Source organism: Achroia grisella, unplaced genomic scaffold (genome assembly GCF_030625045.1).
Source record: "Achroia grisella isolate CSIRO2021 unplaced genomic scaffold, CSIRO_AGI_Agris_v1 utg402, whole genome shotgun sequence".
In the NCBI taxonomy this organism is placed as follows: Eukaryota; Metazoa; Arthropoda; class Insecta; order Lepidoptera; family Pyralidae; genus Achroia; species Achroia grisella.
Window position 1 is genome coordinate 2,084,824 of NW_026712841.1, and position 576,716 is coordinate 2,661,539.

Below are 576,716 nucleotides of genomic sequence, written 5' to 3' on the forward strand. Positions count from 1 at the left end.
TCAAACTGATATTTTATTTATCCAATATTTTATATTAAAAACCTTTAATATAACATGGCGCAGTCGGTAAATTAATAAAGATTTAGATTCAGCGCGGTTATTTGGATTTATTACTGTAATGGCTGACGAAAATAATAGTTATGGAAATGTATTACGGACACCTTCCGAATTAATATGGAATGTCAATATGGAAGATAGTTGGAAAATTTTTCAACAGAAATTAGAAATATTTCTGTTGGCATCGGGGAATGACAGTAAATCTGGTAAGATAAAAACAGCTATTCTTCTAAGTCTTATAGGTGATAGAGGTCTAAGATTATATAACACATTTGTATATGATGCATCAAAAAATGAAAATAAAGATGATTTTGAACTAATATTATCTAAGTTTGAAGAACACTTTACTCCTCAAAAAAATATCACATATGAGAGATACAAATTTTTCTCTAGAAATCAGAAGCCAGATGAAACATATGAAGATTATATTGCGTGTTTACGTGATTTGAGTATGACCTGTGAATTTGGCGCGTTAGCCGAAAGTCTTATAAAGGATCGTTTGGTATGTGGAATATCAGACATTACAGTAAAGGATAGATTATTACGAACTAGGGATTTATCATTGATAAAAGCTGAAGAAATTTGTCGGGCATCACAGGAAACGAAAATGCAGATTCAACAACTTTGTGCTAACACAGCAGATTGTAATGGTGGTGAATCCAGTGGAATACTAAAATTAAATCGAAACATACGTGATAAAGTTGACATTGACAGAAAATATGAATCTTCTCGATATCAGATAAAAAATAGTAATTTGAAAGTTAAAACTTTTTTATGTAAACGATGTGGATATGAACATATACCTCAACAATGTCCAGCATTCAACAAAAGATGTTTGAAATGTCAGAGATATAATCATTTTGCTAGACAGTGTCAAGTAAAAACTGTTGAAGTTGATGAATCCGAACATGAAATTGAAACTATTCGTTTGGGCGCAGTTTTCATACATTCACTCAATGGTAACAAAGACTGGGTAATAACAGTTGGAGCATATAATCAAGGTAATTTAAAAGAATTGAAGCTAAAAGTGGACACTGGTGCACAAGCAAATGTACTAAGGGCAGATAATTTACCTGAATTAGGTGGTGACATACATAATTTACTAATTACTAATTCCAAGTTGACGACTTATACGGGAACTCCGATCAACTGTTTAGGTAAGACTGTTCTGGACTGTAAATATAATGGTAATGTTCATAAATTAGAGTTCTTTATAGTAGATTGTGAACGTGCGTGCAATATTATTGGATTGCAATCTTCTGCACAATTGAAAATAATAAATCCTGAATACAGTATGGGTCAGGTATCATGTGAGCAAGTTGTTATGACAGATTATAAAGAATTGTTTGTCGGTTTGGGATGTATGAAAGAAGAGTATGACATTAAATTGAAAGAAAATGTGAGTCCTGTAGTTCATGCAAGTAGACGTGTACCCCTAGCTATACAACCTCGTCTTAAGAAGAAGTTAGAGGAGTTAGAGCGAATAGGTGTTATTTCTAAAGTTCAAAATCCTACTGAATGGGTTAACTCTTTAGTAATTGTGTATAAACCTAATGGCGATTTGAGACTATGTATAGATCCTAAAGATTTAAATGAAGCTATTCAAAGGCAACATTTTGAACTCCCGACTTTTGATGAAATATCTAGCAAATTATCTGGAGCTAATATTTTTAGTACGCTTGACATTAAAAATGGATTTTGGAATATTAAATTAACACAAGCCAGTTCAGATCTTTGTTGTTTTAATACGCCATTTGGCAGATATAAATTTCTTAGAATGCCCTTTGGTATTTGTAGTGCTCCAGAAATTTATCAACATCGTATGCGTCAGATGCTAGAAGGATTAGAAGGGGTTGAGGTATATATTGATGACATATTAATTTGGGGTAAAGATGAAAGTGAGCATGAAAAAAGACTAAGGAAAGTATTTGAAAGATTACAAGAAGGTAATGTAAAGTTAAATAAAGAAAAATGTAAAATAGGTGTATCAGAATTGAAATATTTAGGTCATATAATAAGTCAAGAAGGAATACAACTAGGAAAAGATAGAATTCAATCAATTTTAGACATGAAAAGTCCTAAAAATCGTAAAGAGTTGGAACGATTTCTAGGAGTAGTTAACTATATTTCCAAATTTGTGCCTAATTTTGCAATAGAAAATGCTCCTCTTAGAAATCTTCTTAAAAAAGATGTTGAGTTTGATTGGAATGAAAGTCATGAGGAAAGTTTTAATAGAATAAAGAGTTTATTAGTAAAAAAGCCAGTGCTACAATTTTTCAATGAAAAGTTACCTATTCTTTTGTCCGTTGATTCTTCAAAATATGGATTAGGTGCTGTTTTACTACAGAATAATCTTCCAGTAGCGTATGCCTCAAAAGCGTTAAATGAGTGCCAAAATAATTATGCTCAAATTGAGAAGGAGCTTTTGGCTATTTTATTTGGTTGTGAGAAGTTTAATCAATTTATCTATGGTCGAAAAATTACGATTGAAACTGACCACTCTCCTTTAGTTTCACTAGTTAAAAAACCATTGAATACTGCTTCTCCTAGAATACAGAGAATGTTAATTAAACTTCAAAAATATCAATTTGATTTGGTTTACAAAAGAGGTAGAGAATTATATTTGGCTGATACATTATCTAGATCGTTTAATGAAAAGTGTAACTCTGAAATTGATTTAGAAACTGAGGAAATTGAGGCTAAAATTGATATTTTACTTTGTGTAGTTAATATTTCTGATAGACAATTAGGTAATATTCGTGAATTAACTGCACAAGATAATGAATTAAAAACTGTAAAAGGATTTATTAAAAATGGTTGGCCTTGTCATAGAGCCCAAGTACCTGATATTGTTAAATCATACTGGAATGTGCGAAATGAGTTAATAATTAAATCTGGTATTATTTTAAAGAATACATGTTTAGTAATTCCTCATAAATTAAGACATGAAATGCTATCTAGAATACATTATCCACATTTAGGTATAACGAAGTCATTGTTACGTGCTCAAGAAGTCATGTATTGGCCTGGTATGCATTCTCAAATTGTTGACATGATTTCTTCTTGTGAAACATGTAAACTTTATAGTAATAACAATAAAAGAGCCTTTAGTTTCTCATAGTGTGCCAGATAGCCCCTGGCAAAAGGTAGCAGTTGACATATTTGAGCTTGGTGGAAACAGTTATTTATTAGCTGTCGATTATTATTCAAAGTATCCTGAACTATGTTATTTGGAATCAACTACAAGTACTTCGGTTATTATTAATCTTAAACGAATATTTAGTAGGAATGGAATACCGGAGACATTAATAAGTGATGGAGGTCCACAGTTTTCTTCAACACAATTTAAAGAGTTTTCTATAAAATGGGAATTTGATCATATTTTTAGTAGTCCTGAGCATGCACAATCTAATGGGATGGTAGAGCGCACGATTCAGTCCGTTAAACGTTTATTATGTAAATCTTTACATGAGAATAAGGATCCATTCTTAGCAATGTTGGAATTTAGAAACACTCCTATAGCTCATAATATTCCATCGCCAGCAGAAAATTTATTTAATAGAAAACTTAGAGGAATATTACCAAGTAATTCTGAACGATTCAAACCTAAAGTTAGTATTAAACCAAAATTGATAGAAAGAACGATGATGAGTGAGAGAAATTATAACAGAAATAAGGTGAATTTAAAAATGTTGCAACCTGGGGATGTTGTGTTGTTTAAAGTTAGGAATGAATGGAGAAAGGGTGTAATTAAGAGTCAGAGAAATGCTAGATCGTATTTTATAGAATCTGATAATAGAGTATTTTTGAGGAATAGGTTTTTTATAAAGATATTACCTTCTGTACCATACTATATCCCGGATGAGGAAGATAATAAAGTTACTGTAACTACTACAACGGGAAAAGAAATAATTGTTAATAGTGACACTGCTACTGATAGTGCGTCTCAATCTGCTAGAGTACAAACACATTCTGATTTCCCATATATTACTCGTTCTGGTCGAATAATACATCGTCCTCAAAGATATGATTATTAGTTAAGATAAGGAAGTTATTTTTTATTAATTTCATTTATGTAAAGAGAAGGATGTTGTATATAGAAACTTCTTAGTGAATGACTTGTAATTAGTACTAAAGAATAATAAACAGATTCTGTCAACATCTCAAACTGATATTTTATTTATCCAATATTTTATATTAAAAACCTTTAATATAACATTGGATAGATCTATTTACGACAACGAATGCTCTGTATCTTGGACCAATAAAGTATATCAAGCAAAGTGGTTAATGACCAAAATATAATTTTTTACTTTAGTATATTTTACCCTTATTTATTAATCCGGAGATAAGAATTTTAGAAGGGCTAAGGTAAGGGCATGTCACTAAAAAGATTTGAAGTACTGCTCTATATAAGGCCAACTCTTTCCGCCCAACTGTCACAACGTTGGTTTTATAAAGCTAGCACTGAACAAATTAAGACACAAATGGTAACCATCAATTTGAAATATAGCGTAGTTTTAACTGGAGGGTCAATTATAATGGAAATTAAAAAATATTGTCTATGTAAAATAGTATATACCTATATATCGAATATAGGGTTATATAGGTATATAACCCTATATTACTATATACCTATAGGTATATAGGTATATAGTAATATAGCTTATTTTTAAATTTAAGCTTCTTTATTTTTACCAACCTAAACTATACAGTAAAAATAGAAGTATGTTTCGAACTAAGAGTTTATGAAATATCCACAAAAACCCTACAGGAAACTTATTTACGTGGTCAAGTCTTAAACAACCTATTTCACGTAAACATTACATTTCGTTCGTAACCCTTTTTGTAACGGAATCCGACTCGGAATTTATTCTATTTAATCTTTGTCTAGACAATTACAGAATTAGACACTATATACGATAGCAATAAATTGAACAAACATTGATTTATGGTTTCAACAAAACTTGTTGTGCTAATCCGCGTTGCTTGGCAACGTAAGTGTAAATATAAACAGACCAAAACATCAAATGTGTTCAAGTCCTTCTCCATTGCTTATCGTTAGAGCTTTATAGTAATAACAATATCTAGTAAAGTAAATCAATCAATTAAATTAATACGTGTAAAATGGCCACTAAAGCGTCACACGAACTTCATCATAACTTTCCTAAGTTGGCAGAGGAATCTGGTTTCACATTTAATAACATTCGACCCCGTATGCACATTGATTGGAATAAAATTAGTAAGTATTACAGAATTATGTATATATATTTTAAACTGAATTGGATAAGTATTATATTATCTACTATACCCATTTTATTTACTACAATGGACAATAAAATACAAATTCAGCTTAGTTTTTATGACTATTAGTTGGGTGTACCTACAGATTACAGTAGGTACATTAGTATTATCCATTAATGTGTTAATTTTTATTTTATTAAATTTGAATATTATTATGGACGTTACATGTGCTCACCTACATCCTATTTTCATTGCAGGATTAATTGATATAGAATATTTAATAAAGGAGAGAAAATTTTGTCTAATCGAACAACATATGAGTGACGTACGTATTTATTATCAATTTATTAAAATTCCTATAACACTAATATGAGTGTTTCATCGCTGAAGTATTTAATTATATAACTTTTATTAATATTTTATTGAAATTGGGTAAACCTAAACATATATGACAATAATAATTAGATACATAGGTTATTTGAAATATAACCATGCGGAGAATTAATTATTTATTCACCAAGGGATTAGCATGGATTATATGGCAAACCGAGTTGGCATCCAATTGATTAAATTGAATGCAATAAAAAACTTTAATCAATTAGCATCTCGCATGTTGACGTAATGTCTGTAATAGGGATAAGTTAAGTGCTACCTACATATGTATTGTTAGCACTAGTGTTGTATTACAATACCGTTTTGTATCAATTGCACACATTTCTAAACAAAATGCTTGAACCAAATAATTGAATAAATACTTAATGCTAATTTCAACGATAAAATACTTGAGGTAATAATTTTAATATGTAGGTATATGTGTGGAATACAGACCACTTATTTGTTTATAACTATTTTATATGCTTTATATTTCGAATACCAAAATTATATTCTAAATTGTCACTACTATCTATTGTTCCTTTTCGGTTTCCCTTCCTGGCCCTAGTTAGTAGTGTTTCTTTATAATATTAATATATACAATATATATATCCTACAACTCCCTGGTTTCCTTCATCGCCCACAATATGCGTATGTTAAAAAAAATAGAAAACCATCATTTTATAAATACCGAGTATTTATAAAATGATATTTTTTCAAATTTCATCTTATTTATCATTGTTATAGAAGGCATGATCGTAGTCATTTAATTAATTTTATTATTAGGCATATTTTCTGCTTTCGTTATGTCATGTCCAAATTGTACCTACCTATCACTTCCGTTAGTTGAACATGCGCCCTAAACATTTGTTAGCGTTCGTTTAAATATGTCTTTTAGTGGTTACCTTCAATTTCAATTGCAATATCGGATCGTCATCGAGCAAGCTGTGTAACTAGAGCTTTAGTCACTCCATTGTAACCACACAACAAAGGGTGTCATGACCTGGAATACAGGTACATTCTACTATGTTAATTATGTTGTTCGGGTCTATATATAATGGTTATTTACACGTTTCATCAAGTAATAATATCCATTAATTTTATGCGAACAATTATATGTGTCTCTGTATTATATATATTACACTAATGTAAGTCTTCTTTGTATCTCACCGTCATTACTCATAACTAAATTTTTAGTAAATAGAATCATCTTTAACATCAAACAAATCTTAGTAGCAATTAGCGTATAATACAGAGTGTATTAATGGTTTTATTAGATACTGAACTGCGCATTGGAATCTGAATTCGATGTTCGTATCCTCAATGAAAGCGTACTGAAAATGTTCCGGCTGGCCCAATTAGCGGTTGAGTATCAGCAATTTTGCCGACACTATCTCGACCGAAGCGTTTATGTTCTACGAGAGGAAATATCTTCAGTTATACAGGTGTGATAATTCAACGAGCCACCGTAACCTTTTAATATAAGCTATATAATACTTATTGATTATACTTTCTGATTTTACAATAGCAAATATTCTGGTGGTCACTATATTCTCCCAAATATGAATTTAAAAATGAATCTATATTATTGTAAACATATACAACATTTATTTGAAAAGCATAATACGAACTTAAATTTTATTATTATGTTTAAATTCCTATAACACAATATTTTTATAGGAGCTTGATGTAACAAAAAAAGATCTAAGAGAAAAAGACGAGGAAATAAGAAAATTAAAAAGAAAAACGAAACATACCTATAGGACGCCGCTTCCCTATGGAAATGACAATATAGCTAATATGATCCTAAAAACTCTTACAAACAGAAACGATGTGCTTGCATCGACTTCTAACGTTGACACCATGCAATACAATAAGTGTGGTTATTGCGAAAAAGTATTTCTAAACCAACTTTATTTAAAAAGCCATCTATCCAGGCGGCATCCAAATTTAATAGATACGCCTGAAAACAATAAAGCAGGCAACATTCAAACTACTATTAATAACAACGAAAATACTAAATTAAGCCAAGAATTGATGGAACTTAAAGCTAAATTAAAGGAAATGGAAGATATTGTTAAAAGTAGTGTCTCGCATGAAAATAAAGAAGAGAGCAAAACTACAGAAATTAAAAATAATAATGACAAAGTTGAATTGGACAAAAGTGTTTCAAAAATAATGAAAGACGCAGAAGTATCGACCAATAATGAAGATTATTTGCTAGATAAAATAGAAGAATGGAAAAAAGAAGAACACGAGAAGTATAATAAAGAATTAACACTTTTACGAACTCAAATTCTAGAAACGATTACTTCCCTTAAAGAAAATGATAGTAAAACAGTTGTACACAGTGATTCTAGTATTGTAGATCAACTACACACCACTATACGTCAACAAGGTGTTGAAATCTTAGCTTTAAAACAAGAATTAAATGATTCGGTAAGTGCTTTATTACTTTTCTATGTATTTATAATTATATTGCAATTATTATATTATTAAAACAAATTATTAATAAAGTTGCCATTTATTTTAAATACTTATATTAAGACTTTCAAGGAAGACTTTTAAATAATTATATAATAGGGACATCAATATGTTACTTTTCCTTAAATAAATCCAAAAATAGTTTGTGTCATGTAAGTACCAGCACTCATGACCACCCAAAGCATTCGAATCACTAGAACAGTGATGTCACACTGCAAAGTCTCTAAAGATACCTTTTAACTGACTGATTAAGCCACACCTCAGTCATTTCAAAGGCCCATAACAGCGAAAAAATTTTTTTATGAATGAACCTGCCCGTTACGTCCCCTTTAATAGATATAATTATTTTTTAGAAATTAAAAGCCGCAAATGATTATTCTCAAAGACTTAAAGAAACGGAAGAACAAGTGAGATTTTGGGGGAAACGATCAGAAGAGCAAACTAAACAATATGAGTTATTACTTAAAAAACTAAACGACGTAGCTAAGGAAGCTGAAGAATCACGCAATCAGGCAGAACAAGAAAAGGAGAAAGTCGCACAATTACAAGAAATTTTAGAGAATCAATTACGAAATAATGAAATTACTGATGACGAACAGAATTCAAGTGATATTGAGGTAAGCCTTACATGTAAAAATTGTCTTGACAGTACACTTAGATATTAAATACAAAATTATAAAATAAACAATTGTATAAATGAATTATTTAGTCATAATAGTATATAGATAGTATATATATATATATTATATATACATACCAAGGCATTAAAGTCTGATACGTCTTAAGAGAGATATACTCTCGTCAGTTATTCAATAATGACAACGTTTATATCTTAAATAATATGCAGAGTAGGAAACCGCATACCTGAACACAGATTCTTTATGTCTTTCGACACAGGAAAATCTTAAATCACAGATCAAAGAAGTACAAAAGAAGTTTTAGTATTATAAGAAATTACACGACACATGGTTCATTTTTTTAAATGTTTTTCAATTTTCGACTTCTGCTTGATTTGGATGAATAATAATAAAAAATATCAAGTCATTAAACCTGAATCCTGGCCCAGGATTACGCTTTGCAACACATCTGTGACTTCTAAGTCTACATATTAGCTTATCATTCAAACGTTGTCGTTATCAGGTAGTACTTTTATACAAGTATAATTGCGCTGCATACCGTCGGCCCAGTAAAAATGTAACAAAATTATTAATTTGAGTTTCACTCCTAATACTAGCGAGCGTACACCGATAGCGCAACCACTGTATTGAAAGGAGATCCAATATATAACCACATAAATAAAAAAAAAATAACAGATGAGATAATCTCTCTTAGAAACTACAACTATCATAAACCGCATTCCCAAAAAAAAACACTTTGTATTATACTGTACTAAATTGTGTATCAAATATATTTCATATCATTGGAGATGGTCATACATATTATTCATATCTATAGTAGTTTAAATGTGACAATAGATAAATATTTCCAATAAAATTCGTCCCTTAAACAACATGCTTTACGTATACCTAAGTACAACAAGTACAAGTACCTAATATGTCCTTTATATATAAATATATAATTTCAGGAACAGCCTAAGCATAACAATAGAGATAGTAATTATAAAGGAAATTTAACTAATGCATTAGACAATATGAGAAATTCTGTACGAAAATCTACACCAGTGGCTGATCGAAATACGCTAGAAAAACTTCATTTAAAAGCCAAAGAACTTCTTAGTATTGCCTCAATTAGTTCCTCTGATGTATCAGCTCCTGAAATAGCTAAGCCTATTGTACAAACACAAAAAGTAATGGACAAAAAACAACGACAGCAAAAGCGTAGAAAAGTTAAGAATGACTCTAGTAAACAGTATATAGACAAAATAGAGAAGGCTCCAAAATCAAACAATAATCAAATCCACAGTATGAAAAATGGCCCAAAAGAATCATTGAAGTTAAAAGAATTAAATTCAAGAAATGATAAGTTAAAATCTAGTCCAATTGTAACAAATGGTCCTATTGTTGCTCCAAGAAGGTAAGACAATAAACTATGTTATATGACTACTGACCTATATAATGATAAAGTATATAAGTGAACACGTAGACCCATCAGAAGTACTGGCCAGAAAACAGGGAGGGGCCCGAGTACAATAGTCACAAAATGATCCACATTGATCCTGCCGTTTAAGAGGAATTAGGTTACATAGGTACACAAGTATAGAAGAATTAAATACGTACGGCGCGGCGGCGTAGCGGTTTAGCATGCCGCCGCCTTACTTTCGATAAGCGCGGGTTCGATTCCTCTTCAGTATGATTGTTTGTATGTACTTGTATATTATTTATGTATTTACTAACAAATACATGTACGTATTTATATCAATAGTATACTATATTGTTTAGTACAAATAACACAAGCTCTGTTTAGCTTGAGACTAGATGACCCGAATAATGCGATGTGAATTGTTCTGGGTTATTATTATTTATTAAGATGTAATGACAACTTCTATTATTTCAGTCCATTAAAATTAGTGCGTTCAAAAATAACAGAGGAAGTAAACAATAGGTTAGTAACAGCAGGAATGGATCCTCTCAAGAACAGATTACCCAAGACTTTATTCCAAAAACAGAGACTCCATTTACAACAGCAACATGAATTAAAAACTAAGGTACTGTTATATAATATTTTAAATAATCTAATTGCTTTAAATCCTTTCAGTAAGCGTTTAAGTACATATAAATGTTTATAATTTTCAGAAAAACCCAAACCATGACAATGTAAGACATACTATTTTAGCATATTTAGACTCAACAGTAATAAAAAAAGATAATCCCGCTCCTCAGGAGTACGTTTCTCCGGATAAAGTATCGAAATTCATTAGTTTAACATCTGTATTATCCAATGTAAAAAGTAAAGCTTTATCATTAGTGAAATCAAATGACAATCACGTTAAACGCAAATCATTGAACGCAGATATGGCCAAAAGAGCAATGTCTTTATTGAAAACGCCTCCTGGATCATTACATTCCAGTCCTATAATTAAACAACATAGTCCAGTAAAAGAAATTTCCGAGAAAGGAAGAGAATTTAACCACCATCCAAATCATAGGAATAAAAATAATATTGACTCTACGTTATCTAAAAATAAAATAAAGAAACGACAGTTGGTTTCTAATCCTGCATTAGACACGTCAAACAGCGATTCAGGTGAAAACGATCATAAATATTATAAAGCGATTGTTCAGCAAACGTCTAAAAGCGTAGAAAACTTGATTAAGTCTCCAGCTAGGAAACCTGTGTCTGCTAATTCTACTAATTCTGTAAAAAAATATGCTTTTGATAAAGAAGTAAACTTACATAATCAATCAGAACCGAATCTTTCTAATTATCAAACTGATTTGGCTAATAATCATATAAACGATGAAAACCCCATACAGCATGACGACAGTAGTGATGATGCAGAATCATTGAAAAATATGCCCCTCGTAATGGCGATCTCTGATGAAAACATTCACGCTAATGTGAAACAAACCAAGGGAGTCTTAAAAAATGCATCTTCAATGTCTTCCTTAAACAAAAAGAAAGTATTATTCGACATGGATGCAATACAAATGAAATCGGTAAGCGCATCACCATCACAAAGCATCACTGAAAAAAGTGACTCCAATGAAAAATATGAACTGGGACTGGTGAATCTTGACGGCGAAGAGTGGGACATATCTAGGTCTGTATCAATTTATGTAATTATGCTGTTCTTGAAATATTCGTAATATCTTTAAGTAATAATTACTAGTGTAGCAGCAACCTGACTTTGCCCTTCTCTCAAACTGAATGACATTGATCGATCAATATAGTTCATCACATAATTCCAGGACTCGTTTCCATTTTAAAGATTTTGTGAAGCCATTTTGGAAAAGTACTATTGAAATGGTGACTCTACTAGTAATATGTACCTGTACAATACTATACATATAATATTTTTTTATTATTCTTTTCCTATATTTAGATACATGAAAATAACAATAATGTATTCATTTTTACATAATACAGCATAGAAAACGAACCACTGAAGACTAGTACCAAAATCCAAGTAAACACACGAACGAGTCCAAAAATTGCCGAACTCAAACAGACTATAGAATCGCAGTTGGCACGCCGCAATGAGACTCCATCTACTGTTCTCGTCGGTGGAATAGATGTTTTGTCTGGGCAGATCAGAAGAGCTTCCAGTGTAGGCGGCAGTAACACCAGTTTGGGCAGTTCTATTCTTGACGATTCCGATAGTGTACCAGCAATTAACCACAAAGCATTTGTTAAACCGAAACATGTTACACAAAAAGATGATAGCGAATTAGATATTTCTGAATTCAGTATAGATGGTTTAGGTAATAAGAATGAAGCATTTTAATCTTGCTGTAATTTTTTTTTTGGATTTTTATAATATACCTTAAAGTAATATTAAACATTTGTATTATTTTCAATTATTAGTCCTATCCTATCCAAATTAAAAATGTGAATATGGATGGTTATAAGGGCAGAGGAAGGCAGGAAAAGAGTTGGATGGACTGTGTGAAAGATGATATGGTAAGAAAGGGAGTAAATGAGATGGCTGGATGAATGGAAGAGAAAATTTACACCGACCTCTAATAAATGGAATAAGGAAGTAGCAGATGATGATTCCTATCCAAATTGCCGGAGAGACTTGGAATTTATTAAAAAGAAAGGCACTGAGGGCAGGAAGTTACAGGCACAGATAACATATTACATATTAGGGTGTCATCGCCACACCCCAGTTATGTAAACATTATTACTGCAATATTTTATTAAGATGTTGATCTCAGTGGTCTAGCTTATAGTACACTGACTTCTATGTATTTTATGTAGATATACATGTAATAAAGTATTTTTATCAGTTTTTAGTACCCATAACACAAGTTCTGGTTAGCTTGAGAATTGTCCTCGATTATTATTATCTGTCATTAGTAAATAAAAGTCATTTTAGAATATTGGTACTTTCAATATATTACATTTCTATTTAGAACATTAATAAAATTAAATTAAATACCTATTATAAAGCTCTTTGTACTCTACGCACATGTTGACTTTTCGATTCTTTTAATGCTTGGTCCAATACATTTGTCATGTGTATTAAATTGGATAAATCACACTGAAGCAAGTGATGATTAATAATGTTCTGACAATGACTTGCTGCTTTTGCATCTTGTACAGTTGTATTAATATGTATAGGAGACACATTTTTATTATTACTTGTAGAATTTAATTTATCTAATTTATCCTCTTTAGATTGTCCAAAATTCTTAGGAGTCATCAGGACAAAATCCATTGCCACCATTGGTTTAATCTCTTCACTGGTATTTCGAGATGCAATCTGTTATTACAAAAAAACAATAATGAATAATTGCAAATGTTAAAGTTTAGGTGTGTGCTATGGAAAGCAATAAAATCTGGTCAGATTTGTCCTTATTTTTAAACAATAGCACTATATCAGAACTATCGTAGATTTATTTAACATTAAAATGTAAATTATTACATTCATAATTATTCATATTTAGATCTTAGAGACTTAATATGCAAAAAATTTATATAATTGAGTATGTTGTCAGACACATACATTTTGGATTCTATGTAGTTTCATTTAAAAAGATATTTATACAATGAAAAATCTGTAAAAAAATATACCTAACTGTGATTAATATAAGTACCTGCACTTCGAACCTCCAACTAAAGTCCTGATAAGTGGGGTCTTTTTGCTGTAATAAGTTCAGGGCACTGGACAATTCAATCTTTTTTGTATAATACAATTTCAGCAATATTTCTTGCTGTTCTGTAGAAAATCCAGCTAATGCTAGCGATGATTTGAAATCTGATTCAGATAGCTGAAAAGATGATTTTAAATATTACCATGGTATACTTCATACAAAGATTTTATAATGTATTATATATATATTAGAATGGCAAACAAAGGACCTGAAGGTATGGTATAATCATCCTACAGTCATGAACAGCACTAGAGGCATCAAGCTATCATGTGGTACTATTCGAGTATTACCATTATGGAAGATTAAGTTGTTATGCCACTTATACTGAAATTTCACTGCTTCTTCTAATATAAATTTTAATTAAAATTTAGTCAAAGTTAAAACAAAGACTGCAAACCACCACATACATGTACATATATATAATATGATAGTAAAAATCTTTGATTTAAAAACCTTCAGTTGTTCAGTTGTTACTTATCCATGTAATAAGGAAAAACAAATGGGCAAAATTCAATTTGTAGTGGATAATTATTTTATACTTACATTGTGTTTGCAGGCCTCAATTATGAGATACACTAGAGCATGCACCAAATTTTGTACAGCCATCAAAGGCACATTAAGTTTTTCTGAAAATTTTTAGTGAGTACATAAATAACTTTATAGTCAAATATACACAAAATTATCATAAAGAAAAATCAAATTAATTCTTTTTTATGACATTCTCATGACAATTACTTACCTGCTGCAATATTGTGCTTCTTTTGGTCAACTCCATTATTCAAGTAGTCTATGGTGAGTTTACAAAAATCAATTAAAACTGTAAAGAAATAATATTTCTTTTTACTACAGAATACATTAAAATAAAACTTAAAAATACAACTATAAAATTGCAATTGGATACTTCTACAATAAATGCATTTTAAATAGAAGTACTTTAATTGAATAAAAATAGGGCTAGCCCAATAAATTTAAAAAAATATACATGTTGATTACCTTGAGTAGAATGTTTATGGAGTAAATTCAGATGTTCTTTTTGGAGTTCACTTAAAAATATTATCATGTTGAATTTGATTTAAAATATACCATTTATCTGATAGTAGTATAAATATATTAAAGAGTACTTATTTCAGATATAATTATTAATATTTATTTGTCGGCAAAAACTATTAGTTGTCTTGAAGCTGTTGACTACTATTGACAGTCGATTGCTTATTTATTACTGAGGTTAGGGTGTATGCCTTGCATGTTCTGCCTCCAGGCACCACATAGGTATATAGTTTTTGGTTATAAATAATAATGATACAAAATATAACAATAAACATAAACCGTCTTTTAAATATCAAAGAATAATATGTGACTATCAATCAAGGAAATCTTATACAACCAACTGAAAAATAATTATTAAACATATCTGAGTCTGAAACTGAATATATTATTTTCAAAATAACAATAATAAACTTATCAAGTTTTCTAATCTCAAAAAATAACCAATTTTTGAAAATATTTTACTTCAAAAGTGAAATTTATCTAAGGTTGAAATTTATCATTTGGCATTCTGTCAATTTTGACAGAAATCATGAGTGTCAAATAATGCTTTACACAGCCATATTTGTGTGGGACTCAGTATTGCTATTTTAATTATTTTACCACTCAAATCGGCACTTAGAGAGCTCATATTAAGTTTTACAGGCTAATTATCGTAATATTTAATTTGTGAAACAATAAGTAATCGTTCAATATAGGGAAAAGCAATTACGCCATAAGTACTAGTACTCACATGTCTAAAGCTCAAAACTTCATTATATACAAATATCAATATAATTTAACCATTATAATTAGAATTATATTTGGTACACTTTTTTTGTAGCCCTAAGCTATAGGCTATATTAATATATATATTATTTATATAATAGGCTATATTAATAATTTATTTTAAAAGTTTTCTTAATTCTTCTTTAATAACCAGATGAAAATTGAATATTTTCCGATTATGTATAAGAAATTTATTAATTTATCAATCATATTAAATATATCAACGGTAGATAATGCTCATGCTCAGGTTAGATTACGGGACTTTCGTAGTGAACGCTCCGCTCATGTGGAATTACAACAACTTTGGTGGCAACACTGCTGCCAAGTGCCACCCAGCAGAATTCAGTGTATTGACATTACGCTACACATTTTCTACAGTCATAAAATTGTTATTTTATGAATGTTTTTCTTAATTGCAAATGATTGTGATTTCTATTAATGCCTAATAAAGTTTTATCAACATGGCTTTGAAAAAAGTCAAAGGGAATTTTGAACGAATGTTCGATAAAAATCTCACGGATTTAGTTCGGGGTATACGAAATAACAAAGATAATGAGGTATTTGTTTCAATTACATTTAGTTAATGATTATTGAACATTTCATTGTTCTCTTTTACAATAGTTAATAATTTTTAGCCCAAGTACATAGCACAATGTATGGAAGAAATAAAAGTAGAACTAAGACAGGACAATATAGCAGTGAAAGCGAATGCTGTTGCCAAATTGACATACGTAAGTAAAAATTTTAAATTATGCTATAACTAAAGTGTTTTAGAATCATTAGCGATAATGTTAAAATAATTTTAATTTATCTTATTATAATAATAAATATAATAAATAATTTTGTAATCTGTCAGGCATTATGGTAAAAAAATATTTAAAATATAAAATGTATATTCAGTATCATGTTATTTATATATCATATAAAATAATTTCAAAAGTATATATTCAGCCATTAATCTTACAATACCTACATTTTCTAGTTCCATAACTAATCATCATCATGTCTTCTCTCTTTAAGAATAATTAAACTTTAGAGAATTTATGAGGAGCCTTTACTATGCTAGTCGACATATATATATATATATATATTTTAGGTGGCCTGCATAAATAACAGTATAATAGTATTTTTTATATTGACAAAAAAATTTGAAGTCATTACATATCCATAGCAGTATGTAAATAACATTCAGTAAGAATATATTGTTATATTGATTACCATTATCTGTTTATGTCATTTTAAAGGAAATGTTAGTATTATAATTTTGGAATAATTGTGTACATAGTCTATGGTTTTGCTAAAATTGTTTAAAACAGGCACTATGTAAATAATTTCAGAATTTCTGAATGTATTGTATAATAACAGTACACAAAAAGTAAATATTCTATGGAAGACCTTGTAGTTTTAATTAATTAACTTAATTAATGCCTAAATTTAAATTAAACTGTATTATGAGCTCAACAAAAAAATATTTTTCTATATCTACAGGATCCGGACATATCTAGTACTGAAAAAGTGTTCGTAGATTTTTATTCTGATAATAAATTTATTTCAGCTACAAATGCTTGGTTATGACATATCATGGGCAATATTCAATATAATAGAGGTAATGAGTTCAAACAAGTTCACTTACAAGCGCATTGGATATTTAGCAGCAAGTCAATCATTCCATGCTGATTCAGAATTGCTCATGCTCACAACAAACATGATTCGGAAAGATTTAAATGCTCAAAATCAGTATGAGGCTGGCCTTGCACTTAGTGGACTTAGTTGTTTTATATCACATGATTTAGCAAGAGATCTTGCTAATGACATCATGACATTGGTTTGTATTGTCTTAAATTATATTTCCATATAGGTATAGTATTATTATTTTAGCTGTAAGTACTGTCATTAATCAGAGTAAACTGTATATATTTGTTAATGATTGATAAGTTAAATATTTTCTAAAATTCATACTGGTTCACCTATTTTTAAATTTGTAACAATTAAATCTTAGTATCTTAGTTTGCAACTATTTGTTGACATAAGATATGGCTATTATAATTATAAAATTGGTAGTTTCAATAACTTACAGATGAGCTCAACAAAACCATATCTGAGAATGAAGGCTGTACTTATGATGTACAAAGTGTTTCTAAGGTATCCAGAGGCACTCAGACCAGCATTTCCTAAACTCAAAGAAAAACTAGAGGATCCTGATCCAGGTTAGTAAATAAGTAAAGTAGTTTTTTCCAGAGTAAGTCAATAATTCAAACACTGTAAGCAGATGTGTTATTTGCAAGAAATATAATTTAAGTTGGTCTATTCTACAGCAACAACATCTACTTGTAGAAATTTGTCTACATTCTATCTGTTACATCAACAATTACAAAGAAACTTAATAATTTCTATTTCTACATATAAATTCCTATTTATGAACTGCTATTAGTTAAAATAATACAATATATCTAATTTAGGTAGCATTATTATTGACATTTAATAAAATATTATTTTCTAGGTGTACAGTCAGCTGCAGTGAATGTTGTCTGTGAACTAGCAAGAAAGAATCCTAAAAACTACCTGTCCCTTGCCCCTGTCTTTTTTAAGTTAATGACCACATCTACTAACAACTGGATGTTGATCAAAATAATAAAACTGGTTTGTATATATTTATAATAATTAATAGATTTGTAATAATTTTGCAATTACAAAAAAACCTAATGAAAATATCAAATTAATAGTAATTTAAAGTACTGTTTTTCTGTACCTATCAAACATATGGCTAATATAAAAGTTGCGAGTGATACACAATATTATTTTTATAATTGTAGTTGAATTATCTCAAATATTACTAAATGAACAGAGGTTGCTGATAGTTATATGGATTATGTATTTTTATTCTGGTTATAGATAACATAAATTAGTACCACTCACACTATTCTGTGTATTAAAGTAGATGAATGTAACAAGTGAATATATATTTTTTTTGTTTGGAATTAACTGATACCAAGAGTCCGCTGTTTTACCGTGTGGTAATGTTATCACAATTTTAATCAATATGTGAAATCAATATCAAGATATGTATATTGTTTTTTTAATAGATATATATTATTACAGACTACTTTGCCTGGATTTTTTAGATGCAAGGTAATCTAGGTATGTGTGTGATACAGTCTATCTTCACGTCTTATTTCATTAAAATCTTTTCTTGATAACTTAACAGATAGATATATACATTTTCATATTGATGATATTAATGTGCATATATTATGCAAACTACATTTTTGAAAACATTTTACACCCACATCTATCTTTACAGTTTACTTTATAAAATTGACTATTGTATTATATCACTTGAGACTTAGCATAATCTGACATTTGCATGTAATTCTCCGCAGTTTGGTTTAATGACACAGTATGAACCAGATATTGGAAGGAAAATTACACAAAGCCTCATAGATCTAATTTGCAGGTACCTCAAATAAAGTTGGAAGACAAGTTTAGCAGCTAGCCTCATTCACCATATTATCTCACCATTACATTTTACAACTTAGCAACAAGAGTACCTACCACATTTTTATCGCAGGCTGATTGTACATAAGTTGCAAATGCATTATTATCAACTTACATTCAAATAGATTTTATAATTTGCAATTTAAATCATAATTATAACTGTCATTTATATCTACAAGTGGTGATATGACAAAATACTTCATTTTCATGTATAGATAGCATATTAGCCATAAATTGGGAGCAATTGCAAATATGATAATAATAAGCCTGTTAAACAAGATTTTCTACAAGGAAAGTACACTATCAATTAGCACAGCTCACTTTTATATTAATTTTGCTGCAGAAAAAAATTACAATTACCGTGACATAAATAATCAAAACAAATTAAAATGGACCAACTATTATAAATTGATACGCCACAATGATACAGGAACAAAAGTAATTTAATCCGTTTGGATAATATACAAAATACCAAAGAATCCGCTTATGACGTAAGCTAGTTTTATGTAGTGTCATTGTGTTTGTTGCAGTTTGGTGCCTTAACCCCATTAGAGCCCCGACTTGGCAAGAAACTGATAGAACCATTAACTAATTTAATACATAGGTGAGTCAGTTGTTGTCAAAGTGTAATTAGAATTGGTCTCTATGGGGTGAAGGGAAATAATTCCTTTGCATAGTGAATAATATGGATAAATTAGTAAGGCATTATAATTTAGTTGTTTGTCTATGTTCTAATTTTTAAATATTATTTTGTGAAAATAAGTTACAAAAAATAACTAAAATGAAATGTATATAATGGGCTGCTTCCATTGCTTTTTTTAATACTTTTGTTATGAATCTTTATTTCCAATTTACCACGTAGATTTTAATAAATGCTATTACACTAGAAATTCTGCTTAGTAACCAATTTATATTCATATTTTTATGTGTTATTTTTTGTGTTAATTTGTCATTTTCTAATTATAGCGTAGGCAAACCTATACTAACTTAGTAAATGATAACAGAACATAATTAATAATTCATATATGTGAATTGAACAAACATACTATTTTTATAAACATTTTCATCACTAACGGGTTGTATTTTAATATATAATATAAAATAGTCTCTGGAGAAGTTATCTACCATTTAATTCATACATAGTCAATGTATGATTTTATTGAAATTTAATAAATGCAATGTTACTAAAACTGTTTCTACTATTGTCGTAACATTTTTTATTTTATGTCAAGAAATAACCGACTGATTTGCATGTAGAGTAACAAAATTAACGCTGGCATGAGATCTAGTTGCTTCTGCGCGAACAAAGTCACAGAAAAAAATAATTATGAATTCATAAACATACTATTAGGTTGTTCGGAAAGTAATTTCGTTTTTTCCTAACTTAGGATTTAATTGTATTTTTTGCACTGTCGAAAATGCTGCTTATTCCTCTCCATATTTAAAAGGGTACCAACCAAAAACTACTGCTTAGAATTAATTGTAATTTTTCACACACAAGCCTTGCTATATGAGCTCTCAAAGCATATAAAAATTATACGGCTTAGTGTGAAATTTAGTGCAAAAAATACAATTAAATCCTAAGTTAGGAAAAAAACGAAATTATTTACCGAACAATTAGGTTGTTCGGTAAGTAATTTCGTTTTTTCCTAGTACTACGTTCTATTTCTGATAACATCCAACTGACTACCAAAAGTAGAAGGTTCTCAATTTTCATGCTCATTATAACTATAACTATAACAAACATGTAATAAGTAAGGGTCTTATTTATTTGTTAATTAATCTTATCTGAATCTATGATACATTAATTATAGAAACATTAATATGGTTTAACTCTGTTTTCATATTATTTTTCTCAGAATTGGTCGTCGGTTTGGGTTTTTTAAATCAAAATATTTATTACTTTCACAACTTTATGTAACTACTTTACTGTTTTTTTAATATTTAAATGTATTTAATTTTATTATATAAAATGCAAACAAAAGCATATTCTCTATATTTTTATCAATATTTTGTAATTTATTATAATATATTGTAATGACGCAATATTAATTTTAAGATACAAGTGACGTGTTCAAATGCCAATGTTTGTTTTGTGGCAGCACGTCAGCGATGTCTCTATTATACGAGTGTATCAACACGGTGATAGCCGTGTTGATAAGCATCAGCAGCGGCATGCCCGGCCACGCGGCTTCGGTGCAGCTGTGTGTGCAGAAACTCAGGATACTTATTGAGGACAGTGATCAAAATTGTGAGTAATATTTAATTAATGTTATAAGGTTAACGTGTCTATCTAAGTGTCTCTTCTATGTCATCATAAACCCCAAACGGATAGACTGATTCTTCTGTTTTTTTTTTTATTAAAGTTGAGGTGATCAATAGTTTAGAGCTATAATTTATGAAGATGTTTGAAGCCTCAACTCACTTTATAAATCACAATGGCATTTCGCTAACAATTTATGTCAGGACTAAATATCTTTTCTTTAGTATGTAATAGTAATTGTAAACTAACTGACGGTCCACCTGATGGTAAATAATAATCGCCACCTATATACATAAATAGCACTATATACATCACATTAACATGTGACTCTAGCAACGCCATTTGAGAGAACTAAGATTTAATGCATGTTGCATCCTGTAATTACAGCCTAATCACACTCTACACGTCTTACAAAGTAAAAGCTTTGCAGTTGAATTCGACGAGACTGACGTATCCACACAAGCAACTGTTCACAAGTATTACTGGTATTATTTAATTTAATTGTAATATGTTTAACACAATGTTATATAAATTTGTAGTGAAATATTTGGGCTTATTGGCGATGTCTCGAATACTGAAGTCTCACCCGAAGTCGGTGCAGGCGCATAAGGACCTCGTGCTGGCGTGCCTGGACGACAAGGATGAGTCGATTAGACTTAGGGCACTCGGATTACTGTATGGAATGGTTAGTCCCATTTACGGCTTTTAAAACAATTTTGGGCACTATCATGGTATTGAATTTTACTTTATATTAGGTACAATTGCATTAGGCAACATAAGTATGCAGCAAACTAATATAATGAAATTTATTTTTATTACTTTTTCTAACTTATCGACATAACAGTAACAGTATTTATATTAAAGTGCTAAATAAAGCAAAAAACGCTAACAGCAACTTAATTCCATAATGTTCATTTTATTGTTACCTGTAATGGCAAACAACCCACCTGAGTCAAGCCTCCAAGTGAGCCAAGTCAAGGTTGACCTCTTATATATAGACTGCAAAATGTAGTCATCCAAGTACATTTAAGTAATCCAAGTTTATTTACTATCTTAATTTTTATCATACAAGGTGTCGAAAAAGAATTTAATGGAGATTGTGAAGAAGTTGATGGTCCACATGGAGCGAGCGGAGGGTACGCTGTATCGCGACGAGTTGCTGACACGCATGATCGAGATATGCTCACAGAACAACTACCAGTATGTGGTTGACTTCGAGTGGTATGTCACCGTGCTAGCGGAGCTCACCGAGATGGAGACGAGCGCTAAACATGGTGATTATGTTTATATACATATTATAGACAATAATATAGATTATTTTCATATACATATAAACTCTAAATTCTATAAAATAGTATCAATATGTACTGGAAATTACATTTACCTACTAGTTTAGTTAATATTTACGTCGTAGAATTATCTGTTGTAACGTATTGTAATTATATTTGTTCTAGAATTTTACCTAAGAGCATATAATTTTTTCAAGAAAAATTGTTTTCTAACGATGCTATGTAGATGTTTATATATGTATCGTTTTTTTCCGTTTACAGTTTAAAATACAGGTTTTAAGGGGCACACCTAGTGTGAAATTTTCAAAATATCGATTTTTTTTTCCATATTTCGATAGGTTATATAATAATACCTTTAAAAATGACATACTAAAATTTTAAATCGATATCGTAAAAAGTTTTTGAGTTACAGCCATTTAAAAGAGTAGCCGCTCGGCAGTTAGATAGTTGCATTGGCTACGGGATATACCTGAGCTATTGTTCGGAGTCTGCCGTCTCTTCCAACCCTTGTAATACGATTCCGGTTTTTGTTGCTTGATAGATGCAAAGGTAGTAATACCTGAAACAATAATGAAAGTTACAACGGTTTACTTTGGCACTTTTCACCAAAGCACCTTCATAATGGATTGAAAACTACTGAATTAGCAAATTTTTTTGCAACTTCAATATTCAATGACGGTTACTCCTCAATTTTAAAGATATTTAATGTAATGGGAGTAAAAGTTGGACCTGCAGCAAGAGATTATACGACTCTTAAGGATGAGACGAGACTACGAATCGCTGATCATCGCCAACGGGCTTTTTCAAAAGAGGGTCGATCATCTCGAAGAAGAGCTTCTTCAGCTCAACAAGCACTTTTTGAGGAAGAGGAAGGTGAATTATATGGGCCTGGAATAGCAGATTAAGTGTGTGTATGATTTTAATCCATTTATAAGAGTGAAAACGAGTTTTTCTCGAAACAGCATTTTTCGAATTTGCTGGAGTGATTACTCGGAGACAAATGATCCGATCGCTATCAATTTTTTTTGCATCTCCTCTATATAGTTCTCCATACGATGACCCTCCAGTTTTTTGATCTGATCAAAAATCGAATTTTGGCAGGCCAAAAACGACCAAAATTTTGGGAAAAATTTAATTTTTTTTTCAACATGCCGCCATTTTGTCAATTTTTGATTTTTTTTGTTCGTCCGAGGGTCATCGTACAGACAATATGTTTTAGTTTAACGAGAATTTTTTTTTAAGTTTTATCAACGGAGAAGGCTGCAAATTGCAATCACTCCAGCAGTGGAGGACCTTTTTTTGCGCCGATCACACGCACAGATCGCGTGTCATTTCAAAAATATTTAATATTTTATTTCAAATATTTTACTGTGTATTCTCAAAACATGTATAAATATACCCTCAAAATTTTAAATAGATTGGATTCACTAGTTTTCTTTTTTTTATTCCCAAAAATGGCCTTTTTTTAGGTTGTCACACTACCTGTGCCCCTTAATACTTACATGTATTAAAATAGGAAATGTGACATCACGAAATTTAGGACCTCTCTCAATCCGCGTCCCATTTCGTGGATCCCTCTCAACTCGTGAGGTAGCGTATAGAGGGAGAGAGGGCCGCTAGCCGCCGTTTAAACCGTTGGAGTGGTGCGTGCAGGGGCGGCGCTGGCGCGGCAGCTGACGGAGGTGGGCGCGCGGGTGGCGGACGTGCGCGCGTTCGCGTGCCGCGAGTGCGCGGCGCTGTGCCGGCGCAGCGCGGCCGCGCCGCCCGGGCCCGCCTCGCGCGAGGTCCTCTACGCCGCCGCATTCGTGCTCGCGGAGTACTGCCAGTGAGTCCCACGCCTTCGTACACCTCGCTTCCTCGGTTATTTCGATTCTAAAACGAATAATAATAAACCTCGAACGGTTGACACGTCGCCGTCTAGTCCCACGACGAGCAGGGTTCGTGTTATGAGTACTGGACGACAGATATGAATACTTAGATACTTTTTTTAAACACATACATAATATGTACGAATGTTTGTACCGTGCGAGGAATCGAACCCGCGACCAACGGAAGTAAAGTGATGTGCTATACCGCTAGACCACCGAGGCCGTCTTGTTCTGTTTAAATACCGTGAATTCGAACTCAAATGTTACAGAGACAGTGAAAACTATAAATCCGTAATATTTGAAAATGCAATAAAACCGCTAATATTTTCGCAAGTATCATATATTCAAATCAGCCTGCAGAAAGAATTTTGTTTAAAATAACCATTCACTATTAACCTGTAGTGAGTGGCTAACAAACAAGCAGGATTACTTAGGATGTCTTGACACTACTTTATTAAATGATAATCCAGTGTAGTATACTATAAATCGTTTTTATTAGGCGACATTAGTTTGCAATTAAATTTAGTACGACGTTTTACAACCAGTGGTGAACTAAGACTAACTACTAAAATCCTATTTTTCGGGCTCCAAAAATTACGGGCTTTAGGCACGTGCTTAGGTTACCTACGCCTTAGTCCGCCCCTATTTACAACGGAAAAGGGCGAGCGGCTACGCGTCACTAGTGATGTTCGTGATATATAGTGACGTACCAGCTAAGGATTGTATGGGCCGTATCAGGGAGGAGTCGGTGATGCGCGAGTCAGTGTCGCCGCTGCTGGTGTGCGCGGCGGTGGGCGGCCCCCACATGCGGGCACGGGCAGTCTGCGTGCACGCCGCCTTCAAGCTTACGGCCAGGCTGTTACACGCCTACGAGACACGCGGAGACCTCGACGCCGCCCTGTCGGTAAGTTATCTGAAAACATACTAATTGTGCCCGCGGTTACACCGGACTTAAATTTTTAATTAGTGTATTATTCTAATATTATATAAGCTGATGTTATTGTAAAGTTTCATTTAATTCCATTCTAAAGTTTATGCTTGAAAGAGTAAAACATCTAACCACAAACTTCCACGTTTATAATATTAGTAAGATGAACACACAGCATATGCCTATGACGCGTTTTGGAATTAAAAATGCCAATGGTATGTCTAGTTTAATCAACATACAAATAGATGTAATGGAATAGATATAGTACCCCATGTGAGAGACCCAATGCGGAGTCCAAATGAACATGCAGGTATATTTATATAAATATGATACATTGAAACACCTATGCAATGCACATAAATTTCCTTAACTATCAAAAAACCCGTTGTGTGCAGGTAATCCGCGAGGCGCTGGCTGGTTTGCGGCCGCTGCTCTGCAGCGAGGATATGGAGGTGCAGGAACGTGCGCATAACGCGTCAGCGTTACTGGCGATAGTGCTACCGCGGCTGGATCCCGCCGGCGAAGACTACCCGCACGACACTCAAGAGAAACTGCTCGACCATGAACAGAGGTACCATAATCTATACTTCTATGGTCATTCGAATGTATACTAAATCTAGTTTAAAACAAACGCCACAAAGAATACAACTTACAAGGATATGGATAAATGTCAATTATGTGTATTAAAGTAGATTATATAGTTAGGAACCAAGTTGTTAAAAATCTATAAAATTATATAGTATGATTTATAAAATAGTACATGTGCAGTTAGCAACCAAAATCGAAACGCAAATCGTATCGAAAATATTTTCATTATGGGAATGTACTTTTACCTGTATAACCTTTTTTCTCTACTTTTAGCTCCGGTTGTATAACGTTTGTAAATACTAATAGTTTCATACTAACATTATAAATACGAAAGGGCGTTTGTTGCCATTTTATCACTAAAGAGATGAACCGACTCTAGTTAAATATGACGTGAACATCGATATATGTTATATGTTATTATATTACGATCATATGTGCTTAAGACAAAAGCTAGGCAAAGTCACTGTTAGCAAATAATGGACTATATATTACTGTTTTAGCAATGGTTTAGAGAAAGAAACAAATGGCGGCAGTATAAATGGCGCGGAGACGCATGGATTCAGCGGTGGATTAATCGACGAACTCGTAGACTTGTTTGACGGCGAATTGAAACCTGTAGCTCCGAAGGCACAGAAGAAAGTTCCCATGCCTCCAGAGTAAGTATTTGAAATAGCATATACCTATACTTATTTGTGGTATTATCAATGTTCCTATTTATAATGAATAAAAACCTTTTCGTTATCGATATAAAAAATATAATTATATTAGTAGTGTCATGAACCAATTACTCCACATATTGACAAAACTTTATCCTCCTATAATCTAATTTATTTGATAATATAATAACCCCAAGAGTGACATGTAACAATTAACATTAGAGGCAGTAGTCTCATTTTGTATAACCCATTATGTATGTACATAGAACAATCTATGCATATTATATATTATTACTGGTGAAGTGCAATGAGCTGACTGACCTCACCTCATGTTCATCTTATCACCCTCCACTACCTCGCTATTGTAGTGTAGACGGGTGCGCCATTCTATTATCACCCATTAAAAAAAATTGTGATAGTTTATCAGTTCACATTACTAGTAATCCCCCTTCGCTCCAATAACTACAAAGTGTTAAATACGCTATATTGTAACAGTTTACCATCAGATGTGCCATAGGACAGTTTACCACTGTCGTGGTTTAAAAAAATTTTGTTATGACCGGCAGCTTGGACCTGAACGAGTGGTTATCCCGCGAGCACTGGTCGTCGGAGAGCTCCAGCTCCGAGGAGGAGGCGGAGGGCGGCGCGGTGTTCGCGGCGCCGCAGCCCGACCCCCGGCCCACCGCGCAGTTCACGCCCGAGGAACTGCAGATGGTACTTCAGAATTATATCTTTTTTTTTGTATTTAATGACCACCATCACAGAGGAGCTACAGAAGGTACTTCATAATCACCAATTTTTTTGCATTCAATATTTCTTTTTTTTTTCATTTACCACCAGGGAGCAAATTTCTACCATTTCCCCAAACTATAAAATACATTACTACTAGTATATGTTAATTATTATCATTCATATTTAGTATTGCTATGCAATTTTTTTTATTTCTCTAGTCCATTCTTGTGCCAAATGATATACCACTTTCTGTCTTCTCTGCTTTATCCAAGGGTTCTCTGGGAGAAATTGCTGCGATAAAACCACCTTTTGTACGTTATTACTTCTATGTATTATTTATTATAATTTACTTCTGGTGCAATAAAGAATAAAAAGATGTTATGCGTTTATACGCATTTAAAACTAATTATTTAGTGAAAATCCCGTGACATTTATTAATTTTACGTATAAATAATGACCTTGTCCAATTTAAAATAAAGATATAATGTACGAGTATATAAGTCATTACTTAGCTCTTTTTGTATACACTTTTTCAAATCGCGTATGTATTTAATTATGCTTAAATAGGAATAATAATCTTTTTATCTATGAAATCAAAAGAGATATATTAAAATTACTTTATATACGATGTATGTGCAGTTACGAGAAGCACGTCGTCAGGAACAAGCGAACAATCCGCACTACCTGAAGGACGACTCACCGCGCTCGTATCAACTGGAGGATGTGCCCATCGCAGAGATGGCATTAGAAGTTCCACTTGAAATACAAAGTATGTATAATTTACCTATGTATCGACAAGCTGCCTTATTATATTGCGAATAAGAGGGAAGAAGGACTACTGGCCGAAGGGGGTGGTGTATCAGCGTTACCGTGGTAGATTACCGTCATCAGTGCCGTGATCACAGAATCAGTTAATAATTAAATAAATCAAACTAATCATTTATTTTTTCTTATTTTGTAGCCAAGAGATCTGATAAGTACTTAATAATTTCAAGAGAAAATTCAAAGAAAACAAAGAAAGAGAAACGCTCTTCTAAGAAACGGAAGAGCAAAAAAAGCAAGCATTCCACTGAATCTGATAGTGACGGTGAGTTATTGTTTTACTTATAGCTGTGTAATCATATTTCAAGTAAAATATATTTTATTAATATGAAAGCATCAGTGAATTTACACCGACATTATATATATAACAAAATTCAAAGTACTGTCTTATTCATTAACCCATTACTTCCCAAGCATCGGTGTAATAGGATTAAGGTCTTAATACATTAAAAAAAATTATAATATGTATTACTACCAAAAAAAGTATTTTAATAGAAAAAATATTTTAAAATACAAATTTCATTAGTAGCTATAGTATAAATACATAGTTTATTGAACAAAAAAAAAATTAAGTGTCCTAAAAATAGGACAGTGGGAAGGAATGGGTTAAGAGAGTACTTTGAATTTTGTTTATGTAATAAATAAATGGTTTTATAAATTTTCAATAGGGTTTTCATAAATCTTAAATGTAAAGTGAAATAAATTCATTATACTGTACACAAAAAAAAAATAGTAAAATGCAATCACTCCATTGAGCGCGCCGGCTTTCCCGCGCGTGAGTTTTGTAAGAGCGAGACTATAGACTATATATAGGTGAGACTGCAGTACCCATTTTTAGTTTTTACTAAGTATACCTGTATGTGTGTACAGATGAAGAAGAGAGCGTGCGGCGGCCGGCGGTGGATGCGGGCGGCGAGCTGCCGGACGGAGCCGCGCCCTCCGACGACGAGCCGCCGCCGCCCCACGACGACCCGCACCGCGCGCTCGACCTCGACCTAGATCTGTAAGGACCTTTACAACTCATAGTTTAAAAATGTTTAATATACCAGAGTGGGGGAAAGTGGATTGTTCCCATTGATGGCGATGTACTATGACAGATTGACCTTCTAGCGGTTCCTCCAGAAAACCAACGTGATAAATTCCTGGTGAGCTTGCCACTATGGGCTAACTGACCTGACCTTCATGCTCATCTTATCATACCCCGCGGGTGCCCCGCCAAAGTCATATAAGCATATCATATATCTTAATAATATTATAAATGCGAAATTTTGAATGTTTGTTACTTTTTTATGCAAAAACTACTGAACAGATTTTGATGAAACTTTACAGTATATAGCTTATGCATCAATATAAAAATATATATACACAGCAGTGTCAGCGGTTGAAATAAAAACAATAGTCATAAATAACACTTATATTTCAAACATAAGTAATATACAAAACTATCAGTTAATCTCACTTGTAAGTTTAACATTCCTGATATTTGTGTGACGTAATTTATGGAAAGAGTCTAACTTTCCATAAATTACGTCACACAAATATCAGGAATTTTGAGTTTTTTTATTACATACTCTTGTCTGTAAACAGATAATAAATATTCATAATTTGTTATTATTTTAAATTTTAAAGATGTGTTATAACATTTTGTACTGAATTATAAAATATTTCACATATAACTGTGTATGATAGAAGTCATCTGAATATGAAAGATTTATTGATAATTTTTCCTACCGTGGTGTATAAAATTTAGCAAATTAATATACAGAATTATAAGAATAAACAATTAATAATATTAACATACGATTTCAGACCCCTACGTGAAGAAGAATTGTTAACGTCCAGAATCCATCAGTATCCATCACCCGAAAGTGGTTTACTGTCAAAGAAATCTAAAGAATCTAAGAAGAATAAATCTATCAAAAATGAGTCGACTGACAAATCAGTCAAGAAAAAGAAAGATAAGAAGTCTAAACACGGCAAAAGCGTAGATTTAATGTTACCTGAATCAGTTAAAAGTACTGTAGATGAAGATTTGCTTATAGATGATTTTAGCAAAAGTTATGGAAAAAGTGCATCGAAATCAGGCGACAATGATAAAATCGTTCTTGACAATCACGTAAAGAGTATTAAGACTGAAAAAAATAAAAAGTCCAAGAAAGATGCAAAAGAAAAAGATTCCAAGAAGAAGAAATCGTCCAAAAAAGGTGAAAATAAATTTTGTAGTTTTCGTACCAAATAGGTCGTGAATACAAGACCGTGCATTTTGCATAAAGATTTTAAAAACTTCATTTTTATATCTTCGCACTTGGTGTAATGTCTTCAGTGTCACTTCTGATTAGTATAACTTTTTTGACTAAGATGTATATTTAAATTACTTCCTTGCAGTAGCTGTGCTTTAATAGTTTAATACTCAGACATAGAGGTTAGAGATGGAAACAGGTTGGAATATGGTTAACCATAAGACATTTTGTTTTTCAATCTATATTTCTGGCTGAAAGAACCAATAACAATTTAAATTAAAGCAGGATACAATGTGAGATTCCCTAAATTGAACTCGAATAAACCCAGCCAAATGTGATCATGTCAACCATGCCTCTGAATACCTCAATCGGAAAACAGTCGTGAAAATATATGAAATATTACTGTAGGGTGCGAAAAATCAAATAATATAAAAACAATGTAATCAAACAATAACTTGATTGTATTAACAAAAAAAATGTATTTTATTTAGTGGTAAACTATGTGACGAGACATCTCATCTTATCTTATCATTATCCTATGTTAGTTTTTAATATTAACTATTGCTTTTCTATAAATGTATGTATATTATATTGATCATACTTATGAAAGAAGACATTTCTTTTTCAGATAAACACGAAACCAAGATTGGTTACGAGGAAGCCTTAGGTATTTCAACACCAAGCAAGGAAGTTGTATAGTGTACAGTATAATTAATTATATACTATATCCTTGTCACATTATACGTACCCGTCTCAGTGCAATTGTTGATTTGAACAACTTAGTAATAATTTTGTTGTAATTAGTTCAATATAGTATATTATATATATTTAGTAGGCCTTGTTTTCATTAATATTTCTTATTACACCATGACCATTTATATAATAATGTAATGTTTCCTTAAGTATATATTGTAACAAAAGAAAAACAAAATATATAATCATGTACAGTTTATTAAAAGTGAATAAATAAATAAAAAGCATTATATTTTTACATCGTATGATATTAGAAGGCCAATTGTATAGTAGTGTTATGTCTAAGATTTTAACAATGAGACAGAAATTTAAAATAATATCTAATGTGTATAATATTGAGCATCAAATCTTTTTTCTTTTTCGTCTGTGTAAAGTGGGACACACGCCACCGCGGCCGCCACCACCTTTTCCCCCTTTACCATCACTGCTCTTGTAGGAAACGGCAACCTATGTATATTAATATAAAATTGTGAATTCTTCTATCCGAAAATATAACATAAACAAATACTACTAAGAATAATAATTATGAATGGAATGGTGTACCCGCCTCCGCGGTTTACGCTGGCGGGGCACTAGTAGAGGATGATAAGATGAGTATGAGGTCAGGTCTAGCCCATCTTGACAAATTCACCAAGAACTTATAACGATGGTTTCCCGAGGGGAACCACATTGCGGTCAATCTGACATGGTGCAATAAGATCATCAATCCACATTACTAACTTCAAAATCCCCTTTCTCCCTGATGAAATTATTTGTTCTAGCTAAGAATTTTAACTAAAATTCTTTTTGTAACTTTAAATTTTACCTTAACTTACTTTAGTGGATATAGGCCTGCTTCTTTTGCTCAAAAATATAATTGTTATAAATAATTTTATCTAATTATTAAATGTTGCTGGACATTGTGAATGTATTTGCATAGCAAATCTGCAAACAACCAGAGCATAACACGCAAGTTGTGGCCTACATGTCGTACACCGCATAGCAAATTTGTACGTAATACGAAGCTAAACTCATATCCACGAAGATCTACTTTTCATGCTACCATACAATAAGGGAGTTTTATTTGTCAAAAAATGTACACAACAAACTGTTTTTTTACAAGGAAATAAAAGGTATTGTATTAGTAAAACGACAATTTTAGCGTTTATATCAGTATTTATATAAACTAATTTTTATGAATTAATTCCTCTTTCTAGTGGCACAGTAATATATTCTGCAAATTGTTACAGGCATAATTATTCCTATCCTAAATAATCTGGGGTCTAAGCTAAGATAGGATGTTATGATACAATGCTTAAAATAGTCCCCGATAATTGTAAACACCTGTATGAATAAGGAAATAAAGAATTCTCTGCCTGTATCGGAACATCGGTCAATGGCCATGTGACGTTTATCATCTTTCATCATAAGGAAGATACAGGAGGATGGTATATAGAAAAAAATAAAAACATAGCAGATCTAAAATAACGTTTATTACGATACTTTGCATAAAGCCAATAAATAATTATACTACAGAATCAAAATGGATTAATGACGTTATTACAATATTGTACTTAAAACTTTCCGATCAAACACAAACATAGGTCAACTACAATAACTAATCATTTTAGTTTCCTACTTGCTATTATACCAGCAACATATGATTTAAATGAGACCATGTGTCTATTCCCCCTATTGTTATAGTTAATCGATGATCTCTAATATGTTTCACTATCACCAACAGATAAACATAAGTTGCTATTTACAATGGAACAGTACATAATGTACGTAATACACGTTTATTGCGCTAATACACGTCTTGATGCTACTAAGAGACATCTATAAAATACATACTTGAAATAATATTTAAATTATCTTCTACTGAAATATGTCATTTTACCGTTTGAACTATATCGTACGCCATAGTACGCAAAAGGACTCAAATTGACAAAACATATTCAATTAAAGCAGCAATGAAACATTGGTTAACATTATATATACCGCCACTTTGAAAAGTGTTATTCATCAATGAGAGTCCTAAAATTGTTTCAACTAACTATTCAACAACCAACTTTATTACTTAACTACTAACAAATAATGTTACTTCAATAAATAGAACAATGAGTGAAATAATTCTTACAACTAATTGTTGTTTTACAACCCGTACCATGTTATATTAATCAATTTGCCTTCGTTATAATTGTAATAATGGTAAGCAAAACACGATAAACATTTCATCTACATAACAATGACTTCAACTGTCAAAAGTATAATGTAAAGATACTCAAAAAATAATATGATACATAAATAAATGTTCTATCTACAAAATAATGTAATAAGCAAAGCCATATTAGACACCAGTTGATTTAGGTCATATGCATTGAAGAATATTTTCGAACTCCTTAATTATTATATAACATATATTACTTATATTAACATGGTAGTACATAAGGACAATCAGCATAACATATACTACATTATGAAATCGTGTACATTTGATATCCACATAACTATGGACGCCAGAAACGTCATGCCAGTTGGCCGATTTGTACCTTTTAAATTAGATGTTAAAGCTGTTAATGGCATAATATGAAGTTACCTGTGGTAATTTGGAAACTTCTGTGCCCATGCGTATTTGGAGAAGAATGTGAAAGATCTTAATCTGCATGTCTGCTTCTTAGTACACTTAAGTAATAAGAACAAATGCTGGTCGCATATGTTTCAAATATACCACGACAATACAAGTTATGAATATAGATTATAGATAGACATCAATAGTGATTACGTAACTGAGTACTTGCATGTGACATACACTATATTAACAATATTCGAGTAATTACTATTGAATTGTGAATATAATTACAGTTTATTCTGTAGTTATAATGAATGTCGACGAATCGACATTCATTATAATTATCGATGAAAATACTGAAGTTTTACTTTTCAAGCATATATCTAGGGATGTCAAATTTGACCTCGACTCCGGCCTTCCTGGCGAGTGCTACGATCTCAGACAGTTGCACCACCAACTGAGCCGCCTCGTCGAGATCGTCGCGGGGCACGATGCGCAAACCTGACTCTGCTATCAGTTTCCTGGCTTCATTTACTTTTGTACCCTGTAAAACATTGTTTACATTTAGCATTCTCAGTATTATTCCAACAAACATGTGTTATGTGCTATTTATCTACATTCAAAAGTTATGAATTTAAAATTCTAGTGACAGTTCTGTCCCTAGATCAGACAAATCCCAAATCTAATGGTCCATTCTATGCGCGCAAACACCGGTAATATGTCACATACATTGCCATTCTAGAGAACGAAGATGTTAAGACTCTGTACTCTGTAATTTCTCAGTCATATCTCACCTTCTAGCCGAAACACAGTCTATAAAGCTGCTTTGCAGCTGACTGTAATAATTAAGACAGAGTTTAGAAGAAAAAAGTTAACCACCAATATTTTGCAGAATTTTTTTGGCTTAGCAGATCTGAGTAAATGCATTTTGTATATTAAAGTATTTACCTGAAGTCTAACAATGACGGGAATTTGGATGTTCAAGTTCTTAGCAGCGTTGATGATACCTTCAGCGATGACATCGCACCGCATGATACCTCCAAAGATGTTCACTAATATAGCTGTTACTTTGGGATCAGACAGAATGATCTTAAAAGCTTCCTGTAGACAATACATTTAGTATATTTTTCATATATATTTTTTATATTTTTCATATTTTTTTTGACAATACATTTTTGTGTGTAAGTATATATATATATATATAACAAAATTAACAAAAAAATAAATTTTCATTGTCAAACACACCATATAGCCAAAAACAACCTTAAGAAATGGTTATTAACATTAGATTATGAACAGACAGAATTATTGATACGGTAATAGCACTTCTATAGGCGTTTCTAGATTATCACAAATTTCTCAAGACACACACCCATACACTCACACTCTCAAACACACACACCTACGATTACACCAACCTACTTAAATTGTAATATATCATAACAAATTCACTTAAAGTACATCTCAATATGGAAGAGGACACTGACTTCTCTAAAACACAGGTATTTTCTATACCTACCTCAGAATTCAGGGACTTCATAAATTATTTGTATTTGTAAAAAATATTAGACAATAAAGATATTATATTAATATAATTTCTAACATGACAATAGTTCACAAATACAAAGATAACCCGCGATCACTAGCACGTCTTTTAGTCCAGTCAGCATTCACGGGGTCCTGTTCCCGTCATATATACCTACTCATACTACTATATTAAAAATATGGTTGAGTAAGTTTCATATTACAAGGAAAGTAAAAAAACGAAAATTAAAGAAATTGACATTTTATTTTATGTTCGGTATTATTATCGAACATAAAATACCCCAGATGTTATTCTCTGGGGTACTTTTAGCACCACGTACTACCGGAAAGAAAGTGGTGTACAAAACCGTTTGATTTGTATTGGTTTTACATAACTACTTATTTATTTTGATTTATTTTTGTATAGGTGTAATGTCGGTTATGTTGTGATACCATTACAAAAAAATGAGTTTGGAAAGTAACACTGGCAAGTCCGTACGTTTTTATCCGTGATAAAGCAACATATTGGAGACTGTTGCTATAATTACGGATAAAAAACGTATTCAAATAATATAAATAGTCTTAACATATTATTACTAGGCAGAAAGTATAATAAAACACGGACTTTGGCGTGTCAGTTAAATAAACAAGAAATTAACAGCTATCAACAAATCCATAGTACATTTTTTTATCAAATGAGTAGTTAAATTTATCAAAACACGTTAGGTCATCTGTTTGTCATAAGCATATCATAAACTTATATAAGACAGTGCATTTTGAATTCATTCATCGAATTACGTAATACGAGAAGGCGATAAAAACATCTTAACATATATTTAAAATAAGAACCGACTGAGCTCTGTATAAGCAGTGGCAATCCGTGAGGAAGTAGCCATTATTATTGCTAAAAGTTGCATATAGATGGCGTGATTGGTATCGATGGAATTCTTCATAGTTTTGCAAACGATTTAAAAAACAAAACTGTGTTTACAAAAATGTTTAATCAATTTTTAAAAAGTTATATATACATGTTAAAATGAAATAATGCGTTTAGAAAAGTAATTTTCATATATTTACTCATTTTGTTATTTTCCAGTACTTAATTAATTTAATCAGTGCTAATACGGGGCTCAATGTTTTCAAAATGCTTTCATAGATGGCATTGTTGTCATTTGTATCGGCCTAATTAAATGTCTTTTTTATATTTTCCAATAATAAGCACTTAATATATCATTATTGTAAATTAAACATATAAAAAAATTTTAAGTAAATTAAAAATAGCCGAACAAGCAAGTAATACTATTTCCAATAATACTTATGTATGAAGTGTTGTCATATTAAAAATAAATACATGTATTATCGATTTTTTTGAATAATCGATAACAGGATTTTATTACAGTGCATTATTCGATGATGCTTTTAATGAGTCGTTGTGAACAGTAAATTTTCATTATTTTGTATTATAGCAGTGTTCCGTTTCAAAGAACGGAATATAGTAGTACATTATTAGTGTCGTTGGTTATTTACATTTGTACTAAAAATCGATTACATAATAATTTAAAATATCGAGTACGAATCGTAGTTGTCTTTGAATACTGGCAAGTAAAAATAGTATTTAAAAAAAAAGAGAGAAATCGACCCAAACTCGAATATCATAAAGTTGATTTTCCTTTCTCATTAATATCATAGCAGTTTGTTTTTAACTTGCGTATGACTCTGTTCTATGATGTTTAACGTGTATTGTTATTGTACGGTGCATACATTTCAAAAATTATATTTTAATGTAGGTACATACATTTCTTTCATACATTTCATACATGTCAAAAATTATCTTTTAATGTAGGTACATACATTTCTTTCATACAATTCATACATGTCAAAAATTATCTTTTAATGTAGGTACATACATTTCATTCATACATCTTATACATTTCAAAAATTTTATTTTAATGTAGGTACATACATTTCTTTCATACATCTCATACATTTCAAAAATTTTATTTTAATGTAGGTACTTACATTTCTTTCATACATGTCAAAAATTATCTTTTAATGTAGGTACATACATTTCTTTCATACATTTCATACATGTCAAAAATTATCTTTTAATGTAGGTACATACATTTCTTTCATGCATTTCATACAGGTCAAAAATTATCTTTTAATGTAGGTACATACATTTCTTTCATACATTTCAAAAATGAACTTTTTATGTAGGTACATACATTTCTTTCATACATCAAAGATATTATTATTGTAGATATCGAAAGTTATGTATACAAGTAATTCTGAATATTATCAAGTTTAAAATAAGCACACATTACTGGCTTAGATAATAGAGTAATATTACTTGTAATAAAAAATTTGTGACACCCATATGTATACATATTACATAGTAAGTACTTACGCCCGTGCCGTGAGACTCATCTAAGCGTACAGCGCATGCGCGTCGTGCGGTAACCGCACCGACCGACCAATAGGAGCGCGCCTCTCGCGCATCCAGAAAGTTCGCGACTAATGGACGGTATAGTAGTAAAGCAATGAGTGTTCCAGTGACATCATTATAATATTTTCTCGTTAAGTTTTATTGTAATATACATAATTTCGTACTAAGTAACGTGTTCCCCCGTTACACATTTCTATAATAGTAATGAAAAACCTAGATCGACCCTGTTCACTTCATCTAGGATTGAAGTTTTAAGCTATTTAGCTTAATTAATATTCCTTCTTTTGAAACCAAATTTCATTTCATTATAGATATAAATTAACTGACTCGGCAAACCTTGTTTTGCTTTATAAATTAACTAGCTGTACCCGCGACTTCGTCCGTGTGGAATAGTGACCTTTATCAAATAAATAATAAATATTTAATAATGTAACTCGAAAAATCCAAAGAAAAAGTTTCATCGTACTAGTTTTGAAAATGACGAATTTTTTCATCATCTTCAACTTTCATCTTATATTTCATTTTACCCTCTAAGGATAAGGATAACATTTTACATACTTAGAATGTCATATTTATTTATATTTAGTCAGCAGCCTAAAAAATATTTTAAATTAAATTATAAGATTATAAATTAAAGCTTTAGCTTACAAGATCTGACTTTAAAAATGACGATATTTTCATATAGCCTTTCATTTCCCCTTTCAACCCTTTTTCGCATTAAAAAGTAGCCTTTCTCTCGGTCTACATTAACTGTGTACCAAATTTCAATTAAATAAGTTCAGTAGTTTTGGCGTGAAAGCGAGACAAACAGACAGACTGAGTTACTTTAGCATTTATAATATTTGTAAGAATATCGCTATTAAAAATAGGGGTTGGTGAAAGACGGGCCAAAATTTAGGCGTGTATGTAACATTATAAATAAATAAAAACTTGTCCATAATACAAAAAAAAAAATTCAGGGTAGGCCACCCCTATGACTTAGGGGTATAAAAAATAGATAACAACCCTACCTCAGACCTAGCAAGTATACATATCAAATTTCATCAAAATGTGGGAGAAATATGGCAACTAACACTGTGATACGAAGTTTATATATAAGATATAGGGGAATTCTCATTAGGGAAAAGAGGGGTACATCGTAGAATACATGAGGTATATACCAGTAAATTCATTGTAGCTAAAACCAGTCTCTTACACATAACGATTGAAATAAAAAATCATATAGCCCGATTTTGATACGTACGAGTATAAACGTATCAAAATCGGGCTATACGTATAGCGCAGACGCGTTACAACATATCTTCGTCGAGAGAAAAAAATAGGCGTGGAATGTAGAATAAACTATAACATAATATATACATTGGCACATAAGCCATATCTGCAGGGTGTCGGCTAACGATATTATACCTACACATTTACATTGAATCTTGAATCGTCCCTAATGAGGTACACGATACAGTTACCTACATATCTTGTATATACCTATCTTTGCAAAACAGATGTCATGTAGACTGAATTGACTGCCATCTATTTTCGTGCTTTGTTACTAAGCACCCACTAGTAATCCGAACTGCTTCAGATCTAGAGACATCTAGCGGCTACGGCGGCGAAATAAAATAGCCCGAAGAATAGCCCGAGTTAGGAAGGAACCATTTTCTTGTATGGGATGGGGTATCTGTATGTAATATTATGTTATCTGTGGTATAAGTAAATCATGATTCTGATATTTTAGCCATTAATCTGATAGATTTTTGTCCTTGACTCAATTACTTCTTCATGTCAATGCTTTGTAATAGTGACTTGTCTTATTTTTAGTACATTGAATGTACGAAAAGCGATATACATTTTATTCTAAATCATAATAAGAAATTGTTGCTTGTTATTGTAGGTTCGATTATATTTATAAGTTTCCTAACGTAATTAATGGCCATCATATATTTTATCAGTTATCAAACATAATTTAAGTGTTTATATATACATACACTATCCATATATATCAGATAAGCCGTTTTTATATTTTAAACAACAATTTAAAAACTTACCGAAACAGCCTGTGCGGTAGCGCCACCGCCTACGTCAAGGAAGTTGGCTGGATCCCCGCCGTAAAGTTTGATAATGTCCATGGTAGCCATGGCCAAGCCGGCACCATTCACCATACATCCAATATTGCCTAATGAACAGATTACAAAATATAGTACTACTACTATATAAAAACGTATTTCTACATTCATTTCTCGATGCAAGTGTTTCATACTGTAGTGAATATAGAAAGGTATGTTCAAAGGATTTCTTTAAAAAGAGCATGATAACTTGATATTTTTTACAAAATACAATAATTTTTAGACAGGTATTTTTTCAAAAAATGTCTTTCTACATTAATAATAATTTTGACAGGCTTAATATAGTCTAAGTTACCTTACTTAAATAAGTGTATTTTCTGAGCATGGTTTTGCACCTTCATTTCATATAATAAATATTGGCACACTTTGCGTTTCATCAATAAATATCAAACTTTAACAACAAAATAAATATATAAAGAGATAAATAATAACTCCTATACATACTCAAATCGTAATTCTTCTTGTAAGTGTCATTATATATATTGCAGTACACTTACCGTCGAGTGCGATATAGTTTAAGTTATATTTAGCAGCTTCAATTTCCTTGGGATCCTCCTGTGTCGTATCACGGAGTTCGAAGAGTTCCTTCTGTCTAAATTCAGCATTGTCATCGAATCTAAATTTGGCATCCAGGCAGTAAACTAAAACATAATTAAAATTGTTAATAACAAAAATACAAAAGAGATTAGTTATATAAAATCAAAATAGTCTAAAAATAAATAAAAATTAACTTACACTTTCCATCAATAGCATCCTCGGCATAAGGGTTTACTTCAATTAGCAGGGCATCTTTCTTCAAAAATAGATCGTACATTTTCTTGATCATTCCACACGCTTCATCGGCATGTTCTTGCAGACCAATCTGTGACAATGTAATGATTGATTGTTTATCAAGATAACATTTATTTATGGAATATATTTCCACGTAACTGACTAAGCTATAAATGAAATTTAAACAGAATTATTAGATTATTAAGTAATTACACATAGTTATGCATAATAACATACTTTAGAAGTAAGATGTATTCAAACTATAAATAGAACAACTATTTTCATACTTTACCGAGGATACATATTAATCCTTATAGATTTACTTTGCTCTTTATCTTTCTATAAAGATCATTTTTCAATAGAACAATTAAAAATATTGAGTTGTAGTTCTAAGGAATTCAAGATTCTAACACACTTTAGCATTTGAATTTGCAATAAAAATTATAAAAAACGATCTTAAAATTTTGATTGTTACCAATTTATAGACAAAAAGAAATATTTGTTATATTGGAATAAAAAGGCACTTGAAATAAAGTGCAATAAAGGGTTACAAACAAAATCAATTACAATTAATATAAGAAAATAGTGATAGTAGACAACTACAATTAAGTTTATTACAGTATGATTGCATGAGCAATATTCTTAAGACTCAATATCCTTATCCGTCCCCCTCATCATGCACTAGCAACTGTGTCAATTTATTAAGAACTATTTTCATCATAACAATTCCCACTCACGAACAAAAATGTGACTGGCATAAATGACATAAGTAAGATAATATAACGGTTACTGGCTGTATGGACACAGTGCCCATTGCCTTTCCTAAAGTATAATAACAATTAAAAAAATGACACTATTGGATGATTTCATGATTACTATGGGAACAAACCTTCTGTACAACTCGGCTGACTTGGTCATCGGTAATGCCGGTCACGATGTCAATCGGTTCGTAAGTGATAGCGTCGGGATTCTCGGCGGCTACGTCTTCGATGTTTACACCACCTTGTGACGACGCAATTATTACAGGGCCCTACAACAGACATCAAACTGTAAAAAACATAGAAAGCACCTTCAGTTAACTGCATCACAACTATTTCAGCTAGATGGTTTCTCTCAAGTTCAAGTTATGAATATACATTAAGATTTAAATAAAAAGAAATAGTGCCTAATATTTCGCTATGGTAACAAAGTCTTGAATTCGATATCTGACTATGTTACCAGTAATTAAAACACTAACATACTTCACAAAAGTAATTTAGAGCAATCACTCTAAATTAAGACTTCTACTTTATTTACAAGTTCCCATTCCCGTGGGATTTCACTAATCTCCTTTCAAAATATCATATTCCCACCTAAACACCTGATTTGTTTAACCAAATGTTAAACCAAGCAGGAAAATCAAATTCCATAAGATATCCTTCTTTATGAAAATACCAATTATTGTGTATAATTTATTTCCTGTCAGATTTATGAAACTAATAATTATTGTAGTTTTTGATCGGAATCTCCGGTGTGAGTGTTCAACTGGCCAATTTTATCTACATAATAAAAGATAATACACAAAACTTCATTATCATATATATATATATATATATCTATGTAAGTATCATATAGTATACAGGCTTCATAAGTTTTTTTTATTAAAATTGAATGTCAAGAGAATTATCTAATTTTCATCACGAAATACAAAAAATATCAAGCATCTTCACTTATCGCGTCGGTCAAAGTGCGTACACGATACTGATATTTGATGTTACTAAATTAAATGTACTAATTAAAGTTTATTTGTAAAAACTTAATTAAAAATTTTCTATTGATAATTATTCAAACTGAAAATTATTTGCGACACTATTTTAGCATAATTATAAAAAGGTAAGACATATACAGACAAACATGCTGTCCTACAAGCACACACTAATATTCATTATAATAGAAAATATGCCAATAGACGTACGTTAAAACTACGCTCCATCATAATAGCAACATAGAATTCTCGGCGCGGGAACTTGCGTTCAGTAACCATCACCATGTTACAGATGCGACCTGCGGCGCCCGTTTGTTTCGTCACCAGCAACTGTTTTAGCATCTTGCTTGCTAATTCACCAGCCACGGCAGGCCTGTGAGAACAACCAATAAAATTATGTAACAATTTAATTGCTATATATAATACCTACACCAGTGAATTATGTAACTAGTTGTTTTCTCGCGCATTGCAACTACGCCAGATCGGAGAATTATAGTAATTTTCTATAAAAGACATTTCACAAACAAAAGTTCTATCAGATTAGGGTAAATAATGTGCCAGTGCAAATATCGACAAACAAATAGATATTGCCAACTGTTTAAGGTTTATAAAACTAACATCACTGTACTATGAGAAACAGCTGATGGCCCACCTCATGGTAAGTGGTAGCCATTGCCTATATACATGCAACAGCACTATGGACAATGTGATACCACACACTCTGAGGTATATGTTACACCTTTTATACAGTAATTTCATTCAAATTCAAATTCAAAAATCATTTATTCATGTAGGACATTTTAGCCTACATGAATAAATGATTTTTGAATTTGCCTATCTCCATTGCCTTACAAAGCAAGCTGCTTGGCTGACCTGTTTTCTTTGGGTTAAATCCTTTACTGAGAGATGTTCACATCATAGTTAGCACAATATATTCTATGATAAAGGGAAAAAAACGAGAGTTTATAATCAGAAGTAAGATGATTATAAGATGATTATAATCAGAAGTAAGATGAATATGTAAGATATCAAAAGCCAAATATATAACAAATAGTTATTACATTAAAAAATAATTGTACAATATCCAATAAAAAAAAATCTTACGTGTCCACCATCCTTACACCACCTTTAAGACCACTTTTAAAGGAACCCTTGCCTCTCCCTCCAGCCAGTACCTAAATATATTTCCAATATTAATATTCTATGAATAATTTGAATCTGGATTTATAAATATTTTATTAAAAAAAATATATAGTAAAAATTATTAAGGATGTGAAAATTATTATTACCTACAGGTAAGACTGCATGTATGTATATAATTAAATAGTATGTAATATGAAAAATTATATATTAATGTAAAGTTTAAGAATTATAATAATTTCATTGTAAAGAAGAAAGGTAACATAGTTGAAAAAAAAACTATGGTATTAATTACAATGTTAATAGTTTAATCATTACCTGTGCCTTAAGCACAATGTCTTTAGTGTTAAGTTCCTGGGCATATTTGACCACCTCATCCGTAGTTTTGGCCACATTGAACCTAGGCACAGGGATGCCATTGTCACGTAATAGAGTATAGCTCACATACTCATGAACATTTAGGTGTCGAACTTGCTGTTTGTTGGGAAGGTTGTTTGTTGTTGATGCTGCTAACAACTGTAACAGAAAAATGTATAATAATATTATATGTTTTTTCTTATTAACTTGCAACCAGTTTTTATGACAGATGTAATGTGAATACAGTTTTAATTAATCTAAATTAATGTTTATATAGAGGAGAACTCAATGTCAGGAGTATCAATCCTCCATACCCTGTAATTTCACTGCCATATATGAAATTGAAATAACTTACAAAACAAGTTGGTTGATATAGGTGAGATGGTCATTAATAAGATAGTACAATTATATGAGTTGAGTACAGCTCAATTTGTAAAGGTTTAATACTAACTAAACAACCATTAGATTAAAACTAACAAGTGAAAAATAATTCACAAAACAACCAATTTTTTTTTAAAGTTAAGTTTTCCTAGTTTACTTCACTTGCAATAGTTTTAAACATTCCATGTGATAATTTTTTTGATATAATTGAAGTGGCAAACAAACCGATAGGTGGTGGTATGCAGTAACTGTCGCCTATATACATGATATGACATTATCATGTGGCAATACCACAATGTCATGCCTCTTATCTTGTAATTTCACTGCCTAATCTGCACCCTCCAACCAAATCACAGCATACTAAGCATGGTGCTTGACAGCTGAAGGTGAGACTAATTAAATATATAAGGTATTACCATTTTGTATTATTTATACTGATAGGTTGGATAATTTGACTGGCTTGTCACAATGATATATGCCTTAGCTTAGTATGGACCCATGACATATTATATTTTTTATATGACAACAGTTTTAATAATCATACATAAAACATGACTTTGTGGGTGTCCTTTATAGATACATAGGTTACAGGTATATTTGTTGTACACAACAAACTGCCACTTGGACTTGGTATTTACTATAAATTAATCTAACAATATTAATATACTTAGAACTTAGAAGTACATTAAGTTACATTGAAATTAGGATTCATAACAATTCCTTTTAGGAGTATAGTCCAGGAGCATTACTTATATGTTTAATATCATAAAGTTTTCTCTAAGGAAAACAATAGATAATAAAACTAATAGAATGCAACACTTTGTTTTTATAAGTTAAAAGATGTTTATAGTAAATGAATATGAATTCTACTAATAGTAATGTTTGTAATTTGTCTTAAAAAGGCCGGAATCCCTATATATATTTAACTTATTTTTGGGTAAATTTATGAAATATTAAGCTTGAATGAAATGGAATATTATGATCATGTGCTTAAAACTATTATTTTAAATTAACATGATAATGACACATTATTTTTATATCGATATGCAAAAATTATTTATTAAATTAATAAAAATTATGGAATAGTTACATAGCTACGACGGTGACGTAAGGTTGGTTTAACTTCTAATGACAAGGCCAAATGTATTAATAACTTCATACTATAGCCAACGATCGTGACCTCAAAAATTATATTACACAATATGAATTAAGACAAAAAGAGGTGTTAATTCCATTAGAAAATTCATACATTATTATATACATTTTATTATTAACTGTAGCAGAAGGTGCTGTTTGTTTCTCAGTTTCGAACAGTTAACAAGGACATTAGTATTATACATAATAACATTTTAAACAGAAATTTATGTATAAAGAATATTTAATTTACCTTATTTCCATTTTTCAATAATAATGTTTCTGCTAAACCAAATGAACGAGGCAGAAAAGTCGCCATTTTTCCTAATTTATCACCACAGACTATTTTCTGAACTTCTTTTTTTCACTTCCAAAAGTACTCTGTGGTATCTTTATTTAGTTATATGTTTTACGGCTCTGGATACAATTATTATCAGTAAAACCATATTCACTCTAGGGAAAAATACAAGATTTTTAAAAACTGCTTAGTAGGTATTTAAAAGTTATTTGTATATAATTCATTATAAATAAAATTTGCTTTTGATGACTTATAATACTGAAGAATGTTAACAGTTATTTGACCTATAACATATTTTACCCAACTACATTCATATATGCATGTTATCTCGACATACATATTTAAATAACTTTATTACAGCTACCTGCAATACAGCATAAATTATAATTGCTGTTTTCATCTGTCTATTTCTTTAAACCATGGTATTGTTTTTACTAATATTTGAGAATTGGTATAGTTTCATATTAATCTAAGAGGTTAATATATATTAGATAGTAATATATACACATGTAAACTCAGACATCATTACATAAAATTATATAAGTACAGAAAACTACTGCTTTTTTAATAGGCAGTGAATACGATATAGGTAATAAGATATTAAATATGCCAAAATGAATGAAATTGCTACATATGGTCACACTGGAACAATTTTTTCAGCAGTTGCCTAATTGATTTCAAATCTTTGTGCTAACTAAAACAAAAAAAGCTCGATTATTCCAAAAATATAGGTACATATATAATTATGTAATTTTTTATCGTTTTGAATTCACCAGTGTTTCCAGGAAACGGGTCAATGGGGCTACACAAGCTCTTATTACAAAGACACGGTTATATTTTTTATGGATGATAATGGAATGATACACCCGCCCACGCTAACGGTTTACGTAGACCGGGCACCAATGGAGAGTGAGAAAGTGAACATGAAGTCGGATTAGTTAACCCATCTTGGCAAACTACTACAATGGTTTCCAAGGGGAACCGCGTGGAGGTCAATCTGACATGGTACTTTGCTAACAATAGGTTTGTCCGCATGTATTGTTAATCTAAAGCGGTAGATTAAAAAAAATGTAATGACTATTCAAAAGTGCTTCAATGTAAGTTTATTTGAATAAATGATTTCTATTCTATTCTAACTTGACGGTGATCGTGACCATCTCTGTCTTTCGCATAAAAGTGGTATGTTAACGATGTTCAAGAGCAATGAAAATTACAAGTTGGCGCAATTTTTTTTGTGTCAACCTTACTTAAACCACAAGAAGATAATGTATAAATAACTGTAATGCAACAGATGAATGTTAACAATTATTATTGAGGCAATAATATCATAAGCTATCATCAGAATTTCAAACAATATTTCAACAAGTAGATAGATGGATGGCCATAGTAGCATTATAACTGTAAAAACAAAACATAAATAGTAATAAATCTTTATTAAAAACAAAATCTAGGTTCTTGCGGATTTAACCACTATTTCAGATTCTTGAAAATATGGCAAATCCACTTGGTTCTTACATTTTTCATCAACCCAAACTCCATTTCCAGAGAAGTAATGATTTTTTTCAAGCAAATATAAAATGATGCTTAATTTTTTTGAACTGTTCAATTTCTTTATGTCTAACTGTTCATAGATAACTTGAAATTGTCTTTGCTTTGTTGGACTATTAAAAACATCCAGTGTTTCTTTTATTTTGTTCCAAGGATAAAGAAGAATAAAAGAATTTTCATATATATCTGATTTAGAGAACTCTTTACACAATTGTTCATAAACATATTTCACTTGCACTAAGGGAATATTGATCCAGAAAGGATGTCTTCTTATCATTCTACGTATGTCATTTGCACTGTAGTCATTTTCTAGAAACTGTGATATACAGAACACCAAGTCCTTGCCTTTTCCCAAACGATCACCAGGTGCTCTCTCAAATGTTTTAAAGTGAGCTGAGCTCCCTGATAGGATATTTAAACTGAGACACTTCTTATTGTTACTGTATAAATTGTTCAACCTCTTCATTGCTGTTTTTTTGTAATGAATCATTTTTAGGAATCTTGGATGATTGAAGAATGTAGAGAATTCTGGTATCTTCATTGCAGTTTCTATTCTTTCCTTTATTGTGTTTGGACTAAGAGTATATATGTCAAAACATCTTCTCTGTGCCTCATTGCTTATACCATATTCTTGTAAGACATTTCGAATTTCAACCAGGGTAGTATAATTTTTTGTAGCCAGTTTTGGATGAAGTCTTATTATTTCCTTAATATCTATGCCACCAATTGTTTTAAAATTATGTATTATATTTTTTAAATTATCTGGATCAACATGAATTAAATAAAAGTTTGTTTTTAACTTATAATTTGGCATCATAACTTGAGACTGTAAAATATTTAATGTTTCATTGATTGCCTTCAATGGACGATGTTTAACTGTTGGATATGTTTTTATGCCTCTATGGAACTCTTCTGTGCTAAGATCCAAGAGAAGTTCAAGATATCTTTGAATTATTTTAAGGCGTAAAGTGTATAATGAATTCTTATTTACATCTTCATAAATTAAATTTGTAAGTGATGTAGGCCATTGAGTCATGTGACTTGCTAATTTATTTTCTACATTCATGTGTGGAGAAATTAACCCCAATTTTCTTAATTCCCCAATACTTTTTTGTTTTACAATAGGTAAGTATGTTAACAAATGTACCGGTTGTATATCAATAAAGCCACATTCTTTTAGAACTCTATAACGAAATTTCAATGTAACTGGAAGTAAACTCAACAATGAAGGTTCTTTAGCTAGTATTATTTTTGGAAAACCCAGTTCATGTACAGTTTCGACCATATTTAATATGCTCTTTTCATCTAATTTTTCTATTACAGGATGTTTCAAACACATATATTCTGCCTTAACTCTATTTATCTTTAAATATTTACCTAGATTTTTCAAAACATTTTCATTTCCTATAGTCCTTACATTATTTTTATTACATGAATGAAGGGGTCTCCTGCGAAGGAGGCCCAAATATAATTTATTTGAAAAATTCATTCATTAACAAATTATTATTGTCCATAGAAGTTAAATAAATTATATAAATAAAGAAAATTACATGAAACTATAAATCATAATTTTAAATAGTTTAGGTTAGTGATGATTTTTTCTGTAATCTGAGCCGTCAGTCAAAACGTCATTATTCTATTATTTTGACATCCTCCGATATCATAGGTAATATATAAAATACAGTGGCTGTATGGGCTGAGTCCTTTTGCCTTTCCCTAAAAAGGGAAAAACCAAAAAAAAAATTAAAATACAACTGTGGCGAATTACATTCTGGACTGAATGTAATATTATTGTAAATGTTTCTTATGTACATATATGATAACCATCACCTCTAAATATTCCTACAATATGTATGTGAATGGTACGACTGGTTTAATTTCGTTACCTGCTTCCTATCTGTTACCTTGATTTTATTTTAGACTTTAGTTGAATAATTAATAGTTTAACGTAATTTATTACTATCTATACAATAAAACCATGTCGAATAATATGTAGGTACTTACTGTTAAATCGAATTTTTTTTTCAACACTGACTAAAATTTTTGGGATTGCCAACCATAATCTGTGAATATGTGTAATTTACTAACTTTGAACGACAGACAACGGTTATTATTATCTGTGCTCTATATTGTCTATTCTTATGTTTTGGTTTCATTTCGTATTTTGGGCGTGTTTTGATTTTGCTTCTTTTCTTACTTATTATTCATTTTGTATTCATTAGTATTAAGTAACATGGTTAATAAATCGAAAACTGGACTCTTTGCCTTAGGTTTTTTTATAACGGCTTCTATATTTATTGTAATAGCTTTTGTTAGCCCTTATTGGTTAGTAACCGATGGTAAACTTTCTGACCCGAAATTTCTCAAAATAGGTAACTGTATAATTTTATTTCTATGAAAGAATATTGTGTTTAAATTAACATCATAAAACTGTTAATTTATAAAACTCAAATGATTGTGCTATTTTATTACAGGGCTATGGCAAGTTTGTTTCAATGGGTTTGAAGAGGTTCATCACTGGTATGATACACGGTTTACTGGATGTTGGTGGATATTTGAAGAGGAGTACTATATAATACATGATATTCTTTTGCCAGGATTCTTTATAGCAACTCAGTTTTTTTTCACAGTCACATTGTGCAGTGTCCTGGCATCAATGCTTCTCTCTTACTTATACATAGGCAAAGATAAAGATGATGAGAATTATGTGACGTTATTAGTGACTTTAGGGACAGTTCTTGTTATCGGTGGTATGTATTTTAAATATTAAACCAATGTACCATAACATAAAAAATATTATTTAAATTAATGATATTCATTATTTAAATTAATGATATTCATTAATTTAAATAATATTTAAGTTAGTAATAATTTGTCAACAATTCTACTTACTAGAGAAGTACAGTAGTACTGTACGTAATTGAAATGCATATTATTATTATTTGTGTGAAAATAAAATTTAATACTAAACAGATAGATAATTTCCTTATCAATCTGTATGAGCTCCTGTCCTGCCACTAAGCATACTATAATGCAGTGAGGATACAACAAGAATGGGTTATATGCACATTGCTATTCAGTAAATAAGTCACATATGAATAGTATAATAGAATAGTTTGTAGTGTAAAACTGATTTTAGTTTATCCCTTTTTCTTATCTCTATTATAGTGAGAAATAATATTGCATTGTCTTTTATTGCAGGATTTTCTGGAATTATATCTGTTGTTACTTTTGGAGCTAGAGGTGATGGCCGAGACTGGATGCCAAATTGGGAGCACAATGATCTTGGCTGGGCGTTTGCACTCGGTTGTGTTGGAGTAATTTTTCTATTTCCTGCTGGCATACTGTTCTTGGTTGAAGCAAGAGTGCATAAATATAAAAGACTTCATGAAATGCAAAGCCGTGACCCTTCCTCTTATTCAATGCATGAGAGGAAAGTTGGATACACTGGAGGACATACTGACATATAATTATAGCTTTTTATTATTATTGACTTAATTGTAGTTATGAAGTCCGTCCATTATAGTAAATTAAATTTTTAATAGGAATGTAGATGTGCTTAAAAAAAATGTGTTTGTTCTGGTATATGGTGACTGAGGGTGTAATCTGAATATCTTCAGTTTTATTGAAAAAAAAAATGTACAAAGGATGAAATGAGATGTGTATATAACTATATCCCATTTCTATACTTCTTATTTGTCATTAAATTTTATAACAAGACTTAAAATCCAGCTGTGGTGGTACTCCTTAATGTAGTGGTCACACATTGATTAGTAAAGCCATCTTTGGTATTAACCTATAAAGAAATTAAAAGCTGTATACATTTTTTTAATTAGATTAGCTCAAACCAGTATTAACCACTTAGTACTAATCAACCTCAAGGAACACAAGTGAGTATATAATTAATAATAGCTTCTCCAAATATTTGTTAATAATTATTAATAATTTTTTGGCTTCATTTACTACTTATATAAAGTCCAAAAGAAGTAATTTTAAGGCCCAATTGGACCACAACTGCATATTTTTATATTGTTTTAAATGAATCTCATTGTTAGTTATTAAGATACTATGATATGATTGAGCCTTAATAAAATCAATCCATCCTTGTTTGATGAAATATAATGTATTAAAAATTTTTAATGTTTACAATCAATCTCATTCATGAAATTTTTGATTTTTTTATATTTAAAAATAATTTGTTATATATTATATGTTTTGTGTATATACATGTGTCCCCTAAATAGTCTTTAAGAAGATTAATGTGAAATTAATTTTACACACAAAATTGCATTTAGTACATAGTATTTACATCTTTAAGATTGAAGATTTTTTATCCAATTCCCATTATTTTATATGACCCTTATGTCCATAATAATATCAAATATAGTGACCATGGAACCGTTGGATATAAAACAATAATAATAGTCATGATATTTTGGTTAATTCTATATTCAATGATTGTATATACCTAGAATAACAAAATCCTGATCAATTTAATAATTGGTTTTTTTTACTTATTATTGACCAATTTCTATATTTAATAAAATGAGTTTCTCCGTTGTATAAATATTTTTTTCAAGGCAACTTCCCTTCAGTTTGTATTTTAATTGCAATAGCACATTTGTTCCATTATTTTTATTATTGTGCGGGATTATACTAAACTACGAAGGGAATTAATCATGGACCAATTTGAATTCAATTAATGAGTAATAATTGAATTACCTTTCATATTTTCTCATAATTTGTCAAATGTAAACGGTCGTAATATTGAATAGTTTTAATGATTTGTATGCCTGTTACTCACACTACAACACATTATAATCTATATTTTTTTAATGTAGTTTAAATACTTGTCAGTTTGTTTGCAAGTATACAGGATAGGTACATTAATATTAATATAAAGAGAAAAGATTTAGTGTCTGAACCTAATGAAACTACTGGACCGATGGTGAACAAAGTCGAAAGGGATCCCGTATGAAAAAAACTTGGATAATGTATGAAAAAAATACCAAAAAATTCATATATCGCGTACACTACAGTAATATATAGGACATCAATATCGAGGTGTGTATAAGCGTGTCTTCTGATTTTTGTAATATCTGGGCGAAGCCAAGTTATATAATTAAAATACTCGTGGTTACTTATTTATTTTAATATCAATTGGCACTTAACTTACTTGCTTATTAAATTATCTAATTGAAAAAATTTCGCATTTTTACGATAAACATTTAATTCAGTTGGCACAGTGGTTGACGTAAGTAGAGCAGCTTTAGCGGTTTGAAATCCCATAGCCACGCAATACGATTCATCTAAACCAGAGAGCAGTCCAAAAATGTAACCCCCGGCAAAACTGTCTCCTGCTCCGGACACGTTTATTATTTTATCTACGGTTTCTGCTGGGTACAATCGAACATCGGGCTCTCCGTTTCCTCTGTTTTTAATAATTATCACCCCTTTAGCTCCCATTGTGACTATAAGAACTTGAATGTCCTTTAGAACTTTAGCCAGTTCTATTATTTCTGAAACCTCGTCGGTAGTATGGCTTGTGTTTATTGTAGGCGAAACATATTTTGCCATTGCACGTAGTTCTGATATATTTGGCGATGTATACATTAGATGACATCTAAAGTTTAGTGGTTTTATTGCTTTTCTTATGTCCGTTGGTTCAAAGAATACTGAAATAAAAATAAAATTAATAGAATCATAAGGGCTTTAGGGAGCGGAGGAAAATAGGAGTGGGCGTTAAACACGTCATGGCTAAATCGAGGGTGATTGAACGAGACTAGCGAGAAGCGACTTAACATTATTTGTCAAATGCCATTGTACTTTATGCAATCTGTAGATTTTAATACGACATAAATTTGTATGGATAAGAAGGGCCGTAACATACAGGTGTTTATTATTTTTGAAAACAGATGCAGTGACAGTGCAGCCCTGTAGATGCCTCTCAGAAGGCGGTTTTTCCATTCATGACTGATTAGTATTCCTACTTGTAGTGTATACGCTGTTATTACTCAAGTAAATGGGAGGAAGAAGGGATTGCTAGTAATGGGGACTAGCGAGTATGAACGGCCACCACGCGGTTACTCTAGAATAAATTAATGGAAAGTAGTATGATTATGAAATTAGTCTAGTCAGTTAGCTCAAGGTGACAAATTAACTAAGTATTAACAACGACGGTGATGAGTGGGTATCGCGTAGATTTTAATATAAATACATACGTTTTTTGTAAGTGTATAGGTAGTTAGGTACATATTGTATTGTAAATGTTTTGTATCGTGCGAGGAATTGAAGTTGCAACCATCGGAATTAATGCGGTATTTTTAACCGCTAAGCTATAGAAGCCGGCATACAATATGTAAGTATTAATATTTATTCATAGTTTTCTAATTTAAAAATATTCAATATAATTCATAACTGATTCGATACGTTTGGCACATTTTCAAAGAAGTATAGCATAATCCGTAATTTCTATGTGGTAACACTATCTCTTGTAGGGTTCCCAACTTATAGAATATCTCCCTAGTTTTAAGAGAAACAGTTGAATGAAATTTCATTGCATTAACTTACGAAAGAGTAACCCGTTTTGTTAGAATTTAATAGTTCACACACTGTTTAATGGTGTTATACTTTAATTTTAGTTTACTAGTTTAAATGGTAATATAAATAAGGTGTGCACCATAGCAATTGTAACTGTTACATTGCTTCTACAAAAATTGTAAAATAAGCGATTGTAGCGGCTTTTCAAAATATAGCCCCCGTGCCCGTGTCATTGAAGGTATATGATTTCACTCTGTAAGTTATTAGTTTAAATTATTAGGCTTTATTTTATGGATAATTTTGGTCAAAGGATATTTTTTTATTTGTTTTGAACTTTCCACTTGTCACTAGACGAACATGTATCGTGGGAATTCGCAAAAGTATTGCCAGATGTTATTCAACATTTTGGATCAGTGAGTTAGAGTATAAAAACATTTGAGGTCAATTATACATTACATATATAAAAAACAGCATTTAAAATTGATGTATACGTCCCACTAAATACATTTTTTTTGATAAGATGTACATAATCCATATTAATATAATGCAGTTGTGGGTAAATACATATAGAAACTGGTAACCCTGCCCTGCCCATTTTAAAAATATATTGTCTGACTTTCTTGGTCGTGTAGACGTTTAATTTCTATACGGTAAACAATTTCTGTATTTTAATCTTAAAATATTCTTTTGTTATAAAGGTATAACCTTGTCGTACCCGTACCCATATCATATTGGATTTAAAGTTGTGGTAAGTTAATTTGTTTAATAATTATTATTTTGTTGGCATCTTCGATTTAAGTATTAACAGTGTTAGGAAATTAATGTACATTCTTTCCGAATAACTTAATGGTTATTATTAAATAGATAATATTTATAATTAGAAAGAGCTGTACTAAATTTATATTATTAATGGTGGAATAATAAATTTTACTGTCACAGGTTAATACTAAAAATTAACTCCCATATTCATGTAAATAAAACTACATATTTAAGTTTCGAATATATTATCACTTTCTTTCAAATTAAGCTAAATAGCTAGAAAGAAAGAATTAGAAGAGTTCCATACCACAATAGAATAGTTTGGTTACAAAAACAATTTGTTTATTCAATGATTGGTGTTTTTAGTGGTGTTTTACTTATTAAATTTATGTTTCTGCGGTGATCAAAAGTAATTTTTTTGGTAATTGTAAATGGAAAGTTTGGGAAGATGACTGGACCAAGGATTGTGTGTTAGAAAAATTTGTTGTCTTCAATAAATTATTTAAATCGAAATTTGATTCAGTATTATTCTGCGAGTTATCATACTGATAAACATAATATAATATAATATATATAGACATAATACATTCTTCATAAATTTATAGAGAATCATCCTTAAACTCTTGTTTACACAAGAGTTACCTTAACACAGGTATTTTTGGGTTTCTTATTTTTGGGTATTTTCTGTTCTTACTACTTTTTTATATCTTTATGTATCATATGTTACACATGTATGAATATGTTTGTATTGTTATGTAAACATGAAACCAACCGTATACCGATTCCCATTGTTATTATTCAATGGGAAATCATCCATATCAGTTCAGAATTTGCAAACATAGACCATTTTTGCAGGAAATTTTAGTTGCTTATGAATGTCAAGTTCTTTATATGGATATTTCCATTCCCACTAGTCTTTTCAGTCTAAAATTGAGAACTGGTAGGAAACTAAATTTTTTTTTAATAACATATTATTGTACTTATTCGAGGGTCTATGTAGACACTCTTATCACAAACCACAAAATTTCTATGTGCACACACACATGCCTGCTTGTCATTTAAGTAATCTTTAAGTGTGTAATATGCCTAGCTCAATAAACACAATTTCAGAGAAATTTTGAAGTTATTTAAAGTTAATTTCAGAATATCATTTATATTATTAGGAAACCAACTGTTACCTCAGACTTTGTATGCATCAAATTTAATATTTTGTAATTAAAATATATATAATTTCTAAAATATAAGCTCTACCTTTATTGATAATGATTCCTTATAACTTTAGCAAGTGAAAGTGCTGTCAAAATAAATACACCTGTTTTAGAGATTAATAAGAACAAAGAGACAGACAAACAGAATGTTTTAATTTTTTTTCAAATTAAGTACCATATACTTTTATGTGCATTTAGTGAAAAGTTATTAATTGGAACAGACATTTAAATTTTATTCGTTTGTATAGATTTTATACCCATTGTCACAAAGAACCTATCAACTTTTTCTAAACAATACTTAGGAACAGTGAGTTTCTCTTTTATCTTAGCATTTTTGTTATAAATATGGCTGTAGGAGTATATAATATAAATAAATATACACAAGAAAATATAATCAAAGTGGGAATCTTCATTATCTATCTTTATTATTTACAGTTTTCTGCTGAACATGACTTATGTTCAGCAGTAAACTGTTCTGTGCCGATCTTATAGTGCATGACGGTGTGATCTTATAGTGCAGAGGGGTTAGCTTTTTTTTTTTTTATTTTATGCACCAAATCATTCTAACCGCTTTATGCACACTATGCTTGATTAGACATGCTCCCAATTTTAGAATATATTTCGATTTTTGACAATAATTCTTAGCAGAATTATTATACTTGCTAATAATTCTTTATGTCATCATTTCATTTCTCTAATTGAATATCCATTGGAATCTGATCTATAAACCCTAATGGCATTTTGTTTATATGTTGTAACTAGAACAGTATAAAGTTTTATAAGGGTTATTGCCAACAATCCATGGGAACCATCGTAATAAATTCTTGGTGAATTTGTCAGGATGAGCTAACTGACCTGACCTCATGTTCATCGTATCATATTCCACTGGTGCCCCGACAGCGTAGACCGTTAACGCAGGTGGGTGCACCATTCCATTCATCCATAAAAAATACATAGGCTTATTAATTCTTGTTCTTGGTCCTATTCTAATTTAGCCATGAGTCTTTAGTAAAATATAAGAAATTTGCATTGATGGACGTACAATGACGTACATTATAATGGGTTAAATTCTAAAGTTATCTTTTTAAATTTTTAATTCGAAACCCCTACAATATTAGAAAAACAGTTTTCCAATTTTTCTTTTTTTATGGTTCGTTGAAAACGGACCTCCGACGATTGAATTTCGTCAACATCAAAAATTTAATTGCAATTTGACTACGGAACCTTATTCAAAACGTAATTACTAAAAAATAACGGCCCCCAAAAAGGATTTTAAATATAAATATCTTGCCTATCAATTTCTCACAATAACAACGCGTGTGAACTTTTTAACATTGTGTTTCTTGGTGAATGTTATTACCTACCTAAGTGCACACACTACTCGAGTGTGTGGATTGTGAAACATTGGACGTTTGTTATTCCTCTCAGATTTACAACCTTGCGTTTGGTGTAAAATAGCACAACCGTCTATGGCTCCATGTACCTTCAAAACTTGCTTACTTACCGTTCTTACTAATTAACATGTCCTAAATTGTAACAATGTGGCTATTTCGAAGGAGCATAGCTTTTAAAATGTATGTCGAGCTGTATTTCTCAATAACTCATTACCGTCTGAATGAGTCAAGAGGATGATTTATATTTATGTACTCATAGGTATCTATTACTGTACTGAATTTACTTTAAAGATTGCTCCCATTCTTATTATATAATACTTATGTAAGTACTGTTTTCCATGAGGCGTTTTTATTGTTATAGAACAATGAAGAATAGAAGTTTAGCTGGTAATTGTGGCATTGGTGTGTTCATTATTGCCCTTGTCACAGTGGCATTGGCATTTGGCACGCCTAGTTGGCTGGTCAGCGACTCGAGAATAAGAGGCGCTAAGCTGGACAGGTCTGTAATTAGATGATTATGATGATATTTTTAGTCTATAAGTATCTACTGCACTATTTAATAACGTAGGATAATTCATACATCACCATCTAGTCCTAAAATAATGAGAGGTTGTATTATGGGCACTAAACACTAATAGAAATACTGAAATGCATTATTTTCTTGATAATACATACATAATATACATAGAAAACACCCAAACTAATACGAACAATCACACTCATGAGTACACAAATATTTCTATCGTGTGAGGATACGAACCCGTGGCCATCGGAAGTAAGGCGGTGTGCTAAACCGCTAGAACATGAGGTCGTCATACATACATACATACATTTCACGTAAGTCATAAAATTGTATTTCAGACTTGGTTTATGGAGCCACTGCTTCAGGTCACTCCCTGATCCATTAGACCAATACCAGAGGAGGTTTTTCGTTGGTTGTCGATGGGTATATGATCCATTCACTACAGGATATGACAGAATTCGCGGCTACCTACTTCCGGGTAATTAAGATTAACATAGTCATTATGTGCGAGTTGTAGTAGGTGTTAAATTAATTACTTTTAGCGTCCAAGTAATGTAACAATTAACGTCTACCCAGATACTAGTACATACAGTCGTTAACAAAAGTTTAGAATTACATGGTTTATTTTATTGTTATGTTATGTTTTTATTACATATTTTGAATACTAATCAACTTTTCACGAAGTATGTCATATCAATTGTTGTTATTTAAGTTTACCATCTAAACCTAATAGTTAATCTTTGAAGATTGCACAGGATGGCCAACTGAGTTATTGTCAATATTTGTTTATTTTTTTGTAATTTGTTTAGTTATATTATCAGTATGGAGTCATGTTTCGGAACATGACAATAGTAATAATATTAGTATATATAAAATGTCGTATTAATATATTCTCAATAAAAAAAAATACAAAATATAATTTAGACTTCCGAAACGTATAAAAGAAAATTAATTGAAAACCTTCGCTTAAGTTTGTTGAATATGTATTGGTTTTTTCTTTTCGCAGGTTTTATGATTGCTACACAGTTTTTCTTTACACTATGTTTGCTCGGAATCTTAATTTCGACCATTCTGGTATTAGTATTCTTTCTCTGCTGTGGTCCAGATCAAGACAGATTTGTTTTGTTAATTAAATCCATTGGATACATCATGTTGTTTTCAGGTTAGTCTTATTATATCACTAGTCTCTCTATTCCTAGAGAACATACACTACGCGTACTCTATGTATGTCATTACAAATAACTATGTGTGGATATGGCAAATTTTATTGATTTATTTTCATAAGGACATATATTACTTTTAAAGATATTCAATTGCACATTATTCGCCTCTACCTAAACTTTATATGATGAAGAAAGAAAAACTGATCGGCCAGTTTACTCTACAAACGAGTTCCGATCCAATGACGTTGGTTTGCAGTTTCTCTTTGTACTCTTGTATTACGGTAGCTAAATATTAAATGAATATTTCGTGGTCAATGAAAAGAACCAACTGACATTGTTATCGATTTATTTGGTCTAGTCTATAGAATTGAAAAAGAAACTAATAAAATGGATGGGATTGAATCCATGTTGAGATATTGAGAGTAGACCTGCTGTTCAATATTTGTTACATTTTCAAATATGCACCGTCGGCATGATTTTAAATTTTAATTCTGGAATTAATTTTTCCCTAGGAATATGTGGGGCCATTGCTGTGATAGTTTTCGCTTGCTTTGGGAACGCGGATGAATGGATGCCGGACCACCCGAATAATTATTTAGGTATGTATGTCATTATTTTTAGAGCCACATGACGTACGTGACCTTTTATCTTCTAGTTGAGATAGTAAACCATATTATCTCAACTAGAAGACAAAAGGTCGGATTAGAATCTGTCTAAAATAAAAATAGAAATCATAATATACCCAATATACCCAGAAACATTTTGCGTTCGCCATGGCGTCATTAGTTGATAAATGATAATACATCTGACTTCCCTATCGCGGATTGCTGTAATCGAGGTATATTATATCTCATCCTACAACCAAAACACAGTTTACGAGTACAAAGCAAGCTTCTTGGCGACTCACGGCTCACGGTTTTTTATAAAATAGACCCAGGTCTATTTAAGCTTAATTTTCAGTACTCATCCTAACATCAATACAAAATCATTTATTCATGTAAGACATTGTAACCACATATGAATGTATTTTTTTTTTTTTATTAATAGTTTTTCCTATGTTTCTGTTCAGTATATTGAGTCAAACGAGAAGAACTGTACTGATTTGATTTTTGAACTGTACTGTACTTTACTGAACTGTATTTGATTTTTTTTTAAAGACTGTTTATTTACATCGTGTACTTATATGTTGTCTATGTCTAACATTAAATGAAAATCCCGTGCATGGACGACTATTGTTATCCACGCTCGTCATTTAAGTATTCGTTTAGTGAGTAATAGGCTTTGCTCAGTAAATATGATGTAACAGTTGTTTTGAATTTATTTAGGGGTAATTTCAATATATCCTTTGGTATCTTATTGTAAACTTTTATACCTATTCTCATAAAAGACCTATTGACTTTTTTTTAAATGATACTTAGATACAGCAAGTTTGTCTTTAAATCTAGTAATAATGTTACGAATATGGCTAATTCTTAAATAATTGAAGAATTTTACGTTTTTAGTAACGATATCGTACTTAAGCAATTTATTCGAACTCACATCTCTAAAAGTTGTGAATAATACAAAATATATTCATACAGGTAGTATGTAGAAAACTGAATAATTTACGTGATGTTATTACATTTATGGTAGCGTGGGAAAATATAATATTATGTCAGTTTCTCACAGCTTCACCTTGAACGCAACCTTATTATACAAGGAAAATATCTCAATACATTTTGTAGTATGGCACGTTTTGACACGTACCTAGTCAGCAACCTACAAACGACATTATTAGGTTGCGTCCATATAAATTACTACTTGTTACCCGCGGATTAGTCTGTTTTTCTTTTTTAATAAAAAAGTAGCGCATGTTTTTCGAATGAAAAAAAGATTATAAGACTATTCAAAAGCTGATATTATGTTTATTTGAATAAAAATATTATATCTATTTCTTTCTATTTCAATTCGTTTCTTGTATTACAGGATGGTCGTTTGGTCTGGGCGTAGTCGGCACTGTTGCTTGCATCGTCACATCAGCACTATTTCTAACTGAATCCAACATTCAAATGAAGAAACGTAAAAGAATAAAAGAATCACAAACCCGTTTTGAAATGGAATACGAATCGAAAGCGTAATTCAGAGTTCATAATTGTAATTGGGTCTCGTTAACGAACGTTTGTTAATAACCATAGAGACGTAATAGTAGTACAGTATATGGACCACAGTGTTCAAAACAAATATGAACGAACATATTTTGACATTTTTAATGAATTTTGTATGTCATTGAAATCAGCTGGTCTATTTTGGAACTAATCTCAACGTAGTTAAGTTTAAACTGAATTAATCTATAAAACATGTTATTCTTTCAATGATCGCTAAATATATAATTAATACCTTCGAAACTGCACAATTAAATCGGAATTAGATTCCAAAGTAGGCCGACTGATTTCTAATGGTGTGTTGTGACTAATAATATTTGTAAGGAATTATATAATTATTACCTTATATACATATGACAATGAGTGTTGTGCCATTTTTATGGTATCACGTGCTTTAATGTTAACATTCCAGTGTCTTTGAAGTTTAAATAGATTATTAACAAGATGTTATATTAATATTACAATCTATTTATTGTCGTTTTGATATGTATTGACAAGGTAGGCACTAACCTTGTTTCCATCCACTTTTCTGTATGAAGTCCCGTGTAAAACGGAAATGGAGCTTTATCTAGCAGACCTAGTTTTGGTAATCACATTTGATAGGTATAAGGATAGGTAAGAATTACTTTACAGAGTTTTATAATATTTTATTGTCATTATGATTTAAAAAAAGAACCTCCCTCATTGATAATGACTCCAAACGTATAATAAATACGCTATTTTTAATTTTCAAGTTTTTTCACATGAGGAAACTAAAATAAAACACTTAATAGTGACTAGGTATTTGTATGAGTTTTTAGTTTATGTGAACGAGGGGATTCGTATTATTGATAAGATTCGTTTTAGTCTTTTACTTGATAGGTATATTTATAATTAATTTTAGAATTTTGATCACAAATAATTATAATAATCAATTAATCGATTCTCCCAAATCAGTTTGGTTCAAAAAATAAATTCCATAAAAGAGTTTAGTTAAGTTAGTCACTTGATTAATTAGTGCCAATAGTGAAAAAATATGTATAAAATATGTGTTTATGGACTTAAACAATTTTTAGTATAAATATATGCACTGACTGATTTACAAACAAATATCATTGATGAAGTTTTAATAGAAGAATTTGCATTTTCAATTAGTGCATTGTTTGAATAGTTTTGTACATGCGCCCAAGTAGAAAGTATGTAATGCACAACTGATGAATTAACGGCTTACACAAGTATTTCTACTTACGTATTATTCAGAAAACAGCAATTTCATATTAATGTTAAATAATAAAAAAATCATATTAATAAAGAATGAACATGAAACTAAAATGACGGGCGCATATAGAATAGAGCATGGGATTTAAATTTATTACATATAAAAGTAAAAAAATATTGCGATTTCGAATTCTATTTGTTTAAGGCCGCTCTATTTGCGCGTGGAACAATTTTTTACTTGTTCCCCTAGAATATTCGGAAAAATTCTTAGTAGGTCTCCCTTATAAAAACATCTTCTATTCAAAAGTGTTTATATCCAGTCGTTTATAAGAAAGACTGATCCATGGCATTATGTGGAATTGAGCATAAAGAAATAAGAGAGAATATCTATACTCCGTTCCAAAAATTACAAAAAGATAAACAAAGAGGTCCCTAACGCGGCCGTATGCGGTCTAGTTACCACCGATGTACACCAACTGAACAGCATTTGGTGTACATTAAAAAATTAATCACTTGAATATTTTAATTAGTTTCACTAAATTAATTATACAGTATTATGTATTTAGTACAATATTATATATTTAGTATGACTGAATAAAAACAATCTAAGATTGACATAGTAAATTTCATAATAACAGAAATTTTTCATTTTCAATTGAACACGACACCACACAGTTTAAAGATTGTAAAAAATATTTTTAAAGTATTAAAATTGTTTAGTTTCGTGAATACCTACTAGCACCGCCATTGGCTTTTTACTGCTAGCCTGTATATATATTATGCGAAGTAATTATTATTATTAATATTGTCAATTTAAACGCCGTCCATTTTTAATATTCATAGTAACTAAGAAGTTAAGTATTTTTTGTAAAAAATTTTATGATTAAGAATAAACCTTAGGAAAAAAATATAAGAATCTCTGTAACTGCCCTCCACCATTTTTTATTCTATTTTAATTAAATAACATTTAGTACAAGTGTTTTTTTTATCTTTCAAAATTATCACTTACATAAGGTAAAGGGCCATATTATGGAACATTGTACTAGTTTATGAAACAAGTGATAAAAATCCGAATTACAAATAATTTCTAACGTATTCAGTATTTATAATATTATCTATATGATCTTTAATAACCTATTTATTGATTAAATTAATTTATTTTTGTAAACACCTTAAAATGTATAGGAAAAAAAAATAGATGAAATGCCCGTGTCAGGTTGCATGAAAAAAGACTGTCTTTTAGAGTTAGAGAATGACACGTGTCATCACAATTGTTTTAACAATTTGAAATATTTGTCAATGATACAAAAATACTTGAAACATGTCAATCAAAAGTTTGACTTATTATCTATTGATTGATAATGAATTTAAAGTACTTTAATAAGGTATTTATTTTTTATTTAGGTGTTTCATAATTGCCGCAAAAATTTCTAAACAGACCGTATTTATGGAACAGTATATTCAGTGTTCCACATCCCCCTCACATTCGATTTTCTTAGTTGTCCGTAATTATGAAACAGCAAAAAGTGGACAATATTTAGTTAATTTCGTGTTAATCATTGTTAATTAATTACAACAAAGCAATTTACGTTAGAACAGTTTATATTTCTAAAAATTTGCATTTAGATATGTACATAGATTGTAAAATTCTATGAAAATGAAAAACTAACCTCAAAAATGAATAAGCTGGATGATAAATATTGTTTTATATTAATTAAAATATATACTTAAGTGGAAAACCTGCCTGAAAAAATTAATAACACTTTATTTAATTCAAAATTTTTACGAAGCACCTACATATCACATTTTTATAGATGTTTTTAAATTAATAATTTTTGTAGGTAGATACATTTTTTTTATAGAATTTGATATCTTTATTCTATAGATTTATTTTATATTGTTATTTTTATTTTTGATTGTTTGGTATAATTTTTATAATTTGATATTGGTTGGTTTTCCTGAAATAAATAAACAAACTGTCAAAGAAGTGACGTTGGTAAATTTGAATTTTTAGTGAAAGAACAGAACAGTAAGAAAATAATTTGATTAATAATCAAGTCGAATGATAAAACTAATGATTACATGACACTTAACAATGATTGTCATTCTTCTAATAAATATTCTCCTCTGATAAATACCAGTACCCAGTCTCAACAAAGCAGCCATTCCTGAGGTAATTACTGTATGAAATTATAGTATAAAATGAACCTTAGATATGGTTACTGAAGCTCATTCTGGTATTTATGAAAGTAGTAATTTAAATTGACTAAATTTAACTAATATTTTGAAGCGTAATGTTGGTGATGAATTAATATTTGAGTTGAATTTGAAGTCAAGAAAAAATAGATTAAAGCTGAGTCATCAGGTAAACTCAAACTACCTTCTGCTGGCACATCTGATCGATGGATGCAATATGACTAAAAAAAAGAAACTGATCGTAAAACTAAAGAAGAAAAGCTACATAAAAGAAAACAATTACTAAATGAGAAAAAAGTGATAGCTGATGAACGGAAAAAGCTACTAGAGAACGCATTACTACAAAGGATCAAAGAAGAAATGAAATAGTTGAATTTTTGGTTTAATTAAATGTATATTCGGTTTTTATATCTTGTTTATTAATGCTAAGATTTGAAACTGTTTTTGTCATACTTACTTTGTAAGTGAATATTTATTTATTGCTTGTTTATTCGTATAATTTTTAAATCTAACTGTATTAATAATTAGTAATAAAACTTTTGATACTATGAATAAATAAATTAGTAACTGAAAAATGTTTTTAATGCGAGTACTTCAGTTCATTTTGAGTTCCATAATTTGGGACATTCCCGATGGAACACCCGTACGTGTTGCTTTAGACTGTTTCATAAATACGGCCGTATGTACTTGTCTGTTATTTTATTCAATTTATTAGCATTTTCAACTAAAACTCACTTGATAATAATTATTATCACTTCAGTAGATATCAGGCAAACTATTAACTTAGAAAAATTTAATGTTTCAACTCTATTTTTTTTTAAACAATGTAAAATATTCAACTCCTACTCAAAAGGTGTTTCATAATATGGCCCTTTACCTTACGTAATTATAATCGTTACCACGAACTTATAAATATTATAACCACTAAAGAATACTTTATGAAAGACGGATTATTACTCCTTATGGATATAATAGCTCATTTGTAGAGAAATTTGGTAGGTATGTGGGTATTTTGTTATATAGATATTAATTGGATTTGTAAAATAAATAACATTTTTTTTTCAAGAATTGCATGTATTGGTCACCTCACTTGGTTACTTTTTTAAACAACAAATTAAATGCCAGTAGACACGCGCTAATGATCTCCATTAGTAGTTAGTAATGAGAAATGATGACCCCATTGCTAGTAATGTACCAAGTCAGACTGGCCTCCACGCGGTTCCCTTGGAAATCATTGTGATAGAATCCTGGTGAATTTGTCACAATGGGCTAATTGACCTGACTGGCCAGTTACTGACTGACCTGTTAAGTAATCGACTTATGAATGATTTATTAAATATATAAAGTATATATATGTACGATTTATTGTTTTGTGTATTTTAATCAATTGAAAAATCAAGACAAGGCGATGTGGATGTTTAATAGTATTTTCCTTCGTACTCTGAAAACTAACTTATTTTGAATGTAAGATAAGGGAGGGATTGCTCGTCATTGATAAGGGGTTCATTTTTACATGTGGCCTCGGACAGTGCGATTTCAGAAGAGCTTCTTCCCGCGTATACTTTTCTATAGAGACGATAGGCGCGTATAGGTCGGTACGTGATATGGTGTTTCAGGCGGCCTTTAGCTATGGTAAACGTTTACCTTCAGAGGGGCCATATGCTGGATTGCCACCATCGTGGTATAAAATTAAAAAAGATAAACGCAATAGTTACTGTCAATATGACAACTATACTGACTGACATTTGTCATATTGATTGATTACAACGTCAGTTACGTTACTTACCGAAGTCGTCAGTTGGTATTGCAAATTTATTGTTTGTTTAGAATTTGTATTCTTTGATTACTAAATTAATAAAAAATAACGGTATAAATCTAATTTACATACACTTATAATAATATTAGGTACAACAATGACGGCTACCGATAATGAATATCCCAAAGCTTCAAGTAAGTTAATATATGGTCACGCCCATTAATCTATATTATTATTAATTTAAAAAAAACTACAATTTATTTAATATACTTGTAAGTTTACTAGTTGATATTCAATAAATTCATTCTTAATTCATTTGTAGTTCTGTTAGTTTGTATGCTACCAAAGAATGCTTCTTATGAACGAAACATTTTTCCTTGTTCCTTTTGATAAAATATACTATATTATTACATTATTTTAGATACAATATTGATTGGCGCGAGCATCACTTATGTGGCTGGTTTATTCCTGTTGCTTTCCTTTGCTGGCCCGTACTGGATAGAATCATACCCTGAAATGTTTTCCTCTTTCAAGCACATGGGGTTGTGGGAGTATTGTTTTGACCGGTTTAGATTCCCATCATATCAATTTGATAAGCTGTTCCATGGATGTCATTATATTTTTAGTCAGGTACTTTTATGTTTTATTACTTTTGCTTTGTTTTTAAATATTTAGATTGTATGTATTTAATTAAAGAATATTATTAATTTAGTAATATAGGTATATACATAGGTATACACGCATACAGTATGTGAAAAAGTAAGATTACCTGGGAGAAGTGGTCTATTGTAGGAAATTGACAGATAAAGAAAGAAACAAAAAAATAGCCAGTGGAGAGAATGGTTTTTATGAGTTGATGCAATTGAAAGAGATAATGATCTTTATGAGATATTATAGACAGATTGAGATTATTAGCTACTATCATGATGGGGCTTTATTGAAATGGACAGAAACAAGAAAATATAAGAGTAACAACACATTCACATAGACATTCTCTACAGATAGACTTGTAAAATGGAGATGGACTGGCAGAATGCACCGAAGTAATCTACAAAAGTGGAGTAGATGTGTAACAGAATACTATTCAAATGAAACAATAAAAAAATTGACTACAGAGGCACCAGAAAGATGAGATAAAGCTAGCAGTTGGTTGCTAGTATAGAAGAAACGCCACAAAAAAAGAGAGAATTACAGAAGGCACATGGCACTCTGTACTTCTGATATAAAATAATTAATAGAATATACATATAATAAAATTAAAATATATAATGTTGTTACTAATAATAACAATAATTTTATTTCTTATTGCAATAATTGGAGCAACTAACATATAGTATATAAACATGATTAACAAGGATTATTTATTAGTAAATTCTGGTTGTTAAGATATTTAATAATAATGTCATAATTTCACAAGCTGTTGTATAAAGTATATATTAATTTTAAGGCACCTCATCCTATGCCTTAAATTTTATGTCTGATTAAATATAAAGCATAGGAAGTTTTTGAGACAATAAATTGAACAAATCTATAACTTGAGTCAAGTCTTCCAGCCAAGCTATTATATCTAATAAAAAGTATAAATTTATACATATTTTTGTTTGAAAGATAATTTGACTTTAAGCTACATTATGTAAAAATGTATTTAAAAATTATATCTAAGAATGATTTGTTTGATTTTTCTGCAGGAATTTTATGTAATAAGAGAGTGGCTTCTTCCTGGTTGGCTAATGGCAGTGCAATCATTTGTCACATTAGCCTTGATGCTGTCTCTGATATCTCAAGTTCTACTGGCATGTGTCATAGTAAGATGGCCATTACGTACTGTTCTGCGTTATGAATGGGTTCTTGTATCTGCTGCATTTGTTATGGTGACAATTTCAAGTATGTATATCATTTTTAGATAACTACTAGATGAGTCTGCGGTTTCACCCGCATGAAATTTCAATAAAAAATATAGCCTATGTAGTATTCTGATGCATATGTATATTACTGTAAACTTTCATCAATTTCCATTTAGTAGTTTTTTCGTAAAAGAGTAACAAATATCCATACTAGCAAACTTTCATGTTTGTAATATTATTAAGATATGATGTAATTAGACTTATTATAAACATACACTTTTACGAAATTTTTCAGAGTGAGCCCTGCTTTGTTAATTTCTTCTATTGATTTGAATTCCGCTTATTTTATATGCAATAAAGTATAAATAAATAAATAAGTACAATAATATTTACCTGCCTATGTTTACTTAACTGAAACATTTATTTATGGATTAAAAACCTCAGTGGTTTTGAATTTAAATTTAATATATGAAACAGGAGTAAGAAACTCCTGTTTCATATATTAAATTGGACAATATTTTTATTTTTAGGTGTTTTCTTGTTTCTGGGAGTGGCAGTGTTTGGAGGAAACTGTTATAGACGGGACTGGTTGTTGTATCCTTCATTCAATGTTCTCTCGTGGTCCTATGCTTTTGCTGTTATTGCTTTTATTATGTTCGGTAAGTTATTATATATATTTTTTTTATTTATTAAAACTTGCTAAAAAGAAAGGTGCATATGGCGGAGTTAACAACTTATTGCATTCTCTTACAGTCAACCATAGGACAAACAGATTAAGTGGATTTGATTTATTTTAGATAATTTAATATATTGTCATACTTATTATATTTAAAGTAATTATATCATATTAACTGAACAAAAGAAGCTGACTTACTGGCTGATCATGTTGTGAGGTTGCATTGTACATAATGTACAAAACTACTTGAACGTAACTCTAAAATGTAATCTTATTTTTTAAATTTTACATGAGGCATTTTTCATTTCCTTGTAATGTTACAAATATTACAGGCACTGCATATGCATATTATATATACACATCTGTGTTTAACTCCTAAACAGCTGGACCAATTTGAATGAAATTTTGTGTGTATGCTTAGATCGATTCTTAATGGTTTGAAAATATGGACCCGGAAGGTGGCGATTCTATTCTGGGCAGGACGTCGTCTGCCAGGTCTGCCAGGTCTGCTAGTAAACTATACTTGTTTATTGTAAAATATGTTTTAATATATCCTTTAGGTGCTGCCGCCATCCTCTTATACCTAGAATCGCGGAAACTGTATGAGCTACGGCTTGAAGCTAAGAACCTCGTGGCTCAGATGCAACATAGTCAACCTGAGCACGCCTTACAGCAGTTGCGTGATCAGTTGCAACAACAACGTCAGTGGAATATGTAGACACTGTGAAACATATTGTTGTTCCGTGATGTTTGTACGTTCTTTCGTATTGCTCCAACCATAATGTATGTAATGTTCACTTGCAAAAATTAATTCTATTTCTATCACATTACTTTTTCAAATGAGCACACTTTCATATTTTATATATATTTTTAAACAAGTAGCATTGAAATCTGATTTATATAAATGAAACATTTTAAAGTACCTATAAGTAACGGTTTATAGTGATCGTTATTGATTTAAAGTTTATTCTTATATTATCTTTATATATGTAACAGTATTATTATTATTTATCGGATGAAAGTGTTATATGTAATTTTTCATTTAGTGATGAACCTCTTAAGTCTATTTTCAATAACGTATGGTGGAAAATGAAAAATGAATAATTATTTAAAACAAATACTAAATATTTTCCCTATACATTTATATAGCTTTAGAACATTTGGACGATTTGTGGTATATACCACTTAATAAACTAAATTTTCAAAAGAGAATAATGTGGCGTGCCTTACTCAAATTTATAAAAATGATTAAATTTATTGCCTTTAGCTATAAAAATCACTACATCCTGTTATGAATGTTTAATAGAGTTTCAAAATAGTATTACTAAAGGGGTGTATTCTTATAATATGCATTTATGTTTTTACTCAAATTTAAGTTAATGTATGATGGTTGCATGTTGAGAAATGTAGAAATATTTGCAACCCAGGTGTACCATAGATAGAACTATTTTAGTATTGGTACTATTTTAATATGAGATCATATCATAGGGATGTTATAGTGACGAATTCCTATTACTTACAAATAACTATTTTCATGGAGACTTATTATTTTATTTTATAAAGCATGACTGATACCTCCGCCCACTGAAATGTACTTATTACTTATTTGGAGACTGAGTGCAAAATAATAATTAATACCTCACTTCAGATTTATTCTCAAATCTTTGAATCTCGCTGTAATTTGTGTGTCAGTTTATTATTTGCTTGATTGGACTTAAATGCACTAATATTATATTAGTGACATATTAGGATACTAGCGTCTTATAAATGACTTTCTCATATTTGAGTTTATTTTTAACATTAGTTTCATGTATGTATTATTTTAATTTTATTTTATGATTCTCGACAATTATTCTTGTATTATAGAATATAGTAATGCCGTAATATTGACTGATTTCAGTTTAATTATTAACAAGTTTACCTATATATTTTATTTTGACGCTTACGTACATTTTTATGAAGTCCTATTCTTCTCTAACATATTATTAATCTATATTAATTATAATGAATATATATTAATATAATTTGTTATAATTATACTTAATATTATTTAAATATTACACACGTTACAAATAATTACTTAACTCATATCCTTTGTCGAGAGTCAATTTAGTTTTAGTATTAGACTAATCCGTCCAATTAAACTAGTATATATTAGTGTATATTCCCATTTGATGGATAAGCATGATGTACTGAGATATTATGTATATATTTGAGTGGAAATATATTTTTACCTAAAAAAATCTGTATAATTTATTTTTGATAGTCCACAATGCTTTTGGGATAGACATCAAAGATAATTTACTGTTATCCTCATAGTTTTGTAAATTATTGTAATTTAATGAATGATTATTATTAGTGTTTTCTTTTTTGGTTAAGTTATTTATATAGTTGATATTATTTATATATTGGCTGTTTATAGAGATATTGATTTTCTTATGGTTATAGTTACCTGGTTTATTAAGTTTGTTGCATTGTTCTATTACGTGGACCATCGTCGTCTGCGGGACGTTACCATCTAGTATTACAAGTGGTGCCCGCACTAGTAAATCCATGTGTTTGTTTACCTACAAAAAAGAAAATTGTCAAGAATAATAAAAAGTAACTAAGAAACAATAAGCAGGAGGATTATGCCCGCGGTGGTTTTAAATAGAATATAAAGGGGGGAAGGGAATTATTAGTAATGTACTGATGATTACTAGCAAGGCACCATGTCAGGCTGACCTCCACGCCGTTCCTCCTGGAAACCATCGTGGTAAATTCATCAGGAATCTACAACGATGGTTTCCGGCTAACTGACCTGTCCTCGTGCTCATCCTATCATTCTCCACTGGGGTTCCAGCGTAAACTGTTAGCGTAGACGGGAGAACAATACCATTATCATCCATTAAAAAACCCATATAAAAATATAAATTGTCTATATACTTGCTATGGCATGGCCCTTTGGTCGTAATTGTAATAGTAAATGTAAACGGAACTTATGCTTCATTTTCTGCACTTAGCCTATCTTGACCATAGGTAGGCCTATTCGTGTCTACGAAGTATGAGCTTGTAAACTACAAGATCTTTATTTTAAAAAGCTGCTATTAGGTCAGTACCTAAAATTTTATCTATAATCTTAGCAGCAGATTATTGAGTTGAATTAAACGCGACATCTATGTAAATTATTGTACACATAAAGTACGTACAAGGTCAATGGTGATATAGTCGTATAGCGTCATGTCCCCTAGACCCAGTTGGCACTCGCCACTGGAATCCAACACAGCCGCATAACTCGGAGTTCTGCCACCTTTCACGACAGAATCTATAAGTTCAAATATTGTATTAATAATAAGATTTCTTGTAGATATTATACTCGGTTAAAGTTTTAATCGAGTCAGCCTACCTCTTGATTATTTGTTATGTTCTGGAGGGCGATCCATGGCAGTGAAATTACATACAGTTAATTTTGTTATGTTGTTGTTTATGACTTAGGAGACGGTAACTACTTACCATCAAGAATGGAATATTTAATTAACAATTATTACGTCCAAAACTGGTTAATATAGCATTCCATTTAAAATAATAAAAAATACCCTTTAATATAAGTCCTGGAACATTATCAGCCAAGTATTGTCCGTCAGCATCGTCCCCTATGGCCGTCAACAGGCGAGTTCTGCCTCGCTGCAGTCGCCATAGAACCTCCGCGATATTTCGTCCCACGCCGCCCGCACACTGTGCTGTCTTGCATGGGTGGGTGCTGCCGTCTAACTAGAAACGAAAATTAAATTATAACTTCTTTTGTGCTGAAAATAGCTATAAGGGTAAATTGAACTTTTCTAAAAAGTTATCATTAATTTTATCTGAATGTTAGTGAACATTTTAAATATACTATCCATGAATAGAATTGAATTATATATATATATATATATCTCTATAACTTTTTAATATATTTTCATTTAATTTGATTAGGTATATTGTTACGGCAAAGGTAAGTTTATTCATTTAACATTAAATACGTCTATAACAGGTCGGATATGTTTATATCTATGTACCTATTTGAATTTTTCATTTACAATAAGTTAATAATAATCCAAATACAATATCTACTATAATTTATATACAGGTACAAAACATACAATAATGAATTAGAACCTGGAACTTAATATCGCAAATTATTATGGTTCACGATGTATTAAACGAAATGTACCTATTTGTCACAGCAATTTATGCGCCCTAAATGCATGTTAATACTACAACTAGCAACTTTATAATAATAGAGTGGGATATATAAAATAGGTAGGTACCTATGTTATAACAGAGTCTTATTTATAAAACTATTGGCTAATCGGGAATTATAATTTGGTTTGATCTTTTAAATTGACTAGTAGGTACAACTATAATCGATTCCTTAGAATGAAGTATGGCCCCATTATTTCAGGTACTTTTCAAATTTTAGTTAAATCGTGAAATTGAGATTTTACATTTATTTTTATAGTGCCGCAGTCAGAAGGTCTATGGTGGTAAAATAGCAATGACTATTTGTTTACTAATATTCAGGGACTGCTATTGTTTCTAAAATTTGTAATGACATTTGGCTTTTTGCTTGACATGTTTATTTACTTTCTTTTACGATTATATTGTTGGATGTATTTGTCTAAAGTTTGTTACATAGCACGGTATATCATCTCATCTGAGTAACACTTACCTATAACTATAGCAAGACGTTGTCAAATTAGATTAGATTTTACCACCATGTTAAAAGAATTGGGCAATTATGTTATGACATTTTGCCCAAGGTGCGCCGGACATACTATACCGGAATGGGACTTAGATTGGAGTTCCTTATTGCTTCCCACAGTTAATTAAACTTTTGTATGTACCTAATGATATTTTTAGCTATAATGTAACAAATAAGAACAGCCTAAATTAGTTAGAGGTACATAGGTATAGAAACCGATTAGAATAATAATTTAAATGAGTAAGTGTAGTATGGAGTCAATATGAAAGTACCTATATCTAATATTACAATAAAATTACATTTATTAGATTAAAATAGAAAGTTGCCTAGAAATTGGTAAATACATCTCAGAAGGGACTCTAAAAAAAGAATTCATGTTTCTTCATGTTTCATCATATTTCATTCGTAGAAAGTGCCTTAGGTATTCCCCTACTTTTTATAATATCATGTATCTAACTATATAGAAATGCATGTTGGTACTTATTAAGTATAAAATTACTTAAATTTAAAATAGTTGTGTTTTTGGTCTCTGACGTACCTATAACATAACACTTCAATTCCGCTTTCACAAACAGTTTGGTCATGTTTTTGGTATTTCGACTTCCAGATCTTTATCCAAATAATAAATGTCTATTTAGTATTCAGAAATGGCGGGATACAAATGTATTTAGGTCTGTGGGCAAAGTTTGTATATAGGTATACATCTGTGGATGCATAACTATTAAGCACTAGATTTTAACCATGACTTCATCTGCTTTTTTTTAAGATAAGACACTTTATACGTGATATCGTCTATATTTATATTAAATTAAGATCTGTTTAGTTTTTTAGCCTTGGACCGGTAACAAGACGACAGACAGTGCAGAGGTAGACGGTAAGATGTGGTTTGCGTGGGACTGAGTAAGTCTCAACTACAACATTTCAGCTGCCATGCAGTGTGCTCTGTAAGGGTTTCGGTTGTAGTATGTAAATTAGGCAGTGAAATTACTAGATAAGAGGCATTGACATGTCTCATCCGCATCATCTCATCATTATCTAAGTCCTCGTCATCAATGTTCTCTGGAATGGACACTCATGAGTGGTATTGCGGGTGTCATATAATTGCATGATTTCAGTATCGTTGTTCATGTAGGTATATATATAGGCAATATTTGCGGCTTAGAACACAATATTTGTAGCCTGTAATAGACCCACATGAATAAAGATATTTTGAGTTTGAATTTAAATACGACGGTCAGCTTATTTGCCTTTCCAATTAAATAAAAATCTTGCAGATAGACTGGCGGTAGCAGATAAATAAACAGGAGTCTAGTAGTATTAGTATAGAAGTATGTACTATACAGTATTATCTGAAGGGTGAGGTGTAGATATATTTAGGTGGTAGAAACGTAGTAGGTGCTTTCCAAGTGAGTTTAAAGTACCGAGGTACCGAGTGAGTTCTATAACGAGGCCGTTAACAGCTGTTTCACTAGAGATTCTAGCTAGAGTGTAGGTAAGTAGGTACTTTACTTAAACTTTATAGGATTTGAATGCAATTATATAACAGAAAGTTTATAAATAGAACTTAGATTATTGTTCATGTGTTATATTAATGACAATTGAAAATTGTTATCAGATAAATAATTTTACCCGAAGAGTACCTATGTTACTTTAATTGTAACGTATCTATAGTAAAAATACTTCTCAATTTTCAATGCATATCGCGTGATCTATTTATTGATTCCTTAACATGTGGTCTGAGAAATTCATAAATAAGTAGGTATTTCAACTTTAGAAGCAAGCAGTCAGTGTATGCAGACTGGTCACCGCAGTGATGTTATCGGACGACTACACACGCGATTCGTCGCAATACGCTGTTGCATTGCAATCCACTTATTACAGTGCTTATTATATATATATTATTGTTATATAGGAACATGGGAACAACGCGACTGAATGTATGGCACATGTCATACGTTTATTCTTACAATTAGATTAGGTACTATATAGTATACATTGTGTTAAAGACATTTATTTAGTATGCTAACCAGTAAACAAGTAACGTTTTCGTCAAAAAATACTTGCATTTTTAATTATGTAGGTAATACTTGTAGATAAGTCTTTCTTGTAGGGAGCGAGGGGAATAACGCTCACCGAGTAATGGCACTCACCTTTGTAACTCTATCAAAATGGAATGTAGCAACATGCCACGTTACCTAAAGGACGAGGATAGGTAGCCTCTAAAAGACAGCAATGCAAACACATAGTCAGCTCGCGTAATGTAATCGTGAAGTGCGGATTTTCGTTAGCGGCCACACTGACCTTATTTTTGCATAAGTGTTTTATGGCGTTAAGTCTAAAATTTTAATGTTTATTTAATTATTAAGTATACTTTTCTTATAATAAAACTATTCTATTTTATGGTAATGCTATCAATTTAAAACAATTGCGTATGCTTTTTAAAATTTCTAGTTAATTACAAAACGACCGTTATACCGCTCACCTGAGACTTATTTTCTCGCCATTACTCGCCATTACCCCTTTGTGAGTTATTTTAATAATTCTTGTAGATATGCTAAGAAAACGTCAAAGGACCGCCGCTAAAGCTGTTAGACCGAAAAAGACCTTCAATCTGCTAAAACTATGATTAAAATAAGTTTGTCCAAAAGAAAGAAAAAAAACATGATACAAAAATCTTAAAAGAAAAATTTACATGAAAGTTCTTTAGATAGTGAAGAGCACCATAGCGACGATGACAGTGATGACAAAATGAATGTGGATGATAGAAATTATAACAAATGTATTATTTTACAGAAATTTGGAAAATAATATGAATTGTGGTATCGCTGCGCCATCTGCGGACTGTGGACTCATGCTACATGTTCAGGATGGGATTCGTAGATAGGTACATATGTGATTTATGTATCCAAGGATAAAATATTTTTATTTCTGATTTGTCTTACATCTAATAATAATAATAATTCTATAGTATATTACAATAATTGAAGTTGATTTGACTTCTAAGCCTGTACTACATTTACTTTTTTTATGTGTAAAAGGTTGATTTTACGTAGAAAAATGGGGATAATTGGGGATTGTAGATTTTACTTTTATTATACAAAAATTGATCTTATGAATATTTCTTTAATTAATATAGTTTACTGGTTATTAGACATTACCCTGAGCGGCATTACTCACAGTCTGAGGCAATGCCACTTAAAGATGTTTTTTATATAAAAAATGTCTTCCTACTACTAGTAGAATAAAGTTATATGCTTTTGTTGTTAAATTGTTGGTAATTAAAGACTTTGTTACTTTTTTAATTTTGATTTGTAATAAATAATTTATGAAATACACTATGTTTTCCTTACGCCATTCACCCTCCTTCCCCTACATTCCTATGGCCCAACTAAAAATAATATATTTATAATATATAATATTATTAATATTACAAGTGACAATAAAAAAAACAACAAAATTAAATTTACATTTCATTAAAATACCCATGTCTATCAAAAATATGCGCACGCTTTACTAATAGCGATTGTGAAAACAGATACATATAAAATCAATATATACGTATGTATAGATGTATATATATATACATAAAAAACGTGAATTTTATGTCAATTCATTGGAAATAATATTTTTTCATTATTTTAAGACCGTAATTACTCAGCATCATATTACAAATTAGCTAGCTGTTCAATGATATTTACGCGGCGTGTCGCAGAATGATTAATTTATTTGCAAATATCGTCCTGAATTCTGTGGTTGCTAAAAATAAATAAAAATTGGAATACCTATATAAAAGCAAGTTTACAATCGTGGATGCATACTATAAGTTATTAATCTTTTATTGAAATACGAATGTAAATGATAACTCTTTTTAGTACAGTAATTATTTAACAAAAATCATCTGAAGTAGCTACAGTAATCCAATGACTTGATTTCTATGTAGTAACTATTTATGATAATATAGATATTTTTTTAGACTTATATATATATCAGCTAGTAGGTAATTAGGTATTTAATACATTTGCGTTAGTATGATATATAATAATAGATGTTCGTAAATTATAACCTAATACATTAACTGTAAACATGGAATTTTGAGCTGATCCCACTACACCTTACTACTCTCTTACAGGTGGTATTCGATATAAGAATAGTTTTAAATGTGTTACTTTTTGTTCGTAAACCGATTGGTATAATAACATTTTAACTTTATGCAAAGCTGAGTTCTTAGGCACATTAATAAAAAACCGCACTCATACTGGTTAAACTGTTTTTGTCTGTCATTTTTTTTATACATCTTCCATTTATAAGTTTATCTTCCAGTTATTCCGCGACCATTTACGGATTTATTATATTACCTATTAATATGCAATTTCTATTATTGTCGTGTTAGTAATAGAAAACAATAAACTAATTTACAATTCCACTTATCATGTTGGTAATTGCTGCCGTGTTATTCTATAAATTATCGTAAAGTCCAGAGACATATAGTTATGTTTAATAACGACACTATTTCCCCATAAATGGAAATAAATATTACACATATTTATTTCCTCATATGCGAGTTTTTGTTCCTATTATTATATATATATGTATATCGTATCGTACGTATATTCAAATAATCAATCTCATCAGTTTTTATCAATGGGAGATACGTACCAGGAAAATCGTCAAAACTAATTTCTTACATTGTCAGTGTTTATAACAGTAGGTACTTAATTATTCAATTCATTGCTGTCTTCGTTTATTCCTATTTATCTAAATAAACACAATCTTACTTGGTTTGTATTCCTTCTGGAATTCGGGTCGCGTTTAAATTAAAAATAAAAAGATATTTAGAGGTCATTGACCCAAGTCTGGATTAACTGCTTCCAATTCGTGTCGATACCTACCCAAGATTTAATTACATTACATAGTTTGCCTAAAATAAATTGTGCCAAAACAACCAGGGGTTGAGTAGTGATAGATGATCTAATAGGAACAGCTAAAGATAAGAAAAGACAAGACATACGTTTATTGAAACAACTATATATAATGGTTGAATTTTTTAATAAAATAATGTTATGAAATTATCATATTGTCCATTTCGAACGTATGAAGTTAAGATATAGGTACTTTGGTTATAGTTAGTTAGCCTTTGATTAGTTAAATTAATCTGTATTATAGTTAGCTTTTTTACGTTTAAATCATCAACTAACTTGTTTTAACTTTAGGCATTAGCAAAGAAAATAATATGCTTATTGTTGAGATAATAAAATCTAAAGGGGATGAAACTTTACATGAGGAATTAATCATTGATAAATAGGAGATATACAACTATCATAGAAATTAAAATTAGCAGACGAAGTGGCATCAGCTAGTATATTATATACCAAATTTAATAATACTTGAAACAGTTCTTTTGATACTGAGTAATGTAGTATTTACTGGGTTACAAATGGTGATAGCTCGCTACGGTATCCAAACTCTACAGTGCTACGGATTTGCTACGAATTTTTATGGATCAAGTTGCATTGATAAATAATTTATGTGCACAAAATAAATTATTACGTTTAAATTTCACCAATTCTAATATAATACACTTAAAAAAATGTTACGTAGTTTGCAATTTATGTAGTTTGAATTTTATAACTAACGATATTTATTATTAATGTAGAGAGGAAAATACTGGGCCAACTGATATAATATTACTTATATTTCGATTTGTAATGAAAAAACTAAGAAAATTTAACCTATTTGAAAACTACCAAGTACAAATACGCTGTATTTTATTTTTAGATAATTGCGATAATTGCTTGTAATTTTAGTCAGTAGTAAAGAGGAAATAATTGCGTTGCTATATTTTTAAATAGATTGCGCCATAAGATACATGAGAATTATTATAATTACTAAAAATATTTATTCAATAAAACTGTGATCTTTAGTTGGTACTAGGTATATGTTTCTTACTTGAACGTCTGCTTTTTATCAGCCTACTTAATATAAATAAATCACATTACTACTATTTTAATTTGAAAAACAATTTGTGAGTAAGTCGATGTTATAAATTAAAATCAAGCGTAATATAAGCTCAGACAGAAATAGATACGAGGCCGGAGATTCAAGGCTAAATCAAATAAAAAAATCCTCTAAAACACACACTTATAATATGATTTAAGTTGACGAACTTAACGATTTTGTTACGTATTCGTCGCAAGAGGGGTTATTGTATATATAAATAATTGTACGTAGATTATAAATAATATTTTACAGAGTGTATTTGATTTTTTATAAATGGTTTTGCAATGTGGGAGGGCGCTGGGAAGGCGGCGGTATCGAGCGTGGGCGCGCCGCCCTGTAGAAGCCCTAGAGTTCAGTCCGCGGGGAGGCCCGGCGCGCACGGACGACGCTCCAGTACTCCGGCAAACCGGCATACACGCCACTACCCTGCTCACCACTGTACACTACAAGTATATCCACCTAGCGACACTGGTGATGCACGTGCCCTATTGCGCGTGATACTTCATTCTCAAATTAACAACGTGTATCGTGCGATCGGGTAAAATACGCAAACAAGATCGACTTTCTAAAATATTTAAATTTTTAGTGAAACAATAATATGATATGTGGCGGTAATTAGTGTTTATTATATCGACTGGGTGGCTTTCGTGGTACCACGTCGACGTCATGCTATGGGGTAAGGTATAATTTACTGTATAAATTTTAAACTACAATTACTATGACTTCTTTATTAGTATCATTTAATGTAATAACATTAAAATAATTAAGGCAGTAACATTTAACAAAATGTATGTATGTATCACCCTCTATATTATGTATTATATAGTAGTATAGTACATAGTTATATAATTAAAATAATTTAATAAATGTAACATAGCAGATTTAGATTTTCCCTAGCATTTAAAGTAAAAATAATAAAGTAATTGTGAATAAGTTAAAAATTACTTTTGGATACAATAATACACTTAAACTCGGCAAGCTGCTGATTAGGATACTAATTAAAATATAATTTTAAGTTATTCTAAGTTGCCTCATTGTCGCCAAAAGGGCTTTAGCCGGGATTAGGCGCTGAATAAAACGAATTCATTAAATATTTATGATCAGGACAACAATGGAAAACAAACGGCCCTAGCGAGGCTGTTTTGTACTTGTTGTAAACTTAACTTCGCCCTCGAGGCCTGCCCCGGAACTACGATCAAAGTGTAGGGAGCTTCGGGTTCCCTGGGGTTTCGATACGATAGCGTTTCATAATGTTAGTGACGTCAGACATATCTGAAACTGCAAAAGTTACCGACTAAAATGGTCATCACAAAGTAAGAAAAAACAATGGAGAACATTATTTTTTACGCTGTTAAAAATAAAATGCTCGGTAATGATTCAATATGAATCCATGGTTTAGTCTAATATTTATTTTTGAATATAATTTTTTTACCTTTTCATAAGTAATAGGCATGTTAAGGAAAGGCGAATTTAATTATGTTTGTAAAATGAAACTGATTTAGTTTCATTGAACAAACAATAAATAATAAAATAAAATTTTCAATAAGTAATAAAGCTACACTGTTCTTATAGATGTACCTTGAAGATATATAGAGAATGAATCTGATATATAATTAATAGTCTTAATTAATAATTTATCTGTCTGTTTGTAATATTGAAATAACCATTTTTTATTACATGCATATGAACATAAGTACGGTACATACACCAAAATAACATTTTTTACAATTTTTGTATGTCTGTCTGTTTCTTCCGGATAATCTCTAAAATGACTGGACCGATTTTGACGAGACTCTTTTGGTAGGTAGTTGATGTGATAAAGAGTAACTCAGGCTACTTTTATTTTAGAAATATAAAGTTAAATTCCACGTGAACGAAGTCGCGAGTACAGCTAGTACACTACATAGGTATAAGTAAAAGATGTAGTAGTTTTGTATTGTACGTTAATAACAGTTTCACTAGGTAGTAGTTATTAATTATACATAATAGTAAAACATATTATTAGATAAAAAGGCGCTAATATGATTGTACTATACATCTAGTGCTATATATTTTATAATATACCTATATTATCTACAAAAAAATACGCAACAAAAGGCTGGTCCGCAAATTACATAAATTAAGATGTACATAAAGTCATTTAAAAAAGTATATTATTATTATTATATCATACATATATATAAATAAATGGAAAATTATTTTATTGTTGGTACCTATACCGTTAAATTATTCGGTTTACAAAATATGTAATTAAATACAGTATGAAGTCATGACATATGCATATGTATCATGCCCTTACTGTTTGGCAAAAAATATGAATAAAAAATAAAATAAAATTATGTATATCAAACCAAACATATAATGTATTAAGAGATAAGAGAAGATTACACATAAAAGTTATTATATGGGGCGATAACTTAAATATTTTAATTTATAGTCAAATGACTACTTCGTTATAAATATATGTTAATTTAACTTTTTCTTTGAAATTTTATCATACAGAAATTCACTAATCGATTATTTAGTGATTGGTGATAGTCTCTTCCTTCTATATAGGTTATTTAAACAGTTAATAATAACACGTCCACTTTATATCCATTAGTACTAAGTAAGAAGTGACAAAAGTTGTGGGATGCGATCTAAAGTTGTCTAAGATTTTCTACAACGTATGTTAGCGTCAGTATCTTCAAGTATATTGGTGACGGTTTCTATTTTCCAACGGCGGAACATTAAATTATCTGTCTCAATTACAGTGTTCAAAACATATGTTTAAACTATTATAATACAATTTTCTTGTTTATTAGGAAACATTAAGGTAGAGTCAATTTTACTTCTAGAACAATTAAATTTATCTCCATTGAAAACAAATATTATCCCTAATTGTTAATAAAAAATAAATTGTTGTATACAAGAGAAATTGATTGATCTTCACGACTAATAATAATTAAAGTATTAATGTTTGTTTATCTTATAGTAAATGTAGCAATTGCTTTAAGTAGTTCTCGACATCCCATAATTCCATGGGCTTTATGCATTATGGCGAAAGGTCTAATTATTAAGGTCTGTGAAAACCCCTCATATACTGTGTAATTTAAAATGCCTTTGTGGGGCTCTTACGTAACCTGATTAAATATTACCATGTTAATTTGCAATAATGCGAACATGGTGTAGGGAATTTACACCATTAATATCCAGCGGAATGGAAATAATTTGAGGAAACGTAATTAATGAATATTGTATAGAAATTCAAATTAAGAGTAAGCGCAGAACAGGTATTTTAAGTTTCTTATTATTCATGGATCACTCCTTAAATTGATGGAATGACCAAAACAATTGTATTCTGTTTTGCTGATAACTAATTGGGTATATTTGGATAATAATGAATACCTCCATTTTTTATATACCTAATTTCCAAAATAACTATAGAAGAGGCGGAGTTGGCGGTATTGTATTGTCCTGGTAGCGAGGATTTTGTTAACAATTACGTTAATATACGAAACAGATTTTTTTATAATAATTACTGGTGATATCGTAGTTACATAATATTATAAGTACCTACTGTTGTTTCGAAGGCTGCTTTATTTCGATGAAGTTTGCTATCCAGAGTTTGTGAGGGATGATAAATCGACTTGACGGCACATATCTGTCATCTCAGAGTAAATTCGATTTTACGTGGTAATTTCTTTCGTTCACAAATAAAGCCTGGTTGCTCGATCAACTTTTAATATATTTCAACAAGAAGGGCAGATACCAAGTTCGCGTTTATGAATCTATGATGCAAATTGCAATATTTATGTTGAGATATTGTAAATAATACTACTAGATACCATTAAAACAGAAGTGTTTGAGGCCCAGTTACATTTAGTATTGATATTGATTCCAATATATATATAATATTTTCATGATTTTCACCTTTGTAATATTAAAGATACACACTATCTGATAGATGATTATATTTTTCTGTATCTTATTATGTCTCTAGACTTCGGTTACTGACACTATTGATGTGGGTGTTCGTCTTGTTTACCAATTCCAAATCGCATAAAGATAAACATAAAGACTTAATAAGACTTACTTACTCTACTCTACGTATTATATTTACCATTAAAGTTGTATTAGACGAAATAATAATCATTAATATTATATAACAGCGCGGGGCACGTGAACGAATGAATTACCTACCTGTGGTTTTCGGTGATCCGACCTTCAACATTTTAATTTATTCATGCATCCATGATCCCTTATTCCCTCCAGTCTCCCTCGCTGGGATGCTGCTGCTAGAGTAAAAGGTAGATAGATGGTACTTTTCATTGAATATACACATATATGTATGTATGTAAGGTTTAAACTAACTACTTTGTTATAGATCTTTTTTTGTTATTGTATGTTGGACATATTGCTAATTAAGTTAAGCTTTGTGTTTAACGGCACATAGTAGTATTAAGTGTAATATAGAATTATAAAAATTGTGTCTGCCCAGAGTTACGACTACGAACTGTTTTTTTTTTAATTAACTTCAATACGGAAGTTAAATGTTCAAATCAAGATGCATTACTGTGTGTTTGGTCATACTTTGACCTTTATTGCTAGTAATGGGGTTTATACTATATTATAGCATTAATCACTTCCTAATTTAAAAAAATTAAATTGTTTGAAGTTTTTTGTGAAATAAAATTACTAGTGCACCGTTATCCGTAATGTTTATAGCTTCCTGTGATCACTATTATTACAATTACGTTTAAGATGATAAAGAAAATAAGTTAGATTGATAGTTGATATTAGCTTTAGCATTATACCAGCATATCTGTTAAAATATTACCACAGATATTCAATAATAGATCATTTTGATTTGGCATAATGTCTATGATCATATGTTTATCGACTTAAATACAGGTAGTATTGAAACCGTGTGTTTTCATTGTATTGACAATCGTATTTAGGTACAAGTATTTTCCAGAGCTAATGGAAAATGGAATCCAGCGAGACCGTAAGTATGTTGATATATTATGCTAAACCTCACTCACACCTTGTATAGTAACGACATCGTCGTTTTCATATTATTAAACCTCGTAGCGGTGCCGGACCGACCTCACGTTGGCAACCCAGCTTAATGGCTTTCTGTTTATATCGACTGCGTGGCCTGTCACTAAATGTCTAAATTATTTATACCTTCCAGTTATCCTTAAACTAGGTAGGTATCTATATATTTAGTTATCATCTAATAATAAAACTCCTTGTTGTAATCTAAAAATAATAAGAGTGAGAAGTTTAAATAATGGGTAAAAAAGCGTTTATAGTTGTATGTATATATAAATATAAATGTTCATATATCATTGAATCTAGTTAAGTTGCAACAATTACAGTATCATTATTTTTTTACGTGACTATAATTTCAAATAAACATACGGTGCATAATGAAAAATGGTAACTGTTACCTACAGCTTTACAACGACATTACAAAATGGCATTACAAAATGCATTGGTTCAGTCTTGCGTGACAAAATCTGTCGCTCGTACGTTGCAATCTTGAGAACTACAATGTCATCTTAGCCGGTAAATTCAGTACGACATTTCCCTTCAAAGCGGAACATACAACTTGGAAACGAAGCTGCTTAGCTGCTGAAATAGGCGACAAAAGTATCTTATGTAGACGACTGTACGAAGTCTCCTTGGTACAAGAAATATTATATATTTCTGGTTTACTGATATATCCAGACTTCAAAATAAGTTGTTACTTATTTTTAAATAACTTATGTGAGTTTATTGTGAAGATATCCTTCATTCTATCTACAGTTACGATAATGACGATTCTATAATTTATTTACAATTATGTACGTACATACATATTGTAAAATGTGTTTAATTCCTTAATGGTATATCAGTACTTGCAATAACAACGTACTCGTACCTATTATTAAATGATGTTGTTGTTATTAAAATTGCTGTTTTTATATTAATAAATGTAGTTCACAATTAATAAGTAATATGTTATGTATTGTACATCTAATTACTCGTGACAACTAAGATGACTTAGCGGTTTATGAATCGCACTGCTTCTAGTGGCAGGTGCGATTTCTGTGTAATACAAATGTCGTAATTTTATGAGTATATCTTGTATTATGTACTCGTAGGTACTGGTTTAATCATATTATATGGTGTTAAGGGGTCTATATTAAACCAATCAGTTTTTATGGTATATTCAGCGTATTGTCTTTTAAGCATATTATCTAACACTCCACAGGGATTTCTTAGTCCTTCTATATCTATATATAACAACATATTTAACAACTAGATCGGTAGTCAGTCAAGTGCCACCCATGGTATAAGCTCTAGTTAGAAGGGACTAGATGCCGCTGTGCAATTTGTCCTATTATAATTGTTTAATAAAGTATTCATCATATACTTAACAAATTGCTACGGATTATTGCGGTATTTTGGATACAACAGTTAATAAAATTAATAGTTAAGTATAAAATAAATCTTGAAATGAAAAAGTAGAAAGTAATTTAAAACTCGAGAAAATGTAATTTGCCGTTCTTTAATAAATTATTGTACATATTTAAATGAAAGTAACAACTTTTGAAAGGTAAAGCAAAAAGGTTTATATTTTGTATAAAAATTTCATACTCGCACCCGGATATTTAATACCGCTGTAGGAAATCCTCAGAGCGTAAATCCGACTCCAGTGTCGAGTCTTAATGAATTAAAAAAAAGACAGTATAGGGTTCTTCGGTCGAGTGAAAATAAATCCGTATTTAATATTGATATTATAATATAACTGGACGCAATTATTAATATGAAATTTATGTACAGAATACAAATTTATTTATTGTGAATGATTGTATTATATGTAAAAATCCGACACTCTGAACATAAACTATATATTACTTACAGATAATCAAAAAGGCGTAAATTATAAGTGGACCAAACCTACTCTAACCAGACGCAGAATCAGTACAAAGTCGTCTAGGTACCGCTGTTTATCCATTTCTGTCATAAAGCAAATTCTTTGTTAGTTGTGTGTCGGGTGGAGGGTGGAATATGGCAGTCAAATTATAGACGAGACATAACATTATAGTCCACCGGAGTGGCAACACATGCGGGGTACTACGAGCGTCATATGATGGCGTGATGTCATTGCCGACCTTCGCATAAATACATGGGCCACACTAAAAGTTTTGCACTTCTAGCTAATCGGAACTATTTAAATTTTAAATGTTATATTTTTTGAAACATCCAACCTTCTTAGTATTAAAAAAAAAATTTGGAGGGAAATGACATGTGAATTTTTTTTTTCACACATCAAAGTTCTTCGTACGCTACGAAAATGGAATCAAGTCGAAAATATTTTAGAGCGATGATTTTTTATGATTTTAAAACCTCTCTCTCCGCAAGACTGTGTAGCTCGTCTTCAAAATGCTTTTGGGAGAGAAGCACCTTGTTTGAGCACCATGAGGGGATGGTATGCTGAATTTGAGAGAGGTCGAGTTTCCTTACATGACGAATTTCGTGAAGGGCGGCCTTCAACTGCCGTCAACGAAAATAATGTGGCTACTGTTAAGCGGCTAATTGAAAAAACCGGCGGATTACCTATGAGACAATTCGCTTCTGAAGATGCTACTGAAGTACGACCACGGACATTCTAATGCTGATTATGACATTATCTCAGGAGACGAAACGTGGATTTATTGTTTTGAACCCGAAAAAAACAGCAGTCTTGTAAATGGGTGTTTGAAAATGAGAACAGGCCATCAAAAGTGAGGCAGGCGAGAAACGTTAGTAAAAAAATGATCGCGTTTTTTTCTCAGCTACAGGTCCCATCTGTAAAATTCCACTTGAAGATCAAAAGAGTGTAAATTCCGAGTGGTATTCTACCATTTGTTTAGTTTTGTTGGTGTTAGAATAGGTTCGCGAAAGACGACCAAAAAGCCTCATTCTCCTACATCATGACAACGCTTCTTCACACACGGCCAACAAAACAAAGTCATTTTTAGCTTCCGAAAAAGTACAATTCGTCACCCATCCTGCGCATAGCCCCGAGCTAGCATCCTGAGATTTCTGTATTTTCCCCAAAATTAAAGATTTGATGAAAGGTTTCACTTTTAACAACTCCGAAGAGGCAGTGATAGCGTTCAATCAGCACGTAGAAAACATGCCTTCAGATCTGTGATCCTCCTGTTTTAAAAAATGGTTCGATCGCATGAAAAAATGTTTAAAATGTAAAGGAGAATTTTGAAAAGCAATAAACATAATATTTTGGTTATAACATGTTGTTTTTTTAAGTTACGCAAAACTTATAGTGTGACCTACGTATATGTACATACTATATAGGCCACGTTTGCCATTTACCAGGAAGTTGAATTAACAATAAAAATATCTGTCTATGTGTGTATTTAACTGCAATTCAAGTTAAAACGGGTATATTTAATGTGAAGCATAACCTAGAAACAGTTCAGATATATTATATTATATTATAAGTACGAGTATATCTAAGATTTTGTTCGCTAAGACGCTCCTATTTATTACCTGTTTTATAACTACAAGCAATATGAATGTAAACCTACTTGCTGACGAAACGTCTCTAAATAACTGCTTCATTCAAATTACAATTCAAATCTTATAATTTGTTGCTCAAAAGGGTATACTACACGTATTGTAACAAGTCGTTATTATTACAATACGTATAGGTAGAATTTACCTATGTTACTTATTAAACTCGGCGGGGAATACAAAATGAATCGTAATATGATTCGTGTAAAACAGTTATTTAAACCCCCAGGGCGCTGTTGAGGCTCACACGCGGTAAATGTGAACGAAATTGCTACCTGATTATAGCTGGATCTGCTTATGAGAGCAGTTATAGTAGCTGGGGTCGCGGTAGAAAGCAAAAACGAAGAATTATGAAGAAGATATAACACTATGGGGAAGAATTGTAACTCCAAGGGGTTTTAGTCAGTCACACTCTTACTCGCTCGTTTTCTCTGAAATGAGGCCAACACAATATAGAATTTCCTACGTTAAGGTCAATGGTGGTTTTGAAATAATACTGTCATATTTTGAAGCGCTATTCTTGCATTATATTTACATGACATTTGGAGAGTTCTTTCTATTGGCAGTATCTGGAGTTCATTTGGCAACGTAAAAAGTTCGCACCACATTAAGTCATGACGTAGTCTTGGCTGCAAGCCACGACGCTATGTTGACCCCGGCCTTTAGATATTATTTTTTAATGCTGCCTTTTCAAATTTCGATTTGATAATAAATTTTGTATACATAAGACATTGCAGAAATATGTTTTATTGGAATAAATATCTTTAATTTGACAGTCAAACCGTTTGTTTGTTTGTTTTAAGTTTGAACAAAACAATATATCATTTATACAATTTTATCAGCGTTTCACGTTTTGCAGGTTGTTTTGTTCCATTTTAGTGCATCTATTTACTAATTGTGATTAAGGAAACCTTCGAACCCAAAGAATCAAGTGGATAACATATACTTACATAGTGAGTTAAACACGTTATTCCATATAGAATAAACGCACCTACATGAATATAACTACAAACATTGACGTAGATAAATAATACGATACCTCCAGATCTGTTAAACATTATTTTTTTCGATCGGTATTTCGATAGATGTAAACAATCAAATTAAGCGATTCAAAACAATCCATTAAAGAGTAGTTATACACGATAAATATTGTAGTAAACGTGTCTATCGTTAAGAGGAACTAAAGTGCTGCATGATTGACGGAGCGCTACGTGAATGTGGTTTGGCAGAATGCCACACGCCGCGTGCAGCCGATTGTGAATCTACTTGCTACGACTAATAACTACATATAGCCTCTTTCACAGTTATATGTTACTTCACTGGACGGAACTTCACTGTTGTCTAGCAGTTTAGTCTTCCAATGGGCCACGTGCGAAGCTTGCACGATACAAATATTTGTATTTATGAGTATGATTGTTTGTATTGATGGAGTATTTGTATATGCATATTATATAATGAAACAGTATGATTTCCAAAGGGACACGCAAAAATGTGGACTTTCCATAGTATGCTAACAAAGGTTCACTAGTCCCCGTTATTATAAATTTCCTCTCTCTTCAAAAGTATATAGTCAGAACCACATACTTTGAATTGTTGAATTGGGGAGTGATAAATATTTATTGCCCTTATGTATTAGCATTTAAAATATTAGAAATGTTGTATTACTGTATTGGTATCACTAGGACTTACTCGCAAAATTGTCTAATTTTTAATGATAAAACACAATAATATAGTCTAATAATACTATATCTGTTCTTTTGCTATAAAGAATCTATCTGCAAGTAAGTTTTTTAAATACGTGTTCAGTCTTTTGTTATAATAAAGGTAACAAATAGACAGCTAGATAGACATAGGTATATTAATCTATGAATAATAATAAATATGAATATCAGAACTAATACGGGTAAGAACATCGTACATTGGTTTATGGAGATTATCTATAAATAGGTACATATTGATCGTAGCAAGTGCTACGGCTACTATATGAGACATATTTACTTCATATAACTCATAGGTTTCAAGTTATATTCGTATTTCAATGATAGAAGTGTATATTAAGGTTTCTTAAGGGTCGGCAACGCGCACGTGAGACCCCTGGTGTCTCAGGCGTCCAAGGTCTACGGTAAACATTTATAATTAAACGGGCCATATATTTGTTTGCCACCATTGTAATAAAAAGAAAAGAAGCAGAATGATGATCATACACTAGATTATTTCAAAATGATAGTAGATATGTACTGTAAAAAATATGGTCATAACTTATTAACATACTTAATCGTGTCTAACGATGAATAATTATATAGTAAATAAGGTATTTATCTCTATTGACGTTTCAACTGGGTTGTACTAGCAGTGATAACGAGCGAACAGGAGTATATCTACGTCAATGTTGGTAGGTGCCAGCTGTTTATTCACTACTGTCATTAGATTGTATTAAAGATTCGGTTAACTACTTTGATAATATCTAATAACTGTATTTTTTATACCACGTAGGTGGCAAACTAGCATACGGCCCATCTGATGGTAAACGATTACCGTAGCCTACACCAGGTATGTCACGTGCGCGTTCCCGACCCTTAAGAAACCTTAATATACTCTTCATGAAAAACTTCATGCTGCTTTTAAAATAACTGTGATCAATATAGATAATTTAATTTAAACATTATTAATATAGCTATTTTAAACTTTAGTCACGTTTGGTTACCATATCATGATAAATATCTTTTTCATATAATATGTACAACTTAAGATCACTATAAGCACCTACAAGCGCTCACAATCATTACGTAGTATAAACACATACATGTAGTATAAAGTCGCCGCCGCTGTTTGTTCACTTATATCATTTGAATTTTGCAACGGATTTTAATGCACTTCTTAAGATTACATAGAGTGATTTAAGAGGAACGTTTATGTATATAATACATGCGTGTATAGTATAGAACAAGCCCAGAAATTCAAAGTTTTGTAAAGCATCCGTGTGAACTACGAGTCGTTAGTATGATATAAAATGATAAATTGACGAACATAAATTCCTATTATATATGATAGTGTATACTAACCCTATGCGGGAATAAGTTACTATATTTTTAGGACATATTTAGTGTATTTAAAATTTATAAACTTATCTTGGGGCTTGGATACTATTGTGTGGTTGACGTGGAAGCTCTTTGTTCAGAATGATTAATAATTGAAGTAATTCGTGGCGCTAGCGTCTGTGTGTGGACTATAAATGGACAAGGTAATATTCAGCAATGATTGATAGGTCAAAATGATTATGACAGACTTGTCTTAATGTCGTAAGACACACAAGTTGTGTTGTTCCTTCTTAGTTTGACATAGTTAGAGAGTAACATAAATCATCCGAGAGTAATTCGCGTTTATCAATCAAGTAAAAGAAATATTGCTGTGAGATTAAGATGTATTTATTTAACTATCATTTAATAAGAATGTATAATATACACCTACACTAACGAAGATAATTTATAATGTATTTCAAATATGGAATATACATTCCAATAAATAAGTATAGTGAATCTGATTTTTAATTTATATACTTAGTCCATTTTGGTTGCGCATCTAGTTTACGGTCTGCAAACCAGATTCTCCTATATTCATGTTTTAATGATAAATTGTACATTCCTGACACTGTAATATACTACAGAAAAATATAAATATGACATTTGGATAAATTCTTAGAAATGACAGCAAAATACCTAAAGACGATAAGACGTAACACTACAGTTGAACTATATGGCTTTATATACGTCCAGTACGCAAAAATAAGGTATATGTCAAATCAAACTATGAACAGAGACTGCAAAGCTAATACGGAGAATATTAACCAATATGTTTCATGTCGGTAGAAAGTTTGAGGCTTAAATCTCAAGACGACGTCATTGGAACTTTACCCAGATAAAGTCACAATTATCGACCAATACTGTATTTATAAGTACATAGATCATATTGACTGCGATAATTTTTCTTTATGTAACCGGAATGGCAAGCAAGCTGATTTCCCACGTTATGGTAAGTAGTAATATATGAAGTCAACTGACACATATGATACCAATCAAGCTGTTTGGCGTGTGAAATAGGTGAGACAGAGGTACACAATATTTTGCAAAGTCTACTTCAGCAAAATTGCGTGCGCTCAGTTTGAATTCTGACTAACTCTTCGGTGAATGTAAATAGCACCATGATTAGAGAAATACCGGTAGGCCCGTCCACTGAGACGTTAAATTTAATTATATTCTGTGGAATGTGGGCATGGCCAGAGTTGCGTTCACGATAATGTCACACGCAGTTGGTAATACGTCTGACCATTATCTGGGTTGTTATATTTGTTGTGAATGTATATTATTACTGTTGTTCTTAATATGAAAACGAAACCTTAAGTCGTATATGGTCTTAAGATATATTCAGTAGTAGTGCTGAAAAAACATTACTTCATCCAGTTTCTTGTGACATTGAGTCTGGTACGTGCCTGTGACAAACACGCGATCACGTCCTGGTTTTTGTGACACGATACAGCTGCACGATCTCAAGTCCATATTGTTTATTTATTTATTGCTTTCTATTTTGAAGTTCCATATTCGAAACCATTATTTTTGTATCGTATCTTCTTTGATTGAATAAATCTTCGCACACTCACATGACTGTATATACCTATATCGTCGGTTAAATAGAAAAATGGCAGTATTCAAAATGTACATTTTTTACAAAACAAACATTTAAAGTTATTTGACTTATATAAAAGGAGGCAGATCTAGCTTCTAATTTTGAAAAATGTCATTTTTCTAATTGACGAATATTTAAATTCGATTCGATTGATAAATACTGAGTCTAAAGTAAATTAAAATACTTTTAATATAATTTCGAACAGATTTTGTATGTAAAAAATCTAAGCTAGCATATTCTGCAAATTAATGAAATAAATCAAAGATATGTTAGGTACAATATTTGACATTTGACGGCTATGGTGGTAGGTACCGCTAATTTTACCGTTTATTTATATCGTGTTCCTTTACGCTGCCGGAATATGGAAGGCAGTGGAGAAAAACACCGGTTAGATCTATTTACATATGTATATTGTAGAGATATTTACAGATAATAGGCATGTAAGAAGACACATAAGTATATTTACAATAGAAGTGAATAATGAAATTCGGTCTGAAATGACAGTCTTGTCGGTTCTTGGAGAACAAACCGTAACTAAGCAACAGCGTTGCGACATGGTGTATGTATATTTGTCTAAACCAATATGCAAAATTGTAGTAGATACAAGATTTTTATTTTATTAATATGTAGGTATTAGAAATCGAAATTCACAGCTTCATTTGATGACCAATTGCCAAATTTAATCTATTAAAAAACTATGAAGATAACATTTAGTAAGTAGATAGATTTCCTTTTTATACACATTTACTATAAAGATTCTATGTAGTCTATGAAGGGCTAACAGCAGCTATTATATAAAGTAAGTTGTAGTAGTAAAATAATACATCACAACAAAATATATGTCATTTGATTGATTGTATAGGTACTCGTTTAAATTACTTAGTGATTGTCGTATTTTGATAAAAATAAAGTTAATTTTTACCCGCGAGACCGGTTAGTGAATTTTTAATATTTGTCGTCATTAACTTTAACGTACTATCCTATATGAAAGGATCTTGACAAATACTTGTTCAATTGTATTCATGTATCCATCTTCATCAATTAAGGTATGTATGTTTGTGGCGAGCTTTTGATCTGCTAACTGACTCTACTTGGACTATATCGGACTCGTCAGTTTCTTTGGGGATATTTTACCTTTGGATTCTGTCATACACAGCACAGTCCATACATCGCCGAATATCTCGTAGCGCATAAGCAGACCACGTTCTGCTCAAACATTTTCATCTTTAAATTTTGTCGTATGTTCGAGCGTCGATCATACGACGGCAGCTTGTTAATCTAAAAACATTTAACCTCGTACGACGAAATAAAAATCTGATAAAATCGTACATTAGCTCAATTTTGTTCTTCTTGTACAAACTTGTATTAGTGGCACTTTACTGCTTCACAGTTATGAAAAGAAATACTATTATAGGACTAAAATTATAGGAACAAATGTTACAAACACCTCGAACCGAAATAGCAAGTACCAATCAATAGGTAGTAGAAGCGGTGAAGACTGATTATTTGAAAAGTAATTTGCTGTTACGAAACTGAATGAAATATCTGCCCATTCATTTTATATAAAACACACGTGTTGTTTGGTGAGAAGATTATTTTTTACGAAACAATTTAGCACGTAATTTTGTTATTGTAACATAAATTTTTATCAAAATAGAATCATAAAAATGTGATGTGATGTTTGCGCAATAATTTTTTATATGCATGGTTTGGTGTATACCTAGGTATCTATATATTAATGTAAATAGAACAGAGATTATTTTATGTGACTGTTAGATGATAGGTAATCATGCTAATTTTTTAATGATTCTAATGATCTATAATTTTAATCATAGGTATAATTTTATTCAGAACGAGAGTCTGTTTTTTCGAACAAACTATACTTTACAGACTACTTTTAAGTGTAATATAAAATTACTCAGAGTGGTTAATATGAAGAATGGACTAAAATAAATTATATCAGTTCCTTGTCTATTTAAAATTATGATTTTTTTTATGACATGTTATAAACAATAAGTATATTGGTATCATAAGCATAATAAATTATAGTATACAAAACTTATGAACTAATTTGTTTTTCAAACTGTCATATAAAGGAAAAATATTATACGAAATCAATGAATGTTTTTTTCATAATTGATTGATAGTGGACTGTTTCGTCAATAACAAGGACAATATGGTAGATTTTTACAACTGCGCAGAGCTTTCAAATCGAATTTTATTAAAACATTTTCTTTCGTTTCCAACTAACATGAAGTCGAATGAGTGTCTCGTGCCGGTTTATGATAATGCAATAAAACTGACGCCTCTAAAATCGTTTATTTTGGGTCGACACATGTAAGAAACATGTACCATACATATATGTCTGTAATGGATAAATATAGAATAATGCGCTAACGGCATAGGCACGTGGATTGGCCACTATCGGAGGTTGATAGGATCAGGATGAAATCAGGTCAGATATCTCAATGTGGCGAAACGTACGTGTAGGAGTAAAAGCTATAAATATCATAAATTTTCTAATAAAAAACTTAACTATTTTCTTAAAACCCATAACTACAGAAAGTATGATTTAAATCTTTGACACATTTATTTAATACTACATACATTTGACATATTAATGACAGATTTTAAACAGAATTATTCACTATAGCTGTCCTAATTTCAGTGGTTATAAAGATACTTCTTCTTTTAGTAATTGTAAGTAATAACATAGACATAAGAAGTATATGATCTATAAAGATTAATAGTATTAAGTATTTCAAGAACATTAAATTTCGTGTCTCACGAATTTACCTAACTTGTCTTCATTTATGGTTAGCGTTTTGCAGGCTATAATCGTATTCAAGTGTAATATGTTTACTCCAGGGCGTAATTTGTTTTATCTTCTCACTAAAGTGCTATGCATAATGGATTAGAACGTTAAATAAAACTTCAAAAGATTAAATATAATGTTGATTGGTCGACCAAGAATAAGAACATAGAAATAAAATATGACTTTAAGTTGATTGTAAGCACGAATGGGTAATACCTATAGCTAATAATTACTTTACTAGTTTGACTTACTGTTATATCAAATTAGATTGAATCTTATTATTTCATATTTTAAATAACAACCTTAAAGTTGGCTGTCTCAAATATTGCTATTTCTAATGTTGCGATTACCACAACATCTACATTTGACAACGTCTTTGACTATCCCATCAGGAATAATAGTCGTGAAGGTATATTATTATTTTATAGTGAATTTTTTAAGATGTTTAATGATTTATTGTTATCTATCTAGTTATTATCTTGTACACGAAAGAGTATACTCCATCGAAGTATCTACTAGTAGTCTAAAATAGTATTATAATAATAATAATCTCAGGACAATTCACACAGCGCCATCTAGACCCAAGTTAAGCTCGCTAAAGCTTGTGTTATGGGTACTAGATAACTGATATAAATACATAGATAATTATTTTTTTGTAAATACATACATATTATACATAGAAAACACCCAGACCGATACAAACAATCATACTCATGAATACAAATGTTTGTGCCGTGCGAGGAATCGAACCCGCGACCATCGGTCGTAAAGCGGTGTACCGCTAGACCACCGAGGTCGTCGATTATCGTTCGTCTTATTTAGAGGAATTGCTGACCTGCGTTGCTGACAAATACTCTGCACTCGATGCTCTCTTTGCTTATCAAGTACTCGCAGTCCTGAATGGTAATTTTTTTACATATTATGTGATTGTTGGATTAAGAATTCGTTACTTTTTTTTTATTTAGTTATTTCCAACAAACTAATGAGCCATTAATATATAATAATTGTTAGCACATCTTAAGGCTTTATTGATTCATGACTAAGAATAAATAATTACATGGGAGATTTATATTATTCGAGGACATTAGCAATTTAATCACTGATTTATTGCCAAGAAATAAGCCTAATTTAATTTGCAACTAATAAAGTCAAATGGTTTATCAAAATCTATCTGTCATTACTATACTTTAAAAATTAGCCGCGATATAAATTAAATATTTGTAATAGTATTAGACGCAATTGTTTTCTACTACAAATAGGAATTTTAATACTAAATACATAGAATATATGTTTTAGTTTAATTTTGTAAGTAGATGTAAGCAAAATCTAATTCACAAGATGATATTAAAACAGAAACAGATGAAGAGAAATGTTAAAAACTTTTGCTGCAACACAGTGTTCCACTGTATTTGCAGAACGAAGTTTTTAAATTAGAGCATCAAAGGCGGCAGCTTAGTGGCTCACTTAGTCAGACTGGAGCCTCCTTCGCCCGCAACTTGCTGACGTTTTCAGTTTTTAACTAACATCTTGTGAACCCTTGTACAGAGTTTCTGTTTCAGACTACCATTTGTGCTTTAAGTCGACAAATTACTTCGGATCTTTTTATGTTACTGTAATGGCAAACGGACTGACGGTCCATTTGGTGGTAAGTGGTAACCGACGCGCTGCCCATATATTATACATGAATACATGAACAGCAGCACGAATATCGTGTGATGTCCATGGTACTACATGTATTTAGGGATTAAGGTGTTAAATCTGTAATGTGCTATATAACAATAATATAACATCTTAGGACAATTCACACAGAGCCATCTAGTTACGCGGACCTTGTGTTATGGGTACTAGACAACTGATATAAATACATATATACATTGTTTTTTTTTTGTAAATGCTTAAATAATATACATAGAAAACAATTTGATAGATACAGACAATCATACTCATTAAATATAAATGTTTGTATTGTGCCATGAATCGAACTCGTGATACAAACACTAAAATAGCTAAAACACCCAAACATAAGACTTTGTACAAAGTCAGATTCAACACATCCATAGTCCCAGGTATACGACTAGTAACTATGGATGTGTTGAATCAGTTTTTTATCTGTATTTACGTCCTAACATAGTTAAGTTATTTACTTTATTCTATTATGTTCATAGTCGATATGGACGTACTGATGATAAATGGATAGCAAGTTATTTTTGTTTCTTTATTCGATATAGCCAGAGACTTGGCAGTGACACTTTCAAAATTAGTTTTGTGCCATGAAAAATGAGTGTCACCTAGTTGGCATTCGTATTCTTTGGATAAATATGTATTTTTTAATTTGTGGTTGTACTCGATGACAGGGAACCGTTAGAACAGCTTAACGTGGTGTAATTATTCATTACATTTATGTCACGCATGTATGCTGTTACTTCATAGTGGAATTTTTATTATTCGTTGTTAAAAAAAGCTGTACTTATATGTATATAATGGGATACGTTATTATCAGAGCAGTTGAAAACCTGCAGATACAACTGAATACGATATTTGCTATTATTCTGTGAAAAACGTAGTGATTATTTGTTCAGTGAAAATATTTGTAATTTTAAAGATCGATTGACCGATCTAGCATCCCATAACTAAAACACCTTTGGTTGTGTACTTGAAATTTTAAACATAGATCGTTTTAGCGAATTTACATATTAACTATGATAAAATAGACATGTATATGTATAGATAATATATATATTGGTTTTGATTTTAATACTTAATTCGGTGTTATAAAAATATTTTTCTCAAAGGGGTAAAATAGGATATGACAATATTTTGATTTCCATTGATTCTTACGTCACTATCTAAAGTGCAGAACAAATATTTAATAGACATGTACTTAATTGCACTTTGGCATCTTATATATTTGACATTGTATAGGTAGTTTATTCTAAAATAACCCAAATCGTGATGAAAAAAAACGTAAAGAAATACGCAAATTAGGCTTAACTTGTATCTTCGTAAAGTATGCCTTCTTAAAAATTACATTTACTTGCTGTATGCATAAGTATGCGAAGGTCCCAGTTGTCTACGTCTCGGGTCATGAAATATTAAATGATCCATTTGGAAGAGTGGTTGTTTATCTGCTACCCATTTCTAGGTTCTGGGGTTCATAGCTAAAGTGTGACATAAATTACCGTGCATAGTCATACATATTTTGTCACAAAGGTAGAAATGTACGAGTGATGTGAAATAACACCTAAAGAATATACATTTTATTGGTTAACAAAATGATGAATGTAAAGGAAACAACAGAAATATGGAGCAACAGTTGAGGTGTTTGGTATTCCACTGTCTCTGGCTACCCTCGTGATATAGATAAATCTATTATTCTCTGATTCGTATTTCTCGAATGATGTATTCGAAAAGTACAGAATTAGATGAAAAACAGGACAATAAAATGAGTGGCTTATCATATTTTCGTAGTTTATTCGTAAAGTTCAGAATTAGATGATAGCAGATCAATAAAATAAGTGGCATGTTGGGTACTTAGTATTTAATTAATTTATACTTTGTAATAAACTTCAGAGTTTCTTTATAAATTCATCTTAATTAGTTATATTGCCTTGCCAGTACATATAACTTAGTTTTATTGTCATAAAGTAACACAGTATGCTTTATCATCCCTTAAGAATTTAGTAATAATAATAGTAATCATCTTTATTTGTTTCAAATAAAAACTAATACAATTGCTGCCGATACAAAAATAAAATTTAAAAGTAATGAAGGAGACAAAACGGTCTATAACTCAGAGGGGGCAGTGAGTCCACCCTCTATGCTATTCTGTTATAGCCTTTATTAGTAAATTAATACAATAAGAGATCGACGATGATGATAGCACGTTAAGTTCTAAACTACTACTAACAAAGTAAACATAAGAATTGACAATAACAAACATAAATATACATATATATATGATAAAATAATCCTGAATAATATTTAGACATATATATCTAAACATTATTCAGGATTATTTTATCATATAGGTATACCATCAGACGCGAACTCGTTTGTTCACACACATATTCATTGACACAACTTAGTAGGTTACAATATTACGAAACGAGGGATTGTTTTTGCAGCAACCATTTGCAAGAAAAACAAAAATAATTGCTGAGAATTAACTGCAGTTACAAACCTTTGTAAGTAATTCATAATAATCCCTTGTGAATTACTTAGGAAATAAATTTTCAGCACCGGAAGTTTGGCCATGTTGCGTGAACTGAGAACGGAAGAGGCAAGACCGAGACCGCCCTTCCTTGCTCGGTTAGTTAATAATTCGTAATTTTTGATTATGCAGGGGTATACAAAACATGAATAAATGTTTATTTTATATTTTTAGACTGCATAAAATAAGAACAATTTCTAAATAAAACAAAGTCGTCACTTGACAAAAATCGTAAGTATGTCTGTTTATCTGTTTAAGCTGTCAGGTAAAAATCGGCTGGCGGAATTGATATGACCATGGTAGCAAGTATTGATGATGTAATGCTACGTCTGACGGGTCACTTGTGCAAATGGGTGTACCTCAAGGATCTATTCTCGGTCCATTTTTATTCCTAGTTTACATTAATGATCTCCCATATGCCATGCAGGATAGATGCGGCATAGTGTTATTTGCAGACGATACTTCATTGATTTTTAAAGTTAATAGAATGACTAATAATTATGACGATGTAAATAGTGCTTTACGGCGTCTCCTGCACTGGTTTACAACTAACAATCTTATGTTAAACGCTAAAAAAACAAAATGTGTTAATTTCTCTCTGTCTAAAAGTTTTAATACTAATTGCAATATTAAATTAAATGACGAATCTCTCGAATATATAGAATCTACTGTCTTTCTAGGAATCACACTAGATAATAAAACACAATGGGGTGCACAAATTCAAAGCCTTGCAGCAAAACTAAGTTCAGCAGCTTTTGCCGTGCGTAAGGTTAGACAGTACACTGATACTGATACTGCTAGATTAGTCTATTTTAGTTATTTTCATAGTTTACTCTCTTATGGAATATTACTATGGGGAAAAGCGGCAGATATTAAAAATATATTCATATTACAAAAACGTGCCGTTCGAGCGATCTACTGTATGAAGAGTCGTGACTCATTAAGAGAGAAATTCAAAGAGGCAAATATTCTCACCGTTGCTTCTCAATTTATATATTCAAATATCCTATATGTTCATAAAAATCTTGACTTATTTCCAAAAAATAGCAATATTCATAATATTAATACAAGATTTAAAGACAAACTTGCTGTCCCCAAGTATCGTTTAGAAAAAGTTAATAGGTCTTTTATGGGAATAGGTATAAAAATTTACAATAAGATACCAAAGGATATGTTGGAATTACCCTTAAATAAATTCAAAACATCTGTTAAATCATATTTACTGAGCAAAGCCTATTACTCACTAAACGATTACTTGATTGACGAGTGTGCATGGCAATAGTTGTTCATGCACTGAATTTTCATTTAATGTTAGACATAGACACCTATATAAATATACATTGTAAATAAACTGGCTTTAAAAAAAAAAGTAATTCAATTGAGTTTCTTGCCAGTTCTTCTCAATTGGATCTATATACCGAACTGGACGGTAGGGAAAAAAATAAAATTATAATGTAAAAATTTGACGTTCATAAGCGGCTAAAATGTCCTACATGAATAAATGATTTTTGAATTTGAATTTGAATTTGAATGTATACGGATTGTATTACTGAGTTTCGGTGGCTGGATTTCATTTTTCACATAACTATTCTACATCTCTTATTATTATTAATATTATAAACGCGAAAGTTTGTGAGTATGGATGGATGTTTGTTACTCTTACACGCTCCAATCTACTGAACGGATTTTGATGAAACTTTACAGTAATATAGCTTATACATCAGAATAACATATAGGCTATAAATTTCACGCAGGTGTAACTGCAGGTACAGCTAGTATCTCCATAATTTGGCCGTTTCTCTACCGTCGGATTATGCGAACAAAACAATTTAATTATGAATGAACAAGTTAAAAATACAAGTATTACCTTGTATTTTTCTCTCGTGTTCCTAAAAATAAAAGACATTAGGACTTATTTTTAAAAATACATTAACGTACACATGGCGATTCCAATATAATTAAAATGTTTTTTTTTAATACAAATGTAGCTTATTCAAAAAGAGATATACAAAAAAAGATGGATTGATTGTGTGAAGTAGGATTCGATAAGAAAAATTGTGCTCCCTATACGAGAACGACGGCTGAGTGAGAGTGGATGTACTGAGCCGTTCCTAAATAATGGAATAAGGGTATTTCTTTCATGAATGTACACATATACAAAAGGTACATTCGATTTTTTATACAGTGTGAGTATAAAATATACAAGAATTTTATTAATAACATAAATAGACATGCTATTGATTACATATAATATAACACAAGGTGACTTCTACGAGCATTGACTGTGTATAATTTAACAGCCCATTCCTCGTCTGTTTAATATTAGGCATTGTTTACATTAATTCGTGAAAATTTGAATTGAAACGAAACATAGTGTTTAAACTTTTTACGAGTGTTTATAATTAGCATTACATATTATAAATGAGATATTGTAAGCTCAACACCTAATAGACTTGGGCCTGAATCGACAAGAAATTCATGAAACAAGTATGTTATTTCCCTAGAACGTGAAAGAAGCCATTGATATTTATACGTTTGTAATCTGCGTCAAAATATCAAGAGTTTTTAAATAACCCTATCATGGCAAACATCTAGTTTATATAAAGTGTAGGAGTAAAGTATGTATGGACAGAGGAAGTAGACCAAACGTTCTCAATGCTGACACAAAAAAATTATACAATGATTTCTATATTATCCACTCGTTATGGTTCTCTCGTTTCATTGTCTAAAATATTGTCTGTCTGTTGCAGAGTTCATCTGGCCTCACAGGACTAACGTCTTGTCACAATGGAGCTCGTTAGTTTCTGTCAGCACAGACGCGCCCAACTGAAAGGTACGTCCTACAAACATTATACAACATACATATTATGGGAACTGAGGTATTACTGCGTAAATTCTGTATGTATTTTACATATATGATATATAATGTATACTTTAGATTTGTTTACAAGGATAAAAACGTTAAAGTTGTAATATAACGGAGTCAAAAGATTTTACTTTAAGTACAGTTTAGCATCGGACTGATAGTGTCCTCTTAACAGAATTTTCTTTCACATCTATTATCCTGTCACGTGCAACTTACGAGTGCCTTACACGTATTCGAATAATGATCATGTAGTAGAGTGTGTAGAGTCGATGAACTACTTATTATATTTGCTTCGATTGTGTATGTGTGATCGTTTAGCAATTTTGGATGCCAAGCGTCGGCGCTTTATCAGACCGAAGAAAACTTCTGACGCGTGCCTCTATACGTACTTAAAGAATCAATAGTTTACAAACTCTTGACGTATCTATTTGAAATTTAAATATTTTTAACTGACTAACAAGAAATATAAATAATCTATATTGAAATAAACTCAATACAAGCACTTTTGAATACTAATATTTTTTTATCTACCACTCATTCGGGATGGAGACTCATCACAAGAAGAATGAGCAGGAAACTTGTATGTTGCTCTTTTGAATAAATGTTATCTATATATATATAAATAAAATTGGAGAGTCTGTTTGTAATATTAAAACAACCGTTTTGTTCTACATGCATATGAATACAAATACGGTACATACACTAAACTATGTAATATTATGTTATCTGTGACTAAACATTAAAATAACATTTATTACAATTTTTGTCTGTCTGTCTGTCTGTTTGTTCCAGCTAATCTCTGAAATAGATGGACCGATTTGACGGGACTTTTTTGGCAGGTATTTGATGTAATAAGGAGTAATTTAGGCTACTTCTATTTTTAAAAATTCTGTTATTTCAGACAAATAAAATTATATTCCATGCGGATGAAGTCGCGGGTACAGCTAGTTTAAATAATCTCTGTAGTGTTTACTAGGGAGTAAATAAGTAATTATACTGGGTTTTGTTTTATAATTATATTCATTACAAATTAAAACATATATATCGAAATTATTATTAAAATAATTATAAATCACTATGTTTTAATTACCTATTAGTTGTTATTTTCAAATAATTAAAATAATTGGATATTTTCGTCTCCATTTGTCGAAGTTACAACATGTATAAGTTGATCGTATAATTTAATCTACTTGAAAGATATTAGCTTATCGCTCTTTATTGGATAGATATTTATCGAATAGCGTGAGTAATTACGTTAATAAAATACTTATACTTACCTACATTTTTCTATGGACCTACATTATTTTACACTCCATGGACTACTTGTTAGTCGATAATATTTCCTGATATTCTATTTTGGGAGACAGTGATGTGAGACAAGGTCCGGAAACATATTTATGTCGTTCCTTTCCAGTTATTCGTATCTTGATGAGATTTATTCATAGTACAACATACCTATATGATCCGATTGTTTTTTTCTATTTGTGTCTATCATACGCGAGAAATACAGAATATTCGGTAGGAAAATTATACGCGTGGAATGCGTATATATAATATAAAATAAAAATAAGAATATTTTTTTACCACATTAATTATTTCAATGTTAATGCAATTAGGTACTATGGGATTAACCGTACTAATTGCAAAACTAATCATCAAAATGGATTCACAGTTGTTGAAAAAGTTGTATGATATTATAATGAATGATATTAAAATGATATTATACCTAATTCTGTACGAAAAGAAGTCGAATTGAAATCTTTTACTGTCTTTTTTTGGCTATTTTTAATCTTGAACTTGATAATAGGCAATGAAAAGATAAAATATCGAAATCTGATATCTAATTTCTTATTCCTTCATGGGGATTCAGAATTCGAAAATCTTCTAGTGTAATTAAGAAAGAATTGGCGAGCGAAAGAAATCCATATAATGGATATTTATCTAGATAAACAATAGATATCTCTATATATAAATATCTACAGATACTAGAGTACATAGAGTATATAATGTTTTAAATTATATTTTCAAAAGGATGCCAATAGCTTTTCCCGCTAAGCTTCTTCAAAGATAAAGACATTTTCCGCCCTTAACTTCGGAGCCCTCAAGTTAGCGTGATAAACCTTATCCTCAATTTAGGGTTATCCCGGTCACGGCCACAAAAGAATTCCTAAGAATTAGAATTTATCTACCTACCTACATCTTTTACCTTCGTGATATTGATTGGCTTTTATAGGATTCCGTAGTTATGCACCAGAAACCCTTATGTGTCAATGAAATATATGAATGAGATTGTATATTATTTAAATTTACTCTAATATGATAGGTATCCTATCTATTCAAGTAGGAAATACCGCGGTAAACGACCACTCCATCATTCTAAGATTTTTCGATCATTATACGTGCATGTTTCATATACATGAAAATTGAATTATACGATAAGTAGGATTAAATATAGTTTCAATTATATAATGTCGATAATTCAACTGTAACACCTTTAAGACTTTAAAGTAAATAAAGAATTTATAGATAAACAAAACAAGTAGTTATATGTTACGAACAATACCAACGTTACTTATGAAGGTCTGTACTTTTCTTACAAGTTATGAAAATTTCGTGGAGCACGGTAATGGCATGCGTACTTATTGTGACAAGGCGTCGTTTAACCGAAACATAAGGACGGTGTTGCGCAGGTTACGATGGCGATAAGGCACGAGACTTTCTATCGAGAGATTGCTTTTCACCAAGGAGTTGCGACCTCGTCCGAGCTTACTTATATTATGCCCTATCTCTCGATTCTTAAATCTATTTTTGAATATAGATATTTATTGCTTGTATTCGTTGTTGGTTTCTCTGCTGTGTGATTAGTTGTTGTGCTAAGTATTATGTAATAGGAATATAACTAATTTTAATGAAACACTAATGACATCCATACACTTTTAGATATACATATGTAGATCAGGCCAGGATAACAGTAAATTACTGTCTTGGTATTCATTTACAAAATAACCTATAACATATTTACAGTCTATAGGAATTTGAAATGTATTTTTAGATGACTGGAATGACGAATAACCTGATGTCCCAACACTAATTGGCAAAAGTCGCCTATATGTCTACAGGAACCAACCATGGACGTCACATAATTATCTGAAGTTCATATATATTTTTCTGAATGACTACAATTATATGCCTGCGTACCACATTGTTTCATTGCCATGGATCGAAACATAACTTACAAAAAAACTGTTTACTGCCAGAAATAGGTAAGACAGAGATACCCAAGCAGACGATATTGTATAAAATCTAGTTATTTAAAACTGAGAGTTCCTGCTCTTGTTTATATGTTTCACGCTACCAGTGGATGACAAACCGTGTAGAGAATGGAAAGAAGTAGTGACAAATTTTATTATATATACATACATGCACTTGTAAACGTGAAGTGAAATGTGTACCACACATTTACCAAACTTGTATATTTTTATACATAGTGGAGGATATGAAGGAGGAGCAGGAGAGGAGGAATGGAAGAGAAAAACATATTACGCCGACACCAAATAAATGGATTATGGAAGAAGCAGATGATAATAGTGTGCTTTGGTGTAATTCTGAATTTAATCTCTAAACTTAGTTTTACTTCTTAACGTATCAATAATATATTGTATCATATATTTTATTGTTTTTATATATATTTTAAAATACGAGTGTATTTAATATATTATAAAATACACTTGCATACAAATAAAATAGTCACATAAGTTTGCCAAAATTAGTAACTGACCTGATTAACTGTGACAACAAAATTGTTAGTGTGTACTAACATTTGTCAAATTATTTCTAAAAATATTCCGTGAATATATTTATAACTTGCTAAATATAGCTCTACGAATTCTTAGATCGTAACAGCACGCTACGTCGTAGCGGGGAGACGTACAACGAGCCGCGCCGTGCCGTATCGAGCTACGTGCCGCGTTATTTCTGTGAATCGGCAAATTGTTTGACGCTGGACTCTATTTCTTTGTATTCACAAGGTCCTAATAATTATATGTAGACTAATCATACCAAGCTAAAGTTTAAGTACATATTATAGTATTGATAAATAATGTATTAGGTACCTAATTTATTTTTAAAATGTTCTGTATTATTAATAATTATAACACATACCGACTGTGTGTGATTAAGCCACAATACTAAAAACAGATATTCAATAACATTATAATTCTTTAATAAAGCTAAATAGATGACAAAATTTTAAAATGTAAATGTGTGTAACATTTAATTACAAAATACCGTAAGTAAAGAATAGTTGAAGTTTCGTTTTCGAAACGCACTTGTATTCTATAAAATTGAATTCAAAGCCGTTTTAGTACATAGGATCTATTTTTGTCGGTTTCACGCTTTCGTTGATATTTGCATTTTCTCCCAGGGTAGATAAAATGTTTATGTCGGTTATTTTACGAGTGTTTTATGTAAAGTGGAGCGTTGTGATCGCGTGTTAATCGCTAGGTGGCTTTGTGGCACGGTTCGTGCCGTGTGATGGCGTGGCGATGTCTTGTGGCACGTAACATAACAAATGCACCACGCCACCCTGCAACATTTCGCACTAATTCATAGCTTACGTCACTAAATCTACTATCACATTTCCGGTAGCGTGTAAATATGCAAGGGGCGCAATCTATGCAAATTTAGTTGAATGAACCTCTTTAGCAGCGTGCACTATTTAAAGTAATACTGTAGTAACATTGTACCTATTTATACGTATACATCACGTTTTTCTTTCCCAGTAATAGTCGCAAAAATCCTTGTGCAATCGAATAACAACTGTATGTTATTATTAGATATTGCAACATATTGACCGCTTTCTTTTAGATTTACTAAAAGTTCAGTTACTCTTCAGATATCTTATTGAAAATAAAAGTAGAGATTTCCAGTATTATCCTACATATATTTTTTAACAAGTATAATTATTCTGTAGCATGCCACTTAAACTAATTAAAAAAGCGATAAGCACTGGTAACATGCAATATGAAATAATGGTTGAGAAAACTTTTTGTTTATATACAATAAGGATAAGTGCATATATGAGTACAAAGTTAAATCAGTACCTGAAACAACTAAGCTGCAATGTTATTAATTGACGATTACATATATAAAAACTTGAAACTTCTATTGAGCGAAAGTATTAAAATTTTACATTGTGTATCGTTATTGTTTCTATCTCATATGAAGTACACATGCCACTACATATTTTTTTATTGAATTGAAAATTACATATGCAATATTAGATTCGACTTCGTATTACTTATTTTGTTTTAGCTATGCAAATAATAATTGAAATAGTCAATTTAAAAAAATGTAAGTAATATTAATTATTTATAAAAATGATATCATATTTGCCCTAGAGTGCCCGCTCTATTTTTTGACCTGTGTTAACCACGGGCGTTTGTCAAACAACAATATCTAATCAATCTCTTCAATCTTATCTACTTTATTATAAATATCTATGATATTAACGAATATATATATGAGAGAATATATATTGAGAACGGCATATGAGAAATTAATTAGACGTGATACGGACATTAAACACGATAATTAATAGTGAAAGGTTCATGTAAACACCCATATCAAGAGATTACACGGAACAGCGCTTCACTTTATCTGCGCGTTGTAAATATGAATATATACTATATTACAAGTATAATCAAAATCCGCTAACTAATTAGATTGATAGCTCGATAGTTGTGAACTATTTCTTGTTGATACAGTGTGGAGAACTGTAATTACACGTAAGTAAAGCAAAACGATAATATAATAAATTTATTATCTGTATACAAATTTAATATCAATCAAAAACCAGGAAACTAGACTTTAAATTAGAATCGGTTTCTTGATTTTTAATTTGAAAGGTCATAATATTGCTATTTTTTAAATTTAACAATATTAGTAACATTGTATGTCTGCTTATTAGAAATTGTTAACCGCGTACTAACTATATTTAGATTGAATTGATATTCTCATACTCCCAGGATAAAACAATAATTATATCATAGCGTAACTTATAAACTTTATGGTTAAACTTATAAACCATATATACATAGAAATTAAAGCTTTTTCACATGCTTAGAGATTTTTAGATATGTATGTACGAGTATAATGGACTGCATGATCACTCATTATATTAGATTATTGTTACGGTAATCCAAAAGGGTGAAATAGTCATATATATCTACAAAAATGGAAAAAGTAATTAAACTTAAAAAACTGTGATACGTCATCCTGGATTTATCCTATATCTATAGGGGGACCCATTCATATCGTGATTTTTGAGTAGACACCTTTAGACATCGAATTTGCGATTTAAAGAGACGAGGAAAATCTAATATCCGAGTAAATTTTGAATTATAAAATTCGTCACAAACATGTGGATTAATTGATTAAAGGATTTAGACATACCCTAGAGAAAGGACAAAGAGATGTTTGATTGAAGTTTTTTTCCAGTAGTAGGAGTTTTGAGATTGTTGAAAATAGATTATCATTTATTTTATTAAATTAGCCACAAATTTAGCCTATTGAAGAGTGTGTTCGTGACGTGAAGTGCGGACGTAATTGGGGTGCGTTCATGATGTGTCTAAGGGTAATGATTAGGAAATGATTAATTATTATTCGATGCTCGCTCTTTGTGATTTAGGGTTGCGAGTCAGAGTTAAAAAAAATATTGTTGTGATGAATTGTTGTAAAACATTGTTTATTTTTTTATAATCATCTATATAGTTTGTTCTCTGAAATTGAACACAAAATAGTTTTTTATTTAAAATTTGCCAAAGATTAATTTGTAAATAGGGATTATTATATCTATTATAAAGGTTTTTGCTCAGTGTAGTATCTAGAGTAGCAACTGATTAATGTTCAAAGTAAATACATACGCAAGTAAATGTAAAAACTAACAATATTAAAATAATTAAAATTTTATTTATATTTTATTTGGGGTTTCGATTAATACAGATCATAATAATTATTTGTATATAATTTAATTTGGTTTTTTTTTCTGTTTTTTTTTTATTGTATGTATTAATGTAATTATTAATGTAATTAATTTAATTTCTGGAATTGCTTTCATTTCATTTATTAAAACAGTCTTGCAAACCCTCCAAGATCTACGCCACTAATGTCTGACCACAATGGCAATTCGTGAATTGTGGTTTGGAAATTCCCAACGGCGGTCATAACTCATATATGAGAGGTTAATTATTTAGTCCATTTAAAAATTAAGCTCCTTATTTATATATTGGATGGATAGATGTTTGTTATTTTTTACGTAAAAAGTAATGTGTTAACTTCTAATAAAACTTTACATTATATTAATGTAGCTTAGACATCAGAATAACACATAGGTCATAAATTTCATGTGGGTGTAACCGCGGGCAAGGCTAGTTTTAAACATATAGTAAATATATAATACTAACGCTTTATTTGAAAGATGATTTTATTGAAATCATATAGACAGTCTCGGTGGTTTAGCGGTTTAGCACACCGCTTTACTTCTGATGGTCGTGGGTTCGATTCCTCGCACGATACAAACATTAGTATTCATTAATATGATTGTTTGTATCGGTCTGGGTGTTTTCTATGTATAATATGTATTTATTTATAAAAAAAAATGTATCCATGTATTTATATCAGTTGTCTAGTACCCATAACACAAGCTCTGCTTAGCTTGGGACTAGATAGCGCTGTGTGAATTGCCCTGAGATATTATATTATATGTACTCGAATCGCTAGCTATGCAATGTGTTAAAGAATTTCAATGAACGAAAAATGCACACACAAATAGATTCAATTTCGCTCGACACATGTCACTCAAACGGTAGTGCAAAGTTTCTGTAGACTTAAAGAAGTTGGTAACGGTATGTCGGTATGTGTTTAACTGTACTTCTAAGAGGAAAATAAATTAATCTAATTCGAAAAAGTGACAACAACTGTAACAAAATTATATTTGAAAGTAAAGTAATAATGTTGGTTTATTAACGCCTTTGGTTGGTAGGTTGATAAATATTAGTTTCATTATAAATAAATACTTGGCATTATTAGGTTGTTGTGATTAATTTTTTATAAAATAAACGAGTCAATATATACCTACATATTTGATGAGATTATTACATACAAGTAAATAAAGGTAAAGATATATCTATACCTGTACATACGGCATATAAATGATATTTGTTCTGATTTTGATGGATTGATTAGTAATTTCTATGATATTTCTGCAGAAACAATGTATTTTAAATGTGACGATATGTAGTACATGAAATGATACTGAATCTTTCATAGTCATTTAATAAAACAGTAAACGAAGTTTATTCGCGTGTAATTTTAATTTAATATATTTTTTATTTTATTATTACATCCTATCGTTTCGGGATAATTAGTATAAATAATATATAGAAACTTTAGAAATAAAAAATAATACGGTATTAAAAGTCTTTCATTTAACGTAATATTGTTAATATGTTTTTGTCAGGCCAAACATTTAATCATCTAGTGTACATGTTAGTTTATATTGCTCTTATTTAATGGCCTGTCGGGGTCGAGGGTGGCTCTCGAAACCATGTGCCACGGGCGTTCAATGACACTTCCATGCTTATACACTATCACAAATTAAATACAGACTGATTTTTATGCCTGCCTATGGAAATTAAATTATCTAACTATTGTCACTGTCATTTTCTCATTTTTTGTATTTAATTAGTCAGACTATTTGAATTTAATATGGAAAAGGAATAGAAAACAAGCTGACAGCCCACCTGGTGGTAAGCAAAAACCATCGCCTAAATATAGTACATGGACAGTATTACGAATATCATGTTATCATATGATACTCGTGATATAAAACATAGAACTCTTAAGAACTAAGATATAACGCATATTTTCCTGTTATTTCACTGTCTAATTTAATTCTATAAGACAGCTTATAAAGCAAACTGCTTGACGACTGAATTATGTATGACTATGGTATGGGTACCCCATGCAGACCAATCTTTGGTAAGCTATATACCTTTTAGACACACAAACTTCGTTACTAAAATAGTTTGTACAAAATTATTGCGTAGTATGTAAATTAACAATTGAGTAATAAAATACAAAACAATATTTGTAATTTTATTTTGTATTTTAATATAATTTTGTATTACAAAACAAAGTAATCTAATTTACAATACTACGTCCTTCAGTACATAGTTCTCTGTGGGTTAGTTCACTAACATGAGATTGCTTCATAGAGTTCTCGGTTCGATATATTAGTTCCAAACTTTGCGACGTAATTATGTTTAGATCTGGTCGCTTAGGTTTAGGAAGGTATTTTCCTTTTTTCTTGCTCGTATATAGTAAAGATATGCTTTGAAGCAAAACTAATATTGTATCTAAGGAAAACTTCCGGATAAATTCATTAAATTCCTGTACATAGTTAAAATTGGTAGAAGTGATGGTGGTAGTTTTTAAAGCGGTACGACCACACGTGGTTGTTCAGCTGGATTGGGCCGCTCGAACCGGGAAATACCACACCTCGGCAGAAAACTGGCGTTAAGCGTTATCGCGTTTCGCATGGTGAGCTGTAAGTTCCGGATGCCCCTCCCCCTCCTCCTATCCTTTTCCTACTTCCTTCCCCTACCCCTTTCTTACATACCATGGCTGCGGAATATAAGAGATTTTTACCCCAGGGTAGTACCAGTAACCCTGTTACTGGAGAATCCAACCCTGAGATATCACACTCAGGCTGCCCTGCGTATTCTGGGGTGGGCAATACTCCGCTCAATTTGGCCAACAGGAAACCGAGCAAATCTCCATCGGCATTTCCCTTGCTCAGAGTCAGTTTTTGCAACATCAGGAGAATTCATTCCAATCTCAACGCCGTCCACCACCACCTAGAGACGGCGAGGCCGGCTTTGCTCTTCCTTACGGAGACGCAAATATCCTGTCCCGATTAAATTTCGTACCTGACCTACCCTGGATATAAATTGGAACACCATTTTATTCCACGGGCCGGTGTGTGCGCTTATGTCAGAGAGGATATTTGCTGTCGCCGTCTTGGTACACTTGAAAGTACTGACCTGTCCATTTTATGGTTGCGTGTAGATTGCGATGATCACCCCCGCATCTATGCATGCTTATACAGGTCCCATAGCGGTAACACCGAAACTGACTGACTCATTGAACACGTCCAAATAGCTACAGATTTTTTGCTCCAACAGATTCCCTCCGCTGATGGTCGTGATTCTAGGTGACTTTAACGCCCATCACGCTGAATCATCTTGCCTACGGGAATTCCTGATGTTGTTGACCATATACCTTCACTGTTGGACCTTCTGCTGATTTCTGATCCGGACGGATATCAGATCTCTGTGGAAACCCCACTGGGATCCTCTGATCATTGTCTGATACGGAGCGTCACACGTCCTTCTTTGCCGCGATCTACTGGTCGACGTCGTGTTTGGCATTTTAAGTCGGCAGATTGGGATGAGATGCGAAGTTTTTTTGCATATATCTCGCCATAAGCAGGAATGCTTCCGTGCCTGGATTGCAGCTGTGAAGTCGAGTGATTCAGATACCAGTGCCCATAAAAGGAAGTATAACTCCGCTTCCAGGTCCTTCAAAAGAGTTATAGCCACAGCAAAGTCGGAGCACATCAGCAGAATTGGTAGGAGACTGAACAGTCTTCCATCTGGATCCCGGGCTTTTTGGTCTCTTGCCATGGCTGCTCAGGGAAATTTCTGTCAGCCATCTTTTCCACCACTGCGCAGAGAGGATAACTCGTTGGCCCAACATGCTAAAGAGAAGGCCGATCTCCTTGGGTCTCTTTTTGCATCCAACTCGACACTGGACGATAAGGAGCAATCACCGCCGGTCATCTCGCGGTGTGAGACTTTTATGCCAGAGGTAAAATTTACCCAAAAGCTGGTAAGTCTCTTTTCTCCCTTGATAATCCCCAAGTCGAGTGGGCCTGACGGTATTCCTGCTATTGTGGTCAGGACGTGTGCACCTGAGTTGGCTCCGGTACTAACGCGTCTTTTTCGGTACTGCTACTCTACAGGTGTAGTCACGAAACTTTGGAAGACGGCTTTGGTTCATCCGATCCCTAAGAAGGGAGATCGCTCAGATCCAACTAACTATAGGCCTATAGCCATCACCTCCTTATTCTCAAAGACCATGGAGTTGACGGTTGACAATCAACCGTTAACTGCTATGATACCTAGAAGTGAACCAGTTGATTTCTGATCGTCAGTATGGCCTTCGCCAGGGTCGCTCAGCTGGTGATCTTCTAATGTATTTGACACATCGATGGGCAGAGGCTATTGAGAGTAAGGGAGAGGCCCTATCTGTTAGTCTTTCGGGTTGCCTGCGAAGTTATGCAAATGGGTCGCCAGCTTTGTCGCTGATCGGAGCATCAAGATCGTTGTCGATGATGCTTGCTCCGACCTACACTCTGTGAATGCTGGTGTTCCACAAGGCTGTGTGCTGTCTCCGACTCTATTCCTTCTGCATATCAATGACATGTTACAAATCAACAACATTCATTGCTATGCGGATAACAGTACCGGAGATGCCTTGTACAGCGGCCATGCTAATATGTTGCGGGCAAAAGTTATAGAGTACCGGAACAAACTTGTGTCCGAAATCGAAACTTCACTCTATCAAGTTTCGGTTTGGGGTCAGGAAAATTGTGTTCAATTCAACCCCAAGAAGACACAAGTTTACGCGTTTACCGCTAAAAACAATCCATTTATCGTATCTCCTCAGTTTCAAGACTCTCCTTGATGTGAAGCCAAATCTCGAGGTCCTTGGCGTTGATATATCCAGTGACGTTTAGTTTTGCAGTCATTTGGAGGACAAGGCTAAAATAGCCTCAAAAAAGCTTAGTGTGCTCAGTAGAGTGAGACGGTATTTCACGGCGGCCCATCGCTTGCAATTATACAAGGCGCAGATCCGGCCGCACATGGAATACTGTTCTCATCTCTGGGCGGGAGCACCACAATACCAGCTACTTCCATTTGACCGCATTCAGAACCGAGCAGCCAGAATCATTGGTAATCAACGTCTATGTGACAGACTCGACCCATTGGATTTGCGGCGTGATATTGCATCTCTGTGCATTTTCTACCGCCTATATCACGGGGAGTGTTCTGAGGAATTGTTCGGATTAATACCAGCTGCTGAGTTTTACCACTGTACCACCCGCCAGAAACTGAAATACCATCCTGATCATCTGGATGAATGGCGGTCTTCCACAGTGCGGTTTTCTAGAAACTTTTTGCCTCGCACAACCACATTGTGGTATCACCTTCCAGCAATGGTATTTCCAAACCGAAATGACATTGAAACCTTCAAGAAAAGAGCTTATTCCTTTTTAAAAGACCGACAACGTACTTGCAATTGCCCTGGTGTTGCGGGTGCTCATGGGCGGCGGTAATCACTTACCATCAGGTGAGCCGCATGCTCGTTTGTCCCCTGTGTTATAAAAAAAAAATATTGGGGCATAATTTTTATAGTATTGAAAACTAGTTTGTGATGCAAAATATGCACATAGGTACACCTAGTACTGTTCTTGTCAACATAACTAACTCTAGCAATTTTTTAAATAAGAGAATACAGAATATTTAAATCGGCGCCTATCTCTCAAAGTGGTAATTTTCCTTGCCACCACCTACTCCGACACTGCTCCCGATTTTGGTATCTTGTGTAGGTAGTTCTATATTGCATGATCATTATAAGATTAAATTCCTCAGATAACATCTATATGTAGGTCCCCGGCGTCTATTGCGATAATAGGTAGTTACAAAACGGAAAACTATTCACAAAAGCGATGAGCACGAGGCACGGGGATTGGGCAGGTAGCAGCTACTGATTGCATATTTAACGAATACCTACAGGCCAGTTCGTAAACTACTGGCCGCTCGCGACAGAGACTCAGTAATTGGATAACGCTATTTTTAGAACACTATCACTAACTGTTAGCAATTTCTCTCTCTCTCTCTCTCTCTCTATTTTCATGTCAATATTAAATGACTTTTTGTTTTTTCATGTCATTGAAATTGCAAACAAGCTGACGGTCCATCGGATGGTAAGCTTTGTACAATACTTATATACAAGTACATGAACAGGAATAGCACTACAATAGCGCTCATACGTTACCTGAGAATTAAGACGTCATTCTTCTCATCTTGTAATTGCCTTATCCAACCATGTTACAGAAAGACAGCATAGAAAGCCCGGTGCTTGGCGTTTGATGAGACTAAAGTGACACTGACACACGCGGACGATTTTTTACAAATTTTACCTCAGTATTACATCTAAATCTTAAAAGGCCCTTTTTAATTTTATAATCGCATCTAGTCATAATGTTATATGTGTATGAATATAATAATTTTATATATAACACATTTGTTCAGCAGTATTTTAATATATATTTTAAATTAGAGATGTAGCCATGACTCTACTTCCTATTATACGCATAGACAATGTTTTTAATGTCTATGTTAAGACTACGTCTTAACGTCTTAACATAGAGCAGCAGTAATAAGGTATATAGTCCAAGAAAATGTTGTGTATCAAAATGTATTCACATTTCAATTCCTCTTTCCTCTTTCCATTGTCGAAATGCCCGTTACGTAGGGAGACAGTTAAACGACGCTAAAATCATTAATTAACCATTCCCTCTCTTAGTGTGAAATATTACAAAATATTCGTAAAATATTGCATTGAGCAATATTTTACGAGTTAGGTACTCGTATAAATATTACTAGCTCACTCACTCACTCGTGCAACGGTCGATTTGTTTACCTCTGTCTAGTTGCATTGAAGAGATTGAACGGACAGCGAAAAATTGCCGCAATAATACTACATCTGTGCCTAGCCCGCCTTTCTTTATATATCCGGTAACGGGTAGAATATCCGGTCTACCTGTATAGCACTGCCGGATCTGTAAGGCTTAAAAGAGTGATGACCTCTATATATATTCCGCTGGGTATTACGTGAAGTGTGGGCGTCAGTTAGTACAAAGCAGTAATACATATAGGTATATAGCCGCAGCTGTTTCCCTATCCCTTTCTATTTACCCCGTTTCGTTCTTACTTTACTTCGCTGCTGTCCTAATTAGTCATATATAGGATTATTTCTGTTGCAATAAATTAAATTATTTAATTTTGGCAACAAATTGTAGAAAATAGGTTTTGAATCATTTCTTTAGAAATAAAACTGAAAAATGTCTTTATTACATTTGAATTGTGTGAATAGGTACGTGAAACTGCTTACATTCTTCCAACCTTATTAAATCTTGTTCTGTGCGATCTTAGGGAAATAAATCATGTCTATGAGGGTGTGTGGGGCTTGTTCTCCCTCTAGCATCCCTCCCTGTTTCCCTTGAGGGTCGGAGATAGCGAGGCCACACAAATAGTCCAGATCTATTTTTAACCGAAAACGCTGATCAATGAGTATATAAAACATTTGTCTCATGATAAAATTAAGAGATTAATGTTTTATACTCATTTAGTGAAGTATTTATGATGTATGCTGCCTAGGTACTATACGATAGGACGATGCCGTAGCCACTCATTTAAAACTTCAGCACCTATATCTGGGTAGGTGTAACCTGAATCCCATTTTTAACGAGCAGAAATCACAGCTGACGCTCGTATCAAGGGATGTGTGGTAGTGTAGGTATTAATATTACTTTTTAATCTTCTGGTAAAACTTCGAATCTTTTTATTTACGTTACTTTAAGTTATGAAATTATAAGAATAAAAAAATAACATACAATAAATATCGGTTTCTTTTATCTGTGGCTATAAATTATCCCGAGCCTCGAAGGTCCAGCGTGCCCTCTCTTAGAATACCTTGAAAAGAAACGAACCTATACCCTACACAATATACATACGTTTTTTCAACAAAACTATTCCAGGGTTGGTACCTTTGTATCTTTTGTTTGATTCTATTTAATTTTACTTATGTATAACTATATATATATAATTGTATGACTAATAACATATATGAATATATATGTATAATTATTATAAATGCAAGTGTGTCTGTTTGTTTTTATGACTGAACTGATCATAATAAATTATAGATAGTAACTAACTATATGTATTAAACTGGTGTATCCTATATCTATATTTTTCAGGTTTTCAAAATTATTCAAAATCAAAGAATCTCTATAAATATCGCCATGTACAGAATTAATATAATAGAAACCTATGGTAGACAGATAGAGAGCAAAGGATGCCAAGTTTGGTAATCGAATTGAACAAATTTTTATTTTTCTATATAAGACTTCAGAGCCTTAAAGATATACATCATATACAAATTCTCAATAAAGAATGATTATTTTCCCGATAATATAATATATGTCAAATATTCATGACATATGTATGTATATAGAGATGATTTAATTTTCTTTATAGAAATCTTACCTAAAAACAGCGTACCCTATCTATTTATCTGAATTTATTAGGAACATTACATATTTCTATACTATATATAATATTATAAATGCGAAAGTGTGTCTGCCTGTTTTTTAATTACCCTTTCACAACTGGAAGGTTAAAATGTTTGACGGTTTTAATGTACCATGACGACGGCGTAAGCTGTCAAAAAGCAGGCGAAATCGCTTATTACAACAATATTATAATGAAGGCAATTAATTTTTGTTCATTGAATAAGGAACAAAGCTGTAGTTTTATTCTATCTTATCACATATTTATGTCTTAGATTTACTTTGTTTTAATAAGGTTTTTTAAATAACCTTTGTTACAAATGCAATAACCGATTAATTTCTCTGTCTATCACATTGACATAAAGTTTTAAGACAGGTAAACCAATTTTCGTCTCGTTTAGAAACGGGTTAGAACAATAAATTAAAACCCGGTGAAATTGTCGTAGAATTTTTGCCAATTTTGTTATTTCATCGGTGCTTGTTATTATGGCTGGTCATTTGAGATTTTATTGTGCAAATGAAAAATGTGCCCGTTAATGGCTTAGTATATTTTATAAGCACAATTTTCTATGGTAATAATAATAAATAATGGAACTTGCTTACTTTAATTTACTTGCTATTAATACTTATTAAACCATAATAATGTAATAAATGTGGAAGAGTGTTCTGACTGTTGGTTACATTTATATATAAAGTAGATTTTCATGATAAACTCGTATGTAGTATCAAAATCTACTTTGATAAAGTCATCTATGTTTTGCTTATTTCTGTCACAAAGATGTTTTCTAATTACTTTTTTTTGCTGGCACATAAGCAGTTGCCTTGAGTATCTTAGCAGCACCTGTAAGTAGCACCATATATTTTAAAATCTTCGTAGTCATATTATGTAAGAGAAAAATTCAGTTGTAATATTGGTAACGTAATTTAGTGTTGGTCAGCGTAGTATTTCTATAGAAAAGGATTTAGACTATTTTTAGTGAATGCATATGTTCGTATCATATAAACAAAGCTATAGGGACCTATATCTGTTACCTACAACAACAATAATATACTGTTATTTATTGGTCTGGGTAAAAGATAAAATGGCATGGTCAGTACGTACACGAAATGCAGTATTTCTACTACATATTATATGATACATGTATAAAGTCACATCAAAGGCAAAATGGTCATATTTTGTACACATGTACATACAACTAGTTAGACAAGAATAACATTTGTGTTGATTGTATTCTAGACCCAAACCCGCGCTATTGTGGCTTACAGCACATGTTAATATGTCACACCCCAATCTGGAGCAATTATTTGTAGATCAGAGAACCATTTGTTTCTCTATATGACTTAGTGAATGTGTGGGTCTTAATTTGGTAAATGACTATATAATGAACAGATTTTTATATTGTAATATTAATAGATATATATACTGTTCATGTCAATAGGCAACATACAACAACAGTTATCCGTTTATTTTCAGCAGTGCGTTTATTATTTCATGAAAATAAAAATATTACATACTTAGGTATATTAAAAGCGTCACTGGAATTTGTTTTAAATCTGAATATTTAAAAAAATATTAGAACACACTAATACTACATTTAAAAACAGTTTTTAGTATTTTCTTTCATAAATAACAAAGTTAAACTATTGTTAACAATATCTTGACAGCCTCGGTGGTCTAGTGGTTTAGCACACCGCTTTATTATCCGATGGTCGTGGGTTCGATTCCTCGCACGGTACAAACATTTGTATTCTTGAGTACGATTGTTTGTATCGGTCTGGTTGTTTTCTATGCATAATATTTATTTATTTACAAAAAAAAATGTATCCATGTATTTCTATCAGTTGTCTAGTACCCATAACACAAGCTCTGCTTAGCAACAACAAGGCTAAACAGAATTTGATTTTCGGGTAGACAATTGATATACATAGATACATTTTTTCGTAAATACATGCATAATAGACATAGAAAATACCCAGACCAATACAAACTCATACTCATAAGTACAAATGTTGGTATTATGCGAAGAATAGAACCTGCGACCATCGGAAATAAGGCGGCAAGGCCTAACCTAATTTAACCGCATAATCACACCGATCGTTGTTTTTTTCAAAAAATACGCTTTTGATGTTGTGAGTATTGGCACAGCCAGTAAAATATTTCAGCATAACATTTTTCATATTATATTTTTTCTATACGACAACTACTCTGTACTGTATCGTCTTTCAAGTCGAGATGGCAGAATTTCACTCAGCGTCGTATCATCCGTCAAGCATTTGTATAAGAATAGCGCTTTCAACGTTAAGAAAGCGCAGTGAGTTGAAGAAATAATATTATTTTAGCAATTTATTCATGACCAACAGTACATAATAGTACAGGTGCTTTAAACATAAAACCGCTATTCAGAATAGTTTTGAAGTGTACTCAACTGACTTGTATTATAATAGAAAAATTATATGTCTTTTGCAATTATAGTTAAAACTGAAATTAAAAATTACTAGCGTTGAGACATATTATTTTTGACTTTGGTTTGTGGTTTAAATTAAATATAGGGTAAACAATTTAACAACAATAATATTTCAACTACATATGTGAATGATATATGTATGAAGTCACAAACAATAACATAGAATCTTCATATGGAAGATGATCGAAAATAAGAAACAACTTGTATAATAAATTTTGTACTAAAATATAACAATATTTCTCTTTCATGTATTTCATAATAGAAATAGACAAATAAAATTAATTTTTATTTCTACTTACTGGAATTATTTCCTGTTATATTAGGAACTAAACACAATCTGCTATCTGCTAAGTCTCAGAAAAGGTCTTGAAATATGAAGTGTAATTAATAACTTGAAACAATGAACAAAGCTTCATTAGATACTAACCTCTGTCCAATGTTATAAAAGAATAAGAGACTAAATGTTCAAAAATAACATTGTTACCTTCATCCAACCATTAAAACGTTCAATATAAACATTACCTTGACACTATGTTAGTATAATGTCATCGTTACTAAAAGACAAACAACGTGTAACCTTAGGCGCACTAGAGCCGTTGGGGGTTAGCTATTCAAGTTGCTGTATTTTACAAAATTAAATATTAAGTTCAACGTACTTCCTTGAAGTCAGGCAAAGTTGAACAATTCACTATTTTAACAATTTCCTTAATAAATAACAATTTGTAGCCATTACAATTATTGGTTTCTTATTACATTCTTATATACGTAATATTTATTTACGTACTTAGTTTAATTAAAAATATTGATAACAAGTTCAAGTTATTATGTATGTTAATATGTATGTCCAAAATACTACATGTATTTGGTGCCATTAACGTTTGTGAGGAGAAATAAGATTATTATTATTACATATAACGTATGTACCTATATGTGATACTAAGCTATATATATATTATATTCCTTTCAGATATGAAGTGGCTTATAGATTTAGATAGTTGCGAGAAGAATATTTATTTAAAAATCCAATTAAATTACATATAGAAATAGGAATATACACACCCATTGATAAGACTCACAGAGACAGAGTAATATCGAAACTTATCGAAACATAAGAAATATACTATATAAAGAGAGAATCATCATCTTCCTCTTTTTAAATTGGTCAAAAATCTATAAAAATAATTTGCAATTTGCAAGTAATACAGAAAATATTTCAAAATTTCTAGCAGACTATTGAATTGACCCAGTGTTCTCGATCGTACTATTGTGTAATATAATATCTATAAATAATCCCGACCAAAAGCCAGTTAAGCACGCACGTGATAGGGTTCCATAGCTACTCTTGCCACGATAAGAGACCGTTTTGCCAATTTATTTGCTTGCCACATATACCGTTTGTTTATTTTGCTAATTATGTTTATTGCATTTCTATATGGATATCTAAAGTAATCCATACTAACATTATAAAAGTGATATCGAGTCTGTCGGTCTGTTAGTATGTAATTTATTACGACTACATGGCTGAACGGATCTTAACGAAATGTTACAGATACATAGATATTATTAGAAGGCTGGACATAGGATATCTTTTATCTAAAAAAAAGACAAACGCGTAATAAATTGCTCATATAATAAATGTATACATTGTAGAAGGAAAGTGATCTGTTTTTTTTTGCATAAACGTGAAAAATATAAATCTCTCCGATTTCAAAAATCTTTTCGACAATTTATAACTTCATTATACATACACTTCTCTGAAGCCGAGACGTGTTTATGATTATATTATTATAACTTTGATGTTTACTTTTTATTAAAGGGTTTAGGCTATTACAAGGTGTTATAGACCTGTAGCACCGACCTGCGGAGCTCTATTGTGCCCGCCATTATTTCAGAGTTCGCTACCTAGGCCGGTCAGGGACAAGAATTGAAGGAACATTGCGTGAACAATTTAGGTGGGATTTTGATATTAAGAATATATATTTTACATTTATAGTTTTGTTGTTTGCAGTACAAAATACGTTAGTAGTTTATTTGTTTAATCAAAAATAGTTCTAGTTAATAAACAAAATAGAGTTCCGTTTTTACCTAACTTTAAACTTAAAACTACAAGTAATCTATGATGACAAGATTAATTTTTTTAAGTTTAACAATTGACAAAGATATTGAATTCGTGACTTACTAGGATGAGCAGATATTTTACTATTAAGTAATAATGAAAATTAATTATGGGTTTAGAGATAAAGTACATATGTAGCTGTATATTTTACTCAGTGATAAAAAAATATTAATAAAAACCTTTAATACAACCAACTGTGTTACATACATAATCTAAATATAATTTAATTGAAGTCTAGAGAATTACTTTATTTGAATACAGCTCACGCATGTATTAAATTATATTCTAACGTATATAATTTAATACATGCGTGAGATGCAATTATCGTTTCTTTTAGTATTTATAACGAGCACAGCTAAAATAATAATTATTTTCGGTCATACAACGTTAGCCTTTATGCCAGAATGTTACTTCGGAGCAACCGTATAGCAATTAAGCAGTCTTGTATCCTATTATTAAAAATACGTTACGCTTTTATAGCTTTACAGTTTAACATTATGTTGAATTGGAGAAGGATATGGACTTTTTTTCTCGCGGCCACTAATAGTCATAGATAGAGTAGAGTCGCGGGTAGAAATAAGTCAGATATTAGTTATTGATGTATTAGGCTTCTAACACTTAAACTTATAAATTTGAGTAGTCATTTCTTGTGAAATAGTCGCAAAGTATCTAGTTATTATAAAAGGTATATTATTCATCGAAGTGTGTCTATCTGTTTATTTGATGTCTTTTTATGGCTAAACGCCTAAACGGATCTGTAATATGAAGGAAATTTGATTAATATGAAGATATCACGAACATGATGTGGTCATGGGTAACAGCTAGTTATATATAAAAAATTAAGAAGCATTTTATTTTTAATGTCAGTTGAAAATAGAATTCACATAGACGAGTATAATTTAATTATTGAAATTGGAACAATTACAACTACAATAATTTTGTGTAAATAACATGTTTAAAAGTTAACTACAACTGTAGTATTATAGTGTAGTATGTATATAATTTTATACGAGACTTTATACCTTTTATAGAAAATTGTAAATTATCGGATATATGTATATGTATATGTAAATGGAACGCTACAGGGAGACTAAAATTATATTATTAGTTCAATTTTACCACACATATATGCACCTAATATGGATATTACCACTATAAATATAATAATATGCTTTAAATTTTTTAATCCTTAACTTTATAGAAATGTTCCTCTATAGGTAGGAATTATACCTATTCAATATATTAATGACAAATATCAATAATGATATTTCATATATGTTACTTAATACATTGCCAAGTTGTGTAAGTAATTCTGCAGATAATTATTTAAAGTAAGGTAGACCCTTTGGACCCTTTCTTACGTATAACTAGAGGTAATGAAGCATAAGAGGCCTTTAGCTTGAACTTTAGATATTAAACCCCCGTGATAAGATCGTTGCTCTGTCGAAACGGAGGTGGATGCCTCGAGATTTTGAATATGTTATAACGTGGTGATGATATGGTAACAAGAACGAACATTGTATCTTAAATTAACGCCTATGTAAACAATCTTGTATGTGAGCGCGTTCCTAAATAGAATTTATGAATGCGTAACCCCTTGCTAAACGAGGCTTTTGAAAGACACGAGGAAACGATGTGCACGTCGTGAAATTAAATTATCATTCTTGTATGCTCACCAGTCAGCTTGGTGACACCATTTGTGAAATTATAATCAACATTATCTGATGTATGTTCTCTATACTAATATAATATATGTGAAAGTGTGTTTGTTTTTTTTTTCTACTAAATCTCGTTCGTTAAGAAATTTGACATAAATATAGATAGTGCCGAGAAAGAAGCACGTATCATATAAAAAAAACGTAGTTGTGGCTATTAGTTAGTATTTTATACATCGACTGATGATTGAGTCGATCGGCCTTTGTTCGCGTATATTAATTAAAAATATATAATTACACATTTATGTAACAAAATAAAAAAAAACCATTAAATAGTTGAATGATAATTTTAATAATATATGTTTATTGCATTCTTGTTAGTTTAAAAAATGAATAAAACCATACTGTTTCCAGTATTTTCTATCATACAAACATTACCTCTAAAGTTACAAAAGCGAAATAAAAAACAATTGCCGTATGTTTGCAGCCGTATTGAGGTGATGCGTGTAGCGGTGATTCTTAAAATAAGTAGACACTTATATATAGATATCTTATCTTATATACATATGCTTTGAACTATTTAAACTGTTAAAAATCTATTTATTACGCTGTATCTGTTTTGTATCATTAAAAATTGCGTCTAATGAAAGAGCTTTATGAGCTTGTAAAATTTAATGGCATACCTGTAGACCCAAAATTCTACACGATCTGTTTCCTTCCTTTATTTCCTGCTAACATTTTATGTATTCCTCGGCCATTTTTTATACTTTGCTACAAAATGACGAGTATATCCAAGGTTTCTACTCGATATTGAGCTATTGTGAGATTTAATATTTTTTAATTATTCAAACGATTTTGAAGTCGAAGGTTACTGGCCTTTACAGCTTCACCGAACAAAAAGCAAAAGCGTGTGCAAAGGGCACTCCATACCCGCATAAGGACAGAAGGAGCGGCTGAAGACCAACTTGTGTTTGATGAACATGACAAAAACGAACTGTCTAACTATAAGTACATAAAATAATAGTTTTTATTATTAATTAGAAGTTATAATTTACAACTTCTAGCAAATATAGGTATTACATTTGTTAGCAGGTACAAATTTATGCAATATTTGCTTATTAAGGAACTGTTTTAATCGTATACTGTACGGAATGGTCTTTGTTCCGTCTGACCTTTTCAGATTCTATGCAACTTCGAACAAAGGACATAACAGTTTCGTAATGTCATTTTCTTATGTAGGTATATATATTTGCATCAATAAATATGTTTGTATTGGTCTGAGGACTTTCTATAATACGATTACAATATCATGTAGTTTTAAAGTATTGAAATATTAATTTATTTAATATTGGAAGTGTCAAACGGTGGATTGGTACCCATAATACATTTTCTACTATTGTAACTGTGTATTAAATATCTTTCAATAACATATATATGTATATAAAAGGGACATTAATTAGAGGAATGATCAGAATAACTAAATTTTGGCCAGATTAGTACCTATATATTAAGGTTATATAAATCGATATCCTTCGTGTACATACATACATCCTGAAACCATATTAGTGAATAGGTATGTTTGTTGTTATGTAATACAGATACACTATTCATTTGTGTTTTGTATGATGCTGGAGTCTTAATGCAATTGATCAGTAATGTAGCAGTTAATAATCAATAAAAATAACACATGCTCTGTTTTAAGTAATAAAATAAAAGGAAATGATAAATTAATACGAGAAATATTGTGTTTATAAGTTTAATATTTATAAACAACTAGCTGACCCCTCTAATGTTGTTTTACCATATAAATTAAAATCGCTATTAAAAAATAGGTGTAGTAGGGAGAAAATTTAGAGTTGTATGTATTTTTAATGCCACATAATAAAAAAATAAAAAATAATGGGGTGAGCCACCCTCAACACTGAGGAGTATAAATTAGTTATAAGCCTATTCTCAGACAAGATTCCTACAGAATATACGCATAAAATTTCATCAAAATCAGTCAACCTTTTTCGGAGGAGTATAAACACGAAAACACGAGAATTTTATATATTAGAATATAGCGTTATGAGTATATAGATAACTATATAGTTATAAATACAACGCTAACTCTCATTTTATACTATATCATTCTAGGATGGAGCACTATATGAAAGCTTGACCTTGCATTTCTTCTGCACTACTAATGTTATTTCGGTCCAAGGCAGCCTTTGTGGATGAGCGAAATGGAATAAGTAGTTTAGAGTAGCTACGTCATATTATTTTAATATTAAGTGTATTACAGAGTACCTAATTATTTTAAGCTTTATGTAAATTTAATATAAGGAGTACATTGGTATATTCATTTTATATCTCATAAAACCATCCGTGTAGCAAGAAAGGTGGGTTATGTTTCTGGTTCTAGTAATTTCACTGGTGCCATGTCTCATCTTTCAAACTGTTTAAACAAATTTTTGTTTCAAAAATTATTATATTTTTGTGAGTATTATTGGTCACATCACAAGATTTTGTCGAAAAGACCATGTACGTAGTCATTATTAAAAAAGTTTGGTTCTTGTTTTCTAGAACTGCAAATAATTACTATAAACCATGGCCACACTGTCCGCTTCTTTGTAATATTAGACTGTACTGTAATTGAGTTTCTTGCCAGTTCTTCTCAACTGGATCTATAGACCGAACTGGACGGTAGGGAAAAAAATATAATGTAAAAACTTGACGTTTTTAAGCAGCTAAAATGTCCTACTATTGTATTATTGTATTATATATTTCTAAAATTAATATATTATAGATTATAGTAAAATATTTTAGTGTATAAATTTTTTACTGATTATGATTATTTTTTAGGTACATTCGTTTTTGTATATGTCGTATTATATTTTTCTTAGTCTTGTTTATAAATGGTTTTATAATGACTAAAATGTAGGTGAACAAATAGTATGTATTTCACAGTATATGTATCTACCAACAGTGTCTAACAAATGCAGTAAACAGCGCTGATTGACAAAATACCATAAAAATCTTTTCTGTTTGTCGTAATACATCGTATCCTCTCTTTGGCTAGTAGTTGTATAAAAATGTGTTTAGTACATAAGAATTTGGAGGCGACAAGGCAAATAATAGAAGATTAATCAATATTTTGTAATCGAATAGATTCAGACGTTTACGTAGTAATGGAGCGAGTAAATGGAGCTCAATTGTACCTTGTTATCTTCGCGTATCGTAAAACACTAGACGACAGAAATCAGATACAGACGGGTTTCTCTCGTTGAATGAATAATGAGATCGGTTTGAGGAGAATTGGTGGCTCTGTATTGCGAGTAGTGGCATGTAGATCGATAAATTTAGACGGGGTTACCAGGTGAAAGTTTTAGAGAGTAATTCAGAACAAGAGGATTTTTTCTTATTATCAGTAAGTAACGAAGCATATTGTATGATTATTCTTAAATACTTCCGAACTGAGAACTTCTTCTTTGTTGTCTTAATGTTAGGTTATAGAAATACGTTATATAATTGCAGCAATTCTATTCTATTCACCCATTTCACCTAGTCGCAAAACAGTTTCTTTACGTGTTTCGGTTAGAGAGCCATATATTACAGTGATATTACACGATTCATAACATCTTAGGCCTCCCGAATGGCATGCATGAAGTATATAACGGGTGTCACAAATTGATGTGATGTCAGAGGCGCTTTGCATGTACATATACGATGGTGGCCTTGTCTTGTGGTACACCTTATATATCCTTCATGCCTTACCTTTCCGGAGAGTTAAAATTACAAAGTGGGCCGTCAGTTTGCTTGTCATTCTAGTTATATAAATATCTAATATCTCTAATATGTAAAAATTAGACAATGATTTAAATATCGTATTTATTTTCTAGATACTAAAAAAGTAAATGTTACATATATTTATTCACAATTTTCTTTTATTGCAGGAAATTTCCAGGGTGTAGTCCTACAACGATATGCCACCTAAGTAAGCATGCCAATATGTTGTAGAGAACGTATGTATGTCATTTACGTTTTGTGGCATTTAATTACGTTTCACTGTTATTTTTCGTGTCACTATAAGATTATTATTAGTGTGGCAAATATATTTTATTATTTTAATGTAATGTAATGTATTTACTGCTTTTAAGTGGTATTTTATTTTGTAGCTTTAGCTTCAATATAATTGTAGTAAAACATTTTTCACACATAAAAAATGGATTATATGTAAGGTATGCATTATTGGGTTTGAGCACTTTAATATTTTATATATTTAAAAGACAGAATATTATAATAACTCATCTTGAAAGTGTGGCAAGAGGGTAACTGCTCAGTAGTCTTCTTTGGATTCGTTCTGAATATGCATCGCATGGATTCTAAACTTACTGTACTACTATATTAGTATCTAAGTTATGAATGGAATAATAAACTTAAATATTATTGTTAGCAAATTAAAGTTTTCCATATTATTTCAAACTTGCAAATTACAACTTTGTTGCCAATAGTAAATGTTACCTATAAACTTACTAATTTATTAAAAGTATAATTTACAAAACTGAAAACATTAAACTTAACTAATCTCGAAAATGATATCCCTATAACGTTGTATTTAAAGACAAATTAACTATTTAATGGTACCGATTAGTATATTTCGTGTCTGTGATCATTAGCTTTCCTGCAAATTTTTATCACTTTGCATTTAACCTTTTGACCTTCTTTTCTGTTTAAATCTAGAAAAATGCGTGGGGAAATGCCGCTAGCACCTCGTGGTAGGTATCTACCGTGATTAATGGCGCCTATTAATCGTTCCGAATAAATATCTCCTTGGGTCGCCTATATTAGGCACTTGTTTTTAGTTATCAATTAGGTAAGGGTGTATTGCACGTGATTTATAACCCAATACTTTAGCTGTAGCTTTACCTGAAAATTGTTTAGTCTACAATACTATGTTTTTTTATATATATTCGTTCAAAGAAACTGACATAGACTACCAAAACACAATAATTTTGTACTAGTCTTTATTAAACTATGATTCTAAATTATAATGTACAAAAAACATCAAATAAAAAAATAATAATAATACTGCATTAGTGCACAACCAGTGATAAAATTATAATACTCTCTTTTTATATGATGTAGAACTAGTTACTTTAGTTCTAGGTGAACTAGTGTTCAGAACTTGTTCATGCAATTTTCACTTTGTTGAATTGTTAGCTTGAGTCCCGTCTTCTTGCTTACAGCAGCAGAAGGAGAAAAGAAAAAAAATTGAAAAGTTTTGCCATACTCTACCATATTTTCTACAATATGCATTACATATCGTGTTTTATATTCATATTAAAATATTAGGTTTTGGAAATTATTAGTATTTCACAAATAATCGAGTTTTGTATGTTAAAGTGTAGTTGAGTGAATTTTGGTAAAAGAAATAAGCTTAGAGATGTGGATTTGAATACTGTCAGATAATGCAGTTGGATGTGCAATATTTTAAATATAGGCAGTGTTCAATATGGCAAAAAAACGTTTGTCAAATCTGTTGTTTGTACGTAAATATTGTAAATTTGTTTATGTATGTGTTATTGTTATTGTAAACCAGGTAAGAATACTTTGTACAAGTCGACTTATATTGTTATACTAATTCTATCCTAAAATATATTGAATAAATTTGTGAACGAGGCCAAATTTTCTTATAAAGCTGATCAATCATTATTGGTAACAGTAAGCGAAGTTGGCAAAAGTTTTCCGCCAGTGTGTTATTATTTTAGGGCAATCAAAATCGTGTGGCTAGTTGCTATACCAAACAAAATGTTTTACGTATTTAGTTACAAAAATTACATTGTGATATACACTTATTTTTGTATAATGTAAATACTTTGGTTTGTGTCGAAGTATTGTCTATTACTCAGTAAGTAAGTATTGTCTATTTATCTAGTGTCTTTATCAACACAGCAACAAATACATATACATAGTACGAAAGTACTAAAGTTTATTGACCCATAAATATTGGATATACGCCAGTTTCCTTTTAGTATACTTTTTAATAGCAGGTTGTATAATACATTGTCAAAAATATCACAAGTTAAATATATATGGAATATTTTTAATTATCTTTCTTAATATGACGACACTCGTGTAGCAAAAATGTATATAAAGAACATTGTTTTTCACTTTCTTGAAAACGTTTATTGAACTATCCAGTACAACTGAGCATAAAGTCATGTACGAAATACTGAACACAAAGAATTTATAGTAGATACTTATTTTACCTTAAAATAACTCAAACAAAACAGTTGCAAATCATTATATTCATGAACCCACTGTTGTCCATTGTTGCAAATAATCTCTCAACGTATGTTTGACCACAATTTCATTTCTTGTGCTATGAACACTATTAGTAGTCGTTACACATCATCCTTTGTACTACTCACTTCATCTAGCTGCAGGGCGTTTCCACATATACTTCACTGGTTATCCAGTTCTACGTGAGAGAGCATCAGTCCATTGTCATTTTAGCTTATACGTTCGTTAGGCTCTTTGTTTCCTGTTTTTATAGTTCCTTAATTCTTCGTTCCTTAATTCTCTATCGAATTAGTTCGCTTTAGATTCATGAAGTGATATAGCTTACTTAGAATTGATAGCATATTTGTGTTTCGGTACTATATTTTTTAAAGGTAAGATACATTGACTAAATATTTCATGTTATGAATACTCGATGAATTTTTCTGAATGTTGTCTAAAAGTAGAAAAGTAGGTGTAATTTTTCTTGGGGTTCGTAAATATCTGTGTCGTAACTATTAACTGTTTATTACACAAAGTTTTCTTTATTTATTGCTTTGGGCCGTAAATGTTACCAGCGTAACAAAACTGAAAAATATTATTTTTCTTAAAGAAGGAAGTTTGAATACGATGGAGTGAATGTTTGGTTAGAGTGGTACTAGGTGGTACCAGGTGCAATCCATACTTAGGCTGTCACTGCATTGCAACAGTCATCCGCGGACAGCCTCATGTTTATAGCATTTGTTTTCATTTCATGTACCTACGTTGTAGTTTCATAAAGTGATGTTATTATGTTATCTACTGACATAAATTGTTTATAACGATAACAAAATAAACTTCAATTTATATCCATTCCGGATTTCAACCGACTGCATAAGATTTTAATTTCATTGCATATTTTATGTTGTTCGATGTATACAAATTATTTTTATGATGAACGTTATTATTATATATAATATATCGATGGATATTTATACTATCGATAAGGTTTATTTTGTGTTGATCACATAATAATGATAATAATATTTTATTGTTTTTTTTAACAAACTTAACGTTTAACTTTCTATGAAAATAGGTTATGCAATTAATAAGAGTCTGCTGCATAAATATATAATTATTACTGTATATATATATATATATATATATGTAGTATGTATATATAGGTATAATTAATATTTTGATTTCGTTAGAAAGAGTTACATACTCTATTAATGAAAGATTTTTCAGAATCGGTTCAGTAGTTTGGACGGTCTGATAAATCACCTCTCTCGTTGCGCACTTTTTGTTTACAGGCGATAGTTACCGCTTTCATCAGATGAACCGCCAGCTTGTTAGCAAATCTGGTAGCAGAAAGATAAATAACTCTTTCGTCGCTTATTTTAGCCCCTTAAAGTATTTTTTTCCCCTTTATTTTAGCCCCTTCTCAATTCAAAATTCTCAATACTAATTTGAAATCCTATTTTATTCCAAAGCCAGTAGTACCTAATTATGAAGTTTTCTGCCTGGACATGTTATGAGGAGGAAGCTGAAGGAAATACATAGATTTGGATATACATAAATATAGAAGAATACTTTTATTTTGAACGGTACGGTTACACCGTAGCATTTATAGTGGACCACAGATAATTTATACGAGGACACGTACATTTAAGTTGAGGACACAGTATTTCCGAATCTGTTAGATGTATAAGTCTATTGTACTTGGGAACTCGTTCACAAGTTGGAAACTAATTTCCTGTGGCACAAAGCAATCGCTGGGATCGATGTGTGCCATCTCTGATAGACACGATCGGGCACGTATTGCTGATTGATTCCTTCCATATGTGATAGAAAGTTTTTTCTTCCGCGTTTTTTTTCAAAACAAACTGCTTTGTATTTACGTGTTTTACAACTCTCGACTGTTTGCCATTATAAATAGAATTATAAATTGAATTAGAATGGTAAAATTTGGAAGCCTACCTGATTGACAGGCTATATATGAGCATCAAAGAATATGCCTTATATGTGACCTTCATATGTTAATTTAGAATTGGACAAATATGTAAAAGTAGGTAATAGATACTTAATTTTTAGTTATGGGATTTAATATAATTATATACTTAGCTACTACCTACCTATATATTATGATGTAGGTTGTGGTATAAAACTGATACTTAAACTGATTTAGTCAATGTACCTATTGAAAAGGCAAATATGAATAGTGTCATATTATTGAGATTTTGTTCATATTACAACAGTAAATTAATAAAAATGTAGTAAAGAAACAGAAATGGTAGTAATTGCATCAATGCAAAAAAAAAATAGATGGAAAGAGACCACTAATTTAATTTTATAATATTTTTTTTACTTCTCTTTTTTTTTCTAGAACAATAACCAGTAAGCCTGTAAAAGGTTTAAAAACTTGGACATTATTTAGTGGACCTTTAATATTAATTAGAACAAATTAATTCAAAACAGTTATTATGGGACCCCGTTCGCCAGTTAAGGGTTTATTAATTATTTATGCCATGTAGTCTTTATGTTTTCAAGAAGCCGGACAGGATTATAGTGCTTTTGTAATATAAAAATTGAAATAAATACATATAGCTGTATATTTACTGGCCAAGTTAAGTTTTGAGATAATTTAGAAAATTAGAAATAACATTATTTTGAAATTAGAACTAACCTACGTTATTGATTATATAAAGTTATTAGATGATTTTTTCTTGAATAAAATAATTTGACATTCTGTAATTGTCGTTATTTTATATCTACATGAATTTAAAATTGATATAAATCAATTCCAAATTTCAAGTTACCTGCAACTTTCACGGCTTTTTCTAAAACATAGCATACGCCTGTCTTCGTGATACAAACTAGACTTTAAATTTCATTTCATCCCCCATATTGTAGTAAAAAGGTACTAGCATAGATAACATAACATTACATGTACTTACCTACTATTAACTCTTTTGCTTTTCTCATATTAGTATAGATGTATATATCAGACCCAATTAGACGTAACAGAATTTGACAAACACAAACGTAAACTGTATAACTAATTTCAGGATATAATCAAGGTTTGTATATTTTACACCCTCGGTTCGTGGCATCGGCGGCTGGGTTATGTTGTCTCGGTGGAGCTATACCATTATGTATATATTGCTTATTGCATATTATGTATATATATATATTATGATATACCTTAATAATAAACTGCATTTACTGAAATATTATAATGTTTGGGAAATCGACTTTATTGTTAGAAACGTTTATTTAATTTTTACGAAATTTGTAACATTTGAGATAATACAGTTATTATGTAGATAAAGCATAATTAATAATTAACTATGCTTTATCTACATAATACAGATATATTTATAAAATTATTATATATTTTATATAATATAAATATAAATATTCATGATTTAAAATTAGAACAAGAACTGACTTATAGACCCATCTTATAATTATTATATATAAATATAATATTACGTAGTATAAAACAAAGTCACTGCAGCTGTCTGTTTGCTTATATGTTTTAAATTACGCAACGTATTTCAATGCCCTTTTTAGCAATAGATATAGTGATTTAAGAGGAAGGTTTATATGTATAATACATGCGTGTATAGAACAAGCTGAGAAATTCAACGTTTTGTAAAGCATCGGTGCGAAGCGAGGACGGACGTTTAGTATTTAAATAAAGTAATAATTTTTTCTACATTATAATACATATACGTATAAGAAAAATCCTGATATTATGTTTAAGAATTTTAATGGCTATCGGAACGTACGGACGACGTGTCGTTTAGAAACTTGAGCTTTCTATATTGTTTGTGGTTCCGGTGATTTGGGTCGCAGTGTACCATTTGCTGACCGACAGATAACATATAGCTCATCAGTGCCTAGAGTCTAGACACGTGAAAATTTTCATTACAGTACTTTATCATACCGTTATCTGTGTTACAAATTCTCACGGGAAATTCTCACAGGAACGGGAAAGAAGAGTCATCGCAGTACTGACAGTAGCTATATCTACACCAAAGTGAGAGTGTTAATTAGGTGAAATTCTTCACATACGCAATGTGGTGGGAAATTTTTCAGAAAGATGTCATGTATTTGAAATATTCTCCAACCATTTAAAAGGTGTGTTCTTGATGGCCCTGAGCTATATATTATGTATATTGTTCAACTTAGGCGATGTAGAGCCGCTCTGCTACGAATATATAAATAAATTGTCTGTAGCTCGAAAATAAATATTTAATATTGTATGGGTACGCGGCTATCATAAAATGTGTAATAAACCGCAGCGTTCTTTTCATAATAAATAATGAATGAATCTTCTTGTTGCCAATGAAAATTAATATTTAATATTTTGTTGACTTGTAAAGTTCCAACAATAATAAAATTACATACAGATTTATATATTTGTATTCTAAGTGATTATTTACTTTTTATTTTATTTAGTTATGTAATTATTAATATTCAAGAATATCCGTTCCAAAAATAATTTTGATAGTTGATTTGAATAGTTGTATTACGAAATATTTTGACATTTAAACCGCAGTATACGAGTCAACAAGCAACATTTGGACAGCGTCCTGTGTGCGGGGTAGCCAACCAGGCGACCGCAATCCCGCCCTATGCATATTTACACTTAACCTGCGACTCTTTTGTCTAATGTTTGAGGTTGGCGCTCAATCAACCCTAACTAACTACAGTTTATATAGTTTCATATAGGTGATAGTGGTAACAGTGGTTAAAAAACATAGTAAGAGTCAGAACTTTGTATGTGCTGCCAGAACAACTTTCTACTTTTACAGTCGGTGATCCAACTGTTCACCAAGACTCGATATTAACGATACTCAAAATTAGCCATATTATATTGCTGTTCATAAATTTAATTTTATTCTTGATATAAATTTCTCAAAAGGCTTATAATGAATTAGTTAAATTCATTATCTAATAAAAAGAGCTATATATTAAATTATAATTAAAGGATAAAAAATAGCTATGCCCTGTCCACCCGCAGGATTAATTTAAAAGAAATGGCAGCCTCCGTTGTCCCCGACCTACCGTATCGCATTGCGCATCATATTACCAGCCCGCATCATTATTTTGTTTTCGCATACTATTTCTTCTGACTATTTTCTTTCAGGCTCTTGAAGTCCGTACGTCATGATGTTAATAATCTATAATCTTTTTCAAACAAACTATACTAATATTATAAAGCTGACGAGTTTGTTTTTTTGTTTGAACGCGCTAATCTCAGGAACCATTGGTTCGAATTTAAAAAATATTTTTGTGTTGGATAGTCCATTTGTCCAGGAAGTCTTTAATATTTTTTATTGCAGTTCCGCTCCTATTGATCACAGAGTAATGTTATATAGCTATATAACATTACTCTGTGATCAATAGGAGCGGAACTGCAATAAAAAATATTGCAAAAGGTGGGAAAATTTAACGCAGACGAAGTTACGATTTCGTAAAATGACATTACAAAAATTAATTTTTATTTCAAAAATGTCTGGTAGCTTAAGAGGTTTCCGTGTTATAATAACAAACAAACTCTTCATCTTTGTATAATTAGTATGTAATTGAGTAAGGACTTAGTACAAATTCATATTAATAATTCATGCAAGTATTTAATTTGTATTGCTTCATTTATTACGTTTCCATTCCATTACAAGTTCATTCGTATACATTAAAATGTATATGAATGGACGTGGAGGAATCCCAGAAAGTTCATGTTTAACTTTGGTAATAACAGTTTAATCGTGAAGTCACTTTGAATGGAACTCCCTAGGTATATATGTAGGGGTAGTAAGCAATAGGTACACATTGTTATGTGTCTCGAATGCAAAGCAATTATCAAGACTTAAATAACAACTTCAGCTCTTTGTCCATTTTAATGAACACGTTAGACGTCACGAGTTATTTAGGCACTGTATATTTTTGTTATCTTTACATAGTATAAAATAGAGACGCTGTTGCTGTTTGTCCCTAAGTATGCTTAAATCTTTAAAACTACAGAACGGATTTTGATGCGGTTTTTTAAATAGATAGAGGAAGGTTTACATGTATACTACATGCGTAATATTGTAGAGAAATTTGGATTTTGATAAAACTTTATAGTAATATAAAGTTTATGTATAACCACACCAGAATAACTTTAGTCAACGAAAGGGCCATTAAACACTAAAATAATTTTCTATATCGCACTCATTGTCCCTGGGATTACTGCGTTTAAAGAAACAAAAAAAAGTCTTTTGCTTTTAATACGTATAAATGATGCCTACAGATTTATTTTTATTTATAAAAGTGTTCTATTCCTAGAACAATACGCTATTTAAGACACCTACTTATATAATCTATATTCTATATCCTAAATCTAAATAATTGAGGTGTTGTTTACCCGTAATTGCATACTCAGTGAAATCAATTTTGTCATTATTCATACGAATTGGGTATATTTATCGTGATCATTATAGCAAATAACTATACTAAAGAGATCCATTAAAAATATCATTATCGGTTATCAAGTGGACTATAAATTCCATTCACAGGGAAAGTTCACTAAGGGTAAGGGCGGGCGCGGGGCCAAGGCCTGGGTCTCTAATTAATTGCGACCGCGACTATATTTAGTTCCGAAGGACACGCCTACACGTCACTAGAATGCTTAACATTTTTTTTTGTTTTACAGCTGTAATTAAAATTTTACTTAATTATGCGACTGACTTGGTTATTATTGGAAACTTGTTTATAAAAACTTGATGCCGTCAAAGTCCATCGTGTCCTTGCATAATGCGCTTGGCATAGAGGTAGAGACGGGAAAATCTTTGCTGTACATCATCTATGCTCTATCTTTGATTTGAATCTGATCACACTGTTTCGTATGCTGCTATCATCTGCATCTGCATCTGTAATGCAGACATCTCGGTTGGGAAATCTAGCTAAATCAATATAAGTAGTTTGTTTCAGTTAAGGCAATCAGTATTTTATTATGTATCAATTTTTCTTCAATTCAGTTTAAATGAAGCGTAAAAGTACAGTAATAGATACGAATACGATGATTATATTAGGTCCTCACATATGAAATTTACGTTTTGTAATGAAGTAACCTAAAGTCGATTTTTTTTAAATATAATATATTTATTTAATCAAAGTATGTACGATTACTATTTATGCACATTTTTGCCATCATATAGTTAGTTCATTGATTACTAAAAAAAACTATTCGGATGGGAATCAATCATCTTTGAAGGCTCTTTGGACTGCCCCATCGGAGTTTAATTTTTTCCCTTGCAAGTTATCCAAATTTCGAAAAAAATTGTAATCTGTTGGAGCAAGGTCCGGGGTGTACGGTAGATGTCTTAGACACTCCAATTGAATCTGTTCTAATTTGGTAACTATCTGTTGTGCAGTGTGTGCTCTTGCGTTGTCTTGAAGCAGCAGTCGCCTACGACGATTAATCAGCCTCGGATGTTTCGTCATCATCATCATCGCAGCTCGGAAGACGTCCACTGCTGGACATAGGCCTCCCCCAAAGATCTCCACGACGATCGGTCCTGCGCTGCTCACATCCAATGCCTTCCAGCGATCTTGACCAGATCGTCGGTCCACCTTGCTGGAGGCCTTCCCACGCTGCGTCTTCCGGTCCGTGGTCGCCACTCGAGGACTTTACTACCCCAACGGCCATCTGTCCTACGAGCTATGTGCCTCGCCCATTGCCACTTCAGAGTCGCAATTATTCGGGCTATGTCGGTCACTCTGGTTCTTCTGCGGATCTCCTCATTTCTGATTATATCACGCAGAGTAACTTCGAGCATAGCCCTCTCCATTGCCCTCTGAGTGACTAGGAGCTTGTTAATGGGGCCCATAATTAGCGACGGTTGTTTAGCAGCTAGCTTTTCCATCATGGTTTGCAATTGCTGACAATACACATCTGCGTAATCGTCTGGTCAGATTTAAGAAAGTTGAAGCGAACAACACCGGCACTAGTCCACCAAACGCTAACAAATAACTTTTTTTGAGTCAAATTTTCGCTTGGGGCAGGATTTGACTGGTTCGTCAGGGTTCAGCCATTGCGATGAGCGTTTCCGTTTACGTCGCATTTATTGTATTTTTAGAATCGGTTCATTATTTCTATATAAGAATTAAAAAATCAATGTTTTGATATCTATCGCGTCAATTTTTTGACGTCGTCATTCTGTTAAGCTATATATTTAAGTTATCTGTTTTATTACACTCTTGTGATATTTTTGAATTATGTGTACCTACATATATTATCTCATATCCTTATATACATTGTTATGTTTCTAGATAGTAGATAGTAACATTATTTATTTCCACAAACTTGAAGTGCGCCATGAACGTTATTTACCTATGGTCTAAGATGAAGTGAAAAACTACAATCATATGTATATATGATGTAGGGACAGCACCACGCTGAATTATAATTTTATGTAACGTCCCTAAAAGATTTGATTCGTACTTTTATAAGTGTATACTGAAGCAATTTTTATAGTTTGAAAGAATTATTTTTTTATCCTGTATCTACGCGAAGTAGATTGGTATAGTTATTTCGACTAGGTGGGCGGAGTTAATTAGGCAAATTGGCCCTTGATGAATTGTAAGTAACAATGTATACTACGATTTCGATAGGAAAAATTCCATTGACGCTATACGTTCAATACAGTTTTATTTATATGAACATAATGACATTGACATTAAATAATTAGACTGAACAAGAACGTCACGACTCGGTTCAAAAATCTTGCAGTCATGAATTGTATTTTGATTGTAGTGTAAACGTAATACGTCATCTATTTTAATAAAGTTTTCAGTGATCGTAAATGTAAACATCGTTAATTCAATGAACTTAACAGAGGGCAATAGGATCGCTATTTGTCGTACTAGACTACTAGTGAATACACTGTATCTAGATAACTAAGATATACTGTTACAAAGCTAAAACATTACATACATTACGTACATTTTTACTAGAATGGTCGCGGGTTTCATGATAGTATCAGTGAATTGTCTTCATTGCGCACTTTGGTGATAGAGCTCCACGTAATAAGTAGGTAAGTGACAAAATTAGTGTGAAATTATAATAAAAAAAAATAATTCAAGTGAATAATCATAACAATACGTTAATTATGATTATTCACTTGAATTATTTTATCGAATTAATTTATTTCTGTATTATTATAATTTCACACTAATTTTGTCACTTACCTACTTATTACGTGTTATTTTTTTCGTTATTAATATTTTCTCTATTAATAACGAAGCCCTAGAGGGCGAGTTAATACAGAGAAAATATTAATAAATAAATTTATTAATATACTAATTATAAATGGACCAGCTTGTAAGCTTTTCTTAGTACGTTTACACAAAATAAAAATATATAAGAAACGATTCACTCGCTTATACATTTAAAAATACAATGTAACTTCTGACGTCCTACGTATGAAGTATTGGTAAGTTTCTGAACTCTGTTATAGTTCTTACAGTCAATAAAATGTTGACAAATCGGGTGTGTTTGACAAAGACAATAATAGATAAAATGTCTATGATTACAAGTTATTTTAGATTTCGAACGTTTTATTACTGATATAAACAGGTAATTTAATCATTTTCCGTTGAGTCACATTAAAACAGTATTAAGTATAAATAATGAGGGTAAAAGGAAAACAATTCCAGTATAAAAATAATTACAAAATAGCGTCAGCGGAATATGGAATAATGGCGTTTGCGTGGGTAGGTAATCTCAACACCGACTTAGTTCAAGCTGTTTTGATTGACAGATTGAAGGGTGATATGGCAGTGAAATTACAGGGCATGACATCAACAATGGCATCGCATAGGAGGTATCACGCGTAACACGATGTACTTTGTGACGTCTGTGCTGCAGTATATTAGATACTGTTTCTATAAGTAAACTGTCAGTTTGTTTGCTATTATTTATATATATAAAAAAGCTTATTTATTTCTGAGCAGCATACTGAAAGCACATAGTAATTTCTACAATTTCAGATGAATCGGAAAAGATTCTCCGGAATATGTAGGCACTTGTCAGGCGGATATTAAATTCTTTTCCTGTTGGTACAGTATAAAATAGTATACGGACGCTAATACAGAAATGCAGAAGTGTTGTGGTTTCGTATTTATAAAGGAGCTCTTTAAAGTTTATTATACCACAACACCATTTTTCCAACTGGCGAAGTTTTTTCTAACTGTTTAAAATAGTAGTGTCTAAACATTGCCAGTGGTATGTTCATAAATTGCGAGTAACTGTGGTAGTATTCTATTAGCAGAAATTAAATACATATACTTAATATCTTATACTTTTCGTGACTTTGTTGTATTATACTACAATGAGTGTAATTTGTTTGTAGGTGGCATAATTTAGTATTTTTTACTGATATTTTTATCAAATTTTTAGAATATTTTTAAACTGCATTATTTGAGTGTTAGATATTTTTTGTTTAGGTCTTTGCGACAGTGTACGGCAGGAATTTATGTAACATAATTTTATTTAATGATTTATTAACAATAGGTTACTATTTAATTGAAATTGTATTAATTTGCGTATACAATGCACAATGTGTTATGACAAAAGACTAATGTACAATCACAATGCAATGTGACTGAATAAATAAAGTACAAACAAAGCATTTTGCTTCGTTTCTTAATGACCACAAAGTTTATATGTAGATGCTACCAATGTATCCCTCGGTGGTTGCAGAATAGGACGGATTATGGCTATTCTTAATCACCACTTCATGTCTAGTAAATAATCAGTATCACCGAAGCTGCGAGTTAGCTAACATTAATATACTTATACGTAATTATTAAATAGGTATGAGCAAGGTTAGTCATAGTTATTAATTAAAAACATCGGAATAATTATAATAGTTACGTACATTTTGATTATTCATAGATATTTTTCTAACCTAAAAGATTTTTATTACGTTCGTAAGAGGCATAATTAAATTGTGTTTGTTTTTTTTGCATATGGATAAATATATAGGTTTATATTATTTTCTTGTTATATTTATTACATTGTATAAAATAAAAATATTTACATCTTGTGTCTACATGTGCTTAAGAGATATCCAGTGGTTTTTCAAAGCCTGAATAGATTCAAAAGACAATAAATGTAATATATTTCGTCATTATTTATTTGGACATTCCATTTAGGCAACTATGCTAAACCTCCAATACCACGTATGCTCGTAGAACTGTGAAAGCATGTTATTTTCTATCCTGGAACAATGCCAACTGCATTTTCAGATTACATATTATTGGGATATGTCGAATTACAATTCAGTGCCAATTTCTATACCAAATCCGTTCACCTTAATTAATATTATTATCATACTAACTGTGAACTATTAACAAATTAAAAAGCCGTATGAAAATAGTTCATGTATTTTGAACATTATGGCACATAAACTGAACTTTACTGTATCTCTGTTTCTCATATGTTCTAATTTCATTAATAATATTTCTGATGTTTTGGTAATAAGCTTGGAGAAGTTTTTTTACAGAGGAGTCATTAAATTTGTGTTCTGGTTAAATTCGTAATAATAATTTACAAAAATTAACTATTGTCCCAATTAGGTATATTACGAGTGTTTGTTTAACCATCTGTGGTTTAACCCTTAGTTATTACATCAACCTTCCATTCCGGAAACTTGGAAACGAAATTTTATCCTATGGAAAGTTGAAAATTTGTCCAGGCTACACTTTTGTTTGAGAGAAAGGGACTCAGAAACTTGTTTGAAACTTAACCTTTTTCAGTTTGGGTAAGTTACAAATCTATGCAATGAGCGCCGTTGGCAATATATCCTAATAAGGGGTTGAAAGAAACATATTATTGAGTTGAACAGACCTCTCCGGATTCATTTGGAAGCAATAAATGTGAGAGCGCTGTGATCGATCAAAGTTATCAATGGATCAGTGTCTTGTTGGGTGTAAGTACAAGAGAGCTCCTAGAAACACTTTACACGGAAAAGGGAAACACACTTGAGCAAGAAAAAAGGTGATAAACTAATGACACTGGATCTATGTAACTACATAGACATGCACGCAATTTCTTCCATGTATACTATTTTTGTATAATAAAAAGTAAGTCAAGTCCTTCTGTGTAAGAGCTTTACCTCTTAGGTAACAAACAAACTTTCACAAATATGTTGTATAATGTATTTCACATGTACAATAACACAAATATTACAGACATATAAAAAAAATATTTTCATAGAGACCACTACGTCTACTGAATTTTTTGATCGAAAAATATTTATCACACACGTTAATATATATTTTAGACGTTCTAAAAACCTCTCCCTTTTTAAACTAGGTAGATAAAATCTCGTCCCAGCAGAAGTAAAAGTGCGAGTAACATCATTCATCATCATTTCATATAATATAGTGAAGAGCTTCTTCTCATATAATGAAGTTTCAAGACAGGTTCATGTAATTTTGTAACGTTGATAAATAGCGCAGTAAGGGAAGCTTGGGGATCTTTTTAAAGGACATTTGTGAGTTTTAAAAGTAATAATATATTTTATTAGCATTGGCAGTATAGTCGTGGAGATACGTAGTTTAGAACGTAGTTAAAAATTAATAGGTATACTCTGAAATATTCTATAAAGCTCATAGATTAAATTATTTGGGTAGTACATGGTTCTTACATTGTATTTAAATTGAATGATTATATAAGCAAACCGAATAAAAATGTCTAAATATAACATAAAATCATAGCAGTCGGTAGGTACTGGTCGTATAATTTCGCACGACTACAAAAGTACTCGGCGTCTATTGGTGATCGTAGTTTGGAAGTGCTGCAGGCTTTTATGTGTATACAAGCTCAAGTGTTCGAGGCGAGAATTTCGGTCGAGACTAGAGCTTTCCAATTTGTATTTTATATTGTATTTCTATTTCCTTTACAATAATTGATTTTCAATAAATCATTTTTCGTTTTACAGTTTGTATCGAAGTATTAGGTATAATCTACTAATATAAAGACGTTTATTATGGATTTGATTTTAATGATACACATATCTTATTTTTACCGAATTCATTTGGTCAACGCCGCGTGATGGTACTAACTAGTCAACAAAATTTGTAAATAATTCAGCCACATATAGTCTACAAAAATATAGCTGCTGTAATTTCTAACTTTCTTTATGAAATTATTAATCTAATAGGTATAACATAAATGTTCGACAATATACAAAAGTTCTCAGACTCATTTTTCACGACTCATTTTTATTGTCTGAAAACTAGATGAATCGTGCGTTAAGTAGTAACGAAGCATTTTGCGGAAATAATTTGAGTATAAGCTCTGTACCGGGGTAGGTAGGTGTGGGTCATGTATGATGGCCTCGCTGAAATGCTTTTAGTGAAATAACAAGAATTTCGGGCCCCCTCGCTACATGCCTACCACGCCCCGGCTGCGTGCTATTGAAACTTTGTGTCTGTGTATACCTTCTTGTATATACTTTGCTTATAACAAATTCCGTAATAAAACGAACTTAAGTGACACTTTCATTCTTGTACACAACATAAAGCTGGATTAGGTACTACATACAATAAATGCAATAATAGTTTGAAAGAAGGACAGAATTAAAAATAAATTTATATACTCAACTCCAGCATTACATAGTCTTTATATTAATAGGTGCATATAAGCTTAATACCTGAATCACAATACATATTGCAAAAAGGATTAAGTCAATTGAAGCAACCTCTGTTTGGCAAGTAGTGAAAAATAAGGAGATAAATAACTATACCTGTTTTCTACATATTCATAACCTTCCAAAATAAATATGATTACATACAGTAACTGCCAAATTTTATGTTATTGACAATAAAATTGGAGTCAACGTTATTCATGCATTTTAACAAACAATACGTAGCTACGAGTAAAACGAAGCATGCGTAAAATGGCTGTCGTGTCGAATTGGTATCGACACTAAATTCATTTGTTTCACTTCCATTCTAACTTTTGATGACTGGTCTCGTTTTGTTCGATTTTTATTTCACTACACGACTTCGCTTTATATTAATTATGCTTGCTATGTTTTATTTCTTACAAATATTTATATTAGGATTTAGTATGAATCTACTTTATTTATTTACCTTGTTTTTATTATGTTTGTTTAGTGATTTTAATACCTGACTCAAAAAATAAGTCATATGTTTGATGTGTCCGTGTATCTGTACGTCTATCTGCAGCATCGTCACTCCTAAACGCTTTTTTAATTCGAGGTGTTATTATGTGTTGATTTGAATACAGATATATACATATACTAACTGTCCCGGCAAACGTTGTTTTGCCTTAAAATAAAAAAAAAAATAGGGGTGGACTACCCCTAACATTTAGGGGGATGAAAAATAGATGTTGGCCGATTCTCAGACCTACGCTCGCAAAATTTCATGAGAATCGGTCAAGCCGTTTCGGAGGAGTATGGGAACGAAAACTGTGACACGAGAATTTTATATATAAGATAAATATAGAACGTGAAGGATAAAAACTTTTATTCAGAAATAATTAGTTGTATATGTGTCTAAAGGATATAATATATATATATATATACATATATATATATATCACAACAAAACAACACAACACTATATCATGATACAAGTACGGAACTATATGTGACAAATTTTACTTCGCTTCTTTTATTAAAATAAATAAAACATCGTAATATATTGGAGGTCCATTTTTTATTATATTATAATATGCCGTATAATGCATATCCGGGCTCCTATAGCGCATACGCTTATTTAATACAGGAAATTGGTTCGTCATTATACCGTCACACACTACGGTGGAAATTCACGAAATTACTCGTTTCCCCTCACGCTTTGGGCAGCAATATAATGATCAGGAGAATGTAAATTACCCGTCATTATTGTTATATCTGCCCACGTCGAAAGAACGCCAAACAAACACTTTATAGTCGTGGAAATTATATATTATTACATCTGGGTAAATCACTCACAAACGTTTTGTTACAGTAACACAAATACAAAACGAATGCAGTATAAAATATTATATATACCTACATACGAGAAATATTTTATTTTTATATGAAAAATAGTGTATTTGCTATTTTGCTATGGACCTCATACGAAAAGATTTACTGATTTTTATGAATTAATTAATATTTGGTGTATATTTGATAGGTCAAACAGTCAAGTAAATTGTCTAGTATCCATAACCCAGACTCTGTATACCTTGAGACTAGATAGCGCTAGTGTAAATTGTCTATGGATGTTATTATTATCACAGATAATATAATATTACATATTAAATTTCTGTATAACTTTATTTAAAACTTACACTTAGGTTGTAGACTTATTTGGAAGACGATTTATTAAACTCCTAGGTTATAAAGATAGTTCTATACAGCAATAATTTATGTGGCGAAAGAACGGTAGTGGTAGCTAGTATCTCTTTCTAACGAACAAAGTCAGATATGCATAAAAGTTTCTGTGGAGTTAGATACCTACTTGGATGTGAAAAGCGTGATGATATAGACAAAATAATCTAATGACATTGCACCAGTAGTTTGTCTCGACTTAGTTTTTGGTTTTTAAGTTTTTAGGTTTTAGATATTTATTCTCATTAAGACTAATTCGACTTAGTTTATTATACTAATATATGTATTGTAATACTTGTTCCGTGTAATACTCACATAAAGAAATAAAATAAATTGAAAAGACTCTAAAGTTGAAAGTAAACGACATAATAGCTTTTGTTTATACGTTGTTATATCAGATGCAGTAAAACAAAATGTACCTTTACAAACTTGAACTTTTGTACCTAGCCTGTGCTGGGCATACACTACGGTTTTTAAAATTTATTTTTTATTTTTACGGATTTACAAGTTTTTTTAGGAAATACCTTTGAAGCTTTTTTGATAGTTATATTTTAGTAGGTTTGAAATGTATGTTTTTCGTGCAGTTGAATCCACTATTTTTTAAGTATATAAACATTATATATACTAAGTAAGAGAAGTTTGTAGCTTCATTAATGTTCAACAATTACGTAACAATATATGCAAATGACGAACGAGATAATATTACGGATCTGTCAACCCTTTTAGACAGAAGTAGGTACCAATTTTTATTAAAATAGGTCCTGTTGAGATATAATACTGTAAATAAGTATGTATATACATATTTATATTTTGTATTGTTTAAGAGAAAACCGTCTACTGGCCAATATTATGCACACTGGACGGTTTTGTCTTCTTCGGGATTAGTGCCAACTGAAAGCTCATTTGTTCATTTTAAATGATGTTCATTTGAACGTTCTCTTCACTAAACGACGTGTACGGTGCGCTAATGTCCTGTTACTTTCAATATATAGTATCTACCTATTAGGTGTTTATAAAATCTATAATAGGTAGGTTTAATTTTTAAATACAATTTGAAATTTAATTTCATAGATTTCTAATGCATCTATCTCTTAATTATCGTGTTTTAACTATTAAAAGAATGCTATATAATGTTTTAGTTTTCACACAGGTCTGAATTTATTGTAAATGTATATATCGCAATATATTGTAATATCAATATATACTAATATTATGAAGCTGAAGAATTTGTTTTATTCGTTGAACGTGCTAATTTCAGAAATTAATGCTTTAAAGAGAAATATTCTTTCAGTGTTAGCTATCTATATCAAGGAACGCTACAATTTATATAACATCACGCTACGAGTAATAGGAGCGGAGCATCATTAAAAAATTACGGATAAATAGGGGAATTTTACTCCTTTTGTGAGCAAAAGGAATATAGATGTTCCAATGACATCTGTCTAATATATTTATAGTATTCGGAAACACGAATAGATATCCAGGCAGAAACATGACTGGTACAAAAATGAAGAAGTTTTCATTTGATCATTTATAATGCTTAACATTAGGCATAGATATGAGAGATAAGAAATAAGAGAACTCGTAAACTAGTTGTTAACAGAATAGGAATGCATTCCACAGTACATTGTTGTATTTAGAACAAATAAAGAAGCAATATAAAAGCTTGATACTGCTCTTGGGGTCGTTATTGCAACAACGAATCAAGAGCAAAGCACTGTTCCAATACTAAGAAAAACATTGTAACATCGTGTTGGAGATGTCGCTGGCTAGGGGCCAAATCCTATACAGCCTTCCTTACGACCTTGCCATCGATGACGTTTCTAGCTGAACATTCAATGAACAATTTAAGCTGTGTTCGTGTCTATAATCTTTTTGTTTTATTAATTAAATAATGTAAATTTTTACTAAGATTAGAATACATTACCTAAAGTAAATATTTTGCAATTTATGTTAAAGACTACATAATTACACTGAACTGAATTATACAAGAAAAAAATATCCGATAATAAAGTAGCAATTTAAACAATAATATGAGATAAAATATTTTTGAATTTTTTTCATCAATCATCTAATTATTTCTGAATGACTAAGTATTGAATTAGAATTACTTGCCTCGGACGTCAAATTTCAAGTCATTTACGAAGCTCAGATCGATTGATTGCTTCTTCATATTACTTATTTCAGAGGTCAAGCAGGTGTCGTAATATTAATGTAGGTTTAATAACAGTCCGAGATTAGTCACTAATATGGATGGCCTTAGAAGTTCTATTAATGTTAGTCAGTTCTCTGGCCAAATGGGTGCAGACTTACACATCTCCATAGTAATGGAAATAAACAAGATGTAATGTAAGATGATGTAATTATAAATTTAAAGTAACTTAGATTTTCAAAAATTAACAATAGTTATATTTAAAAAAAGCATTCTGTCGGCCATACGTGATTGAGTAAAACAATGTTCAAACATAAACTTTGCTATTCATAAGAATTTGTAATAATAAAGCGTAACATTAGATATATATACACGGATGTAACTTCTAAAATCTAACTTAAAAATTATGATGATTTTTCCCTGTAATTTTGTTCAATGTCATTGCTGGGTCCCTGACTATTTTGTCCCTTAAAATTACCAGAGTAAATTCAGTACAATTACGGTATACAAAAGGTAGCTTTGGGATGTGGTCACCTTACTTTGCTTTTATATTTACAATAGATATCTCCATTGTCAGACGTGTGCTTTTGTTTAAATACTCTGTAGTAAATATGACATTATGAAAAAAATTAGAACTACGTTTTTAATTAATTTTATAACACAACTTTATAAGAAAATAGATAATAATCTAAAGTTTATCTACCATATACGAGTCGAAATATAAATACTAAATAAAGTGAGTTCTTGAGTTTATAGAAAGCCAATAAATATGTCCTTCATTTGAGGTTACGTTAAGATAAATATAAAACTTCCTCCAATGGCATAGAAGTTAAGACGGTATGGCATGTTTGACCGAGTTTTATGTCACCTAATCTGAGTAGACTAGTGACGCGGGTCACGCCAACTTAGATAAAACCTCCATCTACTGAAGTTTCTAGTGGTCTCTATATTATATTAATTTGGTACAGTCTATATAAGCGTATATTTGAATGAAATTGTTTTAGATTTACATTTTGACAGTAGGTACTCAATATAGGCAGTAGGTATCAGTGAGAGCATCTTTCTTGGGCACTTTGTATCTCACATCCTTTCAATGATACCTATCCACTTCCTATATAAGGATCCCTTAAAAGTTGCCTTTTGTATTAAAAGTACTGAAAAGGTCTCAGGGTAGTATTAGTATACTGGGCATGGAAACGGAATGGCACTCGGAAAAAAGCATTCATAATGAGGTAGGCTTTATAACCATTGGAGCGAATCGATACAGACAGAGAATATTATAAATAAACTCAAAAAAGTCACATTTAAGTACGGTATAAAAACAATAAATAATAATAGTGAATGATTATTATATTAGGATGAAGGCAGGAAGGAAGTAATTAGGAATAGTTCTATTTCAAGACTGGCCACTCTACTAAATTAGAAATCCATTTGTATTGGATACTTTAAACAAGTATCTACGAAAACATCTGAAACAAAGCGGTAATACAAAAATGCAACTGTTCCTTTGAATCGCTTAAGATAATATTGGTAAATGAATACGACTCGAGAATCGATTTTCTTCACTAAATGAGCACTTTGAGCAAAACTGATGAATTATCCAATAGAACTGGGGGCCGCCGTGCTTGTTTATAAACAACTCCCACGCTACACATTCAGCAACAAACGAATGGTCGTTGAAGAAATAAAAATAGGTGTACTGATATAAAGGTTTATTTATTATGTAAATTAAAAAAGAGATGTTTACGAATACAATGATAGATTACACAAAATGTACATTAAATATAAATATGTTGAAAGGCAATAATAAAATCTTTATTACATTCCAAAAATGCTTGTTATTGAATGCTAACGTTACATGAAGAACCCAAGCACTAACAACATAATACGCTTTATATTTTTGAACATTTTGCAATAGTAGAAAATTGTTATTTTATTTGTAGTATCTACGTAGTTATATATAAACATATTGTTATATTAAATTAATGTAATTATGGCATTAAATACAATTTGTTTGTGTGTTTAATGCCATAATTACATTACACTGTTGGAATAATATTAATAATTAATCTACAGTTACATACATACCTACTATACATAACATAAAAATTCTCAACTATTGTAAAATGTTAAAAAATGTAAAGCGTAGAAACTTATTTATGCTTAGGTTCTTCATGTCATGTTAGTTTCCAATAACAAGGATTTTACGTCATTGGTACAGAAAGAGAAGTAAACAGAAAACCAGTTATATATATGTATAGACAATAGATGCTAGTAGATTGCTAGTTGAGACATATTGTTTACCTAAATACTTCCAATAAGCAAGTATAGAGATAAAGAAAATACGTATAGAATACGTCAAAAACGAAACGATAAACAAGACTAAAAAAAATATAACTTTTTATTTGAAATTTTCATTGGAATCTCAAGTGATTTTGTATAAAAATCAATGAGCATTTATTCATACATTTCAAAGGACACGTTGAAGGCAACATTTCCAATAACGAGGCGACATCGAATCGGCCGGGCACCCTCATCAAGCTTAATGTTGCCAATCAATAAGGAAATTGCGAAAACAGGGGAAAAATACTCGTCTTTAGAGAGCGACGATGCCGAGCGTTTCTTTTAAACGGAAAGTCGATGGTAGTTAGGTCAGCAATTTTATTAACATTATTGTATTATGCTATATGATATGGAACTACACCGCAACAATCTATTAATGTCCTAATTAACGGGACATGAGCTTATCCAAATGAGACTAGAATATGTAAAGTTCCAAAAAGTGACTGTAATAATATATACCAAAATATAGATTAGTATTTATTGACACGAACTAGTTGTACTAGTATCTAAAATAGTTAGTCTAGTTAGCTATTCATTAAACAAAATTTTGTGAATTTACCAAACTTTTTTGTCTATTACTAAACTTTGTTTATGTTTATAGCAACTTAATTTAATGTAGCAGTTAGCATGCAGGTCTAGTGGACTTATATACATAGTTTGTTTTGAGTTTTACTTCCCTTGTGATAGTATGACATGCTTTGTTCTCCCACTCATTGTACGAGTATTATGTTTCACAATGGCTCTTTTTAAAACGATTATATCAAGTTGATTTTTTTATTCATATTTTAGTAAAATATAGAAAACAAATAATAATATTAAAATATATAAGACAAAGTAAATGAGGAATAAATTCAGATTTTGATTGAATTAAAATATTAAACACTAGAGCTAAAATCTGTTCTAATCTACTTTTAAAATATCGTAACTTAAAATCTTTTTCGCTGTGTGAAACATTCTCCCGCAAACGAATGAGATGTGGATGTAACGGCGGTACGTGTGAAATTTACAGATTGATTTAATAGGGTCTAGGATGTGAGTAGATCAGTCGCACTTTAGCACGTTCTTATCTTTTTACGGTTTCGACCTCACATTTTACTTTTTGCGTTCTTTGTGAAGTACGAATTATATATTTTTCAATCTCTACTGATGTTATTCGAATTGAATATCAATCATTTGTCAACGTTGTAATCAATTTTTTTTTTATCTTCTTGACTCTTCGACCGACTCAATACCGAGATATATTTTTGAAAATATGTATTTTATTATTTAAATAAAAAGTTATACCTTATTGTGTTAATATTTATCATTCAAATAGGCTTTCAATGTATAAAGGCTGTATTTCTTGCGATTTTATTATATTACTCCGACCACGACTAAGACTTCAGTGAAATGTGGACATGTTAAGTATTCCATCCATCAGGACTTTGTCAGTTAACAATACCTCATGTCCCATCGGGATTAGCAATTGTTAATATATTATTATTATAAAAGCACACAAAACGCTACGGGTAATCGTTAGGGAATACTCCCATTTTCAATATTGTTGATATTAAATAAAATTTCTCAGAACAAAAGATAAAATTTATACCGAAATTTAATGTTGCAACCCGCTCTATGTGGCATCTCCCAGTAGGAGTATTGGAGGAGCGAGTGACCTCTGCGACCGCCACATAATGACCTCGGATGACTGCCTCAAGGGATTGGGTAGATGCCACACCAAAAATAACTTGGAACTTGCCATTATGGGACCAGCCGAGCAGAATACCAAGACAACTTGACATTTTACATGTACCCATTATATCATAATATGGTAGCTCGTAGCCCGTATAAGGCCAATCTATATATACCTACCTACTTAATCATTGTAAAGATACTTGGTTGTTTGTTAGTCAGTAATTCTTTAACATGATTCTTATGGGATTCGCTATTAAAGTATAAATCCTTATAATTTTAGATTAACACGTAATAGTTTATTTTTTATCAGTTGTATTGTTTCCTACGCAATACATATGAAAATAGCTGTATTCATGTGCTTTTTCAAATTTAAAAGATATCTTATATACCTATGTCAAGAAATAACTTCAGACTCGTCTCGACTTCAGGCAAGTTTATAATGGAGTTTTCGATAGATTTTAGAATATTGTTTTAGTATATTCATTGCAAACAAAAAAATATCTTTTCTAAGATACATATTTATTACTTATCCCTACTTTGTTGCCATATATTTCTATCCTTTACATTACCTCTTCCTGATTATATAGATAGACAGACATAATCACTTTCGCGTTTATAATATTAGTATCATACTTCTTAGTAATATTATAAACGCGGAAGTTTGTGCATGTTGATGGATGGACGTTTGTTACTTACTTTCATGTAAAAATTACTGAATGGATTCAGTTTGTATGTAAGAAATGTCATTAACGAAAAGATCTTGTTATGCTCTTACAAAGTTTTCTTTTTTTAGAGGGCATTAAAGAAATATATTACTTTTAACATAACATTGCTAGTAATAGACTGTGTGGTTACATGTAAATAACTGCTGGAATGGTATGTGAACTCCATTAATAAAATCACCTCGACTAGCATAAATAATTATCACACGTGAGTAAAAGCCTCTGAAATATTTTATTTTACGTACTGACATACGTCATAAGAAATGAAAATTACCGTGACGTAGATTGAAATAACAAATCACTGTTACAAAAATACTTTTCTATTTTAAAAGGAAAATGGGATAGTCAATCCACTCACTCGATAGTTTCTGCTTGATCCATGTTTAATCGCTCCAAACAAAGGGTTTGACCGCTTTGAATAGATCGGGTGTCAACAGCTTTATGACAATTTAATACGAGGCTCGTGAGCAGTTAATAGCAGGTTTCCGTATTTTTATTGCTGCTGTAAAGCTATGTTATGATTGTATAGTTAAAGTAGTGGAACGTTTCAAATTATAAAACAGAAAGTGACTTGTGACTGACTGATTGTACTTTATTTTGAGTAGGGGTCATTATCAAACGTATTGAACCAGTTTTACGTACTTTTTAAATTCTCATTATTTGAAGTCTATTAAAATTGGTTTTGTTTATTTTTCCCGTATTTATGAGTACAAAATACACATACAATATAATATAATTTACGTGAAAATCTTACCTATATATGTATATGATAAAGTTTTTCAGGTAGATACATCTTATAAATCGCTACTTACACTAATTTTATATATGCAAACTTATATGTAAACAATAGATATTGTATATTTGGCTCTGTACTGACAGTTCTATCAACTCTAACTAAACCAAATATAGCTCGGGATTGGCGTAAAAATATATTTTTCATTAGTTATTCGAGTTTTCAGGAATAAATACATAAAGTTGACTTTGCTCGATTTTATCATTTATTTAGTAAGCTCCTTTATTTATATTTTATGGGATTTTGAACTTCGAGGACAAATTCTAAGGTTCTTTATTATGAGTTTCTCGAGTCATTTACATTTTGGTGAAATAATATATTGGAAACTTTTTTCAGTAACCGTAACCCTATACACGCCCACGTAGTTATCATATTATTTTGACATAAATATAATATATACTTAATCTAGGAGAGCCTGATGAATCTGTTTTGCCATATAAATTAAAATTTCTATTATGAAATAGGGGTTGGGTGATATTTAGGTAAAATTTAGGGTAGCATGTATTTTTAAATGGCACATCATAAAAACTTTTAAACTAAAAATTTTCCAAAAATATAATTAATGTTAGGGTGTAGTAACCCTTATAACTAACCGAGAAAAATAGATAGTAGCTGATTCTCAGACCTACTGAATATGCATATAAAATTTCATAAAAATCGGTCAAACCGTACCGGAGAAATATGGTAACTAACATTGTGACTGAAGAATTTTGTATTATACTATAAGATTTTAAAACATTTTATCATGTATATAAATTTTTTAGTTACTACAGTTTTTTACTTAACAAGAACATAGTGATATGTGGTAATCGTCGTTAGTAGGTACGTGAATAGCGCTATGGACAAAAATACATCGTATGATACTACAAGCGCTTCTTATGCGTTGCTATTCCAAAGGTCTAAGATGCTAAAGCCTTTGTACCTTGTAATATCACTATCATAGTTCATGCTTCAAGGGAAACACAGGTTATAAAGAAGTTACTGTTACTGTGTGTGAATATCTTACAATATTATAAACGCAAAAGTTTGCGAGTAAAAATTACTCAACGGATTTTGACGAAACTTTACAAAAAAAAATATTTTGTTGAGAGACTGACTAGGAACTATCGAGTTTGTTTTTAAACTTTCGTGTTTAATAAACATTCATATTGTTAACCGGGTCTTAACACTATTAATTTTATGGCAAACAAATCTTTCTCGATGTTTCGACTAGGTTGCACTAGCCGTGGTCACCAGTTGACCTAATCGAAACATCAAAGGAGCTCAAATTGTAAACAATTTAATACAATTGCAGATTTTTGACTAAGTAGAAAGGGTAATTGGCCAAACAAATGTTTATAAATAAATTTATACGTATATACTTACGCGTGATGCTTGAGCGTAGATATAATTTAGCAAATATTTTTAAACTTATATATTATTAAGAATTCTGCACACAAAGCCGGTAAATTCGTACACTGGTTTACAGCATCTTAAAGATCGAAATCAATTATTCATGTCGACATTAAATTATGTCGGTATTTTACCCTAATTCAAGTGAATCTCTCAGTTCAGAAGAACTAGATAGTACCTACTTAAAAATAAAAAAACGCTGTTTTTTTTTAAAAACAAAATACAGTAATACTTATATAAAACTAGTAAGTAATAATATAAAACTTTACAGCTTATACATCAGAATAACACATAGGCTACAATTTAAAAAGATATTGTAATTTGGGCGAAATATAATGATAAATGTCAAGGAAGTCTGATGCAGACGAAGTTGCGCTGTTCAGCTAGTATTTTATATATGATAACATAAGATACATGAAGAAAATGTATTTAAATATATACACCACAAATACGTCTCAGTGATACCAACAACATACTGTACAATACTCACTCACCTCACTGAAATCCGCGTTCGAACAATGGTTGATGAACCATGGCTCAACGGAACTAGGAACTTCTGTCAGTATAGAATATGTGTAACTTAAAAGTAACGAAAGATTGTGATGAAAATTAATGACAATTACTGTATTGTTGCAGAGCCCGCACCGGCGTGGTAGGCGTACTGCTCAGGATAACCCGCCCTCTCCTGTGACTAGCCAGGGCTCTAGCGCACGGCACGGGCGGCGGATTGTAAGTTCCCACCTGTCTCTTGTTACATTTCTCATCCTCGTCTTAAAACAGCAGATACTTTTATCCATATCACTTGTTTATGACTTAATAACATCTAAATCATTCTTTTGTAGCTTTCTGTGTAAAAAGTATATAAAAAACGTAACGTTCTGTCAAATATTATTTATAAGATGTTAATTGTTAGTTATAGTGAACAAGATTCAGCTATCTTTTATAATATACGTAGAATAATTAACCTTATTTTATGTATAGAACGTAAAACGGTTACTCTGTCTAGTGAAAGTTTTGAAGTCGAGCAATTTGTTTATTTAAAAGTGAAAAGTGCGATTTGAGATAAAACTACATAAATCAAAGCTAAATACAAATCAATAATTTTTACTTAATAGTTGTGTATTTCACGCATAGTCAAAGAACTTTTTTATTGACTTACTATATCATTACAATCGATAATAAAATAATAAGTAAGAATATAGCACATGTTGAATTCACTGAACACGAAAGCGTAACAAATTTTCTTGTGAATATCACGTACTAGGTGCTTTGTATATATACATATGTATGTATAATAACCTATACTATTTTTTTAAGTACCTTTTAATTTTTATAAGTAACTAAACTCTCCTTGTAGTAGGAATAAACTCATTCTCACATTAGTAATAATATGAATTAGTATGCATAAGTATTCTTACCAAATCCCTTGGGTGTGATACACAGACTTGTACCAACGACCTTGCATCTCATATATCGCTTATTTTCAACTTGAAGTCTCAGAATATGATCTAAGTATCTGACTACGTTACGGTGTAATTCCGTTTTGCCAAAACGAAATCATTTATGATTTATGTTCCACTAGCTTTCTGTAACTTCATCCTATTTTGGCCGTACCTACTCCAGTAAAATTCCATCAAATATTTATCAAATGATGACGAGGTGGTGTATCAGATGCGCACCGAAGATATTATTTATTAGAGAGAAGCTTTCCGCAATGTATTCTCGTATACAGATATACCTATGTACGAAATGGGAGAGGTATTGTCGAGAATATGCTGAAAGCTTTGCAAAGTATTCACCTCAATGCATACATTATTATATTTTTGCCGTAATACTGTTTGCATAAAAGTTGTTTTCATTTTATACAAGTAAGTATGGTAGAATTTATATATTTATTAAAATATTGAAACTACTGTTTACCAATTATATGTATATTGCTAGCTAACTCGCGCAACTTTGTCTGCATAATATTTTACCCGTTTATGCAACATTTCTCATTGCAGATCCGCTGCTAATAGTCGTAGAGTGGTTAATACTTCGATGTATCTATTTTCTTTTCCCATGTACTAAGTCTCGTCTATATACTAAAATTCATTAAAATTTGTTTTGCAATAGTCGTGAAGATAACGTAACATACAGATAGAGTTACTTTGAACGACCCTTGTTTTATATTGTGCAATATATGTAAATTGAAACTAAGTATTTTTTAATGATGATTCCACTAATAGGTAGGTACTACATATAAATGTTATAGTTTATGAAGATAGATGTACGGATGGATATTATAATTGATGGTAATAGAAAAGATGTAGGTAGCTTCTGCAATATACTCATATACACTACGACTACGACGATTTTTTCGTACAGCATAATATATGCTTACGATGTGATTTTAAATGCGTGAGCAAGCCACGTATAGCTATAGCCCAAATGTGTGCTTGCTACCTTTAATGTTCAATCCTGCAATTAATGTTATTGCAGTTAAACGGGTGTACTTCCCATTAACATTTTCAATAATTGAAAATGCTAGTTTTAATGGGAACTGCAGCCGTTTAATTGATAGTTATATTTTAGCCATAACCTTATTTTTACTCTATAGGTATATTACTACTAGCTATATTTTTTTAAAGTTTCAATAAAATCCATCCAGTAATATCACGTGAAAGAGTAACAATGAATATTTTGTACACCAATCCATACGGCCCGTAATTTGTAAGATTAATACGAGTTTTATTAGGTATTTTACTCACTGTTTTTATTAAGTACAATAATAGTATCTACATTATCAAATAATATATTAAATCATTTATATATATTTCACCTTCAGTCATACGAGTAGGTATATATTAGAAACGTAAATCGATGGTACTAAATTATTCTTAGTCGTCTGCACAGCGTCTGTTCAGATTATTTACAAGTTAGCAGGCGTCTTCGATGCCTGGCTTTATAATATTATTTTAAGGATAGTTTGTATTGAATTGATGCTAGTTTTCATTTTTCAATTTGTTTCAAAAGTCACTGTGCTTGGCGGAAATTAAATAATAATAATAGTATTATATTATTATAAATAATAACTTAATTTGAGAAAGATTTTGGTTACAAGGTGTTATGGAAAACATGGTCGTTACAAAATCTGTTTATATTAAGTATATATTTTATGGATTATAATGGGATCGGGTGCACCCGTCTGAGTTAACAGTTTATGTTGCGGGGGGCACCAATAGAGGATTATAAGATGAGCATAAGGTCAAGTCAGTTAACCTATCGTGACAAATTCACCAGGAATTTATCACGATGGTTTCCAGGAGGAACCTCCTAACAAGATGCATTGCTAGTTATTACTTGCAATGCACTACTAACTACTAACTAACCTCATTAGGTCAGGTTACATTACTAAGAAATATAAACTAAACTACTAACCACATTAGGTCAGGTTACATTACTAAGAATCCCCTTTTCTTCCAATAAGTAAAAAAAATATCAAGTTCAATTATAAATTGTACCTAAATCAATTTCTACCTCCCATTCGATTATCGGTCAAAATTCATTTACGGAGTTTTGACATTTATTCCCATAAATGACCTATTGATTGATCGCGAGCCGAACGCTACACCAAATGATTAAAATTCAATGAGTTCTATTGGCTGCATCAACTCAGTCGTTTCAAGGTTGTTTCAAGTCAAATAATTTGAAATTATTAATTTAATTAAAATTATTTTATTTTTATGTTTTGCGAACAAACTATATTTAGTTTAAGCCATAGGCAGAGTTATGTAATATAGGTAACATTCACCGTTTATTTAAAAAAAAAAGATATTTGGTTATATGCGATTTCAAAATTTCCTTTAACCGTACAAATAGACTTATATCTATTATATTATTATTATCAAATAGTTCACATATAACAACTTTTTTTTAATGGGGAACAATCGTTCCTACCTATCTAACATATATATACGTCTAATCTACGTATTTTTAGTGGTATTTGTTTTGTTGTTTTTTCCAGCATTGTTTTTTTATGTCAATTTAATTTATAAAACTCATAATTATAATCGACATTTTAGTTTTTATGAATAAGGCGTTGTTTTATAAATTGATACAATAGTCTAATATGATACATGTTCCTACTTTCTAGATAATAATACATATATTGTTTCATCTCTTAAGGCTTCAGGTTACTAGATTAAACATCGCTAATATGAAAATAACTAATCAAATATGGTATGTTTACGTACGCAATGATTTACGTATGTAAATATTAATTTCCCAAAATAAAATCCGCTGTATACATTTGGTATAATCTTAAGCAAATAACTTACAAATTTAGTATACAAATGGTTTGTTTATTCGTATATATGAATTGCAAATATAGATATATGACAAGAGAATAGTAAGTAACAGTTAAAACTATTCAGTCATTAAGACAGAGATATAATTATTACTAATAATAATAATGTTATGGGTACTAGACATATGATATAAGTACATAATGTACATATAGACACATTTTTTTGTGTATACATATGTAATATACATAGAAAGCACCGAGGCGATGCGCTAAACCGCTAGGCCTCTGAGGCCCTCAAAATTTCAGAAGATGTTTTGTAAAATATTCTTTTGTAATGTTTCAGAGGCGTGGGGCGCGGCGCGTGGCGGCGGCGCGGGCGCGGGCGGCGCCATGACGCGACGCCCGCCACCATGACGCTGCCGCCGCCCGCGCGCCCCGCGCACCCCGCCGCACACCGCGCAATGCGCTATTACCGCATCTGGATTTACGCGTGCAACGGCGCTCTGCTGTTAGGGGCATTGGCGTTTTGCGCGGCGGCGGGCCGCGCCCTCTCTGACTACCGACGCGCGCTGGTGCCGGGCCTAGGAGCTGCACAGCCTGGGTTTCTTTACGGATACGCCGCATTACCTGCCCAAGCAGGACTATTACAGCTACTTGGTTGTCTTGCTGCGTTACGTCTATCGGAACGCATGTTGAACGCCTACTGGCTTGCTTTATTGGCATTGCTCGTCGGGGATGCTGCTATAGGAGTATATTGGGCATTCCGTTTCGAACGAGTCTGCCGAGAATTACGTCCCCAATTACGAATACGCCTTGCAAAAGAATACGATTTGGACACAGACTTTTCTGAGGCATGGGATCGTCTTCAAAGTGAGCAGCGTTGTTGCGGTGTAACCGGACCAGCTGATTTTGCAGCATTCAATCGTACCACGTTACCGCCAAGCTGTTGCCGTATCCCGGCACATACACCTGCTGTCACACCAACATTACTCGCTACAACTTCCGCATCATCACCTGTACCGTTTACACCAATTCATTGTGCGCCACACACGGCCGCTTGTGCAGAACGATTGCTTGTGTGGTTACGAAGAACAGCGGACGCATTATTCGTGTTAGGATACTGCGTCATTGCATTTTTAAAGTTGTGCTTCCTCGGGATCCTCCGATACGAAATAAAGGAGATGATTCAAAAAATTAGAATATTGCGCAGTGAACTTGGAGCCGGTGAATTACTGGACGGTAGTCCGATCCATGGTGGGCCTCTATCACAGACTGTGATAGTTAATGCTGTTAACGCGAATGGTGGCGTACGAACGCACGGTGGTAGTCCAGAACGGGAGGCTCTGTTAGGACGAACATCAGATCCATGTCCACGGCGAAGTATACACGACGAACCTCTCGGTCCCAAAACTGTGAACGGTAATAATAATTGTGAGATGCGTGAGTTGGCTCGCGGTGAATATCGGCCGCTAGCGGCAGACAGCGCGGCGACTCGGATCTGACTAAGATGTTACTTGGAGCGGTTGTTCGGGCGCCGGTGGCGGTCCTTCCCGACTGCCGGGTGCGATATGGACTTGCCGCCCATGCGTACTGTGCCCGTGTGCGTGCGTCGAGCCGGCGCTCGGGTTCGCCTTGATCATCGTCGCCACACTCGCTCCGAATTTGAGCTGTAAGCATGTCAACAGCAACTTTATGCCGTTGCTGTTGCTATTTACATCGCAGCGCCGGTTCTCATAGTTGTTGTTATTTGCGATTCATCGGAACATTTCGGTGTGACTTTTATATTACATTATATTTATAGTGGTATAGAAACAGTTTCAAAGATGAAATTCAGTGTTAGTGTGTCAACGAAGAGTATTTTAAACTTTGAGAGATGAACGTATAATAGACGAGAAGTGTAGTGTGCAGAATTTAGACAAGGTGATCATCACGAGCCTAGCTTGTGTTTAGTTCCTACTTGCGCTTGGCAGTTAAAAATTTTGTTAATAAATAGGAGAATTATAATTATTCACATTGTTTTATGCTATACAGGGAAATTATGAACATTTAAATGTTTTAAATATGTAAACTATATATCATAAAATTATAATGGTTGCACAAAAAATTGCCGTGACAAATTACTGTAACCACCGGCATCGAGCACCTGTGCAGTGTGGCTGTATGAATGATTTGCACTAAGTACCCACTGAAAACAACTTGAGTTGTTATTCATGAAAGCAATCACTATATCAGTTTAGCCATAAGTCTGAACAGCTTTTTATTATATACCAATAGAATATTGAGCCTAAAACGCATGATAATATTATATATAATTGAATACATATTTTGTCCAAATATTTTAATTTGCAGCTAATATAAGTATATATATATATATATATATATATATATATATATAGTCAAAATAGTGTTCAGACTGAAATGTAATTAGATAAATTTTATTTTCTTCTAAGGATATTTCCAAATATTTTTTATTCATGTTTTTAATTTACAATATAAATTTTGTTTTTAGATAAATTAGTTTAGTGTAATATAGATTTATCCTTTAAAATTATGCACGAATATCCTGACCAGTATTCGTAGCTGTAGTCTAGAGTTCATGCCCCACTGCTTTAATTAGCATCACAGACTGTATCCAGTCATGTTGATATTTAGGTTTCGGAAGACATCTGTTACATACATACCGACGGAACCGTTTTTCCTTTTGGAGACCAGAAACTTAGTTGAAACTCTGTTTACCTATACATACACATGCTTTATAATATCACAATTATTCACACGTGAAATGACAAAAAGTTAAAGATTGCCTCTTTGTGTAAATTTTATACCAATAAACGGTGTCGGTAATATGTAAATAATATATTTTGTAAGCGAGTAATTGTGCATGGACAGATGAAATAGTACTGATATGAGCTTATAAGACGTAGTGCCTACAATTATATGCTTAAACAATATAAAGCGAACAACTACATTAGTTTTTTTTTCACACAAATATATTATAAAATTTTCATACGATTTTACCATTCGATAGCTAATGACAGAAGACGATTTAAATGCTAATTAGTGATTGCGTCAACATGGTAGAGAGTGATCATGGCCATGTATATAAAGTTTACAAAAACGCATTGAGAAAAAAATGTAAGTAAATATTAATGGCTGTGTCAAATTACAAATATACCAAATGATGCGTGAGTAGATTGTTACGGTGTGAAATAGCCGCTATCAGCGCTCTATGTTTGTTTGAGTACAGAGGCTGCCCTCGCGCGAGTGCATGGTATTAGTACTAAGTAGTACCTAAGTACTAGTGGTTCCCACATGTACCTATACATGCCGTACGATCGACCCAATACCCTAACATACATATTTGTACTTATTACGATCTAACTTTATATTGTAACGATGAGTATGAAGTTACGTTCGCTTAGAGTAGGTATAATATTTTGTGAATTTATGCAGAAAAATAGTTTTTTAATATTGTTGTCACATGAATGTACCAATCTTATTAAAATTTGTACCTATATTCGGAAAGTTGAATAATTTGTAGCTAGGATCCAATCTAAATCCTGCATTTCTTCCAAAAAAACTTAAGTAACATGTGCCTTGGCTTATAAATCGTATTACTGACGTTATGTTTTGTGTAAAAAAACTAATCGAATATGAAATAAATGGAATACGACCCTCGTCTCTGATGTGCTACCTACACTTGATCTGTATCACTTCTTCATAATTATGTACACGTGTTCCTATTAAGGGCACTATTTATCGAATATCTGTTTAGTACTAATTAGTTTATCGATTAGTTATACATTTAAGTTTGGAACAGCTCTACAAGTATATCATTGTGTTCTTCAATCAAAATTGCTAATCTTGTGATGAATATCAGTTTTTAAGGTATACGTAACTATTCTGTAACATACGAGTATAACGGTAAAGCGCTGCTATGTAAGTTACACCAGTTGTTGTTCAATATTATACAAAATTTAACATGCATAATAATGAGGTAGATATGTTCATCACAGATTGGAATTATTCGAAATGCCCTCTCTAATTATTACCTGCATTATATTCCAATTTACTTGCCACATAATTAAGCAATGATATAATACAAGTAAATCACAGTATAGTTACATATGAACTAATTATCGATGTATTGTATTGTATACCTATATAATTTCAAAAACATTATAAGCATTAATATGTGATAATACAGTGACAATTGTAAGCTTATTGAGGTCAAGTGGATTGGAATAAATTAGGTAATAAATAAAAAAATATATGATGTTTACTTGTATTTTCAATTATTACCTGTGTTTATTACTGTAATTAGAGTTGTTACAACTTTCCGAAGGTACGCACTAGGCGACTGAGAGCTAATATTATCATAATAAATGCATTAAATAAAGAATTTGTTAAAATTTTAACTTTTTTATTTATTCATTCATAGTTCTATACAAATAAGAAAAATAGAAGATCTATACCATCTGAAAAAAAACATGACGGCAGTTAAACGGAATGTCACACACCTTCATAATTAGCTAGTACAAATCAAATGAAAATAGTACGAAGAAAGAAAGTACGAAAACCCTACAATATTAAAAAACCGCTATATATAAAACCGACTTGACGATTTAGAATATAATAAATATTATTAATTAACAAGGTTATCTAAAAAATGAATTACTAATATTATTACGGAATCTTAAATTTTCTTTAATTTCACTGAAAAGAAAAAATTATGAGAACAAAAATTCTTGAAATTATAAGATATTAGAATTAGGTACTTTCTGCATAGAGTGGTTAGGACATACCTTTACTTGATCTTCTGTCACTCTGTAGGTCCGGTCAACGTTAGCACCGCCTATTACCAAGACATCATTGCCTGTATGTAGCTCAGCAGATCTCTGCCTACCCGCTTTGTCCTTTAGAACTTTGGCGCCATTAACTACATCGTTGAGTTTTTTAAATTCAACTGCTATTTCTGCGCCAACTTTAGCATTGTTCTTTATAAGTGCGATGTCTGCCAGTCGTTAAGAAAAGAAATTGAGGCAATTAGCTTCACTACTATCATTTTAAGATCGTCAGAGTTTCTACACGTTTAATTTATGACTAAATTACGCAGTTGTGAGCGGGCCGAATTCTAATTAAACATTTTTAATGGCGCCATTACTCTGAGGTGTTAGGTAGGGAAAAATACGAGGTATCTCTCACCCTAAATATATTGGAACACATAGTTCTTATTTTTCTATAGTGGCAGATTCGCACATTGATTGACAGTATTATGACTAAAATAACAAACAAATGACATTTAAAACGTGATGAACCAATATTTTCAATAAAAAAATTAATACGCAACTAGAACGTTGTTGTCATAAATTGAAATATTTATTGGATAGTAGGTACATATTATAATAATTGTAAAGGATACTAGCATCTAGAGAAGAGCCGGCCGTGGCTTTTGCAACTGCCGCCAGAATGAAAGGTGTTATTTCCTTGCCTTGAATTCCTTGTTTCTTTGCTTCTTCTAGAGCACGTTGTATTGCTTCCTCTATTATTTTTTCTAAAAATTAAAGAGATAGTATAATAAATAAATAAGATATTAGAACATAGCCATTTTCTGTACAGTCTAAATATGTAGGTAGATATATTACACTTACAATATTGCACACGAAACATTTAGTATAATTAAAAGAAAAATAAAATAGTTGATATTTTATAAACTCAGTAAGTATTGAATAATTATAAAACGAACCTTTGAAACTAAATTGGTAGAGTGATCATTAACAACAGGTATAATTCAATTGAATGCTTCTTTTGAACTGTGCTTGTATGTATTATATTTACTATTATTTAATTTATGAATGTATGAAATCAAATTACCATCCATGGCGCTTTCTTTGGGGATTGGCACCGCAATGACGATACCGGATCCAAGCTGCAAAGCATGTGTGGAGGACAGTAACCGCGCTGCTTCTCTTGCGTTCCCTACGCGGTATGGTGCGCGGTATCCGGACCGCGGGGTGTAAAATGCAGGGAAATCGTCGGTATCACCGTAAGAACACACACACACTCCCTGAGTTTCCTAAATAAATATAAAATTGAAGATACTTAATCAAAAGCTGTTATGAGGGATACCTTATAATAAGTCTGTGATTGTATAAAGACCTCTAACTCAATTCTATCTCTAAGCATATTGATCTATTCTTATCTTATTCTTGTGATATGGCAGTGAAATTACAGGGTATACAGACAATTTAATCATCAGAAATGTTTGGGAGTATATTTCATATTAATCAAATGAGTCACAACCAAAATCTTTAAGTTACTCTGATTGTGTTCCACATAAAATATAAAGAATATTCTTTATGAAACCAAATAAAATATCGTACATGTGTAAATACTGATTTCAGGATAGTCCCAGAAGCGACAACTTCATGAAATATGTATATTTACAAATATCTTTACTAATATTACACCACTACTGCATTTAATAAGATAAAATAAAATATATACTTACTAAGTATTCCAGTGTTCTACCAATGTCTAGAATCGACTTGACACCGCTGCATACAACAAGAGTTTTGCTCCGACCAAGTTCGCTCAGATCCGCTGATATATCCATTGTCAATTCTCCTTCGCGATGAACACCACCTAAATAAAGACAATATTCTTGAATTAACTACGTAAAATCTACTACTAGAGAAATTAACAATTATTGCCCTATATTAAGGACAAGAAAATTAAAATGGAAAATTACACTTACATTGCCAAATATCTGTTGCCAAAAAGACAGTCAATTTGGCGAACATATCGTGTTACATACAATAACTAGCTTGCTACAGTGTAGAAATTGCGTTTATTTTTATTTATTCAGTAAACTTAACGATAGTCAGGTTTTGAAAATTTAATTGATTATGTCGCTAATAATCAAACAAATTCTTCCAATTCAATCTAGAATAGATTTTTGGATTTACTTTTTTGGAACTACTTGACCTATTTGAAAAAATATAAGTGAAATAGAAAATATAGGTGATGAGTAAAATATTAAAAATCGTAATATCAATTGCCTTCTAAATTACAGAAGCATATGATTTAAATGTTCCACGTATTTAAAATATTTGCTAATAAACTTTTACTGGAAACTGATTATATATACATCATATTCATTGCTTAAAGTGCGTTCGTTTCTGACAAAGTCATTTGCATTTACACCCAATGCTGAACAACTAATAAATAAATTTGTTTACAAATATTAGATATAATTTTATAAATATTGGATCCCGTTATAATTGCTAACATAGTAACAGAAAAGTTACTCATATATGAAAATAATAATTGATGAATAACATTTTTTACAATATCGGCAAATATTGAAGTGTTTCAGTGTATTTTGTCTGATATAGTCACAAAAATATTGGCTGACCCAGCATATAAAAGGTCTCTTGTTAAGATCCCTTCTTAAACGGTAATGACGATGCGTTATTTTATAGTTTCTTTCAGAAGGAATATTAAAGAAAAGCTTTGATATTGAAGTTTAGTATTAAATAAAAGATTTGAAATAAATGTTAGCGTACGTAGATTTCATTATAGATGATTATTTTAAGCGTCTCAGAGATAATACATGATGATAGATGTTAATTAAACACCGAGTTAGATTGTAAAAAGCCGTTTGTAAAAGATACGTCAGTTTCACTTATTTTACTCGCCAAGCAGCTTTCTTTGTAAGATGTATTCGTTCGTTCTAGTTTAATAGGCAGTGAAATTAAATATAGGATAAGAGCCATGTCATGTGAGTTATAGAGTAACAACGCATGAGTTATATGACGGCTACAATATAACAATATGGGATCCATTGTGCTGTTCAAGTATATAGTTTACGGTTACAATTACAGTTAGCTTATTTGCCTATTCAATTACATAAAAAATACGAAAAGATCAAGGTCAATATATTTATAGATTAAAAATATCTTTTAAAAGTAAAACAGTTATAAAAATGTAGATTAAAATAGTCCCTACAAGCTACAACCCGTTTTCAAGAGAGAGCCAGCTATCATTGTGTTTGACAGGACCGCTCTACAGCCCTGGATGAAATAGATAGCGACCGACATCATACAAGAGTAAACAAATCAGATTCCGTCGTTATGTTTACAAATGGATTACCTAAGTGGGTAATACATATACATACCTATGTGTTTGTGGTTAAGGAAATACCAAGCTGAATATCAGGTAGAACCCCCAAAAAACAAACCATTTTTAATAAGAATAAAAATGAAAAATTTGTAAATAAATTTTGACCTGTCATACTAAATCAATCACATAACCACTTGTTTCATAGGGCAAATGCCATACCCCGTTGAGTGTTCATTGCCCATGAACATCCACAATACAAGGGGAATTGAAGATGACTATCGTGCTTTTTAAGGAGGAATATGCTCTTTATGAGAGGTTTCAACGTACCCTTGGTTTGAAAATACGAGTACTGGGAGGTTTATGGAGAAACAAAAATTTATTTAAAGCTCTGAACGACACATACAGTAGCTAAGTATCTATATGTAGGTTTCTACCTCTCTATTTACTTATCTCATTAAACATTTTCACAACCGCAAACAACTTTGTGAATAGGTACTTATCATCTACAAACCTTATGGAAAAGAAATATTTTCGTTCAATATACCCTTTTTCGGGATTTCATGTGATATCAAATTCGTATATTCTTTGATTTCGTCTTGCGAGTTTCAATAAAGTTAAAGTGCAGACTACGGGAAATGGAATAAATATAAAATAGGTATCATATTGAAGTACATTTTAGATAAAAAATGTTATTTATCTCAGCTTTCTTTATTCTATATATTAAGCATTGTTAATAACATAACTTGTGAGAATTTCCACCGTTTTTAGTCGACACCTTAATTTATGATTTCGTTTCATGAATTTAATTATAATACTAGCTGCACCCGTGACTTCGTCCGTGTGGAATTTAAGTTTAATTTTCTAAAATAAAATATTTTTTCTAAAATTAAAGCAGCCTAAGTTTCTACTTATTGCATCAGCTACCTGCTAAAAAAAAGTCACGTCAAAATAGGTCCAGCCATTTCAGAGATTAGCCGGAACAAACAGACAGACAGACAAAAATTGTAAAAAATGTTATTTTGGTGTATGTACCGTATTTATATTCAGATGCATGTAGTAAAAAACGGTTATTTCAATATTACAAACAGACACTCCAATTTTGTTTATATGTATTTACATATACTATAATATATAGGTTCATACAGATGTTCTATTTTATTGTTTTTGTCTTTTTATTATCATCAATAAAAGGGGTCTATAAATGTACAATAGCATGAAGTCGCGGTTGCAGCTAGTTCATAAATAAATAAATTTTGTCATCCTAATACCTTAAATCGACTTGAATAAGATTTACATTGGAACGATTGCCATGTGCTTAGGGCTATGAATATGAAATATAAGAGGCGAGGAGACACAGATGTTATGTTACTCTCTATATAATATTATTTACTCCTGCATGTAAAGTGACTATCGAGACATCTATGTACAATATCATACGATGAGCTGATATGTTTGGTATACATACTATGTACGTATATCATATTAGTCTGTGTCTGGGAGTGCATCTGAACAATACCCAAGTGGTTTTGAGTTAAAAAACTGTCCATCAAAATAACTTTGTGACTAAGATGTTACTAACAAATTTTCTAGTGAATTGACAATGCTTTTACTACATCATCTGGAACGACAACAGCTGACAGCCGCGTGAACGCATACATATAATGATTAATCGAGATAAAAAGTAGGCATACTCCATCTCAAATATTATATAAATATGTGTTAAATAAAAGAATGAGTAATGTTTATGTATTATAAAATATATTTAGAGTTGTAGTACAATACTCGAACAATATGTGTCTATATGTAGTTGCCTACACTGTCATATAAAGCGAAAAAAGGTGGATGAATAGAAAGAAATAAAATGCGTGAAGAATGACGCAAAATTTAAAGAGCCGTAAAATCTCTTGATTCGAGGAGAGTGGAAATATTAAAATGAAATTCCTATGCCAGTTAAGAAAGTTTTGTACAAAAATATATAACTATAAGGGATGGATCTCGGATGGTAGCACAGTAGGTACACGATTGTTAATTACATCGAGCGTTCGGCGTGGGTAGCTCTACCAACCGCCTTTACTAATTGAATGCTGTGAAAGCGATGAATTTGGTGCAGTAGTCGAAATTCATTGATATTCAGGTATGAATTTAAAAAGCAGAAAATTAAAGTGTTAAACGGTTTGTTGGTATTCCATTCTGCCTTTTCGTATATACTCTGATTTCTTATGTATATTTACTAAAGACATTGATCGCCCGATTTATAAACAAATTAAGTTAATTTTACGTTATTAAGATTTTGTTGTAAAGGCCTCATAGAATATCTGTATTTTCTTTTATATATTCATGTATTTTTGAAGCATTTACTGTAAGAAATATAGTCTTACTGCACTGCTCTAAATAAACTTTCATACTTTCCGTCTGCATAATTATTGCAAAGAGAAGGACATGTTTTTTTGTTGAGATAAAGATAGCGCACATTCTTTCTCGTGATATACCTTCTTTCACGTTAAATTTTAGGCATTTCAGTCGTAAAAAGGTAGCTACCGTACAGACAAACCATTCCCCAATTATTATATCAGTACATGTTAATTTATATAGTCAATTCATAATACTAAATGTTCCCGAGTATAGTGCAATTGATTGAGTGGTATTATGTAATATCTACTTTACATAATCATATGTTACTTGCGTCAATGAATGACGCAAGTAAAGCTTATGCAAAATGTACCTATGCAAGCTTCGAATGTATTAGTGATACGTTCCTGAAAGCTTTTTGCTTATTATGTTACGTGGGTAGGTATATACTTGTATATTCATAAGCCACGAGTAATTTCTTTCGCTGCATTGCTTATTTACTGCTAACTCTTTATACTTTAATGTATAAAAGTGGCTATAAAAATAAAAGGACAACACATGTAATAACATATGACTATCACATCATTGTAACTTATCTATATTATCTACAGTTGAATTATATTAAAAAATATAGAAAAATCATCACAAACCAAAAATATTTTGAATTTACAAGCAAATACGATGTATACTGACCAGTATAAATCGTATTTGCTTGTACAATGCCGGCAGTAGAGAATCTTTCTTTAGGGTTTCGTTTCAATTATTAGTTACTTTAGCCTGCTACGTTACGTAAGTCTGCTAATCCCTAGGATTATCTCGGCCATGTTAGTTCTTTTGCACATATTCGTGTTTCCTATTTCACCACGTAGTGAAATTCAAAGCATAACCCTTTCAATAACTCGCTGGACTTGGATCATCCACATGCAGCGAACAGTAAACATATAAATCGTAAACCTAATAAAATAACGACGTTGTCCGCGTAGGTCTGTTTCTCCCGCTTCAGTATTTCTTATATACTTTATAACCGATTTAGATACGATGTATTTACGTAAGGTTTGTATTACATTGTATGCACAATCAATGTAATAATAATAACTGGTGACAATTTATAAAACGCTATCTAGTTCTAAACTAGGCTGGGCTTGTACTATTGGTATGGTACATCTTGATGGAATATATATGAGTTACTCCCATTTATAATAATTATAATGCTTGTCTCATTTCAATTAAGCAACGTAAGTAATTAACGTGAATACCCGTTTCGTTATTTCGATCGCCGAGCAGCTTATTGTTGTAAGACGTGTTTCGGCATGAAGCGTGTAATATGACAGTTAAATTTGTTGTTACGGAGGCATGACACCTTCTTCAGGAACAGTGACGAATGTGCTGGTACTAAGGGCGTCACTTATCATTTTTGTTATACTACGATGGTGGCAAACAAGCATACGGCCCATCTCATGGTAAATGGTTATCGTAGCCTATTTAATAGTACTGCGTTACTTACCCTTTAGAAACTTTAATATTCATTTCTTGAAAATCCCCATGCTTTAGTCTCGGTTTTGTTATTCATGTGTCTGTAAAAGTTTTCCATTTTCCACGATATGGGCATCAGGTAGGTTGCTAATTCAGTTACGTAAATAAAGTTAAATATTTAAAGATCCTACCTAGGCCACCTGTCACGAATATCGGTATATCAGCAAGTTCAGCAGCGATGAGGGTGCCAGCGACCGTTGTGGCACCGTCCAGTCCAGCAGCAGCTATCGGAGCAAGATCCCTTCGTGAAGCTTTCAAGGCGTTCTTGCTCTGTGCTAAATACTCCAATTGTACTTTAGTCAAACCTACTGTCAACTGGCCTTTAAGGATGGCCACAGTAGCTGGTATTGCACCCTGTACAAAATTAAGAAACATGACATTTCTCATCAAATATAATAAAAAGCACAAGCTGAGATGAAATATGAAAGACACGTGATGATACTTGTTAACTTATTATTGCTTACTCTAAAAATAATGGAATAGTATAATACGAGTACTTAAATTCAGTACCTGATGCTAACAATGGAAAGGTAGCATTTCTTATTATATATAAGAGATTGTTTTAAGCGATAAGGCCGCCTTTTGTTTGCATATTTTAATATTGCTGTTTTTTGAGCACAACAACGAATTTCATTTTTAATATTATAATATTTAAATAAACACGTTTAGTAATATTTTTTTTATTCTACCATCATTCGAAATACAGACACATTGCAAAAAGAAACTATAAGAAACTTGTGTTGTGTTGCTCTTTTAAATAAATATTATTTTAAAATAAATAGACAGTAACAAGTAGGCGGCGATAATCAACATAGGAACCGCTGTGCACTCATAATTTGTATAATCAGATAATATTGTCAGCATCATGAATTTTAAGTGTTTTTTATAAAAACATTATTATCATTTACAAACTTTTTAATTTTATAATGAGCTGTTTTAATTAATATAAAATGCATGAAACTATGTAAGTTTTTACATTCCCTAGGACTTACCAATACCATACTACGTGCATTCAAATTCGATGACAATTATATAGGCTGTTACCTAATCGTCATGTAGTTTGATGAACGATATAGGGTTTTTATTCTAGTCAATTGTTATATCCCGGTTGCCATATAAACTAATATAAACTAATCAATAGTTATAATTTGATACGGGTCTAGATATGAAATAGTTAAATAACAAATAATAGCAGGTACATAACAGATTTACTATTATTACAGATTTCATATCAGCATACATATAAGACTACATTACCTACATATATAAAATACATATTCTCGTTTCAGTTCACAGGTGCTACGAATGGTCTACGAAAGCGTAGAAGTTGTGCCATAATATAATTAACGATACATACTTTATACTCATAATACACACAATAAGTTTATTGTTAGTTATTCTTTATTACCGCATTGGTGTAATAAAACATAATATAAGGGAAAAGGGTAAATTATTATAATAAATGATATGAAATGGGCAACTTTTGCATGCATACGAATATTTCATATATACATGAAATATTAGTTAAGTGAGAAATGACTCTTACGATTTAAATTAATATTACAAAAATCGTTATTTGTAGGTGTAATGTATACTGTGTAATATTGGAGACTCAATACTGGCTCTATTGGTATTAGACCATTTTGTAATATTTAGAACAGATTTCATTTTCAATTCAACTACAAAAATTACAATTACCATGTATTTATATAATATTTATATATTTATACTATTACATATATTTAAGAATGTAATACAAATGGGTGAATGATAATAAAAATGATCGTATTGTGTTATTGTAACTCTAGCTATGTATATTATAATAATTCAAAACATAATTCAAACCGAATTTTACTTACATAAATACATCCATCGATTAGGCAATGATGCCTAATCGATGGATAATAAATATGGATGGAAACAATAACAAAATAAAAACATCTAAAGTTTGTAAGTATTTTATGATATTATAATAGAGTAATTTATAAAATAATAATTAATTTTCAGTCGACTGATTTCAAAATGAAGGTCACAATTCACAATATTTATGTATACTAAAAAGTACTACGTAACTTTTTATTAGCTAGCATTACTAATTTAACACTACTTATATTTTTCGTGCCCTATGCATTATATTCAATATACTTGTACATTTAAATTAAATAACTAATAATAAATGTAGTATTTTACATACTTGCTCAGTAATAATTTGTTCAACTTCATGAGCAGTTTCCAAGTTCTTTGGATATGGCATTCCATGAGTAATTATTGTAGATTCCAGTGCAACTATAGGTTTCCCTTCTATTTTTGCTTGTAAAACTTCTTCTGAATACACAAGACGTCGTGAGATGGTGCTGACATGTCTTGAGTGGTGTACTGTGGCCACCCGAGAACATCTGCAAATTGCCTTCAGCAAGTATGCCATGATAATTCCTTAAACAAACCAATGTTTTACAACTTTATAGATAAAAATAGGACAAATTTTATCTTTATTATCTTTACATATAATAAAATCGTATAATAATGGCGAGGCAAAACTGTCTATTATTACTTTTGCCTTTAGGGTTCACGTAAAAATGCCTTGAATAATTTGGGTGAAATTTTCACAGAAGGCATTCTTAAATATGGCTTAACATATAGACTAGTAGGTAAAGTCGCGGAAAATCTTCCTATAAAGAAATTTTGAAAATATTTTTAATGTGCCATCTACAATTTTGGTATTTACTTTATGAATAAATGCTTTATTTATTGTTGTCATTCGATTGTTCATTAATAGGTGGTTTAAAATTTATAATTAGGTTATTGCCTGCACGCATTTCCGTCATCATTATGATCTATATCTAAATATGTTTATTATATATTTGCAAATAAAATAATATATTAACGTGATCTAACGATTATGTTTAGGCGCATTTAACGCCGATACCGCAGATATTAATAAATTTGGTGGAAATTTGAATATTACTACTTCGTATGAAGCCACAACCACATGGTATGCAATAGATATAAAATACCTTAGGTAAATTAAGTAGATATTTAAATAAATTAAATAGTATATGCAATTTAAGATTATATATTTATAAATATAATATCAATAATTAACTAATATATATTAACAGTTGTTGAAAATTGCTATAACACGCCGTGCGTTGTAAATAAAATACTAAATGTTATTCCGCATCACGTACTTTAAGAGGGGAGTGATCTGGCATATCAGACCCTAGTTTTAGATTCATATATATGAATATGTTTAAACTACATGAAGTAGTATGATAGATTTTACAATATACCACAATAATGTATAGGAATTATTGTTTAATTATTGTTCTTGAAAATTAGCTACGTATATTTATTTCAGAATATATTCGACTTCGACTCGTTACATAATTATCAATTTCTTAAGATAATCATAGTATATTTACTCGTAATTATATCCGTGTTTATGTTTTTGATAGTTATCATTCAATTCATCATTCATTCAATTCATACTTCACGTGGACCGTCCGTTTGTTAGATCTTTCAGTGGCGATGTAGTATTGCGATTGCTGTGGTTTTGTAATAGGCAACAAGTTAGGAAATTTACCTTTATGTATACATTTACTAAACAAATTGTTTAAAATAAAATCATTTTTATTTTACTATAAATTCGTAGAGAACAAAATATTAAATTTTTAATGGCATTCATTATTCCGAAGCGAATCAGTGTGTTTTATTGTTCGGAGGTATTTAGTATACTTGATTATAAAAGAAAAGATAAAAAATCAATACTTTTATTTTTTTATACAATCTCGTCAGATTATCATTATTATTAGATTAGTTATTTGTTTTAACAATTTTTGTCAAACTATGGATCCATAATTATTTTCTGAGCATAGAAACTATTTTTAAGAAATAATTTAGTTACCAACTAAATCTTCTACAGAAATACGAGTAAGTCGTGATTTAAGAGAAATCGTAGACTGACTCAAAGGGAGTTTACGTATGTTATTTTTTTATTTGCTCCAAGTTTGTAGAAAGAATCTTCAAGATTATGCAGTTTGCTAATATTTTATAGTATTCAGTAAATATTTAATAAAAATTCTTCAACAAATAGTTGTTACTTGTGTTCATTGAGTTATTATCGATATTTTTATTAAACATTTGATTTGATAAATTAATATCAAAATTTAATGGGACTATACTCTATATCGATAGTACGTATTATGGTGATAAATGCAGTTATATTCTCGCAATCTAATTGGATGTTTAATTTTCAAGAAATATTTTAAAATAAATTATGTTGTCAATAAGTTAAAAGTAAATTAAAATAAAAACAACGTCACCTTTTCTATTTTCATTAAGTAGGGGATAATTTATGTAGTCTTTTAAATAAATACTTTTAGTTGTAACTAGATGTGTAGATAGAAACTAAAGTTATTCAAGAAAAAGTAAAAATAATGCTCCATTTCTGTAGTTGTATGAACTTAATATCCCAATCAATCACGGCCAGCATCTCACTATTCACGATGATGGCAGTTGGCAAGATACACAATTATCCACCAGTCAATGACCTCGCAACCTGTATACATGTATTATTATTAAAAGTATCGTATATACCAAACATACATATGGGGCAAAACAAATGACACAAGACATATCACACAGCGCAATCTAGTCTTAAACTAAAAATTTTAAATATTTTAATTTATGTAAAGTTAATACAAATTCTTCTGAGCCAAGAAGAACTGACAAGAAACTCAGCTCTTATACATTTCAAATGAGCTTGTATATGTTTACAAAACTTCATATTAATTTTTAAATTCAAATTAGGGAGAATAGTGTGACCACCAGCATACGCTACTGCAATTTGATGAAGAGGAAATAGTCTAATAAGTGGCCGTAACAGAAACATACCAGTCTACTACAGAATTTACAGAAATATGTATTCATCATTAATCAATATTTTTTTGTGTAATAAATTTGTGGTAGTTATAACACATATGTAAGAGTAGGTCCGGAAAACTACGCGGATATGAAAAAATATCTAAACGATGAATAGAACAGGAAGCGCATTTTAAGAGAAATAGTACTTTCTACATATATTAAAAAGCTTACAATTTGTTCTCGATTTGCTACAAATGCACTATTTTACGATGTGACATTACGAGATGTTGTGTAAGATTTTCGATAAAATATAACCTCCCCCACCATGAAATCTTGTAAAGCCAACTGAACTATTCAAACGATAGGGATGCGACTGCATAAATAAAAATAATATTCGGTATCATTTAGTCTGTAAACGATTGTTTTTGTCAAAATAAAAAATATAGAGATTTGTTTAAACAATCTATTTTTGGTCCCCTTGACCTATTAAGTTTTGTACGATTTGTTATAGTTCTCAAGCGTGTTTTTTTTTAAGTCGTAGACATGCGGTCTTCTTTTACGGGTCCTAAAAAAATTGACTGTACTAAAAATCTATTATTGATTAAATACTTATTTGGAATATCACAATAGATTTTTACATGAATAATCATGTTTTTATAATCGATTATGTTTTCACATCCCTATTAAACCATTCTCCGTTATCCGCATCCGCGCTATTTCGCCATCGATCGCTGATCTGGCGAACGTAGTAGACAGTGTTCCAAACTATTTTATTTTCATCTATATAATTTCACAGTTCACAAACTATTTTTGAACTTTCATATCCCACCAAATAAATTTTTCTTGGTAATAAATTTTCTCGATAATAAATTTCTATTAAAGAGAACAGTGTTTTTTTTGTTTTTCTATTTATCATATATTAGTTTTATCATCATATATCAAAAACTTATAATATTGCTCTAAAACGCTATTTTCATAAGATGCTTCTGCAATATTTGATAACTGCTTATCCATATAATTAAATTGATTTCGCAAATGTTTTGGCCTTAACGCATTACTTTTTGGCCTTAAATTAGGCGCCGCCTGTTTATCATGTTTATTATCATCTTTATCATCATTATTAGTTGATTTTCTAATCGTTTCTAGATAGTATTTTCAGGTAGGTAATTTAAAGTAAAAAATAGAGATGTTTAACAATATTATTAATTAGTTACTACAAGAATATAATTATCTAAATATTACGTCAAAGCTATTGCAAAATAAGGATACCTTGTTTTTTTAGTATATTTATATTATGGTCTATTTTCAATACAGCGGTTGCGTTATCGCTAGCGTTTGGAGTGATATTTTATTTGATAATATATTGATACTATAATGTTTTTACAAATTATGGTTTGAATATTTGGGCCTTCTTCAATACGTGTTTTGGATTTTATATTATTTAAGAATGATTTATCCAAATTCGTATGGCGTATACAGATTCAGGTAACGAAGCTTGGTAAAAACGGATCCGTAAATTGACGGCAAGCCGGGTTAACTTGGTCGGAAGTTTGACGAAGGCTATCGATGTTCACAGCCGGTGCACATTAATCAACGTCTACCGAGACCGCCTCCCAATCTATGCTGCTCTCACCTGCAAGCCAGTGGGCTACTGTTCAATCGCTCGCCCCTATAGCTAAGTACTTGTTATTTATTGGGTAGGGCTATTTTAATTAATTTAGTAATATTGCTACTGGAGGTTGGGGTATTTTTAGTAATGGGGTCTAGTGATTGAATATCAATGTAGCGGTCTGCCTGGAAATCGTAGTAACTGATTCCTGGTAAATTTGGCATGATCAATATCATTCAGCTTATATCTATCCTTAGCGCAGGTGCACCGTAATATTATCATCAATTCAAAAGAAGTATATACTGAAAATAAAACTTTTTTATTTTTTTTTATAAAATATAATATTTATCAATTTCTATTCATAAGACACTTTTTAATTAATTACCGTCCTAAAGTTGACCTATTTATCAATTTATATTACGTAAACACTTGGTTCTTTAGGTATTTAGAAGTGATCTTTATTATGCCTCTCGATTTCTTGCAATCTGTGAGAGATTTGATTTCTGTAAAAGGAATGGATATGTGTAGCAGTTTACGAAGAAAAGACGCAATATTTTATTTGACGAATAAGCTCGCTTGATGCTAGATTTGGCAGTTAGATAATACCAACTCTTTTCTGAGAGGTAGGATTTTAAATCTGAGATGTTGTATATTATATTACTAGTGTACCTCTTTTTAACTAGTTACCAACTGAGTGGTGGTCGTATGTAGTAAATGTTAGTTTAATAATATCTGGTCGTTCTCTTCCACTTATCAAGGGGACCTTGGACCCATCATTCAAATCATTCAAATCGTTTGATGATTTCATTCATCATTGAAAACATCAAACAAATTTACATGACTTTATGTCAGTTATCAGTTACATTATTATCCATTAAAAAAAACAACTAGCTACCAACTTCCGTACAAAATTCCGATCTTCGTAGAATTTTTTTATTAGCTATATATAAAGGTATTTATGAGAAACTTTTTTAAGTAGTAACACCTGTCTGACATTTGTTTTACTGGAAGCAATTAAATCATACGATCGTGTTGCTAAGCAATATTGTTATAAATATACGCAACAGCTGTTTACTTAGCGACGTCTTATACTCGACCTCGTGTAATCGATTTATCTATTAATTTGTCAGCGGTTCCTTAAAAGTATTCCAAAATAAACAAATCAAATTGATTTCAACTGATTAACATGGTACAAGATATTTGAAATATTAGGTAAGTCACTTTATTATATTTACTTCTATCACACGACGTGTATTTGATTTGTAAATTTAGAAAATACCATAAATTTATGGCTATGATTAAATAGAATAATAGAAATATAACGCTATTATGTTTTAAATATCGCATTTACTCCATAAAACATGGTATTTATAATATCAACAGTTTTAGTATACCTAATAATAATAAAAATCTTTTGCGTATGTATATATAAACTCATATCTATTTCCCTTTTTCACGCAATATCTTAACCGATTTTGTTATTCTAATTGTTCGTTCTTTTTAAGCACTGTATAAAAGGTTATTACGAAACAAAATATTCGGAAAATTGCTCAAAACAATGGAAATTTTCTAAAACTGACTATTTAAACTTCGAGCGTTCAATAAGGCAGAAAAACAACTGCGAATACTAGAGTACCTCATACAAGAACTAACAACGAAGCTAAATGCAAATAACCCAGAATTACGTAGCTTATGCTATTAATACATTATTCTCTTTTTACCATTATATTTTTTTTCCTTTTGATACTGCTATTGTAACTGATTTTGGTTTTTATGAGCATTGAATATTGTAATTCATTTTATATGTATTTATATTTGTGTATCCTAGATCTTATTCATTTTTTTTCTTATCTTTGATTAATTTATATGTATCTGTATATAGTAGAAAACCCGCATCTTAGTTTTTTTTTTATGAGTAATGGGGGCTGCCTGAAAACCAGCGCTGTATAGGTGCACCTCATTAAGGTTGTGCTTATATCAACAACAGCTGAGGCAGCACCTATTGCCAACTTTCTATGTTATTATTTATTTCTCATTTTGTGTCTTATTGTAAATTGTATTATTTGTGTTAAGTTGGCAATAAATCAATTATCTATCTATCTAACACAGCTTCATTTAATATCAAGCTAAGCAGATCTTCTGTTAGAGGTACTAAACTAAACAATTACATTCAGAAATAAAAATCTTTACATTTTGACAGGAATAGAACCCGCAACCTACTGAAGTTAACCCGTGTGCTAAATCGTTAAACCACCGAGGTCGTTAAATACAATATATAATAATATAAACACATGTTTCCCTACTACAAAAATAAAGATCTCCACAGAGCAAACTAGATTTTAGAGCATTACGATACAGTCGATGACGAAAAGTGATAGCAGATAACTATACTGTGATATTTGTACATCGTAGATTTATCTTATGAGATGTTCTATGCTAGAAGATTTGTTAATATCAGTTAAAATAACCTAGTCATATAAGGTCATTACCAAAATGTCACAACCTACCGTCCAGTTGGGTTAGTTAGTTAAGTTAAAAAGAATTGGCAAGAAACTAAACTAGAACATTTTGTATCCAATGCACATGATAATTTAATATGCAAATGCAAGCACAGCTGTTTGTCAGCGGAAACACGAATAATAAATATTATTGCAATATTCTCAAGAGACACTAAACAGAGAGTACAACCAATGAGCACATGCTCGTTGAACGGGAGGTTTATTTCATAAACTATTAATATACTTAGGATGAAATTCAAAATTCCATTACAAATGTATACTAACAGCGAAAATGTAATATAAACTTTGATAAAAATAAACAAGAAATTACTTCCATGTCTTTCTGAAAATGTGAAATACAATCGACGTGACAATGATAAATTATCTTAAAAAGATCTACTACAAAGCTTGTGCATATATTATATTATACATAAAATAAAATTCTAATGAAATACCTAAATACACAAGACCTACCAAAAAATATATTTAAACATAAATATAAAAAATATATATTAATCCATAAATATTATTATAATACATATATCTAAATTGTTAAATTATAAAATATGACGAAAGTTCCTTATTCTTCTTAGTATTTTTTTATATGTGTGTTTTTTACCTATGTATACCTATATTTCTTTTATTTCAATATTATAATAACACCGGTTATTTTTTGTTCATTCTACTAACAATTATAATATTTATAATTAACATTTATATTAATTATTTTTTTGTAATATTTATGACGAAATAAACACGTCGGACAAATGTATGCTGTACTATTATAACTCTATTCATGTAGTTACGCACGTTTTGCAAATAATAAAATACAACTGAGGTTTAATTCTGTATGTCAAATATTCAGATATGATGTAAATCAATATCACAAATATTTATGCCTTAAAATCATGATTAAATAATTCACGGTATGTGTACAAATGTATGTACAAAGGAACTGACCTCAAACTGACAAAGTACTGGGGTTTATTTATTTTGGTTAATTACTGGTAAGTATTATTGCAGGATTCGAACTCTATGAAATGAAGCCGGTAAATTCAAAATTTCATCATAATTCCTCTAGCCGTTTTCACTTGAAATCTTAACATACAAACAGACGAACATACAGTTTTCACCTTGTCACGATTTTATCATATGTTGTATGTTAAGAAAATAGAGAGCATCTATTGAAGGGTAAATTCTGGAATAATTACACTTATTTAAAAAAAAGTATTTCACCATTTCATAGGTACATTATTCCAAGCAGACGCAGGTTATATATTATGTAGATTGTTCTACCCGGATGATATGGGACGGGCTACCAGTAAATTTTTATAAGGTCGCGAGTTCATTTCTGCTTATGAACCGTTTATGGGGCACGGCTAGGATTTATAACCTCCATGACCTACATAAATAGTCATAATATGTCAAATCTAATAAGCTTTAATAGTTTTTCTGTTTCAAGTGTAAATTATAACGTCTTAATCATAGATATAGATTTAAATTTTAATATGTTTACTGGAAAATTATAGTGAGGAAGAGCAAAGTGAACTTCGGAACCATCGCGCCAATTTAAACATTATTCCAAAGTAAGTTATATAAATATTTTGTATTTGGACTGTAATTTCATTCAAATTTCTTTTAAACAAACTAGCAATATATAATAGTGTTATTAATAATAACACTATTTATTACAAACAGTTATAATGTCAATTTATAAAAAAAACTAAACAGAGTACAAAGTAATTTTAATTCTTACATTCATAATAATAATAGCCATACATAATTCACACAGCGCCATCTAGTGCCAAGTTACCATAACTTATAATGCTCACACTATTATAAACAATAATAGGTATGGACTATTGTGCGAGGAATCGAACCCGCGACCATCGGAAATAAAGCGAAACCCAGCTTTCATATAGGAGATCCCTTTAAAAAAAGGTCATAATTCTTACGGCAAATATCACGTTTGTGTGTTTAGATAGTTAGATAGAAAGTCTCAAAAACTTTGATTTTATATAAACAGTAAACTATGGAATATTAAAGGAGGAAAGAATATAGGTAACACAATATAGGTAAAGTAAGATTTTCCATAAGTTTTCCATATGTAAATTAACCCTCCTAATGTGTAAGTCGTTTACACCCCCCGAAATGACTCCGCGACGCCAACCCGACAGATCTAAAATATATTTGGACTTCATGAATTTACGGTGACGGGTAATATTCGCTTCAATTCAGTTAAGCTTTCTTATTTTATTCGAAAACTTATTTTTCGGAGCATTATACATTGTACTTGCCGTATCCTCGACTTTGTTTCTTTACGGGTGTAGGATTTATGTAAACCTCAAAGTTAATAGCGTCAATTTATTATTTTATATGCCATTTTAGAATTAAAGTCAATATTCTACTTGATGCCATGTGGCTTTAAGAATACCATCTATTATCAAGTAAATATTTTTTAATTATCGTATTGGCCTATATCTTAATTCATATTTGATTTAAAATACTGCACTTTTTATGAAATCAGTCTACTCGTTTTTACATAAAACGCTTAGAAATCTAATGTTTCATTCATTAACGTATATTGTTGTAGATGTTAGTAGTAAATATTGGTTTTGTGACGATTTTAGAATAGGAATAGACAATACAAATTAATATTTTTTAAAACACACATTATCAGTGAAATGTTTTCTGAAATTACTTAATGATTCATCAGAATGGTTTTAATTTTCTGTATCCATCATATATATTACATTTGAGATTTCAATCGTGATAATAATTATTTTTAGTTTTTATTATAGTGAAGAGACTGTTACGAATTTTTGCCCAATAGTTAATTGCACTGTATAATCTTTATTAGAACAAAATGGCTTGGGGTCTTCCAAAATTACCTGGTTTGGCCTTCGCGGATCCCACTAAAACTCAATATCACATAAGAAGTTCGTTGCGGTACTATCAAGGGCATAGATTTCCTGACACCGTCATTCGTGGTCCAGGTGGGACCGCTACCGATGTTGATAGCAACGCTTTCGCACTACCAGAGGATTCTGTAAAGTGAGTTATGACTACTATAATTCCGTATCTATTATTGTTTTGTAAAATTGTAAACGAATCTATTTGTGATCTTTTGAAGATTTAAAAGTAATTACTGTTTTAAACTATTTTCATGGTTGTTGTTACAAACGTCTTGGTCGGGTCGACTGCAGTGGATGTAAACAGTTATTATGAAATCTGCCTACCCGCTTTTTTTAATCATTTTCTACGTAAACCGTCATCACTACTACTGGAAAATACTATATCATCTTACACTAGTGCCCCGTCAGCCTAAATCGTTAGCACAGGCGGGTGCACCACTCCATAATAATATTCCGTTTATACATATAGAAATAATTTCCCTAAATTTCCAGTCAACAATTTATATATTCAAAATATAAATGTTTTTTTGCTAGTGTTTATTTTAGATTTTATCACACGTAAGTACACTAGTATTCCCGTATAACTTCTATCTTGCTATCTAAAACTGCTAACTTTATTATTGAAATTTTCAAAGTGTTTTTTGTCTATATGTATCTATTTTGTTCATATTATTCTTCGGAGTAGCAATAGATGATTATTTTTTGCATTTGCTGTGGTGACCATATTAAACACGCATTATGAGAAAAAATGTTATCATGGAGACATCTACACAAATAGTAAACTATTCAAAATGGCGAACAAATTAACGGTGTAACTAATGGGAATTAGTAATAGTTATAGTGTGGTCGAACTACTATCACAAAATACACTAAACCACAATAGTGAAATTGATGTTCTTGTTCACAGCTATGACCCATCACTGACTTACGGCCGTGTTAAACAACCGGCACTACCAGCCGTTGTTCCGCACTGGGTACATTACGATAAAAGGTGTTTGAATTTCACCGCATTCTTCAAACAACCAGTATACGACAATCCTAATGAAAACTACAGAGTCCGAGTGGTCAACATAGTGTACTTCTTGGAAGATGACACCCTTACTGTGATGGAACCGAGAGTAAAGGTATGTCTAATATTATAAAAAAATATTCAAGGATACAAGTTAATATTTTAGTTATATGTATATTTTATTAAATTGGAATGGCAACAAACTATGTGTATGTCTGAATCAAAGACATGATAGTCTGTAATAATTTTTGTAATAATTTGATGTACATATTAAGCAACTTTGACTGTGTGAAATTTCATTCTTCTCCGTCCGCGTTTATTCGGGAATAGGGTTAACCACTTCATGTAATACTATAATGATATACATAGATATGTAACCAGCCTATATATAATTTAATGACCGTCTAAAATGAAATGATGCAATTAGAAAGCGGTACATGTTTGTGCCATGTGGACGCTGGCGTCACTAGGTGGATACTGTGGATATATAACAACCCCTAGGCAATATTTATATTGTTTTTGTTCTACTTGTTATTCTAGCCGCAAACGGCGAGCGGCACGTATTTTCTAAAACAAGATTTGCAACACAAAATACATTGGTATTTCAACTCTCAAATTAATTTCGTTTTGGTAAAACAAATTTGTAGAATAAATACAATAACCGAAGATGTCCACATTTATGTATATGTAATGTGTAATTTAATCTATGTTGTAATTAAAATTATATTTAATGTATTAAATGCTCTGTAGCTACATATTTTTTACATTTATTAAAAAGTTTACAAAGTGTGTATTTAAGCTAAAATGGTTATTTTTAAAACCGATATCTGTCATTCTATTTTTTAGGTTATGAAGATAAGAAAATTGATTGATTAAAAGTTGATTAGATGGGTATTAGGCTAAATAAGAATGTATATATTAATATTTGACTAAGTTAATATCATATATTTCATTAGAATCGTTCATAGATTTATAAATAGTGTATAATTTCGATTCTCTATTCTATTAAGTCCTGTATAATGAGACTTTCAATTGGATAGTTACATTGATTAATACCACCCATCTAGATTTGGCTAGTTCTAAATCGTCTAGAACCAAAATGTAATTCATTCAGTTATATGTACATAATAAACATACGTATAGTTACACTACAGTCCTTACATATACGGAGATAAATCTGATTTACCCTGTCAAGAGGTTCCTAATATTTTTTTCACTTTTAGATGTTGATAGTCATCATACCCAAACTCTGTAATGTTTTTAGTAAAATGTTTAACTTTTACCATTTTATTAACATCCTTCGGAAAATGTAACAAATATAAAATATCTTAATTTGTTAAAAAAACTGTTTTGATTTAGAAAAAATACACCTATAATGCATATAAAAATAACCATAAACATATTCCTGTTGGTTCAACTGTTCAAACAAATTAATATTTTAAAATTACCTAACAGCCCAATAGTACACAGTTTTTACTAACTGGGTTGTCATTAGATTAATTTTATGGATGTACATTATTGTACATGACACTAAAAAATGTGGTCAAAATTCAGCTTTGTCAAGTCTACTTGTTTTAAAATGTCTTTTAATTTTGGTACAGATTTAATGAAGAAATATATCTGTATTTTATAGTATAAACTGTAAAATCTGCGACAGTAATAAACTTTAAAACCTTAACTCTTAGCCTCCGGGAAGCTTGTAACGACGCTTTCAGTGTCTTTATCTGGGTGTTGAAACAATGTAAGAGATTGAAATTTAAGCCTTAATGATTTCTTACTAGCTTGAATTTAGACTACGTACCATTTTATTCTTATACATACTTACTTAGTTGTCAAGTATTTCATAAAAGAATAGGTGGGGTATACTTAGAAATCATTTAGGGAATTGATAAGTATTAGAGATTATACACACTAGTAGTTATTACCGGCGACTTTGTTTGCATAAACTTTCATTCCCTTCCAGATTCTTTTGTGATATAAAAGATAACTTGTATCTAATATTTGATGCAATCGATTTATCATCGATCATGTTAAATTCATATTTTTAGTCGTGAAAAGGTTACAAGACAGCCAGACTAATTTGTATAACCATACTATAATTATAAATGCGAAAGAAAATTACACTTTTACACCTTAATGGCTTCACAAACCATTATGAAACTTGCCATATTAATTAGAGATGGAGAAGCACATAGTGTGTATCACTATCAGTCATAGGTCTGTAGATAAAATCTTGCATTGAAATTAGTTTCCATATATTTTTTTACGATTGGTAGATTTTGGTTTTATGAAACCAAATGTTACTAATATTATAAACGCGGAAATTTGTGAATGTGAATGGATGGATGTTTCTTACAATTAAATAATAAATAATAATAATATAGTATATTCTTCAGAATAACACATAAGCGGTAAATTCTATGCAGGTGAAGTCATGGGCACAGCTAGTAATAATAATAATACAGGACAATTTACATAGCGACATCTAGTCCCAAATTAAGCAGAGCTTGTATATGGGTATTAAATAATTGATAGAAAATTATTTTTAGTAAATACATAACATAACAGACATAAAAAGAACCCAGACCAATATAAACACTCATACTCGAAATATTTCTATCGTGCGATGAATCGAACCCGTGGCTATCAGAAGGAAAGGCGAACCTCCAAACCGCTACACCACCGAAGTTGTCATATACAAGATGTGTTTATTGTTAGTTGTGTATAAGATGGGCAAGATATACTTAGAAAAAAAACTGGTATTATATGTGGTAGATAATGTCCACTGTTCCTCCTCCAGTTCCTATTTGTTTTTTCATAGCAGAGCCTACTGAAATGCCGCCATTCAACCTCAATAATAACGGGATGAACAATGCTTCTCATCTCCGCGCTCTTTTTTACTGTATCCGCTTAATTTGAATGGTTCTCAGTTAGATTAAAAAAAAAAAGCTTAATCTGTTTGTTCACTTGTCGTGGTGTCCATTCTTATTTATAAGGAAATTATGTTTTATATTAAATATATATATTTTACCCGCGTTTATTTTTGTCGTCTTCTCTAAAAGATAACCTACGTCCGTCCTCCTAATGCAATCTTCATGCCTAATTTAATTAGGATCCGTTATAAGTAAAAAAGATTACAAACAGATAAACTGACATACTGACATACCTATGCATCTATAATATTAATATGGATGTAAATTAAGATAAAAGTATAATTATTTTCAGTCCTGATGAAAATTTACTTTGTACATTTATTTTATCGAATGCATTTGTTTATATATGGATATATGTACATATAAGTAATTTATTTTTATTCGTATTTTTACAAAATTACCATAAAAGTTCTCTATAACAACCGCTTAAATTTGCAAATAAGAAAAAAGAATAAGTATCTGCACTATTGTATATGGGATAAGAATGGAATGAAGCTAGCAAATGAGCCAGTATTTGTTCACAATTGAATGCGCTGGGGCTGCAGACTGCCTTGTTCCGTTCTACGGAATTATCTCTGGCTCACAATAATAATCATATTTCATTCACATTTGTATATTGGCAAATTACTTTAATTGTCAATAACCGTTAAGTGTAGACATACACCCGTCATGGCCTCTTAATAAGAAACAATTGCGTAAATTATTATAATATACACAAATTTTGTTATCATAAGCAATTCTTCGCATGTAAACGAAAGAGTTTCTATTCATAAGTATTTATGTATAAACATAGTCTAATGTTCGAAGGTTTTTTCAATTTAAGTATTCGTATTTCACTATAGGTAATGTAGGTACTAACTTGTTTAGCAAACTATAAAAAAAAAGTTATGATTAAATGTACTTGGCAATAAAAGCTACATTAAAATATTTGTCGTAAACTGATATGAAATTTAAAAAATATATAATGTGGTAAATATTGAAGAGAGAGTAAAAAATAAGAATTTTGTTTGAAGATTAAAGTAACTATGTATATGAAAAACGTATTCTGAATGCAGAAATTTGTAAATTCTGAAGCATTAACATTTGCACACTATTCATTAATTGACATTTAGGTATTTTGTTATGTGAAATCTAAATTGTTTGACCAAATGATTGCGATATTCATTATCCGAATAATGAGTAGGTATTCAGATAATTAATATAACTACGATATTATAAAATCATAATTTATAAAATTACTGATTGTAGAATTTTGTTTAACTCGGATGAGTTGCAAAGATTAATACGTGGGTTGTTGTAGTGTTTTGTTGTAAAAAGTAAAATAAATAGTTAGGCAATAATAAGAAAATCTTGATTTTCATTTCTTTGAGTAGGTGACAACTGCGTGATAACAATTAGTGTCTGAATGACTTGAAGATTATCAAAATATATACGCCTATAATTTGTAAGAGTTTGAAATCTTATTAATTTTATAAATGCAAAAGTTTGTGAGTATGAATGGAAGTTTGTTACTCTTTCACGCAAAAACTACTGAACGGATTTTGATGGAACTTTACAAATAATAATATACATAGCTTATACATCAGAATAGCATATAGGCTATAAAATTCACGCGGATGAAACCGCGGGCACAGCAGTATGTTATATATTTTAATTGTTTTGTAATACTTATATTTCTAGAATTCCGGTCTATGGCAAGGCAGGTTGGTGAAGAGAGGTAAGATACCGAAGAACGACCTAGGCGACTGCTGGCATTGGAAAGACTTGGATGTTGGCAAGGATATTTGTATCTATGGGAAGGTGTTTCACACAGTATCCTGTGATTTCTTCACCAAAGTATGTATCACTACAGCAATAATAAAATATTTGAATTATGTTTTTAACTGATTTGGAGAAATCGGTAAAAAAGTACCTCCAAAATTCATGCTATACAATGTTTTCATTAATTAATTAATTACTTCAGTATTAATACAATAAAATAATACATAAGTTTTGTATTTCTATCAGTCGTTTAGCTCATAATGCAAAGATTGCTTAATTTGGGACTAGATGGTGCTATCTGAATTGATCTACGTTTTTATTACTATATTAACACTATATAGTAAAGTTCATCGTTATTTTTTTTTGGAGAACATAAACATAACACAAATATACTTGTAATACTACATAACTATAAATCAGAATAAATCTGCCGTTACGATTTTCTTGCCTATTGCCATTATGATTTCAGAACATATCTATCCAATATTTTTAATTTAATTTCGGCAGCGATGGTTGAGGCAGGTTTGAGTAGGGTCATGTATTTAGATTGTAGCTGGAATTGCTTGGATATTGTTCTCATTTTTTTCATGACATGATATTAGGCAGGCGTGATTTGTTCATAATATATTATAATAAAACATAAAAATTAAATAAAATTATTATGAGCACCCACTCTTTAATTGTTCACCATAAATAATTAAATAAATTACCAACTATATAGGTACTTAGTTTATGATTGAGAAATAGTAAATTAATCTAACAATATATTAAGAGCTCTTCAATAATATTATCATGGTAAATATCCAGTTTATATAATATCGCACTTAATACTGAATTAACTCAAAATTTACAAACATTGGAAAATAGACTATGAAGTTTTTGTTATTAAAGACTAGTTTAAAAAAAATCAGAAAATCCCTGATTGAATATGCGATATATTTCATACAATTCTAAGCTACCGTGATTTTTTTAAAAATAATATTTTATGTCGACGCACTGCAGTGTACCATTGAAGGTACCTAGAGATAACTACCTACTACCGTAGCGGAAAACACTGGATTTCTAGACGAAGAAATTTCCATGCAGCCAACAAGGAAATCGGTATTAAATAATAATAAATATAACCTCTCTTAACTCTGATCAAAAACTGAACTTCAATAATAGAAATTGGAATGAAAGCACTAATGCTTTTTACATGCCTAAGTATGTGTATTCATTTGGCGAAACACTATGATATTTTATGATATATAATTAAATTATGTATTTTTCAACTATTGAAATGAGTGTTATAATTTAGACCCACGATTAAAAAAAACAGCTGAACGAAACACACATAAAATTTTAAATAAATTTTGCCATAATACAATAATAAAACCCTTTGAGTATTTAGGACTAATTATTGCTAATTTTTATTTTGAGTATTTAGTACTCATTACTACCTACTAGTCCTAACTGTTCAAAGTTAAATACACATCCAACTTAGCAACCCGTTTTTGAATTTAGCTTTCACAAAAGGACAGACAAGCAGACAAAATTCTAATAATCGTTATTTTAGGGTCTATTAGGTTGTTAAAGTCGCCAATAATATAATAGTTTTTCTCGTATTTATAATAACTTACACCTTTTTAACATTTCCACTCTTTCACATCACCATTTCGCACAATATTCCAAATCACGCATATTTTAATATGTAAATATACATGCATATTAAATTACATATATATATACAAATATACATCTTATATTCATGTCATTGAACATGAGAGTAGGCAAGTTGAAATCAAAGCAAACTTCATAGCGTTCATTACAGACCGAGGTCTCGCAACGTTTACATTATATGTCAATTATAAAAATAAAACAAACAATTTTGAACAATTATGTAGTAGTTTAATTAAAATTGCTCTTGTATTTGCTTGTAACTCGGGTAGTGACGCTCTTTATAATTATTTTATATCTCTTTATAATAAAATCGTAGTACTATTTAGAGGAGATTGACCCGTCAGACAAGGTCAAATCACTCATATTGACTGTCCATCAAATCGTAATAAATTGTTAATTGTGTATGTAATTTTTTTATATGTAGACTATCAATATGCATGGTATAATGTGTTGTTGAAAAAATTTAAAGTATTTCTATGGAATTATTAGAATTTCTTACCTCGATCACTTTGAAAGGATGAAGTTGTTTGTCGATAACACGTGGTAGCGATCGCGCCGGTCGTACTGAGCATATGCTGCAGGGATCGTATAAAATAATGTCTCGTTGGTATGCCGAAAGTTATTTTTAGATCTACCTACGTAGGTAAATACATTTTTTCTTGTTACGCCTATTATTATCCATGTAAATATGAAAATGTAGTATTTATTGACTCTCGCGTAAACCTGTCACCTGTCAGTAGAGTGAGTATATGTGAAACCTATATTTTAACAATTTATGTTTACATTTTGAAAACAATGCTTTTCGTCTGTATTACATATGCCGTGTGTTTGTGGTATCATTCAAGTGTTAGCATTGTGGAGGATTAACATACCCAGCCCAGCGTAACCTGCAATTTTTCTGCTATATCCTTTCTACCTTTCCAACCTGAATCAATATTAATTTATACCTTTATTAGTGTATAGTTTGATATAGTCCTGAACTAGCGTGAGCTGTATTTCACGAGTCAGTTGCATCCCAAAAATATAAGGATTACAGATTTAATTTACATCTTACATCTTATAAAGCTATCTGCTTTATGACAGATATGGGTGAGACAGATATAGAAGATATTGTACAGTCTACCTCGCTGAACAATATTCTTTCTTCTCTTCGGTCGGAGTTCGATGCTTCTTTTCCTATTTCAAACACGAACAATTTCTCGGCCGATAACGACATTCATTAACAACTGAGATAAACTAGAAAATGCTTTATAATAACATTCTGTATATTGGAAACATATATCAGTTGTGGTTAAAATTCAAAACGGTATTCCTCTGCAATAACATAGCAATAACGCGAACGAATGGAATGGTTGCCGTAAACCTTAGAATGGCTTTTAGAATAAAGCGGAAAGGTCGCGTGGCTTAAAGAAATGTGTTTATTGCTTGAGGAACAGTGGGCCATAGTTTAATAGGGTTACTCATTTTTATATTTAGATACTTATAAAATATAGATATTGTAAACCTATAAAATATTTCACGCTAGCTGCTAGGTAAAAGATGGCTTATATCAGTCTTCATGATTGTATCTGAAGGTAGATTTATCTTCACGTCAAATTTCATTAGATCCGTTCAGCTATTTAATCGTGAAAAGGTAACAAAGAGATTTATTGATTTTATTATATTTCCTTTTTGATGCGATATTTTTAGAAAAGTAACATGTAGTTAGTATGTTAATGTAGTAGGTAGTTAGTGAATATTGCACGTAAAAATATAAAAGAATTATAATTCTTATATATATATAAATACTTAGGAATTCCTTCCTATAGCCTCTTAAAGCAATCGTTGCTGCAGAAAACTTGCTAATTATTATAATATAATGACTAATTATAATAATTTATGTGAAAATGTAATAGAAAATGTCTACGTAAGGCATGTTGGTGTTAAAATACCCACATCCTTATTATCTTGCACTTAATTACTTTCGGTTTATTTTTTCCTACCCATATGATTGTAATGTTATACGTAATGTGCACTATATCACTTAACATTAGTTTTAGTAACAGTTAGTTACTTCATTAATAAGTATTTTATTTATTTCTTTGTATACTCTTTAGTGCAATAGATGTATTACAGGTATCAAAATTAACATAGTCATAGGGTACAATGACGGTTTTAGCGCTTATGCAATCTCTTTCAGAGTCTTCGCGAAGGTTATTTCTGTATTGTCTCGTATTGTTCTGGATTAGACTGAGATATACTATCGAAATGAGTTTTCCATTTCATCAACTTCGGAACAATAAGGAACTAACTGTGTTAAACGATCGCTGATTTGGACAAACGATCTGCCTCCTCATTAGCTTTTAGATCTATGTGTGATGGAATCCACTGACATTTAATTTGCACATTGTTCTGATTAAAAATTTATTCCAAAATTGAGTATGCTATTGTTACACGTCTTTATCCAAAGACGCATATCATTAAATGAACAAAGTACTTTTACTGTTTGTAAAAAAATCAAATTTTTGGTTTCCTTATCCAATCGCATGTGACATTGCTTTCGAGATAGCAACCAATTCTACGGACATTATGGACATACTCTACTAAATCCTTTTTTTGAATTTTCCTGTGAACTTTCTTGTCCGATCATGAAAGGTCGCTCCTTGTACACTCACATATTTTGAACCATCAGTATAAATCCAATGCTTATTTCTCTTATAATGTTACTTCTCATTAAACTTACACCTTGGTAAATTTTTGAACCTTTTATTCAAACATTCAAGTGAATATTTCTAATAGATTTAATACTTTATCAAAATTAATCAAACTTTATTATACTAGCGACATTACCCAAATTTTTACGGTTGTTAGTACTTCGGAATCTCTTAATGTGTTTGTTGTATTTGGAAAAATAAATACAATCAATCCAATTTACTAGTTATAATACAGCTTTCTATTAGTAAAATAATAAAAAATATATTTAAAATCGGTTAAATATTTTCTGAGTTTATCCGTATTAAATGAAAAATGTAATCTTTCGTTATTATAATATTAGATTAGATAACATTTGGTTGTCATGTGCAAGTCACGCTCAGTCATATTATTATATCTAATTTAATAGTATGTACGAGTTATGTTTTGCAATTTCATCTGCATGGTCATCACAATTACTTGTTATCTCTGAAATAAACATTACGTGTAATGTTATATTTCCGATACCGAAGGGGCATATCTAGTGATGGAAAGGCGATCCAAGAGACGACAGTTGGTTCATTAAATTCAAATGTGACATTAAAATGTGTTGAGAATTGCTTTACCATAACTTCGACAGTTAACAATACCTCTGACTACCCCTTTTGGGATAATAGTCGGGAATATATAAATTTGGATTTTTTTCAGAACTGTAAATAAAAATAAAAGTAGTAGGTATTATTTATTTATAATAATTTCTATTTAGAACAAACAAATAAAACCATACAAGAAAAGCAATAGCTCTTTAATACATAAGTATATTAAAATGTTGTAATTGTAAACATATATATTTCTTATACAAAATACATAATAAGTACATACCTATATGTAGTGTTTAAAAAATACAACTAATTATTGTGTTAAAATCAGTATGAAATAGGTATTTAAAATTTAGAAACATTAATACTAAGCACTTATTAATATAGTTATAGTACTACTGTAGAAATACGCGTTACTCAACATATTACAAAGTGAATAGTTCGCTTATAATGCTGAGGCATAAAACAAGACCACTTTGACACCCATGTATATCATAATTAGATATGGAATTCCGAATGAAATGCCGCGAGCCGGCTGCGGTAGAGGCTTGACTGCATACACAATAGTATGTAATATGCGACCCACAGTATATGCTCGGAATAAATTGACAGCTAATGCAGTGTCTGGGGCAGTAGTCAGGTACAATCCTCCGATCAACCAAAACGCAGGAATGTTCTCTAAATCGTTGAGGTGCGCCCGACGGACTCGCTCCACGTCAGGATCATCTAATTTTACAATACCTTTAGTCGACTTTGTATCTTCTTCGTTTGCAAACACTTTCTTACGATATCGCGTTCTCCCGGTTAGTATTGCTACTCCTAGTGTTTTCAACGCTAACACACCAGAGTAAAAAGCGTAGGATTGTACAGCCGGATCATCTAAAGTAAATCCTCCCATTTTTATGTGTCCAATCAAGCAACAGTCTAACTAGAAAAGCGACGTCGAATCACTAAACCTTAATCAATTCGTTTTTGACATAACAAACTTACGTAATCGGGAGAGATCCATTTTTACGTTAGCTTGTAGATTACTTCCAACAAATGGATAATTTTTTTCCGATAAGCACAAACCCATTTAACTATAGAATACTTATCAGTTAGAGATAGTAATATAAATTTGATTATTTTCGTTAGTTGAATAGTATTTTTTTTTAATCTGCGTATATTTCATTTAAAATTTTAACATACTTCATAAATAATATTGTTGTTGCCAGTACAGGCGCCCAAATGAAACATACTATGACCTTGACGACTTACGATGTGTGGCGATGGTCGTCGCCTCCCTTTGTTGTATAATACTCTTTATGGCGATGAGAATAGTGACAACATTACCTTTTTCCTGATTATAGTCTTGTCTTCAAGACGTCTCTACTTAGCCATGATGAAACTACTGTTGTGTTGTCTAAACGACCCAAAAACCGGCCGGCCGGTTTGAGCTCGAACCAAAACCCCGAAAAAATAATAACCTTAAGTATATTTTATAATTAACTTAATTTAATTGATTTTTATAATTGTATTTTAAAGTTTGTAAAAATAAACATGCTCCGTCACATTACACCTAAGCTCCTAAATTACAAATATTTATGGAAGACTTATTTTTTGTTTGTAATGGATATAACTTTTAACCAATTATTTATAATACTAAGTATTTTAACTTATTAATTAATATTTTAATAAGGTTTGAAAAGAATCTATGATAATTTCCTGTCGTCTATCACTTCTCACAACTATTGTCCTAGTGTGGTTCTCAAATGTCGTATTCAACGTGTGGTATACAAAATCCTAGATATGTCAACATTTCTCTTAATATATAAAGTTTTTTGGCATCAGCCAGATTTGAATTGATTGCTTTTCAGCGTAAGTAAACGTGATAAATAATTTAATATTTTATCACCAAGTCGCTCAAGTTTCCCTAATTCACCAAATTAATGAGGCAAGGCCATAACCCCCATGTTATAAAAATAAATAAATAAATATTAGCGACATTCCCCAGTTTATCCACGAGTATAATAAATGTCTAATTTCTAACTTAGTTTGAAAAATACAATTAATACGTGCCAATCTCTTGTTGGAAAACTTATAAGTTCATCCATTATATAGTGTATCAGAAAGTCAAATCTTTTAATCTTAATAATAGGTTATATTTATCATTAGAATTATTTAGAAATCCATACTAAAACTTCAATAATATGACCAAAGGTGTAAAAGGATAACCATAAAATTACATTCATTGCACACGCCGCTGAAACTATTGAGGATAGAACAAAAACTATGTATGCAATTTCATTGGTGTGGTAAATGCAAATAATTACGATGATTGAAGTATGGTCTCGGAATAAAACGTAATAAATGGCATGCATTTATTACGTTTTATTCCGAGATAATTGATAAAGAACGGGTAATTAATGTTCTATACGACTTCTCACAATAGAATGGTTAATTTTATTTTTTTAATGTAAATTCAATGAACGTCTAATAAGACGTTTTGTATAAATTAATCATAGTACCGGATAATATCCGGTACTATGATTAATTTATACAAGAAGCGAATAATATGTGGTAAAGTATTGGACGATATATAGACTGAAGAAAGCTGAAAAATACTCTCCAAAAATGCAAATTATTTAATCTGTGAATATTTTCAAGGCACTTACATATTTATGAAATAATTGATTATTAAAATAATACGTGTCATTGTGAAGATACTTTATTATTGTTATTATTTTGTTATCTACATAGCGATCTATAATGTATAGACTTACAAAGTCGCAGGCTCTGTCGTATAGATATTGAGAGTGGTGAAGGTAAATTAATGGTTTTACTATCCCAACTGAACTGAAGGTCGTAAGTTGAAATAGGTCAATACTAAGATGTAAAACTTTTACACTTCTGATATCGGAGAGGCATTTGATGACAGTGATGGAACTGAGATAAACAACTTAACAATTTAATATTAATTTGACAGACGGTATTTTGCTCATTGACTATAAATATGTTCATCTAAATATGGGAATATTGTGTGTTACAGTTACAATACCTCTGACAACTCCGTCTGGGATATCTATCATGGATTTATATTTTTTTACATTTTTCAATAATCAAATTTTAGTTTCCTACTTTTTAGTAAATAAAACCACATGCATAAGAAAAGCATTAGCTCTTTTGATTTTTTATAATTATATTACAATACTGCCAAAAATAAGTATATATATATATATATATAAATATTTATTTTACAAATTACATTATAGGTATACATAGTGCCTAATAAAATACAACTACTACTTACTGTGCTAAAATAGTAACAATAGCTATTAAAATTTTGACCTTAACACCACCCACTTATTTACATAGTGATAGTACTGCTGTAGAAGTAATACAACACACTAAAAACATAATATTTTTTTTATAATGCTGAGGCATAATGCAGTACCACTTTGAGACCCATGTATACGGTAATTAGATAAGGTATCCCGAATGATATGCCGCGAGCCGGCTGCGGTAGTGGCTTGATTGCATACACAATAGTATGTAATATGCGACCCACAGTGTATACTCGGAATAAATTAACAGCCAAAGCAGCGTCTGGAGCAGTAGTCAGATACAATCCTCCAACCAACCAAAATGCAGGGATGTTCTCTAAGTCGTTAAGATGAGCACGACGCACTCGCTCCACATCAGGATCGTCGTATTTAACAACACTTTTCCGTAACTTTGCATCTTCCTCATTTGCAAACACTTTCTTACGGAATCGTATTCTCCCAGTTAGTAATGCCATCCCAAGTGTCTTCAACGCTAACACACCAGAGTAAAAAGCATAGGATTGCACAGCTGGATTTTCGAATGTAAAGCCTGCCATTTTCATAAGTTCGCGCCGCAATACAAGCAAGATTTCTATAGAAAATCAACGTCTGAATTACTTAACTTCACGCAATGAAGTGGATTAGTATTGACAAACAATATTACGTATTTAGGAACGATCCATTTTTACGTTACACTTAACTTAATAATTTCTTATAATGGAACGTAATAATACAATAAATTACATTTAATTATAGAACACATATAATTCATAGAAAGTATTTTGTAATTATGTTACTTATTTATGTACATATTTATTTATATTATAGGTACCTTTTAGTAGGAAGGTACCTTTGTATTTGGTTAAGTAAAATAATCAGCGTTAATTTTTATTTTTATTTTTATGTATACAAATAATGATATTGTCAGAATGGGCGTCTAAACGGAACGTAACTATAACCTTAACGTCTCATGACGTGTGCGATGGTCATCGCTATGATATTCTGCATACTTAAATATCCTTTGATATTGTATAATGGACTCTATGTTGATGAGTATACTGACATCATTAGCTTTTTTAGTGATACTTGTCTATGTACTGATAACATATTATCTTTGCTTAGTCATGATGAAACGATTGTTGTGTTGTGTAGACTGGCCCAGAAACCGGCCGGTTTAAGCTCGAATCAATAAGAAAGAAAAAAATATGCGTGGATAGAATTATTGACATTATTAACATTTTTAAGTTGCAGGTGCATTTTTATCTTCTAAAGTAATATTGTAAAAAGAAAGATCATTTTTTTTCTTGTTATAATATTTACAATAAATAACTCATTTAAAATCTTTCACCAAAAACATATTATCAATAAGAAACATATTTTTAGGTATTTTTTTGAGATTCCTGTAATAAATAAACACGTGCAAAATAAGGTCGGACGCTAGTTTCTTCAATACAGCAACAAAATTTCACTTCAAATACATATGCTTGAAATTTGCACTCACGAGTATTACTAATTTTTGGCATACATAATTATTAAATTAATTCTCTAGAAAAGAAAATATTTTCCCATTGAACGAATCCATGCAATTTGTTTTATTAGTTAAATCATATAGTTATCTCTAATAGTAATCGAGTAAGAAATAAGTGTAAATTTGTATTTATTTATTTAAATCGTTATTATGTAAGATATATTACTGTGTTATTTCGTAAGAAATTAATAAAAAGATAACATCGTATGTTTATTTCAACATTTGTCTACGCCTGAGGTACCACTGACGTCACAGTGTAGCTTATTTGGATTGATACTTGTTTATATTACATGTAACATAATTAAATGGAATCTATGGTAATGTACATGTCTATTAGCAATGGTTACATCAGGTGGACCATCAAAATGTAAGGCGATATCCATTAATTACGTCAGGCGATTTTGGCTATTTATCAACTCTCCTGGACCCTTGTGCGATGGCGTGAGATTTCTTTGGACTCTGTCCCTTCTTCCTTAGACTAGAATGAAATTTTTCGTTCATTTGCTTGCCCGATGTCAGATAAACACTAAATAAAAGGCACTGAGTTGCTTCATAGAAATGTTGCTGTGTAGACATATTTTGCTTAATTTAACCTAATTTTCTAGGTACATATTTCATTGTTTCTAGCGAAAAAATTTTGCCAAGTTTATGTAACCCACGTGAGATAGGGTGAAATTTAGCTCTATCACGTCGACTTGCCCCTAAATGCCTCATTTAATTAATCGATGCACATTAATGACTACAAAAGGTACCTGACATATAAAAAATATTTTTATTTGTGTTGTCTTCCTTATGAAAATTTACAAAGGCATTAAATTAAATATGTAACAAGATATAGAAGAGAAATCAAAAATAATAAGTGTGAAAGGTAAAAATAAAACAAGGTAGACAGGTAAAACTAAAACACCAGTCAATTTAATTAACAAATAAACTATGTACTTAAAACCCAATAGATAACATAATTACACTGCAGTAATATAGTGTAAAACCACTTGTAAACCAATATAGATCTTGATTGCGAAGGGAATACCGAACGCTAACACTCGAGCCGGTTGGGGTAACGGTACTACAGCGTAAACAATTGTGTGAAGTATACGGCCTGCAGTGTAGACGCGGAAGAGTAGTTGCGCCCACGCAACCGCCGGTCCAGTAGTCACATACAACGCAGCAAGCACCCAGAATGCAGGAATATTCTCCAAATCATTGAGATGAGCACGTCGAACACGCTCGATCACTGGGTCGTCGTATTTTACTTTTCCCCTCGTCAACGCAGCATCTTCTGGATTTGCAAACACATTTCTTCTCATACGCGACAACGCAGTTAAAGGAGCCACAAACAGTAATTTCAACGCTAATATAGCTGAATATACTATGTATGATTGTACGAGAGGGTTATCTAAAGAAATAGAGACCATTTTGCCGTATTATAGTAATGCGCACTACACAGAATATGTTAACCTTCTGAGGTCGATTTACAGAATAAGTGGTCGGTCGTTCTGATGTACCGTACACTGAACTGTGCCTATGTTCAACGCTCAACAGTGAAGTTAGCGTGTTTGTGCAAACAGATAAACGGCCACAACTTCATAGTGTATTATGTATTTTGATTATTTGTCACTAATTATGATAGTCAAGCTTAAGTCATCATTTTATTAACGTTTTCTGTATCATTATTATCATTAATTATCGATTATTATGTGGCGCTGTTTCCGTAGCTTATGCAATATGAATGGCCAAAGGAAAGATTATATATAGATACATGTCTATAATTGTAATAAATATTGTGATTTCTTCGTATCTTTATAATAAGTAGGATTAGCTAGTGAACTAAAAATATAATACGAATTTTTTTTCATGTGCACGCCATGTTACTATCCCTAATATTCAGTTTAGCTTGTTCAATTGAAGAAACTTGACTGGTAGATTATTATTATTATGATTTATTGTCATCGAGATAATCATATTTGTGTGTGATATTGTATAAACTCGAATATTTTAAAAATTTTAAGTAACACTGTAGATATCAGCATAATTAACTGGAAAAATTACAAAAATATTAAAGTAGTATATATGTAATAATTAATATGTGAAATTAATAATACCAGACATCTCAACTTGCATCTTAATGAGTAAAATGCACTCAAATATTGTACATATAACTATACAGATATTATTGTCTTTTGAAATATCTTACCGCTTTGGCTTAGCAACTATGACTTTAAAATTTCTTGTTGAAGTGGATGAGTAATATATTCGTCCCTATAGTAATTTTCTGATAAGACAAGTATTTTTAAATTATGCTATATATATATATATATATATCTCTCTAGTTAATTAATAATAAATTATCTAATCGTAGTCAAAGATAAAATCTGTTTTTAACCAATTTAATAGCAGACATTTCATTTCGAATATCATATTTTGCGAATTAACTATATTCGTATTAAATAATATTTCCACTAGAATGGAACTATTTTAGATTTGTCTACTTGTTTCAAGTCCTGAATATTTTTCGTACTTTTTATATAGTAGTTTTCATAGAGTGAATTATAATTTAAAAACGATCGGATGAAGTATGTTAGGCATATAAAGGAGAAGTGTAATTCATATTAAACTTAAATTCCAAATTGGCATAACAGATGTATATTAAAAGATGACTAGGCTTCTGTGGGATTAGGCTGTTCACATCAGCCGCATAAATCCCGTTAACGGGACAAAGTTTTCTACCAAGCCTTTACATGGACTGCGTATCCAAAGCCGGCATATTAGGCAATATTATAAATTGATTTGACTAAAGATAGTTCAGCGAAGAATAGATAAAAATGTACAGGAATATGGGAGTCCAACAGTAGGACAAAATAAGTTTAGTAAATAATATAATAATCACATCTCAGGACAATTCACACGGCACCATCTAGTCCCAAGCTAAGCAGAACTTGTGTGTACTAATGATGCAGTACTAATGATATAAATAGATAGACACATTTACCAATTACATACATTTTATGTAAATAAATACATTATATACATTCAAACAACTATACTCATGACCACAAATGTTTGTAATGTGTGAGGAATTGAATTCACGATCTTCGTAAGGCGGTGTACTAAACTGCTAGACCACCGAGGCCGTTGATAAATAAATAAATTATAATTTCCACCAATATTTTAGGATCGATTATCAAGGATATTTTAGTTAGAATATTTTTACATAACACATTTAATAGGTAATAATCAGAAATAACTCAAACTAACTACATAAAAATAGTAAGTCAAATATCATTTACTATTTTTATATAGGTATATAATGAATAGAAGTCTGATTCTCAAATAAACACAATAATTATCTTTCTCTGGCGTCGATAGTGCCGATACCAATGGTTAGTTGTGATTAATTACTTCAACTTGAACTTTGATTTATTGTAACATAATATTTTTATAAGTTATTTATATAAATATTTAACAATTATGATTTTAATAACGTTGTTTGAAAATTTATGTAGTTGGTATTTACTTCTATCGAAATGTTCTATTGATTTCTTTCTGGATGACTAAGATGTAGTAAAATATATGTGTTCATGTTGATACTAATATTGTATATATAATTTATTGTGATGGTCATAAGATCACCATAATCTCTAAACGTGTTAACGTGATATTTGTAGTGCTGTTCATGTATACAGTTAATGGTTACCCCTTATTAGGTGGTATCATTTATTTGCCATTTTAATTACATTAAAATTATTAGCTTGACATTATTCTTACAAAATCAAATTCTATATTTTATTCGTCAAAATGGCTGTAGCTACAGTACAGGCGATCGAAGGTATTGTGCAAGTAAACATGCCTGACCATCGATAGATAGCAATAACGATATCATACAAACTTGCTCGGACAATTTCGCTCTATTGTAAATACCACCATCGCCAGCTTATTCTCATACTCGTACGTGTATAGAGCAGCAGATGTCTACTTCCTTGATAGTTGTCTTTGTTCTCATCTGACCATTGTTTTACGTATTAATTGTAAATGAATAATGGCATAACCTTTTTATAATGCAAAATTTAAAATCACTAATAAGTTATACCCATTAGTAGCTAATTCTTACTAAACAGGTAAATATTGCTTGTTGAAATTTTTAAAATAAATTCTTTGATACCAACATACTGTACAAATCGGAAGTACTGACATTCCGACACTAGGTTGTAAATTGCATATTTTATATGCTGTGATTTAGGCACAGGATTATTAATAATATGTTTTGCACTTCGACATTGAAAGAAAATCATATTTATGAAAAGGGCTATCAGACATATAGGCAGAATGTCGCAATTACTACTGAGGTTGCGAGATTGCTGTATAATAGTAGTGGGTTTTAATGTCACATTTGTCTAGTTTAATGTTTTTGCTAAATATGTATTTGTTATACAAATTAGAAATAAAGGTACTGACTAGCCAAAAATGAACAGACTGAGCTAAAAATAGAAAAAAAAATATATGTGAAAAGAGCAGGACTAGATGGAAATGGAAGAACTAATCTTGGAAGTAAATACAAGAAGTTAGCATAAAAATATGAATAAAATATACTGGTACGTCTTAAAAAGGCTCCAGTATCTTACTTTTATATTCACAGGAATGGTTAGAATCTCAAGGTTTGGAGTTATCGAAGGAAGAAGATCTTCCAGTGGATGCATTTGCGCAGAAGGAACGATGGAAAGCAGTCCGTCCACCGCAAAAGACGAAGTCACACGATGATCGTCTGCGTCGCTATTTGGAGTACGATGGAAAAGTCTTAACGTAAGTTATTTTATGTCACACTAATTACAGTAAATTTATATTTCAGCACATCCCCCTGTTACAGCTAGTTAGATTTTAATAACGAAATTTTACTTTTGTTTTAATACTAAAATTTATATTTTTCAAAACATAATCTAAGCCTCCAGGGCCTTTTTAGATTTTTATACAAAGTTTGTGAATCTTTCTCTTTGTTATATAAAATCACACTTTATCGAGCCCCACTTACTACCCTTATATATTTTTTTTTATTGTAAATACATACCTACATAATATACATAGAAAACATTCAGACCAATAAAAATAATCGTACTCATGAATACAAATGTTTGCACCATGCGAGGAATAAGCGAGAATGCGAAGCATGCGTGGAGGCACCGCTAGGCCACCGAGGTCGTTTATTGTCTATATCTTATATACTTCTTTTCACCGTCCTATAGTAGGTATATTTCTATAAGTGTATATCGAAGATAATAAAAGAATTGCTCAGAAGTTGCAATGCAATACATCTAAAACATAATATTTGCAATCAGAAATTTTGTAAACAAATCGGTTTGAAAAAATGTATCGGCGCAGAATGAAGAATGAGCCTTACACTAAAAAATTCTTCATGTTCGAACTGTATGCTACGTTGGTATACGTTGGATATGCGGAAATTGGATGAAAGTCGGATGCCGGATGGAAGATTGACGAAACAGATATGAAATACGAAAGTGAAAGAATGCAGGTACCGGCGAAGTCCAAAACTAGGTCAGTTTAAGCCATGATCACATAGATAGCGTGTTCCTTGATGTAGGGTCTAAGAGTTTCCGAAATCCGGAGTATAGACGCGTACATGAGAATCAAGCAAGGACTGTGTATAAGGAAAAGTGTGAATAAATATAGCCTGTGCTACTTTTACAAAATATTTTTTTTATTTTGTCATAATGTTTATCAAAGTTATCTAAAACCTAATTACCTGTCTGAACCTTGTTTTACTTCCATATCTTTAGCACAATAATTTCTGTATCTCTAGAATTGTTGAAATTAGCACTGTGACAGTCTGATAAATAAAATCGCCCCTTACTATAAATACGTAACTTAGAATGCTTTCATCTGTCCTTCCTTTTCCGACCTTGGCCGAAATAAAGGAATAATCAGTCACAAAAAGATAAATATGATAAGAATAAATACCAACATAATAGTTGCCAAATAAAGTATTTCAAATCAGTTAATTTGTAAATATAACTTGTAAAGTGTCATGTATACCGAAAGCGTATGTGTTCAAATCCCTCCGACACAAAAAAAATTGCTAGTTTACTTATTATTTATTTCTAACTGTCAGGTAATTGAATCACCTACAGTAAGCAAAGTATTATGTTAATTAATAAATCCAATAGATTACAGTAGACTCGCCCCTTGCCATGTTGGTTTAAAATATACTCTGCAAAATGTGAGCATATCAAGTATTGTGTTAACTATGGCGACCACAATCGACAATGCCTCTAACTACATAGAGTACCTACTGGAATAACAGTGCTAAAATTGTATATATTAATTAATATTTAATGAAATGTATTCACAGCCAAATATTTAATACTTAATTAAAATATGTTTCCAAATAATTTAACTAGCCTGGCAGCAATGTTGCACCCGTCAGCTTCACTGCACCGCATACTGGGAAATTGTTCGTAATTTAATCGCTAGTGGCTTTACAAATCTAATCAGTTGCCAGCTCCGACTACCAACTAAGACTCCCGAAGGAGACATCGCCGTAACTTGAATTGTCTTTTCCTTAATGTATCAACTTACTCTGCAATAAAGTTGTCTGTCTTCAAGTGGAAGAATTAATGAACCTTTGAATACAATTCCGTACTTATACTGACACTCGATTTAAGACTTGTTTGTAAGCTAATATTCCTAATCTAATGTGCTGTTCAACTGACTTCAAGAAAGAGGAAATGCTCAATTCAAACATTGTTATGAATGATCACACTATATCAACATAAATTGATAGAGTTTCAATAGATGTTGCTGTTTTTTTATGGGTCTTCAAATATTACTATTAGACATATATACCAACGATTTTTTAATAGAGTCGACAGAAATATGTCCATCTAATAATTGACCGTAATTTTAGTTGGTATAGTGCTAAACGTTTTTAAGATAGGTAATTCCTTTTAAATATAGATATATAAATAATAGATAATTAATGTTCGTCTAGTTAAACGTAGTTAAATAAAATTAACTTAGTGTCAATTTAGGAATATAGTTATTTTATTTCAACAGTACAACTACAAGGCAATCTACTTTCTCCCTCAATTCCCATTCCACTATTATTCACCTGCTCTTTGCCTCCTGTTTTTAAAGTAAACACTGGAAAATTAAAGCTTATCCGTGGAGAGTCTAGAACAAAATTACAGCAAGTACCTACATACCAACTTTCGTAACACATTTCTTAATTAGGATCTAACTGGATTTATCTTTGCTTTACATATTTAAATAGACTGGAGATAATGCTAGCTACATTTACAAAAGAAGCACTGAAATTGAAACGATTACATTATTTAATAATATGGTTAATAATTGGAAGTCAAGATTGCTTTAGCGATTTAGCTACATTGAAGTATTAAAAACTATAAAGGCATGAGCTAAATTTACTTTACATGTAAAAAATATACGTATATAGTGCATGAATAATGCAATAGCCTAGCCTGATAAGACAGGCCTCGGTTACAAAACACCTGAAATGACGGTTGACCTGTGAAATAATGTTACGTTAGAGTTGACCGTCACCTGACCTTTAGTTTGGTCATATATGCATGACGATTTAGTACAATAAAATAATTATTATATTCCACTCTTAAATTACGCAAAAAATTGACTGAATTTATGAGACCGTATCAAATTATACACAGTTCACTGGCTTGCTCAGGACTTTTCTTTAGCAATATGTTTTATAAACATATTTTAGTATAGTTGACAGTAATGTATATATTTATGTAATGTTTTTTTATTGTATTTTTCCTATGTGATTGAATGTTCCAATACTATTATATAATAGGTATTTTTCTTAGAATATAAAAGACGTCTATTGTGTTGTGATTACTATAATGGTAGTTTAAAGTAAAGAGACTGATTTATTAGATTGGCCTTACAAAGAGACTTATAGACCAAGGTCTTTTAGAAGGGTAAAATTCAAATTTAACAAAGATTTATTAACTACACGGTGAAATTTGTTTCTTATGTTAAACAATGAAATCAAATATTGCTTTATTAAGCAATATTTCATTTATAGTTAGTTTAATAGTTATTACTATTTCATTTATTTTATTAATGCAGTAAATAAACTACAATATTTAATATGAAAGTTTACCTTTAAATGTGATTAATAAAGTGTAAATAGGGAGCCAAATAAATGGGGCATGAACCGTTTAGCGTTTCCTATTAAGATTATATCATTTTTATTCGTTGACAAAATAATTTAATTTAAGTCCAGACAATATGGACTGAAATAAAAATGAACATGAAAGTCGTAATTCCTGATATAAATCAAGTTTGTGTTTGCAAAGTTCCCTCCGTACAGCCGGGTTTCTCAATTCGCTCTCTTGATTGTTTGGTCGCAGTTAGTCGCAACTCTCTTTATGGCTCATAAATATAAACCTAAAATAATCTCCGTAATGCTTCTTTCAAGTAGGTTTTAAGTATTTTTTTATGTACATTTATTGATGTACTATGACGTAAACTTTTTACAAAGTCGTCTACAACAGTGGTAGGTAGGTACAAAGTCGTACCCACCAATGTCTCAGCTACTTCGGTCGGCAACCAGCTTGCTTTGTAAGGTAGTGGGTTAAAGAGTGAGATATTGCAGTAGAATTGTAATGTGTGTATAATAATTTATTTGTTCGGAATGTCCATGTATGAGGGGTACCACGATGATTACGCGATGGCCTGATTTTACCTGTGCTACTATTCATGTATATAGAAGCGAGAGTTGCTACTTACTAGGAAAAGGCGGTGAATATGTCAATTTTATTTATATAATGCCATAGCCTATTTATTTCATAATAATGACAACAGAGTTGAAATTACTTACTTTTTTTAAACTATTCTTAGTTAAATACAATTTAATTATTTACTGTCATTACACACAAATGTTGGTATGTTATGTCTTTTAATCTGTATTACAAGCTTTATTTGAATTCTTCCATACGTCATACGTGAGTATGTGGGCGGCATAACAATTAAGACCCCTACACAAAGCTATATTATGTTTTCTGATTGTCTATGAAAAAGGAAATATATTATGTACATATGAACCATAATTCTCAACTGCCACCTTGACCTTGTACATATATCTACTATTATGATCGAGGGCGGGATAGTAAGTACCACTAAAGTATAGAAAATAATAATTACACATTTGGTTTATATTATTGGAATGTCAAACAAGTTGGCAGATTACCTGATAGTAAGCGGTAACTATTCCCTGTATACTATACATATACAGACATCATCTTATCATGTGACACCCGTGATACCACTCATACGTCGCCATAAGTGAAATTGAGTTACCCACGCTGGTGACTAATACATATGTACACATATTTTGTTTATGTACAAATTAAATCTGGGCTATAATGGCTTATAGAAGTCAGTTTCTAAAAGTTCGAAATGTGATGTGATGAAAACACCGACAATAGAAAACTAATTAATCAGAGAAATGGCTCATTTCCCATTCCTACAAGTTAGTAAAATATTTTTTAATTCAGTACAACCTTGGTAGATGTTACAAGGTACAATTTTAGTACATTACTAAAATCAATAACAAAGTTATATTTTAATTATCTGGTATTTATGTATTACTAAACTATTATAGGGTTTAAACAATACTTTATTCTTTTATTATTACCAGGTTTGACGTGGTATGGGACGACCGTGAATCTGAGAATGGTGATTTACGTGAATATAAACTCCTTTATTTCTTAGAGGATGATACTATCGCTGTCAAGGTAATATTTTGTATATTTCTAGATATATATTTGAAATGTCTAAATAAGACATTTTATCGAATAAAATAGAATAGTAGATTTTTTATTCAAATTTAGTTAATCTATCGCTCATTCGGAAACGAGCAAGAAATTTGCGTGTTGCTCTTTATATAAAGTAGTTGAGCCCTCGTATAGATATTATATTACTGGAGTAGGTATTAGTCATCACCAAAGGAAAACTGTTTTAATTCATTACAAAATTAGATACAAGATAATATATATAGATTAGATATAATAGATATATAGATTAGATATAATAGGTATATAGATTAGATAATATATAAGATTATATATATATATATATATAAATATTGGATCTTTTGACAAGGAGGTCTTTTTACTTGTTAAAATTATTTGTTTTTGTCTACAAAACCATTTCCAATATTCATTGTATTTCCGCAAAACCAATATTATAATAACAAACTAGGTAGTCTTAGAAATACATGCTGATATGTGATATTATTATAATGTATATACCTACTTAATATGTAAGTATGTAACATCTACATTTTCACTTCCTTGGAAAATCACAGCAATAAATATTTATTGAAGTTCTGACGCCAGGACAAATTCTATTTCGAAACTTAATAACATTCCTTAGTGACGATACACAATACATATTTGATATTAATTCTATATAACAATTGTTTGGATATTTTCATTAATTTTAAGTTATTCATGACATAACTGACCTACTTTTGATTTAGGCATAGGCTAGTATAAGAGATTGTACTATAATATAATACCTATAGGATACACATTTCAGTCACTTATGCAAGTTATTTTTCTAAATAAGTAATGAGGAAAACTATAATGAGGTACTGTGTATTCCATTTTTTTTTTCGATTACTTAAAATTTTTAATTATGTTTCAATTATTATTCACATTAGGGATTAGAAAATGAATTGCTACGCGGAGACAAAACTCTAGAAAAACGCTAATAACTAGATAAAACTATATCGGTTACTTTATGCATAGGTAAAATTTATTGAAATACTATTACGTTCTAGGAACTCCATGATGGTAGAGGTGGGAAAGATCCATTTCCTCTCCTTTTGAAGAAAACGAAGCTGCCAAAGAAATGGACAGAAAAGCCAGGTAGTATATCTATATTTCATAGACGTACAAAAATATGTAAATTAAGAAAGGCACAGATACTTCTAGGGTTAAAAAAACATGTCGGACCTACTTACGGTATCACGCTGCGGGATAAAGAATTATAATGAAAGGTACAATTAATATGTGTACAAGTACCGTATTTACAAAAAAAGATGATCGCGCTTCCTGTTTTGTATTTCTATATATAGGTCTAGTAATATTCTACTATAAACAATAAAAAATAATAATATTGAAAAAGGGATAAAAATAGAGATTGCCAACAATTATAAATATTTTTATTTATTATTAGTTTCTCAGTGCGTAGTATGCGTCAAAATGATAATTTTGTGACAGAATTTACATTATATGTCAACTATTAGGTAGTTTTATAGACACAAATAGCAGGTACACATTTATTGATCCAAACATTATTCACGTAATGGAGTACTAAAGTACTAAACTTATCTCTGAATAGGTTTAGTGGACACTAACAATATGTTATAATCTTTTATCTGTGTTAACGGCCAGTGTTAAGTAATGAAGATCACGTTTATCTTTCAGTCCACAAAAAAACGCATAATGGTCTTTCAATAGCGCTTGTTAGGAGCTCGCGAAATATCGATAAAAAAGATCGTGGAAATGATATGTGCTTTGGCAAGGGTGAAAATATCGAATTCCTTTTCTCATAATGGCTCAATCAGAATAAACGGCTTTTACAAATATACTTTTATATGAAAGTCATTTATATTGATTACGTGTAGCTAACATTTATTAGGGTCTTTAATATATAAATGATACTTTAAAAAATATATGTATTCGTACGTATTTACGTAGATGAGTAAGAATACCTTGAGACATAAAGCATATGTATAATAAACTATCTATAACTGCTTTACAAGTACGATTGTTAATATCTCTGGGAATTAAAATTAGAAATGTCTTAGTGTGCACTTGCCTTATATGATTTTGTAATTGCAGTTGTATATAGTGTAAGTTGAGTGAATTACTTTCTTCTATTTGGTATATACAAATTATAAAGTCACTGTTATTTTGACCACAAACGACAGACATTATTTTTATTAATTAAAATCTACTTTCTATTTAAGAGAACTGACTAGAAACTCTGCTCTTATCATTTCCAAATAATCTTGTACATATACAAGAATGCAACTTCAATTTTAAATTCAATTAGGGAGAATATAGTGACCTCCACATAAAATATTTTTACGATACTAGTTATATAGTTTTTTAAATATACTCAGTAATTACTAATTATCAATTTTTAAAGTACCTAGTAAGATAAACATAATCTACTAGAATACAATATCAAACTATTTTGTTTACTCCTAAATATAACTTCTCTGGCTTTAAACATCCTATGTTATATGTCTCCGTAGAAATCAGTCCAATTTACAATATTAATAAAGTTACTTTTGGACGTCTGTATTCTTGAAAATTCAAAAACAAAGTTATGTAAGATAAACAGCATAGAAACAATATTACAAAGCCTTTGCTGAAAACGTCTTCATCACTTGCAATAATTCATAATCTCCTTAGTAAATAAGTTGCAAGTTGAAACTCTCGACAAGTTCTCAAACTTTCATAGCTTAATCTCCCTAAAAGCAGCCTATTACAAAGTAGCTACCTTATTTATTCGCTTCAAATACTGTTAAAGTTGAAATTAGAAAACGTTTTTCATGTTAACTGTAGGGATAATCCTGAGCTCGAGAGCGTGTAGAGTCCGACAAAGTGCAACATCGAAATGCAATTTCAGCTTTTAAATAAGTTAAAATAAAGTATTACTGACATTGTACTCATATAATATTTAACTTATTATTTATATATATATATGTGTATGTGTATATTATTTATATATATGTATATATATTATTTATATATTACTTTACATGAATGATTTATCAGTAAAATAGGTAATAGGTGTATTTTTATTATATGTATATATATAGATTAAATGTAATAAACTAGTATTTAACTCTATGATTGTTTACTGAAGTCGACAAAGTCGTCCGTATCTCCTCTCTCACTTAACCTCTGTCTCGCTTAATACAGATATCAAGCATCTTGCTTTGTAACCTGTGTTTCGGTTGAAGGGTGTGAGATGTCGCAGTATTACAGAGTACAAAGACATAAAGTTACCTTCCTTTGATGGATGTTCATATGTATTGGTACCGATTTATTAAAAGGTGGGCTGTACTGGGCAGCTTATTTACCGTTCCAATGACAAAATACTATATTTTTTTAATAAACGGTCAATAAATATTTTAGTATTCTTAATATTATTACACTTTTACATATTATTTCATACAGTGTCTTTTCCATCGACCGTAATGGAGACTACGGATGCCGAAGTAACAGAATATTATGCACCAATGGATTTAATTGTGGGACAGACTATATTTGTGCTTGGCCGTAGATTCCTCCTCAGTGACTGCGATAACTTTACAAGAAATTATTACAAGTAAGTGGAGTTGTATATTTTCTGTAGACACATTTTATTTATAAACAAACAACACCATAACACAAGTGTTCTAATCTAGAAACAGTTTTTGTCAAGCACGCATAAATAACTACAGTTGAATTATATGTGACTAGCTGAACCATGTCTTCATCTGCATCACACCTACTTGACATTTATCATTGTATTTCGCCCAATTTCCAGAGCATCTTTTTATATTATAGCCTATGTGTTATTCTGATATATAAGCTACTATAAAGTTTCATCAATATGCGTTCATTTGTTTTTCAGTGAAAAAGTAATAAACATCCATCGATACTCACAAACTTCCTGTTTAATTAGTAAGAAGTAACATTAGTAAACAATAACATTAGCAGGTACCTTACGGTACTTAATAATTACAAATAGATATAGTTATTGGAAAACTTTAACAAACTGCCACAACATTCTGCTGTTTGTGAAAGTAATTGATAAATAAAAGTAAATGGTAAATAACATTCACTGCAGTATGAATACAAAGTAACCGTTAAAGTTATGTTGATTGCTCGGTAAAGCTGGGTAAAGTATAAATACGGTAATTTTACGCTCATTTCCATTGCAGAGGAACTTTTGACAGAATTGAATCGTAGTCAAATTTAAGTTTGATTAAAAACATTTACCTTTTTAACCTTTTAAAAATTGACGAAAAAATTGTCTGCGTGGATACCTCTGCTTAACTTTCCTTATTGTTTTTTTTAGTCGGAAACACCTTGGTTTGTAGCGATATAACTATAGATATATAGCCATTGAAAACACAGGACACGAAGCATAACATCTTATATGGATGTCCGTAGTGCTGTTATGTATATAGGCGATGATTTTGCTTACTATCAAGTGGACAGCATCAGTGTCGGCTTGATTGCCATTACAATTTCACATAAAAAATATCATAAAAATGTTTAATTACACCTCTCGATCCCGATTAATTCAACAATTAGAATTTATATAATAGGACTTTATCCCAATCACAAAGCTTTTCTATCTAAAAGACGAACCTTAAATCGATAGATGTTTTAACAGTCAGCGGTTAAACTATCAAATAGTTGAAATTTACTGAGAGAACAATCGTAACGTTCGCCTTGGTTTCATCAATCTTCATGATAAATAGGCAGCATTCAGTTTGCGAATAGATTCCTTCTATAAAACTATCCAAGGGGAATGGAGATACGTTATTTCGCTCTAAGGACTTGTATGAAAGGAAAACTTGGACTCGAGGATTTCTTCTTTAAGAAATTGTAGGTATATAATTATTGGTACGTGGACAGAATCAAATATCTTGTGTCGAGTGGTACTAAATGTGGAATCGTTATTGAGAAGATAAACCTCAAACAGAAAAATAATAATTGAAAATTGTTTCTAACACAGTACATATTTCAATGTTCAATGAGATATAAGTATGTAATATTATATTATCTATGATATAAGTAATACAAGAGATGTAATTTGTAGATGATATAATTTCAATTTTATAGTCAACAACTAATTATTTGTTTTTATTGTACCTACATAGGTATACGAAAATACATTATGGGTACTTATGCTATTCGTACTGTACAAATTTTCTTCACAATATGTTCATCTTTTATCAAAAACAAATTCACCTTAAATATTGTCATTGTTGTTTACTGAATCGAGAAATTTATTCTCTTGAAAAGATTGGTTCTATGATGTATTACAAATGACTAAGTTAGTAATGCAAACCTTTAACAAAAATAAATAACTTCTTCATGTTGACTATCTATGTTAAGATTAATTGACTTGATAAAAGTTTGACAAAGTGATCATTACTTTTGTTGCTACCTATCTATTTTATCGGTCAAAATTTAAACAAAACTCTGCGTATTTTAACAAGATATATCTACATATAATATTAAGATGTACCCCCTTATTAAGGCAAGTGTGCTTATTCTAACCGAACCTCAACTTTTTCAGAAATTACTCGATTATAGATGGATGAAAATAAAAAAAAAATCATTTAATAGTATTTGGCATTATAGGGAAAATACATATACAGGCGGCGAGGGTCTTTGATTTATAATATGAATAGTTACCGTACCTCTTTAGTATTAAAATAATCGATAACTAGAAAAGAAAAAAAAAAGAATAATATCTTCATGACTCACATGGCAAAAACTATTTGCTCTGGTATCATTATCCAGACTGACACAGAGAAATAGCTAAACGGCGCCCTCATACATCTAGAAGACCTATTAATGAGTGTCTAGTTTTATCGGTATATATCACCTCCTAATAGGTACATCAAAAAAGAAACTTGTTTGAAACAGAACACTAATTCAAAAGGTGTAGCAGCTATACATTGAACGGAAAATCTGCATTCTTCCATTACAAATTGTCACTTATATTCGATAGATATTATTTTATTCTTAATTTTCTTACTAAATTAAGAAATAAAATTACCTTAAAACTCACTAACATAAGAATAAAGGTTATATATCGCCGTAGAGTTTCCAGACCTCAATATATAATATGTATATCGAGCTATGGGAACTCTATGATTATAATCTACATCTATATTTGGTACTTGTAGCGCTGACAACCAAATTCCCTCCAGAACTGAATTCATTACCTACAAATAGTGTATAAATAACTATGAAATTCAAAATCTATGTGTAGCGTGTAATCCCCGCGCACCTACAAATGGAATGTAATAATAAACCTTAATTAACACTGTTTTAAACTTCTGCGGTTATTTACAATTGTACGTACACAAAATGTAAATGGGATATTAAAATCTATCCGTGACCAGAACTTTTCAGTATAGAATTATCGGGAGCTGATATATAATTCATTGTAAATATCCCTTTTATATAATGTGTTCAATTATAAACCTTAATATCCAGCTATAACTGATTATTTTTCATGTGTGCCATTTAGGACGATGTTAAACATAGATCAACCAACACGTATAGAAGTCCATCATGAAACAACGAAGGAATTTCCGAAGGTGAGTCCACTTCCGAATTCAGGCAAGTCATCATACAGATAGAGCGTACGTTAATTATGAGGTTTATTAACCCCAATCAATTTGTTGCCAATTTAAGCTCCGCATATTTCAGGTAATAAATATTAACTCAATATATCCAGTTACTGAACCACGAAATTGTTTAAAATATGCTTGATTATACATACATTAATGACACGAATGAGGGCCAAAGATTTACGTCATTGCATTATTATTTTATTCATATTCTAAATGTATAAGTTTGTACGTTTGTTATTCAGTAAACTTTTTGAGATTGGTCATGATTTATTAATGATATCGTTGGATTGACACAAAGGTTCCAACGCCCCGCTCCTTTTTGGAAATGCGTCAATTGAACAACCTAATCGGGACGATTCGTCCGGACTGAACCTGATGGTGTGAGCTTTAAAAACATACAAACTTCCAATTCGGCGGATTCGAAAAAAAAAAATGATATAATTACTACCTATATATTTACATTTACTATATCATTTAGGCACAGTAAATCAACATTGATAATTATAATAGTTCTAAATTAACAATTTGAGCGGTGGGACAAATTAAGTTAATATCTAATAATTATTATCTATTTTTTATTTCTTTTAGGAATATTGCAGTTAATTTTACATGTTACTCATCAAATTGATTTAACCCATGTTAATTAATTATCTTCACTGATCATATCTAATAAATTATTGTATAATAAATATAAGTATCTATATAACAGCAAATATTTATGTTTACAATTATCATTACAATTAATTGATTATATTCAACGCTCGTTTAGGTAGGTAATAGTGGAATAAAACACGTTATTATGCTTGTGTATATCACAAAGTTTGTTTGTTTGAACTACTTAAGGTACTAAGGTAATTTTATAGCCTTAATTTCATTCTTTTTCCAGAGCTTACCACCTCATATAGGAATAGGTTCACCAGAGGACACACTACAGTCCTGCTTCGGTCTACTACCCAAGCCCCCACATAAAGACATCATTAAATATAATCTCAACGCAAACAAAGTGAGTATATTGAGCGATTAAAATCTCACTTCTGTGGTACAAAGATCAAAGTACAGTGAAGTTATGTAGTAGGTATGTATAATTAGTATTTAATAAGTATGCTAGGCACGCGTTGATTATTTTCTGTTCATAAGGACTAATGTAGTTATATAGCTTGAAGTAGATTAAGTAAATTGAGAAAATAGATCAGGACGTGAATGACCAGATACTTTCAGGTAAATAAGTAACTCTCTGAAAAGTACAACATTAAACCAATAACATGTTACCGTTTACCTATTGGTTAGATAAGGTTGGCATGTTAAATTCATTTATGAAAAACAAACAGCTATTTACATAAGCCATATTGAAAAACAATACAGGTATGGTTCATTATGACAATGTAATTGCAATGGTAAAATTAATCTATTTAAACAGTTCTTAACTAAATGTTATTATTCCACAAAGGAACATTTAAATTATAATGGATTGTAATAGTAAATAATGATAATTTTAAGTAAATATCTTCTTCAAATCCTTTTGGTCTTCAATATATTTCGATTTTAATTTTTATATTTATTTACTTAAAATTTTATAAATTGAGATTAATCCATTAACTAATTAAATAAATTAATAAATAGCAAGCAGTATTTTATAATTTTAACTTATTTATCTTAAATATTATGTTTAAAATTATAGAGGTCATTTCTTTGTATCTTTAATAAATAAAATCTATTATTTCTATACGTCACTACTCGTATCTACACGCAAACGTAATTTACTAAGTGCGTAATGCACAGTAATCAATACAGCAGGTATCTAGATACATTTGTCAGAGACAAGTGTATTCGGCATTATAAATTTCACAAGCTCCTTCGTATTGTTGTTGTAATTTTAAACAGAATGTCTGTGTTTATACTATAGTACCAAGGAAGTCGGCGCCACATCTGAGACTGAATAGCTAGGCGAAGTGATACGAACAGCGAGACTTTACTTCTTTGCGACTTTTGTTGAGTGGTGCAAGTTTAATTGAGTCGAGAGGGTGCTGCGAACTCAAACTCGCCATAAATTCTTTGATAGCATAGACATTTGAAGTTTTATAAAGTGCATGGATACAAGAACTGCTAAGTCCAAGTTCTTCTGCTTATTTAGTAGACGACAAGTTTAAACATTAGTTTAACAACAATCTCAACAACTATGTTTATATATATTTATATCGATTTTAGACTCAGATAGTAAAAAGAGTTTATTTGCTGTACTTAGTATATAATATATTATTAAACTGTTCACTGATTAGTAAGCATTGTGGTTTTTAGTTTTTTAACATTAATAGATTTATTTAGTAGAACTACAGTAAATTGAAATGTAAATGTGTATCAAGAATAAATATAATTATTAATATATTATTATTTACCTAAAAATAAATTTAATAACGACTAAATTAAACACACATTAGGTACTATTGTAATCTTGAAAATACGTGGTAAGTAATCCCTTTTTCTAATTGAGTTCCAACAGAACCACAGTAATTTAAATAAAGTCAAAATTAAAATTTATTTCTACAGTATCTTCGTTATCTTTGTGAGCTGGACTGGATCCACCCCGAAGACTACGGTCGTCGTTTCGTATTAGCATACAGTTTGGCAGACGGCACGGTGAAAATTGGCGAGATACCGCGCCGTAATTCTGGTATCCGTGAAGGAAAGTTTCTGAAGCCAATGCGGTTGCAGATGCCGGACTCCGATCCTAACTTCCCCACTTACTTCACTCCGGATAAGTTTTACATAGGTTAATTTTACATAATCTGTAGATAATTATAATCCACACTGACTATCAACGTCATAATTACAAGTCTGTAACTCGTATTCTAGCTGATCTTCGTAACAGTGAAATAAATTTGTAATAGGAAACCAATAAGATATTGGTATTTTTCGAAATCCTAAAACAATTTTAAGATAAAATTGTTTTAGGATTTCGAAAAATAATTAATGTCTTCTAATAAAGTATACGTATTCATAGCGAGATACACACTACATCAATGAATTTCCAGTAACAGAGTTATTTTAGTTATTTTCATAAAATACTAAATAAAGTTATTTTCATATAATTAATGTATTTGTCTATCAAAACTATACTTAGTCTAGTCAGATGGAAAATATTCATTGTCAATTCCCGTACGCTTCGATTGACTCCCCTTGATTGGCACGTATCATTCACATGCCCTTATACCTTAAAAAAATTATATTTAATTTTAACATGTACTCTTCAAATTGATTGTGAATTTCAGGAATTTAATTTCACTTGGAAATCATATTAAAATCATTCCGATCCACTGAGTTGTAAATTTAAAACTACACTACTTCAATTGACTATGAGAATTTTATTACGTCATAAACTGAAGATGTTCTGTCGTTATATTAAAACACTTAAAGGATTACATCTAATTATTGTGATGCTGTATATTTCTTAGTAAATTTTTTCAAACGATAACTAAAAAAAATATTTTTTTTCAAAAATTGCAAGCTGTTTATTTCATTTATTATATATTATATGTATAACCACACAAAAAGGGCAACGTTCTCAATACAGTCCATACATGTGTACGGTACATCTATTTGAACTGCAGGTGCAATAGTGCCGGTATTCAAGCATCGCTTCAAGATTATCGGCTGCGACTTATACGTATATCGGTACATGAGCGCGAACCCGGAGAAATTCCCGCCGGAGGTGATCGATAACGTAAGGAACTACCACATGCGAGAAGGAAATCTTAAGGATGAATTGAAGGTATTTAGCTAGTTCGTTTCTAATTCCATGAATAATTAAATAGGATCGTTGTAATCTTAATAGGGATTTTACTACTGACTTACATTATTTTTAGACGATGGATAAATATCCATCGTATCGTATATAGTAACAATAATTATAACCTAGTACAATTCACACAGCGCTTGTGTTATAGGTACTACACAGCTGATACAAATCCTTAAATACAATACATAGAAAACACCCAGACCGATACAAACAATCATACTTAGATATTAATAACAAATCTTTCGAATCGAACCCGCGATAATTGAAAGCAAACCGTTACACCACCAAGACTGTTAATTTAATATTCATAATGTGTAAATTGTATATTTATACTTTGTACAAAGCTGTCTGCGGTGATATCTCTGTCTCATTTGTTTCTGCCATCAAGCAGCTTTCTTTGTCAGCTAATATAGCTAGTTTGCCATTCCATTAATAAAAAATATATGGTAACGACAAGATAAGGTTTATTTTGTACTAAGAATAATAAGGCAATTAACTACTTTATTCAAAAAACCACAGCAAGCTATAAGCAATGAACAGGCTGCGGAGACGAGAGCCCAGCTTGCCAAGATCGGGCAGGCAGCAGTCGCTGAGCCTAACGCTATGGAACGATGTCTGATGGCTCTCGATGTGGTTGAAGGTAGCGCAACTCCGCCACGACCTCCAACACCGCCGATGACCACAAATCTTATATCGTATGACGATTCATTGCGTGTTACTAGACAGAGGTATGTCAATAAAACAAGAATACTACCTAAGTGACATAGTTTCTGTTGTCGATTATATCATACTTTAATAGTACAATATAATATTATATATAATTTTAAAAAATTATCTTAAAGTACGTCAAGTCAAAAATCATCAAATAAAAGTACGTATTAGAAATGAAATTATTATATATTTAATATATCTAAGTCAAGGACTCACTTAAGTGGATATTCAAATATCACCTCATTTCAAAATCAAATATTAGTTGCAATAATTTATTTGAAATGAGCTGATGTTGAGCTTAATAACGTGTATTTATTAACCTTATATATTATATACTTATTATTATATTTATTATTATTAGAAATCAATTTTAATAAATTATTAAAGAAAGAAAGAAATGTAATATAGTAATAATATTGAAATAAAATAGATTAAAAATGTCTATTAAGGGTAGTTATCTTCCTCTTTTCTATAACATTATTTTTATATTCCGAAATTAAGACAGTACCCCTGTGAAATAATGCTTCCTATAAATCTATCTAACCTAGTGGAACCAAGAGTTCGATATTATTAAAATTGTTAATTTTATGAGATATATACAATAGTAGATATTATAGAACACTTCATATTGTAGTGTTTATGAATCATATTTTATAATATTATTTTATCTACTCTCATACTTTCGTGTTTGTGTAAAAAAGTTAATACAAAGCCTTGGATATAATTAAATCTCTTGCGCGCAATCCCCATTGCGCGCAAGAGATTTAAACTGGCCTGACTCTCATTACTCTCAACGGCAGTAATGAAAAAATAGTAAAATTACACGCTTACATTATTTGAAATGTAAGCTGCAATCACAGTTTTTAATATGAGACTAAATAATAATTAAGTATAATACTAATTCAGCTACTTTGAGAAATCTGACACTTAACGTTATTGTTTTGTCTAAATTTTCGTTAAATTGAATAACGAACATTTTGAGAGATGAGGGTACAAAACTAAAATTACTGAGTATCGCAGATTACTTGTCTGCGATACTCAGTAATTTTAGTTTTATACGGTGCGAATAATTCGTAAATCGTTTATCGATTTGTGTGTAAAGTTAGTTTGTCTAGCATATAACACCAAATCAATACTAAAATATAAGTTTTCCTTTTGAAATAGCTTCAAAATTTATTCACGATTCAATTTACGTTGTCAGTAAACCTACTTGCGAAGAAATACAGCCGTTGAGGGGCATACTAAGATCGGGGACTGCTCGTGAGGACCATCAGAAGGTGGTATGCTTCAGCGGGCCAGCAGCGGATGAACATCGGGAACACCGCGATAGACCTGACTACCTGTCGGGACAACAGCCGCAATTTGATGACAGTGATGATTTTTGCGTGAAACAAAAAGATCCTGTAAGTCACTATTATTTCAACATTAAAGATTAGGAATCCAATGATATTGGTATGCCATTACAAAAGTACGTGCACCAATTTTATCGATTAAAAGCCGATTTCATATCGATTGATTAAGAATTTATACTGCCTCGATATTAATTCAGATTATGGATATACATTAAACATTTACTCTTCACGTTTACGACATTTATAAGAATCCATTTATCGTATCTCCTCAGTTCCAGTCAAGACACTCTCCTTGATGTGAAGCCAAATCTCGAGGTCCTTGGCGTTGATATATCCAGTGACGTTCAGTTTTCCGGTCATTTGGAGGACATGGCTAAAATAGCCTCAAAAAAAGCTTGGTGTGCTCAGTAGAGCGAGACGGTATTTCACGGCGGCCCATCGCTTGCAATTATACAAGGCGCAGATCCGGCCGCATATGGAATACTGTTCTCATCTCTGGGCGGGAGCACTACAATACCAGCTACATCCATTTGACCGCATTCAAAACCGAGCAGCCAGAATCATTGGTAATGAACGTCTATGTGACAGACTCGACCCATTGGCTTTACGGCCAGATATTGCATCTTTGTGCATTTTCTACCGCATATATCACGGGGAGTGTTCTGAGGAATTGTTCGGGTTAATACCAGCTGCTGAGTTTTACCACCGTACCACCCGCCAGAAACTAAAATACCATCCTGATCATCTGGATGAATGGCGGTCCTCCACAGTGTGGTTTTCTAGAAACTTTTTGCCACGCACAACCACATTGTGGAATCACCTCCCAGCAATGGTATTTCCAAACCGATACGACATTGAAACCTTCAAGAAAAGAGCTTATTCCTTTTTAAAAGGCCGACAACGTACTTGCAATTCCCCTGGTGTTGCGGGTGCTCATGGGCGGCGGTAATCACTTACCATCAGGTGAGCCGCATGCTCGTTTGTCTCGTCTGTCTGCGTTATAAAAAAAAAAGAAAATGTCAGTAAAAAACCTCCAAAAAGAATGCTATAGCTATTTTAACATTAACAACGTTATTTTAACATTATTTTTTATTTATCTTTATCGTCCTAACGATTGCGGCGTAAAAATAAATATATAGGTATCCACTCATATTTATTAGAACCTCATCTACGCTGTTTTCTTTACCTTGAATACAAAACATAATAATATATCAAAAGAATAGGCACTTTCCCTTAATTAGATATGGTTATAAGAGAAAACTTTTTATAAGCAATGTAACAGTCTGTTTTGTTGCAAGATTTTTAGCATCTTTTAGGTAAATTGTAGATAATATAGAGTTTATCTATAAGATTTATCATGTTTAGAGAAAAGATTTGTTACTTAATAAACTGTATATTTCATATTTTAGCTCTCAGAACTAATTGGTTGATGGAGTATATTCACACAGTCTTAAAATTAATTTGTTTTAAAGAGTACCTGACCGACATGTTTCTTACTGATTCTTTTAGAAATAAGAGAAAGCATCAGCAGATTAAATATTAAAATATATTAAAATGATAAAGTTTACATGTCGACATTACAAAAATTCCTGAGATATTTTAAAGTGACATATTCTATAAAAATGTACAAACAACTAATTCTACGATGGCCAGCATTATACTTCCAACAGATTCCTCTTGACTAAATCTGTATTTCGAATGCGCAGTAGAATATACAATTACTTCAAAAGTGTACATTTCTATTTATTTGATTTGGATAAATAATATTTATATTCTATTATCCAGGACAGTTAGTCTATTATGCTATAGCAAGTAATTCTATTGTTGGTATATAAATATCTATGTAATTAGATATTTGCTGGGCATTGTTAATTATTCTAATTACCTATCTATTGTTAAACCTGTTAAGAGTCAATACTAATAAACAGGAAAAATAATGTTACGATCAAAATCATACAAAGTAAACATAATTATCTCATTTCATTACACAATACTATATTGGAATATCAGTTCAATATTGGAAAATCTTAGGTACTTTAGATATAAACTTTCGTATTTAATAAATATATCTATCTATACTTTGTCCAGTCATAAAGCGAGTAGCCTATGTAGTAGGTATACTGTATGGTATCAAATATATATTATACGTTGGTCCAAGTTCGCCTTGGTTACCAATTAACATCTTTGTGCTCCTTTCATGGCGTGCCTCGGGAGAGGCCTATGTCCAGCAGTGCACTGCAGTGGGCTGATGATGATGTGCTCCTTATTCCTCCTTAGTCCTATTATAATTTTATAAACGAACAACTCATAGAGACAAACATAACTATATAGAGACCTAAACCATTTGAGTTAGGTTGCCTTTGTAGAATAACAGGTTTCCATTTTCTTTACAAATTCGTGATGGTTTGGCACATTGCCTTACAGCAGCTTCCCCAGGTCTTAATATCACTATCATTTATCCAATCTCTCAGTCCTGACTATTTTAGAATTAAATAATATTTTTTATATGAAGCGTGGTATAGATAGGAAAGGAAATAATGAAGAAACCAAGTTATTTTTTGTATTTACTGCTCTTTGATGAGAGGGAACACTAGTACTTTTAACAATACAGGGATCAAAGGAGCGTGAAGAACGTCGCGCTCGAGATGAATGCCCATACCAGATCATGCCCAGTGCGCAACTTGTCAATGGTACAGGAGAGGAGAGTGCTGATAGTCCGCAGTTACCAGGATATCTTGGTTCTTATGGAGTCGATTGCAAGCAGGTATGTTAATATAACCGTTTAACAGAGGCCGTAGACTAAAGTCGCCTACATGGGTACCAGAGTTTTACCTATTTCAGCCGCCTAGCAACTTGCTTGTAGTGATGACCGCATGCTGTTCATGTATATAGACAATGCTTACCGATTTAGGTAGGCGTCATCTATTTTTACTCAGAAAAAATTAAAAAAAAACAAATACAAAAATATTTATCGGCTTTAGGCTTGTTTGCAGATTATTTTCAAATGTATTTTGTAAATAAATATTATATTTAAACCTTTGAATAATAACTGATGACTTGGCAATATATGAGGAGAGAATTAGACATTCATTATATACGGGATGGAAACAGACTTTCGATAATTAAAAAAAAATAAGTTTAATTAATTTTCATGTTGATGTATTAATGTATTTACCTAATAAGAGTAGATGACTATATTATTCGCTAAATCTATTTGCCATTTTAATTAGTGTAATAATCTTGATTCTCTCTATCTTTCATTATAGATACCAGAGTACATGCGCCTTTCATCAGACGCATATGAAAAAGTGAAAAAATTACGTCGCGATGTGCCTGAAATATCACCTGCAGCTACACGAGTATCGCATTACCCGCATATACCGGAAACAGCCATGGAGTCTTGTTTGAATCCACCACCACAAGCCTCTGGACCTTGTGCTCCGCTTAAAGAGGAAGATGTAGCGTTTGCCTGCTCACACATTGACCCTATTAAACCATGCTGCGAGCCAGATAAAAGAAAAACTTAATACTTGCAATATTCAGTGATTTAGAAATTCTATTAGTATTGTATTCTTTTTGACAAATTATAATTATTTAATTATTGATTATTACAATTGCACAGTTAGCACATGTAGGTACTGTGCTTTATTTAGGCAATATTCAAAATTTAGGATCCTGTTAATGTGGTTCCGAGTCATATGTTTCATCAAGCTTATGTATCAAAATCAATAAAAATTGTTCCTGGATTGTGGTACCTGTTTGCATGTATGCGTTTTAGAATCTCCCGCATCCCAAATATGTTTGTTATTGAACAATAATGTGAAAATCTACCTTTAAAAGTTTCCTTTTGTTTGAAAATAGTGGATGTATGTAGATAAGGTAGGTTCTTAAAGGTTGTATATTATATATTGAAAGCTATTATGCATGCAAACTGCACGTGAATCAAAATAAATTTTGAACTTCACAATTTCAAGATTGATTTGTAAGTTCATAACTTATGTATGTGAAAATACTTAAGTTTGGTTTGGTAAATGTATATATACTACCTACTAGTACTAGTACACTGTATAGCCAGAGACAGAACAGAAATCCCAAGACAACATAGCAAAATTATATAATTTATTAAAATAGTTCCTCTATAGCAATAAATTTACGGTAACATTTATAACAAATTTATGTAGACATAACGTAAATTGTACAAGCTTCCTTTTACGTTTTTTTGGCATATGTTTTCAATTCAAAAAAATAAAAAAAAAACAGTATTATGCGTACAGTTTTTTTTAATTCCCAGGAAACTAACATGCAATGAAGAGTAAAACTTTGCAAACAAAAATATGCAGTGGGGATAAACTCGCACATATTCTATTCTATGTTATATGGTTCCCAATAAAGGATTATCGAATAAACGCTGAATCCTATCTTTTCTATAATATTTAACTGCCAGTCCATTAGAGTCTCAGTCTTTGTAATTATATAATTTTACAAATAAAAATTTCATTTTATTTCAAGTGCCCAATTGACATGTTCTCAAACCATGAAGTTAATCAATATTATTCTAACGAATCAAAAAATATTAAAATGGTTAAACATCACTCGCTATCAATATATTGTTTATTTTACTATATGTATCCTGCGGTGTTGTCCGTGTGTAATATACTCTATGTTACGCCCAGATTATGTTGTATTCTATAGGTGATTTTTTAAATTGCATAAGTATTTTTTGAGTTATAGATATCATTTATAAACTTTTCTTTACAATAATATATATATATATATATATTGTCCTCGGTAATGGACATGGCTTAACACTCAATTAGTAGAGATGTTTGAAGATTGTCAAGTTTTTTTAAATTATATGCAGTTAACATCAATCTATTCTAACGTACATATAATATGTACCGTAGTTAGCTCTTCATGTCATATAAACAATCTCTTATTGATTTGATCAGGCCATAAGTTAGTAAGCTCGTGGAATGATCGACTACTTGAGATGATATGATATAACTAATTCTATAACGCGATGTGTAAATTATACAAGTCTATAGTTATTTTTATAAGAATATGGATTTATCCATATTTTCTTTATAATCTATATTACAAAATTACACTGCCAATTTAATAGTATATAATTAGGCTGTACAAATTGTAAGAGAACATACTTCTCATTTCTATCGCTTGCTACCAATTTCATGGCATATTCTTATTTCTAAAGTTCATGCACAATTTTAAATAATAACTAATAGAATAACAATAATAATAATAATATCAATTAACAACCAAATAATAAACAATTTTCCATTATTTTCATAACTAATAAATAACATGTATTTCCTACCCATAAACTTATACAGTTGGTTACAGTAACAAAGTAACAAATGTTTAGAATACACTTAACTTACATACACTTAAAGATACAATGTCATTCTTATATTGATAATTGCATATGCATAAAGTGCATATATGAAATCGGAGAATACATTTTTAAGATTTTCCATTTTGTAGTTGACATATAATCGGTTATAATTGTTTTAAATATAATATAACTAAATGCGTTGGAATATTTATGAAATCAATTAGAAATTTTTAAAAGGGTTTTATATTACAATACTAGTATTTATGTGTCATTTAGTGAAACTAATAATGGAATAAATGATTGATTGAATTTACAAATGAAACTTTCTGTGATTTCTGTCATGTGTTTTTTCAAATGAAGACTTTCCTATATTTCATAATATAAATTATATTTAAGGTAAAATTAAATTATTTCTCAACACTAATGTCTAGACATTACATAATCGCAATATTCATTATGATCATATTATTAAAGAGCCCCGATACCCAATGATATTATTATATAATCCAATGAAAATATAATTTATATAATAAGTACAATTGTAAACAACTGTGAAAAAACTTGAATACTAATATGTAATGTATTTTCCAACTGAATAGGATTGTCCATCAAACTCTCTTGTTTCAAATACGTATCTAACAAAGAAAAGAGTAGCATTTCAAATTTCATGCACTCTCATAGCGATCGGATTATGTTTATTACTTCTAAATAGCTTCGCCGACCTTTAACAGACCTTCATTAGTAAGAATCATATTTTCTTTGACGCATATGATGATATAGGACAATAACAATAAATACTGTTTACTGTTTACTTCCAATAAAATCTAAGTTATGTGTTTTTATAAAGGTGCACAATGAGCAGCCTTATTGCTACACGCGATCAAGTGTCGTGTATCAAGAACGAGTAACCTATGAATGATCTGTAGGCAAAGGTGGCTAGATTCATATCTACACTTTATGCAGAATTAAATATTGCATTATTTCTGGAAATGTAATATAAAACTAGTAATGATTGTTAATTACGTAAGATATATGATAACAATCACAATGACTGTCAATGTGAGGAACATTCCACCAAACAGGATATATTTGTCTTGTGATACTCTTCTTTCTATCAGAGAAATAGTGGCATTCGATAACCCTAACGTGTTGGCCAAATCTATTAGTCTTCTGTGAGCGCCCTTCAATGTTTCCCTGTTGGTCCTTAGTGTGTCTAATATGTTCGATCCTGTAAACAATAAGGATATTATTAAATTTAAAGTCTTATTTTTAATAATAACAACCTACAGTCGGTAGTCACTTCATTTCAAACGCTAGTCACTTCATTTCAAACGCTAAATAAAATTAAAAAGTGGTCTTTGGAATGACATATAAGCTGATTCGATCTGATAGTAACCCTCGCTTATGTACAGCACAGTACAGAGACGTTGCGTGCGATATCCGTGGTAACAAACTGACGTTGCCATTGCGGGGGACTAAAATGCCATGCTTCCATATCCGGTAATTTCACCACTCACTCTTTAATTTTCACTTTACAAAGCAGTTTGTCTGGCTGCTGAGATAGAGTTATCCACGCGGACGACTTTTCACAAATAACAGCACATCTAGAGAAAGTATAAGGTAACAGATAAGAGCGTATAATACTTCAATGTTTTAAGTACCTACTTATGTAGATTTTTAGACAAAGTCGTCTGCGAATGGAATCATTGTATGGATATTTTTATCGTCATGCAACTCCTATAACCGCAATTTTTTTAACTCCTTCACCATATGAAAACCCTAATTAATCTACATAAACATATGCTAAAAATGTAACTAATGTGTACATACCTAGAAGATACGTATATATCAGAAAAACTATTTTTGCAGAACTTTGTCAATCTAAAAAAACCACGAACAATGGATTGTTAGAATTTTTGTCATTAATCACAGAAACAGGTTTACCTAACCGATTTAGGTGCGGCTTTGACCAATGTATTGTTTGCTTAAAATGTTGTGTTTGTTTTATTTATTATTATGTATCATTTGAAAAAAATAAAGCAAACCTATTGATAATTCGAACTCCATGGATACAAAGTCGCAGGCTGCGCCATTATTATAATATGATTATTGTAATAACACATAGCAACTGGCTTCTAGAAGGTTATCGTCCTGAGCAACGTATAACTAAATGACTTTAAAATTACAGGTATTTACACTTGACAATGAGAAATTAACCGATCAATATTGCAATTAGAAAAACTTCGCTGAATTCAATGAAGTGTTAAATGTGTATTTCATTATTTAACATAAACAATATTGATTAATTACAGAAGAAAACGCTATAGACTTAAAAAATATAATCAAGACCAATTACGATCGGTAGCTGCATACGAAAATAAAAACAATACAATATTCGGAATGCGACGCTGTCTTTTTTAATAATAGTATAAGAATATATAGATCAATTTTAAAACATCCGCTTCAATTAACATAGTCTTCCTACACAATATTTGCTATGAATAATCATATATTATCAGCAATCCTAAATTCAACATACAATGTGAACTTTGAACGATCATCGTTGGACTACCAAGGTCTGATCGATTAACTACCTGGTGATGCCTCATTTAAAAGCAAAATACACGTGACGCATGAATATATATCTTTCTAATATACCTACATATACATGTGAAAGTCTGTATTTGAAAATATTTTCAAATTTATTACTCAATCACGTTTAAAATACAACCAATACGAAGTACCTTAATTTTTATTGGGCTTGTATTATTATTTTTATTTATATTGTATTCTGTATTTTAATATATTAAAATACAGAATGTAAAGCATTCTGTATTATACATGGCGGAAAATATTCTAGTAAAGGGCATTAGGGCAAGTTTACCTAAGTAAAATTAAGGTCAGACCTCTACTAAGAGAGATAGATAGGTTAAAGATGCTAATTAAAGCAAACAGACACTTTTCAGCATACGTGACGATCAATTTAATATGTGCCTACACTGAAAAATTTTAAACGATCGTAAAATCCAATATCTAAGAATATAGTGTCCACGATATTACAAATAAAACCAATTTGAGTGCTAGTTAATAAAATATTTTGTATTATTAAGTATCGCTCATGAATATTAATTTCCTAATTCAATTCAATAATTTAATTTTTCGGTTTCCGTTCTACTATGATAAACAAATATGTGTAGCAAACGCTATTCATTTAATAAGCAACAATATGTCAAACGCAATCCCTTTCGATTTCAGCTGGAAAAGAAACTGTTAACGACATTCAGTTCCCTGGTAAAAACTCGCTTCGAAAATTTTTAAATAGCTATATTTCACTAGATTAGAGTTGTTGGTATCTATACATTATTATTTTCTTGACTTTTCTAATTACAAGTATAAGTAGAAAATATGCTATTTACCCTTTCCACTGGTGCCTATCAACTGTCATACCTACATATCTATACATACAAATAAAATTGGAGTATCTGTTTGTAATATTGAAATAACCGTTTCTTACAAATATATTTCTCAAATTAATATTTTTTGCCATTTATGTCCGTGTGATTGTTCCGGCTAATCTCTGAAATGGCTGGACCGATTTTAACGGGACTTTTTTTGTCAAGTAGCTTATGTAATAAACTCCTTATTACATCAGCTACTTGCCAAAAAAAGTAAACTTAGGCTACTTTTATTTTAGAAAAATAAAGTTAAATTTCACGCGGACGAAGTCGCGGGTACAGCTAGTACAAAATATTATTATTGTCATTGATCATCGAAAATAAGCAACAATACGGAAGATAACAATTCTATTACCTTGCTTACTTACCTCTAATCATTAACATAACCATAAACTTACAAATTAATCTTAAAGCATGAATATAATTATTCAGTGGTGTATATTCATATAATTGCTATATTTAAGTATATATACATTCACATGATATATTAATTATCCGTTGTAGTTTTTTATGTACCTATCTGCCACAGCAAACAAACCCATCCAATGCTAAGTGGTAGCTATTGTCAATCTGGAGTACTAGAATGATCTTTCATTCCAAATTTAAGAGTCAATGGAGTAGAACATTAGTTAACCCTCACAAAAATGTAACCTCTAGTTGATCTATGTCACATCGGGATAGATAGGGCACTTAACGTTCAGGATAATCGATAATATAATAACAGCTATGTGAATAACTAAGCGGCCTATTCATAGAGTAGGTATAATTAATAAAATGTAAATAAGCTGCCTTGATGCGGTGTGGTGTCTCGCAGTTGTTTTGTTTTTAATTTACCGCGGAACACATGTCACGTTTGATCCAAAGAGTAAACAGTGTCGCAAAATATAATGTGGTAAGTTTAATACACTTTTTTACTAGTACAAGTTCAAATGGCAATTATTAAAATAATTATGCACATAATTTGATAACTGGTGATTATGTTTTATATAAACAGGTCTTAGGGAAACCGGTCGATTCTGCCAGTGTTTTTTATACATGAATTGATACGAAGTTCGATATTTAGATTTTCATTTTCATATATGGTATATTGTGTGTGCATAGTGCAAATTTAATATTAATAAACAAATATAATTTTATTGTAATAATATAGCGAATTCCTTATTTATTTCCGCACAATTAAACCATACCAACTAATAAAATCGAACAATACGCGACGTGTATTTATGTTACGAATTTTATTTATGCTTTTTAAGGGATAAGATCTGTCTTTTGTTAAGCACATTTTTAAAGTTTTCTTATTCTTTCAATAAACATTTATATGTATTTTTTTATTAACACAATTGTTATTACAGCAGTACCTACATAGTTTTGCTCTATATTCAGTTGTATTAAATTATTACAGGTGAGTAGTTGACAATTTTTTTTTTATTACTTCATGAAATCAGACAAAAAATTTAATAAATAATTTTATTGATAAAAATGAGTGGACTTAAAATTTACAAGCGCATTATAGCATGTAACATACAGTACAATGCTTTTAGGGTACACTTATAAGTTATAGTTGTCTTTTATTACATGTACTAGTTCTCTAAGTGCATTTTTATATATATTATATATACACATACATATTAATGATTTTAGTTATGGAGTAGTAAGGCAATGCATGCAATGTAGAGATATAAATATAAGTTCATTTATGAACCAGAAGTGTGATATTATACACTAGACGAAAACTTGAATTGGAAAAAACATGTTGACAATATTTGCAGAAAAATTAATAGATTTGTATTTGCATTGTTCAGACTCCGACAAGTGGCCACTTTACAAACTGCGCTCAATGCGTATCATGGGTTTGTTTCTTCTGTATTGCGTTATGGATTGCTAATCTGGGGCAACTCATGTGACATAGATAGAGCTTTTAAAGCTCAAAAAAAATGTATTAGAGCCCTTTGCAATGTCGGATTCAGAGAATCATGTAGACCTCTATTTAAGAAACTTGGTATTCTTCCGTTGCCTTGTATGTATATACTTGATATCTGCACGTTTGTGAAACAACATCCAAACTTGTTTAGCACACATGATCAGATAAAAGACTGTCTCAGATCACAGAGAAGAAATAAAATATTGGTACCAAAGAGCAATTTGACGCTTTACCAAAGGAATGTATCATTTATGGCACAAAAAATCTTTAATAAATTACCACCGGACTTGAGAAAAATGCCCTTAAATAAATTAAAAAATCGATTATATTACTGGTTGCTGGACAAGTGTTTTTATGACATCAAAGAATATTTATGTGATGATTGTTGACTTTTTTTTTTTTTTTATTACTATATAATTAGAATGGTACATAAGACATTAATTTTAAATTATAATATTATAAATTATTCCATTTTAATATACCCAAAATTTGCATGCCCGTAAATTGGGGCAATTAAACAGTTGCCAATAATATTATTACCTGGACATATTATAATATCTAACTGTATAATACGCAAATAAATAAATTTCATTTCATAAATATTTCCAGCTACTTCTGCTATTTTTTCTAACAGCAGTCTGCAATGTTCATCTTTATGATTTTGTATTTCTATAATAATAAGGATCAATATGTGATAACAACTAACCTGTGTGTATCATTTCATCCACATTTCTATGTGAATTTTGCAATGAATTCTGTTCCTGTGCCAAGTAGTCTACAGTGATCTCTGTGTGATCATGCCCAAATCTTCGATTTAAGAGTTGTTCTCTATCTAAGCGTTCTTGTTCACGTCTCATACGCTTACTTTGTGAATTTGTTAATGAAGCCTACAAAAATTATTACATGTTAATAAAATAAATAAATAATTAAATATATATGTCTACTAATGTGTAAGTATGTAGCATAATAGTTTGGATGTTAATTCAATTCACATTATTATTTCATTCAGTTTTCTCCATGTTTCCTACATGGAAATAGGTGTCATTTTCAAAACAGTGCTCAGGAAAATTGTTAATGTTTATTTTTTTTATTGTGTTTGAATTTTTTTTATTGTGTAAATAATTAAATTTATTCAATTGTAAAATATATAACACATTAAAATATAATTCTTGGGCTCCATGGCTTGTACCTTGTGGTTACTACACCTAATTTTGAACAAAATGCAATGTTTTTCTTATATTGACTCTTACAATTTTGTTACAGTATTTACATTAAGGTTTTATGAAAATTTCCAAGAACTAATATGAGACTAAAAGAGATATATATGAATTTCTATTGAACTTAAAAAAATATTTTGATATTTAGTTATTTATTTATATTGCAGATAAGGATATAAATAAATGACACAACTACCTCTAGTTTTCATGTAATTTTTTATCTCTAAATTAAATAGACATATATATGAGTTTAAGATTAATAAATAACTTTTGTAAACAATAAGGCAAGCAGTTGGTATTTTGAGTACACATATAAATTGAAGTAATTCCTTAATCATTATGACTCCAATATATACTATATGCTCATGACTATTGGTGTCATCCTAGGTATGGTAATCACATTGATTATCAATGTTTTTTTTGTATGAATATGGTACAATCTCTGTGTAACGGTATACTATGGTTAGCTACCAATTCAGTATGATAATATGAGCATAAAGTTGGGTACTTCACTAGTAATTAATTAGAGGGACCATGTAGATATGAACCTGATCCAGTCCCCTTTATTCAAAATCCACTGTCCCTCCAAATATTGATGTTATAATGATCATAAAAATATTTACCTGAATATGTTTGTTGTCATATTTTAATTGATCCACCCTCATCTTTGCCATAGGTCTTTGGTTAACTGGTGTTTTATACACATAAATATCCAACTTTTCACAATTTCTGTAGATACAATGAGTAATTGAAACATACATGATACATTAAAAAAAATATATGAATTCTCATAACATACTCTTTATCTAACATTATCTGTTACTTTTTAATAGAATTAATACAAAACTAGATTTCAATATTTGTAACTATGGGATAAGTGTACACCATATGGTAAACACTTAACTAATAAGTAATTATATTTAATTTGCCATGGTTACCGGTAGTGGAGGTGCCATTATTTAGCCTAGTATTTATTTATTTATACCTATTCTTATTATAATTTACACAGCAAACTTACGAAGTTATTGAATTGATTTTCGATTGAATTTCATTTTCTATTTCGTAACTATGTCCTGGGTCCTTTTCTAACTTTTGAAACAAATCCGATGCTTCTTGAATAAGTTGACTTGTTTGGTGATATAGCACTTCCATGGTTTCCTATATTGAATAATAATTTATTTTAAAACTTTATATAAAACGTATCAAAGAAGTTTTAATTAATTATATAAAAATAAATTAAATAACAATATGGGAAATAGTTACAATAACACCACAGAGTACATAACTAATGTGACAAAGCTATTATGTCATTCATATGTCAATTTGGCTATGACATTTAACGTGGCCTTCTGTTCGGATTCATACACGGGAAATATTTTATGCTCCTATGTATAAATCCTAGCCTCAAATAATTAACAATAAATGAAACATAATGGAATATTAACGACTTGTACTTAAATAGTATATCGCTATGTAATGAATTACGTTTTTGTTGTTTTTCATATATAAAGGTTTCTGGAGTTTACCGGTTACCCTACTCCAATGAATATAATCTTTATTTTAAGTGTCCACCACCAAGCCAACGAACGTCATAGTTTGAGAATCACAGTGTCACTACTGTACCGCCGAATGACAATGACACAGAAACTGCCACAGACTGACGTTCTGGTTGCATTATATTATATTTTCTGTAGTTTGTTAATTATCTGTTCGTCAGTTCAGCAAATATCTGTATTTCTTTGTCATCAATCTCTTTTATTAATTCGTTGTAACTGTTATACTTTGATAAAATTAATTTATTTTAAGTGTTTTGAACTGTATCTTTCGAGACATTTACTTCTTATACAATGGGCGACGCTTGTCAAGCTTGCCTGACGAGGGTTCCTCATGCAACCCTTATAGCTACAATTATGTGTTGTTTGGGCGTGGGGGTGTTTTGTGGCACAATGTACCGAGGATCAGCTTTATCTATTCTGATGTTCGACGAAGTATTCCATTTTCGATTGATATGGATTGAAGCACTGCAAATGATTTTTATTGTTGGGAGTGCTTGCATGGCAGCTTTAGGATTTATGCTGCTGTGTTTGGGTTGTCTAACAACAGGTGCAACAAGACAAAAAGTATACAGAGCATGGAGGGCACGAGTCGGCGGCAGGATATCGTGCGCAGTATTTATGATTATCACTTACATCCTGACATTCACGTGGCTTGTATTATTGGGTTTCCTGGTTATAACAACATTTCTGTTTACTATCTTTTGGAAACTGTGCTCGAAACCGAAAAATATAGAACTAATGACTTGCATCGATTTCACGCAATTCGACTTTATGTTCCCGTCTACTGTTAAACAAGAAGATATGAAGATATGTGAAGCTCATAAAGTTAAGCTGTTCTGTAAAGATTATGTTGAGAAGGCAGAATTCATGTTTATACTGGCAATGGTGTCATGTGTGCTGGTGATTTTGAGTTTAGTTCATTATTTGATGTGTTTGTCAGCTAATTATGCACATATCCGTGATCATGATAAGTTCCAAGAGTTGCAGGAGCTGCAGTACCTCGCTACAAATGACATGCATTCGTCTAAGGATAGATTCTAGTATATGGCCCGAGCGCCCCTACTGCGCTCCTTAGAGGCCACCACTAAGATGTGACATGGTAAGCACCCACATTTGTGTGCGGCCAAACAAGATGTTCACTGACTAACTTAAATTTATTAAAAGACTGATGCGCAGTGGTTGGCAAACCTCTACAGAAGTCAGAATATTGGGATAAGATAATACTTTCAACATATCTAAATATTATTTTGTAGTATTGTTGTTAGTGCACTTAGTTTTATATTACAGTTGTTTTCGTCCATTTATACATTCCTATAAGTATGATTTTATTATTATAAATAAATTATGTTTATTACTTTGATGTTTAGGTACCTATTTATATGGGGTATACCTTGCATTTAATTATAGAGGAGTGTTTATAATCCTGCCAATAATAATTTATTTACACAAACATTATAATTATTTACACAAGTAGGTAGTGTGACTCGAACATTATTTGTTATGGAGTGAGTCATTTGAATTTTCTCTGACTTGGTAAATGCAACTGTAAAAAATGTTGCAAGCGCCATAGTAATATTTTTAGGAGCCAATAAAGTGATATATAAATTGTATTAAATTTATATTTTGCAGTAACAAACTAAAGGTATTATTTTTTGCTAAGTAAAATTATAAGGTTGTACTACTATCGGTGTAAGTATGTATTGTATGTATTGACTGTTTAGGTAATGTATAAAAATCCATTGTCTTTCCTACAAGATAGATGTAATTGAAAAAAGTATAAGTAGATAAGTTATAGAATGTACTCTTGGTCCTTATGGTAACCATTATGGTTTTGGAACAATATGAGAAATATTTCTATATCAAAATACAAATATTACAATTTGTGTACAAACTGCACTGCCTCCTGAGATTGGTTAGATTATTAAGTAGCTTTTATATGGTATGAATTTAATGAATCCACCCTTATTTATCTGTAATAATTATTATTAACTAGGTGTAAGTTGTATTGTAATCATAAGTCGGCTTTTTGACCAGATCTTTATTTATAACCATAGTAATGTCACAATTTTGTAATTTCATTTAAAAATGTTTCTCATAAAATTGACTAAGAATCATAAGTTTTTGATTATTTTTGTCAGAGCAGAATTACACATTTACAAATGTAATAATTCCTTTTTAATAAACTTTTACTTTTATCTATATAATTGTGTTTAATAACTTATATTATACTTGTTATAAATAAAATGGAAGATAGTTTGTATATTAGTTGTTTATAAGCCTAACAAAACCTTTATTTAATATTTTCTAGTAAGTACAAATTCCAAAGAAATAGCAATGATAGGAGGAAATTGATAATTAAATGTGGACATATTAACACTCAGATATATAATATAAGATATCTCATCAGAAGGGTGTTGAAAAATGAGTGTTTTTTCACTCAAACCCAAGTATCGACTAATGCCTTGATATAGGCTCAAAGGGTGAGATAACTCTCACCCTTTGAGCCTAATCCTTAAAAAATTTAAAAATCCTGTGAATATATTAATATAAACCTGTGTTGATTGCATCATAGACTTCATGATACTTAGTTGCTTTTCTAATTACCTTTTATAGGAAAGGGATGGGATTGTTAATAGTAGGAAGGACAAACTCCACACGGTCCCCTTAATATCTACCGTGGTTAATTCGTCATATCGGCTCACTGTTATCAACTAATTTCATGCTCATCTTGTCATCCTCCACTGGTTGATTACCAGCGTATACCGTTAGCGCAGGCGGGTACATAAAAAAAACCTATTATATATGGGTAAAAAAATAAGTACAGCCTTAATTACTTATTAGCAGTCGTTAATTTAGTTTTTTTCGTTTAAGAACAATTTATTCTTTCGTCTATGGTTTTCATCGACCCAGTTACGAACAATAGGTGTATACGAAATGTTCCGATGACTTTCCCAATACAATAGAATTTCAAAATAATTGAGAGAAACGAGTTGGCAGTTCAATAGATAAGTTTTTTTATACTGCAATGGTGGCAAGTTACCTATATACAAAATTTAGTGCAATAATTTGTTTTCCTTTTACCTATAAATGATTTTAGACATCACCTACTTTTGCACCGGCCCGGTTTTAACTTTAACTAATTAAAGTACGGATAATGCCTCTATGCCTTCATAAAACTCGAAAAGCCGGGCATTTCGAGTCTGCTTATAAGAGGTATATTAGTAATGTCCCATAACTTTGTCTATTTTTTAGGTAAAAGATAGTCTATGTGCGTCCCCATGATACAATCTATCTTCATACCAAAATTCGATTCATTCTGCCGTTTATTTGTGAAAAAGTATGCATAGATAGACAGACACATTTAATACAGTATACATTTCAACAATGTTTGATTTATAACGTGGTACGAAAACACGCGGGGAAATTATGGTAGGATAAATCTACCTATACTTTACTTTTTAAATAAGTACATGAATAGCACAGATATAATCAATAGTTACATACATTTAAAATAATTGACAGTTACGTTCCTCGCGTTTTGTAGTTCACATAAAAAAAGGTCGAAAACTTCGAATATAGTTAAGAAAGCTTTGTAATAAAGTCTACTGAAAGTCAGCTGCGGTTCCGAGGGTGGATTAAGGAGGGACACCTTCATATAAAAACTGCAAAGAAAATAATTTCGTATTAGTCAGTGTTATCTTATAAATGGTATCATTAGCATCTTACATTAAGGTCTCCACCAGTGGTACATTTGATCAAATCTAATTAAACTCAATTTGAGCGAGTAACCTACTAACAAGTAATACCATTAATTCCTCACCGACTAAGTGAAAATTAAAATCCTTACAATAGAGATCTGTTATCACATACCTTTGATCATAGACTTCAATGATTTATTTATATAATAATGCCTCTGTCTCGTTCATAACGTAATTCCTTAGAGAGTATTCATGGGTAGAACCTATGCTTTGTATATGTATCTAATAGAGTTGTTAGTTTGTGTTTGTGTTGTGATTCGTTTGGTTATTTATAAACATAATAAGTAAAACAGTTTTAACACAGGTCACCTATATGAACCTTTTGTATTTTAAATATTTAACATTATATTTTAATAATTTAACTAATTAATAACAATCAGTGGTGTACAAATACTTTTAAGTATATTATGAAAGTCATTTAAAGTAAGTGTATAATATTATGCCAGGTAAAATAAAATCTCCGACACTGAATGAAAAGCGCCAATTCAGATCCTATTCATATATATATTTCAATGGCAGGTACAGTAACAATTGTAATATCATTTTTATTCCTTAATTATTTTTACACTTCATTTAAAGAATGTGAAAGTAAGTTTATTCATTTAGTTCCACTTTCGCGCTCTAAACGATTAGTACGAGCGCGAAAATTGACTTTTTGATTATATACCTACTCCATAGAATACCTTACAAGGTACGTTATAACATTTACCTAATTCTATGAATCAATAGCTACCCATACTTTTTAAAGACAAGTACTTACAAAACCAAGTTAAAAATATAAATTAAAGGTCGTAAACAAAAATAAAGATAAGTAGTGGATATTTAAATGTTAAAAACACCATGATATATGAAATTATTTCATTTGGAACTGTAAGCACAGAAAATATTATGTCGACCACGGTATTTCATTTGAAGAGACCCTTTCTTATTTCTCTGATACATAAAACTTCAGTTATCATAATTCCAATAGTTCAGCACCGAGAAAACCGATTAGAAATATCAAATGATTAAATCGGAATTTTTTGTCTTTACAATAACCACCAGGTCATATTAAAATATTATATCAGCTACAAGCTACAATCGAATTATTTAAAAACAATGTAGCTCTCCATCTACTAACTTCATAAATTATTAGGGTTTATTCACTTACTGATTTACCGCTTTGGCTTCCGCGAAATTGGGTCGTGTCAAGTGTTAATTCACCGCAATGTTAATTGCATAATACTGCTAATAATATAATACTATTTTTTTTATACATGAACACAGCACCACATTAACGGAATTGTCGTAACTTGAAAAACCCAACTTTACACCACATTAAAAAAACTCATACATTTATCTAGTTAGAAAGTTGAAAATTTGCGTGTATTTATGTAGTATTTAATCAATTCAAGTCAAAGTCTAGTAAAATGTTAAATAAGGACTGGGGACCATAATGTATGCCCATACAAACTCATTACATACTTACCAAATAACCCACTTAAATGCCACTGGTTGTCTTTAGTATGTTGTATAGTTCATATTATATTATGTTTCTAATTCCTTAAGTAAAGTCATTAATTACTCATAACGCCTTAATGTAATGTAACAGCAGAAAAAACAAAATATCTATAAGCTATTAGGTGCATGTTTGCATATTTGCTATTAAGTTATGTGAAGTTAAAATATTTTTTGTACACCGGTTTCCAAATCAAAATAGTTATTATTTACGACTAGTTTTATTTAAACTAAGTATATATACCATATGATGTTCAGAACTAGAAAACAAAATACAAAGTGACTTTTGTCGCAATCTAATTGAGTTCAAATCATTATCATAGACGTCATTGGTTTTCTTAAACGCAATTGATTAAAGTCAATTGTTTGTAAACATGTGCCTATATTTAAATAAAAAATGTAAGTATAATTTGATATGCATATTATCTTTTCTTGTACTCCCATTTTTATAATAAAAGGGTATAAGGGTAAAGGATACAGCCATCTATATTGCCAGAGAAGGTGTTATATTCTTAAATATTTATTTAATAAATAATACTAAAACTTTCTCATCTATAGTTTCAAATAAAATTGAGAACAAGAGGGTTCCCACTTCAAGAAAAGAGCCAATATCTATTATATCGGCTTTTACCGCCAGCTGTGCTTGCGATCTGCACATGTTCACAAATAATCATTGGTGAACAACGTCTTTGTGACAGACTTGAACCATTAGGCATAACGGCATATCTGTGCATTATCGACCACATATATCTTGGAGAGTGTTCTGAGCAATTATTCTGATTAATATCAACTGCTGTATTCAATAATGGAACATAGCGCCAGAAATTAAGATACCATCCTGATGATCTGGATGAATTGAGGTCGTCAATATACTTTTTGCCATGTATAACCACATTACGGAATGGCCTTCCAGTGATGGCATTTCTAAATTAATACGATATTAAACCTTCAAGAAAAGAGTTTATTCCTTACTTAAAAGGCTGCCTGACTCACTAGCCTAACATTCCCCTGATGCGGAGAGTGTTTATAGATGGCGATGATCACTTACCATCAGATGTGACGCAACCTTACCGTAATTTCCCATTTTTCCCGGTAATCTCAACGAAATATTAAATCATTTTAAGAGTCAACCGACGACAAGTCCTCTAGTTTTGTTTTCTAAAGTTTTCGTAATTGTTTTTTGCAGTTTTGACAACATTTCTGAAGCAAAAAGGCTATTCTTATAAATGTTGTTAAAACTAATTTCAATTATTACCGTATTAACTTAATTTCTTTCTCATTTTTTATTATTAACTAGCTGTACCCGCGACTTCGTCCGCTTGGAATTTAACTTTAATTTTCTAAAATAAAAGTAGCCTAAGTTACTCCTTGTTACATCAGCTACCTGCCAAAAAATGATTTCAGAGATGAACCGGAACAAACAGACAGACAGACAAAAATTGCAAATAAAATCATTTTGTTGATTGTACCGTATTTATACTCATGTGTATTTAATAAAAAACGGTCATTTCAATATTACAAACAAACACTCCAATTTCATTTATATGTATACAACTCCAATTTATTATATATATTTATAGATAAAGATTAGAAAAATAATAGTGACATTTTTAAGTAGGTATTTATTAAGTATAAAATAATGACTGAATATTACAAAACTTTTCTCATAAATATTTACATTTATTTTACATACTGAACCAGTGACGTATGAGTTCAACTCGCACTTAACTTTCGGCTTTGTTTAGTTACATTTTAAGACTAGGCTCAACAAACAGTGTGGGTAGAAATTTTATTTAAAAAAAAATATTGATCTAATTTGCGTGAATAAATTGTCCATTTATGTTGTTTACTTGATATCTAACTGAATGCTGTCCGCTTACGCAAGAACCGCATCATTAAACTGAAACAATACTAATGGTGTGTATTCCCATTTAGAGCGCGTATACTCAGTGTTAAGTTAGGTATGGTAATTTATGCGCCGTACCGGCGATCCATTTTCAATAAATGACCGCACAAATGTAAGAGTGAACTGCCGCGGTAAGGACATGTTTTCTGTTGTTTAAAAAGTTAATTACGATCGAGCATCTCTAAATGTAAACATGCGTATTCTTCCGTGGAACAAGAAGAACGACGAAAAGAAGTTTCGACTGGAATTCCGTCAGTTGATCACCGGTCGGCGTCGTGTCGCGAAATCAGTCAATAGTGAACCATCGTTACGATCGTCTCTATCCGGAGACAGGTATGTACACTTGTCACAACAAACGGTATTTTAATTAGATTTTAATAGTCGCTAGTATATCATTATTCGTTTATTTATATTGGAATGACAAACAAGTTCAATTATCAAAAGCAGGGTCGAGGACTCATAATGTTATCACTTATCCAAATTTAGTGCCTCTGTTGATGTCTGTTAAAATTGTCGTTAATTGTGTTACTTGGTTTAATAATTAAAACATAGTACAATTGCATAATATATTTACTCGTTTAAAAATCAAAATCTATTGGTAATGTAACATTCTTCATAATATTTATAATCGTAATATATTGCAATGTCGTTTAGAAGAAAAATATCGTTCAAAACTAAAAATCAATTGGAATCTAAAGGAACTCCCTCGACTTCACCAATTTTGAAGAGTGAACAAGACTTTGAAAGAATCAATTCTACTTCAATAACGCCTATACAAGAAGCTAGTGCCGCATTGTCGGAAGATGTTGAAACTCCATCGAACGGGCATTTCAGCGGCAACACTGTGTTGCAATCTGACAAAAATAATGGAAATCTAATGAATAGTTCAGAAGTTTTGTCACCAGTTTCCAGAGATAACGTAGACAATGACATAGAACGTGACCTTGTGCGTTCACAGTCTGAGTAAGTATTGTGACAGAATACCTGCTTTATCTCGTATCTCAGTAAGAGAGTATTGATATCAATACCACCCATCAAAACAATGCATCTCGCATGTACGTAGTCGAGATCGAGAAGCAGCAGACATAACTGTTGGTTTCGTTTCTTTTACTTGTTTATAAATATTGTCATGTGTTCGGTGTATCGTTGCCGGTGAATTTGTGACTACAGATTTAAAAACAATTCTAAGTAAATTGGATAATTTTTGTAACTATAAACCGCTTTTCAAAAGTAACATTTATTCTATTACACATAGTCATCCGTCACCACGTGTGAACAACTTGTTAGTACATATTGTATAATATACCTCTAATATCGACTTAATAAGGCTTGGTTATCTGTATCTCCGTTTTACGCTATTTGCCGACAGGTGAATATTTTGTTACTTATTAACGAATAAATAAAAAATGGAAAATGCAATTTAGCACAAATATGTTTTTCACACGATTTTCTGCAAATACCTACTTAGATCATGATTTGTACTAACACACATAATATTACCTATCCTATGTAGAATTCTCTATACATTTTATATAGGTACATACTGTAATATTATTTTTCGTTAGCCAACTTTGTATTCAGGAAACCAATCTAGTGTATAAAAACAAGCCGAAGATTATCTAGTATATAGCTTATGTTAATTTATATGTCAAAGTATATAAATATATTCCACACCTATAAATTGACAAACAACTCTGATGATTTGAATATTTTTGTACAATGATAATATTTTACTTTATTAAGTTCAATTAATTTCATATCTACTCAAATGTTTGTGTGGGTAAGTGATGCAGTGTTGCATGGCATGATAACATGTTATTTCCCCAGAACACAGTTCCATAAACAAGCGCTCTGCGGTACAATACGCAGAAGTACATACCCGAAAATAAACTCTAGGATGTGGTTTTAGACTTTGTGACAATACGTAGAAAGTCTATGATATTAAGATCGTACCTAACGCAAATATATGACCCGATATTAAATTTCCCCTGTATATTCTAGAAATGTATTTCGACAACATTACAATATATATATGGTACAATACATATCAAATCCATACTCCATTCTACTAAGTAACAGTTAATAATAGATTTTCTAAAATCATACGGTACAGTCCCTTGACAATACATATCTGTGAAATAGTAAGAAAAAGTCCTAGGTGGTTTAGTCTTAATATTTATAAGTACATTACACAATATTACTTTGTGAGTGGGATCCATTGGACTACGAATGGGACATTCAGCATCACCTTTATATTCAAAAGGAACTTATTTTAATGCATGTCTTAAAAAAATACACCAAGGAAACATATTTTGTTTGTTTTTATACTAAGTATATGTATATATTTTATATTATAGACAAAACATGCCTCCTAGATAATCTTTTAAAAAAATATTTGGTACCGTTGGTATGAAGTAAGCACACACATTTTAACATAGGTAATAACATTTATAAAAATATTTTCATAGTATTTACTTACATATTACACTTCCCTGGCATTTGTAAATAGGACCTAATTGTTTTGTATATTGCAAATGTAAGTTGCCCATATAATTGTGCTAATTAATACATTACACTTTTACGACGTTTAATTCCAATAATTGAAATATAAAGAAATAATGTGGTTTTTAAGAGTCCATTATTTTTTACAGTTCGACCTTTATCAATGAACCAAACTAAGTAGATACGTATCAAATCAATTGGTAATTTACTGTGACGACATTCACTAAGAGTTTTTTTTTCGAGACAATTAGCATGAACAGTATTCGTACAATATTAAAGACGCACACACACTATTAATACTTATTAAGCAAGCAATCGATACTTATTTTTACAATAAATGCTTCCGGGACTCATTTAAATTAAAAAATATTAGATTAGAATGTAAGTACCCGTAGTACTAGCTCTCCTTAATTTGAGACTAGATGGTATTATTTTATGGTAGGTTCTTACGACTATTATAATATATTCACAATTTTATTTTCATCAGGTCATTCGCAGTGTCAGACGGTCTGGTGATGGATCCGTTGGCTCCGACAGCGCTCGCCGTCTCCACGGAGCTAATGGAGCGCATCGGTAGTGGCCTCACCTTGCTCAGAGACCATGGCAAGAAGGTACAAAAGGTAAGACTGGTTAATATTGTTCAAAAACTAAATAGTATATTCCTAGTTTTCAAACTAGTAAGTATATAGAGAAACTTCAGACATATGATTTCGTAGGATAAAACCTGGTGTGCACTCGTATCTAATATAGTATTGAGTACACGCTAGCTCTCTTTAGTTTGAAATTAGTAGTACTATGTTCTTAATAATTTATTTAAATTGTTACGAACGAAAATTAAACCCGGAACTTCGGCGCTGTACAACGCGTCTACCACTGAGGCGTGGAGGTCGTCAAGATGTACGCAAGGATAGAGGGGTATAAATAAGTGATATGTCTAGGTATATAACTAAATATATCTATAGATACTATATAGTATTTGTATGAAATACAACGGATATCCAATGTCTTAAGAAGAGAGTGAGAATTTTATAGGAAAGTCTGTTTATCTCTGATATTATTCAAGCCAAGCTAAGACAAATCGGGCAGCTAGTTTAGTCGTTACCAACAAGTTCTAATAAGCTGCCAATGTAATCACGTTACTACTCCGTCTCAAAAAGATCTCAACGATGTTGAGCTCGAGCGGATATAATTTCTGTAGTCCTGTTCATGCTCACAAGCAACGACTACTACTTTACTGGCAGTTTGTTTTCAATTTTATTGAGTTACATTTAATTTAAGAGTATATTATCTGAAGGTACACGATATAAGGATAAAAAAAAAACACTTAATAACGCGTCATAATCCTGAACTTACAAAAAACTGAGTCCTACTGGTTGTGTAATATGATATGAAAAGTAGAAGACTTTATGTAAAAAGTTTGATTGAAGATCGAGTTATAAAATATTGTTCATACATTTTTAAAGCTAATTGATATTTTTTACATTTATAAATCCTCCCTCTTTAATATATAATTGCTGTCCAGTCTTACTAAATAGTCTTTAGTTATAATATGCACTTATATGCATATATACTCATTTATATATACCTATACTTAGTAATAAAAACCCCATTATGATTGCTAACAGTTATTGTTTCCAGTAAAACCCACATCTTGTTTTAGTTACTTGATTACGTCTTTGTGAACATCTATAATTATTGGAAACTTTCCGTGATTCAAAGTTCAGAAAACTAGACACATTAACCGGCTTATAATTTAACTAGACCGCAGATGATCTGGTGCCGTCATCTGCTGATTTGATGATTATATAATTATCATTTCCGATAATATCACAGAGAATTTGATTTCTAGTCGATTCGTAATAAAAAAATTCTCGGATATTAATATTATATTAATGAAATATTTCTGATCGTTCTTTTTATGGTACTATAATTTAATTTAAAAGGCAATCTTCATTTTTATACTTATCGTTTCCACGTTTAGGTTTTATGCTGTATAAGCGTTAACATAATTCTTATGTGACATATTCATCAGAAACATACTATTATACGTTTATATGTGTATTGATTGATATGAATATTTTTCTTTTTTCCTAGTTTGTTTTCAAAAACAGAAAATATGATATACTTAGAAAATCATGGAATTCAATAGTCAATGTCGTATTAATAGAAGCCAAAGACTTGCCCGACGGACCAACAAATGGATCTAGTGGCCTTTACTGTAAGTTCAGGTATGTATCGTTTTATTTTTATATATGGATTTTATTTGTTCTACACACATTCTGTATATACATTTAATAAAGAAGCACATCGTAAATGTTAGTGTCTAGTTTCTCGGAACTGGATTCAAAGTTCAAAATTAATAATACAATTAACAAGATATGCTAAGTAGTATTTGCTTTGTGACGACATTATCTATGATACTGTTATATATGTTAATAATACGTAAAAAAATAAATCACGATTATTTTTCAACTCACAAATCAGCGAAGGTTATAGAGGGACATATTACGATAATTCTTCAGCTTGATGATTTTGTTGATTATTTAAATTCGCCCTACATATGCATTTTAAATTATGTAACATTATGAAAATATAAAGTTCAATGCACTCGCCGATGTATGAACATATACATATATAATATGTTGTGAGCATATATGCTTTACACTTTTAATTATTCGCCTACATGTACTATAGTTTAATTATAATGAAGAGTTTGTTTATTTGAATGAATGAATAAACTATTTGGTAGTCATATTCGTTTAGTATTAGTATCACACTAAGACTCATCTTCTATGAGTCTTAGTGTGATACTAATAACCATCTAAAGAAAAGAGGTAATCGCGCGAATAGCTGATACGATGCGATGCTGTGCAAGAGTGCTCACTATAACTTACACGAACTGAACGTGTAGTTTACAACTAGTATCTAAAGAATAAAAAAGACGTTATATACAATGTCGTTTACATTAATAATAATAATAATCTTTATTTGTCTCAAACAAAATCTAATACAACTGTTGTCCATACAATAATATAATTTAAAACTAATGAATGAGACAAAACGGTCTATAACTCAGTGAGGGCAGTGAGTCCACCCTCTCCGCTATTCTGTTATAGCCTTTATCAGTAGAATAATACAATATGAGATCGACGACGACACGACAGCATATTAAGTTAAGTTCTAAAATACAACTAACATAATAAACATAAAAATTGACAATAACAAGATTACAAACTAATAAGACTGGACAATAACAAACTTAAATATATTTATATAATCTAAACATTATTCCGGATTATTTTATCATATATACCATTAGACGCAGACTTGCGCGTACACACACATATCGACACAACTTAGTACATTACAATACTACGAAACGAGGGATTGGTCTTGCAGCAACCTATTGTATATAAAGTCTTTTTTATTGTCATAAATTCAAATTGTAAAATATGTGCCAGTAGCACATAACCACAGCTTTGCCATATGATTATATGCTCAGAGAAAATATGTAAAACTAAACACTTGGTTAAAGAAGATTGTATATTAACCAAAAAATCTGACCGCAGTAATAATGGTCTTAATATAAGTACGAGTAGTTCACATATCTTAAATACATAAACGAACGAAACTAAGCCACGCAAATTAGTACGTATTAGAAGTAGGTATAGTAAATATCTTTAAATAGATTTTATAGTCTTACTTATTGTAAAGACCCATTTATTGAGCTGCTGTTGGGTACAAGTTCCTCCACAAAAGATGAGGACGTGGTCTATTACATATTACCATGATGATCATGCAGCTGCGTATAAATTTTTCTACATTTTTCTGCATTACGAGAACCTGGAGATGAAAAGCAGTACCTTGTATGTAATATTTAAAAAGTTGGGAGGAAAACTTAAATTATTTAAACTTAAAGTCAAATTTCTTATTTTTTAGTTACTGTTACTTATTATTAAATACTGTCGATATTGTCTTCTTACGTCATCGCTAAAATGGTTTGCTAGGTATTTGATGGTTCCCTGATTAACACAAATTGACAATATGTTTTTTTCCATTTATGTACAATGAAGGTCACTGAGTTAAACATACGTAATTAAATAAATTTATTAGATAAAACAAGATACGTAAACGATGAATACTGGCACAGAAGCTGGGTAGCATACTAGTATATAATATTTTTTATTTAATTATGTTATCTATTTATATTCGTTCCGTTTAATGTGATTGATAAATCAATCTAGGTATTATAGGTGTATAACAGTCCTTACTAGTTATATAAGCACCTTTAATATTTTTTAATAAATATTTATACACGTTTACCTAACTGTACGTTTCAATAGTTAGGAGCTTAATTAACTTTTTGAACCAAATTAGACACAGAAACCTTGTTTACAATTTTATGAATTTGTTGAATTGGTATTTCAAAATTTACCATACATTTTTAAGTGAAAATGTTAATATAAAAAAATAAAAATTATGAATGTGATGTATGAATAAATTATATGTGTATAGCTTCGTTCCCTAAAGTTAATTTTACACTTTCGTGTTTAATATTCATTATTTAAATTATTAACCGGGTCTTAACACGAGTAATTTTATGGCAAATAAAGATATTTACGTCTCTCGACGTTTCGACTAGGTTACACTAGCCGTGGTCACGAGCTGACTGGAGTAACAACGATGTCAATGTAGATAGGTGACAGCAGTTTTTTCTTCATCTACCGTCACTAGATTGTTTAACGAAAGTTCGCGACACACAGCACTCACGGTATTTGTACACTTATTGACTATTGATGCTACTGAACTTTGCTTGAACCTAGTCGAAACGTCGAGAGAGATAAATACCTTTATTTGCCATAAAATTATTCGTGTTATGACCCGGTTAATAATTTAAATTCGTTCCCTAAAAATCGGAATCGGACTATCTCCATAATTTAAAACAATACCAATGATTAGTCCAACCCTTCTAGTAGTTCTCAAAGTATTTCTTTTTTTTATTGATAATAAGTATTTTTCTTTCTCCTTATTTGCAGATTAGGTGCAGAATCCCACAAGTCAAAACTAGTGACTTCAAAGAAACCGACTTGGCGTGAAAGATTTAATCTTTACTTATATGACGACAACCATTTAGACGTCACCGTATGGTGTAAGGGAAAACAGAAAAACTTCATGGGCAGGTACGCCGCAAAGCAATTATTTATACATACTATCACGACTGTTATAGATGGAATACTTAGAGGCACTATTAACTGTCGATGTTGATATGAACATTTAAAGTAACCACATTTCGATTGGTATATTTTGAATCCAACGTGACTGGGAAAGAATTTCGCCTCGCCACAAAAACTAAAAAACGAATTAAATAAAACTAACAGCTGAACGATATGCAAAAGGGCAAACATGTGTAAATAGTATCAATACTTATCTGTGTGATACGCGCGCTGCAGTATACAGGGCTTTTACTTACATTTTACTATTTTTTTCAGTTGACAATGAGTCGAATTAGTTTTAAATTTTTTGGCTAAACAACAGCAGATAATGAAAAAATGAAGAGAAATGTTTTGTGCAGAATTTTTTACTGTACAACTTTTATTTAACACATTTTTCATGTGTCTTACCGTTAACGAGTTATTTTTAAAAAAGGCGTTTATCGTCACCTTTCCTGTCAACTTAAATCAAAATTTTTTTCTGAATATTATTCATGTATTCGCGGATATATTTTATATACTGCGCCAAAAGTAGTCACATCAGGGTTTAATTTAAAATTTTACTGGACTGTACAGTCCCTAATATTTCTGTAATTACACAAATATTAGTAAAATACCTAACAAATAGTCAAATGAAAGACCTAACTTACATTGTTATCCATTTATTCGGTTAAGTATTAATTACATATTTAAAATAACATTAAAGAAACTGCATTGGATTAAAATATATAAATAAATTGTAACCCTGGACAATTAACTCAGATATATATTGTAAATAAATACATAATATACATAGGAGACACCCAGACCGATACAAACAATCAAACTTATGAATACAAATGTTTCGTCCGTGCGAGAAATCGAACCCGCGAGCATCGAAAGCAAAGCGGTGTATTAAACCGCTAGACCACAGAGACCGTCAAATCAAATCCTATATTAGGTATTAGATTATTATAGCTATTAGACTCCAAAGTAGACCTGCGGCTCTGTTACACCATATATAATTCTGCACCGTCATTCAACTTACGTCAACTCAATTGAGCATCGAAAAATATGTCTAATTTCATTTGTAACGTTTGTTTACTGACGTCCGGTAGAAATAAAAACATGTTTAGTACTTCTATAAATCTATACGACCTTGATAGTCTAGTGGTTTTAGCACCACCTTACTTCCGATGGTCGTGAGGTCGATCCTGTTTGTATTTTTAAGGGTGATAATGGATTTGTGCACCATTTTGCTCTAATACGCTGGCGGAACGCCAGTAGAGGATGATAACATGAAGACGAGGTCTTGTTTTTGACATTTAAAGCATTCTATTACAGTTGCAGCAAATCATGCTAATATGTGTAAATATTTTTTTATGGAATTATATTAGCAAACGATCTGATGTCCCACCGATTACAAGCGGCAATCTGTAACCACAGAGATCGTCTATAGTAGATACATACAAGCTTTTAGCATTATAATAATAATTTTCATATTCTACGTATATACTCTAAGGTTACTGCACTGAGATATAATCAAGGCCTACAACTTACTTTTTTAAATTATAAACAACAGTATTGGAATAATATCTGTTTTATAAATAAACATACTTATGACTTTACATTTTATTCTTTTTATTTAATTCGATCATCCATTTAAGTAAAATATCTTACAGCAATGTGGCACTTATCACATATGTAGAGTAAGAAAGCAATTTTTATTAGTAATAAATACTTATAAGAAACTGTACTTCCTTAATTATAATATTAGTAATATATAATATAAATATGATCTTAGTTACTTTCTGTGATTGATTTTCTAACACTGTCATTGCCTAGTTTAATACTTTTATTACAATGCCGCAAAATATAACGTCATGCAATATGCGATTGTTAAGTGAGATTTTATAGTTAATAATTATGCTGTAATGACTAGAACATGCCAAAGATTAAGGGTCAAGTAGCATAAATTTAATGATAGCTAATTATGCAGAAACACATATAGAGCAGTGATACTATTTATTTGTTATAATAATTAATTTATCTATCTTTAAATCTTCATAAAACTTATGGCATCATAGGCTTAGGAAAAAAATAATAATAAAAGGATTTATTTATGTCGCGAGATCTAACGGTAGTCGTATTATCTTCAAACGTAACCCGGATGTACATTTAAGTTAATAAATAATAATAAATAAACAACCTTAGACAATGTACACAGCGTCATTTAGTCCCACGGTAAGCAGGGCTTGTATTATGGGTATTAGACAACTGATATAAATAATTAGATATATATATTATATATCTGTAAATATATACATAATAATTACAATTAACTCAGATATATATTGTAAATAAATACATAATATACATAGAAAACACCCAGACCGATACAAACAATCATACTCAAGAATATAAGTGTTTATACCGTGCGAGGAATCGAACCCGCGCCCATCGGAAAGCGTTGTCCTTAATGGCAAGACCACCGAAGTCGAAAAAGACTTTTTAATTTTGTTCCATATGTACATAGAGTGTCTAAAGTAATTAATGTTAATTTCAGGTGTGCTATTGACCTTTCGAACCTGGAGAAAGAAAAGACCCATGACGTATGGCATGACTTGGAATGTGGCTTTGGTAGTATACATCTTCTGATTACCCTCAGCGGTTCTATCAGAGATGCTGACAGTATACCTACCACACAAATTGTTAAACACGAGGAATTCCCTGAAGAACAATATGTAAGTTTTATTAGTCAAATACAAACATACATTTTACCAAGACACACTTTGAACAAAGTTACTTCCGAGTCATATGGATGTTAATGGAATGGTGCGCCTGCGCTAACGGTTTACGCTGGCGGGGCACCAGTGGTGAATGATAGGATTAGCACGAGGTCAGGTCAGTTACCACATCGTTGTAAATTCACCATGAATTAATCACGATGGCTTCCAGGGGGAACCGCGTGGAGGTCAACTTGATATGATACACTACTAGCAATGGGTTTAGTCCATATTACTAACAATCCCTTGCCCCTCAGTTACTTGCGAGTCAGTTACACGCAAGTGGCGCAGGCAATTCTGTCTCATTTGTTTTTGTCATCAAATAACTTGCTTTGTAAACTGTGTGTTCAGAGAATTTAGAGTGAAAGATATATGACAAGGAAATTACAAGGTGACTTTTGATACCTTAGTTGTTAGAAATGGGAAAGTATAAGGTATCACGGATCTCACATGATAGGACAAATGTTTACGGTACTGTTCATATATAGATATATGGTACAGGCGACGATTACGACTTTTTGCTATTCTATTTATAAAAGAATACAAAAATGTAAGAGTAGTTGTTTCTCAATATCTATTTTTACTCTAATGAAAATACAATAACTACACTTAAGGAAGGATGAATAAACATTGTATCTTACATTTAAGGAAAACATTCAATATTGTACATTTATTGATTAACAGATCATAAAACAGTAGGTATACCTACTACTTAATCATTTAACATTGTTTCTAAGAGTGTTTGTTTTTAAAATATTTGATTATAAAAAATTAATATTCTGTATGAGATTGAATAAATTTTGTTGTATCTATACGGCATTTGTTACGTTAGGTATACAATCGATTTTTATAAAATATAATAATTAGTTTTTAAATATTTTCCTTTTAATTATAATTTTATCCAACCTGCGTATTTATCATGAACAGACCTCTGACTGTTGTCGTAAACGATTGTCTCATTTACGATATATTGGTACCTAATTCATTTTTTACTGCGCATTTCCATTATTTTATTAGAGGTTAAGAGGTTAGGTAACAATTACTTATTGTTCAGTGTTGTTTATTTGTTGCTTGTCATTTCCATCGGCTTTGCTCGCGCAGATGTTTAAAATTCCTCTTTAATTAGTTATCTTAAATTGGTTTATAAATTCTTTTATTTAGTAACCTCTTTCACAACAAATCGGCTGTACTTGCTCTGCTTGGGTTAAAACGTAAAATAGCATGATAATAATTTTATATCATTGTTCCAAAAATCTCTTATACTCCTTGCTATTCTATAGTCTAATCCTTAAATATGACATCCTATATAATGACTTACTAGAAATGGTCCGTTGTAAAATAATATAAAATGGCCCGTGGTTAAATACTGAATGTGTATGTTAATCTGTAAAAGGAATTACTAAATTTCTTACGGGAACATTAGATTTTAGTTTTTAGTAGATTTTGTTGCGAGATGTTTCCACAGGCACCTGTCTATCCTATTTCAGTCGCCTAGCAGCATTCTGATATGAAAGACGAGATACGGCAGTTACAAGGTGCATAGGCTTATATATTACATATATTAGTCCTCAGGAAGGGCAACATAGGAGAGTATAAAACATGTGATTTCCATGGTACTGAACATATGCTTGTTTTCCTTTCTAATAAAATAATAAACGACGAAGACAGAAAGTGAAAACAGTCAGCAAACTGCTAGTTTTATTATTATTTCAGATTTGGAAACTGAGTAATTGGAATGAAGTGGGAAAAATGCTGGTAACGGTGTACGGTGCCAAAGGGCTGGGTTTAGGAATTAGCGGCAAAGCGGACGCCTACTGTGTCCTGGAACTAGATAATTGCAGGGTGCAAACTCACACAGATCGTGCCACATCGGAACCTAACTGGAATAAAACTTACTCTTTGTAAGTACTTAGTAATAATATTTTCATTATATAAATACAATATATATATAGCGTATAAATGTATGTTACCAGATATTAAAGAGGCTTTGTAAAGCGTTGTCGTGATAAAAATAACACTTGATCATGCCCATGTTTCGCAGGGTATATTTAAATTGCCACGGTAGAGAAAATAAAAATATAAATTGAAGCACAAAGTTTTTTACGTCGGTCAACTTTGAACCTACGATTTTTGGAATCTAAGTTGAGGTAGAAAGCTAATAATCGACGATGCACTCTATATTACTGCATAATCGTACTTTATTCAATGTTCATAATCCTTTTGTTCTACAGAGATCAGTAAGATAATATAATAATAAAAAAAGGTATATGACGCATACCAGCCACGTTTTATTTCTAGATTTCGTTGTCATTCTATTATACATATAGGTACTAAACGATAGTTGTGTAATATGTTTATTTAATATTACATTTGAAGAATAAGCTTTTATAGCTTACTGGTGAATAAACTATAATTAATTAAATTACTTAACATAGTGCCTAATACACATTAGGTTAAGAAGAGATATACATAACTGATCTATACCTATATATTTCTACGTATTTTTTTACTCTATCTATCTATCACAGCATATCTAACGACTTTGGTGGAGTATCGATTTAGCAGACTGCCTTACTTCTGATGGACATGGGTATAATTCCTTGCAAAGTGTAAAAAATGTATATTTATGAGTACGACTGTTTCTATAGATCTGGCTGTTTTCTATGTCTTTCCAAAAAAACTACCAGTTGTCTAATATTATGGGAGTAGATGACGTAGTGTGAATTATCCAGGATTATTATTATTAATATTACCTGCCAAACCAAGTCCTATGAATACTGTATTTATCAAAAAATATGATTTTTAAATAGGTCGCGTTTGTAGGCAAGAATATCTTCTATACCTTCTAAGTTTAAACCGGAAATTTATTACACAAGACTTGCCACTTTTTATCACAACTTCCAGTTATTAATAATGCTCTTAATATACTTCATTATGTGTTGCCTTGACTGTAACATGTAACTATTGTTTTGAACTTATTAACGCGTAGTGCTTGTCTATCTTTAGAATACACTTATAGCATTACAATGTAGACTAATTTGTTATAGTAATATTAGACACAGTGTCAATGAAGTGATTAATACAAGATGTAATTTTCAACTTAAGTAAATTTCTTGTTTTTTTTTATTATTGCTTGATCTAATTTTATACATTTTTTATCTCAATCTTTGACACTTACTATTGAATATGACGTCTGCAAACCAAAAGATAAAGATAATTGTTTACCTAATACAATATTAAAATGATTATTCATAACAACAATGATATAATAAACAGCAATTAATTACTTAATGTAAAACATCTTTAGACTAAAAAGACCTTGTTGATTCCTGTTGTAATTCATGTTGCTGATAAGTATACAAACTGCTATTAAATGGTAATAACAAGGAAAAGATCAAGATTGTACCTTCTTGACCTTTCGATTCGTGCCAAAATTGATAATACGGAAATATAATAAATACGAGTCAAAAGTCGCCGATGACCTTCATCGAAATATATATATATATATATATGCATTGTAATATGCATGTATGCTTGTTACTATCCCAATAATACATAAACATTAATTAGACATAATCTAAAAATGAACTCTATACTCATATACGTTCCTGTGCTAAAAACAAGTTTTTATACGTTGACCTTCATACGTCATGAAGTTCAGACAACTGAATTTATATGAATACAATAAAATCTTATAGATCAATAACTATTTATTAAACTGAATATTTTTCACCAATAAATCCAAAGTAAAATAATAACACCAAGAGGTTATATATGTAAAATGATAGATGTAAACTACATATAATCCGTGATTTTCAAAATAATCAATAATATTTTTTTTTATATATAAAATTTTGGTACGCCATTTTGTATTGGTAATTCTGTTCAACTTTTAAAAATTGAAAAGGTTTCAAATATTCAATTCTGCATTTATGATTAGAACTACGTTATCGTGTTAGTTTATGTTTACCTCCTCATAGGTTTAGCTCCTCTTAGGGCGCTACCATACCAGAGACATACGAGACTATTGTTTTACACGCACGAAAACATGCGTTACTTATTTAACCGCACATATAACTTATCTACAATGTATACATGTGTATATCTATACGAGCAGCGAATATACATACATCATACATCACGTATATATATGTATATGCATATCTACGTGTATACATCAATAATTACAAATTTTAGAATGGCAGTGCACGAGAAGTACTGTATACTTTCATTTTAAAATATTCGCCTATACATTAAAGTATTTACATAATATGGAGCAGATGTTCCAGTGGAGTTGTCTCGACAATCTTGCTAGCGGTAAGCTTAGAGTTTACTAAACACTTCGCTGGAATACGCTCCGAAATCGCAAGTGTGTTGTCTATACTTTTTGTACATGGTATAAAACCAGTACGTAGTTACGACAAAAAACTTTAATAGAGTTGGTGATTCGTGATTCGATTACAATAGCATAATTTTTAGTTTAAAATGATAAATGACAATTATTACCAATTTTTAAAACAGTATTGCAAATTTGTATCTGATATAAATAGTATTAGATGAACAAAGTATACATGTAAAATTGTAATTTAGATCTCTCAATCTGAATGATGTAAAAATAAAATGTAAAAAGAATTGGAACTATATATAATCAATGTCTTTTTTTATGTCTTCGGAATGAAAAATAATTGGAGGACAACATCTTTGCCTATAACGTATATGGTAATGTGATGTAACATCATGTTAGCATGTGACACCCGCGATACTACTCATGTGTTGCAATTCCAGAGAACTAAGATGTCATGCTTCTTATCCCGTAATTTCACCTTAATCTGTACCTTTCAACCTTAGCACAGATTACGAAGCAAGCTGCTTGTTGGTGAAATAGGTGAGATTGATGTAACCCTATGACCAATTACCTATAGTGTTTCTACTTCATGTAGGTTTATTTATACATCCTACCTCAGAATTTACGTGAAGCGTTTTTGATGATTTTTTTTAACGCTAATGCTTCTTATAAAGTCTGACCAATATTTTTGATTAATTGTTAATACTGCGACTGAAGTCCATTTGTAGCCTGAACACCTTATTATTAAGATAATAGATAGCCTATGTCCGTCCTCGTGATAACATCTAATTTCATATCAAATTTCATTAAGATCCGTTTAGGCGTTTAGTCTTGAAAATATAAGACACAGACAGATACACTTCCGCATTTATAATATTACTAGCTACTCGCCCCAGCTCCGCCCGGGTGTACATGTATTATAACATATAAACCTTTCTCTTGAATCACTCTATCTATTATAAAAACCGCTTCAAAATCCGTTGCGCAGTTTTAAAGATTTAAGCATACATAGGAACGGAGAGACAGCGATAGCGACTTTGTTTTATACTATATAATGATAATGATTATAGATGTGATAGGATCATTTCGCATTCGAACTACGACCTCGAAAGCGGGCATCAACTTTGCACCACCAGAGGGATTTGGTTGAAACTATTATACCAATAATAATAATCACTACCAGTTTTATACTTATATTTGTTTATCTATATTTAAAATAGAATTGTTTTTATATAGATTTGTTTTATAAACACTTTTGTCTCTAAACTCTGTTCTAGTAAAAGTCTACAAGTAGAAAAAATAAAAAAATGTACACTTATACTGTAAAAATCGGTCAATCCGTTTCGGATGAGTATGCTAACTAACATTGTGACACGAGAATTTTATATATGAGTTATGGCGAACGTAATTGGCTAAATAAACTGAATAAATAAAGTGATCCCTAAAAAATAATGGTCCCAATACATTGATCATGAAGAATGTAAAAATTCAAATAGATTTTTTCTATACATGTATGTAATATGGCATAGTTGTCGTTTCATTCCTATATTACCAAACAAATTAATTTATCTTATCACAGATGCTTAACAAAAAATATTTTATAAACAGTAACAACTCATTACCCGGACCTATTGATAATATCGTAATACTTTGTACCCTTGAAAATTAATCGTACTGAAATAGTGAGATAACAATACAGATGATTGCTTAATTTTTTTATGTACACATATAGCCTACGGGATTGATCGGTTTATAAGTCTACTTATGTGATGTATATTATCAAAGATTAATAAATATTCCTTTTAAATTTTATTAAGATTATTCGACATGTATTTTATAAGAGCGTATCTATAAAGTAGCGTACTAATATTTTAAATACAAATATCTGTCAGTCTTTATTCATATTTTCACAATAAAACGGTTAAACGGATCTTATTGAAGTTTAAGATAAATAATATAATAATAATAATGAAGAAACGGCTAATTACATATAATTACAACAATATTTATATATTTTTAATACATAATAATGGAATAGTGCATCCGCCTGCGCAAACGGTTTACGCTGGCGGGACACCAGTGGAGGATGATAAGATGAGTGTGAGGTCAGGTAAGTTAACCCATCATGGCAAATTCAACAGGAATTTATTATGTTATTTTTAAGGGGTACCGCATGGAGGTCAGCCTGATGGTACAGTACATTGTTAGTAATGGGGTTTATTAGCCACGTTACTAACAATCCCCTTAATTGTATTGGATTTGGATCTTAATGAAATTTGGTATGGGAATAGATTTTTTTATGAGAAGGGTCAAGGGCTAGTAAAAAAAAGGCAAAATTGCCGTCAATAGCTTTATAAAACTGTAGTGTTTATTTTTCTGCCTGTGTACTTCTTATTGGAAATAACTTCCGTAGATACTTTTTTACACAAAGCAATGTCATGCGCGACTGGTGGCTAGTGTTATCTTAGAAAGATAAAAAAGTGGTGTAAATCGTTTTGTGTTGTGTTGCGTTTAATTTGTATCTTATTACACAATCGGATTATCGTTATTTTGCCTACGTGAATATAAAGAAATTATTGAAATAAAGTGACAGATTTATAAATAGAGAAAATATATAAAAAAATGACATTCAAAACAAGAGGGTACTCTCTTGTTTGCCCTCTGTTCCCATTGTTCATAATACTCCTATATAAAATAATTGAGCTCTGTTGCTAAGATCAGTCTGTACCTAATGCGCATTTGGATAATTTAGAAAAAATAACACTATAAACACACCTTCATTGTAATTATAATTAAGTCGTGTTTTACTTATACTTGGTAATCTACCTGCATATTTTTTATTTGTCTTATGTGCTCTAGTAACTTGGTAAAGGTAATTTCTCAATCAAGTAATATATACACTTAACATTCAGATTGTCAATGTATTTTTTTATTGAATCAAAATCCACTTTTACATTTCAGCACCGTTAATGATATTACATCTACATTAGACATCGGCGTATACAATGAGTCAATTATCAGTGGTATGAAAGGAGAAACATTAGGAAAACTCTCAATACCCCTATTAAGGATCAACAATGATGAATTAAGATGGTATGCCTTAAAGAACCGCTCAAAGAAATCCAGCGCAAAGGGCAACTGTCCTAGAATTCTTCTGCAAATCTCTATCATTTGGAATCCGGTAAGAATCTTTACTTGCATTTTTCAAGTTACACTTTTTACTCTCTTATTAATAAAAAACTCAAAAGTTTTCTATAATACTCAAACTTTTATATTTCCTAACCGCACACCGAGTGCACCCGCCTGCGCTAAATACAGCATATACACTAGCGGTACAACATTGGAGGAAGAATATGAAATCAGGACAGTTAGCAAATCAAGGACAGTCCTCTCTTGTTTCAAGGGGGCTCTGCGTGGAGTCGATCTCCTTGCATGGTAAATTGATAGCAATGAGGACTCCAGTCTCGACTATTAACAATATCTACATGCCCTGTACCCATTTATACTCTATTACTTCATGTGTTATAACTGTGGTTTAATTGTTTTCCTTATTCTTATTTTAAGGTAAAAGCATCGCTTCGGGTCTTGAGTCCAAAGGAAATAAAATACATTCAAAAACCACCAAAATTCAATATACCCTTGATCTATAGCAATTTGAAATTTATCAAAGATACATTCAACGCTCTGTATATCAGCAATGAACATTACAAGTAAGACATTTACCACATATATTTAGATTTAATTCAGATTGTATTCTGTTTTTTCAGAATGTCTTCCGAATTCTTTTAACTCTTTTATTTGAGTGTGTTCGTTTTTTAATAGTCGAAGTTATACCTAGCTTGTTACTGTCACCAAAATCTAATTTATCAATCTCTTGACAACAGCCTATACATATATAAGTATACAAAATAAAATATAAACGTAATTTCCAGGCGAGTGTTCGAATGGGAGAGCAGGGAGAAGTCTACAGTCGCTTTGATTGTATGGCTAGCGTTCTGGTACTTCTTCAGTTTTTGGATGACTCCTCTACTATTACTTGCTCCTTTCCTGTACCAGTGGATAAGTCAGCGATACTTTAGTAGTAAGTTATTACCCTTAAAAATAATATTCCTCCTAAGACTTTAAAAATATTCAATAATTTGTTCTGGATGTATATTAAGTATAATGACAAGAGTTAACATCCGCCTCTCCGGATTACATCGTCTGCAATAGTACTTTTTATCATTGTTATTACAATGTATCTGTTATTCGCGACATCATCTTCTATTCTTTTTTTATTCATTTATAAATATCAATTGGACACCACGGAATATCGTATATAATGTTAACATAATAATAATATCTATCTTGATATCCAATTAGGATCAGTTCAGCCCATTCTATAGACATACAGAAGCTTTAATTAAACTTTCGCATTTAGAATATTTTTGAACTACAAATACTTTATATAGTAATTTTATATTTCGTTGACGAAACAATATAAATTTACATTACAAATCTAATTATCCCAAAAACCTACGAAACGGGTATTCATAGTTAACATCGTTGAAAACAGGGCCCCGTCCACATCAAAACGGCCGCAAACTAGTTTCACGTCACGTTCAAACGATAAAATTATATTCTTATTACGGTGATTCAATCGAAATAAAATAGACACCATAGAATAGTTACAGTTTCGTAAATTTTTTAATTCATTAGCAACGAACAGAATCAAAATTATAGCGATTTGTATTTTTTTTCAGAAAACAATGCATTGATTTTATTAAATTACTCGGATGATGATGTATCAGATGAGGAACTCGAATCACATAAAGTAAGCTTTTATACGTTTCTATCTAAAATTACCAACGAAGGTGGCAATTAGTGGAGAATTAGCATAAGTAGTAAAATTTATTTCATTTTTACTTTTCGTGGCAGAGATTATGTAATGGAAATACGCCGTAATTAATACTCCGCTCCATATTGTTTATGTCTGCAAATAAAGAAAATGATCATATGCAATACAGATTGTATTGCATATGATCATCGTCTGGTGAGGCAAAGGCTGCGGCTATCAGCATTACAGTAAATCCGAAAAAAATTGCATATGATACTGGACTTGATGTTGTTTATTTTTACAAATGGCCAATTGTTACCACTTCCATAATCCAAGTACTTTGTTGGTTTGTTTCCTATAACTAGTGGTATCGTAATAATGAAATACTTTTTTATAATATGTAAATATTATAAAAAAATGTTTTTTGGAAATTGTCCATTATTGGAAACATGATTTGTAGAACCGATAACTGATATGAAAACTGTTGTATTGTATATTAATAATTCCGTATCTACAAACAATATCAGATAGTTATGTATCTGCGTTATCGACATATAGGTATCTATTGCAGTTCAATATCGATAAAATAATTATGTATGATATTTTTGTATTATCTGTAGCTATAGCTAATTACGTAACTCATTTCTTGGCAGGATGATAAAACGCTAAAAACTCGATTATACGGACTCCAAGACCTCACGTTTACAATCAAGAATAGCATCGATTATCTCGTATCTGTGTTTGAAAGATTAAAAAAGTAAGTATTTTTAAAATATGACTCAATTTCAATTTCTTAAAACTTCCATTAACTGAACATTAGATTTACTCTCTGTTGCAATTTAAATATGCTTCGCAAAATTAACTGGGTAGGATGCTGCATTTACCAAACCAAAATTACTAAACGAAGAGCTCGTTCTAACTAACCAAAACGCTAATAACAAAAAAAGTTCTAAATAACTATGTTTTTATGATATTGAAATATTAAAAATCCTAACAGTAATCAAAACGCGATTACAGAGGTCGCAGGCATTTAAAAATTTATGTGTAAAATTTAATTATGACTTTTTTTATCTTCACTTATTTATTTCAGTTTATCAAATTTTACGGTGCCCTACTTGACGTACCTGGCTATATCTGTTTTGATGTTGTCCTCCGTCGTTCTCTATTTTATTCCTGTAAAATATTTATTTATGGCTTTAGGTAAGTATCACTCTTGCGTTCGATTTCTTTCTTAAAAAAAAGAAAGGCTGGATAGAAATAAATGTTTATCGCAGATTTTTAGAGCTAAATCTATGTACATTGTACATTGTTCAACTTTCTGCGTTTGTTGTACACATTAATAAACATGTAATAAATTCAGTATACATCTTTTGTTTCACAACTCTACATTAAAATTTTAACACTGTACTATATTTTATAATCCAATAACAGTCATTTATATATGAAATAGTTCATTAAATATAACTTTGTAATAAACTTATTGAGATGGCTAATATGATGAAAAGGAATAAATTTGTTTCGATTCCTTTCAGGTATTTATAAGTTTATGCGTAAATTGCTGAATCCAAATAGAGTTCCTAACAACGATTTGTTGGATTTCATTTCTCGAGTTCCTGACGATGAGATTGTGGTAAGTAGTACATAATGATTTATACAATTGGTATGAATAATATATTTCGTTTACAGAAGTATACGAAGCACATAAAATATGTCAATTGTCAATTATTGTCTGTTTTCCTCAATTACTTATATTACAAATAAGTTACTTTTTTATGTGACCCCACTAACATTAAGCAAAAAAAAGTTCCAATATGTTATAGCAAACAGAATACATTTATTTAGTAATAAATATTATCTTGTCTGTAGTAATACTAATAATATGCCCATATACGTTTGTTGTCCCTAAAGGGGTAGTCAGGCACTGTCAATTTTAGTCGTTGTATTGAGGCTTAACCCTTGACATGCCCGCATTTCACTATATTTTAATTCAAGGTTTATTTTTATTATATTAAATTCCGTTTTTTTAATTACAGAAACAATGGCGAGAGTTGAAAGTTCCGGAACCGAATCTCAGTAGATCTGGCTCGACGAGAAGAAAAGATGTACAAGGAGAGAATTGAAGCATTTTTGATGTACTGAATGTGGATGACAACTCCTTGTAAAACTCTGTGATACAATATTATTATTGCTATTGGTGCCATAAATAATGGTCTCATTAGTATAATCTCAAGCGTGTGAATTTATAAAATTGTTAAGTTTCTAAGACTTGTCTGAATAGAAGTGGAAGACGTTCAATTTTTATACAAACATATCTATTGAATCTCAAATAATGTTATGTACCTAAGTGTTTATGAATAAAATTTTCTGATTTTTTCTACAATGTTATATCTAATGTATATCTACAGTACGTAAATATATATTCTCTTATCTGTATCCACAATTTCTCACAACTTTATAAATCCTCCTGATATTTTTTTGTATAATAATTGACTCTAAATAACATATAAGTTATAAACAAAAAAAAATTATATATAAACTTACTTATAGTAAAGGACTTTCATAAAATAAAATAAAAATACTTAGTATAAGGTTATTTCAATTACTAATTATACTGGCACTCTTAAACAGAATAATGAACATTTCGTGTCACAATGAACCGATAAATAACGTATGATGATGTAAGGTAATATTACAGTACCTATAAGGCATATTACATCTTAAACTACCGGAAAAGCAACGTTGGACTGACATCATGGGCTTCCCATGATAACATGATGTCTGTAGTCCAAGTAATATGAGGTATTTTCTTCTTGCCATCAGCTGGACCGTCCTCAACTTGGTTGCGATTCTAATTACATGATGAATATGTGATAGCTGGTTCTGTTAGGTACAACAAACTCTCCTCAAATTCATCGTCATCCCTGTATGTGTAATTCGATTAAACTATTGTAAATAAATGTATTATTGTATATCTACATAAACAGATAACAAATATTATCAAAAATCTGCACTAATATATACAGTCAGGCGCTCATTCATTTTGCTAATAGGTATGTTACCTTCCCTTAACAAAGGGTTGCCGACAACTTGCATAGATGATAATAAATAAAAAATAAAGAATATATTAATTATAAAAAAAAAGGTGAAATATTTTTAGGACTTTCCTGCTTAAAGAAAACAATTTATAGATTTTTGTTTACACTTTAATTCTTACCTATTTTTTTAATATCTTTAACAATACACTGGGAATACCACAATATGTTTATGCAAAATTATAATAAAACATTTATATTTTCTAAATATTAGAAACTTGAATCACATTCATTATTATCACAAACTGCTAAATGATCTAGTTACGGGATGTTTAGCTACAATATTATTATGATCCTTTTGCTCCGGCTCTGGTACATTTAATTCCTTCCAATGTTTCTGCAATAGAAACACGTTCATTAGAATATCAAATCTATAAAATAAATTATTTTATACTAGCTGTATCCCGCGGCTCTGCCTGAAATACACCCTGTGTTAGCCCGGACACATATTTTTGGGTTTCGTAAGATAATTTACGATAGGTCGTTTATATTACAAACAAAAATCAAATCTTTCTTCATTGAAATATACAAAATCTACAAATAATTAGCATACAGTGAGACAATTAATAAAATAAATTTAACTCTAGACAATATTTTTATCCTTTATTGCAGTTGTAACTTAAAACAATATACATGAATAGTCTATGATTTTAATAAAAAAAGATAGATAAAAACTTCTAGGAAAATATCTATCACACTCTAACAATAGTAGAATCGTCGTCTGTCTCTATTCATACAAAGTAAAGTCAATATACAGCCCCGTACCCAGTAATTTCACTCCAATATCTTACTTATCTTCTAAACCTGATCACCGCTTACGATGCACACAAGTTGATGGTGTGTGAGACACAAGTAGTCACGTAAGCGAGTTTGTACAAAGTCTATCACGCTGATAAGTACAAAGATTTTACAGTAATTATAGTTATATGTGATATACATATAACTATAATTACTGTAAAATTTACTTACCAATTGTTCGTTGTCAGGTATCCTTGAAATAAAATCCAGTAAATCGTTATTAGGTGTCCTTTCTGGATCTAAATATTTTCTAGTAAACTTATAAATACCTGTGAATTTATAAAAGCATAGTTATGTTAGATATATGAGTACCTTTACATTAAAAACTATCGATTAAGCGTTTCCTCTAACAGGTTTTTTCGGTTTATGTCATTGAAATTCAATGACACAGGATAAAAGGTATGGCATCTTAGTCCCCACTAAGTCCCCACTAACTTTTATCAACTTGTATATTTTACAACCTAATCACACCATGCAACTGAAATAAATTACAAAGCAAGCTGCATAGCGGCTGAAATACGAGTATGTGAGAATGTGGTAACCACGCACTACTAAAACTATGTAGAGTATGTATGAATGGTACAATGGTCATGGATATATAACTTACCTAAGGCAATCATTATTAAATTAAATGGTATTATGTATAGTCCAACTGATGCTATGACCAAAAACAACATGACTAAATAACTTATAAACGGCACTTCAAACGTCACCAAACTAAAAGAAAAATATAAAGTTAAACAGATAAAATGTCCACAATTTGTTATAAATACTGTCTTATTATTTATTACAATAAGATATTAATAATGTTAACACGGTTAATAAAAACTTACTTGTATATTCTTTCCAACATACTAACAAGGTACTCTACACTCTGCGTTATAGTAATTGTCATTTCCGGTAGCCCTTGCATTTTTGCGGTCATGGCTTTTATACTTAGCTGAAAATTAAACTTATATTGTAATAAATAAAAAATAGCTTGTGTGACTTAATTTATATCATTTATAATATCTTATAGCTATTAAATATCACTAATATAAAAATTATTAAATTCAATAAATTAGATATGTATATGTAATTACAGTTTTTCAAGAGTAACCCATATAGGGTTTCCACTACCGATAAAAAACAAAAGACAATCATAAATAGTAATTGATCCACGAAGTTTTTAGTGTCTACAATATTTGAACTGACGACCTTTCTGTCTTAGTCACAGTAGCAAACAACTAAGTCAGTAATGTAACGCGCTGACAACCTAAATCATAAATACCTTTTCATTGTCGCTTACTTCCGGTTGATCGTCAACATTCTTGTTAGAACCTTTACTTCCATTTACCAGACCTAAAAATATATCATTATTTAGTTGCATTATCTAAGTTTTGTAATGCCGATGTCCAGTGTCATGTGTTATGTAAAAAACGAGGTTTATTATTAGAGCAAAAAAGGCAAAAGAGAATTTTTTTTTTGTCTGTCTGTGTCTGTGTGTACACACATCAAACAAAAATTACTACATGAAATTTGATACAGTTTTCACCTATGTATTTTTAAATTAGAGGTTTAACTTGTACTATGGACTCCATGTTATAGCAAGAAAATATATTATTCCGTGCGAACCAAGAGGTGATCGCCAGTAATAAATAAGATATTTGGGGGAGGCCTATGTCCAGCAGTGGACGTCTTCCGGGCTGCGATGATGATGATGATGATGAAATAAAAGAATAAAATTACTCTTGTTCCGCCGATAAACCCAATAGTATATGAAGGGCAACAATAAACAAAGCGGTGTTGTCCACAATTTAAAATAAAACCAGAAGAATATCCATATGGCCAATGCGACAAACGACAATTCCTGATTCTCCCACTCAAATAACTGCCTGAAAATAAAACACAATAGTTAAATACATTATAGTATAATTGACGCGTTCAAATTGTTATTTTCGCATAAAACTTATTTAAAAAATGTATTAAACTGTCATTTTCCAAATGTATATCTTGTCTAATCTACACAAATAAATACTATAAGTATAATAATAAAACCTAATCGCATGTGGTCATATCCTAAATAGTATTAGTAAATAAATGATCTTATGGAATGGCAAACAGACTGACAGCATACCTGATGGTAAGTGGCAACCGTCGCGCTTCGCCTACCTATAGATATCTTATGAGTTTACATTTCGGAAGACTGAGATGACATACCTCCTTACCCTGTAACATTACTGCCAGAATTCACCTTTTATAGGCAACAGAAACACTGCTTATGAACCTAAAGGATAGAGAAGACAGAAGTGCCTACGCAGACGAGTTTACACAAAGTCGTACCTCGGCAGGTTATTTTTTTTTAATCTGTATTAAAACAAAAATAATTACTTGTAATATTCATTAGCTTGATACAAGGCATCAAACAAATCTCTTATAAATTCCAAGTTGTTGTAAATAAGGAATACGTCGAATTTGGGAGGTTTTTTGAGGTATTTTATTTCCTTTGGCTGAAACATTTTGACTGCCGCTTTCACCTACAAAACAAAAAAGCTTTATACTCTCAATCTAAATTAACAAGATCTCACTTCTCCCTGTCCCTAAAAAAATTGTACATATGTTTGCATATCTATTACTATACTGAACGGATTTCAATTAAATTAGGTACCTACTGGTTTTATTAAAAGAAACTGTAAAGAATATTGTTGCAGGTTACAGCTAGGGAAATCTATTATTAATTTTATAAATAATAATTATGACTAATTATATATATATCACTATCTACAATCTTCAACTAATCTATATTTTAATTTGTCTAATTTATCTGTCTAAGTACTTATTAGTTAGTTTATTATGCAATATCATATTTAAAGTCCATTTATTACTCATTCTAAGCATGATATCATAGCATTATTATATTAAGGCTACTAACCGGATTCCAAAATATAGATATTTCTAACAAAACTCTAGGACAATTGCCTCTAGCAGCAATCTTATTGGATTTATCTTTCAAAGCGTACCAGCGCATCGTTCCATTAGCTACCCTCAATAATGGTATAGAAACTCGTCCTAAACTCTCATTTAGTATAGTAGTCAAAAGAGAATTGTCGTACACTTTAAGATCTAAACATGTTGTAATATCCGATATGTTACTGAAAATAAACAATAATTAGGTATTATTAATATTTGGTCGAAGTTGCAGGTAAACTGGATCACTTAGCATGCTTTCTGAATCCTCAGCGTTTCTAAATTTTTATCATGAGATCTAAATTCTAGTTGAACTAATTACATGTGCCATGCAGTAATTTAAAGTTCATAAATAGGTAAGAAACTCAGATCTACATAAAATGTTTTTTAATTCCAGACTTCAAAAAGAAGACACTTTAAACTTTTAAATATACATATATATTTTCGTATGTTAGGTACTGAAATAATTCTACAGTAACATCAAGGCTTCTGTACAGATTTTAATATTAGCGCATATTACGAAATAAAAATGACGTTTATGTCTATTTTTCTAAGAACTTATAATCGGTATCAAATTTTATCATTAAGGATTTAATATATTAACTAACTAAATCATACTTACAACACATAACTTCTATCCCAATTATATTGATCATTATTAACTCGAACATTGTGCGTTTGTACCCTTTGGTTATCGAGTTCCAGCGTGCAATACGCGGAAAGATTGCCATTAAGTCCTTTTGCTCCAATCACTTTCACATGAACCTCCCCAATTTCGCTCCAATCGTTGGCTAAGTTAAGGAATGCCTAAAAGTGTTTTTTTTTTGTATAATTTACTAAATTTTACACATTACTTAAATGAGATATTTATTATGATATCATTTAAGAGTTAGGTAACCCGTGACCAAGACGTTGATAACAGTGCCCAAATATCGGGAACTCTTTCAATAATGTGTCATATTGTAAACGTTCGTGAAAAAAAATTAAAACTGATTTCACTAAGTACCTAAACATTAGTATTAAAAATTGTACATACATATTTTTCGAACGCTTCATCCATTTTCTCATCACCTTTATGCGGAGGGATACTTCTTCGAGTGTCGCACATCGTCACAGAAAAATGTACTGAACCAAATCCATCGTCTAATTCTTGCCAAAACTCATGTGTCCGATCCTTTTCAAGGTCCAATAGATTTAAAATACACCTAAAAATAAATACTGGCGTTTATATATACCTATATCATTATTATAAATAATTATTTAGTGAAGATGTGATTTTCTTTCATTTGGGCATATGTTCAAAACTACGCTTATTGTCAATATTGATATTCTCTTTCTGATGAGTAGGTAATCAATACAATCAACTGTTAAAAATATGAAAAGTACCTACCTTCCCATAAAGTTTCTTTGCCTTCCTTTATCCCATAATGAAATCCTTAGTAAATAATCGTCTTTTAAGTTAAAATCAAATCGTTCCTTCCATTCTGGGTGATTGGCGTTTGTGGATACCTTTGATAGCAACGTTTTTGAGCCCAACCTAATGGATAGTAAATGTTATTTATTAGTAGAATTCATATTTCTTAATGAAATAAAATCTTAAACAATCTTAAATGCACCAGAAATTAATCACGATAATTTCCAGAGGCTGCGTCAGACCAGCTGCAGCAGCTGCGGTGAGGAGAGGCTAGTTAGGCGGTGCGTTAGAGGTACACCGCCGTTTTTCATTCCTAATATCCCTTCTACCCTGTGTTTATAAATTATGCAGCTGTTTTAAATCATATATAATGAAATGAAATACAAATATTTGTATTTTCACAAAGCGGATCTTATATATATGTAACTGTATTCAGTACATAGATATTATATTAATTATTAATTACCTAAGTCTGCAGAAAAGTCCGTGAGTAGAGCCATCATTTGGTTTGTCTGGAAGACCTTTAGCTTCTACTAGCACTACAGTTACAATTGTACCTTTGACATATTTATTACCTGCTGTGTCGACCTGATGAACAAGATATCAATTTGTTAAAACATTTTAGACTTTTATCTACTAGTGGTACGCTTATCGTATGAACTATAATCTCTAATAAATCATTTATTGTGTAAGTATAAATAAGTACCTAAATATGGTAAACGAAATTATATTTTTCAAATTTATGATAATATCGACTGTCGTCAATATTTTATCATGTTGCAATACTTATTTAAGGTGTCTAAATGTGATTATTAGTGCAAATATAAAAATATGTGTTAACAATTTTAATTCCAAATATTATATGGATATTAAAATTATTGTCATAAGTCTTCATAATCATCACAATGCAACACCGAATCCAATATGATAGAGGCAAGTGTAGCGTATTTAGCATTGTTTTTTAGGTGGAGTAATTTTAAATAAAATAATATAATATGTTTTGTAAAAGATAAATACCGTATAATTTGTGCCGATCGAAGTTGTGTCAAGATTTTCTTCCGAAGGTATAGATTCTAATAATGACCTCTTTTTCTTATTACCACGCCATCTATGAAGAAAATGAAACTATAGTAAAGAAATTGGTATGTTGGTATATGCGACAATTACCATTTACTATACTGTGCGGCATAAGCTTGTTTGAATTAATTTTAAATTTAATTATTAATCTTATATTAATAATATATATGTGTATAAAATTCTCGTGTCACAATGTTAGCTACCATACTTCTCTGAAACGGCTTGACCGATTTCTATTAAATTTGACATGCATATTCAGTAGATCTGAGATTTAGTTTCCATACTCCTAAGTGATGGTTGTCCTTAACATCTTATTTAATTTATTTGTAATATTTTTATATATTTATTTTTTTATAATGTGGCATTAAAAAATACATGCAACCCTAAATTTTCACTTACACTCTTCTATCACCAATCCCTATTTTAATAGCAAATTTAATTTATATGACAAAACAACGTTTGCCGGGACAGCTAGTAAAATATAAAAAATAATAGTACAAATACAATTACTTAAATTGATTATATTTATAAACCCCCGTCAAATTAAATCTTTAAAGAAGATTTAATTTGACGGGGGTTTATAAACAGTTTTAAAGTTTTTCTTTTGTCTTCGAGAGTTAAGAGTATAAATGGAGAAAACGTTAAGAAAATTGTTTATTTATCTAAGATAGGAGGCAGTCCGGTAGCACTTATGTAAAAAATATAGATAATAAGTACATAAATAAATCACTGACATTAATTCCATCCACAAACAAGTATATAAGTTATTATATTTATATTTCAAACAAATATATATACTTACTGGATTCCCCAACCGAATAAAAGACTGTCGCGGGTCTAGGTCAAGTCATCTTATAATATCTACATAAATTAATTATTATCTAGAGTTTCCTTTTTTTTAAGGTTCGATGAAGTAATGTAAATTACTTTGGTACACTATAATTATATTTAAGTAGATAGGGTCTAATGTTCTTGGTTTCAATATAATGTAATAGTCACTTACAGAAGAGAAATATTGTTTTTTTTCCGGTTCATCCATGTACTACTGTTACTACTACCCGTAGAATCTATGGAACGACGAGACGGAGCACTGCCATTATTATTTTCACTTTCCATAGTTAAACTATTTCACTTTATTATAACATAATAAACACATGCTCAGCGTCTTAATTATAATTCTATTATGAAGTGTGAAGTATTTTATATTTAGTAATACGTACCAATACGATAACATTAATCTGATTAATATATCGATAAAATGTTTTATCTATAACTAGGTGTTCCCTTGTAAATGTTGTTCAAGAATTCGTCTTTATATAAATGTCATCTTCACATTTAAGAATAGTAAATACTTTATTTTTCTTATTAATTACGCGTAAAATAATCATGAATAATATAGGTACCATTATAATCCTATAAGACAGGACAGTTGTCTCTTCATAAGTTTATTTTAATCCACACTTACCACGATGACGACGGCAGCTTTGTATGTAGGTAAGTATAGTGATACTTCTAATGTAAGGAACGTTAAAAGTAACATCATACTTACATACAAAGCTGCCGTCGTCTGTTGGTCTGTCTAAAATGTCGTATGCCGACTAGCACCGCTAGTCGTTAATCGTTATATATATTTCGGAGAATAAAGAGTGGTGACTCTACTCAATATTCTCCCAACTCTGCCGTCATCTAAGGAGAAATTACTTTAATATATTCAAAATATTTCAGTTATAATGAAATTCGTTATCCTCATGGACGCTCGGATCTTAATGGTCTATTCGAGCACCAGCTGAAATAACCTTTATACCACAATTCATACTATCCATGCACACTTATACGTCCCCCGGGTGCCCCTCCGATGGATCCCCGTATATTATTTTAAACGGTGATTGAAATTACGATAACCTGAGGCAAGGTTCGAAAACCTAGCGGTGTCCTCAGACTGAAGTAGTATCCGTCAGGCAAGAGTTGGCCTTCACCCGCTCCATAAGTTCTTCCACTCATTTCGTTTGCCATCTGCAATCGTCTTCTATTGGTCGGTAGAAGCTGTGTAGGCCAGCTGCGAGCAGGAAGCTCCTTTTCACAAAATGATATACCTATGATCATGATACCGCAATATTATCGTATTCGTATAATTATTATTCGTTATTGTTTCGCGCCATCTCTTGGTGGCTACAAGAATATAATTAATACGTTGTCGTTTTTATTTACTCTACTCTCCACTAGAGGCGCTGTAATTTGGCGTCACAAAAACGCATCATTTGTTTTGGTGGCGCTAGTGTCAATGAAATATGTTTGATACTTTCGTTTGTAGTATTAAGGAAAGAAGAGGTTATGGAATAAAAAATTAAATATTGTTCAATTAGTGGTACTATAAATAACGAATAAAATGGAAAAACGAAAGGAGTCGTTGAGTGCTTTAAAAATTTGTAGATTTTGTTTATGTCAAGATAGTTCCCTATCGAATTTATACGACAGATCAAGAAAACCTAAAAATGCAGTTCCTCTGTCGCTCAAAATTTTATCAAGTGTATCTATCGAGGTAATTTTTATTAATATTATTTAGTTCATTAGTCTTATTAATAATTGATAAATAATTAATATTATAATTTTAAAAGGACGCCACCTATACAGGATTTTGTCTGTATTAATTGCGTTAATGGCGCCGAAAACTTGTCTTTAAATGTTTTATTCATAAATTTATAAAGCTAAACTTATCATAGATAACCGTATGTAGTAAAATTAAATGTTTAAATAAAATATACTGATACCATCTACAATTTAAAATAGTAGAAATCATTTGTCAGCATTGCAAGCGCCACCTGCCGGTAATAAAATTAGTACTTTATAATAAAATTTCATATTATTTTAACTAAAATGTTTAATTTAGTTTATTCTTTTCCCAAATTATTATTTATTTTACAGGTATTTCCATCAGACAAGATGCCTTCATTTATATGTAATCGGTGTAGATTCTTTATGGATATTTGCTATGAATATAAACAAATTTGTCATCAAACTGATGAAACCATCTTGAATTATGTTCAAAGTGGAACTCCTATGGAAAATATGGCATGGCCTTCTCAACTTAACAAGGTAAGATCTTGAATATTTTTATATTAATTGTCTTAAACTTTATGTAAAATTGGTAATAGTAGGTAAACTAGTTAAATTAAACAGGTATTTCAATCCAGGCATGTATGTAATGTAAAGGAATGACCAAAATTATTTATAAAAGTTATATAAATGTTATTTATTATGCATATTATATAATGCAGGAACTTTGCTACATTATATTTGTTTACGCAATCCACACAGGTTTGTAATATGTCTCCATACATATAATAATAAACATTTATATAACTTTTATAAATAATTTTGGTGAGTTTTCAGAGTTAATGGTGTGGAATATGCTGACCCCAAACAGTTTAGTGTAAGGTAAGAGAGTTGATAACAATGAATATTCCGTCTGTAATATATATTTTTAAATTTCAGCTCTATAAATCATTTACCAAATCATTAACAAAAGAACCGGTAATCAAATCAGTAGTGGAAGGTGGTGCAACAGTTCAAGTAACATCTCAATCATATGATAGTGATGAAGAGGATGAAAATGTGTACAATATTAAGGTATATTTGTATTTTATACATGATGATGACTGATGCCCTTACTTGCAGTTTATATTAAAGTGGCTCTAGTAGAGTATCATTGGATGATATCAGATCTGTTAGCCCATCGCTGTGATTTTAAAGGAAATGAACCACAATGGTTTCCAGGGGGACTGCAAAAGGGTATATTACTAACAATAGTGACATCAGTATCTCTCTGCCTTAGAGTAATATGTAGATTGTCTTTTTAAATAATTATTAATGATTAAATTAAATTTATTTATTTATTTTAATGTTCTACCATATTTAAACTGATTCTATTTTTTAACAGATTGACCAATTGGAAGATGGATCTGAACATGTCAAATTGCTGACAAATAAAAATGAAACTGATTTTGCCAAAGAAAAAGCATCTGGGAAAGGTAAATATTGTGTAATGAATGAAATTATATAGTAGTAATAGTACTAATTTGTCTTAAATCTGCGTGTGTTCATAGCTTTTTCATATTCTGTTGTTTATATTTAGCATGGTTCACTCATTTATAAACATGTTTTCACTTTTAATGTGTCCATTGTTCCTATACTGACTCAAGCAGACTGAATCAGTCTGCCCCGGTGTCCATACATGTTATTACAAGGATCACACACTGCTGACAGATTATATAGATTCTGATGTTCTACCAATGGAATGTAATGGCTGAGTTCCTTAAAAGATCACCATTATGTGAGTTATTAAGGAAATACTTATAGATCGCTATCCCAACTTGTAATTTTTTTACGCTGTATAGTTGGAGCAATAAATTTCATTACATTACAGGTTGATTTATACAAATGGAGAGAAAACATGTTTAATTTTGTGACAATAGTTGCTGTTTGCATTTTCTTTTCCATTTACTTAATTTGTTTGTATTTAATTTCAGTACTTACCTATATTGTCTAAACCAATACTATAAATAAATAAGATTTTATTTTGTTTGTCATTGTTAAACTCAACATTTATTTAACTGAGTTTTAAAATAATTAGAAACCTCTACAAAGCTACTATAGGTCAATACCTATATTTATTTTCCTATACAGGTTTGTACCAGTTTACTATTTGATAATAAGCTATATATTTAATAATTATCCCCACAATGTAATTTTGTTTTATGTTAATATTTAAAATTCAGTTGCTTCCAATATCTGGTTGCTTTTATGTGATATTCTAATACAGTTTCTTCTTAGTACTTCTAAGTTGTCATGCAGGCTTATATGACGAGATAACACTGAAGAAATCAGATGCAAACCGCTGGCCATGCAACCTGTGTGACTGCACTTACCCTCTGCAACAGTTATTGGAGTTACATAAAGTTCAAAGGCACAGAGCTAGAACTGTACCTTGCAATCACTGTAATGCGTAAGTATCATGAACTTATATCTACACTAATATTTTTGAACTGAAAGTTTGTTTGTTAGATTAATTTCAGGAACTAATATTTTTATGGAAAAATTAGTTCAGTGTTGAAATAACCTATTTATTGAGGAAGGCTATAGTCTACATAACATCACGCTAAAATTAATAGGAACGAAGCATCAATGTCTGCTAATCAATACTGCTTCTCTTAGATTAAATACTGATGCCACAAGTACTAGTATAATCTATCTGAGAATGAAATGGCCTCAATCAGGGCAAACAATGTAGTATGAATAATAATTGATATTTTTAACATGCTTTTAAATGTTACTTTCAGTAAATTTTATAACAAACACGATCTGGCGACGCATGCATTAATACATTCTGATGACATGCCGTTTGAATGCTTGGCTTGTGGACGCAAATTCAAACGATTAATTTTACTGAAACGCCATGAGAAGGTGAATTGATTTTTACCGTTTATTATGAGTATTTTCTACACGTAAATTTATACTGTGTATTTTAACTTCCAATTTGATTGTGTTACCTTTGACATTTACTCATTCAGGAGTACTATCTTGAATTTTCTAACTTATAAATTCAGTATTTACAAGATTCATTCAGTTTATTCTTTCCTTAAATTGCTTTTCTATATATATGAAATCTCTTACATTTATTTTCATCAATAATTTCATTACATTTAATTAATCCAACGCCCCAAATCAAGGTAGCATACCCAAGATAACGGCAGCGTTGCATCTTTGAATGGCATTTTTAGCCTCTGGGCAAATCTAGTACCGCCTCTCAGGTCACAAACAACTTCGATAGGCGCGCTAATTGTTTGTATGGGTATAATGATTCATTAAAGAATATTTAATTGATCCTTTCAGGTTTTACATAGTGACCTGTGTCAGTTCAGTTGTCCCCATTGTACAGTAACATTTTTGTCTCAAGAAGAATTAGTAGCGCATCAAAATAGACACGGCAACATTGCTAACCGGCGACATGTTTGTCCAGTATGTAGCAAGAGGTAATGTTGGAAATATTTACATTCACATGTAGAAAGCTAATTATAAACGACATTGATTAAAATAATCGACTTTATAAATTTAATTTTAAAGCCGATTTCTATTTTTTTTTTATTCTAACAATAAGTTTAATGGTATTTTAATGAAAAAAAAAATTGTTACAGATTCCATGAAAAAAATACACTACGAAGGCACATAGATATCGTACATAACAAGAAACGTGGTTTACGTTGCGAGTATTGTACAGAGCGTGAGTCGAAAGGAACCATAATCAACTATTCTTCCTTTCACCATTAAAATAAGCTATGAACATGCGCACACATAAGAATAAAACGTATCAGTAATGATTGATAATTGTCACTACACAAATTATTAATAAACTTATTTTTTGTTCACAGTATTCTCATCAGTATCAAAGTTGACAAGACACGTACGCTCCCATGCCGGCAAAAGGGCTTATCCGTGCAAGTACTGTAATAAAAGCTTTTTAAAATCCCATCACTATACTAGGTAAGTTGTACAATCATATGTTACTGTGTAACATATATATATAATCATATACCCAAAATGGCTTTCAGTCCTCATGGAAAACAACTGTAACATTATTTGTCCATTTTCACAATTGTGTAACCACTATTTTTTTTTATAAATTATAAGCCCAAAAACAATTTTTAGGTTACCAAGCTCAAATTTGCCAGTTTTTCACCTCTTTTTTTTAAACGATTAGTAAAAATCCTTATAAATATGGGATAGTTATTCAACGAATGTTTAATTAAAAAAACTAGCGAGTTTCAGAATTCAGTAGATAGGTAGAGCTATGCAATTATGAACTTCATTGTAATAACTGTAGATTATTATAAATTTTCTACTTACATTTTAGTTACTTTACTTTACCGTTAGATACATATTTTTTTGCAGGAATGGGATATCAAAATCAACGATTTTTCTTTGCATTTTTAGGCATACATAAGTAAAAACCCATAGCGCTCAAACGGTTAATGTGTGTTACCCTTAACATCGTTATACGTGGCATAAGTCTCCTCTATAACAGAAATACATATATTTCCAGACATTTACGTGTAAAGCACCGTCACGGCGCCAATCGTACCCCTTTCGGTGATATAGACCAGTACCGCTGTGAACAATGCGAAGACACGTTTTCAACGCAGGACGAGCTGATATATCATTCCGCGATACACGCTACGCAGAATCTCACTTGTCCACTCTGTCAGGAAAAGTTTGAGAATGTTGACGCTGTCACTGTGCATATAAAATCTCATGTCAATGGTAAGAATAGTTGTAGCCCTTAAAGATAATTCTCTACTGAGCACAATACAAATATATATAATTGTTTTTGTGATATATGTAAATATTTAAGATTGAAGTGGAAATATTAACTAAACAAGAGATATGACTTTCACAGTGACGTTTATTTGTTTTAATTTTTGTTTCGAATTTCCACATCAGACTATAATTATATTTATTTATACTAGTCACCAAATTTAATTAAAATTTAAGTGTGAACGTTATTAAGATCATATTGTCAAAGACTTACATACTGAAGTGGCACCTAATGATTCATAAGAAGATATATTTGAGAGTAGGCAGCATCTTCTATTTCTCTGCCAAATCGCTATGTCGGTCGGCTATTATTATATAACTAACTGAGCCAAATTTTATATTGAACCATCTGTATAATTTTAATAAAAAGGTGTTCATATTCACTTAATTATATTATTATCTTGATGAATTCATATTTCTATTAATTCGGATAGCACTAATAGAAATATGTAAAAAGTAAAAGTGAATATTGGAAGACATATTATTCCAAACATCACTGTAACATACTGTAAATATCATAAAACTTGTATTTTGGTACAGGAATAGAGTTTATGTGCGACTTGTGCGAACTAGTATTCACCTCAAAGGAAAAACTAGATCTACATTTAACTACCGCACACGACGAAGAGCTGCGGAATTCGCAAGTAAGTAATTGACTATTAGAAAATATGATTTTATATTTGGATTCTTCTTCACATATTTCTGTAGTAACCACCCATTTTTTTTATGATTACCAAATTCTTTACTAATTACTTGATAGATATTACATAAATGAGTTACTTCGTAAATTATTATTTTTAATATATATTATGAAGTTAATAAATTGTAGAACACTCAATACAATTGGGCAAGTTGTTTATTATGTAGTTTCTTAACAAGCTTTCGTATATGAATTAGAACTTATTGATTTGATATAAGTATGTACCTATATCTTTTTTTTACTTTATCTGACTTACCATAACAGGATTCTTCCATGGAGGTGGATGCCGAAGACGAGGACGACGATAATACAATCAATGGTAACTATTGTTATTATGTAGTACTATTTCTTATGGCCTTTACAATTGGATTCATAATTAAGCGACGTCTTTTTTTTCTCAAATTGCAACATCATCATCATCATCATTAATTTATTTCCAGTGAAAGAAGAAGGAGACCACATGGTAGTTGAAATCAAGAAAGCCGATAACTTTATGGTAATTATATTACTCAACTTCTATTAATGAATCTGAATATACAGACAAATCAGTTTAAGGTTTTCATCACAGTACCGAATTCTATAGTATTCATGTGGCGTGTTTTGAATTCTTCCATACATGTTTCACGTTTATCTTATTAGTAGGCTATTAAATATTTTTTTAATCCCTTATTGTACAAAAGCCGGGCTTAATACCATATTAAGCTCGCCTTACTTAAAGGTTAGTAGAGAATTAACGGCTAACCTTTAGGTGATATAGAAAGCGTTGAGGGCAGTAATGGTGAAAATAAAAACTATAATAATAATATATCAATATAATCGTATATAATTAAAATATTCACAAAAATAGGGACAGAGTACTAATATTGTAAACTTATATTGCAGCTCGATAGTACAGCGACTGAATCTGAAGCTAAAATAGACAACACAAATTCTGAAGGTAAGTACCAAATAATTGTCTATCACAATATTATTATGTATCTTCACGCCAGATCTAGTTAAATAATCCCTATACATGTTTTGAGAGCTGACTTTTTTCGTTTTTCGATGTAACTAAAATAAGAAACAACCTGACACCCCACCTGATGAGCGCTATGGATAGTATAGATGTATCGCTATTGCCAAAACTAAGGTGTCATGCTTTTATACTATTTTGTGATACATAATGGATACCACTGTCCATCAAATAAGCCACGTATATTCCATTCTACTTGCATAAAAAATATATTTCAAAATGCATACTTACAACTACTGTTATGTTATGTAATGAAATTTGACTATGTTTCTTATACATGATCTTATTAATTACTATAGAGAGTGAATCCGAAGCGACTTACTCTGAGCTGTCAGCAGTTGATACATTGCCAACGGTGACGAAGGAATTACCCGAGAAAGCGGCTGAGAAAGTCCCAGTCAAGAGGACTACAGCTGCTGTTGCCGTCGTGCCCGCTGCAGCTGTCACGCCCACAACAACCATCACCACAGTCGCAGTAACTAGCGACAACGTCAAAAATGACAACAAACAGGTAATAGTATATTACGTAATAAGTGCGTTATAATGGTATAACACACAGCGGAATTTTAGGCTGAACCGCCTATGTTAATTACGCACATATCTTCTATGAAGTTTTTCAGCAACCTTTAAAACTAAGATTCACACTTATAACTTTTTTAAATCAGCGCGCTACTTACTATCTACGCTACCTACTGGCTGGCGCCGCACAACGGTAATTCGAAAATAAATAAAAAAAGCAAACAGTGCGGTTACGGAATATAACTTAACTATTTTCATTTATAACGCACGTATTTTATGAACTGCTTTATATATCAAAAACCGGTGAAATCTCGCCTCCAGACAAGTTAAGACGTGAACACGTGTAATAACTGATAATTTCTAGAATAGAATATTACATACAAGTTGACAATTTATAAAGGTATTTTTCAGATACAAATATCTTTAATTAATTATTTCAGACTGCGAGCATCCTACGTAAAGCTGAAGAAATAAAAAGAAAAGCCCAACAAACCAAGTCAGAAACAATTAAATGTAAGTTTACGTCTTAGAAACTAAAAACACAAACAATAATTTACCGTCAAATCAGACCACGCTCCACTTTTAATATTCTATATCCCATATGCTTTAAAGTACCTTACCAATTTTCCCAGTACCTGAGAAAGAAAAGCCAAATAATAAAGTTGAGAGCACAAACAGCGTTGGTGCCAGTGACAAGTCTTTGCGTCTACTCGAAAAAGAATTGCAAGACTTAAAGAGGGTATGTATTATTTATTTAGTGCATTCATATGTTACAAAGTCTATCTGTAGAATTGTATTGTAGTATTGTAAGAGTAACTATTTTATACGTAGTAAACATATAAAATTATTATATGTATAATGCATCATTACTATTTTGTTATATATTATTATGAATTCCTTACTTCGACTTAAATAGAAATATATATACTTATTTATTTAAAAAAAAAGTTAAATTTAGGATTTAATTGCTAGAAAATTAATATTACAGACGAACTCTCGTAATGAACCTACCAAGATGCTTGCAAAGAATTCGGAATCATTCAGGATTAGGCGACCACAGATTCATACATCTACTCCGAAACAGAGGTAAATAATATTTTATATTCATTTTTTCAATAAGCTTTCCTAATTGTCATTCTTTTTATTTTGTTTCATTTATTGTCTAATTAATCAGTTTTAGTTTATTATTATTTAAATTAGTATTATAAAATAATTAAAGGGTTGATGAAAAGAAACTACAGCCATCAACAAAGGCAACAATAGAAAAGAAAATACCGGAGCGTCGAATAATTACAAAAGAAAACAAGGAACCAAAAGAAACGAAAGAACCAAAAGATACAAGAGAACCAAAAGAGACTAAGGAGCCTAAAGAAGCCAAGGAAGTAAAGACCAATATAATTGTTAAAGATAATACCGAGAAAGAACTTAAAGAAAAGGAAAAAGAGAAAGACACGCCTAAAGTAAGTTTATATTATAATTTATCACATTCATTCATGAGGTAGATAAGACCACGACATTGTATCCGTGGCTATCGGAAAAGCACTGCTTTTTAGCATTGCGGTTATAACTTTTATTTGTAAATAAAACATACACAACATTTTAAATGTAACTAACAATACATTAGTGAAAACCACAACGAATTCAGTTAACCCGTTTCTGAGATTACGTTTTTGTTTACCTGTTCATTTGTGTATCGACGGCCTTGTTGGTGTAGCGGTTTAAACACATTACTTTCTATAGTGTTCCTTCTTTTACTCAAACCGTACAAACATTTGTTTTCTTCAGTATGATTGTTTGTGTAGGTATGGATGTTTCGTATGTGTATTACTTTTAGCTTAGCTTGGGACTAGATGATACTGTGTGAATTGTCCTGGATTATTATTATTATGATCAGAAATAAATTAAAATATAATTTTCACAGAATGTTATTAAAAACGGCGCCAGCGATAAAAGTAGTGCAGAGGATAATGTCCGACGCTCCACGCGACCTTCTAAGATTAAAGATTACGCGAAAATGATACGGGACAGGTACGTAATATTATTCTTATCACAAATTAATAAAAAAAGAAAGTTTTATATTAAAGTGTTCGCAAGAGTTTTGAAAAATCTTTTTTTTATACCATTTATTCTGAGTTTAAATTCAGTACAAGAAGAATAAACAAGAGACTTTCTCAGTATTAGTATAGAAAACTTAAGATTATATTTTTACAGGACCCAAGAATCAGAGGGTGATGATTCTGATATGGATGATGATGAATTTGAAGATAAACAAACCGATGTAAGAATATTACTTTATTAAAATATACACATATTTATATATAGGAATACTAACCCCAAAATTTATAAACACAAAAAGTTTGATTAGTCTGTTTTAGTCTTCTCTTTTGAGTTAATATTTTATTTGTGAATGGCATGGGGTGAGATACAATTATTTTAAAAAATACAGTGCTGAATATCCCAAGAGAACTCACAACAAAAATCAAAAAGGTTTTAAATATTTTTTTTTAAAGACTTGGTAGGCAAAATCCAGCATCATTATCAATTTAAAAATAAAAAGGAACATTAACATTTAAAGTTACATTACAATACATTCATAATGATCAGAGCAGACCCGTCCTTACAAACGGCACCAGCTCACGAATTTCACGAAATTGTGATGGATGATTGTTTTTTACTCAACCTTTTTTAGAGACAGTTGACAACTTCGTGAGTAATAATGAATATGCATATGGTAATGGCTGTATATACAGTGGTGGTCATATAATTAGAAACACTTCTTATGAATAAAGAAAGTATAACAAACGTACAAATTATCGTAATAAAATATACACATTCAATAATTAATAATCATGCAATAATATAGCCAATCAAATTAAAAACTCATTAAATGGATAAAATATAAAACATATTTTACTTTCAATTATAAAATGAGTCTTAAACATGTAGGAATTTATTTACTGTTACTTGCCACTTGGACACCTAATTAGAAACATTTTAAAAAAGCATCCATAACTCGTTATTTTTTTGAAATTGAAAAATAATATTTCTTTCTTGCCTTTTTCTATTATTTTGGCGGCAATTCAAAATTTAATCTGAATTCTATTTTGTTCAAAATGGGCAAAAACAAAAATTGTAACGCGTCAACTAGGCAATTAATTGTAAATTCACATGTAGATCATGAATGGGCGTACAGAAGAATAGCTGAGCATTTACATTGTTCTATTGAGAAAGTTTTTAATGCAATTGATCATTAGAAAACACATGAAAATGATGAAACAGTTGAAAATGGTCTTAGAAAGGCTCGGCCTAGAAAATCCTCTCCGAGAGAGAATAAGCTAATCGTTCGTGTTGTTAAAAAGACCCATTTAAAGGCTCCAACCAGATTAAAAATGAAGTTTTTTTGTCTGATGACCAGAGAAACATCTCGTCAAGACTGATAAGCCAAAGATTAGTGGAAGCTAATTTGTTTGGAAGAACCTCTCGAAAGGTACCGTTTCTTACCAAGCAACACCGAGAGAAGCATTTATTATTTGCTAAAGAATATAATAATTGGACAGTACGAGAATGAAAAAGTTATTTTCAGATGAACCAAATATTACTATGGTAAATTCCGATGAAAGCGCTATGTTAGACGTTCTTTAAATAATGCTTTTAATTATAAATACACAAGGAGTATAGTTAAACACGGTGGCGCTAACATTATAGTTTGGGGATGTTTTTCCGGATGTGGAGTTGATCCCATTTGGAAGATTTAAGGTACAATGAATCAATGTCAGTACAAAAATATGTTACAGCACACAATGACCCTAAAACACTGTCAATAAAGCCAAATATTTTCTTAGCGAACCGCGTACGTCCGTTTTAGACTGGCCAGAAAATAGTCAGAATTTAAACCCGATAGAAAATCTCTGGTATATTTTTAAAAAGACAGTCTTAAACAAACGTAGCACCAGTCAAAATGAACTATATGAAGCATTTATTGAAGCATGGAATTCTATACCTATAGAAAAATGTATGAAATAGATTGAATCTATGCCATGTCATTGCAGTGCTGTTATTGAAAATAAGGGATATGCCACTAAGTATTAATTATAGCTATTGGTAGGCTGTGGTTAGTAGCTATTTCGTAAATAACAATACAAACCACTAATACTTAAAAAAATATAGTTTTTTATACTTTTTTGTTGTTGTTTCTAATTAGTTGACCATTATTGCTCATACCTTAGAACTGACTAAATCGTTGCCGGTATTGTAATATTGAAACTACACCTATGTAATGGAATTTATATAGTTTTTATAATAAATTATAAATTGTTGAATATATTGTTGCCCTATTTATTGTTTAATTTCAAAATAAAAATGATTGCTGTGAAGTATCTTACATAAGGTCAAGGACCGTTGGTAGTGTTTCTAATTATGCGTCCACCACTGTATATACGACCTGTAATTGTCGACACCTGCCAAAACATCAATATTTTCATTATAATTGCCTGTCACAAATACATAATATATATTCGGAAATCTATTGTCTATAAATAACATCTATAACAATATTTAAGAATTATATTTTTGTTGCAGAATCGTATAAAAGTAAAACGTGTGAAAACGTCTTCGAAACCCAGTCCAGTGCCTGCTCCCAGTCCGACCACAGTTGCGACTAGGAAGCGCGGGCGACCACGCAAGGAGCAATCAAAGGAAATGTTAGTTTAACAGATATTATCATTCATGGGCATTAATACTTCTTTACGCCAGGTCCATTTTGTGGTACACACAGAGAGTCCAATGTCATTGATAACTATGCATACTCGTTCGTTAATTTTCTTAACACTTACGTATGCGGCGATTTTGGAAGATCATTGGTATATGTGGCGTCTTGTGGTCTCATTCTGTACTTGGGGTTCCTAATCTGTTTTAATGAGCCTCAACAGATTATACGGAATGTTTTAATACCCTCGCGGATTTTGTTTTGAACAGTAGTAGGTTTATTTAATTGTGTGTGAAATATTACAATTGCAGACCGAGTAAATTAAAGAAAGAAGAAGCTCAATCCGAAGAAGATGGTAAAGAAAAAAAAGTAGAATTACAAAATAATAAGTCAAAAATATCACCGAGTCCTGAGAAGGATGATCAAAATGAAGATACATCGGAAACCGTCGAAACAGTGAGTTTCTATCCATAATATAATATAATATTAATAACCTATCAAATACCACATACGTACCCGCAACTCGGTTGACTTGATTTGAGAAGATTTAGTCTAACACATACCTTCAACATTATAGATTACATAATGTTATAAAAAATATTAAGTACTCGTAAATATTAATTGCAGGAGTCGAACAAGACCACTGACGATGTTGAAACAAAACCATCTTCCGACGTTTTAGTCTCACCAACAGGACAAACTTTAAAAAAAGTATGTATAAACCTTAATTTTATTATCTCAAAAAAATAAAGTGTAATCTTATCATACAAATAAAACATTTAAATGTTTTATCTCTAGGACATTGAATCCTAAATAATATTACTCTGTCTGATAATATATATTTTTTTTAACTATAGGTACCAATAAAAGCACTACCTCCTGGAATCAAGCCTCTTCCATTGCCCACCACAACAAGACGTAAGTAATTTCTATTTATCATTCCCATCAATATTTAAATTATTGAGTATAAGTTGTAGAACAATTATGGCAAAGACTCCCTTTTTATAGAGTAATAATGTTACATCGAATCTCAGCAACAGTATTAACTCGTCATATAATTGAGTAGTTATAGGTCGCCCTTTTCCTAACTTTGGCAATTGTCAGCAACACAATGACATGCAACGTGCCAATTATACCTTTAGAATGCTTGATCTTGTTAAAAAAAAAACAAGAGAGACGAATTTTAAAATGACTATAATTCGTTAATTATAACAAATTATAGTCATTTTAAAAATCATATATATATCTATATATTTCTTTTTAGCATTGGGTGCTGGGGAACTATGCGAAATGCAAATCGGCAAAAAGATGGTAAAAGTACAAAAGATTGTGATGACCAAGGCCGAAGTAGAAGCTATGGCTAAAAAGGGTTTAGTTGAAATGAAGGTGAGTGTTTTAATACTATAAACACATTTTAGGATTATACATATTTAAAACATTCAGAAAACAGAGCAGTGACTGCTCTGTTTTTCAAATACGATTTTATATAATTTTATTGTTGTGATATTTCCAATTATATCTCCTCCCGCGCCCACCGTATGCTTGTCTACCACCACTATGTTGTAATAATAACATATAATTACAACACAATAATAATATATAAAATTCATGTCGCAAATATTTGTAGAAACACTAATTTATTTTGTATTAAATATGATATGTGAAAATTTGGTGGGTTAGCCAGAGCATTTTTACAATTGTTTCCACTAGTGGGGTTTAAACCAAAATAGAACCCTATTTTAAATCTTATACATATTGTAAAATTATTTTTCAGGATGGCACGATGGTATTAAAACAGGGAATCAAATTGCCGACTGTTGACCCACTCGCACTAAAATCCACGCTAGTTGGTGAAAAAGGTCAGTACGATATAAATTTCTAACTTATGAGTCAACTTAGTTACAATATTGTAATAATTTTATGCCTAAAATTCGAATAGTACGATATTTTCAATTTAAACTTTATGACTAGCCAACCAGATTTAATTAATTATCATGCTAGAACTGACAATTGATATTACACCATTTTTTTTTTGTCTCCAAAAGTTTAATTTACTTAACATGAGTGATTGTTTATTATCTTATAATTAATATTTGTATCACCACCACCACCAATATATGTAATTATATCACCGCACTGATACAACATTATTACAAATATATTTCTTTTTTTTTCAGATATAGCAAAGGAATCTCCTATAAAGAAGGAAACTGAACAGTGCGATAATTCATAAAATAATAATATAAGTATCTACTTTAGTATAATGTTTTCCTCAAATGACACACTGATTTCAAAACATAAGTATCTATAATGTACTATAAGTATATAGTATTTTGTTATATTAGGTTAATTTACATAGTAACATAGTAGCGTAATATTTTCAAATAAAATTGAGTAAGTTAACCTGTATAGGTATACGCGTAAATATTCACTAGTTTTAAAATATGTTATTTCGCCGCACGATTCTTAACTAAAATTTAAACATTTGTGTATAAAGATGAGGATAGATAAATGTATTCTCATAATATACAAGATGTTAGTACATTCATGACACCAGAGCTAGTAATATCTCATAGAGGCTTATTGCATTATGAAATATATACCTATTGCATGAATCCGTCGGGGATGTATGCAGATGCATGAATCTAATATTTCCGAACACAATTCATTACGGACTGAATTTTAGCACAAACTATTATCATATTAGACAAATCTCGTAAAGTAGATGCATAAAAAATATAAGTTGGCCTAAGAGCCAACTTAATATGTGGATTCATTGAGTCAAAAGCATTTCTATAATATACTATTGATTGATTTTAAGCAGTAGATTCTTATTAATATTGATAATAATGATTATTAAATTTTTCGTAATAATAATGTTATAATGCATTAAAATCACTCGAGTCCGTCAGGACTACATTTTCAATGTATATGTCTATATATTTGACAGTGTAATGTACCGTAAGTTATACGTGTATAAGAATTAATGATTAGGTTATCACTAGTAGATAGAGCGAGATGTCAATATAAAGGGATATATTTGTTATTGATTATAGTTGGCGATTTGCTCCCTCTGTTTATAAATATCTGTAAGTATTTAATTACCGCTATTCTCGTCATGGATGTACTACTTAAGTTAAATCATTATGAAATAATTTAACTACATTATTCTGTATCTTGCATATTTATTAGGAATTTTTCTATGACTTGATCATATTTTAAGTAACTTGTATTACATATATTGTAAATTTAGTCAACATTATAACACACCTTTATCTCATAGAGTGGTTTATTTGTACTGCTTGTATATTTTACTACAGAATGAGTAGTTAGTAGTCACTTAAATTAAACTATGATCAAATACTTTAATATTTACATATTATTCGTCTTGTCACTGGTACTGACTGTTGTAATAGTAGATACAAAAAATATTATTTTTGCTACATTTAAATGATGAAACGACTGCAATAAACTGTTATGGACTAACCATTGTTTACAGTTCATAAAAAGTTAATAATAAATACGTCAATAAGACATAGCATATGTATTATTTTTAGTATTTTGTTATAAATTCATAAGATGTATTGTGCAAACTCGTGACTTTGTTTTGTATATTATATTATGATCATAAAAAAAGATTTGAAAATAAATTTACATTACATACAGTTTTGATATCCTTATTTTCCACTTCCTCTCTGTTATTTCTTTTTTCTGCGGTTTACAGTTTGTTGTATATAACATAAGTATGATTTTATTTTACAAAAAACAGTCCAATCAAAAAGAAAATTTTCACACTTCGCAGTAGAATTAATAAAATCATATTTGGTTCATAATTGTAATGACAACAAATATAAGAAAAGTAGTGAACCTGCCTTTCCTTGTGCCTACATTTTGAAAATATACACAAATATAAATACTATTATCAACAGCACCATCCGGTTTTACAATCGAGATATGATTTAAATATATTCGACCTACTCTCCGATATGTCTGTGATTCATACAGTACACCACACACCTAACTTATTTAATTCATCTACTCATCGTTAGATGGCGCTATATATAATACTTGTAAAGGCGGCGTCGCTGTCGCTTCGCTAGCATTGTAGCGTTTCCCGCTAGACTAGAAGGCGGTATGTTCAAAACGAATTTAAACGATCTCAAAAAAGCGCGACAGTAGGTTGCGTCGTGGGACAAACCATTTACAGGTTGAAATAAAATATTGTTATCAACAAAATTGTGTTGTGTTAAGGTGCTTCTAATCGTCCCCACGAAGACTTCCCACAGTCTACTTTATTATCAAAGTAAGTTTATTTTCAACATTTATTTAGCATAATTATCTCACTGTCATAAAATAAAGTAAATTAAATGATAAATTATTACATTTTAACATTACTTTAATTTACTAATGCATATAAATGTTTTCTTTTGCTATAAATGATTTACTAATAATTATGAACTTAAAATTAAAACAAATATTTCAATGATTATCTTATACCCATGTTAGTTTTGTTTGGGCATCCTGGTATACCATACCTGATATACCTCATTACTTTCCACAAACAACAATCGATCATAACTATTGGAACAGAAATACAAATAGATAACATTATTTATAATTAGAAATTATTAAAAATGAAACCTACATTAATTAATGAATAAACCACGTGATAATAGAACAATACCTATCTACATGAATTGTATAAACCTAGAATTTTTAGAATAATGCACCTACCTATAATTTTTTCTCTACATAACTAGGGAAAATTTCATTTTCATTCATGTTTGTTTTGGGTAAACTATAGATAACATAGAATGCTTATTATAGTACACTTTCGGGTGGCCGATGCTGATACGTTGGTTTCGCAATTGATAAATTATATAAGATAAGATAAATCTATAATTACACAGATGAGATATAGCATTGTATTGATTTGTAATGATATTAATAGTTGTGACAGTTGTTCACTAAATCCAAGACATACTAAATCGAAACTACTAATCCAGTAACTACTAAATAGTGTACTACTATTAAATATAGTATTTCTGAAATTAATATGTCGATTATATTTTATGCAATTTAATTAAAATGGGATGGTGTTAAACATTTTATGTTCAAACTCTATGTAATTGCCCTTTTAAACTACCGTGGATTTTACTTAGTATTTGTGTATTTTATATACAACCCTAATCAAATCAATCAAAATTAAAGATATTATTATACCTATAGGTAGTAACAGTCAATACCGTCACCGCCAATTTTGTGTGTAATATATGAACTCCGTAAGTAGTGCATAACTCCGTAATCGCAATCAAAATAAGCACAAGAATACCAACATACGCACAATGCTAAGATTTTTTTAAACCAAAGTCTCTCTTTAAAATATAGGAGTAAGTCTATTTAATCTGATAACTACTTGACAAAGATGAATGCGAAACGGTTTCTAAATTGATTGCCGCATTCATCCTCCTTGTTAATCTGTATTTACTTAAAACGACATTTAGTTGAAAAAGTAAGCTTCTTGCTTATTCTTCTCGTGATGAGTTTGTGTTTCGGAACAAACAAACTCATTTGGCAGAATAAAAAATATGACTATTCAAAATTACTAATATTGACTTTATTTGAATAGTTTAGATATTTACAATTTTTACAAATTATAATCTTACCTATTTCGTACCACGGTTACAAATATTATTTTAATATAGCGTAAAATAATTAACGAGAAGGAGTCATTACTTTTTTGTAAATACTTAGGTAGATAGCAAGCATACAACGTCGTTTTTTCAGACTACGTTGATACAAAAAACAAATACACGCCATACCCCGCAATTGTCGGACCTAATACGGAAATATAAAATTATTCATGAAACAGTAAAAAAATTTCATTCTTCACATTAAAACAGTGTTAAGTATAATGTGTTTCTTAAAAATATAATATAAAAAATTCTTCTATAAATTTCAGTGCAGATTTATAATCTTTGATATGGGGTTCCAGAAAATAGAAGGTATTTAGTTGGTGTTCCGTTATCTTTAAAGTTTAGGAATGTCTGGTTTAGGAGACATATTTCAAATCGCAAGCAAATAATTAAACCTATTTTCTCACGATTGATAATAGGAAAAATACACATTCATTTACATAAATAACGGCTTCTAAATGTTAAAAGGTAAAGAAATAATATATCGTAATTTATTATATTTCTTATTATATATTCAGCGTTTTCCTCTTTAACTATAGCAGCGTTAAATTTTTGTCCATGGTGTTGTTTAGGTAAACACTGGCGACGATTTCCAGTTTTCATCAAGTAGATAGACCGTCGCCATATTTGCTATGTCCAGTAATATTTGTAGAAAACATATTTACACCTACTATAAGTTTTCTAGTTAGATATTATTACCGCCTACAGATGGGCTATCTCAATTTAGACAAAGGATGTCGCCGATAGAGTTTAAATAGATCTAGAGCATTACAGTCAGTAGGTGTCAACTGGTATACTGACTTGTAGGTCTAGCAATAGTGTTGCAACATTACGCAGTTATCGTAGACAGATTAACCAACTTTGTCGATATGTAAGTTACACGCATAATTTATTTTAAGTACTAACTTAAGTTTTCACATTTTTCTTATCGTTCTTTAGATGATATTATCAATATAAAAGAATTATCGATATAATCTAATTAAAATTTACATTTAGCAGATAAAGTATGCGCATTGTTGGGCATAACAAATGGTAGAGATTAAATCGAGCTTTTTATTTATTTAAATTAAATGTTGAACCTGCATAAAATAATGATTTTTGTAGTTATTGTTTTACATAACTTATATGGCAATCCACATGTTTTTTGTAATACAAAGCAATTTACGTAATTTGATATTCATTAAGATTATATTGATTTATGGATGAACTTAAAATATACAGAAGAATTTTTATTGTAACTAAGTTAATAAAATGTAAAGCGGAAAACTGTTCGTCGTGTCGTTAAGATTTTGCGATGCGCTGATAGATAAAGAATACCTACACTAGAAGCAATAATACAATCCTTGAGACGATACAAAATCAATCACAAGTCTTTCATGGAGTAGGAAACATCACCGGCAATAGTCCAATACAATAACTTTCTACAGACAACTTGAAGTATATCCCTCATGTTAATACTTTTCACAACTGAACTTCAATGCATTTTGCAATAAAATAAATTCCTCATACCTCAATAAAATCTTTCAACTACTTGCATACATACAATAAACTGATTACGGTGAACATAGGCTAACAAAACGAATTAAATAATAGGATCCATCTATGTACGTATAGGTATGTTATATTCCAATTTAGCTCAATAATCTAAAATTAAATGACAAGTGCTACATCCATCAATCCACACAGTAATCTCCCATTGGTTGACATTGAGACATGAAAATAACATAGTCAATTGACAATAAAAACAATGTCAACATTAGCTGGTTGATTTTGTTAGCAAAGCAAAAACCCGCTAAATGAATTTGCACGAACCACCCGGAACATCCTAATTTTCATAAAGAAAATATTTAACTCCTTAGTTACAATAATTTAAAAAAATAGTTTATGGAAATATGGATGATTTATATTTACATAAAATTTCATAATGGGAGATCTTAATCTTTATTTGAGTTAATGAAAGTAGTAGAACAATAATTTAGTAAATTCATGATTTAGATTTAGATAAATTATCCATTATGAATTACGTTTTTTTTAGATGTATAGACCTGTTTAGTACACAACCACCTACACGCGTATACCTAAAATTACTCTATTTACGAGTGGAAAGAATCAAGGCCTCACGAAAGAGGACAAAATTTTCCGATGTATTTGATTTCTTAGGACACCAAAAAAATAGGCCGAAGATTCACGGACCTTATCAGAAGTCGACAGTGTGAGAACACCGACCACGTGGAAACACGTAGACACACGAAATGATGCGTTGCCTCCAGTTTTCACACCGCATTATTACCAAAAAAACACGAGTCGTCTTTATTTTACGCTGTTACCATTAGCATTAACAATTAATGAAATATATTATTATTATTAACAATTTATGTACTAGCTGTGCCCGTGGTTTCACCCGTCTGAAATTTATGGCCTATGTGTTAATCTGATTTATAAGCTATATTACTACAAAGTTTCATCAAAATCCCTTCAGTAGTTTTTACGTGAAAGAGTACAATATTATTAAAATATATTCCATTTGACAGCGACAGATATACTAGGCCAAGTTGTACGTTTCGTAATTGCAACTGTCAAATGGTTTATACACAATCTCAAACCTTATAATTACTATCTGCTGAAACTGAGAAACCATTGCAACGGTATTTATATTCAATAAATTTCTGTGGATATAAATGCCTTTAATTTTGGTTATAGGTAGAGTGTAGATTTGTTCTGCATTAAATCTAGTTGTTACCATTCACCAACTGAGACATGAATGACGCAGCTAGCCAAATTAGCTAGTATTTCATTTTTTTGTTGTCTGTAGCCGGTTGTAACCTTGTAGCATAAACTTAGTGTGGCACACTACGATACCGAGCGGCAATTCATCAGCGTCCCCAACCACATCGAATCGAACAATTCATACGGATCACGGTGAAACTCTCTACAACCATGGCTACTATAAGCACGTAATTAGGCCTCACTAATTGTTTTTCCACTGAATTGTAGTTCATTCCTACACAGCTATAGGTCGACACTACAAAACAGATAAAATACCATACACAGATTACTCAGAATAAAATTGTGATGATCGCGAATTCTGTATAATGAGTATTGTTTTCGCGTAAATTACCTAGCTGAAATTATAAACCCAATCGAGTCATTTTTAATTTTTATTTATATCATGATGATATTAAGCTAAACGGATGTCAGTATGCAGGTACATAAGATATTATATAAATATTTGTACGATAAGATGCTTTGCCACGTTCTAGTATAAAAGTGTATATATAAAAGTTACGGAATGTATGTAGAGATCTACTATATCTCATACTATCAGGGGTGGCAGTAAAGGAAAAATTCTTATTAAATTCAGAACTCCACTCATTTGTAGATTAATGGCATCATTGTATCTAAAGATTAGATCAGTATAGTCTATCTAGTTTGTTAACTTAGACTTATCATTATCAATCACAACTCATTCCAAATCGTTACTGACTAACGGAAACTACTGAAACCTTTCTGCCACCAAATATAGTATGTAATTATTTGCATATTTTATTTTTATATACGGGTTGACAGGAAAAATTTTAAAATTTCGTAGTATGTAAATTTATTATTAGTATTTTGCTAATATAGTATAACAATTTTGCTTTATTTACCGTAACTCGGCGTTAGTTTATTTCTTATACAATATCTCTACAATAGAATAGCATGAGGCCACTTTTGTATATAAAGCGGCTTATTTCAACTGTCACTACATATATTATAGTAAATATTTGCGGCAATAGGTAGGTACATATAAACAATTTATCCTATAAAGATTATATAAGGCTATAAAGATTATGTTACTATACTATCACTTAGTAAATTGTGCTGTTAAGATCCTTCTGATTTAACATAATATATCTTGTACTGTTAAATTATAACGGATCACTTAGATTTGATATTTCATATAATTAATTCTTTCAATATAGCAATATCAAATTAGTAAGAGAAGAAAAATGTGTATTGAGTATGGTTGACTTTTAACTGTTAAAGTTTCATTAGTTATATTGAATCAACTTCATCGCTGGTATCTATAAGTTTTTAATTTTATACCAAATATATAGCCGTTTCTCGAGACATGCTAACGATATCATACGCCGCCGGTCCCTTGACTACGTCAACGTGCCAAGTCAACTGGTATTGCAAGAGACCGACCGGTATGAGTTTGATTCCATGGAAGATGGGCCGGGTGCTGGTATGGGATGCAACCTGTTCTGACACGCTGGCCCCATCCCATCTACATGGATCCAACAACAGAGCTAGTGCGGCTTGTGAAGCGGCTGAAAAAGCCAAAGCATGTAAATACAGGGTCTAGGCTCCAAATATGATTTTGATTTTTCAAGGAAATAACAGAAAGGTTAGTCGACATCACAGAAGTCCGAAGAGCTGGCAGCTACCTCGGACAAAGAATTAGACTAGCCATTCAAAGAGAGAACGCTGCCAGTATCTTCGGAACTTTGCTTAAAGGGACTTTTTTTAATAATATATTTTAGTTATTATATTTTTAAGGTCTTTAATTTTAGGTTCTTAGTTCTACAATTAAGTTATGTAAATAAAGTTAAACTTGAAGTTTCATTATAATAAATAAATAATGTATATTTCATCTTTAACTTTTGAATACCGTTTAAAATACCAAGAGACAAACAGTGAAATAAACAAACAAAATTACTTTCACAATTTTAATAAATAATACTGCCTACACCGTTAAAACGTAGGTGGACACTGCATTATCATATGTATAAAAGTCTCGTGTCACAATTTTAGATACCATTACTCCTCAAAAACGGCTTAACCGATTTATATGCATATTCAGTAGCTATTAGCTACTAGCAGCTACTATCTATTTTTCACACCCCTAAGTGATAAGGGTTGTCCACCCCAAACATTTATTTTTTGGACAAACAAATAGTTTCTTATAAGATGGCATTAAAAATACATACAACCCTAAATTTTCATACTTCTATCACCAACTCATATTTTTTAATAGCGATTTTAATTTATATGGCAAAACAACGTTAGCGGAGTCAGCTAGTATAGTATAAATATTGGCACTTTGTCTATTTTATCCAAATTAATTTAGTATTAGATATTTATTTCTAGTTAAAAGTGTATATATGTAATATGACTGCAAATATATTTAAATATAGAATGTAATACATAGTAAATCGACATATAAAAAGTACAAAACGCTTATAAGTAATAGAAAAACATATCATTGAATAAAGGTGGAAATAGGTGGTTGCCCAACTGAAACCGCCCGGTCGTGCGCACGCACCCCCGGTAACGGGGAACGGATATCCGGCCATGTATACCGTTACCAATTTCTAAGGAAGCCTTGAACTTACACTGTTTTTATACTTATATTCTTTCATGGATATGCAAAAGAGGATAAAAATAGATTTCTTTTACGCAAATCGCTATTATAAAGCTACGGAGGGTGTTTGGGCTATTTCATAATTTTATAGTAATTAATTTAACCAAACTAATTGTAATGGGCTTTCTATTGAACAGGTTTTAGTATTGACAAAATGTATATTTTATTTGTTGGTTAGAGAGTGAGATATGGCAGTGAAATTACAGAATATTAATGCAGAAAAGACTCCGGAAAGGCACCCCGCCTTTCCGCCTACCATAGCCATGTACGAGTGAATAAGTGGTATCACGTGAATCGTATGTTAACGTGATATCTGTTCATGTATTGTATATAGACGATCGTTACCATTTACAATCCAAGCTAAACACGTCTATTAGGTAATAGAACTTCGTTCATGTGCGCGTATAATTTTCTGTCTGGTTTTTTGACATTTGGCAATTAATTATCAAATGATATGGGCAATGAAGGTATAACCAATCCTTTTATTCTACCTAACATTCACCATTTTGGAGGGCTCTTCACGACGAATCAAGCGTCAGCTTATTTCCAATTCCAGTTGCAAAATCAATTAGGTTCATATAAAGAAGTTTATTTTCGAATATAATCTTATCGAAATTTTATAAATACAATCTGATGTATTCTACATACGTACACAATCTTCTATAGTATAGTAATCTACGATTATATTAAATATACGTATAGAGTCAAGTCAAGTCAAGCAAGTATGCGCAGCGAGTAAGTGTACGCACTCAAACTATTTCGAAAACGGTTTATAGGTACGAACTGATGTAATATAAGCCGTGTTTAATGTTTTGGTGATAACGATTACATAATATTCCTCAGTTCTGGTTAAATTTTATTTTGATGGTTTGGGGCAAGTGTGCGCATACTCATGTCCGGTAAGTGTGCGCATGCCAATACTTACCCCGCTCCGCTTTGGCTTTGTATTTATGATGCAATTTGTTATTTCAGTGTTTAATTATACATAAAAAATGCCTCGATTATAAAAGAAAAATGCCGGATAGAAGAGTTGTCACAGAGGAACAGCTAAAAGCTGTCAAAAGATTAATTTCGGAGGTTGGCAGAAAACGATAGTGCGGCACCCGCAATAATGAGTGTACCTTCGTCTAGGAATGAATATGTACGACTGTCATCCATCCAAGAAATGACGAAGTTGGCCTTACGCATTTCTTGGATGGATGACAATGATTCAAAATCGGCAAAAGAAAATCAAAAAGTCAATCATTGATACTGTAAGTCCTTATAAAGTAGAATTAGAAAAAATAAAAAAACAAGAGGAAGAATAAATTGCCTGAAAAGGAAGATACGACTTGATCTGAAAGTAAATAAAATGATGAGCAGGAATTATTTTGCCCACTATGTGGAGAAAAATACATATTTCCACCGAATGAAGACATGCAATGCAGCATCTGTAAGAGCTGGTGGCATGAACAATGCAATAACTTTGAAAAGGAAATATTTGAACTGATGTATTATTAGGTTGAGGATGTCTATTTTCTGGTTTATCGTATGAGTCTGACTCTATTTGCTGTATGTTACATGTTGCGTACACTTACCCGCACTACTGCGTACACTTACCCCTATACTTGGGTAAGTGTACGCATTTAAACAGTTTTGATTTTGTTGATTTCCAAAGAATTTGTGTAAATGATAATTATTTATTTTGCGTTTAAGTTGTTGATTATTAAATATTTTAAATAATAAACCTTGTTTTATTCCAGTTAACTTGAAATATTTTATTATATGATACTTCAAACCTTAAGTGCGTACACTTGCCCCATGTGACTCTACGTACTATAAAATGCTACTACTATGTTATACCTATGTACTAATTATTTCGCTTTTCCCAATTTTTGCTCATTACCTAAAACAATAACAGAAAATTTAATTGAATAAAAATACGGAATTAATAAGTAAACAAAGCCCTTGAACCATTTTATTTATGCACCCTTCATAAATGGCTAGCTTAATAATCTGAACAAAAAAGCACTCTACTGCGTAGATGTAGTTGTAGTTTTCAATAATATTAACTACACTATAATAATTCTAGGATTCTGTATAAATACTTATTCTTATGCATGTCGAATAACAACAGTACATATTGCTTTATAGATTTTTATAGCATAGGGGACAAATAAGCTTGCGGGTCACCTAAGTAATTATCGCCGATCATGACCACCCGTAACACCAGGAGAATTGCAAGTGTCTTGCCGGTACCACAAGAAGGTATAAGAATATATTATAATAATATGTATGTCGTAGATATGTCTACATCATTTACATAAGTAAATAAGGAAAAAAAATAAGGTAAATATTAGGTGTGACAATGTAGATGGCTATCTGTGAACTTTCAATCAATCAACATACACGCAAACCCTTGCCAACGCTTAGTGAAGAAAGAAATCCTATGTGTATTGCGTTATGATATTTATAAAATAAAATAATAATATACACTATATCCACTTTCCCATTATATAATTCCTATTATAAATTTCCTATTATATTATTGTAAACAAAGTTTATTATGAATGAAATAATTATAACAAAGTTCTAGTTAGACTTTAGGATTTTGTATGTAAATATAAATAGTTATTTTTGGGTGGTTTGATAATATGCTGGATAAATCGGGCCAAATAATGAAATATACACTCTCAGAACTAGAAAGAAAACAGCTGTCTAAGTAACTGCGTTGCCTTTGTTAATAATAATAAACACTATACGCAAACGCAAAGGAGCAATAGGTTCATACCTACACACGAAAAAGAGTAGGTACGTAGGTAGGAAAAACGCCTGAAATACGATTTTTTTTCCAAACTCATCAGAGAGAAATTAATTGGTGGTCCAGCAGTTTAGCACACCGCTTTACTTCCTATGGACGCGGGTTCGATACCTACAATTACTATCTATGATTGTTTGTATCGGTCTAGCTATTTTCTATATACAATATTGTAAATGTACAAAAAACGTACTTAAATATTTCTATCAGTTGTCTATTACCCATAACACAAGCTCTGCTTAACAAGGTATGACTTATTAATAGTAATGATTACATATACCTATATTCACAATTCAAATGTGACGTGTTGTATTATGTTGTCTATAATGTAATTGTAGCAGCTCCTTGACATTGCCATCGAAACCAGTTCCTCATCTAAGTAGCAAAAAACGATTCAACAATCGACGCGTGATTCATCATCACGAATTATGTAGATAACACGAAGGGACCTTTTTGTCATTACATTATCCAATTACCTTATTAACCACTTAACAGTGCGGTGATAAAATCAGTTTTGTTAGTCAATTCATTAGCAGCACTAGTAGACAATTAGCGAATACCTACAAATTTTCATGTCATTACCTATGTTGGTGACCTACCGTTGAGAACTCCATATATAACATGGATATTTAACTTTTTTATGACTTTACATTTCATATTGCTGTTGTTACGCATTTTTATATATAAAACTACGTCCGTCCACAAATACAGTTTATTTGTAGACGAATATAGTTTATAGGTACATTTAATCTATCTTCATATCAAATCCCATTAAGATACGATGTCTCTTTTCTTTTTTCTTAGGATATTAAAAACTGTAATCATCAACATAACCTTTCCACATAATATTATTATCCCTTATGATGAAAGTAAAATGCTCATCATAAAATTGATGTAGCTAGCTGTTTGTTATATACCTTTTCAATAGTAATTAGGGCTGCTTGAAAACCAGCGCTGTATACGTGCACCACACTGAGGTTGTGCTTATATCAGCAACAGCTGAAGCACCTCCTGTTGGCAAGTCTGTTTTTTTTATTCTTGTTAATTTTTTGCTTGTTTGCTACCGGACAGTATAAAAAATATATTGTTACCAGTAAAGGTAATAGTAATATCTATCTAATATTTTCATTATCAGTTTTGCTCTTTCTTCATTTTTGATTCTAGTAGGTAAGTTACATATTTACTATGATCACTGTACTCATGAAACTACATAAAAAATATGTATCAATAAATGTATAATTCTATGGAAAATAAAATTCTATTAGTTTAAAATTATTATCTCGTGTGATATAAAAACAGTATTATATATTGTGTCACAATACATTATAGAGGATGACTTCACACATCGCGTCATGTAATGTAGGAAGTTCTTATAAATTTATATATACCGGATTGCCATATACTATAGATACTATTGCGATAAATAATAAAGTTCAATCTAATTATGTTTGATAGTAGATTTCTGATAATGTTGATTAAAGATAAAGGCTAAAATTTAGTATAATTTGTCACCTAATTCCTATCAAACGGCAAGACCAAAACGAAACGAAGAATTGTGTGTATATTTTGAGTTGGGTGGTTTACATAGGTGGCATTTCTTTTCTGTCCACATCTATCGGGTATGTGGATATTATATATATAACTAAAATAAGTATTATGTGACCCTCGTCTCGATCAGTACCCTGTCCCATTCCACCGTCTATCTAAATTGTGAAATAAAACTACCTGTCGAGGTTTTCTCTAGAGACTATAGCATAGGATTTTGTAAATGTATATTAATGTTTCTGAAGGGCCTACAACATATACGTAATACCCCGAAGTTCCAGGGGTCCACAGGCTACGATAACAGTTTACCATCAAATGAGACGTATGCTTAGTTCTCACCATCGTGGTATCAAAAAAATTAACAACGACGGCCAAAGGCAATATTTGAAGTCAAGTACGAATTGACCTTCAGCCATTGTTTGTCCTTACGCGGGTTTTCAATGTCTTTTCCACTCGCCCCTACAATATAAATTGGTATAAAAATCGGCCTATAAATGACCTATATTCTAATGACCTATGTACAGAAAGATACACTCGTAGTGCAAAAGGCATTATAATTTATAAATATAATATAAAATCCTTGTTAAATCGAATAGGAATATATATATAAGTATGAGTATATTTAGTATGTTTTTTTTAATATAACTATGTAGGTGTATTTAAAAAAATAGTACATGCGGACTGGTAGAAAATGCTAATAGCAGCCCGGATGTTGTACGAAATTTAAATAAAGATGAAATAAAATAAAAAAATGACATAGCGAGATAGATTAGTCAATATTAAAAATAATACCAAAAACGTATTAGCAATAGGTCACAAATAACTAACAGTAGAAATATGTTTAAAAAAACAAGCTCTTATGCGTATTAACTCGTCTGTGTTTCAAATAAGTATAATATACACGTATCCGTGTAGGCATCAATTTAATCTTTACATATATCAGACTCCGATTAAAGTCTCTTAATAAATTAGTCATCGAATAAGTCTAAATTAGTTGGTATTGAATTGTCATATGCTAAGTTACTATTGTCACGCACTAGCTTCGTAGTTAGAACAACGTTGTTACCATAGCATGGAATTGTAATAGAACGCATAAATATTTTGCATATACAGAAGTTAGATTAAACTCAATCAGATGCTAATACTAGGATAATAGTCCAACTGGAAACACTGACAGAAATATTGTATACATACGCAAAGTATACTATCAATATCATTAGGTAGTCGAATGCTTATGTTATTCTATGATATTCAAACTTCTAAAGTTATACCAAAATTGTTTAATATTAGGTATTCTTGTTTATAAACTGGTTTAACAGGGATCGTTTCTATGATTTTTTTTATTACAAGATTCTCATATAGAAAGGATTAGATATAGCAAAATTTCATTATTTTCATTCTATTCAATTATCTATTTATAATTCATTTTTAAAGGTGCGTATTATTTTTTTTACTTATTAGTATTACGGAAAAACTCGTTACATAGGGAATGCTTTCTCATCATCTACCTACTAGTACTACTACAACTACTAACGTATGCCGTTAGTACAGTCAGGTGTACCATTCTATTATTACCACTTAATATATTATAATTTCAATTTCAATCACCAAGTTCTAAAGAAAAGTGCATCACAGTTTTCTTACACAAATAAAGAGTACCTACTTGCATCGAAGAGTACATTCATATAAAGTCATTGAACTGTCAGAGGTTCAGTATTATATTTTTTATATAAGACGATCTTACCGATCTATATTTCATGTGGTCCATAAAAAAACAAATTCTACATTTTTTAGGTTCTCGTACTTACAAAAGCGTGTCCGAATCAACAAAAAAATAATGGAACACAAACCTATTACCATCCATCCTGCTTAAAGTGGCGCTGCTAGAAAGAGAGAGCAATATCCCAAGTTATTTTTTCTCAAAAAAACTACTGAGTCATGGGGACTTACGGAGCGTAACCCCATCTTTTTCCTACAGATGCAATTATCGTCGGCTCGCTCAAAACAGCCACGGAGATTATTACGAAGATCCCTAAACACGCTAACATCAACTTGATAGCCTGAGGAGGAATCCAACTTAAATATACATTCTATTGTTATAACGTATTGTTACATCTATGTAAATGTAGGTACCTATGATTAAGTCACAAGACCTATATTTGCGTTACAAATATATTTGATATTGTTCTTACATTTGTAGATATATCATACCTACGGGAGTTACTAAATGTTATTAGTTATGCAAATATTTACCATAAGAAAACACATTACAAATCTTTGCTTGTTTCTATGTTTTACGACTATTATTTTATTACCTGAACTTACTATAACATTTTATATTATATAGAAAACTGTGTATATTTATTAGAACTCTAACATATGGACTCAGAATTTACAAACAGTTATCTCTGTAAATTTTTTTGACATTAATGTTTCGCTCTATTCTATATTTCTTATCAAAGATTGATAAAATACATTAATTTAAATTATATATAACTTATGGGAAACTACATAATAATTTATTAGGTGGAACTATTATTATTTGCGGATGTAGGAAGTATATTTAACGTATAAGTTACCACTTTTAGTAAAGTCAGTGTTTTAATGCAATGTGCATTAAATATATGAAAATCACATAATTCAATCTGCCCACATATTTCTTCTCAGAATATGACGAATTCGTTATTGAATGCAAAGTATTAATGAACTGCATTACAATCAGATAATTTACCCTATTATTTCTTCTCAGAAAATGACTAAGCACTATAATGTGAAAATCCTATAAGATTTATTCTAAGAATATTATAATATACCCCGGATTTGATATTTCCAGTATGCCGCCAGCTACATAACTCTTACATTGTATGTTTAAATCACGGACACTGTTAAAATACTTGTGTTGAACGTGGGAGTTATTTATTATCTCCTCCTCTTCAATAACCATTAAGGACAATTTTCCAGTTAAACTCTACATATGTCTATTTACGTTTCCTTAATATAATCTCATTCATAGCCATTACTCTAGATATAAAATTAACGTGATAATGTCGCGTAGGCGACTGAAGTCCTTTTGAACCGACATCGCATGTTACGTCCTACGATTTCGCTTAGATAACACTGGAGTAAGAACTGAGTATGCTGTTTTTAATGATAAAATTTGCTAAGGGAAAGAAATAAAATGGGTCATGTATATCAATCATGACAAATTTAATGCATTAACACGAGGGTTTATCATTTAAATCCGTTGATCTGTTTTGTTGAATTTTGTTTAGATTTTATTAAATATGTATTTACATGTCTATAAAAGAATTTGTTATTGTTGACGATTTGGTTGATGAAACTACAGGTAAGATAATAAATATTACATAATGAATAAAATTATTTTTATTGTATATCGATTGCCACAGACACCCGGAACATGGGTTCTTACGGGTTCATCAATCTTGTAGCGGGCAATTACCTGCTCATTATTTTTGTTATGGAGTTCAAATTTAAAACCATTATTCTGTGGATCCAACAAAAGCAGACTCTAATGACTATTGTTGAAATTTATTAATTTCAATAGGGTCGGAGAATTACATAGATAATTAAATATAAATGTAATGTTAAGACTCTTACTCATGTACCCATACTTTTCTATGCTCGTAAAGTCTTTGACTACTGCAGCCTTTGATAATTTTGTCTAAAAGTTAGTGATATCAATAACTAGAGCCTATAAATATGTAATGATTTACACAACTCTTTCATTATTAGTTCTGCTATTTGTTTCACAAAAAAACCCGTACTAAATATTTTAAAGTGTGATGATTCTGGTGTTCTTTGTATGTCAAGGTTGTCACTTCTCATGAGATGCACGGTCAAATAAGTAAGTTTGTCAGTCATGGTAGTATAAATAAAAACGCTACAGAATTCGAAGTTACAACAATTGGTCATATGCAAATAGGACTCGCTTCTCTATAATAATATGAATTTTTCCATTAACCTTTGCGTCTAATATTATTTGTATTATTTAATCGAGTTTCTTTTATTTCGTTACATACAAAGGCTCGTATATGTATTCATAAGTATAAGTTTTGAAATTAAACATGTAAAATGAGTAGGTATACAAATTCAGTTGTGGATTTACGTTCGAAGAAATAATATATCTCTTCTCTTTAATCTTTTATTACAAAGCTGTCAGAATATCGAAATATGAGTAGCAAGTTGTTAAAATGAAAATCTTTATGTAAATTATGGAAGCTATGTAAAGTAATTGTAACAGTTTACTCGGCGAGTGTGTTGATAATAAGCAAGGTTACAGGCTACAAGTAGTGCATGAAGAATCGAGTTACGTTTTCATATCGTCTATCCATAACTAGTGGGCACGGCTTTTATCTGTTTGTTTATACTGCATTACGTCTAAAAAAAAACTTTTGGGGTGGAGATCATAATCTCTACATTTCTCCTAAGCCACACTAGTTATTAAGGTTGTTACGGAGCGATCAACATACTGAACAATAATACATCGTAAAACCAGTGACCGAACAAAATTTTGTTAATTTTTTACAGAATAATATATTTATGTAAATTATACAGGCACTTAATCCATACTTACATTAGATACATATAGAGAAAGTGTATACAGATTTTACGGCTTGACTGATACGATTTGATAATGAATTTTTACGTAATAATAGATTGTTTCACAATTTCACAATAGCTACAAAATTCACAATAGCTATCTTTAATATAAAAAAGCAAACGAAGTCTCGTATAACAGCTAGTTTAAATACGAGTATGAAAAAATATAGGTACATTTAATAACATGTGGGTAGTTTATACGCAATATGTGGGCTGTAATCCATTCTATTACTGCGACCACAAATAGCTGCGGCTTCATTTATCACTTACGTCACAATACTTATTTATTATAAGCATTGTGTAATAAAAGCTCATTGGGGACATTAGCGTGGAAGGTGGTTGGGCGACGGATGGTACCAACCCGTGTCAGATCCTGACACCCAACACGAAAACAAACATTTCCGGATATAGATATTTTCATTTACTTATATTTGATAAACAATTTTTATACTTAATCTATAAATTAAAACCTACACTAACAGCAGGAAGCCAGATAAATCTAAATGGTTATCTATACTTATAGCAATCCTTCGTTCTGAACTCCTTAATAACTGGGATATATAACACACGACAGAGACTACCACCTAGGTATCTATTGAAAACTGAAATTTGGAACATAAGTTTATTTAATAAAACACATATATCTAGAATATTATATATTATAAATGGTTCCTCCCAGGTAAACCTGTGGAAAACGGCTAGTTTATTATAAAGACTGGCTGTCCAAAGTGCGAAATACATAGACGTCAGTTAGATATCATTGTGTTCCCATTTTAACGTATTAGGTGACAGCTACGTCTACAAAAGACTCTTCGTAACTACTCAATTGGTGCTGCGCCTTGCCTTGACAAGTAGCCCCGTTTACTTGTCAAGACATGTAACTGCAACAGTCAAATAGTTGATACATGATCATAAAACTGATTAAAATTAGCATTGACCAAAATTACATAGCCGAGTTGTTGAATAAATCAGAGTGAGTAGGCTCTTTTACTGGAACGATGCAGGCGGTTAGCGTGTACTATGCGCGGCGCAGCAAATGGCCCGCGTTACAAGGGAAGCTGCCGATTATCTCATTGTCATATGTGACTATTGGCCATATATCTGGCCAGCCAAATATATCTCCAATTATTTTAGACTACACAAAAATGGTAAATACATCCTACAGACATTAAACTAGTTGTACAACAATAGTACTAAAGATACATACTCCATACATAGATTTAAAAATGTATACAAGTAAATATGCAATATTCAAGCTGCAGATGAATAATGCCGATAGAATGAAAATAATTTCTACTCATTTAGACGTCACGCTACTTGTGTCCCTTGCAGAGGTATTTAATTTGAATACATTTGTACTTCCACTAACGGGTATAGAATATTTGGTTTATGTATAAAATCAAGAATTTCCACGTTAATCTGTTTAAAAGCTTATTTTCCTAACAATTACAGATTTTATTACAATTACTCATTTAAATTAATACATTGTGAATGCTAGGTAGTATTTACATGATTAATTCAAAGAAAATCTAAGTGTTATAAGTTGCAGATTTTTCCGTTCTTTATAATTGTTGCAGACAAATCATTAGATATAATCATTACATGTAATGAGTTTGTATTTCCTTTGTTTTTTTCCGGTGTGCGTCATACATACGCTTATCCTATTATCCAATTATTCTGAACTAAAAAGGTAAAACGGAATCCATAGTGTGAAGTCTAACATTCCGTCTATAACAAAACTACTGATGCTATCGATATTGAATTTGCAGCGGTATTAGATATTTATTATTGAAAACAAGCTGTTATCCGCTATTTTGACCGCGCGGAATTGAACTTTGTTTTATTAAATTAAATTAAATTTCTAAAATGAACGTAGCTTAACTTACTCCTTATATCATTTTGCGAGTGAAAATCCCGTTTAAATAACAGACAGATATATTTTTTAAATAAGTACCGTATATTCTTTCCTATGCATAAGAAATTGCATATAGTGAAAAGCTGGTTGTTTGAAATTACAAACAGGCACTTACATTTTATTTATTTGTATAGATCAATAATAGAAGTGGGTGGAGTTTTTGAAATAAGGTCATAAATGCCTGCTTTAAGAAGACGTTTAATAAATTCATTAATTATAAAACGGGATTAATGTGCCTACATACATATTAGAATCGGTTTTTAATTTTTTAGAACTACGTGTTATAACATTTGATATATAACGTGATTTATAGTACAAAATGGAAATTAAAAAAAATACTAATAGTTTATAATAATTTAAAAAAATTTGGTAAATATAGTATTGTTTATAAAACCACATGCACATATAAGAAGGATCAATGTTACGAATTCGCAACGGCCAGGATGTTTTTTAATAAAAAAAGTATACTAAAAACATAAAAATATAACACGTCAAAAATACAATAAAATTTTCAAGAAATTTCTGCCAACTGTCTGTGTTTTCTGTCGCGCCCATAAATCCATGCCTGATATACATAGTAATCTACATTGGTAGGTCATGATCGTTCGTCGGTCGTATGGTCATCATCATTTAAATCACTATCTCATGTCATGGTACTAATTAAGCACTACTATTTCTGGAAAGGATTGTGTGGTCTGATATAGCCCGCAGTTTTCACTACAAAATACATATATACTACATATCCATGTGCACATGCTTATTAATATTCTTAACATATCTAACAGTTATTTATGTACGAAAATGTCAGGACAAAAAGAATCTAGCTACCTATACTTACAATATAATTTGTAGTTCTATTGTTCTGAGGACCTATTATTATGTTTAGCGATCGTATACCTACTGAATTTCCTGTAATGTCATTTAGTCCAAATTACTCGCAGAATTACTTGTTGAGAAATATATAATAAACCATTAACTACTCTTTTTTAACAATCTATTATTGTTTTACTTATTTTCCCTGGATTGGTGAGCACAACCTGGAACCTTGGAATACTTTTGATAATACCTGACTTAGAAAACAGAATGAAGTTACTTACTTCTTCAGGTTGTTATTGTTATAATTTTAATAATAATAATCTCAGGACAATTCACACAGCGCCATTTAGACCCAAGTTATGCTAGCTAAAGCTTGTGTTATGGGTAATACAATTTGCACTAGATAACTGATACATATACATAGATATATATATATTTTGTAAATACATACATATTATTCATAGAAAATACCCAGACCGATACAAACAATCATACTCATGAATACAAATGTTTGTGCCGTGCGAGGAATCAAACCCGCGACCATCGGTCGTAAAGCGGTGTACTAGACTGCTAGACCACCGAGGTCGTATTATAAACAAGTAATGAGTTAATCTAATGTTATTTCGAATATTCCGCTTACGAAATTGCTGACACAACTAAAGACCATAGTGATAATATCGAGGTAAATTTCTTAACAGATGGGCTAACAGACCTGATCTCATGCTTTATCTTATCATCCTCCACTGGTGGGGCACCAGATGAGGATGAAGAGTACGAGGTAGCGTTATAAAATGAGCATCAGCCAGTGTAAACCGTTAGTGCAGGTGGGAGCACCATTCCATTATCATGAATGAAAAACTAATTATATCTAAAGCACAGACCCTAGGTACTTCCCACTACCTTCACATTATGTATTCACATTAATTGTTACAGTACAATGTTACGGTCGCAAATTTAAATAAATGTGTACCTATATATTTATCATCAATACCTACCTCCAGCCGAAGACCATGAAATATACGTGTGTTTGCTAACACGTTATCACTACTGAATATCAATACTGTAGTTACTATGAAATGAAACTTCATTGGACAAAAATAACAAACAAATGTGGTTGTGCCTTCTATTAACAAGGTTTGTGAAGGCTGCAACGTGCAACATATATATACTCCCTAGGGATAAGTCGTCACTAATTGACATTGATGCTGGCATACATTGCATCTTAATATGGTTTGACGCGCTCTACTCAACTGATACTAAAATTACTTACCTGCAGCGACGACCTTGCTACATTTTTAATATTTCTTTTCAATTTTGATAATTGTATTTTTTTACTATAATACAAATTAAATTCTTGACGTTAAATCTCATTTTTACTTACATATTCTTCCCATAAAGCACTCAGTTACCTCTCAATTTATCATTTATACGCACTACCTTGACTTCATTACCTATAAAAGTAAATGTTATCAATGAAACAAATAATTACATGATTATTTCATTGTGATAGTTAAGTATACTCGTCGTATGATATAAGTATATCTTCACTATATTTTTAATATGATAAGTGTATTTGATATATATTTATCTACCTGTTAACCTACTGTATTTATTCGGGTTTTTAAGCTATGTCTTAAAGAAGTTTAACAACACCGTGTCTCCGTTATAAGAAATATTACTCCCCCTATGCGTTCCAAGGTTAGATAATAATAGATAATCTATGAGGTGGACCTCTACGCGATTTATCTTGAAAACCCATTGTGGTAAATGGACCGACTGAACTGACTGTTTTCTCATCTCATGCTCATCCATCGGTGCCCCGCCAATTCCATTAGCGCAGGAGGGTGCATTAAAAAAAACTAAATAAGATTATTCGTTGGACCAGTTCTAACAATCATTTTATATATATTCATAACAAATGCCCATCGCAGCGTTCATATCATATTAGAACTTCATTTAAGAATAGAAATTTTTCATGGTCCATCCGTTTATTTGTCAATGTTTGCATCACCTAGATACAAAAATATAGTTAAAATTAATAAAAATCATGTTAACGATGCTAAATTAAGTTAAATAGAAGTTCTGTTCCAACATAATTTTCTTTTCTCATTAAGTTGTCTGCATGAAACACGACATGACATAAATTGTATTCAAATGAGATAACCACATTCTACCTCTGACTACTTCTATTTATATTAATTTTAGGAGTCATTATCTAAAACAGGAATAGAAACTGGTCATTCACATGTTTCGTCAAAATTCATGTTAGCCGATTACTTTTATCAATCTTATAAAACAAACACTGCAAATTTATGTTATATTATAAATGAAGACTATGACGGCAATGCGCCAAAGGATTATTAAAGTTTTCTTCAAACAAACCTACTATGATAACATTAGATAAGATATTCTTAGCCACTACCATCTATAGTATTGATAAACAAAACCAATTATTACAGTTTATGTATTTAATGGTGATTTCTATAAAACATTTCTATAGGTAAATATTGGAACACACGTACCGTTACTGTTCTTTGTTTTCAGATGGGGCAGTCGTTGTGTGTGTTTATGCCCACAATATACTGAGTATATTTTTATCCAGCCTAGCAGGGGGCTAGCCTAGCTAGCTTTCTCTCAGTTTAACTTTTGTTTGATATCGGTGTTTGTTTACCGGAGATCCAGTCTGAAATATAAATTGGCAAGCATCTTGTTTTGTGTCAGCAAGACTTCCAAGTCAGACTAGTAAACTAAGCCACGGCGTTTTCAAATTATTAGCATAATCACAATAACATAACATACGCGTGAATAAACCACATTGGTTAAAAGAAATTAAACGTGTTTGCAATATAGTAAACTGTTTGTATTGAAATTTACGACATAATTCAATTATTTTAATTTAATAAGTACCTAGTTATTTTTGTGTTTATTCGGGAGAGTAATCTATTTAATTTCTATATAGATAAACTCCTTACTTAGATACCTAAACAATTTCCTAGTGATCCTTTCCTACAGATTATAGTGCAAATTACTAATAATACCTATTACAATAATAGTAATATTAAAATAGCAACTAATATAAACTAACTATAAATTGTGATGATCTAATTCATCGCAGCGTTGGCACCGCTGCAGCCTGTTCAAGGTTTTGCATTTACGGTATGTTTATTTACAATCATAAACTTGCATTATTATACGACGCAGCACGTCGTTACTTAGAATATCTATGTGGGAGATTGGGGATAGAGATACCATAGAGCAATAATTAACACTACATGAGATAGCAAGCAACTTGTACAGGAGTACACAAGTAGAATGTCATACAAATCATACCGTGATCTGAGCCATTAGCCATGGTTTAATTTTCCCTCAGTAACAATTACACCATATAACATTTCAAGAAAGGTATATTAAGGTTTCTGAAGAGGCGATAACGCGCACGTAACATCCATGGTGTTTCAGGCGTCTATACGCTACATTAACCATTTACCATCAGATTGGCCGTATGCTTGTTTGCCACCATAGTAGTATAAAAAAAAATATATACTAATGTTAGGTACATGAGGCCTATGGCCAATGGCCATGGCCTATGGCCAAGAAGAGAAGAAAAGTTTTTTAAACTAAATACATGTAAAGTTAATTAATAAGTAGCAGTTAATTTTATTGACGAAGGTTTTTATTTTGTGTTTAATTATTTTTAAGAGTCTTAGGTCCTGGGCTATAATATTTTATTGGTTGTATACATACTCGGGATTATTAGTAATGTATTCTTAATAGTCATGTTTACGATAATTCTATGGTAATCCATAGAATTATCGTAAACATGACTCACCTATTTGCATATTTTGTAAGTAAATGTAATTTTGTTTTATAAATTGTCATTACATTGTTCATTAAACTCCAACGAATCTCTTAATTATAAATGATATAAAAACTGTTAGGTAATGTTGCCCCTGTTTCCTCGAGTAATTGTATTCGAATTTATAGCAGTGATAAATATACAAATACAATACTATATCTATTGCTATATCTACTGTTGATATCAGTAACACATAACATATATTTTTACACGTAGCTTTATTTAGTAAACATAAGAGCAAATATTTCTGTTAAAATAACAGGGCACATAAAAATTAATTTAAAAATAACAGTGGGCAAAATTTTAAATTGACATATCTATTATTTTTATCTACTATTGTCGTTAAAAAATATAAGTTACAAAGCTGTTTACATACTAAATATGAATTTGGTAAATGTAGAAGAGAATATTATGAAGATACATTCATTATTATTTTCTATTCAATTTATTTAAATGTCCGTAGGAATATGATATCCTTAGTTTCTTGATAAAAAAAACAGTCACGACAAAACAGAATAAGAAGAGTTCGAAACAAAAAGCTAAACAAGTTAAAAATGTAGTTGTAATTAATATTAACGGTGATACTAAATTAATAAATTATAGGTGTGTTGAAACTAATAAGTAGTTGTTGCTTTCCTTTTATAAATTCCAAGTTTTTTGTCGAGGTCTCTGACCATCTACAATAATATACTTTGAGGTACAGACATCCTATTATGTATAGTGATAGCTGTTTGACTCCGGTTTTTGTACTATTTTTTACTCGATCAAGAGTCAGTAAGGAACTACGATAGTCATCTTGACACGCTAAATGTTTATGGTTGAGCGACGATTGATTCTACAGTCATCTTCCTCTGTATAAGATGTGGGACGGCTATGTTATCTATTATACAATGACTAAACTACATATGCATATGGCCTAGAGTGTAGAGTGTTGCGGATAGCCTACATCTACGTCATAAGTCGAATATAAAAACAATCCAAGATATAAACAAGAAGCAAAATACTTCAAATTTTAAAAAAAAGTTGTGGGTTTGACAAAAAGTAGACACTGCAAAAAAAAATTAAGATCCGAAGACAGTAACTTCATTCTCATATATAATTTGTTTTGATACGGCGAAGGATTTTTTCTTTCATCATCGTCAATTTGTAATAAGCTTTATTAATTTATTTGTATTAATATTATAATACGAGTGGGAACTAACTATTTAAAAAGTATAAAAAGAAGTGTAGATTATACTTCGAAATATGGTTCACATTAATGTCCATTTGGAATCTGCCAACGCCAAATTATTCGTCAAGAAATTTTAATTTGCACACCATCTGCAAGCAAATTAAATTCGACACATGCAGGTAATGTTTAAGTAACACACTAAGTAGGTAGGTAAGTATCTAACTATATTCGTAGTGCAGTCACTGTAATGGCACCTAACTTGACTAAAAACTCTTCAGATAATAAGTTGTTTAATATATCTGTTAAAGATAACTACCTTAATAAACTTACGTAATGCAAAACGTAAGCAAACTTTCTCAGACATAGTAAATCTTAAATATCTTCGAAAGCAAGATCAAATCTAACTTTATATGAATATTATATTACAGGTAGGAGACTATATAGCCGTGATGAAAGTATCTTACAAGTAATAGTCATCATCAGAAAGTCATATTAAGAAATATAAAAAAAACTGTTTTGTTCTGTTTTATGACAGCTCGTTTATCATAATAATGAATCACTACATTTATATATATACTATATACATCATCTAAAGCAATATCGATAATTAATTATATCTACATTCATAACCTTGAACATCTAATAGTCTTTTAACATTAGTGTTTCGTCAAAGTGGGAAACCTAAATCAGGCAAGATATAAAAATATAAAGTATAGTAAGGACCAATAAATACCAGCCATTATATTATTATTATAGAAACCATTTGTTGTACGAATATACATATATAATACTTACAGAATTATTACCTATATGTAGATATCAGGCAAAAAATCAAACCCATATCATCATATGCATGTATTTCTGTAAATTGCAAATAATTTAAAAAATGGATGTAATTGCAATAGAAAAGTAATTAATGTGTAGTTTTTAGAACTACTTTTTTCAATGACACACCGTATTTGCTCAGATTTCTATTTACCGGTAATTTAGGAAAGTCCACTAAAATGCTAAATGTTAATTTAATTGAAAAATTGTATTTAAGTACTAGAGATTGGGATTCATTGGCCTAATGACTCTGACATGACATTAACATAGTGTGAACACGACCTGTCATAGCAATAGTACCTAATGTTTCGATGCCAGACATAATGATCTTTTTCGGTAACCAGATATCAAAGATCTATCGCAGCGCTCGTATCCTTAAGTATCATCTTTCGAAGTTTAATGGCTGAGAATTTCAATACATATTCCTTTAATATAGAAATTCATTTTGTTAATCCGTTAATTTGGCAAACTCTAATTAATTTTGGAAACTCCGAGCTCCATCTCCATTGCCTTATAATCATATTACGAGTATCTACACATGAGTATACTTTAGTAAAATAATATACATTTTTGACCAGTAATTAGATGATATCCGTAGACTAATATTATTTGTTTTCAAAAACCTACACATGTTTTTATTTTGCGTGTTTGAATTGCGAGAAACATAGTTGTAAAATGTATAAGAACGATTTATTATAGTTTTTAGTCGTAGCCTTAATTTATTGTCACGTACGATGTAGTTAACTTTAACAAATTAGTCATTTGAAATATTTATGAGACTTTTTCATTGTCATGAGAAATCAATTAATTATTTCACAAAATTAGATTTTATCTTCAAAATCATTCATACTGGCATTTTAGATTTATTATATCTAGTAGATATGACTTAGGAAACAGCAGGTTCAACATTATATTACTTTAATATTTAACACATTCACGTTAAAATTAAAAGTAAACACGCAGGGTAACCGAAACTTGTTGCATCGATATTAGTCGAGTCTCAGTACAAGTATTAGTTGTATAATAAAATGACTTTATTCTATAGATATGTTACCTGTATGTTTATCACTTTTATAAATAAAAAATAGTAAAATACTTATTTCTATAGCATATTTTCAACGAAATCTTTGAAAAACGTGCCGAATAAAAATAGGAAATATTGTGTATAATTATTTGCAGCTCTCTTTATTATTTTATTAGAAATTTAAAGCTACATAAATAAATATGCTTAAGGTATTATATATATTACATATATTATTATCAATTATCCCTCTTTTTCACATAGATAGCGATATATATAACAATTTCACTGTATATTCTATGTGCATTTTCACCGAGATACTATATAGATGTAATTGAGATATGTACTTTTTAAAGGGTTAGAAATGGAAAATGACTTGAAAATACAATCTGGTTACAACAACTGAAGAGAAAAGGTCACCTTTAACATTCGGTCACGGCAAACTGCATCGCCTCGTAATATCTGCGTAAACCGGCCACCACCTATATGGACTCTTGCCAACTTAGTTGAACGCGTTTGCATAAAAATCATGGCCAGGGTCGACTTTGGTGACCTTAAGTTTATATTATTCTGCATTTTATTACGGAAAATAAATTTCTACTTTTTTATGTTCATAATGTACCTAAAGTAAATAAAAATTACGTTACATAAACGGGTAATATTGTTTACGATAGCAGAATAAAAACATTGATAGTTAATAAATATGAACTAATAAAAAAGAATAGGTTTCTTTGATAATGAATAAAATAGGCTACATAACTATTATGAAAACCATTGTTTCGGTTCAATCCTGATTGTATGTGACAAAAATAATAACATAAACAAAGTCATAGATACGATCTAAAATTTTTACTTCTTTCTAACGTTGATAAATAGAGTTACGTATATTATATGTAGCTGTATTGTATACCGTTTTTCAAATCATTTATTAAACTAAATTAACTATACAGTGTGTATAATTGAGATAATTATTATAAAGCTATTAATGACCGGAAGTACGACTTTTCCGGGGCAAATCACGGGACAGAACAAGCCAGGATCACCGGACCGTTCAACTAAGTTAGCAATTAGTATAATTTATGTCCGGTCGTGACCACCATCACCATTACCGCTGCACTTGCTTTGAATTATTGCTGAGCCACTACGGCATTGTTATGCTGCGAGTGCTACCTGCGACTACTACTGTTGGAGTATGTCCAGTGAAATATAAATGTTATCTGATTTACCGAACTAACGGCGTGAAACGGTTGTAAACTCCAAAGCTTCGTACCCGAGCTCAATTTACACTTTCTGGTTGAGTTAGCAGTCTCACATGTTGTAATTTATATATAAATAAACTAAAGACTAGCTGTGTACCGCAGTTTCACCGGTCGTTTAATTTTAAAGAAATAGGTAACGGTTAACAACTACTTGCATGCATTTTATCACCCACCCGCACTTTCTTCTCTCTTTCTTAGTTCCCTTAAACTTTTTCTTTTTGCTAATCTTTCACGAGATTCAGTAGTATGTTTATAATCTTATCTAATAAGTAATCTATCTAATTGAATGCTGCTTACGGTACACGACATGAAATTTCAGTAAAGTTAAATTACTGGCTTATAACATCTCATGTAGGTATACAGGAAACATACCTAATTTGGTTAACTCTACTACACATATTTATTCAGTTACATGACCAAACAGATATGTAATAACGAGGCATCCTGTAAGCATTCTAAAACTTTGTAACCATCGCGATTTCACACAAAAAGATACTTTTTAAGCCATCGGTTACAAGTAATTTTGCAAATAAAGATGTTTTCGTGCTGAAATAATTCATTTGAAATATATGAATTATATACGAGTACAGTCGCCTTTAATAGACGTATTACTTACAGAAACATGGGAGAACTTGGAACAAGACTTGGATTCGACGAGTTGGCCGGTGGTGCTGCAGCAATCAGCAAGGCTTTACTCGCCGAGTTTATCGGTATGTGTTACACTGATACTTTTAAATATAAATTTATTCATACCTTTAATATAAGCGTTTTCTCTACAGACTCTAATACAAGAGACTACAAATATTTTTTATTGCATAGATAGTTCCGCAATGTCATTGCCAAAACTGACCAATCGCTGATTTTTTGCAAAAGATATACGGTATATTGTTTGATTAAATATATTATTACATCTAGAACAAAAAAAAATCTCTACAAAAAAAACAAATCTGTTTTTTTTTTTCAAAATAATGTACTTCACAACTTATGATAACCGTATAGATATTATCAATTATAATTGCATGATATCTTAATCATTGAGTATGTATAGATATTCGTGATAGCAGTTAACATTATGTGTAACAATTACAGGTCTCTATAATTAATAAATTATTAAAAATGCAATAACATTATATTACTTTTATATCAGTGACAAAATAACCTTTTGCTTATTTGCCATTAGTCTATATTTAAAATTTTGCAAAGTTACAATCTATATTCTTTGTTATACGTTTCTTCAGGTAATCTGCTGCTGAACTTATTCGGCTGCGGTGCTTGTATAAACATCACTCAAGGTGTGAGCGCACCTGCGGACATCGTGCTCATCGCTCTTTCGTTCGGTCTCGCCGTTTTCGCCGTTGTATCGGTATGTTTAAATATTTAAACATACGTTCATTCTTCAAAGTCGATATAGTAAAAATAATTGTTTGGAGAGGGCTTTGTAACCTAGTGGTTTTCTAAAAGGAGTTCAAATATATTCAAAACCAAAAACTTTATAAAAGTATAAATTCACATACACAACTCTCCAGTGATAATGAACAAACTAAATTAATCCATAATAGGGCTGCAGAATATAGGAACTGAGCGAAATCGGAGCATGTCAAATGTTACGTTCACGACGTCCAATATTACTTATGCATGTGGGACAATAGTCATAATAAAAGTATACAAGTATAAATAGTGTTTCTAAGTCAATTTAAAATATATTAATGAAAGTGACTTATTGGCGTTGGAGCAATAATTGTCATTACATAGTATAAAACAATGTCACCGCTGCTGACTGTTCGCATATATCTTTTAAATTGCGCAACGGATTTTAGTGCAGTTTTCCGCAATCCGACAGAGTGGTAGGTATAGTATTGTGTTATATATAGTATAAAACAAGCCCAGAAATTCAAAGATTTGTAATGCATCCGTGCGAACATATAAAGTAAGTAATTTTTGATGTATTTGTGGGAACTTGCCAGTGGCTCCAGTGTAAATGAATAAGTACTATTCTTTTTATTATTTCCTTTTATAAAATTAAAAATAATTTCACATACATGAAAACTTACATGTTACGCATAGTTAGTACTTGCATATGATGAGTATGAAACCCACTTAATGCAAAACAGAAGGAGATAATGTTATCACATTGTGAATGTGGATTGGTAATAATCACGCGCTACTGCTGTAACGATGTGTAAAGACCGCCACCGTACATGTATTATCTAAATATTTATTTAACCCATATATTCGTTTATTTGATGTGATAAAAGATTTATCGTCCACGGTCATAATTGGTTTTACAGGCATTGAATAAATTATATAGAAAATAATAAGGAAATTAATATTAAGAAGAGAGATAGTATATATTTGAATAGAACTCACTGTCTTATTGCAGAACAGAAATCACTGTTTTATGCTCTTTTCATGATTTTATCTTCCTCTTCCACTAATCCCAATTAAACTTCATACCTGTACCTACTGTCATTCTCCTTTTATATATCATTCTAAAAATCCATCAAATTCTACTTCAGTCGTCTAATAAAATGAAGACTATGTTTATATTCAATACAGGAATTATATTTTAATACACCAATATATACACATTATAGGTACATATATACCTATAGTCCTATACGTTATAAGTATTTTTAGTTGAATAAAAAATAAAAAATATTTATCTGTCTAAGACAGTCAGATTATCGTGCTAATTTGAATTGTCGGAATATTACGTTTTTATTCCCAGTCTCTAACATATGTATATTTGATATTTGCCTAAGGCGTCACATAATGACGTAATAATAGTGGTGCTTTTCTTGTATAACAGGCGACGGTTGCACAGATTACTCAGTCAACAGTCAGCTTATTTGGCATTCCAATTACATAAAAGAAATAGATAACATTACCTACTTGAAATGATAATGTAATTAACTAATGATTTCAGTAGCTAAATATATCATTTCATACTAGCTGTCAACATTAGTCATACATGTGACACAAGGTGGGGCTCGCGTATCATTCACATTATTTAGCCTCACCCCGTGCTACTCCCGTGATAAATACGATTTACTTTGATCAGGAAATATCACTACAACTATTATAGTTGTGTATATATATCTATCTATTCTTTTTATAACCGCTTAAAATAATTAAATGGCACGGTCGGTGGCTTACCACCTTAGTCTTCTATATATTACTCGGATGTCATATGATGACGTCATATATTACCATTAAGTCAGCCACTTATCATCAGATTGTTTGCCATTCCTATTGCTTAGAAAAATTACAAATTAAATATAAATAAGTAATGGTGTGTGTCAAAATAATCTATAATTCGTATGTCTAACTTCCACACCAGTTTGACCATCAAGTTACCCCAAAACATAAGGCAATATCATAAAAATGCATTCAATTAAATTAGAATAAGTCTCAAATTAATCGTAATAACCAAAGCATTACTACAAGTACCCCTTTAGGAGTACGATGAATATCAGGGCAGCATTACAGACCATGTTTAGAGAGCCCATTTGTAAATTTCATTAATACTCTAGAATGTAATATGATTTATATTTAGCGAGTACCTACAAACAATATTTCTAATACGTAAACGTTTCAACAATAGTAACAAACTCATCTCTTCCTCATCCATAGGCTATCGGTCACGTATCTGGTGGTCATATCAACCCAGCGGTGACAGTTGGGCTAGCGTCAGCAGGTCGAGTTAAGCCTCTCAGAGCTATACTGTACGTGATCGCCCAATGCGCTGGCGCTGCGGCGGGCTCCGGTCTGCTGAAGGCTTTTACCCCGGAGCGTGCAGCAGGAAAATTGGGTGTCACCGCATTAGGACCTGACGTCACCGTGCTTCAAGGATTTGGCATTGAGTTCTTCCTTGGATTTGTTCTCATCTTTGTTATTTGTGGGGTAAGTAGCATATTTAATTTTGAAATATTTATTTTCACACTATAAAAGGATTAGTAATAGTGATAACTGATAACGTTTCTATTGCTGACAATCTAACCTGACAGTTCTTTCTTTAAAGTTCAGTGAAATATAAGATATTTATTTTATTGGGGGGGTTTGGGCTATTACCAGTTGCAATGACCTGTAACACTGCGACCTGTATAGATCTATTGTGCTCGCCTTTATTCAGAGTTTGCTCCCTAGACCCGTAAGCGATAAGAATTGAAGGATATTCTTAGGAGCGATGGTTTTTATCACCTCAGGATATAGTGTATACTTTCCATAGATATTTCGTTTATGCATAAGAGGGCTACAGCCGCATAGGATGTGCAGTGGCGTTTCCTCTTCTGCTTGGCAGAATCTGCAGGTTGATGTTAAGCTAAGGCCTAATTTCGTCATGTGCTTATTCAGCTTGCAGTGTCCAGTGAGGGCCCTAGTCTTGATGCATATATTGTTTTTACTTAATAGTAGAAGTCTATTGGAGTATTGATTCGAGTAGCCCGTTATTAGTGCTTTTGAATGTCCTAATCCTGGCGTATTCTGCCAATGATTAAGTGCTTCTCGTTTAGTTTTCATTTTGAGATGTCCCAGTTTTAGGCAACGAGGCACATCACAGAAGGGTTCAGGGCCCTGTTGGGCGGTTTTTGCGCCAAACTTTGCCAGTTATATAATATAAGATAAGTATATAAGAAAGTAAGCTAATTAATTATTTAATTTCATTCCTCACTCGTTCCTACGGCATGTTTTATAATCCCGTATAAAAACCCACCAGAACGAAATAACAAACAAGATTGAAATAGTCTAGATATCAAAAGTCTTCCACAATAGTAACAAAATGCATCACCTCAATTGTCTTTACAACATGATAAAAAACCTAGGCAACGAAGAAAAAACACCTAGGGAACGACAATAATAATTGGCTACTTATCTGTACACCTTTTTTGTTGTAAATAACTATATACCTACTATACAATAATGACATTAGATATAGTTACTGTCTAGAAAAGCGACATAATTTATAAATAAATAATAATTTTTATTAACCTTCAGAATCAGAGACGTTGACGTGTTTATCTACGTTAATGATAACGTGTAACTATGTTTTTTCTTTTTAAAATATGGTGATTCATTGGTAATCATTGTAACTGTGATTACGAATCAAACAACACAACACCTAGGTAGGTTAAAACCTAATTATGTATAAATAGTATTGATTTTTTAAGGGCTTCGGAAAATTATTCATATCCTTCAAAATATTCTTAACTAGCTCGGCCCGGTTTCACCCGCATGCATTTCATGCGGGTGAAACCGGGCAGAGCCTATATGTTATTCTTATATATAAACTGTAAAGTTTCATCAAAATCCAAAAGTTTTTGTATGAAGGAGTAACAAACCATCCATATCCATCCAAAATCCATGCATACTTACAAACTTTCGCGTTTATAATATTAATAAGATTTCTCAACGCATTTCAATGAACTTCTTTTTAATCTAAAGTCTTTAGTTCCATGTTCTGTCCAATTAAGTCATTGCTGTCATGTTATTATGTTTAATATCCAGAAGCGCAGTGGCATACTAACACTATTTGCCAACCAAACAAATTTTACTTTACTTGCATATATCTTGCATGTAAATTACGTCATATATTTTATTGACAAATCTTAATGACATTAAGTTTAGATTTAAATCGATGGTAAACTTGAATGAAGTTAAATTATTTTGAAAGTTCATTGTCAACATCGACACACTATTCTTTTTGTGTTTGTCACTCAAACTTAGTTAAAACTTTGACAATTTCAGTAGATAGGTACTTAATTTGAATATTTGTTAAAACAAGAATTTAGTAAAAATAAAATTTGGTTTAAATATTTTTTCTAATTTCAGTTCAATAAGCATATGTCTTTTATACACCTAATTACTTGTTGCATGTGCGTATAATTCTATATCATAGGTAGTTAAGTATATAACATGTATCATGTTTCTTGTACTTTTAATTTTTTATTATTATTATATTTTTTTAAATCAGATATGGCAATAAGTATGTAAGTCTTAGTTTATAAAAATTATACCTACTTAAAGTTTAATCAGATTAATCAGTGCATTGGATAATTTTGTTCAACTGAAGACAGTTGAATTTTGTGAACGCAAGTAGGTACTTTATTTACGAATCGCGTGCTGTACTCCGATACAAATAGCTATCTACTTTGTTCGCGAAATGTAATACCCTGAATTTTATCATAATCAATAAATACCACCAACGGTTTTGTTTGTTACAGCGTTCTGTATTTCAACTGTTTCATGTAAAACGTTAAAATTTAGTTAAATATTTTACACCATTATTTAAGTACTAAGATGGGAAACAGCAATTTAGTACCTTTGTAGTTTAAAAGTATCGATAGTTAAGACTCACTACCACTATCATCATGTATATAGGAAATATATATATTTCATATGTTTATTGACAGCAGAGATCGATACGTATCTAATGTAAGTATGTAAATATGCCACTAATTAACTAAGTATTCAGTCATAGACACAAGAAATACGATTCATTTCTTAAAAATTCCAAATTTAAGGTTGTGTATCTCCACAACAACACCTCCTTTCTTGAAAAAGAAGAAATCAAGCTTATCTTTTGTAACAATGATTTTTTGTTACAGGTTTGCGACCCTAACAAACCGGACAGCAGGTCGACAGCACCACTCACCATCGGACTGACGGTGACACTTGGTCATTTGCTCGCAGTCGACTACACCGGTTCGGCCATGAATCCTGCTAGATCATTCGGCTCGGCGCTTGTCGCCAATGAATGGGCAGACCACTGGGTAATAAGCTATATTATATAATATTATTTCTTATCCTACTCGGCACATGCCAAAACCTTGAATTCATGCTCATCATCATCATCCTTCACTGGTACCTCGCCAATGTATACCATTCGCTCAGTGCAATGCACCATTCATTCATTTTCACCAAGGTAACCTCTGTAAAACGTTGTATGCGTGGGTACCCCAATCTTGCTTATTTTAGCCATCAAGCAGCTTCCTACATATGAATGTTGTGTTAGGTTGTAAGGTAAAATTGAATAATATATCTACACGATAAGAAATATGACATCTTAGTGCTCTGGAATGGCAACGCATGAGTGGTATCACGGGTGTCCTTTGATAACATTACGTCTGTAGTACAATACATGTAGGTATATATAAGCAATTACCGCTGACCATCTGGGGGCTGTCGTCTTGTTTGACATTACAATTATAAAAAAAAAAATTTAAACAATTGTACAATTGTAAATATACTTAATTAGAGATACCTATACCACAGAATAAATAAATAATCTACAGTGTAGTTAAGATTATCATGTTTGATGCAGGTGTACTGGGCGGGACCTGTGGCTGGTGGAGTGGCAGCTGCATTACTCTACGTTCATGCCTTCTCCGCATGTCCGGTAGAAACTCCGAGGTACAAGCCCGTAGCTGCCGATGAGAAGGAGGTAATCTATACGTCTATATAATAAAATCATATAAAAAAAATTGAGTGTCTGTTTGTAATATTGAAATAATCGTGTGTTACTATGCACTGCATATAAATATAAATACGGTACTTACACCAAAATAACCTTATTTACAATTGTTGTCTGTCTGTCTGTTTGTTCCGGCTAATCTCTGAAATGGCTGGACCGATTTTGACGAGACTTTTATTGGCAGGTAGCTGATGTAGTTAGTAACTTAGGCTTATTTTAGAAAAATTATTATACATTAAATTCCACGCGGACGAGGTCGCGAGGTTACAATATATATGTGCCTTCTGTAGAATCCACATTTAGAATTAGGTGATGATGATTTTGATCTGATACCACGTAATCTTATTATACCTTAGTTCAAAATTAGAACATACATAGGTATCTAAATATATCCATAGAGTATACATACTGTTTTTATTATTGCATTAATTATTATAGTAAAAAAAATTCTTACATTTTAAATCAAGAACTACTTGCATTTTAAATTATAGTATAAGTGGAGAAAATACCGCACTATAATATTACGAAGACAGTTGCTGGATGATTGACAGGATGCTGTAAAATAAGTTCAGTATCTCTAAAAAAGTGTGCGAAGATTTTAGCTATTCTTTAATAACAACTAAATGTTTTATATACAATTTTATATGATTTTAGTTAGTAAGTAACTGTTAAAAGCTTTTACTTTAAAATTATTAACATACAAAACTAGTTCAGTTGTTGTTCAAAGGACTCCAATGTTTTGAAATCCGATAGATAGGTACATTTTAAATTGTATATGTATAAATAAATAGTGTTTCCATTCTTTTACTATATAAACATTCAACGCTAATTACTTATTTATAATAGCTAGTAGCATAAGTAGTGGTATAATGGTAATATTACGTTACAAGCGTACTGGACGCCAAGCGCCTGCTGCGTGGACAGTCGAGCAAGGCGTAAGCATTCCATATTTATTTGATTTCTTTTTAATTGTACCTACTACCTAAATTTCAATGGCAAAGCCTATAATTAGTAATAGACAAACCATCTATACAACGTGGCCAGCACTAATACACCAACAAAACAATATTTGTTTTGGCTGTAAAGTACTTAGGTGACATTATCCATGTAAATATCTACTACAAAATCTGTGGCGTGAAATGTTTATTTACACTTTATTTTTCTCACATAATAATGACGTACTTACAGTGAATCATCCACTATGAGTAATAAAATATTTAAAAAATCAATATCATTGCTTTAGAATTATTTTAATGTTTTATTAAGCGAATATTATTACTATTATTATTATTACAAGCCAGGTGGGCTGGTATAGAGTTTTATTTCTCTTGCTACCTGGAAATGAGATATTGATGTCTTAGGCATTCACAATAGCATATCATAAGCAATAACTTTAAACATTATGTAAACTGCGTCGGTGGTCTACCCGTTTAGCACACAACCCTACTGCCGATGGTCTCAGGTTCAATTCCTGGCACGGTACAAACCTTTGCATTAATGAGTATGATTGTTTGTGTCCGTCTATGGGGTTTCTATATGTAATATGTATGTATTTACAGAAAAAATGTATCTATGTATTTAAATCTCTTGTCTAGACGAGAAGCTGTACTTCGCTTGGGACTATGGGATAGCGCCGTGTGAATTGTAATATAAGTAGTCTGTTAGCCCCCATAAATTCTCGCGATGGAAATATTTTTTATGGACGATAATGAAATGGTGCACCCTCCTGCGCTTACGGTTTACATTTAAGGGACACCAGTGGAGGATTATAAAATGAGATAGAGGTCAAGTCATTTAGCGCATCCTGGGAAGTTCACCAGGATTTTACCACGATGGTTTCCAAGGGGAACCGCGCCGTGGTCAAGCTGCCCTGATACATTTTTGATGAAAAGTTGTCGCAATAGATATGAACATATATCACATATTGATACGAAACTTATAATAAATTGACTTATTTACAACAGTTGAAGCGGCTGGATGGAGGTAAAGCTGAAGACATCGCCTGAGAGAGTCACCCGGGGGCAGCGACGACGTTCCGGGGTGCGCCCCTCGTGCGGCCCGCACCTCCCGCACGCCCCGCAGGCGTCTCAGTGCCCCGCGACACACGCCACCAGCCTCTCACATCACATCGCTTATGAAAATCAAAATGGAACAACTTAGCTATTAAGAACAGAGCATGAAAAGACAGCTAGATTATCTACTTACTTCAGAGGCGAACTAAGGCCTATGCATCTTTAACTATTATGTACTGCTCCTTTTAATGTTGTAACCTTATGGTTGTACAAATAAAGCATTATTATTATGCAACCTTGGCACGTGCCAGGGCTCGTAATTTTTTATTTTCATAATGTCAATGTACTGAAAAATAGTCCCGAAATTTCAATGTTGCCAATGGCCCGCTTTAGACTTAGTCTCCGCCACTGATGTACTTGTAGATAACTATAAATCATAACTTGTGGTATTTCTTTTTTATTTTTACTCACAATTTTTATTTAAACTATGGCAGCAAGAATTCGTTCTATAATCACTGCCGATACACCAAAAACTACTAACATTTTTATTTATTTCCTGTACCTACACCATTACGTCACAGTTACGTCTAAGTAGATGCCTATTATATTTGTAATTTGTATCTCAATAGTTTTCAAGAACTTTTTTTATAAACTGTTCTTTAAAAAGATTGTTTGTCTACTGATTTTTTATGTTTTCACTATGGAGCTATGAAAATATTAACGTTAATCTGGATCATGTCACTATTTACATATCTAAAGCACACGCGCACAGTTCACGAAACTGTAGCACATCTTTCATTAGATATATGTATGTATGTAGAGACTATGCAAATAAGTTTGTGCGAATGATTCGCCAATAGGAAATTGTAGGTATTCCATATATTATAAGTGAATAAACTGAGACTCTATGCAGCCCCAAAATGCAATAAAAATATACCTATCACATTTCTTAGAAGAAAAACTCTATGGATATAGGTACAATCATACTCCCTTATTATTAAAAACATTAACATAAGTAGGTATAACAAATGTATTGTAATAATTGAACTTTTTTATGAATTTTCTAGATTCCTTTCAATTAGGAAAATCCGAAATAAAGTATTTAATAAAATGTCTAAGAGTTAAAATAATTATTGGTTTGTAGACTTTAAATTTTTATGTACCCTTATCAGGGATCGAATAAGTACATGATTTTTAACCCGTACGTGGACATTTTCGACCACAGAACGAGGTTTTACGGAATTTCGACCTACGAAAATTAGTTAAAATACTATAAGAGGTTTAGAGAGCCTAATTGATTTGAGCTAATATAAAAAATAGATTTTTATTACTTCGTACGAGGCTTTTGACAACCTTGATACTACAGCTTACACATAGTAGAACGTTTTGTTTCACTAAGTACCTTTTTGTCAAATACCTATCCATACCTACACTGCCACATGAGTACCTATATCCCCATATCTACATAATGTAACTACAATAGTCCAATTCAAGCTCATCTAAATTATATTTAATCGTAAGTTTTATATTTACTATTCGAGATTTTATTTAATAAAGATTAAGATAAATTAAGAAATTTTGTAAGAATTTAAATATACATTTTAGATGATAATTACTCAGCTTTACTTATTGTGTACCTTTAGTGTAGTTAATTTATGTATGTTTTTTGTCTTTATAAAATCATACAATGCACAAATAAAGAATACAATATTCTGTAACAATGATACGTGTTCAAAATGTACGATTAAGATTCGAATTATTCTGTATCAGAGCAGTAAATCCTGTTAGGAAGCTTACAAATTTCGTAAAACTATCTTTCCTAATAAATATATAGCTTAAGAAAATTCTCAATAAATACGGCATATATTTTGTTTATTTTATTGTTTTATTTAAATTATAACCTTACCCACTTTAACTGAATTAGTTATATAAATCTGACAGACCCGGTAAAATAAGAATAAGCAATAGTAGGTAAATATGATGATTGATCACTGAATTATTTATTTATATATTCATGTTGCACATTTTAGCCACTTAAGAAAGTCAAAAAACGCTCATGTGCAATAATTATCTACCAGTTGTAGGTAACCAGTCGACGTACCAAAATGTTATGTTGCTATAATTTATAAATACATGTACAGTTTAAAAGTAACAATTAAATAATAAGTAAAACACATGGTATTGCCAAAATTGCCTAAGAATCGTACGATCGTGAATTTAAATCTGGCCCACAGTAATAATGTGTCAATTTATATTTCTGACTCTCTGGTAAAGGAAACAACGATATCAAACTAAAAATCAATTCAAGAAATGGCAGTTGGCTCGAGCCCAGCTATTTTGCAGTCATAATATATCTACCTAGCGAAATGTAGGCTGTCAAGTATTTTATCACTACATAGACAGTTGACAATGCCTCTGCCTACCTCATTTAAGACACCAGTCGTGACAGAGTGTGATCGTTTTATTTGATAAACCACTAAAGTATTCGCATATCATTAATGATTTTTTCTGCTATTTATTAAGTCAATATCATCAATTTATCACGGAGCGCTAACTGACCTGACCTCATGCACATCTTATAATCCTCTACACGTGTCCCGCCAGTGTAAACCTTTAGCGAGGGCGGGTGCACCGTTCCATTATAATACTTTAAAAATATATGTGTGTATGGTACCTATATATTGGCCCCGACTTTAGTCCGTTTTAGGCAGGAAAATCAAAGGTCGCACTTGTCTGTCAATTTCTTCCTACTGTTGATTACCAATCTACATATACATACATAGTATTATAGTACAAAATTCTTTATAAACGTACTCATAAGACATTATTTTCAAGAGGACATTACATAAAGTAATATTAATTACTAGTTAACATGACAGTCACGTTTACTCTATATTATAATTAGTAAAGGCACGTAATATTATCACATGAGTAGCTTAAGTAATTAACACCAGAAGCGCACTGCGGTTACATAGCGAGTATAGTATCAATTCCCCAGGCCACTACACTATTAACGGTGCGGTTTGCTTAAGGACAAAACAAACCTGATATGAATAGATTATTTTAACGCTAAACGGATTTTATCCCAAAAAATAATCTGAATAAAGAGGTGAAAGATACATGATCGACCGTTTTGCATAGGACCGTGTGTACACGGTCCTATGCAAAATCAGGGTACGCAACATAACTGTGGTGGGATAAAATGAACTGAGCCGTTACATCACTGCTCCGATTTTAGGGCCGTGTGTAGGTCTTGTTACATACAACTTATGAATAAAAATATTGAACTTTGTAAACAACTAAACAGGCGTCAAACAATCTTAGGCATCATATAATCATAGATAAATCATTTCTTTCTTTCATATATTTATTATTTGATAAAGATATTTAAGTAATAAATATATCACAACTTAAATAGAAATAACGAAAAATACATAAGTATTTTATCTGATATATATAGTATTATATTAACAAATTAAGGGGAGCAGATATAGCTAAAATGCTACTGTTATACTGTGATATCACTGTGATAATCACATACTACACATAATCTTTCTACCTAAACGAGAGGCATTGTCAACCGTCACCTTGGTTGTGAACTGTGAACTCAACGTGACAGAAGGAAGTCTCTTCTATCCGCCATCACCATATTACTTTTTTTAATGGATATGAAATGAGTAAGTCACTTTACCTATCGTAGAGAATTTAGAAGGAGTGAAACCACATATTTTTCCAGGAGGGACCGTGTAATGGTCGATCTAACAAAGTACTTTGGGGCTAGTGGCCCCATTGTTAAAAACCTCTCCCCCAGTTAATTTAGTTTCTTAAAAGTATTTCTATGATCTGAAATATAAATTAAAGCAATTTTACTGTCACCAAATTCGAACTGGTTATATGAAATATTCTCCCAAACTAGTATGAGTAACAAAAAAAACACTAAGTAAAATTATATACATTTATTTAGATATTCACTTCTATAAATAATTAACTAATAATCATTTTATTTTAAAAACAAATATTTAAGTTATTGTATAACCAGATTTCTATATATTATGTAGAATTTATATGCCTTCATATGTTGCAGGCATATAAAATCTACATTACATTAAGTTACATAATTTTATTGCTTTATTAAAATGTTTAAAAACCACTATTCTGTACAAAAAGCACTGTATAATATATAATTCATTTTGCTAATTATTTAATTTTTATAATATAATTATCTTATAATCATAATATTCTATAAAATATATTTGTTATCTATCTGATTAAGGGCATAATTGAACTAACAAATATCAATTGCATAAATATTTATTATTCTTATTCCAAATGGGAAAAATTGTATATAATTTTAACTTATCAAGACTTGTGTACTTATAAATAAACATATAGTGTAAATCACATACAATTATATACAATTGCTATCTAATCCAAGAGATATAAAAGTTGAAGCCTATTGCAAGATGGCACTAGTTTTATTCGATACTTAATCCATAAAGTAATTTAAAAAAATAAGATTAATTTTAACTAAGTTACATATACACATGTTTAGAAACATGTCAATGAGGAAAATAAGGACATGACTCTATAAAAGGTACATAAAACTACATAAATAACACAAAATTGTGTTCGATGTTCAATATTTAGTTATTAATTATCCCATCGATAATCAAGTAATTAAAACAAAACTAATTTGGATTTCTACGACCACGGCAATATTGACATATTGCCATGCCTACGCGACACCTCCAAGGAACAGGACATTGTCGACTGCATCCGGACCAAGAATAACCTGACATTGAGGGTGATGTGCTGAATTCGAGTCACAAGGCGTTTGTGAATCCCAATAATCTGTGCACGTTCATGAAGGACTACTGCCGAATGGTAACGCCACCATGGTCATCATTTTTGTCCACAAATAAATATATGTATATTATTATATATATGTTAGTCTATAAGGTAAATATAGGCCATTAGTAACCTGATATAAATAAATAAAGTTTTTATTTATATTATGTTTATATAACTTGAAAATCTTCGGAAATAATAATGTTTACATGTATGCAGCATTTGCTTTCTAAAATATTAACACAATAACTACACCAAATACACATTATAAAATTAAAAATATCAGTAAATACAACCCAAAAATGACACAACAAAAAGAAATAGTTACATTATAATAAAACGCTATTTATAGATCTAATGCTGAGTAGTTCGCTAATGAACTATTTCCGAAGACGAACTGCGAGATAGTTACAGATCATTCGCACTTTAGTTCACTAGTTCCTTTTATAAAATTGAGAAAATATCATAGATCTCGGAATTAAATTAAAAAGACTACATTTTTGAGCTAGAGCCTAAAAAAAGGAACCTCGAAGAATTTGCGGCCTAAAGGCTGGTCAGCCTACTCCTTTCTCTGACACGAGTTAGAGGCTAATGAAGAAGTTCGCAATAGCTATGGAAATCTAATTAAGTGACAATATAAAACAGAACTCGGGACCCAATTAAGGTTCATCACTTAGTCCGATTTCGCACATTATATATTTTTATATATTTCCTTAAGCCGGGGCTGGGATCTCCTTGTAAGCATAATTAAATACTTGTGATAGGAGATCACGCTCTTCTAGGGTTATTTATTATTATATTAAGAATTTGTTTCTACTGTAAAAGACTGTGTGCGTGTGTGTGTGTGTGTGTGTGTGTGTGTGTGTGTGTGTTTGTGTGTGTGTGTGTATGTAAGTGTGGAAGGGTGTTGGGTGCAAATGTATGTTTATTAAAATATTATAATCATTGTATATATATATTACATTGTGACTACATTCCTCTGGACTACAGTCCAATCGCTCATAGACCATGCTGTCATCTAGAACTGTACAAAATAGCTTCAATTTCGTTATAGTTTTTAGATTTTAGCCATTTTGTTAAAACTTTTTTACAGGTATAAAGATTCATAGGGTAGATGTTAAGAATTTTATTTACAGCGTTATAAATATAAGTCGATTGTTTACCAAACTGTCTTCCAGCATAGGTCGATCTAACGGGTTGTACAGGTGCTACATTGTGCTTCCTTCTTTTGCTTAAAGATTTGGAGTCATAAAAGAGGTTTTTATGTACTCTTATTACTAAGATAACAATTTATTATCATCACATATTATAATCAATCATTAAAACAAGAATACGAAGAGATATACATACATATGTACAATATAATATCTAAAAACACTTACTGTTTTTCTTTATACTTGTACGTGCGAACTTGGTGGTTCGCAACACGGAATTTCCAGATCGGAGGCTGTTGCAATGGCACTCAATACAACAATGATTCATGGCATAAATGTCACAAAAAAACAGTATTTCCATTACAAGTTACGTCCTCGAACGTTATTAAAAATTATAACGCAATGGAAAGTCTAAGAGTTAATTAAAACGATTAATCAGTCTTAAATAATACAAGGACTAGTGCTCTTAAATTATACCTCACACATCTAACAATTCAATCATACAATCATCAATAATATTACGGGATTACACATTTAGAAACAGACAATTCATTTCAATAGATTACAAAGAAAGCTGACAACATATCTTTTAGTGTAAGTTTGATGGGATATGTAAAGTGAATTTAGAAATTATTTTTAATGTTATATAGGTACATTATTATATTTTTATCTACATATTAATAATCTGTACATTTTATTAATAATGTTAATAAAAATTATTTTCTATACATTATTTTTATTTATATTCATTACTATGCAGTCTAAGAAGTCATTATGAGTTTGCAGTAGTTCATATTGACACAAATAACATAATAAATAACTATGTTGAAAATATTTTACAAACATTGCATTATTGTCTACTTACGTTGCTAATTTTCCATTTTATCGGGCTTATTATCGGCTTTATCGGGAACTATGACAAGATTCCCGATAAAGGTATCTTGTCATAGTTCCAATCAATAGCTGCCTTTACATATACGCTCTTTCACGCGCTAATAGGCTCTCACTCAAGAATGTGCATGTAAATGTAGACATAGAGAAAGAGTACTAGGACTAAAACTGCGCGCGCGCTGCCAGCACTCACGATTGTAGAAAACAGAATACTGTTTTCTACAATCGTGAGTGCTTTAGCGCCTTCTTAAATAATTAATTATCATTGCAAAATGGGAGACATCAGACAATGGAGCAAAAACATAATTATAGAGTTATTGATAATTCATATATATTAAACACTGAAAAATAAAATCTTTAAAATAAAAATAATATTTATAATAGAGTGAAATGCCATAAATCATCATCGAAATAGTGAAACAAAAAATAGTTAAATGCAATCCCTCACGATTACGGGCACTGGCTTTCCCGCGCTAAATGGCGCGCGTTCCTGATCGCGCGTGAAAGAATGTATCTGTCAAGACAGTACATATGTCATATCAGACAAATGTCACCTCAATATCTATATTCCCTTTAATTTATTATTAAAAATAAATGTACTAATACATAATTAACAATCATAGAATTTCATTAGGTATATAAATTTAAATATGTGATCCGACGAAAACATTAAGATCCAGTCACATAAACAAAAAACGTTCTTACGAGACAATCCGTCGACACGAGGGCTTCATGTGAGAGCACTATATGAACTTGAAACACTTCTGTTTGTCGTGGGGTATCCGCGTTTTGAATAACACTGAGTCAGCCCGGTACTGTGTTGATAAGAGGGGAGTGTACCCCATGACCTAGAAATAAACATTATCGGCCTTATTACAAAAAGATAAACCTGGTTTAGCACTAGTAATAAACCATTCACCAATGTATTCCTTATTACAAAATGAAGTTTATCTCTAAATTGTGATTCGTCTATGGTCTAAAGTTAGACCTGCGATGCCCCTAGTTTAACAGTGGTATAAATGCAAAAAGTCAAACTCCATTTCAAAAATTGTATTGTAAGTTGTTCTTTTTCGAAAAATATTTTAACTAAATTAAAAATATATTAACTAAAAATATTTAAAGCTAATTTTACTATAATAAAAATATATAAAAGACGTTATTTGTTATTTTTTCACTCATTTGACTTTGAAATAGTCACCATTCGAATCGATCCAATAAAAATATCCCGCCGTTCCTTTTCTCCGTATAGGACTCCTACTTGAAATTTAAAATTATTTTAATTTTATTTTTAGTTTATACATTTTTATTTGAAGTAATATTATTTTTGATCTTTTCATATTTCTGGTAAAACGGAACGTAATTGTACGCTAACAGACATGAGTGACTGATTTCTGTATGGAATACCTAATGAACGATTTAACTGTAGTACTAAGTAGTCCTCTGTTAGATCTGGATTCGTAATAATGTTAGGTTTATTCCAAGTATTAACTTTAGGAATGGTTTAAACCACGACCATTTAGACCACGTTTCGTCCGAGTTTTAACAGATTTTTTGTAATAAGACCGTATATGTCCTATTATTTATCGTTTTAAACTTACTAATAATAATATAAATGTGAAAATGGGTTAGATTTTTACTTGCCTTTTGGGGCCTTAACCTTTTAATAAATCAATCATCATGAAATTTATTATACATATGTTGCCGTTACTCATAAAAACGTTAAACCGTTTAATAGTTAGTAAACCTGCCAAATTTTTATTGCACTTTATTTTCTGAAGTATGTCTACACATTATGTAACGAACATCTTATACGATGTCTGTACAAATTTTATACTGATATTTTAGTAATACGTCAACTCCAATTTATTCTCTTTTTTTAGGACTAATTATTAAATTATCTTATATGTTTAATGTATATATGATAATAGGGTTTCCAAAATATTAATAAATTGTTTGTTATCTGTACTAAATCTGTTTTTACCTGAGAGAAGAACTGAATACACTTATGTCTCTCATGGAAGTGTGTCTCGTCTGCTGATAATGTTATTGGACACCCAGGACAGCGGAATGTCCATCTTGAAGTTACCTGTAAATTTAACATGGCGCTATTTGTGTGCGGTTCGCAGGATAAAAACACATTTATAAACATGGTTAGTTTTCAAATATGCTCTTCTCTCATCACAAAAGTAAGATATACCAATGCATTATTGCTTGCATTTCTTCTTAGTTCTCCTAGTACTCTCATGATTCTTATTCTGTGATCATACTTGGTGAGTCAAGTCATTTAGTAATTTACCTTGACGGGGGGCTTCCTGGTGATGTGTGCGACGAGAAAGTTCATCGCGATGTCTTCGCAGTTCATATACTCGTCAACATAATCGCGGACAGCGGCGGGTAGTACACGCCAGTACGCCCACAGATAATAGCGATGCACGAATGCTGCGCCAGTCAGGACCATACTCAGCTCACAGCTAACAAAGATATTTTTCTATTTACTTAACATTATTCTGACAGTCTCGGTAGCCTAGCAGTTTAGCACACCGCCTTACATCATTGGTCGCGGGTTCGGTTCCTCGCACGGTAAAAAGATTTGTATTCATAAGTATGATTGTTTGTAACAGTCTGAATGTTTTCTATGTATTTAAAAAAAATGTGTCTATGTGAATTACATCAGTTGTCTAGTACCCATAAAACAAGCTCTGTTTAGCGAGGGATTAAATGGCTCTGTGTGAATTGTGACATATTATTATTGACCTTTCTATTTATATAATATATAAACCTAATATTATATTATAACATAAATACATAGGTGAGATGACAAATACCTGTAATTTGAATTGTAGAGAAATCCATTATTGTAATTGAGATCCCACGCGTGGTACCGTCCGGGGAATCCCACAATTCTATCGCGGTGCTCACGCCAAACCCTGCAATGGTTTAATCTAAAATTATCATGGCTTCAACTATGTACTATGAAATCACTAGTTTTCAGCAGACCAGCTATTATAATTCATACTTATTTAATAAAAAGTTATGTTTTTGTGATCGTAATTTCCCGAACCAATTTAAAAGCCACGGTCTTGTCGGTGTAGCTCTTTAATAATTTAAGAGGCACGGTCTTGTCGGTGTAGCTCTTTAATAATTTAAGAGCCACGGTCTTGTCGGTGTAGCTCTTTAATAATTTAAGAGGCACGGTCTTGTCGGTGTAGCTCTTTAATAATTTAAGAGCCACGGTCTTGTCGGTGTAGCTCTTTAATAATTTAAGAGGCACGGTCTTGTCGGTGTAGCTCTTTAATAATTTAAGAGCCACGGTCTTGTCGGTGTAGCTCTTTCATAATTTAAGAGCCACGGTCTTGTCGGTGTAGCTCTTTAATAATTTAAGAGGCACGGTCTTGTCGGTGTAGCTCTTTAATAATTTAAGAGGCACGGTCTTGTCGGTGTAGCTCTTTAATAATTTAAGAGCCACGGTCTTGTCGGTGTAGCTCTTTCATAATTTAAGAGCCACGGTCTTGTCGGTGTAGCTCTTTAATAATTTAAGAGCCACGGTCTTGTCGGTGTAGCTCTTTCATAATTTAAGAGCCACGGTCTTGTCGGTGTAGCTCTTTAATAATTTAAGAGGCACGGTCTTGTCGGTGTAGCTATTAACTTTCATCATTATCTTTAAATGTCGATACATCACAACTTCTATTTTGTCCTGAATTTGCTTGATGTGACTGTGCCTCTGTGTGACTGTGCCACTGGTCTTTCCCTCCGCCTTTTCCATACATTATTTCCTTAATAATAAGATTCATAAATTCAACGTGGCGTATCAAGCATCCCAACACATGCCCTAGTCTATTTTCAATTAAAAATTAGTATTTATATTAGATTATATTTATATTAGAGTATTAAAAATATGTATTTTTCCTTTCAGCCTATTTAGTTAAGAATACAATACAATACCTTTGAAAAAGTATATCACAAGTGTTAAGTTAGTTGTTACAAGGTGTGTAAACTGAGTTATACATACATACATTATCTATATTATACATAAAATATTGCTCGATTATATCGATGAGATTAATACAGACTGGAAGTGATACAATAAAATAATATAACTACTTATTATTTGTAGGTGCTTGTAATCTATTGGTCTTGTGGGCAATACACATCAGTTCCAGTTCCCTCCTTGTTCCATTCACTCCCTAACCCCACCTCCAAACAATCAAATTTCTAAAATATATAGTATGAACTCGGCACAAACACATTACCTAAATGCGAAAACGATCTCGTCGTGCCTGAGATGCGCGTCATCATCCACGCAGAGTACAGCCTCAGTGTCCACAAGGTGGTACGGTAGGAACCGGTTGTTGAGGGAGTTCCGCGTCGCCCGCACCACCACCACCGGCGCCCCGCTCTCGGGCCACGACGCCGCCATAGGGGATGACGGACCGTTCCACACCACCAACACCTGCGGCAGAACGTCACTAACCTCTAACAGAAATCTTTCATCTATTACCTAAATATATAGACATGCCACACTCAGTTAGTCTGCACACTAGTCACTCTCCCTAAAGATTTATTTATTTACTTACACAACTATTATTACAGATTTAAGATATAAATTAATTTTAAAATGTACTCTAACAATAAGTTACCTTTTAGAGTTAGTCGTTAATAACATACGGCATTTATCTCGCTTTTTGTGCAAAGAATAAAAAAATATGTTTGATTTGAAGGATTTACGTAGCAATGTTAGCCAGTTGTTATACAATAAGGTTATTATATTAAAGATCTTATAAAACAAACCTTATTCAAATAGGGTAGTCCACGAAGGCGCGTCAAAGCCGCAGCTAGCACCGCCTCACGTTCGTACGTGAGTATAACAATTGTGAACTGCTCACGTGGGCGGTCACCTCCTAATGCTTCGCTGAACTCCTTGCCTGAACCGCCTGCCCCAGCGCCCAGTGGCCGAAATCCCGCAGCTGAACCCATAAAGCGCGCCTCTGACGTTACCATAGGGTCCCACGGCAACTGCGGATATAGTGAGAACGGCTCTCCCCACTCATTCCACAGTTCATAACCGTGTAATAATCCTAATGTAAAATTCCTACGAAAAGCAGGACTCGAATATGGTGCCTCAAGCGGACCCAGTGTCTCGTCTTGCTCTGATTCTACCAACTGAGGTTCCGACTTCGGAGGAGAATATGAGTCGTTAAACGCGGGAGATCCTATCGTTGGCGTCGCCGGCAGTGGTGGAATGTTCAACCTGGTGCGTATAGTTGCCAGCAAAGAGTCCACGCTCGCCTGTACCGAACTTAGATATCTCTCCCATAATACACGACCATGCCTTCGGAATGTCAACAAATCGGCGTCCGATATGGCTCGCAACAGGAAATGAAGTTCGGTCACTCGTGCCTTTGGTAACATAAGTACCGCTCGCCGCCAATCAAGGACTTCATCAAACGGCAAACGAATTCTATCACCTCCCAATATAAGGGGTATGGCACCAGATCTTAGAGCTTCATATAACCTTCCTTGTAACAAAGCTGTTGTTATATATGTGCGGTCGGCAGGAGCCAATATAAGTACAAATGTGGAATCTCGTAGGATCGCTCGTCTAGATCTATCAGTACCACAGAGAGCCCAATCCCCGATGGGCAATACCGCCCGGCGTTCTACAGGTGGGTCACATTCAAATTGTAAGAAGAACATGTCCTGTGAGGGTGCTTCCTTCTCTATTCCTTGAAGATATTTGACAAGATTTATATCTTGGTCTCTATCTTGACCTTTCGCTGGAGGTTGCGAACCCTGAAAACTGAACGTAGCTTTTGAATGCATATTAAAATACTGTAACTTAGAAATCATATAAATTAGTTGAAAATTAAAGTAATAACGTAATCTATTTACTTGAACAGTGTTCTCTGTGAATTCAATTGGGTAGGAGTGACTGTGTGCATAAGATGTCCGCAGTGATGGTCACACCGGTAGCAAATGAGCGTTAAGCATGACAGAATTGTCATGCTTAACTTCAGAGACTATAGTAATTGTTAACATTTATGTAATTAAAATTAATTACCTAAGTAAATATTTTCGTCTCGCTGGCGCTATAGGCGCACAGTCAGACCACACGTCACCACCCGGTGGCCCTAGTGCTGGTGGTGTCACGATGTCATAACCAGGTCTAAAATACTGGTATGTAAATGTAGATTGAGCGATAATTGCTCTGCCTGTAGACGCTCCTCGAAAAGCGTCACCTGAGCCAACCGCTAACTCCCGTCGAGCGAGATTCAACAATACGTGGTTACGACCATCTCCACCCCAAAATGGAAGACTCTTGACCGCTGTTTCATTTAGTAATAATTTATATGATTCTGTTGTTGACCTACAATTACAAAAATAATTACTATATTCATAATGCTCTACAGGAATCTATATCTGATATTTCTATATTTATTAAAAAACAAAATGTATTAGTAAGTTTACTTACGAAGGATTTTTGTCGAATGGAAAAGCTTCCCCCACAAGTACAAGGTAAATGCAGGCTTCGTTTGGGTTATGTGTTAGATGTGCATTATAACCCAATGTTTGTCGAAGAGTTGTTTTAAGAAAACCATCCACTTCTGCCCCAGCCAACGGAGCATAGATATCTGGGTCATAAAAGTATACAGGAAATCCCGATGTTAATGAGCAACGAGAGTGGTCAAAACAAGAAAACATACGGCAATGGACTTCCGATGACGTGTTCAGCGAGGGCAAGATGGGGGGTGGTCGTGATGGAAGTATTTGTATAGGAGGAGCTAATTCGGGAGAATCACGTCTTATTGCCTCTAGTTGCGCTAGGCGTGCTTGGTCGGCGGAAACACGCAATCGTTCAAGCTCGGCAGCGGCGCGGGCATGTTCCGCTTTCGCGCTATCAGCTTTATTGCTGGCCGCAGTCGCCTCACGTTGCAACCAACTGCGGCGCGCCTCCAACTCCCGCAGTTCCGTGGACACAGAAGCCTGGTAGTATTTGCATACAAATATAAATATCGATTAGAACTAACTATATATAAATTAATAATATTCTCAAAATATAATTAGGGATGCTCTATATATACTTTTTCTTATGCCTGTCCCAGATAAGAAATATTCAAAATAAAACTTCAGACCAAAGCTCTATGCTTGTATTGTTATAGTAGTTATCTTTCCCATAAATGAGAAGAGTGGATGATAATGGGTCATGATGCTGTAGATACTTCTCATAATTCATGGGATAAGCAACAGAATACTATGTTGTCTTAAGTTATTAAGTAGATCAATAAAATGCAAACACATACAATGGGGTTTTTATCTTAAAATGTAAAGAATGGATTGATATATATGTAAATATTAAAATGTTGTTTTACCTCAATTTAATTAAAAACCTATAATTATAAATACAAACTTCACCTTAATTCTAAGCATCTCTTCGATTCTAAGCTTAAGATCAGCTACATTCATGGTTGAAAAATCTGTCAGGGCTTCCAATGTGTGCTGCATAGGGTTGTTACCCATTGACCCCAGGGTTGATTCATACTGTAAGTTTTCAAAATAGTTTCTTTAGCCTATCTCTTCATAAACAATAAATATTATAAACAAAGTGTTTCATAGCTATTTTCAGTTCATAGAATGGGCAGAAATTCAAGGACTGCTTAATTTTCTGCTAACAAATATAATAAAACATTGTGATGTAGATTTCTTTGTGAATTTACATGTCCATATATAAGAGGTTGGAGGTCCAAACAGTTACTCGACCATAGTTTAAGAAACACTATATTATTAATAACCAAATTTTCTATTTTTACTGCATAAAAAGTACTTCAAACTGTATTACTCTGTGGAAAGTAGAATTCCCAACAATATTTGGTTATTAAGATTACAGCTACAAAAGTATGTCTAAACTTCACTTTACATCCAGCTGGCAGATAATGTTGTATACGTACATTAAGTAGTATATTATGTGCATACAAAATTTCATGACAATTTACGATTAGGGTGAATTAGTAATTGACAATCTATCGCAATAGTGAAAACTTTGTTATGTTGATGTAACCGGTGTCAAGTAAAAAAAAGTTCAAAAAGAAAAAAATGCTTCCTTACCTTAGACAAATAATAATGAGTGACAAGAGGTACTAGGAATAGTATAACAAAAACGCAAATTATCACGCGAGATAACTTTATATTTCCAAAGAACTGACAAAAACGATCGTACAGAATCATTTTGAGTCTGTCCGTATAATATTTATGTAAACCAAATCCCTACATATTTACATCCACAAGTTACACAATATTAGAATGCTGCATGAAATAGATCAAAGCAAATAGTTGAATGAAATAATTGCTGAATATTAAAATAATTGTTTAATTACTAAATAATAACAAAATTTTACAAAACGAAACAAAACCTAGTAGCAACACGGTTGTAATTTTTTACTTGAAGTACTCTGTGTTCATGTGTTGTCACCGCAGCCTCTCTATATCGTTTGTTATACTGACTGTTAACATCAAATCTGTATTTGATAAGGGAGGCCACTGTTGCTGACACTGGCACATCACTACTGACTCGATCGCCGCTATTATATGGAAGTATATTATTGTCAAAAACCATATTGTACGTTACGTAACGCATATTAGATTCATGAAATAAACTATTTATCAAAACAAGTTGTTTTTCCTTCGATCAAGCATATCAGCCAGGTTATAAAATTATGATGTACCTAGTACATACATCAGTAATCGTTCTATCTCCGGTAATATATTAATATTCTATGGTACTAGCCCTGCATCCTACTTTACATCCCCCTTCCCCTGAGCGCGTTAGAATTAGAATACTTTCCAGTCGAAATTTTAACAGAAATATTTACATTCTGCTCTACTCGGCTTACTTTTTTATTGCAGAAAATATATATGTATAAGTATAATTTTATTCTGTTATTCTGAAAATTTATTACAATTCTTGCATATTTTTTCAAATTGTTATACTGATTTGGATTACTAGGATGAGCCTATCTCTAGGTTTTTGTGGTCAAAATCCAAACTTTTCAGTTATATGTGATTTAAAACGAAAAGGTTTAATGAAAGTCAGACTGAGTGATAAACGTTGATATTGTAAGTAAATTCAATTCAAGTGCAGTGAAATATTGTAGTTTATTGAGAAATGTATAGATTATTTTGTAGCGCTTTCCAATTAAGAAGAACTGACAAGAAACTCATTTCTTATTATTTTCAAATGATATTGCACGTGTTTACAACATTTTTATCTTTTTTTAATTCAATTAGGGAGAATGTAGTGACTACCAGCATATGCTATTGCATTTTTGTTAAAAGGAAATAATGTAATCAATGTATGATTCAGAGGAAGGTAATAAGGTTGATCAATAATAAAGGAACTAAAAAGCGAAAGATCGGCGGACTAGTTCGTTTTAGAAAAGCGTTTTCTAAACTAGTTCATCCTCGAACTACACATCCCTAAGTAATGTTAATAATATTTATCGGACGGAGCACCAGTGGACGATGATAGGATGTACATATAGTTGAGACAGTCAGCCTATAGTGGCAAATATACCGAGAATTGACCACAATGGTTTCCGGAGGGGACCTTTACTATACTAACTATCGGAGGGGATTGTTAGTATTGGAAACCCTTATTATTGGAGAACGATGAATAATGCAAGCAATCACTAAATAAATACGTTCCTAAGGGCGAAGGGGATTTTTGTCACAAAATTAACAAATATAATATATTAAAGTCTAACAAATTAACAAATACAATTAGGTATAGGTATACATTATTTTTAAAGGTAAAAAATGGCTTTTAAGTTGCCAGCAAATAAACTATGAAGTCCAGAACAGGTTGACGTTCACGCGGTTCCCCCTGGAAACCATTGTGATAAATTCCTGGTGAATTTGTTACGATGGGCTAACTGACCTGACCATGTCAATCTCAACATCCTCCACTGCCACCAGCGAAAACCCTTAGCGCAGGCGAGCGAACCATTCCTTTATCATCCTTAAAAAAACGACTTTAAATGCGATGCCAATATGCTAAATCTATTTAATTTTACTGTCTCGGTGGTTAAGAATTATAGCACTCAGCCTTGCTTCCGATGGTCGGGGTTTCGATTCCTTTCACGAGTTTTGTAACGTTGTTAACGAACACATTCGTCCTCGTCTACTTTCTACAGTAGTAGTACTTCTTCATTTCTTACTATGTATTTGGATTTACCTACAAAAAAAATATTTCATACAAGTATACGATAATAATAGTTATATACCCCATTAATTCACACTGCGCCAACTAGTAACAAGCTAAGCACAGCTGGTATTTTTTTATTAATGTTTATGAAATTACTAGCTGTCCTGGCAAACGTTGTTTTGACTTAAAATAAAATAAAAAAATTAGGGGTGGACTACCCCTAATATTTAGGGGGATGAAAAATAGATGTTGGCCGATTCTCAGACCTACTCAATACGCTCACAAAATTTCATGAGAATCGGTCAAGCAGTTTCCGAGGAGTATGGGAACGAAAACTGTGACATGAGAATTTTATATATAAAATGTACCCGCCTGCTCCAACGGTTTACGCTAGCAGGGCACCAGTGATGGATGATGGAAAGAGCTTGCGGTCAAGTCAGTTACCCCATCGTGACAAATTCACCAGGAATTCATCACGATGGTTTTCAGGGGGAAATGCGTGGAGGTCAATCTAACTTGATACATTGCTAGCGATAGAGTAATTAGTTCACATTACTAGCAATCCCTTTTCCCCCGCAGAGTTGGTGTTATGGGTAAAATATACTAGACAACTAATAGAAATTTTATATACACTTTGTTGGAAATATATAGTAAATACATAGAAAACACCCAGACCAATACAATCATATGTTATTAAACACCTATTTGTATGAGCTCTTGTCTTGAATTGTCGAGGGTTGTTATTATTATTAATAAAAGCCCTAAAAATATTTATGGTATGGAATTATTTTAGTGTTGATATATAGGTACGAGCAGATACTGGCGACTCAGGAACATACGTAACTAACATATGTATATTATCTTTACTCAGGTTGTTTCTAAATGGGATTTTTTTCCTGAGATTGAATTTATACATATACAGACTTTCATTATCATGAATTTAATGACCGGCCCCATTACATCATTATTATAGTCATATTTTTAAGATTGGTCGTAAATATTAAAACAATACATTGTATTTAACATAAAATTTATTCAACGAAGTTATAAAGCTCCATATTCATTACATATATATATAGCACCATCCATATCCAAAAGAGCAACAGTGTATAAAACCTGTGCATCAACGTCGTAAGTAAAAAATTCTCGGAGACTAATAAATACTGTTCCAATCGTAAGGTCAAATTGGACTACAGTTGCCTAGGATGAACAAAATACGAAACTTATGTATTCTATATTCTCAAATAATCGACTATTTCTTACATCATGCTAATCTAGTTTAGACATTTAATCTTAGTTTAAAACATGTAGTAATAAATTTACTATACGAACTCTAGAATAAAGTAGGTAATTATAGGTAAGTACAATATAATAATGGGTTTGGCATATTGTGTGGTCTCCCTCGGTTCTGTATCGCATCAGAGATGTTTGCAGCAGCGTGGATAGATGTCAAGCTATAATACGTAAAAGAACTGAAAAAAAAACAAGAACAACAAAAAAAAAACAGAATCGATGATGTCTAGAATTCGGAAGAGCGCAAACAGCCTCCTAAACATTATAGCAAAATGTCGGATGGATCCGCTCCAGAGCCATTGGATATTATTGCACTGCTGCGGACCCAGTGTTTCTAAACGTGGACACATATAATCATATTAATTAAAATAATATAAGGATATTGTAATTTACTAACATAGTTTATAATTTGCTTAGTAACATAATATGGATGGATATCCGAAACAAATTAATAAATAAAAATAAATTATCAATCAATTATATGATTACCTACTTGATCCTAGAGTAATAATAGATTTTATGTATACGTATTATAACGTACAACATACCGAAGTCTTACAATATATTGGGAATTATCCTTTACAAATGTATTATATTTACAGGAAAATGTACAGAAAATACCTTCTAAACTCTTTAAATAATAACGTACATATATGGTACATTAAAATATGTTATAAGTTTTGCGATTATATATAAATCATTTACAATTGCTAAACGAGTTGTAGGTTTCGCAACTGAATTTTTATCCATAACGTACATATAAGTTCTCTCGATATGTTTATTTATCATACATAAGCGCAAGTAGCTAACACACATTAGTGCAGTTAACAATAACTTCACTGACCATTTTAATCTGATACCTATTTTTACCTAGTAAAGCCGTCAATTAAACAAAAAAAAAATTATTTTGAACATTTCAGCGTTTTAGTTAGTTCTACTATTTCATATTTAAATTCATTTTTATGTCCATGATGAATTAACAAATGAGTAAAAAGTGTATTTGGAGTGAACAGTAAATCACATTTCGTACAAGTTTGTTTTGGTAGTTTGATTTTAGGTCCACAATGAGTGAAATGTATTTTGATACTAGCTTCATCTAGAAAATTAAGGTCACAATCAGTACATTTAAAAATTGTCACTAACGAACTTTCTACATCAATATTTCTTGCTTCAATAATACTACTTTCCTTTATTTTACTCAATGTTTGACTCGAGCTTTCAATATTTATTGTAGTGTCTCGTGCCTCTTCAGTCCCAGTTATTGTTAAATGTATATCCGAATTACCCATTCCGTCTTTTTGGCTTATTGAAACAGAATTTTTTGCATCAAATGAAATAATATTAATATTTTCTATTTCAAAATCTGGATCCACAATATGAGATTGATGATGTATCTTGTACGAATTACAATGAAAGTGTAATCCACATTTTGGGCAATTAATCTTATAATTACTAGGTGAACAAATATGAAGAAAAGTAGACTTCACATTTCTCACACAAATATTACAGTTTGTACATCTATAAAAAGTGTAATCGTAAACAGTACCACAAAAGGATAGTAATTTTTTATCAGCGTTTTTAATATTGTTTGTGGATGACGTTCCGAAAAGTATAACTTTAATGTTTTCGGTATTGAAATTATCAAACTCTTTATGTTTAGATACATGTAACTCGTATTCATTTTTATCAAACAATAATTTACATTCAGTACAATTTATTGTTGCATTTTCACTGCATTTATGAGTATTCCTTTGAAATTTTTGTATTGTGATTTTGCAAATCCTGCACTGATACAAAATATAATAGTTCAGAGAAACCGCAAATGTAGAATTGTAACTTTTGTGTTCATTTTGATTAAACAATACTACTCTAAAGGTCTTTGAGTTCATTTCTTGACGGTTATGAATTTTTTCATGATTTCTTTTAAAGACAAGAGAAAGAAAATTCAACCCACAAAATATACATATAAACCTTCGTACATCTGAACAATCAATCTCAATATGTTTGTAGATTAATTCTGGTTCTATAATACAACAACAACTATTACATTTATACAATGTTATATCTGAAGAACCATGTTGAACAATATTCATTATAAGCCTATGCTCGAACCGGTATATAGACTGTTTAAGAATTTCATTTATTTGATTTTGTGGAAGTGGACTGAATACATGTTTTGTCCAAATATCATTATCAAATTTGAAATAAAAAGCATCAAATTCAAGTGGGGTCTTATATAACATATTTCTTTGCATGTGCAATATTTTATGCCTTTCGTAGCAACCTATATCAAAGTCTAATTTGCAATCATCGCATGTCACTGCTTTGATCTTGTGTTCTTGATTACTGTAATGTAGATGACAATGATCTATCACCTCATCATACGTGATAAGGGTCGTAGAACAATTCCTACAACGATAGAATACAGTCAACCTGCCAATCTTAGGAGGTTGATATAAATCTACTGAAAAATGTGAAGTTGTATCCGAACCAATCGTTTCTGAAATTGGTAATATGGTAGAGATTGTATTATGACTTAAAAGTTTAGATTTAGTATTTAAAGAATAATTATGAAAAGCCATATGCAATTTATAAATTGGTTTAGATAATTTTTTAAAGCAAACCTTACACATTGAAAAAGCATTTTCACTACACAGATGATTCTTTATGGCTACCTTAGACATAAAATATATATTACATATTTCACATTTAGGGTATTCTGGTACTGGAGGTTTAATTTTTTTTCTAGATTTAAACTCATAAAAACTGAAATCCTGCAAACTTATTTTTGGGTTTCGTTTATGGAATCCTCTATGTGTAGCTATAGTTGAACTAGTTAAAAGAAGTCCACAATAGATACATATGTGTTTTGTGAGATGTTGACAACGCGATTGAATATGTACTTTACTCAAAGATCCAATATTATTAACAAAGCATTTACAAGTTCTGCAAAAATATTTCTCAAGTAACATTTTATCTGTTAAATGTCTGATTTTATACTTTCGTGAATTCTTCGAAGGTTTACTGTTTACCTTCTTATTAGATTCATATGTATTGTAAACATTATCAATTTCTTCATTTAACAGATCACATTCAATAATCGTGAAATTTGTGAGTTTAATATTTTTCTGATTGTGGTCAATTTCATGAAATTTAATTATATTATTATCCACTAAAATATCGCAAGCAATACAATAACTACCATTAGGTGTCATTAATTCGCAATTCGAATAATGGCGTCGATAATTTGTTTCATCATAATGTATAGTGCACTTGGAACATTTATATAAAATTAGGGAAATATCTAATTCATCTGTATTATATACAGTAAAGGCACCCGAATGCAGGTGTTGTTGTATATGGAGAGCCTCATCATTTTTTTTTAATATTTTCATACAAATATCACATTTCCAATTGATTAAAATTTCTATATGCTCTGAATGATTTAATGCTAATTGTAACGATAAAAAATGTACTTCACATTTGCTACACTTATACAACACAGATTTTAAAATCAGTGGTTTTATTTTTGATGAGTAATCACTATCTTTAGTAGACGTTTCTTCAATTACTTGTTCTAACATGGAACTTTTGTGTGGTTTTCGTATATTACAATCAGATGTATCCACGGAATTTTGCTGAGATTTCTTATCAATTTCCAAGTCAATGCTATCTTTGATAACTGTTTGTATTTTATCCTTGTGATGTTTTTGCAGGTGAACATTATGCACAATCATTTCGTCAGATATTTTAAGGCAGTATTTACATTTTGGTTTATATGTTACTTTTTGTATTTTCGGCAAATTTTTAACCTTATGCTTATTCTTTAAATGTAGTTTGAAATACTTTAATTTATTAAAATAATAAGAGCAATACATGCATTCATAGAATAATTTTATACTATTTTTATTACATATAACAGCATTATTATGCGCCAATGTTGTTTTTTGTTTAACACTTCTAGTAATCACTGTATCACATTTTTCCTTCATAGAAGAAATTTTACGTTTCTTTAAATTACAGACATCTGTTGATAGGGTCTTCTGTTCTTTAATGTTACCACTATTCTTTGTTACTTCTTTATGTTCTAAATCTAGCAGATTTGTCGGTTTTCCTTTTGTACTACTTACATTTACTTTTGCCGCGGCATCTTTCTTTTTAACACTACTTAATGACTTAGACATATATTTGTGTTGTCCTGAATTGTCCTTAAAATTAATTATAGAATATTCCTCTTTTTCAATGTTATGTGTATGTCTTTCTAACAATTTGATGTCATTATTTCTTTTTTTCTGTTTTACTTTATTAAACAATAAAGATGAGTTAGATGAACTAGGACACTTCATCTGAAGAACATTATAAAGGTGTTCAATAAGAGACTTTTGGTCAAGGAAATGCTTGCTGCAATGAAAACATCCGTAATTTGAATCAGATGAAAGTGTACTAGAATTAATGTTTGATAAAGTAAGACTATTTCTTAAACTATGCTTTTCTATTTTGTGTTTGTTCAAAGTATGTTTAGTAGTAAATGAAATATTACAAATTAAACACTTATGGTCTCTAATGATTTCAGTTACCATTTTCTTATTTTCGTTCCGAGTGTCTATATAATTGTGATGGGCATTTTTTTTATGGAACTCTAGTCCAATATATGTGTTAAATAATATACGACAATCTGGACAATATCTGTCACTACTGAATAATAAAGGTGCACAATCGATTAATGACACTTGTACATTATTTAATATAACATTTTTTTCTAAGACATTATTTTGTTTACAGCTCAAACTAATTTTAGATCCTAAAATAATTTTATTAGGGTGTACCTGTGGATACGATTTAGAACATATATAGTTTTCTATTGGCATTCCTTCTTTTGGGCAAATTACATTTTTAAGTATATGTTTACTGTGTGATTGTTTATGAGAACTATTTTTAAACAGATTTATTTTTAAGTGAGTACTACTTATATGTTCATTGGGCCCTTTGGCAGGTAGCCTAGTTTTAAGATTTCTTTCTAGTTTGTTTTGTTTCCTAGTAGTCTGGATTATAGATAGTCTATTACAGTAAATGTTACTGAGTTGATTTTTATGTTCTTGATTAAATAATTTAAAGTTAGAAGTATCTTCAGAATTAAGTTTCGTATTAACTTTACTATTACTTGATGGGTTTCTTGTTAATATTCCTGCTTCTCCAACATCTGAATTAATACTAGCATTTGGTTCTTGAGCCAATATTGTAGTTTCTGATCCAGTTCCTAAAATAATTATTGAATTTATTAAATTATAATAGCAGAAATTGATAGATAAATACTTTATTCATCAATGACAAACACAGCAAAGAAATGTTGAGACAAAATAAATACAAAATAATAAAACAAATGTAGGTAGCTTCATGTGCTGCAAAAGTGAATAAGCAACCAAAACAGCATAACACAAGCTTTTACCTGATTATTTAACATTAAAATATATAAATACATCGTAAAATGAACTCAATATTTAGATAGGTCTGAAGTGTAATTGAAGACCAGAAATTTGTACAAAATGTCATTACCAAAATTATTTGCTTTCTGTCTAAATTTCACCTTTTGCATACTAAGTGGAGAGTCCACCACCATTCTCCATTATCCTGTTTCTATCCTAATCCTTATCTCATTCCCCTAACCTAATCTTTCAGATGCCAACATGACTGGAATTCTTTAGGAAAAGAATTCCCACTTTAAATAATAACAATAAATATTTACCATCATCATTATCCAAAATTTCTTTTTTGAGTACCGACAGATCAGGAAACATGTTTTTAATAACTGGATTATCCAGTATATCATGTTCCTCAATATCAATATCATCTGACATAACTACCTGAAAGTAAACAAAATGTATAAAATGAGTATTAATAATAATCTATATGTATAGTATATATATACTAACTGGCAAAATTTGTTTGCCATATAACTTAATCAGTTATCAACCGACAAGAGTAGAATATTCCTAAAGTACTAATATCACTATTAAAAAATAGATGTTAGATAGGTGAAAATATAGGATACAATCCTACTTACTGTACTGTACTTTTTTAATACTATATATTACTAGCTGCACCCGCGACTTCGTCAGCGTTGAATTTAACTTTATTTTTCTATAATAAAAGCAGCCAAAGTTACTCCGCTACCTGCTAAAAAAAAGCCCCGTCATAATCGGTAAAACCATTTCAGAGATTAGCCGGAACAAACAGACATACACAAAAATGAAAAAAAAAAAATTCGGTGTATGTAACGTATACACCGAAACGTATTTCTAATCATATGCATGTAGTAAAAAACGGTTATTTCAATATTACAAACAGACACTCCAATTTTATTTATATGTATACATAGATTCATTATGTTTAAAATATAGTGCAAAATAAGTCAGGAAAGTTACCTCAGAACTCATAATAATGTAACAGTGCTATACAAGTAAATAGCACAGAATACATTGTAAACAAAATATAATTACAGACCAAAATAAATAATATAAAAAACATTAAATTATTCTTGACTTTCGACGTAGGTACAATAATAATATGGTATTGAAATAGGTGTACTTACTTGAATATAACCAAGGTTAATATAAGAAGAAAGCCAGAATTTGTTTGACTACAATATAATAAAACTAATAAATATTTTTTTTATTTATTATCTATCTATTAATTGTTTTGTTTGAAGATATTAGAATACAAGATTCATATAAAAAGCGATTGAGCATGAATGTTAAGAATAATTAATATATTTTTTTAAAAATTGAACATTGAAGAAAAGAAAATAAAATTCACAGATAAAATAGGTTACTCGATAAGATTAATCGATATTGGTCTATGCATAAACATCGACAAATCGATATCAATTCTGATAACAACGACAAAAAAAGAAACCGATAACGGGGATATCCTAAATAAAAGTCATAATTTGAGAAATAAGAGGTCATCCAAAAACTCAAAATGATACGAAACCGAATAGGATCTGATTCCTGTGGATTTAAAAAGTTACATCAAAAACGTAAAATATCATAATTTAACAATGTCATAGGCAAAAATCGATGTTTTCTTACAACAAAATTAGAATTTCAGTTACCTACAATCTGTAAATGCATTGTTATTCACTTACGGAATCTAAAGTGCTTAGTAGAAAATAAACTGCTTAGTAGAAAACCTCGATAGATAGTCAGCCCTACTACGCCCCCTCTCCTCCCACCTCACCACAGCTGATCAAATGTCAAGAAAATGGAGTTTAGATACGCATTTTATAGTTCCGATTAGAATAAAATGCAATATGAATCTGAATAACATAATTATTATAGCCTGTATGGGTTAGAATGGATAGTACTACTCCATTTCAACCTTGGACTGCCGACGATAGTGCGAAAAATCTTAAAACCGAAAGAGAACTAGATGACGCGAAACTTCATCGGGAAAATGTCAATCATCCAAAACATACGCAAACTGCGTCTTACGATAAAGAAAGTGTCGCTATTCCCACCATCGCTCCAGGAACATCGGGTGCTGCAGACTCTGCTGCCGAAACCACTAAGGCAAGCGAGTCTAAAATGGACTCTGCCAAAATAGCTTCTATGCAACAAATTGTTGAGAACACCCTCAGGTATTCATTTCTGTTCTGATAGATCATGTCTATGTATTTATTGCATCTGCAAATCCACGCCAGAACTACTTCCTAACAGGAAGTTTCCATGTGTAATACTATCTTGTTATAGGTAGTATGAATTCCACTGGGATCTAACTATTCACAGTAGTTATTTATTGAATTATTAAAACCTCTACTTTCTATACACAATTGTCTCTCCTTGACAACTTTTTTCAATGGACCAATACAAAAATTCCCTATTTCTTTCTTCATGTTGAATACTATACTGAATTATTGGAAAAATTATATGCTTCTTATGGTAAGCCATTAAGAAATTTACAGACAATACAACTTACTTTCAGATATGAAACACTATATAAATCTGCAATCCTTTCTACTAATCTACACTTCCTTTGCAAAAAAGCTTACTATAAAATTGAAAAATTCGTTAACAATAATAATGTTTTCATAGAAAAACTTAAAATCCATAGCACTGCCAATATTATCTGATTACATTAATATTGAGTGCGTAGCTATTTCTATGTTGATTATTGCATGCTTCTTACTTGTTATACTGTAATTATTTATATAAAAAGAAAAAATCTATTAAAAAGAGCAACACACAAGTTTCTTGCTCATTCTTCTTGTGATGAATCTGCATTCCGAATGAGTGGTAGAATCAAAATATGACTATACAAAAGTGCTTGTAATGAGCTTATTTGAATAAAGATTATTTCTATTTCTATGTTACTATCAACATATATGAGTTTTCCTATAATCAATACAAAAATTCATTATATTCACAATTTTCCATAAATATTTTTTAAATACAATGTAAAAAGTGAAAACAAGTAAGTGCTGTGTAATATGCTGCTGTAATATGTGGTAATATATTAGTTATTTATAGTTATAGTTGAAACCCTCAAGATTTGTATAAATATGTTGCTGTTTGCTGCATTTATTGAGTGCTTATATGGCCATTTTTAAGATAAAGTGTTTGTTTACATTTTCTGTAAGTTCTATTGGAATTATCTATAAGCCCATATTGAAACTTGTATGAACTATTTAAAATGATGAAAAAAATCTTATAAGGAAGATGAAAGGAGAGAAAAGTCTATATATTTGAAATATGATTTTTATGATATATGTATTTTCAAAGATGGTGTACTTGATATCTTATAAATACACAAATCAATAGCACATAAACTGTACTGCACTTTTTTAATCAATATTCATATTGTATATAACATTATGCGTACAAAAAATTATAATTAGTAATACCTAATATTTTTATTTCGGATTTTAATTACAATAGAAAAATAATATTCAAAATTTTGTGGTGCATGTATAGTTTTCTAATTTTGTGAATAACATATCCAAAATGCCTGTAAGATTTGATATATGATTTTTTGCTTTAAGCAAAAAAAAGCATCTATTTTGTCATTGAGAATATGTTTTATTATTAATATAATTGCTTGCACTTACTGTTTACTCTGGTGAGAAACCAGTGGAAGCTCAGGTCAGTTAGCCCATAATAGCAAATCACCAGGAATTTGTCACAATGATTTCCAAGAGGAACTTGATGTTACATTGTTAGCAATTGGTTTATCATTTCACATTACTAAGAATCCTCTTCTATTAATCCTATTAATAATTGCAAACATTCTACATATTTATTCTTTTTAGGTAATTATTCATAGATATTGTATTTGACAGACATGCTAGTGTTTTAGGATAGTTTCTTTAAATATTCATTATTATTATTAAGCAAAATTCATATCTTATTAATAGGCATAAATAAAGCTAGATTACATATTTATTTTAATATCTCATTTTATATAGTCAAGCAGCATGTTATTACCATATTTATTTATTATTATTTTTTAGAAATAATAAGAAACATGATCCTTAATTCATGTCATACATAAAATAAAATATTTTTGCTAATTGTAACATTTTTAACATTATTCACATCTTTAGAGATGTGAATAATGTTCTTAGGATAATATAATCTTAGGATCTATCTTTCATTTCATCATCATTGCCTTGCCTTTATCCCATTATTTGGGGTCGGCGCAGTATGTCATTCTCTCAGATCCATCTTTCAATTAGGATCTTAAAATTTTGAAGCTATTTCTACTAACTTTAACAAAATATAGAGTAAAATTATTGATTGAAGGTAGCCTAATTAGGCTAATTAAATTTTAAAAAATCTGTGATAAATGTATTAAATTTAATACATTTATCACAGATTTTTTTAAATTTAATAGTAATAAAATAAGACTGAATTTAATAACTAGTCATGTAGTAATATAATGTATTATGATACTGTCTCTTGGTAATAGTTTTGGCCATTTTATAATACTACAGAAACTAAATTGAATTAAACAGTCAAACTAAATAATTAATATATAAATATATTATATTAGTACATGGAGCAAATCTTAAAACCTCTTTTGATGAAAATTGTGCATAAGTATGGAATTTCATTTTATACACTCGTTGTAGAGGACTGTAAAAGACTAATATTTTTTTACATTATCCCAATATATACCATATATTAATGAGTATAAAAAACATTACACACACTACCATGTATTAGATACACACAGGGGTATATACTCTTTTATTTAATTATTATTACTAGTTCAAAGATCATTTTGTATTTTTTATCATGGTTGAATTTCCACCTCTGGGTAGTATCCTCTCACTAGTATATTTAAAAACAATATTTGCAGCCAAGAGGGTCGACAACGTGTAGCTCAGCTGCTCGAGGCTGTAGATGCTTTAAGTGGTGCTGAAAAGCTGTTGCTTTATCTTCGCCTCCCGACGGGTGTCCCTCCACACGATCCTTTGAAGCAACCCATCAATCCATTGGGTTCCAGGTAAGATTACATTTTTACTTATATTTTTCTATTTAACATGATGCTCATGGGTGCGGAAAGGCATGGGGCATTAACTAAGAGAGCTCTCTTAGTTAATTTTGTTCGTGAGACTTCTCTCGAGAAATAAATAATGAAGCTTTGTTAGAGAATCTTAATGGATAATATTCAAGTTATAAATTAGTTAGTACTTTTCAACTTTATTATTATTACAGTCAGTTAAAAAATACTTCACACCAAAAGATGCAACATTTTTAGTTTTAATAATGAGTTACAACAACTTTTTCTAGGGCCGAGCTTCAGCAAACTGTAACATGGATACAGACACATCTAGAAGTTGACCCTGATGTCTCTTTGCCAAAACAAGATGTATATGACGAATACATGTAAGTTAACATTTTTGTTTTTAACTTAACTTACAAAACTATTTGTTGTACAATATTTATTTTACAGGCTGTTTTTCCATGTCTTCAGAAAGGACAACGCGAATAGAAAGAAGAAAAAGGATAATTCGACCTTAATTAATTGTTTTTGAAGAATCAAAATAGTAAAATATGACCATGTCCTTGAGTTCACAAAGACATATTTCACAGATTTAGAATAATCCAAAATTGATTCTCTCAATTTCAAAGTAGGCCTACAAACTTAATGGAGTATATACAATACAGCAATATATCTTACTAACTAACAAGTTAAATAAATATTATGCTACTTTATTTGTACATAAGGATAGGTACAATAGAAATATGTTGTAAATGTGCTGAATGAAAAAATTGTTTTGTCAAAATATGTCTCTCTTAGATTTTTTAATTGTAACTGTTTAGTTCTTTAAAAGCTTTTAAGATGCATTTTGACAAAATAAAAAAATACCTTACAAAAAAAAATGTATAGGTTATCGAATCGAGATAATTGAATTATCAATAAAACCTATTTGTTTTGTGTTTCAACAGTGCACATTGTATGAGCAGCAACACGAAACCCTTATCAACTGCTGATTTTGGCAAAGTAATGAAACAAGTGTACCCAACAGTTCGACCACGTCGTCTCGGTACACGCGGCAACTCGAGGTAAGTGTACCGTTATCGCATTTATTAAACAATACGCAGAGAAGGAATATTCTGAACGTAGGGTAGGAATTGTTAGCAATGGAGACTAGTAACCCCATTGCTAGCAATGTTTACTAGGGCGATCTTCACGTGATGCCTCTGCAAACCGTCTTGGTTGATTCTACCCTAACTTCTTCATCTCTATAAGTTACTACATAAAATAGAACAACTTATACGGAAGATAATATTTTCCTTCCGGACACCGTATACCAAGTACTTATTGTCCACGGAGACGAGTATGACGGAGATTTGTGTATATAAAGAAAATTGAGTCACTTAGTTATCAATTTCAGTAAATTCAATATCAAGTTCTATTAAGCTACCCAGAATATGAAAGAAAATTTACCCGTTTTATTAAAACGGTGTACCGTATTCTGGTAAACAATCTGACGGCTAGTAGATATAGTGGTAAGTAGTATTCGTCGCATGTATACTTGAACGCTTATGATACTTCTCATAAGTTCTAAGGTGTAAGGCCTCCATACCCTATCATTTTAATGCCATATATATTACCCTTCAACCGAAACACAGCTTAGAAAGCAAAGTTCTTAGCAGCTGAAACAGGTGGAACTGAACCTACGCACACAATTTTGTACAAAAAAAGTTCTAATGGAATTGCCATTCCAAATAGCAATAGCAATCAAGCTGATGGCCCACTAGACGATAAACGATAACCGACGCCTATATACATTATTAGCACTACGAATCACGTTATGTGACACTCATGCATTTCCATTTCCAGAGGACAAAATATTATGCCTCTTATAATATTTTGACCTCTGGAATTTCACTGTCTCATCACACCCTACAACCGAAAGCTGCTTGGTGACTGAAATACTTACGCAGATGACTTCTTATTATTGGTATCGGTCGTATAGTTGTAAGAGGCAACTGAGACATACATATTTTTTAGTTGAGTCCTAATCCTAATAACTATATCATTGTAAAATCTTAAATAGAATTCCGGTATTTGTCTCGTTTTGTAACTATCTTATCAGTGTGGTGATATCGTATTGTTTAATACATGACTATCTATGATCTAATTCTATTTACATCTATACTACACTACCTGTTTACTGTGACAGTCAGAAACAATACCCATGGGAATTGCAGGAATGAAGAAATTTGAAGTGTTTAGCCTCAACGATTTGCGCGAAATAGTTCAGGATTCATTCAGTGCGGGATTTAGCCAGGGCCTGCAGAAAATTCTTTCAAACGGATGTGCCGTTTAAAAGAATTTTCTTTTCGGTTTATAAATTAAAAAATATGTTAATGTATGCCGTAGCCTTGATGTTCTAAAATTAAAAAATATTTAAGAATAATATATGCAGTCGTCAGTTTCAGTAGTATATTTAAGGAAGCAGATATAGCATCAAACCGAAACAGGGATCGAAATCATGATTGCCTGAGTCGAGTTTGGAACCCCTAACGTTACCTTCAGAGTGAAGTTGTATCCGGCACGCAGGAGTTGGTCATCAGTTGCTTCATAATTCCTTCCGTGGGTTTGGAGTGCCCTCTGCATTTTCTCCCATTTCGGAGGAAGCTGTAAAGGAACGCTATAGCTAAAAAACTATTAGAATAGTTAAAAAAAACAATTATATCGTGATTCATACGATAGAATTATTATAAATTACTTTATTAAGACTAAAAGCAGAAAATTGTCATTTCTTTCTTTTCTTATTATAATTACTTTTGTTTATTTCTATTATATAATCCGTCTTTTTGGGGCTTTGGGCCATAAGAGGCCCTCGTCCTGTCGTTAAGTCTTGTCACGAAGCACTGAACACTTGCTTCAATTCTCCAAATTGGTGTAGGTCAGGAGTACAAGTAGGATAAAGGTAGACAGATTGCTTATGTCAAATCATGATATGTGGTTAGCTTTTATGACTATTTACGAATTTATCGTGTTAATCTTCGTGTTATCTTGTAAGAGTGCGATAGTTACCTTTGAAGGTAATGATTATTTTGGCTTACTGATATTGAATTTGTTGTTTCTAATTTACCTAATAATACTAAAGAGAATCCCCACTGTTTTATTATGAAATGTAAACTTTTGGGACTCAAGTTAGTACCAGTAATCTTAAACTATAATATTTCATTAATAGAACGTACATCTACTTATTCATCAAAGTAGTAGAATGTTGAAATGACCCATTTTTTAGATTACAGTGTTAGGTCACTTTTTTTGAAATCGAGAAACAGTAATAGGTGTTTGTCACGAGTTATTTATTAGATGATGTATATAGGTGATGTATTATTTTGTTTACTCGATTATTTTTCGGTAAAACAACGGAATGTTTATATTAATGATTTTACGTTTTCCGTCGTTACAGATACTGCTATGCGGGACTTCGTAAAAAGATCAAATTGGAAGTACCACAGCTTCCCGATTTGGCCGATTCGTCTAAAGTATCTAAGGTATATTCTATATTTTGATGTTTTTTTATTATAATGAATTCACAAAATTGCTAAGGGTACCAAATTTTCACTTTTAATACATTTTTAAAACCTACGCAGCGTGTATACCCTTTATACTTTATCTGGATTTTTCTTAGAAATGATATTAAATGTTAAAATGCTATGTTTCAGGAAATAAACGTTACATTAAAAGAAACTGAAAGAATAATATGTGACTGGGCGGAAACTCAGTTAGGTATGTTTAATATATAATTATATATATAATCTATTTCGATTAAAAGCCTAAATTAATATAAAGTTATTGATAATATTGTGATCAAATGTATTATTATCACAAACATAAAAAACAGAAGGTAATAATCTTCTTACTTTATATTATAAACGCGGAAGTTTCTGAGTGTGGATGGATGGATGGATTCATCGATGGATGTTATTCTTTCACACAAGGCTACTGAAATAAATCAATTTCAAGAGCTCAATATATATCAAAATAACTCATAGGCACATTTTATGTAAGTGAAACAGCGGGTACGGCTAGTTAATAATTAAGCTGATGCCATTTTTTATGGTTGTAATGGCGGTACACCCGCCTTCGTTAATGGTTTACGCTAGCAGGACAGCAGTGGAAGACGATAAGATGAGCATGATGTCAGGTCAGTTAGCCCATGAATCACGTGTAGGTCAACCTGACTTGGTACATTGCTAGCAATGGGGTCATCATCATCATCAGTCCATATTATTAACAATCCCCTTCATCCCTAATTATATGCCATTATTATTATATATGTAGCACTAAACTTTCCCAGATTTTCTGCACAATGCAGTATATGGCAAAGCAGTCCTATCGTATATCTCGGATTAATTTCGTTTAATTACGGTAGTAAAGTTACAGCGAGGTCTCTAAAAAGGCGTCTGCGTGGGCGCCTCAGTATTTCGGCCGCCGTGCTGCTGGCTTTGTAAGCTGTGTTTCGGTTGTAGGTTGCGATTAGGCAGCGAAATTATAGGATAGGAGATGTAACATTGTAATCCTATGGAACGAGTTATATTACTGGTATAACATGATAACGTAGTCCATTGTCCTGTTCATGTATATGTATAGTTCTAATATTTCTTTAGCAATGTACTTCCGGCATTAAGTAGCTCTAAGAATAATTCTATACTCTAATAATATATGTATTATTAATATTACATTTTAGGTATCAAATTCACAAATCTATCAGAGTTGTGTTATGTTCTGACAACTGGTGCTCAGCACGCGGTATCAGGCACCGCCGGTGGGTCCACGCCGCCGCCACAGAGCCATGGTAAATATATGTGATATTCATTATATAAAGTATACGATAAATAATGCATACTTTAACAACGACTAGTGATCACCCCGTGGTCGAAATTTGAATATATTTAATATAAATTATATTATTTGAACATTATTAAGGTTCAAATTCCGATTACTGCTACACAATTTTCTTTTTATATTAGATTCATATTTGTATACTGAGCGATATAATATTAATCTATTCTCAATTTGACTACAGACTTTAACAGACATGAGTGTGTGTGTCAAATACAAAGTAGTGTGTGTAATGTTTTTTTTATTGATTTAATGTACTTTTTATGCATAATTTAAATTTCATATTAAAAGAAGTAGAAGTAAGTAAAAAAGGGTACATAAATATTAAGATATTGATAATAATATAACAGGCAACTTGGACCTTAAGGACATTATAATGTTCTACAGACGACTGGTACGCGAAATATTTATCAAATAGTTTCTTAACGAGCTATGACTGTTTTCATAATTATATCATGTCTTTGCAATATGTCCAGAATTATTATTTTTTCTTATTAATAAAAAATAATTTCATACTGTCAATGATGGCTAGCTCATTCGTCATATTCGTTCATATGAATTAAAACAGTAATTTTATTCATCTAGTGTTTATAATGTTTGTGCGAGCGATGGAACTCGCCACTATCGAAAATAAGGCGGTCTGAATATAATATTAGAATAAGGCGGCATACATAGAATATAATTACGAATTTTAATGTAGTTGTTTAATTTCAGGATCGTCAGACGATGCCTCCAGTCGGCAGTTGATGAAACAATTGAAACGAAAAATCCAGGTAAATAAGTATAAACTTACTAATGTACTACTACTACAACAATAATTTGTAACTAAGGTTATCTCAGCTCGAGAATGTTCTGAAAGTTCATTGAATTTGGTACTTGTATTAAATGGTATATATTATAGACGCACGGGACACCTGGGCGACCAAAGAAAAACAAGAGCCAGGAGACAACCGGCGAATCTCCCCCATCGACTTCGTACATGGGCCATCATCCGCCGGTGAAACACGAGAGTGAGGTGATCTCTGATACGGGGTATGCGTACCAGCCACCGTACGTGCCCGTGTATGAGCCTGCGGTGCGGGGGCAGTTCCCATACGCCGGTCACACGGTGCCGCCTCGCGCCCACCCGCCGCCCCACGCGCCCCTCGCGCCACCCGCGCCCCACGCCGCGCCCCATCCCGCGCCCCATCCGGCGCCCCACCCTGCCATGCCAGTCCACGACTATCGACAAGACCCCTACGCTTTTGACTCGTCGTATGTACCGCGCGATCTCACCGTCCCCTCCGAACCGGCTCATAACCTTCCCATAAATCTGAGCACCGACTCATCCCTCGACTTGTCGACGGAGCGCACCGACTGGCAACGTCGACGACCGCCAGAACCGCCGCCCGCGCGGCTCCCGCTTCCCGGCAAGAAACTCATCTTGGAAACATACCAGAGCGAGACTCAGGCGAGTTCACCGCGATCTTCTCAGACCGATACGCGGTCGTCACACCAGCACCAGCCATCAGAGGAGTTTCCGCGTACGGAGTATCTACCTAAGAAGATGAGGGCCGCCGAGATCATGGGCGGTAAACTGGCAGCCGCGCGACTGGCTTCTGCCAGCTCCGATGCGGCTTCCACTTCTGTCGGTGTCAGTGCCGAACATACAGTTCGTCCCGAGGCTGCTTTTTTAGAGGATCCAAAAAACTTAACGAGCCGGTCCAAAAGCACCGCCGCGGCGCTGGTCCGGGAGGAACAGGAGGCGGCGAGTCCCACACAGTCGGTGAAGGCTCCGACCCCTAAATCCGAACGCACTAAACGGAAAACTACCAACCGAACGAGGGGACCCTCGCCGGATCGGACGGACTCACCCGAGCAACCAGCAACGCCCGATTCATGTTGTGGTCTAGGGATCAATATTAAAACGGGCATTATCTGCAAAGAAAAGCACTCTGAAATCCTCAATAGAGAACGGGTAATTAGTATCTGTAATATAGATAAACACGATTTAGACGATTATCTAAATGAAGGCAATAGCCAAGAACATGAAGAAGAATTACTACGTTATTTCCAACAGCGCGATGCCGAAGTTGAAGTTGATTCGGGGACAAATGCATCTGAAAATACAGTGGCTTTTTTAGAAGCAGGCCAGGACCCACACGACGAACATAGTCAGGGTAAAAATGAGAAAATATCACAATTAAGGGAATTATTGGCCAAAAATTTAAAAAATCAAAGTGGGTCCACTTCCCATAACATGCCGCCAAATCAGGAAACTGAACCACTAAAAGAAAATTTGCAAGAGCAACAACCAAATAAATCTGAAGGTATATTTAAACCACTCATAGCTAGTGAAGGAGACATAGTCAATGGACCTGTTTTATTAAATCAACGGACAAATGGCAGCAAACATGGAAATTCAATGACCACCGAGAATGGTACATCATTGTTATATATGAATGATAATACCCCTAATCAATTAATGTCAAATGTCGGGGGGTCGCATTTGTATAATGGACATTGTCATAATGAACCACAAAGTCCAACTACAAGAACACAACAATACGACTTTGTACCAATATCTGATGGCTGTCATTCTCCGAGAAATTTTAATTCTAAATCTCCAATAGGCTTCGGACCGAGAGGGCACAGTCCTACTAAAGTAAATAAATCCATCATTATGGGAGGTTCTTCACAAACTTCTCCAATTTCCCATAGTACTGCGGCCAGTCCTTTCGTAAGTCCAAGAAATACTCCAGTACCAAGATCACGACTCTGTTCGCGACCAATCCCTAAACACAATGGTCGCAAAAAACGCAATCCATTATCTCTAGGTATGGTAGACCCAGGCTCCAAACAATTTGTGATGCCATGTGAACAAAAATTCATGAATAAAATGCCACAAGATATCACAAGACAAGTATGTATGCCAAACAAATACTGCCAGCCAATGTCAGCACCACCATCGCCTAATATTCTTTCTTCACAGTACAAAAGTCAATCATTTGGAATACCAAATGGAAGTAGCAACAGTTTGAATCTAAACTTTTTGCCAAATGCACCATTTCGAGAACATATGAACGGTGATCTTTCCCAGCCGTTATCTGCTGATCCTTTATCGAGCGAAGTAAGCCAGTTTTTCCCAGAAACTCCAGTGTATAGACCTGGTTTGGATACTTCTTTCCGATCACAATCTGTCCCATTAAAACAAGGCATGAATAATATGGGACTTCTAAGTTACAACAATACACCGGTTGGATCCGTTCCGCCAACACCTGTTCCCAATGAATTTTGCGATTTTGGGTCTCTTGCCGAAACTTGTGACATATCTAAAGCTGGTTTGAATCCAGAGACGCTTGTAAAAATTTATAACGCTATTGATAGTAGTAATGATGTACTTAATACAGGCGCTCCTGATAGTCTTCTGAACCCTAATGATGGCTTGAGAAATGGTTGTGATCCTCTGCCAGAACAACAAATGCTTTCAGCTGAACACTTAAATTCTTTAATACCAAGTAACGAGGAGTTACTCAATAGGAGTGGTCAATTCAATCAAGGTTTTTCCAATGACAATACTGGTACAGATCACGTTGATGATTTCTTAAAGCGAGCAAATAGCATAGAATTCGATATAACGGAGTTAGAAACCGATAAGAGTAAATATTACACGTCCCGATCAGTGCCTAGCACGCCTTTACCTTATAAACGCACTGTGCCCAATCTGCAAATAGACTCACGTCGTTCTAGAGAGTTGTTTGCCTCAGACAATTATTCCAATGTATCATCAAATGGCATGTCTTCGAAATCTGTGCCGTCCACACCACAGCTTGCAGAAGATAGAAGTGTATTTAGCTACAGTAATAGAGACTATCTTATCAATGGCAATTCTGTATGTGGCTCTGCTCAAATACATGGTATTGTGGTGGATAATGAACAGGAACTCAATTCACCGCCTTATGATATGCTACAAGAGGATATCTTGGACCCTTTGACGCTGGCCGACCTCGACAACGTCGATCTCTAGTCAGCATTCTGATTTTTACTGTTTGTAAATATAATGTTAGATTCGTTTGTTTGTACAGATACCGAAAAATTGGCTATCTATATAGAGTACAATGTTTTTTTTATGCCTTCAGTGAAGGCAAATTTTGTTTGTGCATCCTCGTTTAAAATATGGCTTGCACACTCCCAAAAATGAGTCAATATATAATGCACCATGGTATTGTGATATATGTACGGTATACAAATCTAGTACAACTTCAATTGATTAGTGACTAATCACAATATGCTAATCGAAATTAAGATTATATAAAACAAGATTTTTATGTTCGCACAATAATTATGTAATGTAGTATTTGTCATACTATTTAAAGTGTCAATTGTTGTTATTCGTTTAATTTGTAAGGTCAAATCAAACGTAAAGATATAGAGAATGTGTTTAAAATAAAAATGTCACAAGGTGACCATGATTTAAAGAGATAAATCTTTTACCGCGTTGCGAACGGCCTGTGATGCCTGAGGGACGCTAGAGCGACGTTTGTGTTTCTAATAAATGAAACGAATGAGAAACATCACGTCGTTCGGGACGCTAGTGTAAATCATGTCATATCTGTATAATTCCAATATCCACAAACGTGATGCTAAAGTCCTTTTGAATAACCAGCACTAAATACCACTAGATAATTTGTATTGTTGTGTTTACAATAAAACTACCAATAAATTTAACTTTCGTAACTCTTGCTATCGAAATCATTGTAAGAAATTAACAACCCCAATGATAGTGGAATGTGTAGATATAGCGATAGGTACTTATCAATTATTAAATAAATGTATTGATCAATGTGATGTTCCATTAAATTTGAAGAGATAATTGAATAACAATCTGTGGTTCATAAAATTCTAGTTTTGTGTTGTGCTGTTGAAATATCCTATGCTTTAATGTACCTCCAGGCTTCTGATTCTATAGACGAATTATATTCTGCATATGCATTAATACGATTTACCACTATTGTCAGAATTTTAGTTACGCTTTACCTCAAACTTATGAGTAAAATATAGATTATTTTCGCGCATTTATGTCCTCAGTGCGTAATTTTCTTAGTTGTGAAAGAAATTGAGTACTGAGAATCTGATCAAATGACCTCAAAACATTATAGTACTTGGATATGAATATTATATTAAATACTGAAAACTTCATATTACGGATTTCGCTAAGTGTATTTACCCTTCAATCGATAAATAATGCAAGAGGATGTTCCATCAGCAAATACAGTTTATTTCGTTATATATATATATGTATACGTATAATGTATAATTAGGTTTAAAAATTTAAAGTTTAAAGAAATATTTATTAATTTCTTTTAATTATTAAATTAAATACATCACATTTTTGGACGTAATTCTTATTATATAAGTTTATGTTGAGACGTTTAATATAAATAACGAACAGCATTTTTTAAATTTCTTTTTATCTATATAATAATATATACCTTTAAAGTTGGTACGTGCCTCAATGATATAATAAGCTTCTGGTAGTTAAAAACCACAGAAAACATCGAAATTTAAATATATATATATATATATGTATATATATTTTATTAATACATTGTGTGACAATCCATAGTTGATAAATATATAGAAGATGAAATATTCCACCAATATTTTCGTAACTATGATAGTAGTAGATATTGTAGTATTTATCCAGACCAATGCAGCGTGCCAAGCGCGCTTAGTGAATTAGAATTGATTTTCGTAAGGAAAATATTAAATAGCATATTATAGTTTATAAAAATGAATTTATTGTAAGTTAGCACAAAGAATTAATATATTTTATTATCACATAGGAGTTTTACTAATATACAAAATTTAAATACTATGCATTAAATGCGAAGTGAAATTTTAAACTTGCCCTTATGGCTGCTATGAGCTTTATAGGAGGAATCCGAAACGTTGTTGACTTGTTGAGGCCGGCTTAATATAAACGTGATTACAATCTAGCAGCAAAACAGGGTGATATAAAAATGTAGCGAAAATAGACTTGCCGATCGCATTACAGTAGGAAATACACACTTGTAAAACATAGGATTTCTGAGGAAAGCTTCCTGTGCTATGGCTCTGTCATACAAACGATTATTTAGTGTGACCTACTTAATTGCTATTCAGAAATCCTACGTCAGTCAAATTGATCATTAATCATAACTAAAGATAATACTTAGAAAGAGGGCCGGCTTCTATTTTTGTGGTCCAAGTGATCAATGAACAGACAGTTTGTAAAACTGTTCAAAAATTTTAATGTATAATTTACTAACTGTATGTTTTAAATTTATTACAAGTTATTATTGTCAAGTTTTAGTCATTTTGCCTCGTTATATGCGGCCTAATGAATATTTATATGTTATTTAATGTAATTATTTGTCTTTATATATATTACATTCTTCTGTGGAAATAATTTCAATATTAAGTCATTGATCAAGTGATCATGAAACAATTTTAGGTTTCTTTCCTCAAACTGTGCCTGAATAAAATTATTATGATAAAAGCTTAGTAGTGGACTCGTTGCAACGCTAGTACAAATAACACTGATTCGACAGGGATATACCTATTTGTAAGGGAAATCGAAGACTGTTATAAAGATTGTAGATTTTTCAAAATGATTTGCATGATATTCACGTTATATAGAGGGGAAAGCGATAGAGGTAGACAACGAAGACCTCAGTGATCAGATTCACTAGCATTATTCCAATTTGGTATAATTTACCAAAATCGACTAGTACCTAACTACTCTTAAGTTGTACATTTTAGTAATCTTATTAGGTATTAATGTGTCTTGTAAATATCTAAATTAGTGTTTATTCTATTTCTCAGTTGTTTGTTTTAAATAAAAAGCTTCATTGACATAATTCATAAAATATTAAAACATTTGTAACGTTATTAGACTTGAATATTATACCCCTATCAACATATCTATAATATACCTTTATCATATGTATTATAATTGTGTTGATTTTGACTCTGTCCCGTTAAATTGTTTGAGGTACTAAAATTTTAAAGTATTTAATAAATCTATTAAATAATGTAAGCATATTATTGTAAATTTCTTTCAGTAAACAGCTGATATAAATTTTAGTATATTTTCAAGTATCAAAATATGCGCTTTACAATTTAAAATGAATAGAATTATTTTATTACCAGACTATTAATCAATAACGATACACATTTTGCGTCTATTTTATAATACATAACATAAGTTATTGTTTATATAATAACACTGAAAGTAAATTTAAACCACCGCTCCAAAGATCCCTAATCTAATCTGTTTCACATTTATACGATTACTAGTTATATTAAATATAATAATTATAAAACAATATTCTATAAATAATGTCATCGTCAGTATTCATGTTTATCTTATATCATGTATATCCACACCAAATATCACAACAAAATTAAAGTGTATGCATTACAGTAAAGTAATCGACAGAATATTTACTTTTAAGATTTATCCCTTTTACTGCTGTTGCAATAATATGCTTTGATAGAAATCTACTGATGATAACAATAGCTATAGTTAATATACATATATATAGTTCGTCAATTTCATGCATTGTCCTATTGGGTATTGTAGCAGTGGGGATAGCAAGCTTCCTCCCGTTACAAGCAACACAGCGATGTTTAACTGTCGCCATACTACTCCCCACAATACATCATCAACAAAATGATAATTTGTAATAGTTGATTAATTGTTGTAACATTATTGTGTACATTTAAGTTTTACTTTTATAACAATTATTTACTAGTACTTTAACTGAACTTTTAAAGTTGAGAATGAGACTACCTGTTTCGTGTAAATGGAATTAATGTTTAATGTTATATACATGTACTTGTTATATCGCAAAACGCTTGTGATCAAGTAGTACTAACGAAACTATTTATGTTATCAAAAAGTTTCTTTACTTAATAGATTTTATTACTTTTATCTAATAAATATGATCAATAACAAAACAAGTTTTAATAACTTTGTAAAATTTTACGGCGTCCAAGAATCATATAATTTAATATTACCTGGCCATCTATAACTGCATTCCGTGTATCTCGAATACGTAATAATTTATGCATATACCACCCATACTTAATTAGCTAAATAATAATACCATGTACATTTTTAAACTATGGAAATAGTTTGTATATTATTTTTAATATTTCATTTTATAGATTTGAAATATATTTATGTAAGATTTTTGAGTAAGTAAAATTTTACAAAGTATTATTAAGGATATGATTTATTTGATGTTTGAAATGACACGTGTGAAGTCATACGATGGAGATTTTGTTACTAAAAATAACTAATGTTATGTAAATACAATATGATTATGTAGGCATATGCATGACATTGTTTGTATTAAAAATATGTTGTTCTGTTTTTTATTGTTTTTATTCCTATTTTTTTATAAATGTATAATGAAATTTAATTTTAACTGTAAAATATATAATTTTAAGTGATAATATCCATGTTGTTGATTAGTCTTTTATGGATGTTGATTTACACCATTTGCTATACAGTGATAATAAATGGTATCATAGTGTTGTTTTACTTTTATTTAATAAATTTAAAAATTACTATACTTTAATATTGTACTATTTTCCTTAAAATACTGATCCACAGAATATTAAAATAATTTAAGTTGTAAATACAAGTAACCGTGACATAAATAATAAAGATAGCTCTGCTCTTTTTACTACACAAACAAATGTGCCTTCAATTCTAATAGAATTAAAAATAACCGCATTAAAGTTTAATTTATTAACTTCAGAAATATCTGCCCGGCTTATATACCTATAAAAATCTTTGTCAATTTATGACTAAATTTCTGGTAATGGAAACGTCAATAACAAACCACTTGAAGCCTAAAATAACATAAAACCAGATACTTTTATAGTTTCCGTAAAATAATCCTAAAGGTATCAATATGAGTAATTAGTAATTAATACCTTGGAGGTACTCATATGAGTAGATATGTGTATAGGAATTTCATTTCTATTGCCCACAGACAGATGTAACGACGACGATAACGATTTTAAAATAGTGTTTCTCAGTACCGGCGTTTCAGAAAATACATGTTATTTGTATATGTTATATTAAAATAAAGGCTTTATATCTATAACAATTATATTCATATTAATTACTTAAACATTATTTTTATTCAGGAACCACTCTGGTAGTATAGGATCCTCTTCATAATTGTAGTCTTCAGCAACGCGTACTGGCATACCTGGGTTCCATTCCAGGAGTAGAGATACGATAGGGAGGGACTGCAGGTTGTCAACGGCTTTCTCGCCGTGTTTTCGTTTTACTTCTCGAGCCAAACATCTTTTGACGTATGTGAAAAAGGTATCCATAAAATTAAAACAAACATTTGGATCCCAATAATTCTGAAATTATAATATTTTATATATTTAATTAAAATATCCTTACAGTACATGCCATATTATATTTTCACATAGGTATATTTCAATATTAATATACGTGTAAAACTTCATTTATTCAATATGTTTCAATAGTTACTGAATTTATTAAAAATATATTTCTTATATTTGATTTTAATGGAATGTAATGTAATTAAACAATACCAAATAATATTTCTTATTTTAGTTTGTTTTAGTTTAACTTTGACATATGCTAACCTGAGATATTTTCACCAAATCTTTTATACTATAGGTATTCAGTTTTTCAACTATACCTTCATCATTTCTGAATCCACAGAGTATTTTGTCTATTCCAACTAAAAATGATTGACACCACCATTTCTTTGTTTTGTAGCGTCTAAAATATGTAAGAGGTGCTAGAGAAACAGATTGGAGTAGACTAAGTCTATGTTGGTACATGAAAGACATGTATGTATAAGGAAGAGGAGGTTAGATTGACTTCATTCAAGTCAATCAGCCCATTGTATCAAGTCACCAGGTTGGTTTATAAGGGGATCGCATAGAGGCTAACCTGATATGACATTGCTAGCAATGGGATAATTAGTTCCCAATACTAACAATACGCTCACCTTTCAGAAAAACTATTAGTGGACTTTATCAATGTAACTGTACAAAATAATGATTGTTAGAAATTTGTTAGGTAGTGTGCACTAATCTCAAAAACAGCTCCACTGATTTGTGTTTTGTTTTCTTTAATGCAGTGTAGTAAATTTGTAGTTATTTTAATTCAATTGGTTCAATTTTTTTTGTTCAATTGGTCAAACCTCAGAAATTGTGGTATTGGAATCATTTATAGAATTAAATTAAATATTGAATAGATAAATCATATAGAACAAATCAATTTCAGCCATCAAAATATTTTGTTTTCTGTAGTGAAATTATGAAGGAATAATGAGGATGTGATGATCATAGTATTGTTATGTACCTATGTAGGCGATATTTGCCAATTACCATCAAGTAGGCAATAAGTTTGTTTGCTATTCTAGGTACTTTAAAAGTATCACTGAATAATACATTTATCACATATTTTGCACAACTAGATGGAGTGTAAACTTGCCAACATGACAATATGTTTATACAGATAGAGTTGCAAATATTTTTATGTTAGTCATGATTCATACAAATTCTATGTCTTATTACTTAGATACAGTAGGTTTTGAACATGACAAAATTTAGGACCCTTACCAGCTCTTGTCAGACAATGTTACACTTTATCAACACCCTGACTTCCTCTGTACATGTGACATACTTTAGGTATTGCCCCTACCAAGCAACCATTTCTATTGCCGCAATCCATGACACATCATTTTAAGTAATATTGAAACATGATACCTGAAATTTTCATCTTGCCTCCTAAATTCTATATGCCTATTCGTCTTTAGTTCGATAAATTCTTTTGTAGCCAGATATTGTATAACTGCATCCACACCTTCTGCTTTGGGGGGTAATGGTATTGATTTACCACCACAATGAATTCCATCCATTTCAGCCCCATACACTATTGTGTGTTTATTTAACTTTGTTTTAAATATCAATGAAAACTCCTCAGTTTCATCAACAGGAACATATGGATTAGGTTGAGTGTCTGGTTTGTCTAGAAATTTAATTAAAAAAAATACAAATATCAGAGGTTTAACACAAGAAAATATTTCCATATCTGGTATATTATACAATATATTAAAATGTGTTGCTCCTTGGTGTATTATATCAGAAAATTCCACCTACCTAATCACAGATCGGTTTCCAGTCAGTGCTTATTGAAGTATGTTATTACCATCTATATATATCTGTTTTTCCATGATAATCACAAAAATAGCTGAACAGATAATGCAGTTTTCATACATAAGCAGACTTACAAATAAGTCTATTTAGGTGAATAATGCATTAAAAGTTTATGTAAATTAATATACATGCTCATATGAATGCCCGGTGTGTCATTAGTTGTACATAAAAATGTTATCCATAAATATGTAATGATTAAAAATGTTCACAATAATTTTAATACTATTCATGTACTTCACATCTTTTTTACTTTAATTGAAAAAAACATATACTTAATATAAATTGAGTGTAGGATACACTAACTAATTTGTGTTATCACTTACCAGACAAAATAAATTGCTCAAATTTATAACCCCATGAAAGAAAACGCTTATCCCGTTCTGTCATGCTATATTTTCTTTTAAGACTTTCATCAGTTGGTCTGGCACACATATAAATATTTCCTTCATACAATATGACCACAATTTTCCATGGCTCTGAATTTTCATATGGTGTGCATGAAATACATGTCATAAGACCTCGGTAACAATAAAAAATTGAATTTTCTAAAGCATTTTGTAATGGATAAGCAAGCCTAAATTTATGTTCCCTTAAAAATAGCAACAAGTCTGTTAACTTCACATCTAAATCCAGTGGACGACGTTTAGCTTCATCCAAATTAAGATTTAAGTCAAATCTTACTTCTTTTTCTTCATCATGAAGATGCTTCAAAAATTTAAGATTCTCCAGTCCTATGTAACCTATTACTTTAGGTCGATCAAAATGTGGAAATGATTTACGATAAATACTAACATCAGTTAAAAGTTCAGGTTGCATATTGACTTCGTTTAATTACATGGTAAGCAAGTTTGTTATAACAATTTCTATGGTATATAAATTACTAATGACATCAGTAGACATGTGTAAGGACGTCTAATAATTATAAATATAAAATAAATTAATTAAATTGACACGCTTAAATATCTGATTCATAATATAAGACCACAACCAATAACATTGACTATAAATTCAATTGTATCGTAAAAATAAATATAATAAAAAGTTGGTTTAATTACTATTTTTATATTTCGTTTAATAAATATTTTTGTTTACTGCTAAGTACCAAATCAAGTACCAAGTGCTACTCGATTCCTGTTTTTGAGTGAGGTTGTCAAACTCGGACTTGATGAATCGAGTTCGTATGCCACTCGAAAATTTAATCAACTCATCGTACGCAACCGAATAAAAAGTTGAAGTCATTCGAAATTTAGAGTACGATTCTAATAAACTTACTTGAGTAATTCGAGTTTCAAATCGATACACTTTCGATGTTCTCTATTGTTGCCATATAATCTCGTGATTACTCCCAAATTTCGCATGTCCCAATGAAGACTCAAAAGTCGGATTTCTAAACCTACCCACATGAGAACCGACAGAATGTGGAAATTTCTAGCCACATGAGTGCTGACAGACATTTCCAAATTCTGTCGGTTCTCATATGGGTTCAATTTAAATTGTAAATCTGTCATTACGTATTCTCTCCCCCTCCCCCCCAACCCCCTCTCTTATGTCCAATGTCCCTATAGCTGGAGTATATATATTGTCTCGGTGTCGCAGATAAAGCTGGAAACATTATTCATAAATTTGGTATTTATACCTGTTAATTTATTCTTTAGGATAAAAAATAGACTATAGTATGTAATATTATGTCATCTGTGGTAATAGTAACTTGATAACTGGTAACACTGATAATAACCGTTTTACACATTGTTTGTAATTTCAATTTTCAATAATTTTAAATATTTAGTATATTGGTGTCAAGTTTGTGTTTACTAGTGAATAGAATAATAGTTCTTGTTTAACTAGCTCAACTTGAGAGAAGTGAAGAAATAAATGGATTATCCATTTCATAAATGCAGGTTGTGTTTGAAACTTGGAGATTTCTGTTCAATTTACGAACAAGATGATACAATAAAATTGTCTGAAATGGTTATGTCATTCACTAGCATTCAAGTAAGTATAAAAGCTTAAATGTATTCTAACAATTAATTTTCATTAAAATTATATCAGTACTTTGATATTAAGAAGGTGCACCCGCTGAGATATGGGATTGCGGTGACTACCGTTACACACTATATTATTTTAATGGGTAATGGAATGGTATAAACGCCTGGGCCAACGGTTTACATTGACAGGGCACCAGTGGAAAACGATAAGATAAGACGAACATGAGGTCAAGCCAATTAGCCTATTGTGAGAAATTCACCAGGAAAATATTAGAATGGTTTCCAGGGTTAATCATCGTTTTACAACTTACTATCTTTCTCCTTGTATTTTCTTCTATGTACAATAAAGACTATTATTATTATTTAGACTATTAGTTTTTTAAAGAATATAACTGATTGATGATAATAATAATAATTTTTGATGTAGATCTATGAAGGAGATGGCTTCTCAGATCGTGTATGCAGTACATGCATTGAGAATCTTAGTACGGCATATTTATTCAAACTACAGTGTGAAAGGATAGACAATCTGCTAAGAAAAGCACCTGGTGAGTTATTTTAAACATTTATAGAAAATAATATTTTGACACTGAATGTCTTCATTAAATGTATGGTTAAATTGAATTAAATATTAAGGTCTCTAAAATATTGTTTTAATTTTAGAGTCACAAATAATCAAGAACTCTCACGATGATTACAATGATTTATTTAGTACAGAATTTCATATGCATGAAATATTTGGATCCATAGAGGGAGAAAATGATGAAAACACTGTTAAAGACAAAAACACTGAAATGCTTCAACAGAATAGTCTTGAAGTAAGTGATGAGACTGATAGTGATGTTGATTCCATTAAATGTGTGTATTGCAATGAGTCTTACAACAATTATGGAGGTCACACTTGTCATGTTAAATGCACCATTGAAAACATTGGACTACCCCGGTCCAGTAGTAGCGAGACATTAGTAGCAGCTGACATTGATTGTGACTCTAAATCCACGGAGGTTTATGTATCCTGTATACTATGTGACGACAAATATAACCAATATGATGACTATGTCATACACTTAAACAAGTGTACCACCAATGTAAAGGTGCGCCATTTTGTATGTCCCATATGTCATGAAATTTTTACAGACAAATTGGTGTATTTAGAGCATTTGAAAATAAACCATTTCAAAATAGAGAATCGAACTGTACAACCAGGCTTTATAGACCCTGGAATAGATTGTGTTGATAGCGCTCCTATATATGCACAAACTAAGAAACCAAAAATAGTTCGCCGACAGATAGGTTGGTCTTTTGAGGATATTTATCAAGAAATTGAATGTAATAAAATTGAAGAAAAGCAAACACCGACATCCAGTCCAATTAAATCATTTTTTTCCAAATTGGGGAATGAGTGAGTTGAAAGTCCAGTGTAAGCATGCCTGGGGATCATCAAATGCTTTGCAAGTATATATAAAACTAACAATATTTCAAGCTTTTTCTTACATTTATGGGTTCTCTGCTTTCTATGGGACTCTATACTATATACATATGTACATCATTACTTTTACCAATTTGTTTTATTGTTGGATCTTTTGTTTATTACAAACTTAAATATGCATTTTATTCCTATAATTGGCCCAATATATGATTGTATGTAATAGACACGGTAAACTACAAAACACCTAATATAATATTTCTGTAAATATACATAAACATACAATTCCATTAAAAAAGCTAATTAAACTCATATTGACTGTGTTCTTCTATTAAAGTCATTATTCGTTACTGTATTATGTCTATTATAACATATCTAGATATTATTTTTAATCTTGCAGAAATTAAATAAGCTCATTCTTTCAATGAGTTTAGTTTAATATGCTATATAGAAAAAAAAATTAACTTAGATTACAATAAGTAGTAAGTGGTGTCCAGTAATACAAATTGGTAAAACAAGTACAATGATATTAAGTGTGTAAGATATTGTTGTGCTAGATTGAGAGCTTGATTTATAGCCGTTTGCAAGTTTAGTTCAAAAGAATATACCAAGCCAAAGCCAGTGATAGTATTTATGATACTGAATATTTTTCCTATGAAGCAAATTAGAAAATATTCATTTAAATTTATATTTTATATGTATATGAAAGTTCAAAATTTGTATTCAGATTTCTATTTTGTTTCTTGGTTCTAGTTCAGTTTCATGAATCTATACATATGAGTTGGTAGGTTGTATATTATACATGTAACTCATACTAAATTTATATATCTATAATATTTTCTAATTTAACAGTTCCTTCAGCAGACAAAGTACACCAAAAAAAGTCAGTTTTCGTCAATTTATTGAAAATAGTAAGGCGAAAACGTCTAATTATCTTCCATTTCGGAAGTACTTACAGAGTTATAGACAAAAGAAGAAAACTAACTATAGTCCTATTGGAGGCAAAATGCAGGTGACCAGTAAAATAAGAGCTTGTCTACCAGAAGCAATATCCGGTGAGGAATACAAGTGAATGTATGAGTAGACTTTTCCTTTCGTAAATAATTTATTTAATTCAGTAAATAAAATTAAACCTAAGTCACGAAATGAAGTTAGATTTGATTTGTAATTTTAGAGTGATATTACTGTTATAAATGTTTATCATAGAGCAGGCTTCATTTATACATTTACTATTTATATTCAAGTTATTTAATTATTTTTTAGACAGTGATTATGGATCGCCGAGTGGTACCTCCGAAGAATCTTGGAGAATGAAGCAGAATTTAATATGTGCTTGTGACAAAAAGGTGTTCATGCTATCAGAATTTATTAGTGTAAGTAATTTTTGAAATTTACCGAAATAACTAAACAAATTATAAAATTGTACCTTTATGGTCCGTCTATGACAGCACTATTTTTGAGACACTACATAGAAATTATTAATATTTTAACTTTATAAAAATTAAACATATTTGCAAATATTCTTCTAGCATATGTACTTGTTTAGTTATAACATTCCAAAACCGATTTGTTTTATCCGATGTAGTTTTTGAGTGATGTAAAAAATTAATATAAAATTATCCTGGAACCTTCTGGAGCTTATGTAATATGATAATTTATAATTTTTCTATAGGATCGTGACAGAATTGTGTCCATGATTAATGAATTAGGTGGTGTTGTTGCTGAAAACACTAAAATGGAAATGTTGGCTACACATTATATTGCAACGTTGCCAAACGACACATTCACCGGGATGATGGTGTGTGCACTTGCGACGGGCAAATGGTTATTGCACGTCAGCTATATTTACGATAGTTTCCGCTGTAAGAAATTTATGAGAGTAAGTACCAATGGATAAATATTATAATACTGTTTTATTCAGTGGATTGTGTCCACGCATAAAAGTTACTGTGGTAATATATGTTGTGTGATCTATCTGTATACGAAATTCAGTTCCAATTCGTCCAGTCGTATGCGTGATTACGGACCCAATTCCAACGTGTCTACAAACTTTTATGTTTATCTATCTTTAAGTCAAATTTCACTCCGACCCACTCAACCGTTTAGTCATAAAAAGGTACACGTAAAAGAAAAACACACGGCCACACTTTTGATTATATATTATTAGTATGTATTAAAATTTATATTTATTTTCAGGAAAATATTTATGAGTGGATGACACACCCAAAAATATTAGAATTGGACAATACAAGTGTTGAAATAGCTAAGGCAGCTGTTTTTTGGCATTTAGAGTTACAAGCATTAAATGCAAAGTTTCCTTTTGAAGGGAAACAAATAGTGTTGATAATGAAGAAGAAATATAGACAATACTACAACATGATATTTAAAACTCTCAAAGCGAAGCCAGTTACATACGATCCAAGGTGAATTCACTCAATTTGTATGTTCTATTAACACAATGTCACATTCATTTAATACATTTCAAAGAGCTAGTTTGCTGCACATAGCATATGCATATTTTTTTCTTTATTACGAAATTGGAATAGCAAACAAGCTAAGAGCCCACCTGGTGGTAAGAGGTAACACTCATGCACTGCAATCCCAAAGGACTTAAATGGCGTGACCGGTAATGTCATAGCCTAAATTGATCCTACAACCAAGGCTTACCTGCATTGGCAGGCTGCTTGATGACTGAAATAGGTGTGAATGAGGTACAATTATTAGAATACAAATCTAATATTCTACTGCTTTTATGTAGATACTAGTAAAGACAGCATTAATATATCTATATAATTATTGTTCACAGGACGCCAGGAAGTTGCTGCACTGCCGATTACTGTTTTGTTGACATGAAAGTAATAGAAAGGGTCAAATTGCGATTCTTCGCACGCCATAATGTTCCCGTGTTTCCGTACCAATATATATTGGTATATCTTTTGAAGAAGGGACGCGTAGATGACGAATATAAATACTTGTTACAAGACTGCAAGAGATTTCTATCTAAAGACACGTTCGACTTTTTAAATAATACTTATTAATGTGTTTTTGTTCGATTTACGTTAAAGGTTATCTCTTCGTATTCATAAAATCGCTAAACGACTTATGATACGCGGTAACCGTCGCCAATACACATGAACAGCACCGAGGTAGACTTTTCAAAAAGATGTCTGTGTGGGTACCAGATTCTCACGTATTTCGGTTGAAGGATTCGGTTGACAAGGCAGTAAAAATACAAAACTAGTAATGACTTTTACTTCAAATTAAAACACAATATAGCAAGCTGATTGGATATCATCGCAGAGGTACTGATACGACGTATAATATCATGATTAATATAAAAAAAATTGTTTTATGATGCATTTATTTAGTTTCTTACTATTCATCTTATAGACAGGTATTGACTTCAGTTAATAATTGACGGATAATACAAATGTGGTATGGTCGGTAAGTTAATTTTAGCGAATAAAATGTAGTTCTCTTCTTTCAAGCTACACTCTTTCTTCGAAGGAAATGACTAGATACTATTTGTAGGTTTTAGATTTTGCGACTAAGGGGACAAAATAATAAGATTTTTTTAAAATGTTACAGATTTATACGTGATAGCTATATCATTGTCACTAATGTTCTACATCTATAATGTTAGCAGAATAAGTATAGAAACGTCAATAACCACAAAGATATTAAATATACTTATATTACTTTACACAATGATTTGTGTAAAAAAAATTGTATTTATCTAAGTCATTAAAATTTTAGCATTATTTTAGTTGAATGACCTAATATTACTTATTTTGACTTATTAGCTGTTAGCTAATTGTAACTGTAATCGTAAACATGTTCATGATAGAGATATAATATAATTTATTTGTAACATACAGTAAAGAAGAGACCAACAATACATTAAAAATTACGTAAATAATAACGTGGCCTTGTATTGAATATTAATTTAGCTTTCTAACCTTCACATTTCTGTTCACCGGCTATTCAGTGCATTGTATATTAGAAAGTTTTGAACTGAAAATATTAGACTGAAAAAAGTTTATTGATTTTTAACTATTATATTTCTTTAATCAGAATATTTATCAAAGTAGTATGTGTATATATATTAATATTTGAGTCATACTGAGAACTGAATAAATTGGCAAACTAGGAATTATAAAACGCGTCTCACCTCTCCAGTCAATAATTTTAATTTCTTTCTAGAGGTACGTATATTTTAGTGACTATATAAAAATATATTGTGCTAGTGTAATGTTATTGAAAATAGGATAATTTCCTCTTTTATGTTATCCTACAAATAATATAGTGTTCCTAAAGTGCATTTTTATGTGGTAAAAAAAATATAAAATGAGAAATATTTGTGTTCAAACGCAACAAAATTATCTGTTACAAGTAGTCAAAAGAATATGAGTTTTAATAATAATCATTTAACAATTCATATTATAAATTAAGCAAATGACATTATATATTTTATTAAAATAGGTGTTATTTTCGGAAGTCCATTTAATTACTTAATGGATTTATGAATAATATGCTACCGTTAGCATGTGTGAAACCACAAATTTTCAGTGCCTGATAATGCTTCTATCAATGAATATAGCTTGAAAAACTTACTGTTCGTTGACCAGACTACATCGTAGAAAAACGTATTGCAATTTGGCTGTAGATTAAATAATTAGATTTTGATTATACAAAAGATCGTAATGACCTTAAAACCTAATCATTGCTACTGTAAAAGTAGCGGTGATCAGGACACCGCACTCACATGTTAATAGTTGGTGAATTAATCAAAATAATATAAATCCATTAAGTAATGGAATAACATTATAATTTGTTATATTATTTTCGTTGTAGGGTGTTGGGAAATTTTAATATATTTCTTATGAGCCATATTAGATTATATTTTATAATAATATGATTAAAACAAAATATTTTATATGTATGGTATTTTTATTTCAATTATTACTGTGCTTACGTATTTTACGTCCTGGGGATGTAATTCTTGTTCTGTTTTGATAATAATATTTTTGCTGCATTTTTCTGACCACTATCTGTAAGAATTGATTGTGTAAATATAAAAAATACGAGGCATTATTGCAAGCATAAAATTGAGAGTGATTTTTACTTAATTCTGCTTAAAATATTTAATTTATTTAAAAAAATAGAGATTAGGAGACATTCAAAAGCACGTTTTTAGTAAACGCTGTACAAAGCTTTTTTTTTAACAATGTTACGTATTAACATTCTACCGCGATTCCCGCAGCGCTGGCCCACCCTGTAGATAAATGTTGCAGGGCGACCCTCCTCCCGGTCTACCTCGTCTCGGGTGATCTAGGGTAGTTGGGTGGCCCTACTTGGGATCCTACCAAGCCTAAGTTAACGCCAGAAAGTTTTTCTCATCGGATACTAACGTTCCTTCTTCAATGAAACTTTTATGTTCAAATATCGTAAACTCCTATAGAGGAGTAGAGTAGGTATCGATCTACAAGTTTTACAATATTTATAGTACAATATGTAATGTTATGTTATCTGTATGATAACAATTATGAAATGCTTTTTATAAATTCACAATCTATATATATATCTTTATACTTTACAAATGAGCATAGTAAAAACATTTATATAATTAATCGCTAGATTATTCATTAAAATTCATCGAACCTATTAGACTATATGTCATAAATATTCTATCACTGAACTAAAAGTAGTCAGGAAAAGGTAATTATGAATAAAATAAGTATCTATTTACAGCATATACCTACGAAAAATATTAGCCTCAAAAGTTAAGAGGATCAATGTACAATCGAAATAAGATCCTCTTTGAAATATTTTGAAAATATAGAAAGATCAATAGAGTAGCAGTTCAATAGATAGTATAAACATAGACAAAATGTTCTGTATGAACTAGATCTTACCCTCAATTTTGTCTACAGAAACTTTCATTTCTTTTTTCACCCCTTTCCAGATCATTTTCTGAGATTTATGTCAAACTATACTTTTAATGCTTTTTTCAGATTCTTAATATTTCTGTCGGTTCTCGTGTTACAATCTATCGTGAAAAGGTAACAAACAGATAGACACTTTCGCATTTATAATATTATTATTTAATATGATATTATGATTTTCTTACTTTTATTACTTAATATTATCTTATATGTGCTTTTACGTTAATTAACTTTGAATTTCCAAGATACATATTCGATACCTATACCTATAGAAGCATTTTTTTATATGTACCTACGTTACGTTTCATGATTGAATGGATGAAACCTTTTGGTTTTGAATAAGTAATTTTATATCTCAGTACCTACCTTTGTATAAAATATCCAACATGTAACAGTTACTACTATAGTACCTATCATTCCCCATAACTGATTTGAACTTGGGAACATGTCAGTATTCAGATGAGAGTTTTGTACGGGATCATCACAACTACAAAATGAAATCAACATTATGATCGAATACGGTGCAATAAATTAACTGACAATTTCGACATCCTATTCAAAGCTAGAAAAGTAACTATCAGTCAATTTAATGGTGTAGTGGTACTACACCATTAAATTGACAGCAATAACAGAAAATGCTGAAATTATCAAAAGAGTTCGTTATATATATTAGAACATTATTGATACATGTCTGACCTGACATAAAATATCTTACTTATTTTTTTCTATATCATACATAACAGTGTGTGTAGACTGTGTAATTTTTATATTTATGCTCAGAAAGTATTTATCCAATTTTTATTAAATTTCAGAATAGAATTACTTTTGCATTTATATTATCAGTAGACAGTCAATTACTGATTCAACCTGCCTCTTAAATAGTAGTTATTTGATTGGTGTAGTGCTACCCAGTTATGTTAAATTGGGGTTTTCCCCCAAATTCTCTTTATCGCCACTAAATACCCCCATTGAATAAAGTTAGGGTAACAAGTGTGAGGAAAAAAAAGAAGTTGGTGATTGTGGAGGGTTTTTGACACGTTATGTAAGACTGTGTAGTCAAACAAGAATGGTAGTAATGGAAAGGACATAAATAAAGATAAATTAGCCAACTCATAGATAAAATAAAGTAAAATTACAGAACCAGCGTGCGTAAAAAAAGTTATCAGGGCAAAGACTTTTTTATTTTATTAATATTATTCCTAACTTCCTAAAAAAATCTCATCTCCCCTCTTAAGGAGAGGAGATGGCAACTTACCCCCGGCGGAAGCACAGTCGGCCGGGGTTCAGGGCCCCAAGGAGAGAAACCGGCGTACAATGCGGGCAGATTCTAAGAGCACCGCTTTCTGCATCTTTCCCGGGAGCGAGCCGCCTCGGAATTCCAACGGTCTGAGATGTTGCTCCAGATTGGTTGGGATAAGACCGTTCACCGATTTATATCGGTGAACGGTCATTCCAATCGTTATCGATTGGAATGATTTCGGTGGACACCACCCCCCACATTTCGGTCTCCTCGTGAGCCAGGTCGAGATATGTTCTCTTTTTCTCAGTTTCGGCTTTCACGAGGTTCTCGTCATGCGGTATGGTGATGTCCACCAAAAACACCCTCGAGAGTGCCCCATCCATCACCACGATATCAGGTTTGTTCGCAAGAACGGTCCTGTCCGTGATGATGGATCGGTCCCAGTAGAGCCTGACGCTGTCGCTTTCGAGGACCGGATGGGGCTCGTACTTATAGTACGGCAACCTCTCATTCGCGAGGCCGTATTTCAGAGCAAGTTCTTGATGGAGTATTTTGGCTACCTGGTTGTGTCTGTGCAAGTACTCAGTGTTGGCAAGAGCTGAACAACTCGAAAGCACATGTCTGAGTGACTCACCGGGATGGCGACATGCCCGACAGATGTCCTCAGTGCCATCCTTCAGAATGTGCTTTCGGTAATTGTTCGTCTTGACCACCTGATCCTGTATTGCACAGACAGAACCCTCGCTCTCTCCGAAGAGATCACCGAATTGTAGCCAGCGCACGGAGGTCTTCGTGTTGACGTATGCCCCGTGGCGGGCTTTGAAGAACCTTCCGTGCAACTCCTTCTCTTTCCATACGGCCTCCCGCTGAGAGGTACCCAGGAGTTCAGGTTTTCGCCAGTCCTCTTTAGCCAGAGAAAGAGGGGTGAATCCTTTGTCACATTCTATGACCTCTCTATGCAAACCCTCGTCTCTTTTCTCCAGAAAATATGTCCTGAGGCTGTCAATCTCGCGGTTGTGCATGGTCTTAACGCTTAACAAGCCTCGACCACCAGCCTTCCGTGGGATGTACAGCCTCATGACTGACGATTTCGGGTGATGCATTCTATGGAGGGTCATAGTTGTGCGGACTTTCTGATCCAGGGCTTCGAGTTCAGTTTGAGACCATCTGAGCACGCCAAAAGTGTAAAGGAGTACGGGTATGACCCAGCCGTTGTATGCTCGGATCTTATTGGCACCCGACAAGGAACTTTTCAGTACTCTTGTAAGGCGCGCAAAAAAATTCTCACGGACTGACTATTTCATATCCGTCTCCCTCACACCGATGTTTTGTGACATGCCCAGATACCGGTATGTTTCAGCCTCGGAGAGGGTTTTGATGTTGGAGGGATCTGTAACGATCCCTTCAGTTTGATTGACCCGTGCCCTCTGTGTGTAATGTAATGTATTAGTGATAAACGACTTAAAAGAATATATTAATATAGTCTATGGCGACTCCGGACCCACAGAGCATTGAGTGTGTACTAAAAATAGATTTAAGACAAGTTACGAAATAAACGGTTTTTCTAGAGATAACTGACGAGTTTAAATTAAATTAATTAATACAAAACTACACATGGTGTCAGGTGTTATAACAAAAAATGGAGTTCAAACCGCCAACAAGCTTATCGTTGGATGGAGATTTGGCCTTAAATTGGTCGACGTTTTTACAAAAATTTCAATTATTTATTACGGCCAACGAATACGAGAAAAAGGATGAAAAAGTGAAAATCGCAATGTTCTTATCATGCATTGGAACAGAAGCACTTAAGATATACAACACATTTGAGTTTACGACAGAAGAAAAAGATAATTTGTCATTGAAGGTAATATATACGAAATTTAATCATTATTGCGAACCAAGAAAACATACAGTGTTTCATAGGTTTAAATTTTTCAAAAGAACGCAATATGAGCGAAAGTCCTGTGACAATTTTTACACGGAACTGAAACTAATATCAGATAAATGTGAATTTGGGAATCAGCAACAATCTTTACTTAGAGATGTCATGATTATAGGTGTAAACGATAGATCTCTGCAAGAAAGGCTTTTAAGGGAATCTGACTTATCTTTAGAAAAAACTATTTCAATATGCAGATCATTTGAAAAGAGCAAGGTCCTTACTTTATTAGCCGAATATGTCAGCTATGATAGAAAATTATGTTAAAAAGTGTTTGTCTTGTGAACAACTTCAATCTGCAAATAGAAAACAGACACTAATAAATCATGAAATACCTAAGTTACCATTTTTGAAGCTAGGAATGGATATTGCAGAGTATAATGGAAAAATTATTTAATAACAGTAGATTATTTTTCAAAGTGGTTTGAGGAAATTCTGTTAAAATCTAAGTCAATAGAAGAAATCAGTTTAAAATTGTTACAACTATTTTCTGTTCATGGCATTCCAAAACAAATAATTTGTGATAACAGCCCATTCAATAGCAGAACAACTACATTTATTTTGTAAGGAATATAATATAGAAATAATTCATTGGTCAATGGTTTAGCTGAAAAGGTTGTATGTATAGCCAAAAAGATCATTACAAAATGTAATGTATCACAAAAAGAGATTTATGAAGCTTTATTAGAATATCGTGTAACTCCAATGGCAGGGACAGATTACTCGCCAAGTCAGATGTTAATGAATAGGCTGTTAAGATCTAAATTACCCACTGTGAAAAAACATTTGGAACCACAGGTTATTATAAATAATGCACATGCTCAACAAATGTCAAAGAGGCAGAATATGAAAAAATTTTAAAATTATAACGCATCGCCAGCCAAAATGTTTAATCCCGGTGATAATGTTATGATATGGAACACGAACTCACGATTATGGGAACCTGGTCAAATTGTCGAGATATTAAATAGTCGTTCATATAAAGTGAAAAATACACAAACTGGAAATATTTTTGTAAGAAATTCTATTCATTTAAGGTTGTCCCATAATAGTGATTTAAAAAGGACTGAACCTGTGTATTTTAGTGATGAGTGTATAAACAATGATAAATTGGTTTGTGATGGAAGGGTTATTACCCAGCAGTCTTGTCCACATGTGATATATCCAGAGTTTGATGATCAACAAAGTCAAGTTCAAGAGAGCACTAGTAATGTTGCAAAAGATATAGTTCAAAGCGAAAGTAACAGTAATGATGAATCAATTATGGATGATCATGAAACTCAGGGTAGCACACAATCCCATCCAAATAGGGAAGATAATTGTATTAATAATAGTGAACCTAATAGATTTGATAGTCCTAATACGACAGAAGGGAAAAGGAGTAAAAGAATTGTAAAACCACCTAAGTGGTCTAAAGATTATTATTTTGATTTTGATTAGACATTCTTAGAAAATTTGATGACCTTAAAGAAATTAGCAAAGGAAGAAAAACAATGAGCATAATACTAATAACCAATACTTAAAGAGGATGAATTAAGAAGTTCAATGGAGTGATAATGACGGTGACAATGGCATTGATATTCTAAAAAAGGAGCTACAGAGGTAAGGTAGACTGGGCCGTCAAGCATTAAATTGCGAACTGATGGACAGATTGCATTAAATTGCGTTGGCTGGGCCATCAGGCATTAAATTGCGAACTGATGGACAGATTGCGTTAAATTGCGTTGGCTGGGCCATCAGGCATTAAATTGCGAACTGATGGACAGATTGCATTAAATTGCGTTGGCTGGGCCATCAGGCATTAAATTGCGAACTGATGGACAGATTTCTATAAATTGCGTTGGCTGGGCCATCAGGCATTAAATTGCGAACTAATGGACAGATTGCATTAAATTGCGTTGGCTGGGCCATCAGGCATTAAATTGCGTATTAACGTCCAGTTTGTGTTAAATTGTCTTTTGCGGGGTCATCAAGCATTGTATTGTGTATTGATGAATGGTGTCCCATTCCTTAAAAGTAAATTGATAGAATGTTGCATTAAATTGCGGTTGAATATATGTAAGTAATCAAAAATTGCCAGTTTTAATGCATATTAATTATCGGAGTGAAATGGAGCGGATTCAGTAAAATATAATAAATCAAAAGTCATAGGACACAAATTAATTTTGGTCGAAAACATAATTTCTATAACTAATATAATTGACGATTGCTGGAGTACGTAGAGTCGCCGTGGTGATATATGTGGTATATGTCGATCGCTCAAAGACTGGTCGGACAACCTTTCCTAATATTTTAGCACTGAATTAATGCAGGTGATAAGAGAGATAATTTTGGTACGATGAAGAATGGTTATAGTTATACCCAATTAATACTACATGGACTGATATCAGATGTGTAGATAGAATATAGTGGAAAGTCGTTTGCAATTGTTGATGTAACTCTTGATATAATAATAATATTCTGGTATACCACCACAGGACCCATCAATATTTTATGGAATGATAATAATAAATAGTGGGGAGTTTTGAAGAAATTCCAGATTATGTTTTAGATAATCAGTTTTCAAATCTACATGATAAAGAAAAATACTACATGTAAATAACACATTGCATGAGACAGATAGAATGGAAAAAAATATAAGTATTTACCTTAAACCTACAAAATATAAAGTAGTGACTACTATGATAGAGATATTCTGGTCATAAACATACAACATTTTTTCAGAAGTGCTTTATACTAATCTTACATAATATTACACAATAACAAAGTGGAATAACGATTATATGAAAACAAATATAAAAGAAGAAAGGTGAAGTATGTGAAACACAGAGTAAATTGGAGTTAATATATAAATGTAATTTATATTCAAAAGAGGAGGAAGAATCACGGTGCTGGTTACGCTGGAAAGGCCAATCGCACTAGAGGCATTCGGCTTATGTGTGGCAGTATAGTGTCAAAATGAGTCCACCATCGTTGTAACGTAGCACACATGCCTCCAAGGAACAAATACCTAATAGAGTGGATTGATTCATGCTTGAAAAGAAAATAAACTTAAAAAGGAGAGAGTTGTAGTGTATGTGGAAACACTAGCAGTTTATTATCTATCGTCTCGAGCCGAGCGTACACGGACCGCCGTGCGCAAGAGGGAAGGGATTCCCTGCGCAAGCGCCGCGGGGTAAAGACGTGGAGCTATGGCTAACGAGCCGATATTACGTCGATAACAACTTACATACAAGAAGACATAAATAACAAATAAGTGAACACTATACACATTATGCCGAAAATCGTAAGTATTTCATAAAATATTTCATTGGTCGTGTCTTTGTTTGATGATACCTATATCATTTTGTTAACATGCGAATCCCCTTTGCTTTTGGTAAACATTGTCACAATTGTGGAAAGTGGGTGCAGCGAAGGGCTCTTCGTAAAGATGGTGAGTAGTATTTTAGTAGGTCTGTATGTTCCCTACATACAGATTGCGTTTTTAAGTGAAATTTGTTCTATGTTTTCTTTTTAAAGTGAATAAAATAAGTACTTATTTACTTCCAGTTGACGATCAAGAATGGGAAAGATAAAGCAATTGGTTTTAAACATCTGCCAAAGTAGAGAGTGCTTAAAACAAAGAGGTTTACAGAGAATAAATCTTAAAAGTTATATGTTTTGTTAATTTATTTTGAATGTTGATTTAAAAATTATTTGTTTTTGCACTTTTTATTTACTATATTTATTAAACACAATGAACGAAGCTATACGAATCTATGCCTTGCTTACCTTTCATTTTCCTTGAGAACCGATGGCTACAGAAATATCTACCCACATTTCACCCGAACGAAGCCGGGTTTTCATCTAGTCTAGTCTAGTAATATTATAAAGGGGAAAGATTTGTATTTTTGTGTGTGTTTGTATTGAATAGGCTCCGAAACTACTGGACTGACTTGAATAATTCATTCACCATTAGGAAGCTACACTATCCCTGAGTAACATAGGCAGGCATATATTTACAAAAAAAAATTAAGGATCCTTACTAAAATTCCAATAATGTAACCCAAGGTGTAAAAATATTACATAAAAAATACTTAACACCGCGTGCGCTGCAAAAAGTATTGATGATAGAACAAATTGATGTACTACGACTTTGTAGAACACATCGTTATCTACAAAAAGTGTCGCGACAGCATATGTCCAACTATTATAGTTATATCACAATAACTGTTTTTATTAATTTATAAATTTAATTTAAATGCCGCCGTTAGAATAAGCCCTTTATTTATATCTTGTTATTAACCCTTATTAAATTACTTCATATTCACGACTGGTTATACCTTTACATAACTTTTTGAATTATTCAATTTGGACATTCCATTCGAAAGATATCACGTATTTAAAAATGTAAGTATTAGAAATAAACCCTGCTCGGCTAGCTATAAGCCAAATGCGATGTAGGGGCGTCACTGGGGTATGGGAGGGGATACTTGCTAAGATAATCAGGGAAGATAGCGATAGTTACTTCGTCAAGAATTGCTGCAAGTCTCTTAAAGAATGGAAAACCTGTTCATTCTACTTTTAAACTTCCGCTATCCGTAAATCTTGAGCAACAATCTACATGTTCTATCTACAAAAATGGGCCTCTTTGTAAATTACTACAAGATGCCTTTGTGGGATGAATGCACCATAAGCCATAGAGCACATATAGAGGCCGTGGATAGTACCTTAAAAGATCTTAGAAATTGCTCTGCTCTCATGGGCGGGATTACTTTTGAATTTACTGGGGATTTCCAAACAGACTCTCCCTGTCATTACCGTAGGTACGCGAGCAGATATCATAACGGTACGCTTGAAATCGTCTCCCTTATGGTCTTTAATTGAAAGTTTAAAATTACGGATGAATATGAGAGCTCATCTTCATAATGCTATAAAATATCTTTCGTCGCGTGCACAGCGGAAACTATTGGTGATAGAACAGAAGTATGTTCAACAATATTGAAGACAATATAACTACAAAAAAATTCGCGATATCCAACTATTATGTCACAATAACCACTTTTTACATTTTAAAAGTTGATAGATATACCGACCAAACTATTCATACTTCTGTTTAAATCCTTATCTAAATAAATCCTATTGTTTTCAAACTGTTTCAATTTGTGTTTCTTTTTGAATTGTTGAAATCGGCTACAACATTCAATAGATATTACGAATTTCATAGGTTATAGAAATAGAAAAAATAACGCTGTCGCATTGTACTTGTTATTCATACCTATTTATTAATCCAAATAAATTATTTTGTATACAAAATTGTTTCAATACCTGCAGATTACTTTCTGAATTTTTCAAATTGTAGGTGTATATTCCATTCATCGGATCAAGCAATTTTCAGTGTCTGAAATGCTCATGACGAAGTTGAAAATTATTTAAACAGCAGTCAGTACATCTGAACAGTGTTGAGGTTATTAGAGTTTATATATATATATGACAGACACCCTACCGTAGTACACTGATCGGTACGCTTAGGCAACGGACAACGAATAGACTTCTCAGCGGAAAACATATACCTAAATTGTAGAAAATCCACCAAAAACGACACTCACGGCATTTTTTGACCTATGCAGAAGTTTTGAACGGATTTGCTACAACTCTACTAAATACTAACAATAAATTTTCTAGAAGGAAACGTGGGCAAGACGTAGTTGTACACCCCGGCATAAAAAAAGATGCGGCACTGGGAAGAGTATACAGTATTCATCCTTCCCAGTCAGGTTTTTTTCTCAGGATACTACTTCATCATGTACGTGAACCAACATCGTTTCAGGACTTAAAGACAGATGGAATTGTTAAAGAAACTTACAAAGCTGCTCACCAAGATATAGGTTTGCTAGAAGATCACATAAAAATGTAAAAATTTCCACCCGTGCTAAGCCGGGACGTGCCGCTAGTACTGTAATATACAGAGAAGTGCCTCTTAAATAACAAAAAAAAGTGAAACAATAATTTTTGGCCACAGAACATCTCTTTTTATGCTGTAAAATGTACAGAGTTACATATAATGAACAATAAAAAATATATACGGATTTACAAAAAGAAAACCAAATATGTAACGTAAAATAGTAGTTATTCCATTTCAGAGATTACCATTGAGGAACACTTTAGTCACTGTGTCAGCAAACTTGGAATGTCTGAGCTTGTTATGCATGTAATGCGACAAATTTATATTGTAATCATTTTTCCTTTCAGCCATGTACGCAAATAAAGGTAGTAAAATTGTTCCCATCTCTTCTATGTGATTCTCGCCCATAAGATTGGTTGTAATCGACATTTTATCAACAACGGTCGACACTTGATCATTAGTTAGAGGTTCCTTAAAGAATTTATACTGGAAAATACAAATTTAAACATTAGATATTTACACAAGACTTACATTTAAGTAACCTGCATCTGTAGTTTTTTTGCATACTGGTAAGTATAAATTTACATATATTTTTACTATCTACTAGCAATACAGGGTATATTCTATTATACTTTCTATTCTTCTATATCATAATAATCCCCTTAGTTCGGGAGTGAAAGGGATTGTTAGTAATGGGTCCCTGGGAATCATAGTGCCTTGCGAATAAATACCGCGCGCTAAGTTAATTAAATAACCCTTTAAGGCCTTTAAAAACCCACTTAGATCGACCTCCATGTGATTTTTCTAGACGCTGTCTAGAATAGCCACATTTCATCGGGTGTATATATAAGTATACCCGATTTCTTTATTTGCCGTGCAGTAAAAATATAGCCATATAAGAACATGAAGTCATTGACCATTGATATTAAAAATATACCATAAAAGATTTGCTTATTTTTTTGTTATATGCCAGACGTCTTCAGACGTTCAGCCAACTATTGTCAGGATTTTCATGACCAAATTCTTTTAGGCGAAAACTCATATCACGGTTTCGATATTTATTGATTTTGTAATCCCTCTAATCGAGATAAGATAAATCGTTGCGTTGTTACATACCCTTATAGTGAAAACGAAATTTCTGTAGCAGTACTGCAAACATTGCCAAGTGTTCGGTGTGCTGTTGGCTCCCTCAGCTATAGTGATTAGTGACATCGCGTCATGAAATATATCCAATATCACTGTGTATGAAAATATGCTTATACTGTCCCATAATTCACACCACTCCTCTTGATTACTTGAACAAATAATCTAAAAGAAAAATATACTTCTTAAAACTGTTTACTTATCTTTACATATAATAAACCGTAAAATTGTAACGAGGCGAAAACGGTTTGTTTGTATGTTAATATCTCGTGTGAAATTGGCTCTTTTTCAATTGGCTTGAGAAATAACTACGAAATTTTAACAGAATAATTTGTTAAATATGGGTCTACATATAGGCTAAAGAAAATTTGTAAAAATAGGTTAAAAACAAAGGGGAAATTATTCATATTGGGAATTATTTCAATACATATTATTTTGTTAATTATTTCCTTAATCAAACAGTAGATGGTCACATAGGAGCATTGAGCATTATCATTGTCGAGTCATTTGATCATCATCTATAGATGGCGACCTACAATATACATGCCTACACAAACTGTATACAGGCGCTAGCATCAGTCGGAAAATAAAATCATAACTCATAGTCATCATCATCTGCTTCTTCCTTATCCCATTTATTTGGGGTCGGCGTAGTAACTGATAATGTCCGACAGAAATAATGTTTTATACTGAAGTAAATAAAAATTTATTCTCTTTCAATAACTCTTAGCAAAACATAAATTTTCGACAGGTTATATTGGTAAATTTCTATGTTTATTAATGCAATGCAAATTTTGTCGAGGATAACTTGGCCTTGTTTGAGTATTACCCAGACATAGACCACAAAGATATCGAGAATTAAAATGTGGTCAATACATAAAAACATATTTTTTACTAAAATTTATACTACATTTCTCTGAAAGAGGACGGTAGAGTTGCAGGTAACATACTGCAAACAAAATGCAAGAATGATTGATTATATTGCGGATTGATTATTTGCCGCGAAATTGTAGGATAATCTTCATGTCAAATTTAATTAAGATTTTATCAAACTCAAGATACACACAGACACTTTTGTAATTATATGGATATGGTTGTAATAATTATTATATATTGTGCATGTGCTAACACTAGTGTTGTAGGTAGTAAGCGACCACAGAATATAAAAATCGTTTCCTATCAGATGTACCAGAATATGACAGGGCTTAGAATCGTGCCTTGGGAGCTGCCTATGTCCAACAGTGGACTGTAGTGGTCTGATGATGATGATGATAATGAATACTAATTTGGTGCATCTGATGGTAAGCGGAAACTATAGCCAATATGTAGGAACATCGTATATCCTGTCATGAAGTACCTATGGTATTGCCTATGGATTTCTATTCCAGAGGACTAAAGTTTCATGAGTCCTTTCACCATTTTAATGTCATTATCCGAGGGAGTCATCTGGGTTGGTACCATTATTTCACCTATTTCAGCCGCCAAGAAGCTTACTTTGTAAGCTGTATTTCATTTGACAGAGGTGGTGAGAAATGGCATTAATATTAGAGAGCATGGAGGATTAATACAGTCCTCTGGAATCATAACCCATGAGGATGCCGCAGGGTTCACCAATAATAATAATATCTCAGGACAGTTCATACAGCGCTATTTAGTCGCAAGATAAGTAGAGCTTGTGATACTTTTTAAATACATTCAAATTATAGATTTTGAACTGTTACATATTGCTTTTTTGTATGTGTATCCTTTTTAACCCGGCGAGCGTAAGGTTCCAATTGTGTAGCAATATTAACAAACACATTTTATTTTCTTTCTTTTACTTAGTGCATTGTTTTAATTTATTATTATGATAAAATCTAGAATGTCGTACGAGGACAACTAAAACAGGTTATTACGCCTTTTTGAAGGAGCTGAAGTCAGTTTTTCTGACGAATCTGGTTGTGAGCAAGATATACATAATGTTAGTGAAAGAAACTTCGAAAGTTAGATAAAGCAGGAGTTAGATGACGAAGAACAGCATGTAGAATTAGAAGAGAATGATAGCGAAGGTAATGGTTGTTGGGGAAAATCGGTATGAAATGGTTAACAGGTCAGGTCCAATTGTGTAGCAATTTTGACACAATATGTAAAGATGACCAGGGGTAATTTTTTATTCAATTTTGAATATGTCAGGAATAAATAGCATGATAATCATTTCAACCAATGTCAATTCATCAGTGAAACGTCGAGATTTCATTATAGTCCTGGGAATATAATTGATTTGAGAACATTTACGAAATATGAAATATGAATGAAAATCAAAAGTTGTCTACAGAACTTCATAAAAAATCCAAAAACATGCTGGAGAAGCCTCAAAAGAACCACTACAAAAGTAGCCAGATCTATATAGAAATGTGAAATACCATAAAAAAAAGGCTTAAATACGTTTTATTAGCAGTGCAGCCCTTATCTATGTATGGTACATGCCATTTTCATCTATAAAAAATGCACAAAATCTCAAGATGAATGAATATTTTTTTATTAATTTTATGACCCAGCAAAAGTATTATTTTGTTTTCATATTTAATGTATTAAAAGAAAAAATACTATATGTGGTGTTTATTTTCATATTTTTGACAGAAAGTGATAATAATTGGCTTTAATTAATAAATATATGTACGAATTGTTAATTTTGTATCACATAAAAAAATAAGAATAATAATAATTATTTTTTTTATTTCACCCTTAAGTTAAGTAATCCAATATAGAAGTAAATATCAGTTTAGTATTCAAGAAAACAGGTATTAGTAATAATAGTGTATAAAAACCACACAATTACTATCTGGGTGTACCACACCCACCTAGCGCTCTGTGTTACATTTCTAACCCTACGCTCGCTAAGTATTTTTATTATTATATATAATAAACACCCAGACAGATACAAATAACCTCATGAATTTATGTTTGTACTAATTAAGCAATCGAACCAGTGAGCATTGAAAGTAAGGATGATGTATTAAAGTGCTAGACCACAGAGGCTGTCATGTCTGTGGTGCTGTTGCTATAATCAGGGACTATTGTCATCTGATGGGCTGTCACCTAGTATACTATTGCAGTCACATGAAATAAAAAAAAAATACACTATTCTCCTATATAATGTAATATTCAGATTGTATTTTTTGTATTCTTTAACAGTCACCTGTGATAACCATGTAGCCAACTGTTCTTTGTCTATGTCCTTGTGTATTTGCTTATTGGTCACTACTTCAAGGAAGTTCCTGCCTGGTGGATTCCATAATTTTCGATAATAATACATATTTAGTGGTTGCATATTCCTCACTTTATTTTTTAACCAATTGCTTTCGTTTTCTGTAAACAAAATTAACAACTTATATTTTAAAATAAAATTTTATCTAATTATACAAATATATTTACTTAGATATGTAAATATGTAATGTTGCTAATTACTTACCAGGTATTTCAGATGAATATGTATTAAATAGCAGAATTTGTAGCTGTAATATAGATTGTAGAGCTTTTGGGGCTGCCGGCTCAAATGTGTTTATTTTCCAGCGAACAACATCAAGCATTTGAGCCAACATAGCCAGTAATGGTGCTCTATATTCTAATAATTCGTCAAGACTGTATGCCTCATACAATAACTTACTTTGTGTATAAAGACATTCCAAATGCTTATCTATCAAAGCTTTGTGTAACTTTGGCATAATAATTAAAAGGAGCAACTTTGGCCCTGTTATACAATTGCAATTTTTCAAACCACACAGAAAACTTAATAGTTTTTCTATTTTAGGCTGTTCAAAATTATCTAAACAATCCTGTACCACAAGAACAATACAAGGCTCTGTGTCAGAACTGTAATAATGACTTGAATAGTTTTGCAATAACTTCATTCCTTCCAGCATAATATTTGTTTGTTGAATATTTTCAGCAGCCAGTTTGAATATCTCTCTGTAAACTCGTCTAGGATTTTGAAGAAAAACATGAAGTATATCAGACATATCAGTGTTTGGTGAAATAATGAATTTGTTAAATGTTTCCATCAATATAGTATCAAATTCTATATTTTCAGTCATGTCAACAAAAGTCTTATTGCTAAAATGCTCGGCGAGTATTTCATGTTTTTTATCAACACTACAGTGCTGAAATGATTTGACTGCAAGATTTTCTAATAATTCTTTATTTTGTGGACTACAGTTTAAATTATTTTTTATGATATGAAATAGCTCATAGCAAGCCTCTTCATTTAGGAATTGTATATTAGAAGAGAGACATTTAATAAGATTATTGTCTTGGAATAAATTCTGTTTATGTATTAATGCCATCAAGCATGCTGCTTTGTCTTGATTGTTGCTGTTGATGCTATCAATGATAGCAGCAGAATCCGTTGAGTTAATTAGGTCTCTCCAATCGAGGCTCTCCAATGGCTTGCAGGCTATCTGCTGTATCATATCTATAACTGGATGGTCTGAGATACTCGCAACATTCAATAAAATATTACGCGTTTTAAAACACATTTCTCCAATTGTTTGTTGCATACTCCTATCATTTAGTGTAAATTCACTCCAAGCACAAAATATATTTATGCTGACACCCATGACTAACTGCTGAAATTTGTCAAGAAGCATAATGTAACACTTCTTCAAACAATCTAATATTATTGTATTGGGACTATCAGACACTATGAACTCTACTCTATTCACGCTAGTTCCTCCTGTATGTGTCAATGTGTAGAACTCACCAATGTCATTTGGATATAAATCTGGAATTGCCATGTACTGTTCCATACACTCATTAATGAGTAGTAGCATTGTATGTATACAGTAACCATTGTATTTATACATTTCATCTTTACTAAGATTATTAAGCTTTTCAGCTTTAGGAGGCACTGTGAAATATTCAAGGCATTTTTGAAAATTATTAAAAGCCTTTGTTAGTTTATCTGATAATATATTTTCTTCATAATTAAAGAGATTCAACCTACATATAAGTTTGTGAGTTGCAATATTAATGACTTTCAATTTGTCTAGACATTCATGAGGAGTATAATATTTAATATTGTCAGTAAATGCAGTCATGATTTCCAAACTCAGTTGGGGATTAGAGTATGCAATTAATTCATATACAAATATATCAAAATGAAGTTTCCAGAACAATTCGCACATAAGACATTTGGATATCGTGGGTACTGCCCATACAAACATTTCTAATTCATCAATTTCTTCAATCTCCTTTAATGACGGTAAGTCGGCATTTAATATTATAAATAATGATAGCTGTCTTAACTTTGATATCGAGCTTTCTATGATTCCCTTTCCATCTTTATTAACGTAATCAGCTTCTTCGAGAAATTTGTATATACGACTAATTATATATTTAAATTTTTCTTCATTGCCTGCATAAAATAAAATATATATGTTAATAGGATTCTTTTAAAGATGTAAACATAATTAATTAGGAGTTTTAAAAGATACTTACCGCCTTTTGCTGTCAATTTAGAAAATGAATAAACGTTGTCTGCAGATAAAAATAAACCTTTAAAAGCTGACAATGCCGGTGTATATTCCATTGTGGATTAAGACGTAGGTTAAGTTATTGTAAATAATGCTTGTTTTTCACTCTACTTCTACGTATTAGCTTAAACTGATTCATACAAAAACGGTTATTAACCTATTATAGACTATTTAATTCCTGTAACATGGTAAAATACTTTAGTAAATAAACATTAACACATTCTTCGAATTGTCAAATCCAACTCTCATTTCATACCTAACTAGTGGTTGCTCACTGCTCTGCTTCCGGTTATAAAAAACCGGTCATTTTAAAAATAGTCTTTACAAATAATTTAAAGCATACTAAGAAGCTTGCTTACTTAATTAAGATTATTTCAGATACTCATTAATTTCAATTTAATAATATACCGTCAATCCCAGGGGGATTCCTTCCTTTTCTACCATACTTCGCCTAAAATTTTAAATATTGTTGTTTGGTTGAATCGTAATTTATGATTTAGGAAGGGATTTTAAAAGGAATTGGAATTTTTACATAAACTACTTCGCCTACTTTCGTTTCGTTTCATTGTCTCTGGCAACTTTTTGGAACTAATTTAATCAAATAGGGTACGACTATTATGCTTATTTTATTTAAAACATATGTTTAATAGTATTTTTGTATTATAACTGTAAAGTACTGCTACCGATAATTAATATTTTCAATAATTAGAGAAAAATATTGACATCCATACATACCAATAGTCTGTTTTTATTTTTAATATCAGACAGGTGTAAATGTAAAATTTTTAAATGTTACCAGCTGTAGCAGGATCGTGCTGTACCTGCGGTACCGATTTGTTGAATAGTATTTTTTATTTTAGATATTTAGTTTTAAAGATTACATACGTACGCGTAAATACATCTTAGTAGATTCTGTACATATTGTAATTTTTCATTCAAATTGCCCCTTGTGTGGCGACGGAACACGTTAAGAAACACTTTTACATTTAAATTGAAGAACACTAATTGCCCAGCCACTGCCTAATTTCAACGATCTTAACCATTTTATCAATAGAAAATTCTCTTGATCAAAACTTTTACCATAACTTCTACCATTGGCGTATATCGAGCATACGCCAATGGAATCGGTACCGCAGGCGGGTGAAGAGAATAATTTCATACTTTTACATTAAAAAAAAACTAATAGTTTGTAATATTTTTATTGATATTTATGTTTTAGTTTTTGTAAACTTTGTAAGTTTTTATGAGCACTCGTGAACATAGGGTTGAGTGTTAACGCCTTGTTATACATTTCTTCCGCAGAATTATATTGTTTCCAACGATGATATAACACTCCTGAAAGAAAACAAAATTGAATAAAGGCAAATGATACTCACAATTTAAGTAACGAAACTCTGAAACAAATTGCTTCCATCTCTATTTTACCTAGCAGCAATGTTCTGTACGGCAATGAAACTTTTTTAAAGTGCTTGATGTCTACATATGTATGTTTATTGTTATTTGTAGATAGAAGGCAAAATTGTTACACTATCTTTTAGTATGGCAATTATACTAAAAGATAGTGTAACAATTTTGCCTTCTATCAATTCCATGTCCGGATCGGACTCTTTATCGAAATTACGACACCCTTGTTCAAGAATAGAACTCCTAGTGGTTCTAAAATAAAATTAGTAACCACCAGCCAGGAGTCCACTATTAGCCACTCTCAGTGTCTTTCTACACTATACTGGAGGCATAATTACTATTATTATCACCTAAAACTTTAGACTCCTAATAAACCTGTTTAACTCTATGTAAAATTAGTTTGATTATTAACAGCTTAAGCAAATTTTAAATTTTGAAATGCTTTAGATATAAAAATTAGTTAAAATGGAGATTTTTCTTTTATAAATATATATACTTAGTGTTTATGGGTATGTTTGACATGTTCTTTGGTAGAAAATCTAAAGCTATCTATATATTTTATAGTTGTGATTGTGATGAAAACAGTAATTAAAATAGTTGTAGCACGACGATAAATAGCGTAATTCTTTCTGTAATTACCAAGATTAGTATAATGTATGGCTTGTACTCGATCACCAAAAATTTTTATTGCCTTTAGAAAGTATTGCTCAGCTTCAGTGTATCGTTCCATTTTTCCATAAATGTTGGCAATTGCGAAGTTAACTGGTGCTGATTCCGGTAATTCGGCAACAGCTTTCGGTATTAATGCTTTTGCTTTTTCTAGATTTCCTGAAAATAAGAAAATATATTAGACATCAACGCAATTAAACAGGTTTACATTTTGTTAAATTAATTCTGGATGCCTAAATAGGCGCTGGCTGAGTTTTTTTTGTATATGGGGCAAACAAACTTGCAGCTCATCTAATGGTAAGTGATTACCGCCACCCCTTGATTCATGCTGCACAACCAAGCGCTGTCACATCCTACATCATAGACAAAAAAATCTTAGATAATAATATAATAGGTAACACCAATATCAAACTAAAAATGAATTCGAGGGATTGTGGTTGGCTCGCCAGCTTGCTATGTATTGTTTTCACCACAAATTGGACTATTGATAATACCTGTGACTATGCCACATACCATAACAATCGTAATGCTATATTTTAAAATATATTTTGAATAACTTTTATATCTAATAAGACTGAAAAAAGAAATAAAATAATTATTCATTACTTTATAAGAAAATTTACTCATTTACATACCTGTATTATCTAATAGAGCAAGCAAATTGATCCAAGCTAGGGCATGCTTAGAATGTAAGTATATAGCTTGCATCCAACTTTCTACAGCATTTTCCTTTCTGTTCATACTAAGATACTGAAATAGGAGTATAATTAATTGATCACTGATATGCATAGTGTCATAATAATAAATTAGCAATAATGATGTGGTTGAGTGAAAATAAGATTGAGTGCAGTGATGGCTGGCTCATCCATCATACTCGTGAAAGAGTGCTGCTTGTAGGGACTGGTCTACTGTAATCAGCACGACTGGTTTATTTAGTTACTCAGCCAACTATGTATTTAATATTTTGACTTTAATTAATCCGGGATATTTAGGTTTCGAATTCACCTCTATAAAATATAAAGTTACAACAATTGTTTAAAAGTCCTGAGTCCTGAAACAGCTTTCAGGACTAGAAGTACAGTCAAGAAACTGGAGTGTTGCTCTTTTAAACAATTGTTGTAACTTTATATTTTATAGAGGTGAATTCGAAACCTAAATATCCCGGATTAATTTTCCCGGTTTAGTGGTAGATTAATCAAAAGTATGACTAGTCAAAAGTGTTTAAATTTAAGTTCACTTGTATAATCGTTAATTGCCGGGGGGAAAGGGGATTGTTAGTAATGTGGATTGATAACCCCATTGCTAGCAATGTACAATGACAGGTTGACCTCCACGCGGTTCCCTCTGGAAACCATCGTGACAAATTCCTGGTGAGCTTGCGCTAACTGACCTGACCTCATGCTCATCATATCATCGTGCCCTGCCAGCGTAAACCGTTAGCCCAGGCGGGTGCACCATTCCATTATCATCGAAAAAAAAAAACGTTAATTGCCGGATTGCGAAGACATTTGGAATATTAATCTTTCATTCTATCATAATAATTGTATGAAGTAGATATAAATTTATTTAGGGATTTATTAACTTATTTATTTACTTCTATTTATGTTACTACCTACCAAATTTCCTAAGTTGTAATAGCAATCTGGATAGTGTTTACGATACTTTAATGCATTTTTATAGGCATCCTCAGATTCCGTAAATCGATTTGTATTAGCCAGTACTATACCTAGGTTCATCCATGCGGTTGAGAAATCTTGCCTAAAAAAATAATATAAAATGAAAATTATTTTTATTTTTAATTTCACCGAATTAGAATAAAAGATAAATCTATAATAAATGAAGCAAACTTTCTCAGGCTATTGATACAGTCGGTTAGTACTTAGATTGCCCAAGTGAGATTAGCGTCCCGATGGACTCCAATTGGCGAAATAGGTTGCTACATAAACCATGTTCTAAGGCTAATCGACTGTATATCATCCGCCTCATTTAGATTTATTTTCTACTTGTTAATTTACTACGAAATAAAATACTTACTTATTTTTAATAGCTGCTCTAAGATATTCTTCAGCCTCAGTAAAGTGTTTTTGATTTTTAAGTAAATTAGCCAAATTATTTGAAGCCTGGTAATATTCTGGATATAATCTAAAAAAATGGATTAAATAAAGGAAATTTTTATATTACACATATCACAAATGATTGGATATACAACTATACCTCTCTACATAACTTCATATACCATTTTATAGAACTCAATTTCACTTTATAAAAGACATGAAACGGTTTACCATATGGATGAATTAATGAAAGATTAAGACAACGTATATTTTTATATATTCGTAACCTAATACTAATATGCTTTATGTTAGGAATAAATATTCCATCCCATAATATAAAGCATGTTAAATACATATTATATAATAAACAATTATGCTTGCGGAAGTAGGAGGCATGATAAGAAGAGCTTCTTGACGCCCCATAAGATTTCTAATAATAAAATTAAATAATATACTGACGAAAGTATATTCGACATTATAATATATATTATATATTTCGATAGATATCCTAAGCTTAGTTTGAAACAAGTTCATTTTTCTAGAGCTTATTCTAAAAACTGGAAAATATGCATATCTTTTTAAAAAAAAACATAGTATTTGCTGAAAACTCCTGTTGTTACTAAATACTCTGTTTTATAACTTTAATTTTAATATTTGCTGGACTTAACTTATATAGTTCGTTAACTTAGTGCGAGGCACTATTTTGGAAAGACACAAAATGGCTTATACTATATGGCACAACAAGCAAAGACTATGAACTAGTGCGTCGCGCAAGAAAGTAACAGTAGAATCTGTTACACTAAAATCTAATCTGTAATGTAATGTATCCAATAATGGTGTCTAAATTATATAACAACAATACCTTAAAGATTCTTTGTATTCAGCAATAGCCCAATCGGTTTGATTTGCAGCATCTGCTACTTTTGCTATGTTGTAGTGGATCTTGGCATTTAAAGGACATACAGATAGTCCACTTATAAACAATTGATACTCATTTTGCCAATCGAATGACCTTTGCCAACATCTGAGCAAATAAATTACTATTAATAAAGGGAAGAGTATATATACCATCTGTAACAAAATGCTACTTTTTTAACTGGCTCCAATGTGATTTTAATGGTCATTTGTTGAGCAGAGCGCGTTTATTTAAAAAAAAACGCGACTTTGACCGATCGGAATTTTTTGAGTGGTATACGATGGAGGCCCGAAGGTCGACCTTTTAGAAATTTTGGTATCGATCGGTCAAGCCGTTTCGGATCGGTACCATTACAAAGAGTGCCAATCTGATCTCTAAGATCGCTCCGCTCTTTGTCCGATAAGACATATGGTTTTCGATTTACTTGCACAGAGAAACAAGTAATATTCTCTATAAGTATTATTTTTATTATTCTCTATTTAATAAGCATATCATTTCGAATAAAGTCGTTAGCGGGGATAGCCCTGGTTGACCGATTTCTACTACCAAGCAACTAGCTTGTTAACTTGTTTTTCGGTAAAACGGTGAAATAAGGCAGAGAAATCATAGGCCTATTATAGGCATGACCTTAATTTTACACTTCCACAAAAGCAACAAAAGTGTGGTACTACAAGTGTTACAATATAGACTGCTGTCCGTAGTGCTTGCAGTTCGTGTATACGGCAACGTTTACCACTTATCCTCAGGTGGACCGTCAGCTTCTTTGCCATTTCAGTTACATAAAAATCATGACTAGAATTAAGTAGTTGCGTATGCATATATTTGTGCAATATATGTATTCTCATACTATCATATCAAAGAATCTGCTATTAAAAATTAAAGATATTTATTCTATTTTAGGACAACTCACACAGGTCTTTGGAAGTAATGGAGTGTGCTAAACTGCTAGACCACCGAGGATGTCATAATAATGATCATAATAAATTTGTAAATACATACTTTCTTCATTGTTTCCCCTCTTGCAGTAATTTTATTTATACCAAGACTTAACATCAAACAATAACCGGCAGAAGGTATGTATAAGATTCTCTCAGCTATAACAAAACCCACTGGGTATAATATGTTGGCTGCCGGTAAAAATGGCACTATTATAAGTCCTACTGCTATTAGCAGAAAGCTGAAATTAAATATATAAATAAATTTATAGTTTTATTAAACTATTTCATATACCATTATATTAATGCAGTGTTTCATAACTGTAGTTTGTGAAAATCTAGGTATCCACAAGTCATCATTGAACCATTTAAAAATGATAAATAAATGCCAACTACTCTCTTAAACAATGTTATCTGTTTAGTAGTTCTATTGAGAATTGTATTTAATTTCCCAGTAGTGAGTAACTGAAAAAGGTTCTGAAACACTGGATTAATCATTAGCTGCTAAACTGTACCTTTTGAATGTTTTTGTATTTTGTTTATTTATAATTGCTATTAATATTAGTATAGCATACATAAACATTAACAATACAAACATGAGTCTATAATCCAAAGTGCTTTTGATTATGGGTATACACCCCATAGACCAGTCATAACACAACCACTGTGGCCAAATAAACAATAGCCAATTCAGGAAATATATATAGTTGTATGTCCCCATCTGAAATAATTATTGAGGATTGGTAGAAGTATTAATATAATAAATTAGTATGTATAGTATGTTGTCAAATCAAAAGGAATTCCATACATTATCATGTATTATGAAAAGACTATGATAATAACTCAGAATAAGAATTAAATTACCCTCATTTGACTGCAAACACAGTAAGGATTGCATATTGTGCAGTAAGATAATCTTTGCTGTAGGGTTTATAGTTTGCATTGTTGAAGGAGTTTATAAATCACATTACAGATCCATTTAATACTCATTATTTGATGAACAAATTCTGTTGTTTAATTTATACTAATGAATTTTATACTCCTTCAGTTATGTTATTATTTGGACAAGTATTTGAAGAAGTATGCCCAACAATCAAGCATCCAAAATAAAGAAACTCTTAGTTATTGACAAGTAATTTATATATGCTTCAATTACATTATCCCGCATATATGATCCTGTATACTTAACAGCATCTTAGATCAGCTAGGAGAAAAAAATTATTATTTATTTAAAGTATTGCAGTGTTAAGTATTGTTGAAGTCAGTAATAGCAAACAGCGATCAATGTAAGAAATTACATATGATTAGCTATTAGTACTTAGTTTATCATTCAGTTACCTTATTGTAAATATTTTCTGAGAAGGCAGTGGGATTGTCCGTTGGTTTGAAATTAGGTGTAGTACTCCCCATAACAATCCATCTTCCATAAAGAATTACAATTATAGATGTGGCGGTAATAACAATTCGCAATATGGAATGGAAATATTTGTATTTAAAATATTTTTTTGGATTGGTCAGATCTTTCCTTAGTAATGTTGTAATAATTTCATAACATAAACAAAAGCCCTGTAAAAATATAATGCAATAGCTCTATATTAAAAACCAGTTAATAGTAGATAAGAGAAAGTTTATGAGGACAATGTTTATTTCATTATTAAATTTAATGTCACCCAGATTTACTATATTTTATAATAACATTTAGGATACATTTTACTTAAATTCATGTGGACTGTACCACAGGATATTTGCTAGTTATAAATTATAGTAAAAATAAACAAATTAAATATTATGATTTTCTCTATTTGTCTGTAATATATAAAAGTTTATCTTTACACTTGAATCTTTTTGAAAAATTATATTATAAAATATACTACATGCATACACTTACCAATACTGTCACACCATTCTCTTTAAACAGCATTGAAACTGTTGCCAACAGTACAGCAGCAACTAAATATATCACTTTATCACTAGTGATGGCTTTATTGTAGGCAATGAAAGATAGAAAAAATGTCATGGCTGCTATTATATCAGCTCTACCTACTATGCCACATACTGCCTCCACATGCACAGGGTGCACTGCAAATATAGCAGATGCCAGATATGCTATATTACTATACTTCTTTTTTCCATGTTTGCCTACTGTTTTTATTATACTCTCAAAAGTATGCCAAATTAATATACAACATATAACATGACACACCAAGTTACCAATTTTGAATTGAATAGGTGACAACTTTCGATCATTTAGAAAGTATTGCAATCTGAAATAAAAAATTTCTTCAATTAGTGAGTACAATTTAAAAAAAAGGGAGTTAAGTCACTTAAACTAAAAGCAAGAATTTTAAATTTGTGTATACATATCACAAGAATATTGAAATAGTATTTCAGAGTTAATTGAAAGTTTTCTTCACACAGTAAGTGAACAATTTATATATGTACAATAAATATACATAAAAATAAGTACCTGAATGAGAGAATAGTCAATGGGCGATAGGATTTGTGACTTAAGTTACTTTGGATGTTTGTGCCCCAAAAGTCATTATAGAAACAGTCAAACCATGACTCTGATGATATATCTTTATTTTTAAGAATAGCTTCAGAATCATCGAAAACAAATTCGCCGCGTAAACTGAAGATAAACGGTAAACATGAAAGACACACAATACCTAACAATTTGAAAATCATTTCCCTATTTTCGTATAAATAGTAAGTGGAACATAATTTGCAACTTTTTATTTATTGTATATATTATAAACAATAATTAAAACACGATCTTTACAAAAATCAATGTAAAAAAATAAATATTAGCGTTCAGTTCAAATTTGACAAACAATGACAAATAATTATGACATATGTCAGTTGACAATTTCCTGTATTTTTTAATTCAGGTTTAAAATTTACGGCTGGGTTATATAAGCTTTAAGTCTTCTATATTTTAACTATCATTAATAAAAAACAGATCGTTTTAATTATTTTTAGCTATGTCTAAAAATATTGATGTTTACAATGGGAGCAGATTGTTAGTAATGGATATTATTCCTATAGATGATAATGGAATGGTACACCTACCTAAGCTAGCGGTTTTCGCTGGCGGGACACCAGTGGTGGATGATAGGATGAGCATGAAGTCAGGTCAGTTAGCCCATTGTGGTAAATTCAATATGAATTTATCATTATGGTTTCTAGGGGGAACCGCGTGGAGATCAACCTGACATGGTACAATGCTAACAATATGGTTTTAGTCCTCATTACTAACAATCCTTTTCTCCCATGGATGAATGGATATTATTGATCATACCTTACATTCTCTCAGGTCTATATAAACAAAGTTGTTGCACATGATCAATCGTAATTATTTTATTTTTTCTGGGTAGAATCTTCTCGATTGTTGTCATTAGACAAGTAATCGTTTTATCATGATATTTTCGCCATTATGGAAAAAACGGATTAGATTTCTTTTCGATGTTCCGACAGTATTTACCATTAGTGCAGTCACCCAGGCATGCAAGCAGGCAGGCATCCTACTTATAACCTTAGTTCACAAATATTAAGAATATGAAAAATTATATACAGAAATACAAATAAAAATCAGAGAAAATGATTTAATAATGGTATCATTTACAAATATATATAAAACTTCAATATGGATTGTAATTAATGAGACATGGATGACACGGTGAAATTAGCAGCCAGAGGCTGCAGTACATGTTTGATATCCAATGCTGTTCTTGAATCGCGCAATGCTGCAGCAGCATGAGCCAACTGCAGTGAACACTCTTGTGGCGCTGAGCTCGGCAACGCAGTGCGCTCACGCTCCAAGGCGTTACTAACGCAAGTGAGAAGCTCTGAAAACCCGAGCGAGATAGCGGCTCTACGAAGACGGTTCAGTTCCTGGTGTAATAAACGACATATGGTATTAATATTTGTTTAAGTTCATAGATATTTTATTAATATCAAATCAGATTATAAAATAAACTTAAAATTATGTGACTGTGCGAATGGCATTACTGTAGCTCTGTGTGTGTATGTTTGTGTCAAAAAAATAGTAGAAAGTTTAATGTTTTTATTATTGATGCAATATATTGTTTTTTTTCTCAATACGATACTCTTATATGTGTAAAATTTTTGAAACAATTTGTTTGCTTCACCAATAATATTATGATATACCTTGTAAAGATGCTGCGTTTTGTCTGGAAGTTTTCTTGCATGACGTAAAACTTTCTGAACATCAGCGAGTAACGCATGCGGTCGGGCCCAAGCGCATCCAGATCCACCACTGCTGTACGATCGCCAAGATCGTATAGGGAATGCTTCCGCTATTACAACAAAAGGGATAATATTTTAGAGCTGCACTAAAAACTTTTCTTAAACAAATTTAAAATTATCAAAATAAATTTTAAATTATATCTATAAAACTTTTTCTTATTTGCCGGTCCAGCCCCAATTCCCCCTATATAAAGCAGCGTAGCCTGGAGAATTACTTGGTCAGTGTAATGGTTAATCCAGCCCTGCCCATTTTATGATTGGTAAGATGTAGTTGTAAAATATTATTACATATTATTCAAATGTGCCTAACCTGGAGTAGTATTATCATCAATTGGTCCTAATTGATCTAGAGGGCCAAGCCATGGCGCGGCGGAGACTCCTGGCCTCAGCACGCTAAGCAGGAGGCATGAGCGGCGTGATCTGGATGCTTCACACCACGCTGTCAATGTGCCCCACCAATCTGAACCCAATTGAACTATCGCTGACATACTTTCAACCTGTTTATGAAATAGTAATATATAAAAATCATTAAAGAACTTGATGGAAACAAACAGTCTACTATAAAGAAAATCTATTTTACCTTTTACTCTTTGGTTTTACCTTTAATGCACCATGAAGCAAGACACAAAAATTTGGTATCTTGCTGGGATCTGAAGTATCTTCTTCAGTGGCCGATCCATCTGTACTAGAACCTTCCTAGAAGATATATTGAGAGTACATGTAAGATAGTAGGTACACATTGGAATACATAATAGTATATAATTAGTTTAATTACCTTTGTTGGCGTCTTTGATTCATAGCTTTCCTTGCTACTAGCATTACCAGCTTGAGGTATTACTAAATGTTTACTTATTGCTATTGGTGTACCTGTAAATATGAAATTTCAAATTCTTATTGTATATTGCAATCAAGAGGGTAATTATACCTACAGAAGTTGAAATTAATGTTAAATAGATATTTTACCCAGGTCCTGTTGATGGAGGAAACCCACAACATGCAATTGATGCGCTATTGTGTAACTTGTAATGAGACCATCTTGCAGAGCGGCTTGTGGTGCTGGGAACAATTGCACTTTGGCTTCCAACTGGCCGCATTTCAGTGAACACCAAAATTCTTGGTAATATTGTTCACAGAGTCGCGTCATAGCTGTTATTGCCTGAACAAATAAATCACACATGTTATTAAAAGACGTTTTTAATTGTAACTGTATCACAATTCCTCTTTTTGATTACAGCTCTGCTCCTATTTGTCGTATTGTGATATTATATATGGGACAAAAGACAAACAATTATGGGTTATTATTGTAAAGTTATACTTTCATAGAATAAATCTTTTATATATTTTTATAGAATATGTCACTTTTATATCTCAGGAATTTTTCTAATGTCAACATATCCCAATCATTTTAATATTTAATTTACTGCTGAATTCTATAATTTCCAAAAGTTGTAGATAGACATCTAATAGAAAATACTTTAAAACTTTTTTTATATAGAAAACACCCAGATTTGTGTTGATCTGCATGTTTTCTATCTAACAGTACTTATGAATACAAATGTTTGTATAATGTGAGGAACCGAAGTAAACAGTTACTAAACCCAGTGGTGACTGGCAACTAAGGCTGCTGTAGTCTGCAGGTTTAATGCAGTTCTCTAAGTATTTTATGTAAATTCAATGCCACACAAGCTGACATTACACCTGGTGCTAAGTGAGAAACTTCACCCATGGATGTGACCCATGGATGTCACCTGTAATACTATTTATGCAGCGGGACTAGATGGTGTCTTTCCGGCCTTCCTAAGATGGAGCGGAGACATAATAGCCGAACAACTCGTTCAGCTATTTCGAGCATGTCTGGCACACCGATACATACCTTTGAAATGGCGCGAAGTGAAAATAATCTTCATCCCAAAACCAGGCAGAGGTGATTATACACAGGCCAAATCCTTTCGACCAATTAGTCTCACATCGTTTTTACTAAAAACTTTGGAGAGACTTTGCGACAAAGAAATCAGAGACCTTGTGTCCATAAACAAACCACTTCACCCTAACCAACATGCCTACAGCGAAGGCAAATCAACGGAATCAGCACTCCACAGCGTAGTAACCCGAATTGGTAACTTGTTATACTGAAAGCAGCCAACACTAGGTGCCTTTATAGACATCGAAGGGGCCTTTGATAAAACAAATTTTACCAGCATAAGCCGGGCTCTTGCCATACATGGAGTACCTTTAACTATCATAGAATGGATAAACAACATGCTAAAGAATCGTGCAATTCAGTTTACCGTAAACACTACCACACGAGGTATCGTGAGCAGAGGATGTCCACAAGGAGGGGTCCTATCACCTCTTCTTTGGAACCTAGTTGTTAACGAACTGATTGAGGAGCTCAACGACAACGACCTCTACACGGTAGGGTACGCTGACGATATTGCTATACTTATAACAGGAAACTTTAAGGGAACTTTATGCGACCGCATGAGAGAAGCCTTCAGAACTGTAGAGAGATGGTGTAAAAACCACGAACTCTCGGTAAATCCTTCCAAAACAGAACTAATCATGTTTACTAACAAAAGAGCTCCTGGTACCTTCAGGATACCGAAACTCTTTAACACAGACCTTAATCTAAAAGAAGAAGTCAAGTACCTGGGAGTTATACTAGACAGTAAACTCATATGGAACAAACATCTTGACAACAAAATTAACAAAAGTACCATAGCATTTTATCAATGTCGAAAGATGCTAGGAAACAAGTGGGGTATTACACCAAAAATAACACTCTGGCTATACACAGCAGTGATAAGACCAATGCTCGTGTACGGGGCCTTGGTTTGGCGGACAAGGTCGAAACTCACGACCACAGTCAACAAACTAAGGTCCTTTCAGAGACTTGCATGCTCTTCAATCACGGGATGTATGAAAACTACCCCAACAACAGTACAATAACACCCCTCGATTTGTACATACAACAGGAGGCAGCCATAGCTGCCATAAGACTATACCATCTTGGTCTATGGGGCAAAAACCATAATAGTTCTCACACTTACATCCTGAACCAAGCAATCGAACACGAACCTTTGATTGCCGCTCCGTGTGACAGAACTCAAACATATCACTCATTTAACAGAAAATACCAGATACAAATGAATCAGGAGGAACAAGACCAATCTGCAGTAAATGAACTACGCATATACACAGATGGCTCCAAAACACATAACGGTTCAGAAGCTGGAGCACACTCCCTTGACCTCAACATGAATTTATACATACCACTCGGTACACACAGTTCGATTTTCCAATGTGAATGCGTTGCCCTGACTAAGGCAGCGCGAACAGTGCAAAAGTTAGGTGTCAACAACTTCAACTTAAAATTTATATCGGACAGTGCAGCCGTGCTAAAAGCACTACAGAACAGGAAATCAAACAACAGATTAATAATCGAATGTCACAATATCATGGATAAAGTGGCAAAGCACAACGGTGTAACCATCCAGTGGATAAAAGGGCATAGTGGATCATATGGAAATGATGCCGCGGACGAATTGGCGAGAAGAGGATCAGGCATGACGGTAGCAGGCCCCCTCCCGCTTCTGCCAATACCATTCTCACAATTTCGATCCTGGATTCGCCAAAGATCCACTGAGATACAAAACCAAAGATGGAAATAAACCACCGATTGCAAACAATCAGAAGTGGCAATTCCCAGAACAAATCAACGAATGACAAAACGCCTACTAAATCTGGACAGGCATAACATAAAAATAATGATAGGGACAATGACGGGCCACTGTCCCTTAAATAAAGATTTGTACACAATAGGTGCTACAGACAGTCCCCTTTGCCGGGGGTGCTTTGTAGCCGAGGAACCGAACGCTCACGTAATCCTGGAGTGCGAAGCAGTGACCACACAACGCAATCAAATCCTCGGAACGGTGAGGTCGCTCCGAGAAGCCTGCGAAGACACCAGGAGACTTCTGCGCTTCTGGGAGGAGCTTGGCTGGCTACGTTAGTAGCCTGGCTCTACACGTACAACAGCCCGAATGAGAGGCCAATTGCGGAAAATGGAGTCCAACCTACACTACACTAATACATTATTAGTTATTTAAAATTGGTCCTTATTAATAAAATAATACACTAACCCCAGGTACAGATAACTGGTCTGGACAAAATATAGCACCACGTGAAATACTAAGATTTGAACTGTTAGTAGTGCCTGTAGCTAAGTCCACAATCTTCTGATACAGTGGCATTGCTGGAACAAAATTAGAGTACAATAAAATACACAAGTTATTACTCATAATTTGAAAGGAGTGTGTGTGCCAGTGTTTTTGGCATAATTTTATAAGTAAAAGCATAAACATATTATGTTAACACTACTATATAAGAGAGATAGAGATTAGAGATATATTATAAAATTTTATGCTTCTGTTAATGTAAGATTTTCCTGATTGGTTTTTTGGTATGTATAAAATTAATTATCATTTGCAAATATTTTTTTCTGTTATGATAATCAAATAATGTTACCTTGTTGTAAGCAAGGATCATGTGGAGATACTATTGGCAAAATGTGTATCCTAGTAGGATATGAAGGTGGTAAAGGTAAAGCTTGTATAATGCGGTTTCTACCAATAGCACCAACTCCACAGCTGCCATCTGTTATCTGGATTGTAAAGAAAATATATTAAATTAAAAAATATTCCTATCTAGAAAATTTAAAATGTCTTAAAATAATAATATGTTGTTTGTTACTTTTTCAAGTTAACAGATCTATTACTGAAATAAATTAATAGTGTAAATTTTCACTCTTATATGTTTTTCATTTCATATTTTTTTTAACTGTTGGCTCATCTGATGGTAATCAGTTATCAAAATAAATAAATCAAATTGAGAATGCAGGAACTAATCTATTTCTATATACACTATATTTTTTTACAATAGCAATATACTCATAACATTACAGTGAATATCTTTGAATAAAAAAACTTACTATTATAATTTGTACTGGTGTTTGATATCCCCACTCACTGAGTATAAGCTGGTTTACACCAAGCAAAGCTGTTTCTATACATGTCTTGTCGCCTTCTTCAAGAAGGGGAAGTTTGTTGCGAATTGAATCATAATCTCGTGTAAATGGTACAGATACTGAAAACATTCAGAATGGTATGAATACAATAAAAATGTATGTTTTGCTTTTACTTGTTGTATAAGATTATTAACATACTTAATAATTATAATTTAATTAACATGGACTTTTTTGCAAAATATTCTAGTATTACTGATTATGATTAAATGTTTGATAGAATTTAATTTAGATACATGGTTTTTAGTGTTAAAAATTCGCATATATATAATAAACTCCAATTTGTTTGGCAGGATCTTATTGCCACTATGGTCATAGGTTCATGTACTCCATTCATCAGTTATTTAATAATAAAAACAACATAAAATTGGGTGCTTGGATCTATCTGCTGGCACAAAATATATATATTAAATATATATCTAATAGGTTGTTTGTATAAATTTTGTTAAAATACCTTCGTATAGAGACGAATAAGTAACCAAAGCTACATATTCCAATTTTGCATGAACACTTAAATAATCTAAAAATGTGTTTATTGCAGAAGAAGCAATGGTAAGACGAGTATGATTTTCAGTTGAGTCCGAAGTAGGCACCGGTCGAGACATCGACAAAGAAATGTCGAGTAATAATACCGTTGGCATTTTTTATAATAAGTCCGTTACAAATAAAACAATATTAACCAATAACTTTGTGAACTTAATACATAATTACATATCTTTGCGTATAAACATAAACCCATAAAACCAAATATGTCAAAATTTTATCAACAAACATTTTTTTTTTTTTTTCCATATTCGTCCATCTCCTTTTCAGTGATGGAACAGGCAAAGATCCTTAGACCGTACAGCCTAGCGTACTAGCCTCATATTTGAACAAGTGATGAGGCCAAAGGCCAATTCTTATGTATATTTATTTATTATGTTTTCATTCGTGTTCAAAATTTAAGTCTTATCCGTAGTCCATATCCTTGTATCAATTATTTAAAGTTTCATCGATATCGAGGTAACGTATAAATATATAGGTATATATGTTTCAAAATTAGTTAGCATGTCTTGGATGTCGCGCGGGATTTTTTCCGGTTTCTTGTAAATGTTCAGTAAATTATCAATAAAGACCAAGCGTTGAATATTATAAGCGGAACATTCGAAAAATATGTGATTTAGGGTCTGACTGCTGTTATTGCACTCTTGACATGCATTTGAATCAATTATTTTCATTCGGCACAAATGACTATTGAATCTAGCGTGACCAAAACGAAGTCGTATAAGGAGTGTGTAAAATTTCCGGTTTTTATAAACTCTAGATTTAGCGAACCAGGGTGAGGAATGAATATTTTTGTTAATAGAGTAAAACCAATTACCCTTGGTCTTTAGCGAAAGTTGCCACTGTTCAATCCATTTTTGACGAAAACTCTTGTAAACTATAGAAAGAATGTCGGAATAAGGTATGGCAACATCCTTGACAACGCCAATGTCATTGTTGGTGATAGTTCTTGCCAGGAAATCTGCGTTTTCATTACTGAAAACACCAATATGTGATGGTGTCCATAATAAAATAATATCATAACACTCCAATGAGAGCTCATATAATATTTGCTTAATGCTATCTATGATATAATTGGTTTTATAATGTAGTTTGTTACTTTGAAGAGCAGTTAAAACACTCATACTGTCTGTGACAATTAACCATTTTTTGCAATTGCCCCTATCATCTTTTATATAACAAAGTGCATTTAAAATAGCCAAAGATTCTGCTGAAAAAATACTAAATTCTTTATGTATTCTAGTTCCATGACCGGTTCTGATACTTGGTAAGTATAGAGCAAAGGATGTTCTCGATTCGTTTTTAGAACCGTCTGTAAATATGGATTGATGAGTTGAAAATGTAGACAACTTGTTATAAACTTCTTGTTTGGTCCTTAACTCAGAGTCAATTACAATATTAATATTTGGAAATTTACTTTCAAATGGTCCATGGTAACAATTCCAAAATCTATTGCTTTTGTGAATTTTGTATTGCTGATCAATATTGATTGAGTCAGAGAAATCATGAAGTATATAGGGAACTGTTTTAGAATTAGAAAGGGGAAATAAAGAAGTAATATGTTTGAGCTTTTGTAAGAGTGGGTCTTCAGAAAAGGATAATAATTTTAGGATGAATCTTTGTTTTAAGTACCAGAATCTCAGGTTTAATGGTGGTATACAGCACTCTACTTGTAAGGAATTTATAGGGGTTGTTTTCATTGCACCAGTTATGTATCTTAAATTATTATTCTGAAGTACTTCAAGTTTATGAAGCTTGTTTTGGTCAGAACCAAAACATAGATAGCCATATTCAAAGTGGCTGCGAACCAAGGATTTGTACAGCATTAAAAGGATCTTAGGATCACATTTATATAGAGCTTTGATAATATTAAATGCTTTGGAAGCTTTACCTAGTAAATAATCAACATATTTGTTCCAAGACAAATTGCTACAAAAAATAACACCTAAAAATCTAACTTCAGCAGTAATAGGTAGTTGTGAATTATTATATAATATGTTAATGTTTTTGTAGGATTTATTAGTTTTAGAAAATATTACTACTTTAGATTTGTCAGGGCTTACATCTAAATTGAGGTATTTAAAGTAATCTGTTAATCTTAACAATGAGTTACTTATTTTTTCTGTTACTTTATTAATGTCTGGGCCTGAAAAGTATATAACAAGGTCATCTGCAAATTGAAGATTCCTGACATGTGGTCCTAAAATTAAATTAAGTTTGTGTATGTAGAGGATAAAGAGTAGTGGACTAAGTATTCCACCTTGACACACACCTTTATAAGAAAGACGAGGTCCTATTAACTGCTTGTTAACTTTAACAAAAACTTCTCTACCATTTAAAAAGTTATAGACCCAGTTTATAATTTTTCCAGGTATACCAATAGAAACAAGTTCCAGAGTAAGAATGTGATGATTGACATTATTGAATGCACCGATAATATCAAAGAATACCCCAATCAAAACTTCATTGCATTTAAGTGCTTTAAATATATAAATATGGAGATGAGTAACACTCTCAGAGGCAGATTTACCTCTACGAAAACCAAACTGGTTTGCTGGTAATAAACAATTACTCTCTATGTAGAATTCTAATCTTTGTTTTAATAATTGCTCAAATATTTTTCCCATGCAGGAGGTCAGGGTTATGGGTCTATAGGAATCTATTTCATTTGCATTTTTGTTTGGTTTTAAAATTGGAATAATACAATCTTTTTTCCAATCGGAAGGAATAACTGACTCTTTCCACAGTGCATTATAAATACATAGAACAATATTTTTAGAGGTATAAGAGAGGTTTTTTAATAATTTATATGGTATGCCATCGAGACCAAATGCTGTATCTCTTCGGGTAGATATGGCTGCATTGAATTCAGAAAAAGTGAAGGGTTTATTTAAATAATTTAATTTGTTACTATTTTCATTAATGTGTGATTTAAATTGGGTCTCGACAGTGTCAGGAGTATATTTCTTAAGAAAATCTGAAATCCAGTTATTTTTATTTGAAATCTGACTATATACATAAGTTTTATTGAATTTTTTAACGGTATTCCAAATTTTCGAAATGGGTGTGGTGCGATTAAAATTTTCACAAAAATTATTCCAGCTAATTGATTGTTCTTTTTTAAGTATTAACTTTTTTTTGGCTTGTAACCTTTTAAATGTAATATAATTTGCCTCTGATGGGTTGTTTTTAAAATTTACATATGCCTGTTTAGAGTTATCTACTGCAAGTGTACATTTTCTATTCCACCAAGGTAATGGAATCCTTTTATTTTTAAAAGGAATATCAGTTGTAGAGTTTATGGGTTTTGATTTTGATATATTACTTTTGTCTAGAGCTAAATTGAAAATATCAATTAATTTAGTATAACACTGCAGGGGTGAATTACTATAAGTGTAAAGTGTAAAATCTTGTAACAAACTATCTGTGGTCTTCTTATACATGGTCCAATCTATAAGATTGTAATTATGAAATTTGGGATAATCTGAGGACCAGAATCCTCAGATTATCCCATAATCTAGTGCAATTGTTATTAATTACTATTTTTGTTATTACAGGTAAATGGTAGCTACCTAAGGGATCATTATGTACCATCCAATTTGAAGCAAGAGATAAGCAAGGGGATGCAATAGTAAGGTCAAGTGCATTACTCTGCCATCTGTGTGATCCTACTGTAGTCGGTGTACCATCATTTAAGATGACCAAGTTGTTACCATCAATACATTCAAGAATGTCACGACCACGAGCATTAATAGACAAGCAACCCCATGCTGTGTGATGAGCATTAAAATCACCAGCAACCAACATGGGTTCTGGAATACTATTAAGAAGATTACTGAATTTATTTTTGTTAAAACATGGACTACAATTATTTGGGCTATAAAAACTAACAACTGACATTTCTGTGTTTTTATATTTTAATCGTACCGCAATATTCTGTAAGGAATCATCACTATATGTATCAATTTTACTGAATTCTATACTTTTATGAACTAAAATTGCAACGCCGTTATGGTCATTGCCTGAGTCTAATCTAACAATGTTAAAACCTTTAATATTTAATTTATAGTAGGCTTTTAGCCAGGTTTCTGATATCAGAGCAATATGAATATTGTTCTCCAATAGAAAATGTGTAAAGATTTGTTGATTACTTACTAAACTTTGTGCATTCCACTGGACTATTACTATATGGTCCATAAAGAAATAAAAAATTAAAGAAAGAAAGATTAATCTGGGTTTTTTTTATTCTGTAATGTCTCTAGGAGAACTTGTTTTATATTTTCTGTACATATTGTTTTGTCATTGGTTCTATTCAATGTTATAATTTTAACAATTGATTCTAATAGGGTATTTAAAATTTGGTCAGACACTGTGATGAAATGGCTATATGATTACCATTGCAGTGACAACATTTAGCTTCGTTAATATTTGCCGAACAGTTTCTGAAATTATGATTATTTCCGCATACTGAGCATCTTTCAGCGTTCTTACAAAACTTAGCGATGTGACCATACCTTAAACATTTAAGACACTGCTTTACAGGAGGTATATAAGGCCTCACCACAAAGCGCCAACTATTCAGGTCGACGGTGTCAGGAAGTACAGGACAGGAAAATGTGATGGAGACGGTTTTAGTTGGCTGCATTGTAAAGGTGTTATCATCACCTTTAATAAGCCTCATGAATCTGCGTACACAAACAATATTTTTTGAGCTGGTTATATTAGAGTATATTTGTTCGTTCGATAGATGCGTAGGAACATGCTGAACTACTCCAGTTACTTCCGTGGCTGAAGCTGGTATACTTGCCTTTAATTTAAATCCGTCTAGAAATTTTTTATTAACTAAGGCTGCATTAGCTAAACCGGGGCGTTCAAAAATGACGCCGATCTTAAATTTATTCATCCTTAATAATTGCTTAACTCCTTTATTATATTTTTTCAAATTAGTAGCTAAGGACATCATATCCCTATCACCGATTGGCTTATTACTATCTGTACTCTCCATAAATACAATGTATTCAAAGTTTCCACCATCCTCAGGATAGTACCGAACATAATCTGGTATTTGAAATGCCTTATACTTATCCACATCCTCAGGTGCCGATTCCGAGTCAGACCCTAGAAAATTAATATCATCGGATGTATCATCCGATATTTCCTCTTTCTTTTTTCGCTTCTTCCCGCTCCTCTTCGTCATCTTTACTGGTTTTGACTAAAAAAAACTCAATAAAATATAATTTTGCAAAACTAGCGCGAAAAAATACGTGTAGTCGCTTTGAAAGTTCCCGCGCTTTTTCTTATCAACAAACATTAAAAAAAAACATCAGTTTTATTTATCTTTTTAGAGAAACGCAAAGAGTCTAAGGCCATACAGCCGTAATTATTGACATTTAATTAATAGAGATTTGATGTTGACATATTGAATAACATTACAAAATTCCAAGCGACCTCATCACCGGCATGACAGCCATATAAAGCATTGAAATAGTTTTGAACAAAATCAAGAAAAAGCCCAATAAAAATAAAATTCCCCTATATATCTTATAATATTATAAATGCGAAAGTTCTTAAGCATGGATGGATGTTTGTTACTCTTTCACGCAAAAACTACTGAATGGATTTTAATGAAACTTCACAATAATATAGCTTATACATACACATACACAGAACAACACAGGCTGTAGATTTCAAAAAAAAAAAACCGTAAAACCGCGAGCAGTGTTAGTCCAAAATAATAGCCTTTAGGTAACTACGGTGTCATTATAGTGGTATTAAAATATTTTAAGTTGTACGGTATCTTCTATTCATACATTATTCGCATAGTATTTCTTTTCCAGTGGGAACATAGTGATTATTTACTCTTTTTATTGAGGGTATATAGTAAAATATTCGCCGTAGTAGAATTATGAAGCTGAAGAAGAAAAACGTTTAAATTTGTTTGATTGAAGTTTGTTACTATGAAGTTAAGTATTTTTGCTCTTATTACCACTATCATGTCTAATTTAAAAATTCTATTTACGAAAATATGAAATAATAAAACTCTCATTTTTTTCTCTCAATCTCAGGACAATTCACCTAGAGCCATTTACAACCAAGGTTAAGCTACCTAAAGCTTTTGTCATGGGTACTAAACAACTAATACAAATACATATTTTTTTTCGTAAATACATACATATTACGAATAAAAAACACCCAGACCGATACAAACATTCATACTTACTCATGAATACAAATGTTTGTGCTCTGCGAGGAATCGTAACAGCGACCATCGGACGTAAAGCGGTGTGTTAAACCGCTAAACCACTGAAGTTGTTAGTAATATATTACTTGTACTCATTTTGCAGTTTGAATGTCTACTATATATATAAAAGTCTAAGTTACTCGAAATAATAATATGCTAATTTGGGAAAGTATATTACAGGCAGATACGCAGCTGAGTACAAGCAAAATTTTTCTTAAAATTTCAATAAGAATTTGTATCCAGAAAAATTAAACAAACTAGGTCATTATTAAAAGCTACAAAGGCTTTGGCTTTGTATTTATGACGCAATTTGTTATTTCAGAGTTTAATTATACATAAAAAAATTCATCGAGATTATAAAAGAAAGATGCTGGATAGAAGTGTTGTCACAGAGGAATAGCTAGAAGCTGTCAAAAGATTAATTTCGGAGGTTGCCAGCAAATGATAGTGTGGCACCCGCAGTAATGAGTGTATGTACCTTCGACTAGGTATGTATGTATGCATTGTCATCTATCCAAGAAATGCCTAAGTTGGCCTTAGGCATTTCTCGGATGGATGACAGTGGCGATTCAAGATTGGCGATAGAAAGGCAAAAAGTCAATCATTGATACTGAAAGTCCTTATAAAGTAGAATTAGAAACAAGAAAAAAGGAAGAGGAAGAATAAATTTCCAGAAAGAAGATAAGACTAGATCTGAAAATAAAGAAAATTATGAGCAGGAATTCTTTTGCCCACTATCTGCAGAATACTTCATATTTCCGCCGAATGAAGACTGGATCCAATGCAGCATCTGTAAGACCTGGTGGCATGAACAATGCAATAACTTTGGAAAGGAAATATTTGAACTGATGTATTATTAGGTTGAGAATGTCTATTTTCTGGTTTATGGTATGAGTCTGACTCTATTTACTGTATGTTACATGTTGCGTATACTTACCCGCACTACTGCGCACAGTTACCCCTATACTTGGGTAAGTGTACGCATTTAACCTGTTTTGATTTTGTTGATTTCCAAAGAATTTTTGTAACTGATATCTATTTATTTTGTGTTTAAGTTGTTGATTATTAAATATTTTAAATAATAAACCTTATTTTGTTTCAGTTAACTTCAAATATTTTATTATATGATGATACTTCAAACCTTAAGTGCGTACACTTGCCCCACATGACTATAATACACGAATAATGTGACGTTGGTTTACATATATTTATATTACATAACTATTGTCGTTGATGAATTATATAATTATAGGATATCAAGTCTGTCAAGAAATAATTCACTTCATGACCAAGTAGATGTTTTTGAAATGGCAAATTAATACTTAATCAATACATCAGTAGAGTACAAATATATTAAAACTTAGGTAACAACCGTGGATAATGGAAGATTTCAACGAGAACAATAAAACAGTTGTGGAGCAGGAAATTGCCGAAGAGTATCAATACAACTATAATTTTTTAAACATTCCATGGGATGATCGTTCTAAAAAGAGCAAATTAGGCATAATCGCTCTATTAACAGTTATATTTTCTGTTATAGTAGCATGCATCATTACTAATTTCTGTATACATTATAAAAGTTTTCAATCTTTTAAATTAATAAGTAATGAAATTAAATGTCATCTTGTGAAGATGGTCGACTATCGTTACGTTGCTAGGATACATTTGGCGTCGACACATGAACTTCTCTGTGTCGGCGCAATCATAAGTTCCTCTTCGGTTTTAGCGAATGGGGTGTGTGTGAAATCTGGACCAATACTCCTGCGTTTGGGAGATCTTACAGAGTAAGTAAGTAATGACAATACAATTTAATTCAATTTATTTACTGGAACATGTGTACATATTGGTCTTAAGATTATAATAGTTTGAAACATGCCCTGCCATTTCTACATTGTTTACAACCTTTTTTTACTAAAATGTCAGAATCTATAGAGGTAACGGTAAGGTTTGCCTGAACCTACCTACGGATCGATTTGCTAATTATGATAAGACTTCTTGGAGTATACATAATAATAATATAATAAACATTATTGATTTTTTAAATTTTTGTGTGAAGTATTCGTGTCAAAGTATCTACTTGACAAAAAAAATATACTCTTTCGCACTGGTGCATATTTAAATTAACTGAGATGGGACTAGAAAATAAAATATATATTAGGTATATAATTGTAGTCTCTCTTTTTTACTTCTTGTACATAATTATTTATAGCAAAAATAGATTATTGATACCTACTATATTACTTCAGATCTCGCTGCAAAAAGGGTTTCACTGTCGATGTCATAGAACCAATATACCATGATGGCGTTATTTCTAATTCACTGGTTCTTTTATCCACCTATGAAAACTTTGCTCTCTGTGCAAAGACTATTAGATTTGGTCTGCGAATAGATTTGAATTCAAGAGCTTATATAATTGGAAGACCATTGCATGTGGGAAAAACACTAACTCGGCAACCAGCGACACTTACTAATGAATACGATTTGAAACCATTGTTTAAGCATTTGAATAAGCAACACATGATTTGTGTTAATGTTTTGGCGCGATGTCCAGTGCGAGCCGGCGATTTGCTTATTCAAAATGGATACCTTTTTGGTTTAGCATCTACGAGCATTCATCAAACGGATCAGAGTAAAATGGCATGTTTTGCAGATTTAAATGTAGTGCGTCATGAAATCAGTGCATTGGATGTTGAATTTAAATTTTTCATATGATTAATACCTACTTACATATTTTATTAAACTTACTCAAATACCTAAGAAATATTTTAAATAGTAAAAATTAAATAATTTGTCTCAATGTAATTCGGTACTACTTCATAAGTATAACAAAATTAAAGGGCATGTATTTATTAATCGTGACAAAACGATGTACGATTAAGAGGGGACAGTTAATTCACTATCTCTGCTATTCAGTCTCATAGCCTTTATCCATAAATTACATATATGTATATGGAGCTGGTTATAAATATAGTGAAATCAATTCACAACCTTATGAAATTATCGTCCATATAAATATAAAAAATCGAAGCTATTCTTAGTAACGTCGTATTAAAGGAATAAGTTATAGAAAAAGGGTTAGGTACATAAATATTATTTGAGATTTAATGACCAGATATATTACAATAAGCGTTCACTATTACATTTATATACAGCTAGTTTCATTAGAAATCTAAAAATATTTAAAATTAAGTATTTGAAATTCAGGTAGTTGAATCAATTTAATTTTTAATGTGTCCAAATTATGCTATTTCGTATTATATTAAAGATGCGAGCGTTATGTATCATATTATATTATATTTAAGCAACAAAAGCACGTTAGTGCGATACCATTAACGCCTATGGGCACGATAGTGTTTTCGTCGAACATGGGCATGCGAAGATACTCGCAAATAACCAAGATCTACCTCTTCCGGGCTGGTGAATCCTTTCCAGTCACTAGTTACCATGTATATTCCTACAACTGCTAAAAATGTTAAAACTGTATAGACGAGAAGACCATTCTCATGAAGAAAATGTTTGAAGCTTGTTGTGTTCAGCGTCATTTTGACGTTCGATTTGCCCCGCGCTCGGGGCGACATGCTTGTGAATAATCACATGACATGCCGTGACCTAATTGATGCCAGTTGCTCTGTGAACAGTAAACAAGGATTTGGTGAAGCATTACTACTATCCGCATATTTTTAAGTAAAGAAGTTTAACAACGAATTGGTCCATTTTTATATAGATGTATTAACTTTTTTTTTGGTATTGTTGATAAATGCATAAAAAATAAAAATATCAATTTCGAATAATTTAGGTAGGCGTCTGTATAACAAAGTTTTTTGGAGTAATTATGGCGCCAAGTAGTAATAAAGTAACAAATAGACATAGTATACCATATATAGCAGTAGCCCATAGAACCTGTATCTTGACTACAGGTCCTGTGCGCTATATAGATATATTATAATACCCTAGTATCCTAATATTAACTAACACGTCAGCGTCATATTGATTTAATACGTCGCATGTTTAATACGTACAAATTGGTATACGTATAGGTACTGTGATATGTGATGGACATCGTGCTTCAATTTAACACATTTGACATAGTAGGCTGTCGAAAATTACAATAACCTATTAAAAGCTCGTCATTCGCGCGATTGGATGTCAGTGGGATGGTGATTTTCCAGAGGTTTGCCATCGCTGCGCTGTCAGCGCTAACTTATGCACCAAAAACGATCTGACGTTCACAATTAAAATGTTAATTTGTTATGTGCTCTCACACAACGTTACGCTACTTATATATTTATAACAAGTAAATTTTGAAACAAGTTATACGAATAAATGTACCTACTTGTTAGCAGTGTTTAGGTTTAGGTATGTATGCTATTTCTGAATTCTTTCTTTCTGACGACGTTTGCCTCCGTAACGTTGAGTAGAATAGATATTTAGGATGTAAACAAGAGGCAAGTATTTATCTATCTTAGTCAACATGTTAGAGATTCATTAATGTCATTTTCGAAATCATTGAACTTCGATAGACTATATATATATATATAGATAGATAGATTTAAACGAGATGATATTACTTCATAAAATTGTGTAACTTATGAAATATTAATACCTATTATAACTATGTAAGTTTATAATAGAAATTGAATATAATGTTTCTTAAAACCTTAATTCATATTTAGTTTTATTTATCTCTATATATAGGTAGATAAATATTGAAAAATGAAAAGTGTAATTAATTTGATTTCGGTAATTAGAATTGCTTGACTGTAGCAACAGTAAAATGCATAACACAAATTACAATTCCTTAGGTTGTTTGGTAAGACTACGGGACAGGACTATGAGTGGCTTTATTGAAACGGGGGGAATGAATAATGAAGTATTAATTACGTTTGCAAGACTAAGTAAAATTATTCAGAAACAAGGCCTTTGTTGTAAGCGGTCATTTGATAAAAACTGAGTTAGTTTAGTTTCTTTCAAGATAACAAGATATTTTTGGTAATTCTAATTTATTATATCACAAAGATGGTTTAAGTCTCCTTAATTGTTAAAAAAATAACGTCTACGGATAATCTGTAACATCCAAGCGCGGCTGTGTATTTTATTTGCCACTAGCTCTCATTATTAACAATTACCTGCTCTCTACGATCACGTATTAGCAATAAGTATATAGAGTTTCTTTGGACAAGTACATGTGGCATTATTAGAAGATAAAGATGAAGTCACTCAGGTCAGTTAGCATGTAGTGACGAATTTAACACGAACACTGATATTTATAATAGGAGTAGTGGATTTTGTTTGTTATTTTAGTACTGTCGGCTCTATAAGTAATATACACAAAGACTCAAGTGCCTGAATACATTCGGAAAAGGGTTAAATTACATTTACGAGGTGAGGGTCTTTACTTTGTATGTGAAGGTCTTCCCTTAAATAAGAAGTTTGTTAACCAACTTACTCCTTGACGTACATACATGCCTGTAGTTATGGTCTGTTTTTTATACACTATTAATCGTACAACTGTAGAATTCGAGAGAGAAACTTATTATTATGCATTTCATTCTTTTTTTCAAGTGACCTAATTATTTATCATGACAACTTATCTATACAATTCGTATAATTATACTACCAATTAAATCAAGCTGTTAGCTAGATTATGCATTTAACTCATATTAACTACAAAGTTCCTAGAAAACTTGTTAAATAAAGACAATAAAATAATGTAAGTGTTCAGTTTGTACCTTGGTCAGATAGTTTCCTGATGTTAAATTTACAGTCCTACATTTTATTAGTTTATGTTTTATTACACTTAGGGTGTAACGATATTATTTTGAAAGTTAAATTTTGATGAAGTCATTAACCGGCTGTCAAATTGCTATTTAAATAATGAACAATAGTATTATATGTATCTACTCTTATGAGGTTGTAATCTCTAGCAAATTAAACTATGGTTATCATTATTGGACTTTTCATAATTGGATTCTTCTTAGTAGGAACTCATTTGTATTCTTTTCGTTGTTGTACGATTTGCATTAGTTAATTGTTCTGAGGGTTTTTCATAGTACAATACGAAGAACAAGCTTAGAAGTTTTCTTATTTTTAAAGTAGTTTTATTTTATTTTTTGAAATATGTAAGTATTATGATTAAAGTATATAGGTAAAACAAATATAAAAAATATCTTCTTTGTACAATAGCTATAGAATTACTTTTAAGTGGGTAGGCATTAAGCAATTGTTTAAGCAAACAATTTAGTTACGAAATTTTTTATTTAAATCTTCTTTACGTAACTTTATGGTACCAACAATAAATAGCAGGATTATCATAATCCGGCAGAAAAGCCATCTGGGAATAAAAATTCGGGTTGACTATGAAGTTTCCTAATTTCTTAGCTTGTGTTGTGAAAAATTATGATGGGCAACCGAAAGAACAATCAATTTAAAAACACGAATACCTAATTAGTTTAAATTTTATAATCTTAATAACTCAGTTCACAATATACTTCAGTTCAGTTCACTGTATAGTATGACTACATCACTGTATACAATGACTACTTAGTCATAGTATACAGACTTTTAACTTTTTTTGTCATGTGAGTTTTTATCAGTCCTTCTCAATTGAATCTAAGTATATACTGAACGGGACTGTAGGGAAAATAATATTAATACAAAAAATTTGTCATTTATAAGCGACTAAAATGTCCTATGAATTTTAAAAATGAGTAAATATGTTTTTATTTATTTTGCATGTACAAATATTATTCATAAGTACTAATATTGATAGTTTGATATTTCGTGAAAAATAGTACCTAATACTTGTATTGTAAGAAAAAAAATATTTTCCTCTGTAAAGTATCCGAGTAGGAAGATACTCGTATGCTACAGCTCCTAGCTCAACACTATCGTCCTCCTGCTAAACGGGTGCTCAGGATGAAAGAAGTTGAGGTTACAGAACTTACTGTTCTGAACTGGTAAACTGAAACGAAACTCGATGCTAGCAACCAGGCAGGTAGTGGTTTATGCCTATCACGCGGAGATATTTCTTAATTAGGGTACGTCGTGGTCTTGGCCGAATGAGAAAGTATTCCAGACCCGTAGTGGCTTTTTTCATTGTCTGTAGAATCTGGGAGTAGCGATCTCATGCTTTACAATATCTATAAAGATTTTTCAGATGTCTGATATATTATATTCACTAATTATATTATATTAAATTAAACGAAGTCATGGCAACAGTAATTACAAATAAAAAGGAAAATTCCACGAAAATTTATTGCGATCGGTAGATGATCATCACATAACGGAGATGTAATATTGATGAGCCCTGACGTCTCACTCCAATAAAAATATTAATTGCTACCTTGTTTGCCTCATAAAGGAATCGTTGAGACATGAAATATTTAGAACTTTAGGTACAATATATTAGAGTGTTTATTTAATTATAATAAAAAATATAAAAAATTGTAAATAAAGAAAATATATTATTTATAACGCATTAAGGGCTAATGAATAATTAGCTCTTAATAGGTTATTAAATTAAATAATTATAATTAATATTTAATTGTTTAATAACTTGATTTCTAATTCTAGTATGTAAGCATTATTTATTATTTTATTCTGAACTAACGCCCATCCCAGTTTCGCATGAATGTATTACAAATCTTTGAATTTCTCTGCTTATTCTATGCATATTATAATACACATGATTATACATATAAACCTTCCTCTTTAATCACTATATCTATTGCTGAAAACTGTGTTAAAATCCGTTGTGTAATTTAAATTTATTTAAATTACACAACGGATTTATTTTACTTAGAACAGATGGTGGCGGCGACTTTGTTAATATTACTACTAGACTACTAGGTAGAGATTTGAAAAATTCTACTGTCAATATCTGTAACAAGGGCAGGTTATTGATGTTGTATAGTTATTTTACACGTCACATAATACTATACCATCACATGCGGAATTGGTGGTGGATAAATTTTTACCTTTTATGCCTACAATTATTTTTTTAATCAAATCCAGAAAGGAGAGATTTCATTTGAATGTAAGTAGGTGTATTTTTTTGTGCATCGCAATGTTGTAACTAATTCTTCGCTTGATTTGTATAACATTTGTAGGATTAATTGTTACTTTTATAACAGAATTTATCTCATATCAAATTAACTTTAATGGTGTACCGAATTTTAAAATTAAAAATAAACTTGAAGCGTTACATTATTCATGGTTCACATATGAAAGATGAATTTAATTATACTTCCAAATTCCAAGTCTTGTTCCTATTTCATTCAGAAACAATTATGTATGTAAGTATATATGTAACTATATAGTATTTGCTATCGTTTCGACAATTCTTTACCGATTATCTGAATAATATCTACAGGATACAGACATATATACGGCCAATTATGTACCTGATATACATAAAGTCGAATAATATGACTAGCTGCCCCTGCAAATGTTGTTTTGCTATATAAATTTATGTTCTAATATCGCTTTAAAAAATAAGGGTTGTTGGTAGAAGGGTAAAAATTTAGGGTTGTATGTATTAAAAAATAAAAATAAATATTTAGGGACGTCATGTATAAGGGTTATGAAAAATCGTTGGTGGCCGATTCTCAGACCTAGATAATAGATAGGTATGCACACAATGTATCATAAAAATTGGTAAAGCCGTTTCGGAGAAGTTTGGTAACAAACAACGTGATACGAGAATTTTATATATTAGAATATATTACTATCATCAACTGAGGCAGCATGTATGGTGCAGTTTCATTTAGCGAGAAAACATAACAGCTGAATGTAACATTTGTATGTACTTGTAAGACAATATATCTGCAAGTGCAATGCATTTGTATTCATAAGAGAGCCACGTAAGGTCAGCAGAACTTTCTGCAAGGGAAATATATTTTTCTATTTTCTTTAATATTACGTAGTTGTAACTTATTTTGTGGGTGGTATTGTAAAAACAGAAACTAACGTAAAATTCTTGATTATTTGAAAACCATACTGTAAACATTATCTTATGTTGTTAATGAGGAGTTACAAGAGATGCAATATACACAAATATATTGTTAAATCGAAATTTTGAACGATATCACTAATAAACACCTCTCAACGTTTGTTACAATTTCTTAATATGTTGAATAAGTTTAATTAAATTTTAATAGGTATAGTGATTTGTATAGAACTTTTTATTGAAAGGTACTTTATTCTATTGTAATTACATATATATATATGTATATAAATGTTAATTTTATATGGCATATTCACTGATACTGCTACTATACTATACTCTGAATTGATGTCTGCTATATGTTGCCTGTTAAATTTGTATTATCTATGTATTGTCAGTTTCACAAATCCTTGAGAGGTCATTGCCAACTAATCATCGATTTTTCACCTAGCAATAAAACTAGTAAACAAGTAGATAAGTAGTATTGTTCTCATGATTCACGAGTTTTTCAGTCAAACTGTATGAAGCTCTTTGAGACCTAATAATAATTACCTTAGCTTTACAGCGCCAAGAAAAATTATCAGTATCTTTATAAATTGTCGGTATATTGATATTATTTTCTTTTATGGTTTAACAGCATTATTTCACGATGCACTAATACATATTACTGTATCGTGGAATAATGTTGTTTTATTTTGCTATCATATTATTATAGATGTAGAGACTGAAAAGTTAACTTGAAACTTCAAAAATTTGTCCAAACCATTGCCTAGAGTTTTGGTTGCATAATGGTTACTCAGATCAAATAATTTCGTAGGTAGAAAAGTGATAGTTGAAAGCATTTTTTTTATCTCAATACAGTGAATTTTAAATAGGAAATAGTGCTATTACCTATTTAAATGTTTGTATCCAATAGGAGGAAGTAGGAATTTCAAGTAAAAATTTAATATAAAAAAATATATGTGAAAATATTCTATATCTGACAAAATAGCTAAACTCTCGGAGAAATAAGTAGACGGGTATGTTATAAACTCGAATAATAAAGTAAATAATATCTTTGTCTTTATGTTTATGAACATTTTCATTTGCACGAACAACTCATAAAGCTAAATTGGGGTTTTACAGTGTGCTTGTAGAGTACCGTTAATCACCAACTCCTGAGATGCACAGAGTATATTACTAATAAGAGAAAATACTTATGTATAATTATTAACGTTACTTACTTATTTTTACATAAGATTTTTCAAGCATTTTTATTTAATACAAATAACAGTTATGACAACAAACATAACAAAAAAGAACTTCTTACTATTAAAGAATATGTAAATTCAAATGTATTAATAGCATTTAAAAATAGTCCATCTATGAGATTTATTACACTTATCAGTATTTCTCTTGAAGTGGAACTAGGAAAAAATCTTATTAAACATGTTCAAGCTAGTAAGTTTTAAGTCAAAGTACCATATATCACTTTAATCGAAAGTTTCTCGATACTAAAATGGCTATTACTAGTAATCGTGTGGGTGAATAGAGCTTGAGTTTAGTTTAAGTTTTTAACTTTAAGTATTATGAAGTTGTAAGTATTTTGCAGTTCACATAAAACTCTACAATGTAAAAGATGGGTAGCTACGTATATATGTATTTAAAGTATAAAATGCTACAAAACGAATTCAGAATTAACGTATTCTCTATGTAATCTAAATATAATTAGAGAAGTGTATTTAAACTTCTGCTCTATTCATATTCAGACTTTACAATGTGTCTGTAGGTAAATGATATCATTACACGATTAGGAAAAACTAAATAATTCGTATATTTGTATGTTTAGCCTGCGAGTAACTAGTGGCTTATTAAATAAAGGAGATTGTACTGTACATAGACAAAATTCTGCATCATAAGGTTTTCGTTTTACAATTTTGTTTTGAAACCTTAAAAACAAATGTACTGAAATGTGACTCTGAATAAGTAACACGTTAATATCGACGGTGAGTCAACAGTCGCGAAGAAATACGGTAGTACTAATGTTGTTAGTGAAAAATACCATATATGTGCGTTTGTGTAATTTTTATGTCATGATTTTCATAATTGTCTTTCTCAAAAGATAGTGTATTTAGTTTATTCACGATTCGAAAAAATATATATTATTCCAGATGGATGAAGACCACATTCCATTGGGTTATATGTATATCAAAGCAGTTGAAGTCGACGAGACAAGTCACTACCTAAACTTTGATCTGGTAAGAGGGAAATAATAGTAACACATAAATACATAATAACATCATATAAACATATCAGAGGGATACAAGAAGTATATTTAGATGAGTATATCACATTGCTTATTATTTAGTTAAAAAAATGTGCAAATTTCTTCTAGTAACAAGTAGGTGGACATTTAATAAATTAACATATTAGCATGGAAAAATGTGAAAATGTCCGTGGGTTGGTCATTCAGAAGAGATGACATGAATGATGGTGACGCATGCGCGCGACGCACTCTCATTGCAAGATATAAGCACGCGACTCGAACTCGACGCCACAGAACTTCACGCGCCCAAACGTTCCAACGGAGAACCCGGGGACGGATAAAATTTAATAAATATATCCATTAAATATTTTATCCGATACTTATTTCATGCACTTACATCACTGTGTCTGAGTTTTCTGGTGCACAAACATTTTAAGTAAACGCGGACTCTCTTTTCTTAAAGTTTCGAAGTTGTTGGCGCAATCAAAACTCTGCGTGTCGAAGGTAAGTTACCAATTAAACTCTGCTTTGTAATTTATTTTTATCATTAACAGCGTCGAAAATATAACGAAATATTTGGTTATATTTAACTTAGTTCATATAATATAATAATAATAGAATAAGAATAAATCTTTTCTGTTAACCAGTGATTACTTAACAAATTATAATTAAAAAATGCATTAATTAAAAAGTAAGTGAAAGGAATGAAACAAATTGAGTAAACTTAATGAATTTAAAAAGCAATTTATATTAATGGAATAATATTAATAAGCGAGCTGTTATTTTCTTTTAAACCCACTGTATATAGCATGTATTACGAAATTTAAATTGGAGTATCCAATTATCTATAGGGAAAAAATCATAATTAAATAGATTCCAGTATGAGAATATTACGGTAAATTCTTCTGTCAAGAATACAGATGATGATAAATGATTGATGACAAAGAATCAATAAAACAAGAAATAAGAGAAATCTATGTTGTGTTTGTTACCTGGATATATAGGCGATTATATAATATCAAAACAGTAGCCTGAAAAAAAGGTTGAGGGTAATATCTATTCACAAACTTTTCTCGTTAACTCTGTTTGATAATTTTTTATTAACATAATCCGATTTCTCTTAATCCGTACCTCGTTATCCTCACACAAACAGATATTCCTTAGACACTTACGAGCCTACCTATATACCTACATGTTACACGTCGCAAAATACAGAGAAACCTATTTCGACTCTAGAATGAATAGTACATAAGTACAGAAGTAACAGAATTAGTTTGCCAGTAGGTAATGAAAATGTGATTTCATTTATATTTCTCGACGGCAGGGAGTGAGCAAAATTACATTAATATATAATATTTTTGAGTTATATTTCCAGTACATACATTTTTCTAGTTAAAAAATGTGATTTAAATACATTTACTTATAAAACAGTACTTTTTTAAATTATACATTTCTATTTTATTATAATATTGGTTGGAACATTACATACAAATTAAATTAGTTATATTATTTCAGTCTTTTAATTATATTTATATATTTATTTATACACGGGTATAATATCTTTCATCAAAGTTATTTTTTTTTATTTTTTCATTAGGTTGCATACAGAATATATATATAATGCATGTATTCTATTTTACAAGTATGAAAAATAACTGTGTTATTGTTATGTACGAATGATACAAAAAATGAATACTATCCTAAAAAGGTTACCATTCTAATTAATTTAATTTTGAACTGAATCCATAACTTATCTCATAGAGAACAGAAGCAAGATTTTGAGTTGCTAAACGTTGTAATTTGTATGTTCAAATTAACTGAAATTAATGAATTACTGTGTCTAAAGAGGTTTTGTCCTTATCTGGAATAATGGAAAAGGTCTATTATGCTTAAGTAGTATAATAAGAATAATATAACTGGCAAAAGTTTGTTGGAGGTATGCGACGGAACAAACGACGACCTCCCTGTGGTTCGAGTGGAACAATGGATGGACTTCTGAAGTGTTTGAATAATTAGTGCAACGAACTATTTGTGCACACATATTTCTTTACTCTATTATAGAACTGTAAAATGGCTAAACATTAATTTATCTATTCTATTTTATATTAGCTATTGAGAGTATATATTAAGAAATACATTATTAAAGTCAAATAATAATTTATTCAATAGGACATTTTGTGCCACTTGTGCACATCAAAATTATTTATCATTTTCCGTACCGTTCAATTTGGCTTTATTATCGAGTCTCTCGGGTTTTATATGTATGTCATGGACATATTGCAAGTAGGTATAGCGATCTTGGTGCATTAAATTAATAGTTTAGTGTTGTATAAGTATTAAAATATTGTGAAAATATAATATAATTTAATAGGTTTCGACTTGTTGTAATTTGAATTGAGTTACATGTTAAATGCATAAAATATTAATAATATACACCCCTTATTAGATATATAAGTTCAATAAATATGCTGAAAAAAGAAATATTACATAGCCGTATAAACTTGTACATAAAAAGTCTCAAAGTCTCTCTTTCACTACAACCAAATCAAGTGTAAGTTACCTCTGTGTCATCTATTTCAAGCGCCAAGTAACTTGCTGTGTTAGGCGTGTTTCGGTTGAAAGGAAATATGGCAGAGATATCTCAGAAAATGGGAAAGCATGACGACTATGGTTCATTTATATAACCGATGGTTTTCATTTACTGTCAAATGGGCCGTGACCTTGTTCTTTAATTACATAAAAGATATCTCCAATACAAAGTAAAAATATATGATGTGTGACTTTGTGACATTATAAGTATCTCTAACTCGAAGAAATAACAAGAAAAAGTACCAACAACTCGGACCAAGAATATGGCAAGTGGCAATCTTCAAATGTTGAAGTCTGATTCGCACCGTGGCATACACATAAGACCGGATTTCGACATGTCGGTAACATGCGAAGAACTTTTTGCCACAAGTCGTCCGCAATGGTCTCAAGCCCCGATGCAAAGTTTGTCTCTTTGATACTTTTGTTCATGCCTACCAAGTCTCAGGACAAAATTGGTTTGTGACATGAATTCACAATTAATTTATATCTCCGAAGGAAATTATTTTAGTTAGATTCCATTTCCACGATCATTTTGTTTTTAACTTCTATGTTTAGATAAACTTTATATATATTTGAAGGAAGATATTCAAAAGATTGGTAAATTATTAATGTAAATAATAACAAAGATTCAACAATTCAACAATTTTGTGGCTTTTATTAAGTTACTTGACCTGACTTCGCAAGGGTGTACTAACGAATAAAATGTGACTCAGAAATTGTACAACTGAACACAAATTTCTTCAATATTACTTTTATTGAAAAATATTTATGTCTATATTATTTTTAGTGCAATCTTATTATAAACAAGACAATTACAAACGCAACACAAAATCAATTAGCTAAATAGTTTCCAAAGTTAAATAGAAGCGCTAAATCACGTTTGACAATTGTTTTTTGTTTAGGCATAAAATAGATATAGATTATAGATGGATATACCTAACTACTCTCATCAGATGAAAGATTCAGCTAGTGTTAGTTAAGGGTACATTAAACTTTCACATTTCCATCGACGCCGCAAGAGTTGCCATAAGCAATAATGAGAGCATAATTAACTTTTCAAGTCATTAAACTTCAGACACTTTAGGGAGTGGTTACCTTTATTCACTTGCGAGTACTAGCTGTTGCCTGTAACTCCTTCGTATATGTAACTTAACGTACCCATTATAAACTGTAATTGATCTCTACCTATATTACATGTATACAGAATAAATTGTAAAGGTTACATTGTACCAGGAACCGTGTAGAATCATACGTAGAGAACTCATGAAACTGGATCTTTTTCACCGAGAAACAAAGTGGAAATTAAATAATATATATATATTTTTAAGTAGTACGTAATAACGTATCCGAGCAAAACTTATTAAAGAAATTGATATGAAGATTTGATAAAATATTTTCTATTTTCCATTTTATTTTATAGGGAAATTAGATTTCATAAATATTATCATTAATTTTTGGGTTAAAATACAGACCGTTTATTTAGCTGTTAGGTACCTACCTATACTTTGACAATATATAAACTTAGAAAAGAGATACGTCTTATATAAAACCTGACTCAAAATAAAACTTTACGAAATGAGTAAACGAACTTTTCAAGCTTCCGTTTTGTCGTACCTTATAAACAAGCAAGATTTAGTATACTTTAATATCTCGGAGACCTGAATACTCAATTTCTTCACTTCCAATAAGAATCCGTAGGTCTGAAATATAGTATGGTGAAACAGGATTCAACCGTTTCCGAATAGAACCCTAAAAATAAATACCTAACAGATAATTAATCACTATTGTGACATTTATATCTAAAGTAAATTATGTAAAATATAATTAATGTATAAATACATTAATTAGAAATTGACTAAATTTATAGACTAAATTATTCCTGTATTCAAATATATTTAAGACAAAATATGTTTCATGTATATTATAGCAACTAAACTATTTTAGTAGTTGTTTTTTTTATGTTTCAGATAAAATTAGGGTATATACATATACAAATTAGAAGAAACTTATAATCACTTAGTATTGATTGTAATTGTAGTTAGACTACGTAGTACGTAGTCAAATAACTACAATTAATACTAAGTAGTTTTAATATTCTCTGAAATTAGAATAAAAAGCACACCTACGTATCTACGTACACCGCGCTATATAAATATATCTATAAAGTGCTTTTGTAATTGTGAGTAGGGTGACCATGGGTTTAATACATACGCGACAGTATCATAATTTTTATAACATATTTTAAAATCTATAATAGGGTGAAATTATAATTTTTTAATAATACCTTAATCTAGAAATTGATTAATGAAATAGCCTTCCGCCTATTTATCATGCATATTTTTTTTCAAATAGAGTCACTTGTAGGTAACGTAGATATTGCGAATATTACTTACCAAGTTAACCTTAACACAAAAAGCTTAATAAAATTGAAATATGGAGTGACTGAAAAAGGGAAAATATGTTCTATGTTACGTATAAACGTTATACTGAGGAATGTCAATTGCTATCGCTCGTGCGAACAGTGATTGTTAATTTACACAGTTTGAATTCATCTAGATCATTAATAGTAAAATATACATGTCCTAATTGGCAATAATTGGCATGCACTTGGGTTTGTTATATATGTATGTATGCTATCGTACACAAAAAAGCCATGCATCGACTTAAGTTGTAAGTGTAGGTACTATTGTAATTGCACCTAAAAGAGTCCACAATATATTACAAAACGTTGCCCCCGATAAGTATTGGAATATCTATAGAGACTATAATGTATTTCTTCATTAGTCATAAATCAATTTCAGAGAGGAACGATCTATTCGAAATTGACAAAAGGCCACTTAACAACAAATTAAAGCTTACAATATTTTTCCTTCCCACTTTGGATTTTTGTTAAGTGATTTTCATTTATAAGAACTAGTAAACTTTTAAACGCTAGGCAATTGTAAACAGTATCTTGGTAATATTGCCTAAGGAGCCGAATATTTTAGACTTAGGTATATTTTGAAGATATATTTTTTCTAAATTAATTATTTATATTACTATGAATATAAACGTTTTGATTTGTCAACTTAAAATATTTAGAAAAAAATTATAAATATATAGATCAAGTTCTTGATCGTCGTCTAGCATTTCATTTATTTTTCTTTTATGATGTTTTTACCAACGAATTCACTAATTCATGAAACCAAAACAGCGAGATACAGATACTGTTTTATAAATTCATTGTTTTGAATTAATGTTTCCTCGGTATTCCTTTAATTAATTTGGTTAGATGAAGTAATCAAGAAGTTTATTAATTTATTGTATACTAACTGTTAGGAAATATATAATATCTCGAATGACTGCAACTCTATACTTTATCATTTAGTTCTTATTTCAAACTGATTAAATTTCATGTTATTATTGAATTGCTAACAAAACGGTATGTTTTTTGGAAGAGTGTTTCGTCTGAGCACTATAAAAAGATAAAAAAAGGTAAAGGTTAAAAAAAATTTTTAAATATAATAGACATTTTTCAGTAAACTATTAACAGGGTAATTGGTTCCTGATTAAATTCAACCTATAAAGAGCAAGATGCATAAGCGCAGCTGCTGTGTCTCCATATATTCATGCATACTCGTAAATCTGTCTTTACAACATATTGCTTCTCATATTATTTACTTAAAATTATATGTAGGTATATGTCATTTCGGACGTAGCATAGTGATTTTCCGTAATAGATTGATATGGTGAGGTAATAATTATTGTCGATTGTAATATGTTTAATAATTATCAAGAAGTAATAAATTTTTACGCGGGTTTTTTTCTTACGAAGAATACAAATTGAAATTACTTTTATATTCCGTGCGGTAATCATTTAATGAACAAAAAATTAGAACCGATTACCGAGAGGATATTTTTACTCAATCTCAGGGAAGTGAAATTTAATGATACCACATTTGGTTGCTTCAGTGTTTTATGACTGATATAGGTACCTACTTAATATAAATATATTTGATGAAGTTTTAAAATTAAAATTGGACATCAGATAAAGTAATGTTAATTTAAAAAGTATGTAGTTCACAAATGGTGTTGCAGTTTATCATAACTAAAATCCATTCCTTATTTTACCAGCATATTTGAATAATATCACACCTGTGAAATTATCATAATATGAGTGTAAGTAATAATATAAAAAATAATAGTTCTACAAATAATATCAAAAACCGTTAACGTTGTTAACGGTTTTTGATATTATTTGTAGAACACAAAATACGTAAACACTATCAGATTCACAATCAGAAAACTAATAAGTGAATCAGAATCTTAAAAATTGGTCTACGTAAGTTACGTAGTGTACGTATGTTTTAATATTGTAAAGTATCTATATTATTATATTACGAATAGGATTTTGTTGTATTTTTGTTTTGTTTAATGGTTAAAATAAAAGAATACCAAACCGGTTGTTTTTAAATTTTGTTTTTATTTCATTTCATTACGAATATACATTCCAGGAAGGCAGTGCCAAATGATAGGTACAGCTGGTCTAAAATAAAAAGATTTTCTTAATCTGTCTGCTTTTCTAAACCTCCGTCTTTTCCACAGCATACAAACGAAGGCATAACTAACATAACTGTTTATTACTCAGAATACTAGATTCTCAGATCACTCAATTTAATATCATACTCTACTCTAGTTATGAGTGTAGCGAAACAAAATATATCAATAGAAAATTACTTTATAATATTTTTTGTCATAAATTTATTAAACCAAGTTGCCATATTTTAACCAAGATAAGGGTAAGAATAATTATCTGAGCGCTGTGTAGTGTCAAGTTTAATTTAAATCATTAGGTAGGTATTGTCTACCTACACAGCGTTATCACTATTGATTGCCCATTATCAGTCCTGTGAGGTTCTAACAATTCGTCAACTTTATATACTCGATACAGTTCTTAAGCAACATTCTCTGCTACAATATGACCCAAAGCTTTTGACAAAACGAAAATCGTATAATGTCTATAAACAAGTAAATAAATTTAGGACAAATTTTTCTCAGAGATTTTTTCCCTTTTTGGGACCATAGTTGTTGTTTGTTAATAATATTAACAAGAAGTTTCATATATATCCCAAAAGCAAAATAAAATGCATAAAATTGTTATTAAAGTAGTTATTAATCCTATCGTATGAAGATACCGAAGGTTTGTTGTCTGTTCTGAGGTGATAGATTAACCTAATCTTATATATTTGTTTGATTTGTTACTTTGGTGAGAGGTTTCTCGCAGCCACACACACACACACACACACACATATCATTAACTATATTATATACCGCACCACCACATTACCACATTATACAATTTTACCTCACAAAACATTAGTTAGATTTATCAAATACCAGTAAGCCCTCGGAGAGAGCCTGGAGATCTGTAGTACAAGTTTCGACTTAGTTCAGACTCCAGACTCTCACAAGGAATAGCTTGTAAGATTAAATACATACTTTTGTTACTTTGTTCAATATTGTAAGTTTCCTTGTGAGCAGTAAATAAAGATTATTATTATTATCGAATATAGATATAATCTAAATATCATAAACAGACGAATCGACATGTTCGATCATTGCAAAGTCTGTTTATATTTATTTATATTACTCCATACTAATATAATAAATATGAATGTGTATCTGCCTATCTGTATGTTTATTACTAATTCACGATGAAACGTATGAATATATCTTAATTTTTGCAATTAATGTATTTAAATCACTAGGACGGAAATAGGTTACGTTTTAACTCGTATTTTGGATATTCTGTAAACGTGTGTATTTTACACGTTTTATAAAAGTTTTCTCCTTTTTATATCTTTTGTATTTTTATCATAAATATGAGCCAAATTCAAATGATTTTCTTAACGCGTTACATAACATAAAGGTAAGAAAAACCCTGACTACATATATTAAATGGAGGAAAGCATCTTTCTACTTATATTAAATTGACGATCGCAAGAAGCAAAGAAAACATCTTTTATTTTTAGAAAAAAAAAGAACTGATATAACAGTGTTTTTATGTATGGCCTAAAGCATCGGAATATTAATAAAAATAACGCTTCTTATTTAATATGAAACTATCTATATTGCCAATGAAATCAATTTCTGCAAATAAAAATGGCAATTTAATATTAAGTTTACCTCGTATTGCACGAAACATAAAAGACTAAAGTGTTATTCATAGAACATCTATTTTTTATATTCCGTATGTATGTATGTCCGTCCGACCCTGGCATTATATATGTATATATACTTTTTTATCACAAGTAAGTTTCTTATGAAATTAGAAAACGTAGTTGATTTTTTTTATCGAACATTTATACCTCAAACGTTTGAAAGATTTCTTATTGTGTTACATTAAATCAGAAGTCCTAGAAAGGACTTTCTTCAATATAATGATACTTTCACGAAATACAAACCTCCAAAGTGTCGTAAAATTGAGAAAAAGTAAAACTGAGTCCGAGTGATTTTCTGTATTATTGGACTAGGCTGTAAATTGGATCTACGTGTAGATGAAAATAACAATTTTAAGTTATAAATAATTATATATATAATAAGTATAAACAATTATAAGTTAAATTTAAATAAGCTTTATAGTTATTCATAACCGACACACATTTATTTAAATACAATCGTCTATGTCAGGGTAAACGTAAGCCACGATGATCTGCCTCTTTATGGTAGACCATAAAGAGGCAGGGAGTTCAAATCTGGCCAACGTTAAAAAAAATCTATGCAATTTACATTTTGCAGGATCGATATAAAAACGAAAAATAAATTGAAAGACTGTGACGGCGGTAGGCCTTGCCATGTTGGGTTCAAATAGACCCTGTAAAAAAGGCATGTCAAGTATTGCATTCACCACAATATCGACAGCTGAAAATGCCTCTAGGACAACTGCCGGTATGTTTTTATTGTCGTCTACAATGAAATTTAAATTGACTATCTACGATAAGCTATGCGTAAACTTATTTATAAAAAAAATGTAATTGTTATTAAAATTTATTTATTATTTTTCTTTAATTTTTATACACATTTTTAACTTTAATTGACGACTATTCATTTAATATTTAATTCTGACTTCGATAATCCAAGAGACTTTAATGGCTACTTGCAAAATAGTGGAACGTATGTCAATTGTATGTTACGACATTTTATTCTGGTATTATGTTACGACATTTTATTATTATTGGGCAGACATGAGACTTTCAATAAAGTGTCGTTACGCATATTCGAGTAATAAATTGATTTGTTCAATCGTTCGTATTCGTATAGATAATTATTTTCTTTCAGATGGATCGATTGAAAACTTTTTTCATTTCCTTCTATGTCAGAAAGTTCCGAGTGGATAGATAATACAGAATAAGTGCAGAGATCTCTATTAACGTTCTTAATTAATTTTATTCCTTGTACTAATTGTACTTGCCGCAGAAAGAAATACGGATTTCCGAGTAACTTAAGTGTTATCTCGTTAACACAATTCGAAATTTCCGTTCTATTTAATTAAGATGTGCATATAAATATATATTTTTAATTGGAATTAAATAAAGAAAAATTAAAGTTCAAATTGTGTTAAAATAAATAAATAAGCGTAATAAATTAAAAGCTTCGTAAAGGTTTTGGCTGTCAATTTTTGAAAACTATTATACATTATTTTATATTTGTGAACGTTAACTCAAAAACATATTTTTATTATATTATATATATATATGTAAATAGACATTAGGTGTATTTATTAAATAAACGTATAACTTCAAAATCAGTTCTTATTTCGTAAATTGATCTGAATCGCAGCTGACGTTCAATATGCTTCATAGTAAAACTGTATTAACCATTAAAGAACTCTTAAACCTGAAGCAAATTAGTCACATTGACCTGTTGCTGGCTCGCGGGCCATAGTAATTTTGGGTTACAGTCAGTATACATTTATTATGGGTTTTTCTCTTAATTGGTACAATACAGCTAGTTCTCTATTGTGCTTCTTTTAACACATTAAATTGCAGTCAATTTAATAATATAATTTTATATAAAAGAATATCCTTGTGAAGCTAAGATGCAATTTGTTAAAACAAGTAGGTAACTTGTCTAAGTAAGCGTCGACTTAAGAAGAGTTTTAAAAATAGCCACAGTTGAGCCTGTTATCATCATCATGATTTATTTCTGCGAGAGACAGGTAAGACGAAAGGTACGCTGAAAATATTCATATCCCTTTGGATTTGAATTTTGTCACATTTGCCACCAAAAATATGTGGTAAAGGAGGCCCAATTTAAAACAAAACTGTTGCCCTGAGGTTTTGCTCGGCGTTTTTTAATGAAATAACTTTATTAAGTTTAGGTTGAATTACTACAAAGGGTATATAGGTGTACTATGTATTTGAATAAGCTAGTTAATGTGGATTTAAAGTTTTATCGAAGAAGACAGGCTACTGTATTATATATTGTATGCTGTTAGCATTGTCCTGCCTTTGATTTATAGCTATTTGCTCAGATACGATAAATCAGTTTTATTGATTTATTCTACCACTTGTTTATGCTTGCGACTGCAACCGCATGATTGTGAGAAAATGGTTGCCAGTGTATAAAGTAGCTTAATTTGTTCTTATTCCGAATACTGCACATATGCTATGGCATATGGATCGATCATTACGAATTATGTTTCGTAATCCATTAAAGCGTATAATATGATACATTAAGAAATAAATAAACTTTGTATCATAAGAGTAGTCTCCTCGACTGGGATTTGGGATATTTTATTATACATAAACAAAATCACAAAAGATTTAATTCTTAAAAGTATAGTACATAAATAGTATATAGTAATAATATCTTGAAAATATTTAGTAGCAATTGAATAGCTGTAGATAGTCAGATATTCAATTAGTGGGTAGATGTTAAATTCGCTTTAAAATCCGATGCCTGGTTTAGAAGTTTATGAAGAGTAGACGGTTAAATAGACAGATAGGAATAGCGACTCAGTTTTATACCGCTTGAATATAGAAAACACATTTATACCCTCAATTATTTTCGTAGTTAAGTAAACATACTATAAAGAGAATAGAGCACGAATGCTATTTGTTTTTCTTATAAAATCTTTTCTAGTAACATTAACTTTGATAAATATTTAAAATACATGCGGCATGAATAAAAGGCTGAATTGTAGATACTAAAGTTGAAATACCGCAGCAAGAATTTATGAAACAATTGATCTAAAACGGGATTACGTAAAAATGTCTTGGATACTTCATTTCTAACAATAATGGCCGCTGTCAGAATGGAAAGTGGGTGGTTCTGCAAAAGGCAGTTTTTTCTGTTCTGTACAATACAGATACACTTTTTTAAATGTTTTATTGTTTCACGAATTGGCATTCATTTGTTTTTGTTTACAGCTGTTTATTTTTAAGGACAGGAAAACCTTATTAGAGTATTTGCTTTGTTTTCTTAACGTAATATAATATAAATAAATTATTAAGTTGTTTGTAATTTTTGGTAGTCAACTAGGACATTATTAGATATTTGCTCGGGGTAATTGTTATCATTCTCCATGCTATTAATACACAAATTCATATTAAATTTAGAGTAACATAAAAAAAACATTCTACTTTATTATTTTGTAAAATAATAAGATATTATATATGTATCAAATAAATGTGTTATAAAAACGATTTTTTATTACAAATCAAACAAACGTCATCAATTTTTACAGGGAATCATTTAGTTGCGGTCCTATTTCAAGTTAAGTAGATTCCTAATGCAACAATAAATTCATTAAATTTAATTTAATGTACTTTTATTTTCGCAATTAGCTAAATTCGCAATAATAATATTAATAAAGATTAAAACTTAGTTTCGGCGTGGCTAAGATTGAAGGGTGATTGATGGACATGGCCTATTGTTAGTGCCGTTCCAATATGATGGTGAACCACTTGTTGAATTTGATCCTTATTCCATGAATGGGACACGCTATAACTAGGTCATATTTATAATATACTGTATGTATACCTAATCAGATACTATACTTTAAGAAATGAAAGTCTATTCTATTACAATTGCTATTTTTATTCGAAGCAACGTAAATATCTACTGCTTGCTACATTTGTAATATTAACAATAATAGATTAGTCTATTTTATTTTAAACTCTATATAAATTATTTGTAGAATTGTTTAAGAAGTTAGTGAAATCCTTAATTCAACTAAAAATCCCTGAAACAAATTTGTTATAAAATATACTTAGTTATAATAGATGTATTTTGTTGTATAATTGTAACGTATAGCCCCAACACATCATTTAAAAATATAGATTATCAGCAAGTATTTAAATATGCTATATAAAATAACACACGTAGCAGCGCCGCTGAATATAAATTAACAATATGAGTTATCGTACCTACACGTGTGATCCACCCCGGCTTCGCCACCGTGCTTATAATGTGTATAATATATATAGATATTATGTCATTCTAGAAGAAGATACCTATAAAACATTGACATCAAATACAGAGCCGTTGTTACAGAGTTTAAACCATTAAAAAAATAATAACATCTCGCTGGTACCAAACAGTTTGTTATTATTTACTATAGTTGCTATTTGATTTCTCTCCATTTCTAGTATAAAGAAAAATTTAAGTCAAAGTTCATAAACTAATTTAGCAATGTATGTTTTAGTAATTAATTTTCTCGAACTGAAATTCAAGACCACATTGTAGGAAAACTTTTGACTATACTGACAGTGTTATGCGTGACATTATGAAAGTTATTTATAAAGTAGGTAATAAATTACACAGATAATTTGTAGCTATAAACTCGTAATACGTCTGCCGCTCTATATTTTTTAAGATATACTTATAATAAAGTCCACCTTATACTTTAAATTTGGAGTGCCTTTTTCTGAAAACAATTTTTCTCAATCCGTTCTTATTTATGCACACAAAACAGATTACAATAAAATATTGTTTTAGAAGCGTGCATTTGTTATAAAATTAGATAATAAAAATAATAGTAATCAGAAAGTAATATAGAACTACAGTAACACTATGGCTAAATTAGAATAGATTTAATTAATAGATATATATATATACTTAAGGGTCGGCAACGCGCATGTGACACCCCTGGTGTTTCAGGCGTCCATAGGATACTCCATAGGGTCCATAGGATCTGATGGTAAACGGTTACCCGTTTACCATCAGATGGGCCGTATGCTTGTTTGCCGCCTACGTGGTATAAAAAAATATATATAAATAAATTGATCCAGTATTGTACATCATTTTACAGTATATTAATTTAGCAGTAAACGATTGGACTTCAACTGCCTCTGTAAATTATCTAAGCAATGTTAAATGGAAAATATCTATATAATTATTCGTGACAAGAATTTCACTATATTGGCGATACGTCTGAATATTACCTTTTGCTACGGGCACAAAGGCCCAGACTAAGGCTGAGAGGCTAAATGCTGAAAATAGAGTCCGACATACAATATGGTGAGCACCTTCGAATGTTCTTTCAAATCCAAATTACAGTTATCATAAAGTAAAATTGATTGCTTTTTTCGATCTAATATGGAATAAGTTTAGGTAATATTTAGAGAAGTACTTACATAGATATTTTTTAGTCCAGACAGGCAATATATTCCTATCACCCGAAATATATCTCATATAACTAATATTGGCATACATTTTATATAATATCATTTGATATTTCAATAGATATTAATATATGAATACCCTATTGTTGGTACTTTTCCAAAAAATAACGTATACCTATAACGCTTATATATTTGCATCAAACATGGAGATTTGGATTTATGTAATATTACACTCCCACAAATTTCATATACGAGATTCCCGTTTCCTTTGAAATTGTAAGCGTATCAATTTGTTTGTTGTCTTATTATTTTCCAGTGCGTCGTCAGTCGCAGAAACGTACTCGTATAAATGGCGTCTGTATATTGTAGTTTTGATTATATATTTTTTTTATTAATTTCGTGAATTTTATAACCTTTTATTTCAGTGTTATAAGGGAGCCATCTCTGTTAATCTTTGAATATAATCAAACAAAGGCTTAATCTATAGACTTACCTAACCTATTTATTCATGAAGACTTCTTTGAAATTACAAAAATAAGAGGATAGAATAGTTCGATAATTAAAATATGTTTTTCAAACGTTTGGCGTTGGCACAGGCGGAATAAATACTATAAATATGATTTAAATGGTCACGTCACTGTTTTAACATGATCGATTAAAAAATATACTGGCCACACTTATCTGCTCGTTCATGTGATTTAAGATAAAAGTTATTTCTGTGTTAATTCAGTACATGGTTTATCTGTGCTATATTTCATTGAAATCTATTTAGCTGTTCAAGTGTGATTGATTAACAAACATCGAATAACCAAACTTCCCCATAAACTTCTATTGGAGCATAAACTAATAATACAAATCTAGAAGTTAGTTTTAACTTTGCGACTAGATAGCTCTGTACTGGTTTGTACATAAAATATTTATTTATTATAAACTAAAACTAGAAATGGTAGCAAATTATATGGATGTTAATATATTTAATTATTTTTAAATCTATTTCTCACGGTAAATTTTGCATGGACTACTTAACTTCATTAAGTATAAATTTAATTAGTACGTGAAAAATTAACTTTGCTCCTCAACTCTTGAACTCTTTTAATTTACTGTTTCTTTGAAAGAAATCTACAGTTGAATCTTTTAAAAATGAACTTGCAACTGTGCATCTGTAACTTGTTATAAATAATATAAATTACGTTAAAAAATATTTGTCTAAAGTAGACTACCTAAATGTAGAGTACCAGTGTATTATAAATTCGTATAGAGAATATATTTTTTATTTTAAATAACTGGTGTACTTTTGTAAGTTATTTGCTTTTTCTCTAATTAACATCATACTCGAGAGCCATCGTCCAATTAGTGTTAATATTGTTAATAACTGGGTTTAACAAAAATAAAGGTTTTACTAAAATCAAATGGTTAATTAGGTATTACGGCAAGAATAAAAGAATTAGATTTGTTAGGTAACATATTATTAGGTAATATAAGGTGATATTTTTCGTACTGGTATATTTTCTCTAATATACTCTCTTCTATAGTCTCTGCATATAAATGATTTATTACTTCATTAAATATGTGTGTATTGTGTTGTAGACAATTATAATTTAGCCAAAATAACAATGAAAACATTAATACAAATGAAAACAAAATTGTTACTTATTTATATATTATACATTTACTAAGTTAAAATTGTTAAAAGTTAATAATTTTTATTTGTAGTATTTCAGTTCAGATTATATTATTTATAATAAAAATGTGTTTTTAATTGTTTAAGCTTTAGTCTAGAACTATTGATTTTATTTATTATATATACAAGAATATTAAATTACTACCTACATCGTCGCAGATGTTACATAAGGGTCATAACTCAGATTTATTTTATTTTCGGAATTCTCTCGCAGTTACATCTGTTACTGTTAAATAAGCAAGTACCAATTTATGGTTATGTCTACGACAATGGGTTGTCATTATTGTATCATATATTTTTTATATGCGTAAGCACGTACAAAATAAATTTCATACACTACCCGGCTGAAATTTAGCAACTAACTATGTATATAAGATTAAGAATTTTAGTCAGTAGATTCATGTAGCATTGTAGGAAACAATATTATTTTTTAATCACTTCAAATTACATTTGAAATATAAATTGTACGTCGTCGTAATTATCTTTTTTAGTATTACGTACTTAGAATTACATACAAAATTCAATAAATGCAGTTTACAATAGTATCTACATTTTAAATGCAAATATTCACCTAACCAACTAAGAGAAAGGTAGACAATAGACGTCACTGCTTACTTTTGAGTCAAACACACGTAGTGCATTCGAGTACAACAATGCATAAAATTGAATTCCATTCAAGTACTACGCTTTAGATAGGAAGAGGATTTATATGAAACGCGAAATCCAATCCGTGTAATATATGTAGCTACTTATGTAAATAATCATTTCTAGAAAGTATAATGGATATTTATATTTCTTTAATTTTCCACTTAATCACTAGTATTTGGCATAATTGTATATTAGTATTTTTATTTAATTATTTATTATTAATATGAAATGTTGCAATTGTCCGTCACTTTGTTAACCATTTCATTGCAATATAAATTAACTCCAAATATTTTCTTAACAATTTATCCTACGAATGAAGTAGGTTTATTTTGAAGTCGTGACATGGGCTTTGAACATTTTCTGTGAAATTTAACGAATAAACAAGGTATAATTTTAGTGACAACTACACAAAAGGAACATAGAGCAAGTGAAGAGTTTTCCGAACCGTTGTTCATGCATGAAATGAGTTATAATGTAGTAAGCGTACAAAGCACGCGATAGCCGTTCTCTCTTCGTCTACTTCGCAAAGCAACCATAGAGAAGATGACATATACAGTATGATTGTTGTTTATATTATAATACGTCGTACATTAATTGAATGAGCTTGCATATAGTTACACGTAGAAAACATCGTAGTAAGATACCTAAATAATTTCAAGATCCAATTAAAATGAAATATTGTAGATGGACAATCGGATCCTATTATTGAGTAGACAGCTTCAATTATATAGCGGTTTAGAAACTCTCTTACTTGCAGCGATCGCAGCTTGAATTAGTCGCATGATTTGTTGTCATAACTATGATTGTGTGTAGATTATGTCTGTGTTGAAAAAAATAAACTTAAATATATATAGATCTCCGTAGTGTGAAAACAGATAGCCCAATGTGATATATTCTTTTTAACGGATGATGATTTTTAGAGGAATGGTCCACACGCCTACGCCAACGTTATACGCTATCGGAGCGGCCGTGGAGGTTGATATGATGAGCTTGAGTTCAGGTCCAGAGGAAGTCCGCGTGGAGGTCGACTTAACATAGTATATTGCTAGCACTGGTGACTGCTAGTTCCCGTAACTAACAGTTCCCTTCCCCTCAGATGTTCTGGATTATTATTATAGTTACTCTTATTTGATACAGTTAAAATATTTAATGAATTATGAATAAACTTTTATATATTCTAGCATATTTTCCAAATACACATATAATTTCTTAGTGTGGTGTAGTGCTGATGACGTGGTCCTCTGTGGCACGGCGTAATGTTAACAATTTATGTCAAATGCAGGTGTATTTGAGGCATTGACGTAAGGACATCTGAGGGTCCGATGCTCCATATTTAGATTTTATTCTGGCGACTTGGGATATCTGCCTGTGGGTAGATAGCGCAATTACATTCGTGTTCCGTACCTATCTTTAGATGTGTACAGATTAGAACTGTTGAAATCTGTACGTATCTACCGATTACACATGTAACTGTACAGAATCTTTAACGAAGTATTTTGTAGGTCTTTTTTTAGTAGTTTAAGGCTTAAAAAGATGTCAGAACATTCGACTAAGAGATAGCCTAGTTTTGAGATCAAATAAAACAAAGCAAACTTTTGTACTACTTATGTAATGATACTGTAGTAACTAGTATCAATTGCTTTAGTAACGTATATATACTTCGTTTCTCGTTACATTTACACCTCTAGTACAGAATACAGTAAAGTTACACAAAGTAATTGTAACCGATAGGTTTGTAGAAATTGTGTCAGGTAATAGAATAATCTACATGCTAATAATATAACCTTATATCAGTATTTAATATATATATGTACTCATGTATAGTAGTGTATACACATATAATACCTACTTAGTTTACCACAAAATCATGATTCAATGGTATTCATAGTAAGTATTAAACAGGCCGGAGGTGTGCACTAAGTAATAAATAAATACTTATTAGTGGTAGTAGTGATGTCAGATATTTATAACAGTATTTTATTCTAAGCGTGTTTTTTCTATTTTTGTAAAGTCGTATGTTCTTTTTATCTAGATCGTAAAAACCATTTGTGAGATGAACATGGAAGTATGGTTCGTTTTGTTTTACTATATATGTAGGTATATCTATATCGTTTTTTGTCTTGATAACACAAAGGAGCATTCTTGCTTACAGATATTAGGTACTGAGTAAATATTCAGTATGAAATCCAAATCTAGTACGATTTAATATAACTTTCATTGTATATAATTTAATATAAGTTTTTTCTAGAAGATAAATCAGAATAATATCCGCTAATCTTAAACAGTAATTGAAGGTATATTTTGTATCTATCATTATATTTTATGATTAAAATGTATCCTATCCGAGTTCTAAAAAAGAGGGTAAATATAAAATTCTATTAAACAAATAACACCTAAATAATCTGCTCATTCTTCTCGACTGAATTTACATTGTGAGCGTAGCGTTAAGTAATAAAAATGACTAGTCATAAGTGCTATCAAGAAGTAATCTTTATTCAAATAAAAAGCTTCGTATTTGAATAAAAAATATTTTTGTTCCATTCTATTTATATTGGTCTTTATGGTCACAATGTATCCGATTACACAATCCATCCGAGGTAGATTCCAATACTTAGCTTACATTATAATAAAAATATGTATTGATTGACATTTGATGTATGGCAATTATATTACATATAGGACACGGTTGGCATTTACTATCAGGTGATGTTATAGTACAAGATGCTGATGACCCATATTTACAACTAGCGGAAAAAAACGTACGAATACAAAGATGCGTGCCTCGTACACAACTTTGTTACCTAATATGCAATTTATATACATTTAAATATTATTTATTACTGTTAAAACCAGTATCTATTATTTGTGTGTGTATTTGAAATAAAGTCTACAAATTCCCAGAGCCACCGACTTGTTAAATATTCTAAATGACAGGTAAACGTGACAAACACGTAGTAGGCACGTATAGCACACTTAATCTATATGATGAATATAATCTGACATTATTTCCCAGGTGACGGTTTTTGGAGTTCATACAATAAATTAAAATTACTGTGCTTAGCAGCGGTGGTTTTAACGTTTATAAACAACATCCATTTTTATAGTAATCAGCAACAGATTGCATTTTGTGCAAGTCGTGTATAGTTGCTTTGGAATGGACAGCACACATGCTTCAATAAATTAGAGCCATGCCACGGAATCTACAAAAAACTTTAGTATCATGTATGTACATCTCAGTCCCAGAATGTTCTAAACTAAACTGACTGACGAGTATGACACCATCAAATTCATATAAGAGTGTGATTCCTACGTGATGCAGCAAACAGATGTTATGTACGGTCTCTTTGGGAATCTAGTCGAAAGAATATAAAAAAGCGTTATCCATGTATTGTGGCAAAAACATGATAATCAGACGACTGATATACCTACTAAGAGAAACAGATTTGGAATTTCTTTACAGTATTAGCCACACCTTGGTTTCGTAATGTACAATATTTGTAAAGAGTGTCGTGTAAGGATTTTTTACAAAGACAGTGATAAGCGCATCACTTTTCTTGGTTCAGTATACTAGTAAAGTGATGAAACAGATTTATGTTGCTTTATACCTAGTACTGATTAACATCAATAATGGTACGGTACTTACCTGAGCGAGTGCGTTAGTGTACGAAGTAGTTCCTTTTATATTAGGTATATTTGCTGACAATGTAAGTCATAAATCATACATACATATATGCACAGATATAAAATCTCAATCATTATGTAAATCCTTCATGATAAGGATGCGCCATATGTTACCATAATAAGTATTTCAGAGTAACAAACGACTCACATTTATTTATAGTTAAGCACTTGTAATAGATCATAACAATTACAAGACGACGTAAAGCAGTGCTCGTATAACTTGATCACAGGTTGACGTCTTTAACCTGTTTGCGAAAGTGCTTCATAGCGTCACCTTCGTCATTAATTTTTCTGAACGACATCCATTTAAAGTCGTGAAGTTAACGGCTAAACATCATTCTTATAAACGCTCCAAACGATCTATGAGATTTAAAGGATCAACTCGCTTGAATCGTTTGATAAATGTATTCAACGCCGTTGATTACGTTAAACCTCCTATGTTGTTATATTTGGTTACGTATCTTTAAGTAATAGCTACTGATTGCAACTTTTCTTTTATGGAACTGAAATTGAAAATAAGTTAAAGGTAAGCGATGTAATAATGGTAAGTGGCAACCATCATCTATAAACCTGTACTGTACCACAAATGTCACGTCTTTATGTGACGTGGTACCTCTTGCGTTGCCATTCTGTAGGACTAGTATTTTTTGAATTGGAAATAAGTTCCTACTCTAATCACGCTAGACGAATCTATGGGATTATATTTCAAGTTTTTTTCGTTTTTTATATATTCTACTAGCTGTTCCCGCGACTTCGTCCGCGTGGAAGTTAATGTTATTTTTCTAAAATGAAAGTAGCCTAAGTTACTCCTTATTACATTAGCTACCTGTAAAAAAAGTCCCGTCAAAATCGGTCCAGCCATTTAGAGATTAGCCGGAACAAACAGACCGACAGTCAGACAGACAAAAATGTTATTTTGGTGTATGTACCTTATTTATATTCATATGAATGTAGTAAAAAATGGTTATTTCAATATTACAAACACACACTCCAATTTTACTTATATGTATAGATTAAACATTTGAAAACAGTACATTTTAAACAAATTCCAATGTTTATTAATATTTTTAATACATTTTCTTCGTTTGGAAATTTATAAAACTTTTCCACGTTTTATAAAATTCTGATAATTTAATTGAACATTTTATATGTTTAATTTTACTTTACCTAAATTTACTTTAGGGTTCGTAATAACACCGTGAACACTAAACTAGCAGTAGGTGTATTCTTATATTCTATTACAAAGCATTCTTAAATGTTAAAAATATCTAAGTATAACGAAAATAAATGAAACCAAGAAAAAATAAATGTGAAGTCAATCATTGGAAGAGATGCCATCTTAGAATATTTAAAAGTAACCTTAAAAACATGTCAAACGCCGGAATAAAGTTGATGTATAAAACTTGTATAATGACCGAAAACATTTTATATCTTTTCCTTGTTTTGTAACAGTATAATAGGCATTGTTACGGGCAATATACTGATTTATTTTAGGTCGTTTGTTTACATTTAATAGACAAAGATATTTTTATCTATGTAAGACGTAGATAAAAATATCTTTATATATTTACTTTGACTTTGTAGTAGATATTAACTATATGAAATACAGAACTGCCATCATGTAACAATCAAGTTTACTGTAAAAAAAGCGAGCAAAAGTCATATGTGTCACGTACAAAGACAATCGAATATACTATGATGAGGATACGTCAAAGACTGAGAAATGGTATGCCGTGCCGACTCGCGGGGTTGGGACAAATTGCTCGTATAGAAAAACAAAAGAGATCGGCTATAAAACGTTTCCAGTCTTTATCGCGAGCTCGAGCAGGCGTGGTTCCGATATCCGAACGTCCCCCCAGATGCCCACCCTCGACTTGTGTCGGCACCCAGTTACAAATCTATCAACACAGCTCTCGGTAATTTGCTCCCGCCGCTATTGCTCTCGCAAAAATTGAAGTCAACATTTACAATTCAATGTTACATTACTTATATTCATACGCAAGACCTCATTGAGTTCACAGTTGAATCTATTGATGTCTTAGCAAAGAGTATGTATTTAATAAAACTCTATATTTGTAACGTTATAATTATCATATATCTATTTATCATAAAAGAAATATTTATCATAAACTACAATAATTCTGGCAAGGTGATAGGGTTTAGAGTTTTCATCCCTGTGTTTCCAATCCTTAGTCTTGTCTTATCATATATAACTCTACCTAGGTCATTACGGATACAATAATCTGAAACTATTTAAATCGTTAAAGAGTTTAAATAGATCTAACAATTTATACTACTGTGAAATCTTTTCACAATTTGTATCTTCAAGAATGCAGTAAATAACCTCACTTTTACATTTATAATATTAGTAAGAATTCGTAAACATGACATGGCACGAGACATGCTGTTTATTTATGTTTGTATCTAAATAACCAATTTTATTGGAGTAAGCAAACGAAGCTCCCGTTACATGCAACAAGTTGTCATCGTAATGGGTACTACGATTGCAAAAGCGACGTCACAACGTTCGTTGAATCTCGACAAGATAGTAAAATTATTCAAATGAGTGGATTGCGGTTTGAATACTATTACACTCGCTGCGTCCTCATACTACGGATAATTCGCACTTTTACCCATCTTTTCGTAGGGGTTATAATAAAATTAACATATAAATACTATGTGATATCATTAAAGAACGAACAACATGAAAATGGTTGAAAGAGGTGTAGTTTGACCATAATTATAGTAGGGGTTAGGTACAATAACAACGATTGACTTGCATATAAAAATAATGTAAGTCTAAAACGTGTGAAGTTAAGAATAAATATGAAGTTTGTAATAAAAATACATGAATAAAAATGTTATGTAAGTAAGTATCGTTTTTCGTAACACAATATACAGGTAGGTAGGTTGTCCTCTGATGAGATTGTTACTGGAGTGAAGATGTAGATATGTTAACAATAATCGTTATAACGCATATGGTAATTTAATTTGTTTTAATTTATTATTGTAATCTGTAACAAAATGAGTCTAAACTGTTTGATATAAAATACATTCGTAATACCTAGGCTTTTTATTACATCCATAGTTAATGGATCAATGATAAAAGTTTTGTTTTAATTCAATTTATTGATCGGATGTACTATATAGCGAAATTATTTTATTATTCGTGGATTTAGTATTGTACTGCTATCGGCCATTAATCTAAACAGTGCATAGTCATCAGAATTTAATCAATCCTAGTCTTAGTGAGCCTCTGATTTATGGCGCATTGAGCCGAATGTTTAACACCAGCAGCATTTAAATATTTTCACTCCAATTACAAAAACCTACAATGATTTACTACTTTTTAAGACTTCTTTCATTAAAATTTGAAATCGGAACGCTTATAAGATTGTTTGTTCGACAATATGTCAATTCGTCAGGATCTATGTATATTATTCGAAATGAGTAAAATTGATTACTAATCTATTTTCTTAGGACAATAATTTATTAGTTAATTTCATTTATTACAGAATTGAAAGAATAAATATTGAGATTTCTAGATACGATCATTATTTCAGAGTGGTAGACGCCACTTTTATCTCTATCAGTTTGCTACACAGTGGGCATGCTGCTGTTGAAGTAATCTGGTAGGTACGTGATCAAAACGTAAGAATACTTCCTGTTTCGGTCTAGATTGTGAGTTTTAAATTTGGAACAGATGAAAATATCAACGGTGAACAAAGGAAATATAACTTGTCGACATATAGGTTGCTACTAACCAATTTCACTTATTTTCTTAATTTTGTCCATAGTGTTATTATTATTATAATACTATAAATGCGATATATACAGTAATGTAACCTATGCATCAGATCAACATATAGGGTACATTTTATATTTAAATTTATTTATTGAAAATTAACGCGGGTGAAACAGTGGGCACAGCTATAATAAAATAAAAATGAAGGTCATAAACAAATTTAAAGGTGAGTTGTTTGTGATTTTGTCACGTCCACCTGTTTGTACAAGAGTATTATATCTAACTGACGACAGATAAGTCGGCCTATATCATCATTTTTATTCGGATGAGATGAGACATCGTCGTGCCTATGTGTCGCGATTTCATGAAAATGTAATTTCTTACTTGTTGATCTTTCCAATTTTTTGCTGCGTAATGCTGTAATGTTTTTTTTTATTCTTACACTTATTTGCTGTAATGTTGTCTTATCGATAATTATATACCCACAAATATATATTATATTAAATATATTAAGTTAATCATGTTAACCTATTGGTGTCTGTACATGGAAGATGTACAAGAAAAACTATAGGTACATGGGGACTTTAGAAACGTAACAGAACCCTAATCAATGATTATTATTAGATTTTTGTCTGTTTATGTGTGTATTTGTATGCGCTATTCTCAGAAATGGCTTAACCAATTTAGGTACAATTTTTATTGATATATTGTGGTAAATGTCATCTGAAATTTATTAACTTTCTTCTAAAGGGATTGCGTAAAACAAGTCATAACTAATTATTCTGAATACCACTGGTAGGAGTTTGCGGGTTTAGCTAGCGTAGGAATAAATGTGAATATAGAAAGTGTATAAAATAAGTTTTTATACTATCAATACATTGGTATAGATAAATGAAGCAAATACTTGAGGTCTTCAATACCATGAAAATTAATCCAGTCAATATTAACTGCCTGTGTTTATGTATATATTATTTATTAATAATAATTATAATAATAATATATTATATCTATTTATTAATAACAAATCTCTTTATTTTATATTTACTTTCTTAAACAGCATTCTAAATTTACCCATAATACTGCTTACATCAATCAATCAATATAAACTTTATACGGTATAAATATGTAGGAATCCGGAGTCTGCAATCATTTGAATTTTGTGTTTCGATAAGAATTATGGAAATCCCTTTGCGTTTAGGCAAAGATATAACAAATAAAATACATTTGTAGCATGTATTATAATACCGTAATACATAAATATAATACGGCAGCCATAATAAGAGTATTGGCAGTAATTTTTGAACCAATGTTTTTTCTGGTCTAACTTGTTAAAATATGACAACGTAACGTAATTAATATGACACGATCATGGTAGCAAAATATATAATTTGCATTAAGATGAGCATTTAGGTACTATTATTACTTATTATACAAATACATATATAGGTTCTACCTATATATGTACTATCTGTAAAAATTACGATCATTTAGTAAAGATTCAGTTATAAAGGACCCCTGTAGATGACGTCAAATGAAAATGAGGTATCGTGTTGTTTTTCCGCGGTATGCAAATACTCGTGATCATAGGAAAGTAATGAGCCCATTGCAATATCCAACCAAACATACACTCTGTGTGCACACATTTTCATTAGAATTTATGTTTTCTCGTGACGTCATTTGCCGACTAATATCAGCGACGTGTAATGTGAATGTTATACACCATGCTGATATTTATGGTGTTGTCAATTTTTTTTCGTTTTCTTTTGCGCTGTTAATGAATGGGAAGTTACAATATTAATAGAAGTGCTTATAAAATAACTAGTCTGCTGTTTAATTTTCCATTCCATTTTAAAATATTGTAAAAATATGCATATGTGTAAAATTTATCTATTACAGATAAGTAATTTTATTATTTCAAGCAAGATAAACACGAACGTAATCGCCGATCTTTTCGTAACTACGAATTTGAATTTTGGAGGGCACGAACACTAATTAGTGTTCGTGCTCTCCAAAATTCAAATTTCATTAAAAAATAATAACTATCAAGAAATAATACTAGAAGTATCTTAATTTTTTATTCAGTGAAGAAGTTACATTGAACAAGTGCTCTTTTATTTTGGAAGTATTCATTAAAGACTGCCGCAGTAGGTAATCGTCAGAAGTTATTGGATAAATTGCCGCGGGTGATTAATTGCGTATTAATTGCCGTATCGTTTAGCACCTTCTTTGTTCATTATCCACAAGAGTAAAGTACAATGATGTTGCTCTTCGAATTGTTAATTTATTCGAAATCTTAGTCAAGTAATAAGTATACTTTTGAAGCTGGTTATCACAATTGTTTACACTGGCCATTGAACGCTATTTTCAATCTATTCAACCATATAAGTAAGACCCTTGGAAAATTTTATGTCTACCAACTGTCAGATTGCGTAGAACATAGCTCAATTCGACTTATATTTGATTTTCATATATAACAAATGAGTGAAGAGAATAAAGTACAATCATTTAACACAACACATTTAGGATTTAATCATTTATGCTACGTCTTAGACTAGAACTTTCCAAACACTTATAAGAAAAGTAAAAACTTAACTATTAATTATATTATAGATTTATATGTGTCATATAATTTGAGCAAATAAAATCATATACTTATTACATCATTATGTAAGGGTACACTTCTGCATGACAAATTATAAACTCATCTTATTCTCAGTATAGACCATTTTCTTTATAATTATTTCGTCAACTTTAAATTACATGTCATGAACATTGGTTAATTATTCAACAAATATGTTTATGAAAGTCTATTAAATTAATAAATATAGTCAAATTACCTAATATTTAATTACAAACCATAGCTTCGGAAGAAGCCGAAGCTTCTCACCGTTACGTTGTCAATTAACATCATAAGTAACCGTTGCCGAGGCAGCCAATTTGTCATAATCAAGAAAGGTAATATTATTTTACTCATCTCACAGAATACGGACATCAATATTTTTATTATTTGATAAATATATTCCTTCATTTATCAGGCTATAGCTATATTATTTTGCTTGGTATAAATAACGTATCAAAATTTATTATTTGCTTAGGTACTTTATGCATTTCGCGTAGTATCGTGTTGTAGGTATTAAGCGGAGGGGTTTTTTTGGTAATAAGGATTAGTGAACTCAATACTAGCAATGTATAAAATCAGGTCAACCATTAACAATAATGAATTCCACATATTCATTGTTGTTAATTTCATTATTATAATTATTAAGGATTTCACTATCGTATTTTTTAATAATAAAATACAAATGAAATTTCGTTAACTTTTCGTTTCTCTACGTATCTACAAATACTGGCGATGTTCATTAGTTAAAAAAAGACAATAAATTTAAAGATACTCATATAACAATAAAAAGCTCGTTAGCCACGTCTGGTACCCACACGGGGCTTAAGTACATCACAGTAAATAGATCGCGAGTGGGACAGCCACTTCTTACGAGTGCACATTAACGTTAATTGGAAAAGAATAGCTACCGCCAATAGTATAAATAGAAATAGGTACCTTAGCATTTATTTAATCTGAGTTTGGATGTTCGTGCTACGAGATCACTCTACGAATGTGCTACGAGATCACTCTACGAATGTGCTACGAGAATTTTTTAACTATATTTAATGGTAGTTGAACCCTCCGGTCACTTTCCCCGCTATTTAAACCTGGTTTCATATTATCAGGTTTAGTCGGACGATTGTCCTATGTGACTACTGTTCAATTAGTGTAGTTGATCCTACGCCATACCATCTTGTGTGATGATGACCATGTGTGATCAGGGTAATTCAAAAGAGGTGGCGTTCACCAAGTCCACCGTTTCGCATTACATCACTAGCCACTGATAATTCATATGTTATATCATATTCATACAGTACTTTATTTGTAATTCATATGTGAAACCTAAAATATGTTTTAAGGTTTGAGAACTAAGTAAGTATATATTAGCTACTTAGCAAGTGTCAACTCAATTAATTAGGTGACTAGGTTACGGAATATAATGAACACAGCTCTTAAACTTTATACCTATGTAACTTAACTTATACAATATATTTTCAGCTATGTTTCTTACAGATTAATGTAACTAAGTAAACACAATTAATGAATAGAAATTAGGTCGATAAAATGATTGATTGATTTGTTACAAGTTATAATATTATAGAACATATTCAGGGAAATAGGTATAACTTAAAGTTAATAAATTTGTAAAGTTAGGTAGGTATGTGTATTCAAATCAATTTGAAAGCTTCTTGTAACATACTGGAAACAATTTTCGTGATAAAATTGAATTTAATTGAAGGCGAGATGAAGAATGGGGAAAGCGCTAAAGTCAACCGGGGGAGTGAGTCTTTTCGATACGCAATTAATAAAATTGTTGTATGACACTCGTCAGCACATGGCGTGAGGATCAAGACGTATCTTTTTTAATTTATTTTAGATAATATAGATAGATAAGCATGTACCAAGGAAATAAATGCCAAGGATATCTACGAAATAAACATTGTTATAGTGTAGTTGTTAACGTACAAGAATGTTGTAAGGATATTACCATTTCATTTACAGAAAGAATACTCTTTCGATTGAAAAAAAATATGTTAAGTGTAGCAGAGAAAAAACAATAAAGAATAGGAAATCGGAGTGAAGATACCTTCATCAGTATACCATTGCAGCTAACAGTATAAGTTCTATTAGATATTATTTTAATAAACCGGCCGGATTTCGAATTTCAATACGCTTCTTATTCGAAGCAGTTATAAAATTTAATATACTTCTTATCTGTTCGAGATCCCATCTCTACAAAATGTCGTTTTTAGTCTTATATCAAATTTATGTAAATACTATATTGAAACTTTAATAGTCTAATTAAATAAAATAAAGCACTGTGTAGCTCTTAAAATACGTATATTATAATAAGTATATTTGAAATAAGTCTTCTTTCACATTTACTAGTGACTTGGATAAAGATAACCTCGGATTCTATTTACGGTGTTGTTCTCATAAAATGAAAGGACGGTATGATATTATAAAGTGTGAAAAATAATTATACTCGGTCATTAACAAAACATTGCAGACAAAAGGATTGTGGATTTCATTTGTGCTGACATCGTCGTCGGATTATATGGGAGCAAATAATCAGGGGTTGGAAATAGAGGTAAGGTTCAAAGCCAGGTGTCCTCTCCTTATTACAGGCGTACTTACAAACCAATTTCTACTTATTTACACTAATTATATATTTATTTAGCCGATTTTAGAAATAAGGAGATACATGACATTTATGCCAAATTTAAACAGTTTCTTTGATCGTTTTTTCCTGAAAAATCTTGTATACTTCTAATTTATTTTATTTTAATAATTTGTTAGTTTATAAAATTTGTTAGTTTAATAAAAGAAAAGGGCCTTAAAAGTGTACCAAAGAGTAAGAGTAGATAGTTTTGTATTATTGTGTTCAGTTTATAATATCACTGAAAGAAAATTACAGAAATGTGTTCCACATTGATTACTATATATTATTTTGTTCTCAATTTTCTATATATAAAAAATATTTTTAATAAAAAGAACACGTTAAAGAAATATTTAACACTTTAACTATCTTTGAATTTCCAATTCTACTCTGCATTTATGACCTCAAATTGTCGTATACAATTATTCGTATAAAAATTTTAAGTGGATTACTTAAAAAATTTAAAAACTTCACAATGGTTTTTTGTAGATACGTACAAATATACAACAGGACGCTCGTTGCTTTTGAATGTGATGACGAGGAACAGAAATGGGAAATATAAAAGAGCTGTTTACAAAGTGGTACGGGTATGATAAAAAAGTGAAAAGCGACGTCTGTGCAAGGCACGTGGGCGCATGCCGACTGCTGCATGCACTACTTCATTCACGTTTAATAACAGTCTTTTATAATAACTGTATTATATTTAAAGTAATTTAAATAACTCTGGACAACCCACACAGCCTCATCGAGTTCCACACTAAGTAGAGTTTGTACTAAGTACTAGATAAATTAATAAATTAGTACATTCTTGCATATTGTTTTGGAAATATAAAAATATAGTTTATACTAATATTATATATTGTACCGATTAGAGAAATAACTTCACTCTTTGAAAGGACGAAGGTGATGTAAGTTACATATTATGATATATGTAGGTACGTACTAATCACATAATAACCTAATATTTTAGATAATAGAACTTTCATTTCGAGCTAGGGTTGGCGTGATTATTGTGATAATCTTTGCCATGTACATCCAATTGTGTTAAAATATAAGTAGTTGTAACTATGCTTCCATCTTCTATGTAAATTGTTTTTATTGTGGAATAGATGTCTATTCTTGAAGATAAAAATATATACGGGATGAGAATTAAATATTACTATTATATTATGTTTAATTTTGTTATAGAATGTGAAATATTACTTACCACTTATTGCTGCCTCACAAAATTTATTTTTAGTTACTTAGTAACAGATCTCCTTTGACGTTAACGCACCCTCTACAGGGTCATAAAACTTTTGTTCTAAACATAATAGCGCTCGTAAATAGATAGCAATTGATATTAACCTTATATATTGCATGAATATTAGAAATATTTTTATTCATACAGCTTTATGTTTTTTAGGAGTTATTGCTTAGTTCTACGCGATCTGTAATATTACGTATATAAAAAAAAATAAGTAAAAAAAGGATATTACTTTAATATTTATTTTAAAAAAGTCCATTCATTAGTTTTTTTTATTAGACTTATATGATATTATATATAGATAGGTACTAAGAAATAGAAATAAAAATAATCTTTATTTAAATAAACTTAATATAAGCCATATTAGCCATATTTTTTTATTCTACCTGTCATTTGAAACACTCTCCACAAGTAGAACAATTAAAAAAAGTAGTAGTTTCGTCGGTATATTTACTGAAGTAGTTTCAAATTGTACAATTTTTTGCCAAGATATATCTAACTTTAATATTTCGGTATAAATACTAAACGATAATAAACTCTGAAGACTTTGCATATTCTACTTTACTTTATCAAATTGCAGACTTCTACTTTTACCTACTCTAAATGACAAATGAATTACTGTTAGTCTTAAATATTTTTTATTGAATCGAGTTAAATTGTTTGTTATTTCAGCTTAGCAGCTTGTCCAACAAAAAGTGGACAGGACAATATAACAAATCCTTGCTAATACCGTTATTATTATACAAAGGGGGAATTATACATAATAGTCTATGTCCATTTTGTTAAACTGGCACGTACTAGTATTCTCAACATAAATGAACCTAGTTCTCTACTCAAATCACGTATGCCTTACTAATAATTATCACAATGATATCAAGCAATCTGTAATTAAGTTTCTAGTGTCCGTGATTATGTAATTGCATTTACATTGTTAACTACCGACTTTGTAAATTAATTGTATTTGCGAATCAAGCACAATATGATGAGCAGTATATGTGGTATACCTACTTATTGTTTTCACTGAAACATAGCACAATACATCTGCACAAGGCAAGGTTTTATCTCTTGTATGTGTTGTGCCGTGTAATAGACACATACAAAATTAAAGAGCTTTTAATTCCTTACAAATACTGATACTACTTATTATTAATTATATTATTATTATGTATTTATCATACGTACATAATTATAATTAATTTTATTTTCATAAAAAAATATTTTATAACTATGTACGGAAATTTAAAGAACTTATTTTCTGTATAATTGGCTTGACTTCTTGTGGAAACCCCAGAAGAACAGGCGAAAAACGGTGCGTCTATTGTTAATTTTTTGCAAATAGTTATCAAATATTAGTGTTAAAACCGGCCCGGTTTCGCATGTACATGTATAATATTTTATATTATATATATACCTATAAACATTTCGCCTAAAGCACTCTATACATTGCTAAAATTGCATGAAACCCATTGCGTAGTTTAAAAGATATAAGCGAACAAAGAGCGGAAGCGACTTCATTTTATACTATGTAAAGAAATAAGTAATTACATATTACGTAAACATAAAACATATATTTAATCTAGAGGATAATTTTCTTTATAAAGACCATTTGTCATATGGAAACAAAATTTACTTACTGAAAGTATGGTACGAGTATCTCAAACATGATTCGGCCTTTAGGTTGATAAGAAGCCAATTTCCTTTCAATATAAGTTTGTGCTCCCTGAGTTAGATTCTAGTTTATAAAAGTGTTTCAAAATTATTTACATATACAATTTAAGTTGTTCATTTCACATAAGTCTGTTTATATTGAAACTAAATGATACATTGATTCAATATATTTCCTTTATCAGTACAGTAGTTAATTGATTATCAATTTTGGTTGGATATAGTTATATTTTATCATATGTAATAATGTCATGACCCAGTAAGTACATTTTTTCTTAATGTACCTACCAATTAAGGTAAAGAATTTAAGAATGTCCATATTTCTACTATCGACTGGCAAAGGTTTTCAATTCATTATCTATGTATACGTTACGCAATATCTTTGCCAAAATTAAACGGATTTCTAGGGTCCTTCTTTTGCGAATGTATCTTCATGGGTTTACTTCCTCGTTATTATTAATTGGACGTACGGCTTCTTTCTTTCAAATATCTTCTAAAACATGTTTATACCATTTTTGAGAGGACGCCATCGGATTGACTGAAATAAATTGTAAAAATTTCGGTCATTGATAGCAATATTGATAAACAGAGTTTGGTCATCGAGTCGTAATTTGCCGGTATAATCGTGTACGACAGGTTAATTAATTGTGAAGTGTTCTGTTGACGCATCTATAGAGTATTTGACCGACGGTAGATCAATCAGCATCTAGAATGGTAGAGAACGTATTGTTTGCTGTAATCGCATCTGATGCCCTCTAACCTTGAAGGTTGACCAATGTTATCCATATATTTTACAGTATTTGCAGTTGATTGCAATAATTTCTAAGTCTAATTTCTTAAGTATCACAATAGCACGTAGACACTATATATGTGTAAAACAGGCATTAGAATTAAAATTTTATCATTGGGACAACAATGTTTCATTCCAATATTCTAGCATCTTCATTATATATCTCCTTATTGGACTGGGAAAAGATATAAGTATTATATAGCTGGCGATAGTAGGTATATAATGGCAAGTAGCAACAATTGTTAGAATTAGCAGCATTATAATAATAGATACTATAAATTATATTATGTTTACCTAAAATGAATTACTTATAACAGTTCAACTCGACAATATGGAAACAATTCGCAAAGGAATGCAGAGAACACCGAACAATTTATACCTATAGTCATCTTCAGTACAAAGTTTTCGTTTGTAATACAAGAATGTGGTTATAAGTAGTTGTACCTAAATGTATTTATTATTTACTCTCAGCGTTACATAGGTCCCTTATAATTTTGATAAATAGTAAATTTTTTTATATTTGTGGTAGGCTGAAAAGAAACAGGCTAGATCCGACATTAAAATTGTGCCGAACATTACCCATTGGATAGTACTAGATCGACTCATGTTATGTGAGTGTATAAAAAATTGGGTCTGATTATGCTACAGACCCAGACAATTTGTCCAATATAGTCCCAAATTTTAGTGTAAGTCGTCTAAGCGCAGAGGCTTCTATATTTTTTTAAACTGGCCTTTTATACTTGCTTTCTACTTTTGATCATCCCCATACATAAATAATTTTAAGTAAACACAAATGGGTACATCTAATAGATTAATACGATATGTTCGACATAATTATGGGAGGCGTTGTACATAAATTGGGTCATGTCCGTCATTTCCTTTGCACGGCCAGTTTGACTCGCTCGCTAATATTGCATTACCTTACCCTCTCGAATTCCCTTCGTTCACAACCAATGCGATAGATCTGTCCCTACATTAAACAGAATAATTATTTCATATATCCAGATATAATTATGCACCTTCCAATTTTATGATCGCTTTAATTGAATCTCTTAGATTTCGCTAACAGAAAGATATGTAAATGCGAAGGAAATGTAATTATTTTATTCGGAGTTACATTGTTTAATTAATTAAAAAATAATTAAACATATACAATCATACATTTCCTATTTCGTTTTCGCTTCAAAATACATCAGTGATATCAATGTTGGTACCCACATACATTGGTACTTCTATTTAATTTGCTACTAGAACACTTCAACGTTTAACTTTGATCATAAAAAATTATATTACGTGTTTATTCAAGTCGGTTTCTATTTTATTTTGTATATACGTATAATATTCATAATAATTATAATCGCTTACATCGCGTGTGTTTAAATATTAAAAATATTTTATTTTGTTTTATGTACCTCACATTCAATTTATAACAGTTATTGGTTTTTTTTTATTATTAAAACTTTAATATTTTCCAATAGACCATAACAATCAGCTTCGGGTATTTCTTCATAAGGATTTCATTACTGTCTTTGTATGGAATATACCTATCATACTTATTACAAAAAAAAGTAAGTACAAAGATGACTTCAGGTTGCTTTCATCTACTAAACTTAATTAAAAATTTTCATATCTTGATATTAATAAAAAAATAATAGCATTCATTTATTTTCCTTTTACCTTAACTTTTATAGGAAAAGATGAATAGTAGATATACCGTAAATGTAATTTATGCATTATTACGAAATAGGCAAGAATAAAAAAATACAGAAAAATGGGGGAGAAATTGAAAAGAAACGCCGCTAGCAGTTTAGACCTATGCTTTAGTGGTGAAACTGTGTACATTCGGGAACTAAACAAAGTTTAGATGTCGCTTACCAAATAATAAACTGTAGCTCTGAGTGATAAAAACTGAAATAGAATTACGCAGTTACGAAATAGCAATTACGAAATACGCAGAAGAAACCCAGACTGATAATTATAGACGTAAAGATCATCAAGTAGTAGTCTCAATGCAGGCAAATAAAAGTCTGGCCTACCCCGAACAACTAAATTAGGCATACTTGTGGAAAATCAACATTACAATATTTTTGGGAAATAAACATTTTATATAGGGAGATAATAATAGATATATTTAACCTGAAATCGGTTTTTACAGCAGTAATATATTTCTAGATTCGATAAATTGAGTTGATAAAAATAAATATACAAAAATTAAAAAGAATTTATATGTTTTAAGTTATGAAACCCTAAGACAACAACGTCATTGCAATTCAGTGCAATTGCGTAATATGCTCTACTTATGGCAACAAATCAGTATAATAAATACTTAAATCAGCATGTTGTATGTAAATATACATTTAGCCTTTTCTTCAATATATCGTAATATTTGTTATAAACGTGTTTGTATTAGATACTTTATAATGATTCAGCTTAAAGTTTGTCAACTGCTAACTTAAAATAACTATTTATTGTACGTATTACAATACTCAATGAAAGACCGGAAAGTTACAAGGGCTTGCGAAAAAGCGCTAAGTTCCTGCTTAACAACTATTTCTATTGTGTTTTATTATTTTAATAATTTGACACCAAAAAGTTTATGACTAAAAACACGATGCCCTACCATCAGTTACGGTGTAATATTAACTAAATTGCTTTATAACGGTTCAAAGACCGACCAGTAAGTATAAAGGCCTTGGTTGTTAAATTCGGTGCTAAAAGAAAAACAAACTGTCGTACAGCATTTTTTTTTTAACAATATGTTATGAACCAAGTATGTTACGAATTTGAAAAAGAAAAAATCTCTTTTTAATTAGTATATTAATGCTCAATTGTTGTTTTATATGCTGAATGTTCTATTGTGCTATATACAGTTTATTACTCAAGTGGTATTAGACAGGTAAGTATAATATGGTATTCTAGTTTCCGTAATTCTTACATCCACAGATATTGAATTAACACATTTAAATTAAATATATTAAGTACTAAATTTAATAAAATTACATAACTGTAATTAATTATAAATAATAATGCATTCCACATTACAAAGCTTGTGGACATCTATATACTAATCTAATAATGTTTTTGTTGCAGATAATAAATAATCCTACATTCCTTAAAACTATGGTAAGTTTTTTACTGTATAGAATTATGGATAAATTTTGCCGCCACTAGAAACTTAGTACAACACTTCTTATATTTTTGGTATCGTTACATATTCCAGTAATATTTTTGTTCCCGGCTCATAGATTTCTAAACTATCTTAAAATAAGATAGACTAAGTAAATAAATATTTTGTGACTTTGGGCATATAGTCAGCGAACAGCGAAGCTTTCTAAATCATTGTGAACTCATACATACTCGTATATAGGCATGTGTTGTCGGTATATTAATCTACACATATATAATCTGCAACTGTTGTCGGTCTACAAATGCATCGCAAATATCGCATTAGTATAGCCTTAGGCTTACGTCGAATGTGCTGACATGTACATATCATCCAAAGCATGTAGGTAGTAGCGATGTTCCAATATTCTATAGTCACAACTTTGATTTTCAAGTGTTCATCTATAATGAGGTAAATATCATTGCTTGTGACCAGTCTTTGCTGCATATGGCGCTACAATACATAAGCAATACAAAGTTACAGTAAACGTAGCAAAAGATTTCCTTTAACTTTCTGTTGGCAAGTAGGATTAATATACCAACAAGAAGCGCTATTATTTTTCTTCTTCTTCTTCTTTTTTCATTATAAACGTAGAATACTCATAGTGAAATACATATGAATGCAAAATTCAGAAAATAGTAAACTCAGATGAAAGTAAAGTTAAACATTTTAATAATAAATGCTGCTTAATGATGTACCTATTATTAGAGAAAAGAAAATACTATCAGGAAAACGATTTTATTATAAATATAAAGATGCGAAATTATGTCTAATTTTCATCATTACTTATTTCGCCGAAATAATTTCAAATTTGACTATCCACGTCAGGTACGTGGATTTGAAAAAAATACTTTATGCAGTGTGTATACACTGTAATGTAGATATTCTCATTAAATGGTATTTATACTAGATTAGATTATATCAGTATCTGACCAGCACTTTACTAACAATACTCACTATATCACAGAGTGCATTATATATTCATATCTCTCCGTAGGGGGTACTATCAGTATGAAAATTTTTCATTAATGTAGAGCCAATATTCAAATAAGAATTAATGCGACTTCGGCAAATTTCTTTTGATATAAAACGGTCTATGTACCTCTTGTAATACAATATATCTTTCATCTCATTATAATGATATCTCAGGACAATTTTTAAAGTGCCATTTAGTTCCAAGTTAAGTGAAGGTTGAGTTACGGGTATGGTACTCGAAAACTGTTATAAATATACATTAATTTCTCTTTAGCCGTAACAAATGTGATAAGCAGTCAGACGAACACACTATCATATAATATATTAATGAAAAATGTATTCTGCTTGTATGTATACCGAATGTACATATATCGTTGGGTGCAATTCACAAACATAGTTGAATGCAAGAGCACTGGCACGAGTGATACGTGATGAGGTGCGGAAGAGCCCGGCAGCGCACTTCCGGCGGCTGCGATGTCAATATTTGCCTGTCTGTGGACACTTGTTGCATACGATATTTCTCGCTCTTTACAGAAATTACTTACTCTTCGCACAAATACAGAAGATTATTTCAGCACGCTCACATCATATTTTCTAGTTAGGTTTTGTAAAAAATTGTTGAATTAAATTGTAATTATATTAGTTCCGATTTTTTTGCTTTAAATACTAATTGAGGAACTTTAAATACTACTAGTTTAACAGTTCAATCTTTGTGAGCATTGGAAAGAATGAGTTACAAAATTGCACATTTTAATTTGGTGAATACGGTTCCTTTTTCAACTATTTGTTAGTTGGCAATAATTATAATATATGGTTGGCTGTTCATAAGTATTAGATGTGGACTTTATTCACAACTTTGATTGGAACTCTAATAGTCACAAAGGGTTGCCCCGGTGAGTTACCAAAACAAATTTATTACATCCCCTGAGTTATTTTGCCTATACCCTTATTATGAATCCGTACAATGTTTACAATTTATCATCGACACGCTTTACCGAGGTATATTATATTATATATACATATTACTTAATCAGAGGCGTACAATTTCGCATCAGTAGAGGCTAAAATTTTCATTTTTTTAAATATATTTACATTTTTATCGATATAATATCAAGCGGGATAAGTTATTCTTTGAAGTATTCATTATATTATTTAAATTTTGTATACCACGTGTGAGATATACATTTTATGAATTTGATTTAAATTGGGATATTTGCACACATATTTATGTACTTGACTTTAAGTCAAATGGTTCCCGGTTATGCCTCGGTTAAGTATTTGGCGTGAAGATAGATAGAGAGATAACTACATCGAACTTTATTTTTATTAGGTACAGTATTTTTGTTGCTTTCATACGATATCACTTAACAATTAATCTAGTTTACTGAATCTGTGTAGTAATTTAGTCAGGCTGCGAAAGTAAAGGGAATGTCACAGTTTGCTAGTTATATACTAATTTGCATTACGCCATTAATCAATCAAAGCTATACGAGTAGGTGTACCTATAGACAAAAGATTTGAACAGAAGAATATTGTTATATTGTGTACCTATAGTAATAGGTAATTCTAACTCCTGCATGCCGCAGGGCGAAGTTAGAGAATAGGATGATTGATCTAAAATCCTCTATAAGATTACAGTTATTGTGTTTTATAGATGTTTAAACTATATTTTTTTAGGACGGTGTTAAAAAATATCTTTCGATTATGATCATTGGTATCGAAATAATAATATTATCAGGTGTTTAATGTGATATGTGAAGTTCTTATGGAGTTTAATTGATATTCTTTTTCTGGAGTAGTAGCGAATATGTAGTGCTACAATCAGCATATTTTATTTTTTTTTCACATTTATGGGGTGAACAGATTCTAGTCTAGTCTAAACATATCTTGAGCGTGTACTCTCTCATTGAATGTGTATAATTGTCGGAGTGGCAGAGTTATATGTGATTAATAATGTTTTGATTAAGCGATACTTTAACACCCTTCATAGATTGCGTTAAATTTCTATGTGCAGATAAGTATTTAAATAGTTATTTACCTAAGTTTATGTTATAAAGTGAAAAGAAATTATTTTTAATTGATTGTCATGAACTTTTTATAAATATTATTGTAATATATATTTGAGTAATGGAATAATATAGTGGTTGTCGATCCTATCGCAAGAGACTTGGAGGCGCCATTGTAGTACTCTCGGGAATCAGCATCGCTATCTCTTCCAGATTACCTTGCTGAAATAATTGTGGTGGGGCAATGGCGGCTGGTAGGGAGAAAAGATATTCTAAGGAAATATTCGGTTCGGAACGCTTCTGAGATGAACAGGAAACACCTCATAGAATACTTGCCTGTTCTCATAATTTGGTTCAGTTTTACAAAGCTACACCGCTGATGGTGTAGCGTTCTATTGCTTTAGAATACTGCCTTTACTAGTAGCTGAAACTGTAGTTTTCTATAGACACATACAGACAGAGTTGCAAGATGTACACCAAGTCTGATATAAAGCTAAAGTATCAAATTTCACTAAAGCTACAATATACTTGTCTATGGTAACGACGCGAAAAGTCAGACTTGATTGCTAGCTCTATGGTAACATAGAAAACAATGGGAGTGTAACACCCTGGCTCATCATCTGTTACATTGGAAGTATTCAGTTTAACTAGCGAGCATGTAGATTGCCCTGCTGACGTAGTCCGCAGTCCATTGTTCCTTTAAGATAGATAAAGCTGGCGTTTTCTTGAATACAACATAAATGGAACAATAAGTATTGTAATAAAAATATTGTTTTCTTGGGGGGCTTTCTAAGATTGATTATAGTAAGCCCATTCCTTCCATATTATTATATAAATTATATACATAGAGAAATACATAGTATCATAATTCAAAGTTTTAGCAAAAGTTAAATATATGTAAATTAGAATAACAGTTCCCAATGAGATTTCTTTATAAATATTTCTACAATGGCGAAATTATTATTGATGAATTCAAAATATTAATATTTGTCATTTTATTACAAAAAATAACGGATTTAACAAAAATATTATCTACATAATACTTGATTGAGGGCATATGATACGATTTACTCTATTAATGTTTTACTTTATTGGAAATACTTAATGTGGTAGTGGTAAAATAATGATAATAGATAATAACGTTAAACATGATAACAATTACATAATAGGCATTCATAGAAAGGCATCGTCAGTTACAGCCAGACATGCTAATTTAATAAAACTAAATATATTTATATATTTAGTTTTCTTGACAAAATTTAAAATTATTATGTCGTATTACCTTAAAATGAGGGAGGATTTAATGCGAGGTTCTTTGCGAGAAGATAGGACTGGACTTAAGATATGGAGGTCTTAAGCAAAAAGATGTTTCAGGAACGATATAATCTTGACTGACGAGCCTTCCTCCGCTCTCGCAGTAGAATTACCTGTGTAATTTGTGGCCGTGAAAAGATATGGCTTATGCCAAGTACTTAAGATAACATCTTTCTGATCGATATTTTATCGTAGGAACAATCTGTTTATAAGCATCTTAAGACAACAATTAAAATTTTGTTTATGTATCAAATAACTTAGAAAGTTTTATGGCAATTATTTAAAGATGGTATTTGAATGGTTTGAGGTAATCCTCATACAAAGTCGTCCGCGTTGCCTCAGTCTGATCTATTCTACTGCTCTACTATGAGTTCTGGTTTAAACAGTGATTTATGTTAGTGAAAATGCAGGATATGGAGGCATGATATACCTACAAGTTTTTAGGTATAGCCATATATATATACACGTAGCCACCTGTGCTGTTTTGTATTCGACGGTGTAGGTTATATACTTATATATGTTTTGTTTTTGTATTGTTTACGTATTCAGTTCTACCCCAGTACCATCCAAAAACCACAGTTAAAGACGGTGACTACGTGACGTCTATCTTATCGAACTTTCACCTCGGTCATATATACAAAAAAATGGTGTATTACTGAATATATAGGCTTCTTATGACTAGGTTTGTTTCTGACATCTTTGAAAGGTGCATAAGAAAAAAATAATGTGTGAAATCATAATGTTATGTTAATTTCATGAAAGAATCTAGGTATACAATGAGGAAATACTTACGATCACGAAGTATGTGCTATGTATCCTAAAAATTATATTCATATGTACACCAATAATAATAATAAATATGGGCCTTATGTTTGTTTGCCACCATTATAGTACACATAACATAACATAACATACACTATCCCAAACCCAAATTATTAACTTGACCTCAGCTTGTACTGTTAGTTTTAAATACGAACCTTATCTATTTTAATTATTGAGTTATAGTTTTCTATAGAACTCCAATTGTGCATATGTTCTTTTGTTTATTTTTGAATAAAATTCATATTTTATATTTGTAGTCATGATAAAAAGGTGAAATTGATCTTGTAATACAAATCAAAATGTAAGTATCTCTGAAAAATAATTTTAGCATTAATTCTAGACAATTAAAGTATAATTTAGTACCCGATATCCATAATTTTTTCAGTGAAGCAGAAAATTTCACTTGTATAATATAGGTACTGTTAACAAATTTGTGAAATATTGTAGCACGAGACAAATACTTCCATGAATTTTAATTGAATTTATACTCCATTGAATTTATATAATATTTAATAGCATTCGGTTTCATATCTGTCACATTGAGCTATTTTTCTCGTTGATCAGCGCGTCCAGTAAAGCGTTCAACGTGTATATTAATATGTCACTTACGTGGAAATATTGTATGAATTTTATAGCGGTTTGGTATCGTGTATTTTATTTGCTTTCTATCTACAAATAGAAGCTGTAATATCTTATTCAGAACACATATTTCCTCTTTCAAATTAAATGACAATTATCTCTATTACGTGAAGGCATTAAAGAAATAGATAAATTAGATGTAGATTCCATGCTTAAATTAGGTACTCTTCACACTGATGAGGGCAGATGGACCAAATACAGCAAAAGTTGTTTGGGAATTGGGATCCTTTGTAAACAGAGCACTTCAGTTTGTACTATTATTTATTCAGTGCTTCAGTGTAGGACCTCGTTTAAATCAAGTGGAACACCGCATAAGGGTCATTTGTGTAAATAAATACCATTTGTAACAATTACTCTTAGGCTCTCTGAATAATGGACGAAAGTATTCTAAAACTCCGATTGTTCCAAGACTTAATGATATTTGCAGCTTTTTATTATTTGTCACAAAAACAAACATACTTTTATGTACGAATACGCGCCTTCCGAGATCCGATATGTTAAAACTGCATAGGGAGAAGGAAGAAGCATTATCATGTCATATAAGCATAACTAAACTAAACTCTATATGGATATGAACATATACTATGGAGGCCTGACATTTAGTTTACAGGAATTATGAAATACGCAATGACAAAAAGGACTATTACGAACATCATATGATGACATGATGTCCGTTAAGTTATTCATATTTATAGACACATTAGGAGGGCTGTCGACTTACCTGCATACATAAAAAATGAATATGAGCGTGTCGCAGCTAGATTAATACAACTACAGAATTGATTAAATTCTGTTCTTAGTATTTTTTTTACTATTATTTAAATACTTTAATGTCTTCTACTTATAGTCACCGTATTGAGTTTTCTGTTTCGTCATTGTTATATGTATAATGTTATGTTATATATATAAAGTTGGTTTATAAAATAGTTATAGAATATAATAGTGCAGTGATTTAAAAGGAAACAAATGTAAATACTTACCACAGACCTTTATAAACAGAGTTTCTAGGTCTAGAAAGACCTCTAGGTCTTTCTAGACCTAGAAAGAGAGTAGACCTTTATAAACAGAGTCTCTAGACTCTGTTTATAAAGGTCTGTGGGATGGCTTTTCAGATGAGTATCGTAATCCTGCAAGCGACGAATATCCGACGTGCATCGTAAAATCCGACAAATCACCTCCCGCGCCTTGGGATAAACAACTACTCGTAAATGGAAACTTTTAATTCGGTTCAAGAATTTGCTACCAGAACAAAATTATTGACGTTAAATAATGACCCCATGAACAGTGGAAATTAAAATTTCAAATGATTATTAAAAAAGAAGCATTATTTCAAAGATTAGTTATACTTATATTACTGAAATGATATCATACCTATAATAATATATTACTAAAAAAATTATTCTTCAATAATATTATTTTTGAAAAGATCACTTTGTTCAGTTCAGTGTCGCCAAATAGTTTGCTTTCTAAGCTCTGTTTTAGTTGAACGTTGAGATACCGGAGTAAACTCATAGAATAAGAGGAATGATATCTTAGTCCTCCAAAATTTTAATGCATGAGTATTATCACGGCCGTCATATAATAAGTATTCTATCGTGGTATTTATAGGGCTGTTGTTTGACAACGGTTATAGGCACTTACCATCAGGCGAACCGTAATCTTGTTAGCCATTCCAATTATTTCAATAAAATATATAGGTATCTGAAAGCAATTATAACAAAATTAAATCAAATTTGTGACTGATAGGTTTCAGTCGTGATACAGGATTAATAAATCATCTATAATTAACATCATAAGAACAGTGCTATTAATACTATTACTATTTTCTGATAAAATAATCCTCTTGAATTAAATATGTCAAAAATAAAAGCCACTACAAAACCGACCTACTAAAAAATCTAAATATCCTAAAAATAAAAATTCCATATATTGAGTACTACTTTAAGTAAAAAATCCTTAGTTGAGGTATGTTTTGTTAAAACTTTATTATAAATACATCATATCTATATCTGTGCTCAGTTCTTGTGCAGTAGTTACATGCTGTCGAACTAATTGTATTATACAATATATTATGACTACTGACACAACTATTTCATATCTTTAGTATTATTAATACTACAGCTTACTGAAAATATATTCTTGTAATTTTTAACCAGTTCAAGGCCTCTACGTTTGTAATTCTCTGTTTTGTTACTATATATTTTACTAATTTCAACGTAATATTTCAATTTATGAAAGAGAAGATTTCTTTCGTTTTGACTGGAAATGTTTGTGGGGACGTTTACAAAAGTTATGCTATGGTTGGGTACTTAATTATAAAAACTAAATGATTTACAAATACAGAAAGAATAACAACGTTGAGATGTTACATTACTGTGGGCGTTAAAATGTATATTAAGTCCGTTAACTATTTTAGTCCCTCATGCCTTATATTGAATCTATACTATCAGAAATTATAAACAAATCCATGTCCTATTTATAGGTACAATACACATAATACCAAAAGTACACATGGTGGACTGTGCAGAAAAAGTTGTAGGAGGTATATAAATAATGATGAGGAATCAATATCGCATAAAAAGTATATACATGTTCACACATACACACACACATACTCATTCATTTAATATATGTGAAAAAAATATATATAATAAATATATAAGCATATCTAATAGTCTGACAATGAAATAGGAAGAACAGCCAATAGATAGACATAACAAAGAAGATAAGAGAATCAGAAAAAGATTAGGTCAGAAAACTATAACGTAGAAAAAGGGCGAATATAGAGAGAGATGTATCATAATCTTGTATATATGTATAATAGTATTAAATTTCGTTAATAGAATGTCATTGAATTCATTATGACCTTTTAACTGTTAGAAATAATATATAATAGAAGATAAAAGTCAAAGTGTGTTACTTGGCAATGTTATGTACGTGAACCGTCGAGCATGATCAGAATTAATAAACCCGTTGAATATTTATGAGGCCACATAACAAAAATGCACACTCTATGAGGCAAATTCCTATAACAAAAACTCAAAGGCTCAATCAATAGCGATTCAACTCCTAAGAGATCTTAAATTTACTCTTACTATACCTACATCGATATTGATAATTTTTTTTTCTTATGTTGGACGATAAATTTAAGAGATATTCCTAAAATTATTAAGAGACATTCTTATTTTATATTATGGATGTTCACTCTCTTGTACTGAAATAAGTGCGAACTAGAGCTTAATATATTTCATTTTTACTAATTTGAATAAACATTACTATCTTACTCGAGAAACAATGTAATTCGTAACCGTAATAACAATCAAATTATTTCATAATTACTGCATTATTACTGGAAGCCTGTAAAGTAAAAAAACTAAATGTAACCTGTATTCATTACATATCTATAATATATATATATAGAAATATAATATAAATATATAGCGATTTCAGACGAGTTCGCTAACAAACACTGTGATACGATATTTCTACATATTAGATTTTAAAAGATAGTAAAAGAACCTATGTTTTCTATTTACTGATAATGTACTAGTTGTATACACCACTCTATCGAATAGATAAATACCTATTTGTGCGTTTCATGACTCGTATCTAGTGAAGCAGCGTCGTAACAAAAAGTAGGTATTTCCATATCAGAGATCACTATAGTAATAATAATAATCTTTATTTTTAATTTTTTGCATATTGTAACTGTTCACTGGTTCCTAAAATGTTCTTTACGCTCTTTAGCAAAATTATTGGAAAGTGAGCGATAGTAGTTATATATAAGTCGTGTATTTAGCATAATATGCATTGTGGCCCTGCTCTAGTTGAATTCGTCGAAGATTGCGAAATTTTGTACCCAGCCACAATCAACATAAACTGCACGCAGTTGGTGCGTGCATTTTTTTAAAATATATATATAATATATATATTTTAAAAACTTTCACTTTCTACGTATATTATATTAAATCATTACATATCGTACATACGTAGTACGAGACGTAGCAACAATATTAGATATTACTATTATCTTATATATTTCTTCCTCGTTGTATGTTATTGTAGAAAAATGTCTTACATTACATAATTATATAATATGTATACACGCCTACAATTCTAGGTATCCAGAAGCATTGTAAACCGGACGATTGTTAAAATATCTAATGTTTCTAGAGTTACCTTTAATAATAACGAATCATTTCAACAATAATAACACTCACTATTGAACTGAAAAATTATTACAAAAAGAATTTAATTCATAAATGCACAAAACAAAAGGCGGCGGTCTCTAACAGACAATCGCAAAATTTAAATTGTGTATTGTTACTTTTAACTTTCGTATTTGACGCGTTATGTGGATAAATAAAAATATTTGTTTAAGGATAGAACCATTTCTCACTTGTTTCTCTCTGTGTAAAATAAGGAATCCGATATGAATATATGCAATACACTATCCAATCAACAGATCTCCAGGTATTTCTCGTCGAGTTTTTTCATGTGACGTACATGTGAATGTACTTATTCACTTACTGTAAGGATTTTTAAAAATTCCCACTGGGGTAGAAATGTGTCTGTCGAGGCGAGGTGTTTCATATAGTCTATAAAGAACATGTGCAGGTGTATGCTCCGATCAGAATTTATTGTATTTACATTTCATTATAATATTTTATATTCATTTCATATACATTTATTGTATGTTACGTTATTTTTCGTTATAGCTTAAATCATGAAATCCGAATCATAAAGTTTTGAATTGTTGTCTTGGTCTGTGCCTCGTCAGGAGTACTCGGATTTCAGTCATTTTTTGGAACGATTAATACTAATAATAATAATGTTATATAATAAATTATTTAAATAATCGCTACATACAGATTATTTGGTAAAATCACTTATATCTATTTAATTTTATAATGTAAATTGTAACATATTTTAATCGAAGTCATTTAAAAATAAGTTGTATTGTTAATTAATCTAGATACATTTTTAAGACCTCTACGAAGCTGAAGTTCTCAGATCAACTTAGTAATAAATTATGATCTATATAACAATGCTAGTGTACCTAACTTACCGTGATTGGAACTGAATACTGTAAGTCGCCTTCAGATTGTTAATAAGAAGTAATTTTAATTGAATTTATAACATTTTATCTTTTCTTTCAGATGTGGTGGGGGCTATGGTGCGTGGTTGTGGTGGCTGGCGGGGCTAGTGCCGCGATGGCGCCCGCGCCTGATTCCCTCCCACCACTCACACCTCTCGACTTAGTACAAATTGACCCTCCTGCTCCTGATGACGTAAGCTTTAATATATTTTTTATCAATTGAGTAAATAGGAACAAAATTTTCTTGTTTGTTTGTTATTGTCACTTCTAGATACATTGTGACCCCAACACAAAACAGGTATTTTAGAATTTTGAAGGGATTATCAATAAACAGTTATTTTTATAGCAGAGATTTCAGCGACTATCTCTCTAATTCTCCATATATATTTTCTCTTCGATTTTCCACGGTAAACATAACTGAACTATATTTTTCGAGACATTTTCATGTCATTCGGTTTTATCTAGTAGATATGATAAGAGAGTGTGTTATGAATATGACTTTTAAACTTTACTGTTACTCAAAATAAAGTACATATTTGTTTTTATTATTCAAATAAAATGTATTGAAAGCAAATAAAAATCGGATCCATTGTCGAAAGAATAAATTTCGTAGTTGGGAGGTATATATTTGCTTTGATTTACATAGGCAGGCCAGTGTGCGTGAGCCGCAAGGCAAGTGAGTAGTTTATTGAGGTATTTTTTATTATAGAATACGTTAGTTTTGTTCACTAGCTGGAAAATTATACGAATCCGCTTCATCGAATGTGCATAAAAGAGGATTTTATTTTTCTTATTAAGTATTACTACTGTATAGCTGTCTGATAGATTTCTACAACATATATGGAAGTATTTCTAAGCATTTGCAATTATTTATAAAACTAGGAAATAATACATTAATCCTCATAATTAACGGTACAGTATTACTATATAATAGATTCATATTTCTGTCATATATATAGATTTATAGTCGTAATCTTACTAATATTTTAAACGCAAAAGTTTATGAGTATAGAAGGATGATTGTCACTTTTTCACGCAAAAATACTGATCGGATTTTGATAAAACTTTACAGTAATATAGCTTATACATCATATAATAACACATATTTTATAAATTTCATGCCGGTAAAACCGCGGGCGCAGAAGGTGGAAAATAATAGAATGTACATAAGTAATTGTAACATAATATGAATATATACTCGCAATAAGCTTTCAATTAACGTTAAAACACCTGTGTCTGTATCTTTAGTTTACTAATATTATTATACTGGTGGTAAATAATTCTTTATGATTTATGTGTTTGTTATTAGGAGAGTGTCAGCTATGCTGTACCGGCAATGGGAGGCCGCTATGCGGGCTCACCCTGGCTTTACTTACTCGCTGAGATGCCACACGATTCACAGGTATTGTGATACAATTTAGTTTTAAATATTTTTGATAAAGTTTATGTATCGACGTAATTGATATCATACATTTTGAAAATTATTTGATGACATAAAGGCACATCTATAATTATATATAATATTTAGTAATAATAATAAACCGTCACGACGGTAGTACCGTAAGGTAAAACATAGTCTATAAAACTAAAACTATATCTATCATATCACACCACCAATGTTTTGGTGTCTTGACGCTATAACTAGAGCGCCCATATGTCTCTGTATATATATTTAATCCAATGAATACGACAAGTGGCTAGTCTACAGCCGTCTACGGGATGAATTTTGAGATTTGTTGATAACCGATGGTGTTTTCATCACTGTAAAGTCAGAATAAGAATCGACATATATTTTTTTAGTGTCGGCCAAATCCCAATTCAGGACTTTTCGATTCATGTAACTACTACGTCAAGACGCTAAATAAATAATTATTTCATAAATATTTAAACATATATATTTCTATAATTTATTATTTATTTACGAACGTCACGAAAACGAAAGCCTTCTTGTATTTCTTTCTGTAATCTACATTTTCAATTAAACAGATAAAGACATTTTGTATCGTTAATGAGATTAAATATAACTTATATATTACGTAGCTACATCTGAATGAATCCGATTCATGGATACTACTTGAATATAATTAAATAATGAAATCCTTGTTACAAATAATGACAGTGTGAACACATTTTCCTCGATCAACGCAGTGCTAATTAAATTTTCCAATTCTCGATTATATTAATTTTATTTCATTTCGAAATGTACGTAGTCATCACTTGGTTGTTTTAGCAAATCGAGTAATTGGAGGTCGACTTTACAAACTCCATCTTATTTAATTGTTCAACATTTTCTCAGTCCTTTTTACGAAGGTTCTAGGACTTGGTTTGTAATTAGTTGAACAAATTACAATGTCAACAAGAGACGGGTCGTCCCAAAGAGATTTAAAATTGGCAGAATATTTATCAAAAGAAAAAATAATGAATTTTCGATTTTTAAAATCTCAATACTGTTTTTCAATAAAAACGTAAATACATAAAAGTGATAGAATATTTTTTTATATGTATTTATGTATGTAATATTTTGAACAATATTATGTAGTATTAAAAAGATTTGAATGAAGGTGACAAGTAGCAACGTGGGGTTAAGACGTCAACGTCGGGATTTCTCTGTGAATCCGGCAGTAGATGTGCTGCAACGGGGTGTGTACAACAGCCTCGTGGAAAGACTCGTACAAAACAACAGGAGTTACCTCAACCGTGTTGGAAAACGAGGTGAGACGACGCAGGAAAATACATATTTACCATTATATAAGTCGACAACCAAATGGATTGTCGTATCACACGTTTAGGTAATTATCAATTATAAGTAAGTTTGAAATAAAGTATAAGAATTGATGTGAATGAGTAGAGATATTGATGTTGATGATATATGTATGACACATATGCATGAATTCGTTAACAAATAATAGGTTGTGTTACAATATGCAGATAAATGTAGTCCCGTAGTTGAGATGTAAATAAAATAATTAATAGAAAGTAGAATAGCTAAGTAACAATGCATGAAGCCCTCTATGTTAGTTTTATAGATGTATGCAAATGATTATTACATTTTTATTATTTTTTGTAGCATCCAGGGAATAATTACGATTGAAGATTGAAGAAGAGAAGGACAACTAGTCATAATTATTCATTAGTATCATTTAAGTACCTTGAGAATACTGAAAATTTCTCAATTAATTGCTTGTAGATAATTTGAATAACCAGTATTATTTATTATAATAATGGTGTTATTAATTTATTATACTATTTAATAGATAATTTTTTAACAGTAACTTAAGTTTTCCCTGACCATAATTAGGTTTTACCCAACAAAATATTTCTTATTCATCAGAAAAACTAAATTACATTCTTAATTGTGGTTAACTATATTCTTTAAGTCTTATTAGTGGTCTAATTCTTTATCATATGTGTCAATGAAATATTATTATAAAGTAATTCAATTTCTACCTACACTGCAAAAAATTATATTCATAAATCTAAATTATATTCATAATCGACTTCCTTAGTAAATGTTTAATAATCGCTTTAGTGTCATACAAATCTTCTATTATAATCTTGTTAAAAATATAGATTCAAATAAATATAAGTTTATATTAAAACTGATTTTTATTATCTCAATAACACACACGTAAAAATAGCATCCAAATAATAATTGAATATTCTACTCTGGTAAGTATTATCCATACTTTATTTATGTATTTATTAAACAGTATCCTAAAATAAAATACATTTACATATCCGGTTTCCACAGGAAGTACATATATGTGATCCGTCGTATACTCACTCTCTCTGAAGACTACTCAGGATCTATTAGAGTTAACATTATACAGGATAGCTGTGGCCGTTTCCGCAGATTGTATATAGTAGTAGTAGGTATGTTGCACAATGAAAATCAGAGGAAGAAAATTTACGACTAAATAGAACGTCTTATTTTTTTTTTAAGTGCTACTAATAAAGATAAATGAATAAAAGATTAAGTGTCCAATATTATTTTGTTAACTGTTGTGAACCTCATCAGACTGTCATTTTCCTTTCATTTTATTCAGTATTCTTTACTAAATAATACTTTATTTAAAGATATGTAATCTTTAAATAAGATAATATTTAATAAAGAATACAGATCGTAAATTTATATGCATGCATTTTGAGTAAATTTAAATATAGTAAAAAGTATTACCACAGATAACATAATATTACATAATAATATGCATGTACTTAATATAGTAATATTTCCGTTAAAAGTTTCCGTATAAGGAAAAATTCGGTAGCAAACTGGATTATGTGGTATATATATACGTGAGTAGTTTCTTTGACTACTGTCACAAAATGTTGCAATAATAGTGTTTACAATATTTTTAGTGTATCTGTTATAGCATTCAAACAAACATCTAAATAGAGGTTAAGAGAATTTATCATCTATTATACGAATATCTCTATCTGAACGTATGAAATAAAAGTTAAAAATATTACTTAATAATTAACGGGCTGCCTTTATAACTACAATAAAAATGTGAAATATATCACATTAATAAATTACAGCAAAAATAATTTTGGGACTGGTCTGTAATTTTATTAATTATATTTAATTTTATGTACGGTACACGGGTTTCCCTTTGCGTAAATTACAGGTCCCTATGTATTAATTAATTAGTTTTAATTCATTAGTCTGATGTAAATTAATAAAGATGAATTTTCATTTTTATATCAAGCAAGACAATGAATTTCAATAGTTATTTTCATTATAATAAAATAATCCAATAATACAAGTCTGACCACAGATGCAGTAGTAATAGCATTGTATAGTGGCGTGGCTGTGGTGAATAGAATAAGATAACCGATATAATTAAAAAATAAATATATATTTATACTATACCTGATAACAACTCTATTTAAGCGTATAGGGTTGGTAAAATATAAAGAGAGTACCATGGAAGACATTTTATATTAGAGTATACGGTGTACAATATACCGTAGTCACCAGTCGAAGAATATAGGTTGAACATGTTAAGTTAGTTAGCCCCTCGTGTGGAATTTCCACAGGAATTTTCTACGACGGTTGACAGGAGGATCGCATAGAATTTGGGGACTGATCATCCCATTGATGGGAATGTAGTAGAACATTGTTCCCACCACTGACTTACTACTCCACCCCGATACAATAGATTGTGTTGCTATTTATGCTACTGTTATAATAATGTCAAAATAAACGTGAAAGTTTGTCCCTTTGTTATTCCCTCGGGCTTACACAGCTAAACGAATTTGTTTGAAATTTCCTACAGGAGTAGGCCGTGTCCTGTACATTTTTTGTCACTATAATGTATTTCAACGAGATAATTTACAAAACGCAGGCGAAAGCGTACAAATTTATAAATAACATTTATCAAACATTTAACATTAAACATAACAGTATTTTTGTTTATATCGTAACGTATATGTAATATTTATTTAATATAAACGCTAAGCCATAATTAAGTTACATCAATTTGTTTATTAATAAACACGAATACATACTTTCTGTATGTTATAGTATCCCGTAGTTTTATCAAATGAATTATAGTACAAAGTAATATTAAAACATTATATAATTGTTGTACCCAAATTCATTCAAATCTATCCACCAGTTTAAACTTGGCTGAGTAACAAATTAAATCATCTAAACAACAAAATTTATTTTCTAATGACATTGACTTAGTAGGATCAGTTATCAAAACAAGTAAAGGTATGAAATAGCTGTTAATACATGGCGCGTGATGGTGGAATGAAGGTTGGCCGCCAGCGAGAGAAGCGCCGCATGCCATCTCTGTCCATCGACCTGCCGATGTCCGTGCTGCGGCAAAAGTTGAACCTCGAAAAGGAAAGGAAGGTCCAGGCGCTAAGAGCTGCAGTTAATAGAAACTTCTTGAATGATATTGGCAAGCGAGGTAGGTACATTTCACATAACAAGAAATGTCTGTAAAATAATTTTAATTGCGTCCACAAGCATCTATCTGTTTAGTAATAATTATGATACACTATACATAGACATCATATAGTGTACTGCAGTAATCAACAATTAACGTCAGACGCATATATATATATAAATAAAAGGATAATAATTTTAAATATAAAGATATATAATAAAAAAAATTAAGAAAATAACTTCTCTCTTCCATTTCTCAATTGTGATCCGATTTTGATGACTCTTTATTTAATTGAAAACATTTTGTTCCAGATTGAACCAAAATTAGTTTATTAAAAAAAAGTGTTTCTTATGCATCATTTATTTTTATTCCATAAATGATACTTAATTAAAATTTATTAAATTATTCTAAGACATATGTATAAATTAGTAGGGGGTTTTTATCTTTCAGATTTAGTCATCTTATGTAACACCAGGTAGCCTAATCAAATTTACAAGTTTAGAAAGTAACGTAACGTATGTAACATTAAAGGATTCAGAGTTGGGTATCGGTAAATTGATTAGTTTCAAACATTGTAACTTAATTATTGTACTATTTTTTTACTCTTTTCATAGTTCCAATTTCGTTTCGATACTTCAATATATTGGAGTGTACAGACATTGAAATAACATTTAATGATTGGCAATAACATTTTCTTTTCCTCTTACAGGCTGGAAGTGGTCTCCTTCGATAGAGGCGGGTAATCTTTAAGCACGTCTCCCCAACTGTTCCAGAATTTCTGTATACCTACTCTAGCTTATATACCCACAAAATAATGAAGAGATACGCAATAAAAATATGTTACTGATCGAGTGAAATTTATCTAATTAAATCAATACATATATAATTAATATTAAACTGTAGATAGTTATTTATATTATATAGATTCACTGTTTTAATAATGTGATCTACGATACAGATGCACCGAATGTTTTGTCTAGTATGTGAAGTAGTTTTATTTAGTTAGTGAAATTATTTAATTTTTAAGGAAAATTAGTAATTTAATTGTCATGCTTAGATATACTTATTTGTATAAAATACCTGGCCGTTTGGATGTAATATTTATTTCATATGGATATACCTGTTACAAAAAATGTCGTGAACTGTATGTAATATCATTAATCCTTATCATGACATGCCATATTTAAGATAATAACTTTTTTACGATAATTTTATAGTACTCATCTATATCATGATGATGAGTACAGTTAACAATAAAAAAATATTATTTCCGTGCAGTATTTTCATTGAAATGGGTAATTATTGGTAGATTTTAAGTAGATTTTAAATTAAAATATGTTGTTAATACATAATTTGAATAACTTTACTGGTGTTCTGTAACTTAGATCATAATTAGAATAAAATGGTACAAAACAAGAAAAGACAATAAAAGTTGTCCACATTATTTATTGTTTTATTTATATTACTTAATCAACGTATTTCTAATGCTACTTAGTAAATCCACAGAATACATAAAATAGTTAAATTGACTAATATGTGCTTACATATTATATGTATTATTTTTCTTACCTCGTTAAATCATCATTCCTGATATTATATTGATTTAATTTAAATATCAGTATTATCAATGTCTAGTTTATTTTTAATTTCATTAACATCTATGATGTACTTATGTCCAATAAAATTGTCTTTGCCTCAAACATTAATTTAGATTTTAAAATACAGTTTATAAAACAAAATTCACTTTCGAGTGTTCTGTAATATACAATAAAAAATTTATACCTACATTGTGTAAATTATAGAGCGCGAAAATTGTTATCTTCTCATTATTGAAATGCTCGAAATGTGAAACATTCAACTTCGAATAACAATGTTCTTAAATAACATATATTTGGTATATCTAATTATAATATATAGCATCAATTTTATATAAGCTCTGAGTAGGGTCGAGGCTAATGTATAGGCTCACATATCATCTTGTTCAACGTAACATGCCCTGTAATAAACATAGCTTTGTAGTTATTTTTGAATCAGAATAACCTAATTTGTCATACAGATTCAAATACAAAAAAGTGGATATATTTAGCTTTGTACTATCGTGAGAAAATTGCGACTTTAATGCAATTTTTGTTTATGCATCAATATATATTATATTTCACTGTACATGAGTTCTTGAAACCCAATGTAGCAATTTGGATAATACAGATAGAGCCTAAAAATAAAAAAAAATTCTATTATAAACTTTTATAGCTCTGCACATATTTATCTACAATAATATTGTCAGCTTATATGCTTATGGAAGATAATGCCAGAGATATCCTGTATCTAAAAATACATTTTTTGTTTAAGTAAAAAAAATAATCATCTACTCCACATCGGCCACTTAATTAGCCATATCAATTTCAACGAACTTAATTACCTATGCCTAGTGAATAAAAACATGAATAATAGATCATCATCTATCTATCTATCATCCATTTAGACACTGAACAAAGCAGTTATTAAATTTGCAGTTGTTATAGTTTTCGACTTTAAAAAAATAACGATCTTTAATATCGTATAGATCTTAGTTAGTTCGAAGGTGATATTGATGATTCTTTTTAATAGCAATGTAATATTTGTTTAATCTAGTATTTATATTTTATATACTAATAATTATAACACAAGTCTAAAGAAATTAAACTTTATTAAGGTCATACGTAAGAGCCAAATAAAGAAATCTGAATATAATATATGCCAATCAGAATATATATAATGCTAAACAATTCTTTTAATGTATGATAATAACATATTTTTTCCGCATTAGCATTAGCGGTATACAGTGCGATAACCAATGCTGAATTAACCACTCACTGATTAACCAGTCATTAGTTCCCATTACGAACAATGACCTCCCCTTCAAACGAAGAAGAAGTAATCACTAGAGTGGATGATAAAATGCAATGTTGTGGCATATCATCTTTGTGGAGGAACGAGAGTAGTCACCTTTTTTATATTAAACAGTGGGTGAAACCACTGGGACAGCTAATCACTTCTTGTGGTAGTAATATGAAATTTAACGTGGCAGTTGGGGTTTATACAGAGGCTGAGTGAGCTGAATGAAGGTCACGCGCGAGCGAAGCGCAAGATGCCATCGCTCTCAATCAACAATCCAATGGAAGTGCTTCGGCAGCGGCTGCTTCTAGAAGTGGCCCGTAAGCAGATGCGCGAAGCAAACCAAAGGCAGGCCGTCGCCAACCGACTCTTTTTGCAAAACGTCGGTAAACGAGGTAATAATATTCAATAGAAATAATAATAAATACTCAGCCAGGGACCAGGTACTCACTATTGCCTATCAAAAATGAAACGAAAAGTGAGTTTAAACTTTATAATCAGACTCTCTAGGTATATCCTACTTGGACTGCAAGTAGAATTTAGATATAGAGCAAATTCTCATTTTAATGATATCAAAGATATAAAAATAATATCTCGTATATATTTACGTGACGTAGGTAGTTAAAAGGCTAAATATAGTTAAAGATAAAATAATTAATTAATGGAAACTTAATTAAAAACTCCATATTAATATTACAAAGACCAAAACATTTGACTTTGATTTGTTTCTTTATATGTAATGGACAAAGTCTAAGCATTCTTGATGCAATTTAACCATTATTTTATGTATACAAAGCTACATGTAATACAGCTACATAAAACTAAGTATATCAGATAGTAAAACAGTATCATGTGTGGTCAGCACTGCTGAATACAGGTAAAAATATATTTATTTATCGGAACCGAAAATATTCAACATTTTAAGTAATTACTTTTTTAGTTCTCGTATATTGCTAAGTTCATTAATTACGTAGTAGATAAGTCTCCATGTAGATTAAAATTTCGATTAACATGTTGTAATTACGTATGCCCTATTTCAACGTAATACGTACAAAAGTCAAAAGTACTCGTAATTTTGAATTGTTCACCAACTTCTAAAACAAAGTTCTGTATAGCGGCATTGTCAAATGGTGTTATTGAATTTCAAAGATTATAGGTATAGTGCGGCTGCGGTTAAATTGTCCCCGTGATAGTTTATCGTTCATTGCATGCGACTGAAACAGTCCCCAATGGATTTATTACAATCTCTTTTGCTTTATTGTGTCACTATTTCGTTTATGAAATTTAATAGTAATTTTAACTTGTCAAAAAATCAACATATTTGCAATATATTGTAAAATACTTTCTTAAAAATAAATTTACCACAGTAATGAAATTAAACTGTCATAAAAGCTAATATACTGGCTGATAAGTTGCAATGTACATTTTTTTATATGAAAATAATGGAAGTAGCAGTGTTATTGCATCCATATAATCCTTATTAAATTTAGTAATCCGAAAATAGGCACCTGGTGCAGAGATAGAGTGCACTCTAGTGCACTAGTACTTAAATAACTCTAATGTATGTTATATCTATATAACATACAAGTTAAATTTCTATAAAATACAATCACTAACAATCCGTCCCCGTTATATAATCTGTTTTAATATCAAATTTCACTAAGATCTGTTCACCCGTTTTGTTATGACAAACGGATAAATATGTAGAAAGTCACGCTTACGCATTTACAATATTAAGTACAAAAGTATGGATTCATATCTATTAATAACTGTTCTCATTTTTGCGTGTCGCATAGGATTCTGGGCAAAAACTGCTTCATCCCGCTACGATAACTAGAGCCGTTGGCCACTGACCTTTCCGTCGCTGCAAGCTGTTGACACTACCTGGCTGGAGCAAGATGCTGCGTCAACTGAACAAACACTCCATATACGACCGATGTACCGATGACTTTGCAAAACCACGTAGATTTAATATTTATAGGAATACACATTGTAGTCTAACAAAGGAATTTTCTGTGTGTCTAGTCAGTAATAGGTATGTAATAAATTATCAATTTATTAAGCTATATCTATACATTTTTATAAATAATTATTTAGTTTCTGCATATTATACAAAATTTCATCACATATATAAATTATGAATTACAACTATAATAGTTACTTAAAAATGATAGATTTGGCTTATTATTATAAAGTACAGTATAATGAAGTTAAAATATTACTATCAATTAATTAACGATAATTAAACGTTTTGTTGATATTACATATATTTTTCACTTAACATAACTAATTTTGCTTATATTACTTACCAACTTCGCGTTATTGTACACATATTAGACTATCTTATTGGAACTATTTACAGCATTATTAATAAAAAGTATAAACGTAGCAGTTTTTACGTGATTAGGAAGCTTCTGTATTTGACTGTCTATAGGATAACCCACCCTTAATGTAATGGATAGAATTAGCTTATTATATTCATTTATGGGAGCAAAGTCTCACATCTATATATCTATCTATATAAATTATAAAATTCTAAAATCATTTAGAAGTTTGTTACTCAAACTTAGACAAATTTGGTCATTAAATGTACTAAATGACGCATAGTATATTTTATATCTTAATTGACGCGGGTAACGACGCGGAATACAGTTAGTTTATAATATTAGTAAAATAGAAAATATATCCACAAATTTTCCAAAGTTTGTGTATATGTTATAATATTTTTCATCTCTTATCCATTAATGTCTTAGCGACAATGTACTAAGACATTAATGGATCTACTTAAACAAAATGTGACTAAACTGTTTGTGTTATTTAATTTCCATCTTTTAGATACATTTTATTTTTGAGTGTATCTAAGTGTAATTTGAGTGTATTAAGAAATATTTTTTATTTTTTTCATGAAGTTAATCCACTTTTGATTTTTCATAATATTATATTTGGAAACCTGTAATTATTACTGTTAGTGGTATTAACTAATCTGTTTGTATAAAATCACGCGAGTCTTCGCTTAACGTGTACGCTGTATGATATAACAAATTGTATTTAGTGTAATGTGTTGTGGTGCATGTTATCCAGCTCAACATCACCAACAATAGTTGTCGTGACGCCTTGTTCGTAGTGAAAACAGCCTTGCTCTATGTCACTATCTCTCTTGTCATGTTTTCATTAGTATTTTTCTACTCTTGTTATTGTTATAATGAGCTATTTGAGCATAAGAATATATTTTAGTTATGTAAACTTCTATTTGTACTGTTACTATTTATTTGTGCCAAATGTGAAATACTACTATTTATATACGCGATATTTAAGTTGAATAGCTGCATATTTTAATGAATATTTACCTAAATAACTTTAGATTATAAGCATTGCAGATGTATGCTAATAATAGTCGTTTAGTTTCTACATAAACTTTATGTACAGTGTAGCTGTTATACATTTATAATAACGAATATTTTTATGTTCAGAATTGACCTCTACTAGCATATAAATCGTAGGAAAGTGTAATAGATGCATACAATATTAAATTACGTTCAATAAAAACGTTAAATTATTTATTTGCGTTTCATTTGACTACTCAGATACTAGTGCAATCCTTCGCCTAATATCTTTGGGTGGCTTTGATACATGAAATTAATTTCAGTAAATCTGTATACAACGGTTTAGCTTATAAACGAGATTCCGTGAGTTACTTAAGTGATAAATAGTTCCATACAACTATGTAATATGTCTTTGATATGGCGAGTTTAGAAGCTGTAACGGCACAGGAATCCATAATTAAATTTATAGTTAACAGGGAGTTCCATATTTTGGCGGGAATTTGAGTAAACCAATTACTTAAGCTATTTCAGTAGTTGTATACATTTATATGTGTGTATATTAACGAATAGATTCTAAATAAATAGCTTGAATAACTTTTCTCCTGGCACGGACTTCTTTGACTCAATTAATGAGTTTTACTGGATTCCGCTTCAAATTGCAAAGCGAATACGATGACCAAATTATTGGTCTGGGAAAAAGTCGGACGGATCTTGAAATAGTATTTCAAGCAAACTTTACTTAAGGAACAAATATTTTAACGGCTTAAATATTTAATAAAACATAATAGTTTCATGTTTACAATAAAAATACAGATTTTGTTGATGTCTGAATGATTTCATATTAAAAAGTTTTTGTAGACAGTTCTAAAATTATTCAACTATGTCAATTATTAATTGATATCTTGTTAGTGACTACAGGTATAAGAAAGAAATGTAACATACTAGTGTTCGAAAATTCATCTGCCTTTTTTAGATAAAAGATATCCTATCGTCCTCGTGCTATAATCTATATTCAAGTCACATTCAGTCATGAAAACATAAAAAAAACAGACAGACAGACAAACAGACATATAGACTATAGTACTATATATAGTACTTCCGCAATTATAATTTTTTGTATGGATTGCTAATGAAATGTAATTACAGAATAAGTGAATATAACCAAGTAACAAAAGGCAATATGTAATATTACTAAGCAATACGTATCTGTTAAATCACATTTCAGAAACGAGATTTCAGCAAAATCTAATACAGAAATAGGTTATATTTCAATAATTTAACCGTATTTTTTTAGTTTATTTGCATTTATAAATATGGCTATATTGTTAATTGTGAGGTTAATAAATTTTGTCTAGCCATACAGTGCTGTCACGATTTTAGGTGACCATATTTTCAGAATATACCCAAATACCTATCGCTGACTTAAACCTCAACGTCACGACACCACGCCGACGCGACACCGATATCGCTGTGGGAAAGCTCGAGGGTCTACGGGCGATAATTAGAGATGATTTAATTTAAACCGTAGCCTCGAGAACCACGTGATTTCATTACGAAAGAGCTACACTTCACCTCGAAACTGTTTTTTACAAGAGGCCAACCAAAATAGACTAAATTCACCTTATAAAATTTTCAGCAAATAATTCTGAATATTCGTTCCCTTTGTAAACTTTATTCTCTTATGTACGTGATACAACGGAATTCTGTGCTAAATCCACAGAAGATAAAATATTTCCTTGGTATTCCCAGACTTAAAGTATTTTACTATTTACTTTCGTTAATGTTTTATTATAATTGTACATTATACTAATTCACAAAAGCAATCTATTCAACATATTTTTAGGTCCTAACATTGTACCTGCTTAGGGTCTATTTTGAATATTGGGTATTGGGTACGAATGGATATATTGTAGTTTCATGGCGAGACAAACCTAACAAAGTCCTTGTAACAATGTATATATAATGTTATAATCGCAACTAACTTTATCTGCATCAGTCAAATTACCTATCAGAATACATAGATTCGAGTTAAAATTATAATTAATTATATTCTACTGAATATAAATCCTGTGCTATGTGAATATGTTTTGACATAATCAACGTTACTAATTATCGAATTAGTATAGATAGGGAGTCATCTTATATTATGAGTTTGGGGTTAATTAAATTTTACGAAAGAACACGTAACACTTAAAATAATAGTATATAGTACCTATATGGTAAGTAGGTAATTACTATTAAAATTGAAAGACAGTACTGAAATTTGAAGCAGCTTCACCGATAAAGACTGAATATCAAAGTGTTTATGGGCAAAACTGCTTGTGTGTTGATATGATGATTAAAACTCGACGGATGAAGATTCAATATAAAATCACATAGATAGTGGTAACCAATATAATGTGACACTGTAATGATATTTAGATGCATGCATTCAGGTATTTAAAATTGCTGATCTAATACAATTTTGTGTACCTATCGCCTGTATTCGTAACTAGACTATAGTATATCTTCAAGACTTTCATTAACAGCCGTTCATTTCGAGAATTTCTTTCGCAGGCTCCAACATAGTCTATATTTGACAGTAGTTCTCGCTCTATCTCAATTGAGAACCTCACAAAAACACTGATCACATGATTGCTACGCCGGCAGTATTGATCAAACCAAATGTGTGTGCGTTGCTGTGATATCAGTTCTTTATTCCTCAAATGAATTGCTAGTCATCCAATAGTTATTTACTAAACTTACTAAATAATTATTTTATTCCATTTATAAAGATATGGTGAAATCGCAACATATTAAATTTTAAAAGAATCGATATGTGAGTTTATATCTTATATTTACTAATGAAATTATAATTTTTGATTTAATGGATGTTGTAACTTTGACTGTGATATTATTTTATTTGTAATATTATTAACAATCCACCAGCATCCTGATCATCCAACGCTTCATTCATAATTTCTTTGTATGACGCCAATCAAATAATAAAAGTAGGTACATAGATAGTCGGATGAGAAATATTGAATTTGTTAAATTTTATGTCTAATTTGTATATGTTTCCATAAATTTAAACTATTTCTAACTTTAATAAATTGATAGAACGATCCTTCTAGCGTAGTTTGTAGGTAATATTAAAATATTATTTCTTAGCAATTTCGTAAGCAGCAGTAGCTCGTAGCAGTCTTGTAAGGCGTTTATTAAATCTATTTATTTCAATCTGCTAATTTGTAATTCAATCAATAGGCATATAAATTAATATAAAATATACAGCAGACCTATTACAGTATAGGCGCAAATAATGCGCAATATTAAAGTCATCGTGTATTATATTTTTAATATTTTTTTAATTAATTCTCGCAACAGCTGTTATATTTCGGAGAATTAAATTAGCTTTTTATTACACTTTTTTGTATAATAAGGAATTTCAATTGCAAATAAGGCGTTTATACTTTGTGAAGGTCATTAGCCGTACATAATGGAGCAGGTACTGCATTAACGCTCTTTTGTTAGGTAATGTTAAGATTGATAGTAACTTTTTCGTCTAATGCGTATCATTTAAATTCCCAGGTAAGGTGGCATCGAACTATAGAATATTATATATATAGAATATTATAATTATATTATTCACAATGAGTCGAAATTATATTTTTTATAATGGGTGACTTTCTTATTACTACATGAACATCACTAGTACCTAAATTATACTTCAATTTCGATGACATACAAAAGACGTAGTTTCAGATATAGAATTTGACCAAAACTTATAATTAACCGTAGCAGTCCTAATACCAATAAATCTCTAACAGAATTTAAAGTATGAGGATAAAACAGACAAGGGTTAGCCAATCATATTTTTACATACTGTTGCGGGTGAATGATACGATGTTGTTGGTCGAGACGATGTATATTACAGATGATAATAAACTGACAATATGTACATAGAAATATTGATCTTATATACTAAATAACAATAGGAAAATGTAAGGTGGGGTGACACAGTTTAGATACAGCAGTGCTTAGTAGACAATATTGAATTAGTCTTACTAGACATTATTAAATGCAATTATTACTTTGATGTATCTAGGTGACTGTGTCCCATACATACAAATTTATTAAGATTTACACTTTATTTGGTAAAAGTGATTTAATTATATGAGTTACCCACCTACTACTAACCTATAATCTTTACGATTGATTATGTATAGTATTTGGCATTTAAAACCTTTTTCTACTTTTTAGTGATATTTCTTTTAGTATAAAATCTACTATGGACGCTCTACTATTTGCATTAACATTAGAAGTGGTTCTACTGCAAATTCGTATTCTTGGTGAGTAACATATCAATACAAGTTGTTAAAGCTTTTTTGCACGTTACATAAGACAATACACACCGAATCCCAATATATTATAAATGATAGTACCTATAAAGTATAATTGATTGCCTTGTATTGCATACGCAAACAGTATTTTATTGAGAGGTACAAACTGAACATATCTAAAAGTGACTTTAAATGAAATTCACAAAGAGGGACTCGATGAACCAACCACTTCAGTTTACAACCCGATGACAGATAACGTCGCATTTCATTTATATTGATTTGTACTACTGTCATGTCCAAGGTAGAAATTTACAAAAGTTTGACATAATTCGTATCCTATAGTCAGGATCTCAGTCTCACTTTTGTATTACGATCTGTGCCCACGGTTTCAGCTGCATGAAATGTATAGCCTATATGTTATACTGATGTATAGCTATATTACTATAAAGTTTCATCAGAATCCATTCAGTAGTTTTTGCTTGAAAGAGTAATAAACATCCATCCATACTCACAAACTTTCGCATTTATATCTAATATTATTAAGAGAAGATTAGCAGCCTACTTTGTAAGCTGTATTTTGGTTGGTCAGGTGAGTTAAAACAAAGAAATTTCAGTATAAGAAGCACCACATTTAGTTCTCAGGAATAGTTTCTCTTGAGTGGCATCACTGGCGTTACATAATAACGTGATGTCCGTAATTCCGTTGAGCTGTTCTTACATATAGGTTTTTTTATTATGATAATGAAATGGTGCACCAGTGGAGGATGATAAAATGAACATGAAGTCAGGTCAGTTAGCCCATTACGACAAGTTCACCAGGAATTTATCACGATGGTTTCCAGGGGGAACCGCGTGGAGGTCAACCTGACATGGTACATTGCTAGTAATGGGGTCATGAGTCAACATTACTCACAATCCCCTTCCCCCGTTCTTACATATAGGTGAAGGTTAGCACCTTCGTACCAGGGTTAGTTATACCACAAGCAAAAAATCAAAAGATACAAAAAGGCTAAGTAAAAGGACTTATGTATCTTACTTAACTCAACCAGAGTTAAGCAAGATACCACCAACATATATAATATTCCGTGTCACAAAAACATATAGGTAATATTTTGGTACGTATAACCACTTTTTATCACATATACGCATACAAAGAAACAATTTTATACAATGTAAACAATTCGGTGTGAACATTCTAAATAATTTAAACATGTTTCAAGCATGTGGTACACCTACATATTATAAAATGTTTTTGGTGTATAGGCGACGTAATTTTGCGAACTTACACATTAAATGACTTAACGTGCATAATGTAGGCGTTTCTATGATAAATTATTGAATGCATAATTATTATATTAATGGGATATATGTATGTATATGATTATATATTTTTATTAGCACTTAACAATCAACTCTTATCGCCATCTGACGACTAATTACGTAAATTATATTTTCAATTTTAGAGGGCACCACAAAATTAAAAGCAAACAGGAAATATGTCAGCAAACACGAGAAAGCTCAACGTGATAAACTCACTAGAGACCGGTTAGTACCAGTACATTTGTAAAGATGGCGCAAATACCAAATAGTATCTGTGGTAATATAAAATTGTAATGTACCGTCACGACTATTGTTCAGACGAGGTGATCAGAGGCATTCTCAACTGTCTGTTTGATGTTATGTTGCCACTTGTTCACAATTTGCTCGAAACGAGTTTACCACCGTCTCTCAGCTTAATTTTAGGTGTTTTCTTTTTATAGTTGAATTTGTGGGCAATAATATTTTTTTAAAGTACATATTAAAGATATATTGCAGTTACTTGATTAGATTTTACAAGATATACTGTTATATGTACTTGTTTCAAAAGCAAATATTTAGGTCAGAATACTGACTCTTACTTTATTACTTGCAGACAGATGGTGAAGGACGTAATTCGAAGTACCCTTATTGAAATTGCAGAAACAGGTCAATGGTACTCTTTACAGCAGGCTTCTAAAGTCCTCGAAATCCGTTTCTCTTCCGCAATTAGCATGTATCAGAAGCACGAACAACTGGAAATGTATGTATGTACTGATGCATTCAACGTTTATTCTTGAAAATTCAGTACCTTATCCCTTAGTTAGTTGTCGACAGTAGGTATTGTATCATTAATTTATTTATAATGACACAAATATAAAATTGTATTCAGAGATTTAATTTTATTGAATTTGATGTATAATACCGATGGAACTTGGTTTCTTTGGTAGTTCAGAATAAGTACATGCTGAAAGTTGACAAGTAATAATCTCAGGACATTTCACACAGCGCCATCTAGGCCTAAGTTAAGCTATCTAAAGCTTGTGTTATGAGTACCAGATAACTGATACAAATACATAGAATTTTTTTCGTAAATATACCTATAGATAACACCGAGACCGTCACAGTCATACTCATGAATATAAATGTTTGTGCTGTGCGAGGAATCGAACCCGCGACGAAGTAAGACTGAATGCTAAACCGCTAGGCCACCGACGCAACAATTTGTCAAGTCCTCTTTTGCTTTTTATCCGTTTTCTTTTCATAGGTCACTGGAAGCAATCGTTAAAGACTTAATAACTAATAGAAATCAATGGATTCTTGAAATACATAATGCTGACAAAAGAATTGCACTTCTTAGAGACAAAATGAAAGTAAGTTAAGAGATTAAAATGCATATGTATGTACAAAATCATATTTGAAAAATCTGAAATAATCCAATTATTAAACCTGTGGCAGTGGACAGATTATCTATTCTATATACTTACTTACGTTTTTTTGATTTTATAATTATTTTTATAAATCACTTTACTTTTAAAATACCATTCTACTATATAATGTTCTTAATTATATTTTTAAAGTCAACTTAATTTCAGGATGATTTCCAAAATGCCAAAGCACGTTTTTGCTATGCCGAAAAATGGGTAGTTGCACGCGCAGAATCCTTAGAACTGCAGCTTAATGTACCACGTCCGCCGTTACCCAGATCTGATTACGAGAAGCGTGTACACGAAGAACTGATTCGAGCTTACGAATTACAGATAAAAGTAAATAAAATTAACCTTCTAATTATAAACATAACACAAGAAATGAAATCCATTTAGTGTGAATTATCCATATCATAAGGGTCATTGTATAATGACCCTTATGATATGCATTATATTTACAGTAAATATTAATTGAAATAAAAAACGAATATAGTATAATTATAATTTTAGCGGATTCCGCCATTTTACAATACAGACTTACATTCTCTATAATGCACAGAGTAGTTATAAACATCGTACCCTCATATTCTGCAATTTTAATTATGTAAATCTGTTGTCAGCGTCCTATTAAGTCGAACACAATTCAAATTATAAATAAATGATTTTTGTCATTTATTCATAGATAGGACATTTTCGATATTTTTTATATAATAATTTCAATTTGTGGATAGTAACAGAAACTGAAACATTAATAGATAGTACAATGATTTAACAGGAACGTGAAGAGTCTTTAGTTTACTGGAAAGAACGATATACAAAAGACTTCGCTGATATATGCGGCAGAGTATCGAAAAGATGTGAACAGCTGCGTGTAGCTATTGCGCGCCACGAGGAGTTACAAAAATTGGTAATAATTTAAAATTTAATGTAGGTATTTCAAAACTTTTGCAGTATCGAAAGCCCAACCACGACCACCTCATACAAACTCTAATATATTAAATTTTGTAACTATGTACGGGAATTTAATAAATTTTTAATGAGTATATTTTAGACAATTATTTTGTATTTCAATTGTCTTTTGGATGAGTACGGTGGTCTCGCCTCTCAAGTTTTAACAATCCATAATAGCTCATTGTCACTTTAACAGGGGCTATTAATAATGTAATCAAGTGTGTGTATGTATGATGAGCCCAATTCCCGTTAATTTTACTGCCACATCTCACTCTTCAATTGAAAGAGACCAGCAGGCACTGAGCAGGATGCCTAAAGGTGGTTTAAATAGGCGGAGACTGTAAAACGGAGGAACTGACGCCGGCGCCAATGTAGGGACATACATAGTCTTCGTTGTACCACAGTACCATCTAATTCTATGATATCTAAGTCATTATCATTACATACTATAAACTAAAGTCGCTGTCGCTGTCTGTATGCTTAAGTCTTTAAAACTACGCAACGGATTTTGAAGCGGATTTTTAAAATAGATAAAGTGATTCAAGAGGAAGTTTAATATATGTGATACATATACACCCTTGCGAAGCCGGGCCGAGTAGCTAGTAATTTGTAAAATTGATAAAATAAAATTCTTTTTTTATTTGCCAGTACGACTTACATGAAGGCGAAATGCGTGGATGGCTAACATTCAAACGAGAACGCGCCGCACGGATAGCTCTCCAGGAACGATTGAATACCGCTGCGAAACGCATTCAGTCGTGGTGGCGTGGGATGATGGTACGCCGCGCATTTGGGCAATTCCGATATTTGCGTAGTGCGAAAAAATCTCCTAGCAAAAGCAAAAAGAAGTAAATTACTCACATACTCAACTTTTACTATAAAATGAAAAAGTAATAGACGGATAAACAAGTATCTATGGTTTCGTTCATGAATACTTTTATTTAAAAACATTTCTTTATTGAGATGTATATTACTGGAATATTTTATTAATTTAATATTTATTATAAAATTATTAGTATGACAATACAAAGCAAGTAAAAAGTATTCTAGAAATATAATCTTCAACTAATATCTAATAAAAGTAAAATTTAGGAAACTATGTATATAATGTGTTGTATTTTTTTAACAATTATATAGCTACCGCTCATTTCTCATTAAATTTTTTTAAATTTGAATACAAACTCTTTTAAACGGAATCCATTTTAAGGTAAACCTTTATAATATGTAACCTTTATTTTCAATGTATCCACGTTTGAATCTGTCTGTATTCAATAACATATGAAAAACATATTTTAAAAATACTTAACGTCGTATTGTGTATTTCCCTGATAAATTCTGTTATAAAATCCAGTTGACTTCACTCTGTATATCTCTCAATTCGACACATGGCCCTAGCACAGCTTTGTAAAACGTAGTGATTACTTGCCTGATTGGTTTTAAATTTGGAATAACTTATATTTGGATTTTGGGACTGGTCTGCTCTAATCACTATGACTGATTTCCTCTTATTAACTGATTGACCAGTTTATATATTCAATATTTTTTCTATTTCATTGTTTAATTGAATAAGTCCTAATCGGTAGTTTGTTTTCACATACATAAACATAAATTGTGAAGTAAGAATAAAATTATTTAAAAGAGCAACACACAAGTTTCTTGCTCGTTCTTCTTGTGATGAAACAGCTTTCCGATTGAGCGGTAGATTAAAAAAAATGTGATGTCTATTCAAGTGTTTCAATGTAAGTTTAATTGAATAAATGATTTTCTATTCTATTCTATTCTATTTAGAAACTGACAATTTAATTTTATTATTAGAAACCAAATTTATATATTATATACTATTTTTAATCAAAACTAAAAATGTTTAGGTAAATATAATGGTATCTATAATTTTTTTATTCATCTTGCTTATAAAGTTTAATATATTGTTCTACGCTATTATCCTTACTTCGAAAGTTATATACTACTGATTTTTATTAAATACATTAATAACTTTAAAATATTCAAAAGCGTAAATGAATTTATGATGTTCACTTCAATTAAATATACAAAACTAAATATATTTTTAATACCTACACGTAATTACTGATATTTAACAGACTTTTCTTACAAAACAAACTAAATGAAACTTATATTTTCATACAATTGTGGTTCAGTAAGTCACGTCTTTTTTCTGTCTATTGGATTTATAATTTTATACACATAAACTTCTTTGTATACAGATTCTGAATAATTTAATGTCTGTGGTCGGTTAAAGTCAGTGTCATTCATCTATCTGTCACTCGGTTGTCATTACTGTCAGTGTGACTATTTTCTTTGCATTTTGTTGTCAGTTGCACGCGGTCTTTTGTGTATAGTGTATGTTGGTGGATATTTTGTTTTATGAGAAAGTGATTATCGACATGTTTCACAATTTTAAATTGTTATGTTAACTGGAAACATTAGGCAATACTTCCATAAGTGTCGTATAATGATTTAAAACAATAACTATATAATAATCAAAAACTTGTTCAAATCGAGTTCTTAGAAATTGGGATTTATCATTTCTAGATTTGGTGAGTAATAATAACTTTTATTGTTGAGTTGCACGAGAATATTTTTGGAATATTCGCTTATTATTATTTACATCAATAGATAGGTATCTGAATATCCATACGTCTAATTTAATAAAATTCTATTTTTATGTTTTGACGTGAAATTGATATTGAAACTTTCTCTTCGAATAAGTAATTGATTTTACCATGACGTAGTGAATTAAATTCTGCAATGCTTTTAACTATTCATGTATCTATGATATGATAATGTATAATTTCTACTGTTATATTAAATTTAAAATATATTATTCCTTTGTAATAATAAAATGATAATTAAGTAAATAATACTTGTTTATTTTCATTAATTTCATTTTACCACAATTGTTATTATTGTAAATTATTTGAGTAGGTACTTTCTAGTTTAAAACTAGTTATAACTATATTAGTGTGTAGTATTGTAACATTTGATGCTCTTTTTCTACTTATATATTAATGTAAATACTTTTATGTCTAAGTTGAATTCAAGAAAGCCAGTATTTGTTTTGAAATATGTCAGAGTACCTACCTACTTTTGTATACTAGTCATACAAATTACATATGTTACACACATAAACATACACATATTCTTAATAATTTATAGTTTAAAAATAAGAAAATACAAATATTGTTACATTTTTTGGTAATAGTATTAAACAGAAAATATATATTACAATTGTTATCCCTGTAAAAATTTCTTAGAATATAGTAAAAGCTATTAATTCATAATTAAGGGAAATATAATACATGATTTTTATAAATAAATAACTATGACTGGGAGAAGCTATCATAATGATTCGACCTATGTTTATATAGACCAATAAATTGATGGGTAGAATAATTTTGATTGTGTAAATTTATCTTACTAAAATAAAATATAAAATAACAATAACTAAAAATACAACTAACAAATGTTGTTTAAACCAAACATTAGATATATATAAATAAGTAGTATGTAACATTCTGAATTAGATAAATAGCCTATCATCTTCTAGGGATTATAATATATTGTATGTTCTGATTTTAGATAAACTCTTATTTGTTATCTTTATTACTTATATTTTGTTTGTTCACCAATTATTCATTGCTTACATCATCCATACTAATATATTAAAAAACACTCATACACATACTTTAGTTTGTCTGTGAATGTCAAATAAAATTAAACATTGACAACACCAATATAATGCCTAATTACATAAAATAATTTAATAATAATATATTGTTATCCCAGATTAGTACTTAATTAGTAATTTCAGCAATTATTAAATACTTTAATAAACACAGTTTTACAATCCTCTTACTTCTAAAGTGTAAGCCGTTGGTGCAGATGAGTACATAATTCCATTATCATCCATAAAATAATCCTCTCAGTTGGGCATTACCGTCACTCATCTATGTAACCCTTTAAAGATTTTTGTTTAGATATATGTATAGCAACTGCGCTGGATACCACAATCACTCTTTGTTTTTGCTAACGAACCGCAGCGTTCACTTCTCCGCAAGCACTTTATACTTGCTTTCTACAAGTAAAGGAACCAATTGGAAGAATTATTGAATGTGATATTGGCTAAAATATAGCGTAGCATGCAAAAAATACACTGACTGACCTACTTGAAGTCACCTTTAAAAATGTGTTACATTTGGTCTTAACACGTGTTAAGAAATATAGCAAAAAGATCTCATATATCTTAATCAGGCCGAGGCTGTTTAACTTAATAGGAAAAGTCATCGACTTTTCCGTGTAAATACCGACGTGGTTTACAGCGGTGCCGCACGCGGTAATTAGTGCGTTAATCGCAATAGCTTGCTGCACAGTCGATGTTGATGCAACTGCGGTTCCGAGAAGTCGATCAGAGGCCGAGGAGCGGCAAATTACCACGAGATACGGGTATGCCGTACGACGGTAATTGCAAAAATCTCTCGTCGGTAAGACGACTTGTGGTCCTTGTATTACAGCTACGAGCGTGCACGATGCAACTAGTACAACATACAAGCAAATACATTTGTAATGATAGACCTATACGGAGTTTTATTACGTCGGAGGCGAGCTTTATTATGGTCGAGCGGAATATAATTTTTTGCACTACAGATATTGACTATAAAAAAAAGTTAATCACAAGTAATGTAAAAATCTAGAATTAATTTTATGTTTATGCCGAAAATGTCAATTCAAATAAAAACGATAATATACAATAGTTACAGGCTATAACAATGCCTAATATTCAACAAAAAAATAAATGGGTAATGGTAAATTTATTTTTGTAACATCAATGAAAATAATTTATTAGCTATAGATATAAAATCGTACATGAGAAGTACCAAGAGCAAATATTTACATAGGTTTGTAAACATAAATTTATAACACAATACTATTGCTCGATCGTGAATAATAAGGAAGAATTGAAGAATGATAGTATAATTATGTAAACAGAAATGGACTCAATTGGCAATTCACAAATTGCGCTATTTTAGTTATTTGCTGGCTTCATTAAATTCTTGCAATACATTTTGGATACAGTTATACATGCTGAGCATTTATGGTAGTTTTGCTATTTGAAAGTTAGTTATAGCTTCTAGTTGCTTTCTCCTTCATTTAATTCCGTGTATTGAAACAAAGCCGTTAACAAGTTATAGTACAGTACATCCAAGTTTTTATGCTATTTCTATAGAATTTGCTTAAATCGACTCTGCTGCTATAAAAACTCAATAAATGGGTCTTGTTAGATTAATTTTTGGCTCTACAGAATACTTACTTACTATATTAATATAATTATACAATAACTTTCCCTCATGAATATTGCTCCAAGTGATTACAATAAGTGCATTATTCTTCTTTTTAATAGACTCTAAAGAGGACTATAATTTATTATATAAAAATGTCTTCTTCAAGTGTTTTGACCTCGGATATTCTTTTTTATTATTAGTCGATTAATGATAAGAAAGTACTCGCTTTACGGATTCATCTGATTCAGTACCTACTTATGTATGTAATTAATTATCCATAAGAGTTATGTTAATATGTTAAATCATGAATATTGACATTATTTGTTCAAATAATTTTTAAATTGATGACTACTTAATCACCAATGTACTTAGTCCAATTTTTAAATTTAAATATCTAGGCAATACATCATTGACCACTGCATTTAATCCCATGCATCTTTGCATGTTGGTGTATTAACAAACAGATTGACAGAGAGACAAAAATTCTAAAACCTGCCGTTTTTGTTTCTGATGCTCTATTAAAAAGCTCCCCTTTCTCCATATTAGTTTTTTTTCAATATCTACATATAATGTACAGACATCGGCCTGTAACAATTTTGTTATGTATAGTTTTCAAGTACGAATAACAATGAAGACCTAAAAAGTACCAATAAGTATTAGGTTGTAGGTAATTGCGTTTCCGAGAAGCTAGGACCTAGTCATTTGCAAACGGCATATTCATGGTCTTCACGGAATAGGTAATTGGTTTAGTCAGTAATTTTGTTCGATATGTAGGTCAAATCTTTATTACAATAATATGTTTTATGTCGATGTATAAAAATTGCAAATATCATTACAAAATAAGATCATATTACAAATCCATACTAATATTATCTATTATATATGTCGTGTACCTCATCACAACTAAACGGTTGGATCCTAATGAAAACTGACGTGAAGATATATTGTATTAGGAGGATGAACCTATTGCCTCGCAGAACACAAAACTATTTCAATTAATTCTTGTAATTATGACCCTCTAGTGTTGAAGTTTGGGTACGCAAACTCTCGTCCTTTTGACCTGTATCTTAAATTAAGTTATGAAAACTAAAATTTCAAACGAATTGAATAAAATTGAACGCAAAGATTTCAATTACAATTATATATGAATTTGTATTTGTTCTTGCTACTGTGCCAATTTCTTATGAATACTGTTTTATATATTTTTTCTAATACTAGATGGCAACAATTTGTAGCGACTCCATATACCTAATTATACTCGTATGTAAGTTAAAAAATTTGTTTGATAAGGACTATAAAAATTTTAACAATCGACAATGGACCAAATCTTCAACTTACCTACTTAGTAAAATTACTCTCTTATTCATAGAATCGTAAAACTGTAATTTGTCATTTTAAGCAAGAAGTGTACGAAATACAAACTTTACAATCGCATAATAAGGATCTTTTAGACAGTTAACGATTTCATGAATAAGCAGGTAAAACTTTATTGTCTATACTCGTACAAACAATGATGAATACCTACTAAAATGTTGTTTTCGATTCAACTACGTTGTAGTTGGTATTTTAAACAATGGTACTGACTATAGATATATGTATATATACCACAAAGTCAATACCACCAGATTTATAGGTATGGTTAGCACGATGCAGCCTTACCATAGTATTTTACTAATGCCTTACCGAGAATTATAAAACCCGTAGGTACCCCATTATCATAATCCTTGGACTTTCTATCGACCGAACTTGCTGTCAATTGTTTTCACTTATTTCTTTGAGGACTATATTTATCTATTCTGTGGTTAAATCGTTTAATGGTTGCCACAAATAATGTCATATTTATATAATAGACATGAATAATTGGATAGTGTAGAGCAATATCCCGCGAAATGTTAATGAGTAATGCCATAACTGAAAAGTAAACGGTTCCTAGAAAAAACGGAGTTAAACTACAAAAAACATATTACACACACTCACTTAAATAATTGTATTGTGAGTAATGAACGACAATAACTAAATACACTGCGTTCGTAGTGTATAATTCATTTTAATGCCATTAATCGTAGCTAGTATTTTTATATGGCAATACATGTTTTACTGCTCTGTTGTTAGTTCTGATTACGAATGTAATGTGTCCTGCTAGAGAAAAATATTAAATTTAATATTAAAATACGATTTTCATCATGTTATTAATCTTATAATACTAGTCTCTACTTTTCCTTCTGTCTGATCTGTGTAAGTCGGTGTTAAATTACATATGAGTCGGAGGCTCATTCTATTATCATGTAAATTCATTCATACCGATAGTGCAATATAACTATACATTTTTGTATTCTTTTTTTAATGATTGACAATCGTCTTTTGTTCGAAATTAACACTTGTTCTTAAGAATTTTATTTGAAACAACCATGTGTAATTTTTTTTAACGTATGATAATTGTATCGTTCACCCGACTGCGATAGCGGTTTACGCTGGCGGGACACCAGTGTAGGATGATAGAATGAGTATGAGGTCAGGTCAGTTAGGCCATCGTAGTAAATTCACCAGAAATTTATCTTGATGATTTCCAGGGGGAACCGATTGGTGACCTCCACGCCGTTCCCCTGATACAGTACATACGTAGCCATGGGGTCATCAGTCCACATTACCAACAAATTCCTCCCACCCACAAAATTTTCAAAAAAATGTTCATGCAGGACATTTTAGTTACTTATGCTAGTCAAGTTTTTTGTATTCATATTTTTCTTCTTAATATTTAATATTTATATTTATTCGTACAATTCAGTCTATTCAATAAGAAAAATTAGCAAGAAACTTTACTGTCATAAAAGTCGTAAATAGGAGTCAAATAAGCCAAATATCCATGTATGTATATTGTATGTTAATACAATAATGTAGATAAACTATTCTCGGAATATTCACACACCTATCTAGTTTCCTGGGATCACACATAAATATACATATACTAATATAATTTGATAATTTCTACTATCCCTTTCCAACTCTTTCTACTATACCATTAAGAGCAGTCGAAAAAATAATATGATAATAGATAATATTGTATCTCGGAAAAAATATAACGTGAGATCCTTACGATTAAAATGAGTATAGTCGGAATTATTACTATGCATACGTATTAGGTGTAATAGAGCGGTCTTTGATATTTTGACAGCAAGTTAAATTTTACATTTAAATTGATTAAATTATTGAAAACCAACTAATTGTAGTTGTCTTTTACTCTCTGTAGTTCTTCCTCTTGTTTTATAGAATTTAACTTCATTATGATAACTATCCTAAATATTTTGAAAATTCTCTGTTCTGTGATTTTGATACTATGACCCGCGCAACTTCATCTGCATTATATAAGAGAGTGACAGGGAGAGGGAATAGAGAGTGGGGAGCACTCCAAAAGAATATTTTTTTTAAATTTACATTACGAACATTATCCATATCCAATGTTTTCATTCATGCTTCTCTCATATTTGTCGTAGCGTGAAGCTTCACGCTATGACTATGACAAATATGTATAATTATATGACTGTGTATAGCTATACAGTCTAACTTCTTAGATATATGTACTATCCAACACTAAAAAAATCCATTCGTATAGTTTCAGAGATTAGCGAGGTAAACCAAACAAACAAATTTTTCGGCTGTATAGATATATATTAGAGTATATTCAGCATGTATAGCAATAAATTCAGAATAGCTTATATATATGTCATATATTTTTATTTTTTCCAGATATTAATATGTGGAGATTCCTGACACTTAGTTTAATGGCCAGCGTCGCAGAAGTGGTCGGCACTGCTAGTCCTTACTGCTCTGTAAACACATTCACGACCAGCGCCGCCGGATTGCAGTTTACCAAGGAGCCTGTCCCTGTTGAGTACGGATTCGAAGAGAAATTCAAGAGCATACATTGCTGCGTGAAGGGATATCGAAGTATCGAATGGTGAGTTTCATACATTTACTTCATCAATTGCTATATGCCTAAATGCCATCTGGTCTGTATTCGAAAAACTACCCTACTTCTTGACATCACATAACTAATGAGTATTACCAGTGATGTAATAGAAACATGTTAATCTATTGATGATTATATGGTATCTCGTAGTGCTAGCGTTCCCTTTTAGTCACAATCTGGACTAGATTTAAAGTTACTGACTTTTACTTCTTAATGAAATTTTTAATGAGATAATAAACTATATTATGAGGGCGAATATAGCCTATATTTTATCTTAAAACTAGCTACTCGCTCCAACTCCGCACGGGTGTATATACATATGTGTGAGGGACGAATACAAAATTTCTTGGAATCCTCGTCCATTGTGTGCGCAAATACACATAATAATCTACTCTTATAAGTACATATAATGTTTCTACGTGACAATGCCCTCCTCAAGACCGAACGTGTACAACATTTAGCAGTTAATATTATTATAACGTAGTCGTTTCTCATGGCTTTGCTCATGCGAATTTGTTACAACCAGCATCAGTGTTAACTTCTATAAATCCATATTTAGATCTCACCTACTTTCTACTATACTTGTCGTTAATTCCATGCATCTATTATAATCTAGACACACCTGTATAGGTTTCGAATTATTTATAAGTGAGTATAATTTTTATTGTATTAGAATCATGTCGTATCGTCGTATATATAGTTCTGCTATTTAATGATCAAATTTCAATAGATTTGGCATAGACGTAGATAGATACATAGATTATTTATGCTATTTACATATTACGAATTTTATCTACTAATTAAAATATATTATTAGATTATTGTACCTTGTACCGTAAGTCTGCTAATATTACAGAAAAAACGAGAATATTTACATTTATGTACCATTTCCCATGTTTTTCATACACTTATTTTAATACTCGATGTTTACCTACAACATCGTTTGCATTCATTGAGATAAAAGATAAAATTTATTCGTCGTCGTGTACAATCTATCTTCACATCATATTTCATTATCCTATTCAGCCCTTTTGTCGTGAAAAGGTAGTATTCACACACAGTTTCCCGTTTATAATATTAGACATGGAAATGTTGAATATTTAGGTCGATCATTAACAATTAATGGGCCACTAATTGTTTAGAAGAAGATCAAGTTAAAAATAATTAGTGTAAATATTATACCACACTGGAAACTTACCGTAGCGTGTAATCGAATCGGATGCACTAATGGCGACAAGCAATTACAGGACGAGCACAAGTATAAAATTACATTTGAAAAAAATGTATTCAAGTACTTACGTTTGTGACTGTAAAAAGTTCCAGTACAAATATGACTGGAAGCCTATAATGGATAATTAATTAGGATCTAATTAGGCGGCTCGCTTGTACCAAGTTGGGCGCGAATATGATCGCTCAGCCGAGTATACAGTACGCAAAAACATACACTCCGCTTATTCATTCTATTGAAATTATTGCATAGATAATAGCGTAATGAAGATAATTACAATGATATTACTTACATATCTAGTCATCATGTGTCAGATAAAGAACGGCAGCGATTTTACACGGTATTTTTAGCAATAGGTGTTTTCTGCGTCTTAATCCGCTAGAATATATAAACGCCGATTCTTACGAGAATTTGCGGATCTTGTGTCTTACTTATTCCTTGGCATGATGAACCAGTCAATCAGAACGAATAGAGTGAAAAAGTAATGATCGTAGCGAAGTAGCCAATGTATATGAACGAATCACATACCTTTATTATGTATAATTTCTACTGGATGTATGTAAATTACGTGTCAATATTAAGTAGTCAAATTTTTACCCTAAATTTCCAAATCAAAAATAAATTATAGTTTATAAACCTAACACATTTGTGTTAGCTTTATTAACTCCATTTTTATGGTGCATTTTAAGGGCCATTTTGGTTGAAGAGTTAGGTGCGGAAGGGAGACAGAAATCATCTGTCTCTGTAAATAAGTACTGTAATCACAGCAATTAAAAAAGCACGCTTAAAATTGTTACATCGATGTAGATACACCTCCATTTTTTTTGTATTGTTTAACTGCATTCGCGATTATTTTTTACGTAATATTTTTTATGTTTTTCCTTTTTTTAGCCTTTGTTTTAAGGATGAAGTAAATTCGTTTGTTTAATAATGTGTTAATATTAACAAACTATTTTAGTATAAATCTTTGAAAACCTTACCTTGTTATGATGTGGAATGGAATTAATTATAGAATATATTTGTATAGTATAAATTAAAAACAATTAATATTTTATAGGTAACTTTCGTAGAATCCCAACTGAAATAAATATAGGTTTATATGTTGTAGTTACCAATTTACTTAAATAGTGAACATTTAATTAAGTATAAAAGTTATTGCTTTTGTTTTTTATCTTGGTGTCCATTATGGCCGTCGTATACATCAACTCACAAAGGTTTTGTAAGTATAATGTGCATCAATATACGTGGCATGATTGCACCTGGTGCGAAAACAAGTACGATTCTCAGAATTGGTGATTGCCAGTCGTTACTCCCTCTTCCCTCCGCCCTCCGTGTCTCGCCACCAGCCTCGCCTCGCATCTCTTCAGTTGTAGCCTGACATTCTATCTGCAAAAAATATTGTTACCCACAGCAATGCCATGCCAGTCACTCAATAAACTAATAATAAACTCACTAAAGTTAAGTTTTATTATTGCATTCGTTTTTGTACCTACTTCTCAAGTCTTTTAATATTCAATGTTACTGCCGAGTTGCATCCGAAGACAAAGGTTTATAAATCTATTTTTATTGCTACGCTCTATTGATTATATTATGTAATGTGTTTTTTTGCTTTAATTCTGTTCTAGAAATAAAACTTTATTAAAATGATTAGAGCAAATAAAACCACTCAGTAGGTATATTACTAAGGTTGGTACATTTTATAACATTTTGTTATGATAACGCTAAATATGCTTACTCATTTAAAATACATTACTAATTAAATTAAGTGGTGTAGCTGTTCTAGTCACTGGTTTTAAATTTAAAGACATGATCTAATATTGAAACAAGATAAAACATGTCGCTTAGGTCAGCGGTTCTAAAACTTAGAATAGAAGACTCCGGAACACTATGAATAATATTTCTTAATGTATGCCACTCTGCGAACAAATATAATCAGATGTCATGGTTTTCCTTTTCAAGGATGAACTCATGAAGATGAATTTCAACCTTTACCAAGTGCCGATAACTATCATCGACATACATTACAACACAAATACACAATACAAACACGTAGTTACTAAATATAATCGTATGCAGGGTTAGTACTAAGGCAGAAGTATATGGAAGTCAGATCCATGTGGTCATCCCAAGTGGAAGATAGTCCCATGGTAATGAACAATTTTTGTTCTATAACTTCCCATGAAATCATATATATTTTTCAAGAAAAATAGGTTCAAAGTTGTCACATACAAATACAATAATAACAATAGAAATGTATGTTCATACCAATGGCAATGTAAACAGCAAATACATTTCTTGTAGAAATTAAATTTTAAGTTAAGGATTCCAATCGGAACACCTAGTTAATAATATACACTTTACGCACCGCTGGGTTTTGGGTTATTTATTTATATACATATGTATATATGCGGCGCATAAAGTTGTTATATTGATGTTAATGTCAGTAGTAGCTAAATTCATTTGCGTGACTCACGTCGTTTATGTTAAGTATATGAAACTGTACAATGAATGAATTAACGGTCTCCATAAATTATGTCATTATCCATTTAAGTAGTTCATAATAATATTAGTAAAATAAATAAGAAAGAATGTGGATATTTTTGTACAACATAATCTTATATGTAAGATGTTAGTTACCATATTCCTCCGAAAAGGCTTGACAGAATGTTAATAGTAGTCTTCTTCTTTCTTCGTGAGTTGAATCGACGGCCACTAAAATGATACAGCTTTAAAAATAAAATACTTTGTAAAGTTAAAATGATACATGCTGTTAGTTCAACGCCGTAGGTACTTTGTGGTGTAAATATGGGGAAACGTATGTTCTCTAATGGACGATGGAGATGTTATGACGATGAGGTTAGTGCCAAATAGCTCATAATATATTATGTATAATATGTTTAAATTGAAGATAAGTACCACAACAGTATCATAAATGTACGGAAGTGCGATGTTTACTAGCACTGAATTTTGTAGATTAAAGAATAGTCTTTGGAAATCCCAAAACGGGTTTTCACGCCGGGGCCGTGCAGTTTCCTTCTAAGATAATCACAGATATTTTTGGTTATACCTATAAAATATGTTACATTAACGAGTACCCCAAATATTACTAGAAATCATATTTTCAATATACTTGTTTTTTGTTTCAATTGCACAAAAAACAAGTATATTGAAAATATGTTTTGGTTTGGGTTAATACAGCAGCAGCAATGGGAGCCGTTTGCTATTATTATTACTATTATTTCTAAACATATTCTGAATTAATCTGATTAATGTTATATTCGTGAATGCTAAATTGGTACTATCTTGTTTAAACAAGTTTGAATCAAACGTTACGTAGTTGTGATTATCATCAAGGTAGTTGATTACAACTCTTAATATGTAATGTGTTAATATAGCAAGATAAGTATATATATACTATACGATTGGAGTAGGAAGAAGAATTATAAGTACTTGTTAATCAAACGGCTTGACGATTCTCGGGATTTCCCGCGCTAACATTTTTGAATAATTGATCACGTTCTTTACCACCTCATTTTATTAACACATTATAATGTAGTTAGAAATTTAATATAGAAACGTGACAAATTAAATTAATCAATTAAATAAACTGTACAAATAACGATATTTTAATATTAATGCTTTTAGAACGCCCTAAGGTCGGTTTTTCATGTTGCTTACATTATCTAGAAAAGTAATTAGTCCTGTAGATATATGTCTACATTACATTCAGCAGTGTGAAATTCACATTTTCTATCGCATCCATCTCACACAATTGTTCACTTGTCGATTGCTAGCGAAATCGCTACGGACGTCATTTCAACACACGAGTAATAACGAAGCAACCACGCACGTGATTGTTATTTACCAGAGACAATTCCTGGAAACTGGAAAATTATTTCCTGAATTTGCTGCGTTCTAACAAAGCGATCATAACATAAGTAAACATTTAGATCAATACTTATTACTGTGGCTGATGGCTTGTCGCGCCCTCGCTTGTATTACAAAATTTATCTAAGAAATTATATCCTTTGTTTATCTACAATTATATATTTATCTTCCAAATAGGAAAGAATTTTCTGTCTATCTATCGGTATAGGCATCCTTAGATTACATTCCACACAAACTCATATGAGTAATAGGTTCACTATGTATAATATTACTATTCTCTTGTTCTTATGTCTTATAAAGGTAAAATTAATAAATGTTAAAGATACAAATTATATAAGGTCACATAAAAAAATAACCTAAAAAAATTGTAGAAAACATGGTATGACATTTTAGTATCAAAACAGAGCAGCAATGGGCAGAGCACGGGCCGGCAATAAATCCGCCGCCACCGGCAGTGCAGACGCCGGAACGGGTTGTTGCTCCGCATGGGAATTTTATTTTATTACCCCACTTTTACTTTTATGCCATACCGCTTCCCATGGCTCGACACTATAACTCGCCTTTATTTCCATCTATTACAGACTGCTTTTTCGAAGAACTATGTACGAAAGCATGCGAAAACAGCATGTGTTCTTTTTGTATCAAATCAATTAAAGCTTCCAGTTAAATTTCAAATAAATAATTCTTATTGTTTACATAAAAAATATTTAATTTAATGATATCGCTTTTGGCAATCTTCTGTCTCTTTCCGTGCTATCGTTGTGGTTTGATAAGGATTATTAGAATCTACGCCGACAATTTCCTGGTATCTGATGATTAGGTTCTCTAGAAATTCGCACACGTATGTTGTTATTTTTTTATTTCAGTATTTAGTTGCCTCGTTCATTTTTATTTGCTTGACAAAAGGGCTCGATACCGGTAGTGAATAGTCAATGTGGGTATACAGATATACCTGGACGATGACAACCGGTATCTGCGCTGCAAAGGTATCGCACGTCACTGGCCGCGAACCTGTATTGTAGCGTTTCCCGGAAGGTCCTTTGTTGCGAGCCGCCGCCTCTCCGCACCGCACTTCCCCCCATACAGACCCTACTTCACCGCTTGCTCCAAGTATCTTGCTGTGGGAACGATCTCTCCGTTGGTTTCTGGGGTGTCCTCGATTGTCACCGGGTCGCTAGCCAAGTGGTCGGTCCAATGCAGTTTTTGCTCTTGTTACTTTACGGTACTTGATGATCATTCACAAATATTTACTGATTTACTTAAACTACATCTGCCGTATTAACGGATTTAAACTTACATATTTGTCAAACCAATTCAGAAGAAAGAAGAATTCTAAGGCATTTATTTTAATTCATACACATCTCAACATCGTATTTGAGAATCGCTGATATTTTGAATGCAGGCATCATTATTTATAAGTTATCTATATAATAATAACAATATTTATAACAAATTTAACACAGGAACGCAGCACAACTTTCTGCGAAGTATACCGATTACAAATTAATTAATGGTATATTAATAATAGTGATTGATGTTCAAGTTCGCGATTAAAAAACTTTTTAAGTTGTATGTTGACTTTTTAATTTTAATCCTATTGATGGAGTTATCAAACTTTTGTAATGAATTCTCTTAAACGGTTCAATCAACGGTAAATATTGTACCCTATATTATATCTATTGTTATACCGACTAGTTACTTGACTATGTCTATTGTTAATTTGGAGCATTTCAATTGTTGATGTGTCAATAATGGTCTTCAAATAACCAACCCATAATAAAGTGGCCATAAAATTTACAAAACAACCATAGACTACCCACTGAGGTAAGCTATAAAAAACAACAGCAGGTCCTGACAAGTTCAAATGATTATGTTTGTAGAGCCGGTCATTAGAACCTTGTCTCAAATCAAAGCTCGTCCAGGTATACGACCCACGTTGTTTTACAAATTCGTTCATTGGCTTATCAAGATGCAATCTGATACACAACCATTTATATTTAATTTTATTGGCGGATTATATTTGTATACTTGTTACACCACTTAAGATCATTACTAAAAACTTGTGAATATCAGTCGGTTGTTGAGCAGTTAAGAGGTCGCATGCGCGGGCGCACGGCAGCGCTGCTTTTCTTTCACAATGGTCCGTTTTATTTATCTACCATATTGATCTTCACTGCTCACTATTCTTTTTACCCCTCGATCCACGTAGAATACAATTCTTTTGTAAACATTTTTTGTTCACATATTTCATTGTAGCCGTTATGTGGGACAAGAAGGTGTTCCGAATGAATAGAACTCTCAATTATAATCCATTGTCCCAACAAGAGTCCCTTTTGCTCTACCGAATTTTGTTTCTGTGAACTTTGTCATGGTCTATTACTCGCTACTTGAATTTGTTGACACTCAATGTTAATATGGTGTAATCATAATTTAAAATCAACGAACGTTTGTTCGAATAAGTCAAAAGGTTTAATAAAATAACCGAATGGATAATATATAGAAAATGTATAATTTTATAATATTATTGTACCTACGAACCATAAATATCTATTTATATTTCGATTTTTCGAAACGCTAATCGTAGAGCCGGCATTCAGAAAGTCTGAACCATTAAAATAAAGCTCTTGTCATGTATATACATTCATTCAGTCCTTATTTTTGAAGCTGGTGTAATCCGATGCGAGGTTCATTCATAGCCTCGTCGTGTTTGAGTGGTTGACAGCACAGCCCAACTGCCCAAAGCGAAGGTGTGTTCACATTCCGCGACGATGTGTAGATAACCTTGATACCTATCTACCTGACTTTATGGGGCACGTCTTTCTGAAGCATCTTTAGTGTTCGGTATAAGGCACAAAAGGACAATATATATATATATATATATACCTACTATATGAAATACTTAGTGAAAATAAAAGCAAAAATTAAGTATTTTAGCATTAATGAAGTTAATTTTAAAACTTGTGTTCTCGGAACAAACAGTCTGATGTATGTTCGGACTTAGTATTGCCTTGTCTGAGGGAACGTGACTATGGTATTGGACAACTTTATGTCGTTGGAAAGTTGGTAAACGGTAATAATTTCAAACGGAAATGTCAGTTTGTCGAGATGGGATGCTTGCCGCTCGCTGACCATCACCCGTTCACACGCCGATATTACAAATACATACAATTTCTTCACAAATAGTCAATAGTCAATGTTTACATGACATGGTTCGCTGAGTGTGCTTAGTTTTCTGTTTTTTTTTTGTTAATTATAAACAGAAACTTGATTTTCTGGTCTTCAATTAGTATCTGGTTAATTTAGACCAATATTTTTATACATAAAATATTGAATCTAAGATACATTTCCTTCCAATTTCAGTCAATGCCAATTGTCAATTTCAATGTCTTCTATGTTCGCATAAAAGATATTATATTAAGGTTTCCGTATCACCTGATATAACTTGTCAAACAAGAATTGTGATATGTTTACATCAATATAATTAGTTTCCCATTAAACTGGAGAATATTGAACCGAATAGAGTTTCATATATGTCAGAGAATGACAGTGGCATATTGATTTCTCTTGTCGTGAATATTGAGACAAATAAATGTGTGGAATGTATTTTTTGTGGGCTAGTCACACACACATGGAATGTATTGTATGAAAAGCGCGATCGTGCCGGATTGCCCAAGCGCTGTCTGCCTTAAAATACTAATTCAGTAGCTTGGCATAATTCATGCAACAATAGAGATATTGCACGGGCGTCGATTCGTATGGGTTTCGAGAAATGCGCTCCATGAGCTCGTTATGTCGTCGGAGCACGTCCGGCATATGGCTTCATCGTGAAAATTAACATTCGGGCAGCATCTCGTGGTGGCGAGCTGCGCCCGCGCCTCTAGCCCTCCGCCCGCCACCCTCCCACCCACCTAACGCAAATATTGAATTGTTCTCAGACCTCCGCTGAGGTGTCGCATTCTTAGTATTGTATAGATAAATATTGATTTTTAGGGGTCACTAGCATAAATAGGAAATCTGATCCATATTTGACTCTATTTTGTGAATGGAGTATTATGTATGACATTTTAAACATTCAAATCGAATTTTACTGCATCTTTTAGTATATGTTTAATACTTACAGGGTTACAGGTTAGAATCACAATAAAAATATTATTAAATGGCTTAGGTTTAATGCAAGGAGTTGGGGAAAATTTTATATGCTAACATAATGGAACAATTATTTTTTTGTTTGGTTTTATTTATGGTGAAATGGTGATTATTAAAGAAAGTTTCATCTCAGGTATTTGGTAATGGTTATGTATATTACGGTACTATTGTATCGCACTGTGGATATTACAAATGTGATATATCCATGCTAGTCAATACGTAACAATTCCCAAAAACTAATGCACGAGCATATTATCATATTAACTTTACGATCAATTCTATACTTATAAAATCATTTCCCTGCCTGGCTTTAACGCAGAACAAAAATAACTAGTTCTAAAAAGCCGAAGTTTAGAGTATAAGCTTAATTTGTAATTTTTAAATTTTCAATTTATCGATATCACGTTTGCTTATTAATGTCGTTTAATATCGCTCTAGTTCTCTTTGTATTACAGTAATTCTCAATGACCGTTGTAAGAAATATATACTTCCGACAGAAGTACCTTGCGGTATGCTATTGATAAATCACAGTATAGTAAAACACGCCTGTAGTCTGTGGTTAAACAGTGTCTGAATTTAAAAAAAAAACATGGTCCAATGTGATCACTGTATTATAAGCCAAAGGAGGCCGTATAATGACGGTCACTATGCCAAGCTATGTTTACATACACGTAACTGTTTATTATCCTAATACGCAACAGTGATCCTTATTACGAAAGCTGTAAGGTGTTATAGTTGTTCGCTGCTGTTGAAGAGGAGCGAATGATTAATTTTGTAGTTAAAAGCGTAGCAAGTTAATTTATAGTGACCGTCAGATTCTTTCTGACTCATTCTTAGGCTTGACGTCACTTTGAGGTCCGGTTTATATAGCTTTTAAATGCCTATATTGGATAGATTTGCAAATTCATCTAATAAAAAATATCATATCATTCTTTGTGCTTGCAGTACAATCGGTTACAGGTTCCTGTTTATTATTATTTATGTTCCTAATTTATGTATAGACATTGTTAGAGTTTCTCATATAATAGTAGGTACTACATGTTATCAAATACAGAAGACTGTATTAGTAATGCTTGCTTTCTACACCTACATGATAACACAATAATGAAAGCATCTTAAGAAATGTTTCATATATTTTTTATATAAGACTATAATTGAAAATATTAATGATTTTAATTTGTAAACGATCGCCATTGGTGAAAATGTCTGTTTGACTAGGTATATATGTATAACCAATTTAAAATTTAAATAGAGTTAAAATTTAAATTTAGTAGAGAGAGAGAGTCAACGAATGACGATCGCAAACGATATTGTCTACTCACTTTATATTTACGTAATAGGTATTAAGAGGCCAATAAGTCCCTGTGGCGTAATATGAGTAATGAAATTCTGATGTCAATGATCGTCTAGCATTTTCCTTAAAGATTTATTACGCTGCTTCTTGGTTTTACATTAAGCATCTATTCTGCCCAATATTAACAAAAAGATATTAATTACTTCAATAAGATCTGATATGAGTACAAAGAAGGTCGAATAAATATTCATATAGGAAACAAAGCATGTTGAGTGAGTTGATATATAGGAGTAAAACCTTGTACTAAGGCCCGACTAGCGTGCAAATAGTAAGCTATATCTCCTATGGCGAGAGTCCAATACATTCTAATACTACATGTTCTATAGCACATAATTCTCGTAACTAATAAACTGTATTAACTGAAAATGCAAATTTTGGGAAGTCGACTTTATATTTAAAAATTATAGTAATTTTTCAAAACTTCTTGTTAATGCAGTTTCTTCATTAAGTAGAAGGTATGTATTCAGTATTTTGTATTGTTAGGGTGAAATAAGACCTGACTAAGGGAACAAAGCACATCAAATCAGTATTAGAAAAGGAAAAATTCTAAATAAGATCGCTTGCCCCTTGACTATATAGAGTGGAGATAGTACCTGCGCTAATTGTACTCATATAGCGAGAGTGTGTCCCCTGAAGGGGACGCTAATATCTTGTTATGGTACATGTTTTACAGCATCGCAGCACTACCCAGCACATAATTAACGTAAACGGGTCGTTATATGAATTCACTTGTGCTAGTCTCGGCAAGGACTTTAATTGATGCCAAGTTATTTCAATAATTACAGTGTCATGATGGTAATTTACATAAGCTTTTTGCCGGAGTTATCATTGTTCATTATAATAAGTGTATGTAGAACTCGAGCCGGTCCTGATGTACGCAGGAATTATACTAATTGTGAATGTACTACATTACCTCCTTGACTAGATGAGCATATTTTTTATGTAGATAATTATTTTGGCTATTCTAAACAATATACACAACTGCACTTTATTAGGGATTGCTTATAGTCAGAATTTTAGAACAAGGAAAAACAGGCGATTTAGCTACTGTACTGTTTTATTATTTTCTTTCAGGTTCTGAAACTGTAAAAATTATGTTTGATGATTATTTATTATACATAGTATATATGACTAGAATTTACTGAAAATTAGTGTCCGTTAAGAATGTTTTTTGTAAGAAACGAAATATCGACTACTATACTATGTTTCTTTTAAGAATGATATGTATAATTGGGCTGATTACACACTGTACTATGTGTAATCAGCCTAATTAAAGGCTGCCGTTGCGAAACATGTAAACTTATGAAACATTACATTTATATTTGAATTTTAATTTATAAATACTTACAAATAAATTATTCACCTCTTAATACACGTTTAAAATATACAAATATCTAGAACATGACACGATACATAAATAACCATGAGATCACTCGAAACCTGGCCGGCGCACGTAACGCGAAATGGTATATTGCATTTCATATCTCGTCAATTAAACTTTCATTTCTAATATATTTTATAGTATTAAATACGAAAAAATATAAATTGATTCATTCTATAAACGTATCTGTTAGCTGATGAAATTTTATAACGTTATATCATGGTATTTTTAAATTTCGGCTAACTATTTTTCAACCTACATGTAGAATTAAATTCTATCCAAAATGATGTCTGTATAGCGAGACATTAACAAATAATCGAAAGTTGTTCTCTTTAACATTTCTACATTAATACATAGTAGATATTTTATTTATTAGAATAAATATTTTATGTCGATAAAATATTTGCATGTTCGGAGGCGGTGAACATTAAAGTTGCAGTTCTGCTTATTCAACAGTACATAATACATAAACAAGGAGCATTCTGGGCGGGAATAGCGCACATGTGATTAGTAGGTACCATTTACTACCGAGAAACCTAATTGCACGAGTGAGTCTGCCGATACATGGGTCGATTAGCGGGAAGATGATTGCGTGCTGTGCACAGAGATCCGCCGGCCTCGCGGTCCCCCGCTGCCTACCCGTCCGGTGCTTGCAGTCACGCACACTGGTTTCTATCTCCAAGGAACCACATTGCGCTAATAATCGCCAGCTATCCCAGTATCGATTACATAGTACAAATCGATCGCTATAAAATAAATTGTAATGAGAAACAAGTCGCATTATCGCACGTGCATCTCGCAAGAGCTGAGCATCATGAATTATTATGCTGTCGACGTGGGCTGACCGTCGCGTAGGGCCATCCATCTACTGCGGTGGCCAACATACGTTACACGCAGTCAACATTATGTCTCATTTTTCATTATGTTCAATTAGTTTAAATGTCGTATTACTGTACAATTACAATTTACTTTCTCTAATCACATTTTAATTTTAATTATTTTATTCTGCTATAAATCTGTATTGAGATTTGGATATATGCTTTATATTTAAATAGGTATGCAGAAGTTTATTAAAGAAACAATGGTGGTGATATAGTGGCGGTAGTTTATATCACTAAAGATCCAGACAGATCGTCGCCGCTTATCACCTGTACGATACGTAATACCTTTTGTAGAGCACTATTTAATATAGTATAGTTAGCAGTATTTTGAATTTTAGCTTTAGCCCAGTTGCAAGATAATTTGTTTATTGTATTTTTTATGAATGTGTTTTTGTGAATAGAATAGAATAGAAAATCATTTATTCAAATAAACTTACATTGAAGCACTTTTTAATAGTCATTACATTTTTTTTAATCTACCGCTCGTTCGGAAAGCTGTCTCATCACAAGAAGAACGAGCAAGAAACTTGCGTGTTGCTCTTTTAAATAATTTCATTATTACTTTACATTTTTAAGTTTAAGTGTGTGAATACAAACTACCAATTAGCACTAATTCAATTAAATACTCATGGAATGAATTCATAATATGTAAATTTATTTAGCCGATTTCTATAGCACAATGTTAGTTCCTTCCCCCTAGTTTAGTCGTTAACTCTTTTCTGAGTTACGAGAAGAGGAGCGCCATCGGTCTTCGCGCTATCCAAATCGATCATTTCACGCACCCGCCGTGCATAATGAAACAGTCATTTCCGGCCGGTTCGCGGAATCGAATATTTAATATTTCGCACAATCGAGTGGTCGACGCCGGCACGCACCGGCGACACTGCAGCTATAGGCACCGACCACATCTTTTGTATTCGTCGTGTGGCATCAGACAATAATAAATTCTTGTGCACTTGCAATTTCACGTAGTGCCAAGTAACCGCGAGCTGCTACCGAATGTTAAATTGATATTGTCTGTCATACTCGTAAGTATCTTCGATCTTTATAGGGTATTATGTGTAAATAACATGATATAAAAACGTAATGATATACATACACGTCTAAAGCTATCTTTTACTTGGATAATGAGGATGATGCAACTACCTTAACTCGGTACCAATATGTTATAAAAGTCGGTTTATCTTGTATCACTTATAATCTTGGCAACTTATAAATATAAACAAACTTATTAATATTATAAATGCGAATTTTTGTTAGTATGGTGGGTGTTACTCTTTCACGCAAAAACTACTGAACAGATTTTAATGATACTTTACAGTAATATAGCTTATACATCAGAATAATATATAGGTTACAAAATTCACCCGAGTGAAACCGCCTGTGGTTTCACTCGGGTGAATTTTGTAGCAGCTAGCTAGTACCTAATATATGAAAACTCTTTGCTGAATAGATAGGAAGTTGTACATTATAAAATTTTAGATTCGTATCAATAAATTGTACGTAGTGTTCCTGTTTCCGGTTGGTGATAGAAACAATAGTTTCATTTCAATTTAAATACAAAGCTTTATGTAGATTACATGGCAATACCGGTAGCGGTATGTGTTGCTCATCCACGTCCGTCCCGAAATAACCACTGTCCAAAATGAGCTCATTAGGCATTCCTGACACAACTTTCATTATAATTGTTATCGCATAATTGCATACGCATATTTACTATATTTCTCATAAAAATTAAAATAATAATGTGTAGAATCTCACTGTCCCTCCTAACCGATTACATTTGGATAAAATTAATCTATACGGATTTGTTTGACTTTATATTAATTTGTGAATACAAAACATTTATTCTACATTGATTTAAATTTTATACTCCTAAATATTATATTTACACAGCGTGTTCCATTCCTATCAAGTACCTTTCTGTTCACATAATATTGCTCAAGGATACTAATTTTTTTTCATGAACCACACGGCTTCTATAAACTACAATGCAGAAATTGATCATCTCTTTGGTATATTCCATAGAAATTAGAAAATGTGTATGTGAATCAGGTACACATATTGTAGTGGCCGATAGCTGGCAACCGACATGTTCCCAGGCGGGATGCACCAGCGTGCCGCCGCATTCCTTGACCATATGCAGTCGCCTAGCTGTTCCGGGACCTTATACTAAGACTACATTCCCTGGACATCAAGAACGCAAATACAAACTGTCCTTTTCCTCTACGTTTTTATACGGTGCCATTAAGAAAGTCTTGCTTGGTAAAGATATAAGAAAGATGTAGAATTTTCTATTTTTGAGTTATTACATTATCTAGACAAATATAAAAATGTTAAGTTTGTGAGTTTGGATGTTCGTGCTGGTCACCAGTATTACGTAACTGATTTTGATTTTATTTAGTTTTGGATAGCCTATTTATCGAGGTAGGCTATATACTATATAACATCACGCCCCGATCATTAGGGAGAATATAATAGCTGAGCTGCAATAAAAATGTTCCAAAAACGACGAAAATGTCACGCAGACAAGGTTGCGTGACTCAGCTAGTGAAATATATAGTACCATATGTTATGCTTTTTATTAAATTACATGTTTTTTTCGAGTTTTCCTTTTCTGACACTGGTGTAACTGTGTTTATTTGAACATTTACATATACAAATAGCCCAAAAAGCCATTGCTGTTGGTAACTTAAAATACATTTTATTAACTTAGATACTTTTTTCAATTAAATTAATATCAACTTTAAAATAAAGAATAATAGCTTGTTAATATTTGTCTACAGAGTTTTCCTAGAATTATGGAAATAAAATGATCTAAACGTTCGTTATTATTTTTTATACATTATCCTGTTCGTAAAACCAGACGGCGGTTAGTATTCTGGGAAGACCGTAACTCAGTACTAATAACGCACTCTAAATACAAAGAAAATTGATCGGTTCAAGTCTTTGAAATCCAGGACAAGGTAAATATTATATTTTTAACCCTGGCGGTAAGGACGAGTCACAAATTACAATTTATATTTGTTTATATTACTTCGAAATTTATCGCTAATAAACTAGTCTGGTGATGTCGAAAGGCGACCGGAATGTCAGACAGGAACTCTGTCTAATAACAACAACGCAACCTCATCATACTTGGATTTATTTGATTTGGCTCAATGATCACTGGCTAACGGATGATAAACGATATTATTTACTTAGTGTTCTGAATGGATATTAATGAGGCTTCGACATAAATATAGACATAACTGCTGATCATGTGATTTCGTACTCGTATAACTTTATTGTTTGTAAACCGATTGGTATAGAATAAATACAAAATTGTATTATTTACGTACTGTTTAGTAAAGTCGTTTCTGAGATTGACAGGCATACAAATGGCATGGCAGACAAATAAACAGACAACAATTCTAACAATAATCAATTACATTTTTATTATATTTATAAATTGAATTAAACCACTTGTTGGCTATTTACAATATGCTTTGTTCTAAAAAAACGCATAGCCCGAGAAATAAGTTGCAGATTTTTTAGATATGATTTTCTTATGATTATCTACAATTGTATACACATGAATCGTACGTAAGTAATCTCAACATATGTCAACTTCTCAAGACAAGCTGACTCCAGTTATCCTGTTCAACAGTTGCGATGCGACCACGTTTTTGCGGCACACCCGGTAGTTTGCTGTTTTTCTAAACGCAACGATGCGTTTCAACATTTCAAGTATTCCCATCCCATCTCATCCCCAGCATAATTGTGTGCAATTACTACACTTGTCCAGGAACTGTTATTGGCGCGTCTCTATTATTAACAAGATCGATAAATGCAACAGTGGCTACAACTATTCAAGTAAATAATTACCCCCACACGTAACGGTCCTCGCTCACGGTCTCGCGGCGAACTTCTCGTATTATCCTGATACCAATTTGATTTTTTTATCTTAAAGGTGGCAGCGATAATAATCCGTGGGTTGATTATAAATTTCGATAGAAATGACATTATATCATAACTTTATCGTATATGTAGTTGTACCAGGGCAGATAGTGAGTGCGCATGAGCATCCAATCGTGGTGACATATATTTCGTGCATATTAATTGAGAAGTGGAATCCTACATTTACTAAAATTTTTAAGACATACTAAATACATGTATTGCATATCAGATTATGTACAAGCATAAAATAATGCAGCAAATAACTCCTATTGTAATTATCAATTAGCCAAAACTTCGTAAGTTCTTTTTATTATGACGTGTGTAATTCGTATAATATGCCGCAATTGTAAGTCTTACAAGAATGATTACTATTAAACACTGGGTTATTACTGTCAAGCGACCGGTTCCTTTTCAATGCATTGGGTAAATCCATGTATACATTTTCCTACGGGCGTTATTTTTTAAACTGCGACCATACAATGTTACATTTTCAATTCCCACAACTAACATGTCGTTATTATTATTGTCATCGGTGCGTGACTGGCAAACGTGTGATTACTAAGTAATGTGGGGGCGATGCAGCGTCGTTATGTCAGCGATTGTGTATAACGCGCGACTACGTCCCGTAAGAACCCCAGTCATCAGGGATGCTATGGAGACCTGTATCAGTAATATATCGGATATCACAAATGAAAATCTGTGCATTATCGTGATCGATCTGGGGTAATACTGTTTTGTATATGTTATAATTTTAATCAATCGATATATAAGAATTGTATCAGTTGTACAGTACCCCCACGAGATCTGCTTAGCTTGGAATATTATTATTCTAACTTGTTATTAATGCATAAAAAACTGCCAAGAGTAAGTAAAAAAACATGTACATAAGAAAACGTAAAGTACTCGTATATTATATGGATGTGATGTGGATAGTGTTATTACACATGGATGGCTCCAAGATGGTTGTAATTACTGTGGCTTCATGGAAACCATCAACGACAAATGGTTGGTGGTGTCGTGCGGTCGGTTGTTTCTCACCCCTCAATTTGTTGGACAGTCTGAGGTCGCCCTAGGCTAATTAAATACATTGGTACGTACTGATTACTAACTTTACAAATAATTACAATACATTTATTTTTAAGCCTTTTCTTCTTTATACGGGTACACACATTTTTTATATTTCTCAAAATGTAAGTATTTGTGTTTTTTATTGTTTGTGGTCTTATTCCTGTAAAATTTGTATATGAAACAAAGAATAATTCGTCTTCATTTTAAAAATCGTATACATTTTCTGTTTAGATATTACAAGGCTTTAGTCAATTAGACATAATTAATACATTATTTTTTATTTACTTACTATAAAAAGCCGTTTCGAATACCATTTAACCATAACAATTGTAATTACGACTTACAATACCGGCATGCAAGACTTAAATTAAAACTAGGTGACATCATTTCATGACGCGCACGGGTTTTCCAAATTTCTGTAGCGAGTAGGTTAGGTGCCTATCTCATCTACGTTCGCACTATGTTTTGTTACTTATTGTGTTTATTAGAAACTAGCTACTCGCCCCGGCTTTGCACGTGGGTACATGTATTATATATATAACAAAAACCGTTTCAAAATCCTTTGTTTTAAAGATTTAACAAACTGTTGCTGTCTGGCCCTATGTATATAGGGACAGACAGCGACTGCGACTTTGTTTTTTCGAGGTTAGTTAGGTTAGGAGTTATTAGATTTAAAAAAAAATTAATTATATTAAGCCAATTTTTTATATACGTCTAAAACTTTATTATCCACCAGTTGCTTCCCGACTTCATCTGCTTTTTTCTTTACGCCAAATACCATTCAGATCTTTTCAGCCGTTTAGTCGACAGAGAAAATAACAGACAGGCATTTAGGATTTTAATAGTTTCGGATAAAATATTGAGATCAACATTGACAACCCTCGTTTTAAAAATAACGGTCATCATACAAAAGAGTAGTATGGAGGCGGCTACTGCGAAATTGGTGCTAGCTATCGTAAATAATTGGTTTTCGCTGAGAACGAACATTCGTCAAAATTGACAGCATAAGTGATGTTTCGTGATCACAGGCGAACAAAGAAAGTTCTCTGATGGTTCTCTGGTCGTTATGTCGTTACTAAGAAAAGACTCTTGCCCAGCAACTACTGCGGAGTTCGGCGGGTTTTGCAACAAAGTACAAAATTAGATATATTTGGCTAATGCTCATTATCATGGATGTGATGGTACCCTGACTGCAAGGCAGATTTTTTAACGGTTATTTGAGCTCATGTATACTTAAATTTGGTGTAATAGGTTAATTTATTTGAATTCATTTTAGTCTAGATATTCTAGATTTTTCTTTAATTACGATATTAACTTCCTGGCGCCGTAAATCCAACATTCTTTATAGAAAATTATATATTGTGTATAGGTTTGAGAATGACAGACATACAATTTTTCAAAGCAAAAATACTGCACTAATTCTGTTCGCAGCTTTAGTTTACTTTTATATATCTATATATACATTACACAATAAATCTGAGTTTAGCGCTAATCAGCCTAAATAATTGTGTAGGTATATGATTATTTTTAATTATGATATTCCATGTTAAAGATAATAAATTTAATTACAATTATAGTGTAATTCTTTGCTTTGTTCCTTAATACTAATTTAATTATATTATGTTAATATAATGAGATTTACCTCATGTAATTCATTATATCGGAATGCTTTTTTAGAATGATATCGGCTATACGCGATTTGTGGTTAACGTTCTGGCAGGGATGCCAACCGTGCGAGAATCCTTGTACAAATACGATGTTTTTAGCCTTTGATATGATGACATTTTCAATCTCTCCCGGTGTTTGTACAACACGACACATTGACCAACGAAAATCGGTCAAAATAAAGATAAAGTACGAGAGTTTATCCGATTTTTATTTCTTTTTTACAAGGCTAAGGTTAGCAGCCCTGCGCTCAGGATTGCAACCCGATCGCGGTCAAAGACCGGTTCGTGTTATTTGGGAAATATTCACAGTCCGCAGGGCTGCAGAACAGGGGGACGGCGGATGACCTCATCGGGTTTTTTGTTCCAGACCTTCCTTCTCTGTTATCTATACTAATATTATGTAGAGGAAAGAATTGCTGTTTGGAATAAAAAATATTTGATGAGTTTTAAACATTCCTTCACCTATATATGTATAAGCTACGTAGCTGATGAGACTAGCTTATTAGCTAGTAACGTAGAATTCAGCTAGTCTCATTATAGACAGAAAGAATTAGGTTTATGTATGAAACAACACTTGTGTTTTTTCTTGTACTTGCAATTAATTTTATTTCTATTTGTTTATATACTATATCATATATTAAAGTTTCCTCCTTCCTACCTACTTATAAAATATCACACAGCCATATCACACAATACAAAATACATGGCATATCTAAAATAAATTAACCACAAATACTGGCCGAATATTCAAATTCGTTATGTATTCAGATAAATGTACACATAGTATGACGTGTAAATTTCATTATTATCCTGATTTCCGCTTTGGACATTCAAGATCAAGAGCAAATCATGGTGCATGCATAATTATGTCAGTTGAGATTGTAATAGCGAAGTTGTGACATCTGTTCAATCATCTTTCCATCGCGCACGTAGTCCAGCCTGCAACAAAAACCTAGCTATAGTTTGTAATATAGTTTTTTTATTGTCCAATAAGGCAGCGGTATCGTGAACTAATAACTGCTATATAAATTCCTGTCGAACAGTTTGATGCCTCGCTTGTTATAGACAAACGGGATAATTAAGCGGTCGCTAGGGGCGGTTGTTTTGTTACAAATACCTGTGTATCATCATGACAATAATTGCCCTTAGTTGCATACGTGTCATGTTACGGCGGCATTCTTCAACTGCGTTTGCATGATGTGCTTTTGTTCCTTTTCCCAGTATGTGAGTAGGTACCTACCACAGCGGTAATGTTTAGATCGCTATCGGCTGTCATTAAAATAATTAGTAACATTCGCAGTAAATAATTAATTTTAATTACTGATACCGATAAAATGATGTGAATTTTCTGCTATATTATTATTATTTGTTTAAGTAGTCACTTTTGAAATTAATAATATTAATTTCAAAAGTGCAGCATATATAATATTTATTATATATGCTTTAAATGTAATGTATAAATTATTTATAATGTTTACTTTACCTTTTAGCTATTCAAATCCAGCCCGAAGGACCATAAACACGTAAACACAGTCTTTAATTATGTATTTGATAATTGCTAAATTATGTTCATGATGATGAGATATGATACTTGGAGTTCGGCGGAAAAAAAAATATAATAATCCAGCACAATACACAGAGCGCTATCTAGTCCCAAACTAAGTAGGATGTATTATGGTATAAATACAATTGCTTTAGTTAATACATAATATACATAGAAAATACCCAGAGCAATGCAAACAATTAAACTCATAAATAGAAATTTTAATGAATGAGTTACAAGTTTGTACACTGCGAGGAATCAAACATTGTAAGTAAGGCGATGTACTAAACCACAGGTAGACCACCGAGTTTCGTCATATTAAATAAAAGTAATACCATGTGAAAGTTACCTCTGCTTTATTAGTAATAAAAGGGAAAAACTGTACATTGATTCGAATAGACAATGTTGCGTCCTGCTAAGTTTGGTGACTATATATGAAATTCATTTTATGGGTCAGTAAATAATCATTGTGGTTTTAATTAAGAAAATTGTGATCATTATAAATTAATTATATATGTAGTTGTTGTGGTCGTACCTAGTTATATAAGTCGAAAAGCCGGAATCGCTGCCTACTATGATACCTATAACTCATTTAAAAAAATTCCACGTCTCTTTACATAAACAATCCAAAATTGTAACATTGAAATATTTTTATAAATGTAGTTTGTATTTATAATGGTACTAAAAAAGAAATCTGTAAGTAATGTTATATGTTTGAATGAATATAGAATTGTACACCCTCCTATTCTATATACAGTATAGGTACGCTGGCCATCTATAGGGTCCTCCTATGGAACATGGTAGAATTAGCATGCAGTCATCAAGTTAGCCGAATGTTGTGGCGAATTCTCTGGGACCACGATATGTACTTATTGCTAGCAATAGTATCATTGGCCTCCTTTACTGACCATCTCCTTATCCCTTGTGTTGGTTACTTTATGTTGTAAATATACGTATTACAGATACAGGTATAAAGCTCGGCATTGACGATGCAACCAAGCGCCTTGACGCGTACGCCGTTCGAGTCAATATAGGTATCCCGGTCACACGAAATCGTCCAATTTCTTTATCCAATCTCAATATTACAGAGCGTTGCGTGAATCATTTCTCTTAAATAAAGCTAAAATTAAACATTCTCCCAGGGACACCGGAGGCAGACGTGACATGATAAAATGCTCTAATTAATGTATTTCTTTACAAATATTGTTTTCAAATTATTTATAGTTTTATTAGGTACGCTGTTAAACGTTTTTGTAGTGCATTACTTTTCTTATAAATGAGTCATTTCTTATCAAATAAGATTGTGGATTACCGATTTGTCCATAACATAATGCCCCAGTAAACCGAACCTATTTGTTGATTCATTTTGATTTGGAAATATAAATATCCGAAACAGTAATTTTATATCGTTGCCATTACTACGAACATGTGATAATGCTGGCTGCAGCACCGACCACATACATGCAGGCGTGAGCAATAAGCAAGCACCACCTCCCGCGCACTCATACGCCCAAGTGGGTACGGCCAATAGATGTTGCCAATAGGGTTGCCAACCTTAAAACACTTAGCATCGTACGAAGAAATAAAAATATCTGATGAAATCTCGTACATAAGCTCAATTTAGCTGTCCTCGTTCATCACAGTATGTAGACGAGAATTTTCGGAGGTCGGAATTTTTGTACAAACTTCTATGAGAGTGAAAATATCATCACACAATGGCCAAAAATCTTATACTGTAAATCCTGTTATTGGCAGCCCTGGTTGCAAGATTTCTCACCGTCACTTCTAGGAAATATAGCCATCGCGGCCTTGTGATGAAACATCGCTCAAATGTTTGTTTTCCTTTCAAACGATTCAAAAACAGCTCCCGCAAAATTTTACTGTTCACTGGAATCGCTGGGATCGCGAAGTTTTGTTTGCACAAAGCCGATTCGCTGAACAATCCGCAGCTGGCATGCTAATACAGAATTGAGGATTTAGATTGAGGTGAACGCTGCTGACTGTTATGTATAGTACATAAGCATACAGCGTAGTATTAATTGGCTGGTAACTGGTGATTGGCTCGATGTCATTATTTGTCCGTACAATAATAGCAAATGTACTCGTAATCTGGTATTTCGCGGAAACGTGGTTGTCATCGGCAGCTGCATTACGCCACCCCGCCACGTCGCGTTGGCCGTTACCGCGAATTATGTCCTGAACATAGACACGGATCTCGACGTTGTTTCTGTCGAGAAATGACAGTGTTTTATGTCTCCATACCATACCCAGGTGGGAATCTGAAAATGGTGATTAATGTAACTATGTGAAAACGAAATAATAAAAGAAATAGTTAGTTTTTAAAAGATAATAAAAAATAAAACTATTAGAAAGGTCAGTTGTCTGTACGCTTATATCTTTTAAATTACGCAACGGATTGTTAACGCAGTTTTCAGCACTAGATAGAGTGATTGAAGAGGAATGTCTATATGTATAATACATGCGTGTTATAGTACAGAAAAAGCCGAGAAATTCGAAGATTTGTAATGCATCCGTGCCCAATCAGGGCGGGTCGTTAGTTAATACCAAATTATTATTCAAATTTTAAAACACAAAAAGTTTTAATTTTTGATTTTACATGAAGAAAGTGTATGTGTCGTCAATTCAATTGGCATATTACATTATATTACATGGTCTTCTATAGATTATCTAAAACAGTTAGTGTACTTATCAGTTTTTCTGCTTACTTCTTCTACTTCTTGAATTATAGTGAAATGTGTTATTTTAATACACATTTCACTATAATTCAGATACTTTTTTGCATAATTATGTAAATACAATACAAAAGGTAGGTTTGTATTAATGTTGTACGTAATTACATGAATTTTACAGTGTATGTTACTTAAATATACTATTATAATTTATTTTTTGTAAATAATATGCACGTTTATTGTTAAGACGCAATCATCATCCCTACATTTCCTAGAAGTTTACTGGGAGAGAATGCCATTGCATTAAATCCGCCTTTTGCAATTAAACATGGTATATTTAATTACGCAATGAAGCAAATAAATAAAATGAATACATCTCAATAATATTGTTTATGAATTTATGCACATTGTTCAATTCGGCCGAATCATACTTTGCTGAAAATTTGAAATATATCACGAGTCTATAAAAATCTTTCGCAGGTTCAAGAATGGTACGCCATACCCTTGGTCTGCGGGCGTGTCCAACTTGATCCTGTACCCAGAAGATGCCAACCAGACACTGTATACGGGAGGCGCGACCCGAGCAGATTCCGGGAACTATACATGTCGAATCAGCAATGAAACTCACAGCGATGTACATACCATAACGCTAGACGTACTCGGTAAGTACCTACGTATCATTATTATGCTTAATAAGCGAATCAAAATGATAGTTCAAATTTCCCAACCTATTATATATTCATAATCGATGTGTAAGTCAATTCCAGTAGTGTATATGCAATGATGATAGTGTCTGCCATCAAGGAACGGTGATCATTTTCTATTATACATAGGTATATTGTCTTTTTCTGTATGTAATGGCTAAATAATCGTACTAATGTAATAAATACGAAATAATGTTTGTCTGTCTAGTTGTTTACCGTCTCATGACTAAACCGCTGAATTAATCTTATTTTTTTTATACGACAATGGTAATCAAGTTCATAATTTTTTCAGTGTACAATTATTAGTTATTTCTCTTTATTATCTAAGATAATAGCGGTGAAAGTATATTAATAATTTAATAAATAATAACAACATCTTTACAGATAAACCTATTGACCGTCCAAGAACAATGTTCATCTCAAAAGACCAATGGCTAGACTTGGGTGACGAGCTGCGCTTGTTCTGCGAAGCTCTAGTAGGTGAGTAACGTAATAATTACCAATAATGTTACAATGTTTAAAATAAAAAATCGACGTCAATCTTAATATAGTTAGCTTGACAGTATCAATATCTGTTTTTAGCTATGATATAGCGTGACATAATAATACGAAAATGAAATACGACCCAAAGTAGATTTGTGGACGGACAGTGCGAGAAGAAATACACTGAAGTATTAGTCAATCAAGATTAGAATAGAATGCAAACTATACATACTGTACCTATGTATATCTAACGGTAAAAACCCGTAAAACTATTATACATAAATGAAGATAAATTAGAATTCAGATCCCTTAGTTTTTTTTATCAATGACGTTAGAAGTATGAGATTACATTTTAATTTTTTTTATATTTGAATAAATGATTTTCTATTTTGATTAAAACATATGGTTACAATATATTGTCATATTATGCAACTATTGTTTAATTTAAGGACTCTTATCAGTCATTAAATCGTTTTTAATTTAAATATTTGCGTTGATAGATTTACGCTCCGCTCGTAGATAAAAAAAAATACAATTTAAGGGGGTCTTCCTATGTGACGGCCTGTTTTTTAGGGATATTTTAGGATTTTTTTTCTACGACCAGTAAATATTTAGAGCTTCAAGTTTTTTATCATTTATTAACACATATTTGGACAGTATAAATATAAAATTTCAGCTAAAAATATTCAGTCAAACTAGAGTTACAGCGCTCTGAACACCCCCGCCTCGAAAAAAAGAGCTCCCACTTCCTCCACGATTCCGGCTGATCGGCTTATCTGAAAAAAAAAAAAACGGCGTTTTAATTTGTAGGCTTAAAAGCACGGAATGACCTATAATGAAATGAATATAAAAAAAATTGGATTTTTGATAGACATTTGAAATAAAAGTTGCAAATTAGGCGTTTTTTTTTTGTTTTTTGCTATAAAAAAATCGAAGTTTTGAAAATTTTCGATTGATAATAGTTCATTCCATGCGTTTACATATATTGAGTGTGCCCTGTAAATTTCAAGTAATTCGGTCCAGCCGTTTCTGAGATACAATGGAGAAAAGTTAGAAAAACACAGTTTTGAGAAAAACGCGTTTAAAGTTTCAAGTCCGTTAAAAACTATTAAAATATCAACTTACTCTCAATCGGCGATGCCTGGTCCATAGAGTATTCCTTCCTCTTCCTCGTGAAACTCTTTTAAAGCAGATTGTTCAGCTCTTGAGTCAATCCTGGCTTGTTTAACGACATCACTTACGCGCCGCTCAGAGCGTAAGATTCGCTTTTCATCCCGTTTCTCAACATACGCTTGGGCTTCACGACCAACAGGGCATCCCATAATCGACATAACTTTTAAAATACCTTGAAAACCTTCATTAAAGATAATAACTGCTAAGTAGCTAGCAATTTCAACAACTTTGGGACCAGAATGAAGATGTTTAGGAGCGAAAGTCCAAATCAAAGAATTCAAAGATTCGTTATTGTTTTGTGTCTCTGCTCCTAAACAACGAATTAATAATTCGTCTTTCGATAAATCTTCGAAAACCGGTTTGATAGCTTCTTGGACTTGCGGAATTAGAGGTGGTTTATCGTGATGAAATTGGTCCAGTTCATTATTAGCTTCAGCCTTACGCCATTTACACCAACTGTCTTCGCCTTCGGGACAAAATTGATGCTGAGGGTTTTCATCAGAAGAACATTTGTGATAGTACGTTGCCCAAACTTCCTTTCTCATATCTTCAAGCGAATCTGGATGGCGTCGAATTGCTAATCCGTAGAATTTTGTAATTTCTTGGATAACTTTATCAGTAAGTTTACCTGCTCCTTTTCCTCCTATTCCTTTATTGGTTTTATCCTTTTTAACAGCCCGAAGTCGTGTTCCCATCCTCTTTTCTACGTGACCCACACATTCTTTTTTGTTACCGCAGTATCTCCATACGGTTTAGTATCTAGGATGCCCTTGAAAGTTTTGCTGTCACCGTCGCCAATCTTTTACCTGCTGTATCTTTAAAACGACTTCGAATTTTCTAAAATCGCTTTACTACCGTATTCTAGACATGTTAAGGGAGCAATTTATGAAAAAAAAAAAATCGATTTTTTCAACCCATCACATAGGAAGACCCCCTTAAGACAACAGGTAGTATATTAATATCATTATTTCTTAATATTAAGTGGAGCACCCTTCCTAGAAATGAATACATTATTATATCCCTATATCGTATAAATATTTTAATATACGAACATTTGACTTGTATTTCTAGGAAAGTCGTATTTAGCAGACGCCCTCAGCGACCTCCGTTGGCGAAAAATATCACCGAACGGCACGATTGACTTGTTGCCCACGCAGAATGAAACCAAAACGTACAGGTGAGAACAAACATACATGTTAGATATTATCATAATAAAACTTAGAAATAACACCGACATATTCACGATTTACTCTTTTTTTTTAACATGTTAACAATGGGATAATGGTTCTAACCTGCCTGAGTTTTATGTATTTAGAATGGCAAACAACCACCTACCTGATGGTAAGCGGTAACAGTCGCCTATATAAGCGAACAATATTACGCACATCACGTTATCATGTGACATCCGTGCTACTTGCACTGCCAACAATGTGCCATGTCAGGTTGGCCTCCACGTGGAAACCATCGTAGTTTATTCTTAGTGAATTTGTCGCTATGGCCTAAATGATCTTACATCGTCCGCATTTTGTCATCTTTCACTGGTGCCTCGCTAGCATATACATACAGTTAGGACAGCGGATGCAAAATTCAATTATCATGTATTATAAAATAAGCATGCATTGCATACCCCATGATTAAGATGTCATGCTTTTAACCTGTAATTTCATTGCCTTATCTGACCCTACAACCGAAACACAACTAATAAAACAGGCTGTTTAGCAACTCATATAAATGACTGGGTTACCCATGACGACAATGTTTTCAAATAATTCATTAAATATTTCCCGTGCAACGCTGAGAGATGCAGCTAGTAATAGTCTACCACAAGTCATCTATTTTAATTAATATTATTATTATTGCAATTAAACCACATCGGAATGTTATGTTGACATAATAATTTCTTATTTACATAAAGTGACCATAATAAACAATAATATGATCTTATTTTATATAGTACTTGCATAATAAATTAATAGGAAAAACCGCAACCGGTTCAATTATTTATGTAAATGTTGCAGAGATGACATAAACGACATTCGCGGCTCATACATGCGTGTGGCGCGCGTCACTCTTCAAGATTTCGGGACGTATGCATGCGAAGTGCGTAGCAATGGCGCCGTCGTCACCAAAACCGTCACCGTGCACTATAGAGGTATTTATGTTTATTAGTTTTGTTATTCATATTAATAAATTTCAACCGTAACCGAAAGAACCGTATTTTCGTACAGCGTAATCCTAATCCGGCTCGAAGGACCACAATAAAAGGTTAACAAAAAAAGAGTACAAAATTAGGGTAGTTAATAAAGTAAACTACAGAAATCCTTCTACAGTGGATTTTTATTTTTTTCATATTTATTGATATTATCAAAACTGTTTCTATCATCGAGATATAGAAAAATAAATAAAACTTATTAACGCCTTCAAGGTGCACACTTGTAAAACTAAAAGTAAACAAAAGCTATCTTGTATACTATATAGTTCGATTGTACGAAGACCGCATAGTGAAAGCTCTTGTTTTAGCTTCGAGATCACAGATCCTTTAATTTTCTCTAACCGACAGACACTGTTTCGTACATATAATATTACCTTGGATTATTCGCAGATGAGGCGTCATCGTCGGGCGCGGTGGATGCGGTACCGGGGAGTACGAGCACGTGGGGCAGTGCGAGTGGCGTTGGTGCAGGCGGAGCGAGCTCAGTGCCGTGGCGGGCGCTGGCGCTGGGCGCGGCGTGCGCTGCCGCCGTGCTGGTGTCGGCGGCTGCGCTGCACCGCCGCTGCTCGCCGCGGCTGCTGCTGGCCGCCCGCCAGCTGCGTGCGCGCGCAGCCGGCCCCGCACACCGCGCCCGAGGTAAGTCCACGTGACCTCTCACTTGTACTCGCGATTTGATGTGCCGACAACGACTGCAATAATTAAATGATCCTCCAACGACATCGACTCATTTACCATGGTCTCTAAAATATAATCCTACGCCCAAATAAAAAAATGCACACACTCTTTCCCGCATCAAAGCATAGAAAATGTACGTGTAGATGCAAATATATTGTGTAGTTTTATTAACTGTGTGACGTTCCGTGTGCGCAGTACTAGAGAAGGAGTTCGACGTGGTGGTGTGCTGGACGCCAGTGGACGCGGAGCTGGTGCGCGGGGCGTTGCTACCGACGCTCACCCTTAAATACAAGTACCGCGTGCACACGCTGCAGCTCTCCACCATGCCCGATAACTGTGAGTTCCAATTTCAATTCTCGATTTCCATCGTTCCGTAATCCTATAAACTGAGAATCACATTAACTACTAAATACTATATGACCACTTAAAACTCAAAATTTAATTATTTTCTTTTAGAATATTTTTACCACTCACAGAAGTATTTTTTCCCTTCCATCGTCCCGCGGAGAAGTATAGTTACTTTAATTATCTGACACTCTCGGTGATCTAGCGGTTCTCGCAGAATACAGACATTTGTATTAGTGTTTGTTTTAATATATTTCTGTCAGTTGTTTAGTACCCATAGTACAACATCTACTTAGTTTGGAACTAGATGGCGCCGTGTGAATTGTCCTTAATTAATATACTTGTAGTAGATGGTGTAAATATAATGTATGTGTATATACAGGGTACAATGAGATGTCACCGGAGTTAGCGCGGTGTCGCTCACTACTAGCGGTGGTGTCGCCGTCACAGTACACACCTCAACAGCTGCTCGAGGCATTGCGGCAGCTTCGTGCGTTGCCTCTCTCGCCCGTCGTCGTATTACTGCAGGTAACCACTCTCATAGTATACATTCATGTCTAGCGACTGATAAATCTAAAGCTATTTCACCAAAGATAGTCGTAAAATGTGCGTTTTCGTTTGCGTGGGTACCTCAGCCACGAAACAACTTGCTTTTTTTTAATTCTTACATTTATTTAGGGACTTGCATACTTGCTTTGTAAACTGAATTTCAGTTGTAGGTTGCGATTGGCAATGAAATTACTGTATAAGATTCGTGACATCTTAGTCCTCTGGAATGGCAATGCATGATTTGTACCACGATATACGATAAGATTTTTATTTTAGCTATTATTATGTATATTTATATATTATATCTATGTAAAATGTATACTTGCTTTTTTCTTTTTTTGTTGTTATTATCTAGCTTCTATTTCCACTAATCTAATCGCTAATTTAGATAGGTCCGCCATTGTACAATTTATTTTCTAACATCATTGTATCGCCCATATTATAAATGACATACATATGTAATAGCAATATGAATATAACTACATCGTCTCTGTGGTGATGTTTTTACTGTACAATAAAGTCCGTCGGTAAACGAACAATGTGTATATGTTTGTGCAGGATTTGCCGAAGCTGAAGCGCGAGGCGAAGGAGAGTGGAGCGCGGCTGGTGGAGGTGGTGCGCGGGCTGCGGCTGCTGGCGTGGCGCCACGTGCTCGACCGCACCTTCTGGCGGGAGCTGCGCCCGCTGCTACCGCTGCCGCCCTCGCACTACCACCACGACGCACATGTAACTATCAAATCTAATCCAATCATTTATTCATGTAGGACATTTTAACCGCTTATGGACGTAAATTATTTTAACTACCGTCCACAGTTAATTTACACTGTAAGTGTGTATCAACATTAAATGAAAATGCCGTCCAATGTCATGTACCACAGTTGCGGGATAGAAAGAATATTTACCGCGACTCATGGTACGCTAGATAAATTAAATATAAAATAATGTGCCAGATATAATTTAAATATAATCAAACTTCTATTGATTACAGAATAAAATGAATTCAGCCGAAAAATCCGGAGACCCCACCCACAACTCAGGCAGTCTAACAGCGCTCGTTTGAAAGCTAGATGACGTATACTCGACGGTTTGGGACTTCGCGACTAGCACAGCTAAGACTAAGTGTGGGCAGCTGAGCCTGTATAACTTTTGTATAAATAGTTAACGAGTGTTTGACACCGTGGCAAGTCGATACGGCGATGCGCGACACCACCATACTGTGCTGCCAACATATATGAAGACTGTGAATTAGTGCTTACATGTAAAACTATCACATATAACTTAAGTTTATTATAAGAAAATCGAATTTCGGAATACAGAGTTTAAGATCTCACGTGTCTTCTGTGTTACTTTCCATTGCACTTTTCTCATTTCTCCATTTATATTTCTTGTGCCAAAGGAAAGTAAGAATTATATTCATGACATAGTATTTGTAAGATATTTCTAATACCTAATGGTTGTTTAATATTTATTTTTCTTATTTATCTCCTAGACACAACTTTGCAACTTCGAAAAAATATCGATATTTTTTTGTACTTTAGTATTATTTTCATTATGATTCTCGTAGTTATGTTGATTTATATTACATATGTGAAACGTTGTATACTAGGTTTTGAGTAGGTTATATTTTATTTACATTGCGTACATGTGAATATTTTGTATAAACGCTTAAAAAGTTCGAATAAAATTAGCAGTACTGTGTAAGCAAGCTTCCTTTTGAAAAAGAATATATTTCTTTATTGAGAAGTTGAACAGCAAATTTTTCACATATTATGCAACTGTCTGTATTACTAATCTATTTATCTTTGTATTTCTTTCTATTTAAAAGCTATTCTAGATACAGGTTTGTTAAGGATTAGGAATGAAACGTATGTTTCAAGGGACTGTGATAATAAAATTGGATGGGAGTAATTGGTAATGTATCGAAGAACTCTTTCCTCTTATTTTGTTAAGGGGATTATGTAAAATACATTTGTAAAACTTTTTTTTTACTTTTACGTTAAGTTCTGACTGAAATTCTAAGTTTACGCTAGTTTACTATCCGCCAAGTTAGAAGGAATCACACTGTTGCATTAATATGCCGACGTATAATAGCCGTCAGACATATTGAATACTAGCTGTGCCCGCGATTTTAACCAAGGCAAATTTATAACTTATATGTTAATCTGATGTATAAGCTTTATTACTGTATAGTTTCATCAAAATCCTACTGGACGGATTTTGCGTGAAAGAGAACAAACGTCCATCCATACTCACAAACTTTCGCGTTTATAATTTTAATAATAAGATAGGTCAAACATTACAGCATCGTATGTACGTAATTTACTATATTAATTTTATTGATAACAGTATTGGATGTAAATATTAAGAATAGAGAAAAAGTATTTTGTTTAAATTGTGATTAGATAATACTAGAAACCTAAGATGGTTAATATAATGTTTTGTAGTGTTATCACTTTTTTACATTCCGTTATGTGTTTTTATAATATTAAGTTTATTGTAAAAATACTTATGAACCAAATTAAATAAAAATGAAAAGTATTTGTTTTTTTTCTCCACAATTGTATACAGCTTTATAATAACTTATGACTAAGTACCTAACTAATGGAATAAATTGACACGAATAGTACGGTAATCCTTTACGCAGTAAACATGAATGAAGTTTATTAATACAGAATTTAATTTTAACTGATCAACCTATTACGTAACGAATATTTCGAAAAAAATCTAATAAAGTATACTTTGAGAATAGCGGGCGATGTAATTCCAAGGATACATCAATAGAATAATTTGTATAAACTCTATATTGTTGAAGTAATGAGTAGTTACGAGGTTATGAGGAGATAGACATGTAAACCTCCACAAATAGGACAAAATCATAATACTCAATATTTTTAGTTTCGCCGTAGTCGGGAAAATTAAAACAAAAGAGTATGTTTGACATAATTAACTGTATTTTCATGTAATAATAATAACAAATTTCTTAGTGCTAACTTTTTAAACAGGCACTGTATGTTCAAAACATTATCACATTCAAATTAAATAAAAATCACTGCATAAAATCTATTTATCAATAATTACATTACAAAATAAAATGTATATATTCGTACAATGCATTTAAGTTACGTATAATTCACATACGATTTATAATACGTAAGTACATAGTTATTATACCTACAATCATGATTTTTAAGATAAAGTAACGCCGTAAGTACAAATAACGTAAGTAATGTACTAAGCACCGGTATCACTTCATTGGACCATAGACACGCACAATCACAACAATATAACGAGATTTTCATTTGGTTCGAGCTCATAATATAAACTATAAAAATTTTCATTGCATATGGATTCAAAAATATATAAAATCTCACTTGTCGTTTGTAAAAACATCTAAGTATTATTAATTATTACAATTAAGAACTATTCTTAAAAATAAATCGTTTTATAAAAACAAGTTCAAGCTCCATGTTGTGACATAATTAAACTGACCGGAACAGTTTGGCCAGAGTTATGGAACCTATCAAAACTGGAATGGCACAGTCACGTAATTTTTTGTAGACATTCTAAATATATCCATTATAGTTGCAAGTTCGAAATTAGTGTGAACATTTAAAATTTTCAAAAAACGTTCTACTTATACTAACATGTTCCTCTTTATATTTTGTTTATAAAATATATTCCAATGTCGCACAATAAGAACAGTTAGTTCTGAAGGTTTCATTCTGAGTACACTATAGGCTACCTACATACATATCTTGTATAATTAATTAGCTTTGCTTGAGCGACGTGTTAGAAATTTCTACCTCCAGTTCAGATTACAAATTCATTTATTCAGATCATAATACCATTATCAAATATAGGAACGTGTATATTTTGATAAGCTATAACTAAAAGATCTAGATCATCAGTTAGAAGCCTTCGGCGCAGCTTGTTGTTTTTTCTCATACGTCTGTAACAAAATTATTACACATATTAAAATTTATTGGTGTACAATATTTTAATATATGAAGAAATTTCTAAATAATCGCTATAATATCAAATATATATAGATAATAACAATAAATTCTATAACACTTATAACCAACAATTATTCTCTGCACCATTCATGGTTGACTGGTAGAAAACGGCGCATGGTACTAAGTCCTCCAAATGTACTATACTTTTGTATTTAGTGCACTGAAGTTAAATAAATAAAACGACTATCACAAATCGATCGTTACCTGTTGCGCCACCCTGGCGAGAGTGTCGGCCATGGAGCGGCCGGTCTGGTCGACCATCCCCCGCAGCACGCCGTCGGCACGCTGCAGCAGAGTGTGAGGGTGGTCGAACTCCACCATTTGACCGGCATCCATTACCAGCACCTGTACACCATAATAATGTTATAAATTTACACCTATTTCATTGTCATTCAGTTTTCACATTAAAGACACATAAAACTGACCATGTAACAATATTATTATTAATATATTATAATAATATATTTACCTTATCAGAATCCATAACAGTGTGTAAACGATGAGCAATTGTAAGTACTGTGCATTCTGCGAATTTATTTCTTATTGTCGTTTGAATTAATGCGTCCGTTCTGTAAAGAATGTACCAGATAAAAAAAATATTATTTAACTTTATATATTATAATTTTGTTGTCTTGAACCAATAATTTGAATCGATGCTTCGAATAATATTACTGACAAAATAAATTTGAGTAACAGCTCAAACTCGTCTAATATTGGAGTTTGGTGGAGTATTTATATAATTTTGGACTTGTTACAACAAAACGCAATAAGAGCCAAAAAGGTCAAGAGGGAATTCCACCTGCGAAATAATATAAAGCATTATTCTATTTATGTAACTAACTATTGCCATTTCTGCGTGCTTACGTTCTCGCTCTAAATCGCGCGTGATATAATTTGTCATATGAAGGCAGCAATAGATTATAATCTCAGGACAATACACACAGCGACATCTAGACCCAAGTTAAGCTAGCTAAATCTTGTGTTATGGGTACTAGATTACTGATGGAAATATACAGATATATTTTTTTCGTAAATACATAGGTACATATTACACAAAAAACACTCAGACCGATACAAACAATCATACTCATGAAAATAAATGCCGTGCGAGGAATCGACCCGCGTCCATCGGAAGTAAGGCGGTGCGCTAAACCACTAGACACCGAGGCCGTCATTATAATTTTACGTAGATTTTTCTGGTAACAATACTGACTGTGGGTCGACGTTGGCGGTGGCTTCGTCGAGCACGAGCAGACGGTTGCGGCGGACGATGGCGCGCGCGAGGCACACGAGCTGCCGCTGGCCGACCGAGAAGTTCCCGCCCCCCTCAGACATGCGCGAGTTCAGGCCCGCCGGCAACTCGCGTACTGCCTCCTTTAGCTCCACCTGACAACGCACAATATGGGGATTAAATAAACATATTATATGAATCAATAATATTAACTTTGTAGATTATTGTATTTTTGCCGCTTATGAACGTCAACTTTTTGTATTAATATTTTTTTAGCCTACCGTCTAGTTTAATATACAGATCCAATTGAGAAGAACTAGCAAAAACTCAAATGAATTTCTTTTTCTTTTAAAGCCAGTTTATTTACATTTTATACTATAAATGCAAATCCCGTGCAAAAACAATTATTACGTTTGTCATTTAGGTGATTGTTTAGAGAGTAATAAACTTTGCAGCAATAAATTAAATTTAACAGATGTTTTAAATTTATTTGAGTAAGTAAGAGTTCCATATACGCTTTGAGGTCGTTTCGTGTCCCAAGCCCGAGGAATAAGCTAATAGTTAACTTATTGTATGTAGTGGTCCATACAAATCTATATTAATTCATTTCCTTAGACGTTTACGTAAGCAAAACTAAACAAGAAAATATAATAAGCCTATATGAAAAGGAATATATTTTCTCATTTCAGAACTTTGTAGAAGAAAGTAAGTTATACTAATGTGACTTAATAAACGTTGCGTGAAAGAAATTACTAAGTAATTTCATCTATAGTTATTTAAAACTACCTATTATAGACGTATATATAAATATATTATTTATTATATAAATTTAATTATATTAATATTAAAGTCCAGAACGCTGTTCAAATTATCATAATTTGTGCATATTACATTATATACTTTAATATAATATTAAATTTTAATAAAATATATAAATAAAGCTACTAATCAATGAGCATTCTACCTCTTCAAGCGCCTTCCAGAGCACCTGGTCGGGATACTCGTCGAACGGGTCGAGGTTATGGCGCATGGTGCCCGAGAACAATACCGGCTCCTGAGGGATAATCGATACCCGACTACGCAGCTCGTGCAGACCCATCGTCGACGTCTCCCGACCGTCGATTACTATTTCACCCTCGATTGTTGCTAATCTGTATAAATGAATTAGAACGTTTAGATTAGGAATAAGAATTATATTATTACTATTACGTTTGTACCTATATATTATGTAGTTTTAATTCATATCTTACCTATTATAATGTAAAAAAATTCGTGTGTAGGCGTCAGGCGTCAGCCGCTCCATAAGTCCTTCCGCGGGTTTAGAGTGCCATGTGCACTCGCCCCCTATCGTCCGGTGTAGCTGTAAAAGCCAGCTGCGACCAACAGCTTTACAATAGTCCGAAAAAAAAACATAATTGTGATTAAAAAAAATTTGTAACCTAAAGAGCGCATTAATGAGCGAGGATTTCCCAGCGCCAGTGCGTCCAACGATGCCCACTTTCTCCTTGGGCAGTATATCGAGCGTGAGGTTTCGTAGTACGGGCGGCTCTCCAGGCGCGTAGTACAGGAACACATGACGGAACTGCAGCCCACCGGCTTCTGGCCACGACGGCGGCGGCTTGTTTTCGCCCTGCGATTGCAGCGGCGGCTCGGACTCGATATTCGAGTACTCTTGTATTCTGTCAAGTAACAATGATTGATTTTTGAAATTCGATATGATTATCATCAGATCGATGGCCATGTGATCTAGCGATTTATGGATCACGGGTTCGATTTCTCGTACTGTACCAACATTTGCATTCATGAGTATGATTGTTTCTATCAGTCTGGGTGCTTTCTATATATATTATATATTAGGTGTCAAGGCAAACATTGTTTTACCATATAAATGAATATTGCTATTAAAAATAGGGGTTGGTGGTAGGGGGGATAAATATAAAAATATTATCATCATCTCATATCATCAGTTATTTAGTACCCATAACACAAGCATGGCTTACCTCATCTAGTCCCAAGTTTAGAGTTCATAATTGATCGCTGTGTGAATTGGCCAGAATTAATTATTATTATTATATAGCATCTTATTACCTTTCAACGCTTGTCATCTGGTTCTCAAGCTCAGTGGACTGACGCATGCCCCACTGGAACATGCCGGTGAGACCCATCGCCTGTGTTATTGCCAGCCCCACATTACCGCCGTATTCATCTGATATATAGAAAAAAAAATTGCGAATTCTATTTACAATGCTATTTTAGTTATGCCTATTGTGCTAAGCTACCAAGAAACTATTCAACTATTATTTATTGGTAAATCAACTAGTACCATAAAATTACTCATATAAAAATAATTAGCCGAATCAAATGTCTGACGATTACCAGTTACTATCAGTTGTGCCGTCAGTTTGTTGGCCATTCCAATATTTATTCATATATATCTGTGTGTCTATTAATTCTTATAGGGTTGTCTTATATATTGTTATAAATACGACAATATCCTTTACTTTTTTCTCCTACACATATGTATGGCTGATCTAGTGAACACATTATTCTATAATATTATCTAGGAAGATATCCCTTTTTAGAAATAAGCTCATTCTTATACATTTGCCTTATTACAATTACAATACAGAATAAATAATATCACAAAAAAGTATTTTTAAACAGATTCTTACTTTGTCCAAAAACGAGGAAGCTAAGTGTCACCATGGCTATGTACGCCACGCACACCAAGTCCAGCCAAAAGCCAAACGCACGAGAACTCGCGATGAATAAATACCTGTAATATACAGTAACATTTAAATAAAAAAGTCTTACAAAATTAATTTTACTATTAACATTAATAGTCCGCGAGCCAGAGCCTACTAAAATCTACTCACCAAGCAGAACTGTGTAAATCTTGGTGATTATCAAACTCCCTAATGAGTGCCTCTTGAGCGCCGAAGGCACGGATAGTTGTGATCCCTTGTAGTGAAGCGTTGAGATGCGAGAACACAGGACTGCGAGCTGACGGTCATAATATAACAATTAACACTTAAACAACACATACTAACGACAACGTTGGTATAGCGATTTTTACACACTGCCTCATTTTCACACGGTAGCAGGTTTGAATCCCATACAATAGAAACCTTTTTGTAATTTTTAGTATCTTTGTATTAATATATGTATATCAGTAGTCTAGTAACATAGTACAATCTGCTTATTTCGTCACTAGATTTTTATTCTTTCCTGTAGTGAATAATTATTTATTATTGACGATCATCAGAATTGACAACGACTCATTGAGCAGTACTCATTAAGTATGTTATTTTGTATAAATAAGATCACTGATTAACATACTATCTAAGAGATAGCTAAACGCAATAAATATATATTAAGAATAGAACAAGTATAAAATTCAATAACAAGAAAATTAAAAAAATGGTACTGCGTCGACTTAAAATACATCTATAGTAATTGTTACTATAAACAAAATTATTAATGTTTTTTTAATATATGTAACAGAAAACTACAATGTGCAAAATGCATCATTCCATGACTAATGGTTGTAAATTTAGTACAGATTTAAGAAACATTGTAATCATAATAATTTAATTTAATCTATTATAATAATATATTAAATCAATATTTTTTATTATGTATCTAAAATATATTAAATCGACCTTACACACACTACCATGTATTTGACACACACACACACACACACACACACATATTACACAGGCACATATATTATTTTGTTTATTGTTAAAGACTGTGGTCAAATTAAGAATAGATTAATATTGTTTCTTTAATATATTCATTTGTCTATAGTCTTACTGAATGTTAAACATACCATAATAAACTCATTGATAACAGTATATATATTAGTTATTTAAGTACAGTTTTAATATAATAGAACCTTAATATTGTTCAAGCTTATAATTTAAATTAATAATGGTCGTATTTCGACAACTGGGCAACCACTAGTTTCTATAAATAATTAACTAAAGAAAGTGTAAGCTATCGTGTTCACAGCTATTTGGCAGTGTTCACTAAAAGAAGCGGCGTATCGCCTCAGAGATGACTCACTCACACCCTCGAGGCGCTTGATGCTGCGCGAGGAGGACAAATAGAAGATGCGTAGTATGTAGAACACCACGCCAATTGCGAATGTAGGCACCAGCAGCCAGTAATTCACCACCGCTACCACCACCACGATACCAATTAACGATAGACCGATCTGTAAGTAATAATATTTATATATACATAAACAGAGACATAAATATTGAATCATTTACATTTTCAGGTCGCTCAGTTATCGATTAAGCACTTGCCACTTACTACTTTAAAACGAGTAGAAGTTACCTTAGAAGTGGTAGAGCAAACTGTATGACCACCTGTGGTTGTGTAGACGTATAATATGGTACTGTAAGGACCTGAAGGCTGTAGTACATATATTATAGGTTTCAACCTAGTTCAGACTCCAGGTTTTCACAAGGAATAACTTTAAAATTTAAACATAATTTATTATACAAATTATGTTTGCCTTTAATCTTTGAAACAAAAGTAAGAGTAGTTTTGAATATAGCACAGAAAAATGATCCCTAAGAGAGTAAGGTGTCGCCCTTGTCGACTATACATTCCTTATCCCACGAACCTGTAAAACGTCGAGGAGCGCGGACGGCAGCACCTCGTCGACGGCTCCCATGTCTTTGGAGAACCTGTTCAGGATGCGGCCGGAGGGGTTCACGTGGAAGAAGCGCATGGGCGCGCGCGTGATGGCCTCGAACATGTTGTTGTGGAGCCGCGTGGACGCGCGCATCGCCATCGAGAAGAACATGAATGAGCGCAATAGTGATATAACCACTAGAGCAACCACCATGCCTGTCAGGTAATTTTATTTTTAATATAAACTGTACTCTGTTCTTTAATCTCGGAGACTGAATGGACAGGTGGAAATGTCAAATTTTCAAATAATAATACCCGCTCTAGGGTAGTGATGTACCTGCGATACTGATTTGTTGAATAATATTGCTTCAGTTTCAAAGCTTCCTACGAAGTTTCCAGTAGATTTTTTTTAAATTATTATAAATAATGCGAAAAAAATTACGTACGTACACTAGTGCTTCCATTATTTACTTTGTATAATACAGCACAAAAATATATTGTAATTGTAGTTTATGTACATATAGTAATTTTTACGACATTAAACTACGAACCAACTGTTTTTATTTTTTCAAACAGTCAATATTTATTTAGGTGTATATTTTAAGAAATAAGATAACATAAGAAGGTTCATTTTAGTGAAATAACTGTTAATAAAAAAAATATTTATACATACTTTATTTATTTTGTGTTAATGCATGTTAAATAATCACCCACATGTTATTTGAGTGTGACCGATATAAATCGCTAATTAATATTAAATTCCGATTGTGACTACTACTGTGACGTACTATTTAAAATTATCAGAAAGCGGGCAACATAGGTAATGTCAAATTTAGCACTACACTACCAACAGAGAATTATCGAAATCGGTTCAGGATTGATAATAACACTACGTAAAATAGCAAATTTTCGTTAGAAAACAAACATAAGACCTCGATCTGATCGTAAATGTTTACATTGCCCTACGGATGGATATCTACTTTACCAGGTGTATTCTGATTCAATTGTTATTGTGTAGTTATACGTACAGTATCAGTATTTATTTCAAACTAGCTGTACCCGCGAATTCGTCCGCGTGAAATTTAACTTTATTTTTCTAAAATAAAAGTAGCTTAAGTTACTCCTTATTACATCAGCTACCTGCCAATAAAAGTCCCGTCAAAATCGGTCCAGCCATTTCAGAGATTAGCAGGAACAAACAGACAGACAAAAATTATAAAAAATGTTATTTTGGTGTATGTACCGTATTTATATGCATATGCATGTAGTAAAAAACGCTTATTTCAATGTTATAAACAGATTTATATGGATAGACGTTTAGATAAAGCCCAAATTTGGAAGTATTGAGTTCTTACTATTAAAATCAGTAATGAAATAATAACTAAGCTGCCAATACTGACCGGTATAAATATATATGCATTCGTATCTTGATAAACCAACGGTGTCGTACACTACATCGGTTACGAGTGGCTTCTCGTAGTTACCGCCGAGATCTTCCGGTAGTGACGAGTTACTAATATTGCTCTTCAATGCTTCGTACGGATGCACTTCTTCTAAGTTCACCCTGAAAATATATAAGTAAGTTAATCCATACATAAATGTTATAAATGCGAAAGCGTAGCTGTTTGTTACCTTATACCATCTAAACGGCTTAAATTTTATGTGAACATTGAGTACAATACGGGAACAGATTTATATTCGTAAAAAAGCATACGTAGTGGTTGCGTTTAGAAAAGAAGTGCAGAATGCTTACATATTTTTTTAAATTATACAGAAAAAATATATGAAATCTTTACAAAATTATTACACACAGCACCATGTATTACAGATACACGCATATATATATATATACTCCTTCTTTATTTATCGTTAAAGTCTATGGTCAAATTGAGATATAGATTAATATTGGTTGTCTTTAATATTATTAGCCTATAGTTGTACTGAACGTCACACATTACCATTCATTTATTACTTAGTAGTGAAATACTGTTCGCTCAACATACAAATATAAATTTAATGTTAATAAAAAAGAAAGGTATGTAGCAGTAACCTGAATTAGAACTTCAATAATGTTCAAACTTTTAATTTAAATTAATTATATTAGATTTAGTTAAAAGTGTAAATAAATATAAGTAATTAAAAAGCATGCGATCCTCACCAAAATGCCGTCCACCAGTCGGAGGCGGACCCTAGCAGCTGCGCCAGGACGGCCACGAAGGTCATGAGGGCGACGAGCAGCGCGTGTCCACTGGCGCGGAGGTACGCGCCGTACACGGCGCCCGACACCGCGCCGGCCGCACGAGTCTCCGCCCCGCCCCGGGCTCCCGACCCGCCCGACGTCTCCTCCATGCCCTCCGGGGGCGCCGTGCTCGTCAGGTTGTCCACTGAACTTACCTGCGGGGCGACGGTGATGTATGTAGCTTACATTTTACGTTTGTAATTTTAGACTATTTATACGCTTTATTGCACAGAATACATAGAACATACATTAATATATAATACATTACAAACTACGTGTGGCGATGGAGACAGTAAAGATATACCCTTCTTACATATCTATACTAATATTATATTACATTAACAATATAGTCCGTCTTGTTAGTAATGTAACCATTGCCAGCAATTTACTCTATTAATCAGTCCTCCCTGGAATCATAGTGAAAAATTTCTCCAGAATCCGCCACAATGATCGAACTGACATGACTTTATGTAACTTTCATAGAAATCTAAAATAGCTTTTACACCACTTTTTCTAATTTTTTCATCCGCGATATCCTAAGACCCAACAAGTAAACAACAAACTAGTGTCGTGTAATTTCTAAAATCATAGCTTCTAATATATTACGACCACTTTGGAGATTTAATATTATAAATGAACTATATATGTATATGACACGGATTCAGGCCTTAGTCGCTTAGTCAATCATCATAAAATTTAAAAGGAAACCAGTAATGAATAATATGATAACGTACTGAGTGTATGCTCATCTGTCTCTTCCGGAAGCTGCCTTGTAAGACCGTCTCCTCGTTTTCAGATGCCGGCGTCTGTTCAGATGGTTTCTCTTCCTCTTCTTCCCTACGCGCGAGTAATGACGCGAAATCAAGTCCAGATGCACTCAGTGTGTCGAAATCACCAGCAGCTGCTATTGCTCCATTTTTCAATATTATTATCTGCATGGAAAAAGATTACGATTTCAATAATCGTTATTTTCAAACCAAATACAATATTGTAGGTACTCATGTAAACCATTTTTATATACTTGATTATTGAAATATAAGTTGACAGACTACACTAATATTTTCTATCATTAGTATTGGTAAACTATATGTAAGTTGTAACAACAAATTTGAATCATACAAATTAACGAAGAGATCGAACGAGAGATATTACGAAAAAAATAAAGTAGGGTTTACACAGCAACAAGTTACTGGCGTCACAGCGAGAACTTATTATTGACATATTTATTATAAAGTACTGTTTCATGCATCACTATAGATGTTTTATGACGGCTAAATATATGGTGTATAGTACGCACCTGGTCAACGTCTCGTAGGAACTGCAGTTGGTGCGTGACAAGAATTCGCGTGGTATTCCGCAGGTAGCCCACTACGCAGGACTCGAACAGGTGTCGGCCCACGTGCGCATCCACGGCTGACAGCGGGTCGTCCAGCAAATACACGTCTGCGCGCTTGTACACCGCACGCGCTAGCGAAATGCGTGCACGTTGTCCTGCGTATGACATATGTATATTTTTCAACAGACTTGCTCGTAAAGTTGACTTAATTTCAATGGTTTTGCACGTATATCTTACGACGTTTGTCAACACTCTTGATTTTAAATAAACACTGCCATAAAACTCTGATGCTTTCACGCCGTTTTACTTTTTTAAATCAGCGCCTTATAATATTTTCTATATATAAAGCAACTCTTATGAGTTGCTTTATATATCGAAAATATTATATTTAGCGTTATAAAACACACTGTTGGCTATTTTTTAGTTTTATCAAATTTCGAACTGAGCACCGCACGGCGCTAGCCAGTAAGGCGCTGATTTAAAAAAGTAAAACGGCGTGAAAGCATCAGAGTTTTATGGCAGTGTTTATTTAAAATCAAGAGTGTTGACAAACGTCGTAAGATATACGTGCGCTTGTAAAAATTATAATAAATATAATTATAATAATAAATAAAGGAACACAAATTTCCTTTTGTAAAACATGAACTTTATTACGTACTACTACAATCTTTTCGAGAGAAAGTTATTCGTTAATACAACGTTACTGCTCATATTTCTGTACAGAAACTAAACAAGTATTGGCCAATCACTAAACAAGTTATATATCTTTTCTAGTACTGGATTTTTGTATAATATTTTTCCCACATTAAACACTTACTTCGTCAATCAAATAATTTATCAATGAACTTTAGAAACGACAATAATTCACGAGGCTGTTATGTTATTTTACATACAAATGAATATCGAAAAATTATCCGCCGGAGATTTCATATGTAGACTAAAATTTAAAAGACAATATATATCAAACCTCCACTGAGACTAACGCCACGTTCTCCGACGACGGTCTTGTCGCCGTGCGGCAGCAGCGTGAAGTCTCGATCAAGTGCACACCGACGGACGACCGTGTTATATCGCGGCCGGTCCATCGGTTGCCCGAATAGGATATTCTGACGGACGCTGCCTGACAACGAGCAATGACCAAATTCAATCTTCACTTAAATATTCATATTAAATGCAACAAATAACATTATGTATTTATATACTTTACTTTATTCTTAACAAAGATTCATACTTTTTTTATTATCATCTAAAGTAAATATTTATTTTTAAAGACCATAACAAGTTCAAGTGACATAGAAATTTCTCAAAAGAAATATTATCTAACAAAGTAAAGGAGTAGGATATTTACAGTTGTGACTCGTGTAGACTTACCTGCAAATAGCCATGGTTCTTGGCTTGCGTAAGACACGGTTCCGCCGATGTGCAAACTGCCTGATGTTAAAGGCAGCTCGCGCAGTAACACGTGGAGTAGCGAAGACTTACCAGCGCCAACTGGTCCTATTACTGCTATTAATCTGAAAATGAACAAACATAACAAATTTCAAGCAATCAGTCCCAATAGGTATCTGCATAATTTAATAACTATATTTGAATTCCCTTAAAACACATCCTTAGTTAATACTCGTATTATAAATGCGAAGGCTGTTGTTACTTTTTCACAACCAAACGACTGAACGGATCTTAATGATGTTTTATATGAAGATAAAGTCTTCACAGGGACGGACATAGGCTTATTTGTCGCAAAAGGGTAATTTTATAGAACCACAGTGTATCTACTTTTCTATATGGTATGGGTTACAACTATAGAGAAGTCTCTAGCGAAACGTTCATTCACGTGAGATCAGGAGCGCACCATATTTAAGGGATATATATGTGCTTATATATTTTAAATAAAATTTCTATTTAAATCAATTTTAACATTAAAAACAGTAAATTCAATTTTAATTTTTATCAAACAAGTAATTACATATTTGTAAATTATCAACAAATCTGTAATTACTTGTTTGCTCTATGATCAGATGCCTGCCATTGTGCAGAGATAATTATTTATTACGAAAGCACGCTCGATTGTAGTATGCAGAATTCAAATATACGAATGGACGTCGCGCACGCCCTCTTTCTCGATCATAACTGTGTATAAACCGAACAATAAAATAGAACAAGTACATTTACGAAAATAGTTTAAATTTTAATACATTACACAAAGCTTACTCACTTGCCAGGTTTGATGGTGAGTGAGAGATCTGTGAGGGTGTTCTCTGGATGCGCGACAATCCATTTAGCAGTTGCATGTTTTAGTCTCACGCCCCGGGAGTCTTGGTCTAAGTGTGTAGACAACTCCTGTTCATCCTCCTCTCCCGACTCGAGAGGTGCCAAATTCACATTACCTATTATTACAAATATAATTATAAGCGCACATAAAGATTCACTTAGATATGTGAAAGGGGTGGGGGAGATTATTAATTAAAAAATATGAAGTAATGCGAACTATGTACCATATCAGTAAACTATGTAAACATTCGTAATTCAATCATGGTGACTAGACAACTTATACAAATGCTTAAATTATTTTTTTGTAACTACATACATGATCTATGCATCATGCGATGAATGGATTAGCGACCATCGGGAGTAAGACGGTTTGCTTAATCGCTAGACCACCGAGGCTGACAATATGGCAGAATAAATACAGTACTACTGTACAATACCTAGTGTACAAGAATGGTAATCCATTCTTGTACAAAAGGTACACACATTGTACCTTTTATGCATATAGGCATAAAAGGTGCCACAAGCAACACAATGCATTACATGATATCTGCGGTACTATTCCATATAGGCGAGGGTTGTCTCTTTCAATAGGGTGGGACCTCGGCTTGTTTATCCTTCCGATATGTGAATAAAAAATAAATCCTTACCATTGCCTTTGGGCTCTTCGAGATTATTTGGTTCAACAGATTCCGATGAGATTCCAGAGTGTTTAGATTCTTCTTTTGAATTATTTATAACATTTTTTATTGGCTCTTGGCTTGGTTCATCTGCTTTTTTCCTTGAGGTTTGTATCTCAGCCAGTCCAGGTACGGGTTTAGTTGTGTCTTCATAAAGCATAAAGTTTTGGAGACGTTTTATGGATATTGTGGCTTCTGCTACTTGAGCGATCCCTGAACAAGCCAATAATAATATTTTGTGACATTTACATTTTTGACATATATAATTGAAAAAAAAAATGTAAAGGGAATACATTTTCTATTCTGAATCGGAACTTTATTTACAACCCCATAATAATCATAATTGTAAAATTGTATGTCGTCACTGTCAATAACCGCACCGTACCTAAAACTAGTAAGTTTAAGGCGCTGAAATTATGAAAATATTCTTATATGTTTGTTTTACAAAGTAACCGTAAAAATCTGCAAACTTTTTAATATTACAACTTAACGACATTATGCATGCAAAGTCGCGTGCTAAAGATAATTATATTATAAATACCAGGGCCCCGTACTAAATAGATAGAGAATTGTTTTTCTATAACTTCTATGCAAACAGCAATACTTTAATAATAAAAACCTACTAAATATATAGGTGCATACAAGTAGCTAATTTATTATCAAAGTTCAACCTAACAAATGACAATATTCAGATGACCAGGTCGACGGCATTTAGAAAGATTACATTGTTTATGAAATTCCTTCGATTTTCATACTATTAGCAAAGTGACCTAACAATCCAGCATGTTATCTTTTGTAAGAAATTATTCTCCCAACAAATTTATTGGATATATAAAATTTTGTGTCATCTGTTGTTCTAGTGGTACATCACAAATATAATATTTCTGTTAGCAACAGAATGAAGCAATGCTTATACTATATATTATTTCGTTGTATTTCATATGCCTTGTATTATTTTGTTAATAATAAAAAATATTTTTGCTTACTCCGTTCTCAAATTAATGGGATAAGCAAGAAGCCAATGGTGCTGATGTGTATATTTCGTTGCAATATTTTTCTTAGTGGGTTCTCAATATTTAGAGTTATTGGTATTTACAAAATAATAGATAGAATAATTCTTTTTTCAAATAAACTTAAATTAATGCACTTTTGAATAGCTATACTTATTTTGTTAATCTGTCACTAATTTGAAAAACTGTCCCATCACAAGAAGAGTGAGCAAGAACCTCCCGGGTTACTCTTTTAAATAGCTGATGTAACTTAACATTTTTTAGCTAAAATAAGTGAATACAAACTACCAAATAACACTAATTCATTAGAGTCAAAATATTAACTTCACAATCAACTGGTTGAGTAACTAAGTAAGAATTTATAATAAATAATATAATTCTGTTGCTATCGTACTATTATTATAAATGCGAAAAAATCTATGTTTGAGTATTTAATCACACAAACAAGGATTAAAATGAAATATTGTATATAAATGTATAGTAGTTTTCGAATAAAACGCACGTGGTGGACCGCGTTGTGGGAGACATGTAGTGGTATTAATAAATTCAACTTAACTCACCTTGAGGGAAGAATACGGTCATAGTCTGCCGTAGTATGTTATAAAAGCTGGTGATTACGAACACTTGTTTGGCAGTGATCATGTTATTGACCAACACAAACGCCAGTATAGAACAAAACAGACATATGCGCGTCGTGAACATTATAAAGGAGGTGAGCACGCCGCGGATGTACGACGTCGAGCGGATCTGCTTAATTTCCTGTCTGTAAAAAAATATATTATATTTTATAACTATTACTATAATAATTAAATCAGAGAAGAATATTGGAAAGGTATTTTTTAAATGGACGATGATGAAATGGTTCACCTCCTTCTGCTAAATGTATACGTTGTATGTGCAAAAGTGAGGATGATTAGATGAGTATCATATGAAGTCAAGTTCATCAGGAATTTAACGGGAAGGTTTTCAGAGCCAATCAACCCAACATGGTATATTGCTAGCATAAATTAATTCATAGAAGCGAAGAATATGGAATGTCCTACGAGAACAAAGTTAAATGTTTATTGGCAATAGAAAATAAGGAATATTTATTATTTTATTTTCCTTCCTTGAACAATCATTACTGTATTATATTTCTAATAAAATTTAAACAATATTATATTATATAAATAGCAATTAAAATTAGTAATCTTTTAAACTCTTTCTTCATAAATTTATTATATAGATAGATAATAATGTTATCTGCTATTAATTAACAAATACGTAATTGCACAATTAAAGACATAATTAAAGAGTAGTAAAGTAAAACTGCCGTATAATAAAATTGTAGTCCTTATAGTAAAACAATAGAAGGACTTGATATTGTAAGTACAACGAGATACATTCCACTTATCTATTTAATTCAAAGGTAAAAATAAGTTACGGTCTAAATGGTAGGATAGTTTATACAATCTGTAATAATCTTGGTAAAGGCCTTGGTGGGCATGAGGTTTATCACGCCGTATCCAACCTATGATCATAGGAAGTACAATGGTCATAGGCTGGATGCAAACATAATAGAAAATTATGTATTCTTGAATGTGATCGTACAACTTTAGAACGAGTTTTGCTTAGTTTGGGACTACATGGTGCTGTGTGATTTGTTCTGAGTTAGATAATTATTAACTAGGAGTGATCGCCCAGTAGTCGAAATTCAACCATATTTAAATAAGATATTACAAATAAAATTAAAGAACAATATTAATATTTTCTCAATTTGACCATTGTCTATAGCAATAAGTAAAAGAGTATATAGGCGTGTGTGTGTCAAATACGTAGTGTGTGTAATGTTTTTTTTTATTGATTTAATTACTTTTTGATGCATAATTTAAAAAAAATATTAGCATTCTGCACTACTACTCTATATAAACTATAAGGGTGCGAAGTTTATATTCTTTCATCCGCGTAATTTTCGTAAAAAGGGGTACAAAGCTATTGTACTACGTAGTAATATATTCTTCAGGTAAACCATTAATAATTTTTTGAGTGGCACAATATCTTTATCCTAAACATAACAATATTACACGCACACACACACACACACACAACATATCAAAACAGCATTGTTCATATTTTTAAACTTAAATTACAAAATAAATAAATAGAGGCATACTAACTTTCTGGCTTTAGCGACAAGGTCAGCAAAAGGTTTCTCCCATGTATACATCTTAATAACTTGCATGCCAGAGAGGATTTCGTTCATGAGCCGTACGCGCTCGTCAGTCCTCAAGGCCGTCCTCAGGCGCAAGACCGATGTGCGTTTGCCCAGATATGCTGTTCAAAAGAAATAAATATATATTTGAATACTCACAATAATGTATATAGAGTGTGACATATACACTGGTTGTTGAGATGTTTAGAATCGAAGAGGCCGAAGTAATGAGAAGCAATACATTGTACTACATTTACCGCATTTATATCAATCAATGTATAAGAGAGTTGTAGTTTATAATCCTACTAGCAGACCTGTCAAATTTTCTTTTGTCCAATCTTCATGACAGGAAGAAAAAAAGATATTGGGTCGTTTAAGTTAACTACCGAACTTTGAACGTTAGCAAATTGACACAAATAAATGTAAAAAAATATGTTAAGATTTTTCTAAGTTTATGCTGGATAAATATCACGACACATGGTTTTATTTATTGTGTAATTTAGGTTTTAGGATATTTATCTCTATATATACAAACTGACTGTATCAACGAAATTCTTTGTACATTGTAATCACTTTTATATCTTTACAACTTATGATTAACAGCCGTTTGCGAAATAATATTTTCATAATTAGTAACTTACTACTGTGTCTACTGTCTATTGTACATAAAGGAATACAGTGCGCCACAAAATAATACTTATAAATTAATCAATCACATGGTGATATACCTGTGGATTCGAGTATAGTAAAGGTGTAATATTTTAAGACTATAAAAATAAAAATTAACTATTGAAATAACTATGATCGTAAATATAATCTGATGTTTTTGTATACCACAATTATGACTTGATTGTATTGAATAAAAATATTTATTTTGCGTGTACAATGCAAGGGCAGTTTAATGAACTAAGTGATAGACAGCATTGCAAGTAGAAAAATATGTTGATTGTAGGTCATCGGGTTGTTATGTATATTACTTAACTAGGTGCGTTAGGACATTGAATACGTAAGTGCATTCACATATTTTATCAGCTATAACAGAAGGTAAATATATATATAGTAGCAACAATTACAACAAATATTATTTATCATTTTAATAATATTGAATTAAAAAACACTGTTTTATATTTTATAACAACTTTATACAAACAAGATATTCGACGTCATTACATTATTTAAGAAATATCGGCAGATCATAAATAATATTTTTACCGTAATTATGCCTTTTATATCATGTGTTAAATTGAATAATTATTGTACATTTTATATTCATTCATATATCCTTTTTTATATATTTAATGTTCGTGAGCTCGTTCATAAATAATTTAAAATAAACCTAAGTTTCAAGTTTTAGATATATTAGGACTTCAACCTAATAATTTCACCAATATTTATAGTCAGTTTGTAGATTATAACAAAGATATTTTTGCATTTTCTGGCTGTTACTAAACTCGTACAGTACTATTTTATGATGCGTTGACAGTACACAAAAACAGGTGGGACATTTTTCAAGTACAGTTTTGAAGCTCAGCTGGGTAAATATCAACGTCCTATTTCCGCAGTGAACTTCATTTCGGAACCGGTGTACGTCATTTCGGTTTGGACCGTAATATTATCATAGACATCTCTACATTATCATCTGCAAACGCCACACAGCTGAAGATGTCATGGACATTTTCAGCAATGTTATATTGTTCATGTCAATAGTTACCAGCTTTCATCAGGTCGTTAACATGTGGGATATTTTCAATAACAGCATCGTGGCCTGTATGACTAAATTACTCTCCCGAGATTACGAGTCGAATCTGACCGACGTTAAAAATAACTTTGTGTGTAATCTTATATATATATATAAGATTTATATATATATATATATATATATGACTGATTTGCTGGTAAAGGAAATACATAACAAAGATATAATAGGATTCCCAATTGATATTGCCTCTCACTCTTTCTATCCCATCTGGAATAAAAGTCGTGACAGAATGTAAACAATAAATATACCTTGTAATGGTATGAAAGCCAGCATGAAGGCTACTCCAACAACCGCTGCCCAACTAATCTCCAGCCACATAAAATATGTGATGATGATGGTGGCGAGCGGTCCAATCCATAGGTAATGCAGAAAAATTATTGCTACGTCGAATCGGTTCACATCGTTAGACAAAAGATTCACTACTTGTCCCACTGTTGTCTCCCCGAGGGCCGTTTTCGACAGCCTCAGCGACTGTAAGAAATATTATACATAAGGCGATGGGCGTTTATGCATCATTTTATGCATTTCATTGCCTGATAATTATTAGGCACTTATTTATGTATGTGTATAGATATATATGACTATGTGTATGTCTACCTATACGGTATATAAAAAGTATCAGTATTGGTAGCATTTTTTTTCGGATTACTCTAATGTTGTTAGCCGCAGCTGGCCTTTATAGCTTCACCGGACGATAGGGGGCGAGTGCAGATGGCACTCCAAACCCGCGGAAGGACATATGGAGCGGCTGAAGGCCAACTCCCGCCTGACGGATACGACTTTAGTCTGAGGGCACCGCTAGGCCGGCAAACCTCTGCTCAGGCCGTCGTAATATCGATCCCTGTTTGAATTGGACGGGGGATCGGTCGGAGGGCAGGTAGCATTTCTGAAATTTAAGCGTCGTTTTTCATCTTCTTTGTTTAAGACAGACCAGTCATAAAAAAATAGAAGGTACGATATTAGTTCTAGCAATGTAAGAAAGATTTATTACAACATAACTAACACGGAGCCGAGCGCTCGATCAGTTAAAAACTAATGTAAATACAAGAGAAACAACAAAATATAGAAATTAAAAAGATCTTAAACTAAAATATATATAAATAAATGTAAAAAGATTATATCACTATTCAACAGTATTTTTTTATTCTAAAACTCATTCGAACAATTAATAATTGAGTATCCGAATAGAAATATTAATATATAAATTACTTTTGAATGTTATATAATATGACTGTTTGACATCGACAGATTAGAATATAATAAATATACTATAACAACCAAATATAGAATACGTTAAATTAATATATAAACAGTACCTACAATACATACAGTTCACAATTTATCGATTTATCTAAATATTCGTGATATAACAGTTACACAGGAGAAAGATAATTTTGCAATATCCCTTATATGATATCATACACGTTAAGTCGGAGTCGAAGTCAAAGTGATACTGATTTAATGTTGCAATAAGTTAGGTTTAAGAGGAGAGGTAGACCGATTAACAAAATAATTCATTTCAAAACTAATATAAAAAGGAATACAGTATAAAGTATACAAATATATGCATAGAATTAAAATGTAACTAGTCACCCTCTGTACATACAAGATATAAGGAGAAAAACTATTATTGGTAAACTTTATTAACGTAACAGAACTCAAAACAATGTTTGTTAGATTTTTCTCTGTTTGTTTACAACCGATTTGATTATATTTTAACATTTAAAAAACTAATTAACTAAACTATTATGTGAATCATTCCAGCGTCACATAATTGTTTTTAATTTCATTCTAATCGGTTTTTATGAACAAACTATTGATAAACTACGCCACGCGGGTACGAAGGTGGGCTCAGCTCGTAGCTCAGTCATACACAAATCTGACACATAAATCAACCTTTTTAGTACACTTCAATGTGAATGATTGAACTGTAAAATCTTATAAGACTTTCCAAAATAGGTATGACGTATGGAGTGCGTGGAATTGCAGAGGATGTAAAATATTTATTCTGTTGATGGAATGCAAAAAGACCCTGATAGTCTAATGTATATAGTGTAAAATTATCGTCTATTAAATAATTGAAAGATCTCTATTTAGTATTAAACGTGTAGGAAATACAATACAGATTTTATTATTCATAGACTAGAATATGTTGTACCTAAATTAGACTACTATGGTATGCCCCGGCTAATTTAGTTTAGTTTCTCAAAAATGGGAATAAATAGTAAGATATCCAGTTATACAGAGAATACAAAATAATAATATAATATAGACTCTTTTTATTTAACTTTAATATATATTTATTCAAATAACTTTATGGATCAAATAAAACGGTACTAAATGCTAAAAGCATTCTCTACCAGTCGACCTTTGATTGAAGATTATACAGTCAATAGCCGTCTCTATGTTAAATAAAGCACGAAGGTACGTTGATAAGATAAGCACTCGTATATTTAACAGTATCGTAAGTTCTCACAAAGTAAGTAATTTTATTTATTACTGCTGTGATTTATTTTATACCCACCATACATTCATATTAGTTATGCTGTAAATATCATCTAAACATAATCTTTGCTAAAAATAATAGACTGTGTTATGATTAAGCATGAATAATTTAATTAGTTTTTACTGGCATATATATACGGAGGCTATGAAACATATAAATCACTGAAAACTTCGCGATAAGTAATTTCGCGATTTATTTTATTCTATTATATTTAAAATAAAACTTCCCATCATTTAAGAAATGTAAAATGTTTATTTCGATCACACTTCCAATTCTGTATTACCCTATAAATAAGGAAGGCAGCACAAGTGACTACATGTATATTGAAGTCATATGCGTCTCTTACTTCACGTAAATAAATAAGTATGCATAGTCTTAGAGCATGTTATTTAGTAATCCAGATTAATGGTGTATATAGATATTGTAGTTTGGTAATGAATATTAAAGTTACAAATTCGAATAGCAAATTAACGGTAAAAGTTTAGAATATACACGTATTTATATAATCTAATTCAAACATTGACTATTCAAATCACAAATAATTTTTAAACACAAAAATATAATAAAATAATGTTTGTCCTATTTAATTACTAATAATCTAATCAAATATAGTTTTTAATTTTAATCAATAAGTTTAACTCACCTTTCTGTAAATAAGTGAACAGCAGGCTACCCTGAACTTCATACCCATGTGGAGTATGGCCATCATGTATGGATGCACAACGAAGACATTGAGAGCGGAACACAGCACCACGGCGCCTGCATAGAAGTATGCCTCATTTCGCTGAATATTGTGCGTTCCTGGACTGTAGTACTCGACGAGTTTACCCAGAAACACCGGCTGGGCTATCCTACGATTTAAAAGTTTATGCACAATAAGAATGGATAAAAACATTAGGCAAAACTTTTGGACAATTTATACGATTTCAAAATCTTTATTACATATCCAAAGAGTGTATATATTACCCGCAGTGATTTAAAGAAATTCATCTCTGTTATAAGACGTATACATTTCATAGAAAAATAGATTCACATTAAATATAATTTGAAGGAATGAGGGATAAACGAGGATTTGTTAGATCATACAACATAAAAAGCATTTTATATTCTTAGATATTCACGCACATGATGTTCAGGAATAAATCTGATTTTGGGTACAAGTCTGTTAACATTATCAAGTTATGTCTGTTGAATTATTTCATGTAATTTAATAGCATTTACTGATGCTCACTGTATTCACTTTAAACCAATGTTTTAATAATTATATATTACTATTACGATGTACAATTGCATTTGAATGGAGTGAGAACAGAGGTTCTTGTCATTTCTTCTTGGCTCGCACTACATTCCGAAGTGTAGGCAGATTTAACTAATCATCAGTATTAGATCTACAATAGATAATAGAGCAGAGATGCTCACTTCTTAGTAGAATTAGGAGTGACAACTTGCGCTTGCAAGACTTGATCATAGAGCCGAGCCAACTGCTCACGCAAAAGCAGATGTTCGGACTGGCTGAAGTATCCGATGAACAAACCAAGCATGCGAGGCTGCTGGATCCTGGAGGGAAAGGATACAATGAAGGATTAGGGAGCTGGGAATGGAGAACTAGGCTTATAAGATGTTATTGGTAACTTTTTTATGTAACTGAAATTGCAGAGGAGCTAACAGTCCAGCTGGTGGTAACAGTCCAGTAATAGCAAGTTTTCATTAATAATTTGCATAAAATGTTAGTGAAAACATACTTTATTTATTAAAAAATATGTTTTAAAGACGCGGTCATTACTTACATATAATAAAGTTATTAAATTAGTAAAAATCACGGAATCTTATTATGTTTTATTTTTATTTTTTACTCATTAAAAAAAAATCGTGGAAAGATATCGTGATGTTTACTAACTATACGGATAAAAAATATTGTAAGTAGCTCTTCTACTATAATATGTATATTTAGAGTATATTTTTGATTGTTGCATTAAACGGAGCTACTATAGAGATAGATACTATACCTACCTACCGGTCAGAAACCGAGATGCATACCATACGACGATTTATTAGGTCACACAACAATAAATGAGTAATAAGTGAACCGAAATAGGAATGTATTAGACGTGCCAAAGTTCATACATTGTACCTATTACGACGTTAGAGAAAATATTCGATGTGGTTATACTTTTATATAGATATATAGGTACATTGTTTAAAGTCGGGCTTATTACTGCTCTATATGAATATCACAAAGGTTTAAAAATGCAAATTTGGGAAAATTGAATCAGTTCAATTTATTACGATATTTTTACAATCATTACATTTAATTTCGGATGTAGTTGTTTAATTGTCCTCGCAAAAGTATCCGCAACCATTTTCGATATTGCCAAAGTTGTGTATTTATTTTATGTGTACAGAGATACTTTAAACATTCTTTTTATATTTATACTAAGTGCTTCCTGGGCGCTGCCCGGGGTAATATATATTAGTATTTCTATATTTACCTTATATTACCTTCTCACAGATATTAGCTATATTTATATGTTAAATAATTTTTAATATACGTCTGAGTTTACCCATTATAAACATACATAAAATAAAATCTTACCGTTTTATAATATTCGTACAACCAATAAATGTAAGTTGATCTATTCGGGACATCACATCAGCAATAGGTATTGAAACCAACACACAAGATTAATTTTCTCTTATCTTTCTAAATAATATATAGAAGTGATTATTTCCAAATCACGTTGAACTAAATCAAATTAATATTCCAATATAATAAATTATTTAAAACTTATATTATATAAACGTATCTCTTATTACATTTCTTCCATTCTAAACTTAGCAACTGTAGTAAATAACGTAGGTATGCTGCAATTTCATTTGTCATAAATGATGACGAAATACAGTTTCAGTTTTATGCAAGTTACAGGAAGTTGTTTCGTATTGTTTATTTTCATAAATTTAATTGTTACTACTCGACTGCCATTATATATAAATGGTTATGTAAATAACACATATGCGTGAGTTAGGCGTGGTATTTATACCATTGTACCTAGGTTATTGACAATTTTTATTAGAAACTAAACCTTAAAATTAATAAATGCTCGATCTTATTTCTACTTGTGCTAACTACTTTGATAACATATTACAAAGCTTTAATTAACTACTTAATCAATACAAATCAATAACTAGAAACAAAAAGAACCATCATAAAAGAATAATATAATAAAGAAAAAGGTAAAATTAATTCTGTTTTCGAAATTATAAAGGAATAAGTCATCACTCCATTAGATTCTTATTATTTGTACTGACAACATAAATAATAAATACGTAACATGATCAATTTGTAGGATCTGAAAGTCGTTAATGGAATGTGTTGAATAATTTAATTTCCTTCATAATTCAACGGTTTCAATATTATTGCAAGGTACACCTAAGTAGGCCAACATCAACATCAATATTTGCCTATGTCGATACTGACACGGCCGCATATAAAAATAAATTATCATACCATTCGCCTCCCTTACTAATCTCCCATGACAAAGTGAGAGAGATAATACAATAGACGCGGCATTAACCCAGTGTTCTTCGAAACTTTAACGAAGGCCAATTTTACAGGAAACCTTGACCTAACCAGTAGTCGTGCCAACTGCCGGCACACGAATCTAATTCGGTCACAGACCGAATATTTTAAACATCTTTGGCATTTCTTTTTATCTTTTATCCAAATTTATCAAATGTAATATCTTTGTATAGTTTTTTTACCACGAAAGTAACAGAACTATTGACTATACGAGACTAGATATTCTCTGCGACTTCGGTTACCTTTTTTTCGGGGATCTCTTTCACCAGGAAAGAGATCTCTGAAAAAAATGGTACAATTTATCTTCACATTAAATTTAATTAAGATTCAGTTATACGTGAAAAGGTAATAAATAAACAAACATACTCTGATATTTATAATAATATTAATAATAAAGATTGGTTTGAACATATCACAGTACTGATGAATGATGCCGGAGCGTCTGTGCTGTTGTCGGTCCTGTTCTGTATTGTAAGTACAGGATATGTACGATATCTCATTAATTCATCATGCTAACAATTTTCAGTTGCACACACATTCTAAATGTGATGACAATACAATATAATATTATCATCGATTTCATGGTTGGTTCTACATACATCTAAAAATACGACCACGACACTTGGAAAATTGAGTGACGACACTTCGAAATAAATCGATTTTTTTCAAGTACAATTACTTTTTAGTTTGTTAAGACAGGTATTTTAGTTTGTAATTATATAATCCGCAAGGTTATTACACAATTGTTGTAGATCTAATAAAGTTTTATTTCAAATGTACATACATGTATATCATGAATACTTATTTTTTAATTCGTGCATACCTACGTGCTTTTCTCTAGTTTTTACAAAATTTATATATACGCATATATATATTTTGCAGAATAGACAGAATACGTCATAAAACCCTTTATTTCCGTCGTGCCCGGGACGAGATAAGCTATTTTGAAGCAAATACTAGTAAGCATCTTTGTAGGTTACAATACATTATTATTGTTTTGAGAGTAAATATAATAATGTTCATATTTTTTTGGTATCGTAAGGAATATACAATACACTACAGGTGTCAACGCAGAGTCTGGTCTATGAGAATATGTTGTAGATTTGTGAGTATTTAGAAAAGATGTATATTTCTTTATAGGTCTCATAGTGAAATTAAATAAAATTCTAAATTTAAAAACGACGGATAATCCCAGTATACTTTCTTGACTTAGTCTATACACTTAGAATATAGGCGGTATAAAGATACCGTCAGTACATTTCCTAGAACTGTTAAACATGACGTGACGGGAAATCAGTTTCGCTACCTAAAAATAACATCTCGTACAAAATTGGTTCTCAAAATACTGAAGTGTTGCAAGTAACTCTTTCAAATAATTGCTCCTTCATACCACTCCTCCATAACAAAAAAATAAGGATGTCTTTATGTTAGAAATGTTGACAAACCTAGATTATACCACTATCAACTATAAGGAATTAACTTTTTTTTAACAATTCCCTGTAACTACTTTGGAAAGGTTCTAATTTCAATTCAATATAAATGACACAATAACTTCGGCAATTCAGAAACGATATTTAGATATAATTCTTTAATATTCAGTAGGTTTAGTACCTACCTACATACATCAGGAGCTAATATTCGAGACTCCAGTCGATTTATTCGTAACAAAATAATACATTATTGAATGTTCAGAATGGTGTAGTACATGTATGTAGTACATATACCGCACCGAAGAAAGGTGATGATGAAAAATAAGAAGAAAGAAATGATTATACAAATAGGATAGTTCTGGATTGAAACTGATTGAACGAAAGGTCATGAATAATAGAGTACGAGTCTATTACTAACCATAAACATAGTTAAACCACAAACTTAGTTAAAGTTAACTTAGATTGATAGGTATAGGTCTAAGAATGATCGGAGATAAACGACCTCCAGTATAAAAATAATCATGTATACGTAAGTGAGTACAAGACTCGTTTTACGACACTTCGTGTTAGGTAACGAAATCGTCATTGACTAGCAATTCTGTCATTGCCACGGTCATTGTCGAGCATCGTACTAAAAGCAATCATTATCACTCAAACTTTAATATAAAGACACTCAGAATTTGCATACTGATATATATATATAACATGTAATATGATATATAATATGTAATGTTTACATAGTTATAATTATTTAAATGCAGTACAACTTTAATATAAATTTAATCATGTCATTTCTAATCATCGGCAAATCGAGGCGCTTGCTTCCTTCGTAATGGGAATTAGTGGTCCATTGTTACCAATACACCAAGTCAAGTTGACAAGCTACGCTATCCTTGGAAACCATCTTGGATAATTCCTGGTACATTCGCCACGATCCGAACTAATTTAATTATTATCTACATTGTTAGCGCAGGCAAATGTACTGTTCTATAATCAAGACATGAAAAAAAGAATTTTCACAATTATTGAATACACACAGAACAAAAATATGATTGTGTATGAAGACGAAAGTATGAGGAAAACCTTCCCAGTGAACCAACAAGACTGGCATTATATGTATACTAGATAAATTTATACCCATGCAGACTTTATAAAAAGTAGTCTACGCAAAGCATTGTTATTATGAATTAAAACATGTTTACAAAGATCATATTTTAATGTGAATGCTCATCTTCTTCCTTACACAGACTAACTATATTTAAGTACCTACTATATGTAGGTGTTATTAAGTTCTTGATAAAAAGCTATGATAGTGTGACGATAAAAAATAATGATACACAATTATTGTTATAGAAAACATTGCAACCATAGAAAAAATCCTAATTTTCACAAATTGACATTCCTATAACAGTAAACAGAAAATGTTTCTGAGTTATATAGAAGTATCGATTACGTGTGTCCAACATAATTTGAGCGTTACTCCATTGTTACGCTGTTGCTGTTTGAGTACTTTCATTATTGATGGGGACATCAATCATCGATACTTGGAACGATGCCGCCAAGCCACTGTCAGGATCTATTAATAAGTAATAAGCTGTACTGACATCAAATAATATCAATACTAATCAACGTAGATAAACTTTGCATAAGGAATATAGACATGATGGAGAAAGGAGATTATTAGGAATATCACTTTTAATCATCATCATTTAGGGGAGTATTCTTTGTGGTTTCTATTCCTAGCAATAGAAGGTGTATTGCTTGTCAGGCCCGAAAGTCACGCGGTCTCCTCGAAATTATCATGATTAACAGGTCGTGGATTGGTCATTTCTGCTTCTCTCCTGTGATTTACAGCCTATAGCACTCAAGGATATAAATCTTTCTAAAACTGAACTAAATTTTTAATTTGTAGTGCTGAACGGGTATTACCACGAACAAACAAACATACAAACGTCACCTCTTTATCATATTAAGTGTAGATATACGATTATTTACAATCAGGTGGAACGTTAGCTCGTTTGCTAATCGAATTACATAAAAAAACCTAGCTGTAAAAATTCCATTACTAGTCAACTACGAGACGTTACATACAATACAGCGCATTGTCTACGGCGCCGTATTTGTTATCAATTATATAAGGTTTGACAAAGAAGGAAGACCCGAAAACGGCCTTGCGAGCATTTTTCACCGATTACTACGATACAGATAAGACGCGCAGAATAATATTAAGCAGACCATATTATGCTCGATCGTAATTGAAATATATGAGATTTAATTAAATATGTGAACAAATGATCTACACGTTTAGCTTATTCACTGTTCGTTAACAGTGATAATTCAATATGTAGGTATGTAACATATACCTACTGTTATTATCATTGTTAAAATATTTAATAATGTAAACATCATAAGTGTTATTACTAGTATGTTGAACTTTTTTAGTGTTATAACAGTGATAGTTTCATTTTTACTGGAAAATTTAAAAATTCTCAATATTTTAATTCTATTTGACTTTATTGTAGATTTCATCAACGTAACGGAACTAATACCAATTGCGTGCGGTTTTTTCTAATGTATTATTGTTGTAAACTTAAAACTTAGTATTTGTTTTATACAAAAAAAGTTGTAAACTTTGTACCCAGTACCATGTAAACAAGCTTTGAACTCAACTAGTGCAATAAAAATTAATTAATGCACACGTCCAGATATTTAGTGACTTGTGTGTTGTTGCCAGACCTATTTCTACAAGTGTTTACCAACATTTGTCAAAACGTACTATTTGCACAGCACTGTAATTGGTCATACGTACTGTTCGCGTGAGTAGTTCGCGTTGATCTACGGTTATTAGTCACTGGACTTTGTCACTTCCTGTTCACGATAATTGCAAAAGGATAACTAATTTGCATAAAAATCGTAAGTGTCTATGCCATATTTAAAGATTTCAATAAGTAACCAAGTTATACTATATACTAAAAATGATTGATTGTTTTTTTATTAAGCTTTAAAATATGCTTTAGAAGTTTCACTATACTACAGTTTATATCTAATGCTATACAAAATCAATTTAATTATAATAAAAATTAAGCAAGAAATATTGACTGACTGATCAATTCGTTCACATAAGCTTGAATAGGCCTTGCTGACCTATTCAAGCTTATGTGGAATACTAAACCGGGCAAAGAAGTCAAATTAAATGTGGAACAGATTAAAAAATAATACAGACTGAAGAAATAGTTACCATTCATTTACAAAAAACAAGACCCGTTTATTACAAATCACGTGCGTAATAGGTTATCATTACGCATCACATGTAAAACGAAACCGTGATACGATTAATTTGTCATACACGGTGTAACGGCTTCTTATTGCAATGACTTGCTCAGCTGTTCATCCGACCGTAATCATACAATACAATAAAAGTAATACTATAATCTTATCAGTTGTATAAACAGTAGTATGTCATAAAGCAATAAATCTGTGAACGTAGATAAGACACAGTATTCTCGACTCTACACGATCTATACCTATACTTATTACTTTATCTCACGTAACGTGTACCAGATCTACACTTTTTACAATTGAATATAGCACTATTGCTTGCTTCTATACTGATAACTTATTCTTATTAATATTTGAACTAGCTGACCCGGCAAACGTTATTTTGCCATATAAATCACCACAGCTATTAAAAAATTGGGATTCATGGTAGAAGGGTGAAAACTTAGAAATGCATGTATTTTTTAATGCTGAATCTTAAAACAAAATAAGATTAAATTTATGTCCAGAAAATTAGGGTGGACTATCGGGGTATGAAAAATAGTTTACATCCTATTCTTAGACCTACTGAATATACAAAAGTTTCAGTTCAAGCCGTTTCGGGGGAGTTTTATTACTAGGATACGAGAATTTTATATATTAGAAAAGATTATTTATTTTAAATACTATTTCGGAATGTTGACTATACATACAAAGTATCTAGAAGAAATAATCAATGAAAAATATGACAAAAGCTCTATTACAGTATATGCAGATAATAGATAATTTCAATCTTTTTTTTAAATCAAGTCATTGTTTAGTTTGCCCTCCGATCGATCCCCCGTCCAATTCAAACGGGGATTGAAATTACGACTGAAAGTAAAGTCGTATCCATCAGACAGGAGTTGCCCTTCAGCTGCTCCATAAGTCCTTCCGCGGGTTTGGAGTGCCATCTGCACACGCCCCATATCGTCCGGTGAAACTGTAAAGGCCAGCTACAGCCAACAGCATTAGAGTAGTCCGAAAAAAATCTAATGCGTAGCCTCTGAGGCAAGTATCTTTAACTTTTTATCTCCATAGCTAACTATTAATATCTGTTATACAAAAAATATACAAATTACCATAGATTCTCAATTCGTTTAAAGTATTCACTCACCGTATCCCACATTCCATGAACAGCAGGACAATGCCGTACAGCATACATCGCGCAGCATACGCTCTCACAATCACTCGTAGTAGACTAGGTGTACGCTTGCTGCCAGCACGAGCTACTTCCTCCTCCCACAGACGAGCAAACTTATCTCCTAAAGGGCCTGTTAATAAAAAAGGCAATACAATTATATGTTGTATAGAATAGATAATTATTAAATAAATAGACCTAGACATTATAATCACGCAGCGGTGTCTTGTTCGAAACCTAACAGAGCTTGCATTGTGGATAATAAACAATAGATATTTTTTTAACTACGTCCACACAGAAATTGCCCAGACATAATTGAGTATATAAATACAAACTGTGCTGTGGGGCAATTAACCTCAACCATATTAAGAAGACGAGGTAGCTGCGTGTCAAACCGCTCGAGTAACAAGATCGTAGAATGTCGAATACTTTAACTTTAACCTTACCGATAGTAAAAGTAATTTTTTTTATTAAGTTTTCACGGCTTAACCAGTCTACATGAGATTTGGCATAACGTATTCGACGTAATATTTTAGATATTGTAAGAAATAGGCTAGTTTTTATAAACATATTGGTTTTATTTCCGGAATTAAATCTTTAACATTTTACTACAGCTATACAGAGTATCAATACAATAAAATAATTAATCATATCAGACGCCCCCATATGAGTTACCATTTATACACTGGAACTTCTCTTTGATGTGATTATACTCGCTATAATCACCTTTTCGGTATCATAAGAACAGTCGTAATCTGTATAGAAATTTTATTTCTCTCGATCGATCTTTTAGTCCATTTGGTAATAAAGTTTCATAGTGTACGATTTGCCGTAGACCTATTAAGTCCGATGGTATCATATGCAAGTATAACATTTTATTATTATGCATTAAATGAAATAGTATACTGGGTAGAAACGTAAAATATGTAAATATAAAATATGAATAGTTGATTGTATCGGACTATTTTTATACCATTTCGGAATTGTTCAATTAATAATAGATAATGGAAGTCCACAAGATCGTTATGCTTTGCCGTGGGAACTCAGCCATGAATACATTGTAGGTACCCTGGTTGCTTTACTGTGTGTATGCCGTACACGTAATTGCGACGATACAAAAGCATGTGATGTACGTGAAACGTCAAGTTACAGAGTAGATCAAACATATCAAGGGCATTTTATAGGAAAACCCCATGCTCGTGGAATTATATAATAAAATGTTTTGAACAAAGGTTGACAAATGGTTGTGGGTACAGTTAATGGAAGGCAGAAGTATAGAGTTGTCGATTTTTTATAACTGGGAAAAAATCAAAATACATATGGGTAGGGTAAATAGAAACTTATTTCATGAACCAGTCAAAACATTATTATCTATTCATTTTAACTGTTATAACCGAAATCCGAGATAAAGTAATTCGATGCGTTAAATCAGTCTTGTCAAAGATCCGAAGAGAGAGGGGCTGCATCTGGCACCCGAGGTATACCAATAAGATATATATTTAACGACCGTACATCACACATAATTAAATAAATAAAATTTTATAATAATTCAGGACATTTTTTTTATTTGATCTGACCCGCCTACACAATCTTAATTTAATAAATGGTTCTCTGTAAAATTGAGTTTGACACCTCTGCGTTAAATAATCAGTCTGTGCCTTGCACGTGTAAATATACGCTAAAATAAACAGTCAAATAAAGTAAGAACCTCTTACTTTTATAAGTAGTTTAGAAACGTATTAAGTTTTAATGATTAAATAGTTTGTTTCATAAACCAATTATATTGTATAAAGAATGTATGTTGTAAATTGTTGTTTTATTTTGAAAACAATATTTGTTATTAAAAGCAAATATCAAACTAAACTAATTAGATACTATCATTTACAGTACTGTATTTCAATTTTATCTTTGGCAGATTTTTTTAAACATTACCTACATATCTGTAGATTGGTTGGTACCTATATACAAAATTTAAAACGGTGAATACCTCGTTTATGTATATGTAGGGTTAGGCAACTACTTTTGAATTAATTATTGTTAGCTTTTATGTCAAAATATCTTGTATGATTAATAAAGGGAAAAAATTTGAGTTGTAATAGATGAAATAACTCAATTGATGGAAAAACTTATACCTTATTTGTTTGTATTACTTAATTGTACAGTAATAAAATTTAATATGATAAGATACATCAATTGTTAGAAATAAAATAGTATAATGGCGTAGCCACTCTGTAACCGCATAACGTTTTAACTATTATGACATTCTCTTTCAATGTGTAATTTCTTCTATGACAATTCAACATGTAGAGACTTACGAAATAAATTTTAAGGTTTCTTTACTATTTGTTACTTTCTTTACTTTACTGCCTCTATGGTCTAGCATTTTAAAACCCACTTAACTTTATTAATAATGTGTACTAAATGAAAGTTTGAATATAAGTAAATATGAAGTATAATATAAGACTTACCAGAAGAGTGTTCATCTAATGGCTCATACAGGTCATGTTCTTCCAATTCTTTTTTCAAACCACCCCAAAATATTGGCAAGGTCCATCTACAAAGGAAATGAACAGAATACTGTTATGACTTACAGTTAAACTAAGTATGTTACAAAGCCAGAGTACTTGATTTACTAAAAGTGGATAATACTTACTATCCACTAAAATATATACAACTTTTGTATACTAATATGAATGGCCTCTGCAGGCTAGTTAGTCTAGTGGCACACTGCCTTACATCTGATGGTTGCATGATTGATTCCTTGCATGTTACAAACATTTTTTATGTGTAATATGTATGTAGTTATGTATGTACAAAGAAATCTATAATATATCTGTGGTCTAATACTCATAAGACAAGCTCTGCTTAGCTTGCGACTAGATGGTACTGTAAGTATTTAATTATATCATTTCTATACAAGATCCATAAGGCCTTGTTTAATTGCTAGGAATTTAATTATGTACATTCTTGAATACACTAGTTGTTAAATACTTTACAGTTGTATATAATAAAAGTGGTATGTGTAATGTTTCGAGTTTTGCTCTACAAATCTATGGTTTAAATTAACATTTTATGAAAGAACACATACCCAAAAGTGAGTGCTGATAGTGGATTTGCTGTTGCTCTGGGGTGTGGTGGACGGCCCTTCTTCTTGGAAGACTCCATGCCGATTCTATTAAGTAATTTTTTTTGTATATTTTTTTTACAATACACCTTTAGTATGGAGGTTCAATGTTGTGCAATACTTTGCAATATTTTTATTGTATAATATTGTATAATCACCCTATGTAATAATAAAATCTAAAAGTTATTTTGTTTTTGAATCATCATGAAATTTGGAACTACATAGCATTTGTGACTGATAAATTTAAAAAATAGAAAGCAGCAAATTTTTTTAATACAAGCTTACATTTTAAGTTGGAGAGGGTGGGGAAAGTACATTGTTAGTAATATGGACTGTTGGTCCCATTACTAGCAATGTACCATGTCAGGTAGACCTCCAAACGGTTCTCCCTGGAAACCATCCTGACAAATTCTTGGAAATTTTGTTAAGATGGGCTAACTGACCTGACCTCATGTTCACTTTATTATCTTCCACTGGAGCCCCGCCAGCGTAAACCGTTAGCACAGGCAGGTGCATAATTTAATTATCATCGGTAAAAAAAACTATCTAAGGACTTGAATACTTAAAAATCTTTGAAAACCAAGATCATGGTTTTCAAAAGTATTTAAGTATTCAACTTAATACAATTTGTATTTTTAACTATGAACAATTATATATACTATTCTTTTCTATAATATATTATATAAATTATTCTAATAATTAAATCGTCGTTATGCACGATCTAGTCATTGAAGTATCCACTACCATTCATATTAACACTTACCGAACAAGTTCAAATCTTTAACTCTTCACGTGAAGGGTAGAAATGTAATTTTGTAGTATTAGCATAAAATTATCATGGTATTGGAATTGGACGGCACAGTTATTGAACACTAAGAACACTTGGAAATTCTTCACAACTACCTTCGTATTTGTATTAAAAATAATAATATTAAGTACATAGAATTGTAATTCTCTTGCACAGTATTAATTATTCACCATAAAAATAATATGTAAATCACAGACTTTAAAACTACAAAGAAATTGTTAACGAAATAAAATAATATTTAAAGCTAGAGACTAAAATTATTAAGAAATGAAAACCCGGCGAAATATATAAATTCTATAATAATCACACTTCACTCAGAGATCTACACAGACTAATCCAAAGAATATACTTTTCAAGAGGGCTGACAGTAACCATAACCAACCACAGAAACTGTCACAAACCAAGTCAAATGTGGAGCTGTCACTGACAGAGATGATTTACTGACAGTATGTCAGTCATATATGTCATCTTCTACTATTTTTTTTTATTTCTTCTTGTAGGAAAGGCAAAGGGTGTAAGCTCGTAAAGCCGTGGTTTTTCATATTATTTTTGTATTTTAATTTCATTATACCTTCTACTATACAGGATTCTTGATTTTCCAGTAATTGCCATTGTAGCGCGGTTGTATCACCTCTCCACTGTACCGTTGTGTATGATGTGATGACGTGTCGCTACATAATTTATTTATTTATTGTAGTATGTAGGTAATGAGTAATGAGTGTACAGGTGAAATTATTATGCATTAGTCAGTTTATTATATAGTGTGCTACAGGACTTTTAGTAACGCGTACATTAAAGCAGAGGTAGTAGTAGTAGTCGGGAGGTAGACTGCTTTTACACTGAATTTAAATATATTTTAGTGGAGACGTAAACTAATGGAAGGGTCCCAAGTGTTGACAGAAATATTACAAGTTTCGGCACACTAATATATGTACGTAAATTTTAAAAATATATTTTAGAAATTTCATATAAAGCTTTAAAAGGAATATATCACAATAAAAACTTGTGATTAAACAAGTTGGTTTTATTTATTCTGACTATTCTAATGCTGTTGATCAGCTTCACAGAACGATCGGGGGTGAGTGCAGATGGCACTTTAAACCCGCGGAAGGATTTATGGAGCCGCTGAAGGCCAACTCCCGCTTTCAGATACAATTTTGGTTTGAGGACAGCGCAAAATGTCTAACTTCGGCTTAGGTCATCATAATTACGTTTCCCGTTTTATTTAGATGGGGATCGATCGGAGGGGCAACAAATCAGTATCGCATGTACATCACTACCCTGCTACAGGTGGTAACATTATTTGGAAATTTGACATTTACACCTGTCAATTTAGTCTCCGAGATTAAAAACAGACTTCGAATTTAGAGAATAATAATTTAAATATTTTTTTATAGTTTAAAATATGGTTGGAAACTATTTTGTACCTTCTATAATTCGAATGTCGAATATTTGAAGACATTGTTCCGTAAAATGTTTATTGTTTTGGTCAAAAGATATAAAAGTATGATATTAGCAAGTATTTTTTTCTTCTATATTGGATGTGGTTTAACATTGAGCTTCCTTCGTCTTGAATGTGCTGAGGCAGTATCAACAGTAAGCTCAGTTAATAATAAAAAGAGCATACTACACAGTAATTCAGAGTACATTGTGCTTATATTAAGTGGTCCCTCCAATGAAGAAAAGCGAGATGCAATTAGAGCTACTTGGTCAAAATTATCAACCAATCTATTCATAGAAAATGGGGAAAAATTATATAAATGGAATCTCACTGGATCCAGTCCGACAGTGCACCATGAATTTATTAAGTACTATTTTGCTATAGGAACACTTGGATTAAGTAAAATTAAATTAGATGGCTTAATACAGGAGAATAGTAGGAGTCATGATTTGCTGTTTTTAAATGAGCTTGAAGATAGTTATAAAAAATTATCTCTAAAAATACTTCTTGCATTGAGTTGGATTAGTAGCAATGTAGAGGGTTTGAAATATTTGATAAAATGTGATGATGATTCATTTGTGAGAATTGACTTAATTGTTAGAGATTTAGAGGCTTTTGCACCGCAGATGAGTGACACTGTAATAAGTGAATATGTTAGTTATAAGGTGAGTAAGCTGGCTATTATGCCAGTTATAGTTACAGCTCATGTTTCTCTGTGCCTTTACATACTCTACATAGTGTAGAACTTGGAGTAGACCACATTTTAAATTTTTGATGATATTTATGTTCTTAACTTGTGAAATTATTGGTTCCCCATTCAAAATATTATATTTTTTGGGTTTTGTAATAAAAAACTGATTCAGTTATTTAGGTGCAAATGGTTACACATAGATAACGGAAGAGTTTACTTTCATATTCATAATACTAGTTTTCATAAAAGGGATTTAGGGATTTAGGGATTTAGGTTTATGTTTACATCACTTTTGATCTCTATGAAATATAGTTATACACTATTGTTACCCACAGCTTCTTCCTTTTTGTTATTAAGATCTTTTTAAAATAAAATTAACCAAGTGACTTCTTATCACATTAGCTATCTGTGAAAGTACTGTCAAAATTAGTCCAGCCATTACGAAGACAGCAAGAACAAACAGAAACAAACAAAAACTGTTAAAAGCTTTTAATTTGAAATTGCATACAGACACTTCAGTTTTATTTATTCCAATAGATAACATCTAATGATTACATTAATATGATATCAAAGTATTATTTCAGGAAAATCTGCCGTCATATAAAGGATTGTACTGGGGATATTTTGATGGCAGAGCAAAAGTATTCATGAATGGCAAATGGCAGGAACGAGATTGGTTCCTATGTGATCACTATTTGCCCTATGCCCTTGGTGGTGGATATGTTATATCACAGAGTATTGTAGACTATATATCAAGAAATGCTGATTTTCTGAGGTACATTATGATCTTAATGAAATATCATTAAATAGGTTCAACTTGGTGTGTTCTTTGGTACAATGTTTGCATTTTAATACTTGAATACCTGAGAATTTCTTTTGTAAGTCAAGACAGATACTAAATTGTATCTTCCTCATAACCTGTGACAACTGTGAGTCCATATGCAAGTTTGAACAGATAGCTTCTTTAGAGTTTGACTCTGCAATTAAAGTCCTAACAGCTCAGAGTATTATATCTAAGTAGATGTGAAACTAAGCAGTGGCTTGAAATGATTGTTTCCTAGTTTTAGTTCAATAATCTGAAACAAATTTTAAATAACTGTTTTGACAATTATCTGCATTAGAGCAATAGTCATAATATATATTATACCATGCTTACAAAATAGTTATTTAAATAACTATTTTGTAAGCATGGTATGTCAAAATGGAATTTGTTTTGGATTATTGAACTAATACTAGAAAACAAGAATTAATAATGGAAAGAAATAAAGACAATGTTTTTCCCACAGTATACTCGGAATAAATCAAAATACATATTTTCTTTCAGCCATTATATATCTGAAGATGTTTCAATGGGTGTTTGGACGGCAGCTCTCAAGGGTGTGAACAGAGTCCATGACATTAGATTTGATACTCAGTGGCGATCACGTGGTTGTGTTGACCATATGCTTGTAAGACACAATCAAACACCAAGTGACATGTTCCTAATGTATAAATCATTAGTACATTCACATGGAGAGAAGCTTTGTAGTAGTGAAACACCACAACACATGTTGTATCGGTATAAATGGAATGTTTTGCCCAGTATGTGTTGTAAACAATATACATAGAAAAATCTAGTCAATATTATAATAATTTTATTATAATTATTTATATACTGTGTTAGTTTCTAATTTCTTAAACTTTTAACCTCAAATATCTCCAATAGAAGAGGTAATAATTCCAGAAAAATAGAACAGAAATAATCTTTATTCAAATAAACAATTTTAAGGATTTTTTAATGATAACATTCATAACTATTGATAAGTACTTGATGTGTACTGATAAGTACATAAACATAATATATACATAAACATAAGTAGCTAGATGCTAAGCTGAAGACTGATTATTATAAAATATGAAATATGTCTGAATCCTACTTGAGGACAATCTAAGATCATCAATATTATGACAGAAATAAAGAATCACTTGTCATCTGAGTACAATCATTTTCATAATGTGTATTGTAAAGTAATATTTATTTGAAACAATTTCTTGTCATTATCAAGTATCAGAAATAAATTTTGAAATCATGTCAAAGAAATCTGAGTATAATCGAGTATGAATAATCCATATACGATATGAGTAAAAGTTAAATGAAATTAACTGCTATTATTTCTTTTCCGTTTGAGTGGCTTCAGTAAATATTTTATGATTCACTGTCATAATTAAATAACTAGATAAAATTTTGAATGATTGATAAAATATTAATTCAACTATTGTTCTATTTGTAATGCCGATATAGTACAGTAATTTCACTTATTTCCATATAATGTTCGAATTTTTGAGCATATATAAATCTACAATTTTTTTACAAAACAAATATAATGTTATAAAGCAATAAAAAAAACTCATTATGAA

At 31.4% G+C, this 576,716-nt stretch overlaps 35 protein-coding genes and 3 long non-coding RNA genes across 51 annotated transcripts in view; 20 read left to right on the plus strand and 18 right to left on the minus strand.

Moving 5' to 3' along the window:
- Positions 1-5,174: 5,174 nt before the first annotated feature.
- On the plus strand, positions 5,175-12,562 carry LOC131844380 (cilium assembly protein DZIP1). Of its 2 annotated transcripts, XM_059193250.1 has the most exons (9): positions 5,175-5,299; positions 5,559-5,626; positions 6,951-7,118; positions 7,354-8,112; positions 8,511-8,774; positions 9,743-10,191; positions 10,672-10,822; positions 10,911-11,878; positions 12,205-12,562. In XM_059193250.1, exons 1-9 carry the CDS (start codon positions 5,185-5,187, stop codon positions 12,560-12,562), a joined length of 3,300 nt encoding a protein of 1,099 aa, XP_059049233.1. In that variant the 5' UTR covers positions 5,175-5,184. The 2 variants fall into 2 exon arrangements, with proteins under 2 accessions (XP_059049233.1, XP_059049234.1); XM_059193251.1 differs by lacking the exons at positions 5,175-5,299; positions 5,559-5,626 and adding an exon at positions 6,608-6,687.
- Positions 12,563-13,169: 607 nt separating this feature from the next.
- Positions 13,170-15,451, minus strand: LOC131844460 (COMM domain-containing protein 2-like). The gene is made up of 5 exons (XM_059193360.1): positions 14,928-15,451; positions 14,674-14,751; positions 14,478-14,560; positions 13,878-14,051; positions 13,170-13,543 (listed from the first exon to the last, which is right to left on the minus strand). The coding sequence occupies exons 1-5, from the start codon at positions 14,992-14,994 to the stop codon at positions 13,223-13,225; spliced, it is 723 nt and encodes a 240-aa protein (XP_059049343.1). The 5' UTR covers positions 14,995-15,451; the 3' UTR covers positions 13,170-13,222.
- Positions 15,452-16,063: 612 nt separating this feature from the next.
- Positions 16,064-31,607, plus strand: LOC131844569 (AP-3 complex subunit delta). The gene is made up of 19 exons (XM_059193483.1): positions 16,064-16,303; positions 16,382-16,477; positions 17,302-17,571; positions 17,824-17,953; positions 18,247-18,386; positions 19,772-19,845; positions 21,344-21,492; positions 22,044-22,189; positions 22,577-22,778; positions 24,447-24,618; positions 25,400-25,565; positions 25,985-26,160; positions 26,678-26,833; positions 27,400-27,547; positions 28,205-28,334; positions 28,527-28,652; positions 29,258-29,390; positions 30,197-30,591; positions 31,256-31,607. The coding sequence occupies exons 1-19, from the start codon at positions 16,208-16,210 to the stop codon at positions 31,324-31,326; spliced, it is 2,976 nt and encodes a 991-aa protein (XP_059049466.1). The 5' UTR covers positions 16,064-16,207; the 3' UTR covers positions 31,327-31,607.
- Positions 31,608-31,677: 70 nt separating this feature from the next.
- On the minus strand, positions 31,678-45,908 carry LOC131844570 (succinate--CoA ligase [ADP-forming] subunit beta, mitochondrial). 2 transcript variants are annotated; one of them, XM_059193484.1, is made up of 11 exons: positions 45,802-45,908; positions 43,995-44,192; positions 43,641-43,711; positions 42,747-42,909; positions 41,682-41,822; positions 40,757-40,883; positions 40,519-40,662; positions 39,944-40,071; positions 34,880-35,032; positions 34,335-34,475; positions 31,678-31,827 (listed from the first exon to the last, which is right to left on the minus strand). In XM_059193484.1, exons 1-11 carry the CDS (start codon positions 45,865-45,867, stop codon positions 31,723-31,725), a joined length of 1,437 nt encoding a protein of 478 aa, XP_059049467.1. In that variant the 5' UTR covers positions 45,868-45,908; the 3' UTR covers positions 31,678-31,722. The 2 variants fall into 2 exon arrangements, with proteins under 2 accessions (XP_059049467.1, XP_059049468.1); XM_059193485.1 differs by lacking the exon at positions 31,678-31,827 and having other exon boundaries at positions 34,284-34,475.
- Positions 45,909-47,264: 1,356 nt separating this feature from the next.
- On the minus strand, positions 47,265-48,979 carry LOC131844451 (transcription termination factor 5, mitochondrial-like). Its single transcript, XM_059193346.1, has one exon. It carries the CDS (start codon positions 48,881-48,883, stop codon positions 47,294-47,296), a length of 1,590 nt encoding a protein of 529 aa, XP_059049329.1. The 5' UTR covers positions 48,884-48,979; the 3' UTR covers positions 47,265-47,293.
- A 549-nt stretch (positions 48,980-49,528) lies between these two features.
- On the plus strand, positions 49,529-51,059 carry LOC131844315 (uncharacterized). Its single transcript, XM_059193171.1, has 3 exons — positions 49,529-49,766; positions 49,869-50,144; positions 50,596-51,059. Exons 1-3 carry the CDS (start codon positions 49,628-49,630, stop codon positions 50,862-50,864), a joined length of 684 nt encoding a protein of 227 aa, XP_059049154.1. The 5' UTR covers positions 49,529-49,627; the 3' UTR covers positions 50,865-51,059.
- Positions 51,060-52,466: 1,407 nt separating this feature from the next.
- On the minus strand, positions 52,467-191,194 carry LOC131844312 (uncharacterized). Of its 3 annotated transcripts, none has more exons than XM_059193165.1 (11): positions 191,107-191,194; positions 173,555-173,793; positions 171,492-171,714; positions 165,866-165,999; positions 165,229-165,430; positions 164,777-164,908; positions 164,160-164,368; positions 72,367-72,541; positions 71,980-72,095; positions 71,244-71,358; positions 52,467-53,069 (listed from the first exon to the last, which is right to left on the minus strand). In XM_059193165.1, exons 1-11 carry the CDS (start codon positions 191,177-191,179, stop codon positions 52,567-52,569), a joined length of 2,121 nt encoding a protein of 706 aa, XP_059049148.1. In that variant the 5' UTR covers positions 191,180-191,194; the 3' UTR covers positions 52,467-52,566. The 3 variants fall into 3 exon arrangements, with proteins under 3 accessions (XP_059049148.1, XP_059049150.1, XP_059049149.1); XM_059193167.1 differs by lacking the exon at positions 191,107-191,194 and adding an exon at positions 183,222-183,293; XM_059193166.1 differs by lacking the exon at positions 191,107-191,194 and adding an exon at positions 176,455-176,528.
- On the plus strand, positions 54,547-62,734 carry LOC131844316 (uncharacterized). Its single transcript, XM_059193172.1, has 6 exons — positions 54,547-54,682; positions 57,657-57,794; positions 58,157-58,296; positions 58,825-58,980; positions 59,494-59,580; positions 60,947-62,734. The coding sequence occupies exons 2-6, from the start codon at positions 57,661-57,663 to the stop codon at positions 61,096-61,098; spliced, it is 669 nt and encodes a 222-aa protein (XP_059049155.1). The 5' UTR covers positions 54,547-54,682; positions 57,657-57,660; the 3' UTR covers positions 61,099-62,734.
- On the plus strand, positions 66,299-71,044 carry LOC131844314 (uncharacterized). Its single transcript, XM_059193170.1, has 5 exons — positions 66,299-66,465; positions 66,693-66,901; positions 67,960-68,155; positions 68,646-68,774; positions 69,352-71,044. Exons 1-5 carry the CDS (start codon positions 66,429-66,431, stop codon positions 69,507-69,509), a joined length of 729 nt encoding a protein of 242 aa, XP_059049153.1. The 5' UTR covers positions 66,299-66,428; the 3' UTR covers positions 69,510-71,044.
- On the plus strand, positions 79,890-159,729 carry LOC131844319 (uncharacterized). 2 transcript variants are annotated; one of them, XR_009357579.1, is made up of 5 exons: positions 79,890-80,184; positions 102,514-102,596; positions 128,282-128,322; positions 155,703-155,795; positions 159,698-159,729. It is a non-coding gene; the product is annotated as an uncharacterized LOC131844319 (long non-coding RNA). The 2 variants fall into 2 exon arrangements; XR_009357580.1 differs by lacking the exon at positions 128,282-128,322.
- Positions 159,765-161,696, plus strand: LOC131844313 (CD82 antigen-like). The gene has a single exon (XM_059193169.1). The coding sequence runs from the start codon at positions 159,765-159,767 to the stop codon at positions 160,854-160,856; it is 1,092 nt and encodes a 363-aa protein (XP_059049152.1). The 3' UTR covers positions 160,857-161,696.
- LOC131844318 (EF-hand domain-containing protein 1-like) lies at positions 178,908-224,529 on the plus strand. The gene is made up of 17 exons (XM_059193174.1): positions 178,908-179,044; positions 181,860-181,916; positions 183,191-183,384; positions 184,153-184,369; positions 188,868-189,023; positions 203,340-203,503; positions 208,395-208,491; positions 209,541-209,628; positions 211,957-212,107; positions 215,039-215,108; positions 216,031-216,147; positions 217,689-217,911; positions 218,750-218,910; positions 219,457-219,665; positions 220,850-221,051; positions 223,612-223,764; positions 224,267-224,529. The coding sequence occupies exons 3-17, from the start codon at positions 183,197-183,199 to the stop codon at positions 224,525-224,527; spliced, it is 2,457 nt and encodes an 818-aa protein (XP_059049157.1). The 5' UTR covers positions 178,908-179,044; positions 181,860-181,916; positions 183,191-183,196; the 3' UTR covers positions 224,528-224,529.
- LOC131844258 (uncharacterized) lies at positions 194,068-197,735 on the minus strand. Its single transcript, XM_059193092.1, has 2 exons — positions 197,287-197,735; positions 194,068-194,739 (listed from the first exon to the last, which is right to left on the minus strand). The coding sequence occupies exons 1-2, from the start codon at positions 197,733-197,735 to the stop codon at positions 194,322-194,324; spliced, it is 867 nt and encodes a 288-aa protein (XP_059049075.1). The 3' UTR covers positions 194,068-194,321.
- LOC131844317 (microsomal glutathione S-transferase 1-like) lies at positions 199,600-200,288 on the minus strand. Its single transcript, XM_059193173.1, has one exon. The coding sequence runs from the start codon at positions 200,119-200,121 to the stop codon at positions 199,669-199,671; it is 453 nt and encodes a 150-aa protein (XP_059049156.1). The 5' UTR covers positions 200,122-200,288; the 3' UTR covers positions 199,600-199,668.
- A 2,720-nt stretch (positions 224,530-227,249) lies between the features above and the next one.
- Positions 227,250-234,231, minus strand: LOC131844426 (probable Golgi SNAP receptor complex member 2). Its single transcript, XM_059193308.1, has 4 exons — positions 233,965-234,231; positions 233,570-233,675; positions 232,436-232,616; positions 227,250-227,581 (listed from the first exon to the last, which is right to left on the minus strand). Exons 1-4 carry the CDS (start codon positions 234,096-234,098, stop codon positions 227,373-227,375), a joined length of 630 nt encoding a protein of 209 aa, XP_059049291.1. The 5' UTR covers positions 234,099-234,231; the 3' UTR covers positions 227,250-227,372.
- Positions 234,232-234,679: 448 nt separating this feature from the next.
- Positions 234,680-236,618, plus strand: LOC131844372 (neuronal membrane glycoprotein M6-b). Its single transcript, XM_059193240.1, has one exon. It carries the CDS (start codon positions 234,794-234,796, stop codon positions 235,541-235,543), a length of 750 nt encoding a protein of 249 aa, XP_059049223.1. The 5' UTR covers positions 234,680-234,793; the 3' UTR covers positions 235,544-236,618.
- Positions 236,619-241,748: 5,130 nt separating this feature from the next.
- Positions 241,749-263,801, plus strand: LOC131844287 (multiple C2 and transmembrane domain-containing protein-like). 2 transcript variants are annotated; one of them, XM_059193127.1, is made up of 15 exons: positions 241,749-241,996; positions 242,318-242,626; positions 244,653-244,785; positions 246,260-246,393; positions 249,202-249,345; positions 251,921-252,098; positions 253,854-254,041; positions 259,447-259,666; positions 260,050-260,195; positions 260,418-260,566; positions 261,228-261,298; positions 261,955-262,058; positions 262,392-262,501; positions 262,834-262,931; positions 263,335-263,801. In XM_059193127.1, exons 1-15 carry the CDS (start codon positions 241,857-241,859, stop codon positions 263,419-263,421), a joined length of 2,211 nt encoding a protein of 736 aa, XP_059049110.1. In that variant the 5' UTR covers positions 241,749-241,856; the 3' UTR covers positions 263,422-263,801. The 2 variants fall into 2 exon arrangements, with proteins under 2 accessions (XP_059049110.1, XP_059049111.1); XM_059193128.1 differs by lacking the exon at positions 242,318-242,626 and having other exon boundaries at positions 241,750-241,996; positions 263,335-263,798.
- A 736-nt stretch (positions 263,802-264,537) lies between these two features.
- Positions 264,538-271,790, minus strand: LOC131844476 (multiple C2 and transmembrane domain-containing protein-like). The gene is made up of 14 exons (XM_059193383.1): positions 271,632-271,790; positions 270,569-270,659; positions 270,018-270,139; positions 269,528-269,674; positions 269,174-269,342; positions 268,760-268,944; positions 268,103-268,322; positions 267,562-267,707; positions 266,920-267,065; positions 266,462-266,532; positions 266,025-266,131; positions 265,799-265,908; positions 265,363-265,460; positions 264,538-264,730 (listed from the first exon to the last, which is right to left on the minus strand). The coding sequence occupies exons 1-14, from the start codon at positions 271,742-271,744 to the stop codon at positions 264,632-264,634; spliced, it is 1,824 nt and encodes a 607-aa protein (XP_059049366.1). The 5' UTR covers positions 271,745-271,790; the 3' UTR covers positions 264,538-264,631.
- A 1,114-nt stretch (positions 271,791-272,904) lies between these two features.
- Positions 272,905-287,893, plus strand: LOC131844188 (RE1-silencing transcription factor-like). 2 transcript variants are annotated; one of them, XM_059192995.1, is made up of 28 exons: positions 272,905-273,167; positions 273,551-273,721; positions 274,121-274,255; positions 274,566-274,656; positions 275,480-275,630; positions 275,965-276,088; positions 276,518-276,657; positions 276,820-276,905; positions 277,054-277,165; positions 277,725-277,942; positions 278,537-278,640; positions 278,961-279,015; positions 279,137-279,192; positions 279,579-279,633; positions 280,008-280,219; positions 280,668-280,740; positions 280,860-280,966; positions 281,216-281,313; positions 281,447-281,687; positions 282,149-282,255; positions 282,439-282,505; positions 284,806-284,927; positions 285,244-285,388; positions 285,560-285,643; positions 285,790-285,850; positions 286,197-286,318; positions 286,707-286,791; positions 287,110-287,893. In XM_059192995.1, exons 1-28 carry the CDS (start codon positions 273,015-273,017, stop codon positions 287,163-287,165), a joined length of 3,231 nt encoding a protein of 1,076 aa, XP_059048978.1. In that variant the 5' UTR covers positions 272,905-273,014; the 3' UTR covers positions 287,166-287,893. The 2 variants fall into 2 exon arrangements, with proteins under 2 accessions (XP_059048978.1, XP_059048979.1); XM_059192996.1 differs by lacking the exons at positions 275,480-275,630; positions 275,965-276,088; positions 276,518-276,657; positions 276,820-276,905.
- A 1,151-nt stretch (positions 287,894-289,044) lies between these two features.
- LOC131844341 (aquaporin AQPAe.a) lies at positions 289,045-327,215 on the plus strand. The gene is made up of 7 exons (XM_059193200.1): positions 289,045-289,235; positions 316,479-316,570; positions 317,099-317,223; positions 319,494-319,763; positions 322,463-322,627; positions 323,179-323,298; positions 325,293-327,215. The coding sequence occupies exons 2-7, from the start codon at positions 316,483-316,485 to the stop codon at positions 325,332-325,334; spliced, it is 810 nt and encodes a 269-aa protein (XP_059049183.1). The 5' UTR covers positions 289,045-289,235; positions 316,479-316,482; the 3' UTR covers positions 325,335-327,215.
- Positions 327,216-332,465: 5,250 nt separating this feature from the next.
- LOC131844243 (exostosin-3) lies at positions 332,466-340,636 on the minus strand. Its single transcript, XM_059193075.1, has 10 exons — positions 340,334-340,636; positions 339,644-339,769; positions 338,703-339,214; positions 338,292-338,597; positions 337,022-338,030; positions 336,484-336,683; positions 335,059-335,160; positions 334,530-334,704; positions 334,215-334,319; positions 332,466-333,081 (listed from the first exon to the last, which is right to left on the minus strand). Exons 1-10 carry the CDS (start codon positions 340,451-340,453, stop codon positions 332,977-332,979), a joined length of 2,760 nt encoding a protein of 919 aa, XP_059049058.1. The 5' UTR covers positions 340,454-340,636; the 3' UTR covers positions 332,466-332,976.
- Positions 340,637-344,378: 3,742 nt separating this feature from the next.
- On the minus strand, positions 344,379-350,155 carry LOC131844520 (zinc finger protein 423-like). The gene is made up of 3 exons (XM_059193432.1): positions 350,144-350,155; positions 349,465-349,582; positions 344,379-348,978 (listed from the first exon to the last, which is right to left on the minus strand). The coding sequence occupies exons 1-3, from the start codon at positions 350,153-350,155 to the stop codon at positions 344,624-344,626; spliced, it is 4,485 nt and encodes a 1,494-aa protein (XP_059049415.1). The 3' UTR covers positions 344,379-344,623.
- An 823-nt stretch (positions 350,156-350,978) lies between these two features.
- On the plus strand, positions 350,979-363,812 carry LOC131844172 (uncharacterized). The gene is made up of 9 exons (XM_059192977.1): positions 350,979-351,357; positions 354,078-354,224; positions 354,512-354,607; positions 355,172-355,288; positions 357,661-357,745; positions 357,917-357,980; positions 358,942-359,049; positions 359,811-359,869; positions 359,998-363,812. The coding sequence occupies exons 1-9, from the start codon at positions 351,074-351,076 to the stop codon at positions 363,100-363,102; spliced, it is 4,065 nt and encodes a 1,354-aa protein (XP_059048960.1). The 5' UTR covers positions 350,979-351,073; the 3' UTR covers positions 363,103-363,812.
- A 97-nt stretch (positions 363,813-363,909) lies between these two features.
- On the minus strand, positions 363,910-371,803 carry LOC131844170 (decapping and exoribonuclease protein-like). 3 transcript variants are annotated; one of them, XM_059192975.1, is made up of 5 exons: positions 371,616-371,803; positions 370,667-370,932; positions 369,894-370,155; positions 368,760-368,898; positions 363,910-368,507 (listed from the first exon to the last, which is right to left on the minus strand). In XM_059192975.1, the coding sequence occupies exons 1-5, from the start codon at positions 371,795-371,797 to the stop codon at positions 368,262-368,264; spliced, it is 1,095 nt and encodes a 364-aa protein (XP_059048958.1). In that variant the 5' UTR covers positions 371,798-371,803; the 3' UTR covers positions 363,910-368,261. The 3 variants fall into 3 exon arrangements, with proteins under 3 accessions (XP_059048958.1, XP_059048959.1, XP_059048957.1); XM_059192976.1 differs by lacking the exon at positions 371,616-371,803 and adding an exon at positions 371,025-371,136; XM_059192974.1 differs by lacking the exon at positions 371,616-371,803 and having other exon boundaries at positions 370,667-371,567.
- A 243-nt stretch (positions 371,804-372,046) lies between these two features.
- Positions 372,047-377,159, plus strand: LOC131844478 (uncharacterized). Its single transcript, XM_059193385.1, has 8 exons — positions 372,047-372,335; positions 372,756-372,876; positions 372,992-373,730; positions 374,607-374,809; positions 375,018-375,127; positions 375,427-375,633; positions 375,951-376,177; positions 376,561-377,159. The coding sequence occupies exons 1-8, from the start codon at positions 372,216-372,218 to the stop codon at positions 376,790-376,792; spliced, it is 1,959 nt and encodes a 652-aa protein (XP_059049368.1). The 5' UTR covers positions 372,047-372,215; the 3' UTR covers positions 376,793-377,159.
- A 91-nt stretch (positions 377,160-377,250) lies between these two features.
- On the minus strand, positions 377,251-380,434 carry LOC131844479 (uncharacterized). The gene is made up of 2 exons (XR_009357592.1): positions 380,066-380,434; positions 377,251-378,805 (listed from the first exon to the last, which is right to left on the minus strand). It is a non-coding gene; the product is annotated as an uncharacterized LOC131844479 (long non-coding RNA).
- An 8,343-nt stretch (positions 380,435-388,777) lies between these two features.
- On the minus strand, positions 388,778-395,657 carry LOC131844297 (uncharacterized). The gene is made up of 5 exons (XM_059193143.1): positions 395,381-395,657; positions 393,357-395,297; positions 393,084-393,253; positions 389,879-390,070; positions 388,778-389,248 (listed from the first exon to the last, which is right to left on the minus strand). The coding sequence occupies exons 1-5, from the start codon at positions 395,469-395,471 to the stop codon at positions 388,997-388,999; spliced, it is 2,646 nt and encodes an 881-aa protein (XP_059049126.1). The 5' UTR covers positions 395,472-395,657; the 3' UTR covers positions 388,778-388,996.
- Positions 395,658-396,606: 949 nt separating this feature from the next.
- Positions 396,607-404,205, minus strand: LOC131844303 (protein O-mannosyl-transferase TMTC4-like). 2 transcript variants are annotated; one of them, XM_059193151.1, is made up of 11 exons: positions 403,861-404,205; positions 403,282-403,657; positions 402,732-402,959; positions 401,990-402,114; positions 401,458-401,635; positions 400,405-400,613; positions 399,523-399,630; positions 399,105-399,246; positions 398,124-398,238; positions 397,459-397,647; positions 396,607-396,750 (listed from the first exon to the last, which is right to left on the minus strand). In XM_059193151.1, the coding sequence occupies exons 1-11, from the start codon at positions 404,079-404,081 to the stop codon at positions 396,614-396,616; spliced, it is 2,028 nt and encodes a 675-aa protein (XP_059049134.1). In that variant the 5' UTR covers positions 404,082-404,205; the 3' UTR covers positions 396,607-396,613. The 2 variants fall into 2 exon arrangements, with proteins under 2 accessions (XP_059049134.1, XP_059049133.1); XM_059193150.1 differs by having other exon boundaries at positions 401,909-402,114.
- Positions 404,206-404,984: 779 nt separating this feature from the next.
- LOC131844376 (integrator complex subunit 14) lies at positions 404,985-411,501 on the minus strand. Of its 2 annotated transcripts, none has more exons than XM_059193246.1 (10): positions 411,200-411,501; positions 410,653-410,807; positions 410,190-410,325; positions 409,805-409,917; positions 406,626-406,818; positions 406,438-406,517; positions 406,263-406,358; positions 405,973-406,159; positions 405,564-405,712; positions 404,985-405,287 (listed from the first exon to the last, which is right to left on the minus strand). In XM_059193246.1, the coding sequence occupies exons 1-10, from the start codon at positions 411,384-411,386 to the stop codon at positions 405,051-405,053; spliced, it is 1,533 nt and encodes a 510-aa protein (XP_059049229.1). In that variant the 5' UTR covers positions 411,387-411,501; the 3' UTR covers positions 404,985-405,050. The 2 variants fall into 2 exon arrangements, with proteins under 2 accessions (XP_059049229.1, XP_059049228.1); XM_059193245.1 differs by having other exon boundaries at positions 406,438-406,529.
- A 7,354-nt stretch (positions 411,502-418,855) lies between these two features.
- LOC131844412 (uncharacterized) lies at positions 418,856-420,514 on the plus strand. 2 transcript variants are annotated; one of them, XM_059193295.1, is made up of 2 exons: positions 418,856-419,313; positions 419,776-420,514. In XM_059193295.1, exons 1-2 carry the CDS (start codon positions 418,910-418,912, stop codon positions 420,239-420,241), a joined length of 870 nt encoding a protein of 289 aa, XP_059049278.1. In that variant the 5' UTR covers positions 418,856-418,909; the 3' UTR covers positions 420,242-420,514. The 2 variants fall into 2 exon arrangements, 1 of the variants encoding a protein (XP_059049278.1); XR_009357588.1 differs by having other exon boundaries at positions 419,228-419,317; positions 419,776-419,866.
- A 95-nt stretch (positions 420,515-420,609) lies between these two features.
- Positions 420,610-423,384, minus strand: LOC131844413 (uncharacterized). The gene is made up of 2 exons (XR_009357589.1): positions 423,259-423,384; positions 420,610-421,157 (listed from the first exon to the last, which is right to left on the minus strand). It is a non-coding gene; the product is annotated as an uncharacterized LOC131844413 (long non-coding RNA).
- Positions 423,385-429,032: 5,648 nt separating this feature from the next.
- LOC131844449 (diuretic hormone 1-like) lies at positions 429,033-482,415 on the plus strand. 2 transcript variants are annotated; one of them, XM_059193343.1, is made up of 6 exons: positions 429,033-429,222; positions 464,721-464,753; positions 475,709-475,840; positions 476,957-477,049; positions 481,412-481,568; positions 482,257-482,415. In XM_059193343.1, the coding sequence occupies exons 2-6, from the start codon at positions 464,751-464,753 to the stop codon at positions 482,295-482,297; spliced, it is 426 nt and encodes a 141-aa protein (XP_059049326.1). In that variant the 5' UTR covers positions 429,033-429,222; positions 464,721-464,750; the 3' UTR covers positions 482,298-482,415. The 2 variants fall into 2 exon arrangements, with proteins under 2 accessions (XP_059049326.1, XP_059049327.1); XM_059193344.1 differs by lacking the exons at positions 481,412-481,568; positions 482,257-482,415 and adding exons at positions 478,209-478,359; positions 478,715-478,799.
- Positions 482,416-484,433: 2,018 nt separating this feature from the next.
- On the plus strand, positions 484,434-486,483 carry LOC131844522 (diuretic hormone 45). The gene is made up of 3 exons (XM_059193434.1): positions 484,434-484,460; positions 484,615-484,816; positions 486,218-486,483. The coding sequence occupies exons 1-3, from the start codon at positions 484,434-484,436 to the stop codon at positions 486,256-486,258; spliced, it is 270 nt and encodes an 89-aa protein (XP_059049417.1). The 3' UTR covers positions 486,259-486,483.
- Positions 486,484-492,011: 5,528 nt separating this feature from the next.
- Positions 492,012-496,595, plus strand: LOC131844603 (dynein regulatory complex protein 9-like). The gene is made up of 7 exons (XM_059193534.1): positions 492,012-492,072; positions 493,527-493,608; positions 493,976-494,122; positions 494,627-494,732; positions 494,955-495,125; positions 495,562-495,693; positions 496,386-496,595. Exons 1-7 carry the CDS (start codon positions 492,012-492,014, stop codon positions 496,587-496,589), a joined length of 903 nt encoding a protein of 300 aa, XP_059049517.1. The 3' UTR covers positions 496,590-496,595.
- Positions 496,596-498,075: 1,480 nt separating this feature from the next.
- On the plus strand, positions 498,076-537,440 carry LOC131844506 (uncharacterized). Its single transcript, XM_059193415.1, has 11 exons — positions 498,076-498,292; positions 504,779-504,989; positions 529,267-529,448; positions 529,875-529,970; positions 532,218-532,323; positions 533,165-533,298; positions 533,749-533,994; positions 534,229-534,369; positions 534,761-534,906; positions 535,486-535,653; positions 535,916-537,440. The coding sequence occupies exons 2-11, from the start codon at positions 504,787-504,789 to the stop codon at positions 535,985-535,987; spliced, it is 1,494 nt and encodes a 497-aa protein (XP_059049398.1). The 5' UTR covers positions 498,076-498,292; positions 504,779-504,786; the 3' UTR covers positions 535,988-537,440.
- Positions 537,441-537,880: 440 nt separating this feature from the next.
- On the minus strand, positions 537,881-572,503 carry LOC131844507 (ATP-binding cassette subfamily C member 4-like). The gene is made up of 27 exons (XM_059193416.1): positions 572,143-572,503; positions 571,344-571,427; positions 570,724-570,809; positions 568,232-568,388; positions 559,457-559,664; positions 556,556-556,778; positions 554,514-554,670; positions 552,918-553,120; positions 551,318-551,560; positions 550,615-550,786; positions 549,771-549,913; positions 549,367-549,519; positions 548,361-548,554; positions 547,798-547,995; positions 546,983-547,218; positions 546,225-546,388; positions 544,814-545,040; positions 544,246-544,396; positions 543,051-543,177; positions 542,847-542,950; positions 542,263-542,380; positions 541,614-541,853; positions 541,139-541,325; positions 540,157-540,329; positions 539,413-539,512; positions 539,148-539,288; positions 537,881-538,876 (listed from the first exon to the last, which is right to left on the minus strand). The coding sequence occupies exons 2-27, from the start codon at positions 571,418-571,420 to the stop codon at positions 538,832-538,834; spliced, it is 4,227 nt and encodes a 1,408-aa protein (XP_059049399.1). The 5' UTR covers positions 571,421-571,427; positions 572,143-572,503; the 3' UTR covers positions 537,881-538,831.
- Positions 572,504-573,532: 1,029 nt separating this feature from the next.
- Positions 573,533-576,153, plus strand: LOC131844208 (beta-1,3-galactosyltransferase 6). Its single transcript, XM_059193029.1, has 3 exons — positions 573,533-574,293; positions 574,904-575,094; positions 575,644-576,153. The coding sequence occupies exons 1-3, from the start codon at positions 573,661-573,663 to the stop codon at positions 575,924-575,926; spliced, it is 1,107 nt and encodes a 368-aa protein (XP_059049012.1). The 5' UTR covers positions 573,533-573,660; the 3' UTR covers positions 575,927-576,153.
- Positions 576,154-576,173: 20 nt separating this feature from the next.
- The window catches only part of LOC131844209 (UDP-glucuronic acid decarboxylase 1), a 6,514-nt gene continuing 5,971 nt past the window's right edge, over positions 576,174-576,716 (minus strand). The window contains exon 9 of the mRNA XM_059193030.1: positions 576,174-576,716. This exon is cut by the window's right edge and continues 214 nt beyond it. The gene's annotated coding sequence lies outside the window, so the exon portion shown is untranslated.

Coding starts and splice junctions, on each gene's coding strand:
- LOC131844380 (XM_059193250.1), top strand. CDS start 5,185: ATGGCCACTAAAGCGTCACACGAACTTCATCATAACTTTCCTAAGTTG. Junction 7,119..7,353: donor AAATATCTTCAGTTATACAG/GTGTGATAATTC, acceptor ATATTTTTATAG/GAGCTTGATGTAACAAAAAA. Junction 10,823..10,910: donor AACATGAATTAAAAACTAAG/GTACTGTTATAT, acceptor TATAATTTTCAG/AAAAACCCAAACCATGACAA.
- LOC131844460 (XM_059193360.1), bottom strand. CDS start 14,994: ATGATAATATTTTTAAGTGAACTCCAAAAAGAACATCTGAATTTACTC. Junction 14,052..14,477: donor TTGAGGCCTGCAAACACAAT/GTAAGTATAAAA, acceptor TCATCTTTTCAG/CTATCTGAATCAGATTTCAA. Junction 13,544..13,877: donor GTTGGAGGTTCGAAGTGCAG/GTACTTATATTA, acceptor TTGTAATAACAG/ATTGCATCTCGAAATACCAG.
- LOC131844569 (XM_059193483.1), top strand. CDS start 16,208: ATGGCTTTGAAAAAAGTCAAAGGGAATTTTGAACGAATGTTCGATAAA. Junction 19,846..21,343: donor TTAACTAATTTAATACATAG/GTGAGTCAGTTG, acceptor GTTTTGTGGCAG/CACGTCAGCGATGTCTCTAT. Junction 22,779..24,446: donor GGAGACGAGCGCTAAACATG/GTGATTATGTTT, acceptor TGGTGCGTGCAG/GGGCGGCGCTGGCGCGGCAG.
- LOC131844570 (XM_059193484.1), bottom strand. CDS start 45,867: ATGGCGACTTTTCTGCCTCGTTCATTTGGTTTAGCAGAAACATTATTA. Junction 40,072..40,518: donor AAACTATATCGCACTCGACG/GTAAGTGTACTG, acceptor TCTGTTCATTAG/GCAATATTGGATGTATGGTG. Junction 34,476..34,879: donor CCGTCATTGTTAGACTTCAG/GTAAATACTTTA, acceptor AATGTTTTACAG/GGTACAAAAGTAAATGAAGC.
- LOC131844451 (XM_059193346.1), bottom strand. CDS start 48,883: ATGAATTTTTCAAATAAATTATATTTGGGCCTCCTTCGCAGGAGACCC.
- LOC131844315 (XM_059193171.1), top strand. CDS start 49,628: ATGGTTAATAAATCGAAAACTGGACTCTTTGCCTTAGGTTTTTTTATA. Junction 49,767..49,868: donor CCCGAAATTTCTCAAAATAG/GTAACTGTATAA, acceptor ATTTTATTACAG/GGCTATGGCAAGTTTGTTTC. Junction 50,145..50,595: donor GACAGTTCTTGTTATCGGTG/GTATGTATTTTA, acceptor CTTTTATTGCAG/GATTTTCTGGAATTATATCT.
- LOC131844316 (XM_059193172.1), top strand. CDS start 57,661: ATGAAGAATAGAAGTTTAGCTGGTAATTGTGGCATTGGTGTGTTCATT. Junction 57,795..58,156: donor AGAGGCGCTAAGCTGGACAG/GTCTGTAATTAG, acceptor ATTGTATTTCAG/ACTTGGTTTATGGAGCCACT. Junction 58,981..59,493: donor ATACATCATGTTGTTTTCAG/GTTAGTCTTATT, acceptor ATTTTTCCCTAG/GAATATGTGGGGCCATTGCT.
- LOC131844314 (XM_059193170.1), top strand. CDS start 66,429: ATGACGGCTACCGATAATGAATATCCCAAAGCTTCAA. Junction 66,466..66,692: donor TGAATATCCCAAAGCTTCAA/GTAAGTTAATAT, acceptor ACATTATTTTAG/ATACAATATTGATTGGCGCG. Junction 68,156..68,645: donor TGTTATGGTGACAATTTCAA/GTATGTATATCA, acceptor TTTTATTTTTAG/GTGTTTTCTTGTTTCTGGGA.
- LOC131844313 (XM_059193169.1), top strand. CDS start 159,765: ATGACGCTGCCGCCGCCCGCGCGCCCCGCGCACCCCGCCGCACACCGC.
- LOC131844318 (XM_059193174.1), top strand. CDS start 183,197: ATGGCTTGGGGTCTTCCAAAATTACCTGGTTTGGCCTTCGCGGATCCC. Junction 184,370..188,867: donor TGATGGAACCGAGAGTAAAG/GTATGTCTAATA, acceptor TTATATTTCTAG/AATTCCGGTCTATGGCAAGG. Junction 208,492..209,540: donor ATGATACTATCGCTGTCAAG/GTAATATTTTGT, acceptor ATTACGTTCTAG/GAACTCCATGATGGTAGAGG.
- LOC131844312 (XM_059193165.1), bottom strand. CDS start 191,179: ATGCTCAGTACGACCGGCGCGATCGCTACCACGTGTTATCGACAAACA. Junction 164,909..165,228: donor CAAAGAAAGCGCCATGGATG/GTAATTTGATTT, acceptor TTTAATTTTTAG/AAAAAATAATAGAGGAAGCA. Junction 72,096..72,366: donor TCCAGGACTTATATTAAAGG/GTATTTTTTATT, acceptor TTGAACTTATAG/ATTCTGTCGTGAAAGGTGGC.
- LOC131844258 (XM_059193092.1), bottom strand. CDS start 197,735: ATGGCAGGCTTTACATTCGAAAATCCAGCTGTGCAATCCTATGCTTTT. Junction 194,740..197,286: donor CTGCATTATGCCTCAGCATT/ATAAAAAAAATA, acceptor TCCGGCTGTACA/ATCCTACGCTTTTTACTCTG.
- LOC131844317 (XM_059193173.1), bottom strand. CDS start 200,121: ATGGTCTCTATTTCTTTAGATAACCCTCTCGTACAATCATACATAGTA.
- LOC131844426 (XM_059193308.1), bottom strand. CDS start 234,098: ATGGAAGTGCTATATCACCAAACAAGTCAACTTATTCAAGAAGCATCG. Junction 233,676..233,964: donor AAAATCAATTCAATAACTTC/GTAAGTTTGCTG, acceptor TTGTATCTACAG/AAATTGTGAAAAGTTGGATA. Junction 227,582..232,435: donor GGATGAAATGATACACACAG/GTTAGTTGTTAT, acceptor TATTGTTTACAG/GATCGAACATATTAGACACA.
- LOC131844372 (XM_059193240.1), top strand. CDS start 234,794: ATGGGCGACGCTTGTCAAGCTTGCCTGACGAGGGTTCCTCATGCAACC.
- LOC131844287 (XM_059193127.1), top strand. CDS start 241,857: ATGCGTATTCTTCCGTGGAACAAGAAGAACGACGAAAAGAAGTTTCGA. Junction 260,567..261,227: donor AAGTCAGCGATACTTTAGTA/GTAAGTTATTAC, acceptor ATTTTTTTTCAG/AAAACAATGCATTGATTTTA. Junction 262,932..263,334: donor TTCCTGACGATGAGATTGTG/GTAAGTAGTACA, acceptor TTTTAATTACAG/AAACAATGGCGAGAGTTGAA.
- LOC131844476 (XM_059193383.1), bottom strand. CDS start 271,744: ATGGAAAGTGAAAATAATAATGGCAGTGCTCCGTCTCGTCGTTCCATA. Junction 270,660..271,631: donor AAAAACAATATTTCTCTTCT/GTAAGTGACTAT, acceptor TTTTCTTCATAG/ATGGCGTGGTAATAAGAAAA. Junction 268,945..269,173: donor ATGAAGCGTTCGAAAAATAT/GTATGTACAATT, acceptor AAACACTTTTAG/GCATTCCTTAACTTAGCCAA.
- LOC131844188 (XM_059192995.1), top strand. CDS start 273,015: ATGGAAAAACGAAAGGAGTCGTTGAGTGCTTTAAAAATTTGTAGATTT. Junction 279,634..280,007: donor AGACAACACAAATTCTGAAG/GTAAGTACCAAA, acceptor TAATTACTATAG/AGAGTGAATCCGAAGCGACT. Junction 285,851..286,196: donor ATTGCCCACCACAACAAGAC/GTAAGTAATTTC, acceptor ATTTCTTTTTAG/CATTGGGTGCTGGGGAACTA.
- LOC131844341 (XM_059193200.1), top strand. CDS start 316,483: ATGGGAGAACTTGGAACAAGACTTGGATTCGACGAGTTGGCCGGTGGT. Junction 317,224..319,493: donor CCGTTTTCGCCGTTGTATCG/GTATGTTTAAAT, acceptor CCTCATCCATAG/GCTATCGGTCACGTATCTGG. Junction 323,299..325,292: donor TAGCTGCCGATGAGAAGGAG/GTAATCTATACG, acceptor TATTTACAACAG/TTGAAGCGGCTGGATGGAGG.
- LOC131844243 (XM_059193075.1), bottom strand. CDS start 340,453: ATGATTCTGTACGATCGTTTTTGTCAGTTCTTTGGAAATATAAAGTTA. Junction 339,770..340,333: donor CTCATTATTATTTGTCTAAG/GTAAGGAAGCAT, acceptor GAAAACTTACAG/TATGAATCAACCCTGGGGTC. Junction 335,161..336,483: donor GAGATCGTTTTCGCATTTAG/GTAATGTGTTTG, acceptor AAACCATTGCAG/GGTTTGGCGTGAGCACCGCG.
- LOC131844520 (XM_059193432.1), bottom strand. Junction 348,979..349,464: donor AATTTTGGATAATGATGATG/GTAAATATTTAT, acceptor TAATTATTTTAG/GAACTGGATCAGAAACTACA.
- LOC131844172 (XM_059192977.1), top strand. CDS start 351,074: ATGGATAGTACTACTCCATTTCAACCTTGGACTGCCGACGATAGTGCG. Junction 351,358..354,077: donor ATTGTTGAGAACACCCTCAG/GTATTCATTTCT, acceptor CAATATTTGCAG/CCAAGAGGGTCGACAACGTG. Junction 354,225..354,511: donor ATCAATCCATTGGGTTCCAG/GTAAGATTACAT, acceptor AACTTTTTCTAG/GGCCGAGCTTCAGCAAACTG.
- LOC131844170 (XM_059192974.1), bottom strand. CDS start 371,159: ATGCAACCTGAACTTTTAACTGATGTTAGTATTTATCGTAAATCATTT. Junction 370,156..370,666: donor TGAGCAATTTATTTTGTCTG/GTAAGTGATAAC, acceptor TTAAATTTCTAG/ACAAACCAGACACTCAACCT. Junction 368,508..368,759: donor ATTTGGTGAAAATATCTCAG/GTTAGCATATGT, acceptor TTATAATTTCAG/AATTATTGGGATCCAAATGT.
- LOC131844478 (XM_059193385.1), top strand. CDS start 372,216: ATGGATTATCCATTTCATAAATGCAGGTTGTGTTTGAAACTTGGAGAT. Junction 372,336..372,755: donor TGTCATTCACTAGCATTCAA/GTAAGTATAAAA, acceptor TTTTTGATGTAG/ATCTATGAAGGAGATGGCTT. Junction 376,178..376,560: donor CCAGTTACATACGATCCAAG/GTGAATTCACTC, acceptor TATTGTTCACAG/GACGCCAGGAAGTTGCTGCA.
- LOC131844297 (XM_059193143.1), bottom strand. CDS start 395,471: ATGGAATATACACCGGCATTGTCAGCTTTTAAAGGTTTATTTTTATCT. Junction 393,254..393,356: donor ATATTCATCTGAAATACCTG/GTAAGTAATTAG, acceptor TTTTGTTTACAG/AAAACGAAAGCAATTGGTTA. Junction 389,249..389,878: donor ATTTCGTTTTCACTATAAGG/GTATGTAACAAC, acceptor TGTATTTTCCAG/TATAAATTCTTTAAGGAACC.
- LOC131844303 (XM_059193150.1), bottom strand. CDS start 404,081: ATGATTTTCAAATTGTTAGGTATTGTGTGTCTTTCATGTTTACCGTTT. Junction 401,636..401,908: donor AATACAAAAACATTCAAAAG/GTACAGTTTAGC, acceptor ATTTAATTTCAG/CTTTCTGCTAATAGCAGTAG. Junction 400,614..401,457: donor GAGGGGAAACAATGAAGAAA/GTATGTATTTAC, acceptor ATTTTGTTACAG/ATGGTATATATACTCTTCCC.
- LOC131844376 (XM_059193245.1), bottom strand. CDS start 411,386: ATGCCAACGGTATTATTACTCGACATTTCTTTGTCGATGTCTCGACCG. Junction 409,918..410,189: donor TGATCCTTGCTTACAACAAG/GTAACATTATTT, acceptor ATTTTGTTCCAG/CAATGCCACTGTATCAGAAG. Junction 406,160..406,262: donor TGCTTCATGGTGCATTAAAG/GTAAAACCAAAG, acceptor TTTCATAAACAG/GTTGAAAGTATGTCAGCGAT.
- LOC131844412 (XM_059193295.1), top strand. CDS start 418,910: ATGGAAGATTTCAACGAGAACAATAAAACAGTTGTGGAGCAGGAAATT. Junction 419,314..419,775: donor CGTTTGGGAGATCTTACAGA/GTAAGTAAGTAA, acceptor ATATTACTTCAG/ATCTCGCTGCAAAAAGGGTT.
- LOC131844449 (XM_059193343.1), top strand. Junction 475,841..476,956: donor ACCCTCCTGCTCCTGATGAC/GTAAGCTTTAAT, acceptor GTTTGTTATTAG/GAGAGTGTCAGCTATGCTGT. Junction 481,569..482,256: donor GAATGATATTGGCAAGCGAG/GTAGGTACATTT, acceptor TTCCTCTTACAG/GCTGGAAGTGGTCTCCTTCG.
- LOC131844522 (XM_059193434.1), top strand. CDS start 484,434: ATGACCTCCCCTTCAAACGAAGAAGAA. Junction 484,461..484,614: donor CCCCTTCAAACGAAGAAGAA/GTAATCACTAGA, acceptor TTAACGTGGCAG/TTGGGGTTTATACAGAGGCT. Junction 484,817..486,217: donor GCAAAACGTCGGTAAACGAG/GTAATAATATTC, acceptor CGTGTCGCATAG/GATTCTGGGCAAAAACTGCT.
- LOC131844603 (XM_059193534.1), top strand. CDS start 492,012: ATGGACGCTCTACTATTTGCATTAACATTAGAAGTGGTTCTACTGCAA. Junction 492,073..493,526: donor ACTGCAAATTCGTATTCTTG/GTGAGTAACATA, acceptor TTTCAATTTTAG/AGGGCACCACAAAATTAAAA. Junction 495,694..496,385: donor ACGAGGAGTTACAAAAATTG/GTAATAATTTAA, acceptor TTTATTTGCCAG/TACGACTTACATGAAGGCGA.
- LOC131844506 (XM_059193415.1), top strand. CDS start 504,787: ATGTGGAGATTCCTGACACTTAGTTTAATGGCCAGCGTCGCAGAAGTG. Junction 534,907..535,485: donor CCGTCGTCGTATTACTGCAG/GTAACCACTCTC, acceptor ATGTTTGTGCAG/GATTTGCCGAAGCTGAAGCG. Junction 535,654..535,915: donor ACTACCACCACGACGCACAT/GTAACTATCAAA, acceptor TATTGATTACAG/AATAAAATGAATTCAGCCGA.
- LOC131844507 (XM_059193416.1), bottom strand. CDS start 571,420: ATGGAGTCTTCCAAGAAGAAGGGCCGTCCACCACACCCCAGAGCAACA. Junction 542,951..543,050: donor GATTTACACAGTTCTGCTTG/GTGAGTAGATTT, acceptor TGTATATTACAG/GTATTTATTCATCGCGAGTT. Junction 539,289..539,412: donor CTGTTATGGATTCTGATAAG/GTAAATATATTA, acceptor TATGGTGTACAG/GTGCTGGTAATGGATGCCGG.
- LOC131844208 (XM_059193029.1), top strand. CDS start 573,661: ATGTTTATTGTTTTGGTCAAAAGATATAAAAGTATGATATTAGCAAGT. Junction 574,294..574,903: donor GTGAATATGTTAGTTATAAG/GTGAGTAAGCTG, acceptor GTATTATTTCAG/GAAAATCTGCCGTCATATAA. Junction 575,095..575,643: donor AGAAATGCTGATTTTCTGAG/GTACATTATGAT, acceptor ATTTTCTTTCAG/CCATTATATATCTGAAGATG.